Genomic DNA, 475,023 nt, shown 5'->3' with positions numbered 1-475,023 from the left:
TTTGCACTGGCTGGTGTAGAGCACTCTCTGCTCCTCCAACAACACACCATGACAGGAAGCTTTCTGGACTAGTGAGATCCAAGTTTTGTTGCTGCATCATAGCATGGCTTCAAAGGAGAGAGGGACAGTGCTACAAGGTGGGAAGTGTGAGGCTTAGTTAAAAGTGAGTTTGTGTCTTCTCAGGGTAAAAGGGAATTAAGTCTACAAAACTTCCTTTTTGAACTAATTGCCTGATTACAACAGCAGTGACCAAAAGGAGTGCATTGCAGCCATTCCCAGCATGCTGTAGAATTAACTGATGTCTGACACGTTATCTGGGACATTTGATCCTACTGGTGTCTGAGGTGCTGGAATTGCCTGGCAAGTGAGGGCATTAGAAGATTTATGAGAAGAAATGTCTACTTTCCAGCTCCCTTCTGGCCCTGTGAATAATCTGGGAACCAAGACTGGATATATCTAAAGAGATCAGACAGCTAAATACAGGGAACTCCAACTCTGAAAACTGTTTTATTTATATCCCATATCTCTGCTGGAAAATGAGAGTAAAGGGCTTTTTATTTTGCAAACCATTTACAGTAAAGTTGTTGGGACAGCAGGCTCAGTCAAATCATCCATCTTTACAACTGTTTATCATCATTTCATTCTGTGTTACTGCAAATAAACTTTCAAGTTCTGATACACTAGGGAAAAATATATTTTTCATTTTATACTAATAATCTACATTGCCATCTCTAGTTTTTAAATGGCTATTAGTTCTTGTTAATGGTGCTAGAATAACAGCAGAAGGAAAATAGAAGTACTGGATTTAACCAAAGGGAAAGTATGTATCTGTCAGCTCCCATGGAAGCCACCTGATGTTGCCAGCTAACACCTTGCAGAAGTCAGCCCAATGCATGAGTGAATATGTTATTTGTGACCTGCCTTTTCCTTTGCTTCATCACTGCTGGCAGTTACTATGCTAGGAAGAGGTATTTGTGGCTTGGTCATTGTTTCTTACCCACACTTTGAAATCTTCTGCATTGGATCCTGACAACTACTCCCTGGAGCACTGTTTTTTTCCAGTCTTATGCATAGATGCAGCATTAATTTTCCAAAGTGGGGATTGAAACATATGCAAAGGAAGCCCCCGACTGCTTCATTTTTTCATTACCAACTCATGTCAGATCTAACATAGAAGTGAAATGAGAGCTAGAGATCGCACTGAGCTGAGTGGGTGAGACTGCAGAGACAGGAGATAAAATGCAGAGGAGGTGGAGAGCAGTTAGAAAGAGAACATGTAATGTGATTTAAAAATGTGAAATAATAAATCTGGGAAAAAAAAACAATCCAAAGCAAGGAACAGGAAGAATGAAGAGTTGTCCAACATGGAGTGAATTAGCTTTTGGTTAAGAAAAGCAAGTTTCATTTCCTGGCTCTACCACAGAACAACCCAGGCACATCATTAGGTCTCTGGCCCAAAAAATGCCTCATGCTCAGCAATGCTAAATGTCGCTGTGGGTGGCCACCCAAGGGGCACCCCCCCGTTTCACCTGGGCAGGTGTATTCTCCATGGAGAGGTCTGGAAGCCTCGGCAAGGAACCACTGAGGTCCTTCCCAAGTACTCAGGTACCACATCTCATAGTCCAGGTATCTTTTCTCAATGTCCTGACGGCCCTTTCTCAAAGGAAGCTGCCCACTTGTTTTCTGACTTTCTACTCTTTCTATCCAGCTCTTGGGAGACTGCCAATATTAGAGAATCAGAGAATTTTTATGGAAGTGGTTTAATACTGATAAGTACCACCACACTACCGTCTCTCTCCCACTCCTCAACAGAAGGGGGGGGGGGGGGGGGGGGATACACTTTGTTGCAGGGGGACAGCCTGCTCCACCAAGGGCCTCTCCACAGGCCACAGGGAAACTGCTGCTGTGTGCCCAGAGCACCTCCTGCCCTCCTGCTGCACTGCCCTGGGGGCTGCAGGGCTGCTTCTCCCCCTTCTCTCAGCTGCTGTTGCATAGCAGTTGCTTTTGTTGTTGTTGTTTGTTTGCTTGTTTGTTTCCTCCTTCCTTCAATCTGCCCTCCCAGAGGCACAACCAGCATCACTCCCTGGCTCAGCTCTGGACAGTGGTAGGTCCCTTTGGAGCCGGTTGGAGCTGGCTTTGGTCTGACATGGGTCAGCTACTGGGCTCTGCTCACAGAGGCCACTCCTGAAGCCCCCCTGCTACCAAAACCTTGCCATGTAAGCCCAATACAGAGTGGCAGCTGGTACTTGACTCAAGGCTTCTGCCTCTGCAATATGTGCTCATGACACTGAATTATAATTGTGCCCATTGCTCTCCTCAGAAAAATCCACTGAACAAACTTAAACAGATGCAGCAGTAACAATACATATTTTCCTTCCTCTCCAGAGTACATAAATGCAAATTTCTTTACAAAGATGAGCAACTGAATTGAAAAACAAAATAATAAAATAAAATAAAATCATGTAATTCCCTTTTACCTCAGTAAATGTTGTAATTCTAGAAGGGATTAATAACTTTGCGCTAAATTCATGTTCAAGCTCTTAAATCTAACTATGCAGTCATTATCTATATGTTACTCACTTATCAATCAGTATAGCATCTGTGTCACAGTTTCAGAAATATACTTACATACCACTTTGAACCTACTTCAGGGTCACAAGAAGTTAGTCCAGTCATATCTCTGCTACACAGCAGGTAAATCTTCTAGGACTGCTTCTGCTATCTTCTTATGAAACAGGAGTTTAAAATTCTACTAAAAAGACCTATATTCACCCCCAATAATAGAGAAGAATTTGAATAGCAATTGAAAAAAAGTCCTATTATATTCTTAATTCTCTAGAAGACAATGAAAAACAAAGCAAATATAAATGAATTTGCAAATTAAAATGGAAACAGATGTACTTAAGGTTGCAATATTTCTTTTAAATATCAATTGTATGGGAAAGAGATAAGCTCTTCTGAATGTTTGCAATGCTTTTTTGTGCTCTTACAATCCAGCTGAAATCCAGCCTTCTATAGCTCCTTGGTCTAGCTCTTTATCCAATTTCATTCTTTTTTATCTGATATATCTAAGATATTTCATCCTCTGCAGCCTGATTTCTATCCCCATTGCACCAGTTGCTCTGTGAAGTAGCAGGTCTGAGGATATTGCTGAGGATCTTTGGATATTTCCTTTCAGTAGACCCAAGTCTACTACCCAAGTGGATGCCCAGGACAGTTGACGGACCCAATGTCAGTATCTTCTTAGGAGCAAAGGTGGTTATTGCCATAGTCTGTTCTTGCTTAACCTAGGAAATGGGCTAATTGCTAAATGACAACTGAGAAGTTTTGACAGCCTTGATAGTTCTTGAACTATTTTTGGTATTATTTTTTTCTTACAGGTAAACAGAACTGGAATTCATTTATGGTGCCTAAAATTTACTTCCATTAAATCCAAAGACTAAATTTCCATCAAAACTTAAACTTAAATTGACTATGACAAATACTACATACTAGGATACTCATTAGTGTCTGCAAAAGTTAGGGGAATCTGTGCAGATCTGTAACAATATATTGTCATTTGATTGACATTTTCCTAAATAATTGCTCTTTTGTTTTTCCACTACAAATAATAACTATATAAACCTGACCGTTGCTATAGCATCCCTGAACCAGAGCTTTTCTGAAGACTTTTACTTGGTTCTTGAACCTTATTTTGCTTGAGAACATGGTTTGATGTTATTTCCTCCTTCCTGCTGAGCAGTCCAAGTCCTGAGCTGGGCCACTGGGTGATGAGAGAAGATACTGACTTCAGGCTACTTTTTTTTTTTTTTTTTTATCATTTTTTCTCCTACAATGTTTTTTTGTTTGTTTGTTTGTTTGTTTGGTATGAAGAACTGACTTCTCTGATACTGTTCTTGCCATTTGAATGTCTTCCCACTGGGTGCAATGTCTTCCTCCATATTCTTTGATACCCCAATGTTTTAAACATTGACATCTGAGACAGAAGCTATTTAATACTTCCAAAATAGTGTATAATACATTTCCTTCTGCTATGAGATTGAGAATATTGTACCTGAAATGTGCAGAAGAAGTTACAGCTCAGATACTAATATTTTCCACAGGCTTCTAATTGCTCTTTCATCTGTACCAAATATAGACTGATGTTCAAACCTTGTGTAGGTCTCTGGCAGGACTTTGAACACTTATGTTGTCTCTGGTCAGGTTTCTAAAACCATTCTAGTAATTTTGAAAACATGCTGGCAAAAGGAGTCTGTTCCACAAGACACCGGTTTAATTCTTAGACAGTGGCTTTCTGCTGAATATTTGTGGTATTGTTCTAAAGCATGGAAGTACATGGGATTTCTAAAGCCTCAGCTTCCTGGTGGGAATAGTTCTGGACAGATGGTTTTGCTATCCAGATGACAAACTAATTGCCAATAATTTTATAGAAATAAAAATTTTATTTGAAATTACCTAATTGTTTTGTAAAAGAATAGACTATTGTAAATGCTTCATTATGTAACATAAATCTGAAGGTGAACTATGAATGCTGCTTTCAAATCAGCCTGTTAATTAGGTTTTATTAGACCCAGAGGTGAGATTCAGAGGTTCGTGTTCTAATTCAGTGGCATAAAATGTAGGGAGATTTTGGCTCTCATAGATGGAAAAAATATATATATTTTAATCCATTCCTTTCTAACTAGAAATGGAAAGTAGAGCCCCTTCAGTCATATTTAGAATCAAAAATGGACAGCTGCAATCTGATATTCAGTCCAACTATTCCCACAGTTGAGCATAAAATTGAGATTTGGATTTTGGCCCTTTGATTTACTAATTGACCTAAATAACCAAATGACATTGCTTTTAATCTACAAGGGGAAAACTAAGTGAGAAAATGGCTGAACTGGTATACAAATATGTCTAAACATATCTAGCAATTATGCTTTAGGTCTCTAAACAATGTTTCTGTTCCTAGTCACTTGGATTTCACTTCCACCATCAGTTGCACAGGGAGTATCAGTGTGGGCATGAGGAGTTCCCAAATGGACCTGAGGCCACAATGTGTCTTTCCCACCCATCCTCAGATAAACTCAGTTGTGAACCTACCAAGATTGTGAAGCCACCAATCACCTTCTTCTGTTTTGTTAGTTGTGTGCCATGATGATTCAGGAAGCAAAGGCAGCAGTGTATAGACCCATGCCCATGTTACTCATTAAAACTCTCAACATCTTATATGCTTATATGAACCTGCCACAGCTAGGTTCAAGCTATTGCATGTACTGCCCTAGTTCATATATCTGCAGGACATATTCCTCAGTTCCTTTGGCTCCAACCTTTTGGTATTACACAATACTAATTGCATATGTTCACACTCACTGTAGCAATGCTGCAAGAATGTGAAAAGAGGAATAACAAATCCACATCTTGTTGTCATGGCACATTGACTCTTCTGTGCAGGTTGGTTCCTGTTTATTAAATTCAAGTCAAGTTACTCACTCACTTTTCAGATCCTCATGTCTCATCCATTTTATATCTTTGCTTGAAGGAGAATTTTCAGTTTCTTCCTCCTACTCAGTGTATGCCAAAGGCGGCCTGGGGTAAAATAAACAAAATATCATGTATTTATATCTATGGCTAGAAGAAAGGCTATGTTTCAAACTCATTATAACACTTGTTAACAACAGTGTACAAAATTTAAAACTGTCTAAACAATGACAGGAGGAAACAATTGCATTAATTATATAAATAAAATTAATCATTGGTTCTCCAAAACATACATTAAACATGCTGTTAGTGATATAGCCCATGAAAAATAAACTATGCAGTCCTAGCGGTCAGGCTATAACCAACTCTGACATCCCTATATTTTCCTGTAAACCTGCAGTGGTTTGTAGTTTTCTTTGCTGCTTGGAAGAAGGCAAACAAATATAAATTGAAAGGCACTGCTATGATTTGAAATTACTCAGCCAAAAGTTGAACCCATACAACTGTCATCTTATTTATCCATCAGCACAGATATTTTGTTCTGCCAGAATTCCCCAAATCCTCAGTTCTGTAGTGCAGACAGTAAATCCTAAGGAACCATATTTTAGTAACACTAATTGGCAGAGCTGTTGAAAAAGACCAAAGACCTAAAAAAAAACAAATAGGATAATGGTAAAAGCCTCTGCCCACAAACCTAGCTTGTGGTCTCTGTGACTTTGCCACGGCACTTCAGCTTGCCAGATGCTGACTGCATCAGTCTGCAAATATTCTACTATTCCTTCTTTTAAGAGTTGTCGAGGTTGCTGGGTAGATAAGTATTCTGGACCTTTAAAAATAAAATAAAACTATAGGAAGGGAAAGGATTAAAAGCAGCAAAATAAATAAATGGTTTTGGTTGAATAACACAACTTTTGGAAAGGCAGCAATCATTACTTATCTCCCAGAAACTAAATGGTGGTCAGCAGCCTGGGAGAAAGGATTGGCCAGGCTAGGAGAAATGACTTGGCTTAAAGAGCATCTTGTTTGCCATGCCAGCACCTGTGGTTAATTTTAAAGTCCACGTTAGCTGAAATATCTTGTAATAATTTGGCTGGGGCTTAACCCATCTATCTCCAGAGTTGGAAGGAGAGCAGGCAGTGCGCCACGGCCAGACCAGCTATCAGGCCACAGTGTGGCTATGCATGGCCCTCTCCGGAAACCAGGATCTCCACTCCACTTCTGCTGTACTTGCAGGGACACCTGAACACCATCAGAGCTAGAGCTAAATATACTAAACACTGTGCAGATTTGAACAGCTTGCACATGTCCTGGACACTGTCCTAGGGCCCATAGGGAGGCAAAGCATGAACATGGCCAGCAGCCACAAGTCTCTGCCCTTATTGCCTGCTCTTCCTCAAGCCAATGCACATCATGAAAAAAACAGTTTCCAGACAGAGCTGATATCTTGTGTGTGAGTGAGCAGTAGTGTATTGGAAGGCAAACGGTGGCTGTTGGAGCTCCGGGATCCAGGATGGCTGGGAAGGCTGGGCTGTGTGCTCTGATCCCATGTCATACTAAATGACCTAACAGCTCCATCTGAAGTCTGTTACTTCTTAGTAACATCATACACAAAATGGCTCTTGTGACATTGGCATGATTGCAGTTGTGAGGCACTATGAGCTTCTTGAACCTATAATAAAAGGCCGAAAGTTATCAATGGTATCAGTATTTTATTATACATACATTTGTATTTTAAATTCAATCTTATTTCTTTTTAAATTGTTTTTCTTTACTCCCCACACTTCCCATTAGGTCAGCCAGATGCTACGTTGGGTTGGTTTTATTATTTATTTTTTTCTTGGGAGAAAAGAAAATTTTTCTTCTCCTTCTTCTCCTGCTGAATATCCTTGTCCCTTGAGAGGGTTTCCTTGTGTCCCAGCTCCCTCTCCTTCTCATGCACAGGTTGCGGTACATAGTAGAGAAAATAGTTATCCTTGGTGACTGCATAGCAAAAGCATACAGAGATGGCACTACTCATTTCCCACCCCTCTAAATTCAAGGTTGGTGGTTCTGCAGGTAGGAACATCATTTCCTGTGAAATGTGGTAAGGTATTCAGAGGAGAAATGCTTCTACAAGCAATGCTTGTACCTCCACCTCTGCCCCTGGACATGGCTCCCACATTGGATACCCTCAAGGTGTGTGCCAGATAATTACAGCCCAGCAGCCTTTCATGGGTCATGAAATTTGAACTGGAATTGAATCCTAGAGCTACTGTGCCAGCTGAATGGTAATGGTGTTATGAAAGGTTTTCTTTTGTCTAAACAGTACAATCTGAGTGTGAGAGAGGGAGGAAGAAATCCTTATACAGAAAAGACTGCTTCATTTCCAGTGTTATTAAAACTGCTTTGAGGTCACTTTTGTCACTCCCTTACCAAAAATAATGCTAAACTCTTCATTAATCTCTTGTTCTTCCTCATATTTTCATGTGTGATTCACTACCAAATAATTAGGATGGATAAGGAAGGAGTGGGGGATCTGTTTTTTTTTCCCCCTTGGTATTTATTGAAAAAAAAAAAAATGTGAGAAAAATGTAAATGAAGCTTTGACAATAAAAGCATGTGATTGAGAAAGTGTTAATGGTAATACATAAACGGTTTTCAGCAAAATTTGTATTAAAATACATATCTAGCAAGTCAGCTACACTGAAAGATGTAAGTGGATCATAGTGATTTATCTCAGTGACAGCTAGTGCTTTTGCAGGTTCTACTGAAGAATGAAAATTTGTTTCATAGAGATTTATCCATTAAAGAAATGTGGACCTCTAAACGCCTGTCAGGTCCTGGCAGAGGTTGCAAGACCCATGAGCAGTCAGGAAGACGTTACCCATCTCCATGTGTCAAAGTAGATGCCGCTGCACAAGTGGTGTCTAAGGAAAAGATTTAGCTCCGAAATCCTACCTTGTCTCTCTTTGTTTTATTGTCAGCTCCTTTTGTAGACACCACAGGCTGGGTCTTTGAAGGAGGTTGGGATGAGAACACCTGTCTCACTCAGGATGATGTCATTTCTGCCTTAATTCACGATAATACAAAGAAGCCCAAATGCAGTGAGCCAAGAAGAAGATTCTTGGGCTGTAATCCAAAAATAGTGATTGTTTTTTTCCCTTGCTGAGAAGCAAATGAGGAGCAGAACTGGAATGTGAAAGAATGTCTCTAGATTTTCTGAGATTTCTGGATTTATCCAATTGTCTAATGATTGTTCATATAGCATAGAATGGTTGGGGTTGGAAGGAATCTTCAGAGTTCATCTAGTCCATACTCCTGCTGCGGGCTATCTGGTTCCTAACCTTTTTGGTTTAAATCCCTCTTTACATTTGATTTGGTTATATATAATGTCCTATCAATATTGCTGTGTATTTTTTGTTTCCTCACTTACTATCAGTCCAGGCTCTTCTGCTTGCAGTAGATATTAATTCTACTGATATCTACACTTCTCAGCTGAGGGACACAAAACATCTCTTACACCAGGTGCGATTTTGCATTCCCATCTGCCCACCTGCTCTACAGTCACTGCCCACTGCACCATACCCATCCCTCTCCTCTCCACAGAAGCCGTCAGCCAGCTCAGGGGCTGCTCTCATGCCTTCTGCCAGAACACTCCCAGGGAGCTGCAGGGGTAAGGTTCTTGGTCTGCTCCTTTTGCCTGAGGCAGGATATCAAGAATGCACTTTTGGGCTTGGAAAGCATTGAGTCAAGCAAAGTCATGTCAGTTATTTTCTCTCATACTCAAAAAATTGATGATTTTTAGAAGGAAAGGATATAAATCAGGTGGAAGTTACTGGAAATGTTTTATTCTTATCAGCATGGAGTAGGAAAATTTGTGGCCTGATATTGACAGAACATGGCTTTTCTGGGTTAAAATATACATTTACTTCTGCTACTGGTTTAGAAATGCTTTAGGAATACACAAAGGATTTTTTTAAAAATAAAAGCATGGTGCCTCAGGGAGTACCGCTAGTTTAAATAACACATGAAAAGTATTTATGAGCCTTTTTTTATGAGGTGGTCAAAGCAAAGACCATCCAGCATGTAACATAAGACTGGCTGAAGAAGAAAGGTTTTTCAAAACCACACTGGAGAGTTAAGCATGAATGGAATTTTATTTCAGTCTCTATTGCTTATTTAAATTAATGATGTTTTCAGATGGAGTCTAAATGATAATACAGAGGAAGGTGAGTTTTGCCAGGGAGCTGGACACTAGTCTATTATTCAAAGAATGTTACTGACTAATGTTGAAATAATCCTAAATAGATAATAGGTTTAGTGAAAGGGAATTTTTAAATAGGACTTTCAAACATTTTCTAATGCACCTGAATGGTGTAGACACATTCTTTAGCAATGGAGTTTAATATTCAGGCCCAGGTACCATAGTGACATTTCTCCCAGTATTTATCCAGTGTGTCCAACCACAGCAAAGTGCAGAGTAAAGGTCCTTGCCTCTTGTTTAGTTAGGCAGTACCTGCTCAGTAGTTCCTGCTGTGCTGTTGTAGAGTTAATGAAGTTATCACCACTACAGGAAGAATGTCCAGTCCATCTCCATGTCAGGGAATATATCACCTCTAGGTCTAATTCCTGAGGTCATCAAGTCCTGGCCCCTTTCCTTGGAAGGGTTTCAAGAGCTACCACTCCAAACAGGTATCACCATATAGTTTCCTTCCACTTTATACACACTCGTTCACACTTTAGTTCCAATTCCTCTCTTCCTTCCCCTAAGTCTCTTATCTCCACACAGGTCTCTGAGTTAGAAGACAGATTATGGAGACTTGCAGTCCTATGGACTGCTATCAGTATGACCTCCTCAGACTTGCTACTGCTTCCATTTCCTGCCATCCTGACTTCCACAGCCAACTTTTTCAGTAAAAGTATGTGTGGTTTAGACAGCCTGCCTTTTTGAGGTGCTTCGAGTCCAAATGTACCTACTGGCCTAATACATCATTCTCAGTGAAGTGAGCTTTGTACTTCTTGAACTATGCCTCACTTCCCACAGCGATAGCACAGACTTCGAGTTTTAAGCTTCACTGCAACCGTATAAGTACTTAAAAGGTTTGCAGAAGCACAGGTCGAGGAAGAAAGCTTGTGAATTAACATTGTTTTGTTTATGTCTTAATAATTCATGTGCATACGGCACTAATTAGGACATTCATTAGAAATTATTTTTGCAATTAGTAGGCTAGTAAGTAAGGCAGAATTGAACCTGATTAATTACATGACCACCCTTAACAACTTAAAGTTAAATATAGACATAAAACCTCAATATATTCAGAATAAACATCATTTGGAAAGAGAGAGAGAGGGGTTCTAGCATGCTAGCAATTATTTGTGCTGCTTCACTGGGAATAAAATTGGAGGACTGATCTGGCCAAAAAATCAGTTTGAAAAAAAAAATAATAATAAAAGCTGTTTTATATTTTGTTCTGTTTGTTGTTGTGTTGTGTTGTTTTGTTTTTAAGTGAGGAAGTTTCTTTTAAGCTGCTATTGCTAGTGACCATTTAGAAACATCAAACCACAGCCTCACACAGGAAATGTAAATAAATCCTGCCAAGGGTGGCATGGAACTTCAATAACTTTAAACCATTTTACACCTAAATGAGAGCATCTGTGAAAGGGATTAGCATGCTGTAATTTATGTGCAGTGACTTCCCTCCTCAAACTGGTTTGCCTGAACTTTCCCACGTGTCCCTAGGCAGATAAGCAGACATGGAAAGAGTCTGAGCTGTGCTGGTTTAGTCACTTCATGGACTGATTCCATGGATCTGGGTGTTTGAAATTGATACTGCACAGAGACTCCTTGATTTTGGTGTAGGAGCTTCACTGAATGAACTCACATCACTCACAGCAATGTTCTAACCATGTAGATTGTTCCGCAATTTATTGTTAGTAATGATGGCAGTGTGTCTGTCTTGGTAACCATTGTCATTCAAGAACATGCTGTTGGCTTTGCTTGTGGAGATTAAAAGCATCTTAAAATGAAACAGCTGCAATCTCAGTTGTTATTCATTAACATTTCATTGTTCAATCTGTTTTATTGATTTTCATAGTGCATAAAATATAGAAAACATGCAGCAAATCCAATACCAAATGAAAGAGCAATGTGTAGAGGGAATCATGCAGGCCAAGCAAGGGCTACACTGAATGAAGCAAGCAGTCTGAAATAGGCTGGGCATGAGTTCACCAAGGAAAGTGGACTAAGCTGCCCCCCTGCATTTAAAAACACTGGGAAAAAACATTAAGCACCATTGTAGAAGTGTATAGCTCAAATAATAACAGCCTCTCAACCCAGAGCACAAACCAATGGTTCCACTCAAAGGAATGTAAGAATGTAAGATTCTTCTCAGAAACTTAAATACACAATTTGGGCAGTGGGTCTTCAGCCCTATATTGAGTACATTAACTACTATGTATTTGGACATGTGTATATATGTTTGTGAGTGTTTGTGCGTGTTTCTTGTACAAAAGGCTGTGCAAATGTAGTGACAGAAAAGCTCAAAGGAGGGAGGAAGCTGAAGAATGGCCTAATTCAGTAGTGATCATGAGGAAAAAGATCTTTTGTGGGATCCCTCCCTCAGTATTACCTGTATTCAAGAATGCAGGGCTCATAGCCAGGGAGAACTGCCTACAAGCTACCTGACTCCATCATTAATTTCTCTTCTTAAGGAGAACAGCCTTCAAGCCCCCAGTTTTCTGTCAAGGCTGATCAAGTTGAAAGGGTAACACTATCATCTGCATGAACTGTGCCTGCATGCATTGTCAGGGAGCCAAACTGGCATCATCCAAATCCCAGGGAGGCCAATGGGATGATTCTGATTTCACCCCAAAGAGTATTCAGTAGCATTTTTATCACCTAAATATATATTGCAGGATAATTGTTTTTTTAATTTTAAATGGTTACAAAACAGCAACACTAATAGGAAAGATGTTAGCCCTGTCACTCTGCTGCTAGTTAAACGTGGAGAAGAGACTTTGCTTCAATGAAGCCCTTCATCCTGCTGAAGACCACTCCTGCTTCACACAGTATGAGTAGCTCCAGTGCTGCATCTGCCCCTGCCAGGGGTCAAAGCCATGCATGTATGCAGCTGCTACATGTTCTGATGGGGACAAAAACATCTAAGGCCTCTGGGCAAAACTCAAGAAGTTCCATAATGTGATTCCCAGGCCACTTTGGACACTCTCTTCCTGTAGACTTCATGCACAACAAAGCTGAGATGGGATTCACAGTGTGCTTGGGCTCAGTGCCATATGAATAGCAGCTGTGTCCTGGCAGAGGAACAGTCCAGCCCTGGGCATTGATTTCCTGTGCTTTGGTAATATCTCAGGTCTGGCACCTCTATGTAATTGGTCAGAGAATGGCATTTGGCTGTGTCACCTGTGCTGAACACATTAATTAACATTCTTCTTGAAGCACTGTAGCCATGCAAAGTTAGTTTGCGCTGTCAGTTCTCTTCCATGGGAGCCAAATTCTGACCTTCTTCTATTTCATTCTCCTAGAACCTCTTTTCCTGTCATTTTCATTTACATTGCTAAGCAGTCTAAGCATACTTAGACTACTATTTATCTGTCTCTAGAATACAACAGGCACTTATCTGGCACAATAAACATAATAATGATAATAACAGAGCTGTCTCTTAGTGTTTATTTGCATGCACCTGGTAAACTCAGGGGAAAGACTGAGTGCAGTGATGTATTTTAGTCATTAAAAGACAACTGATGTTTTATTTAACTAAATAATTAAAAGTTTTACAAAGATCACCAAAGGGGGCTTTTATAATAGCTCAGTTTCAGCTGAATGCCCAAGTCAACAGGTATGGTAATTGTCCAAGAGAATAATTTTAATATAAGCAGCAAAGGTTTTTAAAGATTCAAATATATTTCCCTCAAGAAAATGAAAAGTGTTTCCGTAGAGATTATGATGACTGCATAATTAGTCCACCATTCCTCTGTGCACAAACTACACCAGGATCCCAAAAGATTTGAGTAGATAATTTCTTGCAGCAGGTCATTGATGGTATGGAGCTGTAAAATGATGGTACTCAGCTGGTTTAGCTGCCATTCAGAGATGATTTGTGCCTATAGGAAGGACAGTATTTTGCTTAAAGTTGAACATGTGAATAAGAAACATACAGTCCCTGCACAGTGATAAGAATGCTCTTCTTTAAAAAATAAATAAATAAACAAATAAATAAATAAAGTTATTTTCTCTGAACTGAGGATTTTTGGGGGGCACACAAGAAAAGCAGTTGGCAAGGCAATGTCTCAGGAGTAGTTAATTAGTGAGAATATGATATGAAAAGAGGGACTAAACTCTCCCTTTCACTTGACAAAATAGATACTAACTCCTTCATGGTCCATTCCTAGCTTGGTAGAGAAGCTTGACAGTTCTTCTAATATATTCAGTGCTATAAATGTGTTCTTAAGCTGCTACTCCAACTACCAGCATTAACTTTTCCCTTTTCTTCTCCTCCTAGTATTTGCCTTTTTACTCCTCCCTCATATTGTCTTCTAGAGGAAATAGCTTTCTATGCTTTTTGTGAGAAATCACTTCTCACTTTTGTGTCCCTGGGGTAAGAGCCAGTGTCATTGTCATTGGGCTCATTTCTCATATGCATGACACATTTACCTTGCAAACCTTGTGGTGCCAGAAGATGTTACTCAACTTATGCCAACACAGCCTCCACTTTAGGAATGGTTTGTGTTTTCTAGTCTTCTTCAGCACAGGGTTAGAGGATTGTCTCAATCCATTTTGATGAGTTTTGAAGTTTATCTGGCTGTGTTGACCTTAAGCAGCCTGCATAATATGAACCTGAGGGCTGGAGAAGGACCAGAGTAATGGCAGTGTGTAAATGGGGACAGTAGGTCTTCAAGTACTCTAGTGGGATCTTACCAACATACCCTGATCCCTTATGCCTTGCCTCCTAGATGCTTAAATAGGAAAGAGTAATATTTGCAAGGCAAAGACTCCATGAAAGTACATGGGCTCCACCTGGTATCTGTCGGTTATACAAGTATTGAGCAGCTAAGAGTTTGGCCCTTGGTGTTTTAGATGTGTGTATAATGCCATAAGTAACTGCTTGAGCACTGCAGTGCAAAGAACAATTATAATCTTAGTAAAGTATAAGCATAAATTGTTATACAATTACAATAATTATGTTTATATTACTAAATGTACTACATGGTACATTATAAATGGTACCATGAGGCTGATTAAAGCTAAAGAGCTACTTTCCTGCTCACTGATTACAATTAGCTCTTCACTGAATTGCTTGCCAAATGACTCCATTAAACTACAGTCAATTGACCTTACATATTGTATTTTTGGTATGCATAATAGGAACAGTTAAATTTTTTCACACAGAGAACTCTGCCATGGGTATATTAAGGTGAATGGAAAAATGTACCTTCAACAGAAGGAAAAGCTGGGGCTTTTTACATACTGCTACATTACACATTTGCAAGCTCTCATAAGCTTTTAAAAGTCCAAATCTATCAGCTCTCTCTCTAACTTGTGGGTAAGTCCCCATCAGTCTTCTCTTTCATTTTGGTATGTCATGAGATTGCATTTCAGGAGCTCAAGGGAAGGGAATAATTTCTGCATCCCTAAGGGCCACCAATTGAAAATGTGATCTGGGTGTTCACTTTCCCAGAGTGCATACACTACTCATGCTAAGTTTTAAGACACTGTTCCTGAATTTGATCGGTCCTTATTTTCAGCATAACAGCAGAGCCTTTCACCTCACAAATCTCACTTTCTCCATTTCTTTCCTCCAAACAAAAACTCCTCCCCCCTTCTGGTAACAACCACAATCCCTGATACTATGGTTGATATACAGCCAGCTCTGTACTTTGCTGGTATCTGCTTTTACTTTTGTAGCTCAGCAGGGTCTTTTGCTTCCTCCAAGCCCCACCTAAATTTAACATAGATTTTCATGCCCTCCTCTTTATTTTCATGTTTGACACCCTCCCGGTCTTCTTCCTTGTTGATTTCCTTAAAGCTGATTTTGATCTCACTGTGAGTCTAACCAAATAAGATTGGTATTAACAAAAAAAAAAAAAAAAAAAAAAAAAAAAAAAAAAAAAGACTTTTAGAAACAAAGCTCTGAAGACTAAATGTAATCATGCTCATTCTGAGAGCTGCAGTCATTTGTCCTTGGCTCGTTTTTCCCAGAAATGACTGGCACGGAAATTTTTTTTCATAAGGGTACTTGGCTCTGCTCTCACTTGGCTGGTCTTGGGAGATTATTTCAGTTACAGTTTCATCTGCCAAGTCCCATATTCCCTTGTGACCTAGTTTGGATTTTAGATTTCTAGCTAGACCACCTGCCTGGTGTTAATTAGTTATGGTTTCCTTTTTATATGCAAAATTGCTTTAACTTCATGAGCTGGCACAGATTTTCCTGGGCTTCCCTCTTGGTTCTACTGTACAAGCAGCACTGCCTGCCTAGACCTGTCATCTGCAGTACAAAATCAGCCAACCTCAATCAGATATGACAAATTGGTCAAGGGGAAGGGGTGGGAGAAGAGAAGTTGCAATTAACTTTCATGTTTCCCACTTTGAGACTGTTGTGCTCTGTGGACCTGGAAAATCATTTTATCTGACTGAGCTGCTGGACTTCTTTCTAAAAAGTCACTGTATGTTAGTCCTCAGTAAAAGGAGAGGTAAAATGTCTTTAATAAGTACTAGAAGTCCATGTGCCCGTCTATTTATAATCGAGATATACAGCTCTGTCAGGGCTGTTCTTTCACACCCAGACTGTTTGCTGTCTACTTGTTACTATATCAGGCTGGACTGATTATCCTGTTACTCTAATAGGCGCTGTCTGTAACCTCTGTACATCCTGCTTGTTCTGTTCCTCTTGTAACTGGTGCTTTGGGAACCCTTGCAAAAACACCATGGCAGAACACCTCCAGCCAAGCTGAAGGTCATCCTCACCAGGATGTTAGTTCACATCTTCCTGGGCTATCTCTGATCTGAATAAACAGTCAATCTCCTCTTTTATTAGCTGCTATCCTATCTTGGCTACAGTTCACTTTTGGGGGGAGAAGGGGTTGTCATTGTTGATAAATGATGATAAAGGTGGTAAGTAAATGTTTATGTTTTCTAATCCTCCATCAACTTTAGCAGATGCCCTTCTGATCCATTCTAACAGAATATTCTTATTTCTTGGTCAGGATTGTATAGCTTGGTTACTGCAGTGAGTGTTTGGCTACACTCTGTCTGACGGAGTTGTCACCATATCCAGAGTTTCATATAAATAAGTGATCACCAAAGCTCAGTTGTCTCCATAGGAATTCTTTTGTGTTATAACAATGTTTCTGCTGATAATTCTTGCAGAAGACAAAGGCAAACAGGCCCCACATTAAAACTAAAGTTGTTATTTTGACTGCTTGGCACAAAAATTGTACAATATAAAATGATGCCATGTCAAGACTGATGTCAAGTATATGTCTTTGGATTCTGGTAGACACAAGAATGAAAAGCCATCTATGTTTATACTATGCTTGCTTATATGGCTTGCTTGTTTCATTCAATGCATGCCATCTCTGCAAAATTTCATTGACCAGTAGCTTTGAAACCCAGAGGTACCATGAAATTCCTCTAATATGAACACAGCCCACACAATTTAACTGAACAACTCCAGGCCCATTATTTCTATTTGAAACAAAATATATTTTTTAGAAAGATATACAAATACTCATATAAAGATTTAGATTATAATTCACTTCTCACTATGTAAAAGGTGCCAAGTGTTCAACAACCTCTTTCAGAAGCCACCCAGTTTAAGACCACCATTTGAGGTACCAAAATTTCCCTTCAGAGCAGTTTCTCCCTCAAAAGAAACATGTCAGGTTAGATCAGAGATCTAGCTTTCACATGGTTAAAATTAAGCTTTCTCTCTTTCCATCAAAGTGACAAATGCACCAAATTCTCTGTTTGACAATTTAGAACATGAATGACACCTGACAGTTTTGAGTCAGCCATGTTGGTCTCCATCATTTGGCCTTGTCCAAAGCTGTGCAATTATGAAGATGCAAATTTGTATGACAACACAGGTCCTGTGATCAGTCTGCTGATACAAGAGACATGAGGTATCACTGATGCCTTTGCAGTTTCTATACTGTGCAAGTTAGATCTAGAGTAACAGTATCAGTGGCCACAAGCTGAATACGTCAGAACAGATAAAGAGAGTGGATGCACTAAAAAAAAAAAAAAAAAAAAAAAAAAAAAAAAAAATTCTGAATTTGGGCTGAGTTTGTTTCTCCTCAGATACTTTTCATGATGTAACAAAAGACTGCCCTTAGAACACCCAAGTTCAGTGAGGCCAGACAGCTCAAAATTACATACTTTAGGTTCCAGCCCAGAGATGTCACAAGGATGGAGCTAACCTCAAGTGTATGATTTACACTGCTGACTGTCACAGGAGTACTTACTTGGTTAAGTATCATGGTACATCAAAGTTCCTGTGAGTCCATTAGCAGGTCCTTTGAAATGAGAGGGATATTTTATAGATCCTTCATGTATCAAAGTCATAGACTAAATTAAATGTCCTTAGAAAACCACTCTCTGGCAACTGGTACTTGCACTCACACTTTCACACTCTTGCCCTTCAAATCAGGGTCCCTGCATTCAGGTTGCCCACTCAGAAGAGTTTCTACCCCTTGCTAGCCCTCAGACCATGCTTGAGTATTGTCTGGGTGAGTGCTGTTTGACATGAGCCAAAGCCATCCCTGGGACCTCTTTAAAAATTTAGCAGCACAGGCAATTGAAGCCCTGTGCCTGGGAACATTCCTTGCCACTTTTTAATTTAGTAGAATAGTTGTAGCCTCGGAGACTGAACATTCATCTCAGGTTACTTACACAAGCACGCACAGAGGCAGGAGAAAATTGAGAGGCAGATAGTCAGGGAATCACTTTGTGCTTTCTACAAAGCCACATATACTTAACTGTGATAATCTGGACAAAAGAAAATGGACTTTCACCAATGTGTTGAAATGCAGGAACATTTCGGACCATGGCATTATTTGTGTACCAAATTAAAATCTATCCAAGTACTTAGAAGTTACATATATCCTAAAAATAATAATTATAAAAATATTTTTTATAAAATTAAAAATTGCACTTAAAATGGTTCACTTAAAAATGACTGGACCATGTTTTGTAAACTAACATGTTTTGTTAAATAAAAAAAAAAATAATTAAAAAAAAAAAAGGCAAAACAAAACAGTCCCTTAGATGTCTAATCCAATTTGAAAGGTGACCCTTTAAGGAAAATAATAGTAATACAAAAGGAGAAAATTCTTAGGCAGCCTTAAGAGCTTGCTAGGTATCCCTTCCCCAAAACTGTGGCAGTCTTCTCCACAATGCTTTCATTGCACTTTCAGATAGTGTAAAGTATATGCTGATGTGCAAGCTTCAAATGCAGCCCTGCTACTGTAGGCACTGAAGTCACTGCCTAAATTTGCCTTCTTTCCTATTGATTTATGTACACTTTTGTGAAACTAGATACACTCATCTTCACATACTTTTAAAATATCCGTTCTTTTGAAAACTGTTCAGAAAAGACACCGGAGGTAATGTACCTTACAGTATATGACTCTACTGAGAATAAATGAGGGGGGAGTGAACTGAAAGGAGGGACAGAGGATAGCTGAGAGTCTCAGCAATAGCAGAGAACAGGCAGGAAGTAGCTAATGAAACTGAATCCGACAGCAGCTGGGCTGTGTTGCATACGGTGTCTAGCAGAGATTTCACTGGACTGTCCAGAGGATAACAGGAGGATGTGCAGCCTCACAGTTTTTTTTCAGTTTACAACTGAAAAATAATTAGAGTTTTTGCATACTAATATATATATAATGATAATTTATTTGAAGTAGAGAGAATAATATTGCCTGCTTCATAATTTTTCTTCCAAAAGCATGTGGCATTTGTCAGTTCAGCAGCACTAGTAAACTTGCGTACAGTCCTTTACCCAATGCCTCTGGCTTTAGCTCAGGTGGATGCTAAATCAGAAGTCTCCATTGTGTAATGTATACATACCCTGTTTCTATCTGAGTTATGATGGTGCCTTTTCAGAAGGTACAAGTGTCCACTGAAATCTGTGTCTTATCTGAATGGGAAGGCCATTATACTTCAATGAGTGAACACAGGCATAGGAATTTTAAGACAAACAAGCCTGTTTGGAAAAAAATAATAATAATATAAATGTAGATATCTGTATATGCAATTTGTGTAATTTCCTGGGCATTTTCAATAAAAATTTTGTCAGGATGATTTGCCCTTTGCAGAATTCATACTGACATGAATGTTCAGCTTGTCCATCTGAATTATTAGAAAATAAGTTACATTGTTTTACCAGCTAAAATCAAGTAAGTTATCTCTGCAGTTCCAGCAGTGGTGCAAAATGAAAACAACCTGAATGGCCCTGAGATATGCTTCAGGAATTGAAAGTGGGGAACAGTGTCACTTTTTAAATTCACCAGTTCTTGAAGAACTACCAAACTATCACATGAACAGGACAGGCTTTGAAATGCTTTCCAGGTCTGTAGGTTGAAAGGGAGGAATTTCTCACAAAGAGTAAAATGAAACCTGTAGAGTGGGGAGGAACCACACCATTTTCTAATTCATCACAGATAAAAGCCAAGCACCAAGCCACAAATTGAGCTGGGATTACTGTGGGTCTTTTAATAAATGATACCCTTTCTAGGTCAGAATCATTAAAGAGAATCTGGAGCCTCATTTGAGGGCTGACGGGGAGTAGGGTCATGCACATTTCATTACTTTCATTTTGTTACTTGTGTATTGCAGTCTTAGTTTTTGTGTAGCTGCTGGATAGTGCCATGGATGCAGCCCTGCTTAGAAGGAGTGCTGGCATCTGCTGGCATTGGTATTTGATACAGTTTTGGTAAGGGCAGGTTTGGCAGCCTGGGCTCAGCTCCCTACTGCTGTAGCTACTTAGTAATGTTCTCTGATCTAACTGGTCGGCAAAAACAAGTATAGGCAAGTTTATAACCAGCGTGGCCATGCCTATGCCATTTTTAACCTTTTAAAATGCAACTGATTTCCCTATATTTTAATCATCTGAGATCAGAAAGATAGTCAATTCTGGCCACTTGAGATAGAGCAACTTTACTCTAAACAGAAATTATTGTAGTAATAACAATTAAAAATGTGTTCAGTGGCATGGGAGGGACAGAAAGTCTCCCGTCCCAGTGCAGGTCTGAAATGAATAAGGATTTCTAAGACCCATATCAATGAGGAAGACACACCCTAGATGAATCCGTTTCAGGGTATTCACTGGTTTTCACTCTTCACTATTCAGTGTTACTGAAATCTGGACAAGATATTGTCGTGAAAAATTTATTGGGTCCCTGGATGTCCAAGGCAAATCCATATAGCCTGGTTGCTAACCTGTGCTTTCACCAGCATCCAGGGTGATCTGACAGTCAGATGAGTTGTTCTGAAAGCACATAAGACACATACTTAAGATGTGAAATTCCATCTCGTGGTTCCTGCCTCCTTCCTAGACACCAAAGGGGTATTAGCTCATGAGCTAGGACAAGCTCCTAACTTTTAACTAAATCAATGTTAAGTGAAACAACTCCAGTGTAGCTGAAGCCTTCCAGGTCAGTGTTGCCATTAGCTAAAGATAGCTATGGTAGGCAAATGAAATCAACTGCAAGCAATGCCCAGCTGCTTGCTCCTACCCACCTCCCCCAGGCCATTGCCTCCTCAGTTCTGCTGGCTGAATTAGTTGTCAGTGCACTTTGGGTTTGTGAAAGAACCCTTGGGAAAAACATTAATGGATAATGGAGGTTTTCCCAACTAGGGTCTTAGAATGAGCTGCTGGAGTTGGGGTGGAAAACCCCAAACATGAGTCAGCAGCAGCTGGACTGCATCAGTCAAACATGACTGAAGTTTCTGGTTTTTGGGTTTGAGCCTCAGCCCTGCACTACCAAGTATTTTGTATGTTATAAAAGTCTTCTTCTCTAAGAGTGTCTCTCCCCTGTACGTTATGGGTTAGCGCAGGAGAGGAGCAGAGAAAGCACGTGGTGGTTTCAGAGGCAGACACAGTGCAGCAACGACCCAACCAGGGCTCCGCAATGGGAAACCTGAGAAACCAGCAGTGTGACCATGCTGACGACTCAGTGCCATGGGTAATAAAGGGGTGGGTTAAATCATCTCAGCAGTGAGACCCTTCCAGTTAGTTATACTGTGATGGATTTCCACAAATGCCTTCATATCATCCTCAGAGAAAAGTGGTAGGTCAGAAAGAAAATAAATATTTGGGCATATTCATTTCCGGCTGAATGGTTTATTTTTTCAAAAAGTTTCTCTATATACATGATGCTACAAATAGCATTCAGATGACATTATGTAGCCCCTCGTCCCTTGAATCCCTGGTGGCTTGAGAGCTGCAAGCTGTGTGTGTGCTCACATCCCTTGGAAGGACTACAGTAATATGCAAATGGCACATGTCATCACTAATTCCTGGGAATGAGAGAGAAAATATACAAAAAGTTTAATGAACGGAAGAAGAAAGGAAAGTGGTAACTGACATTTCTAGCTAGGGAATATGACAATCAACAGCAGGGCTACCAGCCAAATCCTCTTATAGGCCCAAAAATGCTAAGAGCTTTAGCTGAGTGTAAACAAATGCCATGTTCTGAGGAAAGCAGTCTTTGGGGACAGATCTGTTAACCATCAGCGGGCATGTTTCATCTCACCGCTCATTTTGAGGAAGTTAAAGGGAGCTTTGTGTACCTGCTTACAGACAGAAGCTGTGAGTCCATGATGCAGGAAACCATTGCCTTCCCCTCAGGCCTAAAAGTGGAGACTATAGCTGCTGCCTATATATATAAAATATAATATAGACCATTTATAAACACCAAGTTCTTCAAATGCCTTCCCTTAGGCTACCACTTTGCAATTTATACACAAAGAGAGTAAGGGAAATGTCAAGTTCAGGTGAAAACTGAGGACAGATTTATTTTTTAATTTGGCATAAAAAGTGAACATGTCGTGTTATATCAGCCTGCAATAGTATGAAGTATTGCTTAATGCTTAAGGAAAATTAACCATATCTTTGAAATCATGCCTTAAAAATATATGCAAGGTAAAGCACAAAGCCAGGAGAGCATTTAACTGTTCATTTAACCCTCAGCTCAAGAAAAGTCCCACCAGAGGCAATGGCAATGCTCATGTGCTTGATGTCCTGCCCAAGCTCTGATGTACCTCTGCCTCAGGTCTCAGTAGCCTTCCTCCATGAAAGGAGAAAATCTCCTGTGAACCTTCAAAGAAAATTGACAAGAAGCTAAAGCAATGCTGAAAATTCTTCTGTCTGAGGAATTGCTCTGATTGTGTTTGCTCTGCTAGGATGTCTCCTTCCTGCAGGAATAGCTTGCTGTCATCAGACATGGCACCTCACTGCATCGGTGGGGATCTGTGGACTTGAAGAGGCCACAAGTGCCTGGTATTACTCCATCACAGTGAGGGAGCACCCCAGCTGCAAGCTGGTTTCAGTGACGGCACAGCCCCTCACCCACTGAAATTTGGTGGGTTTGCTTTATTTTCCTATAGCAGCAATAAATTTGTGGTTAACCTAGTGTCAGCTCGTGGCTTTTGATGTTAAAATAATTACAATTTGATAAACAAACTCCTGAAGGAATGTCCTTGGCAAGAAAAAGATATGTTTGAAAAATAACACAAGCCATGGAGTCAGGTCAAACAAATTTAATTTTATGGGTCTGTTTGGCAACGTTAAAATGGTGCAGTCAGTCGCAAAGTCTCTTTGCTTATTTTTTTACATTGTAATTAGAACATAGCCCTCTGGTAGTTGTGATCATTTTCATCCCACAAGTGCTTTTGGGATAGCTCACCTACAAATTAAGAATATTAACAGGTAGCTGTCTTTTTTTTTTTTTTTTTTTTCCTGTGTCCAGGATCCTTGACCTTGCTGCTGGCTGGAGCTGTGCCATCAGCTGCATCCCGGACTGTGCCCCAATCTGGGCAGGTGTGGCCTTCCACCTTCCCACCTTCCTCCCCACCTCTCCTGCCCTTCCTTGGGCTTCCCAGGCAGTAGCTGTGCCAGCCATCACTCCTACAGGCACTTGCTTATGTGGATGCCAAGAATTTGCACTCCCTCACTGTCTGTCAGGTCTCTAGAGAAAGGATGAATGTGTTTGCTTTACAAATAAAGTCTACCTGCATAAGCAGTGATTCTGTTTTAAGGTGTTATAAATATAGACTGGTTTTAAAAAGTCATAGACCTACCTCAGGATTAAAGTAAAGTTTGAATCAGTTATTACCTGGGTTATAGCCACTAATCCATCTTTCCTAAAACTCATTCTAAGGGCTGGAACAGCTCTGAGCAGTCTCAAACAAACGTTTTCATGTACAAGAATTATTAGGTGACAGAAAGTATCATAGAATCATTAAGGTCATAAAAGACCTCCAAGATCATCTGGTCCAACCATCCCCTTACTAGCAATATCACCCACTAAACCAGATCCCTAAGCACCATGTCCAACCTTTCCTTAAATACCCCCAAGGATGGTGACTCCACCACCTCCCTGGGCAACACATTCCAATGTTCCCACATAGCAGGACAGGAAAATGCCCTCTTGCCCCACTGAACCTCTGATGTAATGCTTCACACAGGACTTCATGCACTTGTATGTGGCATATTCTGCAATGAGAGGGAGGAAGCAGGATGTAAGGACTTTCCCAAACCAGTGAAATTTTGATTTGTCCATAAAATCACACAAAATACCTTCTGTCTTCTGTTTCTTACTTCAAATGTTTGTGAAGACACAGTCCAGTGACTCACATTCAAGAATAATCATTAAGTCAATTAAAAAAAAAAAAAAACAAAAAAAAACCACAGGCTCGGAAATGATACTAGTCTCACATTGCCCATCAATTTTTTTTTCTTGTCACTGGTAATCTTCCTTTAGGAGTCCTACCTGTATCAAAGAGAAAACAAGTCACATCATAGTAAAATATCTTCCTAAATTAATTGTAAACATAATTACGTTACCATAAGCTTTTTTTTTTTAATTCCCTCTGTCTGGGAAGGGGACTTTTTTCAATGGCTTCTGTTGATCTTGTATTCCTGTTACCATTTTTAGGTGTATCAGCTGTATGATTTTTGTTTCAAGTTTTCTTTCCTGTATAAAAGCTTAGGAGCTATAGAACCTTAATATAAATTGAATTTCATTAGAATAATTACTAGAGAGTATAGCACAGTATTGATACAAACACTTCCTACCTGCTCTATGAATAGAAAATCAGCAAGGTACAAGACCAAAAGTGTTTGGAATATGGTCATGAACTCTGATATTTGATTAGGCTTTTTCTTATTGTAGGTGCAGAACTTGAATAGGACAGAAATGATATCTGAAGCTCAGGTTACTGTAGTCCAAATGATGAGGTAACCTTAAAAAGAAATATTTATTTCAGGAAAGCTCTACTTTAAAAAGCTGCAGAAGTAAGGAATAGGTCAAGGAAAATGTGGGATGTGCTGGCAAATGGTCATGAAATGTGTACAAGTATGTGTTGGCTTTGCTCTGCAGACTTTCCAAGTACCTGAAGCCATAAGTGATTGTTCTTGGAATGCATTATTAAATTGTAAATACATAGTTAACAAACAGAATAAGTATTTGTGGATGTCAGTCATAAGTGTAAGGAAATATCCAGGACAGCATAGCCAGAAGGAAAGTGCCTGCCATTGTAGAGTAATGCATGTGTGTGGTATTCAAAATATATTATTGAGGTAACACAATACCATACAGCATATGACTAGCAAAACCATAGACTTACGCTGCTACTGATCTGGCTGAAAATATATTTATCAGAGATCTAGAACATTAAATAAATGAAATTTTGTATCTTAAGCCAGTGAATCAATTCAGCATCTTCCATTCCAAGAATGTATCAAATAGGAAAATAAAATCACTGTCTAAACAATAATTAATTTTATTGTAGAATACTCTAACTGAAAAAAAAAAAAAAAAAAAAAAAAAAAGGTTTCATTTTCATGTCTAAAAACTGACATCTTTCCATGAATAAGATTTATAGGATTTCAAGGAAAAAAAGTTCATATTAGTAGTACAGAGAATAAGCACAATAAAATACAACTCTCCCTTCCTATACATTAATTTTTAGCTTTGGTGAATTTTGAAAAAGGTAGCAAAAGATTTTGGAACAGAGGGAGGCATGATCTTCCTCTGAATCTGGTCTCCTATGAAGTGCCCAAAGATGTTTCTGAAGTGCATGGAACTACAAGGTAACATTTTAACATTTCATTCAGTTAGAGGAAAAAAATGATGAGGAGTCCCAGAGGGCAGGGTAGGTGATTGTGGCTTTTACAGAGGATAATGGAGAAGCACAAGGACTAAACTTTTGGTGAAATAATTGGGATTTCATATTGCAGAATTTGCAAAATTAGAAAAGAAGTACCATTAACACATCAGAAAAGGCAGTTTTTAAGAAGCTGCCCAAAATAAGTTCGGGGCAGTCCTGCTGTAGGAATTTTTATTGTAGAAACAATCAAGCAAAGACAGCTTCTACTTATCATATTTAGCTTCTACTTATCATATTTGGGATGTCACTACAGCCTTTGAGAAATGTGGTGGGTCTTCTGACTTCAGAGAAACAAGAAAACTGCTGTTTTGACCCATCCCGTTTCCTCACCTCCAACTCTTTTTTCCTAAAGAACGAAACAGGGTTCAACCAACAGGTAGCAGCAGCAAAAAGACTTCCTTGTACAAGGGAGCAGTGGGGAATGTGCGCCAGTGCTGCCTGCTCCTGTGCAGGTACTGAAGGCTTACATTTTCTTAGCAATTGGCACGTGCAATTTATTCCCTCTGTATTATAGTGTTTTAGCAACCAGAACAGTAATTGATACAAAAACCTCAGTGCTTTCCATGGAAGCCCTGTGAACTGAGGGCTCCTGGGCCATTGGCAAGTGGGATATTTCGATCAGATTACCTGAAAGGGTACTGGGAGCATGATAAATGAGGGTATCAGTCACTGTCCATGCAGCCCTGCCTGCTCTGTAAAGCACGAGGCAATGCTGCTCCTGCATGGGAAATCACAGAGAATCCCAGCTCCTTGTTAACTAGGTGTTTAACACATCATGTCCAAAATAAAATACCTTCAGCACAACATGGAGAAAGGAAGGAATGGGGTAGGTGAAAAGAAGCCTTTTAATGCTTTAGAAGAAGCCTTGAGGCTTTTTCCTTATTTATAAAAGCAGACAAACTTTTGACACAAGTGATTCAGCCTCAGGTCCCTGATTTCATAGTTATGGTTTTCTATTATAATTATTCTGTTGGCATTAAAGGTAGCCTTCAATTTTAAACACTAGATTGTAAGCGCTACTATAGAAGTGGGTGTTTCTGTCTTTTACTAAATTATCATGTCGCGTTTTTTTGTTGTTGTCTTGTTTGTTTTTTTCCTGAGTAACACCTACCCATGCCTTTGATTTTTGTGTACAGCACACACGGATGCAGTTGTGGCTGGAAATGGGCCTGACCTGTTGGTTCAGGTTGAGGATTGGACCCCTCAGCGATTGGTAGCATGCAGACTGTGCCCGCTGCTAATTGCTGTGTGATTAAAAAGGGACTTCTAAAGCCAATGCTGATTTAAGGCACATATCCATGTAGTAATAAATTTACAGATAAAGGAGCACTTCCCATCGATTGTGTTAAAGCAAGAATTGTAGGTACATTTCTCTATATTTAAATTCCAACTAACTAGGAGGTGAGAGTAAGTAGTAATCACTCCAGCTGGCCAGCTGGCCCTTTATGGCTATCGAGCTGTAAAGTTCTCACTGAGAAAAAGTGTCAGCATGCCTAGAGACAGCAAATCACATAGAGGCATTGAAGAAGGTGAAGATTTACTGCAGATGTATGCAGCCAGGAATTAATTTGGCTGGAAGTAGCTGATGCCATTGAAGGAGAAAGGGTTTGCTCATCTCATGGGCTGTGGTATTTTACACATTTTCCAGTGTTCTTCAGAGCAGAAAACCATATGTAAATCTCTTCAAAAACACGGTAAACATAATTGCAGCTAAATCCATTTTAGCTTGTAAAGGGCCGGTCACAGGCAAATCTCTTGCCTGTGATTTTAATTGGGACCAAGTTTGTAGACTCAGGGCAAATCCTGAATTCTTCCTTCTCTGTCCCTGGGAAAGAAGGTACCCTGGATCCAGAGGACCTGTGTTTGGCCAGGGAGGAAAAAAAAATCTCTTAACTGGCTGGCAACTCTCCCCTGCAAGTTTCTGTGTTTTCGCAGCCTGTTCCTTGCAAGGGCATCCTGCACTGCACTGTGCAGGAAAAATAAATAAATAAATAAAATAAAATAAAATAAAATAAAATAAATAAAGCTGTCTCTTATCTGCAGTTAATAATTTACCACTGCAAATGGCTACCAAATGATCAAATTAGGACAGCAAAGTGTTTTATGATCCACACAACTGCCTCTCCATCACTGTGTGCATGTCTCAGAGGTGAAGGAGAGCTGTCAAGGAGGATGCTGGCTGCTTGCACAACCACTGCAATCAGTTGGTGTGGAGCTGAGAGGTGAAGATTTTGTCCAGAAATATACAGGCATTTATTCCTGGAGAGATTCCTATGCCTGATATAATGTGTGCTTTACAGGATCAAGATCACTGGAAGCCCTCTCAGCCTGGCCATAGTACACGCAGATTCAGACATCTCTTAACAGAGAATTTGGTGGGGTCAGCTCTGTTATGCACAGGTCTGATTTTAAGATCCTCTATTTTATCCTCTCATTTTGCTTTTGCTCCCACCTACAAATAGAAAAAAGTCCTTTATTTATGTTATGACTTTGGCCCATAGATGTACCATTTCAGGTGGTGTACCATTAAAGTGGGTCTACAGGCATTGTTGTACTAATGCACAAAAGGATGTTTACAAACTGAGTACGGTAGGAACTGACTGGGACTTGCTTCCTTGATCTCACCACTGAGCTGCATGGGTGCTATAGAAAAAGCAGAATATGAGAACACAATTTATATTATTTATTTTTTAATCAACTGAACACTTACCACTGTAGCTTTGGATTCTCTCTCATAAGAGGTGACACAGTGTACATTTGGCTCAAAGAAATTCACAGTGCCTATTGCTTTTTCCTCTCAATATTTTTAGGCGTTAACATCCTTGACACATTTTTTTGCATTTCTCTAATGTCACTATTTTATTAAACCCCTTATGTAAAACCACATCAGTAGTACTGAGGGAAAATAATACCCCTACCAATTTAGATATAGTCAAATCAAAACCATTTTCACAAATGACTGGCATATTTTTGCATTTGGTTTACATGCTTGGGTACATTTGTTTTTAGTACTTACTTGTTTTTAACGAGTAAATTTGTTTACACTACAGAGAACTTAAATAATTGTAAATAGTATCTGGATGTTTTTTTAAGAGGACTCAAAGACTTTTCAGAATGTTTTGACTTACAATGATCATAGCAGCCTTTATTTTTTCTCTACAGGCTCCAACATGTCATATATACCGTATGTTTTTGTTGTTGTTGTTGTTTGTTTGTTTGTTTTTGTTTTGTAAGTGCCACCCCCCAGGACTTTTCTGCAGAAGTTCCTGCTGAGGATAAGGGATATGGGTGGAATATCTGGGAGAAACCCTGACCCACCAGTGCAGCCTGGACACAGACACTCAGAGCTCCTTTCAACATAATCCTGAGACCACTCAGTTTCACAAGGGGTTTCAACCAATTGCAGATATGAAGTTGTCTTGGCCTGGTCCTGTTTTTCCATCTTGCAATGAATGTAGCTTCATAAGACTGAATCTAATTTGTTTGCCACAATAAAATTATCACACACACAAAAACTGTCAGACTTAAGTTTTGAAATCTTTACTCAGATTTAATTAGGCAAAAGTCCTGGCTTTAATTAGAAAAAAAATATCTTATACTCCCAATTCATCTGCAATACTTCACACAAAACACAATTATGTTCTGCAGTGGAAACAAATTTTAGTCTTCTACCACAAATAATAATAATAAAATAAAAATAAAAAGCATGTGAAAAGTGATATGTTGAAATGAAGAGCTCTTCAAATGATTTGAGTTCTAAACTAACAAAAATATTCTTAATATTAGATTTTATGTAAGAAGTAAAGCTTCTAAACCATTTAACTAACATCAGATGCCTGAGAATTCTTGTGGTTATACACCATATTTCTGATGCTTGTCCTATACATCAGGTTTCCCCTTAACTTCATTGGAACCAGGATTTCCCTGGCAGTACCCTTTGTGGTACATAGCAGTTTCCTTTGGTTCCTTTCCCAGTTTTGCAGCTATGTCACATTCATTCACAACAAATGTAACAAAAACATAAAGTCTCAATTTTTCCTTATATTTACCCACATGGGCATGAATAATAAGCTCACAAAAATGATCTCATTGAAATTAATTGAACTGCTCATATGAGTAAAAATTTTGCCTTCTGATTTGTATCAGATGTACAGAAGATGGTCTCAACATTTCATCACTCTTGAAATTGAATAAAAAATTCTATATGCTGAAGAGAAAAGGCTGAATACAAGAGATTCCTCTGCCAGACTGGTGAAAGCTTAGAGCAAGTGTACAGATTTAAGATGAAGAAACACACAGGCACTTGTGCCATGCTTCAGTTCATCTGGTATGTGCAAGGAACCATAATTACAAACACAGGAATGTCTGACATGTACTTGCCCACATAGCACTGTTGTGTCTCTGCCAGAGCAGGCAGTAAATATATCACTGTAGAGTTACAGTACAGATAATATGAAAACAATTATCATGGGTAACTTCAGGCACTTCTGCAAGGCAGTCAAGTGTGCTGGCCCCTGTGTAGTCTTCCCCAAATTCCAGCCAACTTGAACACGATGGGTTTGAAAGTTCAGCTTAAACTCAAAAATTATCCCTCTTTTATAACTCTTCAGTTGCCAGGGAGTGATTAAAAGGACAGAGAAGAAAAACAGAAGGGATAGTAAAGACAGTTGATCAGAAATTTGCTATAAATTAGGCTGTAAGTCAACTTCAACAAACTGAAAACTATGTTTACAACAGTGCTAAGCTCTACCACAAGAAAAATGATCTAGACAGTCATTGTACAGCCACTATAGATGTAGTTCTTACTGGTTTGTGTGAGCTCACCTGTGGTTTTTTGTTTGTATCATCATGTAAGCTTGACTTGACTTACCTTAATAATCACCATTCATACACACAAAAATTAATGTTAAGAATATTCACCAAAGCAAATCTAAATGAGAAAGCTACTGAATATTTGCAGCTGTCTCTCAAAATATATAAACATTTTCTTATGCATCTATAGAATCATATTCAATCCTCACCGCAATAACCAGTGGGGAAAATGTGGGGAAGGGGAGATATTTTTCTCTTTTTACTAAATTACAAAGTGCTAATTTATAATTTACTATACCCTTAATACAGACACTGGTTCTGCAGCATGTGAGATATTCGGAGAATGATTGAAAAATATGCACATCTGTGATTTGTACAGGTGTTACAGGTATTAAAACTTCCTATATGGAACTTTTTAGGACTATTTACTGCCATAGCCAAACTCTGCTGTCAGTACCCTGGTCTGCCTTTCAGCATGTGACTACAAAAAAAAAAGAGTTTTATGCAGGAGCCCAAATACTTATGTGCCTTGTACTGAAAAGAAATGTGGTGAAGGCAACTCTGAAATCATGGTGCAGGGAATTCTCTTCTGAATCTAATAAAATGAGCCTTAAGGCTTGTTGGGCTTATCATCAGGTGGGGTGGGTCATGTTGCAGGACCTCCAGCTACACAGCATCACCTGTTCATGGTCAGCCCAAGAGAATACAGCCCCAGCAGGACTCTGCGGCCCTGGGCTGCCCCAACAGCTGTGACAGGCTGGGGGGCATGGGGCAGTCACCTCTCCCAGCAGGGAGGTGCTGGCCTGACAGCCAGGCACTCAGCTGGCCTGAAATTTGGCTTGAAGTCATTCTTCCCAATATTGCTATTTAATTTTCTGTTTGAAGCTTGTTGCTAAACAGGTGGAAGAACACCCACTGAGACCCAAGTTTTCCAGTGTTTCTGTATCTGATGTTGGGGCTAGATTTGGGTTCAGACACCAAGTTCTTACAAATCCTCAAAATATCCTACAGCCCTACCATACTTTGTTTACAGCTAATCTGTAACAGGAACTCAGCACACAACACACCATCCTCTACCAGACATTCAAAATGGAAATAGCTTTTTTGAAAATGTTCCCCCAGTGGATAGGAGGATGGGAGAAGGAGGTAGGCATACTATGTTCAAGAATTTGCCATCAAGAAATATATAAGTATGGACTGTGAAGTGTTATGTAAAGAACCATAGTGTCCTAAATTTGTATCAGATCCTCCACACGTTTACTATACACATAGTCCGTGAACATGTGTAGTAGGTTTAATGTGACACAAGTATTCGATTTACTGTGCACGTGCTGTAAAGCTGACCTGTGTGCATGTAGTGGAAATATTTGGCATCTGAGGAGCAGAACTTGGATAAACAGGAACATACAGTCCTCCTTATGTGTCAAACCCTTGAAAAGTTTTACCACTGTGATCCAAATGGCACAAAATACCCACTGAAAATCTGAATACTGGGTAGAAAATATTGTGCTTGCTTGCAAACAGAAGCTACCTAGCAATGGGGCAGTCATTCCAAGCAAGAAGATTGTTAAAAGCTTTTAGAAAGTAATACAACACCTTAATAGCACCTCCCATACTTAAAGATATATTACTACCAGAATGATTAAACACTCCCAAGGTTGACAGTAACAGTTGACATCTCTGTTGAAACTAACACGGATTGTGTTTATGGCATAGACATGTCTTTTCACACTGGAAATGGCTTTTCCACTTCCTTTGCCTTTATTTAGAAAAAAAAAAAAAAAAAAAAATAGCATACTTCAAGATTGGGATATCTGAGCATTGATCCTGAAATCTAAGCCGTCTTGGTATGGATACAGGGTTGCAGTTAGTGCAGAGCCTTGTTGGTTTTCAGGATTTGTACACAAATATCTGATTTGAGCTGTGGGGCCTTTTGTTACAAGTTCACACAGAAATATTCTGCTGGGAAAAATCATAACAAGTGCTAGCAAATAGTTGTATGTGGAGAAAAAGGCTCTCATTTTGAGAGTTTTTATCAGCTGCTGTCCAGATTATAACACTCTGACTGATGTACAGCATGCCAGGGGAAAAAAAAAAAAAAAAAAAAAAAAAAGTCTGACTTTCAGGGGAATTATCTTACCTTCTGTTGCTGTCTTTTGTACTGGGAATCACTTACAGTCTCCTCCAAGATACTGTAATTCAAGAAAGAGAAATCAGGAGGGTACACACATAAACCATCTAGTTTACAAGCAATTAAGTCTATTTGTTTTCCCTCACAAATCCATATACTGTGCTAAACTGCTCCATGATCTATGAAGAACTGTGCACCACGTGTTCATGTATGGTTACATTTTTTTATTAGACGATGGTCTTTCTACGGGTTATGAACTCTAGAGGAGAAACTGTTTCAGTTCATAAATACTTTGTAACTCTTTGGATTAACTGTATTTAAAAAAATGATATTTGTCAATATAGTTTTATGCAATCTGGTACAGTGAGGGCTAGTGGATTTCTGTGGCTCACATGACTCATCTGGGCTAAGATGAAAACATGCAAGAGGTTATGCTGGGTGCAGGTTGAGACCTCCCTCCTCGGAGCTGGAAAGGCCAAGTGAGAAAGGCTACTAATCTGAGTGCTATTTTGTGTTTGATCCCTCAGACTCATAAAGAGTTCAGAGATCAAGACAATGAAACCAATTTGTCCCATTGGCTGCTGAGTGAACATGAAGAACATCTGAACACAGAGATGTTCACACAGATCAGATACTTGTTTAGGAATTCAGAACAAAATGGAACTGTAAACTCATAAAAAGTTAACCCACAAACAATTGTGATTTGGTTTTGAATTAGCGAATCTCATAGGAAAAAAAACAATGCACAAGCTGAAACATCAGACTAATTTTTGCCTTCATGACAGACTTGTTTGCTAGTCAACTGGAAGTTTAACAAAAGATGTGGGGCTATGTAAAACAAAACCCTCTACAAATCATTTTGCTCAAAGCTATTAAGTTTGTGCCTGGGGCATCACAGTCAAATGGAGATTTTCCATCAATTAAGCAGCCATTGGAGACAACTCTTTCTTTTTAAGACAATGTTTATACAATTTCTATTCATCTGACATCCAACAGCATCATTCCTACACACAATTTTGTCTTGAGTACTATGGCAGTACAAAGTAGAATGAAATTGAGAAATTCAGGATGGGTTTGGGGACAGTTATGAAAATGCTAAACGACTAATGTAAGTTACATTATGGTTACAGGGAGAGGGTCTCTATGAAGGTGCCTGTTCAGTGGTCTGTGCTCTGAATTGATAAATAATTTTGAATACTCAAAACATAGTGAAATTATACTTTTCTTTCTAATTGAAAACTTTATTTCTCATAAGGGAAACTTCTTTAGAAGGAAGCTTCTAAAGTAGACTTCATGACTTCTTATTTTCTTTAAGTAGTGGGAGGCACAGAATTGAAAAACACTCAACATGGAAATAAAAGTGGAAGGGAAGAATGGGAAAAAGGAAGTAAAGGTCTCATTGTAAAGCAATTCTATTCGTTATCCAACCATGCCTGAGCTGTGTCTTAAAAAAGGGAGCTGAACCAAAGCCATCTGTTTGGATTATTATTAACCCTCTAGTGCCAAAAGTCACAGCAGAAATTTAACAATCTTGCACAAGGCTTGGCCAAAACCTTCCCTTCCTTACACCTTAGGTCTCACAACACACTGATGGCATGTTTCTGCTCATAGGTGAAGTTTCTGCTCCTACCAGTGCACCTGCTTGAATAGAACCAGTTTTTTGAATCAGGGCTGAGATTCAGGATATGGCACATGCAGCAGTGCAAATTCCTGCAACCATTGTTCTTCACACTGACACACTTCTAGAGCTGCCTTTGTACCTTTGCAAATCCCTTCTGAAAATGTCTCCTTCACCTCTGAACATGTAAATGCTCTTCTTCCATCATATCTTTTTCTAGGTCTACCCATTGCTAATTTGTTTCTGGCTTGCATTAGATATTTCTAGATTTCTGTTCCCTTCAGCCACTTTCCCTGGCATTTAACTGGAAGTCAGATATAAACAAAATGTAGTGAAGGCATTCAAGGCATTTGCATTATCCTTGGCACCCAATTTCTTTTTGAAATCAACACATGCTCTTTCCTTCTGTTCACAAAGCTGATTCAGAATAGCAGATCAAAAAGGCTGACAGTGAGACAAAGAACTGGCCCACAAAATCCAGCAGCTTAAATGAACTTTCCACCTTTCCATAATAAAGCATTCATAAGCATGGTAGCTAGATACTCACATCATTAATGATTCACTTGCAGCATATTCATTAATAATAAGCACCAGTGTCATGTCAATGGTGCATCTAAATTGAGCTAATTACATTACTCGATGCCTCATATTTTATGAGTATAATTTATTCCCCATGGGAAAAATCCTTGACATCCCTCCAAAGTCAGGCAAACAGGGCTGGCACTTTATTCTCCATCACAGAATGCCCGTCATCATCCATGGCCTGCAGTTTGCAGTAGCTGTTTCCCAGTTTTTCCTGTACACAAGATGGTGCATGGTGGTGCTTCTACTTCACCTTTGCTTTGCATCCTCACTCCTTAGCCTCAGTCCCCTTGGCAGCTGCCAACCATGTCATCTTTATGCTCACAGGAGATGGGCCACCACTGGCCACACCACAGATGCTTCTGGGAAGGAGCTGGTCTTGTTCTTGCTCAGTCTTCTGTGTTGCATTAGGATTGCCCTAACTCCCTGTGAGTTGCTGTGACCTTTTCAGTACATTCAAAATCCATTAAACCTTCTGAGGCATTGTCCTACATTGGGTAAATTCTAAGCACTATTCACGTTATACTTGGATTGTTTTCAAGTTCCTCCACAGACTGATATGTGGCCAGGGACACCACAATATGAACGGATGGAGAAATATTGTAAAGTGCCCAACCTGGTTCACTGAGGGGATGGCTTCCACTGTGGGACACAAGCATTGCATTCACTGAGGGAGCAGGCCACTGTGGAACACAAGCTCTGCTCTTCCATGTCTCAAACCTCTGGATAAAAGCAACTTTTTGTCATGAGTAAATCAAAAGAGGTAAAACTTCAAGAAGAAATATCCTTCTCTATGAGCACAAAGAAATTATCCCCAGGAGGGCAAGTCTTCAAAACAACAAAGTTTTTATTAAAAATAAGGATATGTTCTTTTGTAAATATTTTGGATTTTTTTTCCACTCTGGCTAGATGTGGTTGCTAATGTCTTTGCATCCTCAGCTGATGGTTGCCCACCTTTAGAAGTCTAACCCTAAGATAAAAGAGCTAGGCAAAAGAGACATTTACACTAAGTTCAGGAACCTCGTTTCAGTGAATAATTTATCCCAGACAATTAGCCTGGATTTTTTTCTCTAGTCAGTGGAAAAAGATACTTCCAGGCATATAGTCAAATCACTTCACTTATATTCCTAAGGTGACATATCAGATGCAACCTTCCATTTATTTGCATTTGGGGAGGGTGATTTGCTTTCATAGGAAAATTCAGAAAGCTTATGTACACAAATAGCCTTATGCATAGTTCATCATCTCTCTTTTTAGGGTGCCTTGATAGGTGTAAGTATAAGCAGAGTGTTCTTTGGCCATCATTAGAAAGGGTCCACTGACTGTATTTAAATTAAAATGATGGACTTCTGAAAACATGTCACATTATTTCCCTCAGGCAGACACACACACTCTGTAGAGGGCAATGTGACAACAGCAAGGATTTCAGGATCAGCCATGTAACTGGTACATAATGTAGGGTTTATGTGCCTTCTGCCAACATAGATTTTAAAAAGATCTCGTATGAAACAACATGTCCATGCAGACTTAAAGTTGCCTTTGTCTAAGGGCTTCATTCTCTCCACCTATTTCCTCAGATCTCCTCCTAACTACATGACAAAGACATGTATGTTATTAATCATCTGTCCTGGTTTTCCACACCTGTACTGAATCTTTGCTGGTGAAATCCTCCTGGGGCTCTGAGTAGGACTTCCTGCTCTCCTGAACTAGCAAGAACTCTGTGAGGGAAAAAATCCTAATCAAGCCATGGGGATGAGCCTTCCCCTAGATACTTGGATATTCAGCTGCACCAGGAGTGAACCCTGAGGACTATGGTACATATTGTGCACTACAAATATCCAAATATTTTATGAAGGTTCAAGAAGTGGTTAGTAGAATGGTTTGTGGTTAAAAAAAAAAAAAAAGAATCAGTTTCAGTGGTGGAAAGAAAAGCAAAGGGCAGATTTACACCATAGCTGCCAGCTGCCTGCTATACCTTGCTGAAGATCATGATGTTTGGGACCCCCCAAAAAAAAGGGCTTTTGGCATTGCTGGCATAGGGGCCAAGATTTTTTTTTTATTATTTTTTTTTTTTTGTGAGGCTCCTCTCCTCTCAAGCTCTGTTTCTCAAAGCACTGGAAACAAAGGAACAAAGTGCTTAAAGTCACTCGAAACACAAGAGAGATTCAAGACAGGTTAGAAAGAAAAACCATTCATCAGGGAGTCTACAGAAAAATTTGAAGGAAGCCTCGACATAAAACAAATCCAATACCTATCCCTACCAGAGATTCATATTACAGTTGTACTGACTGACATATTATAGCTGGTGGAGACTAATACTACTGTAAAAAACCTGTGATGCTAGTTTGACTGTTCAAATACTAATGAAAATCATTTTAGAAATATCTTTCCCTGAAAATTTGGCTACAAACACAATATAATTATGTTAGTACTATTATATAAATATATATATATATTTTATTATTATTATTATTTTTTACTTAAAAATGTTAGCACCATTCTGGAAGTGGGTAAATGATTGTTTCCCTTTAATTGAAATAATATGAAAATACCATAAACTGAGGAATAAAAGAATATTGTTCTACAGAAACATCTTTCAACGTAATTTTATTGTGTCTATTTTGCTGTCAGTTTAGCAACATTTGAGACCTCATAATAAAAATATTTTATTTGATTTATCCATTCTACTTGAGACCATGAATCTTGAATTAATGTTGCAAGGTCAGGGAAGTTTAGGAATCCAATAGTCTCAAATGAATGTCAGTTAGCTAAGAGGTGCTCGAGGAGGGCCTATTAATAATGAAAGCCCCAGGCAAATGTATAATGCAAACCCTTCAGATCTCAACACAGAGTTCATGTTCTCTTGAGAGTCATCTGATGAAGAGACATTTTGTTATAATGAAGAGAATATAATATACAGTAACATAAAAATAAGTATATTGTTCATTCTATATGTGTGATTTTATGTGGCAGTACAGCTATTGCTGCATATGTAATAGTAAAAGAGATCAGTGGCAGAAGAGATAATGAAGACTTCCATAGTAAAACCATTTTCTTACCTAGATATTTTAATATTTTAAAGTAATTAAATTAAATTAAAATACATTTCAAATAATTAATTTTACATTAGTATTTTAAAATAATTAAATTAAGAAATAGAGTGTATTAAAATGTATATAAAGTCTGAGTAGACACTACTGTATGTTTGGTGATAATCTAAATACAGAAAAAAAAAAAATTGTTAGTGACCAGTCCTTCATCTGAGTTAGCAACAAAACTGACTCCCAAGAGAGGCACAAAAATGTGCTTAATCACTAGTATTTAATATGTTCAAATCAATTTATAAACCTTAAAATATAGTCCCTGTGATTTTACTAACTAGGATTTTTTTTCTGTATTTTATGAGGAGAGTGTGTCACATTTTTCTGTATTTTATGAGGAGAGTGAGTCACATAGCAAATTAATAGGATAGTAGAATTAAAGTACAGAGTTTGCTGGTTCCTTAACCACCAGTCAGAACTTGTGTTAGAATACAATTTTAATTTAGGATGGATAGCGAGAGATGTAGAAGGGCAGAAGTTACGCTCATGTTCTTTTGTAAGGACACATAACACTCTCCTGAAGACATGTACAGGACCCCTGTGTTTTCCAGCGCCATGTGTGGGTCATCTTGCTGCTTGACTGGACTGAGCTACCTACAGGCACAGATACAGAACAAATTCAGCCAGAGTTGTATACAGGCATAGCTCTTTGGTTTGAGGACATGGCACGAGGTGTGTTGATGCTGAAGAAGGACTATGCTCTTCCCTCTTTGCACACAAGTTAGGTGATGCAGGCGTGCAGCGCTGTTGGTGCCCACAGGCTTGTCCATGTGGTCAGGGCTGCCAGACTCAGGTGGGATCAGCACTGATGGAAGCAGATTTAGGCTGCCAAGGTTTGGATGGGCTTACTGAGGGATTTACATAGTGTGGATGAATGGATGTGGGATGCTGGCAGACACATCAGCTTACACATTTTATGCATCCAGCTCGCACATCTGGCCCTTATTTCCATCAGCTACATCTGGTGTGTGGGCTTCAGGCACAGGAGGCTGGCTGCAGCACTCAGCTGCAGCCCAGGACTGTGTATGTCCTTTTGGCCATGGCCCAGCAACCGAGCTGGGGCAGCGTGCCTGTTTCTTGTGACCCAGCACGATGGGGATATCCACACCTGTGCCACGTGAGAAAATTGCAGCAGTCCACTGCCACCTCCTGTCACCTTCCCAGGTCACTTTGGGCTGGGGGTCATGTCAGGGTTTCATCATCTTCACCAGTGACAAACTGAGCCCATGTGAAATATTTTCTGGTGCCAAGGAGAGGTGTAAAGATCAGTTTTGAGAATGACTGCTGAGTTCAGCTGTTTGTGTCTCAACATAATGGGTTGGCTTTTTTTTTGTTTCTCTTTACTGACTTTGAAGAAGGCAAAGAGGTACTTCAGGCAAAGAGCTGGTGGTGCTCAAACACTTGAGGACATGTTGGACCCAGCCATTTGGGCATTTTTTCAGGACTGTTTCTTATGAATCTTCACCATTTTCTTTCTCCAAAGATAAGAAAAATTAAGACCATATTTTAAGCATTAAGCAACAAATAAGTTAATAATAATGCTACAGTCACATCAATCTCATAAATACATTTTGCATAAGGTATAGTAGGCATCACCTGTTGTGTAAGTGTAACTCTAGTGGCTGCAAGTCAGCAGCACTATCTTGCTATGTAACTATAGACTAGCATTACATTTTTTTTCTTTTCTATTCCTTGATGGTAGATTATGACATGGGCAGTATTGTACATAATCCTTTGGCGATGGCCAATCTTCCACCTTATTTTATTGCCTTACTGACCAATTTCTTATTGCTCCTTTTTTAATAGCAGTCCACAAGATAAAAGAATGAAAGTTACTAGGGATGCAGTTTATCAAATCACAGAATCACAGAATCACAGAATTTCCTAGGTTGGAAGAGACCTCAAGGTCATCGAGTCCAACCTCCAACCTAACGCTAACAGCCCTCCACTAAACCATATCCCTAAGCTCTACATCTAAACGTCTTTTGAAGACTTCCAGGGATGGTGACTCCACCACTTCCCTGGGCAGCCTGTTCCAGTGCCTCACAACCCTAAAAAGTCATTATGGCCATCAAAGTGAGTTATATTCAGTCAGCCTGAATTACTTTAGTCTTGCTGCAATTCTTGCCCTGCACAGCATTTACTTGGGCAACTGCTAAAACTTCCTATGTGTTTCATTCCTTCAACCTCCTGTTTTATCAGTCTGCCCTTGTTAAGACAGAGAAAATCAGAGATATATCATTTAAGATAGTTAATTTTCCTAACAGCTTCTAGTCCTCTACAGGAAAGGATGCTGCGAGGCTGTATTTGCCAAAGTACATAAAAGGTCACCTTCTCGAGTCCCATGTGGTTGTCTTCTGGCTGGTCTTTAAAGAGAGGTTCCTATCATAGTTTGGGGAAACAGAAGGAGTTTCTCTCTTGGGATTTAGTAAGAGGTTTACAATACGTTTATGTCATAGGGATCAGAACAAAGCAAAGAACAAATGTTTTTAGCTGGGATCAAATGCTTGGGAAATGTCCAGAATGGTGAGATATCTGAGAAAGACTGCTTAGAAAGCTATATCTTTCCCTTTACCGGCTTGTGAAAGAAAGCCAAGCACTTGTCATCTATCTTTATGTGATGTTTTAAGATTTTTGTGCTGTTAGTTATTAAAGTTGGTCCTAACATGAACCTTGTGAGATAGGACTTCATCGAGGTATGTCAGCTGGAGAATGTGCCTGCCAGCTTACATCTGCAGTCACAGAAACCATAGTTACTATAAAAGTAAAAAAAAAAAAAAAAAACCAAAGCAACCATAATCCTATTCAACGGTCTATGTAAATGCACAACATCCAACACAGACTACTTACATAGACAAGAGTTGTATGTAAACATCCAGAATGGTGAGGTTTTCACAGCACGTGGTAACACATGTACTTTATTAAGAGTAGGGACCATGTCAGCCAGACCCCTGCACTAAATCCTGAGAATCAAGTGGGTTACAGCCCTCAAACTACTGAGTACTGATAAACAAATGAACTGGTTTTAGCATTTCATGTTGGTTCTGAGGTAACTTATTAAATTGGCATCTCATGGCATTTTGGAATTTAATTTACAAACTCCATACTTCATTGTGAAATTCTGGAAGCTTTCACCTACTTGTGGAATACCTTGTGTAGACTTTGCATCTGATGTCACACACATAAGAGATGGTGTGTTTTTTGTTTTGTTTTGTTTTGTTAGCTGTTGTTTGTTTGTTTTGTTGTTGTTGTTGTTTAATGTTTCTGTTGCAGTTGATTAACACTTTTAAATGCTGTGCTTCGATTATGATCACCCAAGGGGACACGAAGTGCACTTCCATGGTCTGAAGGTTTTGGACTGCATGATACAAATCCATTTCAGAGCAGACTTTAGTCTTCTTCCCATGGCCTATTTTTCACAGTTGCTGAGCCCAGAAGGGTTCGCTATCACTTTCCAACATGTGCTCTCCTCTGAATGCAGTCACCACTGGGGCCATGATTAAGGAATGTGCCACAGAGTGTCTCTTCCTCATAGACTAGACCAGACTTTCAAAACATCCTAAAACATGGGTTTATAAAGACAACTGACTTTTTTCCCTAGGGGCATAGATAAGACAATTCAGAACTCATTGAAGCAAACTGACAGGATGTTTAACAAAAAAAAAAAAAAAAAACATGCATTGTGGGGAGACAATCTGTCACATGCCACCACAGGCATGTCATTTAAATTGTATAAGGAAGTTCTTCATCACTTTTAATGGGGGAAAAAAAAAGGCAATTTGCCCACATTTTCCCCACTCTCATCTGACCCCTAGTTCACAGAGAGATTGGATCTAGGAACCAAGACTTTATTTACATATGGCACAATAAAACCCACATAGCAATTGATACTGGACATGTTTTTCTTGACCATATTCCTCTACTTGGTCTAAAAAAGTAAAGTCTTTAATAATTAAATAATTAATGTCAAGCTAAAGCTTCATATAAAAGCTTCCCTAAAGATCTTTACTGAAAATTCCTTGCTGCTTTTGCCTTTGGCTATATTATAGCCATTGCTTTTCTTTCAGAGTTTGAATGTCCTTGGTCTGAAAAATGTTGCTGACAGGACAACTTAAATGTAACAAATGTAATACAAAGAAGTCTGACTTTGTCATGGTCATTGTCTTGTTTCCACTGTGACTTGAAATTAGAAATGAGAAGGAGGCTTATGCTGAGGTTTAGTGAGAGATTTTTCACTTAAAAACATAAGTAGGATATTGAAAAGTCTAACAAAAGATGAAGATTCAAATAGCATGGAGTTGAACAGCAGTGAGCAGAGAGCACACTGGGGCATGGCTAATGAATAGCAGTCCAAAGAAAAAGGATGGATTAGAAAGACCAATAGTTCTCTTCATACTAATTTCCCAAATTTCTGTATATTCTTTAGAAATAGGATTATTATTAATTAGGGTCTTGCTGCTCTTTTTTAACTTTTTGTCATTAACTTGGCTAAGAAATGCTGTAATTAAACATGTTATGAGAAATGTAACATTATTCAAGTTACTATAGGCTATGGCTGCACATGTATAACTATACTGAAGTCCTTAAGAAAAATAAATTATATATATAAAAAAAAAAAGTAATTGAATATTTATTGTAACCTTTCCATTAAATTATTAGAACTCCAGTTTTCCCAGTTAAATACTTTCTGGGGACGGAGAGAGACAGCCACGTAACTGGCACTGCAAACCAAATGCTCTCAAGCTGAAGTTGTAAAGGTGAGAGTACCATTGATCGATGTGGGTTAGGATCAATGCTGGAGCAGAACAGGGCAGTAGTAGTTCTCCACCCATATTTCTCTGTTAGCAACCCATGGTGTCCATCTGTGCAAATGCCTCAGGCCTCTAATAGATGTTCATGCCATGTTCATTGGGTCTTCTTCTCTACTTCCTGAATTCCTAAACAAAACAAATAAACAATAAAAGAAAGAGGGAGTTAAATGTGTATGGAAAAGAGACAAACTCCCAAGTATGTTGTGAGTCTGGTCACCTTTCTCTTCACCCTGATATGGATCAGCTTTCTCAACTGGTAATGGCCTTAAATAAGGAGACCTTTGCCTTCTCTCCCATACCATGACCAGGCCTGCATGGGTCCAACACCCAAGGAGACTGCAGTAGCCTTGCTCTGGGGTAGGGATTAGTTTTACATTAATCAGACTCAGATCTTTACAGAGGTTTGTTCAAACAGTACCTGATTCTTCACTGAAGTTATGGTCTCATTTTAATCTCTAGTTTTCATATTCAATAAAAATCAGTGGATTTATTTTAAAAGTTTCTTATTACATCAGAATAACTGAAAGATCAGATCAGAATATCAATCACTGAATATGTACTGTTGGTCTTTTTTGCTCCTGTAACCCACTCAAAGGGTGGAATAAAAGACTTCCTGAGGCTGGAATGCAGCATTTAAATCTTTACTGGTATGAAACATTTAGTTCTAGACAAGATAGTGGGTCACTTCAAAAAATTGTAGCTATCATAAATGTTTAAATTCTGCAGTTAAAAATATTTCATAGGTAAATGTCTAAACAGAACACCTAACACTTCAGAATTAGCTGCAGATATTCAAAATTATTCAACAATCACATTTATTTAGACATCAAAATCTAGACTATAGGAGCCCAAATTTATTCACTCATGTTTTAGTATTTGTAGATGGAAATTCAACATATTTAGAAAAGAAAAATAAATCCAAAAACTTGTGCCAAATCAAATTCATTTAGAATTTTCTCACATCTTCTCTTATTAACAGATGGGTGGATAATTGGAATGAGATACCAAAGCAGAGGATAAGAAAATGATTCAGAAACAAGTGTGAGAAATTAAGTACAAAGAAGAGAGAGAAAGGTTGAAGACAAAGGAAACAAGATGAAATGGGATATGGTCTGGGAGAGAAATCTTTTCTGGCCAGACCTGTGGAAACTGAAGGCATGGTGATTGTAATTTCATTTGTAGATTGTTTCTGAACCATTGCCAATATCAGATAATTTAGCAATGGTAGGAGTTTAGGAATGACTTACCTTTTTCCTCTGTGGAAGGAAAATCACTTTGCATTACATTTTTGTAGTGTTATAGAGCCTTTCATTGGATTCAGGTTGTAGTTGAAGCTCACGCCTAACAATAGCAGAAATCTGTTCTTGGGATCTGGCCACAACACAAACAAATCAAAAGAATTAGCAGAACAATATATATCTTCAGAAGACTAATGCACACTCATGAAAATATAAAGATACCACTTATATAACCAGGGAACAGAAAAACCTGATGTTTTAAACATACCAATATTTGAAGAAGAGGAATCAAGCATAATGAGTGAAACAAGGAAACAAAAAGCTTAATTATGCAAAATGAGTAGGACTGCTGGACTATTTTGACAACTCTTTTGGAAAGAAAAGGATAACCCCTGTAAATAGAAGAGTAAAACAGGAGTTGTTTATGTAGTTGTTTAATGTAGGGGTTGTTAAGTTAGCTGCATTAGCAGTCATCATGTTCCATGGCAAATGGAAAAGCTGACTTTACCTGAGAGTAGGAAAAGCTTCATGCCTCAGAGTATAGATGAGATCCAATTGGGCCCTGCGGGGTGATAACTTCACTTCAGGTACTTTGTGATAGCTTGGTGGTGGTGTGCAGGTGAAAGGAATTACAGGCCTCCCAACCTCAGCCTTGAAGAGTCACAGGGATGGAAATGCCCTTTTGGGTCCTGTGGAGTTTTAAATAACAATCTCTGAGAACATGGGAAAAATATTCAGTGAGACAAGAATTAAACCCATATGCACTTCAGCCTCTATTTATGACACTCTATTTCTGCAGTTGTAGGAGGGCTGCTGTCCCTCATTGCAAGAGGCATCTTTCCTTGGATGTCAAGCTACTTTGCTCCAGATGTTTTTGTGTCATTTGCAACTCTGATTTCTTTCTCAAATAATAAAGAGCTTTAGATAACAGGTGACCTTGTTAAATGCTGAACTGATTCATTCCAGTTTGACTCATTCTCAAGTACTTCTTCCCATACCTTCTCTATTGTGTTCAAACTGAGCATGACAGTTCAGCATTGGGAAGCTGAAGTAGACAGTGCAAGCAAAGAAAAGTTGTAGCTATTATTGTTTCAATCATTAAAACCATTTTGGAAAACCTCCCAGGCTGTTCTAAGCTGTCTCTTCAGTCAATAGAAATGGAGGCCAAAAAAAAAAAAAAAAACGCCTGGGCTCCTGGGCTCTGCATCAATGCCATCTTGACTATCACCCTTTGCACCCTTCACTCACACTTAACAGCAGATGGAGAGATCTCTGAGACAATCACCTGCTTTGACCCTTTCCTTCTGTTCCTTCTGAACGCTGCAATATTAGAGAAGCCTGGCACAACGTGCTTTGTGTTGATGAGGCAGTTTCACAGATGTATACAGTATCTCAATTTTCTAAAAATATCCAAGGACAGGAAATGCTGAGCTAACTTCTTCCCCCCTCTATCTCACTACATTCAGTGGCATAAGTGAAAACGAGAATCTTAAAGCTACATCTTTGATATAGATGCTCAGGGGAGTGGTTTAGTAATATATACTGCATTTTTTATTTGATAAAAAGTCCAGATTTCTTAATGTCCTGTTACATATCTGAAACATTATGCACACATGCCTGAACAATTTGTTTAAGTCTATACATCATGCTGTTTCATCACTTACTTAAACTCAGTGAATTATTTCCCAGCCAGATTTTATTTTCAGATGTGCCCAACCATCCATATGAGGGGCAAAGAAAGCAAAGGAAACATGTCATTTCCCCACCCTATTTTCTGTGGTGGAAAAAAATAGTTTCATAAGTGTGAAACTTAAATACCTTTGCTCTGAAAAATATTCCCACAAAGTTTATTTAACTCAAACCGAAGTTGACTTCTCAGGATGATTCCTGAGTCCTGAATCTGTGACCTAGAAACCTGAGAAAAGCAACAATCTCTGATAGTAAAGTGAAGAAATATTTTTATGCTTGCTAAAAGTAATCAGGCAGGGATGATAGACTAGCTCTGCAAAAGTAGTTTTTATGGGAAGAGGACGTTTCATGACAGTTATGGACAATATCAGTGTTCATGGCACTCAGTAACAGCTAGCTAGGCTAAGAAATAGCCATAGAAGGAAATCCTGGTGTGCGTTACAGACACTTTGCTTTGCTTCAGCACTCACAAGGCTTGTGTCACCAACTAACTTTTTTATTATTATTTTTTTTAATTATTACTATATCTCAATAAGGACTTTTCCAGTCTATATGAAACTCTGTCTAAGTGGTAGGATAATGACTGGAAAACAGGCACAGTCCTTAGTTTAGTTTATACATAAAATATTTTTTTTTTACTATTTGGCTGTTTTCTCCAGGAAAAGGATGCTGAAAGGCTGTGATATAGCCTTTCCCAAGCATAGGGCAGTAAATAAAAATAAGGAGGCAAAAATAAATAAACAACAGCAGCAAAAAAAGCATCAATGAAATTCATGAAGCTGTGCAAGGGTTTGAGAAAATGTTTGATTGCTGCTCTAGAAAAGTATATTACAGCTTGTGGGAGGATCGGAAATGATGATGGCAACTCTTTTAAATTGTATTTAGGAGCAAATGGTAGAGCACATACGTAGAAGACCTAACCTGAATCAAGAGGTAACTTGTTATGTCTGTATTTTTATATCAGCTGCAGAATTTGCATCAATAGAAGATACAGATAATAAAAATAAAAACACGGTTTTCTTCAGCACGTACTAATAATCTTTGTATGCTTTCATTTTACATCTACTGTGTTTCCAGTTTACCTTCTTGGCAATCAAAACAGAAGGGGCACTTTAGAACATCTGCAGGCAATTTTTATAGACACTAACGATTCATAAACTTTGATTTCAAAGACATTTCCTACAAGTCTTTTTTGCTCCACAGGCCACATGAATTTCCCCACAAAAAATCCTTGATTTGTTTCCAGAGTTTATCTCACAATTTCTGTTGTCTTGGGGATGGAGTGGTTTTGTTATAGCTCAATCACTGTGAGATATTAACACAGCAAGCTCAAACAAATTCCCAAGCCAGGAAAGGGTCCTTTAACCATTTTTTTTTTCCAGAGATTCTTTTGTTGCTTTTGTTGTTGTTGGAAAAAAATAAAAAAATAAATAAAAAATAAAAAACAACTTCAATTTTTCACATATGAAGAATAATATGATTTGAACCTTAACCACGTTGTTTCCGTGATGTAACTAAAAAATACATTAAGATAAGGTGGAAACAAGTGAGGAAAGAAAACTGTGGTGGGTTCGGATAAACTGGAAAAAAGTTTTTCTAACTGTAATAAGATGTTGATATTGTCAATGCTACTACAAATCTATACATTAAAATTCCATTGGGGTTGTGGCCAAATATTGGTAACTTAAAGCTTAAATACATTGCAAAACTTTCTTAAACATCTCATGTAATTTTGTAACATCTGCTGATAAAAACATTATGGTAATACCAAAATCATGCAGCCTGGCTGGAACAACTGCTTTGCTGAAGATGAGTTGCAAGAGGATCTTGTCCGATCTGTGCTGAATAAAGCAGCATCGGGGTAATGACTTAGAAGTAAACAAATGTGGAAGGATCTTCTAGCAGTTATCTTTGCTGTGAGTTTGTTGCAGGATCTAGTTCATGTCACATGAACTATTTTTTTTTAAAGCAGCAACAGATAAAAGAATGTACCCATGGTGGCAAGACGTGTAATTCCAGTAATTGTTGGCTCAAGAAAAACATTACAGGATAATGACAGATTGTAGACCCTGAGTTTTTATTGGAGTGGTTTCAGACATTGCTGTACTTTCAAATGGAGTGCAATGAAAGTATTTGAAAACAAGAGGAAAAGGAAACTGTCCTTCACACACAGCAGGGATGTGGGTTTTATTAGTCGGAGCAAGGAAAGATCAGGTATAGTCATACAGGTATCTTTGTGGTTACCATTTTTAAGGAGATTTTTAAGGTACTAAACAAGGTATTGAAATCATGTCTATGCTTACAACCAGTTGTGAGGTCTCACTCAGTTCTAGTAATTCAAAGAAAAAGCCCAAAAGGAGGACCGGGGCTGTTAAATGATTCAGTGTATCTTAAAGATCCCACATTTTTCCACTCATTTGTGTAGCTGACAGCTAGCAGATTCATCTTCATTTTTTCAAACCTGTTCTTAAAAGTGTCTTTCAGCAGGTGGAAGTGGATTCAAAATACAGGGGCAAGAGTATTATCAGTGTGAATGTTCTGAGTTTAGCTTGTATTATTCTCTTAATAGCTCTACATCACCAAATAAGCTATTTCTTGATATACCATGTGGACGGTTTTGAATTTGGTGCACACTAACTATTTCCAGAGTGAACTGATGAACTTACAGATAGTTGTGATAAGATTAAGCATTTCAGTTGGAAACGTTATCCAAAGAAATGTGAGCTCTTTCAGAAAGAGGTCGCCTACCTCAGGTGCATGATCAACACAGAGAGAATTTCCACTGCTAAGTGAAAATATGAATGGTGTAAATCTGGTTAACTTCCCTGGCATACTGAGACTTAAAGTTTTACAGGGCTACACTACTAGAACAGAAGGTCTATTTCCATGTTACCAAAACTGTTACCTGGTTTGGGATAGAAGAGAAAAATATGACATTACTCCCTAATTCTGTTTGGAACCTGTAGAGGTGAAAACTTTGTTCCCAAGGGGTTGGTGCTGGGGTCCATCTTGTTTGATAACTTTATTGATTATTTGGAATCAAGCACACCCTCAGTAAGTTTGCAGACCACACCTAGCTGTGTGGAAGTGTTGATTTGCTGGACAGTAGGAAGACCCTGCAGAGGGACCTGGACAAGTTGAATTGATGGGAAGAGGCCAAGGGGATGAGGTTCAACATGACCAAGTGCCAGTTCCTGCACTTTGGCATTATCCTGCATTTCAAGGCATCCTGGCTTGTATCAGGAATTGTGTAGCCAGCAGGACCAGGGAGGTGATTGTCCCCCTGTACTCTGTTCTAGTGAGGCTGTACCTTGAGTACTGTGTTTTGGGCCCCTCAGTACAAGAAGGACATCAAGGCCCTGGAACATATCCAGAGAAAGACTACGAAGCTGGTGAAGAGCCTGGAACACAAGTCCTGTGAAGAGCGGCTGAGGGAACTGGGGTTATTTAGTTTGGAGAAGAGGAGGCTCGGGGGAAACCTTATTACTCTCTACAATTACTTGAAGGGAAGGTGTGAGGAGTGGGGGGTCAGCCTCTTCTCACAGATAACTAGTAATAGGACAAGAAGAAATGGTCTCAAGTTGCACCAAGAGAGATTCAGGTTGGATATTAAGACAGATTTCTTCTCAGAAAGAGCAGTCAGGCATTGGAAAGGGCTGCCCCAGGGCGGTGGTGGAGTCACCATCCCTGACGGTGTTTAAGGAAAGGGTAGATGTGGTACTTTAGGACATGGTTAGTGGGCTATTTTTCTGATAGGTGGGTGGTTGGACTAGATGATCTTAGAGGCCTTTCCCAACCTTAATCTTCCTGTGATTCTATGAAAAATGTTCTCAAGTGTCTTTAGAGTCACTTGAGATGCATTTTGAAATTCTGTCCATATTGAAAGCAGAGGTAAAGAGATGTTAGAACTGAGAATACTGAATTGTGGAATAATGAATAATAGTGGAAGTCCTTCTTTCACACAAAAAAATATTGAGTTACCTGAAATAGTATTCCTTCAGAGCTAGCTGTTGATTTATTTTTTAATTTACCTTCATCAGGCAAAATTCTAGTCAAAATACATTTTTACAACGGTTCCACGTAATAAAAATTAATTGTTTGTAGCTAGGATGCAACTTCACAGGCAGACCAATAGTCTTGGGAAGGCAGATACAATTTGCACAGGTGGTCATGTAGAAGCAACAGCTGCAAACACAGTTACCTCATGAAATAGGGAACCGGTTGCTCAAAGGGAGTTGTTCCCCTAGGTTTTCACATATTCACAGTTCCTATTTCTGCTCCTAGAACAATAGAGAAGGGTGTTGTTGGAGTATAGCCCAGAGCAAAGAGGTTGCTCAAACAGAAGATCTTGATGTTAAAATTGTGTGTTACTGGAATTTCAACTGGTAGTTGCCAATATCATGGAACAGTTTATTCTTCAATATAATATTGAAATGATTTTCAGAGTGAACATCTGGAATATAAAGATGTTATGTTGCTTAAGGAAAAAAAAAAAAAAAAAAAGAAAGAAAGAAAACAGGGGAAAAGATGGGAGAAGGGGAGAAGGTATCACCTTATTATATTGTGTGACAGGGTGGTCTCCTGAAGGAATGTTGTGGCAGGGGTAGGGGTGAAGGACTGGGATATGCATAACATGGAAGATTAGTATTGCCTTGTCATACCTTATACTTTTTTTTTTATTGTGTCTACATGCTGCCACAGCTTTTCTGTTCCCCAACCACTGCATAGTCTATATAAGAAAGAGCAAAGCAGGTTGTGTGGGTTAGCCTTAGATACAAAAGACAATTGCTTAAAAATCCTTCAAAGCTGAGTTGAAGAAGACAGAGACTTTGAAAAATTTCTGTATTTTTAAGTCCCTGAGATCAGGGACTGGTACTTCGCAACAGAGAAACCTATGTGTTGGAAGTATATCTTTTTCCTTCTTTGATACAAGGATTTCTTAGCTGTAGTAGAATAGTGTTTTAGGTGCTCTATTCAGCCTGGTGTCATGCCACATACACCTGGAACCTAAAAAGGATTAAGATCATGCTATTGTTGTAAGTCTTGGACACCTCAAGATTGTGATATAGGGGAACAATTCTGATACACAGAACTAGTAGAGGAAATATAGTATCTTTTTTTTTAGACATTCTGTTATTTGGGACATTATATTTGGGGTATTATTTGTAAGAGGGAAGTTATCTAATTCTTTTAAGCATCATAATTAGTTTCTCTAACACCACAGAATGGCTAGTGTACAAGATTGTTACATGGCTGTCTGAAGTCATTTGTTTTAGCATCTGAAAAACACAAGTTCTATGTGGTCAAAAGTGAGTGGTTTACAGCACAGAGTTTCTCCTTGTAAATTAATATTTACCTGGATACAGGGAAGATACAGATGAAAAGTGTTGAGAGCAAAAATCTTTACTTGGAAGGTGTGAGAAAAAGGGAAAGTCTTACTGAAGAAACAATGTTTTTATAGAGAGGATTTCTCCTCATAGAACTAGGACAAGTTTATGACAAGTTGTGCCACATCTTTCAATTTAAAATGGATCTGTGTCCATTCAGTAAATTAGTATGTGACCATACAAAATATTTTCTCTGCAAAATGGTGCACTCTTCTCCACTGGACAATGGCAAACCCTAAGGAACAGCTGAACATGGACAGGAAAACCAAGCAACACATTTCAGTTCTTTTCCCGTTTGAGTCTGGGTGAAGAAATGCCCAGCAGAATCACAGAGGAGGAATAGATTAGCTGCACAGTGCCTTCATTTCTGTGTAATATTTTATAATCATTACCTTGAAGCAGGCTTGCTTTCAAGTTCCCAAGAAGAGCTCAGGGCAGAGTGTGATATTTAAGCCTAGACATCTTTTCTCATCTGTGTTTCCTGTCACAATGCCAGTGTCTGTGTGTGCAAAGTTCTGGCAGCCTGAAATACTTTGATTTTTCCTTTCCCAGGCTTCAAAAGACAAGGTAAACAATGGGCTTGTGACTCCAGGGCAAGCATTGGTAGCAAAGAGTTTACAAGGTAGCTCATCTTCTTTATGTTTCTGGCATCACTTTAAATATTTTGCTGTGTAGAAGTGATGTGTGTAAGAGGAAAAAAGAAAAAAAAAATAAAATAAAAAAAAAAAAAAAGCAGCTTATTTCGTAGTTTTTGAGGCTGCAGGTTTGATGCCTAGAGGTGATTTCTGGTCCTCACAGGTTTTCTGCTCTTGCTACAGGTGAAACAGAGGGCAACTCTGCATCAAAGGTTTTAAATGTGTATTTAGAACCAAAAAGTGATGAATTTTTAAAAGATCCTTGAAAGACATTTGCATTTCTTTGACAATGAAAACAATATGTAAGTTTAAAATAAATAAATAAAATAACAATACAATACAATTAAAATAAAATAAAATAATATAAAATAAAATAAAAGTGTCAGATAAGGTGTTCAGCTTAATAGTGTTTTGGATATTTATCTTAAATGCTTTAGATTCACTATCATGGCTTGGCATCCGTGGGATAAAATTAATATGCATACACTATGTATATGCATACTCTGTGTCATAATACAATTGTAATATATTCAGGCAAGTATTGTGTACTGATCTATGTTGAAATATAACCACAATACTTTTTAAAAACAATAACTGTGTTCTTTCAGGAGCTGTTCCTCTGAGAAAAACATCACCTCACAAAGACCAAAGATGATCACGACTCTCCTGTGCAACTATAGTGTAATTGTTCCTGAAAGCCTGTGCTCAACTTTGGGGAAATTATTGCCAGAAGAATAAGAACAAATTGGAGAGAGTTCAGAAAAGTCTAGTAAAAATAATAGTGGAGCTGGTGAGACCTACACATGAGAAAAGATTTTAAAAATCTGTACTATTTAGCCTGAATGATGACCAATTTTAAAGTCTGCAATTGTTCATTGACACTTACTATGTGTAGCATAATAATCTGGGGAAGGGGATGTAACATTTAAGATTTCTAGATTGAAAAGGGAATAAACGTTAAGAAAACTGCAATTTAGGGCAAAGTGAAAAACGGCTCTCTCAGAAAATTTTACAGAAGCCGAAACAGGAAATACGCTAACAAAACGTCAGGGAGATGTTCTCAATAGGCAAGTGCATACACAATGCTTTATTTATTCAGAGCTCAATCCTTAATTTATTGAAAATTGGCAAGAACAGTCTGTTCTGCTTAAGTTAGTTCATTGCACTTGTAGTAGTAGTCTACCAAATTATTAGAACTGCTGTAAGCAGCAGTGCTGCTATGTAGAACATATTGTCTTTCTTTTCATTTTTGTTACACTGAGTGAAAATGAATTTATGTAAACATAAGCATCATATGTTTCAATCAATCAATCAATCCAGTGCACCCTAGCAAAGTAGACTGGATGACCATATAGCAATTTTAACTTTCTGTTTTACATCTCTGTCTCTGCTTAGGAAATGGCATCTGGTTTGTAATAAAACATTGCAGAATATAGATCATGTGACAAAAAGTCTTTTGGAGGTGGGATAGCAGTCGTAACAAGCACTTGGTGGATTCAACAAAGCATCAGATCAAAATAGTGGAAAAAACTCTACTAATAGAAATATTCCACTTCCTCTTCCCCTTCCCCTTCCCCTCTCTCTTTCCTTTTTTTGTCTCAGTGCAGTTTCAACAAAAATATATTACCCCTCTAGTATATGTTCTTAAATTTAGAATTTAGGTCAAAGAGAAATAAATACTGATGGTTCCAGTATGTCATATCTGGATACCAATAAAGTCTCAGTCTATTTCTACTGTGAATATTCCAGCTCATTATATGGTTGATGTCATGTGTTATGATGCCCAGTTCTCCATTGGTTGTCTGAATTACATTATGAATTTCATCTGTCCTATCCCTCATGTTCTTAGAAAGAGAATATCTACGTCTATGTCTGTATCTATGTCTATGAAGACAGATATGATCTAGATATTTATTTCAAATAGTGAATTTGGGTTGCATTTTCCTATATTTTCACATTCTGATTATATAATTTTTTAAAGTGGAAGATAGTGCCCAGAAAATCATCTGTGACATCAAATGTTAGACATTTCTCTGATGGATTAAGCTGTGCTTTGCTGTAGGCAACTAACTTCTTTAATCCCCTGGATTTATACAGCCAGGGAACTCTTGTATTTTACTTGAGATGACTGCATAATACATTCCACTATAATCATATTTCCATGCTCACTTTATTTGGTGCCAAGCAAAGAAAAACTGGTGTTTTCATTTGTTTTCTTGAGTATTTATGTAGAACCTCCACCTCACAGCAGACAATTGGGCAAGACAATAGTAAAGTGAAGTTAATGCCAACATCCTCAGTTCTACCATTAACTCTATATTTGCAAATGTGTTTGTAAATTGTTTTTTCTGTGTAGCAGAAAAATAAAGTCACACATCTAAATGCAGTTAAAACACATAAGACTGACCATATCAGTTTTGAAAAGCTGTGGGGAATTTGACAGGGAGAAAAGGAAATGAAGCTGTTCCCAGAAATCTGCTGCCACGTCTAATTTGTTACACAAGGCTTGGGGATCCAGTAGTTAAAAGCCTTCCTAATTTAGATAATCGGATAGCAGAACCAGTAGGGTACGAGGAGTGGCTTTTCTTTGCATACAGCCCACTGAAGAAAATGGATCACTTTTACTCAAAATCTCGTGTTCACAAAATTTCACGTATCAGTTTTAAGTGCAAAATGAGTCTCCTGAGATTCTGAGTTTTGAAATATTTGTGGAGATGTATAGGCGCTTTCACAGAGCTTTATCTCAGTACTGTAAAATTCCCATGGTTTCTACTGAATACTCTGTAACTGTATAAAATCCTGAAACTGTTGAGGATACAGATCAGCCTGCTGCTGTAATGGGGACAGTTCAGACTACATCTGTTCTAAAATTAATTAATTAATTAATTAATGTAGTGTATTTTCCTCAGCTAAATATAGCATTGTGAGTCTCTCAGTAATTAACTTGAGGTTTCTTCAGCCTTTTTTGGAACACTTTCTTTCAAAAACTTTTTAGTACCTCTTAAGTAACCATTTCTCAGGCTTTTTTTTTTTTTTCTACTTTACACTACCACTGAAAAAGAAAGAGTTTCGTCAACAGCTAAAGCCCCTTCTGGTTCTCTCTCCTTGAGATTTATGCATCAAAGAGCACTCTGCTCCAGGGGTAAAGGTCACTTTTACAGATACATTTCCCCATATATCGCTGGCTGTTTCTACTCTTCCAGAAAGCAGCGGGTTCCTTCATCTCAGCTCCATTTTCATGACTATGTCCAAAAAAAGTAAATTGCAGTAGTTTGGGAGAGAAATTTACTCCATTTGGTTCTTCCGTGAGTTTTTATAGATGGATGATACTATTGTGTTTTGTTTTGTTTTTTTTCATCTTTTGCTACTTGTTTGAAATGCATTGTGTTACTCTAATGGCTGTTGTCATGTTCAGGAGTTTGGCACTGTAGACACTGAATGAACCTTGATGTTGTCTTTGCATTTGGGGCTTTACCTTCCCTAGAGACCAAGCCAAGGAGGGGAGAGAAGAGTTTGAGTTGTCTGGGAGTAGCTGGTTAACTTCCATCATGTCAGTGTGATCAGAAGCACTGGGAGACAAAATGGGAATGTTCTTGTAGAAACTGGGATGAGAGCTAAAGAGAAAGAAGCAGGAAAGAAGGCAGGAAGGGACTGAGCAGAGCTGAGTGAGGCAAGCAGAAGACTGATGAGGAGTCTGGAAAGAAATTACTGCTGCTGCTGCCAAGTAGTAAACTCTGCTGCCAAGTAACTCTTGATAAACTTATCAAGAGTTGACTTAGTTCAAGCAGAAACATTAATTATCTGTATTCAAAACTGCTACTATGTCCATTTTCACAGCCAAAACTTACTGACACAAGGATTTAGGGAAGTCAGCCACTATGTTTTACAGAGACTGAATCTGTTGAACCTTTGAGTGTATAGGGATCTATCCTTCATTGGAATAAGTCAAATCAGTGTGAAAAAAATATGACCTCTCTTTTTGAAATTACCCACAGCCACATAACTGCTCTGTGAAAATCAGATGATAAAAAACACACTTTATTCTTTCATTATTCAATAAGCCTGATTTTACCTATATTTCTAAGAGCTATTTCCTTGGAATGGCCTACTTGGTGCAATACAGAAGGCTTTTTAACTTGTCAAATTCACTAGTTATACATTTGTAAGCCCTGTCTCCAAAAGTTACCACCTGTTCACTGGATCCCAGGAGATCTTGACAAGAATTCCATGTATTTAATTATATTTTAAAAACAATAAAGGTCCAATTGTTTATTAGTAAGATAGTTGCTCTATGATTAGTCACATAAATCACAGTCAACAAAATCAAATAGCAATCAGCTAGCCATTCAATAACTATCAAGAGTTCACTTCTGCCCAAAATGTTCATTGCAAATTAAAAGTTTATCTTCAAGCAAATATCAAACTTCTATTGTTTTTTTCTTACAAGCAACATTTCATTCGTGCATCTCTTATTCTTCATTAAATGAGCAAAACTTACAAACCAAGACTATTCTAGTATGACTTTGACCTCCTTATTTCAATGACCTTTTTAGAGGGCATTCTGGTTTTCATTTTCTGTGTGCACCTTAATTTGACAGCCCACAGATATATATATATGATATATTTCACATATATTTCACCTCTATTTTAAAGACATGGTTTCATTTTCCCCTTCTTCTATTGACAGACTTGTCACTGATTCTGATATTCAAAAAAGCAATGATGACAGATAGATATCTGTAACTGAACAACCCACAGTGGTGTTCACTTGTTCTAGTAGATGTTTCTTTTTGCTTTTGTCTACTTACTTTGTTTCCCTTTCCCAGAGCAAGTGTTTTTAGGGATTTAAGGATTATTTCTACTGAACAGATGTCACAGACACAGCATTTTGTTGGGCAGAAAAACTTTTTACTGTTCTTCCATCCTACATATATTCATGTCTGTTTTACTTTCCTGAAATTAAAAAATAAATAAATAAAATATTCTAACTGATCTCACATTTTGTTTATTTAATATTCCTCTGTTTTACAAGGGAGAATAATAACACTGATATTCTCTTAAGAGCTCCTAACTGTCTTTGCCACCATACCATATAATATGCTAGTTGTTACACAATAACCAGTTACCTGTTTATTTTTTCTAGATAATTTTTATGACACTCAGAAAATCTTTTACTTGCATTTCTTAAATGGAGCTTTATGAAACACAGAATTTTAAAAGTCACCATCTAGGGCAAGGTGGCTATGGGATAAGGAACAGCAGTCACAGTGTTAAAGCAGGGAAGCTCTGGCTGACAAAATGTAAGCTTTCTAAAACAAAATGCAAGTTGGCAGCTTCTGAGACAGTTTGTAGAAGAAGTTGGAGACAAGTCTAGGTGCTTTTCCAAGAATTTGAGTCAAATATGTCAGATGGATTGATTTCACCTGTTAGCACAGATAGTTCAGGGAAAGACTGAGTCCTCACTCTTTGTCCCTATTTTTTGCTGTATAGATAGCCCAATTTAACAGCATAAAACCTGCTGTTCCCCCTGCCCCCCACCCCTTTCCTCTCCCCTGTTTTATTTGTCTGGCAGTTGCCAGCAGGGATCAGACAGTAGGAACAGTGCAGTCAGCACCTTTTTCTGGGGCACAAGCACCAGACCAGAATTTATTGGCTTTATTCACTGCAGGGAAGATCACTACTTCCAAGACAGAGCCTCTCATGCAGAGTAGCAATGGTTTACCACCAGTCCCATCAGCCAGCTCCAGATGAAGTTTTAAGCTTTGTTTCATGCCCCTCAGGCTGAGAAAAGGCTGTCTCTCATGGAACGCTAACAATCCATTTGGCCCCAAATGCCTCCATTTGATCAGATGATAAATTAGAGAACTCGCCTTGGACTGGAAGTGACCGTTTCACCTAGGTGGACATGGGGATAAAAATACCTGGGTGAGCTCTGATTTAAAAGAACAGCCAAGCATCGTATTTATCAAGTGGGTCTCTATCCATCTTCAGGGTGGAAAACAGTAGCTGAAGTACTTCCCCTGCCAACGCATACTTTATAAAGCCATGGGGGTGTCTTTTGGGGGGGTGTGAGAATGGGAGGTGTGGGGGTTGCTTTTGTGGGGCAGCCTGCAGTGACACAGCAACCCAGACATATGGTGTCATTATTCAGCCGACACAAATTTGACACTCAGTGAATTTATTATATTTTGTTTTGCTCCTGGTGCCTGAAAGGCTTTGCAACTCTCTCTTCATAGGGCCTGTCACAGATGTTGATGTATTTTCCTCCTCCACAGCCAGGTTTTACTGTGGAAACTGATACAACTTCACGATAGAATTTCTGGATGAATTATTCACGCATTGCATGCTTTCTGCACATAGGGGGTTGGAAGAAATCCATCCTATTCAATAAATGGTCTCTTTAATCCCCTTTAACAGAGCTTTTTCCCTGAGTTTAAACCATTTCTATTATCACCTTTGTGATCCTAATGTTTTGGATAACATATTTACAGTTAATAGCTTTGTTAAAATTTTCACTATATTTCACCTTAACATGCAATTAAATTGTCCAGACACAGTGATGAAACTGATACATTGATGAGACAATAAACCATATGGGCCAGATTCTCATCTTCTTAACTCTGGTTGTCTTTTTTTTTTTTTTTTTAATCCTGCAGGTCATTCCATGTCCAGTGATTTATAGGGTAATTCCTGAAATATCTCAATATTTGTTGTTGTAGAAAGAAAGGACTGTTGCTAATGCCAGTACCATCTGTGGAGATGATTTTTTAATTGAAAAGAATTTTCAGTCTTGAGAGTAGAGAGTTGGATGAACTCATCACTGCCCCCTGAGAGAAGATTAATGAAATGAAAACATATCATACCCCTTTAATACCTGGAGAAGCAATAAGGATGCATCAAGTGACAATATAGAGCATGGTGCGTGGGGGTAAATTGCTTTAACATAACATGGAAAGTCTATCCAAGAATTAAAAATTGAATTTACAGTTTTAAAAGCTATTGCAGCATTAGTGTTTTTTACTAAAACTCTCAGTTCCATTTTCTTCCTGACTTCTAGCTCTAGAAGCAAAGCTCATATTCAGATTCCTTTACTCTTGACCTGATACACAATAATACCTATTCCCAGAATAATCCTGTTTAATTCAATATTAAATATTTATATACATATAATAAAAAAAAAAAGTTTTGAAATCAAATGGCTGCATGAATATTAATTTTCCTGAACCAATGCAAGTAATATTACTTTTGAAAGGCTCAACCAAGTAAAAGTAAGTAAATGACTATTCACTATCTATAGTGTTAGAAACATATTTTTGTTTTAGTATAAAACTTACACTATGTTGGCAAGAATTGGCAATTTAAAGTCTAATAATATTTTCCTCAGATTGCTGTATTTTACATATTACTAATACAGCCTGCATTGCTTTATTTCTATCTACATTAGGTCACCAGTAGTTAAAACGGGATTTATATTCATATTTTGGAACAGTGGCTTTTCTTGATAAAGCTCCATATACTAAGCGCCCTTCCTTCTACCTTCATGGCTGTATTCAAATGTCAAGAATACAGAGACTACCTGTCCTTCATCTTAGTGTTTTGTAGAAGGTTTAAAAGTATTAATAATAAGCATTTCCCAAATTTTAATTTTAATTCACACCATAACTTATAAAAAAAAAAAAAAAAAAAAAAAAAAACAGGTTTTGGTTGAACTAAATTACATTTCATGTTCTTATTGAAAATAGTTAAAATAGTTATATGTTTTGGTTTTTTATTTTTCTTCCTAAACAGTTGCGTATTATTCATAAAATTACTGTATTTTAGAAATATACTTTGACTGACAAATTTGTGTCATTACTACACTACATTTCTATGAAATATTCTTATTTCTATGAAATAAGAAACAATACATCAAACTATCTTTTGATATTTAAAAAAATATATATTTTTTTTAACAGCTTGGGGCTTTCTCATTTGAAGTAGAGCAGGAGACGTCTTTACAGAAACAGGTCAACCTGAGTTGAAATGACACAATCATTTGTACCCCAATATATAGTTTCTCCTGGTCAAGAGAGTAGATCTAAACAAGATAGCACAATTGGAAAAAGAATATAATACTCCAGAATACAGGTATAGTTTGGGACTGCACTTTTCTCATCAGTCAACCACAAACTGGAGCAGATACAGAATTCAAGTATTTATTTGACTTTACATTTTGGTGACATTAACACAAATACAATACTGTTTGGATTTCAATGAACTTCCAGGGATTTGGGTGCAATCTTTGTAGCAGAAAAATTAAGAATGTAGGATGTCGTTTGTTCTCTCCAAAACATATACACTTGCCATCCAAGCACCAGTACAGATGAATTTGCAACACAAAAGTTGACATGTGATTGTGCCCCTGAATTTACAACACCATGCAACAACAGACAGTCCCACAGCTAGTCCTTTCTGGCGAATGAACAACTGACTCTTTTCACCTCGTGCCATTCATTTCACCTTTACATATTTGCAAATTCTTTTGCTTGTACATGCATACATAGAGGTTGGATCTGTGGAGTTGCTCTTAGGACGGGAAATGCCATTGGGTTGCACAGGCCAAAGGCAACTACAGTAAAGCTCTGGCCAAAGAGTAGCCAAGATATGCTATTAAATACATAGATATAGTGATTTGCTGACATACATCTTTGCATCAGACAGAAAGCTCTCCATCTTCGTCTCCATTAGTCAGTCTGTGTGCACATGCATGGCAGGTGCGAAGAGCAATGAGCCAGAGTGAAGTGCCAGATGCTATGCCTGGGAAGTCTCTTGAAGCCTGTGATCTTTCCCCTCCTTCAGCTCCCTTCTGAAAACTCCTCTCTCACTAAGGCATGTGTTAAATTATAGGTAGATAACAGCTTAGCAGGTTGAGAGCTACCTAGAAATAGTGTGCATTAGAGCTGTTCTGCCAACATGTCACAGTGCACCAGTTCCCTCTTTAGCACATCCCAACTGCATACAAAGGATTTTATGGCTCTAAGTGGAGCCTCTGCCATGTATTCATGCTTCCAGACAGAGCAAGATCAGCCCTCAGGAGCTGGGAAGCCCTGCCTAGGAATATTAGTATTCCCAACTCCCTGACACACTGGTAGCCTTGTAGTCTCTCCAGTGCCATTGGTATGATATAAAGACCAAAAAAGCTTCCTGCAGGGTGAAAGGATTAAGAGGAATGATCTGTAGATATCATCTTTGTGACCACCATACATGTTGAATTATAGTTTAAATAGTCAGAAAAATATTTTGGTAGATACTAAGTTTTATTGATAATAAATATTTCAGCATTCAACCCTCTGTGTAGACTACCTTTAAAAATCTTGCAGTAATGCTGTGCAGTCTGATTCTCCCATGCTTTTTTAGGCTTTAAATGGCGACTATTGCAATGACTGCAGTAAATACAATTCTCTGAACCTAAAAAAAGAAATGCAGGTGGCAGGTCTTTAAAATCTGATATTCATAGCTAGCTATTCTCCAGGAAAACATGGTTCTAAATTTATTTCATTTCCCTGTTTTCTAAAAGAGAGCAGTGAGGGGAAAGGAAGAGGGAAGGAACTGAAAATGTTTCCAGGGAATTACTCAATTTTATTGAGTTGTTGTTGTGTGCTTTACTTAACAAGCCAACTTTAAAATTATAGGTGGCCTAGAAATGGATGATGTGATACAATGGGAAATTGTTCAAATTCAACACAGCTGAAGGATACTCTGGTACTTGGCAGGTATTTTGGCATTTTCGAATACTTTTCCTCCATCTTTTTCTTATGCAATATTTAATCTTATTGTAGCATTAATTCCCACTTCATTCTGCTTGTCATTGCCACCTTGCCAGTTGTGTTTTCAGAGACTGCATTTTAAGTAGGATTTTTATATTTGGAATTTGGAAGTAATTTTTTTTTTTTTTTAACGTGTCTGAGAACAAGTCAGTTTTAAAATCTTCCATTCACCCTAGAGAATTTTCTTGATTTTTTATGGCTAGTTTATATGTGCAAGAGCAGATGGACAGAATAACAAATACATCAGGTGATAAATATTGCCTGGCTTACTATTCAGAATAGTGGGCAATATAAACTTTTTGGCATGTTTTTTTGACCTAATAATATTAAAGAATTTGGAAGGTGGACCTCTAAAGTGCTTTCATTTCAGGGAGAAAAGGAAGAAAGGATCAAACTTGCAGGAAGAGTACTTACTGATTTCCATGTAAGCAAGAGCAGTCTCGATATTTTGTGAAAATAAACTAATCTGGCTTTGTCAGCATTCAATGTACACTTTATGTCCCCATTACCCAAAGACAGATGTGTAGTTTAATAAGCTTTAGCCATATAAGGAGAAAATTTGAACCTAAAATATGGCCAGGAACTTACCTCACTCTTTTGTTATTCTAGTAGCTTCTTTTAGGGTTGGGATCCAGAGGGAAAATGAAAAAGGTGTGAATTAAATTAAAAATAATAATAAAAAAAAATCTTTCACCATCCCTATTTTGAAATTTATGCCCCTGACATCCTCAGTCAATTGTTTTTGCATTAGTCTGTAGTCATATCTGTGTTCTGGTCATTGGGTTCTTTTGTTTTGTTTTGTTTTGTTTTGTTTTGTTTTCTGACTGAAAACAGACTGAAGTTGACCTGCTTATAGAAATTTGGGAAACCTTTAAACCTTTAAAGGCTGTTTAATCCAGTTCCTTGGATCTTTTGCTAACTTCTGACCTCAAAGGAAATGAGCTGAAGCAAATAGGATTATTAATATAGGTTTCAATGTTTTCTCTTAACAACATACTAACAGTTTTACCTATGACTTCTGTGTTAGTCCACTGGAAATACAATTCTGTGGGACAGAGAGGGCAGTATCTGTGGAGAGAAGAAAGAGGAATCGGTGTTCAGTTTTGCTGGTTATGATTTTTATATGTGGCTAATGAATTCTGCTTAGTCAAGCCCAAAGCCTTTCTAAGTGTTTAAGAACATGCAGAGTTGAAGACTATAGGAATAGTCTTTATTCATACGCACCCTTGTGATCAGCAATGAATATGTATGAGAATGACACTTTTTACAAATTTGCTACAAGGGCATAAAATAGACTGTGTTAGCGAAGTCTGAGGTGATTCAGAAAGCAGCTAGAGGTCACTGAAAAGGTTTGGCAGAGCTTTTAATGAGTTTTCTTTGGGAATTCAGCAGTCTCTGTGAAGGCCAGACCTGTTTAAAAATACCAACTATTTACCTTAGGGGTTCTCAAAACATGAGCCAGGCTTTTTGGTCTCTGACTTTGAGTGTGCATACAAGCAGAAATATTTTTCTTTTTAAATGGAAAAATCTGCAAGCATAGGGTAAGTACATCTATTTTTGACAGCAAGATGCACTTCAAAGTGATCTGGGATATATTTTAGGAAGAGCAGGCCATTCTTTAGCACTCACAGTGCCCAGTGAGTTCTTTCCACTAGCACTGGAGACAACTGTGTGTGTCAGAACATACATGTACAGTAAGAAAGCAGGAAGTCTTTATTTTATGGAGGAAATTATAATGATGGACTCTCAGAACAGCCTCACATGCAACAGTTCTTTCTCTAAAGAAATTAATCTAAAGAAATTAATTTTCTCTGCATATATCATGTGTGATGCTTCTTTTCTTATTCAGTCACAATCTTTTACTTCTCCCAGATAAAAAAAAAAAAAAAAAAAAAAAAGTGTGGAAAATGTTGCCTTTAAATGATAGACATTATGGAGAAAGTACTGCATTTTATTTATTTTATTTTATTTTATTTTATTTTATTTTATTTTATTTTATTTTATTTTATTTTATTTTTTATTTATTTCAAAAAAAAAAAAAAAATCGAGGATAAATACCAGCAATTTGTTTAGCTTGGTTACATAAAAGAAACCTATTCACATCAATACCCTGTGGCAGTGAAACATTCTGTAGAAGATTATTTTAAAAACAGTGCATGTTCTTTACGCACTTCGAATTTTTGCTGACCACATGATTAGGAGCAAGATTTACATGTAGTCTCATGATAAGTTCCCCAGATAGCAAAGCATTATAGCCATATGCTTGCATTTATCCCAGTATAACTGTGTCCACACTCAGAGGTAATGACAGTATGGATATCAATAAGACATTCCTAGCACAGACTAAACCTAAGATGCTGAAAGGAGCTTTGTTTGTCACATCACCTGTCCTGTACATGTCCCAGTCAGATGTGCTGGTGCACTGTGCAGGCTGCTGAGGAAGCTGGGCAGAGAGGTGGCCAGCCTGCTATTGTCCTCTGTGCAAGGTGCCTTGATAACTATAAAACAAAAGGATGTTAGAAGCAGATATTTTTCCAGCCTAATAACTGAAGTGGGTCCATCACTAAGCATATTCTCTGTACTTCATGAATTGTCCATTAGCTATAGTATCATATATAACTCATTGTGAGTGCTGGTAAAAGTGATGTCCTCTGGTCATTGCTCACTGTGTGTCTGGAAAAATGTGTGCATGTGCTAAGACATTTCTCTTCAGTTTTCTCTGGGTGTCCCTGAGAAGCCACGATGAGTTGAAATGATCTGGTGAGAAGCATGTATCCATGTGAATCTGTATTTCTATATCTAAATGCTCACTATCAGATTGGGTTTACTGTAAGCTCTCATTCTGCTACGTGTACAAACTGGGCAAATAAAATGGTGCCTAAATTAGAAGAACCAGCAAAAAGGGAAATTGATTGACCCATGGGCATCCAGATGAGACAGATTTTTGGAATATCAAGCAAAGATCCTAGTTCTGTTTTGTGGTAAGAAGTTGTTGCCATCTACAAAGCCATGATGTAAATCAGCAGCAGGACAATACTGGGGACATTCCATATTGCAGGTGCAGAGTAAGAGCCACTTTTGCCAAATGCTGATTTTGCACATCATAAAATGCAGCTCTCTAAGGTGACTCTGCCCTTCAGTCTGCAGACTAAGAAGAATTGAGGAGGAAGCTTGTAAGAGGTCAATTACTGAATGTTTTCCACTTACCACTCTGGAACATATCATCACATATTTTAAAACATTCAAAAAGAAGAGGTGCAGTTCTTTTGACTGCACTGTAAGCAAGGTAAGTGTAAGTAAGATTGAGGACATACAAAGAGATGGCCAATTACTGAAATCAAACAAGTGACCAGAAGAAATGGTATCAAAATATTTCCCTGAATAGTATAGTATTTCATTACTTAATTGAAATTAAAAAAATCAACACCAATGAATGATACTTTTTTGTGTGTGTGATTTTTGAGGATCTGTAATTAAAAGAAAAAAAAAAAACTTTATATTTTTTATAGTGCTTCTAGGTCAGACAAATATTTGAGACTCCCAACTTTCATTTAAAAGATACAGTCACTTTTAAGACTTCTGGATTTGAAGACTGTCTCACAGATGTATCCTAGTATAACTCTACACAATCAGGAGCAAAGAGATGAAAGAGTTTTAAGTAATTTATTTATAAATCCCGTGGGATTTTGCATCACAAATTTTGAATGCTTGCCATCAAATCCATTTGTCTCTGAAGGAAGCCAGGATTTTCCAACACTTTGGAGTTGGTAATATTTTTATAAATATATCTAAAACAAAAATATCCAGTCTAAAATGCCAGCCACTAAGTTAACCTTGTTTGGTTAATGATAACATTGTGTAGTGGATCTTGAAGAAATATGTGTTGGATTCAGAGGACCTCATGTCACATAAGAAATATATTGGACAAAGATCATATATACACTACTAGGTTTTAAAGCTGGTGATAGGAGATGGTAACGTATGTGAGGATCAACTGAGGAGGATAAGCAAGACCTGAAAGGTCTAATTATATGTTTTCTGGATTTGGTGTAATAGATACATAGTTTGAGGGAGCTCTGTTTTCAAACAGCAATTCTGCATTGTTAACATATTAGCACTGCTAAAAGAAGCCTGCCCAAGACTCTTCAATACAGCTAGGAAGCAAAAGAGAAAGAAGATATATGCATGATGCACAACAGGAGTGCTGTGATTTAGCCTCAGCAGGCAGCTGAGCACCACCCAGCCACTTGCTCACTCTCCCCAGGTGGAGCGGGGGAGAGAATGAGAAAAGTGTGCAGGAACTCATGGGTTGAGATAAGGACAGTTTACTAGGCAAAATAAAAGCTACGCATGCAAGCAAAACCAAACCAGGAATACATCAACAGGCAGGTGTTCAGCCACTTCCAGGAGAGCAGGGCTCAGCATATATAACAGTTTCTTGGGAAGACAAACGCCATCACACTAAACATCCCCCCTCTTCCTCCTTCTTTTCCCCAGCTTTTATTGCTGAGTATGACACCAAACAGTATGGGACATCCCTTTGGTCATTGTGGTCACCTGTCCTGGCTGTGTCCCATCCCAGCTCCTTGTGCACCCCCAGTTTCTTCCTTGGCAGAGAAGAAAAGTCCTTGGCTCTGTGTAAATGCTGCTCCTCAACAACTAGAAGCATCAGTGCATTATCACCTCTATTCTCATCAAAAAAATCCAAAACACAGCATTGCGTAAGCCTCTATGGAGAAAAATAAATAAATAAATAAAATTAACTCTGTCCCAACCAAAATCATGACAAGGAACAATGTAGCATACATGATGCCGATGAGACATATTTGACAGATACAGCAAACATAAATCTGACTCGGGCAAGTATAAAAATAAACTTTGGTACCATGACAGCAGATGAATGTCAAAGTCTCTTTACCTCATCAAGCATAGTGATTAATTATTCTGGTGAACAACACAAGGAAAGAGAAATGTAAATTTTCCTTACCTCTTCTTTTGCTATGACAGCAATTAAAATAATGTGGTCTGTACTGAGATGTTGAGAATGTAGTGGTCTCTACACATCTCATTGGAGAATAAAGACCCAGAATGTATTTGGGTCTTCAAGGACAGTGCAGACTTGCTCCTGCAAGTGCAACTTGCAGTTGCTGTAAAGCAACTGCGGAGAAGAGCAGGTCTGATGTTGTCAGTTGATCTGATCCCCAGCAATGGTTTTCATCAGCTGACATTAGCTCTCTCCCCCTGCTGTGTGTTTGCTTATGGCTGCTCCAGCTGTTGGATGCAAGAGTAACTGCAGAATAGGCAACAATAAAAGTCAAGGCCCAAGTCAACATCTACAGCTGAAAAGTGCACTTTAAGAAGGCTTCAAAGAGGTTGCACTAATAACATTTGTATTCTTTTTATTTGCAATTGCTGTGTGCCAATCCTTTTCTCCAGCAGAAAATCTGATCCACTGTAATTCCCACCACCTACTGACAACACAAAGGGAATTAGCACTGTGGGAGAAAAGCCCTGCACAGCTTCAAGACATTTATTCTGCTGGTTCTGGACTGCTAGATGTTCTGCTGTGGTAGGACAGATGGGTCACATGCCATGCGAGAAGTGTAATAGCTTACCACAGAGCAAGCAGTGCCAGCCCCTAGGAGCAAGACACTTCCGCAGACATCACGGGCCCCCACTGTTAGGATCGTCATCACTTCCATGACCATCTTGACCACTTCTAGTGACATGAGTCAGCCTTCTACTTTAGCTTCCCCTGTCTCTTTAAGATGTTTCTTCAGCAAGTCTGTTACTTTATTAATTTTATTTCTATTTGTTTATGATTTTCAATCTTGTATCCAGAAATGGTGTATTATTTTAACATATATGTTAGGTATTCTACAACATTTTTTTTAACTGCCCTGACTTCTAGCCCAGAAGCACAGCAATCCTGACCTGTCTTAATTTCTTCGTGGTCAAGATACAAGATACATGTTTTTGCTCAAGAATTCTGATTTGCTCTAATTTAAAAATGCAAGTGATCGTTTACACACTGCAAAAAAGTTCAAAGTGGCATTGCATTGCTTCATTTTCTTACCTCTTTAATTCAAATACCAAAATGACTATAGATAAGTGTCTACTCTGTAAGGAGAAGAGCTTCATTGCTTTCAAAGTTGTTTCTCAATTACTTGTATATGAACAATACCCTCTGATAGAGCCCAATCCAGTTCTATCCAAATATTCAGAGCTGTTATGTTGACCTTACTATGTCTTTGAAGTCACTATATCTCTCTCACCTGCTTGGACTACCTTGTACCCTGCATCATACATCTCTTCTCTTGCCCTATTCCAACGCTATAGCCAATGTCAGTTTGTTTCCCTTTTCCTCATCCCTCCTACACCAACCACCCCAGCAGTGCTGGAACAGAGCCGATACTAATAAACACAGCAAAGAATATTAGCTTGGGCTCTGTGCCATGCCTCCTCTCTAACATCATTATGCTTCTACAGTAAAACATCTTGCTATTTGGGATTTGGTGGCCTAAAGCAAGGAAAGAGTAGGAAATGTGAGATAATTCTGAAATGTGACACAACACAACTAAGAACCTCTAACTAGTATATAGAGCTGTTGGCAGAAGGCTCTTTGCAAAAGTCATATTAAAGAGATATATCTTTCAGTAAATAAATCACAACTCAGTGCTCATACCCTCTCCTGAACACCTCTTAGCATACAATATTAAATAGGGACATAGTAATAGTCCTATTTCTCCATGGGACCCACTTCATATGATCTTAAATGTTCTGAGGGCATGAATTAAAATGGCTGCTGTCTTTAAGAATTTTGATTCCCTTTATCAATCCATGTCACATGAGACTTGTTAAAAGAATCCCATGGGATAAAGACATGTTCCCTCTGATGATTGAAGTGATTAGTGCTCTATCAGCATCAATTAAGTCTCATTCATATACTCTAGCAGAGGATTTGGCCTCAAACCTGGATTCAATAAGCTCTGTTGACAGTTCATCCAAAATTATTCCTAGAAGACTGATATGTAACAATTTTCCTTCTCTGCTCTGCTCTGCTCTGCTCTGCTCTGCTCTCCTCTCTTCTCCTTTTACCACTCACCACTACACACCGGGCCCAGATGTTCAGCCACTTTTCTATCCACCTCACTGTCAGCTCATCCAGCACATAGTACAACAGCTTCTTTATGAGGATCTCAGAAAACACTGTAAAAGCCTTACTGAAGTACAGGCAGACAATATCCACTACTCTCCCTTTATCTACCAGGGTAGTCATTTCATCGTAGAGGTTTATAAAGTTGGTTAAGCATGACTTCCCCTTTGTGAAACCATGATGACTACACCTGATGATTTTCTTGTCTTTCATGTGCCTGGAAATTGTTTCCAGGATTAATGGCTACATATCACAGATATATATGTACGTTAGAAATAATCTCTAGCTACACACTTTCTTTCAAATTCTCAAATTAGAAGGGGTTACTGGCAGAATAAAAGTGTAATGAAAATCTCTTGTCCTCTCTGACAAGTGAATTTTGCATCCACTGCCACAGGAGTTAATCAAATATAATTGTGCCTGAGCTGCACTCAGAGAAAGAATTTGTAATCTTCCCCAAGCATCATGCTATTTCTATAATGCATGCTGTACACATTTTTTGCAGTAAAAAAAAATGTTTGCAGTATATGTAAGCTCTCCTGTCTGCCTTGTTAAAGGAAAAATCTAACAAAAACACAATTCTGTGTATTTAATATAGTAAACAGATGGTAGTCTCTCACTGCAAAACATTTTTGTTCAGTAGTCAAATACGACTTTTACAGAAAGTTATTGTCTACAAAGATTTGGGATTTGGGGATTTTATTTTTGTAGATGAAATGGTTACTCAAAAGCTTTACAAGTCTTGGGCAATATTAAAGTCCCATTAGAAACTCACTGCTTTGAAAATGAGTTGTTCCCATTATAATGTCACAATGGAGTACATGTTAACATCGTTAAAAAAATAATAATAACAATAATTCTTCTGAACAATGTAAATGGCAGAATTAGGTTTTGGAGGAAGGTTTTATTATTTTTTTTTATTTTTTTTTACCTTTATTTTAAAATGAATATGCAAACTCATAGGCTGTGTAGACTTTTCACCTACTTTCAGATCTTCCTTGTGTGTATTTAATTCCCTCTTTTCTTCTACCCAGACTTGAAAACACTACTCACAATAACATGTGATTGGAAAAAGTACTTAATGAAACTGACAGCAAGACTTCTTGACCAAGCAGAAAGAGGAACTGTTTTCTTTTTCCATAGCTTGACTGCTATTATACGTGTCTTGGGTTCTGTGAGCAAATCCAATGTAACCAAATCAAAGGATTAACTACTGTAATAAAGACCTGGTGCCTTAGACTTAGTAAGTTGCAAAGCTCAGTAGGCTACAATGTTCAGTAGGATCAATGCCTCTCCACTACTAGGTCTTTCTCGTGAAATACCTAGGAAACAGCTTTTGCCTTTCATCTATTACATTTGTGACTAGAGAAGCTCACTTTTTAGTTGTAGTGTTAAGAGCTAGTCCAGGGGCTTTGACACTTCAGATCCAGCAGTCACAAAATCTGCACAGCAAGGAGCTGCTAGAACATGAGACCTACTCTCATGAAGCAAGTAATTTTTCTGGAAAAAGGAGCATGGGAAACTTCACACACCATCTGAAATTAATACCACTACTGATTCTTGTAAATAAGCCTCAAATTAGAATGTATATTGCATAATTTTCTGGGCCTGCTGGAGGAATTGCGTGTCCACCCATAAGACTTCTGGGGAGAAATCTGATAACATACATCTTGATGGAAATGGATGGAAAAACTTGAAAACTGGATCAGCTCTGGTAAGTGACAGCTATCTACTTCTCTGCTAGGCTCCTGTCTCCATCGTCCACCATATAGTCCAAAATGCTCCATACAAAAGTCAGGACTAATAAGTCATTGTTCATGCGGGTAAATGAACAATATAAAACTTTTAAAGGCTATGCTTGGAGTAGGTAACAATCATGTAAATGAGCCTTCTTCTCCAGGTCTTTTTACCAGCAGCAAACTGAAATTTCCTTTTTCAGTTTTGTTCTTCAGCTTAGTACCCTCCAGTTCTGGAGAGCTCAGAAAATCGTATTGCAGCTCGGGTTGGAAGAGAGCTTAAAGAACATTTGGTTCCAACCACCCTGCCATGGGCAGGGATGCCATCCACTAGACCAGATTGCCCAGGGCCTCTTCCAACCTCGTCTTGAACACCTCCAGGGGCTGGGCATCCACAGCTTCTCTGGGCAACCTGTTCCAGCACCTCACCACCCTCTGAGTGAAGAATTTCCTTCTAATCTCTAATCTCAATCTCCCCTCTTTTAGTTTAAAACCATTCCCCCTCATCTTGTCATTATCTGACAGAGCAAAAAAGTTGCTTTCCATCTTTTTTATAAACCCCCTTTAAGTATTGAAAGGCTGCAATAAGGTGACCCCAGAGCCTTCTCTTCTTCAGGATGAACATCCCCAGCACTCTCAGCCTTTCTTCATAGAAGAGCTGCTCCAGCCTTCTGATCATATTCGTAACCCTCCTCTGGACCCACTCTAACTGATACACATCCTTCTTGTGCTGGGGGCCTCAAAGGTCTCTTCCAACCTAGAAATTCTGTGATTCTGTGATTCTGTACTCCAGGAAGGCAGAGCAGAGGGGGACAGTCACTTCCCTCAACCTTCTAGCCACTAGTCTGTTGATGCAGCCCAGGATGCAGTTGGTCTTCTGGGCTGCAAGCGCACACTGCTGGCTCATGTCAAGCTTTTTGTCCACCAGAACCCCCAAGCCTGCAGGGCTGCTCTCAATGAGTTCTTCTCCCAACAGTTCTTCTCAGTACTCATGTCTGGGATTGCCTCAACCCAGGTAAAGCACCTTGCACTTAGACTTGTTGAACCTCATGCGGTTCATATGGCCTTACTTCTCAAGCTTGTTCAGGTCCCTTTAGATGGCATCCCTTCCTTGTGTTGTATTGACTGCACCATTCAGCTCGGTGTCATCAGCAAACTAGCTGAGGATCCACTCAATCCCACTGTCTATGTCACTGATAAAGATATTAAACATTATTGGTCCCAGGACAGACCCCTGAGGAACACCACTCATCAGCAGCTTCCACCTAGACATAGAGCCATTGACCACCACCCTGGCTGTGACCCTCAAGCCAACTCATTACCCACCATTATGGTAGACCATACCCTTCAAATCCATATCTCTCCAATTTGTTCATCAGGATGTCATGTGCGACCATGTCAAATGCCTTGTAGAAGTCCAGGTAAATGACATCAGTTGGTCTTCCCTTGTCAACTGATGCAGTTACTCCATCATAGATGGCCACCAGACTGGTCAGGCATGATTTGCCCTTAGTAAAGCTGTTCTGAATGTGTCAGATAACCTCTTTGTCTTGCATGTGCCTAGACATTGTTTCCAGGAGGATCTTTTCCCTGCTTTTGCCAGGCACAGAGGTGAGGCTCGCCAGTCTGTAGTTCCCTATGTTCTCCTTTCTACCTTTTTAAAAATTTAAACTAGGAATTGTCTCACAAATAAAGGAATGAAAAATAAGTTTAGGGCTTGTTTTCAAGACCAATAAGGCCAGCTGGATGACTAAGCCCAATTTAAAACCAAAAAGGATGGTTTAATTTCTCCTTGTCCTTAATAAAGAACAAAAATTTTATAACTTAAAGTGACCAACCTCAGAGTCACTACCACAGCAGTTCTCTTTGGGTAACTTGGGAATGTTTTATATTTTCATTGCTTTCCTTTTTGTTTAAATATTAGTGTTGTTAGTCGTGGTGCACAGTCACTGTTTTAATCAAGAACTGTGCATTTTAAATATTTGTGTTCATTGTAGCCAAGAAGTCTGTGGAGACAGTGTTTTGGCCAATTAAGCTTTAATCAGGACAGAATGTTTCAATGTTAAAATATACAAATTGCATTTAATCCACTGGCATATGCTACCTTTGTTGTTATGGCACTTAGTCTTTCTTCTCAGTGTAAATGGTTCAGATACAGCCCTTCATTTCTAAGAAACAACATGAGCCTTCCACTGCCAGCAGAGCTGTTATGAGACTAGAGTGAATGCTGTCTTTTTATAACATATTAGCTATAAAACAGGCAGTGCCATGGTTCTTTATTTATTAACTTTCCATCTCTCCTATTTTCCTAGTATTTGAAATTTTCTGTCACTTATGTTCTGTAATGGAAGGGTATTGTTTTGGTACTCTGAAGAGAGGCTGAGTTGCCATAGCTTGAGGCACACTGAAAGGATGTCGGAACTGGATGTACTGTTTGTTTCAGGCTGAAAGGCTTAACTCTACAAAACCATCCACCTAGCTTCTTAAACTCACTGTACCTCACCTGGCCCTTTGCCTATGGAAGAGAGTTTCAGTAAAGGTCTGAGCACATAGATTAAGACCAGCACACAACTCTAATAAAGGTTGATAATCTTAGACTCCATTTGTCTCTCAAAACTGTGAGCCCTCACTTCTCTTCTGTGCAAATTTCTAGACATGGTCTGTCATGACCTCATGTTCACCTGTGCACACTTTAGCAGGAAGAGACACCAGTGGTGAGATATCTCTTTCTTCATTTCTGTTTCTTAGCATATCTGCTGCCCAGGTTTCTGCTGTTGAATGTGTGTTTCAGATTGTTTTCTCCTCTGCTTTCATAGCATGCATATTCCCAAATCAGATATTATTTTATTCTTTTTGTCCAGGTTTCTAATTTTTCTAGACTTAGAGAAGTGAGGAATGGAGATAAAATTTTCTCCAGACTTAGAGAAATTTGGTGGTGAATGGGTGAATGGAGTTGAATTCGTCTGCGACTGGTCACAAGTGGTGTTCCCTAGCTGAGAGGAAGTGTTGATCTGCCAGACTGTAGGAAGGCCCTGCAGAGGGATATGGACAGGTTGGATCAATGGGCAGAGTCCAATGGGATGAGGTTCAACATGGCTCAGTGCCAAGTCCTGCACTTTGGTCACAACAACCCGATGCAACACTACAGGCTTGAGGCAAAGTGGCTGGAAAGCTGTGCAGAGGAAAAGCATCTGGGGGTGCTGATTGATGCTCACCTGAACATGAGCTAGCAGTGTGCCCGGGTGGCCAAGAAAGCTAATGGCATCCTAGCTTGTATCAGGAATAGTGTGGCCAGCAGGACCAGGGAGGAGATCATCCATCTGCACTCTGCTCTGGTGAGGCTGTACCTCAAGGACTGTGTTCAGTTTTGGGCCCCTCACTACAAGAAGAACATTGAGGCCCTGGAACATGTCCAGAGAAGGACTACAAAGCTGGTGAAGGGCCTGGGACACAAGTCCTATGCAGAGCAGCTAAGGGAACTGGGGTTGTTTAGTCTGGAGAAGAGGAGGCTCGGGGGAAACATTATTGCTCTCTGCAACTACCTGAAAGGAAGGTGTGGAGAGCTGAGGGTCAGCCTCTTCTTGAAGATGACTAGTGACAGGACTAGAGGGAATGGCCTCAAGTTTCTCCAAGGGAGGTTCAGGTTGGATATTAAGAAATATTTCTTTCTTCTCTTCAGAAAGAGTAGTTAGGCACTGGAAGGGGCTGCCCCAGGGAGGTGGTGGACTCATCATCCCTGGGGGTGTTTAAGGAAAGTTGGACGTGGTGCTCAGGGACATGGTTTAGTGAGTGATATTGGTGGTAGGGGAATGGTTGGACTAGGTAATCTTAGAGATCTTTTCCGACCTTAATGATTCTACAATTCAATGAAATTCTGCTATCTTGCCTGTATTTGTACATCTTCTCAGCTTAGTAGCATCCTGAAATTTCCATTCAAGTTCATCTTACTTCTATTTCTTCATCATTACCTTATTGTACTGTATCTGATCCACAGATTACCCCATCAGAGAATTTCCCCTTACTTGATATTTTGCCACTTATGGTAATCTCCAGTTTAAAATGTCTGGTAAACAGTCTTCATTCCATTTAACAGTTTTCCTCTCCAAGACATTTTGGGTTAATTTTGGGCTAGATTATTCAGCTCACAAAAATAGTCCCTCTGAAACCAGCAGAACTCTTCACATAAGCATACATTTATCAGAGTAAGTAAAATTTCCAAAAACTAACCCTCAGAGGTTGCTCTTTTTTGGCATATCAATTCACTGAATAAATAATAAATATCCTTGCCAAAAATTCTAATTGAACCACCTCTTAGCTTTTTTAAAAAAAGAATTTGAGATTGTAATTTCTCCTACTAATTTTCTCTGCCCTTCTGGCACCCATCCACAACTAGAAAGCACCAAAATAATGCAAGGATGTCTGCTATCTGACCCTTAAGTTTCGGAATTCTTTGAATAAACTTTTTTTTGGAACACAACAATATTTTTATTAGGATTCACCTATCATTCATGTGTTGTCAGAGGGACTTGTGACAAAGTATCTATGGATTTCTTTTCCCCTCTTTTATCCCTTATTACCTGTTTCTGAGAGATAATAGTCATCTGTTGTTACTTTTAAGGAGTGAGAATTCATAATTTACTGATTTCACTGAAAAATTGAGATGTAGTTTCTAACACTCTAGCTTAAGAAGGAGAGTATACAACAACCCCCTATAAATCATACTTTGTGCATTTAAAGTTATTGTGATGAGGTGGAACAGAGGGAAACACACGACAAAGCTTTGATCACTTTGATCAAGCACAGACCACCTATCAGGATCCTGAGTGCCACTGTGTGTCATGCACATTTTCAAATTTTTGTCATAATAGCTACCAGTCACTGTAGCTGAGATAAAAAAGGGGATGGTGATTAAACATGTGATTAAATCCAGACATTTTAATCATACCCCTTCTATCTATTTTTGCAAAGCAGGCTGCCTGTTTTCCCAGCAGTCCACATGAATAGCCCAGGGATGACAATTTGCATGCTAACTGAATTCATGTACCACACTGATTGTATGGAACATCTGTTGCTGATTGTTTTGGTCCTCTGCTTTTCAAACTAATATATGAAAATGCAGAAGGTAAAAGGCAAATTATCATGCCAAGGGTAGAGAGCAGATTGTTCCTTTTCTTTTTGTTGGAACACTATGTTGTAGCTATTGATAAACGTCACTACACTACAGCTATCCCGCTGGACTTGCACTAAAATACTGTGCCTTAAATTGCTGCAATTTTCCAGATGCTCTTTTTCCTTCTCAATTTAATTTTGGCATAGCTGGCTTAGATGTGGTCAGAAAAATAGTCTTCCCACCATCGTCTTTCCCAGCCCAAATACCCACCATTGTAAATCTAGAACTAACATTTGTGTACTGCTCTAGGTAGATGTCAAGAAGGGCTACCCAACTGCTCCTCTTGTTTCTGAAGCCCCACTTTCCTCAAAAAGAAGGCAGTGAATCATCTGAGGTCTGAGGTTTTTTCACCCTAATAGTGGAAAATTGAGGCAGTTCCTAATATTGGTTATGAAAGCTATTCCAGCATGAAGCAGGCTGCTGCCAGGATAGCCCCAGAACAACAGCAAGACTTCATGTAGAGAAATAAAACTAAATTTCTAATCTGTGATATGTCAGGTTCAGAATAGTAAACTGAATAGCATGTGAATGAGGAAATTGCTGAGGAACTTCAGTCCATTCACAGGTAGATGTAATTTCACCCTACATACACACCTTACTATTAGAAGGGAGGCTATGAAATTACAGGAATGGTAAGATAGATTTTTGCTAACAGTTTTGCTTAATACTCTATGTGAAGAATGTGTTTTTCACCATAGGATGGAGGGGCAGTGTGTGTATGTGTGTGGACAGTATATGGGTTATCTGAATGTGTTAGTTTCCAGTTTGCAAAGAAAGAAGAGAAATGGCTTGAAATATTTGTTGAGAAAATATTCCATTAATCCATCACCAGCTGTTGATTCACTGTGCAACTGACTACAAAGATTTGTTACATATTCACAATTGCCATAGGAACGGTTCTGAATTAGATCATTCCAACTCTCCTATAGTCTGACTGCACTGCAGCTCACTTTCTCTGCTCTGCATGTGAATATCTCATTTGCCTTTTCAAATTTCCAGTATCGAGGTTGATTCTGCAAAATCTGTTTCTAATTCCCCTGCTGAATCATAGTCATGATTGCTATATGGGATATTGTTTTTAATTTTTCTTTTTGTCTTTCTTTATCTCTCCTTCAGCAGAATTCATTGTGAAAAAGAAATGACTATTGTAGCATATATGAATGTGCATGGTCTTTGTGGGAAAGAAGGGTCAGACCACTGTCGGATCTTTCCCATTGAGTCTCTAGGCATCAGCCCACACAATGAAATAAAAAGAGAAAAAGAGAACCAAACAAGAAAAAGATCTATTAAAAAAAAAAAAAAAAAAAAAAAAGCAGCTGAGCTGAAGACAATTCATCCAAATGACCTATGCTAACTCAGTCATGCCTTTAGTTGCCAAAATCACTTGAAAGTCATCTTAACGCTAACTAGAAATTTGGACAAAACTTCTGTTGCTCCATAGATTAGTGTACTTGATCTACTTCACTAATTTTGGTGTGTACTGAAAACTAATTTTCCATGGACATTAGCGTGAACTAGGGTAGTTACAAAATTAAGTATGAAAAGTGAGTAAAAAAGACATTCAAGTGTTATGAATCAAAATGTAGTTCTAATTCACTGAAATGTGCTTATGATTATTATGGCTAATCTTTTCAGTACTGAACTGAAAAAGTAAGGAATTTTTAAGAAAAGCTTTCTTTCTTGCAAACGTTTCTTCCCCTTACCCTCCCCAATTCAAATCATCAATTCAAAATTGAATTTTCTTTGTATCATTGTGATAAAAATACCCTCTGCTTTCCATTTATCTTGTTATCCAGGTCTGTTTAAGGATGCCAAAATGTCTGCCAGATTTCTTGTAGACTTTCAGGAAAAAATAGGACTGGGTCTAAACTACTAATGTGGAAATAATGGGGGAAAGGTAAGGTATTTCTGACAAAATCCTCAGACCCCCTTTGCATATCACCAAGAAGGGAAACAAACAATCTGTTTACCTATATAAAGATCATATTTCATTTCAGGACAATTTTGCAATAGTTCTAATAATTGCTTTTGTTTTAAAATTGGTGAAAATGAATGCATATAAATGGAAAGGAAATTAGGATGTTTTAATTAAAACATTGCTCAGGAAGAAACAAATATATTCATTAGAATACTCCTCTCCTCTCCTCTCCTCTCCTCTCCTCTCCTCTCCTCTCCTCTCCTCTCCTCTCCTCTCCTCTCCTCTCCTCTCCTCTCCTCTCCTCTCCTCTCCTCTCCTCTCCTCTCCTCTCCTCTCCTCTCCTCTCCTCTCCTCTCCTCTCCTCTCCTCTCCTCTCCTCTCCTCTCCTCTCCTCTCCTCTCCTCTCCTCTCCTCTCCTCTTTTCTTTCTTCTTTTTTGATACATGACAGAGAAGGAGAGAGAGATTTAGGATTTGGAGGGCTGTAATCTTCTCAGTCTTTCATTCTTCTCCTGAACTAACTCTCAAGTAATAGACGCAGTGGTGGATCCCACAATTTTCAGTTTTGTCAGGACCGTCCCACAAATCACAGTCTCTGATTTCCAGACAGCACCACAAGATGTAGGATTTTTGCATCTTGAATGTCTGCTCTCTATAATGAGATGTGACTAGTCGTGGTTTGCCATGGTTTGCACCAAGTTGTTCATACTGTAGAGGCAGAACCACAGGAAGAGCTGGAACCCCTGTGAATTTTCCACTAAGTTAGTTTGACAAGTCAAATACTTTGATACCATAAATGACATTAAACTGTAAATATGCAGACAAAAGAACTTGATTCATGTGCTCTTGTGGTTGTTGGACAATTTAGTAAGACTGGCAACCTCCAAAAATAGCTGTGCCTGTATAGCCACAACTTTTTTGTCTCGAGTCTAGATCAAAAGAATGCCCTCTGGCAACATCCCATCCTTTAATTCTGCTGGTTTAATTACTAATCAAGTCATGGAATGTCAGCGTTAGACATCCCAGCAATGCTGAGCATACTTGCTAATCAGTGGTGCTTCAGAACTCAGGACAGTATGTTAAGCCCAGAAGAGAAAACTCAGCATGACAGATCAGCTAACTGTTTGCTCTCTAAATATCCTGTAAAAAACATACAAAGCTCAAAAACTCACACTTTGACCCAGTTAAATAAGACTTCTTTCTTTTAAACTACCTTTGTTAAAGAATCACCATTCATGGTATTCAACATGACTGTGTTGCGTTTGAGAAAAATATTTACCCATATTTCTACTTTCTCCATTCTTAAGAAAATTAATGAATGCTTTTGAAATATCTATCTATCTATCTATATATGTGCATGTGTGTGTGTGTGTGAATAAAAGAAAAGCATAATAAAAGATCAGACGTGAAATCTATGATTACACATCAGTTGCAGGGTAATAATCAAATTTACTTCAGTGTTCCTAAGCAAAGATGGTTTGCTGATAAACCAGCTAGTTTGATCATTTATCAGGAATTCTCAAGAGACAGTATACCTGAATTAATCTAACCAATCTGATTCAGATTTGATTATAATGTTCTTATATATTTGATTATAAGGTGATTATAATCACATGGGGTAATGTGATGATCAGCACTGAAGTTACATGACTGCTAGACTCTCATAATATTTCTCACATACTCTCATAATATTTCTCACATCTTCATACAGCTATTTAGATTGAGTTTGACAGGGTTTTAACATGGTCCTGTGGGTTCAGTCATGGTCATGACCCAGTGGGTTCAGCACTGCAAATGGTTTTGCCTACTATATCCTGGTTTGTGGATGTTTGCTTCCCATCTGTCCTCTTTGTGCAAAGGAGCCTGGAATACCCCAAGACAAGATATTTTTTCCAGAAACCACGTGGTGTTTCCTGGTCAGAACCAATTGCAGATCTCAATTAGAAGGACAGCTGGAGGCTGTGTCAACAGAACTGCTAATGCTGAAACCTGCCAGATACCATCACTACAGATGAATCAGTAAAAAGCCAAGGATACCATTCTTTAACTGAAACCATGATCTCAGCTGACACACTCAACCATTCTCTGTTCTCTCATAGGAACTGTCAAATGAGCAATCTCACTTGCTGCAAATGCATTTATAATTGATGTCACCTTTATATTCATGATTCCTCCTATTTTTTCTCTTGTTTGTGAGCAAGGAGTGGACTAGTCTAGTCCTGAGATAATTAATGAGTCTGAACACTTGAACTGAAATGGTTTGCATGCACTGTGCTGAGTCAGGACTCTTTAATAATGTCAAACTCAACTCTCTTTTCTCTTCTTATATAACAAGGGGGGGGGGGGGGAGTCTTTTTTTGTTTGTTTTTCTAAAGCCCACTGTAGGAACAGAGTCTTAATGAATAGGAGAGGTCAAGCAGCATTACTTGTTTGACTTAAAATACTCAATATTTACTGGTTTCCAAAGAAGCCACACCGGTACACCGGTAAAAATGTGTGTATATATATATATATGTGTGTGTGTGTAAAATAAAAAATAAAAATCTAAAAAGTCCTGCTTAGAAACAAAAGAGTACATTTTGGACAAAGAATTGAGTTTGGGGTGAGATATTACTATAAGAGTAATCACACAACAGCACAGCTTGTATGAGTAGCAGAAGGAAAACATTCATTTCTGAACATTTTGTAGGGGATATACACACAAGCAGCTCCAGTTTAGTTCATCATCTGGTCCCAGGGTTTAGAGCTTAGGACATCTGTGCTTTGCTTTCTCTTTTAAGTCCTTTTCCACAGAAGCAGTGCATAACACCCCATGTGAACAAAGCAATGCCAGCTGATTAACATCTGTTAGTTTGATTAAAATCGTATAGATGGCAAAATTTCAGGTTCCAGTAAGACTGCCTTGCCCTTATAACAAAGACAGACATTGTGTAACAAGCTGCCATTGCTGTAGCTGCTCATGTGCTCACATTTCACATTTCACACCTGAAAAGGGGGACGCAGGCAGCATAAACCAGTTGTGTAAATTCCCTTTTATGTTCAGCCACTAAAAGATATTAGTAGGCATGCTAGCTACTGTCCTTACTACACAAAAATATAATAGAAATTCTAGACTTCAGGTTAGATTGGGTAAGTATGCTTTAGGTAATGAGTAGGTTGGGATTTCCTTGCTGGTATACAAGCTGCTCCTAATGCAGATGTAATTGTCCTGGTAACTACATCATAAACAACTGCAGTCATGTTAGAGCAAATTTTGTGTCAAAGGAGGTGTTAGAGCAGAGATGCCAGAGAGGGCAGAAATGTATGTAGATATCTTTTACCCATCTCAAACAGGTTCTCATGCATTTCTGGACTGGTCTGGTAGTTTGTTCTGAGGAATAAAATAGTGTGCTTGTTAACAAGTCTGTGCCTGTGGAGGAGGCCTCCTCAGGTGCCAGTTAGGTACTGGTTAGGGTAGGTTTGTCACCAGTTAGGTTGAGCATCATAGATCAGGTTTGGAAGGTTCTTAAATCTTGATTTCAAACAGGGCCAACTGTTGTGCCTGCACATCATCTGGATGCCCAAAAACATGATACATGAGTGGAAAGATTACAACTTATTCCATGAAGCATTTTTTGACAGCTGAGGAAACTTCGGCTTTTTCAGGAAAGCTGTTGATAATATGGGAGTAAAAAATTAAAGTTGGCTAAAGCCACCCTAGTAATAAAGAAGTCTGCAGGATATGGTGGGCAAAGATAAACTTGCCATAGGGCCATGTTAGCACAGTGCCAAGTTCCACTTATTAATGTATCTATGGACATGCTAGGAGAGTCTGACAATCATATAACTTCTGAACCAGCATTAGATCATGACAGCCTTCAGTATACCGCAGGGACATACATTATATCAGCCTCAGTATTCTCTGTGCATCTCTAGTGCTACAAGTCAGACTGTAAAGCCTTTGTGCATACTCAGCCCCTGCTATGAGTTATATGGCAGCTAGAGTAAACAGTACTGTCTTAGGCTTTGTGTAGGGCTCCAGGTCTTAAGAATAATTAGTACATCAGATTGTATTCTTCTAGTTGTAAAATGGAGAAGCAGGCCTCCCTGGTAAATAAGAATTTCAACCTAATGTTTTCTACCCAAGTGAGAAAGAAACGTGAAGGATAAAATGTATGTACCAGGTCTCTGATTCAGTAAAAAAAACAGAGATAAACTTTGCTGGTATTTCTGTTTGCATCAGAAGAAAAGTCAAGTTGTACAAAAGCTGCCTGGCTTGAGCAAATCCCAATATCAGCAGCAGCTTGTGATGCAGTCTTACTGATTGTTTTTTCAACCACATTAAAAAAAAAAAAAAAATGAATTTTCCTTCGAAAAGGTGCAGGGGGAAAAAATGGACTGACATGATCAGTGTGTGATGAGGTGCCTTTTTATTCTGAAGATATGAGATATAGCTGTTTATACTAGTTGCTGAAAACACCTCTGCTGAAGTTCATGCTATGTGCTAGAGCAGAAAGTCCTGTATCCTGTGGTTATGCAAGGTGATCAGGAGGGCTCTGGAAGTAAGCAACATGGTCCAAAATCAGAAGTGGGGCTCAGGCTAAACTTTCTGATGCATGTTAAAGACTCTTGATTGGCCTTGTGGTTTGTCTTTGGTAACTTTCAAGGTAGCTAAGGTGAAATTGTCTCTGCAGTTCCATTTTGCTGAAAACACTGGGTGATGCTGGTAAGAGATAACATCTGCTGCTAAATGCGTTTCTCGGATACTTGAAATCTTTCAGAAAAACCACCACTCTTTGTGAAGCACATTATCATCACCAGGCTAATTATATCCAAAGCTGATATTCTAAAGGAGTTCAGGGATTTCCTTTTATATAAGAAAGTGAGATGATTAAATGCCCTTGCAGTGTCTGTTTCTTTCAACAAGTAGATTTTTGCAGAACTGTTACAGTCTGAAATGTCCCAGATGGTGCTTTCCAGTTGCATTGGAGCATGTATTTTCTGGTAATTGCACAGCTTACCTAATTCCCTTGATCCTGGAGCCTATTCTGTTAAAAAAAAAAAAAAAAAAAAAAAAAAAAAAAAAAATTAAAGGGAAGCATCTGTTTTATGCAAAAACACACTTACCATTTTTAAAGGATTGGGATGTGGAGGACTTAAGAAGCATGATTTTGGAGACTTGGAGTGACTGTAGGAATCCATCTGGAAATTGTAAGTAAAAGGTAAATCTTGAAAGACACTGAAAGCCAAGATCAGCCTAGGGTAAATGACGATGATTTCTAAATCCAGTGTATGTACACTATGGCATTGTATCTTCTGTGTCCTACAAACTACTCATTATTTTGTTCACAAATCTTTATTATGATATCATTTTTATCAGAGTAAGTTGTAATGTGTCATTGGAGTCTATTTAACACTGTATTAAAGGATTCTGACCAGTGTAAATTAATGCAGACAACTAGTGTATATGGTTAAATGTTTAATCCTACACATAGAGTGAAAAAAAGACTTCAGGATACAACTGTGATAGTGTTACATTAATAAAATTAATCATTAATATCAGAGGCAGTACTTGGTACAAGAAAAAAGTCTTTGGGAAAGGGACCAAGTTAGACTCTGTGACTAAGTTTTAAAGACCTTTTGCCCAAATAAAATTGGCAGAGACTGCTGAGGATCTTGCAGGGGAAAGGGAGTTTGTGTTTCTCTGGAAATGGGGGTGGCTCTGAGGAATTAGACCTAGGAAATGGTCTTCACAGATAACTTCATCGAACAAATTCCTTTCCAGTAAGAACAGCCTGGTACATTGACAGCACTCTTAATGACTCCTGATCTCTTCCAAGAGTGCATTGAAATTTTTAAAGCTTATAAAGCTCTGGGATTTTTCGTACTAGAGGGTTTACATTTGCAAAACATACATAGAGACTGTGTGTGGGAGGGGAGGGGGCTGTGACAGGGACATGTAGACAGCAGGGTGAGTGTGAGCTAGATGCCTGCACTGAACAACTATTTGTGGTTTCTTGGGTCTAGGTTACCTGGACTCCAGCATGAAAAAGGAAAGGATAGGAGCCAAAGCGATGGAAACCTTTTAAGGTATTGCAAAAGACCTAATCTGTCCTTTTTTGTTCTCTTCTGTGACACAAGAATACAATAAGGTCATGGGGTAGGTAGCTGGCATTAGGTAATCCCAGCACAAGTGGAAAGTTAATGATAAACTGCTATCTACTAAACTACTAATGATAGCACTACTATCTAATGTGAAGAGACATTTCATTTTTCATTTTTGAATCAAAATGAATTGAGAGACAAATAACTACCCCAATCAAAACTTTTGTCTTTAGCCATTCATTACTTTACAATCTGAAAAAGATAGAGGGGAGATGTAAACTTTTGTTTGAAAATTATTGTGCATTCACGTTCATTATCCAAGTGATACTTTGATCTGCCTACTTACCTAATGAGCTGGTGACTGTTTTCATCATGAGTGAAATGGCTAACTAAACTGAAAATACATTATCACTATTACATTTAAAATGCCACAAACATATCTTTCTGGTCGTTGTGGATAATTTTTTTGCGGGCTGGGGGAGTGCAGGGGAGTGTCGTGTTGTTGTTTTTTTTTAAAGGTATCTAACTAACTAAAATTAGAAATCAAAGCCTGTTTTTCCTGCAGCCACACACAAATGCTATATTGTATATTTCCTTTATCAGGATCCAGCTGGACAAGGCTGCTTTTGTCCATCCATCAGGATATGCAGTGACAACAGACACAGTGATCAGTTTAAGAATCAGGTCACAGTTCTGTGTTTCTTTTGTGCTATTTATCCTGTGTTCTCTACCATCACAAATGAGGTATTAAGGAGTTACATGGTCTTCATCACATAACCTATAATTCAGAAAAGATTCTCCCAAGACTGCCCTGAGGACTCCAAGACAAATGTCAGTCCCAGTACTCAACAAACACCTTCCTTCATAAAAAAAAAAAAAAAAAAGAAAAAAAAAAAAGAAAAAAAAAAAAAGGTCTGGTTCATTGTACCAGAGGTCCATATGCACAGAGCACAGAGAACAGAAACAGAAACACAGCAACATGCTGGAAATGCTAGGTTTTGCATGCTTCAACTTTTCTTATCTGCTTGCAGCAGCGTGTGCACAGTAACACCTTCAGCACATAGCAGACTGGCGTAAGTCTAATTAAAGTCTAAGACCTAGCAGATAGCACTGGATTGTCAGGGAAAATCTGGCTGCTTTTACAGACATGCATCCAAATTCCCTTAGCACCACTGAGGACCTTTTTCCAATTTAATCTGGTTTTGTATACCTCAAAGGTATGCAAAGACATTGCTCCTTGGGTAAACAACCATTAATTCTAATACATGCCTGGACCTGTCCCGAGCTCCCTGAATCTCCAGCTCAGAAAGCATGAAGAAAGAAAACATGAAAAATGCTGCTTTAAATTGAACTGTCTCCATCTCCATAATGGCATAAAACAGAAATGGAAGGACCTCATAATGTCATCTAGGCCAACCTCTCAGCAGGTTCAAGTAGGCACTCCCCAGCAGATGATGTTTGAGCTTCCATAGCTGTGTAAAGAAAATTAATCTTTTCCTAGCTATTAGATACCTTTATTAATTAACTTTATGTCTCCTGTGGGCCACATTTCACAAAGCTATTTTTCCTACTGTCCTTTTTACATTTTGGACAGTCTAATTGATCTGCACCTTTTCTGAAAGGAGGTACTTATTTTCATATATGCCAATATGAAATGTTGGTCCAGATAAAGCCTAATAAAAGCCAAATAAAATATTTTTTTCTTAAGTTCTAGATAGAATGTTTTTAACATTAGAAACTAGAACCACAGTTCCCTTTGGCTCTTATTGTCTTTACTTATTTATTACTACCCCCACCAATTAGTCTGAACTTGAAAACGCCATATCTTTTTCCTTCCTTTGCATTTTTCTCTGTAGAATGCTCTTAATCTAATTAATTGATTTCTGACTTTCTCGATCCTTCAAAGTAATTTTTAATGTTGATCCTTTCTTCTCATCAGTTACTAACCCTTCAGAGATTTTTTGCTGCTTGCATATTTTGTAAACATATTTGTTGTTCTAGTGTCCAAGTCTATATGGAAAATGTCAAATAATAGTGGCTGAAAATATCATTGTAGAATCCTACGTATATGCATAACTACTATATCACTAGTGCTTAGGTACAGGTTTTCAAGCAATTCTACTAACCTTGACCTAGGTTTGACCCAAGATAGTCAAAATACTATCTTCTCCTTCTTTATGGATACAGCACATAGAGGGTGTATTTTTGAAAAAACTTTCCTAGAGGCAAAATATGTTACTATTATTGTTTTCTGCCTAGCCATCACACTACTTATTCAGCAAGGAAGAAAATTAGATTTAGAGCTAGCTTTGGCTCAGTCTCATTTTGGCAGTCTGTTCTGACTGCTTCTCATCATTTTGTTATTTATTTTTTTTATTAATATTTCTCATTACTTTATTGCTTGCATTTTTTTGTGTGTAAGAGGGTGTTTCTGTATCTTCTTGAGGCCCTAAGGTTAAGCTTCACTGATTCATAATTTTCTCAAAAGTCATACATAAAGTGTCCATTTAGTCCAGTGAAATCTTTCTGGCTGAATTTATTAGCGATAAGCATGACCAGACACATTACTTCAGTGATTTATTTTATGTTACTGAGTTACATTAAAAGCAGTTCAATATATGATGGCAGTCAATGCTGATACTTCAAACAGGTATACTTTTAAGGACACAGAAGAAAATGAGGATTTCTACCCCATGATTTATAACTGCTTTTGTATTAAGAGTACTCAATTCCATATTCTAGCTATAACAAGTTTCTTGAAGCTCTTCAGCTACAGAAGATATACTTGCTCAGATATGCAAAATGTCCTTTTACTTTCCTGGCTGCAGTCGTATTTTTTTCTTTGAAACCTCTGCTATAATTGCACATACACATAGCTGTGGCTGGCTTCTGCAGTTCCCAAGACCCAACATACTTTTTATGTCAAAGTGTTTTATCCAGAGCTTATATGAACTAGTAAGAGAAACCTTACACACAAGAGTGACATCCAAAACTATAATCACACCTCTTGAAATACCTTAGCACTTAACCATCCTTTCCTTCTGCCTTCCCAAATGAATCTGTGGAAAAAAAGTAAGCTTGAAGGAACTGTATGACAACATGTAGATTATGAGGAACATAATGAGAAAGTATCTTTCAGATTATTTATTCTTTTTGTGGTTAGTTCTCTCATAGAAATTATTTTATAGCAGATCAGAAAGCAGAGTTCTTCCAGAAGCTCTTCATTCACATCAGCATTAAATCTGCCATAAATTGCCAGTAAAGCTACGTACATTTCAGTATATCATGGGTTAAAGGAAGAATGCGGAACAGAGCAGATCCACCTCTAGGATATTTCAATATTTAAAAATTAAAAATAAATAATTATAATAATAATAAAGGAATAACATGTGAACAAGTAGTTGTATGTTTCCTTTCCTATACTACCAGAGCCCTGGGATAATAAACCAAATGTAAGAAGTATTTACCTTTTTCCAGGAGGACATGTGGGATTTGGGGAATCTATTTGCTTTAGTGAACTACAGACCTGAAATGGATTGCACACTTCCCAGTCAGGCAACCTTCCCTATACCAGTTACATGCACAGGAACAAAATTCTGATTCTTGAATTTTTCTGGATGTATAAATAGATTCTCCTATGAATGGTCATCTAAAATAATTATAAATTGAGACAGAAAGTGTAAATGTCACTCACACAAAAGTCATATATCATCCACGTTATGCTTTTGAGCTAATAAGAATCCTGAATGGCAAGAGGGAAATTGAAAATGATTTAAAATCATATATATAGAACCATGATCTCATATTTATAGTAATAAGAAAGGTGTTTGTTTGTTTGATTGTTTTTTCTCCTTGAACATATGTTAAATTATATAATATTAAAATATATATATATACTGAGGGGAATGTAAGGATACAATCAGAAGGAAACCATAGGGACCAGTGGCACATTGTAAAGACAGGGGGAGAGTAGGAACTGTGAAAGGAAACGTGAGGGCTGGGTCAAACAGAGATCAGGCGGAAGCAGAAGGATTTTATAACAAGAAAGGATGTGAAGAGAAGCAGAGGAAGATACAGACACATCAGTAGAGCATGAATGGAGTGTGTCCTCACCCCAGAGTATTTGGATGAGAAAATGAAGACTGTAGCAAGCAGTCAAACAGGAGGTATGTGTTTTGATATATGCACTGAGATCTGAATTCTTCAGACTTGGAAAACCAAAATCAAGAATAAGACTACATAGGAAAGCCCAAAACCAGAAAAATGTCTAAATATTTTTACTACTATTCATATAACTTGTTTGGGTATAACATGCTTGATGTTTTTTTAATGAGTGAACCAGTGACTTTATAAATGTAGTGCATAGTAAAACAGAATTAACTAGTGCTGTAAAGTGTTTTTAACAACCTGGCCCAAGAAGAGGTCAGTTTGAAAATGTAAACTTTTAATCAGGAAATCAATCTGTAAGAATATGGGGAATTAGCTATGTCCCCTTCTTGATTACTATGTTCTGGTAAAGGCCCTTCAACAGAAGGAGTCTGAATGAACAGGACAAGAAGATTAATTACAATGTATGACTTCCAGACACGTTATTATTTAATCTTTGCACTTTTCAGTTGGCTTTCATTATCGGTCAACAGATTTTTTTTTTCATCATCATCTGTTTGCTATTTACAAATCTAATTCAGTTATCATCTCAGAATCCAGAGATCCAGGTCTCCCTGTACTCCTTCCTCTTCTGCCAGCAATAAAGATTGTTGGAACACAGAAAATGGAACATAGGGGGAAAAGAGTTGAAAGATTTGGCTTGTGGATAGGACACAGCAGTAATATATTTTGTTTCCACACACAGCTGAAAACCCCACACTATGCTTAGCAAAACCTGCTTGACAGCATCATCAGGGATAAAAATGATGCTTAAAGTGTATTTCAGCATAATATTCATTGAACTGGTGATTGTAGAGTCACCATGTATTGTGAGGTGAGGTATGGTATCCTAAGGAAAACAACAAAGATGGAATAGAAATTATATTATCAAATTTATCAATTAGTCTAGGGAAAAAAAAAAAATGTGTTTAGAATGGATTCACACTCTTTCTCTGGACATAGCAGTACATATTTTACAGTCCCAGGCAGCACAAAAGAGCAGCAAAGCAAGCACTGGCCTTCTTTTTTCCTCCCTCCTTTGTAGGAAATTCTTTAGGAATGTTACTTTGATATAATTTTAGTGCCTGTGATGAGACCAGCTCTACCACAGAGAGAAGGAAAAGCATGTAAAGCACAAGCAGGAAATGCAGAGCAATGGACTTCATCAGAACTGGTGAAATTCCTTGAGGCAGTAGATGCAGAGAGCTCTTGATTTCTTTGTGTATCACATTCAAACACTGAAGTTCATGAGCACAGAACAAGGCAGTGTAGATCTACAAGGTTAATTTAGCCCATAATCTGTTTGCCTGAATGTGGTCCATATGTTTCTATTCTGGGTTTTCTAATGACCTTACCTTAATAGGGACAGACCATGTTGATTTCTACATAGAGAATTTTTGTCTTTAATCAGTGAAAGAAATTATTACAGTGGTCTGGTACAGCATGGTGATTTTTGCTACTATCTTTTTGTGAAAATGAAAGTGTTCTGAGGTGTACAGGATTTCCTTCAATGACTTCATATAATTTATTTGGCATAATTTCTAATTACCTGTATAAAGCAGAAATTAGTATGTTGCCCTTCATATTTTTTCTACTGAAAAGACATTTTTAATTGATAAAAGGGAGTTATTTTTCACCCCACAAACTGAAAATCAATGGAAAATGAACCAAAATAGTAGCTTAAGCATCTCATCTTAACATTAATCTTTTTCTGGCAAAGAACACAGTGGAGAAAAAAGGGCTTTAGCATTATTTATACCTTTTCATACATGGAAAGCTTTCCAGGAAATGCTTAGTGTATAACTTCTATTCCTTGGTATATATTCAGCACCTCACAGGATGTCCTTAATATGTCAAAGAACTAGACTCAAAATATGAAAAGTGGAACTACTTAAAATGAAATGTTGACTACGAAACTTTGCTTTGAGAGATATAAAGAGAAAAGCAAGAGAGGTATTTTTTTTCCCATCTCAGTTCTACCTCCTCTAACGTATGACTGAGAACTCCAGAGAACACTTTAAACTCACAATATGCAGATTTCTGTGCATGTATTCTGCCAGAATATGAAATGGCTGGGAGGCTTTTTCCTAAGTTGTCCTATTCTTCCATGGGACAAATGCACCCTTTGGAAACGCATTCTGCTACCAGTAGTAAATAAAATGTACCCCATGCTTTTCTTACAAGTTGAACCTGCAGAGTAAATATTGAACAGAAATGGTACTACACAAAGCTCAGTAAAACTAAAACAGTGAAGGGGGAAAAAAAAAAAAGAAAAAAAAAAAAGAAAAAAAAAAGCCTGACTAATGGCTTTATCCACGAGAAAGGAAAAAAAAAAAAAAAAAAAGAGAGAGAGTTTTGTGAGCTCACTGTTGAAAAGTCTGTCAGGAGTAGATGAGACTGAATAGGTCAAGTACAGGTCAGAAACAGTTCAACTTGCACTGCTTTTAAGTTTTATAGAAGGCACCCTTCATTTGTCAAAAACTCAATGGGATAAAAATATCCTACATAAGTAGCTTACAGTCAGTTGGTCTTCCTCCAGCACAGTTTCACAAACAAAATGAAAGAAAGAAAGAAAGAAAGAAAGAAAGAAAGAAAGAAAGAAAGAAAGAAAGAAAGAAAGAAAGAAAGAAAGAAAGAAAGAAAGAAAGAAAGGAAAGAAAGGAAGAAAGAAAGGAAGAAAGAAAGGAAGAAAGAAAGGAAGAAAGAAAGGAAGGAAGGAAGGAAGGAAGGAAGGAAGGAAGGAAGAAAGAAAGAAAGAAAGAAAGAAAGAAAGAAAGAAAGAAAGAAAGAAAGAAAGAAAGAAAGAAAGAAAGAAAGAAGGAAAGAAGGAAAGAAGGAAAGAAAGAAGGAAAAAGAAAGGAAGGAAGGTTATAAAGGATGGCGCAACTAAAACACAACTGGCATTGAATGAAAACATCTTGCTAAGTGAAAATTAATCATTTTTGTCTTGGACCTGGGTAAACACCAATACCATCAAAAGTTTCTGGGTTCATTTGTAAACTTCAGGTGCATGTGAGCCAATTTCTTCAATGCAGCTCAGCCAAGACATACAAAGAAATGCCCCACTCTCGTTAAATTACAGTATGCCTCATCTCTGACACAGACAAATTCTGGTTTCTCTAAAAAGTCTTCTGTTTGAGCTTGCAGAACAATCTAGAGAAGCTACCTAACCTTTAATTATCACTACACAAAGGTCTAAACCAAAAGCACAGTTTTGAAATTCTGTTTTGCAGCTTAGTTGAGCCTTATGACAAAAGAAAAAAAAATAAATCTGTAAATCTCTTAGAGAGAAGCCCATATGAGCCCCTGAAGAATTAAAATAAGCCCCTGAAGAAGTAAAACACCAAGGGAAAGTGCAAAGAAAAACAACAGCATATAAAACTTTAGATAAAACAGGCTCAATGATTTTGCACCAGATAAAATCAGCATCATTTCAGACTCAGAGATTCAGGGGATTTTTACACCAATAGCATACATGAATGTAGAGGAAAACATTCTAAGGTGACAGGCTTCTTTTGTGTGGTTTAACTTGGACATAAAAGAGGAGCATATGCAACTGACAGTGTAGTCTTATGGACAACTCCTGAGTAATTTCCCAGAAGGATTCTGGGGCTGTAAATGTGATGACTGAGATATGTGGAAGCTGGGATCTGGGAGCTGTGGTGAAACCTTTCTGAACTAGTTTTCTGCAACAGGTGTCTTCCACCTGAGTGATTTCAGAGTTTTAACACAGACTTTTTAGACTTATTTTTGTTGTTACCATTGTCCTTTTTTTCCTCCCTGTAGTCTTTTTGCCCCTTTTCATTGAAGATGTAGAAAGTGTGGTCTTCAAAAAGGGCCAAGACAGGTTTCTGTCTTCTCACACAAAGAATGTTCTCATGTATAGGGTAAAGTGCTGTGCTTCTTACACCACAGACACAAGAAATATTACCTAGAGAAGTTGAAACTTCATCACTAAGGAATAAACTGCTGTCATACGCCAATGAGACACTAAGGACCACTTTGTGTAAGAGAAGGTGTGCTATGTCAATAAAGAATCACAAGTCCCCTGGCTAACGTGGCACTAACAAGGTAGCTACAAGGCCATCAGAATCAATGGTATTAGAAGTGCTTTGCTAATTTTAATGTGATTACACTCAGAAAGAAAGTTAAGCTTTAAGAGCTTTGGTGATCTTAAGCAGTCATTGTTGAGAGCACCACTCATGTCAGCCAGCCTACACCATGCAAACAAAATGTAAGTATGGGTGCTGCACAGTTAGATACAGAAGACTTAAGCCCTTTGAGTATTTACAGAACACTTACGTTATAATCGCAGTGTTCTTACAGGCACTTGAGGCTGTGAAGTGTCAACAAATATTTATACTGCTGTGGAAAGAGCTCCTTCACACAAGTGTTGGGGGAAGCTTTGGAGTGCAAAGTAAATTAAAAACCCACTGTGCGTGTTGCATTGCTTCTGTGCTCTACACTCTCTTTGTTTTGGCTAAAGTCCAAACTGGAATCCCAAAACGCTCCAGTAAGGTGTTAAAAAGTTGTCTGTGGGACTTAGAATTTTATCTCCTAGACTAGAGCTGAATAGAAAACAGGAACATGTGGTTTTGTTTGTTTGTTTTTGTATTATTGTTATTATTTTATTATTATTATTATTTTCCAGTGGGAAACTGTTTTGCTAATAAAATCATATGAATAATAAATTCCAAATGAGCCCTTGTCACCCAGGTGGAAATTCTATTAGCTGTTACAATTCATCAGAGATAGTAAAAATGTTAATTCCACAGACAATTCAATGTTATTGATCCATAATTGTCTGCTAAAAAGCAAGATAAAAAAGCCTCTAAACACTTCCACACTGCCAGCATGGGGAAAAAAGGAAAAGGAAAAGGAAAAGGAAAAGGAAAAGGAAAAGGAAAAGGAAAAGGAAAAGGAAAAGGAAAAGGAAAAGGAAAAGGAAAAGGAAAAGGAAAAGGAAAAGGAAAAGGAAAAGGAAAAGGAAAAGGAAAAGGAAAAGGAAAAGGAAAAGGAAAAGGAAAAGGAAAAAGAAAAAGAAAAAGAAAAAGAAAAAGAAAAAGAAAAAGAAAAAGAAAAAGAAAAAGAAAAAGAAAAAGAAAAAGAAAAAGAAAAAGAAAAAGAAAAAGAAAAAGAAAAAGAAAAAGAAAAAGAAAAAGAAAAAGAAAAAGAAAAAAAAAAAAAAGAAAAGAAAGCATATTCCAAGAAAGCTCAAATGACACCAAGGTGCTATACCTACTGGGAAATATGCTCAAACAAAAGCTAAAATAAGTAAATGAGCACCCTCACCCCATGAAAACTAAAGAAGGATGTTTCTCCAAAAACTAGAGGTTGTCAGTTGTCACTGCCTCAGTGCTCTGTGTGCTGGACTGCATGTGTAGAGCATGAACACAAGATGCTGTCTAGACAGGCTCTCTGAATCTGTGCTGCAGTCTCCATGAAATGGTGAACCATGACAATGTCATCTCATGATTCATTGAGTATTGCATTTTTCCCTGCAGAGCACAGTCCATGAAGACAAATAAAACAACAGAAATATAATCCCCATGAGTCTCTGAGGCAATATAGGCAAATACATAAGTCTTGGTTTTCAGAAATTCCGTTTTTCAACTCCAAGAAACAAAAATTTCCACAGAAAGCAAACGCTTTTTTAATGAAAAATCACGTTTCATCCATAATCCAACTTTTCATCAAAGTAGTTTATACGAAAGATCTGACTGGCTCATGAATTTCAGGCTCATTTTCTCATGAGGCCAGATCCACACATGGTGTAAATCATCATAGATCTATTGAGTTCATTACTAAGATTATACCAGCTCTGTCCGTACACCCAATTATAACTGCGTACATGCAAACATTAGTTTTAATTGTCTGCGGTACAAGAGAGAACCCTGCTGCTGAAGCATAGCTATTTAGCAATAGTTCATTTCACAGTAATTTAGAAGATGCAGACTTGGCTTCTCTCTATGCCAACAGAAATAAAGTAATAGTAATTGTCTTCCTTGTAGGAGATAACAAAAGAATAAAAGGACTAAATATTCAAGTGGAGTAATTCTTAGTTTAAAAAAAATAATAATAATAATAATAATTTCTAAAATCTCAAAGTGTTTCTTCCTCAGGTGCTTTCAAGAGAGCAGAAAAAAAAGGGTAAATGAAAGGGTAAGAACAAAACAATCTCGGAGAACCCAGCCTGAGGCTGTAATCCTGCTTTCAAGAGGAGACATTAAATAGAAACCTCAGAAAAGCCTTCAAATTCTATCAGGTGAAAGAGTATAAAAGCAATTTGTGCTGTTTTTGATGTGGTACCCTGACGTGGATCTTGGAATCAGTTTTATCAGCTGTAGTTGAATTGAGATGAAGGAGACAACTCACACACCCTCCTCACAGCAGACTGGACAGTGTCACTGTGAGGAGGCAATGGTCAACTCACTATCAACAGGAGAAAAGCCTGATTAAGAGCGCCTGGTTGTGCAATTTTGCCACTCTCATAGAGTGGCCATAAACATATGCATCTTTGGAAAACTATCATGTGTTTTCAACTTCCTGAAGAATTCTTGTAAAATATAAGTGAACCACATTACCCTTTGTCCTGTGCTTTTATTCCACTAATGGACAAATTGGGAGGAGGCTGAGAACAAATGTGCTATTAATTACCCAGATGGCTTTTTAATAGAACCTTGGATGATTGCACAGCCACTAAACATTGTCCAGAAATTTCTTAATAATGCTGGCAAATGAAACATTCCTTTGGAGAGAATAAAGATACCATTGACCAGGAGGCTAAGTTATGTCAGGTTAGTTTAAGAGATAGCAGACAAAGGGTGTGTATTGTATGGAAGGAATGACAGGCCATATCCTAGCTGTCCAGCTCCTCCAGCAATGACAGATTTTCTAATTCGCTGCAGATTCTCATAAAAGTGGGTGGTCAGTTCTGGGGAACCAAACAGTGGCCCCATTGATACTGGGTGGGAGAGACCTAATTTGGAATTAACCTAGGTTGATTTAATACAGCAGAGAGTCTTAGCATCAGCATAAAATTAGGATTAATACATTAAATGTTAGGTCAGAGTGTTAAATCCCATTGCTGAAAGGCCTCTGTGAAGGCAGTCAAAGCTCAATATGAGCATTTCTGTACATCAGGGCCACTGAGTGGAGCATGCCACACTTCCACTACAGGAACAATGCATGTAGAAATTAGAAGCTGAAGACACTTTCTTTCCTGTTTTCTCTGTAAACAGTAATTTTGAACATTCTTAATCTATTTATGTTCACGCTAATCTTCCTTTCACCTGACATCAAAATGAACAGGACAATAACTGGCTCAGGCTTGTCTCAGCTTTCTTGGAATGACCTTGCATAGAGGAGAGCATTCCTTGTGCTTTCTGCACATACTACAGTTCATTTCTGCAGGCACTTTCACAGATGATTTTCAATACACCAAAAGCCATGTGGAAAATTATCCTACCCTAATTTAGGAGGAAGAAAATTGATTTGGCTTAGTGTTTTTCCTGTTAGTAACAGATATTTAAAAGAATAACTAAACAATTGTGAAAATTATGATAACTGTAATGAGGAACAGGTAACAATAAACAAACCAGACTTGATACTGCCAAAGAAAATATGTTAAGTGGATTATCTGGAGTTGGGAATAAAACAGAAGGCAATACTACAACATCAGAAGAAAAGCACTAAATAATAACAGAGTATCTATGAGTTTTCTCAGAGTCTTGAAAACTGGAACATTCACCTACAATGTCATTTAATAATGTCTGATTTTTTGCTTCAGAAACTGAGTGGGAACTTCATCCATCCCTATTTTATAAAGCCATGATATTATGTTATAGAAGTAGAAATGTCTTTCAGCAGCGCTCCCATTCTCTTGGGGCAGTTGACAATCTGCAAAACCTCACTGCATTTCAGAGACCACTAAGATAAGGTTAGATCACTGACTGCAAATCCAGCATGCTGAAATCACTGTACCATTACATAAAGATGTATTCTCTAGGCTATCTAAGGTCTCAAATCCTGCAATTGCTCTCTCATTTGAATGTGTGACCGTATGGGTTGCTTCTGCCTTCACTATTTCATTCTCTGCTTGCCTCTCTTAATTTTGTAGTCTCCTGCATGTCTTATCTGACTGTGCTGACACTTGTGGGTGGTGACTGCATAATCTCTTTCTCAAGAATAAAGGTTCCTATTCACATAATATCATTGTGGAAAACTGGTGGTAAGAGAAGTTATTCTCCTTTAAGCAGGTTTAGAAGCGTGAGTTAAGGTCTCACTTGTAGGAATAATTTATTTTATTTTATTATGGATTGGCAACGAGCCCATCCAAAGTAGCATTCACAGGTCAAGAGAAAATCTCCTAAGAAAGAAGTTCTTGAACATAAGTATCTTCTTCTTAAGGATACTTACGTTCCTTATAACTTAACTTATAATAGAGTAGTAATTACTTCCTTTGGATTTAAAAAGATGATATATCCCAACATGCCTGCTGTATTTTCAAAGATACATACTCTTCAGTCTCAGGTTTTAGCAGCACAACCGCAGGGTAATTGGCTCAAACTTAAAACTAAAAACATCCACTAAAACAAAACATAATTTTGCTTAAAATGTTGCTTGTTTCTCTAGAGTACATTATGTACAAATAATATTTTTACTTAAGGAACTGTAATTGAATAAAAATTATTGATTCATTTTTCTTTGCAATGTTTTTACTCATCTTGGTTTGTTATGCCAATATCCAAAGGTGATCACAGAACACCTTTACTCTTTCATGTGTACCAGTCTCTTCATATCTGATCTTGAGTTTGATGTCAAAATAGGTGACTATACTGGTCCTATATGAACACTATATTCTTATTCACCAAAAAAGGGATGATGTAGGCTATCTGCAGACATGAAATAGCACCTTTTTCAGAGAAGAGATTTCATAGCACTGTCCACTGAAGAACCTCAGAATAATGAAATTATTTCATGTTCCCCAAGAAATGTGCTTATCAGTAAACAATGATTTACTGGCTTTACTGGGAAAAGGATTGAAATTCAGTAATTTTACAAATATAAGCCATCTATGTTAAAATGACCATTGTGTTAAGGATGTAGACAGGGAAACCAAGTGCATCATGGTTAAACCTAGTCCCATCCCATATTTTATCATCAGTATTTCCCTTTAATTGGAATACACCAGTGGGATAAACATAGAAGTCACAACCAGTCAACATCACAGTGTTGGTACTCTTTTTAGAGAAACTTGAGGTTCTTTGGTTTCCAGATTCTCCCAAAGACTGTGACAGAAAGCCTATAAAATGACGAATGTTCACTTTAATATTTAGGCTATTAAAGCAGAGGATGTTTACTATTTAGACAATCTTAAAAATTCTTGCTTTTACTGGTTTTGTGAGCCCAAAGGAAACCTTATGAAAAATCTCTGCACAATAAATAAATAAATAAATAAATAAATAAATAAATAAATAAATAAGCAAGCTAGGAAAGAAAACAAGAATCATCAGCATTAAATAGTCGCTGAAATATTATAAATGTTGTACTAAGTCTCTAACTGTTCATTTTCAACAGAGAGCTACTACTGAGAAACTGGTATGAGCTCATAAATGTGAACTTAAGTACAATGAAGCATCAAGAATGCCAGTAGAGTGTCAGTTTTTTCTTACAAGGACAATATTACTACTGATGTTCAAAACAAAATATGATACATGAGGTCAAGACAGAAGTTGCCTTAGCTCTAAATATGCTGGCAGTGTAACAAGCTAAGCTTGCTGTCTGCCAAGAAATACCTGTCCAATACACTCTAATATCCTTTCTTGTTTTCTTTTGGACATATTTTTGTAATTGCTTGTCCTCAGGTACAAAGATGCTTACGGGAAGTCATTAATCTTTCATGAGGCTATTCTACCATTTCTTAATTCAGAACAATAAAAGCTTGGAAAGGCATGCATTCTCATGTCACTGTCTACTTCAAGGGAAAGGAAGTTTTAATGGAAGATAAATCTGATCAAATGATAGTGAGAGATAATGAAATAACTGTGTTAAAGAGAGTAGTGTAACAGAGCAAAAGGAAGAAAAAAAAACTTGAACTTTTTTTTTTTCTTTTTCTCTCCCCACCCCCCAGTACAAGACCAGATGGGATCTGCAAACATGAAATATTACAGACAAAGGAGGTGTGATTGGTCCTAGATTTTTCATCCTCCTTTTCCCCTCACCTCATCTCTCCTAGTCCCCCTTTTCTTCCAGATACAGAAGATAAAAAAACTTGTTTGTTATCTGAAGCAAGTGTGGTTGAACTAAATGTAGAGAAGATGTCCAGCTGGAGCGACCCATCAGACAGCTGCCCAGTACAGGCTGCTTAGATAAGTACCACCCATTTCTAAAGAGCAGGGTGAGGGAAGAGAAAAAAAAAATAACCAAACCAAACCAAACCATCTCAGAGTGGAAAGTTGCTGATTCTCTGGTTATTGAGTGGATGCTTTTGTAGCTGGTTAGACCCTGAACTCAACGTGAGTCTCAAAGAAGTGAACGTATGCAGCATGCTTAATTTGATCCTGGGCAATGATGAGATGCTTCAGAGAATCAAGGGATATAATTCAACCAGTGCTCATAGCACATATGTGCAGAATAATAAACACTATCCAGGAGGAGAGGACAGGGGGAAATCCACAAAAGGCACAAACGGCTTTACAGGTGCTTTCTAAATCAAAGACCGTGTTGAAGGAAGGTTTGGCTAAATAAGATTTTAATCATGAGAGCTCTGAGATTACTTATATTCCTGTTGTGCTTAAAATGTAGATTCTGCCTCACCATGCATCAGTAATATAACACAAAGTTGTTGTCCCTATAAATAATAGCTTGCTTCTCTAAATCGGTCAGTACAAAATGTCCCAAAGTTTTATTTTGAGCATCTTACAGATGTGGTAATCTCTTGAACATTATTTGATCTGAAAGCAATTATTAAGCAGTGATTACAATGCATCTGTACTGCTTATGGCTGTGTATGAGTGATTCATTTGATTAAGATAGACTGTTTCCTAACACAGTGAGACATTTTCTGCTGAAATAGCCCTCAGGCAAACAGCTTCTTTTTTTTTTTTTTCCATAGAAGCAGTGAAGCACTGTGAGTGTTCACAATCAAGAGACTGTACTCACAAAGCTAGTTTAAATAGGATTAGAGAGAAATAATCACCCTTTTGAAATTTCTTTCTCCCCGTTGTTACTGATATTGTAGATGAAATTAGCCCTAACCTAAGGAGGTGGCATGGTCCCATCCCTAGAATTAGCCTGAGCCTGGAAATGTGCACTCATTTCCACACCTGCTGCTGTACCAGGCCCATGTGAACTTCAGCAATTCATTTGCTCTTTTTCTGCCACAGTTCCCTGTGTATGAAATAGATATTCAGACATAGCAAGGGAAAGTTCATATATTCTGTATATAATTTTAGAGAACTTTACAAAGAATAAACGGAAACAGATACAAAAATGAAGGCTTTAGGGTTCAAAAGGAAAGCATATATTTTAATAGGACTATGGTGTCAACCAAATTTCCACAACTACTTGTTACACATGGGTTTTGTAGGCCTAGTTGACAATTTTTTTTTCATATATTGTTTATACAGTGTGTATATATAAACAAATGTGTGTGAGTGTTACAGTAAGTATATATCTAAAGTGCAAGTTATATAAAGAATTCTTTATACAGTAAATTTGGCAATAGACATTTTTTGAAAGTTTGTCTTAGTAGTCTAGAAGTCCTAGTAGAGAGCTAAAAGCTCTCTCTAGCTTTGCTTGTCTATGATGTAAATATTCTGCATCTGTGCCAGGATGCTTGTGAGTACATTCCCGGGAGGTGTCACCTATTGCTTCTGTGCTCAATCACCGTCCAAAATCCTGGGCTGAGATGTCATGGAGAACCACAAGCAGAGCTTTTGTAAAGGGAAGTCATGGCTCAGAAAATTATTGTAGTATTTCAGATGAGTGATCAAGAATTTGCATAATCAAGAATAGTAACAGAAGCAGAATTAGGGCTAAAAAGTCACTTGCACAACAAAGATCACTAGGGTATTCCCACCACTCTGTGCCAAGACAGGTGTCAGCTGTGTAGTCAGGGTCTGCTAGTCATCGTATAGCTGCACTGAGAGTCTGCCCACGTATTGGATCTTGTGAAGTGCAGATCCCCCTTGTTACAACAGACGAGGCAGAATGGAAAAAGATCTGCAGAAAAGCAATGGGGATGATCAAAAGGACAGAAAAGCATTCAGACAGGAAACAGCTAAGTAGGCAAGGGTTTGTCAGCCTGGAAAAGACATCTAAGGGAGGTTGTGAGAGAGATCTGGAAAAATCAAAGTAGCACAACAGATACAGATCAACTGCTCGTTGTCTCTCCCTAAGAGGCATCAGATGAAAGCAGGAGGTGGCAGGTTTAAAGCAGACAAAAGGTAAGTATGTGTCCACACACAACAAGTAACTAAACTTTGGAAACCCATTCTACCAAATGTGAAGGTAGAACATACACAGGATTTAAGTCAGGTCCTTGAAACTCACGGTCTCTTCCACAGATCTCTACATAAGTCAAAAATATTTCTAAAAGTTTGTTAGTTTTCTTTTCCCTTTCCACCTGTAATAATAATCTTCTGTAATAATGTCAACCTGTGCTTCAGGTCTTAGCTGAACTGCTAAGCTATATCAGTTTGCTTGCAGGATTTGGTATCTCCTCTTCAGTACCTCAAAAATTAAATTAATGGGGGAGATCTTGATTCTGCTAATTATTAGTAAAAAATATATTTAATGACATGTATTTTCTGAATATCAAAGACCACTAAAGGCTTTATGCATTGAATATGCTTTGATCTATAAAACTGGCCACATCATCTCTTAATAAATTATTAAATAAATTATTTCTCCCCTGCACGTAGTGGTTTCACTCAGGTGGGCAGCCAAGTTCCACCACAGCCACTCTCTCACTCCTCCTCCTCAAAAGGAAAAGGGGAAAAAATACAATGCAAAACGCTCAAGGTTTGAGATAAGGACAGGGAGATTGCTCAACAATTATCCTGACTGGCGAAACAGAGTCAGAGTAGGGAGACAGTAAGATTCATCGCCTATTACTAACAAGCTAGAGAAGTGACAAACAAAAGAAAGAAACCACAAACACCTTCCTCCCATCCACCCTCTTCCACCTCCTCCATGCAAGGGGCATAAGGGAACAGGGAATGGGGGCTGTGGTCAGTACCTGACACTTCATCTCCACCACTCCTTCATGGTCACTCTCTGCCCCTGCTCCACATGGGGTCCCTCCCACGGGATGCCGTCCTTCCCCAACTGAGCCCACGGGGGCTGCCCACAGGCAGCAGCTCTTCAAGCACTGCTCCCACATGGCTCTGTACCATGGGGTCCATCCCCCAGGACCAAACTGCTCCAGCACGGGTCACACACGGGTGGGCGGCAGCTGCCCCCAGACCCCTGCTCCTGTGTGGGCTCCTCTCCACGGGCTGCAGCTCCGGCCCAAGCCCTGCTCCTGCGGGGGCTCTCCATGGGCCGCAGCCTCCTCCAGGCCACATCCACCTGCTCCACTGGGGGCTCCTCCACGTGCTGCAGCATGGAGATCTGCTCCATGTGGGACCCATGGGCTGCAGAGGGACAGCCTGCTCCACCAGGGGCCTCTCCCTGCACAGGCTGCCAGGGAACTGCTGCTGCCTGCCTGGAGCACCTCCTGCCGCACTGACCTTGGGATCTGCAGTGCTAGTTCTCACTCCTCTGTCCCTCCCAGCTGCTGTTGAGCAGCAGTGTTTTTTTCCCTTTGTTAAATCTGCTCTCACGGAGACACAAACATACATCACTTATTGGCTTTGCTCTGGCTAGCAGTGGGGCCCTTATCTAACATGGGGCAGATTCTGGATTCTTCTCACAGAAGCCACCCTGTGGACCCCTGCTACCAAAACTTTTCCATGTGAACCTGCTACCCTGCATTACAACTGCTAGAAAATATTATGTAGAACACTAGGGGAGAGTATTAGTGTTTTCTTTTCTCTGATTCTGATCTCTGTGTTTTCCTTTCTCTAATCTATTTTCCATTATCTTTTTAATGTACATACATATATGCAGTAAGTATGTATATATACACAAATATATATCTATACTCACGCAATTGTAGTTCTGAACAACTAGTTAAACTGACATGCAAGTTTTACTCTCTTAAGGCATTTTAAATTCATCAAACCAGTAACTTTGCCTGTATGAAGGCCAGATCTAGTCTAAAAATAAAGTACAAATAAATGTACTTCAGCTCAGATAGTGCATTTTTCATTGTTTTACCCGTGGTATGGCATAAAGGGAATTCTTTATACACTAATAGTGGGGTCATCTTTCTAAATGGTAAAAAAATATTTCCTAGAACTATGGCCCAGTAGTCTGGGGCCTTCTTATATGTCACTTTATCTGTGTAATCTGACCACATACTTCAGTTAATGTCTGTCCCATTTCTGTGACCCACTTTACTTATGTTTGTAAAATAATGACTTTAGGTAACTATCAGCAACAGTGGCATATAAATGAAATTAAATATATTTAAGAGAGAAGTTTCTTATTGGATTTTTTTTTCCCAAAGTCCTAGCTCTAGATGTTGTGATGCTACATATGCCAAAGGAGTTTGTTTTGGATTTGAGAGATCTTTAAATGGGATCATTTGCATTATTCTTTAAAATGTGGGATTTTTTTTAATAAACAAAACCAAAATAAACAGATACAAAAAAATCCACACACATGCACACACACACAAATATATATATATATTTGATTTGTTTGAAAAATACAGAAAAGCAAAACGGCTACTATACTACTTTTTTCTACATGCTGTAATTCTGCTGTTTTTACCAAGGGGAGTATTTTTTCAGTTTTCAATGTGGCATCCATGGTTTCTCTAATGCATGTGAGCCTGGAACAAACAACCCAAAATGCTGAACACATGGTTGGCTTTCTTGGCAATCTGTTTCAGTCCAGCTGTTGCCTGTCTTTCAGACAAGCTTGGCTCTGGCCAGCGTCCTCTACATTAAATAAAAATAAGAACAATAACAAAACTGTGGGAAATGCTGAATATTTAATGCTTGTTATTATTATTTAAAAGATATCCAAATGACTTGCCTTAAAGGGAAAATAAAAGAGCTAAGTTGATCTGCTTCATGCTTTTTATGCATGCCCAAGAATCTTGTAAAATACCTCTGTCTCACTCAGACACAGTAGCTGATTTCTCAAGATGGCATGTGGAGTCTTTTGCCTTTCCAATCCAGAGCAACTTAAAACACCAGGGTATTTTTGCTTCCTTAAGGTCCCTCTTCCTAATTCTTGGTGATTTCTAATATGGGAAAAAAAAAAAAAAAAAAAAAAAAAAAAAGTATATTATTTTAATGAAATAATTGAAATAATCTCAGGGAAATGTTAGACTATCAACCTGATCTAAAGAATATTCTTTGACCTTAATTAGCTATTGCTTTACTCCCAAAATTTTTCAGTGCTGCACTGATTACAGAGGGTTAGTTTAATAACTCTCTCATGTTTCAGGAATAATTTCTCAGGAAATGCTACGACAAGTACATCTGAATAGGTAGTTACATAGGCTACCTATGCAAGCAGCTAAATTTTGATAATTTGGTAATTTGTTTAAGCTTTCGTTCCAGGGAGCAGAAAAGAAATCTTGAGTTCATTTTGAAAATGATGAATAAATAGTAAAACACAAAAATTAGTTAATATTCTAAAACTTGTAGTAAATCCTCCTGGAAACTATTTCCAAACACATGAAGGATGAGAGGGTGATCAGAAGTAATAAGCATAGATTTATGAAGGTGAAAATCATGCTTGATCAACCTGATACCCTTCTTCAATGAGGTGGCTTGCTTGGAAGTCAAGGGAAGAGCAGTGGATGTTACCACAACTTTAATAAGTTTTTTGACATTGTCTTGCAAAACATCATCATAAACAAGCTGACAAAGTAGCATGACAAAGATAAGGAGAGAGTGAAGTCAATTGAAAACTGGTTGAACAGCTGTGCCCAAAATGTTCTGATCAGTGACAGGCAGTGAAGCTGGAGGCCAGTCACTAGTGGTGTACCCTATGGGTTAATACTGGGGCCAATGCTGTTTAACATCTTCATTAATGCTGTGGTTGTTGGGACAGAGAACACTGCCAGCAACTTTAGAGATGATACAAAATGGTGAGGAGTAGCTGATATGCCAGATGGTTGTGTCACCATTTAGATGGACTTCTACGGGCTGGAGAACTGGCCTGACAGGAACCTCATGAAATTGAACATGTAGAATTGTGAAGTTCTCCACCTGGGGAAGAACAGGACCAGGCACCAGCACATTTTGGAAGTGACTGTCTGGAAGCAGCTTTGCAGAGATGGTGGTCCTCATGGAGAAGAAGCTGAACATGACAGAATAACACCCTTTTGTCAAAGGCAGCCTTTGTCAAAGTTTCCAGAAGGTTGAGGGAGCTGGCCCTTCCCCTCTCCTCAGCACTGATGAGGCCATACCTCGAGTACCGTGTTGAGTTTTGGTCTCCACAGTATGAAAGACATGGAGCTACTGGAGAGAGTCCAGTGAAAGGCTGCTAGATCATGAAGGGATTGGAGCACCTCTTCTATGAAGAAAGGTTGAGAGGGATGGACCTGTTCAGTCTGGAGAAGGTTCAAAGCATACAAGTACCTGATAGGAGGGAATGAAGAAGATGGAGACTTCTCCATCTTCCCCATCTTCCAGTAGTGCCCACTGACAGAGCAAGAGACAACTTGTACAAATTACAAAAACATGAAATTCCATCTGAACATGAGAAAATAATTTCCAGCTGTGAAAGTGACCTAGCACTGGCACAGGTTTCCCAGAAAGTCTGTGGAATCTCCCTCCTTGGAGACTTTCAAAAGCCAAAAGCTTCAAAAGCAGTTTTGTTTTGTTTTTTTCTGGAGGACCAGATGTCCTCCAGAAGACTCTTCCAACCTCAACTATTCTGTGATTCTGTAAATGTTGACAGAAGTAATTACAGACCTTTGTAACGCTTTTCATTAGTTCTTCCCCTCTTATGTAGTAGACTAATAGTTTTATCTTCAATTTGTAGATTGGAAAACGGTGGTCTGTACTGATAAAGTACCATCTGACCTGCAGGATAGTCAGAAATAACATTCAGCTCCTCTGAGTCCCAGGGCAATTCCTTGTTCATCAGATCAAACTGATGTGAACACAAGCCAGAGCAATAGAGAATGGTGTTTCCTAGCCATAATATTTACAACATGTATGATGAAAAATAATAATAATAATAGCCTAACAAAAGAGGAAACTTAGACTACAAAGAGCTGATCTGTTTTCAAAGCTGATATTGTATTCCCAACATGTTCAAAGAATGCCTGTGTTGATATTTATGCACTAGAAAGCCACAAGAGCACAAGTGAAAAATAGTTTGGTTTTCATTTGAATGTCCTGTCATTTATTCCAGAGGGATCTGCAGACAATTTTCCATCTAACGTGATCAAGTTCTGATTGCAAAGACTTCTTCAGAAAAAGTCAGATCCAATGTTGTGTTTTAAGAATGAGCTGCTGAGAGTATTTGTTTATTTATTATTTTTTTTTTAAGTTTCTTTACAAAATTAACATAATGAAATAAGCCCAACAGGCTGAAATATGCTACCCATATAGCCAAGATTATTCCTGATCACTTACATATTGCTTATAATTTTTACATGTTTACAATTTTAGTCTTTGGTAATTGTATGATAATCTATAATAATATGTAAAATATGCCTATATACTAACTTGGCTCGTTTGGGGAAAATGCCTATACTGTCCTATAATGTCTTACTGAGAATCTGCATTAGTTTACATGCAAAATGAGGACAAAACATTGCAAGGTAAAGAAATGGAAAAGCAAGGTGTGTTAATCACAATAAGCTAAATGATGTACATTGTATGCATCAAAACTTTAATTGCTTTAAGGATGGAATTTTATTTTATTACATTCAGGCAAATCACATCTCCTAAAATGCAGCAATAACTAATTATATGCATGTACAAAGCTATGGTAAGTGAAAACATCTTGCAGTAGAAAAAAATGAATTATTAGAAATTCCATTATGTTATTTGCTTTGGTGATCTACGGAAAAATAATATGATACGCATGATTCATTAATTGTGATTTGCTTTGGGCTTTATGTAAATCTTCTTATTTCTGACTTCATGCAAAAGCTGTATTACTAAGTGGCACATCTCAGCTTCCACATTTGTTGCATGAGCAGGACTATTTGTTCTGGACATTCTTTATAAATTTAGCCTGTTTTTGTAGCAAACCATTTATGAATTGACAGTGGTTTTCTCTGAAGAAATATTCCTGTTTTCTGAATGGCTTTAACAATAAATTAGACCACTCAACCCAGTCTGCTCACCAGCCCTTTACTAACAATGTACTTTTGATAATAACTTCTGGATAAATCAGCTGTTGTACTATAATTCCTGAAAAATTTTGTGCATGTTACTAGCTGCCTGATCACAGCAGTTTCCCTGCAGTCCAATATGAGAGCTGTACGTAAACTGCAACAGGAGGCAGATGGCAGTCTGGACAAATGTACCTGTGGCAGATTAGATTTAACTAGTTTGGGTAACCCTGGAAGCCAAGCCCATGGAAATTATACTGCTGTGAAATTTCAAGTGTTCTGGGCTTCCCTTGAAGAGAAGATCTGGGCTGCTGTGTGATTACTTCTACAGGTACCAGAGCTACTTCAGTCAACTATATATCTGACCACAGAGTATTTTGAGTTCCTGCACAAATATCATTTTCAGGCATGGGAGACCAAATCCAGGTCTGTTTCTGGATTTTAGCAGTCAGAGTGATGTCTGATTGCATGGCTCTCAGTCAATACCCAAATTCTGCAGAGGAGATGCATTAAGTTCTTGTGTAAAGGTATCACTGTAGCAATTGAAGCCTTTCACCAAAGGGAAATCAGGCAGCAAATTGTTTCATTCTCTTTCCTGGTCCTTATGTTAAAGTGAGTTGCATGATCTTTAGCAGAGATGTTGCTGGAGTACATCATGGTGTGGAAAGGTGAAATGTGTCTAGCACAAGCCAGGGTAATCCATTCCAGACTCATGTGTAATGCAGGGGAAACAGGTGCAAACAATTGAGCTCGCTGTCAGTAAGCTACAGTGATCGCTTTTGATATCTTAATCGTTAGTTGATCCATGTGCAACATTGGCAACATCACTGTCATAGCTGACTGCCTTCCGCACATCTGTAAACCTTTTCTGGGTGCTTCTTGATGTGTGTATGAGTCCACAAAGTCCTGACATCATGAGAACCTAAATTGGGCATGATTGCTGCCATTTCCGTTTTCCTGCTAGAAAACCAGAGAGTTGACAAATGTCAATAACTGCTAATAGCTCACTACTGTTTGTCATGTGCCACACAGGGCAGGTGTGAAGAGAAAGCAGTGAGTTCCTGTGAGCACCACTCAGCAACCAACTCATTCATGAGACTGCTGTCTAATTGCTTTTGCAGATAAAGGAATTGCTGCTGCTTCACTTCAGTGTTAAACATGTTCCCGCAGTGTCTACTTAGCTCCAACAAAGCGTGCTGCAGATTTCCTTACAGATAATAATAACGTTTTAGGCCATATCATTGCTTTACATATATTGCTATCAGTTAACAAATTAGCCACCTTCTCTCTCTTTTCCTGTAGAAAATATTAACACAATTATCTACACCTAATTATGAACCCCCACAAAACATGACACTGTACCTGATGACACAGACTGCTGTGGTGGATACTTCAGTTCCCAGTTCCAACAGGTGACACCAGCCTGAGTATATCAGATTTCTTTGGTATTCCATAACAGATCTGTGTATTCTGTTAATTTTAACTTTCAGGTTATTTTTGCAATAATAAAATGGGACTTATATCTACACAGCCATTTTTTGTTCACAGTAAGTTTCCAGGTGAAAACTGTGTCTTCTCAGAGCAGGGTTTGTTCATACAAAATATATCCAATGTTGTATATGTTTCATTAATTTCTTCAATAATTATTTGTTTTGGATCCCTGTCTACCTTATACTAGTGACTATTATGGCTTGCTATCAGATATATATTAATTATCATTGATTCAAATAGTTTCTAACTTATTTTGAAGCATTTCTTAAAAATAATGTCATCACAGGGCTAATACATATGTGACTGATCTTTTATTACATACTTTTATATGTATATGACCACAACGTGTTCAGCTGATGATCTGCTCCATTCACTGAATATATCTTTCATCACTTTTATTAACTTCTCTGAGAGTCCAGACAAAAGAAGGTAATTTAAGTATTCAATTTTCACCATTTGACCCACTCCATTGTTGCTCACTGATCTTGCGCAAACAGGTGTTCCCAGGTGTTCCCTATATTCTAAATAGCCCTGCAGTGAAGGGATCCATGAAAATCTTGCTTTCTGCCAGGGAATCCTTTCAGAAAAGTCAGTTACCAGGAAACTCTTATAGAATTTCTGTACCCTGGCTGGCATAAGAAAGTTATGGAGAGTACAGTTTGTGGGTTGGATCAGACTCGGAAATATTTTATTCTCTCATTAATTAATCAACTAAAAAAAAAAAAAAAAAAAAAAAAAAAAAAAACAAACAAAAAAAAAAAAAAACAGAAAGATAGCTGAATAAAATCACAAGCTTCTGGCTTTGTTTTCCCATGTCATTAAAAGTAATCAGAAAATTTGGAGAAGTAGACTGAACTGGTTCCTTATTCAAACTGGTTAAATCAAAAAAGAATGCATGCAAGTTGCTGTGCTTTTGCTCATCTGACTTGCCACTACACCCTGATGTCAAAAGTGGCATGCAAGCTGATTCTGTTGATGATTATGTAGGATACTTCACTTCAGTTTTTTCAGGACCAATGCACGCTGGTGATACGAAATCTGTTGGTTCTACATATTAAGGAATACTAAAACCAGCATTAATGTGTGTGAGAGTACTTCACCTTCTATGTTAGTGTAATACCATGGCAAAGAGTGACAGAAATTTCTACAGACATACATAACCTATACTGCCTTCTCTGTACTGTTTTATCAGTTTGGGTGAGGGACAGACAGACTTTATGGAAGAGTATCCAACACATTATGGCTTTTTTTCTCATACAATTAGAAATTAGAGCCAGATATGACTGTGAGACATTATTTAGTCTGCCCACTTCTTCCCACTCAGGGGAGGATCATCTATATCTAAACAAGACATGAGACATTTGTTCTAGCTTGTCCAAAAGCCTGCCCATAAGGCAGATGTATCCCAACTCTTCTTTTCAGAATCTGTTTAGAAAGAGATTTACTTCATGTCTCAAAGATTCAAATAGAGGATTAACTGAAAGCCCATCTATTAGACTGTGCAACAGCAGCTGGGAAAGAGGAGTGAGAAAATGTGAGAGAACCAGCCCTGCAGACCCCAAGGTCAGTGCGGCAGGAGAGCAGGAGGTGTTCCAGGCACACAGCAGCAGTTCCCCTGCGGCCTGTGTAGGGAGAGGCCCCTGGTGGAGCAGGCTGTCCCCCTGCAGCCCTTGGGTCCCACATGGAGCAGATCTCCATGCTGCAGCACGTGGAGGAGCCCCCAGTGGAGCAGGTGGATGTGGCCTGGAGGAGGCTGCGGCCCATGGAGAGCCCCCACAGGAGCAGGGCCTGGGCCGGAGCTGCAGCCCGTGGAGAGGAGCCCACACAGGAGCAGGGGTCTGGGGGCAGCTGCCACCCACCCGTGTGTGACCCGTGCTGGAGCAGTTTGGTCCTGGGGGATGGACCCCAGGGTACAGAGCCATGTGGGAGCAGTGCTTGAAGAGCTGCTGCCTGTGGGCAGCCCCCGCGAGCTCAGCTGGGGAAGGACGGCATCCCGTGGGGGGGACCTCACGTGGAGCAGGGGCAGAGAGTGACCATGAAGGAGTGGCGGAGATGAAGCATCAGGGACTGACCACAGCCCTCATTCCCTGTTCCCCTGCACCTCTGGCATGAAGGAGGTAGAAGAGCAGAGGAAGGGGCGGTTGGTTTTAATTCTAACTGCTCCATTCTGTATTTAATTGAAAACAAATTAAATTAATCTTCCCTATGTTGAGTCTATTTTGTCCATAATGATAGTCAGTGAGCAATCTCCCTGCCCTTATGAGCCTTTTCATCATAATTTCTCCCTCTGTTCTATTGAGGAGGGGGAAAGAGAGAGCAGGTGTGTGGTACTTAGCTGCCCATTGGTATTAAAGCACAACAACATAATGTACATGAATTCAACACTTATATTTACAGGTATGTCTAATCAATTAAACTTTAGTGGCAATCATAAGTTACCTCCAATGCCTTTCTAATGTCACTCTCCTTGTGGTCCCAGGAAGCTCATAGCTTTCATTTCACAGGAAAAGCACTAACTTCTGCTTTTGTTTGACATATTTTCAAAGGAACAAATTTTCACCTATTCTCCCTCTTTTTACATGTTGTTATTTTTCTCAGTTTGGAAAAATTTAAATTCTAGAGGCAGCCCTTTGGAACGACTGTTTCAGATCCTGTGAAGAGGAAAAGAAACGCAAGCTTGACTTATAGAGAATGCAATTGAAACTGTGAAACTTAGCTCTTCCCATCTGATTCCTTTTAAAGCAAAACCATGTGTGAAAAATAATGAATCTTTTACCTTCCTTTACCTTTTAAAACAAAATTAATGTATTTGTTTATAAAACTGTTTGCTTTTGTTAGATTTATATTTCATTTCAAAATATATTGCTTTATACAATAAGGATCATTTAGGATGGATGTTAGTAGGTAATTCTAGTAGTAGACCTTTCATAGTTCTTTGCAATATCATAATTAAATATTAAAAAGTTAGAAAAACATATCTGAACAACATGACTGACCTTTGAAAGAAAAACCTTGTAAGGCCAGAAAGAATTCACATGGTTATATGCAAACTTATGACCATGAAGTGAGACCAGCCCAGCTGCATTCAGTGACATAATGCCACGTGCTTAGTCTCCCATCCAGTTTAATCAGTCCTCTACAAAGCATGCTGTAGTTTACACCTGACCACATCTGCACTTTGGATTATCCATGGCCCCCAGTCTGTGCCTGCCAGCAGCCCACTGGCTCTCACCAGTATGGAAATGATCCAAGGGGAGCCACAAGGAAGCACAGCTGACCAAAATGTAGCCTGCTGCTTAACAGGGTTTTTCTCGGCAGCAAGTGGTTCATGACTGCTGCCAGAGCCTGTACTCCCTGCCAGCCGAATGAGTGCCAGGGTAAGTCAGCAGAGGGGTCAATAATAGTTAAAAGGATTTTGCATACTGCAGTCAGGCAGGTGCAGAGTTAGGTTTGGCTCCCATTTTGGCTTAAATTTTACAGCAGAGTGAATGAAGGTAAATGAAGGAGCAGGAGAGTGCCAGTACAATGTGTATGACCATTAAGAGTTGCATGTAGTACATGAAGAGTTGAGCACAGGGAAGCAGCCTGAGCTGGACCTCAGTAGTCTGCTGTGGAGAGTCTGGAATTGCTTCAGGCCTGAGGATCCACAGACATCCAGAAGTCTGACAAGTAGGTTTTTGGTTTGGCAGACAATTTTATCAGATAGTCCCAATAACTCAAACTTACAAAGAGAGTAATGTCTTTTGGTACACTCAGCTGCATGCACCAGTAATGAGACACAACATCTACATTAGCATTGAAGATGTAAAGATACAGATGGCTGATCTGATGTCCTCAGAATAGACTAAAATGCTTAGTCTGGAGAAGAGACAATGAAGGGTGTGAAGATGTCAATCTTACATGGTATGAAGTTGAACAGAGAGCAACTGTTCACTCTCACACAGTATACTAAGAGTAGGAGACATCAACTAAAAGTACCTGGAATTATATTCAGAATTAATAGAAGCTTAACACTAACCCTAGTAAAAGTGTGGAAACTTATGGATGCTGGGGGTTTACAGGGCCTTAAGGACCATTTATATAAGATCACCGGAAAAAAAAACTTTTGAGGGCTATCAGAAAAGCAGATATTGTGTCTAGGTGAGAAAGACTGTGGACAGCAGACACTGGAAGAGTTTACTGGACTTATCAGTATCTATTTGCTCTATTCTTCTGTATTTCTGTAAGCATCTGCCACTGAATACACTGAAAACAGAATACTGGACTAGATAACTCTAATCTGCTGCAATACAGATTGCCGTCTATACATTCTTAATTGCTTTGCAGGGAAAAGGGGGTAGCAACTAGTTTAGTGGTTAGTTGGCATTTCCACCTTTCTACAATGAAGACTGCCAAGTCCTTAGAACAACAAAAGATTTTCCAACAAGACCAAATGTGAAGAAAGTAATTTACAACCCTGTTCCAGTCAGATCCAACCCTCCAGCCAACTTCTTGTTCACTGCCTCAGATTTTGGCCCTTTGCTTTTCAGGCTAAGATCTTTCTCTCTGCTTTCTCAGCTCTCTCAACCAGGATAATTACAACTCTTCAGAAACTCCTGTATAGACAGAAAATGCATAATGCTTCAACATTCAGGGGGCCTCACTGTTGAACTGATAGAAAAAAATAAAGAAGGCTCTTGAAATCTATCATGCACGCCAGGTAGTTAGCTAGCTAGTCTTTTGCCAACTTATAAAGAACAGAAAATGACCCAAAACCTGCAAAAATGCTGTCCTTGACAGCCATACCCAGGCGAACCTTTACATCTGTAACTCACATTGAGGAGACTCTGGAAAGAATGAATTGTTCTGGAAGAAGCTGGGTAAATTATGTTTTAAATTATTTTTGTGGGAAGGGAGCCCTTTAGTCTATTAACAAATGGCTTGCAAACTGACCCTGTATTCTATTTATGTATTAGCTGAATAGTTTAATGTATTTCAGCTTTTTGTGAGTTGTTCCAAAACAGTCTGTCAATGGTTACATGAGTCATAGGTCATTGTTTCTGAGAGCTGATTGGATGACTACAGTTTTTAATAAAGAGACAAAATGTGAAAAATAGCACCCAGAGAATAAAACACTTAAGAAGGTCTGTGCCAAAAGATTAATCAATTATAGTGAAATGTTTGGAGAGTTAGAGCTTTTTATGCACTCAAAACACATGGGTGATATGACCTGCAAATAACAGTTAGCTGGATTCACCACTTCAGCTTAGACTATTTCATATTCTATAGCCATACCCATCAGATGTGACTTGGGTCAAAACATAAAACATGTTTCTTACAACTTTGCGCTTACTCTGATCTGTTAATCACAGACAGTAAATGCATGGCCTTGACTGCAGTTGGTCTGAGCTGTTTCTCCTTTTTGCTTCCCAGATGATGAAGAGAGGCTGCACAGGCAGCTTAAGTTCAAGAAACACAGAGTCCCTGTTACAGAATGGTGCACCTCTAACTGCTGGTGTACGAGTGTTGACAGGGCCTCACTCCTGCCCCAGGCAGCATCTGTTGCCGTGCTGTAGATTTCCGTCTGATGAGCCCCAGAGGTACTTGCACACCACGCATCAGGTGATTCAATGCAGGAATCTCCCTCCTGGGGTCTGTGTTATGAAACTAACTCAAACTAAACAGTTCCTTTTGGCCACACCAGGTACAAAACAGCTTCTCAGTAATCCAAGCTCCTTTGCATTACCGTATCCATCTTAGAGTTGTCTGTCCCTTCCCCTTCATTGCTGGCTTTGGTTCTTCCAAAGTGTATGGCTTTGAAATATTTTGAGGGTCTCTTTTTTGTCATAGTAGTTTGCTGTAAGTGTAGGCAGTGAATCTCCAAGGTCATCTGTAAGCCATGCCACAGACTGCCTTCAGGATCATGGCCACCTCAAACGCCCACTTGGCAGCCACAACATCCACTGTTTGCCTGCAGGATGCCTATGTGGGCCATGAGCCCACTAGGGGGGTTAGTGGCAGCGCTCCCCAAGCCATTCTTCCTGACAGCCCCACTGACCCCACTCCTTCAGCTTACATCCTTAACTGTCCCTGTGACAGGTCTTCTTCTTTTTTTTTTTTTTTTTTTTTTTCTTCTAGGCCTTTAAGATGCCTCCCTTTTAACATTTTCTTCACAATTTTGTGTGTCTAGAAACATTTGGTTTTTAAATTTAAAGTAACTGGATTCTCATGAATCCCTCCCTGGAACTTTTAAGAAAAACACCAAAAATTGCAGTAACAATCACTAACAATCATTCTTGAGAGCAAGCTACGCTGCCTTTCAGTAGTACTTAACTCTCACATAAATCATAGCATTCAAATTGATTCTTTGACTCATTATTAGTGATTCCAGAACAAAAATGCACAAATGTTTTTGAAATTTTGGCCAAATACCCTACAGATGGAAGGAAATATCTGTGAGATTGCTTGTACCATAGAGAGGATCCTTGGGTCAGGAAACGGGAAAGATGCTTGTAAGTGCAATTAAAAATGATTAGTTATACTGACTGTCAAATTCATTACTTTATTTAAAACCATATCTAGACTGAATAGGCTTTTTGAAGTGGCTAGCTGTATTTTAGTACCTGTATTTTTAGGAGCTGAATGTGAAATATGGGGAAAGAAAAGTGGTTGGCACTTCCTAAATAAGATTATTTCTGTATAAGAGTAGGAGAAATCATCCTCATTATCCATTCATACCATTCATCTTACACAAATCTTGGGGTTTCACCTGATTTTTACCAGTTGTATGTCATACCATTGGGACAAACCTGCAGATTCAGTTTTTCAGGTATATATGAAAAAAAAAAAAAAAAAAAAAGAGAGAGAGAGAGAGAAAGACTCTCCTGTAATCTCTTAATCTCTTCCCATATCACTTAATCATCTTACAACCACTGTGTAACAACTGACCTAATTATCCAACTACAGAGACAACCAGCATGTAGCTCAGCTTCTTGACTCCTGTGCAACCAAAAATATAGAGATGGTTTATTCATTGATTTCAAAATGTTCTTCAGCTCTACAAAGCATGTGCACCAAACAGTTTTTAAGGGTTAAGGAGCCTTTTATTTAGGACCACTGATTCCCTGGTGTCTGAACAAAGGAGCAGGCCACTCAGTCCTTCAAACAACTGATATCTAATTAGACACTGGTTGTCCATATATATTTGACAGAGGATTAATTTGCATCTTCATTTTCCCTGAAAACATCTGCTAAGTCAAAGAGCTGAGAGCACAGGCTGACCTGACTTCCTGCTCCCCAGATCATGAGCTATCAGAAGCCAAAAAGCCAAAAGTTCAGAGCACCTTAGCTGAAGGAATCTGTTCCTATTCTCTTGGAGCAATTTGTCAGCTGTTTGCATTTGCACTAGAAGACAAGGCAGCTTAAGCTAATGCCAGTAAAGGTGCAGTATCTTGGTGAACACAGAGATGTTCACCAAGATGTTCAGAGATGGTTTGCTTCTGGGAACAGAGAGTGACAGAGAAAAGTGGAGGAGAAATCAGCCACATTTAGTGGGTGGATCAGTGCGTGTATGCTGCCAGGCACAACAGGCATATTTAAGGAGAAGGTCACACAGAAGTTATACTACTTTAAGGACTCCTAGATCTGATATACCACAGTTCAGTGCTCCATGGAATTGACTGTCTGTTCTTGTGAAACGGGCAAAAAGAGTTGTGCCAGCAAAATAGTGCTTCATATCTTTACATGAACTCTGTGTTTAAGCAGAAGAAATGTGTGGTATAGTCTGCCTTTGTAGCAATATTTGGAAATTTTCATGCTGTCTCTTTAAATGCATCTTTCTATTGTACCTTTGTATTCATTTTTATTAAGACCTTTGTTTTATTCTTGAGTCAAGAGATCATATCCCTGGAGGTAGATTGCATAATTGTGAAATCATAGAGACCAGAGAAACAATCACATAAGTACTCCCCAGAGCATAGCCAACATGGAAACCGAAAAAATGTTCTCCAAAGGCTGGTGCCTCCCAGACAGTTATAGCCTCTGATGTTATGTCAGCTTCTGACTTGTACATAAACCATAAGACACATGGCCTCTTTGCATCATTATTTTTCAGCTGCTTTTATTACTCCATCATTGACACTAGTACTTGAAACACAGACTGGAAGTAAAAATTTTCACAGTTGCTGGAGAATAATGAAGGTTGACCTGCCTTTTTCAGGTTCACTTTTTTGTTTTTCAACATTCGCTAACTGTTCTTCAACCTGTTCAAAACTATCAAAAAGTAAAAACTTATCTGCTATGACCCAGTGATAGGAGGAACAGCTTGACAGGGCCACTGAGTTGGGTAATCTTTTGTTTTCATGTCTTTTCTGTTGTGTGGTTTAGTGTAATAGAAAACATGGAAAATGAGGGGCACTTCTTTCACCTGGCTAAAAAGATGATTATCCCTCACCTAGTCACCTTCCTACCCCTCTGAGAATTTTAGTTAATCTGACATTTTTGATATAGGTAGCAGAAAGCAGCTGGGTGACTGCCCAGACATCTTTGTCCTGAGTCTGTTGGTGGTGAATAATTGGGGGTCAGAGAGAAGGCCCAGGTGGTGCAAGTCAGGCCAGGATAGTCATTAGAAGTAAGTGTCTGGGTAAGAGGAGGCTCCTGATCCCAGATCCTGCAGGATCAGCGCAGGCTGAGACCTTGCTGGCCTCCGTCACTGCCATGCCTTGTGCTGGGGTGGGACGTGAGGGCTGGCCAGCATAATGTTGGCAGCCGTCTAGGTAGGCAGCACATCATGACAGCCTGTTGCTCTGCTTCACGAGATGTCATCTGGCTGCTGTGCAAGGATCCCTGAGACATAACCACCATCCTCCCTGCAGCAGAACAACTTTTCAAAAACAAAACAAAACAAAAGTGCTTTGCATCTTTTTTTTTTTTTTTTTTTTTTTTTTGATAGGCTGTTTTTTAATAATTCTGCATGGCATTATTTATTTATTTATTTATTTTTCTCAGCTTCAGACTGGAATTGTGCTTTTAGTGGATGTCTCTCTATGCTTCTAGTGGCCTTTGGCCATGTACTCCATAGTCAGAGTTGTAATAATGGCTATAAATACTTTTACAAACAGAGAATAATTTGGCTTCCCGTGCCAGAAGACAGAGCCTGCCCCGGAGGTACCTTTGCTGAGGTGAAAAACCCTGTTCCCTCCCCAGCCCTCACTGATCAATTTCAAAACCTTCCCAAACATGAGAGGGGCAGCTCTTTGATACTTTACATCTATTTGCTACAGCTATCCGTCTTGTGAAAAAGTAAACACAAGAAGATGTCAAGATGTCCTGCTTTCTCTGGTTAGCATTATTCACAGTAGATACAGTGTTTTTGTGAGGGGATGAAAAGACTTTAAAGCAAAAGGTAAAGTCTAATTGAAGAGGGTTTGAGGGCTATGTAGATATATATCAGTTTAAAGCTTTTGATATAACTTCATGATGTCAGCTTGGGTTAAACCTTTAAGATTGAGAATGGATATAATAGGGATAGTCCATCACAGGGAATGGGGTTTCCAGAGATCTGTAAGGTTAATCTAAATTATCCCGGAGATTAGCCCTGAGACAGTGAATGGTTCCACAAACATCACTGCTGCTGTCCTGAGCAGTGATATGATATGTTCAGACTTTTGTTAACGTTTTCAAGGAGGCTAATCCTGTGAACCTCGGTGATGAGAAGACATGATTTTATAGGTGAGGCTGTCACTCTCCCTCTCGGTGAGTTATGGGGCTGGGCTGGCAGGGGAACAGGAGCATACAAGTTACAGGTCAAACTCTTCAAAGTCTGTCAGCTCAAGAAAATCCACTACGCAAATTTAAAGCTCTTCACCCTGAAGCGTCAAGCAATTTATTTTGTTTTAGAAGAGAAATAAGCTATGACCTTGTTACTTACATTTCTAGCTACTATCTTTGACTTATTATAGTCATCCTTCAAGCACTTTGTGAGATGTATGCAGCACTTTTTGTCATGGTAAAGCTCACAGAAAGCTTTTCAGTACTCTGCAAGTCCAAAAGAAAGATGCTAAAATACTTGTTCTTTGACATCAGAAATGGCAGTTTTGCTGTCTGCAGAGATTTGCTATACAGGTCGAATTCAAGGAGGTTTTTTTAAAATTAGTTCTCTCATACTTTATTTCCCACATTGAATATATGTACCTGAAAAATGACTGAGCATCATGACTACTAGTAACACCTATGTAATATCATTGTCCCCCTGCACACACAAAGACAGTTTTATACACTTACCTAATAGATGCAATTTTGCCTGTTCTATATAAACATTGATTTTTCACATTTTGGCCCTAACTCATTACATAAATTATGTGAGGAAAAGCTTCATATACTTCACTTTCCAGTTGTGCAAATATTTGTTTCAGCATGATTTTAAGGGAACTCGGTGGATTCTCATTGTTAGAAAGCAAATTTACATACAGCTGGTGACACAAATAAGCTTATAATAACTTAGGATAACTCAAAATATTTGGGAGGTGAAATGGCAAGTGAAATGTGAAATGGTACAGTGGATTCAGCTCAATTTTAAGTGAATATTCAAATAATACCAGATCATTAGTTAATTTTTAAAATATCATTTTGTTGATTAATCATTTTGTTGATTATGAGCACTACCTCAGAAAATTAACGTAGTGTGAGAATTCAAATAAATATAATGTGTAGTTATGGAAGCATCCTACAGACAAGGATCAGTGTAGATGCTATGATTATTTTTACTTAATTGCATTTTTAAAGAAGTGGAAGAGGGATAAATGATGCATTAAAAATTCAGGAAATATTAAATATAAGAAAATGAACCCCTCTGAGGTCAGTGGATTTTTTATTTCAAATGCCTAGAACTATAGAAAACTAGAGGCACTCATGATAAAAGTAGTTTTCTGTTAATGAGTCTCATCAAACTTTCTTGTGCAAAATGAAAATGATATGCAAATCAAACAGTAGGAAACTCTGTTTCTTAGTGAGGCATCTATGGAAATGTGCTGTCTCAACATTGCCCTTCTGAAGTAATTTTTCATGTAAGAACTTTCTACTCTAGTGATACTCTGAGTGTAAGAAGTGAGGAGACATCATAGCCACACAGGCACACTTGCATCTGTGCCCTCATTACATCAAACATTAACTGTTAGCTGTGGTGCTGGAATTTTTGAAATGGGTATGCTTCATTCCTATTTTCTGTTCAGAACTGAAATTGGTAAATACCAAAAAAAAAAAAAAAAAAAAAAAAAAAAAAAAAAGTTTGTCACATTTCCAGCTCAGTTTTAAATGCGGACAGGTTGGATAAGTTTCAAGTAAACACCCAAACAGTTCAAAGCAGCAAGAGGTAGATCCAAACCAAACTAAAGATTCTAGCTCCTGCATTTCACAGACGGTTGGATCCAGATCCAAAATTCTTTGTGGGCCCCATATTTACAAAAGGGTGAATCAAAAACATACCCAAATCACCTTTGTTTTCTTTTTCCTCTTTGAGCAATGAAAGTGTTTGGATCTGAAACCAAGTTTGAACACTGCTTCTCATGCCATTCTTCTGTTTTGGTGGTTGTTCAGATTCAGCCTGAACACACATCTTTTGAGGTTTGTCCAGAAAAAAAAAAAAAAAAAAAAAAGATTTGAACAAATACTTCTGACTTGGCTATGATCTCATGAGACAGCATAATTGTGTCTGCTCTGAATGCCAAAATTTTTCAGATGGCAATATGAGCTACTGTATTTTTATCAGTGAATACAGTGGCAGTGAGAGGCTCTTAGGCTTAGTTTTCCAAAAGTACCCAGAAATTTGGGGTGCTTGGTTTGAGACACCACATGCTTCATTTTCAGAAGAAGCTAAATACCTGTAGTCTGAAAATTGGGATACCTCAGAATTATTATTATCATTAATAATAAATAATAATAATAAATTTTAAAGTGTAAAGGATTTTTTTTCCAGAAATATTAAATTCGCTGAATTTCATATTTCATATTTATGAAATATGAAATTCGCTGAACCAGGCATTATTTCTGTAAAAATATTGTTACATAAAATATTTTTTCTGTAAAAAATATATATTTATATATATATATTTTTAATTTTTTTTTCAATTTTGTGCAGTGAACTTTTTGTAAGTGATGTCTGTACATTCCACAAAAGAAAAAAAATGCTGCATCAACTTTGTGAGCTCTGGTCTTAGATGCGAAAAGCTGAAAAAAGCACAAAATCCGTTCTTAAAAGTAATAATATTAATAGTAATAAATAATGCTTTAAGGTAGATAGATGCACGGGTTCGCTCGTTCTGCCCGCCGGGGTCTCGGTGCCCCGCTCGGCTCCGGTTCCGTGTAGGGGCATCGCCACCTGCCGGCGGAACCCGCCGCGCTTGTAGAGGTTGTAAAGGGCCCCCCCGCAGCTTTTCCGAGTCGCTGCACGGATTTGGGGAGGCCGAAGGGCAGGCAGCTCCTGCGTCGCTGCGGCAGAGCTGAATGGCAGACTGGCTGGTAAAAGCCCCAAGGTTTTTGCTGAGACAGCTCTTTGGACGGACTCCTGTTATCAGGGGGGATCTGCAAAGTTGGGGCTTTCACATAGCCGCGTGGCTTAGTTATAGCTGCGTGTTGGCTCAGAGTATAAATAATGTGAACAGGGCAGATGGGGTAAACTGAGGGTGGCAAAGTATTGAGCAAGCTCTATCAGTTGCATCAGCAGAGAATTTAAGATATCGCTAGTTTACGAACTGAGGCTCTGATTGACTGCTAGGGGTGAAATTACAGAGTGAAATCAGAAAATAAGGTAAATACCTACTTTTATATACTTTTGTCATTTATAGTCTTTGTATAAAGTACTGAGTACTCTGTATAAAGTACATCTTTAACTTTAATGTTGGTCAATTTACAGTTTACATTTTTGTTATTTTATTTTCCCTTGTTAAAATGTCTTTTCAGTACTCCCAGCAGCTTTGCAGTCCTTGCAAAAATAGACGAAAAAAAAAAAAAAAGAAAAAAAAAGAAAAAAAAAAGTGGTTAGCATCCAAAAAATGAACAAAGCCTAAAAATTTCCCCTATTTTTCTATCATTCTTCTCCTCCAAAAGAAAATGCTCAGAGACAGAGACTTTCCTCCACTTGAACTGATGATCAACTGACATGGATTTCAACATAGAAGAAATCAGGACATACTGAGGATAGATGATACCTAGTGGTGTTTAGAACTTACAATCCCCATAGATTAATTGGAAAACAGTGCTGGGTCTTGACCACATGTTTATCTGCAGTGGAGTCATGGATGTTTTAGTGGGTTGGATCCTTTGGCAGGAGGGAAATGTAATTTTCTTCAAGAGATATTCATTTTAAGTGTGGAAACAAACTTAATGCAAGGCCTGACTCATTCTTTGATGTTACATGTAAGTATGTTGTAAATCTCATCAAATGCAAAAAGCTAACAGAGAATTGAGCATTTTTTAGCTGTAAACCATCACAGCCTTCCTTGGGAATGCCTATCTGCAAGTAAAGCTCTTCAGAAGAAAAAAAAATGAATCTAGGATATGCTTTTTCAATGATTTTTACCCTTCCCTTCTGCTTTTGTCATCTGTAATTATTTGCACTGGTTATAAACAGATATCACTGCCTGTCCATGAATGACCCCCTTTTGAGGTAATACTTTTGTGTGTTCCTTGCAGCACTGGAGAACTGCAGTGTCGTATACAAAATCAATTGTGAGCAGATAGCATGGTTTAAAAAAAAAAAAAAAAAAAAAAAAAAAAAAAAAAAAAAGTAGTTCATTGGGATGGGGCTTAAATGTGACCTGGATGTGTCAATGAAATCTAGAATTGTGGTGTCTGTGTTGTCTCCAGTTAATTCAGTGACATTTGTATTTTTTACTTTAGAGGATGTAACATGGCAATTTTCTCTTCTCTTCTCTTCTCTTCTCTTCTCTTCTCTTCTCTTCTCTTCTCTTCTCTTCTCTTCTCTTCTCTTCTCTTCTCTTCTCTTCTCTTCTCTTCTCTTCTCTTCTCTGCAAGTCAGGTATTGCTGATATTGGACTTTCAGTCTATTTGGAATAACTGAGGTAAGGCTTAAAGAGTGATCAATATTTTTTACTATCAGACTGGTTAATACAACTGGCAATTAAAAAAAAAAAAAAAAAAAAACTTCAGGCACATAAGCCCCTTAGATAAGAAAAGGATTTGGGGACCTAAGAGTGTCTCATTTTTTTCTCTTCTTCCTAATATGAAGAGGTGTACCAACTCATTGCTTCTTTGCATTCCTGGCCTCACTTATATCCTTAGGCCATCAGGCTATGGGCTAAGCACAGGCCAATGTGCTTACTGATCAGTGCTTGGAGGGTAACACTGCTGGGTGACCAGGCTTTCCTTTTGTTCCTGTCCTGGCAAATAGCTTTGGGATACAAATCATAGAAAAATTTAGCAGCAAAGTAATGGAGCAGGAAGCTGATATTCGACATGTTTGGCAGGGGAGGGATATTTTCCAGGCGTCTTTCATCCTTTCTTCCTCACTGCACTGCTTGTCTTCACCAGTAGTTTTCCCTATTCCCTTGGACTCCTTCCAGCCCCTTTAAGCCACCACCACTGTTAAAGAGCCAAAGCCCTTTTCTGGGTGGCAGCACTAGCAGTGACAGCAGATGAAGTGTCTGGGATATACTTATTCCTACTTGGCATGTTCATCTTACCTCCCTGTCACTGACTCCGCTGGACAACCTCAGAAGCTGGTGTAAGGCTGCAGCCAGAATTGTCCTCAATCCACTCATTTCTGGCATAATTCCCACTTCATCTCCCCAACCCCATTCGTGGCATAGGTCGCTGCTGAGTGCAGAGTGCCCTCCGAGCCATGGTCATTAAGCCAGGGTCATGCTGCATGCTTCAAGTGTAAGGTTAGGAAGATGCATAATGTTTTGTAAGATGGGAACCTAGGAAGGAATTTCAAAGAAGTGAATGCAGGCAAGTGACCAGGAATTACTATCCTAGATATGTTACAGCTTGAAAACAAAGAAGCCTGAAAAATAACCAGTGACATGCTGAATGCAGTTTTTAAATGACCAGGATGGTGTAAGTCCTCACTGCTAATACCCTCCTTCCACCTCTGTTTCCCCAGACACACACACATGCACACGTATACATGCACACATAAATATCTACATTTATAATCCCATTTGATTTACTATTATGTCTTTTGGGAAGGATCTTCCCCCAAAAGGCTCAAGATCTGATACTCTGCATTTGTTGAGAGTAGACAAGCTCCAAAACAATCTGCTACATGAGTGAGTCACATTGCCCTAGAATAAAGTTATGAACTCGATACCCTATCCAGAAATGAGACCACAGTGAAATGAGGTGATGCGCTGTTTATGTGAAAGAATATTTGTACTAGATACCTGTTGTTTTTTTTTCACTTTATAATCAGTCTTAATAGATCATTATCAGGCTAAAGTAAACCTCTTAAATGCTCAATTTGTGTGCGTGTAAATGAAGCTATGCAGAAAGGCCTCAGGATAGAATGAAGTTTATGAGATTGTAAGCGAGCTCTATTTATAAAACTGTTTGGAAATGAAACAAAGAGTTGTTCATGGCTCGCTATATACACACCATCATCTCTAACAAGCAGCCTGGGACACTGTACATTTGGGGTTTCCTAGTTCAGAAGGATGGAAATACATAGACCAGGGTTTCAATACAAACAGTGATTTTCTGGCAAGTAGTCTGATTTTAAAATATACTGGAAAAGAATAGGTGGGAAGGGTAAAAGAATAGTGCATTTGGTTCAGTTTGTGTCAGGAAGCAAATGTTAGTGAGAAAATCCATGTTGTGTTTTAACAGATCTGTGTCTGTATTTTTTAGGCTGCAGTGTCTGATGGATATTGGAGATTACTGGGAGTGTTTTGCAGTTTCTTTCAGATTTCCAGGCCTGACTCCACTGTAGTTACCAAGCACTAAGTAAAATACTGTATATTTAGCCCTCGATCTTCATGAGATCACAGAATCATTTAGGTTGGAGAAGACCTCCATGAAGATCACCATGTCTAACCATAAACCTAGAACTGCCAAGTCTACCACTAAACCATCAAACCCAAAGCATCATATATCTTTTGAATGCCTCCAGCAACAGTGACTCAACTCCTTTCCTGGGCAGCCTGTTCCAATTCCTTACAACCCTTTCAGTGAAGAATTTTTTTCTAATATCTAACCTAAACCTCCCTTGTAGCATTGTAGGTTCTTGTGCCCCAAGCACTTAACCTTGTTGAACCTCAAACTGTTGGCCTTTGCCCAGGCAGCCAGCCTATCCAGACCCCTCTGCAGAGCCCTCCTGCCCTTAAGCAGATCAATGCTCCAGCCCAACTTGGTGTCCTCTGCAAACTTACTGAAGGGTGCAATTAAACCCCGTGTCCAGGTAATTGGTAATGATATTTGTGTTCTTGTGTACATGCATAAATTTGCTGATAGAGAATTTCTGTCAGAAATTAACATTCAGAGGATCCGAACAATGTTTTTTTGTAGAATACCAGTAGCTGTGCATTATAGTCACTGTTTCTTTCATTTTGTTCATATGGAGTGGATCGTGTAATATTTAAAAGAAGGTAATTGGGCTAATTTTTTATTTGTGGTCTTGAGGAGTAATGTGCAAGTCTTTCTGGTCATTAATCTGCCTTTTTAATACCCATTCTTTCAGCCCTGGGATTTTTTTTGCCTGGTTTCATATTTATAAGCTGAGCACCACCACAGTGCCTCTGTGACAGCAGGATCTGATAAGGAAAATTATCAAACTAAGACATACTGGTGACACAGTTATTTTATAGTCTTTATAGTTTGCACCTGTTGAACTGTTGACAAAAATTCAGTTAAGATTCAAATTAGAAAAAAAAAAAATGTGCCACAAATGTAGCTTGGTTGGGCTGGGGCTAAGGGATTAGGAACAAAGAAGACTGGTATTTAACCTTTAGAAATTGTATTCTAGCTTACATAAAGCATCCTTTAGCCTCCCGTTTAACTTTTATAGATCTGTCTTTATTAGTAGGCATGCTCTTCGGAAAAATCCTCAGGAAGTGCTCCTGCTGGGTCTCCCCAGCTGCCCCAAGGTACCAATCCCCTCAGCTGCATGCAAGGAGTGAAGCACAACCTCACTTCCCCAAAATTACTGTCCCACATCATGGTTATTCAGAAACTGCCCAGGATGTCAAAAGGTGTTGGACTAGGACAACGAGATCTGGAGTCAAATCTCTTTCATCTGCGGATGCAGTGGCACAAAGGGAAAAGCAGCAAGAATGTCCTCACTGCTTCTTTGCAAATGGTCTGATATGTTGTGTTCTATACAGCAATACAAACTGAACACAAAACTAGAAGCTTGTTGCACGACAAATGAAGCTTGCTATACATTTATATCCTAAAAATAATGGCTTTTTCACTTTGGCAAAAAGAATGCACTTTTATTATAAGCTGAGTAATTATTTCTTTTTAAAAATTGAGAACTTTTCATCTGAGTTGATAAGTTGCACCTCATAACTGCAAAAAAAATGCAGTTTCTGTCTTAAGAAATTTGTGTGTGTGTGTGTGTGTGTGGTGTGTGTTGTTTTTTTTTTGCCTCTCATTAGCTGGCATGTTGCATCATGCAAACTTTTTGAGCAAACTTTTAATTAGGTAAATAGAGCATTAGTATTAGAGCAAGAAGGGTTGGTCAAGCAATCATGACTCAAGACAATCTCTGAGACACTTTGACTAGAAAGGAAATACAGCTCTGTGTGGGTGAATGAAAAATGAGACCTTTTATATGCATTATTATTTATTGTTCTACTTGAAGTTTGGATAACAATTGTAAACCGCAAGTGTGCATGTATGTGCATGGACTTATAATAAATAGTTAATGAAATCTGGAGCACAAATCTGGATACAAATGCCTCTGCTGATCTCCTTCTATATATGTATATATATATAATGGACCCAGCCAAAACACAATCCCCAGGTTTTCCAGACCTGGATCTAAATCCAAATGTCGTGGCTCATGCCCACCCCTACTTCTTTTCAAGGAACTCATTCATCAGTGGTGTGGACATTTCCCTGGACTTCATTTTAGCTGCCAGAGATTTTTTGGCATTTTATAATAAGACTAATTGCAGTGCATGTGAGCCCCAAGGAATGAAGACTCTTCTCTGCTTTAAAATTAGTAGCTGTGACTGCCAAAGTGACATGCAGAAATATTCTGGAGGGCAGATAGAAAACTCGATGAGAGTTTCCAAGGCCACACAACAGAGTGCTGACTTTTTCAACTCAACAAATATAGTTTTTCAAAATACTTGCCTTCCTTTTATTCCTATGGGGCACTGCAACTAAAAGAAGTAGAGCTAGCAATTTTTGGACTTAACCACTTAATTTCCCCTCTGATGAGCTTTCATCTCACTCTTACTGCAAAAGCTATTCTCTTCCTGGCTGTTTTGAATATTAGTTCATTGGCTAATAAAATTTTACAAGTGATTTTGAAAACAAACAATACTATATTATCCTTTTTTTTTTTTAACACATGAAATAAATATTCCATCAAAGAGACTTTTATGTTTCACAGTGGCAGTTCTCAAATGACCATCATGGTATCATGTTCAAAACAGGGCACGGTCCATTTTTACAGTAGATTTACTCAATCACAGTTACTAATCGGATTAGTACTGCTTTTATGTCTGACAAATTTTTAAAAGTTGGGGGTCATTAAAGCACTTGCATATAAAGAGCTTGTGGTGCTGCATTGTGTTTTTCTAGTTAACCATTTCTGCTTTGAAACAAATCAGACAAACTTTTCTTATTTATTTTCAAAGCATATTGAAGCTAAGTTGTTCTTACAGGTTTCAGTGCCACCAAGCATTTATATCCATCACAACTGAGCAAAGTGTATGCTCATATATGCAGTTAAGAAAGAATATCCACTTAAACAGTAGGAGAAGGCTGAGTACTAGGGAAGGACTCATACATGCTACTACCCAAAGGGAAAATATTTCCTCACACCTTGATCTTCCTCCTTGATCATATGCAAGACCAAACCCTTACCATATGAGTCACAGATTTCAATATTATTCTTTCACAATTGATCAAGTTGTTCAAAATTCTAATAAAAACATTACAGTTAGAATTGGCAATCATGACACTGCCAGTGATTTTGTTAAGAACTTAAGAGGAAAATACTTACACCTCCAGAGAGAGAATTGGCCACCAAAAGGATAAGTTTTTCTCAGGAGGAGATTTCTCAGGATTTTTCTGACTCTAAGAAAGTCAGGGGGTTATTCCATATCTTTTGCACGTATAATGCAGGCCTTCTTTGGATGCTAACTGTGTATCTCCTTCTACTTTGGCTGTTCTCAGAAATTCCACAGGAAAAAAAGAAACATTTTAGTCATAAGACTGTAGGAGGGTACAATGTACTCTAGCAGAAAGTTGGTTTAAGGCTCAAGCAGAATCAATCCTGTCTGAAAGAAAAAGCAGACAAAGCAGATAAAAAAGGGTAGAAAATGAAATCTAATCTTTTATTTCTACTGGAAATTCCCCCTGGATTAGGGGGAAGAAAGCAGAGGGCGTGAGATAACCATTAAATAACTATTGCAACATTAAAACTGTAGGAATGGTTCTGAATGGCTTATTGCTGAACAGGCAGAAATAGGATGTTTATAAAGGATCTAGAAAATATTCCAGGTGTCATACAACACCCAAAACAACTAACAGGATCTGCTTTTTTTGAAAGTCAACTCTATTTTAGTATTAAAAGACTGTTACCGAAAGGATGTCTTGCTAAAATCACCATAGATGCTGATACCTGCAAATGGTTCCACTGCTGCCTCCCCCATATACATGTGAAAAAGTAACTTTCATACAGCTGTTATGCTATATGCTAGAAAGCCTTTACTTGTTTTAGTTTAAGTCTGGAGTGTATGAGCAAATTTTAGATTTCTTAATGGATAAAGAAAAAATAGTATTTTTTTAACATGAATCAAGTATACCCATAGATTTTTAACAGAAATGAATGTACTAGAATATAAAATAGCTAAATATATGTATATATACAGTCTATTTTTGTACGTGCCCTCCATAAATACTAACATTACAAGAAAGTGAATGGGTTAGTATCTGCCAAGCAAAGGCAGGAAATGATCAAATTAAATTTACACAGTGAAGCTTAGATTTTGTCTCCTGTGTATGTGCATTGCTGTGAGATCTGTGACATTGATATATGTCATTTTTCCAAGCAATAAAGTTCAGTACCATATATCTACTACAGAGTAGGACTCTGTTCAACAGGGTCTTGCTGTCTGTGTGTCAACTCCCTCTTTTGGGAGAGAAAAACGAAATAAAGATAAAACCTCAAAGTTGAGATCTCCTCCACAAGACTGCAAAGCTCTGTTGATCTCTACAGTAACAACAGTATGGGAATATAAATCTATCTAGCTGTTCATTAACAGAGCTAAGAGCTAGTCTGAGATAGAGGTTGTTAATGCAAGTCTTTCTCTTTTTGTGTTCAGGGAGGAGTTTTGTCTCTTAGTGGAAAGCAGGAGAGGAGTTTTACCTTTGTTCTACCCAAAATCATTAGCTTCTCAAGAGCCTCAGAGATTAACATCCCCTGATAAACCCTGCACTGAGACTGTGCAACTATTATTAATTCCTTAGCACCTCACAAATTAGCACAAATAAACTATTCAGAGCAACACACTGACAGAGTTAAACAACTTATTATTAATACGCCCATTATATTAATATGTCTATTAACATAAGGCTGTTACTGTGAAAACACAGTTGACAGAATAATATTTATGATATGAATAAACCTAAGAAAGTATTCTAGTGACATTAAGACTCAATAAATTTTTGGCATTCCTCAGTGGTAATGACTGAATCAACATACTGTGACTAGAAGAACAAACTGACCCAAATGAGTAGTCCATAATCTGGGGCATGTTGAGAAACACTAGTAGAACTACTGAAGATTTAGAAACTCTTACACAGGGGCATGAAGAGTAAGTTCCAAACAGAAAGCCACCAAAATTATAGTTTTCTGTAAGCCAGGCCATCTTAAATTTCCAGAGTTATCAATGAATAGTGAATACAGTCAATAAAGCGAAATGAGAAATTCAGTTTATCCTAAGCTAAACAACTAAAAGAGGCATTCACTTTCCTAAAGAGAGGTATCTAGGGCCATTTGAGATGCTCTAGGTTACCCACAACAGAACCACATGAGGCTGGGCACAAAATCTATTCCCTTCAAGAACAGGTAGTTGCCAGAAGAAATATCCTGGGGCATCAAGAAAGTCACTAGATGTATGTGATTAGGCAGCTGAATCCCATCTGTACTGGATAGTCAGCTGAAAATCTTCCTAATGACAGACAGCTAATGCACATATATATTCACTCCTAAATTTAGGTAGACACCTAAATTCCACATGTTGTGTCAGTTCCATAGTCCCTAGCTACGAGACAGATGAGCGTGTGGAACACTGAGAGCAGAGCACAGGATAGTTTTGGGAGCAGTTCCTTGCTGAAAACTATACAGTGATGGCTCTCTGAGAAGAAAAATATTAAAAATGCTGACATACTAGTAATGGCATTTCATGTGTTCTCTTGGCATGTGACTAGACCTGTTGTCACAGAATGTTTATTCTTCTCAAAGGAAAAAGAAATAAATAAAAATATAAAATAAAATAAAATAAAAAAACAGATGCCCAAGGCTTTGACAAGAAGACGCTAATAGTACATGTATTTATTCATTTCCACAAATAGATATAGTAAAACTTTTGCCAATAAGTTAGTCAAACAATCTGGGGAGAAAGAACTATCATAGGGAGGCCCCAGCTCCAGGTTCATTTGCTAGGCTTTCTTTAACGTGGACCATCAAGCCCTACAGTAGCACAACATTTCTGCCATCGGCAGGTCAGGAGGAAAGGCGTATTTCATGCTCACGTTGCTGACCCAGACCTCTGGCCAAAAGGGAGTGATATTGATGTGCTCTGGAGCAGGTTTATCTGACTCTTAATCAGAGAGCCATTAGCCTGACACAAGGGTCAAAGTAGAGAGTATAAAATGCACTGATATAAGAGGATAGAGAGTCTGTGGCACTTCCTCTAATTATTTTTATTACCGTGTTGGACTTCAAAACGGCAGCTTAGGAAAAGAAACGGCAAGGTAAAACCCTGACCTCACTGAGAGCAATGGGAATTTTATTATTGACCTCACTGTGACAAAACCTGATTTTTCCCTAAGTTTAAAGAGTAGGTGTTTGTTTTGAGAATATTAGTTTTGCAAGATAGACAGAAATCAGTGAGACTGAGAAACCTCCCAGTGATCTTCAATGCAAACCAGAGACTGTCAAATCCAAAAACTTGGTTTCTCTCTTTCCTGCTGGATATGATTCACTAGTATCTGTCAGTGCCCTGATTGCACTAATTGGCTTTAATTTCCCAGGCCAGCCTCACCTGGAACCTGGAACCTGCCCATGGGCCCGGGAGCCCCACTTAAGTTTGGCCCTGAGTAACCATAGGTTCCTTCCTGGGTTATTGAGTGGTTTTCCTGGATACATAGTGGGCCTGTGTTGTAGGTAGCTTTCTTTCCATCTTCTGGCTAGGCATCAGACCTATGCTGTAGTCCTGTTTGTGGTCCTTCATCCAGTGTTCCTGAATGGTGTCCCTAGCTGGACTATGAACCTAAATCATTACTTTGTGTGTTTTTTTCTGAACCTGTAATTTGACAGTTTGTGATCATTGTCACCAACACAACCCCATTCAGGCACTGTATGACTGTACCCCAGTTGAAAGGTTCACTCTCTGCTCCTGGAGAGTCTTTGCTTGTAGGGCACCTCTGTTCCTGTTGCTCTCTGGCAATGTTCCTCTCCAAAATGAAGCACCCAATGGAAGGTGATGCTACTGAAAGTGGAAACCCCATGCTAGTAAGAAATCCCCTATTCATGAAGGAAAATATGTTAAAGAAAAATATTGTTCAAGTCTTTCTATTTCTGCTTTGTTAATGTTTTATTAAACTGTATTATTGATAGGGCCAGTGGCATCTTCTATTACTTCAGAGAGAAAATTAAAACTGAAGACTTTTAACATACTTTCGCTAGACTAGTGATAACTTTCTATATATAGGGTATTGGAATTAACTGTTATCTGAAAGCCTTTGGTGACAACAAATTCATTTTACAAATTGAGTCATATTGCTGGCCACTTTTCTTACTTAGATCAATGAGCTTTGCTTGTGCTGCTTACCTCATTTTTAACAACAAAGCAATTATGCCTCAGAAAATAGAGAGGTTTTGGGAAAACAAATAAACTTTACAGGAAACAGCTGCATCAGCAGGCAGACATGCTCCTTGCCAGTGTTATTTGTTATGCTTTACCATTCAAAGTTCAAAAATAAGTGTGCATGGAGGGATGAAAGTGTATAGCAGAAAACTGATAATTGGCTATGGAGGTTCTTCACTATTCCTGTAGGCTAACAATGACAAATTAGGTCAGTAGACTCCAATCTATTTCAACACTGCTGCTTTTTAAATTAGTTGACTTAGTGAGTGACTCCACTATTCCATGGAGTATATCTGCCTTTAGAGGCTTGTACACTCTTCCTGAGTTTGTTGTAGTCTACATCTGCCTAACTTTCTTGTATGCACGTGTCAGTGCTCTGAAGACACTCACATGTATAAATCCATAAAAGTATGTTCTTCAAGTCTATGAAAGCTTTTCAGGTAGGGTTCCACTGAAGGTGGGCTACTATTTCATCATTGTCAGCCCATAGTTCCCAGGGCTTCTCTTATTTCCTTTATATACACCAGAGCAATATTTAATTTATTAATTACAGTCTATTTTGCCCAGCTCTTCTAAGCAGCCTTAGAAAATGCATAACCAGGATTCGGATAAACATCCCCAAATTCTGGCTTATATTCAATGTAAATATGAGAGGGAGCCTAGTTCAAAGGAGAGATCAAATACAGAATTCCTGGGTTACCTGCCAGGAATGTTCATGATGTTAGGGATGAAAGAGGTGGTTGGGCAGTTTAAGGAGTTCCTGAAAAGCACATCACAAGGATGGCAACTTGATCCCAACGTAAGTTTGAACCACCCATTGCCATGAATGCATCACAGTTATGAATGACAGGCAAGAGCATGAGCAGTGTGTGTGTGCTACACATGTGTTTGTGTGTATTCAGACCGGAGAAGAGAAGGCTCTGGGGAGACTTTACAGTGGCCTTCCAGCACATAAAGAGGGCCTACAGGAAAACTGGACTCTGTGTCAGGACACGTAGTGCTATGACAAGGAGTAATGGCTTTAAACTAAAAGAAGGCAGATTTAGATTAGATATCAGGAAGAAATTCTTTGCTCAGAGGGTGGAGAGGCACTGGCACAGGCTGCCCAGAGAAACTGTGGATGCCCCAGCCCCGGAGGTGTTCAAGGCCAGGCTGGATGGGGCTTTGGACAACTTGGTCTGGTGGGAGGTGTGCCTGCCCTTGGCAGGGAGGTTAGAATGATATGATCTTTATAGTTCCTTCCAATCCAAACAAGGTTTTAAAACAACTATTGTTACAGAGCACACTATAGAAAAATGAAGACTTAGTTTTCATGAAGGGAGGAAGAGGCACCACTTATATCATTCCTCCACTCACCATCACTACAGCCACTTTTGATCAAGGCATTCCGTGAGGTGAAACTACATATGTAACAAATGACAACAATGGCCTGTTTTCTAGGGAGGGCAAGAGTTGCCATTGCTGCTTCTCTGCTGATTTGATTAATTTCTGTTTCCCAAATATGATACCATGAAAGTTAGATTCAGTAGTGTCAGTTCATTATTTGGAACAGAAGTATTCAAGCCATTGTATTTTTTCTCTTGGGGGGAAAATCCCATTTGATTGGTTCTTTGCTTTTTTTTTTTTTTTTGGCTTTTTTTTTTTTTTTAACACTGACTTAAAGCTGCTAGTGTGCTTGTAAGAATCTATTCTTATTAATATTTTAAAATAGTTATTAACAAATTAGAACTTCTTGCTTAAGATATAGATTTCTGAATATGCAGTTTTCTGCCACAGTGCAACACAACATATCAAAGTCTGGACTATAAATTCCAATAGCTACCTTAAATGAAAAAAACAGTGGCAGTGCTCAGTCTCCAGGTCCTGTTCTACTATACCCTACACTTGTATAGTACTGCAAGTAAGGGCATCTTATACTGGAGAGGAAATGGGACGAGTTCCTGACAAAACCATCTATATGTAATAATCCCTTAAAGAATTCCTTTTCTGTAGCTTTTGCCCAGTGGCTGAGTAAACTTGTACAATCTTTTTAACATCCACTGTATCTTATGGCAAGACGTTTCACAGAATAGAAAAGTCTCTCCTTTTGTTTGGAAAATGGCACATCTGTTTTATTTAATGTCTTCATGTTCTCCTATCATAAGAGATAGGCAAATAGGGAGTGGTTATTTGCTTTTCCATGTCAGAAGCAATTTTATAGACCTATAGTATATTATCTTTCAGTTCACCCTAGTCAGAAGTTTTGATACAGTCTGTTCTTTTGTGTGAACGTTGTAATATATCTTTGGCTGTGCTCATCTCCCTGTAGGTATATTTTGCAATCATACTGTATTTTTCTGAGATGAGAAATAAGAACAGCACACAGTATTTGAGGTCAGGACACTGTAGAGATGTAGAATCACATAATATTCGTGCAAAAACAGTCCCTTCACAAAAAGATTGAGAAATAAAATGTTATGCCAGTTTCAAGTTCAAGTGCAGTTCTTCTGGTTTAAAGGGAGGCCAGACCTACAGTTCATCTACCAAGGCAGGGGGTTTACTTGGTAACACAGTAATCTTAAACAACCATCACTTAAATGATTATTCTGTTCAAACAACTGATCTGTGCTTGATCATACCAAAGCCAAGCCTTGGGTAATAGAGGACTAAAAAATCTCCTCTAATAATCCAGAGATGCTTATGTAGCCCTAGAATAACTCTAATTTTTCAGGTAAATCAATATCCTTCAACCTTTACTGTATTGAACCTTTACTGCTTAGCTAAGGGTGTGTTCAAGCCCCATGAGTCAAGTACCTCACTAGAACTTTGCTGCCTTCTTGTTTGTGGCAGTGAAATTCTCATCTGGGGTAACAAGCTATTTAACCACAGAATCAAGACAAAATAATCTAACAATTCCTTATTTCACACTAACTGACATAAGTAATACTGATGCTACTTGCCAGATAGAAACTCTTCTACTAGTTTTTAACATTCACATTCATGCTGCCTGATGTTTTTTTCACACTAAAGTTAATTAAATGAATAGTCTGACTTGATAAAACTGGGTGGGTTGAAAACTTGCCATTACTTGTGTTGTAAACTTTTGTGAATAAAAAGAGAAACTCTACCCCTGGCATTGTCAGCCTCCTATCTTTGTACACCAGAAAAAAAAATATATATATCTATATATATATATCTATATAGAGAGAGAGATATATATACATATATATCCCTGACAGTTAGAGGGGGAGTAAGGAAGAGAATCATGATCCAAAATGTTACTTTAAAAGTCTGTGAAAATTTCATCCCTTTTACTGCATTCCTTTCTTCAATAATCACTTAGTCAGCTAAGTCTCCAAAATGGAGAATACTTTCTTCACAGACTGAACTTCTGACATTATTACCATGAAAGGAAATCATTACACCATGCCCCAACACCTGTTTGAAAGATTGCAAAGTCTTTTTGGTAATTCTGCTAAGATGTGTTTCTAATGGAAACAGTTTTCCAAATGAAAATAGTGTCTAGATAAAGACAGTGAACTGCATAATGAATGTTATAACTGCTGATTAATGGTTTATGCATGAAGTAGATTAGTTGGTAGGCAACGGAGCAAGGATGACAAGGAAGACAGGAAAATGAAAAGCAGCCCCCACACTTATGGTTGCTTATAGAGTAAACAATACTGCCCCTCCCAGCACAGCAATAACCATCTGTTTTCATAACATATATGAATATCTTGTGGTACTTCCTGCTGTTCTGGTTAGTATCATGTTTGCTCTGTCTATACACCAGAAGACATCACTGGCAGAGATGTTCTTTTTGCAGTCAGCTATATTGCCTAGAGTAACTGGGGGTGGAGGAGGATATGTAAAAGACTTAAGCTAAAACTAGCACAGATCATCCCGGGCTGTGGGAATGAATGGCTAAATTAAAAAGAGGCCAGTGATTCTGGATTTACTGACTCAATATAGTCCATCTGCATGGATCAGTGAAGCACTGTGGGGATATTTTAGCTGAAGCCTGGAGGCCCTTACTTATACACAGTACCATACCCCAGCAAACAAAGTTTCTGAGTCTCAGGGGTTCACTGTCTATCTCTCTGCAGTGTGCTTCCTAATGGCCCCCTTTGCAGGGGATTTAGAGCCCTCCATGACCCTGCCTTCACAGTGCAGTCAGTCTGCAGCTCCTGTGGACACGTCCATTTGTGAAAACAATGAATGTGTGAATACTTGACCTTACTTCATAGGTATGGGAATAGCAATCTTTGAAAAGATTCTGTAGTATTGGAACAATGTTTAGACCACAATTTTCCCCAACATATACATGAGGAAGACTACAACTGGTATTTTTGTTAACATTTAGCTATTGAAAACTTTGCAAAAGTTTTATGTCTTTCTGACAATTGGGTCCATGTTATGTTTTCAAATCTTACTGAAAGATGCTAAGTACTGTAGCCTGCTTCTGGGCTGCAATCATATTTCAAGGTCTGGTTGGTTGGTTGGTTGGTTTTCATGCTGTGCTTCTTCCTTTTTTTTTTTTTTTCCTGGTTCTCCCAGCACAAAATGACAATTTGTGATGATATTTTTCGCATGATAGTCTCTGGCAATGAGTAAGTATACATAAGAATTGCATTTCTTCATATTTCCTGGGAAATTGAAATACCTGTGATTGTTATGTGATCAGAATGACTTTTTTTTTTCAAAGACTGAATTTTTGATTTTCTGTTGTTAAATAAATTCCTCAGATATCATCCTGTTATGGATCTGACATACAGCAATGTTCCTGGCTTAGGAGCCATGTTACTGTCTGAAAATGTTTTCTCTTAACTTGTCACCAGTACCCTTCCAAGATCATTGCTGCCAAAATGAGTTTTTTTAAATGTTCCTATTTTTGTCTTGTTTGCTGACCTGCAGTTGACTAGATGCCACTTGTATCTGTCCAGATGCAGCCTGTTAATTTCTTAATGTCATTGCTGACTGTTCCTTGAAGTTGAGGTGACAGAAGAAAACCCCTCTTAGCTGGGGAGAAGTCGGATATGAAAGAAGGTGGCAGGACAGATGAAGAGCTTTTTTTCTGTTCAGATAAACCACTAATTCAACCACACCTGCAAGTGATTGCAGCTCTAAGAATAGCAGGCAGGACTAGCATGTCCCAACACAGTACACCTTCTTATCTCATCTTTATGTACTGATGCCTCAAGTCAGCTGACTGGAACCTCATGAAGCCCAACAAGTGTAAGTGCACAGTCCTGCACCTGGGGAGAAACAACCCCAGGGAAACTGGAAAGCAGCCTGGCAGGAAAGCCCCTGGGAATCCCGGTGGACACCGATGTGAGTCAGCAATGTGACCTTGCTGCTAAGGTGGGTAATGGTATCCTGGGCTGCATGAGGCATAGTGCTGCCAGGTGTTCCCTTCCCCCCTGCTCAGCACTGGTGAGACTACACCTGGAATACTGCTTCCAGTTCGGGCTCCCCAGTACATGAGATATGGACATACTGGAGAGAGCCCAGTGAAGGGCCACTAAGGTGATGAAGGGACGGGAACACCTCTCTTGTGAGAGGCTGAGAGCTGGGACTGCTCATGCTGCAGGAGAGAAAGATGGTGCATGGAAATATCAGTTTCTATAAATATATGAAAGGAAGGTGCAAAGAAGATGGAGCCAGACTCTGTTCAGTGGTGTGCAGGGACAGGACAAGAGGCAATGTGCACAAACTGGCAAACTTTCCCCCTGCTATCTCCATAGCCACAAGAGAAGGTCTAGGGGAGGCTGAGCTGGAACAAGAGCTCTAGGCTGGGATTGGGCAGGGACTAACCTGCCTCTTTCTTCTCTTTCCCATATGCCTTTGTCTTTCTTAGGCTATATACAAAATCATGCTGCCATTTGGCTTCCCTGTGTACAGGCTGTCTGGGTATTACACAAAGGTGCTTATTAATGGACAGTAGCAGAGAACTCCTGAAGCAGCACTAGGTAGGACCTCAGAAAATAAGGAAGTGAGAATGGACAAAGGGATAAGCTATGGGCAATTTTCTTCTGCAATTTTTCTAATTTCTCGCCATTTTAAGGTATACATGTACCTTATGTCTTATCAAGCTGTGCTCACACTGCTGGACGATAGAGCAGCAGTGAAATACACCTGCTGAGAACCTGCTTCTAGAGCAAGTAGTAGGAAACTATAACTGCTCTTAAGGAATGGCTGTGACCTCTAATGCCTGCTGGTAGAGATGGCGGTCTTCCAAAAAATATGAAACAGGTTTTTTTTCTTTTAACACGGTACCATCCTGAGTTGAGTGCTTTATTTCATTGAGCAACATCCATCAGCTTCCTAAGTAAGAAAAAATAAATAAAATTTAAAAAAATAATAATAATAATTAAAAAAAAATCAGCTAGAGATCTTAAATATGTAGAAGTTTTGGCTGAGTGCATGGCTTTCTGACATATACATAAGGTACCACTGACACAATATTGATGGGACTCCTGTGAACACAAATAAACCATTGCCTTGACAATCATGCATTTGCACATTTTATTAATAAATGGAAGCTGCAAGTGGAAGGCTTAGTATTTTGGTGGGATTCTGTTGCTTTTCTGTTAAGTGGTTGAGCTGAAAACTTGCTGCATCCTTTCCCAAGATACCCAAGCATAGTTAGCCATATAACAGCAAACAAAGGGCCATCCTTCTTACATGTGGAGTGTGTTAACTGCTGAACTTCAGAGGCCCAGACATGTTTGGTGGGCTGAAAAGTTATTGCCCGTGACAAGGCCAGTGTGTTATTCCTTCTATTGTCTCATGCACAAGCCCTCATTACCAAAAAAGAACACACACACACACACACACACACACACAAAAATTCAGCTTGTTTTGTTTTTTCTTTCTGAGGGAGGCCAGACCCAGCTGCTTTAATTATAATGCTAAGTACATACATATAAACATTATTTCTTTGGCTGGGAGAACATAAGCTAGAGGGGGTTTTGGAGGTTTTCATTTTTCAAAGACATAAATTAGTTACTGATAACTACAATTGTTGCTGCAGACTGATTATTATTATAGGCATTAAATCACTAATTATAACTTAATATTTGCTTTTTACACACAGTAGTTTGAAATTTCCATGCTTATTTATTTTTATAACATTTATCAGACTTTTTAAGAGAATAGTAGACGTAGACAGAAAACTTGAAAAATAAATTTGCTTATATTACGCTTTTTAAAAAAGCTGTTGATTATGATAAGTGGTTGCCAGAGCCCAAGCTCTTTAGCTTATTCAGATTCTGATATAGTCACTTATGAATTTCTTGTTAAGAGACTTTTTCTACATTGTGGCATGTCTTCCCCTGTGTCTGTGTAACTGTCATTTAGCTTTGCAAGCTATTAAGGTCACACTTGGTTAAGTTCATGTAGCTGGTGCCATACTGGAGAACCAAGGGCAAATTCTCTTGGGTTAAATTCCTTTTAATTTTTTTCCTCAGCTGAGAAAATATGACAGGGTAATATTATAGATTTATGCCTAAGTAAAACCTAGTAAAAGTTAATACTTATTTAACTTTAAAATACTTGATGGTTCCTTATTGCCCTGAAAACATTAAGACTAAGTTTCCAAATAAGGTTGTCTATTTCAACATTATCTACAGAAATAGTGTGAAGGATTTAATGAGGCAATCTGAAATAGTAAACACAACCCATTATGCAGAAGCAGCAGATGAGATTCAAGGGATCTCAGAAAAGTCTGTCTATAGGAGAAAGATGTACTCCCACCATTCCGTTTTAAGCTTTTCAGTGGTAGAAATAATCAACTGATATCCCTATGCTCCTTATTAGACAACTTGCTGACAATTTACTGCAGTTCTGCTATTTGTAGTAGAGCTACAAAGAGTAAATTATGTCACCTAACTTTACCTACCTAAACTGTACCCTTTCAAAGCTAGTGGTCATCATCCCCTCTGTAGTTAATGGGAAAGGACTTCTCTAAAGTAGATTGATCCAATCTTAGACAGGTGGCAGGGTAGACAAAATGACTGTCATTTGGGTGTGTTTTTTCTCTCTGTAGAGGACCCAAGGCAACTTAATGTTCAAATTGAATTAGCCATCTATGGAAAAAAAATAAATAAATAAATAAAAGAGAGAAATCCCAACCCACAACCAGCATCACCCAAATAATTCTGCTGCATGCTCGTGACTGGCAAATCAGCACAAAGCTGTGTGAGACACTGCTGTGCTGCTTTGGAGTGCAGACAAAAGCAACTGACAGTTGAATAAGATTTACCCTTTTAATTTTAAGTTTGAGAATGACTTTAGCATTGCAAAACAACCTAAAAATTTGGTTGCATACTGCAAAGAGACCTGCAGTATCTTCTCGGGTTCAGTTGTACCTAGTGTATGACACCATTGTCCACAGCCCAGATTACAAAAGTATTTGTTCTTCTTACTATGCATTTTCATTCAGTTCAAACAGTGTAATGAAGACCTGATAGTTAACAAAACTATCAACAGAATACAGTCTCCGTATTGGCAATATCATACACAGCATAACATCAACCAGGTACATTCAGTTTTCAGCTGAATAATGTCCTGGGCTGTGTCACCAGAGGGGTGACCAGCAGATCAAGGGAGGTGACTGTCCCCCTCAACTCTGCCCTAGTGAGGCCCTACCTGGAGTACTGTGTCCAGGCTTGGGGCCACCAGCACAATAAATGTGTGGACCTGTTAAAACGAGTCCAGAAGAAGGCTACAAAGTTGATCAGAGTCATCAAGTTCAGCCTGAAGAAGAGAAGGCTCTGGGGAAACTTAATTGTGGCCTTTCGGTACTTAAAAGGGTCCTATAAAAAGGATGGAAAAAGACTCTTTACTCAGGTAGATAATGATAGGACAAGGGGGAATGACCTTAAACTAATAGGACAGATTTAGATTAGACATTAGGATTTCATTAGGATTTAGGAAATTCTTCACTCTTGTGAGGCACTGGCACAGGTTGTCCAGAGAAGCTGTGGATGCCCCATCCCTGGAGGTGTTCAAGGCCAGGCTGGATGGGGCTTTGGACAACTTGGTCTGGTGGGAGGTGTGTCTGCCTATGACAGTGGGGTTGGAGTTAGATGATCTTTAAAGTCCCTTCCAACCCAAGCCATTCTATGATTAAAAAGACAAAAGCTGGAATTATCATGTAAAATAGGAATATAGCACATGGGCATAAGTAATGTATCTGATATACATGTATTCAACAGTACTAGAGTACTGCAGATTTGTTGGTGCAGCACTTCAGGGAGGAAATGGATCAACTGGAAGAGAAAGCAGCATGAAGGACTGGCAGTCTAGAAGATAGGATGTACACAATTAAGTGGCTTTGTGTTTTTGGCACTTAGAGAAGCTTGAGAATGTGATAATGATCTTATATGTTAGTATGTAAAATACGTTTTTTCAGAAGAAGGAAACCATCTGCTCTGCAAGGCAGGGAGGAAAACAAGGGGCTCAGACTGCAGTACAGAGTCTGGACATAGCACATTTCTGACCAACAAGGCTGTGAAGATCTGTGAGAGAGTGCCTGGGTTGTTGTATTTCTCAAAACAGTTTAGAAAGCTTCTGCCAGGAATGCCACAGTAGTGTTCCTCTAAGACAAACTACAGTATGACATCTGAGGTCCCCTTCTGCTGTTACAGTACAACAGGTATTAAACTTGATCTAGTGTGTGGAGCATGCTATGTGAAAAAAGACAGAAAAATGCTAGCTCAAACTGTCTCTTTTCTGTCTTCCTCTCCATCATCATGCATTCATCTTTGCAAGTGACCTTCGAACCTGTAGCTTTGTCATTTACATTCTCTATCACAGCAGCCAGGATTTGTCCAGGGACATTTATACCTTGATTCTCAGCAGTTGACCTACTCCCAAATGGGTAAACATCTCTTTTCCAAGATGTCTATAGGCTCTCATTAAAAAAGTACCTGTGCTTAATCAGAGAGACTTATGATCACTGGTAACTGTTGAGCAGGCAAATTACAAAAGGAATTTACTACCAACTTTTTACTTGTGTTCCAATAGATGCACATTCTTCCATGACTTGTCATCCTGGACTTCTGGACAAAGAGACAGTAATAATAACAATAATAGCAATAAAGATCAAAACCTTGTACTGAGATTAGGAAAATCAATCAAATGAGTTTCTGAGGCATGAAAGCACCTCAGAATGTGCCTTCCTATCCTTTCTCATTCTGCTCTACTATTTACAGCTGCATGTACTCAAAAAAAAAAAAAAAAAAAAAAAAAAGTTAACTGAAAATAGAAACATATATATAACCCAGAATCAACATGTAATCACCAGAAGGCCAGTGCAGTTTGTAGTTTCAATAGGTGTTAATAGGTTAAGGTAAGTTTAAAATATCATTACTTATCCCACCAAGGCATGCATTTCACTAATGGATGTAAGACCCGTACAGTGGGAAACTTCACCATGACTCCTATTTGTTATATGCTAGATAATTGGAGGCAAAATATTTTTTTTTTTTCTGGTGATGATGCATCCTAATGGGCCATCTTTACTTCACTCATATATCACTTGTACAGCCCAGTTACTTTGCTATTCTTCTGTTAAAAATCTGTAAATTAAAGCTAAAGTTCTAGGAAATACAGAAGTGCACAGAGAGACAGAACAGAAAAATTCTTCAGCTGGAATGAATGACAAGTACATGTGTTGGCTCAGGTTCAGACAAGATAAGTTGTTTAACTTCCTGAAAGTTAAACAACTCCTTAAACTATCCTTTTTTAGAAGAATATGTACATGGTAAAAATTTGGGGCAGAACATAGGTAAATCTAAAACCAGCTACCTTTGAGATGTGTGCATGCTTCTACACTACATAATAAAAATGAGAGATCTTAGCTTTGAAACAGTCTTTGAGATGTAAAACTCTATGGTAAAAAGAGAGCTGGTACTTTACTATATAAATATACAAAGGTTAATGTCTGGGCTTTGGACTTTTAAGAAGAAGTATATATAGTCCAAGTAACAAGCAAGAGGTGGGACTCAGCACTCTGAAGGGTTAAAGTGAACTTTAGTCTTCCACTGATCACCCTCTGGTACTGTGTCTTCATAAATTTCCTCCATTTATGGAGTGTTTTTGATGGCAGGCAATTCTTTGTTGAAAGTTAAGTGCTCTTTTATATGAATAAATAAAGAAGGCTTTGGTTTGAATGAATACATTATTTTGACAAATGTTTATTGGAAACCCAATTATGGCTTCATAAATCAGTGCTATCTGTGCTACATCAGGTGAGCTCACCAATGCCATCAAATGGCACATTGAATATTAGTAGGATAATTAAAACAATTCTGTTGAATGTTGTCCCTCTTACCCACGTCTGACAGTAGTCAAAACAGGAAGAAACTGTTTATTATTTTTATTTAACTTATTAAAATACTTCTTGTAAGATGTAATGGACATACATAACAAAACAAAACAAAACAAAAAAAAAAGAAAAAAAAAACATTTGTTTTCAATTTGCAGTTAGATTAAAATGACAAGGTCAGGCACAATGCATGAACTGAGTGGCAGCTGAAGTTTAAGAGTAGTCAGGGAACAGAAAGGACATATAAAAATCTATTGTTTGAACTTTACACCTAGGTGAAGTGGGGGTTTGTTTGTTTTGTCTGAAGTGGCCTCTGATGGTATGAAATGTGTCTATAATCAATTCATATGCTTCCCTGCATTTCCCACCCCCTGCTACAGTGGGTTAGAATGACCAAACGAGTGAGAAGCCATTTTGATAACTATAATCAAAGAGAATATTTCAAACAAGAAAGAGAGGATATTTGAATTGGGGAAAAAAAATAGAAGTCTACAAGTTAAGAAGGGGATAAGCTAACATGAATTCACTTCTCTTGAAGGCTCTGTGACTGATGATGGCAAAAGAGAGGTTCACAGTACCTGTAGCAGGATACTGAAGATCTGTTTAAGCTTTATGAAAATAATCTGTGTGACTTCCCAAAGGATCCATTCCAAGGTTTAGAATAAGGTTGAATTTATATCCACTAGAATTTACAGGCATAAAATGGGAAATGAAACTTAAGTAATTAGGTTTGTGTGTGTTTGTATTAGTGTAATATAAATAGCCACATAGATGCCTTTGTTGCGAACTCAACTTCCATGTAGCTTTCTTCTTCCATAGTGCAGAAGAGAGAACGATAAGACATACGAAGAAAGCAAAAGGAGAACAATAGAAGGCAGTTCAACATGCATTTTTTCTCCCATGAAAGAAAATGAGTGCTAAGAGTTGGGCAGAGATACAACAACAAAATGCTTTTAGTTGGAATTTGTAAGTTCAGTGAGAGGAAAAGAAAAAAAAAAAAAAAAAGGTCACCAAGACAAATTTGTTTTGTTTCACCAGAAACCTTCCTCCAGCACAACTCAGGCTCCAGATTCCTGGCATCTGGCAGGCAGGCAGACAACCTGGAGGCCCTGGGGCTGAAAGTCCGATGCTCAGGCTTCTCAGAAGCTCATATTTCCCCAAAGATTTGCTTCCAAGATAATGTGCAAAGTTTGAGGTCTTCTTCCAAATAACAGAAAAAAAAATCTGCAAGATAGAGATAGTATTCTTACTTTTCCACCCTGCCTTACCCTAGTCTCTTCCTAGGATTTCAGATGAACAATGAAAGTGTAGGAAGCAATAAAGGGATTTTAGTCTTGAATATTTAAGATCCTATTTTCTCATAGAAAACTAAGAGTATATTCAGACTAAAATCATGCATTTTGCTGCCAAAAGCACCAACACCAGTAATAAATACTCTGTAGATAAGGGAGAACTTGGGACAATCATGATGTATAAAGAAGGATGGAGCCTTGTGCTCCATTTTTGCAGCCTTTGCAAGGCAAATAAATCTTTTTTTTTTTTTTTCTTTTTTTTCTTTTTTTTTTTCCAGAGTAAAGAGAAATAAAAGTGCTCTTTTATGTACTCATTTGAGAAAAATATTGCTTAAGTCTCATGGATTGTGCTTTTTTATTTTTTTATCTCTTTCTCGTGGATTGTGATTTTTTTTTTCTCTACCTTCTGAACAGACATCCTAGTCACCCCACTCAGTCAAGTGGGTGACTGAGGGATTTTAGAAGTAAATTCTTCTCACTCTATTGTTTTTTCACATGTATGATCAGAAAGACAGACCATGAAGTCCAAGCTATACACCTAGCAATTAATTTCCTGGAATGGGATTAAGGAGATGTAAATGATGGTTGATTTGGTGAAGAGAAGTGTGGAAGCAATTCGCTTGACAATGCAACAGGAAAAAGCACATTCAAAAAAATCACTGAGCTCTGCTCAGGCTAGAAGGGTAACGATCAAAAAGTGGTCTGCAGTTCATGGACTTGACACAAAAGGCACAGAAATCAGCTCTTCAGTAACCTATCAACCAGAGCATCAGCCCTTCCCCCAAAATGTCAGGGATGTTTCTGTCAATCAATAATGCTAACAGATTTTGTTCCTGGCAAAGTTTATCAGCTGTGCTTATCTCTAGTCTCTTTTCTCAAGACCCATTTCCTCCCTTTGCCTGTGGCTATTCTAGTTGCAAATGTAAATTATTGGAAAAGAAGGAGAAAAAAGGAGGCCCACTTTCTGTAACTCAGCTGTAAAACCAGCAGCTCTGAAAGACTTCACCTTAGGTTTTGATTCTGATGAAATAGTGGCTATGGATTTTATTTTCTTGTACAGCATTTACTGTTGTTGATATAGCATTTGAAAATTGGAATGAAATGTTGTCTAGTTTCACTCTGCCTTCTGCCAAAAAAATTTGATGCACAAGCTGGTTATTCCATCACTTCTCAGCCCTACTCACTGTCACCTCCTGCAAATGTAATGTATCAAAAAGAACAGTTGGTTCCCTTTCCACTTTTCTCTAGTGACAAAGACAAAAGAAGCTGTACCGCTGCACGCCTAGCCTCCTCTTCTTTCAGTGGTAACCAGCATTTAAATTATTACATTTTAGAGCTTGAAGGAGAGGAAAGCTTCAAGGAAGATTCTTCCTTTATATCTGAGAATCCTGTTGCTATCAATAAATCATTCAGGCTGCTATTATAATCCAGAACAATAAAGTGGCATCACTCCTAAACACAAAAGGGCGTGTGAAAGACTAGCAGAACAAAAGCAATAAAGGAGTCATTAAAACACCTAGAAGATAAAGTGCTTTAAAATATCTCCCCAAATTTCCTTGTGGCAAGACAGTGATTGGACCATAAATCAAAACTATTCTTCTTTAGGGAAAATTTAAGGAAAAGTCAGTGAGTTTTGTAGCTATACTCATCTAAAGAAAAACTGCAGGTTTTACAGTAATGGGAAAAAGCAGACAACTAACAGATTGCTACTGATTATTTCAAATGCACTCCTCTTTCCTTCCAGCAAGAATAAGCCAGTAAGCCTTGTTTTTAACAGAAGCAACATAAACAGAATACACCAGTAATTATGTCTTTCATTTGATTCACTTTTAGCTTTTCCTGTTTTATTTACATTGGTTAAAACTAAAACAGTGAATTGGGTTGGAGGGATAAATTGTTTCTATTTTAAAAAATAACATTGACCAGCACATAGAAAAATTTTCATGTTATAAAGGATTTGTAAAGCACCACAAAAAAAAAAAAAAAAAAAAAGGTTATTCACAGCCAATAACTCTGTGCCATTAAGTGCTACTTAGTGAAAATAAACAAAAAACAAAGACTGTTCAGCAAGTGTTTGTTTTGAAGTCTACATAAAAATCTATACTCTTCATTGCATTATGAAATTCTGAAATCTACCAATTTCCACATTGTCTCCTGCCCCTCTATCAACTTCATCGAAACATGTCCGTTGTTTGCAATAACAAGTAGGATGAAAAAGCCTGTAATAAACAACAAGAAAAACAATACCTAACACCAGACAGAGAATAGTTAAGATGCCCACAATTGTAAAATGTATTTCCTTGACAACCAAGGGTTTCCAAAACCAATATACAAGCAGAATGCCTACAGTTACAAGGGTGTGAGTAACATAATAAATAGAAACAGGAACTTTTGTTTTTCTCCCCTTTATGTTAAAAAAGGTAAAAAGCAGGACGATTCCAATGATAGTTCTGTACAGAAATTCCATCTTCTTAGACTTGCAAAATGTTGTGTGTTGTTTCAAAGTCCAGGCAAAACCACAGCTCCAAAGAAGTATCAGCAGAATTACAGAACTTCTAGCACTTAGTAGAGTGACCAGTGAAATACTGAGTATCCAAGAAGTGATGGTAAGCAGTTTATAGAAGAGATACACCAACTTGGAAAGTACACGAAATCTGTCTTTATCAGGCAGAGATTTTCGTAATGATATCTGATAATCAACCGTTGAAAAGGAAATACCACAGAAAGACATAATAATGGCAGCATCTAAACAAAACACAAGGATAAGTGTTAGACCTATTAGAAATATATTTATTTTACATTAAAATTTCTGAAGTTTTGAACAAGTACTGACCAAGTTCATGTTTCTTTGCACTTTCCTTTTACCAACATAATATTTCCTCCATGCTCCTGAACAAGTCACCTTAATTTTAAGGCTCAGTTTAGTTGCCTAAATCTAGGCATCTGTTGCCATTTGGGATCTCTTGCTGTTGCTGGTTTCACCAAAATTTTGTGTCATATTTGTCATTTCTGTCCATGGGTGCCTTAGAAACTCCCAAGGTATTGCAAGAAAAAAGCCCATAAAAACTTTGGTTTCAGAAACTGATATTGAGGCTAGGATGTTTATATGTAGGTACCTATAACTGAGACTTGACCCTTCACATGGTCATATTTAAGATGAGGTTCATCTAACCATTGCATCTGAGTACTTATTAACTCCATGAAAAAACACTAAACAACAATGTAGGTTTTTCCATTTGGTTAGATAAAATCCAGCCCTGAGCAGGTAAATGTCTTGCACATATTGCTGCTAGCTTCAGAGCTGAAAATAGTATAGCTGCTCTCCTGCTTCTGAGATTTAAACCAGTATCTATTCCTCATACGGCATTCTGCACTGCTGGTGCATTTTTTTTATGACTCTCTCCCTTACCTGTAAAGCGTGGATGAGGATAGTGACAAGTCACAGGGCTGCTCTAAATATGTTACCAATTTCTAGATGTCCAGTTAGCCATTTTAAAAGAACTATAGGCAAGCACACACTAATGGTTCTAAAATATATACGCTAACGATATTCAACAGCTTATTCTCAAATGATGTATCATGTTTACATTAATGACTTGGTACAGTGAAACCTTATTTCCATGAATTTAGCAGAATGGATCATCTAAGAGACAGAAATTATAACTAAATGCAAAGCAATTATACAACGCAGTGTATGTTTTCCAAGGTACATTTAAAATTTTATACAATAACATGAGTTATCTTTTTAGGTAAAATACTCAGCTTTCAAATCATAGAGAAAGAAAGACTCACATTGATAGAAATTATGGTTTCTGTGTTCCATGAGTACATAAATCTGGACAAAAAGCTGTGGTGTGGTCTCCAGAAAAGTCTTGAATATCCTGAGCATGTTAATATCGGTCAGTACATCAATGGCTTGTTTTTGAATGAAGTTGGGATGGTCTGTTTCTGATACATCTCCATTGCTGTTTTGTTTAAATGCAGCTTGGCAGCCATACTTCAAAGCAAACCAATACCTATTAAAAAGAGAGACTTGATTAGACTGTTTTTTGAAAGCATGACTCTATAAAATTATATGGGCTAACAAAGACTTTTCCCATTTCATTCTCCATTCACATTTTTTCTTTGAATGTAGTCCAATACTTTCTACTAAGCTAAGATCTAGTCTGATATCTGTCTGGTATCGGTGATATCAGATAATCATTTATGCCCACTGATACTGATGCAAAGTAAAAACAACTAGAAGAGAATGAGACTTGCCTGAAAAAAAGATTACAATTGTTATTTTGTTAGTTTTTTATTTCTTAAAAGATAACGCATTTCTGAAAATTCCCTCAGCATCTCTTCTCAGTCTATATGAGATACTCATTTACCTTTTTTCTATCCTTTTAAGGGAATTAGTGAATATCCAGCTGTGAATATCCAACTGCATATAATATAAGACTATAACCCCCAAGGATAACAACTGATGAAATGCAAACATACAACAGGATTTTTGGAAAAAAAAAAAAAAATTAAAAAATTATCACTCAAACATTCTTTTCTAAATACCCAGGAAGACTTTAATTTCAGAAAATTACTGTCAAGACACAGATCTCCTGGGACTACAGATTCTATTATCTGAGTAATTTTACAAGAACAAGCCATTTCCCTTAGCAAATGAGTGCACCTGAAAGACTTTTAGAACAATTATGGTTTATTTTCAATTAAGACTAAATTAAAATTTCCTCTAAAAGAGCAGAAAATGTAAAGATAAATAGAATTAGTTAGTCAGTTGGCTGGCATGCATTATTATGTCTAGTAAAGAACTTTTTCTAGTCAGGATTTCTCTAATGCCATGCTTAGAGATAAATAATTCCTAGCTTTGATTCCCATTTTCAAGGCCTTTACTTCGGGCATGAAGGTGGGCATAGCACCTCACAAGGGAGAGTACAAATAATTTTTAATCAAAAACCATTTGATTACGAGAGGAACCAGCTCTTGTTCGTGATAATTTTTACAAGCCGTGTTTAGGAAAACAGAACAATGTCCACTGCCTGATGTAGGACCAGAACTACAGCTGCTGCAAATTACAGTATTTCCACTGTCCCTCATGGACTCATACATACACTCAGCCATGGGGAATGGTGTGGTTCATTGCACTAGTGCTTTGGAAACCAGAAGTACTGTGTAATGCTGTCTATAGTAGATGAGATTGGGGCAACTCCAGAGGAACAGATTCTCACAGCTAATGAACTCTTGCCAGCTGAACTGTTCTCACCCTGAACCAAAGCAATGTTTGATTTCTTCTTCCAGTTACCTCATTTCAAGTGATTAGTAGCACTGGCTGTGAAGGTTGTAGACTAGACCTTGTAACTGAAGCACTGTAATAGTCACTGCCATTGCTAGTAATGGGACATGAGCTTCATACTGACTTTGCAAGGCCTCAGGACTCATGCTTGTCAGGCTTGTTCTGTTTGAAGTTTTCTTGACTTGCCTGCAATTTTGTTTTACTTGTTTTAGCTACACCAAGCTTGCTTTAGCTTGTATTTGCCACAGGAAAAAAAAAAATAATAATAATAATAAAAAAATCTAATTGACCAGTTGGCTCTTTTGTTTGTTTTTGTGTGGTACAGCCATACTTTCATATGGGTTACAGTTACAAGTAGATACTCTATCTTGAATGATATATATATGACTATCATGACAACATAGAATCATAGAATCATTAAGGTTGGAAAAGACCTCCAAGATCATGTAGTCCAACTATCCCCCTACCACCAAAAGACATGTCAGAGTATAGAGTAGAGAGTAGAGTAGTATAGAGAAATATAGTCCTGGTTTGATAACAGAGGCCTTGAGATGCAGTGCAGAAAAGTAATGCATAGCACGGCTTGGCATTGGAGACAACAAGGCTGTAAACTACTCATTAAAACTCACATTCTGAAGTGCTGACCTAGAGACAGGTGAAAGTTGTTTTAGGGGTAAAAAAGCCAGCAAATAAATAGCATCTAACATGACTTAAAGGGCCCATAGATACTAAATTTTGATGTATAATAAGCTGCAGATAAATTAAGAGACAGCAAAGTCCAAATGTAAATATACAAAAAAGTCCCAAAGGGAATCCTAGTGTGAAGAAGAAGCCATCAACTTGAGCCTTATATTCCTTCCATCAAGACTCCAGAAACTGGTAACTGTAATACCCCCTTACACCAGAATGAAACTGCTGAGCTCAGGATCTAGAGGAGTAGAGGACAAGTGAGCAAAACAGCAGAAAAGGGAATAGGAAGCAAGAAATATGTATAACAATTCTAAATGGATTACTACTACTGAAACTTTTTATGCATAGAAGCATTTTTTCTTATCTAGTAATAAATGGATCCAGACTAATAATGATTCTTGGAATAAACTACTGAGATTTTAATCATATAATAATTTATTGGCTTTACAAGTAATGTATTTGCCTATAAATAAAATTTTGAGCCTAACAGCCTTCAGACATCACTTTCACCCTTATTTCTGCCTTTGCATTTCCCAGATCATTTGAACTTCTAATATTCTTCTCCAATGAACCCATTTGGGCTACATCCAACAACAAAAGCCATCCTTCCTCAAGAAAATTCACTGTTATTCAGCCAAATTTTCTAACATCATAAACATTGCTAAAGGTCTTCCCTCTTGACAGAAGAATTTAGTCATCTAGATGATGAAGACTGCATCATTCATTAGGATTTGGTTTTAGGATAAATCAAGCAGAACATCACAGACCATCACTAGGTTATCTCATACATTTGTGCAAGTCTGCAAACATGCAGGCTATGCCCTTAGCCTGGCCCCTACTTCCATTGCTTGAGACTGCATCCTAGATGACTTCAAGATTCGTGCTAAAGTGCTGTAGATTCCCAATTCCCTGGTTGTTCACAGGAACACAAATACTAAGAATCCCATGAAACTTGTACAGTTGCATTTCCTTTATGCAGAAAACAGTATACAAGTGATCATTTGACACCCAGATCTCATCCCAATTTGGCACTGAAGCACAGTCCCCTTTGCTCACTGCTCAAACAGTAACCTCAGCTCAGTACCTCAGTTTTGAGTACTTAGTACCTCAGTTTACTGGAGGAGCTCAGACAGATTCCTGGTTCCTCCAGATGTTAGAAGTTTAACACCTTCACCATCTTTAAAGACCAAAACCCTTGACCCCAAGGGACACAGTGACAGGGGCCCTTCTGTTGCTACAAGTGAAAGAGTCAGGATTTGCAGGTCCTGGGTTAAGTGCATACTAGAGGAATCATGATTTATTTCCTGGAATAGTAAGCATGTTATATGTAAAGCGAGAATTTCCAGGCTTGCAACCTGGAAGCATCAGCAGAAGGTGTTAGGCAGCTATGCCACCACTGAGGAGCCTTGGAGGAAGATCTTTTGTCCTTCTCCTGACAGAGACTCTACAGACTGTAGCCCTGACACTCAGGCTGCACTCTGATTCCATCAGCTGGCTCTAGATCCATTATTTACTCCCAAAGGAAACTGTTTTCTGGTTTTATGCTTTTGTGTATTTATTTTACTGTTTTCTGAGTAATCTCCCATAAGCAAAGAACTAAACTGCTTGGCAAGCCTTCTATAGCTTTTTCAGTTTATAAAACAATTAGGATACCAAAACATCTGGTTCTTGCATTGGAGATGTAAACATCTGGAGAGTTTATAATGTTTTCAAGAAAAAACAATTGGGTAGACCAATCTGTTAGTTGTCCATGGACTCATTCACCAGAGCCTGTGTTTGCCTGTGAAGTGAAAACCAGCTGCATAAATTTTGAGCTGCAGAGCTCACAGCTGAGACAGCAGATGATATGCAAGGCAAACAGCAGACATATTGTAAAAAGAGTATTTCATTTGGATGCACAACTGAAATCACCTGTCAGTTTTCAGAAGCATATTCCTTCTAAGCCTAGCATGGTATACTAGGTTTCTATTGTTAAAAGAAGATATGCTATAGTATTTTTCACTAGCAATAGTTACTTTGGTTAGTCCACTTCTGACTTTGAATATTGTATAAAATACATCGTTTTTTCTGTAAAAGTCCAAATATTTCCATGACGTATTAAGCAAGATGGTGTTCCATGAGCTCCACATGTCTCTGTCACTCACTGTAGTTCACTGTGACAGATCTTTCATTTTATAAGGACATTTTGAGCTTATACTCCCATTACCATCTGCCCATTTGGTAAGCAATATTTTAGGAAGGACCTGTAGTCAACTTTTAGGCTTAGCATTGGACTAGTGCATTCAAAGCCACAGGTAGAGTTCATTCTGTACTAAGGGACAGGTCAGGCTCCAGTATTCTCTATTTGTCATGACCACTATTCACCTAAACACTGCACCTGCTCTGAACCCATCATCATTTTATTCCTACATTAATATATCTATTGCCATAGTAGCATTTTGTTCCAATATTCACAAATTAGAAGAAAAAAAAAAAGAAAGAAAAAAAAAAAAAGTTAAAACTATTTAAACTATTTCACCTGGAATAAAAAAATGTATTAATTAAAAATATTTGATTGACTACATACTTTAGATAGAGCTACATCTTAAACTCAAGGTGAGATGGGCATGGTTGTGTGTCAATAATACAGACAAATTGCCATTTTGTTTGCCATTTACTTTTACCCTCTCTAAACTCATAAAAGATTTTTTTCATTTATTAAATATACAAACTACTTGGAAGACAAAAGAATGAAAACAGATTTCTTTACAACTATAATTGTCATATGCGAACAGTAAAAAATTATCAGTGTTTCTAAATATCATATTCACTTTGTTAGGGAAAAAAAAAAAAAAAAGTTTTCTGCCCTTGTAGAGTTGCTTTGTGGAGAACAGATGTTAGGACGCCTTGTTATAAACACTCATTTAAGCACAGATCAGGTGTCTCTGTTCTTGAGCTGCTCCTACAGTTTCCTCATCATTTCTTAAGGGATGAAATTTCCTTGTATTCTCCTGTAACATTAGGAAGGCTTAGGCTCTAAATGTGACTGGAAATTCACAAATGTGACAGCTACTTGTTTTTGTTACTTCATGGCTTCAAACATCACGGGCAAGCTGTCTTGACAGTGCTTCCATGTCACCTGCTTCCTCTTAAAATTTACACTGCAGTCCCTGTACTACGGTACACATCCCATCTCACTAAACTGCACTGATGAGAGTTTGGGTGCCAGTTGGAAAGTCATAGTTCCATGGAAGGAGAGAGTGAGAGAGACCTGGCAGCAACAATTGTCTCTTCTGAATTCTGGTCAGGCAGTCACAGTTCACAGAATTATATAAATCCTTAATCAAAGGGAATTTCTTCTCTGCTGCACATTAAACCTAATCTTCTAAGTATCAAAAGGCTTGGATTAAGTCCAGGAAACTGATGTGACTGTCAATACCTTAGGGCAGAAAAGTTTTCTTAAGAAAACGTGAGCAAGTACATATTATTCTATGATTTCTAACTCACTTAAAGTAGCATTACAAAACTTCCACTTTAATTAACTCTGTACCACACTGACTTAATATTTTAAATACTTTCCTAATTACTTTGTCTTGCAGATCTTCTTGTTGTACACAAAATTGCTGGAGGCACATTACCAGCTTCAGTCTTTGTTTTTGATCCACTCAGTTTGGGTGTGGTTTACCACATGCGAAAGCTGTACAAATATAACTGGACATCATCTAGCTCAACTACATTTTTCTCATCGCTTTTTTTTTTTTAATGTCATGGAATAATACCACGTTTAACAGAGCACTTGCATTTGTTCTGATTTCTTATATATTTAGAATTCACCTTTAAAAATATGCAAAAAAATCTTTTTCATCTGCTTCTTTTTAAAGTAGGGCATCATGATCCTTCTTTTAAGCATCAAGAGACATAATAGCAACTTTCACTATCACAACTGTAGCTGCCTCTGTGGTCTGCTATTCTGACAGAAAAGTTTATTACTTGCTAAAATTTAGTCTTCCTAGTGTTCTTGACTGATGTTGCAAATTGCTAGAAGTCAGTGAATTCACACAGGGTCACATGAAAATGTTTCTTTTTTCCACATTCACTGACTGTGTTATCTTCTTAAGGTCAGTTATTATGCTGCAGCCTGTTCTTAACTCTATTGACATCGGTGGGACCCATCTATATGGATCAGGATGAAAATAAATTTAGTCAGTGTGGCTAATACATGTACATGTACTAATGTACATGTATTTAGGTGTACTAGTGTACACCTAAATTTTGTCTTGAAAAGCTCCTCTCAGAGAATAACATTTTATATAGAACATAACTATTATATATGGAATAATTTTAATTTTTATTTATATATTGTGCATAATGTTTCTATATTTTATGTACATATGTATTATGTTCATATATGTACACACGTGATTTCAATATTTATAACTTAGCACTGATAGTGTGATTACAAAACCTGAAGAAAGGAAGGGAAGAATGGAGGGAGGGAGGAAGGAAGCTTGGAAGGAGAGAGAGAATTTAGCAAGGTGTATTCATATCTTCCAGTTTCAGGAATTCTAAGTTCTCTGGCTGAGTCAGTATTTACAAGTTAGGTCCCTGTTTCCCTCTTTGGTAGGTTGGAAAGATATGTTCCTGCCCCAAAGTACAACCTGGTGAGGTTCACCTTAATAATTATGACCTGACTTCTGACAATATCTGTTTTGACTGTATTCACTATAGAAATAAGTATAGAAATAAATACTCATTGTCTAAATTTTCTGGATGACGAAGGAGGGCAGGAAGGAAGTGCACGTGAATACACCTAAGAAAAATGTTATATGCTTCCTATTGAAGTGTATAACAGCTGATGACCAGGTACAAGCACAGGTGTCAGCTTGCTGTTATCAGCTTATACTTTACTGTATGCATTATCAAACTGATGAATTTTGAGGAGTGGCTCAAAGAGTTTTGTAATTTATGTATGTCAAATTGGATTTTTTTTTCCAACTGTAAGCAGCAGCACAGGAGAAAACATTATTTGTGCAATAGAGAACAGGTGACCAAGATGGCTACACTGCCACTGCGAAGGGCAAAATTATGTTTACTAGATAACAAACCTCTAAAAGAAGATGGGATTAATTGTGGGAAAGATATTTGGAAATTATAGAAATTCATGGTAAGATGTATTCATTGGAAAGCGTAAGAATTAATCTATTAAAAATATGTGTGTAGAGGTAGTACTTTGAACGGATACAGCTTTTTAGTCAAGATTACATAACCAAGAGTTGAAGATGATCAGAATTTGGATCTGAATCCTAAAATTTCACGTTTAAAGAGAGGTCTTAAAGATAGGCACAAATCAGCAGGAGATTTTAGGGGAAACCTGGGTGTGTAACATCAAGCCAGAATTACAGTCTGATACAGATTACAGAGAATGATATCATAGTAGAGAAAGAGGAAGAAGGGAGGGTTACCATATGACACTGTAGTTTCTGGCTTAACATTGATCATCAGGTACCAGAAGCTGAGGTCAGGGCTTTAATTTACTTTGGAAGAAAAAAATCTCAATGGGGAAGGTTTGTAGGCAGCAAAATAAGGATGGCCAAACCTGAAGATGACGAGACTTGGAGATGGCCAAAAAGGAGTAGGCCACAGTGGGCCCAGAGATATCCCCTCTGAAAGGCAAAATCTGGTAGTGTCCCTGTGGCTGGGTGTTTGTACATCTCACTTCACAGAATCACAGAATCACAGAATTTCTAGGTTGGAAGAGACCTCAAGATCATCGAGTCCAACCTCTGACCTAACGCTAACAGTCCCCACTAAACCATATCCCTAAACTCTACATCTAAACATCTTTTAAAGACTTCCAGGGATGGTGACTCCACCACTTCCCTGGGCAGCCTGTTCCAGTGTCCAACAACCCTTTCGGTAAAGAAGTTCTTCCTAACATCCAACCTAAAACTCCCCTGGCTCAACTTAAGCCCATTCCCCCTCGTCCTGTCACCAGGCACGTGGGAGAATAGACCAACCCCCACCTCGCTACAGCCTCCTTTAAGGTATCTGTAAAGAGCAATAAGGTCACCCCTGAGCCTCCTTTTCTCCAGGCTGAACCAACCCATGTCCATGGATTTGAATACAAATCCATTGGTGAAACTGAACAGGGATTTATTTATTTTTTTTCCTTTGAAATATTGTATTTTAAGATTTTCTACTGCCTGACATCAGAAAGATAAAACCTGGCAGTAAATACTTCTCTGTGAAGTCTAAGACTTTAGAATTGTAAGAGGAGTAGCAGAAAAGCAAAGCTGTTGGACAAAAGGAAAAAAATGTATATATTCAGAAGTAAAAGTTAATTGTTGTATGTAGAAACTTCATCATTTTCCTTAATCCATGATAATATAAGATGAATGAAACATGTATACTAGAGGATTTTTTACATTGGCATAAATATAGGAAGTTAAAAGAGGCATTTTAAATAAGCATTTTATTAAATGCCTCTGAGGAGTCTATATCTGCTCAGGTTTATTGAATGTTACTTACACAAAATGATGGAAATTCAGGTCCTCAGGACTTTTCATCAAAATCTTTCAAATCAGTTTTACAATAAAAGTAAAATCTTAGCAAAAATGATCTCTATAATGATAATTTTACAGTAACACCACCACAGAAGCTAAAGAAAGAATGTTAAACATATGGTATCTTAAACTACTCCTGGACATGCACCTGTCAGGAAACAAAGGTGCCTGTCACTATAACTCAGTCCCTGCAGTAAGCATTCTTACTTAGTATTGAATTACTCATTTCTTTCCCAAATTCTGGTGGTTTTCTAAGTTTTGTTAGAGTTTTGATTTCACATATTACCTCTTACTTCAGCTATGTAACTTACTCCAGCTAATGTAACCACACAAATTATCTTCCTAACATCACTTTAAAAACCTACATTTCTTTATCAAGTACAAGAGTACCTCTCTGTAAAGCAATCTTATTAAAATTATCAAAAGGATGATGAATCAAATAGAATATTATCAATAGGTCAAATGAAAACGAAAAAAAAATCTATATTTCCATCAAAACCTGGCATAATTTACTCCTGGCATAAGCAGACAAAATTTATTCACTTATGTGGAGTAGTAGTTGTTAATGCCAGCAGTGTTCCTGAAGCCATATTAACATAATAACCTGGCACTGGGATTTCTTTATAAACTGGCTAAAAGCAGTATGATTTCTCATTTTAAAATAAAATAAAATAAAATAAAATAAAATAAAATAAAATAAAATAAAATAAAATAAAATAAAATAAAATAAAAGTGCTTACCTTATAAAAATTCCACAGTGAAAGAAATGAACCAGAAAAATCCATTTGAGCTTCTCAGGATCAGTACCTTCACAGTCATTTTTAAACCACTGATAACTGAATATTTGAGTTATTAGTGATGAAAGACATCTAAAACTGATTATTAATATAGCCCAAGTATATTGTCCCTTATAGAAATATTTACTGGCTACCCAGAAATCCACTCCTATATCAACTATATAAATTATAATTCCACAAAGTAAAAAAATAAAATTCTCCTTGGTATACTTCATTATGTGTTAGATTGTTGCTGTTGTCATTCTGTCCTCATTTCATGTGAAGAAAGTCAGATTAAAAGTAAATGCTTTCTTACAACAGAGTCTTCTTCCTGATGATAACGCTTGTTCATTGTCCTTTATGGAAAAAAAAAAAAAAAAAAAAAAAAAAAAAAAAAAAAAAAAGTTGGTTGCATATTTTTATCATGGCAAGCTGAATAAAAACCAAAGGACTTCCATTTTTCTGTGTTCTTGAATTAAATATTAAACTAACTTCATTGATGCATGTCTATTATGGAGAACATAAATCTAAATTGTCTAATTGTCTTTTTAACTGGTTCACTCATTTTTCATTATGGGTTCCTAAACCTAAGAAGAAAAAGGAAAATCATCAGTAACAATAATTTATTTTTAAATTATCATACTGCAATTTAAACAAGCAAGTACAAAATGCAGAATGTACTGAGATATCTGTGAAGAATCAGTGCCAGAGAAGCTGTACCTCTGAACCTCCTGAGGGCAGTCACTCTCCCAACCATGGCAATTCTTCTCCTTCTCAAGCAGCCACTGAGACAATTCTTAAAAGTAGCAAAATACTAAGAAAAAAGCTTACCCCTACTAATTTTTTAAAACCAGTTTAGGGAAACAAAAAAGATCGACTCCTTCCCAGTACTTTGACTTCTGAGTGACTCCGTCACTGTGCACAAAAGACTGAGGGAACTCCTGTCTTGGGTACACACCACTGTATCAGAGTATGCGTCATTAGGTCACCTCCAGCTGGGTGACTGGGCTTGTGTGCATACATCTCATAGTTTTACTTTCCGAGTTTGTTTGTCCTGATGCAGCAATGCAGTGCTGAATTGGATTGCAGTTCTCCTGTTAAAGAGACTTGGAAGGACTCAGGCCTGCTCCAGTCTACACCTCTTTGATAAACATCTCCCAAGCTGTGTGAGTAGTAGCTACACACAGATAACCTAATCACACTAGCTGCCACAGAACAAATTTGTTCACAGTCCAAACCTATGTTTAGATTGCCTAACATTGTAAGGGTCCTTTTCAGACCTGTACTATTTGGCAGGCGCTACAATGAAGTACATCTTTGTCTCATTCAGTTCCACTTTTGCTAAGATGTGAACATTAGAACCACAGCATCCACTGTTTTGTTTGCATTTCTTAGGAAAAATTCTGCTGGCAGAATTTTTCAAAGAATGAGATGCAGGACATGCCAAAGCACCAGGTTTGGGGTGATGCCTCCACCAAAGAGCATCAGGCAGTACCCTGAGAACAGCTGTGCCAAGGCAGACAGGGCAGGGCAGGCAGAGACAGGTCTCATGGAGTTTTGTTAGTTTAGGCACACTGCCCCTGAAGAATGAAATGACACAATCAGTTAATATCACACAAACCCTTGGAAAGGTAATGACTATTCTAAGCTTCTGTTGACTGGGCTTGTCTACACTTTGACTCAGGTACAAATCCCAGAAGGGAACCTAAGCTCTTAATTTCCTGAAGAAGACAGTAGAGACATAACAGCCTAAATAGATGCTAGGTCTCTAAACATTCTATTTTCTACTTCAATTTCATGTCTTGGCCCAGAAGAGGTCAGTCAGGTCAGGTGATATCACAGCTGGGATAGCTGGAATCCTTTAATTGTCCTTTCCTACCCTCTCAAAAAAATAAAACAAAACAAAAACAGCACTAGTCTTTTTCAAATCACTGATGCAATTTATATCCAACTTACAGTCAGATTCTAGGAAGTGAACGTCAGTGAACTTCAGCATAAACTGAACTTTGTCTTTATGAATGTTTCTTAATCTGCAAACTTGTGTATGAATCATCCTATGAGTTGATTAGCAGTGTTTTTTCAAAAAAAATCCAAAGAAAACTATTTACTCTGCATACAGACATGTCAATCAGCAACTTGATGTACCACCTTTTTGTGATAAGAACATTATGCATGGTTTTAAGAACAGACCAAAAAAAAATGGTTCGCTATTTGACTGTTGTAGAAAACATGACAGTAAAAGGCAAGTCAATGACTGGATCCAAACACTCTAAGGTTCATATTTAATAAGTAATACTGTACTGGACATTTGAGTGGCAGAGAATAGCCTCTGATTTTGTACCTGGCATGAATAACTAGGGTAACTGGATTTCTCGGTCTTTACAACCTCCCTATCCTTCTGTGACAGAACACTTCACAAACAGGAGTTAACTTATTGCCTTATTACCCCTAATGAGAATGGAAGTTTTACAGACTCCATCCAGATGCTGAAACAACTGCATGGAGAGCAGCTGGGAGCCAGGTGATTTCTACCTCTGACACACAACCTGTCCAAACAGCTGCTATGCTGTTTGTCTCCAGTCATGTCTGGTGGCACAGAAAGCTATCAGGTAAGCTGAGACTTATACAGAGACTCGCAGGTCTGTATCCCCCAAAGTGCAGTCCAATGTCTTAATTCCAAGACCAAACACAAATGCCTGTTTGCAGGTGCATATGAAATCTCTGTTAAAGATCTCAGCTCTTAATATCCCCTACATTTGTCCATGACATCACTTCAAAGAGCAGCATGGTCTCATGCACCAGGTGGGGTACAATTAAGTGTTACTAGAGAGAATGCCTTGTATCATTGCATCATTCACAGTTATCTGGTCCCCGGTCTGTTAGCCAACATAAATATGTGTGCTCTAAAAACTACAATAATTTTACAGAATCAGTTTGTGGCAAAGCAGAATCAACAAAATGCTACTAACTAGACTTTCCATTCTCACGATCCTTTTCAAATACTATTTAAAAATGCAGACTTACCTTAATACTGGCCCTGGATAATTTGATTTTTTACTTTAAAAACTGTAGATTTGTATATTCACAGGTTTTCCATCCACACTTTTATAAGACTTGCAATCTACGAAAAGTCTAAGGGCTACTGACATAACACAAACAGAAACTAAAACGATATGCAAAGCATGTGACACAGTTAATGATTTGCTACCTGTCAATAACTTATTCTTTTGAATGTATTATAAAAATTATATTCTAAAAGGTAGGTTTAGAAGTCCCTGTCTCTGTTAATGTACTATAAAATTTTCTTCAATAAATTTATTTCATACTTTGTCCCTTAGAGGGAAAAAAATAGAAAAAATGTACCAATGTCCTCCAGTATGTGTATATATATATGTGTGTGTGTATGTGTGTGTGTGTGCTTGTTCAAACTTAAAATTTAGTTTGTTACACCTGTTGAGCAAAAGCTAATAAATATTTATGGAAATGTATACGTATATATGTGTGTTTTTATATGTGTGTTTATATATATATATATGTATGTATATATATATATATGTACATTTATGTAGCTCGGAGATTTATGGAAAAAATATATATATGAAAAAAATATATAGTTAAAAGATACAGTAAAATACACTTTAAAATATTTGTGAAAAGCTTTTCTGTGCAATGATATGTGAAGAGACTGCATGTGTCCAGGGGCAAGTGATTAATTGTTTTCCTCTGGTAAAACTGCAGGTGTTTGCAAGAGTCTGTTCCAGCTGTGCTATCATTTCTCAACACAACGTTCCTGCTACTGAGAAAATCCAGAGCATGTTTAAATGAGCTGCAGGGTATGATGAGCAGGTGTTGGGATTAAGCCTCTCTGATTGTGCTGCACAGGATGATACAAGCCCTCAGCAAGAGCAGTCTATAGCTCTTCTAGATCTTAGGACAGGAAATATAATCCTACCAGTGTCTTCATGGGTAACGTAAGATCATCTCTTGTCCTGTTTTGTACTCCCTCCTCTATATAGATTAGAAACATCCTAGTCCTAAGTGGTTTTTGCAGTGCCTGAAATTTATTACTATTTTCAGGTCAGCACCTTAAGAATGGAACCTGTGGATTGAGAGATTTTTCCAAAGCTAAACAAAACAGTGGCTGGACCCCAAGCAGTACAGCAAAATTCCTGGTTCAGTTGTGGGACAATGCATTCACTGCCTTCTGAAAACCTGCTTATATGTATATAAATATTTTTATGTACATTTATGTAGCTCAAAGATTTATGGAAAGAAAAGAAAAAAAAAAAAAAAAAAAAAAAAAAAAGCCTGGAGAGAAGGATCACAGGCCAGCAGGAGAGCACCTGGAGAGCAGCACTCCAGCCAGTAAGGCAACTTCATCAGAGAGACTCAAATGTCTCTCTGCTAACACACGTAGCATAAACAGAAGGAGTTAGACATGTAGACTGCAGGGCTATGACCTCATTGGTATTGTGGAGATGTGTTGGGATGGCTCCCGTGACTGGAGTGTTGGAATGGAAGGATGCAAGACCAAACAGACGAGGTCCTCTATAGACAGATAGAAACAGATGAGAAGTAAGCTGCAATATAATAGTATAACAATATAATAGCAATAACAATATCATTCTCTGGTAGAATTTACCTTTTGTGGACAATATTTCCTTCAACATTGAACTAAGCTCTTGCAGCAAATTGAAAGTCAAAATATGATGCCAGTGTAAACCTATGTAATCTTTTCCAAGAAGTACAAAAGGGATACCTCACACCCATTTCTTGTGTTCCCCCCGGACTTCCATAAAAACCACCAGAAGGCATAGGGCCACTGGTTCTTCATAAACTTCATTTCACTGGGAGCTCAGTTGATGAGACTATAAAAGTAGCTGTAGACAAAACAAGGCTGTGGCAACCTGTCTGTGGACTACATTACCTACATTTAGCAGTTTTTACCAAGACTGTCCCTCTCCATGAGTCTGGGGCAGACATGAAAAGCAGGTGACCTCCAGTAAACATTGATTTCTTTTAAATTATAAAAAATCTCTAGCTATGTAAGTCAAGTATTATCATTCTTTTCAGTATGAAAGAATTTTTGGTCATCTGAGATATGCATTCTCTCAGAATGATAAAAATACATATAAATTTGCAACATAGCAATAAATACATTATATAATGAGTTTGTTACGTAGTTTTAAATACTTATAATTCCACCTCAGCATTTTAAAATTTCTAAGAGGCTTTGCAAGCTGTTTGCCCAAATGGTGAGTAAGCTCCTGGGGCTTTAAGGGAAGATGTCTTAAATCAGCCAAGTCACACACTCACTGCTGTGACCTTTGTTATTATTAAATAGATGACACAAACTCTATACTAGAGAGAGAGAAAAAGAGAAAGAGGTTTACGCATCTGATCCTTGGACTGTAAATCAAGCAACTTGAGCTAAATTACTGGCTGGATGATTTATTTGTTTTCTATCTAGACTTGCCATTGAAGAAATCACATTGTGACAAAACTCCTACGGTATACAGCTTGTTATTTGCTTCTAAATGTAAATGGAAGGACCTTTTTTCTCTGCTTTAATTAGTGTTAACAGGACATTGAATAGTATATATTTGGAATAGTTGACTTTTTTTCAGACATCAGAAATTAAGATCTTCACTAATACTAGCATAGAAATAAACAGGATGAAATGCCAACCTGCAAAAAACAGACAAACAACAACAAAAACAGGATTTCTGGAGATTTATTGTGTAATTTTCTCTTTACATTTGATGTTTAAGCTTTGCAGTCAATGAATATTTTTGGTGCTGGTATTAATGGATGTTACAGGAGTTAATGCATGGCTCGAAACAGTATATTGGTTGAGGACTTCAGTATGATAGCTTCCCCTGTTTCTCTATAAGTTACTCCAATATTGTTGTACAATTTATCAGTAGTTTTCTATCACCACTGCTAATTTCTATGCTGCTACATCAGAACCCTCAGCCACCTGTTCAGCAAACACAAAAGTTGAAACTGTATGGCATACATATGCTCTGAGCAGCATTAACATATCGATTTTTAGGAGAATCTCATAGAATTACAGAACAGTTGAGGTTGGAAGGGACCTCCGGAGGCCATCTGGTCCAAACCCCTGCTCGAGCAAGGCCACTCAGAGCAGGTTGCCTGGGACCATGTCCAGGCAGCTTTCAAAGATCTCCAAGGAGGGAGACTCCACAGCCTCTCTGGTCAACCTGTGCCAGGGCTCTGTCACCCGTACAGTAAAGTGCTGCCTGGTGTTCAAAGGGAACTTCCTGTGTTCTAGTTTTTTGTCCTGTTCCTGGGCACCACTGAACAGAGCCTGGCTCCGTCCTCTTTGTACCCTCTCTTCAGGTATTACTGAAGACACATTGCTGACATCTCCCTGAGCTGCCTCTCCTGCAGACCGAGCAGCTCTCTCAGCCTTTCCTCTCACAGGAGAGGTGCTCCAGTCCCTTCATCACCCCTCCCCTCCCCCCCCAATAATCTCCAACAAGCCAGATGGCCACTGGCTTTCTACATCTTCCACACAATGTGGACAGGCAATGTAGTCATCATGTTATGGCCTACATCCCCCCATGCAAAAGCTCCTTTGCTTCTATTTGGTTTAAGGTCTTTTTACTTAACTCTACCAGGTATTAAGCATAAAAGCACAGTGAAACTCAAAGAAAAATACTGTAAGTACCAAGAAATAGATGCATATCTTCCTAAAAATATGTCTTATAAATAGCAATGAGTTGTATTAAAATAACATGAAAATCTACCAACCAAAATTCTTCTCAATAAGACTTTCAGACACCACTGCCTAAGAAGATGATATAACTATCTCAAAAATTGTTCTTTGTACTACTATTCAGTTGATTAAATTACCTCAGAATTACATGCTTGTGCTTAGATCTATTAGACTGTTCCACAGCCACAGTGGAAAAGCATTTATCCCCAAGTATTGTGCCTGAAAGGGGAGAAAGACAAGTGCCAGGACTCAAAGATTTCTTAAGTGCTGAAAATATAAACAGTGGCATTGTGGGATTTCCAAAATTACCATACTGCATTTCATGTATCTAATAGTTGTAGAAAATTAATCGTACATCAAATAGCATATTGAATATCACCAGCAATCTCATTTGAGGTTTATTGAAACACAGCTTCTTATTATTTTTATTTATTTATTTATTTATACTGGCTAGTCTAACATTATCTGATTCAGAAAAAAAAAAAAAAATCCCTCAAAATTTTTTATTAATAGCGTAAGACAACAACTTAACCGAAAGAATAACTTAAGGCAATGCACTCATATTTCTTTGTACCACATTAGAGAGTGTAATAGCAAGACTTTCACTATGTCCCTATTATCCTCTGTTTTATAAGAAACATCAAACTTGAAACTGGTAAGCTTGTGCAGGAAATGAAGACGACAAAGACGACAAAGGAACCTGGAATTAATTCTCCAAAGGCACCCACTGCTGCCACCTACAGACGAAACAAATTCAGAGCTCCTACCCAATAATAGAAAATTTATTTTACTACACCATATTAATTAAGAGTAGTAAGTATTCCCCAGGCAACAGGTCTACATTCTCCCCCCACCCCCCCCAAAAAAAAAAAAATAATAATAATAATAATACAAAAACAAATCTGTGATGTTAAAAATAACTAGTAACTTACTACTTCTCAGTTACCAACTATATGGAAAACTTCAGGTAAATCATTTTAGAAATCTTCCTAACATTTTCAGAATTTTCTTAGAAGTAGGAAACCACTGAAATACTCAATTTAGTTTTGCTTAGCTAGAACCTTCATTTAACAGTACAGCAACTGGACTTTACCTAGTGAGTGAAAATGAGTTGAATATACCACCAAACCAGTATACATATGTGCTGTAAAATCAGCACAGTGGGGTACCTCAGGACTGAGTAAGTTCAGGTCTAGTCACGATTCCTTATAAAGCAATAGACTAGGAAATTATATGAAAAATACTGAAATATTGTGTATAAAGGTATCTTGTTTATTCCGGTAGCACACATGCACACAGAAAGGCCTCTTTCCTTCAACCTAAGGCATCCTTTTCTGCTGTCTCTATTTCATGATTCGATTAGCCTGAAAAATAATAAATAAATATATTATATATTTTTTAAAACAAGGCAACATCTGGGGAGGAATAATTCAGATAAACCAAAGAGCTCAGCTTGAAGCCCTAAAGATAGGGATGTCCAGTATCTGCACTGTGGTTCAGTTGCTGTCTATGGCTTTTCTGATGGCTAGCAATTAACAACTGCAATCAAAGTCTATGCCCAGGAGCAGATATTTTTAATTGCTGCACGATACAGGCCTGCACAACATGCTGCCAGCGAGCCTCATGTGCATCACAAAACAAATTGTCTGAACGGGTGACAGCAAAGTAATGCATACTGTTAGTGTAGCTGAAGGGCTGGTTAGCACTTTTAAGTGTACTAACATGCAGCTAAATTCACACTGATGAAGTGGCCTAGAGGCAAGCACACTGTTGGTGCCTGGACAGATGCACTGCTGCTGTCTGACATGGCAGCTGAAGGGCACTGTATGTTCTCTGACCTTGGAGGACTGCTGGAAATCATGGGTTGTGCACTGATACTAGCAAGCGCAGCATGGCAAGGCAGGTAGCTGGGCCTGCCACCACTGCCTCACTGCCAGGAACAGCCTCTGCCTTGCTACTGCCCAGGAAGCCAAACATGTCAGGTGGGTCTGTGGCAGACTGAGAACTCGCTATGGGAAGAGGAGATACATTGCATTACAGTGGGATACACCACTTTGTCACAGATGGGAAGATGCAGACCTTTATTAGCATGCTGAAGTCTTTAATAGCTAATCTCCTGGCATATATTGCATGTTACTTGCCTACGTTAGGGTATAAGCACACCAAAAAAATTTGACATTTCATGAAGTTATGAAGTTCTGTTGAAGCCATGAAGTTTTGTTTTTCAGTTCCATGCCACGGTCTGAGTCGTTTTTATCTAATTCCTAAGTTTTGGAAGTTTGCCTCTCAAGATTGCACTTGAGAATATGCACCTCTTCAGAAAGCACAGAGAATCTGTCCTGTTTTGCCCATGCAAATCCTAGAAATGGCCCCAGATCACATTTATTTTCATATAATGAGCACTTAAGAACAATTTAAATTAAAAAAAAAAAAAAAAAGTGACCATGAAACTCTTTTTTGTGCTCTGTATCTTTATTATCATTTTAACATACATATTTTTATAGATAATATATTATTTACCTCTACCTATTTTAACTATTTTATTATGGGTAATGTATGGAATCATTTACATGTATAAATTTACTTGTATAAACAACCAGATAATATTTGAAACCAGACCTTGAAATTGCTGACATTGGTAGTAGAATGATAGGTGGAGCAGGTGATCTTGAAGTTCTTTTCCAACCTTAATGATTCTATGATTCTATGAATATTGCTAAAGTTGCCTATGTTAATATTAGTTGCATTAATTTCAGGTTAAAATTTATTTATCCTTCTTTTGCAGGTACTTTAAGGAGAGAACGAGTGTGCTGTAATGTCTCTAAGAATGCCAGTTGGAAAGTAATCAGGAGTTTCAGAGGGGGCGCTACATATCTGAATAGGTGAACTGTGTGGTGTAGACTGTAGAAGGCCGTTTGCAAACATATTACTATTTGTATGACAAGGACAAAATTTCACAAAACCGCAGAACGGCTGAGGTGGGAATGGGACCTGTGGGGGCCAGCTGATCCAAAACAGTTCAAGCAGGGCCACCCAGAGCAGGCTGCCCAGCCCCATGTCCCACAGGTGGCTTTACAAGATCTCCAAGGGGCAGACTCCACAACCTCTCCTGTGGTGTCGCCACCACGAACCCGTAAGAGCCGGGCTCCCCTCAGGGCCGTCCCAGGGCCCTGCGGAGGGCGGAGCGCGGGCCGGGAGGCGGTGCAGGGAGCCCGGCGGCTTCCGCCTCGCCGGTGTCGCCGCCCGGGTCGCTTTCGGTGGCCGTGAGGGGAACGGGGCCGGGCCGGGGTTGGTGGCGGTGGGGTGGGGATCGTCGCGGCGGAGATGGTGTCGCTGCTGCCGCGCATCGAGCGGCTCTCGTCGCGCGTGGTGCGGGTGCTGGGCTGCAACCCGGGGCCCATGACTCTGCAGGGCACCAACACCTACCTGGTGGGCACCGGGCACAGGTAACGGCACAGATCCGGCGGCGGGGGAAGGGGCCGGGGCCGGGCTGCCGCCGCCCCTCGGCCCCGGCCCCTTCCCCCGCCCGTGTTGGGTGGGGCCCGTGCGCTGCCTCCGGGGAGGGAGACGAGGAGCAGGGGGAGCCGCCATCGGGCTCGTTCGCCGCTCCCTGGCGACCTTTTAAAGAATAAAATTAAAAAATAATAATAATAAAAAAACACCGTTTTTAGAACCGGGCCCCCAGTGTCGAGGTCTCAGCATGCTGCCCTTAGGCTGAAGGGGAGCGGGTGGGCAGCTTGCCACAGGCCTCGGCACTGCCCGGTGGCACAAAACCGGTCAGAGGGCACAAAAATGTGGGTTTGTGGAGCAAAACGCTGAGCCCCTTTGTAAACGGTGCTGTCACGAGGTGAAATATTATAGAGGAAAGAGTCTTGGATATATTGCTTTGTGTGTGTGAAAGGATAAACCCTACCTCTCAAGTATAGCAAGCTTCAAACCCTACCTGTCAAATATAGTAAGTTTCCCATTAAGGAATATAAACTTTGAAAATTTAGCAGGTTTGGAAATATATATATATATAAATATATAATACATTATATTTATATACATACATACTACATACGTACACATATAAATACATATATAAGCTGAAGGAAGCCTGCCTTCCTGGACTTCACATAGTTTTGTGTGGAGTGACCCAAGCATCTATAATATCTCCCTGATCCCAACCTGATCCCAATAAATGAGTGCAGAGCTCCCCGATTTTGCCTGCATTAAGCTAGACCAAATCTAGCAAAACCTTGCCTTGATTGTGGTGGGTGGGTTGGTAGCAGAGCTGTGCCTAAAAGCAGGGTTTGAATGGTGGTGTGCTCAAATAATTTAAAAAGATGCTAGAGCCAGGATGGTTCTGTGTTAGTGATGGAATTAAACTGTAATCTGATAATCCATAAGGACTGAGAATTAAAATAACGTTATGTGGCTTTTAACTGGTTTAATGATTAAAAACTCTTAGTAAAATTTAGCTGGAGATATCCATTATTACCACAGTTACATGCAATGTCATTATTTTATTATTTTTTTTACCATTATTTAACTCATATGAGTACTCTAAATTCTCTGTGTTCTTTTGTGTGTTTTCTTTTCCTTTTTTTTTTTTTTTTTTTGGTCCATATGTAGAAGAATCCTTATTGACACTGGAGAGCCAGCTGTTCCTGAATACATTGGCTGTTTAAAACAGGCACTGTCCGAGTTCAACATCTCAATTCAAGAAATTTTAGTGACACACTGGCATCATGATCATACTGGTGGAATACCTGATATCTGCAAAAACATCCCTAGTGGTAGGCCAGATATTTTTATATATTGTTGAATTTATGTTAGGTATGTGGCAAGAAACAAGTTTTGTATAGTCCTTCTGTATGCTTCAGCTGGATTATTCTTCTAGAATCTCCATGTAAACCACATGTAATTTAACAGTACTATTGTAAAGTATAGAATGAGAACAGTGAATAATCTGAGTATCACAGTTGAAATACTACTTTTTTTTTCTTCAATACCTGTGCATAATGTCATAGTGAATTTTTCTTACAAGTGAATAATAAGCAGTTTACACATTATTAAAAGATGTGAGAAAAGCTTGATACTCTCTACATTGACAGTAGAGAAAAATAGAAAAGAAGTTCCTTTCTACATTGACAGTAGTGACAAATTGACTATTACTTTTACTTGTGTAAATCAATAAGAAATCTCTGAAAAATAAACATGAATAACTTTGATATTTCATACAGAAGACCATAAGAAATAGCTGACAAGTTCTTAGGCCTCAAAACATTTGGAGAAGAAAGTAGGGATATTTACAGATAAATTCTGATGTAAAATGTGCATTGCGTGTTGATAAGCAGTAAGACATTTCTCTTTTGATATCTGAGAAGAGAATAAGCAATAAAAATAATGCAGCTCATCTTAGTTCTGCTGGACTTTTTCACTGGCTTTTGTAAAGTTGTAAAGTCATCAGGTTTTGTAAAGTTGCCAGATGCACGTCTTCAAAGAAGCCTGGGCACTACTGGAAACAACATGGGTGTCTTCGTGAGAATTTTGATCCTGTCAGCTCCTGAGCGTGACAAAGAAGACTTGCAAGGGATATAAATGCCTGGTTTCTGGGTTGCCATCCATACCAAGGCATTCAGCACATAAACAGTTCGGAATGATAGACACTGAGGGAAGTTTCAGGGCAAAAAGGCTCCATTCGGTGTCAAATAAATGTTGAATAGTGCTTCTGTGACTCATAACACAGAGCTTGAGCACCAGCGTCTTCGTGCTGTTCCAGAGACTTATTTTTTGGCTCTTGATGAGTCAAGAAGGAACAACATTTGCAAAATGTAATAATTACTGGATTTTTTTTCCTACTAATTTCACTAGTGCTTTTTCATCTTCAAAATTGCTGCTGGTACAGAGTAGAGTATATCAGATTCAGAGTACAGTAGTGAGACTTCACTACTCTGTAACTCTAGAAGGTTGTTTAATAAACATAAAATTACTGTTCAGAATTTCTTGCTTCAAGTTTTGCAGTGTAATAGTGTGTAATGATTAATGGTACATCTACAAAGAGTAAAAGTAATTCTGTGGAGTTAACTTCATTAGTGACAAATTTAAAATATGAACCATCATTTTCTTTGCTTTCTTTAAACAGACTCTGAATATCGCATCTGTAAGCTTCCTCGTGTCCCTGACCGTGAAGAAATAATAGGAGAAGGAGGACATAAATATTCATATCTTAAAGATGGGGACGTCGTACAGACAGAGGGAGCCACACTCAGGTAAACACTAATTTCTGCAGCTTTGCTCAATCACCTTTTTCTTCAGAATTCTGGCACATATATGTATCTTAACTTTTAATGATTGGTAATCCATAGATCTGATCCTGTCAACATTTAGTCTTGTAGGCTTCCTATCATAATGCAGAAGGGTATGCTTACCCAGAGAAGTTGTTCTAATGAATGAGTATCAGGCAGGAATCAGCCTTTAGTCTTTGGCCTCGCCAGAGAAATTAAGAATATTTCCCTTGAAAAATAATTCCTTAGGAAAAAATCATACAGCATTTTATGTAATTTCTCATTACTCAAGTAGTCATGGTGTAAAATTAATACCTCTGAGGATGTTTATGTTGGAAAGATGGAAAAGGTAAAATATTTCCAAAGGAGACATTAAAACAAATATTTAGCATTGAAACATTAAATTTTAATCCTTTTAGCTGTCAGGTTCTTGCAAGGTACCAGCTGGGAGAAAATTCTTCCCAGGGAGCACATTGCCTATCTTGTTTGCATGAATGAGTCTAAAACGAATGCTACCCTCTGTCACACAGGCACCAAAAAAAATCGTTGCTCATTCTGTCTCCAGAATTCTTTCATCAACAAGGCATTACTCTTCTCAGGACAAATTTTGCTTGTTTTGTTCAGTTTAGATGTGAATTATATCCCACTTGTAGAACATGCAACTGGCTGACCAGAAGAAAAGCTGTAAAGATAAAGGTTTAATTTGACCAAAAGTGTTTTATTTTTTAAATTTAAAACAAAATACACAGGGTGGGCATAAAAATATTGAAGACATAACTACTGTAAGTTTTGGGACATAATCAACTTACAGATGGAAAACAATTTGACTCCAAGCAAGGCAGGGGCAATACATTTTGAAGTCTGCAGTTATGCAACCAAATTTCAAGCTTGGCTAAAAGCAAATAATCTCAACTGGTTGTTTAGTCAATACTTTAAGGATAGATGTCCATCCCATTGGTTCTAAAATAACAATATCTGCATGTTACATTTCATGTTACAGTTAGCAACCTTCAAGTTGTAAAGGAGGTGTGCCAGGCTGCATTGGGTTCTTATTTGTTTGTTTTTAACATGTTAATAATGAAATTTCCAGGTGAAGTTTCATAAGGAGCTGGAAGATACCACCTCCCACAAAGACAAGGTGTAACCTATCAAACTGATTTTATGTTGCCTCAGCAGAGCAACATACTCACCTACTTTCTGCTGAACACCATGTTCCATAAGAGGTGGGAGTCATTGCAACACACAGTGGTGTGCCACTGGCCTCCCAGCCCTGCACTGACTTGGCTGGGTGCTGTTTAGCATTGGCTTGTACGCCACTTTTGGCACCAGCTCTGTAAATTCATAGTCTCTGCTTTGATGCAGTGATTTTGATTGATTCTGTTGAATTTTAGTGATGCTGGTCCAAGTTGCATGTTTTCAGCTTGAATCAGAAGGCCTTCTGTCTTTTGAAAACTGTAGTGCAAGGATACTGCAGTGCAGCACCATAGTAGCTCAGGTATACTATACACATATCAACTGTTCTCTAATGTGGTATTCGTTCAAGTTGGGGGGTCCTAAGTCCGTACCTTTTGGATGTTTCATGACTTGCACATAGAACAGCTAAAAGACCACAATTCCTTGTATTTTAAGGTTCCACTCCACTGTGTTATGGGACTTTCAGAGTAAAATAAATTTGGGGAGACAGAATTTTATTTGGATTGGGTCCAGTAGTATACAGTGAATTTCCAAAAGAATTAGCAAAATCACCCTTACCCTCTTTTGCCAAATACAATGTATATGTCATGAACTTTACAGAACTTTACACTTTTCAATCTAGAAATAACGTCATTTTTTTCTTTCTTAAAGCATCAGAGTAAAGCCCTCTGTACAACAAATATTACATGATTAGAAAGCTACCTTAATGTAATTTTTTTAAGTGTCATGTAATTCAGTGTATATTAGTGATGATGATATGTGTTCTCTACATGGCCTAAGAAAATGAACTGTAGTTAGACAAAATGATACTCTGTTTACGTTGACCTTCTGAGTACTACACTTTTTCAGACTTTCAATCTGCCTTTCTTGGTACTATACTTTTTCTCATTCTTCTTGTAGACTACTCAGTAGGTAGTTTTATCATTGTTTCTAGCTTCTGAAAATTAAGCTAGAAGTTCTGTATGACTGGTGTATGAAAAACTTACACTTTCATTGTTCTTCTTTAGAGTTTTACATACGCCTGGGCACACTGATGACCATATGATTTTACATCTAGAAGAAGAAAATGCTATATTTTCTGGTGACTGTATATTAGGGGAAGGAACAACAGTAATTGAAGACCTGTATGATTACATGAAAACTTTGAAAAGGCTATTAGAAATGAAGCCAGATTTAATATATCCAGGTTAGTTGTTCTATTTTGAACTGCTATATATTACTATATAAACTGTATCTTCTCTTAATACGTCAAACATCATTATTAATGTCACAACTACAGTTTATTACTTAATGTACTGCTAGCACTAAGCTATGCCGACTTAATAGCATGGAGTTTTGCAAGACTTAAAAATCTTTCAGCGATAGATGTCTTTCTTTCCTGTGATTTCTCCCTCTGAAGGTGAACAGATTATGCTTCTGTATTAAAAGCATACAGAGGCCAGGATCTTTTACTGTAGGAACCATAGAGAAAATTGGGTTTACTTTTATTAAACTATCCATGACCCTTAATGTTACCCTGGAAGAGAAAAACAATAGTTGTTCTTTTGGTCCTCTGCAGCCCTACGTACACTGCCAATGTGGGTAGCTTTTGTTAGTAATGTTTTTAGGAGTGTTTGTAGTAGTAGTTAGTAGTAATAGCGTAGTTAGTAGTAGCAGTGTTAGTTTTTTGTTGTGTTAGTAATGTCTTTGAGAGAGAGATCTATCTTTTGCAACACAGATTAATCACAAATTCATCTTGAGAGGCTGCAGAACTGTCAAATGGTTATCTTAGTTAATGACTTAGCTCAAATTTGAACGAGAGCCAAGAGGTCGAACATCATGTTCTAAAAATAAATTGCTGATTCATTCGGTCTATGACATTGCTTTTCATTTTCTCTTCTTATCTCCCCCAAACCTTGGGAATGCATTTAATTTTCATATAAGCCGTGTGTCTATTTGACAAGATTGGATTTTAAGAATTCTTTATGTAACTAAGGTTTAAGCTCCTCATTTTCTTTTCAGAGCTACATCTCAGGATTTTTTCAGACCTTTTCCATTTCATCTTGTTCAACTAGCCATTCTGAGTGACTCTCTATTCTCATTTCTGTCTTCCTCCATTAACCATCTATGCTTAACCTACATAGCCGAATCTCTTTTGTGTTCATTTTTAAAATACACTTATTCTGGAGTAGGTGTTCTTTAAGTGCTTTAAAATCTAAGATCATAAAAATGCTTAGTTATGGGTATTTTTTTAAATGCTATTTAAGAAAAATGCCATTCTATGTATTCCATGGATGTGGAGGCTGACACAGAAATAGTATTTATAGTAATTGACTGAACTAGTGGTAAAACTAAGAATATTTTAGCCTCCTGAGTCTCAATCTATTAATGAATGAAATGTTCTGCTTTCTTAAATATCTGGAAGGCATAATCTGTTCCTTCAATTGATTTCTGTCTTCCAAAACCCTATACCCCAAATTCTACTTGGTTTATCAGTTTTATCTGTTGCTTTTCACTTCTTCTTAGTCATTATTTATCTAGATTACACATTCACCAAGGTTGAATATTTGTCCCACTTGTCTGTAACTGTTTGCTACACTGTTTTAAACGTTTTCATGTTGTACTTGCAGTTCGAAAGACAGTTGGACATTATGCCATGCCTTTGATAAGTAGCTAAGCATTGAGATGGTTTGAAGCTAACTTTGTTTCTTTATCCATGCATCACAACGTGTACGTACAATCGTGTAAAAGATAACTACTGCCAAGTCAAAACAATTGTTTGTATGATTGGTGTGTAGTACAATAAAATGATAACTATAGCAGAAGGCAGTTTGTTTTACCAATACGTTCTGTATAACCTCAATACCTTGGTCTTACTGCAGTTTCAGATTTTCACAATTCTTGTATCATCTCTTTTCCCTGTCCATGCTTTAGCACTGACATTGCAGTTTGAGAAATAGATGTAGGAGAGCATGAATTTTTGTAAAAAGGTGATTGCTGGCTAGGTGTTAGTAGCAGAACTTTGCCAATCCTTTACTTTTCCTGTTTTTTGTTTGCTTATTGTTTGTTTGTTTGTTTTTGTTTTTAATTGAATGTGGAAATTGCTTCTGGCAAAGTACTCATTGCAATCTATTTTACTGTTCATAGCTGAGAATCCTTGGGAAGAGAAAAGGGTGTTTTAGCCACCAGAGGGCTCCCTAACCTGTAATAATAAACAGTGTTACTTGATAATACAGAAAAAATGGTAGTTAGGAGTCTGTGCAAGATTTCATGAACCAATTATTTTCTTCAGTTTAATTCTTTGTGCTGTAATTTCTCATGTATAAACTTAGAGAACCTATATGTCTTCACAGGGTACTATAAGAATAAATAGTTGCTGCTTTTTTTTTTCTTCTATATAAGACCTGGAATAGACAGAGGTCTCAAATAATAGGAAGCTGTCTGATGCAACATCTAAGTTAATATTGGAAAGATGGTTGTATTGTAAGATCTGTTTAAAATTCTCAGAAATAGTTTAAGTATATGTGGATAATAATTTATTCATGAAGTTAACTATGCTGCTGTCCCTGAAAAATGACAGTGTGAAAGATCCACACCTAAATTTAAAACAAGCTTTCTGACGTAGTTTTAATACCCGTATGTGCATATGAAATGGCTGTAGACCATGTGGCATAGTGAATATGGCATTCTGTTACCTTTATAACACGTGGGTTCCATTCCAGATATTGACACTGGTCTTGTAGGCCCAGTAAGTTAAATCACTGGGAAGTGTAGAAACCAGTTTTAAGACATCCTTGTGATTCCATGGGCAGGCCATAATTTTGAATACTTTGATGTGACTTCTGTCATTAGAGAATGACAGAAGAGAATGGACAGTTACCATTACAGTGTCTTTTTTGTATATCTTAATGTTTTTCTAAATTTAAACTTCTGTTTTTATGAATGGCTACATACTTACTAAACATAATGTTACCAAATATACTGTATAGGAACAATAGCTTCAGATTAAATATATTTGAAATAAATAAATATATGTGCTCATGACAGTATAGCTTTATATTGGCCATTTATTTTTTATTTATAATACTATCTTAGGCTCAGGATACACTTCAATGTACATTTTTAACTTCAAGTCTGCTGAAATGAGTGTATAAGTTAAGATATGCATAAGTATTTTTGACTCTTGCTAAATGATAGATTCATCTGACATTATTTTTTTATTTCACAAATATCATGAAAAATTGTTTGCTCATTTTCTATAAGCTGCCTGTCCTCAGGCAAAATAAGCCATAAATTAAAATGTCTTCAAGTTTAAAACTCATTTAGTCTGTCAACCCAAAACTATAAGCAAATAATATAATGATTTTTTAAATGTAGTCAAAGAGACTCAAAATAAATTGGTTTGGATGATACCCAATAATTTCTAAAAGACAGTTATTTTTACCGTAGTTGCTGTCCTATTCATTTTATAAAAATTACTTAGCGTTTAGTCAGGCAGAGATGGAAGTTGCTACTGCTACTTCAGGTGAGGTATACAGGGAAAAAAAATTGAAACTTTGCTGTAAAAAGCATGTGATAAATATTTACGCAACACTGCAAGTAAATTTGTCCATAAGTAAATCATAAAGTTTAATTTGTGCACACATAACTCCCGTGTCTGAAAAATATCTTGATTTCATCTGTTATTTATTGTATCATGAGGCCGTATTTCATTTTCCACAAAGGCTAGTGATTTATCAGTTAAGCCTTTTTCTAATTTTATTCAAAGACCTTTCAGTACGTTGAATGATTCTCATCTGCCTCAGTAAGTCCAGGAAAAAGCATGTGCATCTTGTTTATTACCTAGCCAGATCCACAGTGTTCGACATGTAGCCTTTCATGTGCATTGCTTCTTCCTGCCCTGGCACGTTGGGATTGTCACACTGGTTTTTGATTATATGTGCAAACATGTATGTAGGGGAGTAAAGTATAGTGTGTGAGTGAGTTGTGAAGATCTGTACTGGAAAATTTATCTGTCACAATGTTACTTCCCTCACCTCTGTGTTTTCTGGAGTTAGTTACCCTCCACAACAGGAACAGTAGTACAATACAGGAGTCTTTGCCTCAGCCATTACTCTGCAGAGACCAGTATCAGTTTGTCATCAATATCAGTATTCTCTGGGGGGTGTGAGTCAGGGAGAGGTAATATAAAAACCTGACTCTCAAATCTATTTAGTAGTAAACTCCTTTTTCCTTTTTTCTTTATTGACTAATCTTTATCTAAGTATTTCCTTGCTTTCCTTATACCACTGGAACTATTCCTTTTCCAAATTCAGACTTTTTAAGATCTTCTAATTCCCCTTTCCATCTTTATGCTATTCAAGTGCAGAATGTGATGCAGACACTCAATTTAGTCTATTTATATGAAAAGAAAAAAAAAAACACTACCATAGTTTACATAAGAATGAGTCGATTATTCGATAGCATACGTAATTCCAAATGTAAGTAATATCGCTTTGGTACGTGTGTTTCAATTTAGGTCATGGCCCAGTAGTACGTGATGCAAACACTAGAATTCAAGGATACATTTCTCACCGAACTGCTCGTGAAAAGCAAATTCTGAATGTTTTCCAGAAGAATGTTGGAAAATCATTTACGTCCTCAGAGCTCCTAAGTATGGTATACAAGGTAATTCTTGATTAAAAGATTATAGATTAAACTAAAGAAATTGAGGTTATGTTCATAAAATAGTGTGTGACAGCCTAAGTATTTGGGTGAATATCATGGTACCTTTTTAAAAAGAAGAAGAAAAAAGCTTTAAAAGATTTCTGCTTGTTCAAAATGCATGTGACTGCCTTGGATTGGGACTGAGATGATTGTCAAAAATTTCTTCTTTCACTATTTAGATGAGTTTTGTTTCATAGGACCAAACAAAAATACAGTTTTAGTGCTTGGTTTCAAGTGGAAATTACAAGATGACTGTTAATGTTTGATATGTCAAAGTGCGTTTGGACTCTCCTGACAGATTGGTTGGAACGTGTAGTTCCTGATTAATTGGCTTGCACTTTCACAGAGATGGGTATTGCTCTCAGAAGTCAGGTAGCTTTTGTACGTCATTAGACAGGCATAAAAGTCCTTGTTTGCTACTTCGTTCCTCATGTAACCTCAGTAATTTGAACATATGGTAAGGGGATTGTCCCTTCTAGCAAACAGAGTTCAGAGAGATGCAGCATAAGCTTCAGAAGATGCCATAGTTGACAATGGCTGTGCTGTGTGAAGAGGTCTGTAACAGCTTCACAGCTCATTTTTTCATGGTTCTACAAATTCCTAGATTCCAAAGGAGTGACTACAAGTCACACTGAACATTTTGAAGTGCTGATGTACCATTAACTGTGGCTGTTTATTTAGTTCTTGCAGTTTTCCTGCCTGAAATACTGCAGTTTTTAAGTACGTAGCTGTTCACATGCTTCTGTAAATCAAAAACCATTTTTCCTGTCATTATCAGATAAGAGTGTTTTTTTCAGTACTACTAAAGCTTTAACGTAAAAAATGTCAGAGCTTTTTAAAGATATGCAATTTATTGAGACAGTTTTCTGAGGATTTCTTCTGACAGACTCGTGTTATTTGGCGAAGAACTTTTGTAATTTTCAAAAAGGAGATTTTACTTAGATTATGCTGAATAAAGGAATTTTGAGAAATATTGTTTGTTGTTACTTTCTTAGCACTGATTTTTTTTTTAAGATACGCTTTGTCCTCCTGAAACTGCGTACTGATTTACAAATACTAACTGTTAAAGGACATTTAAACTCATGCAAGTAGTATCACGAAATAGAAGTACTATAGGTATCTGGAGAAAGGCCTCTTTAAATTTGTCATTAAAACCTATGGAAAAATGCTCAGCTACACCAACAACCCAGTGCCAACTAAGTTCAGTAGAACACAGTTGAGTTGGCCAAAGTCTGGATAATAGAAGCGCATGATGCAAAACTTAAGAACAGTAAACAAAAATGTGTTATTAGGCTACTAGTTTAAATGGTGCAAAATTGGTTTACATATTCTATGCTTTTGTCACTATACATGTAAAACTAACTGAATGTTCAACATAGTAATTCAGAAGAGGAAAATCTATGTTAATAAGCCACGATTTCCATATATTGAAAAAAATCATTGGGCAATATTGAAAGGTATTTAAACAAGTACAAAACTCATATTTGTATTCCCCTTAGGACATTCCTGAAAATTTACTGCTAGCAGCAGAAAAAAATCTCCTAGTCCACTTGAAGAAGTTGGAAAAAGAAGGAAAAGTGTGTAAGTTGTGGGTAGTGGGGTGTAAGGACAGTCATTTTCATTTCAATTTTCTGTGTCCAGGGTGGGGGGAGAGGGAAGGGTCAGAGTCTAATAATATAAATAATATATTTTTTTATTATTATATCTTCTGTTTATTTTAATGATAAATCAGGTAGTAGGCTCAGTATTGGTTCAAAAATAGAGATTTTTTAATACTAATAATAATAGTAGCATGATTTTTATTCCAAGAAAATAGATTAGAATCATGCAAGCAGTTATTTTTATCAAAGTGTGGAAAATAATGGTTTTAAGCATAGTTTGTACAGAATGCCATTGAAGCTTACCAGCATGATACTGCACCAGCAGTAATTAAATGTGATCTCAGTTGTTGGTTATTGACATACATTATTGAGTCTAGACCTACACGTTTCTCCAACTTGGCTATACAAGATTGCTCCAGGGTATCAGATACTATGGATTAAACTTATCCCTTCCCTTTTACTGCTGGAGTAGTTCAAGCAGCAACATTTTATGTTTAGATGAAATAAGTGGGTAAATTAACTTTCTCTTTACAGGTAGACTTGCAGTCTTTGATACAAAAAACTTAAAAGACTTTAACTTAAACGTTAAGGAATTGATTTGTCTGAGGAAGCTAGTGACTTTCATCTCTTTAAGCCAGTTTTGCTCAGAACTTTTTCATGTTTACTGGGCAAAAATCGCTCAGTTTTCCTCAGAAATCACCTTTGAAATTTGAAGAGAGAGCAGATAGGGAGCTTCAGTCAGATACCTGTTCACAAAGTAGCAACTGCTTGAAACAACTATGAAGTAACTGAGGATATATATATATGAGGATAATAATTAGTAATTGAGGATATATATATATATATATATATATATATATATATATATATGAGGATATATATGAAGTTCTAGAGGATATACTAATCAGAGGAATTATTGTGGTTCTTTTACTCGAGTTGGAGGTCCTTGATTTAGCTGCGTACTCCAGCTTTCCCAGAAGCACAAGAATTGCCTTTTAAAGTTTTTTGGTTTCGTTTCGTTTTTAATCTTCAATTTGTGCTCATAGAGAAGGAAGAAAGCAATCTCATCAGAACACTTGGGAGTTTCTTGTGATTATCTCAACGGTGTGGAAACAGTTGCTAACTTTTTCAATACAATCTTAGACCCAGTTCTGTAATACACACTTAACATCATGTGACCGCTGTTGGTTTTTCAGTTCAAATTAAGGACATCTGTTAAGGAAAATTGATTCTATTGGTTCTGAGCATGTAGCATAGAAATGCTTGCATACTCACTTTACATGCTCATTTGGCTTTGATACAATGTCCTTACAAGCTAGTCTGAGTTGCAGTATTTCAGGTTTTGTTCTCATTATGGAAGACTTGAGCTGCAGTCATAACACTGTTTGCTTAATTTTCACAAAATATTTTCCCAAAGAAACATGTTGTCAGTGTTGGTAATAAATGTGACAGCCATATTCCACTGTTACTGGAGAGCTGCTCCATGCAAATTATGGCCATATGCTGTCTGCTGCAGTCATTAATTCACCACTACATTCTAGGGATTGCAGTTTATGTGGGTACATAACTTTTAAAGCTACAATTAGGAGTGATAACTGCCTTTAATGATTTACTTTTCTCACTTCAAACAGAAAAATAATGCCTTATATACAGGAGCATGGCACAATATGTGCATTTAACTTTCTCCCATATTTGGATGATTGTCATTGTTTTGCATTTTTAAAAGACCGCTGCTGATGAAAAAGAAATAATTTAACTGTTGCTAATTTAGCAGCACCTTTTTTCTCTCAAGTTCATAAATTTCAAAAAATATAGCAAGTGCTACATCAAATTTATTAATAATCTAGAAATGTTAATATCCTGAACTTAAAACAACTGTAGGATTATTAAACCCTTTTTTATTACTCATGCTTTATATCACTAGAAGTTACACTGTGATACAGATAATGTTTATTAGCTTCCATTAAAATTCAGCACTGGCCTGAAGGAAACTATTTTAATAGACAAGCTGGTAGAGTTTAATTTTTAAAAATGACATAAACAGAAATGTACACATGTACAAGTTAAGGTTTAGGTAGTCTAATGTTTATACACAGCATGTAAGTGTTAATTTGTGAATAATTTGGTCTTTTTTTTCCTTAACAGTACGTGATGCATCTCCCAACTTCAGATGGAGAAACAATTTATAACTTACACAAGATTGCTCAAAAACGTTCTCGATCTGCACAGTTGCTGCATGAAAAAACAGAAAGATGATTGCAGATGACATGTAAAATAAAAATTAATTCTTCTTTCATTTAAAAAAGTACTAACAATTTAAAAACAATGTTACAGTCAGTTAAATGATAATTTTCATATTCTACTTTATGGGACTTCAAAAATTTATAGGTACTGAGGTTAATAAAATAGAATGACTGTGAAGAACTGAGTGTTACCTCTGGTATAAAATGCCAAGCTTTATCGTTGGTCACAGAAGACAAATAGCAAAGCCTAAAAACTTAATAAATCAAAGATATAAAAAATCTGTAGTAAAAAGAATAGAAAAGATTTGAAACTAAAGTTGTTTGCATTTGCCTGTGCCTTTGAAAAGTGTCTTTTTAATAATTTACCTGTAAATGCTAAAAAACAACCAATTTTTGTTAACAGGTGGAAATGCTGGGGTTTTTTGTTTGTTTGATTGTTTTTTTTAATTTATGTGCCTGTGAACATTTTTGCTGGTTACTCACTGAAATATGTTTTAACAAATGCTGAAAGTACTTCCAGACTTCTATGTTTTCTCAGGCAAACATGATTTCTGTGAAATTAATTCAAGAGATTCATCATTAATTTTAACCAATTAATGTTAAAAAAAAGATGCACAAAGTTAGGGCAGACTTAAATTCTATCTTCTAAATTTCTTCTAAGAAAGGGATTAAAAAGCTGTGTAAATTGACATACCTATTGTGCACCATATGAGGTTAAGTTTTTCTATCACTTTATAACTAACAAGCTTCAAATTTTGCTATTAACTCCATTTAAACTACAAATATTTTAACTAAAGGTTGTATTTGATTGTAAAATACTGTATAGTGTGTTAAAATGCAGTGCTTGAAAATGAATTAAACTTACAGTTCAGTTTTCCATGTAGCTTAAACTTTCAGAATAATGTATAAATATTTGCATTACTTTGTGTATTTAAAATGTATGAGTTTCTTATGATTTATACACTCTTTTAATGCTGGTCCAACTTTAAAAAAAAACGAGATATGAGATGTTTAAAGGTACCAAAGACAAATACATGTCCTTGAAAACCTTTCAAGTCCGGTCCCTTCATTTGTGCTTGGGTACTTTGAATAGGCATGGCTTAAGAGTTTTCATTATCTTATGAAGTTGATAGCATTTGTGCTGATATCTGAGCCAGATCCAATACAAAAATAAACCCAGGAACAGTGATCCAAAGCTGAAAACATATTCTGAAGTAATAACAAACCACTGAAGAGGGGAAGTGTTAGCTTTCTGCTCTATAAAATGATGCTTTCTGTAAACTTTCTCCATCTGATTTTCAACCGCATCGTGATTTTTGTTTGCGTTCTGTGCCGTGCCATTTTATAGTCTTTTTCAGGTATACTATTCCTAGTTTTTTCTTCCTTATACGTTTTCTGTTTACTTTTCCTACTTTTGTATTTTTCATATTTTATTTATATATACATATATATTATAAACATAAAAATACAAATATATAATTTTGTATTACTTCTGTATATCTTCCAGTACAAACACTTCGTTTTTTCTTCTGCCTCCCACAAACACTGTTTTTTCTCAGTTCTTTTTGGTTTATTTCTCTCTTCATAATTACTCAGAAGCTTTCATGTAGACTTCTTGCCATTAATAATAATTATTTTTCTGTACTTCATGAATGTTTGCTAACCCTTTTCATTGCAAGGAATGAAAAGGTAATTATCATTTCTTTTCTTTTTTAAAAAGCTAACTCACATGCTCTGAATTATGACATTTTGCACAGAAATATAAGTGGAATGGTACAGTTTTCTGTCATGAGGGGAAGCTTGAGTACCTACAACCAGAGGCTAATAGCCAGAACCTGATATGAAGTGGTGATGTCTCATTACTTTCCCAAGCTAAAAAAGTCTAATGGCAGCCTAAATGTCGCCGAACCATTTTCCTCTGGTTCACTGTGTTTCGTTTTAAATACACGGAAACAACTTCACAACTGAGTTAAAGCATCTTTGGAGTTTGCAGACAGTGAAGAAAGAGATATGATGCAAATCAGAGAACTACATGTTCCATGCTGTGATGCAGCAAACACCTAAAGTTCTCAGAAGATGACAGAAATTGCAGTTTAACCAGACTTGACTTGCCATTATCATATATGGTGTCTGAAATTTTAAAAGCAGGCATTGCAGTTACTAAGATGTATATACATACAGTGAAGGATACTTGCAACTGCTATGACATGTTGTAAAAGTCTTAAGACTCCTTGTTGACTGAGATTTTAAGTCAGAAGGAATGTGTATTTAAAAATAGAACAGTAATGTAAGCTATATGCCATGTATGTATAAAAATGGGGATTAGCCTACTTATATCCCTTGCATTTGACTACATTCATCTGTCCAGAATGCACTAAAAGTTAAGAATAAAAATAAGAGAAGGGAAGAAATAATAAGAAATAAAAAGAGAAATAATTCTGTCTGATCAAGATGGAAGGGCAAATGTTGTTCAATGCATTAACTTTATAAACAGCTAGGGACAGACTATTGAAGGAGAACAAATTTGCTTTCCAGCTTTCCTGGCAGCTAGTTTTAAGATACATTCCTGAGAGACAGAATACAAAAAGGTAGGTTTATTAGTTTTAAGAGCTAGAAAAGAATTTCGTTAGAAGTTATACCCCTTTCAGGTTTTCTATTTCTTACTAATTTTATATTTATTGTAAGATGTCATTCTTGGTTATATTTTTAAGCATATTTGATGATGGAAAGGTTTCCAAATAGGAATGGCATTCTTCTGTTTGTATCTGTTACTTCTGGTACAGTAATGTGGTTACTACCAAATCCTCTACAGACTTGCAACCTGCAACAGATTTTGGATTGTCAGGAATTTCCTTCCTAAGTTGTGTGATCATTTTGAAGCCTAGTCTTTCAATATATGGAAATCTGGAAAGAAATGTGGCAAACATAGACAGGCAATCCACTGGCAAGAGGGAGACTAAGGACTGACAGGCAACAGTCTCAAGCATTTTAGATCATCACACTTTTCCTAAGGTGCCATCAGAAACATCATATGGCAGAAGAGGGAACTCCAATAGAAGGAAGGCATGGAAAATACTCAGATGAGGCAACAGGTTTATTTTCTGTTTCAGTAGAGTAATTTATATAAGGATAAACACAAAAATGGATTGAAACCAAGAAGATCTTCATGCCTGTGTGACAGGACTGCAGCCAGATGTTCACAGCATTTGCTGATTACAGCGTGAAAAAAGGATGTCCTACCACAGTCAGTTAGTTAAATCTTGTTCCCTAGGTTCTGTGGACATAATTTATTTTCAAGTAGAGTAGAGAAATAGATTCAAGAAAAAAAATAATTTTAATGTTGATACCATCTCAATGTGCTTCACTTCTGCGGTACATTACATCCGTAACTGTACAGTGTGCAATCAAGATCTACTTTCATATCAGCCATTCTTGTTTATGTTCTTCTTGCTTTAGAATTATGAATACTGGTACGGCCAGGAAATGGAGGTATTCCTAAGGTATAAAAACATATTGGTACTGAAATACAAATGCTTGTTCAATTCAGACTTCTTTCTTTCATATATTTAAAAACAAAGTGTCAGAGGGGAGGGGAATGTATGTATTCTGTATTTTTAAATACTCTAGATCATCTCCAGTTAACCAGTATCCCCGTCTCCCTAATTTAATAAATTTATACAGAACCTCTGAGAATCTTCACAGCCAAGTTTTATTCGTTGCAATATACCTCTGGCTGTGAAAATTCTTGATTTAATGCTTGAGCCTGAGCATAAATCTGGCTTTTGTTGACAAGTGTCATTTAAACTCCTAAGCAACAGCACTGTGTGCCAAGTTAAGAATCATTATTTCTTGCTGTTGCATGTTTTTTGGATTATTTTGGTTTTCCTTTTTCCTACATGAAATATACTGCAGCTGTATATTGTCAATCTAAACAGCTCTCAGAAAATAGATTGAGGGATGTTACAGTTCTCAACCTGAGCTTGGGGCTTAGCAGCAAAAGGTTATTCTATGATACGTTGTCTTACTGTTGTTTTCAGGGATTGCCTTTAACCCTTTTGTCCTCTTTCTGCCCATATTGATCATTTCATTCCCTATTCCCCCTTTATTACTTTGCCTTTTTCTTCCCTTTCCCCAATACTTTGTTTCCTTTATTTGCCTGCTGATTAAAGCAGTTTTGCTAAATACAGAAATTCTGATTGTGGCCCAAGAACTAATTCCAAAACCCCAACCCCCTTGCCACTGAAGTGTCACACTCACTCAGTAGTTGTTTTTTTGTTGTTGTTGTTTCTATTTTATTTGTTTTTTCTCTTACAGTTAATGGATGCCAAAGAAAGTTACTTCCAGGAGGCTCTGAGGCATTTTTGTCCTACTGTTTCTTCATGCCTACACACCGCCCAACATTTGGTCTAGTGTTCTGATAAAAGCAACACAGGAAGTAGACTGGAGAGATATGAGTCTGATAGCGGGTGTTACGAAGCACTTGAGCTATTCCTTTCTAGGACAACAAACTTATTTTTGTCTCAGGTTTTACTTCTAGGAATTGCAAGGGAACAGCGCTTCTAAAAGTGTTACTGGGGAAATTAATATTACTTTAAAAATAAACACTCTAGTATGTATTTATTTTTTAAGAAAAGACTCTAATAAGAGACTTTTTCTTGCTTGAATTTTGGCACATTGCTTTCAAATACAGTGACTACTGTAGCAAGCCTGGTAAATTTCTGTTTTTTAGTCTACAAAACATGGAACTGTGAAGTAAAATGGAAAACAAACCAACAGAGTATGACAAAACATGATAGACAATATGTTTCAGCTAACTATGTAATTCTTCTCAGTCACGTTGCTAGAAATGGACTATTCAAAACATTTAGAACATTATTTCAGAGTTGCAGTGTTGGAGTATTGTACTTCTAATGTAAGCATAATAATACTGACAAGTGGGTGTGTATATTTATATATACACACACATTATTTATATGGGCATTTTTAATGAAGTTTCAGTCTAACTTTCAAGTGAAATAGAATCATGGAATAAAACAATCATTTAGGTTGCAAAAGACCCTTAAGATCATCAAGTCCAACCATCAACTTAACTCTACAAAGTCCACCAGTAAACCGTGTCCCTTAGTGTCACATTCACACATCTCTTAAATACCTCCAGGGGTGGCAACTCCACCACTTGCCTGGGAGCCCATTCCAATGCCTACCCAACCATCCCATGAAGAAATTCTTCCTAATACCCGATATTTCTAAGTAATTATAAAATTTATCACAGGGACAGTTCCCTCTTTTATAGTTAGTTTTTATTCATGAGTTCAGGCATGTCAAAAAGTAGATGCGATGCCTGGTCCTACACTAGGCAGCCCGATCTCCAAGTCACTGGTCCACACTGAAAGAAACCAGTTCATAGACATAGACTGTCTGTGGTGCACGCTCTGCTTTCAGCTTTGATGAGGCAAAACCGTTCTGAATAGCTGCATCGTAACATCAGGATTCGTTAGCAGCTGGCAGCAAAACCCCTTCTGACAATGCTTAAATTCAGCCATAAGCTACACCTTTTCTAGAGGTTGATCTCCACGTATCCATTGTGAATATCTGTCAGCTGGAAGCTTTAACAAAACTAGTATGATTTTGTTATACTAGTTATAGGGAGGGTTATTGTGTTTTCTGTATCTGTGCTGACTTTTCTTAGATTTGCCTATATTGGGTCCAAAACAGCTTTCTGCTTTGGGAGTGGGTGGCTTATTTTTTTGTTTTATCCACATCTTACCTGTCTTACCTCCCTTTTAATGTCTTTCCCTCGTTCCCTATTTCCCGTTTAGCTTTCCTGCCCTTCTGCTCGGACAACTTTTCGGACCACGCTCGTTATCTCGGGCCGTAAGCTGACGGGACGCCGGGAGCCCGCCGCCTGCTCGCGGCACCCGCAGGCTGTGCCTCAGCTACAGCGGTGACAACCCCGGCGAGCCCAGCTTTCCCCCCGCTCCACCCGCAGCTCGGGGAGAGGCCTGACGATAAACACAGCTCGGCGAGAGCCAGGGAGGCGAGAAGCGACCGCAGCCGGGCTCGAAGCAGCACGGGAGCTCGGCCCCGCTCAGGCGGCCGCGCGCCGCCGCCATTTTGTGCGCGGGGCCGGGCCCCCCACCCCCCCTCCACCGCCCTCGGGGGGCTCCGGGCACCGCCGGGGCCGCTCGGTGGAGGCTCCCCGCCGGCCGGCAGGGGCGCTGGCGGCGGCTGCTCCCTGCGGCCGGGCAGCGGCGGGGCCGCGGCAGGCGGGGCGGGGTGAAGCGGAGCAGCGGCGGCTGCCATTCCCCCGCCGCGCGGCCGCCTCCTCCTCCTCCTCCTCCTTCCCCCTTCCTCCCCCCCCCCCCCTCCGCCTCTTCCTGGCCGCGGCGAGAGGAGCTGCGCTGGCAGCGGGGAGGCGGCGGAGCCCGGCTGCCGGCCCGCCATGGCGATCCGCAAGAAGAGCAACAAGAACCCGCCGGTGCTGAGCCACGAGTTCGTCGTGCAGAACCACGCCGACATCGTGTCCTGCATGGCCATGATCTTCCTGCTGGGGCTCATGTTCGAGGTGAGCCGAGGCGAGGCGAGGCGAGGAGGGGAGGCGCGGGGCAGCGCGGCTGCCGTCTGCCCGCCGAGCGCACGCCCTGCGGGAGCCGCCGGGACACCCCCCGGGGGGGCTGCCTCGCCCCCGGCCCCCGCCGTGTGCGGAGCGCGGAGCCCGGAGCTCGGCCGGGCGCCATCCCCGGGAACGCCCCCCTCCGCCCGCCTCGGCCGTGCCCCGGCTCCGCTCGGTCCCTCCGTGGCGGCGGCGGGGCGACGTGGCACTGGGCCGGGGGAGGGGTGCGCGGTGCGCGGCCGCGCTCGGCCCGGGGAGGGAGGGTGGGGGGGGGGGGAAGCGGGAGAAGGGGGTGGAGGGAGCGGGGAGGGGAGGGGGGGTGGGGGGGGCGAGGCCCTGCCGCTGCGGCCCCATCGCGCTCTTTGTGTGCGCTGCCCCAACGGGCCCCGCCGGAACTACAGCTCCCGTGAGGCCTTGCGGCACCCCTCCCGCCAATCCCGCAGGAGCGGTGACGTGTACGTACGGGGCGCGCACACGTGGCTTACCGCCCCCCCACCGAGCCGCGGGGCCGCGCGCCGCCTGACGGGGCCGACCCAGCGCCGAGAGAGGTGGCTGGGGGGGGGGGGAGCTGGGGCTGGCGGGACGGTGGCCCCGCCTCCACGAAACTTGGTTTAAAATAAATAAATAAATACATCAATAAATGAATAAACCCCCTCGAAATTAGCTTCTGATCCACACCGACTCTTTTTTTAGGCCTTCCTCGAGAGAGACCCCGCAAGGGAATTTGCCTGTGTGGTTGCCCAGATGTTGCCAGGGGTGGCCTGTCACAGGACCACGCATCCGTTTCTGTTCACTTGATACACCAAAAGACATTTGTTGAAGGGTTGTGGGTGTTTTTTTTTGCCATGGGGATGGTTTTCAGAGTAATTCTATTCGGCCTTTGATGCTGCTCGGCCCTAAAGTGGAGTTGAGTAAAAATAACAACATATGGAAAAGAAAAAACAAGGCACACCAAGAAAGCCATTATGTTTGGGTTTGCTATCAAAAGTCACCGCAGACAGCCCTTATTTGGTGGTTTGTGGGGTCTGAGGTTAAAGACGTGGACTAACCCAATACCATTCATGTATACTTTTGGGTTACTGTATTTACTGCGTTAATGGTAGCTCTGGAAGTGTTGAGTGGGTTGGATATGCTGAGGTTTTCACTTGAGGATGTTTTCTACCCCAGCATAGCAGAGCCATATGCCTTTGCCGGTACAGCTGTGGTGTGGCTTGAAAAGATTGCTTTAATTTCTGAAATGCTTTGATATAGGTCTTGGAAATCACCTGGTTTGGTTAGTGTTGGTATGGTAAGGTACTTCTAATGATTTGACTAACAGAATTAGGACTTGGAGTGGTTGACAGAGCCTTCAAAGGGCAGTTGAGAATTGACTAATGTTTTGGATTGTCCTCTGGAAGCTCCCTTGATGTATAGGAAGCCCTAGGCAGCTAACGAAGGCAAACTAGTTAGGTTCCCTGAAGTTACACGAAGTGAACGCTCCACAATGTATTAAAGGATTCCCAGAAAATCTACTGCTTGTTTACAAAGTGCTAGTTTAAAAGATGAAAAAAATATATTTTAAATGATGGTAATTGCTGGTAGTAATCTAATGATTATCTTCAGATACCAAGGCATCCTTCCAAGAATCTTAGAGATGTTTTTTATTAATCCTTGAGATGAAGCAGGGATGATGCTACATTTTTATACCAGTGGGAAACAGATCAGATCATGAACATTGTAAAGCATGGTAATATTTCCTGCTCTGTTGTGTTGATTCGTGCTCTTGGTTGGGATTCACCAAAGATGTCAAAAACACAAACATTAATTCACGATTACTGACAGATACAAACTGCTGCTATTGTTTTTTTTTGTTTTGTTTTGTTTTGTTTTGTTTTGTTTTGTTTTGTTTTTGTTTTTTTGTGTGTGTTTTTATGATGCCATACCCCTGCCCAAGGAAGACTTCAGAACAAACATATTTCCCCTTCCTCTTCCATTCACTCTGATTTTTCTTGCTGTCCCTCATAAAGGGGTGGTATAACTACTGCTAAATTGTATTTGTTCTTTTTATTTTTCTTTGCCAAGGGATCTCCAGGGTCAAGTGCTAGTTGTAGTGAGTTGGCACGCAGCTAGCACAGTTCTCTTTCCTATATGCCTTTTCTTCATTGTTCACATTTTTCAAATAACTTACATGTTTAGGAATATGATATTAACCCTCAAAATTTGTCAAATTAAAAAGTAATTTTAAATGAAGTTTATTCTCATCCATTGCTGCACACATTGTGGTCTAGGAATTACAGGACATCGTACATGCTGTTAATGTAATAATATGCACTGGATAAAGAATAATATGCACTGGATAAAGAATTGTCGTGTGTGCTATAACTTTAAGATAGAAAATACTATTTGTAAGCAGAAATTTTGAAATTATTTCTGTAAACAGATCTGTAGAGATCATGCAGTCTCTTCTATTGTTAGAAAGTCAAATGAAATGGCTTGATAATGTGAGCTGATCATTTTCTTAGGAGGGGACCCCTGGGGAAGGGTACCAAAACCAGTTTTCAGTTTAATATAACTTTAATATAACTTATTTTAATGAGATTTTTACAGCACTTCTGTTTTTTCTTTTTCAGATTACAGCAAAAGCAGCTGTCATTTTTGTTACACTTCAGTATAATGTTACCATTCCTGCCACAGGTATGTGTCTTGCAGGTGTTTATTCACGAGACAGTGTTCTTGTTAGTGTGCTGTATTTTCTAAATTGACAGTAAGATGAATTACTAACTTTGAATAGAGGTTAAGTAAAACTTTTAATTAATCATGTTAGGTAAGATGTATCTTTTCTGTTGGATTCATCCTTAATACTAAAACCCAGTCAGGCTAGTAGATAAGTTCATGTTAATTCTAATTCTGATTTTGCAGATTATAATATTTTTTTTGCTAATCAATGGAAAGGTGATAGTTTAACATAACTTTATATTTTGCTTTCAATGCATTTGGGTAAGCTTCCTAAGTGCACTTAAGTTCTCATCTTTATATTGCATTCTTCCAGAATCAGGTTTAGTTTGTGATTTGATGAAGAGAATTGTAAATAGATTCTAGTGACCTAGCTCATGATGGCAGTTTAATCTGAATTGTATTTGTTCAGTTGATGGCAAATGACTTCTGTCTGAAAGGTTTTACTTTAAGAAACAAACTTGGTAGCAATTAAACTGTATCATTGTCTAACAGTTAACTCTGTTTCTGTCTTTTAGAAGAACAATCTTCAGAAACAATCTCTCTGTATCATTATGGTATCAAAGACTTGGCTACAATTTTCTTTTACATGCTTGTAGCAATAATCATACATGCTATTATTCAGGAGTACGTATTGGATGTAAGTACAAAATATTAATTCCTTTCATCAAGATAATTGTCAGGTTTTTAATTAGACTTTATGACTAACTTAAAAGTAAATTTGTGCGTTAAAGCATTAAAGTGGTAAGACAATGCATTGAAACTTTTAGACATTCTAATGCAGTTAACACTTAAATGCTAAGTGCTAGAGCATGTAAATAACAATGGATTTTCATTGCAGAAAATTAACAGGAAAATGCACTTTTCAAAAACAAAGCATAGCAAGTTCAATGAGTCTGGGCAACTTAGTGCATTCTACCTTTTCTCCTGTGTTTGGGGCACAAGTATTCTCGTCTCTGTAAGTATGTTTCATTGTTTGAAATCTCATAACACAAACACAAGTTCACTTTCTTATAATGATAAATAACTTTTCAGCTCATGGTTTTAGCTGGTTTTAATATTAAAGCAGGGACAGGTTTCAGAATTCTGGGGTAGTGGTAGTATAAGTAAAAATTCGGAGAGCTTGACTTCTGCTTAGTCTCAGTTAATTGGATTTACTGTCAAATGAATAAAGGAAAGCATAACTTCTAAAAAAATAATGCTGTCTCATTATTGTAAAATAAATGTTTAAAAAAAGCATCATATATAGTATTTTGGCAGCCTATGGAATGGGTATATGGACAGGTTGCTGTAGGCTTAAGTGAGCGTGTGCTTTCAGATGACATGCCCTTTGCCTAGCAGTTGCACATGTATGAGCTTATCCCCAGCTGTAGAGCATTTCTTCCCTCAGAAAAAAAAAAAGAGGGGTAAGCCATCTTTTGTTCCCACATGCCTGGACACTTACTGAGAAGTATTTGATTTATTGTAGGCTCCTAAATTATTTTTCCCTGGTAGTAGTAGCCTGTTCTTTAGTGCGGAACTATCTAATGATAATAGAAATTTAAAATTTTTGGAAAAAAAAAATGTAACATAACATGTCTTAAATAAAGTTTACACCCCTTAGTTATGTTCATAGCTTGTCAGCAGTTTATAAGGGAAGACTTGCAGCTGTAATGATGCTGAAATGACCTCTGTCTCATAAGGACTCTTTTCGTCTTCAGTGGGAACTTGATTTGTTTTGTTGCCTTTTTTTTTTTCTTTTAAGGTAATACATTTTTGTGTGTTCTTTTTTTTTTTTTTTAATTGTTGTTTGTATTTTTTGGGGGTAATACATCAATCTTTTACTTATGTGTAGGTGTCTCAATAATTGTATGTGTACACATTAAGTAAATACGTGTATTTATGTGCAGTCGTTATTTCTGACTAGGAAGTAACAACACTGGGTAACTTCAAGAGTTTTCATTTTGTTTGTTTGTTTTAGGAGAACTATATATCAGATCCAACCTCTCTGTGGAGGGACTACCCACACACTCTGATTCCGTAAGGCTTCTTCCTTAAAGGATTGTTGGGGGGAGGAGAGGGGTGTTGGCATTTTAAACTCAGAGTATGTCATATACAATTTGTGTAGAGTAAATAATCTAAACTAGTAGTTTATAACTCACTGATGTTTTGGTTTTTTTTTGCATTGGTGGAGAAACTTTATTCTCCTTTAATTTATAGAATATAGAGTCATCTTTCTGTATGCTTTAAGGAATTTACGTTTTTGCAAGTAATTTAAGGAATTACATTTTTGTGAGTTTTATTTGTATCATTTTTATTATTTGGTATTTAGAAATGCTGCTGAGAATTGAGTTTGCTGGCAACAAATATTTTTCTTTGTTTTCTTTTTTCTATTTTTCTTTTTTTAGGGACTGATTAAATGTGTTCACAATGAAGTTTCTGAAACATTTTAAGTTCATTAATAAAAAGTAATATTCCTCAATTCTTGCTATATTGTGCAGGTTTCAAATGAAGTTTTTCTACATCTTACAGTTGGCATACTGGTTTCATGCTTTTCCAGAATTGTACTTCCAGAAAACCAAAAAAGTAAGTACAAAATGTAAATGGAAAGAATGCCAAACAAAGCAACTCTGGCAGTGGAATGATGCATTTCTTTTGGACTTCCAGAGCAATGTGCTACATTTCGTACCGTGTTCTTATCAGTGTACTTAAGTTTTTTCTTACTGGCATTTTGGGTGCCCAGATGTTTATGTGAGAATGCTGATGACTTCTCAACTAAATCCTGTATTTCTAAATGCAGTATAATCATATTATATCACACAGTGTATCTGTTGTGTAAATACAAATTACTGGTCTACTTCATCTACTATAAGAGTTTGAATTTTCCTTTGAGGAAAAAAAAATCAGAGGTTTTTGTTTTTTTTTTTTCAATCTCTTTTCAAGATTCTTGTAATTAATTGTCTGAATAATCTCCTTGAAATACAGAATTGCTTCACGAATCACAATACAGGTGATGAAAATAAGCAGCGAATAATTTGGTAAATCCAAACAACATTAAACACCAGGATTTGTTATAAATACCACTGTCCTCAGCAGAATTTTTAGATAGTTTTGTATTGAGTTTTTTGATGGTGGATTTTTACAGCACCCTTGCCACCTGAGAGTTTTCTCTCTTGGGTTTCTCAGAATTCAACTGTTAACACTGAGTTTCCTGCAGGTTTTTGTAGCACATCTTTTACCTACCTTGACCAATTTAAGTAGTCTCTTTGCATGTTCTTTCCTCAGGCTCATTTTGTATGCACAGTTTCCTTTTTAAACTCTTCTCTTGTTGCTCTGTGACTAGACTGAGTCTCTGCTGTCAGAGTTCTGCTTTTTTTCAAGAAAATGAAACATACGTGTTATATAACTATAGGTCTTTGTTTAAGAGCCTAGAGCAGACTTGGGAAAATAGTAATGAGGTGCTTTTTTTCATACTGTTCACAAGCAGTATAAACACTGATGTTTTACAGACACTTCAGCTAACGCTCCCCTGTTGTGCTAGTTACAACTGTACAATTTGAATTAATATCCAAATGTTGGTTGCTTTTCTGTTTTTGCTTTTAATGTAACTTTAAGAAAGCTGTCAAAAATGCTGTATATTCCACAGTAGTGTTTTGTTGGGTCACTGCTTAGAATTTTAGCCTATATCATTTAGTTTTAAGAGTAATGGTTGATTTATTTTAAGGGTAATGGTTCATTTATTTTATCAAGTTCATCGTTGATATTTCTTTCATCACACTGTAACCTCACCTATCTTGGCATCTCTGCCGTATTTTTTCTCTTGAAAGAATTGGCTTTTTTTACTTAGGTTAGTCATCTATTAACATAAAAAGCGTGAAAAAAGGGTTCTCAACTCAGCTTTCTGTATGGTAGTGGAGACCCACCTGCATTTTTCCAGTAGGCCATAAGTCTCTTGACAATTGTTTAAGCAGGCAGCATGGGCTATTTAAGTGTTGCCTTGGTTCTGAAAATAGAATGCAAAAGGCTTGTACTAGTAGTGCTTGGAGAACCTGAGTATTTGTACTGACTACTCTTGATTGGCCTGATACAACTTTTTTTTTTTTTTTTTTTGATAGTTTAAAGGTTTTCATCTGTTTTCTCTGTACCTCTGTACGTGTGTTGTTAGGTGTTGTCACAAGTGAGCATTTCATTCTGAGCTTTTGTTGGTTTTGAGGTGGAGTACTGCGAACATAACACAGATCTTACAAGATTAATTTTGTATTTTTAATTTACAAAACTGAAGCCCCTTACTTGAAGCTTAGGGAATCTTTCAGAAAAATAGGGATTTCTTGAGCACAAATGCATACAACTCTACATACCATTTCAAGAGAAACACTAGGTCACAATAATATTCCACTGCAGTGATTCTTCTGTTCACAGGTGGTACCTTTTGCTTTCCATACACTGTTTGTTTGTTTTCTTTCATGTTTCTTCCTCTTTATTACTTCGCTTCTATGAAGCACGTGACTGAATGAGGTTGGCTAAAATCTTGAATTTTTTAAAACAGATGTCAACACCTGTAAACTTCTTCATTTTGGTTCATTTTATTCCTGTAGTGATCTGATAGAATCTGAGCAAAAACACGTAGAACTGAAGAAAGTTTTCTGAAGATACAATAATACATACTAATGAAGTATTGTAATAACTAGTACAAATTCAGATAAGTAATATCAAAGAAAAAATTGCCATTCTAAAAAGCATCTTCTTCATGCATCTTCTCACATAATGTATGTGAGATAGTGCTTGCTTACCAATAACACGTGGTAAGTCATGTGTGTAATTAGAAGATCTAGGCTGAGTAATTCAGTGTCAGAACAGGCCACATCAAGGTAGCTGGGAAGACAAAAATAATTTCCAAGACTAGGAAATATTCTGTAGTAACGTATAACATTGTAAAATAATGTATGACATCATGTATAATTACTTCTTTTCTTGTTAATAGGAGGATATCTTTCGCCAGATTGTATACATTGGACTTTATCTCTTTCATATTGCTGGAGCCTATCTCCTAAAGTAAGTCAGTTGTAGAGTTTTGCAGTCTTCAATCACTGTCTTAAACGTCTAACAAAATGTTTGAATGCTTGTTCTATTTGCTTTTGTAGTCTGACCCATCTTGGACTTGTTCTTCTGGTATTGCATTACTTCGTTGAATTTCTTTTCCACATATCCCGTCTTTTCTACTTCAGTGATGAAAGATACCAGAAAGGGTAAGTGGTCATTTCCGTCTCACGAGCCTCATGCATTTAACTTAACCAGAAGCCAAAATTACAAGGAAATTCATTCAGTATTTCCTTAGAAGCCACAGTTCTCCAAACTCATTTTAGTATTCACGTCTTTAAAGCACCGTTGTTCTTTTTTTTCACTTATTCACCTATACAAGTAAATGTTAGTAGCTGTATAAACGAAAATCAAGTCTCACACTATTTAAAAAAAAAAAAAAAAAACGTTTTCATGTACAGCTCTCATAGGGAAGGCAACAGCATAAGTTGCTAATGCAATCAGTTTTGTAGGAACATGCTTACATTCTAGTAGCAATGACAGACACTTTCTGTTGAGTTGAAAATAATTTTCAGAACATAGTTCTGGCTCATAGGAAAAAATCGCTAGGCTGGGATTTTCTTTTTGTCTTTGAGTACTGGAAATCAACATTAGTTTAGGGTAAGAACAAAATAATGAATTTAATCAAGTTCTCAGATGAATTCACATAGTTAAGAATAAATATTTGCATTGTTAGTCCTTGTGGTGGTGTGAACAGAGAATTCTAATAGTGTTTGTGATATTTTTCTTTGTAGATTTTCACTGTGGGCAGTTCTTTTTGTTTTGGGAAGGCTTCTCACCTTGATTCTTTCAGTCCTCACTTTTGGCTTTGGACTGGCAAGAGCAGAAGATCAACAGCTGAATTTCAGTACTGGAAACTTTAACATCCTGGCTGTTAGGTACAGTAAACTTGGAATGGTTCTTAAGCATGAGCTATAAACCTGTGTTAAATACACAATATAAACTGTGTGGTATTCATGCTAGTACTGAATGATTAAGTGTTTTCTTGCACCTAATGGGATCAATAGTAGCTTCAGTAACAAACTTGTAAAGTAACAATAAAGTGAATAATTTACACTCTACAGGTGAGAAATCTATAAGTATAATCAATCATCTGTCCTTCTAATGAATTAAATACAAATAAAAATTACATGGCCAATGTAAGAACATTTACTTATGCGTAATCCAGAAAGAATCACTCTAATGCATTTGTGGAACCTGAGTAAAATAAGCTGTTTCTGACATCTAAAAAACTGTGTGAGGCACTATTCTACTTTTCTTTCCACTTTGAACAAGATGAACATATTGATAAACTTTTATATCTGGTGATTTTTGTCTTTTTTTTTCTTTTCCTTCCCCTAGAATCAGTGTGCTGGCCTCCATCTGCATGGCTCAAGCATTTATGATGTGGAAGTTCATTAATTTCCAGCTTCGGAGATGGAGAGAACATTCTTCTTCCCAGCCTCAGACAGTGAAAAAGAAGTTTGTAACGGCTAAAGGAAAGACCTCCAGAAAAGAAAGAGGTTGGTATTTTCAGGTTTCTTGTTGCTTTGACTTCTCAAAAAACAACTTTAAGTAACAGAGAGCCCTTTTTGATATAGTTGCTTAAACTTTTTATGTTTAGCTCTCAGGTGAGACGAGTCAGTTATAAAACAGTATTAGTGAAAATTCTTTTCTATTTAAGAAAATATGAACGTGAGTCATCTGTAATAAAAGGTTTGGTTTTCTCTTCTAATTAACTGAATGAAAGAATTACTATTTCTTCAGTTAATGCAGGATTGGATTTTATAAGATCTAATTTTATTACTTGTGCAAAATGTGTCATGCTTATGTTTTGTTCAGTTATAAAAAGGGAACAGACACATTTTTAGATGTTCTCATTAATCATATACTTCTAAATTTTTCTTGCAATGAGTTTCAAGTAAGTTTTTTAGTGCCACTAAACTCAGGTTTTAGGGGAAGGTGGTTTGATGATCCAGCAAATAAGCTTATGCTTGACTGTCTTTACTAAAAATAAAAATATTATGCCTTTTTTTTTAAAAAAAAAAAAAAAAAAAAAAAAAAAAAAAAAAAAAAAAGGAAGGTAATAACTGCTTACTACTTTAAACCTTTGTATTAATGGCTCTTGGTTTGACCTTTCGATTATGTCAAATTCCTCTTATGAAGAGGGCAAGAAAGACAAATAGTCTGCCTAGTTTCCTCAAAGGAAAATTATGTATTCTCTTTAAGTAAATAAATAAATGTTTCTGTTATGCTGTTAAATTTCTCTTTAGTTAAATGTTAGCTTGAATAGTTTCTGCGCTTTTTTGAAACTGAGTCACCACAAAAACTTTTTACCCATGATCGTTTGTTGCCAACCTGTTCCACTTTTTTGATACGTAGAACTTAGTGTATAAAAACAGTTATACATACTGAGATTTATGATCATAGGTAAATTTTCAACCTACATGTATAAGTTTTTCTTTATATTAAAATCACGTGCATAATAGCGTATTTCTGGAGGTTTTTTTGATCGTTTTTATTAGCACGACTTGGTGATTGTTGTTGTAGTTTTTTTCCTTTTACTGCCCAATGCTAACATAAAAGTACTTCAGGTGACAGTGATTTTTTTTGTTTTTTTTGTTTGGTCTTGGTTTGGTTGTGTAGATTTTGAAAATGTTTATATGATAGCAGTAGAAAAACATGGTTGGACTTTCCCTTTTTATTGAGTGAGCCTATTTTACTGTGTAGTTGTCACACTGAATCTGAGCTTAATGTTTGTTACGTCTTACTTTTTTTTTTTTGTGGAACTCATTTAAAAAGTTAAATAGAAATATCCATAAAATGTAAACGTAAATAGCATTTTAATCAGTGAGTTAAAAATACAGCTTTTAAACATCTTGAAAATGAAACTTTCATTCATGTAATTTGGCAAATTTGCTGTTTTTCACTCAACTTGAGTAGAGACTTGAAAGAGGTAAATGAATAGGAAAAAAAAACATTTAATTTGATTTGTGGTTTAATTCTCAACATAATTGAGCTAAAACTGTCTTAAAGACTGAGGAATTTTTGCAGCTAATTTTAAATGCAAAGAAAAAAAAGAACTTTAAAATCTCAAAGGTGTTTCAGATTCTTCTAATCTGAAGATCCCTGTAACGTTATTTGTTCAGAACACTTGAATAGGATGCAGCAAACTGGTGTTTCTGAGAAGTAATATAGTCAATGAAGGTGTGTTTAAAGCAGTCTTTTTCTCTATCTGGCTGGCTAGATAGATTTTGGGATACAGGGCACAGACTATCTTGCTTTTGGACTGTGCCAAAATCAAGAAGTGACAGCAGAAAAATTCTGATCATGTATGTGGGATACCCAGGGGAACCCCAAAATAAATATTTTTGTTCTTTATTTTTACTTTACTTTTTACTTATCTCTTTAAAGAAATGCAATATCAGTTGGCTGGCTTGGGTCTAGCTTATCATTTGTAAGCTTTGTAAATCAAGAATAACCCCAACTTTTTGATAGGAATCTGAAGACATAAACTTACAAGGGTGGTGTCAGGTGGTGTCATTTACAACCAAATAAAGTTAAGCAGACTTGAACTGTTCCTGTAGGACTAAGTAGACCTGTGACCAGTCTCTTTCTTAATATATGTTTCTGATTTTTGTTTTATTTTTCATTACTTTTGTTTAGTTGCTTGTTTGCATAAATGGGAGTATTGGGTGTAGTGAGGGAAGGAGGGAAGAAGGAACGCCAGCAGTTGTTTTTGTGTTGTGATCTGCAACACACCTGGATATGGAAAATGTGAATTTAACCAGTCATTTGTATGGACAGGTACAGCAATTGCTTGAAATCAGAATGATGCTGAATGATCAGAGCCTGATGTAAGCAGCAGGCAGTAGAGCTGACTGTGCACTTCTGCTCTTCAGATCTGTTCTGTAAATTTGGTTACTGTCAGGCAACAGCTGTGCTTCCATGGGTCGTGGTGACATTAAATAAAGAGGATACTTTAATTCACAGTGGTATCATGTTGCTCTGTTTTACTCTGTTGTGTGTGTGATGTATCTGTAGATGTTGGGTCATTGTTTTAGTGCAAATGTTTGCTATGAAATACTCAACAACATGGTATCTGCACGTACTAAAACTGTTAAGACCTTTTAGGTCGAGAATTTGGATTGAAATATGAGAGCTACCGCTGGTAACAGGTTCTTCCATTGTGTTCTTACATGGGTGTCCAGTCTTGTGCTTGAAGTCTTTCCATACTTCTCTCAAGTCTAACTATTCAAATATTTTCTTCAGAACATAAATGATTTCTATGTTTTTTAAAGTATAGGATTAATTAAACTCTTATTTATACATATATACACATACACAGTTTTCCTACATATAAAAAAAGCTTGTAAAGGTAAGTTAAACAGTGCAGTTTTATCAAATATTAATAAAACAGGTGGGAAAATGGTTGAGACTTATACCTGGGAACTGTATATACTGTATGATCCCAAAACTACATAGGATCGTCTCATCTACAGGTTGAATATTTCTCTTTGTAAGAAAATACCTTCTAAAATACTACAGCTAATCTTGATTTTCAGTTTAGATGCAATATAATGCAAACATTTCAATATTTGTCATGTCAGGAAACTGGACCTTCAGTTTTCATAGTAAACTTTAAATTCTGAACTTCGTAAAAGCTTCATTGTACTATTGCATCATAAAAGTTGAGATGTAACAAATAAGACGCATCAGAAAAGAAGTTAACATTGTTTGTGTAGGGCCTACTAAAATGTAATAATAAAGTGTCTTATTCTACTTGAAAAATACATATTATATTTTTATTATTTTTTAGAAAATGGAATAAATGGAACAGTGACCTCAAATGGAGCAGACTCGCCTCGCAGCAGGAAGGATAAATCCTCGTAAAACTGGGTTTTATTAAGTTAATTGACTAATGTCCCCAAAGAATCTGCTTTTTACATGGATGGCCCTTCAGCACTAGAGATGTTATAGATTAAAGAAAATACAAATCATGTTTTTTGATTATTGCTATTGTTTTGTGAAACTTTTTTTAAAAGCCATTTTGACTAAGAAAAAAAGGTTTATCTTTATCTGTCTACAAACACTTTGGGGGGGGTGGGGGGGTCACAACACTTTTTAAATAACATTGACACTTTTTTAAACACTTACTGTGATGATAACTTCACTTAATGAGGATCACTGATGCAATGTATTATTTCTTTCCAGTTTTTGTAATATTGGTGATATATACTGTTTACCAACTTCACTTTTTCCAAGTTCTTCAAGAAGTATTGCAAAATCAAGTGAAAACTTAGTGTGCATTTGCAGATATTCTAGCTTTTTGGTTAATTACCTTGATTCAAATTCACAATTCAAATTGGAATTCTAAGACCACATCAGTAAACCTTTTTATTTTGTAGTTATTGGCTACACAATGTCTGCTCTAAGAACTGCCCCATATCATTAAAACAAAACTGAACTAATTGGAAATGTTGCAGAGTCTTATTGCTTGTTGGTTAGAAATATCCTTAAAGGAACAAAAAACCTTTCTGAGATACAGCTTTAGCACTTGAAAATTAGAAGGGAAAGTGCATGTCATTGAAAGTGTTCATTTGAGTAGCACTGTTAACTCCCGTCTGTGCTTTTAAAAGTGTACATATCTTGGAGAATTGGTGTGCGTTGGACCTTCTTTGAAAACTTGTCTTTCTGATTTTAGAGGGTGGAGGTTCTTACAGTGTGTCGTTGTGCTTGTTCTAGGAGGCATTTAATGCTCTGTGAAGAGGGAATTTGTTAGATAAATGGATCAAGTTTTGACAAACATTCCTTTATTCTAACTGCTTTGCTTTGTTTTACCTCTGTTAGGAAATAGTTTGATTTCTCCTATATATATTTTTATGAAAGAATATTTAAAAGCTACAACTTCTTAAAACTGGTTTATTGTGCCCTTTGCTACAGCTGGAAAAATCTTAATTTAAGATTTTTTCCGTTATCTGTCTTTCATAATGGTATTAAATGTGAAGCCTTGTCCAGTTGATTTTCCAGTTTAATATGCAGTTAATGTTTTTCCTCTGTATCCTTTTGTAATGGGAGTAATTCAACTTGGGAACGAGTTAAAGATTTTTATTCAGTCTTAAGAAGTTGCTAAATCAGGCTTTCAAGTTAACCCAAGTATTAGACTGCTTATTGATTGAGTAGGAGTAATTATAAGCAATCAACCTGATAAATAAAATAGTTTAATTAAAACTGTTACTATAGTTTAGTTTATACCCCAAAAAATAATAAATCTGCATTCTGTATCTTATACAGTTTGGTTGCTTACTATACAGAATAAACATTTCTAGTACAAAATCTTGACTACATGTAACTATCCATTCTTCAATCATATAGTGCTATTTAGAGTTACTACAGTATAATTTATTACATGTGTCAGCTAATTTAAGTCACAGTTCTTGAGTGCTTGCTTCACAGCTCCTGAAGTGGACTTGACAGAATTGGACTTGCTTAACTTGAGAGCTCTGGGGCAGCATGCCCTGCAATACACCCAGTCTGCTTCAGTAGAAGTAGTTATATCATGTATTGATCTGCAGAAATAAAACTCAAGTAGCACAACTGTGAGTCTATCCGATCTGACCATGAAACTGGAAAATTGGAATTCAGAAATGTTGGGGGAATGGCATACATTAAATACTGCACAAAATCATGTTTCATGTCTGATATTTCTAACAAAGACCTTCATAGATTCTGTGCCTTGCTCTCTCAAGTTGTACCTTAAGCCAAAAGGGGCAAATATTTAAAGTTCTTGTCTGGTACTTTGACTCTAAATCAGTTTGTTTGTGATAATCTGTTTGTCTTGGTGCTGTCAAAATCATAAGGGGTGGAGGAACAAATTGTGAAGAGAGCTTTTAAGGTACTTCTTGAGCTCTTTGAGACATTGGAGTCTGGTGGTTGTTTCCCTGAGGCAAACTGTTTCCTGTAAAGCTCATTCTTTGCCACAGGAGTCTTGAAATGTAAACTTAAGGTTCTCTTCCAAAAACTTCAGAAGAGTATATTCCTGCCTGTTAATATTGACATTGCTTTTTGTCTCCTGTTGGCCTTATGGATGTTCTTGGCCTTTGAACTTTACAAAAAGAACTTTTATTTCCGTGATGACTTAATCTTCATCCTTGCCTTATAGGAGCTGATGCTTTGTGCCAAGTAATAGAGAATTATTTCTGTTGTTCTTGGGTTTGAACAGAGTATTGAACACCAGTTTCTTTCATCTTTTGTGTCATACCTAAAAATCCCTATTTAGAGTTTGGGAGGAGGCATTCTTGACTTCCTGCAGAAGCAATAATTTTTAAATTTCTTCCTTAGGGTGGAAACCCTCATGAATTTAGAAGATTTTGAGACTTCTATTTCCAATTTGTTATTATCTGCTTTGGCATAAGATCATTCTTGTTTGCCTGGACAACTGCTTTTGAGTTGCTTAAAATTCTGCTTTTCAACTCTTACTGCATTTTGGCTCTTTGTAATCTGGGGTCCAGTAAGCTGGAAGATTAAGTTGTCTAATCATGTTTTCATGATTATGGAATCAGGAAGTTCAGAAGTGGAAATGACTGAAGAACTTATTGTAATATTCTTATGCCTAATAAAAAATTTTGCTTAGGCTGTAGTTATTTATCGTGGTGAATTACTAGATCCCACAAAAAGAAGGCTTTGTCCATGTTAGATGGATTTGAACTGAGTGATTCATAGAGACTGTGGTTAGGGTTTTTATTCTATTTTCTTAAGGCCCCTCTGCCTTGTCAGAATGCTTTCAAGACTTGCAGTAGATGATTTCAAGACTCTTTGGCTCTAAATGTATGTTCAGGTTATGTGCCAGGATTTGTTATCAAAGCCAGGACTTTACTTTTACTAAGTAATTATATACAACTTCCAAGTGCAAACGGAATGCAGAGCAGCTGAAATTAATTTTCAGGTTTTGCTCTTACCTGGACGTTTTCTCCTTGTGGCTAGTTTAAAAATAAATAAATAAATAGATTTCTCATGTAAATTATTCAGGAAGATGGCACTTTACAAATACTGCCTTTTGGGTGATCCCATGCTCAGACTTAGGAACAATCAAGTTTGTTGTGCAGAGAAAATGCATAGGCTATGTTGTTACAATATGCTGAAAGTAAATGATATATGTTGGGATAATGTATTTGGAAATTCGGTAGCTATTAAGCATTTGATATTTTTCCTAAATACTTAGTTTCTTTGAGAATTTTAGTTGTGTTAATAGAATTGCATTATCCAGAATTCTAGTAAGTAGCGTGTACAAAGTAATAAGATACAAGTAATAAGACTTCTGTAAAAAGGGTTAAAGTACATCTCCAGGCCTTTTGTTCCACGCAAGTATCCAAGTAACTGCACCTGAAGCGGTTTTGTCAAGGGCAAAATTTGATGTTGGAGGGAAGGGAGCCATTCTCATGGCTGCACTGAACTGAAAATAGTGTAGGTTGCTGCCAAAATACGGGATCCTGTCTCTTCCCTTTTTCTAGCACAAGCCCTTCTGGTTGCACAGTCGGCTTGATCAGGGAGCTGGTGCAGCTGAAACCTGACATTTTTGCTTGGTTGCTTCTCTGCTGGATTGGTTGCCTGATAGTAATCCTGGAGGTACACGAGTATTTATATATAAGCAAGAAGAAAAGATGCCAGGAATACGTGCATCGAGGCAACTACACCCCTTTCAACTGCGCTTTTGGTGGTTGAAAATGACAGTAGATTACACTATGTGTAAAAGATGGGAGACCTTATTGAAGGCCTTCCAGTTTTCAGTACTAGAAGGAAACTGGGCCATCTGGTAGCTCTGGCATGCCAAACTGTTAAAGTATTTATGGGCTCTTTTGCCAGGTATTGTGGTGAGAGGGAAATAATCAGTATTCTCTATTGAAATGCTTTTTATCTGTCTCAGCTTCTGTTTTTCCAAGCAGCGGAAGGTGGTACTGGTAATGTAGAAATAGGAATTCTGAAAACATAGTTTCTCTTGGATCAAGGACTAAGATTGCTTTCCTTAACAGCCCGGAAGCTGCAGCTTCTGTTTACGTGAACCCTTTATGTATTGAAGTAGGTCTTCCAGAGAGCTTCGCAAGAACTGCATTGTATTTCTATCTAGGTGTGTGGGAGGGAGGGTTATTCAGTTTCTCTGGGTTTATTTTTCTGTTCTCAAAAAGTTGGCTAGCCAATTTTTAGGTCATACTTCAGTTTTGTTCCGTTTGTGACTCAGCCCTTTGGACCTGCATTCTAGAAGGTGGGGATCAGCAGGATCAATAGGCAGTCTTGTCCACGTTGGTCATTGCTGGCCTAACGTTCTGTGTGGAAAATTTCGGTATTGAAGGGACTTGAACACCACCAAGTAGAGACAGTCATGATATTTGTATCATTTACAGGCATGCTGAGAGTTTGCACGCAGGGCACGCTGCATTCCGGTGGATGGTAGTTTAATGCCTGCAGGCTGTAGTACTTACTAGTCATCTTGTTAGGCAAGTGCTTAGATTATTCCTTGGGCTGGGTATAACAATGTCCAACAAAATTAAGGCTTTGGGGGAAAACTTAGGAGAGATCCTTTGGAAAGAATAGGACTCTTTGAAGGACTGACATCTGCTATCGTCTGTTCATTGTATATGACTTTCTCACACTATTAGACGTGGATTATCTTTAGATCACTAGATTAGCTTGTGCTTGTTTGTTTTGGTTGTTGTTGTTTTTTGTTTTTTTTTGTTTGTTTGATTGATTTTTTTCCCCTGTAGATTGTTGTGATGGATCTCTGGGAGGGGGTATACCCTCTTCTCATTGCTGTCCCCTTCTTTCACTGCTCCCTGAACTACTCTGTTTAGGATCTGATGAGCCTAGCTCTGTACACGTTAAGGAATTTGGTGTACTTTTCAGAACTAAAATAGAAGCAGTGCCTGAGTGTGTCTGGAGCAAACATGCAAGGAGAAAGCAGCACATCAAAGCAATATATAGGGTGTCATCGGAACCTGTTTAATGGGACCTGAAACTCTTTAAGATGAATACATTTTGATACAACTCATGTTTCAAGTGAGGTGTTTGAATATAGCTCACATTCAGCTAGCAAGTGCCTTTCTGTCAGTGAAACGGAACTGCTATTAGCATCTACAACTGTCGGTTCCCCTTCTGTGAATGATGGATGAGGAGTCCTGGGCTGCAGCTGCAGTAGGCTTCTGTCTGCCTCTTAGAGAAGTTCTTTTGATGTTGACAAGAAGAAAGTCAACAACTCCTTTTTCAGGTTTAAAAAGAAAAAAAAATGTGCTACCTAGTTTTGAATCTAAGACATTTGCTCTTGATCTCTTGCTATGTGTCCTGTCACTTTTATTTTGGGTACCTGCAAATGCTTTATTTTTATCTGTCTCGAGACTGGCAAACTTGTGATGTGAGTGCCAGAAATGACAACTCCTTTCCTTCTTACGCTTGAAACTTTTTTTTTGCAGAATCAGAGCATCTAAGGTGTAGCTGTATAATTTGATAGCTCATCAGTATTCATTTTTTTCTCCTTATTTATTGTGGTTAATGTTTAAGGTCAGGCACGATCATGCAGCACAATGCAGTTGTCATTTCTTCATTCCCCACACAAGAATGTTATACAATTTGATATACTTGGGGGGCGGGGGTTGCTGAGTCCTGACTGTTCTGGGAGAAATTGGTATTCCTGGATGTTTTAATTAGTCTCAAAGCTTTCCGTATTTCATTCACTATTGTTGCATCTCATGGCACTTAGTATTTCTGAATCTCTGGATTGTAGTTTTGCTGTACACAACAAAGATATTGGGAAATTATGGTCAAGGATGTTGATCTTTGTCTGTGACTTCTTATGTCGATTATAAATGTTGAAGAATGTATCTTGCATTGTAATGGACAGCTTTAAAAAATCAGTCCGTGGTGTTGGGAATACTGTAACAGGGTAGGAATTTCAGCTCTCAAACTTCAGGCAAGAAGCCAAGCCAAAACTATCTTGTGTTCTCACGCAGGTGATTCCTCCTCTTTGTTTCTTAGATTCATCATTACCTTTGTTTTGTTTATTTAGATTGTAAGTTCTTTGTGGCAAGGGTTGTCTTTTGTGTGTGTGTGTGCGTGTGTACCCAGGCCAGTAAGGCCTGGAGCCCCAATCTGTGGAAGCTGTAATAAGCAATCACCTTGTTATCGTTTTCCTGGATATCATAATAAAAAGTATCTAATTAAAACTGTTCTCGAATAGTCTGTTACAGAAGTGGAGGCTTGCTAACAGTCAAGCAGTATCAGTACCAGAGAGACTTATGGTCAAAGACAAATACAGTGTTCTTTGTGAGGATATTTACTTTAACCAATGAACCCAACCAGGAAATCATAGACTGAAGAGGAACGTCCCATAGCTCAGGCTGGAGCTTGCACAAAATTTATCAGGAATTCAAGGTTGAGTTTCTCACATTTGTCAACTTGAGAAAGTGCATTGGTCCTCCCTCATAGGGAGGTGCGGCTTGTTTGCTGTAATGCTTGTGCAGTGCTTTGTGTCCTCTGAGTAGCACTTCCAAGCTTGGGAGGGAAACCACAAACTTAGGGAGAGAACACCAAAAGCCCTTCTGGGAAGTTTCCGTTGTGGCCTGGGAGCTTACAAGTCAAATTCAGATGTTTCCACTCTTCTTCAGCTAAGCAGTTTCTAAAGACGGTAGGCTTCAGGTTCACTGATACAGAAGAATAAAATTTCATCCAATCCTATAAATAGCCTCTATGTTCACCCCAGTGGTGGTCTAAGCAAGGTGGTAGGGAACTGATTACCTTAACCAGAGGTAAAGTTGAACAGTTTGTAGAAAATGTGTGCTACAAATGTTACCTTTGAATGGGTTTGATCTTTACATGGTGGAGGGGTTGGCACCAGAGTCAAGGCTCTCTGTAGTCAATTCAAGATAAATCAGAGATTTTCTCCTAAAGAACTGTTTAGCTATTTTTAAATCCTGCATTTGTAACTTGTAAATCCTCTAATTAATTGAAAGAAAATGTTAATTGGAGATTAGTCATCCATGAAGACACATCTGGTTCTTGGGTTCATTACAATTGGGTCAATTACAATTGACACACTTGTAGCTTAAAAAGAAATTGTGTTAGAAAATCAATAGAAAAAGCATAATTTTAAGAACCACAGCTACTTCAGGGGTAGATGTAGCTGTCAGATCACTAATTCAACTGCACCTGGTGGTGAGGACTGGCAGATAACATACATAAATGGCAGCTGGGAAGACTAACAAGTCCTGCCTTTCCCCAGCTGCTCCTCAGTATCGTTGTCTTGCCCTACTGCCCCACTCAAAATAATCTAGCAAAGACTGCCAGGAAGTGGAGCAGATGCAGCCTTATGAGCCAAATCATGTAATGAGTTTGGGATGCTAGGAAAAACAGCCACTAGAGGCCACCACAATCTTTCTGGCAGCTGTGTTTAAACTTGGGTATCCAGCAGCCAGCAAAAAAAAAAAAAAAAAAAAAACTGAAGGCCCATGCTTTTGCTGCCTTTTCAGCAAAAATTACTTTTTTCTTCTTTTAAATAGTACTCTGAGGTAACTAAGAAAACAGAGCGTTGAACTAAAGTAAACACAACTCCTTGTAGTTCTGGATCTTGCTGCTGATATAATAGTAGCAATAATAATAATAAAATTCTGCAGGTCTTAGAAGATGACCTAATATGGATGGAAGCTATTTCATGGCTTTTGTTTGAGAGAGCAAGGTATAGCGCTTCAGTATTAAAGCTTTATTTCATTCCAAAGCTGCAACATCTTCGATTAAAAACAGCATTGAGAATGAACTACAAACCTTAAGTTAGATCTGCTGGCTGTGTGTAGTTTTGCAGGCAAATACACGATGCTGTGGCAGACGCTGATTCCTTTGCTTAATGCTTGTGTGAAATAAATAACAGAAAACCTATTCTCCAGCAATTTTTGATGCTTCCAACACATTATTGTTAGAGGATTTTATTAAACTTTCTGTTTTTATCTGCTGATAGGAGACCTTTGTTTTGTGAGAGCATTGCTTATGGACATCTCCTTTTAGATGCTGCAGGAGCCATATGAGAACTCTGCCTGCAGCAGTTAAAGTAACTTCAGAGAAAGAAATGCATTAAAAATTGCAGCTTATAGCTTTTGTCTTTGGTCATACAGAAAGGTCTTGTTTCTTTAGCATATGCCCCCTTTCGTGTAGAAGAAAGGAGCTTGGGGTAATATTGGCAAACTGTACACAATATATTCATTTTTGTTAGCACCTTTGGGGTAATTTTACCCTAGTCTGCTTAAATATTAAAAAAAAAAAAAAAAAAAAAAAAAAAAAGTAATAAATAATAATGCACTGGCTTTAGCTGGGCTCTGGTAGGATTGCATTTGCTGCTGGAAACTGTTGCAGAGCAGGATAATTTAGCCCTGGAAGAATAATAAGAAATATGGCTCTCCTTCAGGAATGTCTTGGGATTTTGGTGGAGTCTGGGCAAAACTTTCCTGAACATCTGGATTTGGGTAGTCCTGGTAAGAGATGGCAAACTAGCTGAATCATGTTATTAGCTGCGAGCGTGCTTTGATTTGAAATTCATTAAATTGCCAGCGACAGGTTGAGTGTCTGACCAGCTTGATCCCCAGCTCGGTACTGCTATGCTGCCCTCCAAGACAGAAGTGCAAAAAGTGCATTTGTGTGGCTCTGCTTCAAGGTAAACGCATTGGAAAACGGGTCACAAGACATGCGGTACTTACACAGAGAAGGTAGGATGTCAAGCACTCTCCTTTTACTCTGGCTATTACTTTTTAGATGAATGGCTGCATTCAGGCTCACAGGAATGAAGCAGGAGCCAGGAGCTGTGGTTGTGCTGGAAACAGTTGATTCCTTCGGGACTTGAACCCCTACCCCACTTCCTAACCCCCAAGCCATCCCCACTTCAAGAGCTGAAAGGATTTGAAATGGAAACATTTTAATTTATAGTGATAAACACAGCTCAGCAGCATGGGGGCTATTATGAGCCTCTAACTGAACAGAGTATGCCCCACCCTGGAGAGAATGATGTAAATCATCCTAATTCTTGGCACTGGTATTTAAATTTTGTTCATAGCATGCCATAAAAATTTAAAAAAAAAAAAAAAATCAGACACTGTAAACTGTGCTGTCAAGACAACTCTCAGCTTTCTAGAGGAAAATTTTTAGAAGGCAAAGTATAGTTTTTAGATGTAACATGAACAGTGCCATATTCTTCATGACCCTAATTGCTCTTGCTTTCTTGCTCTCCCCTCTTCCCCTTCTCTGCCCCGGAAGCCAGCGAAGTCATGAGAAGGAGCTGCTGCGAGGCTGAGAGAAACTACGGTTAACCCTGGAGGTTCCTCTTACAGGGGGGGCCAGCAGACTTCTTGTCTCCACAGCTTTAAAGTTCCTTTGCAGAGAGTCACAGTCCCAAACAAACCCAGAAGCCCTCATGCTCTGGGGTCTTGCCTTCATGGTTCTTTAGGGAAGGAGCGTAATACTGAGAGCACTGTCATCCTGTTTCATCCACCCAGTTTCTGGCAGTCATCAGCTCAGGGACTTCTGAAGCATCCGGTTGCATCAAGACTTCTATTATTTCTTGTTTTTATAGCCACCAATGGAAGAATTCTACATGCATTTGTATAATCCCTCTTGAACCCATTTAAACACTTGGCATCCACAACACTCAATAAGTTACACAATTTAACCATGCCTTGTTTGGAAAATGTATTTCCTTTGGCTTGGTTTTTAAACCTGATGATTTCCTTGTGTGAGTCTCAAGTACTGAATAACCGTTCCCTCTTCATCTCTCTCATACTACGCATGACTTCAGAGACCTCTCTGAAGCCCGAGGGTTCCCAATCTATCGAGTGAGTTGGTGGGGATTTTTTTTGTGTAGAGTCACAACTATTCTGTACATCTGATTATCTAGCTGTGTTACACTTATGTAGGTTTCCTAGATCACCTAAACGCTTCCCCCCTCCCCAGTCCCACCCCTGCTTTTATCTTGTTTTAATATGGGGGGGAAATAACTCCTAACAGTTCATCCACATGTAGATTAACTTTAACTGCATTTTTATGATAAATATTTTACATTTCTTTGCTGGTTTTGGTACATGTGTTTGCATGTTAGTTGCACAGTTATATTCCTAGACCAATTAGACATTAAGAGTTTTATTTTAGGACACTGATCAGTGATACAATAGTGCATAACAAGGATAAACAGTAACTTGTCATAAACAGTAACTTGTCAACTTTGAAGGAAGACACTTACTCCTGAACACAGCCTGGTCTTCCTTCGCCATGTTCCCTCCCTGCTGGCATGTTGATTTTTTTTGTAGCTTAGTGCCCGGACAGGGGTTGTTCTCTGTTGCTGTTATTGCTGGTACTATTAAAACATGTTTCAAATGATTCAGGAAAATGCTTGTAAACACAGCCTTTGTATGCAAATATGTGATTGGATATTGCATTCCTGACTTATTGCTTATAAATAAGCAAATATCATCAGAGCTGAGTTTCATCCTGCTTTAGGCCAGAAGGAATCAAATCAAAGGTCTGTCATACCTCTTTTTTTTTATTTTAAGTTCAGCTCTCAGAATAGGCCTCTCAACCATGATGTTTTGTGTGTGTTCATCTGGAACCTGACACCAATTGTACAACCTACAAATATTTAAAAGAAAAACATGACCCTCAAAGACAAGAATCCAGAATATGGTGTGTATTCCTGAAAAACTTAGGAACAGATACTTGAGTTACGAACATAAGGAAAGAGTCTTAAGACGGTCACAATACCTTAGTTCTGTAGTATTTCAATAGCAAACAGTGGAAGTCAAAGGTCTGTGATCATGAGTTCTTGAGAAAAGACGGCGGAACAAATTTACCCTACTGGCAGGAATGCTGCTAGCTTGCCCTGGTTGCCAGGGTTGCTTGGGTTTCTTTCAGTATTCTTAAAGAGTCGTAAATAATCACAAGCCATAATTTTAGAATCTTCAAGATAAAGCTACTTTACTAATTGTTATGCCATTGTTGTGGTTTAACCCAGCAGGCAGCTGAGCACCACACAGCTGCCCGTTCACTGTCGCCATGTGGGATGGGGGAGAGAATTAGGAAGGTGAAAGTGCAAGAGCTCATGGGTTGAGATAAAGACAGTTCCCTAGGCAAAGCAAAAGCCATGCACACAAGCAAAGCCAAGGCAGGAATCCATTCGCTGCTTCTCATTGGCAGGCAGGTGTTCAGCCACTTCCAGGAGAGCAGGGCTCAGCACATGCAGTGGTTTCTTGGGGACACAAACACCATCATTCTGAATGTCCCCCCATTCCTTCTTATTTACCCTATTTTTTTTCTTTATTTTTTTTCTTTTCTTTTGCTGAGCACAATGTCACATGGTGTGGGACATCCCTTTGGTCACTGTGGTCAGCTCTCCTGGCTGTGTCCCCTCCCAGCTCCCTGTGCACCCCCAACCTCCTCGCTGGCAGGGCAGCTCAAGGAGCTGAAAAGTCCTTGGCTCTGTGTAAGCACTGCTCTGCAACAACTGAAACATCAGTGTGTTAACACCAACTCACTTGTCAAAAATCCCAAACACAGCGTCATACAAGCATCTGTCCCAGCCAAAGCCATGACAGCCATTTTGTTGCACCTTTTCCCATTTTATTAGTTGCTTATCTTTGTTCATGGTAATTTCATAAGAAGCAAAGTTGTTCTCTTGCAGCGTGGAGCTGTCTCCGGGAGCTCTCAGCAGTATAATTTGATCACCCCTACATCAACTTTCTAATGACTTCAGCTTCTGAGTGTGGCTTATAATTTCATATCAAAGAGTTGCTGCAAGGTTACTAAGTTAACTTGAAAACATTAATGAGTTAACTTCTGTTCCTGAATCTGTCTTTTTTGTGATCCTCTAGGTAGCTATTTTAAACACCTTACCCACTTCTCTTTAAACAGTGGATCACATTTAGCTCACATAGGTACTGGGATGCTGACTCAATCATTTATGTATGCCTTCCATCCAAGGATCTCAGTGACCTACAAATGTGTTTTATCTGCTGTGCCTTGCAGTTGCTGTTTTAAAGAAAAATGGTCATGTCTTGGGTTCTTCATGGCCAGGTGATTCAGCTTCATGGGTAAGGATATTTCCTCATAAAAGATTGTCTGTAACTTCAAAAGCAGATTTGTTTATTTTTCTACTGTAAACACACTGTATGATGATAACAAGCTGCTGTGCCATGGTGCTTTGGATTTTCCATGCTTCCAACTCAAAGTCCTTTGACCTGGATATCTAAAAATAGCTTAAGACAGCATTTATACTCTAGAATAGCTGAAGGCTCAGGCCTCCTAACTAAGCAAGATGTGACAGAAGATGATCCATGTATTAGAGACAGGGAGGGCTGTAGGAAAAATACTGTTCTTTTCTTACAGCAGAAGAACTGGAGTTGATGGTCCAAATGTTTCCGTGGTACCATGAGGAGCCGAACCTGAATTCCAGTTCAATGTGTGAAATTGTTGGACCTTTCCTCCTCCAACCACTGCCTGTGTATGTTGGAAGCAATGCAGTAGATGCATTGCTAAAATTTGTCTGTAGTTAGAAGATATGTTGATATTTATATTCATTAAAAAAAAAAAAAAAATAAGAAGAACTAAAAAGGAGAACTGAAGAAGGCCTGGGGTTTGAGAGGCCTTCTGATAACCAAGCCATTGAGACTGCGGAGTGCCAGCTTTTAGATGAGCTTGCAAGGGACTACAACAGAAAGAAGAACTTTGTTCTGGAGGTCACATGCCTACAAGGGAGCTGCTGACTTTTCAGCTCAGCCTCCGAGGTACAGTATAGCCATTTATACCACTCCAGAAAGTGTCCCCAGAGGAACGAATACTTTTACTTTTTTATTTTTCCCCCCACCCTGGCACACGGTCACTTTTCCATGCCTGCAGCTCTGAGCAATGTTTGTATCTGGGCCTGTAATTTGGTGTGGTTTGGGACTTCCAAGTTCTACAGAAACCCTACAGTTTTTTGGCAGCAGCACAGTTGCCAGGCGGCTGGCTCTTTTGATCTCAGTTCAGACTGCAAATGAAAATTTCATCTAACACCTGAATACCTGCGTTCCTCAGAACAATCAGACTCTTGATTTCCTCTTCCTCCCTCCCAAACATGAGCACAGTTGAGTAACTCCACAATGGATGACTATGCTTCCAGCAGTGTCTGGAGGACTATAAATAGGCTTAAATAAATGCACGCAAGGATCCAGCGTATTGTCTGAAGGATCTAAAATTAGATTCCTCCAATGTTTGTGCATCAGTCTTCCTTTGCTGCAATAAAATGAGTTTCTTTCCAAAGTATCTGAGCTTGAATTATGGTTTCTTAATAATGGGGGAGGGCAGGGAGACAATTTGAAAGGAACTCCTGAAGCGATTGTTCTAGTTTTCTTTTAAGAACATAATGGCTTGAACAAAATCAGCTACAGCCACTACTGAGGAAAAAAAAAAGCAGCTGCAAGTTCCTGGAAAGTATGGACACACATCCTTATAGTTAGTTTCCAAAATATCAACTTTATGCTCTATTTCTTGTTTCAAGGACATTCGCACCTCAAATACAACAAATGTTTTGAAAAAGGTTTACAGAAGGTGGGGTGGAAAAATCCCAGAATGCATGTTTGCTTTTTTTGTCTGTGATTAAATGACATTGTATGTCCTACGTTCAAGGTATTTTTTTTCTTGGTCTCTAACCATTCTTTGCAACAAATATAACAGTAGCTATGTATTCTAGATAAATTTGAATGTTTTCTGATATCAGCTGGAAATATCTGAGTTAGCTGTTAGTCCTGTGAATAACCATATTACTCATTCTATACAATGAAATAATACTCTCTTGTTCAAATAAATTACTATTGAGTTAAAAGAGAATGTAAATATTAGTAATTCCATAGTCTTCTATTCCCATCTTCATACCATAATATTTTGGGGGGAATTTATTGTACAATAATATTTCATATAGAAATGCTAATATACTTGGTGCTTTATATAAATTTTTATTTGTTAGCAATGGAAGCACAGACAATAATTCATTTTTCTGTTGATGAAATTGCAACTTGAATGAAAAGCAGTACTGCTTATTTTATTCTTGTTTTTGTCCCCTCTGAGGAACCCATTTAATGCAAGTTTATTGTGCACATGTGCTTAAACAAGGGTCCACTGCATTGAAACAAAACAAAAGGCATCCTCTTGTTTGCCATCAAGCTAGAAACCAGGATGGGGGAGTGGGCTTCAAACCGTTATAGTGCATTGGCATGTCGCTCTTAAACAACACTAGTAACACATCCCATCTCTACGTGCACTTTGTAATGACTGTGTCATTCTGTTGTATGTTGGACTTATAATGGCCATTCAAGTGTGATAAAAAATAAGTTGTTGAGTCTATCGAGCAACCAAAGTCCTGAAATGGCCACAGAAAAAGTTTTGTATAGAATTGTGCACAATCTCAGAAAAGTGGTTTATGGGTGTGTGTTTAATGAGTTTTCTTGAAAAGGTCTCAAGTATCCCTAAATTAGAAATAGTTTTAACCACAAGAGGGAGTGATGTTTAGCGACATGGCTTTAACTAGAAGGGGTTAGCATTTATTTACAAGGTTATAGGTCTTCATTTTCAGTTCTTATCGTTATTCTATCTTCATTTTAATGTCTCTTGGCAAAGTGCCTGAAAAAGAGAATGTTAAGTAAAAAGCATGAAATGTAACATAGTTGATGATGAACCTCCAACTATGTCAACTTTCACCTGAAAACTGCAAAGTGTTCTTGAACAGGATGTATCCATTGTACTTTGGTTAATCTGTGTCTAACCTGAAGCCTGCATGACATACCACTTCTGACACAGTATTCCTGCAGCAGAGCTGGAAACTGTAGTCACATCTCCTCATTCTCCAGTGCTATGCTTTTCTTTCCAATTCTCTTCTGCTGTCTTGGAGGCAGCAATTGGAAATATAATTTTATTTCATAATTTACTCAGCAGCAAATGAGTTCAGAAAGGAAATGATTGTTTCTTGCTGCTCCAGGCTTCTGGTGCATTTTTTTCCTTTTTTTTTTTTTTACCCCTAAAATATTCTAGGTAATCTACTACAAAGTTTAAGTCCTGTACACTGGCCACCTTACTAGGTGTTTCCGGAACTGGGATACAAACACTTGCAGAGGGGCTGAAAGGAGTAATGAAGGTGTCTGCTTACCTACACCAGCTACAAACCAATGAATCCCCATCCAGTTGTAGAAAAAAAAAATAGTTACAAAATAATGCAAAATAGGAGCCTTAGGTCAAAAACAGCTGGTTGCTGTGGAGAGCTGTTGGAGATGTAAGCCTTGGAAAAGAAAAGGCAAGAACAATGGGGAAAGGAGAGAAGAGGAGAATAGAATAGCTAAGGGTTGGAAAGGAGAAGTCTGTTGTTCATTTCAAGGTCCCATGGTGAGAACCTGGCTGAGATGTCTCATGTCCCCATCAGACTCGCTGTTGCAGGGAGGAGAAGAGGTGAGCCCTGAGGGCTGGGAAGTGGCTTCAAGCTGGTCCCAAAATCCTCACTTCTTGGAAGTATGACCAAATGACAATGTGAACTTGCAGCCCAGAAAGTCAACTGTATCCTGGGCTGTCTCACAAGAAGCATGACCAGCAGGTTGAGGGAGGCAATTCTCCCCCTCTGCTCTACTCTTGTGAAACCCCATCTGGAGTGCTGCATTCACCTCTGGGGCCCCCAGCACAAGAGGGACTTGGACCTATTAGGGCAAGTCCAGAGGAGGGCCACAAGGATGATCAAAATGCTGGGGCACCTCTCCTATAAAGACAGGCTGAGGGAGTTGGCTTTGTTCAGCCTGGAGAAGAGAAGGCTCTGGGAAGACCTTACAGCAGCCTTCTAGTACCTAAAGGGGGCCTACAGGAAAGCTAGGGAGGGACTCTGTGTCAGGTGTAGTGATAGGGCAAGGGGGAATGGCTTTAAACTAAAAAAGGTAGATTTAGATTAGGTGTTAGGAGGAAGTTTTTCACTCAGAAGGTCGTGAGGCACTGACACAGGTTACCCAGAGAAGCTGTGGATGTCCCATTCCTGGAGGTGTTCAAGGCCAGGTTGGATGGGGCTTTGGGCAACCTAGTCTAGTGGGAGGTGTGCCTGTCCATGGCAGGGGGGTTGGAAATGGGTGGTCTTTAAGGTCCCTTCCAACCCAAACCATTCTGTGATTGGTTTATGACTTTATGACTGTAAATGACTGCTATTGGTCTGGGTTAGGTGACCACTTGCTAGCTGCTTAATACAAAAATCTATGTGGTTTGGCAGCAGATAGGGATACGGTTTAACAGAAACCTCTTTGTTGTCACTGTGTACCCATCCCAGTTCCACCTAAATGGTTCAATGCTTGACTTATCAAGTGAAAAAGGTTTAAGTGAAGTTTAAAAGCGTGTTACAAATGACTGAGTATGTCATTCTTGTGCTTCATTTTTCTTTCTAGGCCATTTTGTATTTTGTTTTCATGCTATCAGATTTTTGGTTGGTTGGGTTTCATTTGTTTGTTTGTTTTGTTGGATTGTTTCTTCTGCCAAGATCTGGTCTGTAATACTTAAATATTGCTCACTTAATATCATCTTTGTCACTGTTCATGGGTTCTCTTCTCCACTAGAAATGAGAAACATGTTTGCAGTCCTATAGCTGCAGCAGCCGCTGCTGATATGGTGCTGCCTGGGGACACACAGTAGTGTCCTCTTCCTTGGGAGGCACTGGGTCTTTCTTGAGGGATAAAGAGAAGGGCCTGGGGCAGCTTGGCATAGGGCTTTTAGCTTTGTGGGTTCTTATGTGTATGCCCAACAGCGTTCTACGCTCCTCCCAAGATTTCAAAGGTTGCACAGGCATATAAGGACAGAAGTTGGCCACAGGTTATTTCTTCATTATGGGGGAAGTGGTGTTTTGTGTTTGGTTGGTTGGTCGGTTGGTTTTTGGGGGAGTGTCTAAAGAAACCATGAGGTTTGTCTGAAAGTTGGGTTGTAAACTATAACAACATATCTCAATTTGTTTGTGAGCTTGTGGTGTTAAGGCTGCTACTTTCCTGCTATAAAAGATAAATACAATGACTGAATTTTATACTTTAGCCATGTTTGGAATATGAAATGATGAGGAAAAAATGCACCTTTGGCAACATTCTTGGGGTAAGTGAAGCTGTAGATGGTAGATTAGTCTAGAGGATACAGTGGAAGTTTAAGTATTTGCGTATGATAAAATTGGCGGCTGTAGAGAGTTTTATTACAGGGTTTGATCTCTGCTATAATAAGAGTATGAGCCTGGAAACATAAAATGGACCTTTCCCATGAACAAAGCTCTATGTGCATTTTTGACAGCCAACATGACCAAAAATTTGGAACCTACCAATGGGTGTATCCCGGAGAAGTCTCTTTTGTAATACAACCAGAAATGTGCTTTAAATCGGAAGAAGTGTGCAGTTTGGGTCTGTTTGTCTTTACATAGATATGGTAGAGAAACTTGGCATTAGTTTTTAAAAAAAAATCTTTGTACAAAAGCCATTTTTTAATTTCTATTACTAGTTGTTTTGCTGATTATTTATTTTCCCTGCATCATTTCTCATGGAAACGTGGTGGCTTAACAGACATGAGGTTAGTTCTGTTGCTGTTCTCTCTTTTTCAAACCATTTGTAAGAAACTAAATTGTACTGGCAAATTGTCCCATAGATTTTTCTGAAAACACTGATTCCCTCCATCATTGTTAGAGGCATCATATTGTGGCTTTCATTCTCATAACAAAGGCAGTGGTAAGGAGAAAAAAAAGAAGTGAAGCAGCTCTCCTAATTGACTATTATAGTACTGTTTGTTGAATGAATATGCTGGTTTCTACAAAGTTAGCGGCAGGCTAGACCTTAACATTTGTGTTTTTCTCTACAAAATACAAGCTTTGATTCACAAACACACAACTAGAAATTTCATAACAGTGTTATTTGGAGAATGTGGAAAGCTGTTTTAGAAGTGTTTAAGCATTTTAGCAACTATTATAGAAGTGAGGACTCTTTCTAGTATGCTAGTCAAGAAATAGAGCAAGAGGAAATCAATGCTGAGGTGTACAGGTGATGATAACTAGAAGTCTGAATTTGGTTAGGGAAACTAAACATTTCAGGTGCAGCATTTGAGCCCCCCTGGAAAAAGAAATAAAAAATATATTTAAAAAAATAAACAAACAAAACAGTAAGTGACAGGCAATATAGAGCTTCTGTTAGTACTCAGAGGAAATTCTGGTTTGCTTTGGAGATGCTGATTAGCATGATCAGAGCAGTGCCTTCATGGAGGAGGGGATCTTCCAAGCTAAGTTTTGCCAGTCCCGTGACTGTGTTTCTGTTGGGCCTAGACATCCTCTTTTCTTTTGTTTGTGTGAGATGACATAACAAATGCGTTAAAAACTTATTTCATAATATTGCTCATGCTACTAAAATGCTGCTGTGAAGTGCGCAACCTTATTCCTTTTTGTAGTGAAAGATTTTCAGCAGTGCATGGTTACTTGCTGCTAATGAGACATCACACACATAAAGATAATAACAAACCAATGTTTGCTGAAAAGCTTAGAAAAACAAATTCTTTGTATTTACAATAGCTCTTCTAATTCCAGCAGAGCATGGGGATCTTTAGTCTCAGAAGGGTTATTCCACCACTGACTGAATCACAGCCACTTCTGCTTGAAAGAGCAGTATCAGTTTGACAACTCAGAGCTCTCTTGCACAACAGCTTCGAGCAGGAAGCGGAGCCAATAGTCATCTTGGAGGAAGCTGAGCATAGTTACCCAAACTGGAATCTGGCCAGGGATTCAGGCTAGGCTATCTTTCTGAGATGTGTGTGCCAATAACTCCCTTTCTTTTTTTTTTTTTTTTTTTTTTTTTTTTCTTTTCCCTTCAACCAAAAGGCATCCTGTATCTCACTTTTTGGTCTCATTCTGTAAATTCTGTTTTTAAAAACACTTTACTTGAAACCATGTTTAAAATACCATTGATCTAAAAATAGTGCTTGTAATAAATAAAAAAAAATGTGACTTTTTAATTGACTTTTTCTCAGCCAGTAGATACTTCTGGACACTTTAGACATGCTGTTCAAGAGTCAGTTGGATGTTTTGCCCACTCCATTATTTATCTGCTTTAGTACTTTGATGATCCTAACTGATCTCCAGTTGCTGTTCAAAAGCAAATGAAGTTGCCCTCATCTCTGTTCCTAGACTAGGAAAAGCTTTCAGAAATTGTACAAAAGTTTGATATTTTTTCCCGTTTTATTCTTGTTCCAGACTTCCACGTTCTCAAGTATATAATCTTACTCTTTGTGTTTACAACACAAAGCAACAAATAATTGCTGATAAACCTCCTATTGGCTTGGAGATTTAACCTCTTCCACACATGAAGAACCTGTAGTACCTCAAAATGCAACTTACCCAGGACATATCTGGGAATTTAACAAAGACTTATGTTTTATCACTACAGTAAACTTCCTTCTTGTCCTTCTCTTTTCTTCTATCTTTATTTCTTTCCCTGTTTAGCCTCAGTTTGAGTCCCCATATGAAATCTTAGATTTGATGGGATTCTTTACCTAGGTTTCATTAGGAAATCAGTATAGCTATACTGCTTCAAGATAGTATTTTTCTTCTGGAGTTTTCCAGTTATCTAAAGTTTCCCAGGTCTTCTGAAGTTCAAAATGATGAAAAGTCGCCTCTATACAGAATACAAATTTACAAAAAAAAAAAAAAACAAAAAAAAACAAACAAACAAAAAAAAAACTCCTTAGCATCTCAAAGCACTTAGTGCAAAGTTGAAACATTTCCATAAATTCTTATACTTGTTCTATTCTTTTTCTGAGACCCAGACCCAGCTTTTTAAACCTCCAACTTTTTGCTGCATCCTTCATTTCTGCAGAGACGCCCTACTTAGGTACCTTTCCACTTATACGAAAACAGCCCACGTTTCTGTGCATCAGCCTCTCTCAAGAGGAAATGTTAATAAATAGGGATACAATGGCAAAATATCACTCTCTCTCTTTAACTTTAGAGTCTTTTTAATTTGTGTTGATCATTTTACTTCACAGACTGTTAAGAATATTCAAAAAAGTAGACTAATATGACCTTTCAAACTGTATTAAAATGAATAAAAATGGTTCTGTTTTGTCACAATAAGGAAATTTCATGCTGATGAGGGTTTTAACTTTTGTTAGAGAGGCAGATGAGGGCTTTGTACCTCTTCAGAGTCCGGCCGTCAGCAAGCTGATGGAAAGGCACTTGTCCTCTGCACTGCATCTGACTTGAAGAATGACCTACGGATAAAAATTATTTAATTATACACTCTTATACCTGACAAAGCTGTAGTTGGTAACAGTGATGTCTATTGTTCCTAGCTGCAATCGGGCGTTCTCTGATGCTGAACAATGACATTTCATATCTTAAAGATGCTGGAAATGGGACTCACAGGCCACAGACTTCAGAAACTTGCAGAGAACTCCTGATTGTCTTCATTTTTGTCACAATTCTTGACCAGCTGCCTTTGAGATGCCTGTCTGTTACACTAAATGCCAAGACAGCTTCTTTATTGTTTCTTTTAGGGCTTCAACTTGGATTCACAGAAAAATACGCTCAAAATCAGTAATGATTTTTGAAATGTCTGAATCTTTGCAAAGCATTTGGAGCTCATTAGCAGAAAAGCACTAGAAGCAACTGTGAAAGTATTAGGAAACAGTATTGTGTAAAATACAAAGCATTTGGCTAGGGTAGAGACTCTAGCTGTGCCATTCACTTGGTATATGTTCTCAGTCACCTTTCTTTTTGTTACCTACTGTACAAAATAAGGACTTTTCACCCTTCAAGGTATAAGAAATTGTATTTTATTTCATATTTAACAGGGTCACCCAATGGACTTCAACAACCTTTGACCAACTTATACTTGACTGGAGTCTGGGGGAATCTGTGACCCCAAATGCCATCCACGGTGAGTGGATTGGGTTGCATTCATTATGCCAAAGATGGAAGTTCACACTGTTCACAGAGTCCAGTGTCAGATTTGTTGCATATGGGCGGATATGTTTAGCAGTGTAATTCACTTACATGTATCTAGCCCCTTCCCTACAAAAGCAACCTGTTGTTAATATAGGAAACCTCTACCCTCTATGCTTTTCATGTGCTTCTTTGGTCATGTACTATGAAATCATGTAATATTTGTTATGTCTGGCAGGCCTATTATGGATGACCAGTCTCTTTGAATTGGTGCCTGGGCTCTAGATTCCAATAAACCTTCTCCTTAAGATGGCACTGTAAGGAGCGTACATAGCCATGCTAGGGCTAATTTTCACAGCAGGACTTCTCCATGTCCCTTGCCTCAGTTATGCTGCTAACTGAGAAGAACCATAGCTCTTCTACAGTCCTATGTCATGTTTTCATTCAGAAGTGTTGCTTGCTTTTTTGTTTTTATTCTGCTTTCATCCTACATTTTGTAGTGTTTCATTTTGCTTTTCATTTGTGATGGGTCTGTTTTTATATTTTTATATATTACACATTTTATACACAAACACACTCGGGGTATTGTATGGTTCTATATATGTACCCACTGCTTTCTGAATGCTTTTTGGTTACATCCAAGTCAGAGTTATGATGTAATTTTGGGGGTTGGTTTGTTTGCTTGGTTTCTTTATGAAGCTTTTGCATCATAAATGAATAATACTATTTAAAAGGCATTGCAGCTATGAATCAGGAAAGATTTTGTTCAAAATGATGCTGAGAATTTCTCTGAAATGTCTCACTGATAATTTTTTCTATAAAGACATCAGGTTTTGTTTCTTTTTGAAAGAAATGCTCATCAGAACAAAAGCACCATTTTCCCATTAATGATTGTTTACGTTGGATTTTATATACTTTTTTTACTATCTTTAGCCTAGTAGAAATTTTCTTATAAACAACAAGTGTCTGTAAGTATGTTTAGGTATAAATTTAGGTAAAATATTTAAATACATATACTTTTTTCTTTTAACAAAATAGTTCTGTATTTCTTGAGATAAGGGGCTGCTTTTGCCAAGGGACTGTTTTTTTGCAACTTGTAAAAAAGTCATTACTCTATTGGCTTCAGTCAAGATGGCCAAGTGCAACATGCAGAACTGCTGTTCTGTGGAAATGTATTTATTTTTCCAAGAGGTGATTGTGGCTCCCAAAATAGCTGCAGTATGACCGTGTAGGAAATTTTAGATTCGCCAGTCTTGGCACTATCCTTTAAACAATTTGTTTCCTCCTGCACATTACCTCAATAGTATCTTTAAAAATAATGTATCTTATGCAGTCACAAGGGTGGCTGGAGCCATTCTTGTTTCATGGTTAACATCCAGTTTTCAGTGAAATAAGCTGTTTTGCACTCTGTGTTGTATGTAAGCTTTCACTTGCATTTGTTATCACTTCCCTGGATTAGTCAGTATATATTATAACAGAAAGTAAGAAATGAGGTGTTTATTTTCTCCAGTACTTGGGGGAAAGGAGGAACAACAGGAAATTAAAGCTTAATATGTATTTTTACTTCTGTTTTAGTACTAATATTATTCATATAGTGGGTAGTGCAAATTGGGCTTGGTTGATTTTATACTAATACTTTCAATGTATGTTTTTAGCCAGAAAGACAGTGACAGGTGTAGAGTATTGGTAGAAGTTTTGTCTGAAGATGAGGGGGAAATCTCAAAGCACTTGTTGGTAACTTGGAGAAAAAAAATATGTTACAGGCACATTGCATCACAAATGAAGCATCAGAAATGCAGAGAAGGCAGAAGAAAAGCTAATGCAAACAAGCTGAAGTGCAGAAGGGTGTACCTGAGGCGTGTCTGCAATTAGTGCTGCCCCTCCTCACAGCTCTGATTAAGGTTGTGTTCATGCGTGTGAATCCTGACTAATTCACACTTTTTATTAAAGACGTGTTGTATGGTGGTTGTTTTTTCTCCTTCCCATGGAATGCTCTCATTAAACATTTCCCTCTGTGGGTCTTGTGTGGGCTGTCTCCTGGTAAGATGCTCATCTTCGAAAAGTTATTGCATCCTTCACGCCTCCGGGGACTGAAGCCAAGGTGCCCTCTGAAGATGATGTATCCCTTGTCCTGTCAGGGGACAAAAAGGGAAGATGAAAAATAGAAAAAGATGAAAAATAGAAAGATGAAAAATAGAAAAGGACCAGTGGCTGTCCTCAGGAAGGGCGGTCAGTGGCCCCAGACCAGCTGAGAACAGACAGGACAGGCATTTGGGGAGGGGGCATTTCTCACTGGGGTCCCTTCGAGAGCCCTACTTACCAGGACTTTGCCAAGGGTGAACGTTTCAGGTTGGAGACCAGCGGGGCAGGAGGAGTTGTCTACACAGGTGCAGCCAGCTCAAGAGGTTTTGGTGCTTTTCTGTTTTATAAGGAATCTGTGAGCTGCTCCTACATGATCACCTGGGACAGGGCAAGGGAGATGCTGTTTGATGCCTTCTGCAAGGTCTTATTTCGGAAAAGCATACTATCTCACGGTCTGCTTAACCCACCGTTCTCAGAAATAAAGTAATTGGCCTAATGTTACTCTCAGAAAATGACTTCTGGTCCCGAAGGATTACTTCCTTCATTTGGGAAGAAGATTTGTAATTGAGATACCACAAAATTTAAGTTGCTGCTTTATGGATGAGTTGGTGTGTACATTTGTTTGTGGATGGCCTTTGTAATGCCACATAAAGATAGACAGGCCTTCAAGTGTACATAAACCCAAATGCTTTCTACCTTTCTTTCTTTCTTTCTTTCCAGTTTTAATGCTGTGTTGTCTAATATAGTGAGTGAGTTATGGTAATTAGAAATAGAAAAACCCTTTAAAAGAATCCTGAAGGCCTGACTTATTTTTATATCAATAAAGCTTCTGTAATTTCTTGGCTGTCTTATAGCTTCAGAGAAAATTCAGAGTACCAGCAGAGTAAGTGTAGTGTGGGAGGGGTTCAGCTGAAGCATAAATTAACTGTATTTCATTTCCCCTTAATAAAGAATTTCAGTTTTTCCACAGCTAACTGTATAATCAATTTGCTCCCCTGCTGGCTTGCTAACTTGCTGTTGGCTTTGCTTCAATAATATCAAGCCTGTAATGAGGGAAATGGGAGGCTCTAATCACACTGAGGAGAAATAAGCTACTGTGATATAACGTGGAGTTTAGCTGTGCAGAATTTTGCTGCCTCTTTTATCACTGAAGAGCTCAAATATGTTTCCCCCCAATCTCGCCTTACTTTGCAGACTAAAAAGCAGTGTACTCCTCCAGACTCATTAATCATATTTCACTGATTGGATGACATTAAATACTTAAATCCTATTCAGTTTTCTGCAGCCTTGAGCTTGCTCATTCTTCTCGGTAAAGTTTTATCTTTAACTCTACTTCGTAGCCGGGGTACATTGCAGCCACGCTTTTCTGCATTAGTAAATGTGACATAATTTTGTTTCTTTCTGCCGTAAAATCCTTACTCAAAGTATACTTTAATTGTATCATTATTGTACCACATGTCTGGGAGAGATTATAGAGGGAAAAAAAATACAGTATAATAACTGCTGAGTTTGTTTTTCCTGCCTTCACCATGCCTAGAAATTATACCCTGTGTTATGGGTTTGTTCAGTTACTCACTTGCAATTCCACATTTTTTTCCAACACTTTGGATATACAAGACACAAGTTAAACATACAAGATAAACAAAGATTATCTTTAGTCACAGTATCGCCAGACAAAAGGCTCTTCTGAGCTCACAGTCCCCACCCCTACATTTCTATTTCTGCTCTTCATTCTAAATGCTCTATTTCCAGTTGCAGATAATATGCCTGGCAGAACTGTGCAAAAAAGAAAAGTCTTTGTGTCAAATTTAATGCATGAGATTTTGTGTTGTTGTTTGGCTTCAGCATTTGGGGGGGAATTACTTGCTTGGGATATTTTTTTAATTATTATTTATTTATATACTTATTTATGCTGTCAGTGCAGGGGGGAAATAGTTGGGGGGAGGAGATGGGGTTAAAGTTCAATTTTAGTTTTCTGCGTCATTTGGTCTCATTTTGAATTGTGGCCATGTGATCAGGCAGCATTCAGTGCAATGAGAGGCAGCGTGGGGGAGGCTGAGCCAGTGTCAGAAAAGCTTAGAAGAGAAGTAAAGATCATGAGTTAAAGTCAGATTTTATTTAGTTTTCTGCTTTCTTTTTCTGATTATGAATATAAAATTACAGTTCATAAACAAGCTCCTGTTGCTTCCCATGATGTTTTGGAATCTCCTGTGTTCAGAATCCTGATGGAAAAAAAAAAAAAAAAAAAAGAACTTTTTTATTGCACACCAGCAAAATAAAGGTCAATGTTGCTTGCTGCAGAGATAACTGAGTATTTTCTATGTCATTGAACAGTGCATGATAAAGTCATCATTCCTAAATATGTGCCCTGGTTATGGTAAAAGTTTAAAGAACAAAGTGATGTAAGTGTACACAATTAGGAAAACAATCTTGCTTTGATTTATAAACACAGCAGAGCTTGCCACTGATTCTATTGCTGCAGTGTATATAACAGTGCAAAAAGTGGTCATTTTTTGAGAGAAGGATAGCAGAACTAGTAGAACCCACTTTTGTGTATGTGTGATTTTCAACAACTGTCATACTTCGTGTACATACATGTAGGTATTTGAATATATGGGTGCGTGCTCAGATATCAGGGTGCTGCAAGTAGGTGGAGTGCCTCCCTGCCTTCTTACTGCTTCAGAGTCAGAGGGCCATGCTGTTGCCCATGGTGCCAAAGCTCTGGTTATTCTACTGCTGTTTTGGGGCCATACTCATTAAATAAAGCTCAAAAATACAACACAAAAGGAATTCTGCTGGCTGCAGACTGGCAGAGAGGAGTCCTAGAGGTGTTGTTCAGCAGTGAGCAGCAGCTGAAGGTGCAGTTGTAGGAATGAGCCAAGTAAATGTGCTGATTTTGAATATCACTGACAACAGCCAGAGGAAGAGGTTACAAGGAGTGAATGATGCTGGATGTGTGATGCTGAATCTTCTCTGATACTGCTTTGTGTACAGTCTGGATAGAGCACACCCAGTCACAGCTTTACTTTGTTCTGCAGTTGGAGCCAAAGATTTACAGGGCATGCAAGGCTTTCAGTCTTGGATCAAAAGACAGAGTTGCATTGCCTTTTGATTAATTCTTATGATTCATGGTTTTCAAATCTGAGTGCATAAAATTAAGAATGAGAAGCATGCTGTTTTGTTTTCAGCACTTCAGAAAGAAAAAAGAATCAGTTACTGACGAAGTTTTATGTTTCTTATATAAAAAGAAGTTCGGCTCATTTTACGTCATGACTATAAAGTTTCAGAGAATAATAGAAACAGCAATCACTTTTGTAAGGAAAAACTGCGTAAAGATCCTACTTTGACTTTCCCAGTTGTTGTTGTAATACGTATTACAAACCAGGCCAGAAATTATCAGTGATCAAGGAAGTTGCCAGTAGCATCCAATACTTTAAGCACTGGTTTAAAGAGAAGAGATGGAAAGCCTTGAAACAGAGATAGGGACAGTGCAATTTAAAGGAAGCTTTTGTGGGATGAGGAAGTACCAAGGTCTACTGGTAGCAATGCTCTATGTTAAATAGTGAAGTTTGTGGCTTTCTACTTCAGATAATTTAACCTGATTTGAGTATCAGCTTTTGAACTGACACATTTTTAAAATGTTGGTCAGAATTCTTGTGAAATATGCAGATAATGAGTTCCTCGGTCCTCATGATGAATACGGTTCATGAAATAATTTGAGAATTATTGAGAGCACATATTTCTGAAAGGAAGCTGCCTGTCTTCTTCTTTTCTGCCTGGACTCTGTTGTTGTGACTGATGAAGATATCATGTGGCAGGAGGCTTTTGCAAAATGAAGCCCTTCTCACTGGGACCAGCACAGAGAACCACAACTCATTTCTAATTTACTACTGTTATTCTACAAGAGGCTTTGAATTGCTTCTGGCCAGAATGAATTGACTCCATCAAGAAATGTCCCCATTGCCAAGCCCCTTCTCCATTTTCCAGCATCGTGTTTTATTTAATGTTTCCAAACATTCACTCTCATAACATTTTTGAAGGGGAAATTCAAAACTTGTTGACATGCTTTCCTTGCAACCTTTTTTTCTTTTTCTACCCTTCATTCCAGTTCATTCCAATCTATGCCAGTGTGCTGCTGTCTTCTGGGAGTGAGAACTGAACCAGATTTAGCTAGGGAAAGTAGCTTTAGCTGCTCTATTAGAAGACAAACTCCACAGCAGCAGCCTGAATTTCACATACTTCTATGTGATGCTACATCAAGGTGTGAAGTCTTCTCCAAATTGCTGCCTACTGTAACCCACAGGGCTGCCCTGGTATGCCTGCCTTCATCAACTTTTAGCCTCCCCTTAATGGACTTTGCCTGTGTTCTCCCTACAATAATTTTCAGAGATTGATATTGTATTTTCTTTCAGTGTTTTCATCCTCTTTCCTTCCTCCCCAACCCCCCCCCCCCCCCCATTATCTCTGTTCCTTATAATATCAAAACCTCCTACTTTAGTATTACCTGATATGATTAACAACATGCTCTGCAGTTTTATTAATGAAGATACTAAAGGAGATTAAACCAATTCCATAAACCTCAAACAGCTTAGAGAGAACTAAATAAACTCAAATAATCACTGCTTACCTTTCTGATTTTACAAGATGGCTTTGAATGACTTTCAAGCCCTGCAAACCAGTTTGAAGTCATTCTTTCTTTAAGGAAGACTGAGAAGATACATTACTGACCTTCATGCAAATCTGCTATTGCAGAAAGACAACTTGTTTGGGCACTACAGATGCTCCTTCAATTTTTGAAGTATTTTAAATGAGATTGTATCATCAGTTTTGTTCAAGTATTTTCTTTTGTGTGTATTAGGCTTCTTGTTATATGTTATTCAGAAAACAAAAACATTTTCTTTTCTGATCTGATACCTTGCAATAAAAATCAAAGTACCTCAGCATTTCCTGTGTGAGGTTACTCATGACAAGTATCACAAAGGTACTTTAAGGGGCAAAAGATCTTCAGAATACACTTCAGTTATTCCTGACTTTTAGTTTAGAAAACAGGCATCCAGAGGGCCAGACCCAAAATAACTTACTTTTTTCTTTCTCTCTCTCTCTCTCTTTTTTTTTTTCCTTCTGGAAAATAGCCTTGAAATTATTTTTTGTTTGTTTGTTTGTTGTTTTGGTTTGATTTTTATATTATTTTATCACCATGCTTGAATTATTTTCTTATTGTGGCTTTCCTATACTACCAGGTACTTTTAAAGCTTCTCAAAGGATTACCTACACTTTTCTGGCTGAAAACTAAAGAGCTTTGTAATGGTGGCAATAAAAGTATAACATTTAGCACATTCTACTTTTATAGTGTTCTAGAGAAATTAAAACACCACTATGCCCTGTGCTATTAGTATGAATAGCACCATGTTATTGTAGTAATGTGGCAAGACAGAATTTCCTCAGTGTTACACAGAGATATGGTTAGATTGTTGGATTTAGATCTGTTGGGCATTTCTGGCTTTTAGTTTGGTACTTTCCTGAAACAGTTAATACTTTTGACACTGTTTGATTTGTCAGTAGTTATTCTGCCAATTGATGCACTGGGGAGGTTGTTTCTCATTTTCATAAATAAGTTGGATATTTTTCTTCAGAACTTTATCAGACAGGATGCTGCATTTTAGTTTTTATTTTGAGGATGTGTGACCTATCTGTTAATAGTCATTTTTGGACATCATGCCGTATACTGTGTTTGCTCAAAATTTTCACTGGAGTCAGCCAGAATTTGTGAGGTTATCTATTTCCTGAAGGTACTTTCAGGCCACAGTTTTATCAGATTGCCAGTTATTCTATGTGCCCCACTTCTTGTGGAAACGTTGGAGGGGACCTGATTTTCAGAAGGCATTCAGGACAACAGAACATTAAAGTTTCAACTATCCTGAAATTACCAGCTGTTAAATCTTGGACATTACTAGACTTGTTTTCCTAGATCATACTCTGTATTTTGCATATAATCTATCATAAAAATAGAAAGCATTTTTTCTTGCTATATATTTGCTGTAGAAAGATCTAATTTAAGGAATTTCAACTGATTTATAATTCCTTTGTTTTACTGGACTTATAACAATTTCAACTGCATTAAAAATATGTAGACATCAATTTTAAAACCCTCCCTCAAATGATTTTCTTTTCTGTTTATTGTAATCTATTATTTTCCACGTTGTTTTTATGATTTCCTTGGTATTCCTGTGGAGAAACCGGAGTTGTTATGGTCCTACTATGTTTCCTCTTATATTCACTTGTTCATATCAACTTTTTTTTTTCATAGAAAATTGAAATACTTTCACTAATCCCCTAAAGAGAATTTGCTACCCTTACTGCTTTCTACACAGTGTCTTTTATTTTATTTTATTTTATTTTATTTTATTTTATTTTATTTTATTTTATTTTTAATTAGTGGGGGTAGAGGATGGTTTGCTTTTTGAAAAGTATTTAAAGTAGGTACAATTCTTTCTTTGACTTTCATCCTTGGAGAAATGGTTTCTTGATCAATTTCTACTGAAATGAAATATACATGTCACAAAATTTTTGCTTAGGAAAAACAAAGATCTGTTTTGTGTCTCCAGATATATTGTAGTATTTTAGTAAAGTGCTTCGAGAACTTTCTTTGTTTCTTGATGGAACTGTAAGTAAACCCATGCTTAGATGTTTTTCATTTTGTGTTGTTGGTTGTGGTTTTTTTTTTCCTCTTTTTTTTCTACATCATTTTGTCCATCTTGAAGGATATCTCATATTTCCATGTGAATTTTCTATATTCCTTCCCAGCTAACCTAAGAAAAATATGTTGTTTAGTTTAAAAGATTTCAAAGTCTGGACAAGCTAAGATAGGGAGACACAAATCTGTTTGCATGACAATATTATACTACAGGCTTGTATATTCTTTTCTTCATCAGAAATGGGATTATGGCATGAGTATACAGGATTTCTTATCCATATAATTTGATGGCAGGAAATATTAAAATAAACTATAAACTCAATTTGCAGCTTGTCTTAGGGAGGAAATTGGGATACGACTGAGTAAAATAAAGATTGCAGCCTAGCATCAAAAAATGTGGATTTGCAGAAATAGAATGATTACATAACGTTCTCTGTCATTTTCTTTCAGTAACATTGAATAAAATTACCTTACCATTTATCTTAGTAAATGTTAGGTTCCTGAATAAACCTTCATAAACACAATTTTTTGTACCTCTTAATAAACTGAAGAGACTTAACTAACTATATTCTTAGTGAAACATTTATGTCTTAATCCATGCAATCAAATTAATTAAGGAATTAAAGTTTAGAGAAAACAGCTATTACTTTGTGGAAAACTCACTCCTACAAACAGGATTAGTATTTTCTTATTTTTTTTATTTTTTTTTTAGAACACTGAAGGCCTAATTTTTAAAGGTGCTGAACCTCTTCTAATTAGCTTGTCAGTGAATTAATTGCCTATGGAAGCTATTCTGTGGAGATATCAGGAAATTACAAATTGGGCTTTGTAGCTGCAGGTCCTGTCCCACTGCCTGGGGCCTGGCAACCACAGACCTGCTTCCCTCAGGCTCGCTTTGGGCCTGTTCTCCTTTTGTACAAAAACTCAAAATGGGGCCTGTTGGTGCTGACTCCCAGCCTGCTCCTCCTGGGCGCGCTGCCTGTTATCTGAAGCTGTCTGGCTCCCGATAAGCTGTGATGCCTCATGGGAAATAGGTTTTTTGTTCTTTTGTTGCCATCAGCTGGGATTTTTTTATTCCCTTTTTCCTCACACCTGTTTGATGCCCAAGAAAATTTCCATGGAAGAATGTATTTTGCAAAAATATTCAGAGTTTTTGTTATCTGGGGGTTGTTCCTTCACTTTACTGTTGCTTCCAAGCATCAGTAGAGCAAAAGCTATTATTTTGGGGTTGTTTCTTTTTGGAGGCTGTGGGCTGACTCTGGTGCACTCTGCAGCACTGTGCAGTACAGGCTGGGGCTCAGCAGTACCAGAGACCCCCCAGGCCTCCTGTGCTCCCTTCCACAGTTGCCTTGGGAAGCCAACACTTCCTCCAACTCTTGCTCAAGATGGCAGAAAAAGAAACTTCTCTGTGGAAAAGGGAGGCTTTCCTTTTTTTTTTTTTTTTTTTTTTTTTTTTTTTTAACAATGAAAGAGGAAGCAAAGAACAAGAGAAGATCAGATGGAGGCAAGAAGAGCATCTGGGGCAAAGGGCTATGTGCAGAAGGCACGTGCTGCTAGAAACCACACAGATCTCCTGCTGCAAACCTAGGAGGTGTCAGCTTGTGCCTCTCCTGACCCCCTCACCCCAGTGGTAAATGAGATCTTGCTATTCTGGCTGAGCAGTCCAAAGCAGTCAATTTGCTCTCTGAAAGTCAAGTGTCTGCATTGCTTTTGTTCACCATTAAAATTGCACTGGGAATTATAGTTTACACCACTTGAATATTTGTTTTACATCATATTTTTCTTCACAAATTTAAGAAGTCCTTTTCCTCAGTACCTACAGCTGTGCTTGACTTACACCTGCATCAGGAACCCCATAGTGTGTGGGTGTTTGGACGTGAGGGCAAGTCTTTTCTGGTGTACAAAATGTACCAAGAAATTTTCAAGTAGTACAGATTTAACAGTTTTTTTAATAAAGTTGAAAACTTAGTTTGTTTACAGAGTTTTAAGCCTTCACTTTGGAGCTGATATATTGCAAGCTGTTTGGTCTCCATTACTTTGCTTGGAGAAGTGTTTTCTCTAGTGTATTATTTATATTTAAAGCCAGCAAAAAGTAGCAGTATCAATAGGAACAGCTTGCAATGCAGAAAGAGGAATGATATCAGCTGGAAAAAGCACAGAGTATAGCCAGGGAAAGGTTGTCTGTGGCCTTGTTTTAACAGTTTATGACTCTTCTTGCTTTATATAATCAATGTTAGTGTTGCAGATCCATCCCTATGAATGAGGAAAGAAGAGGAGAACATAAGGCATCCATATAAAAAGGAGCTGACGTGATGTTTTGATGCAGATTTCTACCCACCTGTGTGTGAACCAGTTACACCAGAACTACAATGTTCTTTTTTTTTTTCTTTTTTTTTTTCTTCTAAGTGGTAGCTGTGATTTGAGGTAGGGCGAGGTCCTTTTCTGCTTGCATTTAGAATAATGCTTGTATTTACAAAACACAATATAGAGCTGAATCTTCAGAATATTGTCTCTCCTGGCATCTTTTTTTTTTTTTTTTTTTTTTTTTTTTACTTTAAATCATGCAATATTTCAATGTAGATTCTATCCTTATTGCAATCTGCACAGCATCTTCTAATGTATTTTGTATTTGAATTATTTGAGCTATGTCAACAAGGTATGTCATTATGGTAGATCTTGGGGGAACATACAAACTTTGGGATGTCATTGCTGCAGGTAAAGAGATATTTCCAGATATTTCCATGCCTTTACTATTCAGGAACTTCATTTATTTTTAGCAAGAACCCTTTTCAATTGCTCTGAAGTAGCAATTTAGTCATGATTTGGTTGTAGATTAAGGGATATCTAGTATGTACATTTCCGTGTTTAAGAAACAACCTGATTTTCAGTTTCACCTCTATTTGCATTTAATTTCCAGAATTTCTTACTCCATTCACCAAACTGGCATTTTGTATGTAAAGAGGAGAAATTATCTCTTGAAAGTATTCTTGTTTATTAGAATTTTATCTTCACAGAAGTATGCATAGCTTTATCTTTTCCTCATTTAGTTTCTATTGCTTTGACTTCAGCATGTTTAATTCCAATGAGTACAAATAATTACAGCTGGTGATTTTATAGATGACATTTTATGTCTACAATTTGTATATAGGCACATCTCTAGATATAATGCACTATATTGCAACTAATTAAAATTGGTTTTTAAAGCAATTCTGAGTTGTGACGGTCAGATGAAATTCCAAGTGTTTAAATAGTCTCCTTCTAGAAAATAAACAGTGTTAATTGGGAATTATTCTTGCATTACTTCTTCATTCCACTGTTTGGGGTTTGCAGGCTTACTTGATTTTCTTGTTTGAGTCATGTGAATTAGGAAGGCTTACTTGAAGTAGGCAAGCCTACTACTCCTTGCTCATGCTGTCCGTGGTATCCTCAGTTATCATTGACTTTTTTTTTTTCTATTAGAGTAGTGAGAAAGTACTTGGGGAAATAAGCTGAACACTGGAATATAGGAATGGCAAGTACAGGCTGTATCAAGGACTGTTTACATTTGTCTGTTCTCATGTAACAATCAAATTGCAATTTATTTCTAAATAGTTGCGTAGGCTACCTGGTGTTTGAACAGAAATACATGACTTCTCTAACCAACATATTTTTTTGTTCTACAAAAATTTGTGAGTATTTACAAACAAGGTATTAATGAAGTGCTAAGAAACAGGCACTGAGGAATTTAATACAATTTAAAGTAAGGAATCAAATGGAACTTTCAAATAATATAATGAGCTACTCTTCCATAAAAAAAAAAAAAAAAAAAAAAAAAGGAATATAAATCACTTCATAGGATATATTTTACTCAGTTCTTATAGGTAGTTTATAACCTAAAATGCATTTTGTCATAAAACCACTTGCATGTAAGCCAGTATGGAAAACCGTGTGCTCTGTATTTATCAACAAGTATATAAAAAACTAAATGTTATATTTGCAAATACAGATTTAATCAAATCTATACACAAATTATACACAATGCGTTCCCTGAGTAGTACTCATTCAATGTATCACAATACAAGGTTACTTCTTTAACACTGTTCTTAAAGAAAAATGGAAGATTTTATCAAAGCAGCAGGGGATATGATTTAAGGAATTTCTGAAAAAAGCTTTTTCAATTTCAAATACGTTTCCCTCAAAATTAGAAGTATTGTATAAATGCTGAAGTGTTGGATGGATTTGTTTCTTTCATTGATGGCTTTCATTTTAACAACAAAAGAAATATTAAAAGGATCTACAAAAACAAGCATGAAGAAAATGGTCTTTATATATATAGGTAGCAAGTTCAACTGAAGTCACGTTTGCAAGGCATGTTGTATTGTGCATGATTCTCTCTTGTAAAAACTAGCTAGAACCAGGCTCAACAGCTTTACACAAACACATTTCAATTTCTATCTCCAAATAGCTTAAATAGACTCCTGATTAGCAAGGTACTTAGGCATGCAAGTAGACTCAGTGAGTATCCCCGGCAAAGCTAAATATATTTGCCAAATCACTTACCTAAGGGTGTCTCCTGAATTTTTTGAATTGTTGCATTGTTTACCCTGCTCTAGTTTCTCCCAAGAGTGACTCAACAACAGTTAAACAGCTGGTAGAGTATGACACCTCTCTATCATACCAAAACCTGTACTTGGCCAAGTTTTCATTGTTCCTTTTAGCTTTGGTTTCTAGGTGTAGGGATGGGGTTTGTTGTTATTATTTTTATTATGTTTTTATTATTATTATTACTGTTGCTATAAATGATAATAATATTACTCTTTTTTTCTTCTTTTTTTTTTCAATCCACCCATTTCTTATCTTGTATTTAGCTTGTAATGTTTGGTCAGGTAAGAACTGTTTGCAATAAATTTGTACAGCCCTTTTGCAAAAAGGGATCTCATTCAACAGCTAAATCTCCCAATCCCTACAACAGCAGAAGTTTAGTTCCCAGTTTTAACTTATAGTTAATTGAACGTGGCCTGTTAAACTAAAATTAAATACCTGACCAAATGTGACCATCTCAGTTTCATAAATGTAAATAGAAGCTTTCTCCTGTGTTGGAGTTTGTTTGTTTTCTTACAAATCATACTGTTACATAAGGCTATCATAAGACAATACTGAGACTTGTTTGTAGTTAAAAGTAAAGCATGATTCTCTGATATCCATGATGTTGATCCGTAGAAATACTACTAAAGAGAAACGAACACATGTGTACTTGTCTTTGCAAAATTCAGGCAGATTCAGTATGTACAAACCATACCAGTGTTATATGCTTACTATGCTTTGATTTAGAGTTTGGATTTTGCTGAAAAGTACAGATGGTTGTACTCTAAAAGCCTCTGTCAGGTTTTCCTTTAAGATATTTTTTAAATAACTTGATGAGGACTTCATTTGGAGTGCCATTTATCAATATAATCTCCGTAATAATGTATTAAACTACGTTTTTAAATTTGGGGGTTAGGATGATAGGTCTGATCTCTGAACAAGGGTGAGCAATGCCGTGTTCTCAGGGACTGGGACAGAACAAAAGCAACTAGGGATGTTCAAAAAGACATACAGCCTGCATGGCAAATGGAGTATTTCTTCCAGTGCCAGTAAGGTCTCAGACCAAGTGGGATGTTCACTGTCAAGAAATGTGTCTTCTCTCCACCAACTGTAGAAAGGCTGTAGGACTGCAGCTTAAATGCCCAGGGACCCACAGAAATGAGAGCTGGAAGGAACTGGGATTCTCAGTCTAGAAAAAGACTGAGAAAGAAACACAGCCTCAGTTCTGCATACAGGTGAGAACCAGTAAGTAAAGAGACATGGGAAAAAAAAATCTCATCTCCATACCTATGGTAGATATGAGGAGAAGATAAAGGCTTAAAAGACATCAGGAGAAACCAAGTCAAAGCTTTAGAAAAACTAGTTGTGTGGAGCAGAGCAATGCAGTAGCTAGGAGGCTGCGATGTCTTCATCACAGGTCATCAAGAACAGGTTAGACCAACGACTTAGCAGTGAGATAGGTGTTGATAGTCCTGCTTTAAAGGAGGGGGTGGACACAGATGACCTCTCGACCTCTTTCTGCCTCATGCTCTTGTTGTTTCTCTTTTTTTTTTCTGGATACAGAGTATATATTTAACCCAACAGGCTGCATTTAAACTAAGAGGGAATGTGATAGTTTTCTATATGGAAATAAAATTCCTCCTCATACTTTGGCACTCTCTGATGTTAAAAAAAAAAAAAAAAAAAAAAAAAAAAAAAACCACCTTTGGCTCAGCTCATTCTGTCTTTTTTTTTTTTTTTTTTTTTTTTTTTTTTTTTTTTTTTCTCTCTTTGGTAAGCATAAGGCTGAGGCAGTTGGCAGAAGAATGTACTAAGGACAATTGGTTTTGGAAGCCCGCATCCCAGAAAGCACAGCAAATGTAAATGTCTCGTCAAATGTGCTTTAATTCTGCACTGCAGGATCTTTCTTAATTATGAGAATCAAAGTGCAGAGTGGAAAACTTAGGGTGTACCTGGTTTTCTGAATGGGACAGCAAAAGATGGGAGAGAGCTTTATGCCACTTGTCCTCCTAATGTTAGGGCTACAGTGGCTCTTGTGAAACATTTGTTGATTTAAACAGTGCAAGCAGAACTACTGATAGAGCCCATTACCTTAGCTGTCAGATTGGAGTCACTAAACAGTTGTAAGGTTGAGTTGGTTAAGTTACATGTAAGTATGCTCGTTGTTACAAATTGTGCTATTCCATTTATTTTTTTTCAGTGCATTTGCATCATCTTTCAAGCGTCTAATCAAGCATGAATTACCTTACTGCAGGTACAAGCAGTAAGTTATTTATCAATTTATCTTAGCTCTTTTTCTCTTTTTAATTCATTTTTATGAAACATTTTTTTTTCATATATTATGATAATTACTAAAATATATTTGAGAACTTAACAGGGAATAATCTTCCACCTTCAGTTTTGCCTTTCCTAACCTTACTGTTTCCTGATGGACCCTATTTAAGAGGAAACTAAAATCCACATGTAATAACAACAAAAGCAGTTACTTTTAACTACAAAAACAAACAGATGTGAGTATGTACTATAGCAGTGTAGCAACTTCAGAAATGTGAACTATCTTATACTGATCAAGAGCTGCCTACTTGAATGTATAGGAAGGCTAGAGCAATAGCTCTGAGACTAGTTTTTGTGACACGTTAATTCTGATGACCAATGATTTTTTAAAAGACAACCCTGTTAACTTTTCTTCCTGATACAAGAAAGCAGAAGGTAAATCATAGAACTGCTTGTTATACTCTGAGCAATGTGTCATCTCCATCCTACAGGTGGAGGAATTATGTGGTAGCAGTATCTGCTCCTGAAGCCCATAAGTGGAGGAAGCCAGTTTAAGGAGACCACCAGAGCTGTCAGGCACACAAAAGTCAGCAAATCTGAAGAGCTGCCTGGGGAAGGAAAGGAAGGATGTCCAAAACCAATCACGGAAATCTTCAACTTGTTGGTCTGCACTCTCTGTCTCACTCTTTAGGAATGACTGTTTCCCATTCCTGATGCCTTCATCTGATGAGTCAGATGAGGCTGATGCTAACCAGCTTTCAAGAGGGCAAGCCATTAGGCTGAAATGGAGGTAGTCTCAGGAAATGGAAAACTTCTGCCTGCTATGTAGTATGAAAAACTCAGGGACATTTTTTCCCCTAATTTTTTGTTAGATTAAAACAACTCCGTGCAAAAACTTATGGTTGGAAATCGAACTAGGAGTCGAGCTAGGGAGTTGCGCCAGGCTCCTTATATTTCCTTCTTTATAGCTTCTGGACTTTATTTCAGTTAAATGTTTTTAAGATCAAACTTCTATGCTATCTGTAAATCAAAATACTATCAGTGGCCTCAAGTTTGGAAAGCCATTTAACTGGTTCTGTGACTAAATCACTGTCATCTCCATCTTGATTTAATCTCTTTCATAATGGCATTAAGAACTGCAGTACAGAGAGGCAGATCTTATGTCTGCTTCATGAAATGTGCTACTTGTACAGACATGCTGAGTTTTTGCCAGTTAAAAACATGCTTCACCACCCCTCTGATTTTTTTTTATGCCTACTGCACTCTAATTACATGAGCTAGTAAGCTTACATGTGTACATATCTCCAGGTTTACACGGTAAGTGACCAATGAAGAACATAGATTGATCAGTGTGTAATCAGCTTAATAGTGAATTTAGAAAGTGCGTTCAACATCAAAGATGTAGGGACACTTAGACCCTACATGCACGATCATTATAGTTTGGAAGGAAAACATTATAGTGTGTTTGATCAGTGATGAGAAGTAATTGTTAAATAGGAATTAATAAAGTTACCTTAGAATAAGTTTTCTGAGGACATCCAAAATAGAGCAAACAAAGGGTGTGTCTAGGGGTTTGTTAAAGCATTCATGTCACCTTGTTAATGTTGAGTGTCTTTTAAGAAGTTTTAGTTCTGCCTTTCCTCAGCAGTATATTTTATTATCAAATTCTTGTGAAAGTAGGAAATTGTATATATTAAAGCACAGGAAATCAAGGGAGGAAGACAGTGTTACACAATTCTAAATAAAAGATAAATTAACATGTTCAGCCACATAATTACAAGGGGAAGAGGACCTTGCTCTCTAAGCAGCAAAAACATAATGAAACACTTGTAGCTTTATTTCTTATGTGTAGCTCAGTTATACCCCTTAGTGTGGATGCTTGACAGCTGTTTACTTTCTTGATTAAAGTCTGACTATAGGGGTGAGCTAGGCCTTTTTCATCCTCACTAGAAAGAAAGGCACCATCTTTTGAATAGACTACATGAATATGCAGAATATGTCAGGGTGTTTGTATTGTTGAGCACATGTTGCAGGATGAGAGTATGGGAGAGACTGAGAATAAAAGACTAGAAAAAATAAAGATAAAAGGGAAAGTAGGGGCAAAAGGAAAAATATTAGATAATATTATATGGAAAAGTTAGGAGAGAAGTGTGAAATAAAGCATAGAAGCAGAAGTAATTGTTTCATACTAAAAGTCACAGAATTCCCAAGGCTGGAAGGGACATCTAGGGATGCCTCCCACATGAGCAGGGTCACCCCGAGCTGTGTGTCCAGGAGTGCCCAGCCAACAGAGGAAACAACCCCTTCTTCATGGTTGGGATTTTGTACCAACTGCTCAGCAATCCCATCACAACACACAAGAAATTTAGGGGCAGATTTTGTTTGGTCCATCACTTATTGCGGTCATGATTGCTATCTGTAGCTGAAAGAAAGGGATGCAAACAAATAGGCTAGGTAAATGCAGGTCCAGCAATGTAAAAGTATGAGTTTGTTGATTGTTTTGGTTTTTATATTACAGTACAAGGATGATATATACACTTTCCGTAACAGTTGAGCTTTAGTTATACATGTATATTTCCCTCAGCTGAATATTATTTTGTCTTAGTCAGAACTACTAAAAAAAAAAAAAAAGAAAAAGTAGTATGAATAAAATAAGAGTAATTTATTCTAGTATAAAAATATTTGCATAAATATTGATTAAAATTCTAATACACTACACATTTATTACATAGGTAGTCTAGCTAACCCAGATTTTTTTATAATACCTCTCTGCAGAGTGTTGGCTTAGCAAATTCAGAACATTTTACAAGATAAAATTGATCTTGATTGATTTATTGCTTGAAAAATTTTGAGCTTTCAAGGTTATCTGATGAAAAAGTATGAATATGAAACAAACCGTTGTATTAATAACACCCCAAAAAGCAAAAAAAATGTTTGATTAAACACTTTGTAAATTTACAGTTTTATTATCTGAGGTGGGAAAATGGTGCCTTAAGTTTTTCTAAGGGAAAAAAAATATTTTTAATTTTAACATATAAGCACTATGTACCTCTGATATGTTCCTCATGGCAACCTCATAATTAAGCTGGTGTGTCAAATGAAAATAAAGCCTAAGTACCATTAGAGAAACTGAGCCAGATCCTAGATGCTTTAAAAGAACATAGCAGCATTTAAGCCAATGTGTGACTTCGAAAGGGGAGCCTTTGGTAAAGGGATGATGGAAGGAGGATAATCAGAGGTGTTTGGGGGATGGGATGCCAGGTCAGAGGGTCACAGTGACTGTAACCATAAGGTATGAGTACCATGCCAGGTGTGTGTATAGCATACCTTTCCATGGTCATGGTGTCTGGGAAAAGCACTTGGTGACTCAAAAAAGGCAAATGTTGCCTCCATCTACAAGGAGGAAGATCTGGGGAACTGTCAGCCAAACTGACCTTAGTCTGTGGGAGGATTAGGCAGGTGATGGGGGACAGGCAGTAAGCCAAAAACTGCCTGACCAACCTGACTGCTTTCTATAACAAAAAGGGATGGACGTTTTATGTGGAGAAAGGGAGAGCAGGGGATGTCATTTACCTTGGCTTCAGTAAGACTTTTGACATTATTATTTGCAGACCTTATTTAACCACACTGGAAAGGTATGAACTAAACAAGAGGAAGATTTGGTGTAAAATTGGCTGGACCCTTAGGCTCAAGGGTTGTGATCCAGTAGCAGACCCAGCTGGTGGCTGGAATCCTGGGGCTGATACTGTGTGACATCATTGTCAGTGACCTCAGTGATGAGATGAAGTGTACCCATGGCAAGTTTGCAGATGATGACAGACTGGGGAGGTGTGGTGAATACACTGGAGGGACATCAGCAGGCTGGAGAAAAGGGCTGGCAGGAACCTCACAAATTCTGACAAATGGTGATACGGCATCCTTGAGCTGGGATGGAATAAGTGTCCACGTTACGAGCTGGGGGACTGAGTAGGTAGAAATAGCTTTGCAAAAAGGGATTTGTGGATGAGCAGCAACTCAGCCAGCAGTGTGCGCTTGCAACAGAGGCCAATGGCATCCTGGGCCATAATAACAAGAGCTATATTCCAATCCGTGGAGTACGTGTAAGATTGCATCTGGACTACTGCATCCTCATTTGAGCTCCCGAGTACATAAAAGTCAATGATATAAAAAGGCAAATACAGTAAAGTGCTGCCAAGGAGGTGAGGTGGCTGGAGCAAATGGCATGCAAGTAGCAATTGAGAGGGTTGGGTTATTCAGTCTTATGGAGAGAATGCAGATGGAAATTTTGTTGTTCTCTTCAGCTACCTAATGGGTAGGTATAGAGAAGATGGAGCCTTCTTGGAAGGTCACAGTTGCCTTTTAACTGTGAGAGGTAACAGACACAAGCCGGAACATACTTGTTAGATAGAAAGGAAAACAAACAAACAAAAAACCCAGAAACCTCAGAAGTGTGGTCAAACACTGGAACAGGTTGCTCAGAGATGCTGTGCAATCTCCTTCCTTAGAGACAGAAAAACTTGGCTGGATATGACACTGAGAAAGCTGGTATAACTTCAAAATTGTCCCTACTTGGAGCTGAGGGTTCAACCAAAAGATCTTGAAAGGTCCCCTCACCCTAAAGAGGGTGAAGATCATACAGAAGATTTACCTGATTTAAAATTTCATTTTGATTTCTTTGTGGATTTGAGTTAGGTATATACAGTATCTCTCTATATATAATTGATGTCATAAAGACCATATCTAAGTTGTCTTGGGAATGTTAATGAGTAAGTGGGGACTCAGTTCTCCATAAAGGTGGGCAGAGTGATTATACAGGGTAAATGCAGCTGCTCATGGAAAAAAATGTTGTGCACCAACAGCTGCTCTACATATAGCCCTGATGTCAGCAGGTGCACATAAACCCCTCTTTGTTATGTGTAAAAGCTGGAGATGGAGCTTTACGAGACAGCAGCCATACCTAAGTGGCTTCCCAAGTTCATGAGCATTCAACAAATTGTTAATGGCCTTTCACCTGATGGAAGAATAACTTTCCAGCTTATTTGAAAAGCAGGCAAGAACATTCCTGTGTATGTTAGTTTTATTCACACTACTCTGTGTGCCAAATTTTGTAGAAATTCACTTGGGGGGGAAGGGAGGATTTAAAAAGAAAATTAAAACATATGTTTATTCTGATCAGTGAAACATTATTACACTCAGAATCTCCTTTTTTTTTTCTTCTTCTTCTTATTGATCTGGGGGGAAAAAAAAAGTTATGATGAGGAAATTTAAGCAAACTTCACTGAAAATTCAAAGGAATTAAAAGCTTCTGTCTGTGTTAAGTTTCACACCAGGAAAGGTTTGCAGATCACAGTGAATAATCAAGTGACTGTACAATGTGATGCTGTGAACAAAATAGCCAGCAAGGTTAGAAGTCTAAGTGGGAGGAGGATGAACATGGGAGGATGACAGAATGCATATATTGCTCTTGTTTTAAACTGGAGAAGCTTCTTGTGAAAAGTGAAACCCATCTCTACTCAGCTTAATGCAGTGCTGGTGCAATACATTGGAGGGGATTCAAAGAGCCATAAAGCTGAATAAAATCCAGCACTGAAGTGTGTTTAGTGAATCCTTTTCCCTCTGGAAGATGATGCTTTCCCTTTAAAGAACAGCAATTAGGAATAACATAATTCCTGGCCTTTGTACACAGTGATATTTTTGACCAGGGTTTTGTATTCTGGCCCTAGATGACAAAACGTATTTGCTCACAAGTTAGCAGCTTATAACAAATTTCAGAGGATCCAAACATATGTGGATGTAGTTAAATCTCCTCTCTCACCCAGTTTGCCAAGGACACTCAGCTGCTTCAGACTTAGGGGTTTTCTCAGTGCTGAACCCATAAACTTTGTGGTAGGTGGGCAATCTGTTGTGTTTGTACTGCAGCAAGGTAAAAGGCCTGCCTTGCTCTTCCTCGTGGATTTAGGTAATAATTTAATAAGGAGTTTTGGTTACATTGAAGGATGTGCAGGGTTGGACAAAATCAAGCATTTTTAAATAAGAAATACTGGAATTAAAATTACCTGTGCAATTCTAAATTATACTGCTTATGGTCATAATATCAAAGACACTATTTTTTTCCCGGAGGACCACTGCTTCATTTCGCATAGGGGAATGAATGTATCATGACCGTGAGGTAAATGAGATTATTGCATGTATAACAGTTAGCTTATTTGCTACAGAAATTTGCACAGATATAACAAATGAGACCAGAGGAAAAGCTCTATCTCTTTGCCCCAGGTTTCTTTCCACATACAAGCTGCTCTCATTTGCCATGTTATTTCAAGGCAATATTCTGAGTTCTCTGCGCTTCAGCCAGAACAGCCCTTCGATCTCTTTGCTGACTGCCTGTCTATGGGCAAGTTGGAAGAGCTTTCTGCAAACACAAGAGTTTCTCTGCCTGAGCACGACCGATGCGCAGGGACATTCCCAACAGTTGTCCTCTCCAGTTGCAGCAGCCCAGCACTGGAGCATGCCCACTTGGAGTGATGCCAAAAGCATAAAAGGGTGGCATTTGGGGTAGGTAGGATCTCTTGTTAATTTAGCAGCAAAGCTAAGCATATGTAAATTATCCCCTCCATCGCCCCAGCTTCCTAATGTGACAAAATTATACCATACTGAAGTTCCTTCTCCAGAGGAGGAAAATATTAGAAGTTTTCAGTGGACAGAGGAAACAAGCAGGGCAGAAGGTTTGCCTTAAATTTGTTTTGAGAGACAACTGAACTATTATTACTGAGTGAAAGAAAAAAAGCAAAACAAACAAACACAAAAAAAAAATGAGTCAGACGAGCATGGGGAAACACAAGCAGCACTGGTACAACAGCAAAATGTAACTACCAAACAAAGTTTATGATAAAAAACAGTATCAGAGTATCTGCTGAGCCAGCCATACTATCGGTAACTATGTATAATGCCTGGATAACTGCAGAAAAACTTAGGGCTACGTATTAATGTGAGAAAACATTAAAAATAACAATTGTTAGAGCCTGTAGAGTATAACTCGCCATTAGTGATAGTTGTGAAAACGTAAGGCTGATCTTTTAAGACAGCATTTCTGCATCACGGCTTGCCTGCAGAACTAAAGGGCAATGTTTAACAACCATCCTTCGGCCCTCAATAATTTTTAACTCGCATCTCCCCATCCTGCGAGAGAGTCGGTGCTGCTGCACGGTTGTGCGGCGGTGCCACGATTTGCACGCAACGCGTTTTCCTTTTTTTTTATTTTTTATTTTGTTTGGGGGGGGGGGGAAATAAGACCACCCCCTTCTTTTTGGTGAAGACGGGCCACTACAAGGGAAGCGCCCCAGTCCCGCAGCGGGCTGCGTTTAAAGTCTCGCTCTGTGAGGGCGAAGGACTTTTTTTTTTCCTTTTTTTTTTTTTTTTTTTTTTCTCTCTCTTTTCCTTTCTTCTCCCCCCTCCCTCCCCTTTTTCCCCTCGGTGGGTGCAGGGCTTGGGGGGAGCGGGGCTGCCATTGTCCCCGGGGGCGGGCAGCGGGACGGCCCCGCGGCCCGGGGGGACATCGGCCGGGGCTGGCGGCGCCTCGGTGCCACCCAGCCCGGCTGGGATCGGCTCGGCTCGGCTCGGCCTCCCCCAGCGCGGGGCCCGGCCGCTGCCGCTGTGCCCGGGGGCAGGGGGGGGGAGTGCCTTGTGCCTCCCCCCGCCTCCTCCCCGTCCAGCCCTCCTCTGGGTAGAAGAAGGAGGGGAGGGGAGGGGAGGAGGAGGAGGAGGGCGAGTGGTGGGAGGGTCTCTGCATTGAAATAAACAAGCAGGCAGTTATTAAAACGGGAACATGGCGGCCGCAGCCCCAGCTTCAGCTTCGGCTTACAAAGCGAAGGTCAGCGCCGCCGGCGGCCGCGGGGGACGCCGCTGACCCCGGTACCGGCTCCCGCACGCCCCCCTCGGCCCCGTGCTCGGCGGGGGGGGTGTGCCCCGGGCCCCCCCACGCCTCCCCGACGGGCACCGGGGGCCGCCCGGGGCCGCGGAGGGGCGGCGTTGGCGGGCGGCTGCCCCCGCGCTGACGCCGGCCGAGGGGAGCAGGGGAGGGGGGGGAGGAACCGGGCGGGGGTCGCGGCCCCCTCGGCGGGGAGGTGGAGGGGAAGAGGGGCTGCGGGGCTGCCCCTCGAAGGGGCATCGTGCGCGCACACCCCCCTTTTTTTGGGGGGGAGGGTGGTTACTGCCCCGGGACGCACCCCCCTCCCTGTTGTTGGGGGGGGTGGTCGGGGGGTGCATGCACCGCACCCTGCCGCCGCCGGGCCGGGGGGGGTCGCTTTGCTGCGGCCAGGCCGGCCGGAGGTGGGGAGCCGCCTCCCCGCGGCTGCCGGGGGGAGAAAGTGGGGGGAAGGCAGGGGGGGGCGCGGGCATCCGCCGGGGGAGGGCATGGGGCAGAGCGGGGCTCGGAGGGGGGGTTTCGGAGGGGTGTTTAGGATCCCCCCCTCTCCTCGCACGGGAAACTTGCAGGGAGGGTCTCTCCCTCCCCGCTGACAAAAGGGCTGATTTGGGGAGCAGGGCGGTGTTCGCCCCCTCCCCTTCCCCCGGCTGACAACGGCTGGGGGCCGCTCCGTTCCCCTTACGCCCCCTCCCACCCCGCTTCCCTTTTCCCTTCCCATCCCGGCTCGGCTCTGCTCGGCTCCTCCAGGTGCCCTCTGCCCTTCCCGGTGGGCCGGGGCGTGCTGGGGGGAAGGAGGGGGCAAAGCGGGCAACTTCTGCGAACTTTCTGCGCGGGGGTTGCGCCTGCGTGTGCGCGCCGGGCCGGGCGAGCCGAGCCGGGGCCGAGCCGAGCCGAGCCGCGGAGGCTCCGCGTTCGCGCAGCCCCGGGGCGGCCGCCGGCGCCTCCCGGGAGGGGTGGGTGGGGTGGGGGCCCGGCCGCCGCAGTGCCGTGTGGCTGCGTGTGTGCGCGGGGCGGGGAGGACGAGGAGGAGGAGGAGGAGGAGGGATGGCAGCCGGCTGGGCGCGGGGTCCCCGTGCGGGCGGGGCGGGCGGCGCCGCGCTCACCGCGGGGCTGCAAGGACGGGGGGGCGGCGGTGGTGGTGGTGGTGGCGGCAGCGCCGGGAGCGGGGCCCCAGGCTTTTGGGGCGAGGGGGGAGAGGTGCCCCAAGCCCTCCTCCCTCCGCGCAGCGCGGGGGCGCTGCGGCCCCCCGCTGCCGCCGCGCTCCTCGGGGGCCGCCGGGCGCGGAGTAACCGCGGAGTAACCGCGGTGTAACCGGAGCCGCGGGGTCCGAGCTGGTCTCACCCTCGCTACTTGTGCCTGAAGTGTGTGTGTGTGTGCAGCCCGCTGTTTGAATGCACTTGTAATTTAGCCAGGAAGCAACCTCCTTGTGAAAGGAGGCCGGCTTGCTTGTTGGGCAGTAATCGATTGCTGGGTTTTCTACTTATGCTTTTATTTTATTTCGGGGTAGTCGGTTCGGTTATAAAGCCTATTCACCTGCTTCCTGCAATATTTTTATGCTGTTTAAGACTAGTTTGAGCTCAGCGTATTGTGTCTGGCTATGACAGTTACAGCAAAGCTCTATTGCCACTGTAAATAAGTAGGCAGTTTAAGGCTGCCACTCTTTTTACTTAAAGCATTTCTTGTTGCTGTTCTTACTTCACTGCCATTGTGCCTGGCAGCAGTCATTTGTTCTCATCCCTTTGGGTTTTTACCTACTGAAGTATAAAGTCAACTCTGGCCGGTTAATTTCCTCGCTCCTTACAACCTGATAGCAGTGTTGGGCCACCTGGTGGGCTCCTCTCCTGGGGGATCCCTCTGAGAGGCCGCCTGGGCAGGGGGAGCTCCTGATCCACTGTGCTGGGTGCTCGCAGAGAAATGGCAGCGTTGGGCGCCCTCGAGAGCCTCACATTTAAGCTGTTATTCCCCAAAGCGGGGCTCTTGTTCCCTTATGAAAAGTGTAGGACCCCTGTGAATGAAAATTGGCCGTTTTACCACAGATTGTGTAGGTACTGCACCTCCTACGTAGTTTTCAGAACACTTGCTTGTTTACATCAGCAGTGGCGTCATAAATAGGGTACATCAGGCTCATGCAAATTTGCACATACATCTATGTTTGCAGGCATGTGTGGACACCCATGCATTTGTGTTCCTTACTTTGACATTTCTAATATAGCCCTCAAGTAGCTGTATTACACTGGAACACAGAAGTTGGCTCCACTGTGTCCCAGGAGATAAAAGATGTAAATTTGCCCCCCTGCCCTCCCCAGGTTCTTCCCTAAGTTTATAAAGGTACTATGATAAGCTTAATGTCCGTTTGTGATCTGGGGTCTTGAGCAAAATAGTCATGGAATCAACCCTCAGAAATACTCAGAACAGTTTTAAAAAGAACAGTTGATCCTAAATGTCATACAAGTATATGAAGAATCGTGTAATTTTTACAATGTTTGTATCTCATTTTGGTGAGCATTATGCAATAAATGCCTGACAAAGGTGGTGTAATCATGTCTTTTTTTTTCAGCCAGCAGCTTCTTTCATTTTGCATAAAAGCTGAAGGTTTCTCAACTTCATATTTTCTCAAGCTTGTGGTCTTTACTAGCAAAAGGATCCATATACTACATTGATACTTCATGAGTATCTCTGTAGTTTCTGAAGATGCTTTTTTGCAAGATGTGTAGCTCTTATGTTCCTCTTTGTGTGTCCTGGTGGTGTCAGTGCTATATTTGAAACTCAAGACATTTGAGGAAGGAATACATTATTTCTATCAAGAATGATACTGTTGGAATAAAACAAATCAGTTTTAAGCTCTTAAACTGTAGCTACGTCATTTGAGAGTGAAAATGTTCAAAGATTGTTCCCCTTGGACAAAAATGGGAAAATATTAGGGATTTGTTCAGATAGGAAGTAGCGTATTGTATTAAACTGGAGCCATGAAGTCAAGATTAATTATTTAAGAATAGTTGTGTTTTTATAATCCTTTAGGTTACAGCTTGCTCACTGTAAGTCTGCAAGGCTCTGTCATGAGAATGAAAGTGTTGATGTTCAACACTTCCCTCCATCGTTGAAAGAGAGTAAGAGCTAGTCCATCTGCAGAGAGCACAGGTTTTTTCAGCAGGAAGAACAAAGTCATTGGGAAAGACAGCTGCTACTACAATACCCACAGTCTTCTGGCCCTTCCCTTTGTTGCTGATGTCACTGTCTTATTGGCAAAATCTGGGGATCAACATTGAGCCTGAGTTTTGGTAGCACCTGAAATGGGAATTGTGGAAATTGCAGAGGCTTGTGATACTTAAAGCCTTGAGGATGCTGTCAGCCCATTGAAGAGAAAAAGCTGAGCGTGAGACTGGTGCCAAATTCAAGTATAAATGTAACTCTCTTTGTCTGCTCAGTACTAATAGATTGTGCACTGAAGAAAGGCAATACTGAGCTAATGCTGTTTCTGCCACATTCATTTTTTGTATGTTTGCTGTGCTTAGCCTCTCTAAACAATGCAATTTGTATTCAAGTACGTATAAAGTATTTAATGAATTCATGCGTTTTCTTCAGAATTCTTACCTACATTAAAATGTTCAGTATTCTTTTATTTCTGTGTTTGGCTTCTGGCTTCTGAGGCCAAAGGTGAGATGTGTTGTTGCACGGTATAGACCCTGGTGTGTGACTTAGCATTTTAAGCTAAGGACAGAGTAATGTTGATATTTACTTTGTAGAAGCTATATTACAGCATCCATTCATGCACTCGCTTTCTACTATTAGCTAATTTAGTTACAGATGGCTACTCTGGCAGGATCCCTTATTTTTATTTTTAAATAAGGTGAAGTTCAGTGCACTACTTTATTTGTGTTAGTTGTTAAAACATTCTCATGCTCCTGGTGGCAGATAAAGACAAATCTGTCAATGTAATGCTGAGAGCAAGGGAGGCGGAGAGGGAGAAACAGGGAGGGACTGGGGGGGGGAACCCTCCTGAGCATATGGAGACATCCAGAAAAAGATGTGCATCGTCAGCTGTGATTCCATTGTGTGCTTGCAGACAGGAGCTGAGCTTTTCTTCTCCTGGGAATTTAAACCTTACAGAAGTATTCTTTGACTTTTACCCGTCAGGGTAATTGAGCTTAGATAACGTGCGCTTCACATATTTGTTATAGATAGCATTTTGATAATATTTTTAAGATTTCAGGGGAGACATGAAACACAAGGAATCCTGCTCTGTGTTGGAGTTGCAGTTTGAACAGGCGTGCATATAGGTGAAATGGTAACTTCGAGTAGTTAGAATAATTTGTAATGTTACATCAGTGGTTACATATTACTAAAGCAGCTTACTGGTTCTGAGGCTAATAGTTTGTCAGCAGTATTTGCATTATGCAAACACTCCCTATTTTTAATGATTCAGTAGCTTAGCCTCTTCAAAATATACCAAGTAGAAATGGGACATGGAAAATGACAGCTTGTGTAGTTCAATCAATTTAGGGTGCAGCATTTAAAAATAAAATAAAAATCCAAGCTAAAACAAACAAACAAAAAACAACACCACAAATCATCATGGTGTATTTTTAAATAAGGGCTTAAGCAAACAAACAAAAAATCCAAAACAAACCAATTTTGTCAGTATAGTGATGTGAGTATTCAGAAATAGTTTTTTTTTTTTTTCATTATGTAAATTCATGTTAATACTGAGTGGAAGAAATTCATTTTCTTCTGCTCAGTCCTACATTTACTTATTACCTAGAACAGTGTTTCCTCTCCTGAGCATTTAGAATACTTTTGCTGCTTTATAAAATTACTTTGGGTTGATGAATAGCTCAAAAAATACGTCCTGAATGTGGTGGATTCACTGCATTACATTTTGTTAATATTTATGATTTTTCAATCTTGTTCTATGGAAATAAAATGTTATTCAAGTTAAGTGCAATAGAAATTTTACTTAGTTTTATGGAAATAATACAGGCACAATTCCTACAGAAAGTGTATGGTCACTGGGGTGCTTGGCTTTTTGAAGTTTGAAATTAGTTCATTAATTTAAATGTCTAAAGCTATACAACAACACATTAACAATACACACTTTTTTTCTTCTGCAGCTGCATCATTATACCATTCCAAGCCTTGCATTTCCTTAAATGGCTTCCATAACAATCTCCCATTAATACAGTTACTGGCATATATTATTCTTTCTTTGCTCTCATTTTCACAGCTACGACTGATAGTAAATCTCACTCTTTCAGTGAGTGCGCTATGATTAGATTTTTCAGGAGCCTTTTTGTAATATGCCTCTGCTTTTTACAGGTAAGATGCAGTGCCCTCTCTGCAAATCCTAATTACATTTTTCCTTTTTTTTTTTTTTTTTAACCTGAAGTTACTTCTTATTTAGAAAGGATAATATAACATGGACTATTTTAGCAAAATATATGGAAAGCATTAATGTATTAATGAAAGGGCAGGGACAAATTAAAGATATTTACCAAAAATGTTGATTTATCCATAAATCTCAGGTAGTACAGGTCACGTGAGCTTCTATGGGGGGGGGAGGGGGGATCCTTGGATATAGTGAGATCATATATCTGATGTAGTGATGACTGAGTGTTGCTATTTTGATGCTTTTTTAGTGAGCTATGTAAGACATATTGTTGCTCTTTGGTAGGATTTATAGTGGACATATCACAATTGGCTGCTTTATTGGCTGCCTCAGTGGAAAAGTCTGGGATTGAAGAATGGGGATGGAAAGTGAAATAACATTTTACTTGTTAGGTCAGAATTATTATGGAATCCTATTCTGTCCATGTGGTAATTCATCTGTGTGTGAACAGATTTAGTTTTTCATTGCTGTCAGTATTGATCTCTAATGAGCCTTACAAATGGATTTTGAAGAAAATTACTCCAATTAAAAACAATGTAGTTTGTCACTTATTTGTACCTCACAGATTATGTAGGAAGTACTAAATTGCATTTAAAAAGAAAACTTTATGAGGAAGAAGGAAGTTCTGCCTATGAATAAATTTGATAGTGTATACTGACACTTTTATTGCAGGTAGTTTATAAACTTACAAATTCATTGCATATCTGTGTGACAGAATCAAATTTAAAAAAAAAAAAGTCAAGGTCATATGCTTTTCATACCTGTGCAAGTGAGAGTTCAGACATCACCTGGTTTACAGTGCAGATTACTTTCCATTACGCTCCTTCCACCCTGTTTTGAGTTTGCCAGGCAGCTCTTCAGTTTCCATCCTTTACTGCTTCTAAAGTGATGTCAGGGCTTGCAGACCAACCACTGAGGTTATTCCCAGAAATAAATGCAATTATCTTCAACTAATTTCACTTGCTGCCCTTACACAAATTTGTACCTTGGTCTCCAGAGAAACGAGTGATGTCCTCTTCCTTTCCTAGCAATTTCTTAGAAGAGTTTCTTTGAGTAGAAAGATTGTGAGCTTATACAGGTGAATACATTATTTACTTTATCTAATTTAAGTTGCATTATCTAATTTCAATTGCAGTTTCAAGAAGAATACTTCTTCAAGTCAAGTCTGCATACTTATATTTTTTTTTGAAGAAATCTGAATTTAAAACCAGGATTATGTGATTTCGTTTTAGTAGAACTAGGATACTTGTTGCCTTTATTTATTTATTTATTTTTTAAGTCAACCTGTTGATACTTTACTGGCTCTAAAATGCAGCTCTAGTAACATAGTTTAAAGCTTTCCTTTTTAAGGATCACAGCTTTGATACAAAGATACTGCATTACTAGTGAGGCCATGGAATGTTTTGCTATGTTTTTGCATGAAATTAGCGTTAACAGACAATAATGTTACTTTAAAGACCATTCCTTAGCATAGGAGTGAGGGAATCTGAAGACTGTATGTGATCAAAAAAAATATATTCACTAAGCTTGTATGTATTAAATAAAGGTCTATTGCACGTATGTCTGAAAGTGGTTGTCTTGCACTCCCTTATTTTTAGCTAAACCGTAGCTTGTAGTGTTGATATTTTGTTCTCTTCACAATGTAGTCTTTATGGGGCAAGAAGGTAACATATCTTACACTGCTACAGGTAGCTGGAATACAGATGTCTGTTTGCACTGTAGAAAATAAATTATTGTGAAAGAATGGAAAATAAATATGTGAAGTGGTTTGAAGTCATGGGATGTTATTTTGGGCCTTATCAGTTGCACTTAGTTATTATGTTTGCCTTTTTAAAGTTTTCTTTCACACTCCAGTCTATGGAAGATTGAATGGTGGTGTTGGAAAGCTACAAGTGTGCAGAATAGTTACTATGATATATTCCATTTTTATATTCTAATTTAAATCATTTTTATGATTTTTATATCATAAATGTAAGTCATAATTTGTACACTGTTTAGGGCAGAGGCTCTTTCATCATATAGGCCTCAGAAAAAGGCCTACATATAAGTCTTTGAGCACCACCAATAAAGGTATATTACTGTGAAAGCTGGCTTTGTGCAAGGGTAGTTTCTCTTCAGTTTTCAGGGGCATTCCAAGAACCTTCTGATTCTTGTGGGTGTGATTTGCAGGGGAATAGGTACTAGCAATGCCTTGTTCCAGGGTTGCTTTCACTTTTTATTTCAGAAACTTTTTATTTCCTTGAGAAAGGAAAACAAGGAATAATAGGTAACTTCAGTGTGCAGCGTTTATCAGTTTTCCTCACTGATAATCTAGTTTAATTAGAAGTATAAATCTGGAATATACCATGTGTTTGGATACATGAAGCTTGTCACCGGTTTATGTACAATTTAAGACTTACTTAAAAAGAAAGACTTTATTAGTAGTATTTTAAAGATAGTATTTAACCTATGAAACTGTCATGTATTGTCTTGGTTTTCAGTCAGCCCTATCGTTGTTATTTAAAATGTTATACAAATAGGAAAAAAAAATAAATGGAAATGACAAATTTTGCTGATCTTTCATCATTGTGGCACTGTGCCCAGTGAGCTGTAGAGGAGTCATTGGGAATCATGTTACTCATGTGCAGACTCTGAGCAGTGATATTGGAAGGCCACATAGATCAGGAGATGAGGACCCCAAAATAAACTAGCAGGAGGAAAACACCAGCCATACTCGTGGTTGAGAGACAAGATGGTACTTGAGTAGTGCCCATCCTCCTTTGCTGGTGTGCAGCAGCTGAAAAGATGGTCATGAGGAGGAGGATTCAGCCCTTCTAGAGTTGGGAGATGAATGGAAAACAATTCTGTCTGCACAGACACTCTTGTTATTATTGCAATCCTATGGCAAAGGGCCATACCACCATGGCTGGAGCTGAAGCCCTTGCTCTCTGCCTTTGGCCTGAAGGGCACCCAGTGGCTATGCCTCATCATCTGCTTGGGTAGTGGCTTCTCCTACTGAATCCCTCTGAACTGCAGGTGTCTGGCAAAATTTGTAATTCCTGCTAAAGTGCCAAATGATCTGGTATTTTACTTATTTTACCCCAAGACATAACCGTGTTTTGCATGAATGAGGGCAAACTGCAAAACCAAAATAAAAATTAAAAAAAAAAAAAGTTTTGTAGACCTTGTATAATTCTTAGGCATTCCTGAGACAGTAATGTTTTCAGATCTTCTGTGTATGTATTTTATACGAAAACACTTCTTTTCTTAGTGGGTCCTCTGAATAACCTGTTACTGTAGTGATATCCTGTCTGAACTAGAAAAAAATCAGCAGATTTTATTTGAAGAAGATTTTTTGTGAGATGGCGATATTGACAGGAATCATATAGTTGTCTAGAAATCCCACTTTTCTTGAGGCATAATTAGTGCTTTTTGTTACTGTTTTGTTGTTGTTATTATTTTGTTATATCATAGCTTATCTTTCATTTTCTTTATGTTCTGCTGAGAAAGACAACTTTTTGGTAGCTTGCTTGGATATATTTGACATAAAGTACTTGTCTGGCTTACAAACAGGAGTCCAGGTATAATATTTTTATGGACAGTGTCATGTTACTATTACCTACCTGTTCTTCTTTTCTGAAGAAATGTACATTGCTTTGTGATGCTTGTCTTCTGCTCTTCTGGTATCTTAAGTTCTGTACTAATGAAGAGATATTTGTTGTTGTTTGCTGGTTGGTTGATTTTGGTTGTTTTTTAGTTTGTCCACCAATACTCATCATTCAAGTCAGAGGTCTTGTAAGTGGAGAAGAAACATGCTTCTACACGTACAATTTTTAATAATGTTTGAGAAGCATTTTGTAAAAAACACCAGTTTCTCCTTTTTAGAGATTTGAAACTCATATGTTACAAAGTCAGCCAGCCAAGCAGTCAACCAAAAAAGGAACCAAGCACTTTTGCAGAGAGTTCCCACAGATTCTTTTGTGAAAACAAGGACTACATACCATGTAAATTAATTTAAACATCCTAGTTACTATCACTGCAAATTTGCAGGAGGTAGCAGGTAAAGAGGAAGCTGTGTGCCTGGAGTGATTGTGCGACTATAAGGACATTGTTGTGTCTGGAAAAAGAGATAATGTTCTGCAACACGCATAATGTTTCCCTCATGATGTTATGCTTAAAAGTGAGATGTGCTAGCCATTGTATTTTAATTTTTCTTCGCCTGTCTAAAAAAAAAAAAAAAAAAAAAAAAAACCACTAATCTTTTTCTCAATTTTGTTCACAGCATATCTGAGATGCATCTGAGTATTGGGGTCCTTCACACACACAGCCTCTAGAACTCCCTGCCTGCCTTGCTGTGTCTTGGTGAGTTCTCCCTCATGTTTAATTAGACCACCTTACAGTTTTATCTCCTTTTCTGAGGAATTTGATGTGAGACATCTTAAAGTGATTGTGTGGATACAGCAGAACAAACCCTGGTTTTAAGTAATGTGTGATATTACAGTCAGAGGAAATACGAACATTTTAGACACTTTCAACAATTATGCTTGAACTGGTTATGAAAGCAGGGACCTTGCTTTAGCTCCAGGACCAGGAACGGGACTCTGTTCTGCTAAGGCTGAAGGGGATAAATATGTGATGCTCCTGCACATGAAGTTTGTTTGATACTTCATTCTTTAATGAAGGAACTGGTGTTTTTCCTATGTGCTGATTATGGTCTGTCTTTCTGTGAAGGTTGAGTATGAAGTAATACAAGCTTTTCCATCCAACTATCTGCACTAATAAATTACTTAAATTGAGGGCTGAAATAGGTATAATGACACTGATGACTTAAACTGCTTGTTGCTCAAGAATTACTGTCTGATGGCTCCATCAGGCAGTGCTGTGCCTGTTTAACTCTGCTCACAAGAAGGGATAATACCACTGAGAATTAGAAAACAGGACCCCTGTGGATTGTTTAAATGCAGACTAATAATAGTTTGGTAGTGCAGTGAAAGAAAGTAGAATATAAATGCTGTGTTTTTATTTTAGGTATGTTTAATATATCAATACACTCACTTGGTATAAATCTTTTACAAATACGCATTTGAGATTTTATGTGAGAACCTTTTCAGGGTACTCATGAATAAATGTTGTCTTTTAACACATAGAGTGACTTATTAAGGTCAGAAATATGTATTTTTGAGGCTTGCACACTAAATATAGAGGTGGGGAGTGAGCCAACTAAGAAGGGTTTGGGTTTTTTGGGGCATAGCTGTTTATACAATGCCAGCCATTTATGGGTAAAATTATGTATGTCTACGTCAAGTATCATTTCCTCTTTTGTTAATTACATTGAGTTTTGTTTTTTTTTTTTCAAAGTAACAATGCTTTTCTTTAAACTGAAATGAGATTTAAGAAGCTTTTCAGTGCTTCTGTTTTTCTGCCTTTTTCCTTGGCTGTTCTAATAATAAGAATTTGCAGTTCATTGCATTCAATAGACTTCATAATACTGGTTGAATAGTTTGTTTATATATTAACTTGAAAATGTTGTGCCATGTAGATGTTATTTATCACTTAGTTACACTTATTGCTTACACTATATTACTTATTTACACTACTTGAGATGCATAATGATCGTACTGTGTACATGCAGATTTTCTCAATAATAAGTTATTTTTGTGATCATTTAAATTAATTTCTTAAAAAACGGAAAGTAAGAATCTCAAAATAAGTTGATTTTTCTTTTTCTAGTGAATAAAAGACTCATAATAGAATGAGTTAGGTATGAATAATGAAGAAAGAAAAATGTCACTGCCAACATTCCCCATAGAGAACATGAAATTTTGTTGTCAATTTGATAGCATGTTTGTTTTCATTTCAGTTGTCTTGATTGCAATTTTCTATCAAACAGAGAATGCATTAGGTTAAGACTGAAAAAGGTAAATATTCAAATAAAAAGCAATTTGCATATAATTGCCTTTTTTCCTAATTAATTAATGTGAGTGGGGAAAAAAAAACTTTCTTTGCTTAGTGCTGCTAAGTTCTGCACTAAAATTCCAAATTCGTTTAGTTGTTACAGAGACAGAAAGTAATATGGTACCTTTGCAGATACTAAATAAAACATAGTTGCTGTTTATGAAAAGCTCAAAGCTTTTAATGTGAGCAACTAAGAGGTAAATATTTGTATATGAAGCCTGTGGTTATAACAGTGAGGAAGAAAACAGTTTAAAAAAAAAAAAATCCATTAGAGGATTTGAAGCCAAGGATGAACCTGGAAATAGAGAGGCAGCTCTCCAAAAATAATATCCTAATGTTCTAAAATGGATAGTTACCCACATGTTCACATGATAGCTAAGGGAAAGGGAATCGCATAAGATACGGAATAGCTTCACACTTTGGTTCCTTTGAATCCTTGGAAGTGTTAACACTGACTTCTGAATTCCTGGGATTTCAGTCCTTTTTTATTTATTCAGAGTTTCACATTCTCCGGTGCAATATCAGAGAAATTATATTAACTATTAATGTCTGAACTTAGAAAATGTTTACAAGTATCTTAAGTGTGGGGGACAGAGGGATTTGGCCAACCTCTTTCCAGTGGCTTGTGGGGACAGGATGAGGGGCAATGGCCAAAAAATGGATCACAGGAGGTTCCACATCAACATGTGAAAGAACTTCATGGTGACGGAGCACTGGAACTGGCTGCCCAGGGAGATTGCAGAGTTTCCTTCTCTGGAGATATTTAAGGCCTGTCTGGACACCTACCTGGGCAGGCTGCTCTAGGGAACCTGCTTTGGCAGGAGGGTTGGACTCAATCTCTTCAGGTCTCTTGCAACCTCTACAACTCTGTGATTCTGTGAAAAGATATACCAGCTTGAATCTCTTAAGAAATTCTGTCCTCAGTTTTTGATATGAGCTGTCTGTGGAATAAATGTTGTGTTTGACTGTGTGTTGTGGGACTGTAAAACGACTGCGTGCATTCAGCCTCTCTGCCACTGCAGTAAGCTTTGCAGCAAGTGAAACTACTGCTCAATACTGGGTGGATATATTCTGAATATAATGTAGCGCATGAGAGTTTGAGACCTGGACTGGTTCAACGGCTTTAGAGTGTATATATACATAAGCATATAGAAATAATGTAAATGCTAGAACTTGTGACTACACCCTTGGAAATCTGGTGGTTAGGGTCATACAAGATAGCTGCTGTGCCCTACCAGAAGGGTGTGCAGTTAGAGATACTCAGACTTCAGTTTTTAAACAAACCACCAAGATAAAAATGCTAACCTTAGTTCCTAATTTAAAGGTTTTCAGTCAGAAAACATCCTCTGTCTCTTTTGCCTTTTCTTTCTGCTTGAAATTATTTCTTTTGCAGTGAATGTTTCACAGGGAAAAAAATAAAAAATGCAGAGTAGAGGAATCTCACTTTTCTGTCACTCTTGATGAGAGTCTGTTTCAATCCAACTTTGTAGTGATTTCATTGGCATTTGTGTTGTAGTTAGTGTCAAGTGTGATGCATAGAAAATATTCATCTGTTTGTTATGAGTTGTAGTACTCGTTGTTGCTCACAGCAGTCATAGATAAAATTCTGACAGATGTCCCATTTTTTGACTGTGTCCTCCTAATATGCCTATGTGTGAAGGGAGTGCTGTCAGAAAACACAGTGTAAGACTGAAAATAAAAGTACCTTATGTTGAAGCCAGTTTTAAGAGTGTTCACTGTTAGTTTGAAGATGCATGTGAGGAAAGATTACAATAGGTTCCATGTATGAAATATAAATAAAAGTGTATGTGTAGTGTAAATATAAATAAAAAAGATCACTTCTATCAAAATGCGAAGTTGTGCTGGGATGGAGCCCACCAAAAGCTCAGGAGTGAGTTCACTACACCTTAACTCCTATAGAGTCTGTATTTTGGAAATACTTGAAGTAAAACAGTTATTGATCACAAGATGGTCATATTTTTTTTCTGACTTAGGTCATCTCATTTGAAGAGGAATCTGAGGCAGTTTTAACCTAGTTTGAATTGGTTAGTGCTAAATAAAGAGAATGTGGTCACATTTCTTAGACCTCAAAACTGAGGAGCTCTGTTTTGCATGAAATATGATCAGATTTTTCTGTTTTCAGTCACTCCTGTTCAGTAGTGACAGTTAACATGAATTGCCTATAAAGATGCCTATAAAAGTAGATGCTTGATTATAGTGAATTTAATGCAGTCAGGGTTAAAACGATACTGCTAATCTGAGAGCAAACTTTCTGTGTGGGTGGTACAGTGAAAATGTTCCACAGAGGTAGAGAAATGAGCATCTATTAAGATTTATTAAATTGACCCATATATTATTATTATTTCCTTCCTTGAATTACAAATGGGAGATTATGGAAATCCTTGGTTTTTATTGTGTGGGAGAGTTGAAATTTACACAAATATACTATATTCCATTTCCTTTAAAATTAATGAAAACAGAGTTAGAGGGAAATCTCATCATCCTTGCAACTAGCAGATCTAGATTTGTTAACAATGAAAGCAGATTAAAACTACTTTAATAGTTTTGAGGCCACAACATCCAAATTCATTGCAGGTCTGGACTGAACTGTCCTTAAATATGTAAAACTCATTAATTACTGTGAATGGACTGAAATGGAGTTCTCTGTCAATGAACTTCTTACTGAACTGATAGAACCAAACTTCATATATCAAAGACTGTTGAAAACACTATCATTCAATTGATTGAAATTTGCCTTTTCTAGCTATATCCAGGAAGATTATTTCTAACATTTCAGTTTCAGTGAGTTATATAAAAAATATTTAGGAAATGAGATTTCTAACTTGATTTTATTCACTTCTTAAATATTGGTTTTGACTTAGTAATGGGCTTTAGTAAGATTTTTTCATTTCTTACCTTGATAGGAACGTTTTTCTGTGGGCAAAGGTATACTATATGTGCATTTGCAGAAGGAATAGCTGTCATTATTGTCTGTGGAAAATCAATATATATTTTAAATATAGATTGATGACATTGTACCAGTGGTATTGGAGCCTGGGAATTCTAAAGGGGTCAAGAACAGGACAACTGAGCACTTGCATCATCAAAGAAGATGAGATGCATTTACTTGGGCAAATTTTCCTCTGGGCCTGCCTTTAGCCCCTGAATTGGGAAGAGTGAAATATTTACCCAGCTCAGCTCTTGACAGCAAATAGTATTAATTAAATACAGGGCTTGAAAATGACACTGGTATTTCGGATTAAGGCCAGTAGATTTTGCCTTGGCTTTCTGGAAATTGAATTCCAGTAGTCTGTTTATTTGACAGCATTATAGTACAATAATTTGAGGTTCATGGATATTTCTGTACATTAAAGTTGATGAGTTTTTATCATGCCACAATGCTGGGATGTTAAAGTCTGAAGACTTATGTGACAAGAATAGTAAGCAAATTTGCAGCTGGTTAATATAAAGTGTGGCACAGTTTCTCTCTGATTAATTTACCTTTATATTAACTGGATTGGCAAGAAATTGTAATTTTTAAATAAACTTTGGATGTTGAAAAATACAGTCTCAGATAAGTTAAAGATTTTAAGTTTAATATTAAGTTGGTTTAGAAATATCTCTTAAACTATGCATAGACAAGAAACCTTATCTTAACAATCTGGAAAGAGAAAAGGTATTTGAATATTTTCCTTCCTCAGAAAGGACAGCCATTTGTGGTTACCTGGCTACATAGCGATCAGATTTTAGTATGTGTGTCTAGTAACTTATGATCCAGATTCTTCCTCTTTTTCATTATCTGTGCTTTTGTTCCTTCAGTAGTCCCAGTTCAATAAACTAAAGTGTTCAGTATACACCAAGCTCCATATCTTTCAAAGTGACAGCAATAGGCAATCTAGGAACATTTAAAATTAGAATTGAGAAGAGAGTTAGTTTTATAGTGGGTATCACAAATCAGTTCATCCTTGAGGGAGACTGCAGTAATGTCATACTGAGTTAAAATGTTTCTATTTGTGTACTTCCAGTATATTTTTCTTTTGCTTATATTCTGATATTTTCATGTAAACTTTGAATCATCATTACAAGTAACCCGTTGAACTGAAGATCCATTTTTGCTTTGGGTTCCTTTGTCCTTCAATCTCTAGGCACCTATTTCACAGTCATAAAAGAGTGAGATGTCTTCATTTTTATTTTTTTGTCCAGGGTGTAAGCTTGACTCTAACTCTACTGTGTGGTGGCAAAGTTAGTAGTATTTTAAAATGGGATTGAAACATCTATATTTCTCTGAAGGTAGGTGGCCAACATGTATTAAATTTCACTTGGGTTAATTTTTATGGCCTTCCAGTTTTCAGACTTTTTTTTGCTTGGCTTCTCTTGACAAATCCTGCTTAGCTCTATTTGTATTGCACAGTACAGCTGAAGAGAGTCATGAAAAAACTTTTCCTGTCAGGAATTGTGGTATGTAACTTCCTGAATATATCCTACAGGGGAATAAGTTCTGTGTGTGTCTGATGATACATGAAGTTTCATGCATGACTACCAGTGTTTAAAATATTCCTCATCCATGACTGTGATTCTGGTCTTGCATTCTCTATGAGCCTGCTCTTTTGTTGTTATTCAAGTTTGCAGCTCCTGATCTGCAGCAAAATATCTAGGGGATCAATACATGTGAGTCTATTGTATAACACTTATGATTGCCATACTTACAACATACGTGACACAAATACAGAAAAGGGGAGGAAAAAAAACAACACAATAGGCCATTTTATATGAAACAGCCCATGCTATTCTGCTGCTGTCATACACCAAGTGTGCTACCACCACTATTGTACACCACAGGTAATGTGCTACAGCATGAATTGTCAAATGAATTATGTTCTGTTAATTTTCTGCTTTCATTGATTAGTGTCAGATATGCTGTGTGTACAGCAAACCTGTATAGTACTAATTTATTTCTGAATATCAGCCTAGAATCACATATACGGTGCTTTGGTCCTGTTTTAGGTATTGTGGGTACTATTTAAAATACAGAAAGAAAAGAAACATAGCAGCCTGCTGATGATAAACTTGATTCCAGTAACGTCAGTTTACAAACTTGCTTCCTACTTAGTTTTCCTCTTATCTGCTTCTTTAGTCCATTTCTGAGCTGTTTCCTTCTGCCCCTGGCTTCCTGGAGAGGTGTTTTGCATGTCATCTTCTGATACAGCATGGTAACACTTTGGGATAGCCCATGCTTGTTTGTCTGGCCAAAGCCCCCAGGCAGCAATGTAGGAGGAGGGATGCCATGGACCACGACCACTTGATCCATGTGACACTCTAATAGGAGTTGGAGTGTTTGTGTGTGTATTTATTGATCTGTCTATCTGACACAGACTGTGCTCTGCTTTGAGGGGAGGCGGATGGTCCATCTGCTTCCCGAGGTCTGGCCCTGTTCCCCAGGTGCTGCTCCCCTGTCCAGTTGCAGCATGCCGGGCTCTGGCCAGCTGCCCATGTTTTGCAGCCATGGGAGATGGCTCCTGGTGCAACCCATGTTATCTGGTGAGGCTGCAGGGGCTGAGAGCCCTGTCCTGTGCCTGTGTGCACACATAGGCACTGACAGGCACGGGTGCAGGGCTGTGCTCATCCTGGGTTGCCGAAGGGGGAGAGGTGGGAGGGCAAACTGCTGCGTGCCTCCTTGTTTTGAGCACACAACAAGATAGAGGCATGATGCTCCTGATTCCCATTTGGGTCTATGGCCTCCTGGGAGATTGCACCCCCTTCGGGCTTCTGAATATTTTATTGGTTGGAGCTTTCTGTCTCTGCCTCTGAAACAATTTTGCTTTTTACTGTTGCTTAAATACATTGTTGAAGAACTGGATTTCAACTTGGAGCACCCTGCCTGCTGTGTATGCCTTGCAGTAAAGGATAGAAGTTTCTTCGCTTTCCCACTTCCATTTATTTAATTTATTTATATGCTACCTATCAGGTTGTCTTCTCAGGCAAGGTACTGCAAAGGAAGCTAAGGTATACATTTACAGATATATTTAGCAATTAAATCCCCTTGTGGTTGCTATTAATGCTTTGAGATGACTTACCCTACTTTGACATGAAGTAAGCTTTCTGAAACAAGGGCATTTTTACTGATGAATTGAGAATTCGTGCAACTTGAAACAGTTTAAAATGTGTTGTTTTCTTCTTTCATTTTCCTGTTCAGGGGCTAAAATGAGAAATCCATTCTAGGCACAGCTCTGTTCCTCATGTCAGAGAGATATTTGTCCATAAGTAAATGGATACATTTGACTATAAAGATAAAATAGAAAATAAGGACCACAGGAAAATTTATGCCACCTTTTTTTTCCAAATTCTTTGATTAGGTGAGTGTGAAGGATTTTTGCCAGGTAAAACTGATGAATTCTTGAAAACCTGAAAAGATAAAAATGCAACGTTTTTATATCTCTTAGCATTAGAGAAAATGAGAAGTGAAAATGTGAACTGTGTACAGCATGTTTCTCAAAGGTAAAAATACAATCTTAAAAATTTAAAAGATTAAGTGATTATTTTGTATTATGGTTGAAGAGACTGTATTCCATCATATGGCATAGTGTTGATGTGACTTTGGGACTGTCTGATGTAGTAACTATAGTGTTTGTGGTAAAATTTTCATAGTCATCTGTGTTCTGTTCTGTTACACTTATGTAAATTATTTCAGTTATATCAAAATAGCTGTGAAAGAAAGGTAGCATCCCTAACCATAGAATTTTCTCATGGAAGGAGGCATGCTTTTTTTTCTCCTCCAATCTAAGAAGGGGAAATAAGGGTGACTTACATAAAGACTGAGCTAACTACTAATACATGGAAGACGAAAATGTAAAATCCAATGTTGGGTAAAACATTGGATTTGGGTAATTGAAAATTTTTCTGAAGAAAAAAGGGGCATGAGCTGAGTGTATAGAAAATATATTTCTGTTTTTTAACTGATTTTGCTTACTGCTGACAGGGAAGGAAGTCAGTAACAGGGAGCTTACTTGTATGGACAACATCTTGTGGAGAAAATGAATTAATGCAACATGGTTTTATGTGAGTGCATACCTAGAGCAACACATGTTTTTTTATTAATATTTTAATAGTTGAACATTTGTTTGCATGTTTGTTTCTATATTGTAATTTGTACTGATTGTACTACCAGTTTTTCATTCTGTCTTGCTGCTTTGTTCAGGATATCAGATAACTTTAGCCATCCTCATGCCATACTGGTTATGGGCTCTTTGTGTGAAGCATCTGTTATTCTGTTTATTGCATTGAATAGTTAACTTTTTATTTTATCTTTAATTCAAGTCAAGTATCAGCTATGAAAATGTTTTTGAACTTTGATCAACTCTTTTTTTGGTTAATCAACAGATGTGGATAAGGTAGCTGGAAACATTTGTAGAATATGGGGTCTTCCATTCATCCTTGAATGGGTTCTGTGATGGAAATTTTGTGATACTCATGCCCCTGGGAATTATGGTGTATGGGTAACAGCAGGAATGGCATTATTCCCTGGACACATGCTAGAAAGCTGGGAATTTACTCTTCAGTGTCAGGTTAACGAGATCTCTGAAGAACTCACTGAGCTTGAGGTGAAGTGTCACCTCTTCACTTTCTTATAGTAAAATGGGCTCAATCCATATTATTTTCTCCATATGCAGAATGTGCAAGTTCATTGTGGCCTAAATAAAAATATTTGTTTTTCATTTCCTCATATAAATAAAATGTCCACTATTTACATGTGTTGTGATTTACTATTGAAATTGTAAGAACTGCTGTTGAAGCAATGGCCTTTTGCTATTTTATTAAACAAAATCAACTTAAATTATTTTGAGTTTACAATATTTTTGTCTGCTTATGTTAGGAGATAAAACTGAATATTGACTTAGTTTTTAATTCTTCCTCTGTGAAACATGAAGCTATCTCTGTGAATGGTGATGATGGAGTTACTCTTTGAAATTCTAATTTAACACTTCAGTAATGGGTCAAGCTTTCTCTGAATCCTCTGTGGGATTATTTGATTTGCTGTCTGGTTAACCTCAAGGAAAATGGGATGTCTTTAAATTACAAGAGGTGCTTGCTATCACCTTATAATGGAGCCACATGGGGGAATTGGTTGTTTTAAATTAGGAATGTCACCTGATGACTAAGGAATTATATGAATGGGTCGTATTTTTAAGATCTACCTTAAGGTTGAAAGCTGCAATTTTATTTATCTTTTTAGTTATGATCAAATATATCATTGGGAATTAATATCATTGAGAGATAAGGGGAAAATATCTTATTTACCTAAGAGGGTGATTGGGTTAGGGTTTTAGTGTCTCTTTTGTCTTCAGCATTATTTATGCATGGGCAAGTTTGTCTTTTCAGCTTCTCTTGTTTGCATACATGTTTTATGCCCCCAACAAGAGGAATCGTTATTTTTTTCCATAACAAAATTGATTATTAAATTCACATGACGGGAACACAGGGGAGAAGTTCTGCTTTTTACAAGTAGACAAAGAAGCAGCTTGAATGTTTTGCAAGTTCATGCATGTAATGTTTAGCCTGCCCAAAGCCTTTAAAATAAACTTTCAGAACTCCTATGTTTTGTTCTGTGTCACGTATAAAGGGCATTTTTAGCAGTTAAAACTAACCTGAATTTGAGGGCAGGATTTCAGTTAATAATGGAATCAATATGGAATTTTACTTTTTGATCTGTGTTGGATATTCTGTGTATATTGCTGTTATTTTTTTCAGCAGCAGTTCACCTTTAAAAGCCATATAGCATGCCTACTTATATTTTAGCAGGTTATGTATTTTTCTGTCTTACAAATTAAATTGAAGTTTTAAACATGTATGCTTGGTGATGTCATAGGGTATAAATTAATACAATAAAAAGCTCAGTGGAATAAATCATTTTAACCACACTTAGTATTTCTTCAGGATTATGGAATGGGTACAAGCTGTGCAACACACATTGCATATATTGAGAAATATCAGAGGATTTTTTTGATGTGAATTTTGAGATGAGTCTCATAGACTCAACTCCAGTACTGCTAAGCGCAGCCTCTCCTGCAGAATTTTCCATTGCCATTCTGTCCCAAACTTTGTTCCTTTATTTCACCCAAGATTTCTGATTTCAGTAAATGTAGCTATACGTTAGTTGACTTGCATGTTTGTTTTGAATTGCTTGAATTGCATATGTGGATTTACCTTATTGTTGCTTCTGAGATTGTATTTTATTTTTTTGAGAACACAGATGATTGGTTCTTATAAAGTTAATTTTATATCAATTTGTAATAATAGGTTGTGGCATGTTTTTGAAGTTGGCATTAGCTATTGAAATGTAAGTTTTGTAAGATTTTGGGGGGGGAAACATTGTGTAGTCTTTTTTTGTACATGTGTGGGGAGAGAAGTTTTTTAGGATATGTAAGTTTTTTCTGTGCTTTCTAGTAGCTGACAGGGAGATATAAGTATCATTAGTTCTATAAGGATTATACAGATAGAAATCACACTTTTATTTTACAATATTTCCATCAAAGACTTGTTTTCAAATGCAAAGCCACCTTCTTCTGTCTTCTGCATTAAAGTGAACGTAATGAAGTGTGAGTTGCATCACAAGCAAGCCGGGTCTGGCTCACCAGCTTCTATTTGAAGAATTGCTAGCATGTACGAACTGGGCTGCTTTGCCACTTCAAGCTGGATATCTTTCTGTTGATAGGAGAGGAACTGCAGTTACCCGTTTGATAGTTACTAAAAATAGTGCTGCTGGAGTAAGGAGAGAACAGCAGCAATCCAACCCCCACACCCCACCCCCATAGAAAATACAACAAACAAAAAACACAACTCCAAAGCCCTAACACCTTAGCAGGTAAACACGTATAAACACACAAAGTGCACTATCTCCCCACTGTAAGCAGAGCCAGATCATCTCAAGTCCAGCCAAAGGGACAGCCTCTGCAGCATGCCCTGGGGGTCATTAATTTGAGCTGTTTGGAAAGATGCAGGGTGTTTTTGTTTTAAGCTTTTGTGTTTGTAGTGAATGCTTAATTCACTTCTATTCTGTTTTTCCTAGAGGGGAAATATAAACATAAGTATCTTTTCTGACTCCAGTTGCAATAGGGGAGTGTGGGAGTTCACACAGACGAGTTCCAGGCAGAAACCTCAAATACATCACAAACTGGAGCTGTAGAGTACTCTACAGGGATGCCATGAAATTTGGCGCATCAGAGTTGTGAAATAAGGAGAAATCTTCCAATCAGGCTGTGTGTGAAGAAGAGTGATTTTATTGTTGGTAGATGAAGCCCATCTCGATTTTTCATTCCTTTAACCTTGATGTGACCCTTTAAAAGGTGAAAGGTAGTTCAAACTCCTATTCACAGAGATCTGGAGATTTCCTGAGTATAAACTTACTGGTTATGCCAAATTATATGGCCACAAATCATCAGTTTTCTCTAGAACTTCGTCTTGGCCCAAAAGCAAGGGCTCAAATAGGGGGAAGGGGGGAAAAAAGATAACATCTAATAACATAATTTATGCAGACTGTTTTGTGTCACAACATTTTGTCTTTGTTAGCTACTGTGTGCTCCCTCTCACCCTCTCCCTCCTTTTCCCCCTACCCCCTCAACAGAAAATTGGTGATTTAGGCTATCTTTCACATACAACTTCTGTATTTAGGTAGAAAATACTAATAAAAATAAAGGAAAATATGCAAAAAAAAAAAAAAAAAACTTATAGCATATATAAAAAAGGAAGAATATGCTGTAAGTCCTAATGGAAAATGTCATTGTATGGTACAGATTTTTTCTGAGTGCTGGTTTTGAGAGATCATTTACCGTGAAAGAACTAGTCACTTGGCAAATTTTCCACTAGTAGTTTGGGTTGTATTTTGGTAAGTAATGCACAAAACATCTTCTCTTTGTGATCATGTAATTTTCCTCTGATGGCCACAACAACTGCTTTCATGGGAAATGAGTAGTAAGAACGTGGATTGATGTATTCTGAATTTTCTTTACTGCAATTAAACATCTGGAAGTAAGCAGAGTCATCATCATGTGACCAGCCAGCTTTCTACACAATATCAGGAAATACTCTGTAGACCGCTTTTTGTAAATGTCTGCTGCACTTATCTGGTGTCTATTTTTCATTCAAGGCAGTAAATTTAGTGGCCTGTATGCATTGTCAGAGCTGACTTTACATCTGGCCAGTACTTCTTCCTGATTACTATTAAATACTTATTATTGTCTTGGTGCTCTGTATGAAATAATATATATTAAACTTCACCATAATTTTGTAAGATAGGGATTGTACAGAAAAGTCAGTGGCAGAAACATGGGTAAGAGCAAAAACTGTATCTAGATTTTAATGAGGAAATCAGTAGGGTGATGTCTAGTTGCAAATACGATGGTCTAATCTGTAATTATTGATAATAGCTCAGTCTACTAAGTTTCATTTATATAAGTACATTGTATTGCAGAGCGAGTTTGGTGCCTGAATGCTCTCTGTGTATATAAGCTCTGCTGAAGTGAACATTTTGCCTTCAGACATGTGTTATGCTTGTATTTAGCAAGACTTCAAATGCCTTTAAATATGTGAATAAGAAGAGTAGTTCTCTGGCAACAAGTAAGACAAATACTTCATAAGGTGTTTAAGAAAAACAAACTTGATTTTTCCCTCTCTTCCCCCCTTTTCTGTTTCAGTCTCTGCTTTCTGGTCATGTCCAGCTAAGATAATACAGTAAATGTCTAAGCTCTAGCAAGTAAGGCTGTCACATTGATGTTTAACTGACTTTGAAGCAGTGCAGCTGTAAAGGGGAAATGAATTCTGTTCTCTGTCAAAGCCTGTAAAAGAGTGTTTGTTTTAGCAGCTACTGAAGATGGAAGTGTTTATTCCATGACTACATTGGTTGTCAAAGCTGGACATATTTTCCTGTATTAATAATATTTGGAATTTCTCATTAGTTATCATTTCCTGTTGATTTCTTGAAAGGACTATTGAAATTCTGATCACTGTCCCAATCTTTTTAGCTTTTCTTTTCACATTTGAATTGAATCATGGAGTTCCATTTGTGTGTATGTACGCATGAACATGTGTAAGTATGTATTATATAAAATTTTAAGAGTTGTTGCTAATGTCTGATGCTTTTCAGTCCAAAAAAGCAACAGAAGGTCAGCTCTTTCCATTTGTCAGGTGATAGAATAAGGTACCTAATGCACGTGAAACTCAACTCATTGCCGTCGTTTTCTTTTCTCTTGTGATTTCTGTCACAGACTTTTGCTTCTGAAATACTGAACTCTCTCCTGATATAAAAAGATTGATCAGTGTCAGGAATGTATGATATGCTGTATAACTTATTTCAAAAGTGAAGTATCACACTTAACAAATCTTAGGTGTTCAGTCTAAAAGAAGTCTTTCTAAAGTGTGTCTAGTGCATTGTGGCTGTAGAGAGAAGAAAAGGTGAGGTAATAGGGTTGGAGTATTTTATTTTTTTTTTAGTTTGTTTAGCTCTTTAAGATAGACCATATAGAGCTAAAAGTTAATTAAGTATAAGGGTTTGAAATTGGAAACAATAACCATGCTAAGTAAGCTTGTCACGATCTTGGCATAGTTAGCACAGAGCAAGTGGCGAGGGAAGCTGGATTTTGTGCTGGTGTTACTTACAATTGTATGTAACTTACTAATTACCTTTGCTATAAAATGGTTGGTAGAGAGCCAAAATACGGCTTCCCTTGTTCCCTAGGATCCTTGTTTTGAGAGGATTACACTTCCCAGTGTTTTTACAAGAATTACGTGGATGCCAAAGTGTTTCCCAAGCTTCTCTGTGATGATCAGTGCGATGTAACAAAGAAGGATGACCAGCAATCATCGAGAAAGTGAATGAGAGATTTAAAGTGTGAGAATAAAGGAGTACGATAGCTGCATATTTATGTATCTTCCGTACCCTCCTTGCTTCAGTCTGGTTTCTGAAGGAAATGAAACTCATGTGATGATGACTGAGACAAAACATGTTGATGTGCATTTGTGTGGTTGCATGTGTGCTTGCCACTTCCTTCCTCTGCCCCTGGAGAAATTGTGCTTCTGCAGGTTGCAAGAAAATCCATGGTCAGGTAGATATTTAGTGGCAGAAAGACTGTACCTGTTGACAACCCTTATTCAGTGTCAGAAGGTCATTATTGGTGAGAACCATTATGGATGGGTGAGGTCACCAAGTCGGGCAAGTGCAGAGGTGTTGGTGTGTTTGTCAAACTCAATTTTTATGTGCCTTACTTCTTCTGCTTCTTAACTGGAGATTAAAACATCTTTTGATGCAGAGGAATTGTGAGGTTTAACACAGTCTTATCTTAAAAATCAGAAGATATTTTATATCAAGGCACTGCTTTACATGTTTTAAAATCTGTTGTTAGAAGTCATTACTTGCACGATCCTGATACAGTATTCTGAGATATGTATGGGTCTTTAAAATGTAGAATTCTCTTTATTTAAAGAAAACATGAAAAGCATTACATACATTGAAAAATTCAGCTTGAATATTTAGATTGCAAAAGATCTTTAATTATACTAAAAGTTATTTCTGATAGTTGTAGTTTGCATTTGTTTTACCTGTAGGCTAGCGATAATGCTGCTGTTAACATCCATTATTTCTTTTTATAAGTCTCTGTTGATTTTCAAGGTAGAGGCAGGAGGAAAATATACAGTGCTGTATGGTGGTGGGGCACTACAGGCCTTCATTTATCCTTCCCCGTTTCTAACATAATGATTTTGGCTGTCAGGGCTGCAAGTTGTTTGTTTCAGTCTCAGATAATCAATCTGATTAAGTATCTTGGCAGTATTTGATATTATACAGAAAGCATTTGAAATGGCAGAGATATTTCACTGAGCTACTGCTCATGTGGAAAGCTTCATTTTAATAGTCTTGGTGATAACAAAAGCTTACTGCAAAAAGAGAGAGGAGGCATTATTTATTTATATATCTTTTAGTGCAAGTGATTGTAGATGTAAATCACTGTGAGAACTTTCTTATGTGCCTTGTTCCTATCTGCATGAGAGAAAACAGGGAGATTTATGTGTGTAGCTTACTTAAGTGTTACTTAATAAAAACATTGAGGAAAAAGTTCTCTGAATCGTAACGCGTTATGCACAAGTGCAACAGATTCAATGTATTACTGTCCAGTTTCATGCTTATCAGAGATTTCTACTAGGTAGAAGAAGCATGTGGTTCAGGTCTGAAACCCCTGATAAGTCCGGTGATACTTCAGGAAAACCTGAAAGTACATCATTATCTTACTTGCCTGGAGACTTTTCAGCACGATTGCAAACCAGCTTTAACCTAGGCTTCTTTAATTCCCAAATGCAGTGGTTGGATGACTTTGCTTTGGTGTATCTTGCAAAATGATGCCTAATAATTTATTTATTTTCTGTAATGAGGTTTTCCCAGAGAAGTCAGTCCCCTAGGAGCTTTGATGCTCTGATGGGTGTTTCAGGGAGTTTGTCAGCTCTGAGTCATCAAGTTCAGTGCCTACTGCAGCATCTGTGCTAGCCAGAGGTCTTGGTTTGATCCCTTTCTTTTCACCTGCCCTTTCTCACTGCAGAGTCAGTGTAAGAGAGGCTAAAACTTTTTAACTTCATGATACCAAGTAGAAATTGCTTTACAAAGGGATGAAAGAACCAAAAACAAAACCAAAAAAAAAAAAAAATCAGTAAACTTGCTTTCCTTTCCAGTGGAAAACTAACTTCATTCACCTTCCTCAGCACTGAAAGTAAAGTGGCAGAGTGGGCCTGCTATGTGAATGAATGCAAGCCTGATTTAGCTTCCTGACTACAGCAGAAAAAACTCAGGCATGCTTTTTAAGGAATAGTTATTTAAAAGTAATGTGTTTTTGTTGCAGCATGGTTATATATTTAACAGGAAACTAGGCTGCAGTCTTTATGAGTAACTCATTGCTATTGCTCCCTTGGTTTCCAGGAGTTGATGACTGTAATACTATATAAAATCTTGAGGTATGTATGTAGCATCATCTCAGTCAATTTTCTTTTCTGTCTCGTAGTATTATTGCTCAATTATTTCATCAAGAAACTTGTTAAGATCAAAAAACTATTAATACAATGGTTTCATTTTCCTTTTAATTCTTTGTTATTGGTCTGAGCAGACTATAGGAGGACCATAATTGGAACATCCTAAGTTTTTTTTTTTCCGTTTTTACTGTTTCATATGCACAAGTATAAAGTGTATCTCAAACTTCTGTTCTACATGGGGGAAGCCTTTCACTTATTAAATTAGTGTAACGTACCAAAATAACTGGGGCAGGGAATAAAATCAATTATTAGGAAGATTTATTTTTTTCTTAAAAGGCTTTTTTATTGACAAAGTATGTAATGGATGGCATTGTTCAACCCTATTCCATTTGCTGCCTAGGAACAGTATTTACCTACAATAACTGTATAAAGGATTGTATATGTAATTGCTTAGAATTCAATGTAACTTTTCCAAAAGGGTTTGTGTGGGGAGGAAATAGTTTGGGACCTGTCCTGCAAAGACTTCTGTTTGAGAGTCAAGTGTTAATATTTATCTAAGGACCATGAGCCCTGTTTAGTTGGTTTGGTAGCAATGCAGATATTTTTCTTACAGCTGCATGTATTTTTTGATTGATCTTTAAAATACTAAGAATGTTGCTGTCAGCATGCCTTTTACCATCGTATATTATCTTGATTTGACAGCTGACAAAACAAGCATGCAAAGGCTGACATTTGTGCCAGATGTCTTTCATTATATATTTTTATAGGCTTAATTTTTCATGTGTGTGTTTTATATTGGCAGCTTTAATATTTTTTGCAGATGAAGCTTAATTGTCTTTCTTTTATGCACATTTATACTTTAGTGGATTAAATTTTTACCACAAATTATAATTTAAATTCCTGTGCAGAAAGTAAAAGCTCACCTAGAAGATAACCTAAAAAGGTCTGACCATTCTTCAAGCTTTATAGTAAAAGGAGTTAAAAGCATCTTATTCTGATAGAGATGCTTTTGAATGCCTGAGGAGCTTACTGCTGTATTTTTATTTCATTGCCTTGTTCTGGTGGCCTATAAGAACCTTTGTGATGCTGCTTTAAGGAGCAGACAGAATCCTGTCTATCCATAATCGAGTGTATAATTTAAATTTTTGCAGAGACTTAGCTAGTTTCTGATGATACACGTTATTTTATGGCAGTCTCTAAATCCTTGACAAACAAGTAAGGTAATACTGAAGCTTGAGTTCTCTCTTGGGATTGGCCCTTGTGCCATTTGGTTTCCTAACGCATCTGGGAAGCATCTCCCAAGGAGAAACTAAACATAATATGTTCCTTCGATGGTCTCTTAACTCCTGGTATGCATTCACACCAGCTGTGAACCCCTTTTCCGAAGTGTATCTGAGTAAATGGGAGTGAATGGTAAGAAAACTTTCTTAAGGCTTTAATCTGTGTCAGAAATTAAGCAGGGTAGGGCAAAGACAGATTTTTATTTTACTTTTTCCCCAAATAGTGAGATATCTGATACGTGCTTGTTATCTATGAGGATGAGAGTAAAGTTTCAGATTTTTTTCACAGACTGTGTGGATGAAAGAGAGGTACAGAAATAATGAATAGCCGATATTATGGCATTTTCTTGTGTTGACAGGGACCTGGATTGCAAAACTGCCAACTTGTCTGATTCAAGTCAGGAATTTAAACATCTGTAGTAAGGAGTAGGACAGTTAAATGGGTTATGTTGGGGTCACGTTCCAGTGTTCACTCAAAGATTCATTTTGAAACTTTTCTAGCAAGATTCTTGCAAAGGAACTGGTTTTGCTTGGTTAGTGGATTTTGAATGCTATATTTTGGAAAATCTGCTTGCTGTTAATCTGGAATTGTGTTATGCAGCTGCAAAAGTGCCCTCCCTTCTCCCTGCTCTGTTATGGTGGGAAAATATGGGGAATGCAACAGAAACTGAATACCATAGTTTTTGCTCTAACATGTTTATGGCTTTCTTACAAATAAGATTGTGTTCATAGAATCACAGAAATGTTTGTGTTGGAAAAGACCTTAAAGATCCTCTAGTTCTTACCCCTGCTATGGGCAGGGACACCTCCCAACAGATCAGGCTGCCAAAAGCCCCATCCAGCCTGGCCTTGAACACCTCCAGGGATGGGGCATCCACAGCTTCTCTGAGCAACCTGTGTCAATGCCTCACCACCCTCTGAGTGAAAAAACTTGCTCCTTGCACCTAATCTAAATCTACCTTTTTTTTTTTTTTATTAGTTTAAAGCCATTCCCCCTTGTCCTATCACTCCACCCCCTGACACAGAGTCCCTCCCCAGCTTTCCTGTAGGCCCCCCATTAGTCATGAAGGCTGCTGTAAGGTCTTCCCAGAGCCTTTTCTTCTCCAGGCTGAACAACCCCAACTCCCTGACCCTGTCTTTGTAGGAGAGGTGCTCCAACACTCTGATCTAACTCAGAGGTCCATTTTCTTCTTGTGCTGCAGGCCCCAGAGCTGAATGCAGTACTCCAGGTGGGGTGTCACAAAAGCATAGTAGAGAGGAAGAGGCCCTCCCATAGAAGGGAGAGGCCCTTGACCTGTTGGACACACTTCTTTTGATGTAGCCTAGGACACGGTTGGCTTTCTGGTCTGCAAGCATATATTGCTGACTCATGTTGAGATTCTCATTCAAGACCCCCAGGTTCTTCTCCTTAGAGCTGCTCTCAATCCATTGTCCACTCAGCCTGTGCTTGGGATTCCTCCAGCCCAGATGCAGGACCTTGCACTTGGCCTTGTTGAACTTTGTGAGGTTCACACAGGCCCACCTCTCAAGCCTGTCTGGGTCCCTCTGGATGGCATCCCTTCCCTCCAGTGTGTTGACAGCACTGATTATGGAAAAAACAAAATGGTAGGAAAAAAGATTGGTGGTTATAACAAGATAGTGTGGGAATCCACTATAAGCTGCTCAGCATGCTGGAACAAAATTTCATGGGTATTTTTAAAACAATAAATATAATTGTTGACTCATTTATGTATTTCCTTTTACATAATGTACCACCCCCACACATATACTTGTTTTTGCTCCACTGTTCTTTTCAAGACTCTGTGTTTGTGTGTAACATAGTTGCTGTAATCCCATCCTCCTGTCTCTCAACTTCTCCCTTAAGAGCTTTCAAATAATGGTTTGAAATGTTAGCACTTCTCTTTTTCAAAAATATTCATACTCAGTTTTCAACTGAGCACCAATTTGAATTGCACTTCAGATACTTCTCATTTTTATGCATTTAAGAAACCAAATGGAGTGTGCTTATTCTTTGTTTTCCCTTCAGTAACAGAAACCATCAAAAAGAATAGGACCTAATTTCTCTCATATTTACAAATTTGGTGATACTATGTGCATACCTCTTATCATTCAGATTTTTTGTTTTATTAAAATTCTTCTCTCACTTCCATTTACCAAATGCAGAATTGATGTTAATCCTAAAATACCTTCGTCACAGAAATAAGTGAAAAGAAATCTATGGATGTGAAAGGGCAGCAAAATGAGAAATTTGAACTGCAAAAGTATTTTTAAAACTTCAGATACTTGTTTATTCTACTCAAGTGACAGATCTTTGGCAAAGACACTGTTATGGCTTCTTAGTTGTAAATACACGAATTTGTACATTTGGCTGCAAGTACAATAGGTATTTTTATAACAATCCTTTAAGAACATATTTTATATTAAAATATTAATCTCAAAGAAGAGCATAAATACCTGTGGCACAGTTTACATCATTAATAGCAAGAAAATTCTAAAATAAGGTATACTCTTATTTTCATGTGCAAATATATTCTAAGGATTCTGCTCCCAGATTTCTCAAATCAAGATCTAAATTGATGACTTACGTAGCTGTGAATTTCCATGCTTGTGTTAGTATAGACAAACATCTATGGAATTAAGTATAATTATGAGAATTGTTTGTGCTTCCTGTATATCTCAAGATATGGTTAATAGAACAAGTAAAAGTCCAGCCCTCTCTTGACTTAAATAACCAAGTAAATAAATTGCCATAAACTCTGGCAGAAGCGGAAAGATTAGACTTCTGCATTCAGTGCTATTCTACAAATTAAATGAGTGTTTAGCTGTCTCCCAAGTGTAATGTACAAATGGATGTTACTAAAATATGCATCACTATTACTGGGCAAAAGAGTTGTTACTCCAAAGATTTTTTTTAAATATTTTTACTTTTCACAGAAATGTATTTTATTCCTCTCATCTTCATTTTGTTTTCATGTCCATTTTCTATCTACTGGTGTTACATCATTTGCACACTTGGGTTTCAATGCTCTTGTGAAAGTATCACTCTATTACTTCCAGCTGAGTAAGTACTCAGTTGCACCTCATAAGCTTTCCAAGTCACGTCTTACAGCAGTGACAACCCTGTTAGGAAAACAACTGAGTTTTTAAAGCCCAGTTCTTGTTCTTGAACACAACGTTAGTGATGTTTGGAGTTGGTTGTGGGCCTATCGATGAATGATAGTGCAGTAATTTCAATTATTCCATTCAATGGTGATGTAGATGTTGATCAGTTTTCAGATACCAATTCAGTCTCTTAATACAGCAGTTGGCCACATGTGCTAGCTCGCCCCATTAGAGAACAGCCTTCAGAGAAAATGAGTCCTGAAAGAATTGGGTCTGGAGTTTAGACATGTCCTATGTAAATGGAAAGTAGAGAAGAAATGGGTGGGCAATTCCAAAGGTAATGATGAACTGTCACTGGCCTGCACCCATGAAAAGCCAATAAAACATCAAGCTTATATAAGGCAAGGTAGAAGACTTATTTCCTCAAACATGTGTTATGAAATTTGTCTTGTACTTAAACCTTTAAACAAAGTTCTTGGGTCATTCAAGTGTTCTCAATAGTGAAAAAATGTTGGAAGTATATGCAAGACAGTTTTTATTCCAGTGCCAGCTCTACAATTCAACATTAATGTCAACAACTTTTGTCACCAGGAATGCAATATAACCAATAGCAGAAGAAAATCTGTCCAACCATCCGGGGATGATTCCTCTGCTGTTGTAAATTAGCTGGAATTTTTGTGAAAAGCTTTCCACATCATGAATGCTTTGGAGAATATCAGTGCAGGCTTCAGCTGGCTTTAATTTGCTTTACTTAGCTGTATATTATGTCCATGCTTGCTCCTAAAAGTTGTGCGCAAATAATTACTTGTCATCCTACAAATAGTGCAACAGAACTTTGTTAGCAAAGCCAGCCTTGGATGGGCTGGGCACAAAGCGAGAGCTATACAAGTATTTTTCGTGAATGTAGTTTTCTTTGAAGTTACTTTGTGCTGGATTTTTTTTGTTGTTGTTGTGCTGTCATCCTTTGGCTCTGTAACTTCACAACACTACCATACATACATAAGGTTTAAATCCTCATGGTAAACTATTAGGATTCATAAATCCATTTATTTTCATACATTCTAACATTTTCTGCTGAATTATGGATGTTTAGATTAGATACCTTGCTTTAGCCAAACATTTTTGTCTGATACAGCCAATTTAATGATATATAGGGAAGTTATGTTTAATTTAAGATCCAAGGACACTTGTGAAGGGCCTGTGCATGTGTGCTCAAAAGCAGAAACTTTAAAATATATATATCTTTTTTTGACATTTTTCAACTACAAAAATGTGTTTTAATGAGTTTCTTCAATGCTGTGATTTTTAAGCTTTGTTTTCTGTTCTACTTTGTTCTTAACTAGCTTTTCGTTGTACGTTTTAGTTTGGCTCCTATGAAATAGGAGAGTCATATTTCTGATGTACAGCATGTTGGAACAGGTTTTACTACATCTCCTTTCTTTCCATTTGCTGGATTTGGTATGTGCAAATTTGAGAATTGCCTACCTTGTCTTGATGATTAGAACATTTAATTTCTTTGCAGGGTAAAAGACAAGGCCTACTTATGTAAATCAATACAAATTTACCTGTTTTAAGTTTAAGCTATAGTTACACATCTTTGTATTTTTGATGGATATGACCTATTTATTTTCATTCTTGGGTAAAAGTCAGTGACACTGAGAGGGAAAGAGCTCAGCCAAACCAGATGTATATTCAAACTGATGGGGTGGGTAGTACCTGTTTACTGTCAGAAGTACTTCGGAGCTATACTACTTTCTTTTCATATTAAAACTGTGTTTAAGGCTACAGTCCTGAATGCTCACTGTTATATTTTATTTTCTGAAATCTTCATAATTAGGGGGTACAAGGTGGTGGACTGTACAAATGACTTCCATGTGTGATCAAGCTGCTAGTTTGTTTTGTTGTGTTTTTTATTATTATTTTTACTACCACTATTTCATAAGTTACTATTTTTGTATTTTTCTTTTTCAGAAAACATTAATGAATATTCTAGAGGTGAGAGCTCAGGGTTCTCCTTTTGCAGCTGAATTTTTTTTAACTGCTTTGTATGAATTAGGTATAAAGAGTATTTTCTTCAAGTATAAATTGTAGGTGTGTTAGTGTTTTTTTATAAATGTTGATGATTTGATCAGATCTATTGACATGTCTTTTTTTAAAACCATTTTTTATTAAATAAATTTTATAGGATTTTTTTATGGTGTTAAAATCACATACTGTCAGGGGGAGAGGAGGGAGGGAACAACTTATCAGCCAATCAAGAATTTTCCTTCCTGTTGAGATTAACGAGGAAGCTAGAGAAAGTAATCAATTCCAAGAGCACCTTCAATATATGTGCAAGAGCTTTTTAGGCCTGATTTTTCTAAAGTAATCTCTGGTTTTTGTATTCTGAATGACTGCAAGGTGAAATATTCCTAAAATTTGTGTAGTTCTTCCTTCATGTTGCTTATACACGTGTTTCCTAAAAAGTCTCATTAGCTGTACTAAGATAAGGCAGGAAGAAAAATCTGATAATGATCTGTAACTACTTTAATTTTCTTTATGGAATTAGCTGTTTAGAGAACTCAAAAGCATGTTTTCTACTGTGATTTCAGAGGAGCAACAAAGTCATGCCATCTTATTAGAAAGAAAATTAAATCAGACTGCTGTAGCCGCTGGTCCAGTTGTCCAGGTTTCTGATGTCTCGTGCTATCTCATTTTGTGTGAGCTTTTTATTTATTTTTCCTTACTGATTTGTCTGCTCCCCCCCCCCCCCCCCATTATCCCCCTTTTCCTTTTGGAGACATGTTCTCTGCTGTGCTAGTAGAAGCACTAGAGAAATGCTTTCTGTTTTGAAATAGCGTTACTTTAAAAATAAATAAATAAATAAATCTTTACTACAAAGATTCCTAAAAATGGATGCAGCAATGGTTTGTTAGTTTAGAAACTTTCAGGCTCTAGTTCATACATTTCTACACAAAACTTAACAACACTTCCGGAACACGAACCATGCATTAGCAAATAGCATTTTTTTTTTTATTATTATTTAAGAAACCAGGGAAGTGCTTGTTTTTCTGCACCACTATGAAACTGAATGCCGTCTGTATACCAATTCTGCGCTTAGTTTCCTAGGTCATGTTGCTTGTGCAAAGATATTGATTTTGAGTGTTGAGATTTAGCAATCTGCCAGTTGCCCCTGTGTACATTCCAGGCTTTGCCATGCGTTTGATATGTCGCCCTAGAAGAGGGCTGAATTGCCAGGAGGCTGTGTTCTCTAATTTTGGATTTTTCAGAATGTTGTGAAGCATGATTTAAGTTTTGTAGGAATGCTCAGCCTGTAATCTTGGTCATCTATATTTTATCTATGTTGTATTAATATTTTAACACATAACAGCTGGAAACATTCAGGTTCATCTTATTTGAAGTCCTAGTTTGCAAGGGCACTTGCTTCAAGAACTGAAATTAATTGCATTTGTGTAACAAATTAAATCACTATACTACCATTATATACTTGTTTACTACTAGTAAAAATTAATAGGAGTGTAATATTTATGTAGAAAAATACCACTTTGGAAGAATGTATGAAAAAACAAATCCATCCTTTAGCAATCATCATTTTTGTGAAATATGATAAGGTAAAGGTATTGCTGACATACCATTTCACTATATTTTGGAGTAGGGAAATCCTGTTCTGCCTTTATTAATTCTGCACAAATCCTGTGACTTTTCTTCCTGGATTATCTTTTAAATCTTTTTTGTTGCACGGAAGGGACACACTGGCTTTGCACTTGCCGTGGTTATAGGAAGCCCAGGAAAAATGATGTGCATGGTGAAGTGTATTCTGTTGTTAACAAAACTGAAAAGCACAGACAGACATCTAGCTTCCAAGCTATAGATGGTGTTTGTAGGACGTATGTGTTACTTGGGGAAGGTGTGCTGGCAGTGGCAGAGTACACAGACCAGCATTCCACAGAACTTGTGACTTTGTACCCTGGAAGCATTTGGCAACCTGCAGAGATTGTTACAGCAAACATTTTAAGCTAGTTTGAAAAAGTTGCTATTACAGAAAGAAAATAATCTTTTAACCTAAAATAAACACATTCTCAAACTTGCTAGGAAAAAGAATAAAACTTGTTGTGTGTGTTTTTGTTTCAGGGTAGACTGGACATGCACAGGTTTTGCCTCTGTTTTGATATAATTATTGATCGTGTTGGTCATACAGGGCAATGGGCAGCACAGCCACAGCATTTTATATGTAGTAAAACTACGCAGATGATACCCAGGTTATAAAGACCAAAAAAGGTGAGCCTAAAATACAACCAACTTACAAAAGGAAAAATCAGATTTTGACGATATAATGTAAATCTTACTATTCTGGGCAAAACACCATCTGAAATGTATGTACCCACATATTGTCAATTGTATGGGTGTGTCTTGTCAAAACGTGTTGGCCCTTCATCAGACAGAATGAAAAAGTCAATAGGTACTAGGAAGACTGACTAGAAGCTCAGTTCTAGACTAATGAATTATTGCCAGGATATAGTTACTATGAAACTATACTAAGCTCAACAACAAAAACAATAGTGAAGTTGTTAGCTGTTGGAAATCTCCTAAGCCCATCAGGGGTGGGTAAGATTATATGAACGGTGTGCTCTCCTGGTAGCCCCTGAAAGCATCTTTGCAATGAGCTTGCCTTAATGTCTGAGACTATACATCCTGGCTGGGGCCGCACATAGGGCTGCAAGCAGGGCACTTTTGCCCCTCAGTAGTCCTAGGGCATCCTCAGTAGTTTCTACCCCTCAGTCCTAAGACCAATGTACTCTTTGGTCAGAGAATGGCTTGGAGTGGAAGGAACCTTAAAGATTCCTTCACTGCAACCCCCCTGCCATGGGCAGGGACACCTCCCACCAGGCCAGGCTGCCTGAAGCCCTATCCAGCCTGGCCTTGAACACCTCCAGGGATGGGGCTTCTCTGGGCAGCCTGTGCCAGTGCCTCACCACCCTCAGAGTGAAGAATTGCCTCCTAACATCTACTCTAAATCTCCTCTCTTTTAGCTTAAAACCATTATCTCTCATCCTATCAATATCTGCCCATGTAAAAAAAAGTTGTTCTCCATCTTTTTAGTAAGCCCCCTTTTAGTATTGAAAACCTGCAGTAAGGTCACCCTGGAGCCTTCTCTTCTCCAGGCTGGAGAACCCCAACTCCCTCAGCCTGTCTTCATAGGAGAGGTGCTCCAGCCCTCTCATCATCTCAAATTCATTGGTGAAGGGGAGGTGACCAATTTCTAGTACCTTCTGGTCTTCTTGTAAAGTTTATTCTTTGGTAAGAAAGGGGCTTCAATTGGCATCATGTCAGAGGTTGTATTCCTGCACCAGCTGAAGATGACCAGCCAACTGGATGGGTGGATTCTGTACAAGCTCTGTTTGTACAGAGCTTGGCCAGAAGGAGCAGCCCTCTCCTCTGTTGAACAGTGCTCAAATCTTGTTAGCAGAAGACTTAGGATTCTCACCACTTTAGCCATCAGTAGATTTTTCAGTGTGAAATATTAGTGGAGAATGCTGTATATTTGGGTATTCTTGTTTTACTGATGCTGTAGTTGGATAATTTAACATGGCGTGATTCAGAAGATCTACGCGTTCCCTAGAGTATAGGTCCATGCCACATCCAAATGAGCATTATGTCTACCTTGGAAGGCTGGTATGCAAGGTGAGCATAAAAATACATGGTGCAGTACAGATTTGGGTGGTTTGTGAATTTCAACAACAGACAACAATTACTCATGTGCTTTGGGCTTGGTTCAAGCTAAGGGATAAATTCCTGCTTGTGTCCTGTGCTTGTGTGTCACTTGGTAAATAAAGGCCCATTTCTGACAAATTGCTTACTTCACATTCTTACTTCAGTGTAGTTTTCTGAAGAATGAAAAAATACTTTTGATTTTTTTTATCTGTGGTAGTAAGTTCTGGTATAGAATTCCAGTGAGTTGTTGGAACTATAATTTTAAATGTTGATAGAATATTTTTCCTAAAGAGGTATTTAAACAAAATGTTGTCTGGGTGATGATGGTCAAAATGTATCTGTTTTTTTTGGCTTAAAAGCCCTCTCATTAATTGGGTTTCTAGGTATTGAAAAACCCTACGTTTGTTTCTCAGGTGTAAAAAAGGCTCATATAAATGAATAGTATGAGAAGTGAGACATTCAGACTATAAATAAGTAACATGGCTCCAAAAATGTCCCCTTTGCCAAAATTGTTTGGATATGTTTGAAAACACTGTTAAATAATTACTAGTTTTGAGAGTGATACTGTTTCTGTAGAACCTTTAACAGATATTGAAATAGGTATGAAAGAAAAAGTTAACTGTTTGATTTTTGATAAATATATTTAACTTAAAATGACCTAGGGACTTCCAGATTGTTTTTAGCAATGGAGCAGCTCTTATCCTTCAATCTATTTAAGACCACCATGTGCTTCTAATAGACTTACAGGGAAAATATTGTAAATAGGACCATGTGCCAACCATGGCCTTTTGGACCACCATTTGGAAACTGCTGCCTTTTAATATTTATTTATTAGTCTATCATATAACTCTTGGCCACAGCAGGAACACGCATTTTAAGTGTTAGTGCTATAAAAATCATAATGCTAACTGTCATGATTTTCTTCTTAGATAAATCTTCCACTATTATTGCATTTTCTCTTTTTCCATATTTGATCTGCTGTGTTGGAAAACTTAAGTTATTACGCTTGAGTGCATGTGGAATCATTTAAAAATGATAATAAATACATTTCTACATATTAACTTTTCATGGGCCCTGATATTCAGAACAGTGATTAAATACATGTGCTTTTTTTAAGAAAACATTTACATAGTATTTAACACAGTATCATGTGCTTTGTTAAATAGGTGTATTGGTGTATTTCCTGAGTTGGAAATTAATCTTGCTAAAAATTTATTCTTGAGTCAGTCTTCATGAAATGTGAGCAAGTCCAGCTTTTGTAACTGATTTTTATGGATATAGCAGCTTAGTTATTATAAAGGTACAGTCACAAACACTAACTGAAAAAAATGTTAATATTGTAAAATTATTCTCGTGTTCAGGCTGAAAAGTGGTTGAATGAAACTTGAGTTGATTTTAGGTTTTGGTTGATGGTTTCTTACATGTACTTATTTGAAGACTATAAATACTTGAAAATAGCAGCAATGAATAAAAAGATATTTTTGGCCTAACTGCAGTGCTGTTTCTGTGACATTAACAGCCCTCTTGAATCTCGTGGCTTTTGGCTTTGACTTCTGTTGAAGGCAAATTCTTGTTATGTAATGATTTCATCGTGTTTGCATTGCGCTGAAACCTGGTATGCAGGGTGTGCACCCAGGCTGCTCACTGGAGGTGTGCACACAGGATACTAGCACCGTGCAGAGCTGGTGTGTGTGCTTTGCCTTCCTACGAAGGTATAGCAGGTAAAGCAGCATTGTCTGTATCTGTCACAGAGAGCCACGCTTTCCTCATCACCCTGAAGGCAGCGAGGAGTTGTTTTGCTAGGTAAGTTCTAGTTAAGCTCTTCGGTTTTTAACATAAGATATAAATCACTGGGCTTTATTTCAGTTTTGTTTCTTGGTACCCAGGTCTGCATTTGATGGCAATCAGTAGGTACTTGGGCCTGAGAATGCCCCTAGGTACAGTTTGCCCTGCAGACTCCCCTTTCCTGGCGTACCGCTGTCTTATGAGCTGCCCGCAGTCTGTCTGTCTTGCCATGCCAAGCCAGTGCTAGGCTGCTGAGGTGCCTGAGGTTGTGTGTGTGCTCTCTGGCTGCACCTGATTTCTTATCGTCAACATGGAGAGCAGGCCTGGTCTTGTGTGCAGCCTTGGGGCAGCCCAAAAAAAGTGATAGTTACAACTGACGTGTTTGGTCTTTAAGATGCCTCTTACCGTATGACAGTCAATCGGATAGTCTGTTTTCTAGCATTCCAGCTCTCCTAAAGTCTCGACAGAGTTTGTGGTAAGTCTGTGATGCTTTCTGAGAAGTTTGTGATACCTGCCTAAAAATACTCTTTGTGGAGAGTTTATGAAGAGTTAATGTGACTGAGATGCTGTCTCAGTAGCAGACTCCTGCTTTGAAGTAGACTCTGTCATGTGCTGCAAGAGGCAGCTTCAGGAGACAGGAGCTCTGTTGATTGAAAGAATCTACATGCTATGAAGAAATGCTCTGACCCACTTCATCCATCTGCCTGGGCTGGTGGTTACTCCGTCTCCCTGAAGCATGAAAGATCAAAGATTTCCAGGTGTGGCACAGCATTATTTGCTTTAGCAGAGCTGGCTGAACAGGGGGGATAAGAGATTTCATGAGGATTTCTCTAAGCAGGCACACCTTCTGTGTCAAAATTACATCACTTCTGTGGGGTTGTTAAAGCTGGAGGATTACATACCTTGGAGCCAGTACTGCATCCTTCATCTTTGCTGAGTGAATCAAAGTGTGACTGTTTCTGTGATGTTAATGTAGATGTATTGGTACTTTGTGGTAAAGATGTCATCTTCTTCTACCAAGGCTGCCTACTGTCCAATGCATGTCTGAAATCTTCTACTAAGGTAGCTTTATTCTTCTTGTATCTCACCAATTTATAATTATTTTTGTTTTAAAAGGGCCTTTTTTTCTTAGACTTCTTCTTCACTTAAGCATCCTTTAAAGAAATCTGCTTGTCAAAGATTCTTTACTTTGAGAAGTCTACTCTGCTTTCCTCTGTTATTGCATAAGAAGTGTTGATGGAGCACAGGTCTGAACTGGTTTGCCTCATAGAGCAGTCAGCTGTTCTAGGCTTATTGATTTTTCTTTGGATAGAACTGAACAGACTCCTTTTGAAAAGTCTAGGCAAACTCCAGCATCTTGTTTGTTGAGGCTATGTCTCTGCTGTAGCCAGGACTTCCTCAAGCTTTCTGGAAGTTCTTGTTGAGATGTCACAGATATATGGGAAGATCTCACAGTTTTCTTTGATATTCTGCAAGTGATTTACTGAGCTACGCAGTCTTGTTCATCTATTCTTGGTAATGTACATACCATGAAATATAACAGGTCCTCGTTTCCCTTCTAAATTTGCATAGAAGGGCGAATAGCAGTTATCTTCTTTACATCCTTGTTCAAAAGGTGTAAATGTTTCATCTAAACGATACAGAGCCACTAAGCTCTAGCCTGTTGTTAGATTATGTGAGTATAAATAGAGTTGGGAAGAAGGTTTGCTTGAAGGAGAGTCTTGTGACTGTGATCAGGATGCTGTGGAAAGCTTTGTTCCTTTCAAGTGGCTTTGAGGCATGTACAGTCCCAAAGTTGGATGAATCTTTCATGTTGTGAGGAGCAGCAGGGCAGGAATGACCAAATACTGTTTGGCTGGGCTCATCATAGATGAAAAGCTAGATAGAACTGTGGTCATTGCCTTGAAAGTTTGCCCAGAGAGGTTGCGGAGATATTCTTGGAGATAATCAAGATCCATTTGGACATGGTCCTGTGCAGCCATCTCTCTGCCCCTGATTAATTAGGGAGGTTTCACCAGATGACCTCCAGTGATCCCTTCCAGCTATACTCATTGTATGATTCTGTGAGAATGTCTCAGTGATTTCAGTGTAAAGTTTTACCATTTGGGGGGTGAGGTTGTGATGATTAACTCCATGCTATTAAAAGCAGCAAGAAAAAAGGTTCAGGCAGTATTGCACATTGATCTCTTTGAAATTGCCTTTGTGGTTAGGTAACAACTTGGCTCTGAGACTTCCTGAGCTAGAATCAGTTGAAACCTGCCAGATGTGGATGAGGACCATAGATGATTCCCACCTTATACTCCTTTTACTTCACTAAGCATGATCAACTGTTCTTTTGGGTCTGAAAATAGAACTCTTCTGTCTGAAGAAGAAATAGTTGTCCGTCCTATTGCCAGAAGGGATAGGATAGAGTTTGATAAACTCAGGAATGGTATGGAGAGATTAAAAGAGGGATGCTTGCTACTTGAGTTTTTGTTTTGTTTTGTTTTCCCTCCAATCCAAGAACTAGGGGCACCAAGTAAAATTAGCAAGATGTTCTTCATTCAAAGGGTGAAGCTACGGAAGCTTTGCTTTTGAGGAATAGGAGGGACACATGTTGCATGTCACTCTGGTGTACTGCCATTTTGTAAGCTCTGTAGTGTAAACCTTTGTTTTGTGTTTGTTCTGAAATGGGGTGGTGGTGTGAGGGGAAACAAATCAAAAGAGAATTCAGAATTCAAGGTTCCTTAGACCAAAGCTTCATTTTCTCGTTAATACTGAAAAAGTATTCAACACTTGAGAAAAAAATAACATTACCAGAAGAGAAACCTTTATTTGGCAATGAATGAGAGTATTTTCTTTATTTGAAAGTTGCTATAATGGTCTTGGCCTGCTTGTACTTGTTTGCTTATTTACCTTTTTTTTTTTTTTTGGGGGGGGGGGAAGGGGAGGATATTTGCATATTGTTTTTCCTCATAGTGAAGAAGATAAACTTAATGAAAGAATGGTATTATGTAACTAAAACAAAAAAAAAAAATCAATCATAATATATTTGCATGATGTGGTAGAATATCCAAAGCAGCACTGATGACTGTCAAGCCACTGTTTCCCATGTTTCAGTGTCTTGAGTGTGTAAACTAAATTGTGTTCTTTCATAACTTGTTCAGGAGCCTTCCTGGGTTTAATTAGTAGGAAACAATAAGCTGTAATTTTGTACTGTGGTACTAATGTCTTGGAGTATTTGACTGACCTACAAAACTGTCAGGGCCGTCAGTTTTTGGTAGGATGGTTAGTTTGGTTTTAGGCTTTTAAGTTGTTTGGATGGTCAGGAAAGATTCTGGTCATGACTGGTCGTGCAGTCTTTTCCCTTGTCCAAGACTTGAAAATGATTCTCTTTGTTACCCACTTGTGGAACATTGGCTGCTGTAGCTAGGTATTGAACCTGTTTTTTTAGGATCACAGTGTCACGGTTGGCGGTAAGGGATCTTCTGGCCTGTGTGATGACTTTGGAAGGTAAATGAGAGGACATGGGAGGAAAAAGTTTTCTGCTGACTAGTTAAAGTGATTCTGACGATTCCATTGCTGCTGGTGGTGAAGTGAGCTCGGCTTTATAACCACTGGTTATGACTATGGTAAGCAGCCAAAAATTTTGTAGGAATGCAAGAGAGGAGGAAAATCTGACTTTAACAGCTTATACATCATCCAAAAGTGAAAGGAATTTCATGGGACAAAATGAAAACAGTTATATAGCCCATGGGGATTTCCTCTACTGAATATCAAAGGTATACTATAAACCATTGAGGTGTAAGCACTTCTGCTTGAAAAGGTTTCAAGATCCTTTATGATGAAAGGAGTTAGGCAGTTGAAGTATAAGGGTTACTAACAAGTTTCATTGTAAAATACATAGCAGTGTTATTTGAAATGTCCCATTGACCTCAATAGGTCTTTGTTTTATTTCTTTCTTGTTGTTTCTGTTTGACATTGAGACTGTTGAAAAGATTCTGTGATTTGATGTTTTTGGGTATGCCTGGCAGTTTCATCTCAGTGGCCTGGCTCACACTGGGCCAAATTCAACTTCAGTGATTTCAATACGTTTGTTTGCCAGAAATTGATTTATTTAAATAAATAAAAAAAAAAAAGCAGGTCTTGAAATTGAGGATTTTGCATTATCACAGTTTCTGTGATGTACACATTGTGTTTAGGCCTATAACATTTGTTCCTACTTAGAGGTATTAATTCTAGTGTAATTAAGTATTATATACTTAAACGTTGATCAAAGAATTATGACATGTATTAGAAAATTGTAGTGTTTTCCAAATCTACAGAAATTCCAACCAGATTCTCACCACCCTGCAGACAGTAATCTTGAGAATAATAAGAAATCCCTGCAGGGTGTGCCTTTAACTTTCCCAGAGGATCAGCATTTATATTGTAAACTTTGCAGGGCAGAGGCTGCCATTTTGTGTGGCTTGCAGTTCTTTAATTTTAAATTAATTATGTTTTAATTCTAAGTAGAGTCTTTATTTCAGTTGTTCTCAAAGTTGTTTAACAAAAATAGCTTGTTCTGTAAACGTTGGAACTAACAAATTGTGATTCTCCCACAAATTTTTGTCCTTTGTTTCCTGTCTTGTGTCTTTCATCATAGTTTCCATCCTTCTTCCCTCTACCCCCTTGTTGGGGGGAAAAAAAGAGATTATTAAAATTGTAAAAGGCAAAAACACTTTAACTTTACAATGGAAGCTGATTTTTTCAGTGTGTGTAGATGTAATCAGGACATGACTAGAACTGTGTTAATCTCGTATAGCAAGCACCTTCAGAGATTTATTGTGGCTGGATTTCTGAGGCTCTTCCTCAGATGTCTAAGAAGCAAACGGTTAAAAAGCAACTTAATGAGAAGAGTCCCATTGAAGACTATAGAACTTCCCAGTTTTTATTTTAAAATGTTTTTTGTTTTTTTTTTTAATCAAGTTTTCTGAGAATGGTAACTCAGATAAATGATTCTTCATGTAATTTTTCTATTTCTGTGAAGTTAAATAAGTGGATAAATAAATGTTTGTAACTGATCTTAAACTTCTGAAAAGCTTTTAAAGTATTGTTCCTGAAGGCTGTGGATTTTACAGATGCAGCCATTCATGTGAGTGCAACTGGTAAACAAAACACAGAAGGAACTACAGGTAAAGGAATTAACCAGGGCTGTGTTACTGGTCAAGAACTCTAATTTTCTGGCTGAACTGCTCTCAGGGCTCCACAGTCGAGCAGTGGAATAGCAAGCATTTTTATGTCACCAGCCTGGCCAATATAATCAACATTTATGTGAACAAATTAGAGATAACTACAAGAGGATTATCTATAATATTTAACCTGTGATCTCTACAAGCTCAGTGTACTCGTGTCTCAAAAAATTGATGGCAGTACCACAGCCTGGCGGGGTATGCGAGGAGAAGTGCTGGTTGTCAAAGTGAAGTTGCAAGTGAAGTTCTGTTCCAGGCAAGCTGCCTGTGGGGTTCCTGGAAGACATTTCTTGACTCCCCTAGCTTACATGGCACCCAGCCAGGTGAAACAGGAATGATATTCTTCAACAGCTTTGTGTTGTTGTTGTGTGTTTTGTTGTTGTTTTTTTTTTTTTAATTTTGTTTTAATACCATATAACTTGTGTGTGTTACATAAGAAGCTTAAGGAACTTGCTTGTTTACATATATGTGTCCCTCATCTGTGCACATTGTTCAAGGTATGTACCTTACAAAAAAGGAAATGTAAGGACAAGCTAAAGTAAAAACAACACAACTAGTAGTATTGTTTTAGCAGAACATACTAAGACGGCAAAGGATGTAAGAGCAAGAGGCATAGTTAGAGGGTCTGTATGTAAAGATCTTGGCTTCTGTTGCAAACAGACTGACTGTGGCATAGCAAAATTACATACAGGAATGTAAGGAATTAAAAGTCGTAAGATTACCAAGAGCTGTAAGATTTGACTGAGTCTAAGTATAGAAAAAAATATATTTATTGTTTTAAGAAAAGCCAACAGTCAAAACTTGCAGAAAAAAGATAAGACCTAGAAAAATCATAACTCTTAACCAATGGCACAGATTTTTGAAGCAGCAATATATTAGTAAAATATCTTGAATCTGTGCTTTTAGTAAGAATCCAATGATAGAGTTGTGTAGCAAGGAAAACCTCCTTTGAGACTTTAGTTTAGCAGCTAAATCTTATCAAATTATGCATTACTTGATACATGAATCAAATAAAAACAACAGGAAGTAGTGAATTAGAATAAGCAGACTAAACTAAAGTCAAGAATCGGAATAAAGAGACTAAACTGAACATTTAATACTCATATTAACTTGAGTTCAGCATGGGTTCTCTACATGTAAGGCTTTGTGCTTACTAGTTGAGCTGTCTTGTTTGAAGCTAATGGTTAATAGCTTAGAAGTTGATTAACTTGTCATACCAGTCTCACCATACTTTTGTTTTTCTCAAACTAGATGAAAGGTTCATTTAAGTATGGTTACTGTACTGCTGCATTCCTGATGATGCTGCTAGTTAATGACACTCTTTGTTGTAGAAATCAGGAAACGTAGGTTTGAGCCTCTGGGATCTGTACGGCTGGAGTATGAAAATATTATGTCTTAACTGGAAAAGTGTTGCTGGAACAACTTGGCATGCAGCATAGCTGATAGTAGATGTCAGTAGCTTTGTTTTTTAGAAGAATTTATTCACTTGCAGTGCTGCTATGTCTTGTCCACCCATGCAAAAAATACTACTTCTAAAACTATAAATCTCTTTATTAATAAGACCACTCCATATTTGTTAGGGTGCTTGGTAGGGGTGTCTGGCTTCCATCACAAGTACTGTCTGATTGCATTTTTATTCGAAATTGATTGAATCTATCTATTCAGAATCTAGGTTCTGGTTGGTTAAATTGGCTGACATTTAACATGAATTAATTTTGTTATACTGAATAAAACATCCCTTGTGGTATGCAGCCTTATTTCAATTTGAATTTTTAATTTAAATAGAAGGAAATTATTCATGGAAGTTTACATAATGGAATGTTTGTCATAAAATGCATTTAATGTATGCCAAGCTCAAGTGTTCTTACTGTGAGAAGAGACTGTGAGACTTTCTTGCCCATTTGGCTTGTTTTTCGAAGTTTTCAGTGAAGTGTGGGTGGGGCAGAATTGGCACTGGAGGCAAGAGAAAGATTTCTGGATTAGCAATTAATTTCATTGAAATATTAGGATCCTTGTGTTTCTTACAAATTTCATTTTGACTTCAATGATACAAAAAACATTTTTTTTGAAGTGATGTTGTCAGTTTTCCTAAACTAAATACGTGTGTAGTACCTTGGATGTTTATCTATATCTGAAGGAAAAGTCATCTATGGAAATACAACCACTGCCGGTATATCTCTTGGGGCTGCTGTTAGGGATGAAAGCATAACTTAGCTTCCTTCTCAACCTCTGGTCTCTCTACTAAGCAGTGTGCATCATTTGGAAACTTTATTATGTAGTGACCTGTTCTATCTAAGTGCATTAAGGATCAGTTCCTTAACCATGATGGCAGAGGATAAGGCAGATAGTTCAGTGCTGCTGAAAGGAATTTCATCTCATTGAGGACACCATGGTTGTCTGTATGCTAGAGATTGCGGTTAAACTCCTGTCTCCCTGTGTAGACTCTTAAGTAGTTATTATGCAGTTCCATGTTTGAAACCACGTCTTTTGGTGCAAAAATGTAAATGGAAAGATGTCAAAACCTATATGTTTTCAAGCAAGCCTGAACAGAATATCATAATTATGCTGTGCGTACATGGGATACCTATTGTGCATTCCTCACTTCTTCACATTAAAAAAGTTGCTTAATTCTAGCAGGATTAATTTCTTATTGAGAAAGACTGATGGTTTTAATTTTCATGAAGACTCAAATATAAAGCAAATGTACTAAGTATTAGTAATGAGCAATGGCAACTCCTTGTAATGAACTTACCTTCACCTTTCTTCCCAGTGGTGGAAGCTAGTCCTGCAAAGAACTGAGAACAAATCAACTGAGAAAACTGAGAAAAAATGCATTTTTCTGCTTTTGAGATACGTGGCAAAATTTCTTCATGTTCTGCAGGCTTACTAGGCAATAGTGAGGTCTGAGGAAATACATAGTGATTCTAAAATTAACTTTCAAATTAACTTTTAATGTGAGAAGGAATCTGGAATTTATTCAAATCCTTCCCCTCCCACCATGCTGGGATACTAAAGAGTGATGGATGCAGTCTAAGGATTTACGGCTCTGCCATTTACATTCACATACAGAGGAGGTGCCATTCCTGAAAACTCTCAGCATCTGAACTTAAACTTCCATCAATAAAAGATATAACAATGTTATACATATAGAAGCAGTGCATTAAATTGTTAAGTAGATTTATTTATTTGGAGAGGCTACAGATGATGAAAGGCTGAATTCACTGCAGATAAGAAATGGAAAAGTGGGTCAATTAGAAGATGACAGTTGGATTTTGGAAGTAGATTGGGAAATGAATATTCCTAATTGTTCTAAAAATGTTAAGATTCCTATCATTTGACTGTTTATTCAGATTTAAGTCTTTTTGTCTAAGTCATCTTTGATATGATCTTTACAAGTGCTTGCTAACATAACTGTGATTCAGTTATTGCCTTAAAAACATAGTATTTTTTGCATCATATGAATACCACGTTGATTTTCCATCTACACTAAACGGTTGACTTGTAATGGTGGCAAGCAAAGTTTGATGATTAAAAATATGGCAAAACTGAAAATACAACAGAATCCTTGTTTTGTTTTCAGTTGACTAAAGCACTTTTTTTTTTTTTTTAGCATTAAACAATGTGTTTGTATTCAATAACATGAAGCTATAAGGGTGAGTTATTTCAGCTTGTAGGCAGGAACAGAAAATTGCTTGTGTTTGAGGATTTTGCTTTGAAGGTGTTTTTTTTCCACAACTTTATAGACTAAAGTATTGAACAAATAAACAAAACAAATTCCCCCATCCCCCAAAACAAACAAACAAACAAAGTCACCTAACTGCTAGGTTTTGGATTATATCTCAGAATTGTAAGTGCCTCCTGCTGATGGAATAAAATGATGTTAAATCTGAAAAGTAACAAGATGGTGAATACCGTGTCTTTTAAAACTCGTTTTCCTTTTTTATTACTTTGTTTCATTTCACTATTACTCTAGTTAATGCTTTAAGAATCATGAAATTATAGCCAATGTTAGAAAATCTGGCAATTTTCAAGCATTATCAAATCTAATCTGGGTATTTAAGAGGTTGGAGCTGAAGTTCTATGACTTGCCAAGGCAAGAATTATTCAGGAGATGGAAAAAGTTGAGTATATTGTCTTCAGGAAAGCACTGAAGTCTCTGATAAGACTGGAATTCAGCTGTTGGCTATGCCATCATTCCTTAGGAGCTCCATGCTCCTAAGTGGGTCTCTTGCCTCTTCTCTTTAATCACCCATGAGAAGTCCAGGCTGTAGAAATGAGTTTTTGTTTGTTTTTTTTTTTTTTTTTTTGGTTGGGGGCTAGAATAGTGCTATATCATTTGTTTAATGAGTTCAATACTGAATGAAACTTGAAGGAAAATTACTGTATATGCTAATTGTCCTTAAATGTAGTTTAGAATTATCAAGATATAATTTTCCTGCACTCTATTGAAAATTCTTCTATAAAATCTGTGAGGTATTTGAACTACTTGTTGCATGAGGGGAAAAAAAAATAGAAAATCACTAGAGTATACATCTGTTAATCTCTGCACTAATTTCTGGGTTCAAACTCAAAAAGACTGTACTGTTGGTTGAAACAGGTTCTGAAATTGGGATGTTCCTTTTTTATTTTTAAAAATAATGTACATCTAGTATTCTCCCTTAGCTTTTGCAAAATAAATAATTGTTCCATAATTTAATTAGGTTGTAGCATGACATTTTTAATATATAATCAGAGCTTTGGGTTGATTTAAACTTGGAAAACTTTGCCCTTATAAGGGAGATGGATGAAAGATGAGCCTAAAATAGGAGACTTGGCACGTGCTTAACATCTTCAGAGGGGTATGAATGTAAGGACTGTTTCCAGCAAGATAGCTCTAGAAAAATCCCAGTATTTTAATCTGCTTAAAATTTTGGGCAGGAAGATTTCCCAATTGTGTGATAAACTCAAATAAACATGCTCAGCGTCAGAAAGCTGGAGAACTCTTGGTGCATAAAGTAATCTGGATTTTTATATATATATGAAATGAATAAATCCATCTTCCAATCATCAGTGAAGTAGCCTGTTCATTATGGATTATCTTCTATCCTCCTGTTCTGTAATCTTTGCATCTGAAGCCATAGGAAAACTAAAATATAGGTTATGTCTGCAGAGCACCTACTCTGCCCATCTCCAGAACTACTCACTCATATATTTTTAATATGTCCAAGAAATCGCAGCCCTTTTTCCCCTTATGAATTTGTTTTAAAGTTATGCTTAATCCAGAGGAAAAGAGCACGTTCACATGGTATGAGTAAATTGCTGTTCGTCAGCTAAACCTCAGTACCTGTTTTCTGTGTGTGTCACTACCCTGTTGCACGCAGTCCCATTTGCCCCTATGTGTGGTAAGTGTACAATGCAGCTGATCCCTCAGCCAAAAGCCAGGCTGGCTTAAAATTGGCACAAGGTGCAGCACGATGTGCCAGGACTTGCGTGCATGCTGAGCACAGGGACCTTGATCCCTACGGAGCTGTGATCCTGACTTCGGAACCGAAACCACTTTAGGTGATGTCTTGCTAAATACTTCATCTGGAGATATTAGAGCTAGGCTTTTTATTGTTTATGTAACACTGGGAGATGGTAGCCTGTATCCAATTAAAGAAAAAGTGTGTGTTGTGCTTAACCGGTGTCTATTAACTTAGTAAGTGTCCACACTTTTCTTCATTACAGCAAACCTTTAGTCTGTTTATATTGTTTCACCTTATAGGTGCTGATGTTTACAAGCCTAGTGGGATATTTGCTTGGCAGTTATGCTAATAAGCAAGCTTATAAATCTATCGACTCCATATATTAGGGTTATGCCTTGCCTAGTCCAGGCTTTTAAGGTGTGATCCTGATTGATTTACCTAGCTCGATCTAATTAACACCTCCAGTTAATGGAGTTAAAGCCTAGGGGGAAGCTTAAGCATTAACTTGTGAGGTTTAGCACTTTTTGAAGAACAATTGCTTTGTCTTGACAAGAGTTTTAGTAAGGAGTTAATTAGGTCAGAGCAGGTAACAGATCCAACATCACTCTTAATTGCCAGGCAAGGCAATGTCCTACCTGTGCAATCCCAGAATTTCAGGCTTGCTGTGATTCAGTGTAATTTCTGTTCTCATCAGTTTATGAGAGTTGTGGGTAGTACAATACAAATGTGATGAAAGGTATTATGCATTCCCTATATACTAAGATATACCCTTCACTTAGAAAGGATTTAATGACCACTTGAAATTCAGAAGTTCACTGTTTAAACTTGTTTTGTGTTAAAAGCAGTACTTGTGATTATGCTGTCTGTCTGTCTTAGGGTTTCATCACTTACTACTTTTGCATTATTAGCTCTTTTCAATAAAAATTGGCAAATGTCTCGAAGGAAGGAGGAGTAAATGTCTCAAAAACCTTTATGACAACAGAAAGCTGAATAAAGGAGAGAGACTTTATTAGTACCTCAGTTGAGGAAGAAAAGGCATTAGACACAAGGGAATTGGCATTGGTAAGGGTGATCTCATAAATGTCTTAGCTATGGAAAGAGCTTTAATGTGACCAAAATCAATCAACCACATAAGACAGATCTGTAGGAAAGTAAGCTCTGTTACTTTACTCACAGTGGTTGTTGAATATATATATATATATTTTTTTTTTAGCAAGCATGCATTTATTTTACAAATAGCTATATCTTAAGCAATCTATGCTGAACAAGGTGGCTATTGGCTGTGTGCGTATTGAATTAACTGATAAGTTAACTTTATTTAGATTTCAGAGGTGCATTAGGAAAGCCAAAGCCAAGACAGATGACGGACAAGAATTGAGAATAAAAATTAATTCATTAATTAATGCTTGCAAATTCATTTATTTATTAATGTTATTTTATGGACTCTTTAAAAGCCATTCTGTAGGATGATGAAACAAATCTTGTTTGGGTTTACTTCTCCATATGAATGGTTTTATCTTTTTTCGAGTCATTTGGTTCAAGATGTCAGATCAGAGAAGTTTTTGTACCAAATAAAACAATGTGAAAATATTTAGGTGTATTTGTAGGGGAAAGATGCTTTAGCTTTCTGGGAAACATCAGTCTGGGATTACAGTTAAGGACAGTGCATGAAACGAAGTGACTAATCCAACTCTTTCGTATCCTTGTTGTTTTACAGAGTGACTTGATTCCTTGATTTTTTTTTTTTTAATTTTTTTTCCTGTTTGGGAATCTGCATAAGATCTTTCCCTGAGTCTTGACACTGATTATATCATCAACTGTATCTTATCACTCTTCACTGTATTAAAAAAAAAAAAAAAAAAAAAATTATTGTGTATATGTACATAAGGGTTGCATAATGACATTAGTAGGCTGGTCACTTTTCCGATGTATGTGAAAGTGCTTAGCAAAGGGCATTTTTTAATGAGGAGTTTGTTTTCTTTTTCCCATAAGAAGACTGCTTCATATTTGAAATGTTATCTGCTTGTTTAGATAATCAGGAAGAAGTGGAATTTTCTTTGCCTGCAAATGTGTTGTCTTTTCTGTTAATTCAGAAAGTCATTTATTGTGTGATGGGATGAAGTCTTTTCAACAAATCTCAGAGCGATCTGATATCTGCTTCTAATGTTGTCAGTGACTCGGAAAAATTTTAATTAAAAGCATTTCTCGTGTCAGTCAGAAATGCAGAAGCAATAAACTGACGTTGATTACGTTTAGTTACAATTTTGTTAAAATTTTAATAAAAAGTATAAAATGTCTTTGAGCTTTACAGTAAACCATCTTCTAAATTTTTTTTTAATTTGAGAGCACAGCTTCATTTTTTCTTTTTTTTTTTTTTTTTCCCCCCCGCTGTGCTTGATTAATGAAAGGGATTAGTATGGTTCCTATTGTTTACATCTCTGTGGGCTGAGATTATTTCATTGTCCTGCTTTGCTGTTTTATTCTTGTTAGTAATATGGAAAATAAAGTTGTTTCTTTTAAAAAGTGATGTGTGTCAGACTTCTCTTGATGTGCATAAAAGGTCTGTCATACATAGAAAGGCATTATTAAATTAGGTTTATAAGCAGTGAGGCAAGCTGACTGGGGTGGGTAAGATGTGCTGTGAACAGAGATGCAGGGTTGCCAGCATCCCAAGCCAAAGCCCTCTTGTTCTTAACTGCTAACTAAAACAGCTGAGTTTTTGTGAAATGTGACTACATTGTGCAGAGAATGTTGACAAAATTTATGGATTTAATGTATCTTCAAAACCAAATAAAATTATTTTGGTGGACTTTAGTGATGCTGGTCTTTATAATTTAAGTAAACTAAGCAGTTCTGTAGTTGTGCTAATTCAAGGATAGCTGTGATTAACTTGTACTGCAACAAAAAAAATGAAGTAGTCCCCAGTTTTGTCTCTTTCTGCTTCTCATTTGAAGATTTTTTTCTTTGTGTTGTGGTTGGGATCTTCCTGTTTCCATTCCTTTCCTTTCACTTTCCATTCCAAAATAATGAAGATGGTGGTGAAGGAAGCAAGCTTTTTTCTCCAAAAGACAGCTAGGTGGAAATGAGCCAACGATCAAGTTAAGGCACCCCTTCAGAAAATCACTGCTAACTTCTTAGAGTACAGATTCCACTGTACAGAACATCTGATCCAGTTTATAAATACATAGCTAAGAAGAAAAACTGTATGTATGCAAACACTGATTAGTTTTATTTTTTTAACAAAAAACAAAAAAACATTTATATTCCACAGAAATCCAAAGACAAACTATCTCTCGATGAGATTGAGATCAACTTTTTTTTTTTTTTTTAGATTGATTGACACCCTTATCTCTCTTCTATGTGTGGAAACTTCCACAGTTAGAAAAAACATGACCATTAGAAAATTTGTCTTGTTCTTAATTCCTGAGTGAGAGAAGAGTTGAAGATTTTTCTGTTTCCCTCAGTAGGAGGGAAACAGAAGGCATGTGCTAAAGAGGGACAGTGCTGCAGATCCTGTCACCTGAAGGCAATGGCACCCACCATCAATGCATGCAGCTGTGGAGAGCAGTCTGAGATTTTGAGCATCCTTTTAATTGAGGATTTTTTTGTAATGTACCAACCATGGGTAGGAAATCTGAGGGGCCTGCTATCCAGGGGCAGTCGGCTACTTGAGATTATGTCAGCCCTTTAATCTGTGATTGAATTTCCAATCCAAAGGGAAGTGAATAATTTTGTGTGAAAAATGTGAGTGAGAAATGTATATTTTGACCCCAAAATCAATGCTGAGGGACATTCACTTCCATAAGTAAATTTTTCCCCTTGCTTGGGGAAAAACCCACCCCTAGGCTGAATACTACTGCTCAAAACAAGCTAAACAAACAAAACTCCCACCACCTTACTTTGCAGACTTAGAGCCAGAAAACTGAACCAGAGCTGGACATATTGAGGATATCTGACTTTTCCAGAACCAGCATCATTAACTGTGCTTTTAAAACAGATTTAAATTTCCCCTTATAGCTGTCTGAAAATCAGAGTATGAGATAAAGATTTGCTATATTGCAATCTTTAGAAGAGATTGGTTGGTTGACCGTCCTAGAGCTGAGGAAGAGGAGGAGAGGGAAGGTCATGGAAGACCTCAAGCTGAGTGTAAGTCTTGCTCTCCCTTGGAAGCTCTAGGTGTAGAAATAGCAATGTTCTCACTGAAGATGTTTTACACCATACTCTGAGAAAAAAGACAAGGCAAATGAAGATAGACCGTAAAACTTTAAAATTAAAAATACTTCTCCCAAAACATCCAATAAATTATAATACAAAAAAAAAAAAAATTCAAGATGATTAAGTCTGATCAGGTTTAAAAAATAAAAAAAATACCTAAAGGTGGATGCACATAGATTTCTATATTTCACACTGCAGAAAGCACTTAAGAGCCCTGTGATTTGTGAAATAATCTTTAAAAAAAAAAAAAAAAAAGCCATCAATCTGCAAATGAAAAATGATAGCTTAAAAATGTTCAATATTATGAAGGGGACAAAGGCAGTTTGTGTGTAACAAAGAAATGAAGGAGAAGGAAAAAGAAGGCAGACCTATGATCTGAAGCTTGTGCTTGTAGGAAGTAATAAAAAAAAAAAAAAGCAGAGGGAACCTAAGGAGAAAAGAGTAACTTTGCATTTAAGAATGTGGAAAATGATGAATTTATCCCTTTTGTATTTTGTTTTTTTTTTTAAAAAAAAAAAAAGAATAGCAACAACACAAAAAGCCTATACTGTGGTGATAAGAGATGATTATGTGATTATGAAACTTTCCAGTACTAGCTCAGGAGGCTGTGAAAGAGCAGAGGATTTAGACATACTAGGTAAATCAGCTAACTCCTGTCCAATAACTTCATGGATTATCTGCGGAACTCTCTGTACTGATAATATTCATTATTATTTTCTTTCCTCAATAACTTGTTGCATGTGGAAAATTAAGATTTACTTGGAAGAAGTTCCAGACTTAACAGCCTGACGCTAGTCTTGGATAAGACTAACCCAGGAGTTGATTAACCAAGAATTAAAAGAGGTCAATATAATTAATGCTAGCCAACATAACTTATTTGACAAGATCAGCTCTGATTTTTATCTGGGTAAATGGAAAAAATAGTAGTTTTCATGCAAATATACTAATATATAATTTGTTCCAGAAACGAAGCTCAGATATAGTTTAAATAATTGAATGCTGAGATTTCTGTACAGCTCCTTCCTCTCCCCATCAGTACTGAGTGAGCATGGTACAGTGTTCCAGCTCTTACAATCTTTAAAAATATTTTTTGTTTTGTTTTAGCCCAGAAATACTGGAAAACAAAACAAAGATATCCCGACTCCTACTCTTTGCTCCCAGGACTTTTTTTTTCTGCTTAGAAGAATTCCCTGACTCTAGTCTTGAAAAACAATGTTGGCTGTCACATTTTGCCCATGTTTCTTCCAGTCATTCTGAACAATGAAATACATATAAAAAAGAGCAGATGATGAGAATTCGTATACTGTGGAGACTTAAGATATAATTAGATCTATGACTGCTATTTATCCTGGATAAATCTGTAGATGGTCTGTGGTCCATACGTTCTGACTTGGTGTTGTACAGAGCTGTAAGAAGTTGGAACAAGGAAAGATCAAAATGCTCTATACCCACTATACCAATTATGGCTAATAAGTTGTAAATGGGGAATCACTGAGTAACTATTTCAGTGGAAAACTGCAAGTGACTTATTTGATCTATATTTACGATATGAAATAGAACCTCATATATGAAAAAAGTTTGCAAATGTTACAAAAGTTTGTGAAATGATGAACAGTGAAGAGAGCAAGCAGCTACTTCAGAACCATATGGACCACTTGGCACATGGTAGCAAGATGACAAAATGCATTTGAATGCAATTAAATGTGGAGTCCTACATCCAGAAACAAAGGTGGCTGTTAGAAGGATGATGGTGAATAGTCAGCTGAATCCAGGAGTTGCTGATATAATCATGGCAAAAAGGACCAATGCAAATGTGGCTGGGCAAACAGAAAACAGAGCAAAGATATATACAATTAGTCAGGATGTTATAATTTCTGTGGTAAGCTAATTATTTTGTTTGCTGCTGGCACCCATAAGTGGGGTTAAATTATAAGTGCTCCAAGTCCAATCTTTTGATTAAAGAATCAGAAAACAGCTGAAGAGCCTGGGTCTTGGGTCCCTTCAGAAAGACAAGGTTGAGGCTCAGAGAGATGACCTTTGCCTGCTGCTGTGCTCCTACACAAAGAACTGTTCTGTGATAGCGGGTCTGTAAGTTAAGCAAACAAATCTATAAGCAGATCCAGGGGCAGGAAGACTAGATAAATTTAATTCAAAACTAAAGGTGCAAGTTTTTTTCAGTAAGGATAGCAACAGCAGAACACTGCATACCCATATATGGGGTGAATTTCACGGTGAGTTTTAATCAAGATCAGATGTCTGTCCCTACAGAAGAGCATTATTTCAAGTATTAATTCAAATATTAAATTAGCCTTCTGGCCTGCAATACATGAAAAGTAAGGTTATGTGATCACAGTGGATCTTGTGATTTACTAATTTGTGCTCCCTGATATGATCAGGTGCTTCCTGTACACGTTGATAGTCTTCTTTTAAGGGAACCCAAACGGGAAGGTGGAAATATTCATCGTATGAAGCTCAGTTTCCCAGCATGATAACCATCTGGCTCTTCATAGGAGACTTGAATTAATTTATTATTTTTAGTTCACTGGCGTCTTGGAGTAGGGTGGTGTTATTTACACATTACAATTGTAAACAAATATGATGCCAACGAACCAAACTTAGAGTTGCCTTTGCAGTGTATTTCATATTTAGTTGAGTAGTTTTTCATCAAATGTTCATTTTTCCAAAATGGATGCTTTATTCTATCACATTTCATTTACTTCGATCATAACTCTCTCTCTCTCTCATTTATATTGAAATAAAATTTTGGCTATAGTCATATATAAATACATAGAAACTTCTTTTTATATAAAATACTTAAATTATATAAACATATATAAATAAAACTCAATATATCATGTAAGTAAAATTCAATACTTGAACATTCGTAGCCTGTAAAGCTGACAGTCCACATAAAAGGGGCAGGGTTGTAGAAAGTAATATTTTTAAACGGTGTTAATATAATAGCTGTAACTTATGTTGACAGAACTCAATATGAATAACAAATCTGATTTTCAGTTCCATCCATTTTTACCAGTTTTTCATGGTAGGTATATACTTAGTACTGAATTAATAAATATTTATTCTGTGTTTTTCAATCAAAAATATCTAGCCGTTTTTGTGGGTGAGACAGCTTAAAACATTACCGTGTCCTTTCTTAACAGTTCTGTAGAATGTGTATTTTGGAATGAGAATCTAGATTTTTTTGAGAAAAGGACATATTTCATAATGCATTTTCATCTGTCCCAATGGGAAAAAATAAAAATAAAAAATGGGCAGAGTGTAAGCTTTAAAATACTATGATTTCAGTAGATGAAACATCAGATATTGTCCTTATTGTGTGCACTTGTATTTTGCTCAGCATCTTTTGCAAAACAAATGCGTTATCTATATAGACTCTCTCAGCCCCATTTACCGTACTTTTCTTATCCCAATGGGGATGTGATGCTTGGCTTGGGGGTCTGGTGGGTGATGTGGGACTGAGCAGGGCCAGAGCGATACTAGGAGAGGTGTTGTGTCCGGCAGACTGTGCGGGAGGCGCTGCTTGCTGTGCTGAAGAGGAAACAGGAGGGCACATCTTTTCAGAAAGCTGTCTATTTAGAAATGAGAATAAAGATTAGAGACTTGCTATTCTTCTGCTCTTCACAGTATCTGTGAAAGTAAGCTAAATTAGATGACTTGCTTGCTGGCTTGCTTGCTGTTGCTGGTCCTGTGATCTCGAAGCACTGGAGACTGCATCGTTCAGTTCCATGCCTGTGTATACATCAGACGACAAACCTTGGCTGGGTCCCTGCATACAATTTAACTACAGTTTTATTTAGCACATATGATGGACCTGTTCTTCATAGGAGTGCTGTTGGATTGCTGCCGTAGTGGTAAGAAAAAATGGATGGTGAGAGTAGAAGAGCTGCCTCTGGGGCAGCTGGAAGGAGCTGGGTTCTGTGCTGGGCTGTGCCGCCCATTTGCTGCGTGATGCTTGTGTGTCACTTAGCTTTTTAGGAGGTCGTCACGAAATATGTGCCTTGCTTGCCTCTCTCAGCTCTGGGCTGATTTGCAAAAATGCTGAGTGCTCAGTCTTCTCAAGGAGAAGCTGTACTTTGACTCAGGAGATGATGTGCTTTGAATATTTAAATACATATATTTCCTACTCTGGAAAATAAGGGCCTAAGTTTCCATAATAACCACCTATATTTATATGCTGCCTGTTGCTCATGCTAGAAGCAGGCATAATGCTGACCCTAAATGCTAATGATGCTGTAAGTGAATCACGTCGACTTACTGATGAACTTTGTAGAATATTCTCTCTGGAAAATAATTCTTGCCACCGAACAGCTCTGAAACTTGCAAGAAATGATGCATGGAGTCATGCAATAGGCAGTGGAAGTAAGACAAAATAGTGAATATTGTAGTGAAGTATAGAGGGCAGCACAGTTGGAAAATGGCATGTGTGTGGTTAAATGTTGTGTTATAATTCATCTATGTGAGGAGATTGATTTGCTCAGGCAAGCTAAGTTAGGCGCTAACTCAAGAGATTGATTTTCTATTCCTGTGCTCTATTTGTTTGTGGGTTTTCTTTTTTTTTTTTTTTTTGGGGGGTGGGTGGGTGGGTATAGGGGCAGCTATCAACATGGATGCTGACTGAATGAGATAAACCTTGTTTTACTGTGAAATGAGTTTTCATGTGAAATGAGTATTTGTTGGTACTAAGGGACTTCGTGCTTTTTTTTTTTTTTTCCTTGTCCTTTTCCCTTTTGTGGTTTTATAACTTAACTTGAATACTGAAAAGATTTATATGGATAGGAAGGAAGCGGTGCCTCTTCAAGATACAAAGGTACTAGCAGAAAGAAGTAGCCCTGGGATCACTTAATTCCACTTGCTTTCTGCAGATGGTTTTAATGGCTTTAGAATCCTGCAGATACTCAGTTGCACTCACGCCAAATTAACTATTATCTTGTAACTGGCTATAAATACTAAGGAATAAAACAACTCTGAAGAATGCTAATTTATGGTTGGAACTCCAAATCTTCTGTTGTAGATATTAAATGTTTTGTTTCACTCCCCTGTTAGTATCAGTTCACTGCCTTAAGCGTTTTCTTGGCTCTTTGGGGTAAGGGAACCCAAAACACGTTGCCTGAAACAAAGGGGGGTGGGACATGACTAGGACCCTTAGGGGTACTGCAAATTCAAGTAAGTACAGATCTTGTCGGTACTCAAAAGTGCACGTAATGGGGGATTTTATTCTGTCTGTCTGGGTGATTGGTGCACACAGTGTACATGTGGTGTGAATGCTCATACTTTTAAAATTTGTTGTTCATACTTTGGGAGAAATACTATAAGCTTAGAAAGAAAATTGTTGCATTGGAATGGAAATGAAATTTAAGATATACACGGAGTCATACAGTTTGATTAAAAGCTGATGTACTTCTTCCTTCCCCGTCTAATAAAAAATAAAAAAAAAAACTTTATTAGCTGTAGTACTTGCACACAAACAGAAGTGAATTATCAGATCATCTCAGCTCTATTGGTGTGTATGTTACAGAAAGGAAACAAGTTTGGGACAGATACAGTAGGATATTTTTATGTTCCTCCATGAGAAGGAAAGCTCTGTAATTCTGGAAATCAAATTGCACACATAGTAAATTAAAATTTATGGAATATCCAAACATTTAAATAAGTAAAACAGCAAAGTATTAACCAATGTCATTTTGGATAGTGTTTTTATTTTATTTTATTTTATTTTGGTGTATGTTTTTCTTCTTTTGTTGGTTTTTGTGTGGTTTTGTTTTTTTTTTGGGGGGGTGGGGAGGGGGTTGAGTGTTATTGTTATTTCTAGTGTGTTATTACTCAAAAGAAGGCTTAATATCTCTGTGTTTTGCAGTGTGAGAAACAGGGCAAGTGCATTTTCCTTGAAACCAAAAAAACGGTTCCTTCTAATGATATAGAAGTCTGAAGTTAGAAAGCTAGAAGGTGATGAGGGAATAAGCAACAACAGTGACAGGCTGGGAAAGGGAATATGCACACTGGCAGAAGTTCAGTTCTTTGAGTAGCTTACACTGTCATACATTGAGATCATATAATGTAATTTTAATATTTAAATTTTGCTGTTCCATTGTCAAAACAGTCTATTAAAAACACCATGTTGGTTTGACAAATAAAATAATTTTGCTCTGAAGAACTTCAGTAAACAGGCAATTAACCAGCAGTATTGGCAGAGCTAGGCAATTTTTTGCATATATTTTTGATGGTGACAGCCCCAAAAAGCCCAAGTAAACAGATGGGGACAGTTGATTTGAGATTAATTGATATATGGATACTTTACTCTATGCAGAAAAATATGCCTCTTCTATCTTGAAAGCTTGTTTTTGAAGCATTTGCTTGGTTTGTAATTTTAGGTAGCATTATGTGATTTGATTCTAAATATATTAAGAGGTAGCGCTGAAAAAAAATACAGTTGTTAGGTTCCTGCCTAAGAGAATGACAGTCAGGCAGTATCAGTATCCAGGAATGTGCTATGAGATACCAGTATACTCTTTCTTGGTCTCAGCCTTTTGGTAATGCTCCATGCCTCTGATCCTGCGTTCTCTTGAGCATCCTGCTGAATCTTTTGAGATGATTTACATAGACCTAGATGTGTTTATTTCTGTATTTTGAAAGAGAAATAGATAAAGGCTCACAAGAGCCTTTTTGGCACTGGTTGCAGATGCTTCTTGCAGAGAAAGTAGTATTGAGAAAACTCAGGGTCAGCTCTCCGGACCTTATTTGTTGATGTTGCTGCTGTCAAGTGAACTCTGTGCAGCCTTGCACTCTGGTTGTGAACTTGCTGCTGTTGCCTTTGCTACTTGAGCTTTCTCTTTCAGCTCCAAGTGGTTAGCACATAACTGAATAAGGACTCCAAGTTGCTGCTTTTCTAAGTGACAGATTATGAGCAAGTATTTTTTCTCTCTTCTGAACTGGTTTAAAGACTGGTTTTAGAAACTGCATGTTGCTGCATCTCGGTCAGAATATAGCCTTCTCTTGGTCCAGGTCCATTGCCAACTTTAAAATTAAAATGAAAGTGGACATTTCTAGTCAGTTTAAATATCTTGTGGTTTTTTTAATGTTATATTTAAACATATATGTAATGACTGTTTAGTTTTGCCTCCCCTTTTTTCCTATTCCAAGGAAGCTCATATGGTCAGGTATTTAAAAATAACCCTCTGAGAAAAACTCCTAGAGCCCGATTTACTCACACAAAACCCCAGCTGAGATTGGGCTGATGTTAAAACACGAAAAGCGTTTTGTTGCCACTTCCTCCTCTCCCGGATCTGGCCTGCAAAGCTGCATTGATGCCTTTTAGTGGTTTGCTGCCTTGTCAGCCAACCTGGGGCTCCTTAACACAGCCTGCTTTTCCCAAGACGAGCATGATAAGTTGACTGTCTTTGCTTGTTTGTTTGTTGGTAGCACCCTAAGCTTTCAAATAACTCCTCTTCTGCCTCCCGTCTGGGAAGCTGCTCTGCAGCAGCCTTTCCTCTGTGTGCTAACAGCCAAATTGCAGGCAGAGTCTTTCCCTCCAGATCCCTACCTGCTCTTCTTCATGGAAATGAACGTAGTCGTCTTAGGATTTTAACACTTACGGGCTGTATTTCTTATACATTTAGCATTGAGAATGCTTAAGTTAGCACTTTAATTATGATTTTTGGATAATTTGTCATCTTTCAGGGCAGCGGGTTGCATTATGGTTGTTTCTCATTGATAAAGAGCTGGGGTGTGTGGATGCCTTGTAGGATGGTGCTTGGGCAGGATTCATTCTTGGGTTTAGTTACTGTGATAGTCTTGTATTTGCAAACAGATTTCCTTTGTTTTTTTCCACGAATCTGCTCTGACTAATCCTTTGGCCTGTATTTCATTAAAAGTGTTGACTACACAATGATGGTTTTGGTAACAGATGAAACAAAACTTTTCCTTTTTTTCCTTTGCATGTAGAGAATAAGTACAGGATGACTCTTTTTATTTGATAATTGAGAATGTGCCTGACTTTGTTAGGAAAGCCATAGTCTAAGAATACAATTTGCTAGTCTTTTTATAAATTAATGCCAGTATGGTGTATCAGTTCTCACTCCCACTTATCCTCTTATCCCACCCCCTTCCCATCCCCCTGCTCCCATCCTATTTTTAGAGGCAACACAAAGCTGTTTTGCTTCAAGCAAGGGACAAAGATTAGGAGAGTTTTAATGCTTTGCAGCAGATTTCTAAAAAAGTACCTGAGCCACAGATGTGTATTCCACTTCCCAAATGACAGTAAATTGTTTCTGTGTTGTATTCGGGAATGCTGTTTTTGTTTACTTAAAATAAATAAATAAATAAATTGCTCCTTACCTCAAAGCTCTGAGCAAATTGTGGCTGAAGGTTGAATTCTGGCGAATCTGTGTGTGAGGAGGGCAGATTCTCTCCTCCTCCATATGAGCACTGGTGTTGTGTAACGTTTCCTGTGCTCTTGTGCAAATAAAACTCAGTTCAGAGTCTTCATGTTCCTGTGATCTGCAAACGGCATGGCAAGGAGAGGAGCCTTGAAGAGGCCTGTTTATGTGCTGGTGGTAAAAGTCACACGTACTTTCAGGAGCCCTAAAGACCGTGCGGATTTTATTAAACTTTAAAGAAAGCACGTGTGTTTGTGTGTGTATCTGTACTGATAAATCCATATAATTTGCTCAAAAGGGTGGTGGTAAGAATGCTTGGGCTCACTTTTGTGTCAGATGCAGGTTTGCACCATTGCAGCCCGTTGGTACTGAATGAGGAGCTGGGCTTTTAGCTTATGCAAAGCACGCTGAATGCTTAATAACAATTGCTTGGTCTAATGGTAAAATAGTTGTTTACAATATTTAATAATGTGGGAAACATTTCTGGTTTAGTTTGCAGTTCTTTTATCTTAAAGAATGAACAGAATTCATTGCTAAACAAAAAATGGGACAATTCAAGCACTTTTTTATCAGTATGGATAGATACAGAGAAATCTTATAATGGAAATAATATATTTTTAAACAATTATTCCATTCAGTTTTAAAGTCTGAAATTAAAAAGTATTGTGGGTGCTGTTATTCATAACTTCAGCTATAGAAAATGTACATTAATATACTGTGATATTGGGTGCATTTACTGGAAATTGAAGTTTAATATTTTCCCCTGGATTTAATATGTTGTGTACTTGATTCAATGTGATAAGTACAATTTTAACAGGGCAGCACATCAGTCATCAAAGCCATCTAGGAATCTATCCTCATTCTAGTTAAAAACAAGTCACTCTTTCCATTCTGGAAGGTTTTTTTGTTGTTGTTGTTGTTGTTTTTTTTTGTTGTTTTTTTTTTTTTTTTTCCTTTCTGAAAGCCCCATCCTTCTAAAAATAAATAAATAAATAAGCAGTCATCTTTCTATCTGAGGTTGCCATCAGTGCTCATTCAGGTTAAGGCCTTGCCCTGTCTGTCCCCATGACAATTTCTGCATGCCCTGCAATCACGAGTGAGGTGGTGAAACCAGCACATTAAGTATCATAGCTGCATACGGTGTGGCTTGGAGCAGTCAGTGTTATTAAAGTCTAAATAGTTATCCAGGATGCTCATCTGCTATTGTATGAGATCTCATTTTATGTCTTTATGCAAAACTCACCCAGCAAAACATGAATGAGATCGCAGGATTTTAATGTAATTTGGCACTTCCGTTAGGGTTATGGGTGGTGGTGTTTTTTTTTTTCTTTTTTTCTTTTTTTTTCTTTTGTGTTGAATTGTCAGTTCATTTTTTTGCTCTCTTTTATAGAGTTGCAGTAACACTTGTTGGAAGACACCAAAGGTTCATATTCTGTTAAGTTGATACTGATAACAGGTTGTAAAAACTGTGGAATATCTGTGCATGGCTGAATGAATTTGGGCTTTTACAAAGCAGGTTTGACACCCGGCCAGTTTTGGTCTCTGTAGACCTAATAAATGAAAGAGATTTTTCCACTGCCCTCTCACAGAAAACAAAAATGCAGCTTACTGAATTGGCTGTTCACTGCCAGTTGAGGAAAAAAGTTGTCATTTTCTTGCTCCATCTAAAGAAATCACTACTAATTAGTAGAAAGCACTAAAACAATGCCATATGCTTTTTATCTTGTATTTGAAAGCACTTTTTTTTGCCTTGCTTTTTTTTTTCTTAAAAAAAAAAAAAGTTAGTGGTAAGAACTTCTGAAAATAAGTTTTGTTAAACCTCAGCAATTGAATTGCATATGAGACTCAGACAGCTCTTAAGCATACAGGGATTGTGACAAAGGAGTCCCTTTCCAAATTAAGCTGTTGGTTTGCAAACTCTTTCTGACATCTCCCTCTGTGAAAGCAAAATAGACCTTTTCTTTTTAAATAAATAAAACCATAATTGTTTTACAGGGCCTTGCACTAAAGTTGATGGCATTTCTGTGCGTCTGTACTGCAGAAATGGGGGAAAGAAGGAGCCCTTGCATCTGTTGAGCAGGCCCAGCTCCATAATTGTCTGCAGATCAAAGAGCCATTTGATGGTAGCCGTTAACACCTTCCAGCAGAATATCCCCAGCTCACTTTCTGCCCATCCTCCTAGCATGGCTGGCATTCTGAAAGGCCTGAATAGGCTGGGAATGAGTATTTGAGGTGCATGGGAAGTGAGGTGAAAGGCGAGGTAGAGGGAATGTGACACAGGAATCCGTAGTGTTATCAAATAGTGATGTACAAAACCTCTTTTTTTGGGGTGAAATGGCAGACTGATGGTACTGCTGACATGCAAGAGGAGAAAAATAGAAGGTTAGGCTTGCCAGCCGGTCAGTTATTTAAAAAAAATATATACGTAATATGCATCCAAAGATGCTTGGTGTGTGTGTCAAGATGCCCTGGCATGAGCAGGGCTACAAGTCATGCCAAAGGGACAGCCCAGATGTGGTGCAAAAGCCAGGAGCACGCACAGCCATGGCCAGACCTGTACACAGGCATTTCGACACATCCTGCTGTGGAGTGTCTACTCATAAAACTGGAAAATTCAGTTGTCTCATCCACAGTCATTAAGACAACAGTAAAAACTGGCCTGCCTGGTTAGAAACCAGTCAGGTAGCAAACATATAAAAGGCCCTTAGCTTCCAAAAAAAAGTGGATGAAGGGAGGAGTTGTGCTCATGTGAGCCAAGGGAGTTGATGCGGTGGGTAAATAGTCTGTGAAATGGACCAGGACGGAAACATGGCATGGGCTCTCCAAAGAGGTGCGACGAGTGTGACCAAGTGTCATAGACAAGAGTGAAGCTCTCTGTAGCTGCTTTAACTTATAAGTAGTCCAAATTTCTTCGTACTCTGCCTTGCCTGACAACATGAATAACTTGGTGAAAGCTATGGCCTGCACTGAGCTGTGGCTATGGCAACTTTTCCATTTGCTTCCACTTGCACTTGGGGAACACTAGAAATGAAGTATTTTCTCTCTTGTGATAGATGCAGCCTATTCCATTTGTGTTCCACAGGAGCAAAAGCAGTTTCCCCATTTCTTTTGGGTGTCTGCAGAAAGATCCTGGAACCAAAAAAGAAAATTAGTCCTAACATTCAGTCATAAAATTGAAGCTGTTTTTTTTTTTTTTTTTTAGGAGAATTGAATAGCAGTGGTTTTTGTTTTTGTTTTATGGAAGATTATTTTTTTAACCTGCATTAGAAAGTACATGTATATAAATACATATGTTTTATGTACACATGCGTGTATATCTCTACATGCATATGCATAACATCTGCTCCCTGTTTTTTTAGTAAACAGGGAAAAATGACAATTATCTCATTTTACATTTTTATTTTAATATTATACATTCATTTTTGCTCAGAAATTCATGGGATTAATATGTAATAATTGTTTGTTCCTGTGCTGTAGCTGCCACTGGAGGTAGGTATTAAAATCATTTCACATTTGGGAATGTTATGTGGTAAAGTAACATTTTTTGTAGTTGGTTGGTTGGTTTTTTGTTTGTTTTCTTTTTGTCTTTGTTTAATAAATCTAGGTTCCATAGTAAGTTGCGGGTGAGTTGGTTTAAAGAAGAAAAAAAAAAAAAAAAAGACTTGGAAACAAATCAAAAAAATAATAGAAACCAGGCAGCTCAATTTGAACCAAAATGCTTAGTGTTGTTGTTTTTTCCTTTTTGCTGAAGGTCTTACAAAAAACTTCCATAACTGCTGCACTGCCCAGTTTGAGTTGTATGAAGTACATGGTGTCCATGGAGCCTCTACTGACTAGAGATGACAGAGGTACCTGAGACGCTACAGGTTCAGGATGGGGCTTTCTCTGGCCACTGGCTGAATGGGGGGCTTTCTTTGTTCTTTCCACAATGACCCATGCCAAACAAGTTCCATCACTAGGTCATTCCCTAAGTTTTGGGGTTGTTAATACTAAACTGTTACTTCTCAATTTTCTCACTGGCTATTGGTATAACCCAGTGAAATGTAGGCATTTATATTTATGGTGTATGATACAGTTCTGGCAGACTACCACGATTGCTTATGTTGTTAGAAGATACTTTCTGCTTCTACTCGTATCTTTCAGGCTCAAAACTTAAAATTTCTGGAGCTAAGCACACTATAAAAAAACCTGACATTTCAATTGCAAAGTCTCACAAATTAGGCACAAATATTGTAATAGAGTTTAATGGGCAGTTTCATTAAGAAACCTATACGTGACGTGCATTTTTATGTGGTTAGGAGCAATAAAACTTCATGGTTCTCTTTTTTTATTTTTTAATTCTCTGTCCTTTGGAGGATTTTCTTGTGTCTTTCTCAATTTCTGAAAATTACCTAGGTGAAAACAAAAGCATAGTTTAAAAATTATAACAAGTCCCTATAGCAGTAAAAGGCATGACAAAAAGAAAAAAAGTCACACAGAGCATTCTTGTTGCAAGACACTGCAATAAGAGGGGGAAAACTTTAAAAGGTTTGCTTTGGTACAGAACTGCAAAATATATGCCAGGAGTCATCTTCACTCTGAGAGATATTGTAAGAGCCAGTAAATATTACAGGTGTGTCTGCATCTGTTCTAAGCACTTTCTGTTGAGTTTTCTATGCAAGATATACTTGTATCTGTGCTGTTACTCAGTCTTGTTAATATGACTCTGATTTAATTTAAAAAATGTTGAATCACACGTAAGTATATAACTTAAATTTGTCACAGATCTGAAACTCAAATGCATTCTTTTGGAAACTTAACAGGCTATAAGTAGATTTATTGTAGTTGATACCATATGGATAACATACTACTATATACCCTTTACTATTTGCTCTGTAGACATTTTTGGCACTGTAATTCATGGCATAAGAAAAACAAATCGTCTTGTAGAGTACATAAAGTGAGGTGAGCTTAATTAAATATTGGTCTAAAAGAAGCGTTTATGAAATGATGACCAACTAACACCCTTAGACAGCAAGAGCAGTGCCTGCAATTGCTGTAAATCCTAAGAAAATCAATGGGGGATATAAGTTGATGTCCATAAAGCAATGATACTTTGTCTCATTTTGCACCCTGTGTTTCCCTAGATGCTTGGTGAGGAATGGAAGAAGCGAGTGACATTAGAAATTTTTAACTGAAGCTAAATTGCCTCAAAATCACTGTGATGGTGCATGAGATGCAGGTAGCAGCAGAGGATTGGTGGTGTGGGTGCTTCCTGTGTCAGATGAGGCTTGCAAGACACTTGCTTCCTCTCATATGACGCTGAGCCATGAAATTATGGACAGTGTGCCACATTAGTAGGAAGTTTTAGCTGCTGTTATTAGTATTGGTGACTTACGTTTCTTCAGATATTATTAATATTATTATTAAACTAATATGAGCTAAGTCAATAAAATCAATGGTATACAGGTATAATGTTGCTGTTCCATTTTAATCTACTTTTCAGTGTGAGGACAAGCTGTGAGCAGTTGCATGCAACGTATTGTGGAGTAGCAACCTTAATCTGGGAGCCTGCTTATTTGCATAAGAACCAGAATTTTTTATACTGAACGTATAGTGTCATGTTATTTGAACAGATTGAAATAAAATTTAAACTATAGCATACTTGTTGATCAATGCATGAAGCAGTTTTTGTGCTGAGGCTAATGCAGCAGTATTTATTTAGGATATGACAATTTTTGTTTGTAAATTTGTTTTAGATACCTCCTGAAATTAAAAGGGAAAATGTAATTTGGAGATTTTTGTTGAATGAAAGTTCTAACGCTGTAGGATGCTGTTTCTTAAGATTTGAAGAACAGTTTTCCTGAACAAACTTAATATAATTCATTCTGCCACATGGAGAATAATCCCTCATCAAATGATGCCAGTAAGTTGATCGTAACAAATACACTATTTGCATTGCAATGTGGCTTTTGTGGTAATTGGTAAGAGAGAACTTATGAAGGTTTTCAGGAAATAACTTGTACTTTAAATTCTGAAAGAAAAGGAAGAAAAAAAAGTTTTTTTTTTTTAAAAATAGTTTTACCTTAAAATGAATGAATGGTCTTGGATAAATCTTGGCTCCAGGGCTAGATGTTCACTACTATACTTTAGCCAGCTGGCTAAGGAAGATCAGTCTTCTTGATGATTAGTTCACTGCACTGAGCTTCACCTTTTTCTTCACGTATATAGCCAAGTGTTTATATATTCACAAATCTTATATAAATACCTGCAGTTCTAGAGCCTTTTCAAGCATTTCCTTTATCAGTGTTTTATGATTTGTTTTACATTAAAGCTTTCCTACTTGATTTACTGTTTTAGCCCATAAATATTGATTTCAATGACAAAATAATTAGGTTGGTTTATGTTAAACAAACAGATACCATTTTTTGGAGGTCTGCTGGATTTCAGAGGAGTGTTTAGGAACACTCTATAGTGGTCTGTAGGATCTAAGTCAGCTTTGATTGCTTACAGCAGAGAGACAGCTACCAGTGCCTGATACTTCTAATCAGTTGAGCAGGGTTGTATGAATGGAAGTGCTTTCTTTTCCTTTCTCTTCAGTGAAAAAAGTCCTTTACTGACAAGCAATATGTTCTGCCAAATGAAACAGTGCACAAAATTCTGATTTCTTTTCTAGGAAGAAGTTTATGTAGTTTCCATGATTGTACTTTGAAGCACTGCAATTTAATTCAACCTAATTATATTTTTCATCTTAACTATAACTAGTGATCAGATAATTATTTTGTCCTTTAAAGAAAAACCTAGCTATTATGGATGCTCAATAGCCAGTTGCATTACTTAAATTAAACTTAAGATATAATAAAAGTATTTATTAATCATTTATCCAAATGAAAACAAGCGTTTAATGCTTCATTTTGATTTTACACACTGATGTTTAATGCATGTAGGTCACTTTTTTTTTTTCCTTTCTTTTTTTTTTTTTTTTTTTTTCCCAGAGTTAGAAAGTGCTTTTTGAAAATTAGGTACATCAGATGTCTCTAGACTAAATACAATCTCACAGGAATAGTCATTCATTCCTTGGAAATAATTATTTCTTATTGAAAAATAACTGTTGTGGTGCATTTAGTCTGTGGTATAATTTGCATGCAGCTGTGAACATGTGACACTTTGTTTCTCTGTTTTCTTGTTCTGCTCTTCTGGATCATGTTTATACAGACGTATTTACAAGAACCGTCATGAAAATGTTGTCTTGTTTGCTCATAAGAGCTCAGTAAAAAAAAAAAAAAGAGTCCGTAAATTGGATTTCACTGTAAAAGAAATGTGTTGTCCATTTTGAGGTTTTTCCCTTTCTGTATTTTTCTTAACCATACATGTAATGACATTGAGTTCTGTATTGTTTTTCTCTTATGTTAACATAAATAACTGCTAAATAGAGAAAAGGAAAGAAAAAGTTAACCCAAGTTTCATACAAGATTATTTCCCCTCCAGGCAGGGGCAGATGATCACAAGCAATAGCACTGCCCTTCCACATCTGAGACTTTGCAGCTGATACCTGGCTGCTCTGATTCAGTGCAAATGGGAAGCAAAATGGGTTGGCTTAAATTATCTTTATTAGAACTGTGTGCCCCTCGTCATGATTTGAGCTATGCCATTTTACTTCAGGTCTTTGTGGCCTAGAAGTGTTTGTTGTGCAGTTATAGCTTTTCAGCTAAGCATTGGTAACTGGAATAGAAATGCTCACAGCTAAGAAACACTGGCTTGATTGCTTGTGGCCGCCTGCCCGTACTGTGCTTGCACATTGCTTGTAGGCATGCAACAGGACTGGTGGTGAAGACAAGTGAGGCTTCCGTGGTGTTCTCCTAGGCACTGCCCGAGCTCAGCAGCTCGTTTGCAACTTGACCACTGATCTCAGATTTTCATATTCATGTAGCTCTTGGTTTAGTGAGCTGAATGACCTGTGCTACTAAGGGCTGAAAGGGAAGTGCCAGGAATTGCAATAAGGAAAGCTGCCTGATGTTTTCCTTTATAGGATGCTGGATTCAGTTATTTATTTATTAGAACGTCGCAAAACATTAGCTTTTGGGGTTGAAATGTTTGAAGCTGGGTAGCTGCCTCTAACTTATTTTTTTTTTCTTTTTTTTTTTTCCCCCCACCAAAATTATTTAGCTATTTATAAGAATGCATGGAAAAGTAGCTATTTCTTATGTGTTTTTCCTTAAAAATAACCTTTTTGTTTTGCAAATGCTCACGTCCCTCCCTTTGAAGCAGAAACTAGAAATTGCATGGTAGTGCAGAAAATGCTGGTGATAGGCTTTGGGGGAAGAAGAGTGGCTTATGAGTCACAGCTTTGCCTTTGTCAGCACTGTGAGAATCTCAGATCTAACCAAACTATAAGCTTTTAAAGAAATCACAGTTCTCTCGTGCCGTCTTGAGCGCATTAGAGGTGTATGGCTGCAATTGACAGCGTTTTCCTTCTTGCTGAGCAAATTTGCACATCTTCTAATGCTGCACGGATTGCACATGTCCCATCACTAAGAACTGGCTAAAATACACCTGGGCAAGCTTCTCAGCAGGTGGTAATGAATGCCACTGGCCATTGTAACTGAGAGCAGAAAATCCTGCTTCTCTTATTCTCAATTATTTCTCCTCAAGCAACTTCAGAAGATAAACTGCTTGATTTGGAGACATGAAAGCTCAGCTGGGGGGTGGAAGATTGATAAAACTGGGGTAAGGGAGAGCAAGCTGTGCAGGCTGGGCAGGGAGGTTGGAAGCTGAACAGAGGCTGGGCTGGAGGACAAACCTGGTACCACAGTGCCCAAGAGCCAGGAGCAGAGCTACACTGTGGTCCCAGCCCCAAAATAACCCCATCAGTGAACAGGGAGACAGGCCCAGGGTGTGAGGGCCCTGTCTTTTCCTTATCCTTGCTCTGTCTTCCCCCGGGGAGGCTCTCCTCTGCCACTGTGGTCCCCCGTAGTGTTTTTATGGGCAGCAGGTTTGGAACTTTGGCTAAAATGGATAAATCTGAGCTGAAAGAAAGAAGCAGACTGTCAAAGGGGAGTGGGACATAATAAGACACAGGGTCACAAGAACTGATGAGCAGAGGGACTGAGAAACTGAATCCAGGAGGCAGTGGGAGACCTGATGGAAAAGTGGGTGATGGGGTGGAAAAGAGAGCTGTGGGCAAGGGTACAAGTCAGTATGACTGTCTGTCAGGGAGTGGAGGAGGGACAAAGCACGGGTAGGCAAGGGCAGAGCATGGCACTGCCAGCCACCTCTGGGAATGACAGAGCAAGGAGGGGTGAAAAGTATGAGGGACTGGGGGTTTGAAGAGACCCAGACCCTGAAGGTAGGACTGAAGACAGGCTGGGACTTGAATCAACACGGGCCAAAGGAAATGGGCTTGAGGAAAAGAGGCAGAGGAGCTCTGAAAATGCCTTTTCTGTAAAAATTTTGGAATATCTATAAATACTTTTGGTTTCTGTAGAAGCTCCTTGGGAATATGCCGACCACCATTGCTAGTCCCCTGAGGGAAGATTGCTTTGCCTATGCTAACCATTGCTCATTTACTCCTTTACCACAAGAGCTGCACGGTACACATAAAGATTGCAACTCCTCTGCTACCTTGTGCCACCTTGATACCTTGCGCCTTGTATCTGTGTGCCACCCTCACACTGACAATTTCTGCTGTCTTAGTTTGGTTTTGCCAGAAGTGGTGAAAGTAGTGTCCAAGTCAAAATATGCTGTGAGCGTGTCTTTGCAAAGCTCCTTAGTTTGGCCCCTTGTGAGCATTACAATTGGATGTTATTTGCCCATGTGGTGACATCCTGTTTTTTTCCACAGGATCCCTGCTTCGTTGCATGCACAGGATGGACCTGCTCTGGGAATGAACCTGCTGCATGCAGTGGCAAAGGCAGTTCTCCATAGTAGCCCTGCCTCAGTGACAACAGAAGCTGGGACTCGTGCGGCGAGCAGGGGCTGTGCTGATGCTCTGCGCAGCTGCACGCTGCCCTGGGGAACAGGACTCTCTTCCTGGCTGTGATGCTAGGTAAGTTGCTTAATCCGGCCTTTTCTCCTGTCTTTGTGTGTCTGGCTTTCTTGTGGGTGACTTGAGATCTTCGGATCTGATCTGGAAAAGTGCTGAGCACTGATAGCTGCGAGTGAGGCAGCGGGGGCTGAGGTTCGAAAGTGCTATATAAAGCACACTGTAATGCTAAGTACTGCGAAAAAATGAGGTCTGAGTTGTGCCAAGCTGGAGACAAAGTTGTCTTCGGAGTTGGTGAATCATTTTGACCTTAAAGTTGTCTCTGCTCTGGTTAGGAAGTTAGGACTAACAGCGTTATTCTAAGTTAGGAGTGACGGAGTAACAGTAAGAGTAACCATTATGTTTGTCGAGTGCCTGGTTGCACCACTGAATTCACAAAGAAATTACTTGTTCCGTCTTCCGAAAAAAAGTTTGAATAGCTTGCAGTAAATATGGAATCAGACCGTACGGCAAACACCAAGAGGAAAACAGATCGCTGTTTTGATTCGCGGTACTTCTGTACACTGAGCAAAAAGCAGAGATGCTGTGGGAATTGGGTGACACGACCGCAGTGTGTGCCATGCCACATAAGCAAACAAAGGCAAAGCTCAAGTTTCTCTGAAACTTACTTGTGACATTTCCTCCTGTCAGTGCTTGCCTTTACAGACGGATTTTAGTCTGGATGTTCATATCATGTAGTATGATTTGGGGTATAAGAAGCAGGGCATTTTTTGATGCTGTCAGCTCCAATAATGTGTGTGCACAAAGCTGAAATGACAAGTAAATTCATCGTTCATCCCAGGCACATGCCTCTTGTGCCTGGTTCTTGTATCAGATACAAAGTACACAGTGTTTGTAATACCCACTATCAGAATGGCTTGAGGTCAGAATTTCAGCTGCATTTCTTCAGCCTCAGGATTTGTATTTTCCCAGTGCGATGTCCATAGCCAGCTACAATAATGTTGTAATCACTAGATAGCAGTGAATTTTTGGCCAAGGCATGGTTAGGCTAAATATTGTTTTAACTTAGCTAACCTGAATGCAAAATATCTAACATTAGATCAGATTTTATGAATTAACCAAGAGCATGTCTTTGGTGCCTAGAAACATAGTGAGCATGCTTGCCAGATAAGCTGTTACTCTCTATTACAGAAGAGGGAGACAGTAAAAGCCATGAAGCTTTAATAGTAGCTAAATATTACATTAAATACACAGAGTTAGAATGTGCATTCCCCTTCTAGCCTGCTCATGGGGGATCCACTGCATCTGGCTCTGTGGAAGGCTGCAGCAGTGCTTCAGGCACAGAGCAGGATTTCCAAGTGCTGCTTTCTAAGAAAACGTGAGATATTTTTGTCTCACTGCTGCCCTGCAGTGCAAGCGTTTCTGTAAATCCCAGCGTTTAAAACATAAACAACAAAAAAAGGAGGGGGAGAGGTTGAAGCGATCCGCGTTTTACAAGCAGAAGCTGAAAATGAAATTATTTGCCTTACCTAGAGCATTGGGAATGATGTTGCAATTAGACTGATGCAACAGCGCCTATTACAAAACGCTCGCCCAGCGCACGGCGGCTGCTGGAGGAAGGCAGGGGGCAGGAGCAGCAGGGGAGCCGCGGGGCACCACGTTGGCACGGCTATGTGGGGAGGATTATCGGCTAACGCGGAGAGAGGAATGCCAAGCAAAATAAAAACTGTACCGTTCCTGTGTGTGCCATGAAATGGGGTGGGAGGGGAAGCTGCGTTATCAATGCGCCTACTTTATTTCAGTGACACGTCTCGGCCGGCATGGAAAATGTTCTCTGTTTAGGTGGAGGAAATAATGGGGATGGAAGCTGATTTTGAGCTAATATATTTTGAAAGCTGCTAATAACAGTGGAATTTTATTCACGGGTCTTTATTTCTACAAGAGAAAAGTAAAAATTCCTTTGGGTTAACTGAAACATCTGTTGAACAAATTGGTTCAGTTTCATGAGTCTGTTCCTAATTCTGAGAAGTAGATGGTGCCTTATAAAGCTGGTAGAGGTTGGGGTTTAGTGGCCATATTCTTTCATTTTTTTTTATTATTATTAAAGTAGGTCATTTTGAAGTGATATGTTTTCATGAATATAGTAATTCCACAGTTAGTATTTCTAGTATTTCAAGTTTTACCTTTGTTTTAATGAGTTTTCTTCACTGTTGTTTTTAATCAACATTACTAATACTCTTTATAAGACCATGGGTTTCTAACTTTTTATCAAGTTCTTAGAAACAAAGTAATCGAGCTATTAAAAAAAACAGTAAATTTGTGTCCATGTTTCCTTGTTTCTGTAGATTTTTCTGTTCTGTTTTACTTAGAAAGTTTGTATGTTAACAGTATTCTAGTTGCTCCTACTATTTTGTCATTTATATTAATTTTTTGAATGTGACTTCACAGTTGTAGGAAGAAATGACAAATCAGTTTATGACCTCATGTGATAGAAGCTGAGAGGGTCTTAAATGTCAAAGAGCTGACATGCTATGAATTAATAAAATAAGAAAAAGGCAACATTTTAATATAGTTTCTAAGATTCTGTTCATATGCATCAGAAATGCATTAATTTAATGTCATGCACATGCACACATCTTAAAGTAGTTTTCTTAGGTATGTTTCCTACCAATGTAATCAATGAAATGAAATCACAACTAAGTATAATGTTAATACAAAATTAAATTGTTTGTGCTTTACTGTTAAATATAAAAAAATCAATGCTGGTTCTTTTTGGGTAGTAATGTTTTGACCCATTTTTTGTTCAGGATTTAAAAATAAAAGCTGAAGTTGGAATTTAGACAATGAATATACAATTTCTTTGTGGTGCTTACGTGTTGTAGAAAATGCAAGACTTGCATTAAACAAACATTCAACGTGATTGTAAGCTGTTATAGTCAGCTGCATGGTCTGGGTACTTGTTGGTTCAGAGTAGCTCAGTGTATAGGTAATGAAGAATGTGAACTGAAACTGATAGCACTTTCTAATTTTACTTCAATGGATAATTAAAATATATGTATTTTGGCTATTTTTTGAAGATTTAATATATGTGGTTGTCATCCCTGAAGTAGAAGGTAATGCAAGTATAAATAAGAGATACAGCAGTCTGCCGTACCATTAATGTTGTGTTGTGTTTTGTTTTGGTTTTCTTTTTTCTTCTTTTTCTCTTCTTTTTCATAACAGATTGCTAAATTGAGAAGGAATGGAGCAGTATAGCTGAGTTTTGTGAAGGTGCATTTGAGTATTGGCAGTGCAAGGAACTGCCCTACTGATAAGATGTTCTAAACTCCCCTCGTGTTAGCTTTGTCCTTGGTGCAGCTTGCTGTAGTTTCAGATGACATGCATGAAATGAAGCGAGGGGGAAGTTTTGTGGCTGAAGTCCTGTGCCAAGTCTTTTTGAAGTTGTTTGTAGCAGCTGTGCTGTAGCTAAAGAAAGTCTTTCTTTGCCTCCATCATAACATCTGCATAATCTTTAACAGTAGAATTGTTCCACTATGATGTATCGTTTAGCTAATCTGGGCTGCTTTCATGAAGTTTTTTTTCTTCTTTTCTTTCTTTCTTTTTTTTTTCTTTTTTTTCCGTGTTAGAAATACACACAGTATTTGGGGGGATAAGATTGTGAAGCTTTGGACATGAGTGCTTCCATGTAGAAACAGTAAGTTCCAGTCCAAGAAAAAAAAAAAAGTAAGAAAGTTTTTTTTTTTTTTTTTTTAAAAAAAAAAGAAGATTTGAGGCATTGAGTTTGAGTCTTTAGTTCAGTGATGCTCTTAAGGTAATTGGAGACCTTAGACTGCACCCTGAGAACTGGATTTGTCTTTGTCCTCCCTTGTTTGGAGGGTAGAGGCTCAACACAGGGTCAGTTCCTGTGAGGATGTCACTGCTGTGGTGTCCTAGAAGCTAACCTTGGTCTAATGGCTTCCCAAAGAGTGGTTGCAGCCTTCCAGCTGACGTATTGCCCCATCTTCCTCATGCCAGTGCTGCTGCCGCCGCAGCTCATGAGTGAGTTGGCTCAGGGACCTGAAATAGCGGTCAGCTAACCACATGTTTGGTTGGGTTAGTTGGCTGGCTTGTCGGTCCTTGAACTTGCTAACCATAGGGCTGGACCAGTGTCTGTGCTGAAGATGGCTTGGGAGAGGGGGCAGTGGGACCAGCCTCTTGGTGGCAAATGGGCTTGTGGGCCCTTTCAAAGCCATGCCTACAACCGAGGCAGGAAGGAGATGACCGAGAGAAGTGTTTTCAAAGAAGTGCACAAGTTAAACCTTTCACCATGTTTACTTTGAAAGCTAAGTAAAGAGAATTTATTACATCAGGTGTAACAGAATTTGAAGTTTTAGCTTCAGTGTTTCTTTTGGTTGGAGTTTTTTTTGCATAAGAACTTCTCAATTGAACCTTTATTTAATCTTCTTACAGTCTGAGATGTAGAGGTCTGCAATAGTTCACTCTCTGTTAGTACTGCAAAACTTTAGTTACAGGATTGGATCCAATGGTCAGATGTAACAGGCTGTGATCTTGGACAGCAAAGCATTTAAAGGTAATAGAAATGCTGGCTTTCTCTGTATTAAGGCTTTTGGTGATCTACACTGTAAATACATTTATAGAAGATGCTTGAATCTCAAGCTTTATGTCAGGAAATAAACCTGAAGCAATATATTGTAAACTAAATCCCCCTCTGTAACCTCCCTCCCCTCTTTTTTTTTGTAAGTAAAGATTGTCATCGCAGCTTATCATCAGGAATTTATCAATATGCATTTGATTTTTAATTGATCTGTCTATAGATGCCTTCCCGCTATAATCTGTTAGGAAAATACTTGTCAGTGGAAAAGCAGAATGCTGATTTATCTAACTGCGTTCATTGCAGAAGTTTGGTTTGTGAGATCCATTTAAATAATCTGAGTAAAAGAAAAGACATAGGAAACATCCTGTTGCTTATTAAGGTTATTAAATGGTGCTTTCAAAATTACCTTCTGGTGAAATAATGATTTTTTTTATTATTATTTATGCTGTAAGGACTGTGTTATTCCGCATGCTCAGTGTTTATAAAACTGAACATATCCTTGCCACAATTAAGAATTAATACTGTACCGTTCAGAATAACAAAGCTGCTATTCCAAATTACTTGAGATATTCCACGTTGAGTGGAAAAAGGTAGGTCTGCCAGTGGGTGTAAATCAGAGCGCAGGCTGCCTGCTTGGTGGAAGGCAAAGTGCCCGAGAGGGACTGTGACCACGTCACCGGGAACTGAGCATGCCCTGGGTGACAGCTGGGCGTTTCGGGCTCACACGTGGAAAGCATATGTGCTTCCTGATGCCCAAGGAATATGCTTAGGTCCTAGAAATAGAGATGCTTGACAGCAGCAGTCCAATATATGCATTTTAATCTACGCATTTAAAAATAGGAAACTAAGATCTTAAGACCGGTCTTCAAAAGTGCACACATTTGCTACATTCCAGTTCCAGAAACATTACCATGAGCTAAGTAATAGTAGTGGAGTACTCGTTTCAAAAACAGGAAGTGCCCACATTATATAAATTGCATAGTTTCAGCTGTCATAAATGTGGTTTCAATGCAGTTGCCGGAGTAAAGCCCAAAGTAGTTATAACCAGCTTACTTCCTCTTCCAGTCAAAGTGCAAATAGCCATATAATTAACAATCTGTGGCTCATTTTCTCTAGCTGGGTTAAGTATTCTATTTCACATGTTCAGTCTCTGTATAAACAGAGGGAACTCGACTTACTTAAGAACATTTTTAAAACCCAAATATTCTTGGCCATAACCAGGCCTGCAGATTCACAAAGCGGGAGCTTCGATCGCCCCTCGAGCTTGGCAGCGGCGCCGAGACCTGCGAGTGTGCCTGGCGTGCGTCCAGGCTCCGTGTGGAAGGGAGCACCCTGCCAAGTTGGCTCCTCGCCACGCTAAACTGCATGGGGCAGCAAAACCTGCTGCAGAGCTGGTAGACAGTTTCTCTCTTCAGGGACTTCCCTTCTTACATTCCATTACAAATTGGCTTTATTCAAAGTCTTTTATCATTAATTTTTTGAGGACTGATTGCTCAGCTTTTTTGGACAGCTTTTTTTTTTCTGAGTTAATTCACCCATCCTGCCTTTGACTCTGCTCGTGCACTGGGTATGGCAGAAAAGCACAGCAAGTACAGAGAGTAAGAAAGAGTTCCTCTGCTGCTCCTGTACACACACAGGTCATTTCAAATATGTTTTAGGCTGTTTGGGGCCTTTGAAGAGAGCTCTAACTTCTCATCCAGAAAGGGCCTGTCATCACTTCTCTGCCTCTGCTGATATCAGGCACTTCAGCAGCAAATACCTCCTGAATTTTCCCTGCTTACTCTGCTCACTGGGAAAACTGGCAAGGAGCCTGTCCAGGAACAGGCAGCTCTCTCCAGGAGAGCTTCTTTGAGGAAGCTCTGTTTGGTTGCTGAAGGTGAGGTTCCCACCACATACAAAGATCACCAGTGGACATTTTTTGTTCTGACAGTCTTGGAGAGGCTTTTCTTCATGTGAGAGGTGGCACAACATTTTACATAGCCCTGTAAGAAACCCTCAGGCAGAGCTCAACAAGTATTACTCTGTCCTAAACATAATACGATGGCAAAGAAACCTTCCCTTTCCCCTTCTCATTAGATAAATAGTGGAGAGTGCTCTCTCAAGGCCTTGTGAAGTATCATACATTTATAGTGACCATCTTTGACTTGATTTAAGGACTGTTTCATACAGCACTACCCAAGGTTTTCCATTCTTCGGGAGAGGATGGCTAACCCATTTTGTTGTCGCTGGAACAACCAGACGTGATGCATCGATGGAAGAGGGCCTTGATTTATCTCTCTGAATGGAATTTTAAAAGCGAAAGAAGTCTTGACAGCCTCTGCATAAAATGGAAGGTTACATCTAACAATTGTGAAGGAAACAGAAATCAGGACAGAGTTCTGCTTGAAGCTTCCCAGAATCTTTGGCTGTAATTTAATGGGGGAGACAAGGGAAGACCAAGGGAAGTAAGAACTGCATTGTGTCCTGTGGGAAAAAAAAAAAAAAAAAAAAAAAAGCAGTTGTGTGATATATTGAGGTGTTCCTTTCATTCTAAACACAAATTGGAATCTTTTAGACACAGTAAGGGTTATAACATATTTAATTGTGTAAAGGATTCCTTCCTATTCTTGTCTTCCAATATTTTAAGAGAACATATAGCTCCTGCTCTGAAGGGGAATGGTTGCACAGCTTAAACTTGAGCTTCTCCATACTCAGTATCTGTGTGTAGGTAATAATTTATTATAACATTAATATAACATTATCATCATTCATTCAGAAGAGCCTTATCTTAGGCACTTGCAAGAGTTACTCATGTTTCTTTGCTTAGCATGACATGGCTGTAGTTTCCTCAATGGCTCAGTTCCCAACCCAAGCCCAGGTGATGAAATGTGCTCACGTTGTGCTGTGTTTTATCATTGAATTAAGGGACTGGAATGGGTTGTGTTGTAAAAGAAGACAGTAGGGCCGGTCAGGTTGATTAAATGAATGGGTTGCTCTAATTTTGTAGAGTAGTAGGGTCCAAAGGGTGGTCTGTGGGCCAAAACCAGCCTACAGGGAGTTTGCATCTCTGCTTTTTGCCAAAGGAGATAGTGAGCAGCTCTGAAGGATCAGGTGCTGCCCAGCAGCTGGACATTATTCAGGACTTGCCACAGTCCAGGTTAGAGGGCTGCCACCAGGGGAATGGAGAAGGTGAAGTGGAAGGATCCCAGTAGAAGATCTTTCCTCCTCTTGTGGTTCAGTCTCATTTCGTTGATGACATCTTGGCAATATTTCTAGGACAGGTGCTTGTGGCATGTACAGGTTGGTCTGCTATGTACTGCTGCGAGGGCTTGGAGGAGAGGTCAGTGAGAATTAGGTGGTGGGAGGATCTGTATCCAACCACCAATATATAATTGCAAAGCCCTCATGAAAAATGACCTCTTTTAATAAAAAAACCAACACATCCTTCAACACTGTTCATTAAAAACACTATAATGGTATATAAAAAGTCTCTTTTTTGCATATGAAGTAATTCAGTTTCAAACTTCTGATTGTCATTTGAGAAGTCAAATAGTACTTCCTGAGGAGGCTTTGATACTATGGTTTTATATTGGCTTTTAGGAGAATTTCAAAATTGATTTCAGACAGTAACTATTAAACCTGAAAAGATCATAAGAAGCTGGAAAGCTCTGTATATATATATATATGTATATGAAATAATAATGATAAAAATATATTATTGCATATGTGCTCTTAATTGGTATGCTGTCATAGCCTATAAAGATTTTATTATTCTGAGATAATACACATAGTCATTACATGAGAGCACTGAATACTTACTTAATATAAGCAGGTCAACCCAAACAAGATCCTCGCTAACAATTATCTCCATGCTTGGGTGTGTAATCTGATTATCGTAAGATTAAATACTAAATGAAGATTTCAGATTTTATATTATTTATATTTTCTTTAAATTCTTCATTTTTCATATTGACTTTTAAGAATTTTCACACTTAGTAGGGATCCTTTAGGGTCTTATAGTAATGAAGATGATTCAAGTAAAAATGAAATAACAGGAAAGTCACGTACAAAGAAGACACTAGTTTTGCTTCGTTTATCTCTTTCATCTGATGGTAGAAAAATCTTTAAGTTACTGCTGTGTATGTCTATTTAAATAATCTATATTGCTTAATTCAAAAACAGACAGAGAGTCATATGCACTGCTTTAGAGAGTTATTGCAATTCCTCTAGCCTCTAGTATTCTTTGCAGAATTGTTCTTTAATTAACTTGAATAGAAACACCAATTCTCCAGCATTGCAATTCCCCCTTGTTGGTGCTCTGTGGACCCACGTGAAATCCAGGTACTTGTAAATCCCGTTGAGCCTCATCAGGCTCCTGTATGGTTTCTGTCATGAAGGATCTGTTTCCTGGGGATAGGCTGTTTCTCCTTGACAAGAATGGGGCCTATGCAGGTCAGCTAACCAAACTGTGAAGATTAGTATTGAACTCTTCACATTTCCCCAGTAATTCAAAGACTAGTATAAACTCATGCTCTCTTGCTGTGAACTTTCTAAAATTGCTTTTTAATTGTAGAAAAATTAGAAATGGTGTGCAAACTCAGATGAAATGGCTACACAGCATTTCCATGCTACTGGATCATCTTGGGGTTGAACTCAGATTTCTCATCTTATCAGCTTCTCTCCTTTGTTCTTGTCTTCTGTTGCAGTTATTTGAGTTTTGCTCCTGATCAGACTTTTCTGCCAGGGTGAAAAATCGCCATTTGTTCAGACATGTATGTACCTTTGAGTACCTTCAGCCTTCACGTTTCTGTTCTTAGTAATTAGTTCTGTCATCTGGCTTTCTTTGTACCAGGGTTTTTCCCGTTGTTCTTTGCCCATTCTGCTGATAAGTTGAGTGGATTTCCTCTAAACATCAGCTATCTTGCTGTTCTCAGATTTTTGCTTCTGGATGAAAGACTATTTGCTTGTTCCTAGCCTGGGTCATAGGTGACACCAACCCATAGCATATGACAGAGTGCTATATGTGCATGTGTGCATATTTTATTTATTCTTTCATATTTAGGTATATAATATATAAAATCACATATATTTTTGTATAGTGTCTAATAGATTATAGATTATGTCTAATGTAATCTAATGTTGATTATTTTATAATTTATTATTTTTATATAAGATAACATCTGCCGGCATTTTTCCAGTTGGGTATCTCTGTTTCATTGCCTTAAAACATTGATTTTTATTGTACTTTTTTTTTTTTTTTTGGGGGGGGGGGGGTGGAGGGGAAAGGGGGAAAGGAGGATAGGTGGTCTAGGAGAAATGCAACAATGCCAGTAGCTTTTTCTGTGTCCTGTTGAACAGAGAAACATTGTCAGCTGTTGACTGAGAATACTCAGCTCATGAAAATAGCGTATAACGTGATGGATAGTATTTTACAGTGAAGAGATGTCCCTTTTGAAAGGATGTGTAACTACTTGGGTTCAGATCTTGTGTATTTTTACTCTGGTGAGACTCCTACCTAGCAATATTCTTGTATATTTTTTACTGCAATGTTTTAGTTCTTCTCTTCAGTAATTAAGTGGTGTTCTCAGGGCTTCTCCCAACTTTTGATCATAAGAGCTTTCCATTTTTCTTTCAATTCTCTTTTCTATTTTAGATAGAGTTCTTTCATCTTCCTACAGTAAGAAAAATTACAGAGTTCAGTAGAAGTAGTGAAACTTTAAAATTCTGTTTATGCAAAATTTTAAATTAATATTCTGTCATTCTTGTTAATAAGGGACAAAAAATGACAAAAATCTCAGCAAACTTTTGAGGACATGGAGATTTATTTAAGTATTAAGTACACAAATAGATTAAAGATCTACCTTGTCTAGAAGTTAAAGATTTTAGATGGGAATGATGATTGTTGAGAATTGAACAACTTTTTTCTGAGTGTATTTGCAGAATGGAGCCATGTAAGTATCTCCAAGTGCAGACACTGATTTAGAAGCACATACTTAGTGAATTTTGCTTTTGATCCTATGTATATGTCCAGACGTGGTCATTTCTGAATTGAGTAGATTGTTGGTAACAAAGCACAAAAGCAGTAAAATTAGCTGATGGATGCCAGCATATCAGCCTTGCTTTAGGAGTTGCTATGTAAAATCCTGTGGTCTTTGCTATACAAGAGGTAAGATAGACCATTTTGGCCTTAGATTCTATTTTGGCTTATTTATATGGGGTAATTTTTATTCTTTTGTTTGTTTGGTTTTGTTCTGTTTTATTTTAAGTAAGTGATTGTGATTTCATAACAATTTGAACTTTGAATGTGAACATATTTTAGCTTATGGACTGAAATGGACTTAGAAATGATTTAATGTTATTGATTATTCACTGTTATATATTAATTGATATTTTCAGTGGCAAGGGCTTGCTTTTGTTCTCTGTTACATTTACGAAGGGTTTATCATGTAAGAGTTAAACATGACACAGCTATTCATGAGTGTTGACTTTAGTTTGTCCTTGGAGGTAGAATGCACTTGCATAAATACTCAATTACAAGAAAAAATTAAAGGATCACAAATCTATCACAATTCATAGGCTACAGTTAAATAAATGTCCTTGAAAATGTATCTCTATGTTTATCTCCTATTAGAATATATATGCGCTCTGTCTGTTTTCCTTTGAAAACTGTCTAGAAAAATCCACTATAGGTGCATTTAAATATTGTGATGCTTCTTTTAGGCAATTAAAGGCTAGTTATTATAACTAGCTGTCTGGTTGGGCCCATCTAAATTAGCTTTCTGTGAAATTATAATAAGGTCACATATTTATTTTTAGCCTCATTTCCTATGGAAACAAGACTCATAAGGTCATACCATGCACTTGTGTGCATGCATACATGTTGATCCTTCGTCTCCCCTCAGTGGCTTTTGAAGCCATTGGTGATTTTGGTTACATCTTTTGGCAAAGTGTAGAGGTCTCTAAATGCAGAACCCACAGGCTCTGTGAAAACAGGTAGCTGAATATAGGTGGGAGCACCTAAAGGTGTCCTGACAGAGGGAAATAGCATGAAATACTCTTGTTAGTAGCCTCCTAGGAATCCTAGGAATGGGTAAATACAGTCTTTTCATAAATGTCCCAGCTGCGGGAAAAAGTTTCTTTCAAAGCTTTCACTGTTCCAGACACCAAAATCAACCAACGAAGAGCTGTAAATCTGTGGGAGATGAGACTTCATTAATTCTGTTGCTCGTGGGACTACTTATGTAAATATTTTAATAATGATAATATCACCAACATAAATATCTTCATGCAATCTATTTTTGCATATTCAATTTTTAAGTTAAATACATGGGAATCCTCTTGTGAAAATCTTAATTTTCAAAGACAGATTTTGTTTTCACTGTGATTATTAGTTGAAATGTCCACAGAGCTTCTTCTCCTCATAAGGACAAACTGAGCAGTTGCTTTGCCCTCCTTTTAAAACTACAGGTACAGTAAATGCTTTCCAGCCACATTTTGCATGTGGTTCCGAATTGCAAATAGCCAGAAATGCTGGAGTGTTTTACAGTACAGTTGCTGTGCTCCAAGGGAGTTCACTGGGAAGAACAATATCTATACAATATGCTTACTGAATATGGAAATAATAATAATAATTATTAAGCAAACCAACAAGAGGTGTATTCTTAATAAAACGTGTGGGTTGTTTTTTTCTTTTGTGTAATCATATGACTGTACAACACAAAAATTGCTTTGAGAGTGGGTCAAAGATTACACATAGCAAAGACTCTTGTGATTGGTTATGAACAAGTGAAAATACTGTAAACTTTTGACCTGCAGCAGCAAATGGAACTGTGTAAAGCACCTACAGATGGCAGGATTTAACATATAGTCAGTCTCTCGCCCTTTCACAGCAATTACGATCATATTACACCGGGCACAGAGGGGAAGTCGCTTTGTAACTGTAACACAGTGCGTCTTTGAAAGTTTTGCATATGCAGTTGCATGTTTCATTTTGGTACAGCCATCAATTAGCTTAGCAAAAAGAATTCAACTTTTGTTGTTCTTGTTTGGCTTAATTTCCTGACTACTGTGCCAAGTTGGTTTTGAACAAAAAAATCATTTGACCGTTCTGAATAATTTTGATAATTCAGACTGCAGGGTATTTATTGCTAAGCCTTAAAGACGTGGTGAAAGTTTTATGTCATTCTGCTGCTGACTTGGGGATGAAGGGATGAGGAAGTGCGACTTCAGAGAGAGATCTGGGAAACAGCACTACCAATAAACTCATTCAGTTCTCCTGTTGTTCTCAATGCAGGCATTTTCTCGTTTGAGTTTTGAGTTTACAAAACTTAAACAGCAAGAAGACCAATGGATAAACTGTTTATTCATCTGACAAAAAAAGTAAGGCATTTAGACCATTTGGCAGGTTTGTGTTTCTTCTGTGTCCATGAAATCACAGATTAGATAAAGTGAAAGAGTCTTGTGAATTAGAGACTAACAATTGCCATTTTCCTGTGAACTTTGTCAGTTAACAAAATCAGAAGTCCGGTTGCACTTTTGGCACAGAGAACTGGTTATGAAGTCATCCAAGCATATTTCGTGTAACCCAGTGCCTTTCAGGGAACTGATCAAAGAGGGGGGTTGTTTGCCTGTCTGTGTGCAGACTTCTCCCGTGTTTGGTTTTATTTGTCACACTTCAACACATCAGCAGTCAGAAAAAAAAGTCTGACTTGTAGAAGGCACGCTTCTATATTTGTGATGCAGCCACTATCTTCCTTTCCGTCTCTTCGATTTGCCTCCTGGCCTGTAATCCGATGCGTGTGCCAGATGTGGGGAGGTGGAGCAGGAGCACTCCAAGCTTTTAGACCATTTCATGGAAGGGGTTATTTTATTGTAACTGTGGTTCACAAAAAATTTGCCTTTGGTTTTTCAGGATGACTTTTACAGAGAGTGGAAATTGCAAGCATATGGTAATAAGATAAATAAGATACTGAAATATGCTTTTTGGATGAAGGAAGAAATTTTAAATACAGATAAAATAAAGGTGTTTCTTTTTCTTCTTCATTTTTTTTTCTTCATGTTTAAGCTTGCACTGTACATTGACTGCTGGGTTTAATTCCATCTCTTTTTGGAGACAAACGTATTCACTTCAGCCATGCCTGTACCTGCAGCAAAGAGCTGCTGCTGAAAGCTTTAAGGCACTTAAATGGCTCAGGGACTGCTACCACATGAGTTTGATTGATTTGGTCACACAAGATTTTGAAACTTTCCAGTTTGTTAAAATACAGTGTAACAAATCCTACTCTTCTCAAATGCCAAGCAGCATACCTTATTGTAGACTAATTTTTCTACAGATTTTTAATAACCCCTCCAAACCTCTCCCTCCTCACCACCCCACCCCACCCACCCCCCAAAAAAAAAAAAAAAAAAAAAAAAAGAAAAGAAAAAAAACTTGGGCATTTAAAAATCCCACCCATATATTTTCATATTATGCCAGTGGGCAGATACCCAGGTTTGAGCCACACTCAAAATTTCCCCAGAGCCATTGAGGCAGCAACCTCTTAGAGGAGGCTGGAGCACATCGGTGCTGCCTCATGCTCCCTGCACAGCCTAGGGTCTGTTGGGTCCCACCAGACCTCAACGAAAAGTTCAGTGAGTAATCTTGATCTTAAAGGTAGTAGCATAATTTGTAATTCTTCAATGTGTGTTTCTGTTGTGTTAATGACTTGGATGAATTTGTTGTTTGCATGGAAGCTATTCCACCCCAAAATAGGGATTATTATTGCCAGATTTCTATCTAATAAATCCCATTTTCAGGTAGGTATTCTGGATTTGTTCTGCTTTGGAGATGCAAAATCAAAATGTAACTTGATAGGGAAAAATGTTCTTAATGTATGGAGTAGAAAGGAAAATTAATTAAGAAGATGGGTTTCATACTTGAGAAAGGAAGCTATTTTATCTACTTATGTTCTTTCATCTTCTTTTTGAAGCACAAGAAGGTATTGAAACATTATTACTGAAATTGTGCTATTGAAACTTTATAGAATTATTGTGGGATTATTTCCATAGTTTCACTGATTAAAATAGAAATCTAAATGAAGGACACTTACACAACTATTTTGTAAATAATTGACAAACCAGTTTTATATTGCAGTAACTGAAACATATCCAACAATTACATCTACTTAATAAATATGTTGTATGCTTCTATAAAATGTAAAACATGTTAGCACGTTGACCAATGCAAGGGGTATATTAAACCTTCAACAAGTGACACACGCTTTATAGTGCCAGCTTTTTTATTATTATTATTTATTTCTGATCATTATTTCCACAGTATAACAGGGGTGCTTACATTTCTTAATCATTGATGGAAATAAAATAGTTAAAATGACTCTTCCAGTATCACTCAAGTCTGAGTACGAAGGTTTCCATTATAAGTTGAACAAAAAGTTCTTATCTTCACTTTGGTAAGTAGGTGAAACTCCTGTGTACCATATTAGTAAGCATAGTTTCCTTTCAATGTTATCTAAATATCTAATTTAGTTTTCCTTTATACGCACTCTGAAAAAAATAACTGACAAAAGCTATCATTTCTTTGACTGCATCTTGCGTACGGAGACCATAAAGCATGATGTGTTTTACTCCTTTTCTCTTCCCAAAAGATAAATTTCCCAACCTGGTGGAATACTTCCTTTATTGTCCTGTACTGAAGCATAGCTTACCTGCATCAGTACTTACCTGGTCTAATTCAGATTTTAAAGTTGTGCTGCAAAAGAGCACTATCACTGCTGTATCAGTAATGTTTACGTCACCACAAGAGAATTATTGTCAAAAGAATATTCTGGATATTGAAATGGTTTTAAACTGTCATTTAACCATTGAAAAATCTTTACAAATAAATTAGCACATAGATGCTATTTGTGCGCTGCACACCAAGCTAAGCGCTGGCTGAATAACTTCAGGATAATAGTAGTAATTTGCCCATTTAAATCTAGCTAAAAGAGCTTTTGTTACTGATAGATTTAGTTTATTAGTGGAATAGTAAGTAGACAAAGTGCAGATTTAGATCGTTTTTGTTTTCTTCCACATAAAGCACCAAAAATAAGATGAGATGCTTGTTACAAGGAAGAAACTGCTGAATTTGGCTCCCTTCATTTGTAAACCAGGTAGGAACGCAGAAGATGTTGAGTCATGAAGGTGTGGGATCTGATATTTTCTCTTCAACCAACTGCTCACGTAAGCTGGAGAGGTCACCACCTTTGGGCAACGTTTGTGATACAACAAACATCTCAAAAATGAAAAAAATGACGATTTGACACTTATTTTCCATGTAGGTGGGAGTTAGCTCGATGCTAATTTAGCAGAAGAGGGGAAATAGGAATGTGATTCTTGGGGTCCATGTTAGCTCAGGTGACAGTTTTGACCTCGTGACAGTCAATCCCGAGGCACAGCAAGAGCAATATTAGTGTGCAGATTAGTGAAAGCTGATTGGCAAAAGCAGTGCCCATGTTTGCAGACGTGACCACTTAAAGTTAATAAGATTATAATAATTTACATAGTATCTACTTAAGCACAGGTGGTGAAAGTAGTAGCAAGGAAAAAAAAAAAGGTAAGGAGCTTAAATGCAGAGAAGGTATGGAGAGAATTGTGGTGAAACATGCTGCGTGTGGTAGTGGTAATTGCCTGGCACATTCACACAGGGGCTTGTTTGTGTTCATCTCTGTCCTTGATGCTGATATTCCTGCTTACACTTCACTTGTATGGCAATCAAAGACCCAATTCCACTGAGAAGCATTACTTACCTCTTCATTACATTCAACTGTTTTTGCAGCCGGGAGTGAATATCAAGGCTTTTGACAGCTTCTTGTAAAACCTATGCAGGAATTTTTTGATGACATACACACGTTTCATTTTACCGTCTGGAGGACTCGATTTGCACAGAAGAATATATATATATATCATTCGGTCTCCAGAACAATTTTATGTTTTGAAAGCTTTAAAAATTCTCTAAAACAGCATCAGATTGCTTTGTGGATGACTTGATTGGAAAATAGCACATACCTCCCTGCCTACTTTGCATTTGTTACCTAAATGGAATAAGTTTAGCTTGGAGAGGCTTGGAGAAAAGAGAAGGATTTAAAATGATTCTTAATTAATCCCAGGAAAATTCTGGCAAATCTCATCTTTTCTTAATGCATGGTGTATATATCTTTCAGCTTCATTTCATTCTAATAGCACAGACAAAAAAAAAAAATAAATCATTTCACAATGATACTTTGGTTTGTCAATAGCCAGACTTTGGGCTTACCTCATTTTAGCACATGCTGAATAAGGAGTGTGTGTGGTTTGTGATTTTTTATTTATTTTTTTTTCCCTTTTTTATTTTCTTTTCTGTTAAGGAAGCATTCCAATGTCATGTTAGTTAAATCTAGCTTTGAAGTGTTTTTATGAAATAGTGTTTTACTACCAATTGTTATATACCAGTGGTGATAACAATGGTGATAATTATTTTTTTCCCTGTAAAATATAAATCTTTGTCTTGTTTAAATATCATGCTATTTGAACAGATTAAGCTGTCCTCTGTGGCAGAATATTATATGTTCTTTCTTCAGGTAAAGAAAAAGAAACAAACAAAAGCAAAACAAAAACCCAGCCCAAGGCTTACTTCTTTGTTATCTTTCTTGGCTAACACATATGGACCTGGGGTCGTACTGCTTCTGCACTTCAGAGGGCAGCTGAACAGATTCATTTGTGCATGTTATATGCTTTTAAGTCCTCAGCAGTCTTACAAAACATACAGACTCCATCCTGAAAAGTCAGGAGTAGGCTGATCGGAAGCCAACAAAGCATTTACACATAATCTTTACAGTTAAGGACATGAATGGAGCCTTGGACTTAACATTAGGTAAGACAATTCAGAGAACTGCAAGATTAAGTGTTTAATCTGAACCATCACTGCTGTGGTGTTAACAAATAAATAAACCATCTTCCCATGGTGGTATAGTCTTGTAAATATTCTCATATTTATGGATTAGTTTGGGGTTGCACTTATACAGTTTTATAAAGAGCACTTCTTGTTTGGTTGGTTGCTTTTTTTTTTTCATTTAAAATACTTTTTTTTTTTTTTCATGAGTTAGAGAGGAATATTAACACTACAAAAACTACCAATTTTTTATAGCTCATGAAAATATAAAATAATATCTTAGGTTTTCTAGAATATTTAATGGCCCTCAGTTCTGTTTGAAATAAGTTTGGTCCTAGCAGAATACCTTCTTCCAGTAAGCTTTTGGTAGGTAGAATCAATCTTTCTGAAATAAATTTTTTTCAGGCTGGGCTGTTCACAAGGTGTGATAAAATCTATATCAGAAAATAATATGCTGAAATACTTCTGTGCAATTCATGTATTAGTATACTACTATTACTTTTTCCAAGTGCAGACGAGTATCTGATGTGGTCTCCAAGAAATTCATGGTATGGAATAGAGAGAGCATTGTGGATCCCTGTTCAGGAGATGCTGACAACTTTGCTCATGGAGCTTGTGCCCTTTCCCAGTATCATGTTCCTAGAATCAGTAATTGTTTCTCCTTTTTCCCCATGAGTATGTTTAGTTTTATAAATTTGTGAAAGGGCTAACATCCGTTGTGCTTTCTCATGGGTATTGTTCAAGTTCAAGGTGGTATGTGGCTGTTTTCATAATGTTGCTGTAAGCTGCAACCTAAGTAAAAAGGCAGCATGCCTGATATTACCCACCTAAATACACCTGGCTCGCTGAATGACCTTGAATAGGTCATTTTATTTCTTTGTTCATTCTGCGATCTATAAACTGAAGATAATAAAACATATATCCACCTTTGCAAAAGCTCTTTGAAAATCCATGGGTAAAAGGTATCCCATAAGGTCAAAATATGAATTATTTATTGCTACATGACATGCACAGCATGCAGACTGTAAGGTTATAGAAATTCTGTCTGTTCCTTTTTCCCTGGAGAATAGAAGTCATACCTTCAGAACTCTACTTAGAGAAGAAGTATTCGTTATATGAAATCTAATATAATCTTTGTGTGTATGAGTATGTGATAATATTGAAACTTTGGGATCTCAAAGGAATTGGTTCAAGCTTTAGTCCCCAGCTTACTCTTATGGAAAACTGCAAATGCAGTTTTCAAAATAATAAACACCTTCAAAACTAAAGAACAAATGAAAAGAGATTAGCAAAAATAGTTGGGGTTTGAACTTACCACAGGGTGAAGGATCACTTGACTTCCAGCTGATTACTAATACTAGTAGCCATTATCCATTTTCTGATATTTGAAATGCCAGCTGAATGGTTTGAAAGCAACTAATATTTTTAGGATGATTCCTAGGGTTTGTTGTAGGCCCTACTTGTCACCAAAATGCAGAGGGAGAAAAATGTTGTAGTCAGTGCTTACTGTGTATATTATTTTATTCAACTGGATAAGTGTTATTCAAGATTTTATACTTTTATATATATACATATTTCTACACACACATATATAAGATACTGAAAGCAAGAATAGTCATGTCCAAGTCATTCTGGGCTTTGTATTCCAGTGTGAACACCTCCAACTCTACCTGGAAATCAGTAGGCAACTAACGCAGGTTTAGAAGGATTGGTGTACGTGTTCCTGCTGAGATATGCTACTTTATAATTGTGTTTCTCTCCTGTGTATCAGTTTTGGCTTCTGGATGGGTTTATGGAATGGTCTTCAGCAGAACACACTGGTTGGTTATCTACCCTTCAGATTCATAACATTAGCATGAATTTAAAGTGCTTGGCCTTTAATCCAAGTCCAAATATTAGGTCAGAATTATATCCAGCTAAATCCAAATAAGCCTTTAACTATTTGGGAAAGGCCCAGGCTTTCTAATACTGACAACAGAGGCAAGAAGGTTCTTGCACAAATTTTAAATCTTGCCTGGGGATAACAAACTTCTGGATCACTTTTTTTTGTTGTTTTTTTCTTTTTTTTTTTTTTTCTGCTGCACTATTGGATGAAGTGCAACTTTACACCTGAAGTCACATTCAGTTACAAAGATCATGGGGAGATGTTACTAGGAAGAAAATTGTGATAGAGAAGAGAATGCCCATGTAAGAGATTTTTCAGTTAAAAAAAAAAAAAAATCAAAGAAAAATTACTTCTACGTGTCTTAATACATTTGGTTTAGAAGACTGTATATTTAGGCCATAGTAAATTGTCTGATTAAAAGCTGTCATCTGCTCTGAAATATTTCTCTTCATGTTGCCTTCCATCTTGGTCCTCTTCCATTATGCTTTAGGCATCATTTGGTTTGTTCTTTGCATTTATTTGATAATTTCATCTAGCACTCTTCTCATCTGTAGAGCTTGAGGACTTTGCTGGTCTGATTTTTATGTATCTGCCCACTGCTCTGGCTCTGAGAGTGATGGAGATGCTGCAGGATATATAGTAATAAAGGTAATACATCTATATGAATTTACATATAACATAGATATTAAGTGAGTGCAATGTATTAAAGATTGCAGGGATCCTATGTCATGGAAGCTTTCTAAATACCTAAAACATATAAATGGGTACTTTATCACTTCCTCTTCTTTCCCCCATATTTCTTAATAATCTGTATTGTAAATACAAATGTTAGTGCAAGTATTATGTAGGGGTACCCAGCTTGACCTTCCCTTTGCTGTTTTTCCACCTTGTATTATGAAATATTTAAACTCATAAAATGATATTGCGACCACAGAAGGTTTAAAACCCCGCTTTTGTAGGAGAGAAGGAAAACATTGCAGCCAGGAGCTGTAATCTCATGTTGCCTGGTTTTCTAAAATTGAAGTACTTTAACTGACTTTAACGGACTCTATTAATTCCCAGTGTGCTGCTCGTTGCTTCCACTGGAGGCTCTCCCTTCTTGCTGCTGTCAAAAATTGTTCTCACATTTACCCCTCCTCAGTGCCACCTAGTATGAGCTTCTATATAGTATGTACAGTTAGCATATTCAGAATCATGTTGAATCCAAAGACTCCAGGCAGCAGGTGATTTCAGAAATTGCCACTATCTTAGCTAATAGGGACATAGATTCAACATCTAGTAGCTACTTTCCAAAGTAGGTGTTGTTGGTTTGCTTGTTTGTGTGTGTGTTTTGTTTTGTTTTATATTAATATGGATATCTTTGCTTACTGATTTTTGAGGGTTTACATTTCTGGAAAGTCATCACTGTATGTTGCACACACTGTCATATAAAATCTTTAAAAAGAAAAAAAGGCTTTGTAAAGAGGCCTATTTCAAGAAAAAAAACAACCAAACAAAAACCCTTCAGCTGCCCCTTAATAATTTAACTTTCTTTGAACTTGCTTCCACTGTTAACATCAGCAGTGAGTGTCAAATACGTTTATCAAGAGAATTACTCCTGTTTGAGAGTAAAACTCCCTTTATTTTATCAACAATAATAATATATTAATAGTCTTAATTCACTTAAACTATATTCAATCTACCTATTAGGCTTTTGTCTGGGAGAACAAGTGACTGTTCCTGAACCTTAGTTCTGCCAAGCTAAGTTTGAAGCCATTTCTGAAATGTGAGCATCCCAAATCCACAACTCCCATCATATGCAATAAAGGGAAAACCAATCCTTCCAGCACAGAGGATCATAAATGGTGTTATCTGTAACAATTAGCATCACAGCATCATATGTAAATGAGTTGATCCAAATGCATGTCGTAGAACAAAGCTGCAAGATGTTCTCCTTTGGCAATGCAACTCAGGGAGTGAGGCTGAATTGCACTTGGGCAAGGGTAGCGGTGTTCACTTGGTGTTGGAGGTGGTCCTCCATGGCATCCTGCTTCTCAGGTGGAAATGTAGTTTGCAAGCACAGAGCACATCAGCTCTCTGGCAGTTGCTTTGGTTGTCTGATGGCTTGTGGTTGAAATTTTGTCTTTTGAAAGCCATAAATGACTTTACATACTGATTATTTGAGAGATCTCTATCCTCCTTTGTTATACTGCTTTTAAAACTGCCAGTGAAATCTACTCTGTGAGGCTTTTTTTGTCCTGAAATATCGCATATTCCACCTATTTTCTTGGTAGTATTAGGCAGGATGTTGAACAAGAGAAAGGACAGTTCATTCCAGGGGCTCGGCTGATCTCTTTTTGAAGGGAAGGCCTGCTAATGGCAAATGACCTATACCATAGTATTTATTATTACACTGTTAACTTGAAGCTTTGAAAGTAAGAGATATTAAAAACTTGGGACAGACTATTTGTAAACATCTAAATAACTCATAAATCTCATTATTAAGGGCGACTTGTGAAGTTTTAAGAAATTGTTCCTTGAACTGTGAAGTACTACAGTTTGAAGATGAGAGTCATGACAACCATATGTTTGGAAGAAAAAGATGGCAGTCTGTCAAAATAAAATAAACAAAATAACAGTGTATTCTTCCAAACGTGAATTTTCTTCCTGTTTAACTGACCTTGTTTCATCTTGTTCCTCAGTACAACATGATCAAGCGCAGTCTTCAAGAAAATGAAAAGCACAGTCTATGTTGTTGATAGCTTTGTTATATTAGTGTAAAGTAATGTTTTCGAGATTGCACCATGGAAAATTTTTAAAGTGTAAACATGGTCAGGGCTACTAATTTTACTTTGAAGAAAGACCCATCAGCCCTGTGATACACAGTTGTAATGTGCCTGCCATCAATTCTCAAAACTTGTGTCTGACTTTAGCTTTTGATATTGCTGTACACTATAACACTGATGTGTTCTCATGATGTCACGGTATTTTCTGTATGTTCTAAATCCTTCAGATGAAAAGACTGAGCTGTATGCTGTTTCTGAGCCTTTTTCTTCTGCCATACATATGCACGTACTCTGCAGTTCATTTTAGGGAAAACGCAGAACAAACAAGTCGAGAACTATATTTCTGTTTTGGAGTTCAGCATGTTGAACTTTTCTCCTAGAGTTAGCAGTAGACTCAAGCCCTGACATGCTTCCTCTCTTATCGTCGAGTTAAATATTCAACTCTAAACACTGGAGGTTATTTGAGATTGTGTAGCATTTTTGTTTAAAATTAGGCTTCTGTTAGACTGTTGTGTCTCATTTCGACTGCAAATAATTACCTGCATACCTAAATTTTGCTCTTGCTTTATTCAGATAAAACGACTATTATCTTCTGTGATTTAGAGCTGCCATTTGTTAACACTGGAGCTGGTAGAAAACCTGCACTGTTTTGAGAGGAGAAGTAAGCAAGTCCTGTTTCTGTTGAACACATAAATGTTATTGTTTTAAATATTCCTGAATATCCTACATGCAGTGATTGCTGTTGTATTAGCACTTTTTTCCCCCTCTTTTATTCTCACCATGTAAAATTTGAAGATTTGAATTTTCACAATATTTGAGTTAAATTTCAATTTTGCCACTTTAGCCTCATTAAAAAAAGCAACAGTTTAGGAAGTGGCCTAATGTTGATTTTATTTCATATTAGATTATTTAACTATTTGACTGCAAATAAGATGAATTCCGACTGCTGATACTTTTCCTTTCACTTTTGGTTTACTTAGGAGGCTGTAGTCTTCAGCTCTTGGTTTTGTCATCAGATACAATTTTCTGTGACAGGAGTTTTCAGGAGTGTTTGTGTTCAGGTTCAGTTAAACTGGTGGATTTTGTGTTTGTTTGTTTGTTTGTTTGTTTTCCCCATGATTCTGTCTGATGCTGATTGAAATTATTACCAGAACACTTAAAACTTTTAATAGAAAACTATTTTTCTTTAGTTTTTGTTCTGTATTTTTCAACATCCACTGATGTTCTAGATACTTAATAGTCAAGCTTTATACCAAAATTTGGCATGGTCCTGCTCTAGCAACACAACGTTACTGTGCATGAAATTCCTAATGGTTAAGGCAAGAGGTCAGTCCTCAATGTTTACTGTTCTCCTCTGTTTGTTGTTCATCATTTATACTGACTTAGTGCTTTCTGATGTGTTCATAAGGTTTAGCTCAAGTAGATGATGTAGCATTAAATTAGCTTCTTATTTATTCTCAGATTTGCAATGAGCAGCTGTACCTGTCTCTCGGTTTCTCACATGTGAGCCCAGTTATACCAGTAGAATCTGCCTTCTTCAGTGAGGTCACGTGAGGAAGGACGTGAAAGCCCAGAATTTGGGGGTCTGCAAGATACAGTTCCTCTGTGTACCCTTCTCACTAATTACAGGAACTGGCTGTTAAAATGCACAGCAATGTCTGCAGGCCAAGGGAATTAAAAAAAAGACTACTGAGTGCAGACAGGACACCAGACTTTCATAACTTAGTGGGAAATGTTAACTTTCTGTTTGGAGAGAGGTCTGGGCACAGAGACCCACATATTCTTCACTAGGTATGGTAGAGTAATTTGCTGTATCCTGAACTAAAGGTAGAGGTCCCACTTGCATTAAACACAACAGCAACTTTCTATTTCAAGAAAAAACACAGGCAATGTATCAAATCTTGCTGAGTTCACACAGTGTTGCTTTTATGGCCAGGTGGAGCATTACACTCTGCTGCCTTGCCTGGTTATCGAGACCATAACATCTCACCTAATGATTTCTCCCTTAATCCTCTACCTTGATTGAACCATAGGATGTCATTTATAGATGTGTTTGTCTCCAGCTGAGACTGCATCAAAGAAAACCTACATTATCCTTAGGTGAATTAGAATGTTTTTGTCCCACTATCAAAAGTAATCATTCTTAGTCTGTCTTTTGTGTAATTTAAACTTTTATCTAACTTAAAATTTCAGCCAATGAATCTTGCCATCTGATGGTCTGCAGGTTTAAAGATCCTTTTATGATCAGGAGTCTTTCCCCCTACCAGTACTTCTGTTCTGTGATGAGGTGATTTCTGAGTTCTCAAAAAAAAAAAAAAAAAAAAAAAGATATCTAGCCGTTTTAAAAAATATACTCCCTGGTAAGAATCACACTTACTAGAGTTAATAGTCATTTCTTTAATGAAATTATTCTGGACTTCGTAATGTAAATGCATTATCTGTAAGAAGGGATAGTAGAGGTTACTACATTCATATACTATATCATGTTAGTACAACCTATTTACTTCTATTCTGTAGTATTTCCATTCTCGTTCTGGTTTTCTCCGCTTGCTCAACTTCCTGTGTTTAGTTCCTCTTGTGTGTTTTCAGTGTCAGTGGAAGTACTCTGCTGTCGTGAGATTGTCTTTCTGTGGGCTGAGGCCTAGCTCCACCAGAGAGCAGTTCTCTGTGGGTAACCCACAGAGAGCCCTGGCAAGTACCCTGGTGCAGGGGATCTGGCCCTTTATTAGTTCAGAATACAAGTCCTTTGCAGGATATGACCACTCTCTCATATGTCTTCTAAATTAAAGGTAAGGTGTTGAAGAAGCAGAGATTAAAAAAAAAATATGTAATTATAATCCCAACCATTACTCAAAAAGCTCAGTAAACTGGAGTCATCAAACTTGTATTTAAAAAAAAAAAAAAAAGGCACAATTGCCAATGGACATGGCTATACACAACTTATTTGCTATATATAGCACACAACACAATATTGAGTTCTCCAGTCAGATACTGCAGAAACTTGCACACTGAATACTCTGTGTGGGTGGCAGTGTGCACAGTTATGAATTTACGAGAGCCTTGGTAAGCCATGTTTAAGAAGCATGGGCATTTTCATACTGTAAAGAGAAGTTAACAGGAATATCTGAGATGTTAAGAGAGGAGGAGGTTCCTGTCTTTTCGTTGTCATGTTATGGACAGAAGTCACAAGGTACTTAGCAGCATGTTACTGAGACTGTCAGAAATGCCAAGTGCTAAAATTGCAGTGGAAGTGAATTCAGTTTGATTCCAGCAGGAGTTTGTGGTGTTCACTGGCCCTTAGGAGAAGGTGCAAAGGTCAGAAAAAATAGATTTTATCTCTAGTACTTTTTAATATTTTTTTTCCAGCTGGTAAAAGGATAAATCTACTTCATGTTCAAATAGTGGTGGATTAGGAGTTCCTGAACTGGAGAAACATTAATGTCATTGACATGTAAGTCAACAGGTTTCCAGTTTTGACTTGAAAATCCTAACATTTATGTTAGCGTTCACACAGGAATTTTATGACCTAACATTTGAAAGCTGTATGTTTGCTTCTACATTTATGGAAACTTAACACGTGAAAAATCATTGCACCGTCTTTATTCCTGATCTGAGCTGTAATATGCTTGTTGTGCTTCCTGGAAGTCAGTCCTAGTCATTTCTGCTTCTCATTTTCTGTGCTGGTGGAGGTCTTTGCCCTTCCAGTCTTTCTCACAAACAGCACTTGACACAAGCTAGTCAGCTTTCCTAAAAGTCAGTGGCCTCCTGTCTTGAATAAAGCCTGGAGAGTCAGCTTTGTAATCTTTCCAACACATTTTCAAGTGTCTTACTACTCTGCAGTGTAAACAGCTGCCATTGCTGTAACTGGCAATCTTTGCACCCCATTTGCTACGCTGAATTGAGAGGACTGAAGGGCTGATGAAGCTTGAACTGGATTCTCCAGGATGTGGAGAGCAGGCAGTTAGAGAACAGACTAAAAGAAACGTGAGAGCTTTTGGGACTGCTTGGCCAGTCTGTGCCTGAGATGCAAGTGTGTTGGAAGAAGGGCAAGCAACAGGTCAGACCTTGTTATGGTCTGTCCTCATCTCTGACCAATTCACTCTTTCTTCTGCAGTGAAAAGAGAAAGAAAGGGGAAAAAAAAAAACACACACACACACTACAAACTCAATAGAACTTTTATAAAATGCCTGTAATGAAATCAGTTTTCTCTTATCAATTTCAATTATTTTATCATGTTAAATATAATCTGTAAATGTTTTAGTGAAGGGACAGCTTTCCTGAGAAACCACTTATATTTGAGCAAACAAAACAAAGTATTAATGAAATATATCTCTAAGGGAAAACTTTAAGTGAAACTCTTCTGCTGTGTAAGATGTTTGTCTTATCCTCATAGGAAAAATCTGTATTACCAGAATTTGTTTTAAAGGTCACCTGCTCATCTCCATATTATTTGTAGGACTTGTTTGTGTGAAACTGTATTGAAAAGCAGACACAGACTCTGTGGTTTCCACTGGAAGCATTTATTCACTGGTTGATAAAACCAAAGAGCCTCTCCTCCTTCTCAGGTGCATGTTTCCTTATTTACATGCAGACTGGTGTTTTCTAATAGAAGTATTTTTGCTTGTTTCTTCTTTATCTTTTTGCCTGGAATCAGTCAAAATACTGCAGTGCTTTACTCCCTCTTCTCCATTCATTTTATCTGTTCTCTGTTCTTCACTAAGCAATCTTTTTAATAACATCTGTATACTTCCACTTCTTTTGGTCTTTAATTCACACTTTATGGCTGTAACAATCCTCTTCTGTTCTCTCCTTTTTATTTACATGTAATTCCTTCCCTAACACAGCCATTATTGTGTTTGTGCTCACCATATTGTGTTGTCTTTCAATTTTTATCTCATGTTTCCTGCAAATATCAGCAGTACAGTTCTAGTTATGGTGTGTGACTGGCGTGCTCCCAGTTTTTGCGTTTTTCTTAGGCTGTAGTTCACAGCTGCAGTAGTTTGTGTATATTCTTGGGAAAGCTGATTTTACTTATAAAATTTGTTTATTAATATGTTTAATTGATTATCAAATAGCTGTCAGTAATTTTCAGAGTTTTTCCCACATTTGTGTCATTTGCTAATTTAGACAATATTTTTGGTGCTCCTTCTTTCAGTTAATTAATATGGAAAATGCTGGTGACGATTTGCTTTGAGAAAAGAAAGTAGAGATTTCAAAGCAGTTCTTATTCTATTGGTGTATGTAGCTTAAAATAATGTTCATTTTAATTACCCTATACAGTGTGGCACTTTGGGATAGAAGGACATACTAGGAGAAAACTTATTATGAAAATATTAATATTCGGTTTAGCATGTATGTTTACGTTTGGTGAATGTAGGGTGATATGTAGTCTCCTTATTGAATCAGGTTTTTTACTTCTGGACTTTGGGTCTTTCTCACAGATCATCTCTAAAACATATAAAAAAGAAAAAAGGATTTGAAAAATTGGAAAAAGGGATTCATTCTGCTGCAGAGAGGGGTCTTTGTTCCCATTCCTGTTCAATTTCTATCTCCTGTGCCCCAGAAAGGTCATCCCATTACTTGATCATGGCCTGGGAGAGGGGTTTCCCCAGAGCCTTGAACAGGGCCTGCTACTGAATAAGCTTGTCCCTAGGGAGAGGAGTGAAGAGAAAAGGTGATGGGGCAAAGCTGGATTGTGTGGGATAGTCATTAGTTCCTCACAATTTCCACCTTATTCCCCTATGACTACAACAAGTCTCTTAACACTTACCTTCTCAGTGTCTGGAGAAGCCATAAGTTTATGATCAGTCTTGTCTTTAAGGAAAATAATGTGGGATAATGGGAGGTGATGGAAATAGAAGGAGAAAAGAAAATAATTGTTTCCTCATTAAGATCCGAACAGAGTAGATACAAAGCTGCAAAAGTTGTTTTGTGGGCTTGAAAATTACTTTAAGATGCTTCATCCAAAGCTTTCTTAAAGAGTTTGCAAATCCCAATGCTGAAATAGAAGGTGAAAGATTGCTGATCTGTGATGTCAGAGGTGTTTGTGCATATACTTTGCCTTTTGTGTATATGCTTTGCCTTTTACAAGTAGAAAACCCCTGAACAGTTGCAATTCCAGGTGCAAACCCACCTGGGATCTGGCGCTGTGTAAACAGGAGGGATGGGAACTCAGAAGCTGAAGCTTAGGTGTGTTTCCCTCGTGTTCCCTGCTGGGCAGTGCTTAAGATGCTTGTCAGGGTACTGAGTTAAAGCAACGTCATTTATCTTGCCTAAAAAAAAAAAAAAAAAAAAAAAAGGAAGCACTTGGGCTGGAGGTTCTAGCAAAAAAAAATGTTATTTGTGCTTTTTTTTTTTTTTTTGTATTTGCATCAGAGTTCAGTGCCTGGAGGAGTTAAGCCATAGGATGTTGCTGAGAGAAGAGTATTTATTGCAGCAGAAATAAAATTACAGAAAAAAAAAGTACTCTAGGGGAAAAAGAGTAAATCTAGCATGCCAGATATTTGGTATTAAGCATGCTTAATATTCAGTTTAGTCCCATATGATGTGTTTATGACCAGTGTGTGTGCCCCAGCAAAGGCAGTGCCTAAAAACGTATCTGTTAATTAGTTTTGATGCAAGAAGTGTAGAGGGCGCGTGCATTCGTCCTCTGCATCAGCAGCCCGATTTGCTTGTCAATGGAGGAAGATGCAGAAAGGATCTCGAGTGTTGTGGGTTCAGGTTTCTTCAGGAGTCGGACCCTGAAAAATCGGAAGATCGGAGGGAGGGGAGTTGCTCTGACGATTATCATAAAGCGCTGCTAATGTAGCCCGGGCACCACGTGACTGCAGAAAAAGCTATTATCTCAATGAAAAGGAAACTGCTTTTTAGAGCAGCAACAGAACAGAAGCAGGAGGAATTTTCGAGTACTCCACCATGCTGGATTGTCAAAGGGAGCTCTCTCTGATCAGCAGTTAGGGAAGGATTAGTGCGGCCAGTTTGTCAGCTGTCATTAGAAGCAGATGACAGAGATGATAAGCTGCTGTGTGCGCACGTCCTCACTCAGCATGTGCTTTGGTTTACATCGAGACATAACACTGGTTTGGGATAATGCAGAGCTGATATTTTTAAGGCTGTAAATTTACTGGTAATTGCTTTTTTTTTTTTTTTTTTTTGCTTTTTTTTTTTTTTTCTCCTGTTTTTAATAAAAAGCAAGTGTGATGGATGGGGGATTTATCTACATCTTGATCTGAAGACGCAGGAAAACTAGTAGGATCTGCCTTGAACTGCAAAGGCTGGAAGACAACAAGGTGTGTTTCTGAAGTGCTGTGACTTCATTGTCCTTACTGCTCTCTTTCTGCACGTCTCTGTGCCCCTGTGTGTGCATTGGAGGTTTCTGGATTTTGCTAAGGGTGGGAGGTTGCTTTTGGGGAGCGGGAGGAACAGCTAATTTCTTTTTGAGCAAGGGAGTTTAAAGCTATTGTTTCTAAGTAACAAATATAAAGAAATAATGTAAAATTGGTTCTCCAGTTTCAGTAGTTTTCCCCCTTTTTAATGGCTACAGGTGTACTTGTGGTTGCCTGTGACAGTTTTATGGGTTTATGTGGCTAAATATATCTTAGTCAGTGTGCAGGAAATACTTTTGTAAGCAAGTTTTCTGGCGTCCAGAATAATACACAAACCCATCTATATTTTCCCACTGTCAAGAGGAGGCGGAGCCCACGAGTGCCTTTTTCATTGCAGTAATTACCATTCAGTATTCAGTAATTTCTATGCACATGAAAAAGTACAGAGGAAGTCAGACTGAGACGTTTTTGCTCTAAAGCTTTCTCTTTCTGACCAAGAGCTTAAGTAGACAAAACACATGGAAACATTTGCAGTTATATAACTTTCTCTATTTTCTAATCTTAATAGTTTTCTTTGCAAGCCTGTGACCCCGCAAACAGAATGACATTCAGTTAATCTTCAGACCTCGTATTTATCTCATGGTTATGCGTGCTGATGTCACTGAATACCTTGGCAGTATTTACTTTTCTGTTAACCTTGGGAGGGTAACATTTAAATTTGCAGATGAATTTAATAATAATATCCCCTGAAAAAATGTTACTTGCAGCAAGGGAAGACAGTGTGCTGTCTGCCCTGCCTGGGAAGTTCTTGAAAGCTTGTTTGTTTTATTTTCCTGTCATACCCGGCATTAAGCCCAGCATTGTGCTTTACCTCATAGCAATAACAGTGATCCTGCGCTACAAAAAAATGATAAAATGAGATGTTGGGATTTGCGTGGGAGCACTGATTGTAACTTCTCTACAGTGTTGCCTCCCAAGTTAACGGCAGGCTTGCAAGGATAGGTATAACAGGTCATTACTGCAGTGCACTGGCAGCTTACTCAACGTGTGCTTTCCCGGATCCCTATTGCAATAGCGGTGGTGACTATCACGCGTCAGATCCCTTTAATAATTAATTAAATGCACACAGGAAATGCCGTAGTTTATTTTCTTCAGGACTTTGAAAAACTCGTGCTGCTTTGAGATAGGAGGGGGAAGGAAAATATTATGGTTCCCAGATTAACAGAGCGTGTGTTTGAAGCTACTTTACTTCATACTGTGAGGACAGAGACAGAAACGCAAACAAGCCGGCGCTATTTATTTGCTTGCCCTCTTTTGTCTCCGCCGGGCTGCTGGAAACGCGGCCCTGCTGCAGGCCGGAGCGTGGGCCTGGGCCCAGCATGCAGCACCACTGGCCAGCACCCGGCGAGCCCCTTGCCTTCCTGGCAGCAAACGGAGAAGCCACCAGAACAATGAAACTTCCTCTCCCTGCTGCCTGGGGTTCCTTTCTTTCGCTGCGGAAGACCTCACAAGAGAGTAGGGGCTGAGCAGCACTAGCTGCAAGGGTGGCAGCTATGTTTTGGGGGAAAATAGAACTTTACCGCTGGTGCAATCATTCGTATTTGCCTGTATTTGACATACTAAGGGAAAAAAAACTTCAAACAATATCAGCCTTTTGGATAGACTGCTTTTTAAATGGCTCTGGGTTCTCACAAAGCTCAAAAGTCCAATATTTCCTTTATAACTAATTCTATAACTATGGTATGTAGCCCATCGAAAACTTCAAGTGCTATCTTTGACCAGAGGAATATTATTTTGCCTTTTACCCACACTTTAAAATTCATGTATGCTAACAGGCAAAAAGGTTGCGTTGGTAACAATCAAAAGATGCGGCTGTCTTCTTTCATTCCTTTAGTTAGTTTGATTGTTCGTTTGCCATCTCTATAAGGGAACATTCTTGTATAAGGTGGGAGGGAATGCATTAGTGCATTGCAAAATATACTGTGCTATAAGAAAACAAACAAAAATACTTCTTGGAAAATCTGAGCTGGGCGACTACTTTGAAAATGGCTTTTCACTCCAGAGGTCTAACCACGATACTTAATAACAAATGCTATGCTGAAGTCAGCTGGCTGGTTATTTTTTGCAGCACCGTATTATTTATGTTGTGTTAGTAACCAGGACGGGGGGGAAATGAGGACAGGTGTGAAGACAGCCTTGATGATCAAAACCTCCTTCATTAATAAATTGAATACATTTGTTAGTGCACTATGGTAAAATAGCCCCATAATTATTGTGACAAAGCTGAGCTAAGGACTGGGGAATGGGTGTATGAGCCAAGCTCGCTGAGCAGAGTGCAGGGGAACACCATCCATAAGCTGATGATCGCTGTACCTCTGAGGGCATCCTGCTGGATTCCTGGTTGCCATTCCTGACTCGTACCCACTTGGCTCTGGCAGGCCTAGAAGAGAGTCTGAATTGGACTAAAAAATTATTCATAGCAGATAAAGCTTGAGGTCTTCAAATCTTATTCCTCACATTCATTATCTACTATACATGCTGTCCCCAAACAAACCATAAGATATTGTGTTGCTCTTTTTTTCTTATTTCTGATATCAGAAGACTCAGGAATGAGAAATGATGATTCCTCATTTTTTAATCACAGTCATGTTGTGATTAAGCAACCGTCTAATACTAGATGTCAATAAGAAATGTCTGTTAAAACTCCATGGTAATAATTTATTTTTTTTTTCCAGTTCAGCCAGCTTTAAATGCATGCTATTTTGCACTTTGGGGCAGTATATTGCAGCCTTCTGATCAACCACTTTTATGAATGCAGTGAATATTTATTCTCCACTTTTGTAACTATATTTAATTATATTCCAAAATTAAAAATACACAGAATATACACTCATTCTTTCTTACGAGTGTTATTCTTCTTTACCATAAATGGTTTAATTGTTAATGCAGATTAGTTTCAGTTTATTTTTATGAAGAGAGTAAAATGAGTGGTAACAGTCAGCTTTAGTTGTAGAGCAGCCTTGTTTTCCTTGGGCTGCAGGATTCCAGCATAGTTGTGACAGGCCCATGGAGTGATTTATGTTATACAAAAGAGCGAAATAGCAGTTTGACATCTTCCTCTCATAGGCTAGGAGGAAAATCCAAGCTTCAGTGAAGTTGGTGATAAAATTCTGATTTATTTCAATTGAGTCATAATATACCCCCATTTTTTTCCAAAATGCCATTTCTGCTGTTAACAGAGCTATAGCAAGCTTATAGGGTTTTGCCTGGAAGTGGTGGGGAAACCAAAGTTATGCATATGGATTAAAGAATAAATTAGGCACAAATGAAGACAAGTTCGGAGGAAAGAAGAGGTGCAGAATACCAGAGCCAAGATGGCTCATGAACCTCCAATTGCAGTTGTCTTGCAGTTTTTCTCAACACATCTTCTATTAATTTCCATGTCAGACAAACCACTACGTAAATTTTAGTCTCTAACTTGATGCGTTGAGCCATATGTTGTATTTGGTCATAGGCTGCATTCCTCTCCATATGCTTGTGGATATGAAGTTTGTGCCCACAAGGTTATATTCCCTGACAGCTGACTAACTAAAGCAAATAGGTTTTTATGAGTTATGTTTTCTTTTTAGATGGTTAAAGATGACAATTAAACTTTCCTCTTCTGCTATTGATAGTTGCTGTATTTCACTGAGGCAAATAGAAGAGTATGAATGAAGACTGATATAAACATGGAATTTGAAGTCATTAATAATCGTTTTTTGTGTTCACAGATCAGTTTTTGAACTTATGGTTCTATTAAGAACATATCTGGTTATGGTGTACAGACTGCTGTAGACAGTTATATTTCTATCCAGTTATTTTTTTACCTAGAACATCATATGTGTTTGCAACAAACTTTTGTGTGGCTCTGACATCATTTATTTTGAGTTTGTATCTCTGAGCTTAATCACAACTTGTATAGTTAATGCGGTCAATATCTTTGACAAGACTTTAATATACATCTATATTAAGATTAAAAATACATATTTCTGCATGTTGGCAGTTGATACAAGTGTATGCACTCACATAGTGCATATGCCATCAAGGTAGTATGCACTCAAGAGTGCATATTAACTGGATTGTTCTTCAAGCTTTAAATAATAAGAGTTGTTTGTTTTAATTTCAAAAATTTAAAAAGTTGTTTGTTTTTAATTTCAAACTCTTATGCTGCTGCTCCAGTGTAAGTGGAGGATACTGCTATGGGTATGATTCAGAAAGCACCAGCTGAGGGGAGCTAGCTACTCCTCTCACACAGATATGGGGTCAGACATGGGGCCAAAGCTAGGACTGCTGTCTCCCATGGCAGTGCCACCCAGGACTGCATCCCTGTCATCAGGACACTTCCCAGGACCAGGGCTGAGCAAGCCGAGCCACCTTCAGCTGAGGAGGGCACTGAATTTTCCTGCTCTAAATTCATTTCAGAGGCAGAGGCAATGGCCAATCCAGTCATTGTACAGAAGAGGATGACCTGGGTGTATAATTTCAATAAGTGGTGCAGAGCTCTGAACCTCATATGGGCACCAGTTTGACTCCTGACTGACGGAAGGCACCATAAAACCACAGAACGGCTGAGGTTGGTAGGGACCTCTGGGGGCCACCTGGTCCAACCCCCTGCTCAGGCAGAGTCACCCAGAGCAGGCTGCCCAGGACCATGTCCAGATGTGAAGCTGAATTTACCTCTCAAGCAGCTGTAAAAATCCCTATACCCATGGTTATTTGTGAAGCTGAGTACGAGGATATATTTAAATTGAATATAGATGCATTTGACTGGTCCACTGTTAAGTTCTAATATATTCTTACAAACTGTTAAACTAAATGCATGCATATGAGCTTATCAATAACTATTTGGGAAAGTGTGTTAGTATACAGGTGTATCTTGTAGGTATATGTAAGGTAAGTTATTGTTTCACCATGATAACAACACCAAAATATGTAGAACTACTTTAGGTAATGTTTTAGCTACACTTCCTTCAAATCACAGTTTTAATTAAGTGCTTGGTATTTAGCTTCTTGGCATTCAGAAGAATGACCTGAAGTTTCAGTGTGCTTCATACAAATAGGTAATTGGGTAGAAGACAAAAACAAATAACTTAGTGCTGCAGCTGAGTGCAAGTTTGAGCCATGAGTTTGATTCTTGATTAGGTACAAGAGATGATATATAGAACTAGCTTCTGAACTGCAGCTAAAATTTCAGTAAGATTACGTATTTTCAATACCAGTACCTAATCTGAGACTGGAGGAACATGATTTTGATGACCCGGTTAGAGCTGTGAAAGGTGGCATGCAGAACAAGCATCTCTTGCTGAGGCTCAGTGCAAGCTTGGGTTATACTTAGCTCAGTAGCTGGGAGTTAGCTCTTGAGTCATACAGCCATGTAGAGATGCTAAGCTGATCCTAGTGACCAGGAGGACCACTGTGTGAAGTCATTGAAACTGGGGTTGATAAATGATAGAACTCAAATTCAAATATGATCTGTTGGATAATTTTGTCCATTATTACATGCAACTGATACAGAAAAGTCATGCTGTTTTCTCTGGTTCACCCTCTGCTTTTCGCTTTTTACATGTAAGGGACCCAGTTTCCTGAGCTTTTTATTAATGGAATATATTTTATCTAATATTTGACAAGCAGCTAACTTGAGTTAAAACCTACTTTATGATATGCACATGACACAGAGATGCGTAAATGCCTTTGTCTATTGTGGTCTGTCAACTTTTTCTCACTATTAAGATAGGCATCTTGAAAATCACACTGAACTGTGTAAGCTTACTGGTATTGTAAGTAGTGTATACTTTCATATCAGTAATATTTATGAAATTGCAAAACGTTCCTGGATTTGTGTTTTCACACAGTGCCTTAAACTTGTGAGAGCAGTTGTCTGCTTTTGCACTTGCTACTTTCTGCTTTTTGGGGAACATTGACGTGGGAATTTAAGTGGAAAAATAGCAGTTTTGAAACTGAGATTGGCAAAGAGGATTCAGTAGGAGTCAAAATTTGCTTAATTCACTGTTAAAAATAGTGCCTTCAAGTTGAAATGAAGGCTATTTAAACACTGGGTTTCCTATAATATTATTGTTCTATGCTGTTACATTTGCTTCATTTGTCAGCTTCTTTTGATATTCACAAATATTTAGTTCAAATTGGAGTAGATTTGAAATACTGTTTCCAAATCAGTTTGCTAGGTAAAATTATTAATAGATGTGAAATACAAGAAAAACTTTAGCTTAAATAAACATCTTATGTAAGAATTTTAATTCTTCCTTTTTCAGTGAACATGCAGTATTTTTATAGACATTGTTTAAGAAGTATCAAATGCAACCTAGAATGTTAAATGGTTTTATTAAAAAATGTTTTGTTTTGTTTTGTTTTGTTGGCTTGTGTTTTGTTTTCCTTATTTACCCACCACAAACAAAAGAATACAAGAGTGACTAGCATATATTAAAAAACATTTTGGCATTGTGTTTTTGTTGTTGTTTAATGCAATGTTTTAATGGAAACTTTGGTGCTATTTAGCTGTATTTATTTTGTTGTCAAATATTAAGAATTGGAAATAATTCTTGATAATGAGAGAGAAGTAAAATCCCTGATCTGAAATTACAATGCAGAGTCTTGAGCAATTAATTTTTCTTCAGTAGTAGCACATGGTACTCTTGGTGAAAAAGGTGAAAACAGACCTTTTTGAAAGTGGAACTGGAGTAAAACTCTGGTACATAAGGTAAAAAGGGTACTTTCTTCCTATGATATTTTTCTCTGTTGTCTTATTAAATCCTAGTCTTGCTATTTCTGGGCATATTAGAGGTGGCTGATGCAGGCTAATCTGTAAGGAGCTCAGTGACTGGCTATATTAAGAGACTTCGCCTATGGGAATACAGAAGGTAGGAGCCATCTTACACTGCTGATGTCAGCTGGGAGTGTTTTTGGGTAACATCTAAAGTAGAGCTGTGGGTTTCTCAAACCTGTGGTTTTGAGTATCTGAGAAAAAAAAAAAAAAAAAAGTTTGTTTTTTAAGAATTAGGTGGATTTTAAAGAAAGACCTATGAAATACCAGCCTAACACTGAACGTTAATGTTAGCCATTTATTTGATTGTTATAGCATGTGTTAAAGAGCTGCTGCTGCCCATTTGCAGCCTAATGTGTTTATTAGACGGTCTTCCCAGTGGCATCTTGAAGTGTCTTTTAGCTAAAAAATTCATGAGCGTTATTGGCTTTCAGTCTGCAAATGGAATATGTCTTCTTGTTACTGTCTAACACACCACTCTAAAGCCATTACACAGAAGTAAGAGAAAAGATATTGTTGAGGAAGGAGCCTTCAGTTTAAACATTTGTTTATAGTCTATTAGGTCTTTTTGTAGGTAGAGCAAAAATACAAACGGGAGGTAGGTGTTGGAACCAGTGTTCGATTCTCTTATAGTAATGTTTTCTAATAAATGATGTATCTTTTCTTAGTTCTAGTTTGTGGAGTTCAAGCATGAAGTAGAATTTAGTAAAAATTACCATAAATCTTGTTTTGATGTTACCTCTAATAGTCTCACTTTCAAATTAAATTGTATCTTTGTGTTATTTTCAGACTGAAAAGGCTACTGCCAGATGAACCACGGGTGCACATCAGATTTCAATACAAGCACTTAATAAAGATGACTTTAGAGATTTTTTAACTTATTACTACTACCTTCCTCATAGAAACGTTGTCTGTTTTCTGTGTGACCATTGCAGAGTGACAAAGATTTAGGCAGTTTCATCTGCAGTGAAAGTATAGTGGTGGATTTAAGGAAAACAAAAGACTATACCCTTGAATAAAATTTGGATTTTTAATATGAGGTTAACTTTGCCAACTTAGGTGCTGAACATCTTAACTTGGTTTGACAGAATGATTTTGTTTCTTTTGGGGTATGTCCCAGCCCCGTGCGCTGGGTGATTTTAGATGGGTATGAGAAGATGTTTGTAGAACACTTGCTTACTTACACCAAGGTGTGTATACAGGAAGATGGTTTAATATTGCTTTATTTTTTTCCCCAATCTGACTTTTTAGTGGTGTCTTTATCTTGCCTCAGTTTAATATTAGCAGACAGTGCAATCGCTTTTCTTTTGCTCCTGAATTTTCTACTCTACTCATTTGCAAACCCGTATCCATGTGTCCCTTGATTTGTCTGAACACCAGTGCAAGGGAAAGCCAGTTCCCAAGGAACTTGAGCATCCCCAGCCACATAGGGAGCTGCACAGGCACAAGCCAGATCCCTTAGCTTCTGGGAATTCTGACACTTTCTCAATGACAAATGCTGGCAATTGAAGTGTATTTCAAACCATCTCCATGAACTGGTGCTGGTCACGACTAACAGATTGTCCTTAGGCTACAGTGGCCGCGGTCTCTGGGATAGGATCTTATCCTGTCTCTGACAGTGATTTCCTTTTCAGGCCTGGGAAAGTTGCTATCAAGTGCTTGCCATTATTGCCTTCTTCAAAGGAGCTGTGGATTACAGCATATACCACTGTTAAATATTTTCAGATACAAAAATGCACCCAATGAAAAAGAGTTCATAAGCAAGAAAAAACATGAAGAATCACAAGTTACATGTGACTTCCAACTTCACTCTGGCTTGTACCAGAATTAGTGTTACACAAGGTGCCTCAGTAATTTTGAAACTGAGACTGAAAGCTTCTAATCATAAGAACTTCACAGGAAAAAAAATGAATTATAATGGATGTATGTTTGACTTTGTAATTAACCACAGAAATATGAGCTGTTTATATTGGTAAACTGAGCTGTTAGAGAAAATTTTAGCCAAAATTTTCATTAAATTGTAATTTTTTTTATTTTTTATTTTTTTTTCAAGGAAACTGGGTATTTCTTTGCTGTTTATTACTCACCAAAACAGTAACTTGAACAAATTGCTTCTATACTTAGCACTGGTACCTACACTAGCTACGTGTGTGCTGGAAGGGTAGCAGTATGGTACTGCTACCTGATTCTCTGCTATATGGTACGTTACCCTTTGTTTGCTATTTTTCAGACTGAAATAGCAGCTTTGAAGGTGTAATCCTCATTTATTCTTTAACTGCATTTGTTGGGCTTATAATAAATCTGACAGTTTAACAGGCCTTGTTTGGAAGATGGCCTGCACTGATAAGAGATAAAATGCACATTATCTTATTCTGCATTAACTCTGGATGATTAACTGGATTCATTGATGCTGAGGATCAGTGCTGGAAGGTTTACTCCAATACACCATGTTCCTTGGTGGCATTTGAAAAGTGGAGGAGACGTTACAAATTCATGCAACTGATTTGTGCTAGATTTCTTTGTCTTATCCTTCATGAGGCCTCTACTTATTTTATTGCCTCACATGTTTTATTTCGGGGTTAACATTGTTTTATTTCTTTCCCCTTGAAAGACAACTGTCTTGTAAAATACCATGTTTGCTATTGCTTTATAATTAGGTTAAAAATTCTCTCTGTGTTTCTAACTTAGAGCAGTTGCTGGTGGGGGTTGTGAAGGCGGATGTGCTGTCACAATGAGAGCAGAAATTTTTGTTTTGTTACTGATAACACGAAAAAAATGAATTGAAACCTCTTTCAGGCTCTGTCTTTTCAATCTCCCAACATCTGGTAGTAACTGAGTAGGTCTCAATGACTGTCATTACTAACGTGCACTGTCCAAGAGATTATTCATTTAATTTTCTGAATTGTGATTTACATTTAACAGTTGGAAAAAAAAAATAGGCAGAAATACACAGGTATTTTGGATGCTTAGTGAAACAGAGAGAACAGAAAAATACATCTTTATTTTTTAATACAAATGCAAAGTAAGAAATTAATTACCTGAGATGTCCTGTTTGCACAGGGCTTCTGTTGGAGCCTAGAATTAGTTCTCTAGCTATTTTTAGTAATAACAGTACCATTTCTCTAATTGTCTCCTTCCTTCTATAAAAATGCTGCAGTGAATGCAATCTTTCCATTGCTCAGTTGATGCCCAGTGGAACTGAACCTTGAGTGGCATCTGAGCTGGTGTTAGAAGTTGAGCTCTTACTTATTCTTGCAGTCTTTTTTTGATAGCACAAATGGAAAACTGTATACATATTTTTCAACTATATGTATATAGTTGCTACCACCATTAAAGGCAAAATAATAATCCCACAGTGGGATATTATGTTTGCATCTTGGAGTACAGTACAACTCCCAGATAACTTACAAAATAAAAGAAAGGAATGTGTGGTCTTGCATGACAGTTCATTCTGCAAGACATTCACTTTAATTCACCTTTGTAAGACATTTTGTTTCAAGTAAACATCATTTTAGTTCATTATCTGACCTACCTTCCTATCATTTTTTTCCTTAACAAAAGGATTTCTCTATCTCTCTCTCCTCAATTCAGTGATTACTGTTGGTTTTATTATTACTCATCTGGTTTGATTAATTATTTTCCTAGTCTATACCAAGCTAAATAAGCCTTACCAACTTTTTCTTAATTTTTGCTGCAAATTGTTTCTGAAAACATATGAAAGAGATGATATTTCATTTCAGTTTCTTTAAAACACTAGATGAACTGAACTGTTCAATTTCTTTACTTCTTTCTGGAAATTCCTGCAGAGATGTATAAAAAAATCAGAGAAGCATGATCAATGTTGCTTTCCAATCCAAGGTAGTTCCCTATAGGGGAGGCATATTGGAATAAAACTTTGTGCCTTTACCTTGTCATTCTACTCTCAGCAGCTTCAGTTTTGAATTGTGACGTTTCCTGGAAAAGGTTAGATTTCAAGTTTGGGAGTTTGTTTTCCTGTCTGAGAAACTTTCCATATGGTTCAGGAAACTAAGAATGTTTAGAACAACCTTAAAAGTTACTAAATCATCCTGTTAAAGTCTGAATTTATGTAATGTTATGATTTTTTTCAGTATTACAATACTATTACTAATAACAAGTAACCAGGAAAGTTCAGGATGGGTAAATTAATGTGTGTGGAGAGAGAGCAGCATCTAAAAAACACTATAGGCAATCTAGCTGTTCCTGATCCACGGATATTTTTTGTACATTGACATCCTTAATACAGTCCTTAATTCATTAGACTTTTTCCCTTTTCACATGAAAAAAATTCCTAGATGCCTTCTCTTCTGCTTCTACATATGCCCAGAAGTAACCTCTACCAGAAAATGTGGGTTGAGTTCCTTGCTTACACTTCATTGAAGTCATGGAGATACCTAGACCATCCAGAGATCTTCATCTAGTAGTATGCATATATCTGGAATGCAAATTAGCTCATGAAGAGAAAACTGAGATAGCTACTTTCTTTTCAAAACAATGAGGAATCTCTTTGGCTCTACTTGACTTGTTAGCGTCATTTCTTGAGAAGGGAGACGGGATGGCCACCCTCCTCAGCCCAAGTGATTCAAACCTGAGTCCCTTGCTTCTTAAGACAAATTTTTCACTACTTACCTGTGAATTTAGTTGAATACATGTCTAAAGATTCCAAAGAGTTAATTAACGTCTTTGCTTCCAGCTTCAGCAAGCAGTCAACGTACCACCTCTGAAGCTGTTCTGCATGATTAAACATACAGGCTTGAAACCCCTCTGCAAAGAGGGAACTGAATCTCCATTTCTGTTCTAGTCAGTACAAACTATTATGGACGAGCAGGGCAGCAGATTATCTATCCACAGCTTTTAAAAGATGATTCTTTTACATTTGTTCTAACTCAAGAGAGGATTTAGATTTTTGAATACCAAGAAAGCAGCAGAAATATGTGTATCCCAGTCAGACCCTAATCTCCCTTGAAATGTATGTTTTGTGTGCATATCCTTTTGATTTTAATACTGGATAGTGCTAAGTGACTCTTGTTTTGCCTTATGAGATATTTTTTTAGACTGCCCAGTATCATTAGTATCTAGTTCTCCACTTTCCAAGGTACATAACTCTTGATTTTGCACACTACTCCAGAGCACAGGCATCTAAAATAAAGGAGTTGTAGAGCCTGTCTTTGAGGTGTTGAATGTGATTTTTAATGTAGACATCAGGAGAACAGAAAACAAATATTGTAGTAGGTGGTAGATTTCCAGAAAAAAAACTTTTGGTGAGTACAAAGGAAAAGATAATTCATTCTAAGAGCAAACTGACAATGCTGCTGAGAAAAAGATGTTATGGCCTGTAAATGCAAATAAAAATAATAAAATAAAAAATAACAAAAATCTGCTTGGAACCATTTACTGTGTTTAATATGGGGAGAAGAAGATACTAATTTCATAATAATGGTACCAATTTTGTTCCCTTTAAACACAGAAAGATGGAGTTTAGATGTTTATGGTGGCAGATTAGTTTTAATGTATCCTCTGAAGGCTAATAGTAAGCATCCTAGGGGAATATCTACAGAACAGCATCAGTGTGAATGGAAGGAGAATTGAGCTATGCCTTGGTGGATCTACCAGTGAAACTTTGGTTCCTGCAAAAATAAATTTTGCTTTGAAGTAAGCCCAAATGATTAGGTAGAAAAAATGAATATATATTCCTGTGCCCTTTCCTAGGGAGGAAGAGTGGAGGGAGATGTTTCCCCTAAATGTGGTTGAATGCTTGATAGGTTTTCATGGATCTCTGTGCTTGCTTTTCTCTAGAAAAACACCCAACTGATCTACATTTCTCAGGTATTACTTGGGAAGCATAAGAAAGGAAGGGATTCCCCAGCCTAATTTTCTTCTGAACTTTAGGCTGCCATCTGAGTCTTGCTCAGAGATGATCTCTGGAATGTACAGCTTTCATCACGCTGATGATTTTTTTTTTTTTTTTACCTGTCAGTGAACAATTTAGTCTTTGAAGCATGGCCTGAAGCTCCCCAGCTCTCCACTGCCAGACATGTGGGACTGCGGTCTCCTCGTAACTTCTCTGTAATCGTTGTCACAATTTTCTTAAGAGTGTATTTCCTCTTCCTTGACTCTCTACTGTTGCATACTTGTGAAACTGCACAGTTTCAAGAAAGTGCTTAGCTTTTAGCCATTTAGACAAATGTGTATGTCTACTTTTATATTTACATAAGTAGGATGATGTCTACCATCCGTTAAGACATGTCGTTGTCAGGGAACAGACAGTATGCCACAGGACACATTGGAGGCTGCAGCAGATGTTTCACACTCTGCAGCAAGGTCAGCATTGGTGTGGCATTGGGAATGCCCTGAGTACAGTCCCTGGGAGTCCCCCAGGCAATGCAAGGTGACAGATTGTGGTCAACAGGTTGATAGTATACGCGTACATGGATGTATACTTATGCATGTATAGACATTATAGAGACAATCTAAATCCAAATACTTTTTTTCAAACAGAATCTGGTACCATCCATGTATAAGACTGTGAGCTTGTTTAAGATTGGGAGCTATACAATTCATATACCTAGAAAAAGGAAAATTGCTCTGCTTTCTTCTCACTGTCATCTTGTGTGTTTGTTTGTATTTTTCCACTACAGATAAAGGATTTTATTTTTTTTTTTTTAACTCAGAAGAAGTGTTTAGATGATGTTCAGTGGTGAATCTGAGATGGCTCTGTGTTTTCATTTGCTTGCTCAAGTTTAAGCAAGTGGCCTTTCCCAGAATCTCTGCAGAACTGCCTGGATCTCAGTCTCCAGACTGTTTGCACGAGTATATTCAGTCAGCCAGCTCATTGGGAAAACTAAGATTTATAGTATGAGCCAACACATTTATTACCAACACAGTCTGGTTGCTAGATTTTAAAAAGATAAAATGAAAAGGAGGAGACTGCAGTTTTAACCCACACGAGCTCCCTCAGTAAGTTTTGTGTGTGGTCATCAAAGGGAAGGGAGTTGGCAAAAATGTGGGGCTTAGAGGAGGTGGTAGACCCACGGTTTTGATACCTGACCAAGTTCATGCCAGTATGAAGTGGCACTAGCCTCCAGCACTCAATTTAACAAGGTTTGAATCACCTCCTGGAGGTGCTCACCTCCTCTATTATGGCCCTCCTGTTGATTTTTCTGCTCATCCCAAACAGTGCAGAAGCAATCTGAAATGTCTGGAAGTGTCTCACTGCCATCTTACTGACAAAGCTGGCAGCAACAAAACAGATGGTGAGTGAGGACTGTCCTGCATTACATGGTCTTTTTGATCACCTCCACATGCCCTTTTTATAGTGTTTTCTGTCTCTGGAATATTGCTATTTATTGAGGAGTGTTTAAGATGACTTCCATGCGTGTTCATAAGGTGTACAGGACAATAGGGGCCAGGAGCAGGGCAGGATTTCCCTGGCCTGTTTATCACACAAATTGTAATAAGCCTGTTTTAACACGTGATAGTTTGACAAGTTATTTTCCTTATGAGGTAGATTAAACATACAAAATATTTATCAGCTCCTCAGTGATCTCTAGTGTTGACAGATGTTCTGTTTCTACTATGTTGTGCATGCACTTGTGCAAACATCATGTTTTGATTTTAAAGTAAAGCTGTATGTGCTACCTTTTTGTGTAGCTGGGATACTTTTCATCTCACATATTTCAGTTCAGTTGTGTTTTTCTTGTTGTGTGGCATTATGGATTTTCCTTTGTCTTTCCGCATTCAACCTTGCAAGATTGCCATGAAAATTCAGCAACCCAGGCACAAAATGTACTTATCTGTTCTTGCATAACTGGTAACAATGAAAGAGATGAGAATGCTTGGCTTGCCCATCACAGATTTTGTTCCGGAGGAGTTTTGTATAGCATTTTGTGGGGTCATAAACATGGTATTTTTATCATAGCCTTTCAAACAATCTCTATTTCTAATGATGGATTTGCACAGTAAAAACTGAATTGAGTATGGAACAAGAAGCTTAGAAATACAAACAGAAGAATTCAAAACTTTTCCACCATAACCCTTTCCCTGCTCTTTCTTCCTTTCAGTTGCTGATATGTCTTCAAGATGAGTGGAATGGGAGAAAATACCTCTGACCCATCCAGGGCAGAGTCTAGAAAGCGCAAGGATCCTGATCAGCTTGGACCCAGGTTAGACCACTTAAGTCTGAGGATGTCAAAAGACAAAGACTTGGAAAATATGTTAAATGTTCATGTGTTTTTCATGAATCTTAGAAAATGACAAACATGACATTCTAGCTAGAAGTCAGTACTGAGCTGATTTGGTAATTCTGTGTTGTTGTGGATAGAGAGTAGGGATTGAGATTTATTTATTTGCTTGGTGTTTTTGTTTGTTTGTTTGTTTGTTTGTTTTAATCCTCTGTAGTGCAAAATACACAATTTGGGTGACAGAATGGGAGCTGTGTAAAAATCTTCTTTGGCCAATCACTTCAAAGAGTCTTCAGACACTCCTACTGGCAATCTACAAGTTGATTTGTTTGTTTGTTTGTTTGTTTTACCACCTCTCTTGTACATTATTATCAAAGAATTGAAAAATATTTTACCGTTTTATAACATTTGCATGACCAACACTGAAATAATTCTTAAAATGCAACAGCTGATTCAGCATTTTTTTCTTATGACCGTCTTGCACAATTTCAGAAGGCAGCACAAGGAGTGTGGATTGTTTGGTTTAGCTTTCTAAGCTGTTTTATTTCCTTGTACACTACTTGATAGTCCTTGGATTCACAACGTGAGGAAGCAGACTTGTAAATGTTCAGATGTCCCAACCACCCCAGTTAATCCTCTATTTTGAACTTAATTTCCCAAATCTCCTTTGAAACAAAACATGACTACTGGAAAAAATAATGTCTTTTTTTTTTTTTTTTTTCTTTTAATGACACTTTTCTTGTTCAAGAAGAAACCTTTCTGCTTGAGAAATTTGTAGTATATCTTTGTAGTGAGAGAGGGCAGTTCTCTCAAAGCATTTAAACATCAAAGCATTTAAGCATCTTTGACCAGATGGCAAACAAACTGGCATTAAATACAGTATTTTTTTAAACTCCTCTTTCAGCCCTAAACGAAGCACTGAGAAACGCAATCGTGAGCAAGAGAATAAATACATAGAGGAACTTGCAGAGCTGATTTTTGCAAATTTTAATGATATTGACAACTTTAACTTTAAACCTGACAAATGTGCAATCTTGAAAGAAACTGTGAAGCAAATTCGTCAGATAAAAGAACAAGGTAAGAAGACTAATTAATTGACTTTGAATATTTTGAAGGTTTATTATTACTTTGGCAAACCCAAATAGTCTCTTCAACTTTTCTTTAGCAAATTTCCAGATTTTTTTTTTAATCAATAATGAAAAATGTTGTAATGCAATGTGTATGGAGTGTGTTAATTATCAGGTTCAGCATTTTTAAAATAACCTTCAAAAAAATTCAGAAATTGCCTAGAGTGAGGGAAAGTCAATCAGCCTGATGTGTGCATCTAACAGAATTGTAATCAGTTGCACCTTTACAAAAGTTAAACTAGCAGGATGGTTCTGGGAGAAAAAAAAAAGAAAAAAGAGTACTTATATACTCTTCCATGGATGATGATGACTCCACGTAAAACATGAATAATCCAGGAGAGCATGGGGTATGAAAGTATTCTTCATTCCCCCTCTTGCTTTCTTTTGTTCATATGAATAGATATTGTGGCCTAAATGATCTGTGTCCCCTAAATTCTGACATCACATCCTGAACTACAATAGATTTGGAGCTATTCTAATCTCCAGATAGGGTCCTGTTATAAATGTAAACCAGAGAACGTGACAGTTTTCTTCCTGTTCTTTGTCTAGAAGATTACTTTTTTTTTTTTCTTTTGATATATTTCTTATTTAAAGCTAAAATCTTTTTAGAACTTAAAAATTTTAGAAGGCTTTTTTTTTTTTTTTTTTTTTTTTTGATGTTATGGATCTATCTGGACTGGCCTGGCCTGAGTGGCACTGAAGGTGTCTGGGGTAGATTCAAATTCTTAAAGTGTGTATGCTTTAGTTTTCATTTAGAAGAACAGAATTTCTTTATAAACTGTGTTTAGAGTAATTCCTTTATTTTTCAAAGTAATGCTACTTTTTCCTTATTGTATAAGTGAATTTATAAAACTAGAGCTTATGTATTGCATACTTTAGACATTTTTAAAACAAATAGATAAGTAGTGTAGTTCCAGACTGTTCAAAACTAAATGGAAAGTGCAAAGTGTCAAATTATTTCAAATGTCTCCAAAGTGTCTGGTTTTGGTTAATCATTAGGGATGTTTCTACGACTTAGTTCTCTTCTTAATGCTATTATGTTTCCATAATTTTTTAACTGATAATGATGGTCAAATTGCCATGCTTCATGATAAAAGTATACTTCTTATGCTGGCACAGTGTCTATCAACTTTGCACCTTTCTGAATTGGGATTTAGATTTTCCCTTACCTTTTTTGCTCTTCCTTTTCTCACTTTCAATTTTGCATTTATTTCTGTCATCAGGAGACACATTCCCCTTATCTTTATGGATATGGCATAAGGAAGGAGCTTTTCCTAATGACAACAAAACTGTGTTTTCTTGGGAAGTGAGTGCACAGAGAGAAATCTGTTAGTCCCCTTGATAATTCTCTAAAAAGCTCTAGAAAATCTAGTGTGAAAATTTGGCTCTAATGCACGCTCACTCTGGCAAAGGCAGGGTTTTGTTGTTCAACAAGTCAAGTACCTTAAGAGCAGTTTTCATATTGTTATAAAATGTTTACACTCATCAGACCAGGTTACATTTACATTATTGAAGTCATCATGGGCTAACAATAATGCTAGAATTTTACCAAAGCTGAATGTGTGCTTCATTTTCTAAACTCATAAAATTTTACTGCAAAAACAATTGAAAGTAAAATTCAAAAGGTAAGCTAAAAAAGCTATGAATGCAGTTTATTTCAGCAAGTAGAAGTAGTTTGCAACCCTTGAGCAATAAAGATATTAAATTACTTTTTATGATGTTGATCTGTTATACAAGGTTCTTCAGCTGAGAACAATTAGACTGTCTTTGGATCTTTACATATAAGTTATAGCTGGTACAGACTGGACTTTAATCCTCTCTAAGGAGCGTTGCAAAACATTCAGACTTTCAAGGTGGTCATTATAACAGCATCTTAGAGTCTACAAACAAAGATTGTGAAGCTTCAAGTTAATCCCTTAAATTAATTGATAGTTTGATGCCAATTTCTATATAGAAGCTACATCTGTTTGCTGTTACAGCAAATGTAAGGTGATTTTCCTTTTAATAAAAATTCAAATGACAGCATATTCAGAAATGCAATGTTGTTCTCAAACAGGTTCTTGTTAACACATTTTGTTAACAAATATGACTCAAATATAATAAACATTCAAATGGCATTAACAATAGAGTGTACCTGTACTTCTCTTGTGCCTGACCTAATCAAGGAAAACATATCGAAGAGATAATGAAAATGTTACTATTACTTTCTCATATTTTGCAGAGGTTTTATCACCTCACATTTGAAATCCTTCTCTTGATGTATTTAAATTAGGAATATAAATACATGTTTTATGTTATTTCAAATCAGTTTGATGACATTTTCTGCATGCTGTACCTTTACAATGGTGAAACACTCCCATTATCTTAATAGTACCTATTTCTAAAACAAAATAATAAATATAATACTATACTTATACAAAGTGCCATGAGACTCAGGTTAAAAATCATATTTTCTTACAGTTATTTTGTTGCTTTTGTTTTTAAATTTATTGCTTTTGGGGTCACACCAAATACCTGTAGCAGGAAGCTCAGGAACTGGAGGTTCTGAGTGATTCTACACTAATCTGGACAAATAAAGGTGGCTCAGTTTTTGCACAGCGTGTCTATTGTGCATTTGTTCAAAGACTGATTAGATTTGTGAAAACATATTTTACTGAAGTTTTAGTAAAGAGTTTGGATTTTTTTTTAATAAATACTAAAAATTCTTCAACACAAATTTTCTTCTCTGTCTATGAATAGAATAATACGTTAAGGTCTAATTAATTACAAAGCACAGTCATTTATAAATACCTTGTAAAGCCACTGAAAGCAACAAGTTTTATAGCTGCAACTGAGATTTGACAAGGAGACTTTATTCTAAGTTCTGGGAATGAAAATGAGGAAGGAAAGAGTACAGACCGATATTCATTTCCTATGTCAAGCTTGCTGGGCTGGTAACGGAAAAAAAAATGTAATAGATTATTTTTTTTTTCCACAGTTATACTATATAATTTAATACGTTATTATCCTGATATATGCAAATATATGTTTGCAATACTTCACCTGTTATCATTATATCATTTCTCACAGTATAGACTCAAAGATTCTTTAGTTGTGGTATGTTAGAAATTCATTTTATTACAATTTGGAAGCAAGTTAAGAATACGTGTTTGTAACTGAATTCATTAGATGAATTAAAGATATTTGGGAGATATAACCATTGAATGCAGTTTTTAGTCTGGGTTTTGAAATGTTTCCAGTACTTGGGAGAATGAAGTCTCTTTAGAAAGCTTAATTTCCTTCAGGGGACTCTTTCTATATTGTCTTACAGTGATCTCATAGAGATTTGTGTTTGTCCAGTGCAGATTAAAACTTGTGATTCTAGTATAAGGATAAAACAGAAGCTGTATTAATGTAAATCTTAGGTGGATATTTCTACTAGAGATTTGAGGCTTTTGCTTGGAAAAAAAATATATATCATTTTGTCTTTTATAGCATAAAATTGTTATGCAAAGGTATTATACTTGTGTTACATGATAATGAAAGTGTAATTTCTCCTGCTATATGCAATCTATGCTACATTACTTCGAAAGAATAGTAGTCATATGTGTTGCAGATATGTGTACATATATGTGTACAAGCACATTAAGTTCAGATTTGCACATACTTAATTTAAGAAGCTTGTTTTAGGTAAGAGTAAAGACCACTGGGGATAAATGTTCCTTTATATGCCAGACAGCCTAGAAGCTATAATTAGCATTCATTAGTTTATAATCAGTTGAACTGTTTCACATCAATCTTATTAAATTTCATACCTATAGCAGGCCTTTTCCTTGAATTGTATCCTCTGACTCTCTTATTTTTCCTTCTCATTTTTGTTTTTGGTTGCTACATCCTCCTCTAGCTATTCTTTCCCTATTGAACAGGCTATCAAAATTAAAACTTTGTTCTTAGTTTAAAGCTCTATTTTGTCCATCATGCTAACCTCCCTCTCAGGAGGTAAATAGCTCACATTTCCAAGTAGAGTCATTTCACTGCTTAAGCATCTCCTGGTTCAGTCTTTGAAACCTTCTTGTCCTCATTGTCTAGTTGTGCTTTTACCCTCTCCTCTGGGTATCTGAAGTGCACTAGGTACCAGAGGATACTGAAGACCACCTCAAGCTTCTTCAGTGGTTTCTCTAGCTAAGTAGTCTTCTCTGCCCCCTTCAGTGGAATTGCTGGAGATTGTGTCCTGACATCGAGTACAACGTATGTTTTGTTTTGCTTTGTGTTTTTTTTTTTTTTTTCTCAATTCCCCTTTGTAGCTTTTATTAAATTCCAGGTCTGCATCTCTTATTTTTCTCCCTCTACTCTTCATGCCTTTCTGTTTTCAGCAGCCTTTTTTTTTTTTTTTTAGGATGACATCCACTTGTGTTTTTTAGATTCATGTGCAGTGGGATATAACCTACTGTACTGCAGTATCCCCCAATGTAATTTGATATGTCAACTCCATTTCCTCGCATAGCCCAGCTTTCATGTTTCCCTATTTTCTGAAGAGATTTTGTGTTCTGTGTATCAGAATTTCAGTAGTACAGTGAAGGGGCATCAGGGTTCTGGTTATCAGTCTAGCTGTTAATGTGTACTTTTGAGTTGTCAAATCTTATTTTCAGAATAGCCTTACAAGACAGACCTTGGACCAAATGAATCACTATGTGAAAGCTGAACAACACTGGGAGAAGGAATAGTAGTTAATGAAAAGAGACATGCAAGAGCTATGGGATCTGTATGGTATATAAAAAAGAAAAAGAAAAAAAGGCTTGTTGTTAATCACATATCTTCTTTTTCTGGTTTCACATTTGATAGCAAAAACAGTTTTAACTTCCCTATGGCTGTACTACTTTGTAATCACAGGTTGACTCCAGCAGATATTCTCTCGTTGCCTCCAGCACCAGTATGCAAGTAAAATTTCTTGCTAAAGGAAAACAGCATGATCTTAAAGGTGTAATGAGGTGTTACTTTGGCTGCTGCTACTTTGAATTTATCAGATCTGAATTTAGATTCATATTTCACAATGTATTTAAGCAACTGCCTAACTTTAAGCACATGAGTAATCCTTGTAAAGTCAGTGGAACTGCTTGTATGTTTAAAGTTATGTGCATAAATATCTTACCATATCAGGCCATTATGAGAGTATATACAGACAGTATATAGAGGGTTTTGTTTGCTGTTATTTGTTTGTTTGTTCAAATATTTCAGCTGGTCAATTTTACTGTAATTCTAAATTATTGTAAGTTAATTGCATTTGAGATGTCAGGAGATTTAAAACTGATGCCATCATATACATTAATTTGTAGTTTTTGAATCTTTTTTTGAAGGAGTTTTGTATAGCTATTATTATTTACATATGCTCTATTTCCAGCTTGATAGGGTTTTAATCTGTGTTAAGTGTCAGATGAATTTGTACTGTGAAGTTGAGCAATTTATGCAGAACATTTACAAAAAAATCTAGTACAGAATTTGTTTTGCTGTCTGTGCTTCCTACGGCTGAAACTGATGCACTAAAAATGGCTTTGATCTTCCTCTGTAGATTGTAAAGCGTTTTGGCTAAATATCCAGTTATGTTGACTTTAATACTTGCACGCCTCCAGAGAACTGCTGATTCAGTGAAGAATTTAGGTAATGCAGATCTTTAGGTAATACAGAAAGTCAGTTTCTTTTCTGTCTCTGATGAAAAGTAGTCATTAGACAGCAGATTCACCAAGTGTGAAATTTCCTGGGGTTTGCTTATTTTAACAGAGTTGCATGTCATGCAGACTAGTTGATATAGGCCTTATCTAAACACAAGTTGTGACATTGTAATTGATGGTTTTCTGTGGAAGTGGTGTTGTAATTTCCCTAGTATGACTTATGTTAGAGTAGCTGAAAACACCTTTGTGAGATATAGCTTGTTGACAGTGGGCCCAAACTATTGCTTCAGGAAAAATAATCACCACACTTAATAAAAATAGTGAAGTTGTGTGATACCTACGCATGTAACGGGATTTTAGTGTCGTTTGTTGTTGGGTTTTCCTCCCTTAGTCATGACTAAAGTTGTTGTATCTGCTGATTTAGAATAAATATAGCCTTGTTCCCTCAAGCTCATGAGACTGTTTACTTGTTACCTGATTAGGAGATTTAGGTCAATTTTTATTTATTTATTTGTTTGTTTATTTATTTTACTAAGAGCAATAATAGAGTGGTCCTAAGGATGCTGATGTGCTGGCTGGAGACCAGTCCACGGGAAATGAGGTGGCTGTTGGAAGTGCATTTTCCACCTGTGTCAGCCCTTATCTTTGCCACAAGTTCCTATTCCCTCCATTACCTTGGCATTAGCATTTATGCAGTTGTGTGGTGAGTTTGAGCAGTATTTTTGATTTGGCTGGTCTGCTGAGGGAGGCGAGGAGCTGTTTCCCCACAGGACCTTGATGGGACCCCATCCAGGACAGGTGCAAGCCTGCTAACAGACCAAGAACCTGCAGTGACTGAGCCATGGTCTGTCTACAGCTGTCTTTGAAGTGCTGGGCATTGCAGGGTGTCAGCAATGTCTTTCGCTTAACAAACTGTCCTTACCGTAGACTTCAACTTCATTGGTGATGGATGGCTTTGGTTCTAGGGATAATATTCTGGAAGTTTTAGACCGGAAATCTCAGCTTTGACTTTGAGCTGTGGAGGAGTGTGACTCAAAGTTGAAGAGGAACTGCGTTATCAATCCTAACAGGTCTCTTTTCAAGTAGGAATATTAATCATTGGCAGGTGTTACAGGAAAACTTGTTTGTTTTGCATCCTACTTGAATGTGGCTTTTCTTTTATCTTTGCCTTTTTTCATAACTTTTAATTGACCAAGGTAGAAAATCATTCAAAACTAGTGAAGCATTGTTAATTTTATATTCTGTATCTGCAGAGATGGTTGCAGGTCTACAGTACCAATGTTGTGTACTGCTATTGAGGATTTGTGGTTCTGCTATATTTCACATGCTTTGGGAGATATGGCTAAAGTGTTCCCTCTTTGTTTCTCACAGGAGTATTTTCATTAAAGTTTTGGTTTTGTTACTTTAAATGTAAATAGTCAATGAGCAGTTTAAAGTTCAAAACTTTACAATTTTCCATTTACAGTTTTCCATTTTACAGTTTTTCTTGCAATCTCTTGTGAACTGAATACACAACATAAATGTATTTTAGCATTTTAAATTTGGGAAAGAATACAGAAATTTAGACTCATATCCAGAACTCCGTATTTGAACTAAGTTTTTGCGCCTACAGTTGCCCACCAGCTGCATCATCTTCAAAGCTGCCTGGTCAATAAGAAACTCTAATTTTAGGTGGTAAAGAAGAATTAGGAGCTGCTGATTAAGATTTTAGTGTTTGTAGTCTCTGTTATTGCTGCAATATGCAGTGTAACAGGTACTGACTCTAGGCCACCAGGGTTTGCTGCGTGCTTTAGATTAGTGTGTGCAAGGTTCTAATCTCAGCAACATGTAAAGCAAGTAAGTGAAGGAGGAGGCTTCATGTTACATTGATTTTTCTCTGTGGAGCTTAATTTAAGGAATAGCAAATTAATTTACTGAGAGTAATGATGATACTTCAGTCAAAATAAAATCGTCTGTTATAAAGAACCTAGCTTTTGTTACACAGCTTTTATCTTTTATTTTTAAGGAATGCAGACTGAAAAGTGATAATATAATATTTACTCACAATAGGTTGCAATGACTTTCATACAGAGTTTGAATCCTGTGGATTTGCAGCACATTAAAGACATATTGATCAAAGGCTCTGTGTTCAAACTGGAACCAAGATAATTGCATCTGTTCTAAGTCATGCCTTTTCGTATTGCTGCAAAGATTCTGTATGTGGACAACTGCACGGTTAGTTAGAAATAAGGGTCCATGCAAATGAAATGACTGAAGATATGAAAAACAGCTAACACTTCAGGTTTCGGTTTCTTTTATGAAAACCCACAGTGTGCAATGGGGGAAAAATATAGAAAGACTGAAATTTGAAAGATGACATGGCAAATGATCATTTACTTGTTCTGTGATATACACCATTGAGCTCCTAGTGAATGTCCTTAGACAGATGGTTAGAGAGCCAAGACACACATGCCTTCTGTTTCCTTTTATCATTAAAGTGTGTTGGCACATCTGTATGTATTTTACAAGGCAACAGGTGCTCTAGTGTGTGCACTACACACTTGCACACACACGCTCTCTCTCTTTCCTCTGAAAGCAATCCACTCTTGACAACTCTGGTAAGTTGAGAGCAAATATAAGGAGGTGGAGAAAGGAGAGTACATAAATGAATTTAAGTTCTGCTGAAGTTGAAAAATTTCAGAGTAGAAATAATTGAAGATACTCTAAAACTGGGTATGTTACAGATATTGCTGTATTATCTGAAACAGTATCCATGTGTCCCTTTAGAACAAGCAACAGTATGGTACCTCTGTTGATTTAGGCTCCCTTCATCTTGAAGCAGAAAGGCATTTCCCTACAAACCTTGCCTTGGTACTGACACAAGGCAAAATGGAGCTATGCACTCTGCCTGCCACAGAGGACTCTTTAACAGGCAAGAGGCAGTATACTGCCTAATAGCTGGAATCTGTGGCCAAAGTCAACTCGTACAAGAGGCACAGATTCTGAGTAAAAAGTTATTTGAAATTTGAAGCAACATAATGGACGATTTGGTGAGTTTCATCAGTCCTCCCAATCAGATTTGCATATCTTTTGAAATACGTACTGTAACAAAGGGAAGTTCTTGGCATGATGCAATAATCGCATGGTGAAACATTTTGGGTTGCATTAGGGAGATTTGGCTAGGCAGGTATAGTGGTCCCTTGTCATTTGAAGTTGTGTGAGTATGAAGAGAACTATCCTTTTACTGGTTATTTTTTCTTCTGAGGCACAATTTCCTAGAAAGACTTGGAACAACCTGCAGTTCCCATGATCCTTCTGAGAGAGACATCTTCCAGAGATGGGTTATTTTATGTCAGATTAGGTCTGGGCCTACGTTCAACATGGAAGAGGAAGTGTGCTTAAATATAACAATTGATTCACTTGGAAATGTAAAAAGAGGAGGAAGAGATGTCAAGGTTGTAAATTCTAATTATAGATTGGAAAACTCAGAGGGACCCTCATTTAGATTTCTCTTGTTTTGTTTGTTTTGGTGTTGCACGGAAAAATATAAAGCTATTTTGTGCCAATAACACAATATTTTTCCTGTCTTCCTTCACTTCTACAAAACCTTTTACCTCCTCAGCTTGGAGGAAATATTTGAATGTTATTTTTCTATCTTTAGTTATGTTTTTTAATATATATCTTACATGACTTTCCTGAATGCAATGCTCTCAGTGACTAGCTGTCAAAATCAGTATTTTTGTTGAATGGATTTTCTTCATCTGTCCTTGTTTCTCCCTTTTGCTCTTAAAAGGCTTTATTTTTCAGCTTTTGTTGCTTTATTTCCTCTCATCTTTAGTAATTCTGCATTTTATTTTTAATTTCTTCCCTGGTTACACTGATTCATGCCTTCACTGCAGTTTTAATTTGGGGTCCAGCATTACCATACCTGTGATGGATTTATTCCTTTCACTTTTGTCTCTCTGACACTGTTTTTGTTTGTTTGTTTTTGTTTTGTTGTTGTTGTTTTTTCTCTTAGTGCTGCAGTAAGAAATATAAATAGTTTAAGAAATGTGACAAATTTTACTAACAAGTTGTTGAGTGTTACAGTGATCAATATCAAGGATTACTGTAATTGCTATTAAGCTTCTAAGTGGACACCATCTGTCTAACTGCTGGAGATGCTGATTTTAACTGGACATTTATAAAACAGCTTGTTGGGCTGTTATTCTTAATGTTGAAAATATAATTATGTGTTTGCAGTTGGCAATCTAAACTGTAAAGATGCCCAGTAAGCTTTTTTCTTGCTTGCTGTGTATCAGTGATACGGGTTGAGAAGTCAGTCCATAAAACCTTTATTCATTATAACTGAGGGAGTATATTGGCTTTCTCAGGTTAATTGTGAGTTGCAGTGTGAGAAAACTTTACCTGAGTTCTGTAATGGTCAGGGGCATTGTCATTTTTTCTTTCTTTGAAGCTCAGACAAGGGGCATATATCCCTTATTTTAAGAGCTTAAAACCAAAGATTCGTGGTGGTGTTGTTTTTTATAAGGACTTTAGCTCAGGTCTAAAAAGGGGTTTAGAATTTAGATTTACAGATCAAAAAACATCATCCTTAAATGTTTAAACTGAGGCAGACCCAGTGTCCTATGGAAATAATAAATTTAAAAAGGCTCGCCTGTTAGAGCTTACATGGGTGAAGTGAGGAGTGGCTACCTAAGTTTCCTTTTGCATGACAGTAAATGAATTGCTGACTTGAGGAGAAGTTTCAGGATTATGACATCTGATCTGATTTATACATGGGCTTTGCTGTAGGCCAGCATTACCAGCCTTGGTATAAAGGAGGGTTGTGACTGGAGTCAGACCTTACGGTTCAACATTTCTGGTCTGATGCCACGTTTTGTTCAGCATGCTGTCACCAAATGGAGGCACCTCCCTCCCAGCCTGGTGAAGTAGCATCCATATCCATGACACGGAGCATACTTTTCCCTGAGCTTCTGGTTATCCATGGCTAAGGGAACCATTTGGTTTTAAGGCAGGTCAAAATTTATTCTCAGAGGAGAGTTGACAAAGCTCGCTAAGAAAATTGAGAAAGCAATACTACTTGGTTTTAATTATTTTTCTGTTTATGAATTAATATACTGGATTATAGTGCCAGTTAAGACTGGGTGCAGATCCTTACTTCATGACTGTGAAATAGAGAGCAAGAAATGATAACGTCTAATTAATTATGTTGTAAGAATGGTTCCGTCTATTGGAGGGAGCCCATTTGTAACTATCAGTTCTATTAGCAGGCATTTTAAAATCTGACAGAACAAATTAATGTAAATTGAACATTCATTGAGATTAAAAGTGACTTTGTCTGGATGTAAATCTTAGCAACAAGATAAGCCAAACTTTTCTAGGATGATGGAAAAAAAATCATTTTAGAGAATATCTTACATGATACTGTGTTCAGACACTCCCAGGAGAGCAGGGCTCATCACGTGTAATGGTTTCTTGGGAAGACAAATACGATCACTCTGAACGTCCCCCTGCTTCCTCTTTCTTTACCCTAGCTTTTATTGCTGAGCAAGCATGATGCTACATGGTGTGGGACATCCCTTTGGCCACTGGCATCACCTGTCCTAGTTCTGTCCCCTCCCAGCCCCTGGTGCACCCCTAGCCTCCTCACTAGCAGGGCAGCACAAGAAGTGGAAAAGTCCTTGGCTCTGTGTCTGCACTGCTCTGCAGCAACAAAAACATCAGTGTGTTATCACCTCTAGTCTCATAAAAAATCCAAACCACAGCATCATACGATCCTCTCTGAAGAAAATTAACGCTATCCTGGCCATAACCATACCACTGACATACCTGAAGCGGTGTAGTCTATGTTGGAATATATGAAATGAATCTTACACACAGTTTCATAACAGATTTGGATTTTAAATTTTGTTTAAGTAACTATCATGCAGAAGAAAATAGGCTCTTTTAGGAAGCTTTTGTTTTTCTTTATACTTTCCTTGCATTTATAGGAACACTGCTGTCTAAATTCACTTAAACATTTGGCTTGGGCCTGTGATGATGGGTAAGACAAGCAAGAGAAGGGGCCCAAGTGTCTATTTCTGAACACTGAGCTATTATAGGAAGAAAACTTTACTTGTCCTTAATGATTTAGAGCTTTTTCATAAAAGATTTATCTCCTATAATCTGTACTATTAGAAGCAGTAGGAGCCTTGTTCTCCATGTTAGCATGGGCACATTAAATTAAACTTGTTTCTGTTCTTCCTTAGCTGTCTTCAATTATCTGTGCTCCATTTTGGCCTACACTTCATTACGGAAACTTTTTCCTTCACAAAGATCACAGGGAGCCCTAGATCCTTCACATTTTTTTTCGGTGCGCCATATTGGGTCTCTTGAAAACTTTTGCAGTCATCTATGGCAATTTATAAAAGCAAAAAGCTCTTTGCATGTCACTGTGAATGATCTGGTATGTCACAAAGATTTATCATCAGCATCCTAAAATAAAGAAGATATTTTGTAATCATGGTGATGTGGCATTCAAAGAAAGGGAGTCATCTGTTTCCTTTTAACAGTTGGTTGAGTACATAAGAATAAGGCTTCGAGAAATGGAGCCTGGCTAGATTAGTATTCCTTAGCAGTATGCTATTTTGGCCTAAGTTTTGGAAACCTATAGGTTTAATTAGCTTGGCAATTATATCTGCATGTTCTAGTCTAAAGAGTGTTAACCCATGAATATCTGTTTTCAAAATCCTGCCTGTGGTTTTTATGTTTTGAATAACTAAGTGGAGGGCTGTTAACTTTTGTGAAAGCAATACATTGTTTCTGAGACAGCAATGGAGCCCTGTTTTGAACTAAATTTGCAGATCCTGCCATATTTCTTATCTTTCAAAACATCAGTGCAGCCAAAATGTTAAAGAACATTGGGCTCCCACCATTTAGATATTTCATATTAATACTGCTTTTAGAGATGAATTATCAAAACAAGATGAAGTTATTCATTAAGTAAATAACTAGCCTTACAAAAATTTTAATGCCAAAAAGTACAGTAACATTTTCTGTCCTAATTCAGTATATACCAAAGAAAATAAGTACTCTGTTAAACTGGTGATGCCAAATATTTGTATCCAATATTTCAGCGCAAAGGTCATTTGGCTAGGCCTTTTCTTTTGAAATTAATCCATATTAATGTAACAGATTATAAAGCAACATTGATGGATGTATAGCATTTGTTAGTATGTACAGGAGAGTAGTTTAGATGAGTGTTTTGAAGTAGCTAAATACCAAGAAACAAAAGTGTTTCCTGAACATATGTGCTTGTCTATGTACACAACTACAGCTACTTGAATGTGCTTATATGATTCTGGAATTTATCAGTGAGTGATTAAAGTGAGGGTACTTTTGTGTAAGGCATTGATGGCCACTGTATTTTAACTAAAACGAGTACTCTTTAGTTGTTTAAGTGCTGTATTGTAGGCATTTCTAAAATATTGAAAAGTTGCATCACAAATAATCAGGGATCCAAGCCTACACCAGTTACGTCATGTTTCCTAGGGGAAGAAAAAAAAAAAAAAAAAAAAAAAACAACAAAAAAACAGCATTTTAAACCAGTAAAAATTATAATCTTCAGCACTATCTTGGATTTTGGCCTTTTGATAGGCAAGTCTCCTGGGCAGGCAACACCTTTGATGATTAATTTATTTATGCTCTTTCTCTGGATACACAGTACATGCTGGAAGGTTAGTGTTAGTGGTCTTTTTGGAGAAAAGAGAAAGAATGTTGATTAAAAACATAGGAATACAGACACACACACATTTGATTTGTCAGTTTGCGAGTGAAGCACACCCTTTTGATGTTATTTAAAAGCATATATTGAAAATATACAAATATTTTAATAAGCTAAGAACTGTCTGAAAATTCTGCAGAGTAAATCTGCATCCTGTTGCATTCCCCCGTTACCCCCCCCCCCCCCCCTTTTTTTTTTTTTTGAAAACTTAGTGGAAAAGGTCAATGTTACAGCAGATTCAGACAAAGGTTGTGATGGAAGCTTAATTCCACATTCAAGAGATCTTTATGAAAAACAAAACAGCTTTGCACTCATCGTGTGGTAGTTTGAAACATCATCACAGTTTAAAATGAGGTGTTGGGTGAGAAGTAGTTTCTGAATCCAGGGCTACTTTAAGGCTTTGTTTTAGATTTCACTGAAAGAGCAGGATGACTCTTGTCTTCCTGCATCTTTACTGATAAATAAGCTTACTAGAAATAATTTCAGCAGGGAAATTGTTTTACTTGCTGTGTTGTTTTGTATTTTTATTGTGTGTTGGGGATGGAGCAAATCATTAGGGATTTGGGGTCCTGCCTGTGACTATTTATTCTTCAACTCTGCTTTTAGCAGCAGCAAGTGGGTTGTAATTCTGGGTATAGTTCAGTTCCCAATCCTAGAAGCACTTAACTGAAACTAGTGACCTCCTGGTCATCCCAGATTTTTAATAATCCTTGCTGCTGCATTAAACAGTGGATAAATATGGGAATAGTAGGTGCATATTTCTACAAATAATGCTATTTCTCTAAAAAAAGTCAAAGTGTTTGCTGTTAAATCAAATAGTTAGTGATCTTCAGAGAAGGTATTTAAATATATTTATAGAGGGTGAGACTCAGGCTCAGTGCTCTGAATAGAGCAAGCACTGTGCTGGGAGTGTGGCACTGTGGCATCCCAACCACAGCAGCCGGCTGCAGGGCTGGGGGACTCTGCCACTGCTGCCCCAGCAAAGGACACCTGCCTGCATGGGTGGACAGGGGACCAAGTTACTCTTCCAAGGTAATGCTTGGAATTGCAGAAAAGCTTTTTTGCTTTTTTTTTTTTTTTTTTTTTTTTTTTTTTTTTTTTTTTTTTTGTTCAAATTGCAAGTAGTAGTCCATTAAGTTTTGTAATAATGAGAGAATAAAAGGGATCCTAAGTGTGATGGCAGAAAATAAATGAGACATTGAGAATAATGATAAGAAGAAAAAAGCAATTGTAAAATGCATGTTAAAGTATTCAGCAAAAATACATACAGAGATACTTGTTTTTTTTCTGTCCAGTAGTTAAATACTGTTCTTGGTGAGTTGAATTTCATGATTTTTGTCCTTGATGTCCTGAATACCTCCAAATTTAACTGAGCTGAGGGGGATTATTTCACAGACATCCCTTCCAATGGAAGTTGTACAGGGTGAAAAAAATGATGATTTGAACAAAAAAGAATGATAGAGAATGGTCAAAATTATTAGCAGAATGGAAATTACTGACTTTGTGTTATTAGTTCAGTTTGTTTCTGTTCCTAAATCCATCGTGCTTTTTCAGTCATTAATTTACTTTTGGTGTTGTGGCACTGGCTGCTGTTTCTAAATTTTCTAAGATCAGACTTCACTCAAAGCTTAAAAAGCTCCAGGAAATGTTGTCATGTATTTGGTGTTTTTGAGGTAACACAAAGCTTTCCTCACAGCCAGTGATGCTTCTTTGCCACAGGAACACAGGGCAGGTGTCTGCAGCAAATCCTGCAAAGAGCAAGGCATGGAGCTGTAAGTGCTATTACTCCTGAGCGAGTAATTGAGCTTACAGCTTCCCAGCCTCTTCCATCTTAATCCACAGAGTCATTTGCCATGTAAGCCTGCTTCCACCAGCGGTAGGAACCGTGAGGCTCAACCCCATGGGCTGGACCTGTCCACACGAAGGGGAGCTGAGCCCCGCTGTAACAAGAGGGCTGTGTGTCGGGGATCTGGGCAAAGCTCTGCTCTTAGATGGCTCGCACTGAATAAACGTGCTGAGAAAAAGTGCAGCTGTGCTTTTTTAATATGCACTGCAGGAGATTTCAGCAGCCTGATGATATATCGTGCATTAATGTTGAAAAGATAAACACATTTGGAGAGCACAGGAAGGCCTTGTGTTTTTATGTTAGCAGAATGCTTCCTAATGAATAAGAACGTGCTGCTGGCTTCACAGAGCCATATGGCAGCTTTTCTAATTTTAGTTCGGTGCAGATGCATAATTCTCCCTTGTTTTACCTCCTAAAACCTTCCTGAGATGTTGCATAGTTTTTCCTGTAAGACTTGAACTATAGTTTCTGTGTGAAAAATGTATTTGGGAGTCTAATGGCGGCTTTGCTCTGGACAGATGTGTGCTGTGTGATGAAAGAGCAACCTCACTGCATAATCACTTCCCTAAAATAGTAGCTAACTTTATTCATAGGCATAGGATAAGCTGGTCTTAAAATTGATTACTGAAATAGTTGCTTTTTCTTAGACAGTGGTCTTTTGAAAAATGGCTTGGTTTCAGGAAGAAAAAACAACTTGTGTTGAGGCAATGGGAACCAGCTAAGAAATGTGCACGCAGATATTGAGTGCCTTGTGAGCCATGGGCTGCAGCAGCATGAATTGCACAGCTATGAGGCAGAGCTGCTTTCCCTGTGGTTAACCAAGCATCAGAATAACTTACATGTCCTCCACTGCTTTGCTTCATCACGTGTCATGATCCAAAACCACTCACGTTACCAAATACAAGCTTGCTTTTCTTCATTTGTTTTTTTGTTTTTGTTCTTTGTGTGTGTGTGTTTTTGTGTGTTTTTTTTTTTTTTTCACGTTTGTGCAGCCGTATTCCTGTGGAAAACCTACAGTCCACAACCACCATCCATACTATTACTTAGCAAATCAGGTTAGATGTTAGGAAGAACTTCTTTACCGAAAGGGTTGTTAGACGTTGGAACAGGCTGCCCAGGGAAGTGGTGGAGTCACCGTCCCTGGAAGTCTTTAAAAGACGTTTAGATGTAGAGCTTAGGGATATGGTTTAGTGGGGACTGTTAGCGTTAGGTCAGAGGTTGGACTCGATGATCTTGGGGTCTCTTCCAACCTAGAAATTCTGTGAAATTCTGTGAAATCATCATAGACATTATCAAATCTAATATTTAAAAAGTTAATGTCAACTGAAACTTAGCAGCTTGCCCAAGCATTATTCTTTCTGGTTTATGGTAGCATTACTTTTTAATACTGTATCTGACATTGTCTTTGGCCACTTGTATACTTTTACTCTTTCCATGATTGTTTGTTTGCATTTTGTTTTTGCCAGCAGCTCAGGAGAGGTCAGGAGGATCACACAGCCTAAGCCTGTTCACAAACATGAATGAGGCCAGGCAAAAGTAGTTAGCTAATGCATAGAAAAAATGGAGAAGATGAGTTGTTTTCAAGAGAGTCGCACTGTAAATTTAATTGCATGTTTAAGCATATACAGTCACTTTCAAGTGATGCTGCTGTTACCGTTGTAAATTATAAGGGTCTTTTTTCATTCATGTGATTTTCTAATGTGCAGAACTGAACTTTATAGTACCCCTTATAATAAATCTCTTTGCTTATATTTTTTACCTATTACTATAAAGGGAGAGTATATAATTTTAGATGAGTATGACATTTCAATAGTAATTCCAGAAAATTATGAAGAACATGAATTATATGAGGCATCTGAGAAAACCTGTTTTAAACAGTATTGGATAATAAATTTGCTTCTGCCCGCTCCATTTTTTTTCTCTTCACCTCTTTCCTCGGCAGTTTGTAGAACATGGGTCCTGCCCACTGCAATGCTTCACTGACATTTCTCTTTTGCTCCTCTTGCTCTGTGAAGAACCTGAGGTGTTTCTCCTCTGACAAATGTGTGTAGATGCAAATTCTCTCTTTCAGAGTATGCTTCATCTTTTCACAGTACCTAAAGGGGCTACAGTTTTGTTCTTACTTTGAAAATGCGTTTTGGTTTTGCAGTGTCAAGGGGGAAATATTTCTGTAGCTGGTTTCATTAAGGAAGTTGGAGTAGGGCATGGATAAAGACAAAGAGAGCTTTTTGGGTAGTTCTGCCATGCCTGATTACCCACCTGTAGAAAGGGAGTGTTTGAAACACAACCAGGAGAAGGTGATGCCCATCAGTAGCACTTCAGAGTCTGCTGTCAGAAATGCAGACAGAGCTGAGAGAACCTGAGCTGGGAGGCAAGCAAACAATAGTAAATGAGGAAGGCTTCTTAAGTTTACATGTAGCAGGAGATTTCACACTATTGCTTTTGGCTTCTCTTTTACTAGTTTAGGAATTTCTGTTAAACTAATGTGATTTCACAAAGGTTTGCTTTCAGAATCTGGATGGAGCTTCAAATAAGGCTTCAGGCATTCCCGCTGATAAATTTGCCAGAAAATGTTTGTAAAGGTTTTGGATTTTTTTTTCCATCTTCCTTCTCTGTAATAATACAGAAAAAAAAATACTAGGAAAATATCCAACTGAAAATATTAATATGCGTTTCAGTATATTACTACTTACACAATTGTAAACGTATTCACAGTTTAAAGTCTAAATTACACACATCACTAAAATGCTACATAATTGAATGTATATACTCTTTGTAGTATCTCTCTCAAGGGTACTTCCATTTTATTTAAATTTCTTTTGCTCTCTAGGCTAAATTCTTAACTGAGCGGAGCTAATAATTATTTCATGTGCGTGAAGTTTATTCCGCTGTAATTTAGATAAAACACACTTGATCCCTGGTAGTGGTTTTCATAAGGATGGATCCTGTTTCTAATTTACACTTCCTCTCCGCTGAAACCCTTGGGGTGGGTGCTGCAGCTCAGCCTCCAGCAGAGAAGTCCCTTTGCAGAGGAGCCCCTTGCTGCCCCTCTCTCTTCCTCTACCAACATTAAGGCTATATTTCTTTCCATACTGAATCTCCACTCTGTTAGTGCTGCCTCGCTCCTGGGATGCCTGGTAATATTTTCCCGGTGTTTTACAACAGGGGCAGAGCTGGTGCAGCAGGCAGCATGGCCAGATGGTGCCAGACCAGGGAACCAGCTCCCACTCTCTACGTTATGTGGCTGCAGTGGAAAAATAGAGGCCAGGGCTAGTCGCAGGGTAATGCCACCAATCCCCGTGGAGCAGGAAAAAGTGTTTCCAAGAGGCTTTGCAAGGTTGGGCCTATACAGCTATTTTCCTAACTCCTAGTATTCAAAAATAATTCATCTAGTGCAGAAATAATAAACTTTCTGCACTTTCAATTTGTTTGCAAGGCCCCCAGTGAACCTAGAAAAGATAGAAGTAAAAATAGGAAAAGCAAACATTACATTTTTACACTGCTACTTAACTCCAGAAGCTAGAACTGTTGAGAAAAGCAAAAAATACAAACTTGGGACTAAATACATGAGTGTATTCAGCACTAGAAATTCGTGCATCATTTATTTTTTTCCAAAGTTCCTGCAATAAATTTTTGTTCTGAATTAGCCCCACGTGCTGTATTGCTGAAGAAAATATTTGCATTTGAAGTTCTTCCTTGTGCTTGCCACCAGGGCCACACTGCTGACAGTCCTTGCACACACTGTTCCTGTATGTGCTGATGAAGTCTTCAAGAGGGGCTTTGTACTTCAGTCAAAATTGGCTAATTTATTGCACCGCTGAACATTATCAGGAGCTGCAGATTATAACATCAACATAAGTTACCTCTGAACCTGCTTTTATGAGGCTGTCTGTGGCCATGGTTTCCTATACAACTGCTGCTTAAATAAATGTACAGGAACCAGTGGCCTGAACATGAAGCCTATTCTAAGCTCTCTGGCCTCTTAACTTCTTACGCAATTAAGTTACAGATCCAATTATAAAGTCCATCATTTGGGGGCACTTGTGATTTATGATGCTTTTTGTAATGCCTAAACAAATGTTGTAATGTAGTATGTGTTGTCACTGTAACTGGTAGATAATACCTAAATAGCATTTTCATATTTTTACATTTGTTATAGCATTTCCTATAGCAAGTGGTGTGTTTGTTGATCATTTAGGGTTGGGACTTCTGTGGAAAAGGCTGGCTAAGGTAAAGGTAAATGGGGAAGTCAAATGGTTTTGAGGCACAGCTGATGATACAACAGAAGTGGTCAGGGATCAAAGGGTCAAAACAAAGAAATGGGGAACCAGAGGGCAGCTGCCAGCTGCTTTCAGAGACTGGGTATGAGGCTTGGTGGATCCTTGGTCTGACCTGGTCTTGGAAGTTTCTATGTTAATTATAGTCATTAAAACCTGTTTCATTTTTCTATGAGTAAAGCCTTGCCTCTCTGTGCATAAAAGAGAGCAGCTGACATATTTTTTTATTTTTTTTTTTTAGAGAGAGAGTGTTTTTTGATACATAGATGTGTTGTTGGTGATTTGTCTGAACTCTGTGGCTGTAGCAGTTGAAAAAAAAAATCTTCAGCAAATCTTCTGTATTATGTGAGAAATAATCAGAAAAAGTCGCCCTTGTCAATCCATAAAACCAGGACGTCATGTGGTGAACATACTTGCACGCCATCGCTGTAGCACATCTGCTGTCCCTGCAGCTCTGGTGCACGGAGCATAATCCCACGTTCCCTGATAGTCAAGATGCTATCACTGGCTACAGCAGTGAGGGGATGAAAGCAGGAAGATGGTATCCGTACCCATTATAGTAGTTTGCAGTGTGAAACCAGGGATCACTTTATGATACCAGGAACAGATGGGAAACGAGTATCGTTGCTGACTTTATTAAAAGCTCAACCCTATTTTTAGAATTCATTTGCAATTTTTAGACTATGTTTTCAGTACTGTATCATCATGTGGTACCATCTCTGCTACACTGTAATATGTGAAGGACTGTTTTTTACTTTTTTTTTTTTTTCTCACTTACACCTAATCACTGCCATTTGCCAAAAGAAAAAAAGAAGGTGGGGGTGGAATAGAGTGGGGAGGGGAGGCCTACTGCAGTTCTCAGAAATACAGATTCTGGTGAGTTTAAGTGGCAGAGGAAAGTGGGTTATCAATATTTCTAGTGCATTTATTTCTATCAGATTATTTTAATCTAAATGATTTGAGCTATCCAATACTCTTAACAATCCCTTTCCAGAACAGTTTTGTTTCATTGTTATTCACAATTGTGTCATATCATGTATGAACATGCTATAAGAAGGCACCTGAGATTTTCCTGACTCTTTTCTCATGAAAGCAAGAAATGCCAGAAATCCAGGATGAGACAGTCCAAGTGACCAAAGGCTCATTGCCAGCGGGTGGCCACAGATAGGAAAACACGCAGGGGTTCTCAGAAGCAGTTCCTTTGCTTTATGTCTAAGCACTGTATAATATCATTGACCTTATAACCTCTACCAAGGAAAGAGTTCAGAGGAAATTTGACTGCAGAATTGCAGATCTGCAGACAGTGGAAGATCCTATACATTTGGGTACATTTTAATTTGTACAACTGATACTTTAATTTTCACTAATGGTGAATTTGCAAGAGCACATTGGTCTACCTGCACGTGGTACTTTAATTCCTACAATGAGTCATCTTCTGATTTATCATTGTAGAAGGAACAAATTCTTGTTATAATAATTGAAATGAGATTTCATGTTTATTAAAATAATCTATTGTGTAATATTCAAAGTTTAAAAAAAAGATTGCAGTATAGACCTAACGTTTGCATACTTGCTCAAAAAATAATGTTGTTCCGTGTATAGAACTTGTAACAAAAAATTGTTTGTTTCATTAAGTTAAAATGTGGAATATTTTATATAGTGTTATTATTATTTTTATTATTTCTTCCTTAAACATGAATTCACTCAATAGAAAAAAAATAATATAGTCCATTACCTGACAGGAATTGTAAACCCTCTTGATTTGAAAGTTTCCGTATGTATGAATGCCCCTTACCTTTGGATTTGTGTATACTATGATACTCTATGTTATAATACATTGCAATGTGTGTCTTCGTACTCCAGAAACCTTAAATCATTCTTGCCTGTAATTTTCAAACACAGCACTTGAAACTGTATGTACTTTTAATTTACTCATATTGAAGTGGCAGAGGAGGGGGTTATCAGTATTTCTACTGTATTTATTTCTATCAAATTAGTTTAATCTGTATGATCTTATTTACTGATAAATAACACAGTACAAAAATCATGTGATAATAAAAATGTGCTCCCAGAGGCCTTGGAGCAGAAACGAGCCCACTGTTTCTCAGTACTGTTCCAAGCAGATTGCAGACTTGTGTTTTTTCTTCTAAATACAGTGATCGTGGAAAAGTTGTGTAGCTATGAGCTTTGCATGCTCTGGTAACTCAGTCTCTTTAAACGCCTTCATCCTGGCCATTACACACCGCACCTTCGTAAGGAGTCTCTTGTCTTTGCCCAGAGATGCATTTTGTAGTTTAGTAAAGCGTCTAGCAGAGAAAAAGCAGAAATGATTTCATTTGTGTCTTCAAACTTCACAGCTGAGAAGCAAATACACTAGTTATGTTTCTATTGAGTCATTAAGGGAGATTTTTTCGATCTCATTTCCAGTATTGTTGCACTGTAACTGTTTCATAGCTAGTCTCAATACTCCGTGATCTCTTACTGTGTCACTTAATGAGCACTGCTCTGTCATTTAATACATAGTTTTCTTTACTGCAGAAAAAGCAGCAGCAGCTAATGAAGATGAAGTGCAAAAGGCAGATGTATCATCTACGGGTCAGAGTGTCATCGACAAGGACGCACTTGGACCAATGATGCTTGAGGTGAAGAGCACAAAATTCCTTTATTTAAGCCAGTTCTCTGCCCCCATGGATGAAATGAAGTGAAAAAGTGCAGTTGGAGGTTTCTGTAAAAGAATGGTCAAGCAATACAAGCCACCCTGGCAATTTAGGATTAAGGCATTTATGAATGAGCAGCATATTTCTGTTGGGTTTGGTGTTGAAACTCTTTATCTTTGAGGGGGGATGAAGGGGGAAACAGAGAGGCAGAGAAAGAGAATTCAGCTGCTTTATTACACAGTCTGCTGTGTCTGTATGTGCATGTTGTATTTGTGATGACAGATTTGGAAGAGCTGCTGTATCTTACAATTAACTGACAGATGCAGTAGTGCACACATGAATAATACTTCCTTTAAAATTGTATGTCATTGCTATACAGTTTTAATGATTTATTATTTCAGCATTTCCAGCTTTACTCTTTTCCCTCTAGAATATGTAAGAAATCTAGCAGGGCTTTTCGAGATACATATTTCAGTTTGTTCAGTTAAGGTTTCTGCCTGATTCTAGCTGTTATTTTGATATCCAAAAAGGCTGCATGGTTAAAACCTGACTTCTAAATGCAGTAGTAGTAATGTTGTGTAGGTATTTTATCTGGGATCCTGATATCGTATGCTACTGTCCTTTGGTGCTACTGCTCTAGCTGCATAAGTTCACTTGCAAATTGTTTATTCCTGTTCTGGCAGTGGGCTTTACCTGTAAGGAAGAATAAATGTTGCTTCAGACAAAATAAAACACAATCCCTAAATCTAGCTAAAGGAACTAACTTTGGCTGAAGCATAACTATTCTGTCATTTCTGAATGCTGCAGTAACAAGATGCATGTTGTATCAGTTTTAAGTATCAACGAAAACACAGTTTTCAGTACCATATATGAAATAAAGGTTCCAAAGGCATATTACTAAACATAAGGAAGATTAGACAGGTTGGAGTGAAAACATTCTGCTTTGAAAAGCTGGGGTAACAAATTAATTGATTTAATTTAATTTTTATTATACATGCTCACTGAATTGAATGTTGTTGTTTTTGCTATCAAAGTTAAATATCCACCCCTTTCACAGCTATGTTAAAACTTATCTTTAAGTTCCTATTAATTTAATTGTAAGGACCTATTTTAGTCACAGGGAAAATAAGGATAAGATTTTTTATTCCTAGCTTGTCTTAGATGATTAGCCACCACAGCAAACACGACATGTAAAATCATCTGTCTGTTCCGTTATTCCATTTAGTTTATTTTTCCTTCACGGTATGCAAAAACTGAATAGCATTGCATATTAACAATGAAAGATTGTGGAACTAAATTAATAAACTGTGGTCTTCTTGCAACAAGAAACTTAAAAGGACTGAAAGTTGTTACAAATGTACTGTGAAAAGACTACAGATACTTTCTTTGTGTCTTTATCTCTTTAAGGAAATGCAATTAAGTTATTTCATCTTTACAAAACCCCTTTATACAACCTCTTAAAAAATCTACTCTTTTTACATTGCCATAAAAATGGCAATGCTGATGAACACTTTCTGACTTGATTTGGTTTAGAAACGTAATTGTCTGTTTTTATTAAAGAATAAAACTGAAGAATCCTCAAACTAGCAAGTGTTTCCAGCTGAAGAAAGTGAGTAAAATTCATCATGCAGCTGCCTCTGAGGAATATTTTAACATATTTCTTGGTTAAAGCAGAAAAGTAGATATAGAGGGAGAGTAAAAAATAGTTGAGAGAGCTGGCAAGAGCTCAGAGTGAACACAGATTTGTTTTCTATTCCAATATATCATCACAAATAATATCTGTTCTTGTTTTCTCTTTCAGCTTGTTGCCCATTATTTGTTCCCCCATTGTACCAATAGCACTGAAGAAAAGTGTGCAGGCCCTCATTATTGTTCTAGTTGTTTATTGTGGTGGAATACGTCTGGGAACAGAATTAAGAAATCATTGCAAAAGTGGAAGCTTCTAAGAGATTTAAGTGGCTTGGTGCATTAACTTGCTCAAAAGCCTTCTGCTTACCTAAAATACTATTTTATTATGGCTTTTGCCTCAGAATAGAAAGAAATGGGAAACCGGCCTATAAGGCATGTTCTGCCTGTATTACTCTAAGCTCAGATGACCATTTCTGTGGTCAACCCAAGAAGCAGCTGTGAGGAAGCAGCCCAGAGCTATTCCTTGCCAAATTAAGTTGCTGTAGTAGGAAACAGTAGGGAAAACTGAAGATTATTGTGGGATGCCAGTAACGCTAATAATCTCTTGCCTGCCCTCTCTGCCTTTGAAAGTCTTCTTAGGACTGCGATAAACATCTGCTATGGCTTTGGTTTTGCAATCCCTTTGAATTGATGTAAGCGTGGACTGTGGCCAAACAGAACGGTTCAGCCAAACCCACACCCTTCTGCCAGCTTTAAAAGCCCTGTGGTTCCACAGCAGGCCAGTTTGGGTGACTGATGTGGCTAGCATCTCATTTTTTTTCTTACATTAGTTTTTGGTTAGCTCATCTCCCTGGTCTAGCTCTGTCTGTCCTCAGAAATGCTGCTGAGAGGAGGGAGTTGTTGTGGTGTGGAGGGGACTAAACCAAAGAGGCTGTGCTTATGTTGGCTTCGAGCAGTGGTGAAATGTAGTTTTAAGACAGCAATCCCTAGCAGAGATGCTGATAGAAATTAACTTCAGAGCCTCAATTAATTGAATTTTGTAAATCTTTATCAGTTAAACTAAATACTAGTCACCAGGAAAATGGCATGGATGTCCTGAAAGCACGTGAGTAGAAGAGAGCTTGCTACAGTAATGGAATTAGCGGGAGGAACCAAGAATGATCAGAAACAAAAAGAAGGTAGTGATATAAAAAGAAAGAAAAGAAAGAAGGAAGAAAGAAAGAGAAGGAAAAGAAAATCAGAGATTAGAATTTGTGACAGTTAACAGGAGAAAAAAAACCTAGATTATCTTTAAAGGCAGTCAGGAAAAGTAAAGTATGTTCTTGTGCATTTATTTTTGCTTTTATTATTTTGTAATTTAAAAGCAGCGCACACAGAGCATTTGGCAAGCATTACCTCAGGCACTCTGATGTGCGTCCACCACTGCTCCCTGGAACAGATCTGGTACCTGATTTAGCCTGGGGATGACTCCTGGGGATTGTGGGGTCCCACCTCCCACGCAGAGCAGGTCCCAAGCAGGTGGTCTGGGGTAGAGGCCAGCCCTGTTTTGAATGTCTCCAGGGAAGGAGATTTCACAGCTTCTTTGGACAGCCCCTTCCCACATGTGACCACCTTCATGGTGATTTTTTTTTTTTTTTTAAATATAGATCTCCATGAAGTTTCCTGAGTTGCAGCCTGTGTCTGTTGTGTCTTGTCTTTTCCCTGTGAACCTCTCTTTATGCCCCTGGTAGGTGGCTGAGGAGAGAAATACCATTTCTGCTTGGCCTCCTCTTTTGCACCGTCTGGGTCTGCTAAGTGCTCAGTCGTGTGCAGCATTTTTAATATGTATATGTAGCCTGAGTCCTTGACAACTGCCTGTTAACACCAACACGTAAGTTGCGTTGAATGCAAGTTTGGTCATATCAAAAAATGCCACGTGCCTGTATACACTTGTTGTGGCAGCTTCTCCTTGTTAAGCTGTTTTACAGGGAGCCAAGTTCAGGCTTAGTATGGATCCATTCGCTTTTAAATCTGTTAAATCACGGGTTACCAGGTTTTCTGATTTGCCTCTGTCCCTGGAGGCACAATATAGTAGTTTCTGGTTTTAGACTGAAATGCAAACTAACAATTGTTTCAGTGATTTCCCACCACCCTTTGGAGAGAGGTGAATAAATCAGGCAAAGCTGCAGAAGTCTGCAGGGGTTAATTCTTAATTGAATGCTTAGATCAAAAGCTTTGGTGCTTTAAGTTTAAATCCTCCTTATCTGCTCATATGACATATAGTCAGAGGGATGTACTCTGAAATATTTCTAGCTTGCACAATCATGCTTGCATCTTAAGAAAAAAGAAAGTTTACATGAGAAGTTTTACTGATACTCAGATTTTTACTTTATGCTGATCACGTAGAAGCAATGTAATATTTGGCTTAGGTTTGAGATGGCATACAGCAGGTATCTGAAAGAATCCTTTAGCCGTGTTGTCTCCGTCACAAAATAATAGGGGAAACCATCAGCATAATTTAAGAAACGCCTAATTTAAATACTTCCTTGCAGAAGTTTTAAGTCCTTTAGAATATCGTGGAGCTGAGATGAAAAGGTGAAATTAAACTGGTGTCAAACAAGGAAATGAAAACAGCCCTGTGAGCAGGGACTAAAGCTGCAGGATCCTCTGCACACCTCACTGCTGCCCTGATCGCTGCCTGCCCTCAGCCTTAGGGCAGGTTGGGCTTCCTTTCCCTTCTCTCCTTTATAACCCTGAGGTTCTTGCATTCCTGGCTCCATGGGACCAAGATGCATTGCTGGGGATGCAGAGAGAGCCTTTCTTGTAGCAAATCTTATAATGTTTTCCTGGGCTCCAGGATCAGTCTCCCTGTGGTGAAAGGAGGAGTGAACAGGCTCTGTGTTTAGCAGAACTGCCTTCTAGTCCAGGTTTCCTGCTTCATAGGCAGGCAGATAGGTAGCAGCCTCTTCCCTTTTCAAAATTTATTGTTGTTATTGTTGTTGGTGTTGGATTTTTATGTTTGTTTCCATCTATGGATTTCATCATTTTGGAAGGTGTGCATCCATCTTTCTGTGCTTTTAAACTGGTTTGATATAAGTAAGATAATATGTTCAATATGAATTGTGGACTTTGCTATGACAAGAATATAAGAACTGGAATGGACACCGAAAGCTTCATAAAGAACTTCTGAAGTGTGAATTTATTTATCGGATATCTTTTTGTTTCTCCCCCCACCCCCTCGCCTTTTTGTTTTTCCCCTCAGGCCCTGGATGGGTTCTTTTTCGTAGTGAACCCAGAAGGCAATGTTATGTTTGTTTCTGAGAATGTGACGCAGTACCTAAGGTACAACCAAGAAGAGCTGATGAACACAAGCATATATAGCATCCTGCATGTAGGGGACCACAATGAATTTGTCAAAATCCTGCTGCCAAAATCTTTAGGTATATATGTTTTTCTCTTACACGTTTATTTATTTAACTTTGGTTTCATAAATCAGCATTTCCATAACTTTAGTTAAAGCCCTTCCACTGCTTATGGTTTCATCATATTCTATTTATTTTTAATGCATTATATCAGCTGTATGAACGATTTATATTTTTCTGAAAAGCATTCTCCACTTTTCAGTCTTGCCTTATTTGTTAACTGATATTTTAAATGGATCTTTAGAGTGAATCACTAAAAGACAGCATTTAACTCTGTTAGCTGTCAGTCTTCTAGGCTGGTTATTCTAAAAGCGTCTAAAAAAGAGGGGGATATCTTATGCAAAATGAGAAAGCTCCTTTTGCTATTTTTTTTTACAGTGTTTTTTGTCTTACCAATATTTACCCTTCCCTTTCAGAAAACATTTTAGTTGCAGCCATTTTTGCATTCATACTAATATTGGTTTTATCGTCATCATATTTTAGAAGTAGTGCAAAGAAAAAGAAAGTCAATACAGAACTCCTCATTTATTCACAGCACTTTAAAAATTATTATGTAATTCACTTTAGCATTTTATGACTTTGTGTACAAACCCCTGAAGAATTGAAAATGTAACACTTTTAATGGCTAAGCCCCATAAATTACTGCCTTTATTGCATTTTATGGCTGAAGAGGGCAAGTGAAGAGTATTTTAAATATGACCCTTCTATTTCTTTATGTGGTGTTACATTAATTTGCTCTGACTGATGTCCACTACCTATATTTGTGCATGGCAGGATTTTGTTTCCTTTTTTACTTATCTTAAGCACTGTGTTAGGGTTTAGTTTTATCCACCCAGGTCGTTGTCATCCCTTCAGTCTTTTCCATTGCAGCTGGGACTCTGTTTTTCAATACGTTCCTGCTTGCATTACTTTTTGTTTTTATAAAATCCATATCAGTTTATTATCTTTCTATTTCTAATCTGGACACAGACTTTTTTATACACTGTTGTTGTCTCCTTTGCACTGATCAGTTTTTAATTCAATGGGCAGATCCTACATACTGCCTTTTTAATTCTAGGCCCATAAGTTATCTCTACCCAATAGGGTAGAGATAAGCCTATCTCTACCCAATAGGGTTTTCACTGTACTCTATCACCTTTACATAAACCAATATTTAGAGTTTTACTCTGCTTTTCTACTGCTGTCATTATAAGATGCTTAAAAAAGACACAGTGGCTGAACAAATTAGACATCAATGTTTTTTAAATACAGAATGTTAAAAATTACCTTGTTACTTGCTGGTTTGGACTCTAATATTAAAAATGGATTGTTGCTATTAAATTAGCTTGATTTCTGACCAGTTTGCAAAGCACCTTGATTAATTTCCCATGGATAAGCTGTAGAAATGATTGCTATCAGGTTTATCTCACTGTATGATCTTTGCTTTGTTCAGTGAATGGGGGATCTTGGTCTGGTGACACTCCTAGGCGTAATAGCCATACCTTTAATTGTCGGATGCTGGTAAAACCTCTTGCTGATTCTGAAGAAGGCCATGATAACCAGGAAGCACATCAGAAATATGAAACTATGCAGTGCTTTGCTGTTTCTCAACCAAATTCCTTCAAGGAGGACGGTGAAGGTAACTGCCACTTTCCATTTGTGTTATTACATTCTCTTTCCATGCTATCTCAAATAGTTACAGGATAGCAGTTCTGGTATGGTTGATAAAATGGCCTCTGAATTCTGAAAAAATAAAAAGGTGTAAGGAGCAAGTTTCCCCTTTTTCAGTTAACTGTAGAAGTTTGTTTCCGTGTTGGATTATGAGTATATTCACTAACATGTACCCAATTTGTTCTGTTATAATGGTTTGAGAGTAACACCATTTACATTAATGAGATTTTATACCCCTGTAATTGTAAGAAGAATATCAGAGACTGGGAGAAAAGTTTAAATTGGCAATCTTTTGAGTTCTCAGAATGCAAAGACAATTGTGATTCACCATTTCCTTTACCATTTTACTACTTCAGCAGGTAAATTTCCTTAGATTGTATTTCAAGCATTCAGATAAGTAAAAATGGTTTATTATGAAGCTGCTTCCTCAGGGACAGCAAGCATTTGGGTCATGTTTAAGAAATGTGTCTTAGAAGGTACAAAGCAGAGAGTGTTGAAGAAACTTGATCTCTGTGCATGTATCGTATTCCTTTTTATTATTTATCTTTCAAGAGGTTGAGCTACCACAAGTATATGCATAAACACATGCCAATAGCTGTGGGTCATGGTGGAGTCCTTGAATAATTTTTCTTCTTTGAAAGAAAACAAACACACTTCTCCTGTGATGTTATAGGAAACAGTGAAGATGTAAAACCACTGAGTTCTATGTATCCTTTTATTGGTATGAAATATTATTTTAGTCCAAAAAGAATTAAAGTGTACTAAAAATACTTCTGAATTATTTTTGGAAACAAAACCTTTCTTATCTATACAAATTACTAAAGTAACATTTTTGTTTAAGATTTGCAGTCTTGCTTGATTTGTGTTGCAAGAAGAGCTCCAATGAAGGAAAGACCACTTCTTCCTTCATCAGAGAGCTTTACTACTCGCCAGGATCTACAAGGTATTGTGAAATACTTTTTTTTTTTTTTTTATATATCACAGAATCACAGAATTTCTAGGTTGGAAGAGACCTCAAGATCATCGAGTCCAACCTCTGACCTATATATATATATATATACCTTTGTTGGGTTTTGTTTGTTTGCTTGTTTCCCCAAGGGGAAAATTCCTGTAACAACTGTTTTATCTAATCTCAGGCAAAATAACTTCACTGGACACAAGTAGCATGCGAGCAGCTATGAAACCTGGCTGGGAGGATTTGGTAAGAAGATGTATTCAGAGGTTCCATTCGCAGCATGAGGGAGAAATATCTTTTGCCAAGAGGCATCACCAGGAAGGTTAGGTTTCATATTTTTAGCACTTTCTATATTTAAATTGTTTGTCGTTTGTATCTATTGGTTGTGTTCTCTTTGTTATGTCTACATGGGACACTTATAAACTACCGACAATCACTTTTTTAAGCTTATTTCCCTAATGCACTGATGGGTCTCTCTAGAGAGGTTTTACACCATTCTCCCTGTTTGTTTTAGCCTTCTTGTTATAACTGTGCTATACAGGAGGTTGCTTTAAATCCTGAAATTACTGCAGTTATTTTAGAAAGCAAGACCTTTGCATGTTGTCTCCCCTTATGTTCATTATGCAGTATTCTTCAGAATCTCAGCTTACACATTGAGTTCATTGACCTGCATTCTATTTCTCTGCAAAAAGAATGGACTTTTACAGTCACATTTCCTGTGAGAAACACTCTCTGTGAATTATCAAAGATGCAGCACTCATGCTATCAGGCACGCTACATTGTTGTACCGTATCTAGCAGATAAGTTTTATAGGATTCACCACAAGCACTTCTACTCAGTAAAGATTATGGAAGGTAAGCTGTAGGAAACTACTGCATTGTGAAAGGTTCCCCATGAGGTTTTTGTGGTAGTGACTGGGTGGGGATTTTTGTTTTCATTAACCCCTGTTACTGTTAATTCTAATAAAACAGGTCCAAATTACTAAAAACAAATAACCCCTTATAAACCACTGGAAAGTACTTTCAAAATCAATTGAGAATAACCAGAACATTTCCAGTGAAGGAGCATCAGTCTTTGGTTCATATTTGTAGAACAGGATTTATAGGTAGTTGTAACAGCCATTAAACAACTGACATGCTGTCTGCAATACTAAATTGTAGTTGGAGTCTCAAAGGATTCCACCAAATACAAGCACACACACCCCTTTAATCATGCAGTTTTCATTCAATATTTTTAATATGTTTTTAATATATCTTGCCTTCATGAAACCTTCATTTTGGGAATTTGTGGGCACAAAATTACTGTGGTATTTAATATAACAGCTTTTGGGGTATATACAGGAGGAGTGCTAAAAGCTCACAACCTTATGCTGTGATTTCAGACAGATGAAGGAGGGTAGTATGCAATTCAAGTTGCAGTAGGGATTTAGAGAGAGCAGTTTCAGGTAAGGATCATTCTGCACAGGTATGATTTAGGTGTTTCTGTTGTGGCATCCAGCCATGTGTTACTTCAGTCCTCTTCAAAGGATTCCTGACCAAATTAGCAGCTCTTACACTCAGTGCTGAGGTTTGAGTGCCTATTCTCTCAGCTATGTGTGAAATGATAAAAATATACATGTTTGGGGGTTTTAACTGTATCATTTTGCAGGAGAGGCTTAGGATAGTCATATAAACTGTGAAGTTGGTTGAAATGAGGGGGCTCTTCTTGTGGAAGTGAAGAGAGTAAGTGATAAGAGGAGGAGGAAAAACCTGTGGAATTGCTTTGGATCCAGTACTAGAGATGAATAATGGCTGAAATGTTCCCATCCTGTAGTATAGAGAAGAAAAACAAGGCATATCGTGGACACTAGCATCTTTGCATTCAACAGAGGAACCCCTTGCATTTTTTAAGTCGCTTAGGTTTTTATTATGGTTTGGGAATAGAAGCAATTAAGTAGCAGTCTCCTACATGTAATTCGGTGATACAGTGGGAAAAAAATCGGCATTAGCTTGACAAACAAAAAACAACAACAAAAAAATCTTTTGAATTAACTCTCCTTATAAAGTGCAGAATATATGGCAAGTTTTTATTGGCCACAGTCAGAAAAATAGCATTTCCTCAAGAGGAATACGGAAACATTCTTGTTTGCTTAAAGAATTAGTTTGGAAAATGATTTAAGTAGAGATTTCACTTGTATCCTGTTGGCATTGAGTATTGGAATTTCCTGATGTGGTATATGCTAAAGTTAAGAGCTTTGGACCTTCTGGTGCCCAAAGGTTAAACTGAAACAATGACATACCTAACAGTGAAATTTCGCTTTGTATTGTTTCACAGTTGTAAGTTTTTGTTTTTCTTTACATTTTTACTCTGAAAACCCCCTCTGGTTGTTTAAATTGTGCTTCCTGTTTTCTCACTGCCTAAATAATACTTTAAAACCTTGCAGAACAATATATAACAGTGGGGGGACAGGGAAGGAAAGCAATCACAGCCAGTCCTGCAAGTTGAAAAATCTGGTAGCTCAGTAGTGAAGGCTGTTTAATAAAGCCATGCTTGGAAAACACTCTTTTCATTATCACAGGAAAAAATAACAAAAACAAACAAGAAAAGGCAACGAAATGAAGATCAGATGATAATATTAATTCAAAAACAAAACAAAACAGAAAATATGCATACCTAAAAAATAACAGTATTTGTAGTGTTTTATTTCTGTTTTTTCCCCTAAACAATTATATGGACATTCTGACATGAAGTATTTGCCTCCTGCCATAACTTTGGTCCTAATGTAATAGCCTTTGGACTTTTAAAATGTTCAGGCTTGTTTCACTGATGGCAAGGTTTCAACAGTAGAATCAATGTTTGAAGATTAGCTTTTTCCCAACATGATTTTCCATTTTAATGAAAGAAATGTTGCTGGGGGTTACAGGAGTTAAATAACTCGATTTGGTGAAGTTCAGATTTATACTGAAAACTTAAGTGTTGCAGAGTATGTGCAGTGAAATAAGCCCCAAACCTGACATGCAGTCACATCTAATACTAGAAGAAGGTAGCATAGACACAGTTTTAGTTTAGGTAATTTGTTTGAGCTGTACATTTTTGTATTTGTTCTTAAAAAAGTAGTAATTTATTATTCCAGCTGTTCTTATTTCTAATTGTTTCTGTGTAAGAGATTTATGTACTTCTTAAATTAAAGTATTATTGAGAGTAACTGTTATAAGATAATTTAAGCAAGCAATAGGGAGTAGAAAGTAGACACTAATGGAAAAAGATGATCTAGAAACTAAAGGCATTTATATTAATAATCTTGATGTAGGTGATACAGATGAAAAATGTATGAGCAACAAAAGGAGTTAGATGAAAAGTGATATGGACATCAAGGGCTTCTTGACCCACTCCTGAAATAATTTGTATTTCATAATATCTGCCCTATTATTGCTGTCACTCCTCATAAGTTTTCTTTTGATCACCCTACAATATATGAGTTCCTTTATTTTATATGCATCATCACCTCTATTTATTTCCAAAATTATTCTTCTGTTTTTCTGAAAAATTACGCTGTGGCTGCGGTATCAGTGCTGATGGATTTAGAACATCAGACACTGAGTGACTAAGCTATCTGTAATAGAGTTTCTCATTAATTCTGTTGTTTTCTTGCTTGCAGTGCTGAGGCAGGGACTAGCGTTCAGTCCCGTTTATCGGTTTTCCTTGTCTGATGGCACTATAGTTTCTGCCCAAACAAAGAGCAAGCTCATCCGTTCCCAGACTACTAGTGAACCTCAGCTTGTCATCTCCCTGCATATGCTTCACAGGTAATTCTCACCAGCTCTTTCTCCCCCTGCAGAGTGTGGGTGGAACAAAAGTACAAAGTTGCCAAAGCAAATGGATTGTTTTAGGCTGATGGACATTTCAGTTGACCTAAAACAGATAGCATGAAAACAATTTTTTTTTTTTAATCAACGCTTACCACAGGAAAAGACTTATTTCAGTACTAGAGCAGGAAAATATTTCAGTATTACAAGCAGCATGCTGGATTTTTACATCGAGATCTTCCATTAAATATACAAAATTTTCTTTAATCTCATGTTCTTAATTTCAGTATTTTAATTTCCTGTACTTTTCATAGTAGGCACGAGAAATTTTCTGGATGTAATTAAATCTCAAAAACTTTGGTGGATTAAATTCCTAATGTTCAGAATCAGTTAGATATTGGGCTTGGGTCTCTTTAATGAATATATTATGACTATTAAAATCACATTTTAGACAAACTGCATATTTTAACTCCTTGTCTCTCTTCATTCCTTCTCTTTTCTGGTACACACAATTCTGTGAAATGGCACCACTATCAGTTAAAATAAATAAGAAAAAATAAAAACAAAAAGCACAGGCAATAATATCTTAAAGTCAAGGATAAGTAATCACAGACTTCAAAATTTCAATGTAGAATTAGGTTATTGCATGTACCAGTACACTTGTGTCAGATTGTATTTCAAATTTTATTTGCTGATTATAATTGCAATGCTGTTTTCCTATATACACACTATCAATTTTTTTTAAAGGAAGAAAACATTTCTAAACATAATTAAAACTGAAACCATTTTACAGAGGTTGTATATTTGGAAAACCAAAAGCTGCCTAAAATTTGTTTAGTCTGGATTAGTGAAAATATATGATATTTCATGAAGTGTTAAATTTGAAGTTTAAAAATGCACTATTAAATTAAAACTTATACTTACAAATAAAATAGACTTGCTTGTGCTTTTTTTTTTTAAGCAGAGCTTTTTTTTTTTTTTTTTCTTTTTTTTAAGATACTGGTAGTATCTAAACTGTAGTAAGGTTTTAAAAATCCACCTCTCTATTTACTGTTAACATTGTTCATCTTTGCTTTTACACCTAAGCTAACAAATACGGAGTAACAAGCTCCACTACTTTGTGTGCTTCAGTTCTTCCACTTGTCATGCTTTAGCAAAATGGGAAGCTTTATCTGCACTTATCTTGTGCAAGTAGGAATGTTTTTAATCTAATCGAAAATATATATTAGGAATGTTCCATTAGCATTTGTTTTTGGAAGTCCAGAGTTGATTTGATTTTTCTCAGAATCTATTTTTTTTCTTCCTAATCTACTTGACTATGGCTCTTTTATAGCTTTTAGCATTTGGGAATATGCCTTATTTTTCTGATTTAAGTTTTAGCACAGAAGTAAAAACTATATTGCATCCTTCCATAAACTGATTAAAATCTACTGAGGAAAAGAGAAGTGATCTCTAGCTGCTCTTGCAAGATTTTCTTCTGTGCATATGTCTCTTTGTTTCTGCTATCTTACAGCCTTCAACTCTAAGATCTGAGTTTCAGCTTGTGTATATATGGTGGTTTTCTTCTCTTTTTCTAACTGCCTGTGCAGGACTGGATTGCTAACAGATTATTCCCATTCTGGAGTAGTATCCAGTAGTTCTTTGGCTCAAATACTTTTTGGAGCATCATCAAAATACTCTGGCAGTATAGGAATGTGACTTTTTAAACTTTCTTTTGGCTATGAGCTTGGTGGACAAATTGCCCAATCCACTCTTGTGGTGGGGCTTGCTCATAAACTTTCAAAGCTCCATTGAACAGCTGTCTGCAGCTGTCTTGTAAAACACACATTTTTGGGGGTTTAAGATGTTTAAGATGAGATTTCTCTGAAATCTCTGAAATGAAAGTTAGCTCTTGCTGAATTGTAGAAGAAAGATATACATTAAAGGGAGAGAGTCTGAAATTATAACCTATCTGCATTTCTAATGGCTGTCATTTAGATGAGGTCTAATTTTGTTTTTCCTCTATTCTACTGATTTGTTAATGAGCTACAGAAAAACCATACTGTTAATGCTCAGCCATGTTGGTAGTTGCATATCACTTTTGTCAAATTGTCAATTTGTTCTTAATCGTAGGTTTGTTGTGTTATTTTAAAGTGAGGTTTGGGGTTTTGCTTCTTTTTCTGTAATGTAATTGCAAGTTGGCCACTGTCATTTTAGCTAATGGGTTGTTTTTCTTCCCCTTGCCACATAGAGAGCAGAATGTCTGTGGAATGAATCAGGATTTGACTGGACAAGGAATGGGAAAGATATTGAACCCCATTAGCTCCAGCAGCCCTGCCCATCAGGCCATGTGCAGTGGGAACCCAGGTCAGGATATGACCATCAGTAGCAATATAAATTTTGCCATAAATGGCCCAAAGGAACAAATGGGCATGCCAGCAGGCAGGTTTGGTGGTTCAGGGGGAATGAACCATGTGTCAAGCATACAAGCATCCACTCCTCAGGGTAGTAACTATGCACTAAAAATGAATAGCCCCTCACAAAGCAGCCCTGGCATGAACCCAGGGCAGCCAAACTCAATGCTTTCCCCAAGGCATCGTGTGAGCCCTGGAGTGGCAGGCAGTCCTCGAATCCCACCTAGTCAGTTCTCCCCTGCAGGAAGCTTGCATTCGCCTGTGGGAGTTTGCAGCAGCACAGGAAATAGCCATAACTACACCAACAGTTCCCTGAATGCGCTTCAGGCCCTCAGTGAGGGCCATGGAGTTTCTCTAGGATCATCGTTGGCTTCACCTGACCTAAAAATGGGAAATTTACAAAATTCCCCTGTGAATATGAATCCTCCCCAGCTAAGCAAGATGGGAAGCCTGGACTCTAAAGACTGCTTTGGACTCTATGGGGAGCAATCGGAAGGTACAACTGGACAAGCAGAGAGCAGCTGCCATTCAGGAGAACAGAAAGATACCAGTGAGAGCAGCATGCCACCGGTTGTCAGTGGCGAGAGACCTGATGGACAGAATAAGCTGCATGACGGGAAAAGCCAGACAAAGCTCTTACAGTTGCTGACCACCAAATCGGATCAGATGGAGCCTTCGCCCTTGTCCAGTACCATGGGAGATGTCAGCAAGGACTCCACGGGAGGGTTGCCTGGGTCTGGTTCGGCACATGGAACCTCGCTCAAGGAGAAGCATAAAATTTTGCACAGACTATTGCAGGACAGTAGTTCTCCTGTAGATTTGGCCAAGCTCACAGCAGAGGCCACAGGAAAAGAACTGAACCAGGAATCCAGTAGCACAGCTCCTGGTTCAGAGGTGACTGTTAAACAGGAGCCAGCGAGTCCTAAGAAGAATAATAATGCACTACTTCGCTACTTGCTAGATAAAGATGATACTAAAGATATTGGTTTACCAGACATACCCCCAAAACTGGAGAGGTTGGACAGTAAGACGGACCCTTCAGGTAGCACAAAGTTGATAGCTATGAGGACGGAAAAAGAAGAGATAAGCTTTGAGCCTAATGAACAGGTAAGCAAATCTTTGCATTGTGTGTAAATCAGGTGTTCATGGTCTGTGTTCCTTCTATCTTAATTTTTTCCAGACTTCCTTTGGCAGTACTTTCTTGACATTCAAGGCTGTTGATAAGCAAACTGCTACCTGTCTTTTGAAATCTGATCTTCATTCCATTTTCCAATTTATGTTAATAAGTTGTGGTCATCACTCTGTCTAAAAGAGCAGACCAGTTGTGTGATTGACAGACCATGCCTGGGAGGAGATGGATGACACAGGGACTGAAAACTGGGCAACTTTTCCTAGCTGGTAGTCATACGAAGAGAAAATACTGGCAGTTGTTGGTTGATGCTAAATTGTTGACAGCTTTTCCCACAGGCTGTTGTTGAACAACTAGATGCACTCGTGGCCAAGCCCAGAGTAATAAGTGCACATCTCCCATGCAAAGCAGGGAGCTGTTTGAAAGGACTGATACCACCTATTACTGGTCCTTGTGCTATACTTGACCTGCAAATTAAAATCAAGGCAAATAGGCTTCCCTTATTTCTATGCCAATTTTTTGTGGTGATGGTGTGTTTTGTTTACTTAAAAAGTTTTATATTCAACCCCAGCCACTGTGGATGGTTAGTTTTTCAGTGCCAGGATCATGTCTCTCAGTATATTTTATTTTGCTTCCAGAATTTCTTAGGGTTCTGTGCAAGATTTCTTGCTGCAGTGCCACCCAACATACTAATAAACTGTATGTCATTAGGGCCTGTTCTAAAATGTGTCATCTCATAGGCTGTGCAGACGTCACTTTCAAAAAGCACCATGTTCACGTCACCAGGAATGCTCCCATTTCAGAGTTTTACAGGGAAAAGTGATGCTGCAGAAGCAATTTGCCACTTCAGTATTGCTGTTTCATTTATAAAATGGGTAATTACAATACTAATTTTAGTATAAGACATTTTCTGGGGAGTTTATAACTAGCTAGAATTAATGTTCCTTAGCTTTGTCCTACACTATCAACTCCCAGCTGGTCATTAATCCCTAGGCAGTGCCCTGTACATGAAACCTTCGTTCTTAAATCATGATCAGATCACACACTGTGCAAACATTTCATGACTCTCATTTGTGGACACATCCTTCACTTTTAAAATATTACATATTTTTAATGTGCAGAATAGGCTTGGGCTTGGATATTTTTTGTGAATATATTGTGTTTATATTGTTTGTGTATATAAATATATATTTTTAATATTTTCTATATTGCATCTTGAGGCTGAGGAGGGGTAGACAAAACTTTCTTAGCCCTACAGCATAGCATTGGATTTTCTGGGGTGTTTTTCTTTGCTTGTTTGGTTGGTTTTGTTTGTTTTTATTTTTCCCTTGCAGCAGTCTCTAACCATTGGGCAGTTCTTTCAACAATGGTCATAATCACAAAACATAAAGGCCAAACATGCTACTGCAGTGTGGACGAAGCATTGTTAAAACTTTAGTTATCCAAGCATTCTCTAAGGTTGCTTTAATTCTTCCGTTCTTATAGAATTTAACAACTATTGCCATTATGTAGGCGCAATTGTGGTTTTTAAATTCTTCCTATGTTTTAGGGGGAAACTGAGTCAAATTACAGTAATTTCTGCAGGGATTAATCCTCAAGCCTAGATATTACTATAGTTCTGAATACAGCTAGTATTTTGTTGCTACCTGCAGAGGGAGGGCACAGGTTTTCAGTGAGAATTTATACTTTGCTAGGCTAGAAAAACATCAAGAAATTCACAGCTAAACTGGCTAGAATAAGCTTTTGAGACAGTCCTGAGTGTCTGATACTGCACAAGAATGTAGAATTTAGTAGTCACCAAAAAAATTACTTCTATGTAAGTAATTGAGAAGATCAAAATCATGGCCTTCAGAAGGTTTACGCTCCAAAACCAACAATTTTTATAGAATTACAATCTTCTCTTTCATAATCTCTGTAGAATAGACAAAAAATAGTTTAGCTGTGAACCCATTCGTAAGGGGCAGGTTTTATCCCCTCTGGAAAGTAGCTATCTACAGTTTAGTTTAAGCTAGTCCTACAAGCTTCTCTTATGGCTGGTGAAAAAGTACATGAATACTTGGTGGGGCATTATGTTTTCCTGATAGGCGTTTAAAACAGTGAAGGTAAGCTGCTGTCTAGTGATGTCTTTATTGACTACTGGTAGCCTAGACAGCTTGTTTAAATGAGCTGCCTTACTTTTCTGTGACCAAAGACAGGCAGATTGTGTTTCACCCTAAATGTAAATAGGTAGCTATAAAGACTAACTTTACAGAAAGAGGCTTCAGTTTCTTCAAGTATTGCTGACCTCAAACATTTGAAAAACAGGTCCCCAACATTATGAACTTTTAAAAATGAATACTCTGTTCATTTTTTATTTTTAGACTTCATGTTTCTGAGGTTGAGGGAGGGATTTGAGGAGGCTAGAGTATGGACTGTAGATGCATTGCCTTTTCTTAAAGTCTGAAGACCAAGGTTTTCTCCCAAGAGAGAAGGGACTGGAGGTGCAGGAAGGGCCAGGAGCTGATAAGGAAAACACGAAGGAGCAGGAGCCATGATGGAGTGATGAGGGCTGGAGAGCTGGGGCTTCCCCAGTGTTGAAGCAAGGCGAAGCCAGTTCCACAGCTGCCTTGTAAGGCTGCTGGATAATGACAAAGGGGCTTTTGTTGTTCCTGTTGGTTTTAAATAGAGTTTTAAAACCTACTTAAAATGCTGTGAAACCTGGAGCTGAATAAACAAGAGAAATCCAACATGGAGTAGGAGAGGAAATGGTGGGGAATATAAAATAATGTAAGCATTTATCTAGCTGAAGGCCAGGCCTTTAAACAAATAACCACTTTACTCCAATTATAAAATCACTGAAAATATTTAGCATCAAAACCTCTTCAGCTTTGGAAGACGGTCTCCCACAGGAAGTGCTCATTGCCTAAATTTAGATCAAAGCTGGAACTATTTAGTACAAGACTAGAACACAGATTCTTGTGCTAAATTCTTCCATCCTCCTGTGTCCTTTTCCCTGCCCCCCTTCTTCCTCCCATATGTAAAAATTAGCTGTGTGCTTGTGTTACCTATTTTGCAGGTTTATTTAAGACTTCTTCTCCCTGAGGAATGTTGTATTTTTAAGTAATTAGTCACTTGAATGTTCAGTTTCTCTGGAAACTGCTGTGGAACGGCACTGGGATGGCCTCTGCAAGGGCCGTTCGGGGGCAGAAGAGCCATTACGTTTTCTCCTTTTACTTTTGGTGTGACTTTCTGAACAGGAAATGCTTTGAAGTGCACCACCGACCTAAAAATAGCAGCCTTCTAGGTAGCGTGTTTAAACATACACTTCTGCAGAGACCAGCAACTGACAGGAAGCCTTTCTCAAATGGCAGAGAATATTTCCAGTGCCTCTGCACCTTTTTCCCTTCCTTGGCATGGTGATGGTTATTGAGCTCTATCAGGCTGATTGTTATTCCAGTTCAGGCCGCTGTGGAGGAGAGAGGACGAGAGAGAGACCTGCCGGGGAGGCACTGGCAGGAGCAGGACTGCTGCTATCTTTGCCCCTTACCTTAACAGTGACAATAACTGGATCTCTTTCATCTACTCCATCACAGACTTAGGAAACACTTGAGAAACCTGGTTTATCTGAGGCTGCTGTTCTTTGTCAGATCTGTTGGGACTGGCTAACAGCTCAGAGGGTAGGAAAGTGAAAGCACTGGGGAGCATCACAGAAATACCATGTACTGGACAGTGTCGTGTGTTGCCTTACAAAAGAAACATTCTGTTTTGCTGTATTTTTTTTGTGCTGCAAAACTCATTTGTAAAATTGAGTGTGCATTTACGTTCATATTTCAGATAAAGAAACCAAGATGTAGAAACTTGACATGACTTACTCTCTGAGAAAGCACTTGGCATAGCATGAAATTAAATCCTTATCTCAAAATGTATTTGCTGCTCGTTTAGCCAGCAGACAATATAGACAACCTGTTTGTCTGACAGGAACTTTGTAACACTTCTGTCTCCACTGGTGCTATTCCAGAAATCTTCATAAGCACGTACCTTTTTCTCCCCAGATTCAGAAATGGTTCTGGTGTTCCTCACACTTCTTGTCTACACTGCAGCCCTCTTGTTTTATATGGAAACTAGTATCTTCCCGATACTGAAATATTTTCTTTACACACATCCTTATCATCCAAAAAGCTATTTCTTAATGTTCAGAATCCATTGGATTAATGATGGACATGTGTTTCTTCTTGAAATTATATCAAAACCCTAGAATGGGGCTTTCATTTTCTGAATAGCTTCTAATTAGAGATCTAGAAAACAATTTCCATAAGTTAGATTATAAGTAGTAGATTATCCTTATAATAAAACAGGATATCTAGCCAAATGTGTGTTTACTGCAGTCGGGGACTATATTGATTTCACTTCTGACTTAGATTTCCCTCTTTTTAATCCTTTAATTTGTGGCCAGTTTGGAGCAGAGATTAGTTTTTTGTTTATCTTTTTATTTTGTTTATCTTTCATGGCCAAATGTTTTGCCCGTGCTGAGGAGGTAGCTAATGAGCTAATTTGAAACTATATTTGCCTTATATAATCCCCAGTTTGTGTCCCCACCAAAAGTCATCCTGTTGTAAGGAAAAAGTCCAAGGTGCCTCTGTCATGTGTGGTTGTAAGGGAAGTGTATATGTGTGTGAAGTTTGGAATAAAGCCTCAGTGCAAGTCATGGGCATTGCCCATGGTGGAAAAGAGTTCTCCAGAGGGTGCAGGGTTTAGGACACATCCAGGCCTAAATCCACGGGAAGATCCCCCCAGTGGAATCTAGGCATGGCAACGTTTGGAAGCCAAACTTCATGCTTAGGTGTAACTGTACGTCAGTAGTGCTGAAAGAATGTTATTAATATTTGATTCCACCTCCTCTCTATGATGGTGATAAGCACTTCAAAAGTCGGTAATTTTTCAAATAGAAAAATATTTCCAAGCAGAACTTGTCTAATGTATTCTACGACTTAGTTTCTCAGTTCTACTGAGATTGTAATAATTGTGTGGCTTAGAGTTAGTTAGCACAAGAACTTTTTTGTGCTCCTTTGCACTTTATCAGAAATATATATATATATATTAATTCACGACAAATAATAGTTTTAGAGGGAGTTTAGGGTGTGCCTTTTATTTACATAAAGTTCAATTTAGGCCATTAGCAAAATAAATACAGTATATAAATAAAAGAAAAATCCCATCAAACTAACCAAGTACAGATTTTAACACTAGTTTCTGCAGATATGGTGCCATCTGAGGGTGGGTCTGGAAAGTCTTAGGCTAACATCATAGCTAAAACTAACTTGGAGCTTTTGCAACTGTTGAGAACCCTCATCTCATCAAAAAAATAAGAAATAATACTCTATATTGATTGCGTTAAAGTTAAAATTAAAAAAAAAAGTTGTCTTTTTATTGTTAAAATTGTTAAAATACATCTGTTTTATTTGGCCTTTCTTTGGCACTTCCTGAGAGGAATTAAAAGCATCTTGGGGATTGCAGTTTTCTGACACATTTGGATCAATATGTTCTTCTCTGTTTGTTTGGTTTTTATTTTTTTAATGTCTGATGTTTAAAGAAATAAAAGCAGTAGCCAGAATATTTAAAAAAAAAAAAAAAGACACAAAGTCCCGCACATAACAAAAGGAAAAAACCCTGCAATGTATAAAAACTTCCCTCGCTGTTTTCTAAAATATGTTTAATGAAGGCCATATGTCTTAATTCCCCCAAAGAGTATTGAATCATCCTTTTATAATTCATGATACTCTACATCAGTCTCCTCTACTGGCTCTTGCAGGCTTCTTTTACCAGCTCTCCCAGTGCTCAAAATGCAGCTTCTGTAAACATCTCTCAACTGTCTCTTGGAGTGCCTTTTTGAATCTGCTTATCACCTGTCTGCTTAATGATTTAGGCTTCTTCTAATGACATTCAATTTCTCCTGGCTCGACCTTTTCTGTTGGTGTGCTGTGTCAACCAAACTGCTTGTGCAAGCCTGGAAGGTAGCAAGGCATCAGAGGGATTTGTCAAGAGCAGGCAATGTCAGACCCATTTATTTTCCATCTGCAACAGGGTAACAGGCTTTTTGGCTGAAGCAGTATATGCTGTGTGTCTTGATTTTAGCAAAGCTTTTTGGCACTGTTACACGTGGTGTTCTCGTAAGCAGATCAGAGATGCATGGTCAAGATGAAACTACTGTGAGTGGGTAGGAAGCTGCCTGGAAATCCTTACACACAAAGTAGTTATTTAAGGATTCATTGTCATAATGGAGGTACTGCAGAAGTTTGTGCAGTGTCTGGAGATATTCAGTATTTTTGTTAACCTAAATGACCTGATGCAAGAATACCTGATGCACTTAGTAAGGCTGCAGGTGATACTCGCATGTCTGCAAATACTTTGGAGGACAACTTTATTTTGAGGAATTCAACTTGATTTGCAACTAGGAGATATGTTGGAAAATTATTAGGAGAATATTCAGGATGAACAAATGCGATAATGATAAATGAGAATCAGTAATGTCATGTGATGAAAAAAAATCACAGGCTTTTCTGCAACATTCCATCAAATGTGTAAACTTTCCGCTTTACTCAGCAGTTGCAAGGCTTCCTCTGGAAGTATTGTTCTGGACACTGCACTGCAACAAGAGTGTGGACGAACTGAAGGCAGGCTACAGGAGCATCGCGAATGATAAGAGGTCTTGAAAATACGCTATACGATGAAGAAAATTTGAAAAGCTGAAATTACTTAATTTTAGCCTGAAACCCCAAAACACAAGTACAAAGCAGCTTTCAAATACAGAAAAGATTAGAAGAAGAAAGGGGAACACAATTTGTTCTCCAGATTCCAAATACGACAGGAAGGAAGGGACTAAATTCCAGTGGGGGATGTTTTGTGTTGACACTGAGGGAAAAAAAAAAAAAACTTGAACAGTAGGGATGGCAGAGTGCTGAAAGAAATTCCCTTGGGAAGCTGTGGATTTTCTGTCACTGCCTGTCTTTAGCAAGAGGTTATATCAACTTCTGTTGGAAATGGCAGACACTGGTTTTCTGCCTTGAGGCTTTACATTTCTTCCAGTCCTCTTGGTTCTGTGATTTCCTACCACTTTGCCACTAACACCAGCCTCCAAATCACCCACGTGCTGTTTTTTAACGGAGTAAACTCTTCCCTCTCTGCACTATATAGCTTGATCTATAGGTGTACAAGGTCATGTGGAAGGAGTAAAGTGTAATACCATGTTTATTTGCAGCAAATCATCCCAAAAAGGTATGTAGAGATGTAACCTAGGGACATCTTAGCTATGTCTGCAGATTATCAGTGGCAGCAGCAGTTTAATACAGCACTAGCACACTGTGTCTTAACTAGACTGAGTGCCTTGGTAGATAGTTTGAAGGTATTTCATCTCAGGTATTTCTATATTGCCTGGTGACTGCAATGCAAGCATGCTGTGAATAAGTGATCATGTTCATGATGTGGTGGTGGGACAAAAAAGAACAGGAAGAATGGTATCACAGCGTGTGCATGTTTGTATTGTTGTTTCTCTGGTACCCATCTGTTGAGTCTGTCTGCTCGCTCACTGCTTCTCTTCTATGTTTGTAGTTTTTTTTTTTTTTTAAAGGTACTGATTTGAGGTTGATTTTTGTTATAAATACTGTCAAAAAATGTTTCCTTTAAAACTTAGTGGTAACTGAGGCAGTACTGCTTATTTGTATCTATTACACAAAAAAGTTGGTAATGCCTTGCCTATTTAGTTTTAGAATTGGAGAGTATACGCTTGTAATAATTTCCAACTCTGAGTGAGCAAAAGATTTTAATTCTCAGTGTTTATAGACAAATAAGGCAAAAACATTACCGGTGAAAATCAACATTTTTAAGAAATATATGCGGGTCAATATTTGTGTTAGTATAGGATGAATTTAATCTTTTTGCCATCTTCATTTCATGTTAAATTTCTGTTGAGGGGTACATAACTAGATTTCTCTTTTTTCTTGCTGTAGACAGGTCACTTTCACAGATTTGAAAAGTTGTGATCAAAATAAGTTCTTAAATCTACTAACTAGTTGACAGTTGTTAATTTACACAGCATCATTGAAACGTGCATTTCTTGCCAGTTAACTTCTATACAGTTCTTCATTGTTATGGTTTTTAATGTAACAAAGAAAATACATGAGGGGAATTGTCTTAGCCATGAAGTAACTTTTTCATCATATGCTTTTAATCAAGTCATAAAGAGACTAGAAATACGACTGTGCTGAAAGAAATATTTGCTTTACCTACATAAATCCCCATCTTCATCACTGTGGGATTTCTTTCACTGCCAAATTACATGTACTGCCTGCACTGATCATGACAAGAAGCCTCCTGGTTCCCTTTGGCGTGAGGTATGTATCATGTGGCTCTTTGTATGTACCCATGCCAAGGTCTTGAAGGGGTGCCAGTAATGCCTGCAATGCCAGGGCTCTCCAAGAGCAAGCTAGATGAGCCCAGGGAAGGCTGCACTGTCCCTTTTTGACAACTTTGTGAGCTTTGCACTGGGCTTCTTGGAGGGAATATCTGAAGCCAGTACAGGTGCAACAGGGCATGAGCAGGACACCGACAGCAGGCAAGCAGCAACGTGTGCCATGTTTTCTTTGCTTGCAGCCAGGCAGTGAGCTGGATAACTTGGAGGAGATTCTGGATGACCTACAGAACAGCCAGTTACCGCAGCTTTTCCCAGATAGCCGCCCAGGCGCGCCAGCAGGCTCGGTCGACAAGCAAGCCATCATCAATGACCTCATGCAGCTCACCAGTGACGGCAGCCCCGGAGCGGCTGTGGCCACCCAGAAACCAGCAATGAGGATTTCACAGAGCAGTGAGTCCGGCTTGCGCGCGTGTAGGAAAAGCTTGTGAAGTCCCAAAGCGGGGGCTGTGGTGTCTGTTCCTCCCCTGTCAAGGCAGGCGAGGAACCAAGGCAGTTTCTCAGCCTTTCCTTAGTCTTGTGTGATGACCTAGCGCCATCTGCGGTCGTCTCATTTTGAAACACGTTTGAAGATTACATCTAATTCACACGGTGTGCTGCAAATTGGTGCCCTTTTGAGGAGATATAAGGAAAGATTTCAAAATAAATTAAATGTTTCTGTCAGAACGGAATTCCCCTTCCACAGTTATGGGATGCTGCTATTGCAGTGTTCTTGGCATCATGAGCATTTGCATTTTGTGTTGACGTAGATTGCTCTTTTTCAGCAGATCTTTCAGTAAAAGGGATAAGTGAGGCTTTCCAAAGGATGAAAGAAAATATTCTTCTAAAACCACAGGATAAATAGAAAGAAATATGATTAAGATGAATGCATAAATCTAATTTGAAATTGTGGCTTTTAATTGAGTCACTTCCAGCTGACCGTGTTCCTTAACTTTATCAATTAACTTGAAAACAGGGATTGAAATGTTAGTATGCCACCATAAAATAGTGGCAAGCAAGCAAAGTAAGAGTGTTATCAGCTATGAATGTTGAAGAAAATAGCATACAAGGTCACTGCTTCATTGTTTTTTCCCCTGTAGGCTAGGATAGCAGCATCTGTTCACTTCCTTAAATGTGTAGTGCTGGTGTGATTTTTTTTGTTGGCTTTTTGTTTTTAATAAAAGTGTTTAGAGCACATTTTTAATAAGAATTTATTATATGAAAGTATTTTTGATTATATGATACAGTATATGATTATATAATATAGTATATGATTATATGAAAATATTTTTTCTTTAAAGAATAACACCAGTTCACTTGAAACGAACTCAAATTATTTCTTAGAAATGTTTAAGTAGATATTAATGTTTAAATTTACATTAAAGCCATTTCACAACCTTAAATTATTATTCGTTGAAACTGAATGCAAGTATGGGAGTACTAACAGCAGCAGCACATAAGTCATCTGAAATCTTTAGTATATTCTTTCTGAAGCAAGGTCTGTTGGTTCTTTTTGGCTTTCCAGAGTTAAGCCTTTCCTTTAGCTGATAAGTGTTCAATGCCAGGTTAGTTGGGACTTGGAGCAACCTTGTCCAGTGAAAGAGGTGCCCCTGTCCATGGCAGAGGGATTGGAACCAGGTGATCTTTAGAGGTCATTTCCAACCAAAGCCATTCTGTGATATTCCTTTCTCTTATCCACACCCTTTTTAAATGGGATGTAAACTGCTCATTTCCTAAAGTTTCTTCGAGGAAAATGTTAACATCTTCATTGCTAGACAATGAATTTTTGATGACTCAGTCTGTCATTTATTTATTTATATTTCTCTATATATATTTAGGTATTTTGTAGTAAGATTTATGACCAATGATGGTCTTTTTTCATGTTGTATCAGGCTTTATTACCACAATGTAAAAGAACTGTTTTGCCATCTTACTTTTGTCAGAGGGTTTGCTGGGCTAAATCTTTAAATTTTGATGAGTCATTTAGATGATGCATAGTACCAAAACATTTAATGTGCAGTACTGTCAAACAGGATATTGGTTTTAATTGTAAATTAATGTAATTGTGTAAACACAGTATTATTGACTCTATATCTGTGTATAACATAGCACAAAGGAACTTTTTCACATCTTCGGCTTTAAATGTGCTTTCAAAGCTACTGACAATACAGTAACAGTATGACAATAAATGAGAACATCTTGGTGGGTAGCAGCAGTTTTAAAAAGGAGGCATCTTGTTTCCCTTGTAAATTAAAATCCTTAAATTTTTCCCCTAGCTTCCATAGTCTTGTGTCTGTGCCTAATTCCCCTAGGAATTTTCTGCCTTGTCTTCAGTAGAAGAGCGTACACAAAACAGGTGCATAGAAATAGTGAGTGGCTTTTTGTATGCTCACAGAAAAGCGATGTAGAATGAATGTCAAATCATATACAATTTCATTCTTTTTTTTTTCTTCCCAAAGAAATAACTACCTTTCATTTTGTAAAGGTTTTACATTAAAATACTTTAAATGCTTCAACCCATTAATTTTTATTTTTTTTTTAATTGTTGAAAGCTGTTAGGTTTGCTAGATTCTTAGATTTTGATGCCTGGGGGACAGAGACCTTCCTTCAGTCCTATCCTGACCAACAGTAGAGCACAGTCATGTCTCATCATCCGTGTTGTTATTTTGTGCTGCACTTCCAGCTTTCCTTTTTGTAGTGTCCATGATTGCTTTCAAAGCTGTCCCTATAACAATAAGTTACTCATCTATGTGATTTTTCAAACTACAGGGGAAAACTGTTCTGAAATTATCAATAGTGATAAACTTTGGATAAATCCAAACTTTAGTGTGCCCCTAAACTTGGGAAAGTCATTTTTGTCTCCTAAGTAAGTTTTGCTTGCTTGTCTAAACAGACAGTGAAGACAAAATTTTGATCTCATGGTTAGGAGTTAGGTGTATGTGATGTAATTTATTCCTTCTACATACATACAAGCAAATTCACCTAACAGAAAATTTATATATGTAGAGAGAATTCCTATAATCTGGTTTCACAGAATAAGAAAAAAAAAAAAAAAAAGAGAGACCTTTGTAAAAAGATGTTTCCATACTTATAAACAAGATAGATAAACCTTGTCTAAGTTCTCAAATTCAGAAGTATCACTACTGCTTTGATCTAAAATAAGAAAGAAATTCTTTGAATCCTTTCTAATGTGGTGAACTTAAAAATGCAGAAGTCATCTTGCTGTTCAGTCAGAAACTCTCCTAGTGGAAGCTATCATAAATTATTGCAAATAACAATTTTACAAAAATGTGTATATATGTATTTTTTTATATAAATTGAAATGGAGTCATATAGGCACATGGTCAGTGTTTAGCTGACATTTGAGAACTGCTTGTGAATGTAGGAGACAGTTTCATGCATTTGAACATTTTCCAAAGACCAGCTGAAACAGATGTTTGCCAATCAAGTTCTGAAGTTCATTTTTCTAAGACAATCTTCAGTTTTCTTTACAGAAACTGATTTTAAGAACACAGAACATCTCAACGGAAGAAAATAGTTATATAAAGATGACAGTAATCATCAAGCACAGTTCTGTTTACCAGAACATTATGGTGTTATAGATCTAAATCTGGACCATTTATTCTTTGTTGCTGAATCATGAAAGTATTTATTTTCATTAATAACAAAAATATATTTAAAAAAAATAGGAATGAGATGTAGAAACAGTGCTACAAGATCCAATATAGTCTCAATCTGTGTTTAATTTTGGTAACTTCTTCAAGGACACAGCTTATGCTAGATAACTTTCAAGACTGAGATAATTCCTTACAATCTGCCTCAGGATGACATCTGTACACAGTTACAGTTCTACTAGGTATGAGATTAACTGGCAGTAGTATGCACATCACACAGTGGTATGTTTTCCTGAAGTGTCTCTTCTGTAAGTTAAATTGCATCATTTAAGTTTTTAAAAACATATCTAATAGCTGTTTCAGTGTCAGAAAGTTCCATTTTGAAAGTTACATGAAAATGTCAAGAAGGGATGTTTCTCAGACTGATATAGAATGGAGCATTAAATAAATAGCTCAACCCAAGAGCTTAAAGTGTGTTTGGGTTCCTTTTTTTTTTTTTTTAACGAGTGAAGTTTCCATTCTTGTAACTTTGCTTTTTGTTTGCTCCTCCTGTCTAGCTTTTAATAACCCACGAGCAGGGCAACTGGGCAGGTTATTACCAAACCAGAATTTACCACTTGACATCACACTGCAGAACCCAACAGGTGCAGGAGCTTTTCCACCCATAAGGACGAGTAGCCCATATTCAGTAATACCTCAGCCGGGACTGATGGGCCGGAATGAAGGGATGATAGGAAGTCAAGGAACTTTAGGAAACAGTAGCGCAGGTAAGAAGTCTTTGTTTGTTTTAATGTGCTTGATTAACAGACTACATCACAAATAACTTAATGTTGGGGTTATTAACAAGTACAGAACATATGTGTACAAACAGTTTGGAAAAAAAATGTGTAGTGTGCTGTTACTTATTGGCATATCTACTTTGAACTTTCTACATGTTTTTAGGCATGCTCTTTTTGCACTACTTCTCACTTCCCTTAATATTTCTAGACACACACATTGTATTGGCAGTTAGAGTCTGTTCACATCAATGTTCAAGATTCAGCTGGGGCTTAGGTAAAAATCAAATCTTTCTGCCTCAATAAAGTAAATAAATGAAGCATTCCACTTCTTTGTGCAGGTCCTTTCAAAAACAAAATTGTGGACACTACTGTTGCCCTTATGATGTGTATCTGACCCTGCTGTTGCCCTCAGTTATCCTTTACTTAGTAGCCTTAATTCTCATTTTAACGTAAAGAAAATCTAATGCTTTCATCATTTGCTGAAACAAACTTTTCAGGAACTGTCAGATCTTGTAATGGTATTGCCCCTTGTCCTGGATTGTGTCTGGTCTGCAGTGCATTGATTTCTTCATGTTGTCTTAATACTGTATGAAGATACTGGTACATAGTCCAAGACTGTTCAAGTATGAAACAACTGCTAAGAAAGCTGAATAAATGGGTATATTAAGTCCTTTCAGCTAGCTACTCACTCCCAAAATTTTACATTTAGTTTGCATCAGTTTAAAAAAAAAAAAAAAAAAAAAAAAAGATGCAGTGACAGACTCTGAAATATCTTATTTGAGTCGTTTAGAGGTCAACTTGCAGTCTTTCAAGTGCCCTATTACTTTCATCTTCTGTATACATATTTGAGGATGTTATTCATCTTATGTATACAAGTTAGCAAGTATTATCTGTGTTCCTGCCATTTGCTCTAGCACACCACATATTTCAGCTGATAGAATATGTACACAAACAGAACAAACCTGAGGATGTAATATTGAAGCAAATTTTGCACAGCAGATGAAGCAGTTACTCTCTTCAGAGGGTTTTTCTCCTTGGTTGTATATTGAATAATTGAACTAATGAATAATAATTATTTAGCTGGCTTTTAACATTCATTTAAGGATGTTGCAAAATGCAACTAGAATGAGCAGTAATCCAATCTGAAAATCACGTTTTATCTGCTCTCTAGACTGTATAAAATCAAAATGTATAAATGGTATGAATATATGTCTGCGGGTGTGTGCATTGTTTTATGTTTTTTTACATGTGTGTTTGTTTGTTGTTTGTTTCTTTTAATACTGTCAGAGTGTAGTGTTGTGTATATTCCAAATGTAAATAAACTGTATCAGTTGTTTACAGTAGATGTAGGAGGACTTCCCCTAAAATAACGGTAATGAACTTCAGCATCTATCGGAAAGTTCCTGTGAGTAATTTCCCTGCACTGTATATTGGTTCAAGATTATCTTGGGTAAGCCTTGAAGCTAAGAAGGCTCTAGGCTATGAATGAAAGGACTTACAAAAAGATGTTTGCAGAATGAGAATTTAAATTTAATCCTTCTAGCTTGTAAGCATGTGTAGTGATAACATGTTGGTACTCAAGTCTTCATTCTCACTTAGCACTTGGAAAGTAAAGCACTGACATACACATCAGCAAACGTGATTCATTTCCTGAGGAAGGAAGTTAGGGCTATCCACACACCCTCAGCACCTGTTGCAGACTACACGTGGGAACACTTACTCTCAACAATGTTTCAGAAATGATAAAAGGATCTTCCTCATGCAAAATATATAATAATCTCCACTCCCTTGACTAAGCAGTGTAAGGCATCTTTCTGTAGCCTTGCACATCTGGACAAACAGTTGTGATACAATATGCTTTGAGTGAAACTGCTGCATTTTCATCTCTAAAAATTCAGCTCATCAGCCCACTGCAATGCTAAAGAAGCTCTAAGTTCCCGCACCTGAATCTGTCTGGCTTTTGTGCAGGAATGATCAGCGGCAGTGCCCCACGACCTGCCATGACATCTGGAGACTGGGGAAGCCAGGCTTCTGCTGTGAGGGTAACTTGTGCACCCACCGCTAGTGCCATGAACAGGCCGGTGCAAGCAGGCATGATCCGCAACCCCACAGCTAGCATCCCCTTGAGACCCAGCAACCAGCCTGGCCCAAGGCAGATGCTTCCATCTCAGGTCATGAATATGGGTAAGTCTGCACGTATGTGGAGTTTGTGGAGTTGGGACTTTTTGTATGCACTGCATTGTCAAAGATAAAAGCAGGAGAAAAAACAAATCACTTCAATTCACTTCAGTTATAGATTTGATGAGAACTCTATTCCACAGTGAAAGCTTCCTGTGGGACTAGGAAGGAAGGTGTGTGAAATGTTAATTTTAATGCATGTGTTGATAGGAACAGTTCCTGATACACTTGAACTCCATAGTGGTATGGATTTCCTAAGAAAGAGGATATGAAGTTGCTCTTGCTCATTAAAGACTGTGGATTTTTTAAAGAGGAAATGTTGTGAATATTGTCGTTGTACTTGACCAGCTCCAAAGCAAGTACATTCCTGTTATGATACTGACCCTATCTACTGCCTTTATTTAATGCTTTTCTTACTTTTTTTTTTGCATCTGTGATGTCATGTTTGCTGCTTTATGGTTTTGAATCCTTTCACAGTTCTTACATTACTTGTTCTAATTTTAAAACTGATATTTAACCCCCAAAAAATCACAGTGCTTTTAAGTGTAATGTTACTCAACTCTTAATGTTTTGATGGTTTTATTGTAACATAGATAATTCAACTGAAAGGATTAACATGAAAGCAGAAAAAAATATGCAGTTATTTTTCCTTGATTAGGGCCATCTGAATTGGAGATGAACATAGGAGGACCTCAGTACAGCCAACAACAGGCCCCTCCAAATCAGACTGCACCATGGCCAGACAGCATCTTGCCTATAGACCAGGCAACTTTTGGTGGTCAGAACAGGTAAGTCCTAGTGATGCATCAAAACTTGGAGAGATATTATAGGCTTGTATATATGCCTCATGGAAGTAAAGTCCTGTGTAAATATTCACCAAATGCATATCAATTTAACACTTGTAGTATTTTATGCTCATGAGATGTGTATGTGTTCTTGTAACACTTACAAATGCTCTTCTTGCTGTGTAATGTGTTGGAGGAATTGAAGGTTATGTGTAACTGTGAATGCTGCCAGTGCTGCAGATAGTTTCATCAATTTCACTTCTCATACATGAATATGGGCATGATTCTGTCTGGTTTGTGTGGTGTTCTTGTTAGTGCATAGTGCTGTTAAGTACATAGAAAGTATTTAAAACTCAGTGTGGAAAAATGCCAGAGCCTTTGTATTTACAACATAGCTGTCTTTTCCTGCCTTAGGTTAGTGTTTTTAGTAGTGCAGGACTTCAGCAACACCTCTCTTATTTGGGGTTTTTTAATTGACCTAAATTCTGTAAAAGGTGAGGGAAGAAAAATGAAGTGAAATGGAGGCTGTCTCTTCCACGAGGTTAATTCTTTCTCAGGTAACCAGAACCACCACTGTTTAATCACAGTTTATTTTAGCCTACATGTGAAATGCTAACTTTGTTTATTATTACGCCTTTTAAATAATGTCACACCTATGAGAAGCAGTGCATGCTTGTCTAAAAAGACACATATGTCTTCAAAAAGTTTGCAGCTTAAATCAGATAAATACGTGTCTTCAAAAAGTTTGCAGCTTAAATTAGATAAATACGTACTGTATATGTGATACAAAATGGACAGACAAATAAAGAAGAAATGTTGAGATGTTTTGAATTTGTGAGTTGGAATATCTTTTCCAGTAGCAGATAGGAGTGTTGAAAAGGAAGTGAGGAGGAAGCAGACAGAAGAAGTTTGTTTGAAGGAAGTTTAACCTTCTGACTACGTTATCTTAATTTTCTTTCCAAGAGGATGTTCTAAAATATTATAAAATAGTTTAACTATTTAACTATTAACTATTTAACTATAAATATATTTAACTATGTGGCATATTCTCTATTACTTTTCTATTTTTTTCCAGTTTTTCAAAATGTTTTGTGCTAATTTTCTCTCTGGTAGGGTGTCCATATGCCAAAAGCACTGTTGACATAACTTACTCACTTTTATAATGATACTCTAATATAAAATACAGGACCACATATTGTGATCAGCAAGTGTGGCAGTTTTACCCTGCTGGGCTGCTGAGCTCCACAACCGCTCTCTCACTCCCCCTCCTCAAAGGCAAAGAGGGAGAAAATAAAATGTAAAAGGCTCAAGGGTTGTGATAAGGACATGGAGATCACTCAACAATTACTGTGACAAGCAAAACAGATTCAGCATAGGAAGATTAATAAAATTTATGACCTATTACTAACAACAAGCTAGAGCAGTGATAAACAAACAACAACAACAAAAAACTACCAACACTTTCCACCCATCCACCCCCCAACCACCTCCTTCCCCCAAGCATTGATTGTACGTGGGCTGCCCACAGGCAGCAGTTCTCCAAGAACTGCTCCCACACAGTTCCGTATCATGGGGTCCATCCCCCAGGAGCAAACTGCTTCAGCACGGGTCCCCCACAGGTGGGTGGCAGCTCCCCCCAGACCTTCTGCTTCTGTGTGGGCTCTTCTCTCTGGTCCTGTCCTGCTCCTTTCCGTGGGCTGCAGGGGGACAGCCTGCTCCACCAGAGGCCTCTCCACAGGCCACAGGGGAATGTCTGCTGCATGCCTGGAGCACCTCCTGCCCTCCTGCTGCACTGTCTGCAGGTCTGGTTCTCACTCCTCACTCCCAGCTCCTGTTGCACAGCATTTTTTCCCCCCCCCTTCCTTCAATCTGCTCTCCCAGAGGCCCAACCAGCATCACTCCCTGGCTCAGCTCTGGCCAGCAGTAGGTCCCTTTTTTTAGCTAACTGAAGCTGGCTCTGGTCTGACATGGGTCAGCTGCTGGGCTCTGCGCATAGAGGCCACCCCTGTAGTCCACCTGCTACCAAAACCTTGCCACATAAACCCAGTGCAACAAGCCAGGCAGGTAATTCTCCAGTTTTGTTGTTTCTGCATTTCTCACAGTTTCCTTAGAGGTGGTGGAAAGAAAAAAATCCCATTGCACTGCATCTGATAACCCCCAAGTAGAGGTGATGAATTGTTTGGTGCTTCTTATTGGATTAATGCCTGGTATCTAATTGTTTCCTTGAGTATTATATAATGTAACTTGTTACAAAGTCAAAACGTGAGTTAAAATTTGTTTAGACAAAAATTAAACATTATCATTCCAGTATGTAAAAGAAATTGAAAAGAAAGAAAAGAAAGTAATTGTCATTAGTTAACTCTGTCCTAACTGAAACCAGGACATGTACAGAACTTGACAAATGCTTTAAACATTTTCTTTTTATATCTATTCATGCCCATTTACAATTTTGGGAAGTTGTTGTTCTTGGCTTCTGTTTGTTTGTCATTTGATTTTGTTTTGTATTGCTAGCCCCATTAATTGTCTGTGTTCCCAGATCATATTTATAAGTCATCTTTAAAGTTTCTAAGCAATTTGACTGAAGAATTGTTTTTGCTCTTCCACCTTGCTGATTTATAATACTGTTTGTGAGAGTTGTAGAAACTTTTCTATATAGGAGACAGGTTAACAGTTTTGCAGTGTCTTGAAGGAACATTGTATATACACATATTTTACTGTCTGGGATCTAGTTAAAAATAATATAATTTTATTAGTTTTCTTGTTTACTGTCTTTTGGGTTTTTTTTAGGTGTATAACCTAATGATGCATCTCTTCCCTTCTGCTAAGCTTTGGCATAGAGATTTTACTTCCATGGCAACCATATATCTCATTATGGAAACTAACTACACAAACGTGTTTTTTTGTTTTTCCAAACAGGCATATAAAAAGGATTCACATATAGAGCTTTTTCCTTCTTCCATGTGTGACAGCCTTTGTTTTCCCTGAGTAATTATCTGGAAAGGAATTCTACCATGATGTGCACATAGTAGCTGCCCTTGCTTGCAGAATGCTTTGCTCTATATTTTCTCTTGTAGTCTTGTAGTATTGTATGTGAAGTAGGGCTTGTGTGTGAAGTGTGCAAAACAAAATGATGTTGTTTGGCTGCTGATAAGGTGTCACTTCAGTTTTAGTTTATTTCTCAGTAAGTTTTGTCCTTTGGGTTTGGCATAAACCTTTATTCTGCCTGTGCAAGTAAGCATGGTTTGCATACAAATTCAAGGGTGAGGTACGCAGGATTACTAGGGCAGCACACTCGGCCTGGCAGTATCCAAATTCTTGCTGATGCTTTTCTGAGGCATATAACCAAGTACATAAACTGGTACCCAAGTGTACAATTCCATCAGATGTGCTGAGTTGATAAAGTGTTTTGCTGAAAACCAAAAGGGGAATGTCCTTTTCTTCCTGCTCTTTCATGCTTCTGGATAGCTCTTCCAGATGTTCAGCCTGTGTTAGCTCAGGCAGTCCTTGGACCCCAATATGACCCTTTAAGCTTGCTTAGCTTACTAGACAACCAGTTAAGAGTATCTATGGAAATGAATGCCATCTCTACTTTTGACATTATACTAAGTCTAACAGTTACAATTCAAAGGTACGGTTAGCTTTAAAAAAAAATTGTTTAATCTTCTGTGTTCAATGAATATATTCTACATGTATACTGACTTCCATGCTGATATGCTCCTCTCTGTAATATGAAATCAGTACTCAGGCATGTCTTCAGTATATTTGCTTGCTTGTCAGATACACAGTGCTTGAAGGGTCTTGACAGGCATTAATCATGCTATTTAACTATTTCTTTGGGAAGCAAACTTTCATCCAAAATAGGTTTCTAAACAAAATTGACAGCTATTAAAGTAATTTCTGTCTCCACTTGTTAGTTCAATTTGACTACTAATCCTCTGATATTATTTCTTGCTTTCCAACAGCTGTTTACCATCGCTGTATTCATGTTTTCACAGGCAACCATTTGGCAGCTCACCAGATGATCTCTTGTGTAATCATCCTTCATCAGAGTCACCAACTGATGAGGGTGCTCTCCTGGATCAGCTTTATATGGCACTAAGGAATTTTGATGGTTTAGAAGAAATCGACAGAGCTCTAGGAATACCAGAACTGGTTAGCCAGGTATAGTGGACATTACGTTGTATATATTAGGTGTTGTGGTTAAAGGACATATTGTCAAAGTGGAGGTTATGTGGACAGTGGAGGGAATGCGTGTTGAAGAAGAGAATTATAATACACTTCTTACAAGCTAAGATGGAGTTATATATTTTAGTGGGAGTCATTCTAACAGCTCGATGTCACCTGAAAATCTTGCTTCAGCCCCAGCTTTATACTTCCTTCCCTGCCACCCTCGTCTAGCTCTGCTTCTTCTGACCTTTGCTGAGCCAGTTTGCTTTATACAACTAAACTGACCAAACCTGAAAAATGAACAGGCTTCTCCTTATCTGGTGATCAGAGGAACAGCTTTGTGTGGGAGAAAGGTAAGATCTTGGCCAGAAATAAGGCATAGGAAAGAAGAAAAAAAGAATATGTAGACCTAGGAACAGAGAAGCAAGATTTTGTACAAGACCTTTGTTTTATGGTGGCAGCAAGCTTTCAAATGAGTAAAACTGTAATTTCACCCACAGTTCATTGTCTTCGTTGACTAATGTGAGATAAAGAATGAATTTCATTCCAAGCACTCAAAACTATATATATATATATATTAAATAGGAACATGTTTTCTATATTTAGCAGCATTAATTTGTTTGATTTTTTTTCTACCACCATTCTTTTTTATTAGCTTTCCTTTGGTTCTGGTCCATTTCAGTCCTTTATGGTGCAAAAATGTATTTAAAAAAATAAAAAAGGTTTTGGAGAAAAGCTAGTGCTTGATGTTTCTGACATCAGAATTGTATTTCCAAAACGGCTGTATGCACCTGTATGATGATTTAATATTCTCAGACAAGCCTAGAATACTCATTTCATTTCCTGGCACTCATCAGCATCCTGGGGATAACTTCTGAACTAGCTCTGCATTTTAGATACTACTTTTATCTCTTCACATACATGCACCATCTGTAACTATGAAATAGGACCAATGAAATACTGGACATATGAAAACTATCCCCAAGACTATTTGGTACAACACAAAGCTCAGTGAAGTGTTATTATGGAGATACAATTTATTGGTGAACTTCAATTTTGCAGAGTGAAACTTCTGTGCACTATTATATAGCTTTTGGAACACCATCCCGCAATGAATAATGCTTTATTTCACACCTAGTGTTAAATATATTTCTACTTAATTAATATCTCAGTGGGAACATTTAGAGGGTTTTGCAAATAAGAGAACTGTCACATTTTAGAACATGTTCTAAAAATACCCATCAAACATTTTACAGGAGCTTAAATTCTTTCTTTCATGAGGGCACTGAAATTTAGATTAAATTGATTTCCAAGATCAGTGTGGAATAAGCTATAAAGTTATTCTGGCTAGAGCAAATATTAGGAGGCATCTAGAATAGAGTTTAGAATTTTGTTAGCTTTTTTATGCTAGCAATAATCAGTTTGTGCAAAAGTGCCCTGAAAGAACTAGGCACTTTATTCACATTAGCTTCTGTGATGGTTTTAGGCATCTTTATTTCAAGTAATTATTTTGTTTAAAGAAACTGATAAAAATTTACTTTCATATCCTGATTCAATTCTAATGTCTTTGAATTTGTCTCTGATTCAATGGCAAAAATATCCTGGCAAAACTTTCTTTATAGATTTTATTACAGAATTTTTCATTTCAGGTTTGTATTCATTAACAGAATGATAAAAAGGCTATGTTAAGAACATGACAAAGAATGTGGATCTGGGAAGGGAAGGGGAATTTGTCTTCATGAATGTTTTATTACTCCAAAATAAAATTCTTTTTTTTTTTTTTTTTTTTTTTTAAGAATACAGAAATGTAATAATATAAAGAAAAAATAATAGAGAAAATTTACATAATTTGCTACGTAAAATGTTCATATTCTGAAACAATGTTTTTGTAGGGTGGCAGTAGTCTCATATAATCCTATGAAACATCATGTCCCACCAACCACTCGTATTGTTCCTGTATTTCTGCAGAGCCAGGCTGTCGATCCAGAGACTTTCCCTGGCCAGGAGTCAAGCATCCTGATGGAGCAGAAGGCTCCGGTATTCTCCCAGCAGTATGCAGCTCAGGCTCAGATGGCACAGGGCAGCTACGCACCCATGCAGGACCCCAGCTTCCACCCCATGGGGCAGCGCCCCAGCTATGCTGCCCTGCGCATGCAGCCCCGTCCCGGCCTCCGTCCTGCCAGCATCGTCCAGAGCCAGCCCAACCAGCTGCGGCTCCAGCTGCAGCACAGGCTCCAGGCACAGCAGGTACATCACCACCCCAGCATGGCTAAATGTGTTTGAGGGCACCTTGCTCAGGCCACACATCAGCTTGCTCAGAATAGTCCAAGTGTGTACTCCTTCATTAGAGTCTAATTCTACTTTTAAACTAAAAACACTAGCCATAATGAAGTTTGATGAGGCAATACCTTTCACATTATCTTTTTTTGATCTTTTTTGCCACTTTTCTTTACTCTGTCTATAATATTGTACAAGATTGTGCCCGGTATTTAAGCCTGTCTGACACTATTTCTTTGAGCAAGGCTACAGTGAAGCCTTTTGTTGCATAGGTCTTTCTCTGTTTATTATATCTTGACTCTTCCAGTAATCTACATTCATTATCTATTGCATCCTATATTGGTAAGATATTACATATGTTCTTTCTTTTTATCATTCTCTCTCTTTTTTTTTTTTTGCCTTGATCTACTTTTGAAGATCATTTTTCTTGTTTCATTTTTAAATATATAGGTTTGTAGTGTTATAAAAAGATACTATTGCTTTTACTGGAAGAAAAAAAAATCATCGGTGCTCTTCAATTTTTAAATTCTACCTCCTAAGGGTGCATGAACAAGCAATTCCAAAATGTCATAAGTTAAGCAGGTGGGGCAAAAAGTCAGCTTGACTGAGCAGGGGTCTTTTAGAGCTTAGGTGGAAAAACAAAGTGTGGAATTTGCTGCTCCACCTGGATGCATATAAGTCTATGGGGCCCAATGAAATTCATCCCAGGGTACAAAGAGAGCTAGCTGATGTCATCATGAGACCTCTCTCAATTATTTTTCAATGGTATTGAGAATCCAGAGGTACCCCAGTTGACTGGAAGCTGGCAAATGTTCCAATTTTCTGGAAGGGCAAGAAAGAAGACTCTGGTAATTATAGGCCTGACAGTCTCACTTCAGTGCCTGGTAAACTTATGGAGAAAAATATTCTAGGAATTATAGAAAAATACCTGAAGGACAATGCAGTCACTGGTCATAGCCAACATGGGTTTATGTGAGGGGAAGTCCTTCTTAATTTTCATTTATGATAAGGTCACCCATTTAGTTGACCAAGGGAAGCCAGTTGATGTAATCTTTTTGGATTTCAGTAAAGCTTTCAGTACTGTTTCTCACAGTATCCTTCAGGACAAAATGTCCAGCATATACCTAGATGAAAACATAATACAATGGGTGAACAATTGGCCGATAGGTCAGACTCAAAGTCTTACTATAAAGGGGATTACATCAGGCTGGTGAGTGAGAGAGCTTCCAAAAAAAGGCTATAAAAGTAGTGAAGGCTTTAGAGGGAAAGATGTGTGAGGAGCAGCTGGTCCCTTGGTTTGCTCAGCCCCGAGCAGAGCAGGCTGAGGGGAGGCCTCATGGCGGCCTGCAGCTCCCTCACGAGGGGAGTGGAGGGGCAGGCGCTGAGCTCTGCTCTCTAGGAACAGCGACAGGACCCGAGGGAACAGCATGGAGCTGAGACAGGGGAGTGTCAGGCTGGGGGGTTAGGGAAAGGTTCTTCACTGAAAGCATGGTCGGGCACTGAGACAGGCTCCCAGGGGAAGTGGTTACAGCACCAAGCCTGCTGAAGTTCAAGAAGCATTTGGACAATACTCTCAGATACATGGTCTGTTTTTTGGGTGGTCCTGTGTGGAGCCAGGAGTTGGACTTGACGATCCTTGTGGGACCCTTCCAACTTGGGATATTCTGTGCTTCTATGATTTCTGCCCTAAACAGACCTCTGATAAGGTCTATCAGAGTCTGATCTCAAGAGTCCAGTCCCAAACTGAAAAAGGGTAGGAATCATAAAGACAGTGTTTGGAAAATAGCTTAGTGTTTGTGTTGTTATTTGTGTATCACGTATTGCCTCATTCTGAAGTAGGATTCTATGAATGACAACAGGACCAGCTAGGTCCTCAAATCTACTTATTGGAAAGATGTTTATGCTTCTTTATATAAAATTTCCCTTTTCTGTTTTTCCTTCTAAGAACTCTCTCTTTTTTTTTTTTCTTTTTTTTTTTTAATCTCTTTAGAATCGGCAGCCACTGATAAATCAGATCAGTAGTGTCTCCAACATGAATCTGTCATTGAGACCTGGAGTGCCAACACAGGTGGGGAAAACAGTACTTTAAAAAAAAAAAAAAACCACTAACTTTATTTTCCTGTTTCTCCCTCAAATCCTCAAATTAGTCTATGCTACAGTAGTAATGTGATATTGTTAATACATACAACAAATTTTAAAGCTTGAATACTAATAACGCAGTCTAAATGATAAGTATTTTGCTGTTTTATTTCTGAGAGTCTCATATTTACATAAGGTGGGTAGTTATTTACTAGAAATAGATATAACTGCATTTTTAACCAGGCTTCTTATTTACTAAAGATGCATTTTTTTAAACGAGCTACTCTATTTGCAATTACAAATTGCTGCAATATTAAATGCAGTTATTATTTCTGTTAGTGACACTTTCACTGTTGGAAATTTTCCCCAGCAGAATTATTAACAGGATTCTTTTCCCCCGTTTAATGTTATTGTTAGGTGTGTGGTGGGGAAGATTAAAATAAATAAATAAATAAATAAAAATCTGGGATCTTCCTCACTGCTCTGCAGGTCAGGTTGCCTTTGCAGGAGTTATTGATAGGTGGCGGTGGTTTTCCCTCCAGGGCCCCATCAATGCGCAGATGCTGGCACAGAGGCAGCGGGAGATCCTGAGCCAGCACTTGCGGCAGCGGCAGATGCAGCAGCAGCAGCAGCAGCAGGTGCAGCAGCGGACACTGATGATGCGAGGGCAGGGCTTGAGCATGACCCCGAGCATGGTGGCCGCCGGTGGCATACCAGCAACCATGAGCAATCCGCGGATCCCGCAGGCAAACGCACAGCAGTTTCCGTTTCCTCCAAACTACGGTACTGGTTCTACCTCCCCCAGTTATTTTTCAATCCCACAGCCACTTGTCTGGCTCCCCAGAGGAGATGGGAAGTGTGGAGATTTTGGCCTCTTGGGAGTCCTTAACTGTGACACGTTACTTTCCACTTTCATAGCTCAAGTACCACAGATTCTCTGAGGACTGGTCCTTTCTTGAGCAATAGCAGAAATGTTCAACATGTGTGTTTGTTTATATGCATAGATATGTGCACGTATAGATGTATGCACACATGTACACATATACATGTGTACTAGCTTGATAGACCCTGAATTTTGATTAAATAAATCAATATATAAGTAAAAGTGCAAATGAAGAAAAAAATGTGAATTGATATTGGCAAACCACATATAGTGATCAGAAGCCAAGCTGATCCTTTTAAATCATTCTTATGTTGGTAGGGATTTTTTTTACATTTTGGTAATAAAATATTGCTTAAATATATTCTTGCCAATTCTTGCCAGTCCTTTGTGTGTGCATTTTAGTGTAAAATTAATGAGTAACTGTTAAGCTTAAATAATAAAAATTAGTTTCTGATAAGGCATTCCCTTCACCATCCTTAAACCTATTTGTAATATGATAGCTAATACCATTTTGTTTGTATGCTTTACAAAGCTGCATACTGCTTTGTAAGTTAGACCTCCACACAGTTATTTTTAAAGAACTTCTTGATTTTATTTAGAAGAATTGTAAAAGCTATGTTACATTATACTGAATAATATGAAATGAGTAAGTGAAATTTTGAATATGAAACGTACTGATAAAACCAAAACAAATTATTTCCACTCAATTCAAGTTTGCTATCTATTCTGGTCTGGTATCCTTTACACAATATTCTAATTTGTAACAGCGCTTTCCCTCCACATATTTGTAATTGCTTTATGAAAACAAAGAGACATTAAATTATTCGCCTTTTATGACATAGACTGAAATACAGAGAAGTTAAGTCATGCAGACAGCAAATATAGGAATTGATTTCATACCACCTGATTCATACCACCAGCATTAAGAGTGGATTGTTTCTGTAGAGTATGCTGTTGTTGATAAACTTAAGACCAAAATGACTTGGTTTAAAACAAAATTTCTTCATGTAATTGGTATTTTACAGTTTAAATTGTTTTCTGTGTATCTAGATATTTTTTTATGTTACAAAATTATTAAATCCTTGCACAAAATAGCATTGTCTGTTTTGACATGGACATGGAAATCAAGATATTAAGGCTCTAGTAACTTTAGGAAAACTTGAAAATTATAGCCTGAGTGTTAAAAGGTGGTAACTTCTTCTGCAAAAATGGAATTATAGACAGAAGCAAACTGTCTGCTTGTTTGTTGCTTTGAATGCACTTTCTGTGGAATATATATATATACAAAACACTGCTAAGTCATATATGTATATATGTCACTTAACAGTGTTTCTCTTTGTGATCTCTAATGGGAAGAGACTGCTTGTACAGTTATGACAAACAATTAGCCAACATACTTAAGTTAAAAAACATGTTAAGGTTATATGTGTAGTATTTAGTTTATGATGTCTTGCTTTTAATCTAGGTCCTACGTTAAGATACAAGGTTATATAGGTTCCAGGTGGTATAAGCAGAACTGTGCAGAAATGTCTGCACATTTGAGCTATTGTTTGTTTATTTTTTAACTTTTTATGTACAGTGGCTAAATTTCTCTTTTTGTTCTTTAGGTATTAGTCAGCAGCCCGATCCAGGCTTCACAGGGGCCACCACTCCTCAGAGTCCACTGATGTCCCCAAGACTGGCTCATACTCAGAGCCCCATGATTCAGCAGTCTCAGGCTAATCCTGCCTATCAGTCCTCTACAGAGATGAACGGGTGGGCACAAGGGAATATGGGTGGAAACAGGTAAATCCAGAACAAAACAAAAATGAGCGCACAGACTAGTGGGTCTATGTGCTCATATGGTCTACATTTATTTATGGGGTTGTTTATATGTATTTCTTTGCTGTTAACTGTCTATCCTAAGAGAGAGTTCTTTTCAATTTGGCTTGACGAATTTATTTAAATACCATCTTCATACAAGGCCAAGTGAGTGCATAGCTAAAAGAGGTGCATCCACACAATGCATTGTTTTGACTGTGATAACTGATAAAACATGGTATGTCCTTAAGAAGTAACTGTATTGCACAGTGAACTCCAGCTCCTAACGTTTGTGTGGATGCATTTCTTCTGCATACGATTTAAATGTTGTGCTCCCATGCTGCTTTCCACGTGGCTGGATCAGCTGAGCTGTAGCCTGTGCATTCTGTACTGCTCTGGAATTGCAGTGACTGGATAACACCTCCTGCCTCAAATGCTGGAGCACAACCAGGTTTGATCCATTAGTGCTTGCACATATATGGGGGGCAGCATATAACTATCATTCTCTGAGAGCATTGTAGAATGCCTCATGCATGCAGTCACCTTTTCAGTTGAAACCTATGCCCCAGTCAGTGTAACTCTAATAATCAGTCTGTCAACATTGAATGGGTTGGATGTTGAACACAATCTGTAGGCAGCAACAAGCTTCCAGATGGCAATGATCTACGCTTTTCAATGCAGCACAGATAGATCTATCAGGCTGATGTATAACCAAGCTGTATCAATTGCACACAGGTCACTAGCACACTGTTTTTATTGTCCTAATGCTCTCAGGTTGCTTTTATTATCCTAGCCCAACAGCAAATCATCTTCCTGCTGAAGAGATATATTCATAATCTATCGATCTTCCATAGATTTAGTAAACCCAGAAAAACAGTACTTCTGTGATGAGGTTGATACAAGTAAAGTTCCCCTTAAGGCAACCAATTACTCCCTCATCCTAGTCCTTGTCCATGCCTCTTATTCACTGCCTTAGTGAAGCATCTACAGGATAGCTACTGCTACAGCATAGCTACTGCTGCCACAGCGTCTACTGAAACCACAGCAGGGGCAGCTTGGTAGACTAATGGTTGGCTTGCTAAACTGCAGCTCTACAGTGGAGAACATGTCAAATGTGTTTACACAAGCCACTGAGTATTCACAATGATCTGTAGTGTACTGTTTCAGCCAACCAGATAACAACTTAAAAATGGGGTTAGGTGGCCTGAAAAGAGATGGAATGGAAGGAAGAGGATTGTGAGATTTTCAGAGTTTGGTCCTGAGCCCGGAATGCAGTTGCATTCCTCTGTAAAGAAAGTCTCACAATGGGCAGTGCACAGCAATAACATAATGGATTACCCAAGTGCATGGCTGAGTGTTAACCTTGAAAAGGTTCCCTCATCTGGGGGAGCAGTGCTTCACAGAAGAGTAAAAGTCAGCTGCTAATTTAGAGGCGGCTGCTGTGTACGATCTGACATGCAACAGTCCTTCTACAGTATTTCAGTCTCTAATGAAAATCCTCTAAACAGATACATCTTCAGTAATAATTCCTTCATTGACTGTTGAGGTATGTTTAAAAAGTGGAAAAGACTGACATGTAAATAATGGAGTGTGTTTTAGGAAATATAAAACCTCTGTCATATGACTTTTAATATAACTTGAAGGAAGATGCTATCCAGAAAGCACTTGACTTTGAATAAAATCTGGGATGAGATTTTCCAGTTATCTTTTCTTATGCTGTTCTGAAATGGCCTTAAAGGAGCATAGAGGGCAATTGTCTTAGACTTTATGTTGTTTCTTAGTGTCACATTTTCAAAACCTGATGCTAAGATTTAGTAAAAAAATTTCTGCACAGCTGCATGTCTATATTTGTGAGCCCACTTGCCATAATTGTAAGTGCAAATCTGGTATTCAGATGTACAAATGGCCTCTTTTGCAAAAAGAAAGCTTATTAGATCAGATCCAATACCAACCTAACCGATACTGATGAGGGGAAAAAAGGTGTTTTCCCTCTAAAAATTACTTTCCCAAACATATTTAAAATATAAATGAAGACATATTTAGACAGCTCGTTGGCTGTTATTGCACACGCATAACAGATTTGTACTCTGCCATAGTTTCACACGCAAAGGCATGCATTTTTGTGCACAGACATGGGACCTGAAATTTTGAAAATCTATTCCTTAGACATTGATGTAGCTGAAAACTAGTCTTTCCTTTGGAGTTGGCATAAACAACAGTATGTACAAGTTGCAGCTTAAAATATATTAAAAAGAGAGTAGTTTCCTAGTGGCTTCAGCATTCTGAGTCTGACACATTGCTTTTTCCATTCCTTGCTATAGCATGTTTTCACAACAGTCCCCACCACATTTTGGGCAGCAAGCAAGCACCAGCATGTACAATAATAACATGAACATCAGTGTATCCATGGCAACCAACACAAGTGGTATGAACAACATGAACCAGATGACAGGGCAGATCAGCATGACCTCAGCGACCTCTGTGCCTACATCAGGGTTGTCCTCCATGGGTCCTGAGCAGGTGAGAATTTAAGGACTTGAGATGACAGCTAGAGGATTTTCTTTGACTTTCAGTAGTTTTTCAGGTCCGCTGTGTTGGGCTGTAACTGCTGTAAGCCATTATGTTTCTTCTATTAGTTTTCTTAAGAAATGTTTATGATAAAAAGGCTTTGTTTTTGGCTCCGCACTCAGATAACCAGTGATTAATTAGGTAGAGAACACCAATTGCAACTACATTTCCAATTTTGACCTAGCACCACTATAGCTAGCAGGTGTAGTTGCTCCTGGACTTCGGTGGAAAACACGTGCCGATCTAGCTCCTGTTCTCAGTAGGTAAGTTTCCACAACACAGCTGGGGGTCACCAGTATCTGTGGTAGTGTTCTCAGCAGTGGAGGCTAGGACTGAATGGCAGGCAGCCATTTCCTAGAGGTAAAAGTGACACATGCTGGCATGGGCAGTGTGGAAAATGCTTCAACTGCCACTGTCCTTGTAGTACCACAGGCAGTCAACTTCAAGAACTGTCAGACTGGCACCTTTGCGAGCCCCAGGTCCACAGGGGGGTTTCATAAAGTGGTGCGTATAATGTAGATTGCTAAATCAATAAGTAAGTAACCTGTTCTCTTCTGCTGTGAGGAGGTTTACACACTTGTTTGAATTTGAGACTGCTAATTAGAGCATCTGATAAAGGAAAATAACATTTCCAATTATTGGCTCATCATTAAAATCACTCAGTGCATTAAGATATCTAACAAACAGATTCTCTTAATTAACAGGTTTGTATGTTTGAGAGCTGAACTTTGGTACATTTAAAGCACAGACTTCAAATTATGGACCTTTCTAAGAAATATTGGCAGGAAAGTACTGCTTGTGTCTTCAGGCAGTTTCTACTGCTATGGTTGACAATATTGTAAATCTTTTTTTTTTTTTTTTTTTTTTTTTTTTGAGACTATAAAATTAGAGTTTAAAGACAGACATATGATTTACTTGTTAATAAATGTCTTTTTCCAGCCTAAATGTGGTAGCAGGCTATTTACTTTTCCAATGTAGTCCTTTAAATATTTTTTCCTTTCCTCTTTTTCTGTATTTTAAATAGAGCCATTCTATCAACATGATTTTTTGTTGCTGTTTTATCATAGAATCATAGAATGGCTCTGGTTGGAAGCGACCTTTAAGATCATCTAGTTCCAACCCCACTACTATAGGCAGGGATTTAGTTTTGTTTCATTTTGCTTTCTGTTGGGTTCCTTTGTTTGTTTTTTTTTCTTGTTGTTTTGTTTTCTGGTAAGTTAAACAAGCTGTTTCAGTCTTTTCTAGTAGTCTTTACATTCCTTTTCCTTTCCTGCACCTGTTCCTGTTTGAATCACTGTTTCCTAAACACCAGTGCCATGTGCATAACACTAGTTCTTCCCCATTTCTCTTGGAATACACTGACAGATATAGCCCCAGATCACATTTGTCTTTTACAGCTGCTGCATACTGGTGACCTGAAGTAATTCTGATACTGCCAAATCTGTCACCTTCTCTGATATTTCCAGTTGCTAAGCTCCCAGCTACAGCAAACTTTTTTAGTAGTAGTAGCAGTTTCCAAGTACATACTGTTAAACATTTTAATGTAGCAAAACAATAGTAAAAAAAAAAAAAAAAAAGAGGGAGAGAGAGTAGGGATTTGAAGATGACAGCCCAGTCTGATTTCTCAGCTTGCACATACTAAAACAGTTTCCCCCAGGAACCTGAACTAAAACACATACATTATAGAAAGAGATCTGATTTTATCTCAGACTTCCATGCAGACTACTGTTTCCACTGGCACAGTTGTTGCACTGCTTTTTCTTCCTGTTAAACTAATAGATCTTGTTTCAAGATAGCATTTATCTAACTTCCAGTAAACCGAATAGGTTGAATTTCTTTATTCATCTCAATATTTGTTTTTCAGCCCTTTGGTCCCTGTTGTGAATCTACTCTAAACTCCATTATTGTTCTAGAAGTACGCACAGAGTAACTGGGCACAGTGATTTCGCAAAAGCTGTCTAGAGACTTAAATTTTGCTTCTAATTTCTCTTTCAAGAGGATTTGCCTTGGCTCTATTTGTGACACTGTCATACTGGTGAGCTTATACTGAAACCTCTAGGGTGATACCCATATCCTTCTCAGTGCTACACAAATAAAACCTGCATTCTTTGTACCCAAACGTATTTCTCTCCTTTTGCCTACATTCAAATGCATTTGTTAAATTGAGTCTATTTAACCAAGGTACAGTGGCTCATTTTGTAAGAGTAACCTGTTTTCCTCCTGATTTACCACCCCAGCACTGTGTCATCTGCAAACTGCTAGCAAATGTTTTAATGTTTTTGTTTCATCTAGGTCAGATTTGGCCAGCTGGCAGCTGAGGGGCCATTTCTGGGCCACAAGACACTACTTTTTAGTCCCCAGGAATGTTTGCTGTGCTGCTTCACATTTTCCTTTCCGAAAGATGGGAATAAATAAATATATTAACAATTTATCTTTTTTTTTATTTTTTTTTCCTATTTTAAGGACATAGTGTTATACAATTTGGCATCTTTATTTAGCAATTCGCCTAGGCTGTGCTAAACTTTGCTTGTAACTGGTGATTTTCAGAATGACTGTATTTTCTTTAATTCTGCTGACTGATTTACTGGGCTGTCAGAGAATCAATTTGAAGTCTGTGCAGGAGAGGAAACTTTCAGAATATGAAACAAAACCACTCAGAAATAATGCCCATTCAGAAGAGATGTTTATTAATCTGCATAGGTGCAGTAAAGCTGAGGTCAAAATTATCATAGCATTTACTGAGAGTTAGCTTGAAACAATATTTTGGTTTTGTTCAGCATAGTGGATGAAGGGAGCTGTAGAGGGGAATAAAACTTCTAATTCAGCTTGTTAATAATCATGCTTCATTGGCAGGCAGCCGTAGTAATGTCTTTAAATTCAAAGGGGTTGTAAAACATGTCCTGCCTTCTTTTAGTCAAATTTCATATATAATAACACTGCTTGCCCATGGAAAATTATAAAAACTCATCCATTTCTTTGTCCTTTTTTCTTATTTTTCTGATTGAATTGTTATTGCCTACAGAAGAGTTCATGTGGGATATTTTATGTTTCAAGGACTTCCAAAGCAAATGTCTCCATGTGACAAAACAGGAGATTTTCTTTGTATCTGTTACCGTGCAAGTCAGGATTCTTGCATCATCACTGCAAAGAGATTCTGTGATTGGAACTTCACTGATGCCTTTATTGCTCTTGTGGTGTGCAGCCGGGAGCCATTTTCCTTTTCCGTGACTCTCCTAACTCTGCCATGATGCAAATCAAGCATTCTTCTTTTTGTTCCCAGACTGCTTTTGATTCACTGAAATACAATTTTGTATTTTTGCCTTTTTTTTTTCTCTCTTTATTTACTGAACAAATAGAAAAGGCACTTGGGCCTCTGCATTCCAATGAATATTGATCAGTAGCAGAATATACTTTTAAAATATGGATTCTTTTGCTTCATCAAATGCATGTAGATAAAGCTGTGACATTGTTTGATTTCTTTCTTTCACATCAAAATAGTGTGGTTCTCATCCTTTCTGATCTAAATTTTCAGATTCTTTTTTAAAAAAAAAAAAAAAAAAGTCTCCATCTGCTTTAAGTGGAAAGAATCACTAGGAGACTTGCAGTGCTTCAGCAATCAATGTCTTTAGAGTTGAAATTTCCATGGCAAAAATATTTAAGTTTTTAACCTTTCCTGTTGAACCGCAGTCGTGTCTCTGGTGACATGCTGAAACCGTCTTTGTAGCGATGCTATTGCATTTAACTTTGCAACTCTGCAAAATTAGGGAGTAGCAACAGAAAAAACAGTCAGGAGGACCTGAAACAGGAGGACTATGATGTGGTAAATTTAAGGCAGTCTTCTCCCCCTGCTGCAGCAGGTTGCTGTAGCTGAAGCGAGTGCAGTGGCAGAACCTCCTCTCCTTGGCAACCAAGATCTCCTAAAGGGCAGGTGACACAAAACAGCATTTTCCTTCTAGCAAATTCTAGAGGGGACTATCTTCACTGTTATCACATACACCTAGTCTGAGGGAAATAAGAAATAAGAAGAGTTAGCCAAAACTCTCTAGGGAGATGTTTTTTTTCTCCGTAAAACTTCAAAGGGAAAGATTTTATAATACTTCAGTCTCTTGCTGAAAGGCTGTGTTTTGTGTTTTACACCAGTTCCTACATGGTGAGATTAATCCTTTTATTAAGGCAGCAATGTTGTAAATTTGGCAAGCCGCTCTTTCCACATAACTAAGCATGACAGACCATTTGGTTGTGCGGATACTTTCCTATGGCTGCATTCAGAAAAATTTTGAGACCGTCCATGTAGAAAAGCATGGATCTTCCTCCCATTGCTTATGAGGAAAAAAAAAAAAGAGTCATTAACACTAAATCAATAGTCAATACAGTTCAGCCTGCATATTATCTCATCAGCCTTTGGAAAGTTGCATAGTGGTTTGCAAAAGCAGAAAAGCTGTGTGTCATTGAGGTTAGGAAATTATTCACATGTCTCTGCTTTCAGGACTTTCATAGCAGGCAAGTCCTCTTACAATAATACTGACCTAATTTATGGAGCCTGTTTTGTTAAATATGCACAGGGGTCATAGTATCAGGAATTAAATCTCCGTTTGTTGACTGTAAAGCAGAATAATATGAATCAAACATGCTGCCCAAGAAGGGTGCTCAACCATATAGCTGCTTTCCTGATGACTGTGTCATTTCAAATGTGGTATATGCAAGTAGCTTAGTGGTTTCTAATACTTTAATTTCCACTACTTTTTCCAACATCATTTTTAATTCATTCTCTTTAATATCTTGTTACCAATAGGTTAATGATCCTGCTATGAGGGGAGGCAATCTATTTCCAAACCAGCTGCCTGGAATGGATATGATAAAGCAGGATGGAGATGCAACACGGGTAAGAGATGACATATGGAGGCATAAAGAGGCTACTGATCTATGAATATACCCTGGTCAGGAATGGATACAGTATCTTTTTACTTAGAAAGTTAAAAGTACTCAGGGTGCTAGTAATAAAGTATTTTGCAATTAATTTTTTGAATTTATCTTTACGTAGCATCCATACCAAGTTCCTTGTTTAGATCCCCTAGCATAATTAAAGTGAATAATACAGAAAATATTTACACTAACAGAATACTTTATTGAATTAACAGACAGTCACGTTCAGTAGACTTTTATTTATAGCTATATTTGCTTTTTACAGAGCAATTACATGACTATTTGCTGATGATGGGAGAGACTTACTGTTGATTTATATTTGCACTGCTGCATGCTTAACCCATTTCATGTTTCATCCTGCCTAAGTATTTTTCCACTTCTCGTTGCTTTATACTTACGGCAAAAATCATATGAATTATTTCATTTATTACTTTCTATACACTGCTTGTTCTGAGAAGAGTGGTGATACTGAACTAATTTTCACACAAATCTCCAGCTAATAGTGTAACTAGCTTTTGCTTAGGTCAAAAGTGTTTCTTATTCCAGACAGTAAGAGTATTAAAGGGCAGACCTTGTAGAGTTCTTGGCATGTGGCCAAGTAAACGAGGTGTTTTTTATGTGCCCCTCCTCAGTCGAAGTTTTTTGTTTTGTTTGTTTGTTTAATGGAAATAACCTTCACTGATTTTGATTTTTTTTTTTTTGCAAAAAACACAATATTTTGAGACCTGAAAAGATTTGAAACTAGAGTACAATATTTTTCCTGCATGATCCAAGCATTGCAGCTGTGCAAACCCATCCAAATGTAAGAAGCTGACCTTTCTATACAGTGAGGCAGCCTCACATAGAAACCTGTGCACTGGAAAATAATATACATATCATTCTTGGGATGAAGAGCCTGTGCCAGCGAAGCCGACGGCTGAGCGCTGGCCGGATTTGGGGCTGAGCAGTATGGGCATGGGGGAAGCACCATCTAGTGGCTGCTGCTCCCTTGCTGCTGCCTCTTGCTCCTGCTCCTCTTGCCCAGCTGCTCCTTCATTTCAGAGATGTGATGGTAAGACTTTACAACAAACTGATTTCAATGTGTCCATTTCCTGAAATCCTTGGTGCACAGTGCTGTGCAAATATTTAATCTGGGAGCACTGATCTATTTATTCTCTCCTTTTATTCCTGTTGGAAAACTTCTATTCAAAGTTGATTCAGATGGGATAATATAAGGGAAATGACTAGAGCATAATAGCCAGTTAGCAGCAGCAGGAAGCAAAGATCTGAACAAGAACCATAAGGAAAATTGCTTTTGTTTTTTATATTGATATCTGCCACATTCTATGCAAAATGTTATCCTCAAAAACAATGTGGGAGATCTACCCTAATATTTCTACAGAAGTCATTTTAAAACCTGCTGTAAGTCCATCATTTCTTGTCACCTTCTAGTAAGCTGTGCTGGAATCAGAAAGAAGGAATTAAGTAAACAATTTTTCCCCTTATGTTGAATACCAAAGCAAAAATTAAGGTTTCCAACCTTAATTTAGGGGTAAAAAATGAATAATAGAGTAAAGCAAAACAATCATTCATTAACTGCAAATATGTTAAGATTAATGAAAATGAAGGAAGTCAAAGTACTGAGTAAGAAGTAGCCATTTGTAGTGTATTTGATCATATCCATCTCTTTTTGCACATGTGTTTAAAACTTCCCAGAGGCCGATTCTTGATTCACCTTGGTTCACGTGAGAAGGGACTGTCTCTGGGATGGAGGATCTGTACACAGAGAAACCTTTCTGCAGCAATTTCAGGGTGACTTTGGTGATTGACAAAAAATGTAATGTGTTCTGCCTTAGCAGAAGCTATCATATACTGAGGAGTTATGTTCTTAATTTCCCTAACTAGTACATTGCCTAAGCAGTACATTGCCTAATGTTAAATTTCATGCATTAAGAGAAGACAGGCTGTCAGAGAACAAAATTCAGGGTACCACCGAGGAAACAAAGGAGAAGACAATGGTTGGGGGGGGAAGAAAGCTAAAGCGGAAACGTGAAGCAAATTCGAAAGAATGTTTTAAAAGAGACTGAAGAGAGAGTGGATGTGACAGAAAATATCTGGAGAGGTACAAAAGAGGGTGGAAAAAGTCAGGGAAGATGGTTTGAAGTGCAGGTGGAAGGAAACAAGTGACAGGACATCAGACAAGACACTGAAGGGCTTAAAATAACAGAGTCAACGCCTTGACAGTGAAATGGACAGTGGCCACACATGACAGTAGTTTTGTCTCATCTGGAGAAAATCAACTTCTTAAATTATTTTGTAAGGGTACATCTGATGGCACTCCTGAGTTTTATTCTACTAACATAGTTCTGACTGTCAAGAAAAATATAAATGAATAATGTTTCATATGCACTATAAATTTCTTTTGCAGAACTTTGAATTTAGAGGTCAAGTAGAGACTACTTTTGTGCATCTGTGCTATAAATTGCTCCTATGTAAGATACTTAAGAATTTTAAGAAAAATTAAGAATTTTTTTTTTTTTTTTAAGAAAAAAAAAAGCACAAGTTGTGTAATTAGAAAGCTGAAAGGATGATTAATGTGCTTCATTCCTTGGCAGTTGTAGTATAAACATATAAAAAATGAGAAATTCATTTGAAAAATGAGAAAATTATCACACAAATTTGGGAGATTTTTTTTCATTGTTTCATAAATTTCATATCAGCAACTGTAATATTTTAAAGGAATTGGCTCTGTTTAGAGCTGAGTAAATAGGAACTAACATGCTATTGCTGAGGTCCATGCAACTATAGTTGTCAAATCTCTACATTTTCTATTCTAACTTGTTTGCCTCATACTATTTCAGTTTGTTTTAACATGTTACAGATAAAATTTGTAAAGCTTTTAGGATATACAAAGATGATACTAATATTAAACAGAGAATATGTTTTTAATGTAACTGGAAGACAGAATTTCCTGTCTCTTTCAAAGCACAAAGTATACTTTATGTATAAAGCTGACTATAGTTGCAACTGGAACATTTAAGATGTTATTATTACATGATTATTGAAATAAACTTTTTAAAATAATTTAATGTGGTAAAAGAAAAATTTGAACCTGTTCCTATTTAGAAGTGAATATCTGGAGAATACTGTTTGTATCTGAAGTTTGTGAGAGATTTTCAGATTGCTTCTTTATAAAGTTTTACAAGCAGTTGTTTTATCTTTTTTTCTTTTTTCTTTTTTCTTTTTTTTTAATGGTTAAAGTTACATAAATCAGTCATGGAAGTTATTCTGAGCATTTTTTCCTCTATTCTTTATCCACCTGGAAATAATAATTTGACAAAATTATTTCAAGTCCTCTTTGCTTTTGTTATATGTAAATAAAAAGGAAAAAAAGTTTTTCCTAGAGGCATATTTGTGCATTCTTTGTATTATTCCTTCCTTTTATATATCTTATCACCTACAAAATAGAACTTTAAAAAATTTACAGAGCACAAATTTTATTCAGATCACTGTATAGTGGAAACATTTATTTAGAATCTGTATAGAGATAATATTTGCTTAATGTGCACTCTGGAAATAAGGACATCTCCTTTTGATTTTTCTCTTCTGTTCTGCACTTTGTGATCAGAAGGCACTAGTAGGGTCCCCAAACTGCCTCTCAACATATCAAAAAGAGGAGCCAAAGTCTGACTTACACACATTAACCAGAGTTTGAGGGGAGGAAGTGTGGTGTCTGTGTCCCCTGACGAAGTTAGGAGGAGCAGGAGCAGGACTCGTGTTAGCTGGCAGATCGTGCTCAGGGCTGGCCACCCCAGAGAGCTCCAGCTGTTCCAAGCGGGCTGAGAGGAGTAAATGTACAAAACCTAGCACCTTGCTTTCCTGAATGGTGGGATGTTTTCCAACACTGGCTTAATTTGACAGTGAAGGCACATTTCTAGACTTTCTGTGATTGCAAAGAAAAAGGTGATAAAATCCAAAGGATTGCCTGGACAGCTTCCAGAAGATTGGGCTAGTGGCATGCACATGGAGTGGTGAGGAAGCTGCCAGTGCCATGCCTGAGCAGCAAGTCCATCCTCCTACACAGCAGGAGCCTCTGAATACAAGTGAAAAACAGCCCCTGGGAGAAAAAGAAGTGGTTTCCAGTTGGATTGGCTCTCTGACCTGACTGACCACAAAGCCACATGGGAGCAGGAGTTTGCAGAGAGGCACAGGCTGCAGTCACTAGAAGGAACAGTCTTAAAACAACTGTGAAAACCACATCCTGAGGCTTTTTTTTTTTTTTTTTTTTTTTTTAAATAAGAAAGTACAAGATAATCAACTCAACTGAAAACAGCTTAAACTCTATTTGTGTACAGACACTGTAATAAATGTGAAGTAAAGAGCATCTCTAGGGATTGGTAGTTGAAGGTTTGTTTTTTTAAACTTCCTTATTCCTTTTTTTTTTACGATGTTTTTTTGGAGTGGAAAGTGAAGCAAGACAGTTGTTTCCTTTGAGAGTGTACAGCAGTAACACAGAGAAATTTTGTAGACACGCCAGGTATGAGACTTCTCTAAAACCATATTGCTATGCCTTTACCTAGAGTCTACAAGTAGTAGATGGCCCTGAGTTGCTACTGTATCTGCAAAAATTTGAAAGAAATAAGTAATTAAGAAATGGTGAAGAAAAGTGTCCATGTTGCAGCCTGTCCTGCACGTTGTGGAGGGAGGTTGTGTGCCGCAGAGCAGCACCCGACTCTCCTTCACCTGTTTCTTCACTAACCAGGAAGGAAAAACTCATTCATCTTTCTCCACTCTCTGTTTTTGGCAGAAATATTGCTGACCCTGAGGGCGCTGTGGTTGCTCCTTTCTTCAGCTGACCGGGCGTACGGCCCTGACCCCTTCCCGGTTGGAAGAGCTGCATCTGTTTGTCATGACCCAGCGAAGCCGCCATCTTCTTGGCTCCCCACTGCCGGTGGGCCGCAGCCCTGCCTCGCCGTGGGGCCTTGGGCGGTCGTCGCCAGAGGAGCAGCCTCTTTCTTCTTCGACAGTCTGAAGCTAGCATACAGACACTCGCTCAGTCTGTTCACTGCATTCACCTTAGTGCAACTTAGATCTCTCCTGCGAAGTAAATGTTGACAGGCAATTTTCATAAACCATGTCAGATTGAATGTATTTAAATGTATGTATTTAAGGAAAAAAAGAAAAAAAAAAACAACCATGCTCTTGTTCTGTTTCTGTTTAGTTCTAGACCTTGGTTTTTGGCTTTGTTTTCCCTGGCTTACTACTCAGTCTGGTGCAAAGGATTCATTTCCGTCTGAAAACTGGTGTTTTAGACTAAGGCCTGCATTTTGGGGCGACAAGTATGCGTGAGGAGGGTTTAGAAGCGGCGTCTGGTACACGTAGACCTCTAACGAGCCCGTTCCACTCCGGCAAGTCAGAGAAGATGAACCGATGTAGAAAACTACACAGACCAATTTTGAATGGGATTAACGTTGTAAAAGAGATGAGAACTATCCCCTGAGAGGATAGTTTCCCTGTTTATAAGGGGTGCTTTGGTAGGTGGTTTTGTTTTTTGTTTTTCTTTTGGTAACATTTGTAATGCAAAGTCATGAATCCAAAAAAAAAAAAAATCAAGTTTGTTACATTCTTATTTAATTTAATTCCTAACAGTCAGTTAATCCTGTTTTTTATCTGACTCTCCTTCTGTCATCTTCCTCTTTGTTCTAACAGAATAAAAAAATGCGTTACCCCTTTACTTCCCTAGGTGTGTTTCCAGCAAACTGGACATCAAGTTATGGTTGCTGAACAGCAATGTTCAATGATAATGCATGTACTGATTATGGTAGTGGCAGAATTGGTGCATAATATCAAAGAGCTAAAGATACCTGCTTTAAGGCATGATAATTACTGGTTCCCATCCCGTTAGCTGGGAGAATAACGATTCATGTAATACCAATAGCAGATATCACTACAGACTTCACCACTATCGTGTGTTTCTGATTATTTTAAAGCAGTGTGGACTATAAGGATGTTTTGTAAGGTACATAAAATCCAGTTTATATGTAAACAAGCAATAATTTAAGTTGAAAACTTAAGTGTTTTACTTGTATAATTTTTGTGAGATATACATGTTGTGAAGTTGATTCCAAATGAGGTACTTCAGTATTAAATTAGATATCTTCTTAGCCGTGTGTGTCTCCTGGAAAAGTGTTTTGTAAAGAATCACAATGCCTTGATTAGACCTAATTTGTAGGCTTGAGACTTCTCATTTTCTAAACCTTGTGATTCTGCTCATAATGTCATTTATCTAACATATATTATATGCAGCCACTGTAGGAACCAATTCTTGATTTTTGTATGTTTATATTCTTTCGTAACAAGTCTTAGAAAAACTAACTGTTACTAAGCAGGCCACTGTTAGGGTGCGTTTTTTTTCTTGCCCACTGTGGTTGGAATAATCTTTTACTAAGTAGACATCAGTTTCTGAGGACTTGAAATATTAAGAAATTGATGTTTTTGACCTCTGTTTTCTTTCCTCTAACCCCTAATTCAGAAACTTTCTAACCTGAACACAAATTTTTTGATGTCATGTAAAATGCAATGCATTTTATAATGTCTCATCAGCCATGCCTTTGGGGAGTGTAAGGTTTGTTCTGTTGCCATTTAATTTGTTTTGTTTTTCAGGTGGGAGTGAAAATACCAATTATTCTATATTAAGGCTGGGGGAAATACGATAAAGGTGGTATGAAATATGTTGTTTCTATGAAAGGCATCTGTTTCCTTGATGAAAGTCAAGGAAATGCCTGGTGCTGTTGGTTTCTAAGGAGGGCAGAGCCATGATTCTGGGGAAACAACACTTCTCAGCGATCACTGTTTTGCTATTGAACTTGGAAAGACTATTTAGTCAGCTGAGCCATCCTTTTATGTGCTGATGGAAAACAACAACAAAAAGCTATCAGCCCAGGGCTCCACAGCCTCATTATTACAGTGACATTTGCATTAAACTTATATATCTGACAAAAAAAAAATTATATAAGAAATGTATAAATTTGAAGGAATTAACTTCATGCAACGCAAATTGTAAATGAGTTTTAAAATAGTTCTGTTTGTATAATTTCCTTTTTCTGTTCTTGACCATAACCTCTTCAAATAGATTATTCTTTTTCACAGTGGACAAGTCTAAATTTGTCCTGGTTCATGACAGACCTGCAAACCCTTATCATCCACAGTGATTATGATATTCCATCATCCATTGCCATTTTGGAAGAAAGGAGATTGTACCTATCACTTTGGCTCAGTTTAGGTTCATTGTGACTTCAGTTGTCGTCTGACTAATGAAAAAGAAATGTGAGTGAAGGAATCTTCTGATCATATTGATCACTATAGAAACAAAAAGCCAAATCAATTCCCTTCATTATCAGTATTTTTCATCCTGTATACAGTAAATTTGTCGGAGAAAGTACTCGGATTATGTTTAACAGAACAAGTAATCAGTGTTCGACTTACATTACTAAATGTGAAAGGCGCATAATGTGAAAAATAAGCATATATACATGGTCATATGACCTGGTTAAGTGTTCATGTAATGTGGTAAGTTGAAAAAGTGAAGTGAGCTGTTTTGCTACAATGAATTAATTTGTACTCAATCTTTAAAATATTGTCCCACACCGGTATCCTTTTGGGCCTGTATTAATTAAAAGCAATGTTTTTGCAGTTTATACAATACATTTTTTAATCTTTGTTTAAAAAATGAAATTCATATGGGCTTAACAGATGAAATGGGTGGCACAGCTCCACTTGCAGAACCCAAAGATACACAATCAGTTTTGAAATGCAACTTAAGCCATTAATTGTTGGTGTGAATTTAAAAGTTTTCTAGTATTTGTATGGTAGTATGCTGCCTAAGAGCAAAAGCATTCTCTGCACAAAAGAAAATTTACTGTAGTGGCTTTGATTTTAATTAGAATTTTCTCCCTGGTGTTTCTTTGTAGACTAAAACAAAATCTTTTAAGTTTCTTACTACAGGTAAAAGCTATGTGCAAGAACCTCAAAATGCTAAAATCTAGCATAATGCCTTAGATCTGTTTTTAAGTCTTGTATATTCCTACATAGCTGTCTGATGTATTATATTTGTATAGTGAATTGTGTACAATTTTGGAATAAGTGCATCATCACTTAATCTTTATGTTGTTCAGTAGAGATGATGGACACGTTTCTTCAAACATTTACTGTCATTTAATTTTTCCCTTTATGTCATTTGTGGGTTTTATTTGTACAGTTCATCATGAAGTTGCATCTGAGATGTGTGTATATGAAAAGATTATACAAGGGTAAAATTAAGCAATATATAAACTATGGTTCTTCAGGAGAAAGCTTACAGTGTTTCAGGTTGTGATTTATTTTCAAAATGGAGTTGACTCTGAACATCACTTTGTTCACCTGCATTGATGTTTGTATTTCTAGTGTGAGCAGTTTATGCAAAGGTAGATATATTCAGAGAAATTTTAAATACATTTATGCAAGTTAATATTGCTTTGCTGATGCTATTTGCTTATTTGATGTTAAATAATGCTATTGTAAATAAAGAATTCTGTTGTTATTGCATCATTTAATAAATTTTAATGCCTTCGGGTTTTACATGGCTTTAGAGATTTCAACGTGTTTCTGTTGTGTCTTCTTTTATTCATATAAGTGTGTAGGAAGTAATGCAGAAGTACTAGAAGATGGATGAACCTGCTGTTTTTAAAAAGACAGGAAGCTTTCTCTATTTAATGTTATATATTCCAACTAGTTGTAAGTCAGAAACCTTTTTTAATAGTTCTATATTTGTTGAAAATGTTTATCATGTAGCTAAATGTGAAAACAGTTCATGATGAGTACTTTTTTTTTATATCACAGCACTAAGTGGGTGTCTTTCATGATGGTTTCAGCCAAGGCTAATCTTGAATGACACAAAGCAGGACTGAGTATTGGTAAGAGCTAGTTCCCCTTGTTCTGCCACATGGTTTATTTAAGACAGATGGAAACGTATGGTTGGTTGTTTTAAAAAGTATTAAAGCAGCTATAGGAATGGCTGTTTACAAAAGTTATCTGCTGTTCTCTAGGAAATGACTGAGACAAGCTATTTACGTTAAAAAATGTAGAAACTTTTTTTTTTATTTTCAAGACCTCCAAATACAGTCATCCTTTCACCATTCTACCAAAATAACGGCCTATCCTGCAATTCTCTTGGCTTGGCTTCAGCAAAATGATGGTGATCTTTGGACATGACAAACATATTGACACACTAAGGAAAGAGGATGTTTCTTCCCAAAGTAAAATTAGAAACAAGTGCTAGAGAAAACACTTGTAAATAGGAAGAAGAAAAATGTTTCCTATTAGAACTTTGCCTTTGCAAAGATAGGCATGATTTAACCCTATGATTTATTGATTTTTATAATTTATTAACATTAAAAAGAAATGAGGATTTTGACAAAACTTATAGCTACAATTCCTGGCATCATATTAAATGTATAGTGAGCTAACAAGAACCTCATAAATTACTCTATCCTGGCATAACAACAAAAGAGAGAAGTGACATTGCCTTTTCCTTATCTAGATGAACTGTATGATTCTTGCATCTCATCCTGCGCTACCTGGCAGGACCACAGGCTACTCCCTGACAAATCTGCTTGGTGCTGCTCAGAAAGGTATGGGACAATTTGAAGTCCTACTGGAGCTTTGTCCAAGGGCTGTCTGCAGGATCCTGTGGTGTGTGTGGACTGCTGGATACCAGCTTCTGATAAAAGTCGGTCCAGAGACCAACTGCTGGCTAAAAGAGGGAAGAGTTATCACAATTTGATGAAGTCGTTATGGTAGAGCTAGGACAGGGAAAGGTCAGGGTTGGAATTATGGTATGAATGAACCTGTATGAATGGTGGTCCTTGGGACAGACTGTTGGGGCATCTGTCAGCTGCCCACTGCCAAGGGCAACCAAGGGCAATGGCAGTGTGAGCTCTTGGTATGCCTGACCCCATGTTTCCTCTTTTTGATTCCCACGTAAGCCTCCTCTTTTAGCTCCTTTGTCAATGTTAATGACTGCAGCCTCAACCAGCATGATGGACTGCTCATGACCCTTCGTGTGTCTTCTCTCCTTCCCTTTGTTTTCTGGTTATGGGTAGTCACCTTGGGAGTGGGGAAAAAAAAAAAATAGTCGATTACTTTGAGGAGAATAAGTCTTGTTCCTTTGTCATGAATACACCTTAGGTTCGTACTCCCTCACTGAGGGTCCCAGTGGTGTAGACTCCCTTAGACTTGTCTTTGCTGCCCCCGAAGGAATAAAAATGGGCACTGTGCAATCAAAGGAAGTTGCCCTACCCTCAAAGGGTAGAGTATTATATATAGATGCAGTACTCTAAAATCTCAAAGTATTTAAATAATTTAAATTTCTGGACAAAAAAAAAAAAATGGCCCTTCTAAACAATTCACTCTAAAAAAGTACCTTTAATCTCTATGAACTAAAGTACTTCAGGAATGCCTCTGAGTCCAGAGGAGATATAGGGAACCCCAATTTCAGTGGGATGTATTTTTTGCTTTATATGAACAGGTCTTCAAAAGAAAAATGGAATTCCAAACCAGAATTTTGAGAGAGTTTCAAGAAAAAAAAATGGAAAGGTCAAGTAAACCATCTTAAGAGAAGGTTACAAAAACACTTGGCAGTGACTGAAACAGACTATCTTGCCTTCTGCCTGAAACCTTGCAATTGTACATTGGAGTATGACTGAAACACGGAGTGTCTGTGGAATGAGTGTGAGTGCTGTATGTTTTGTGCACTGAGCTGCACCAGCATCCCTCTACCAGGACAGAGACCACATGGCATGACGTTGGGCTCCAGTGGCTGGGCAGGAGGGGTCCTGGGCCAGATCTGCTAGAGGAAGTGGCCACTCCTAACAGCTTCGAGGTTTTGTAGCCAGCAGGAGTTAGTCAAGTTGTGAGTATTCCTGAAATTATATGTACATAGTCTATACATGATGGACGACTGGTTCTTTGCTCGTGTGATGAGTTTATAACCAAACCATAACTTCATACAGAACGTGCTTTAGATTTGTGACCCAACCACCACCGACTGAGATATTTAAAGATGAAGAAGGTAAGGTCAATCAATTGGAATAGGGAGAGCCCCTAACTGAGAGTAGGGTTGGCTACTCAGGGTCTGTGGATTTCTCCACGGGCAATATCCTGAGAAGGCAGTAAAGAAGAAGCAGGGACACTCTACCATTGCTCAGAAAGCCTCTCCCTTAGTTTCAGACTAAGGTTTACTTCATCACTGCATATAATTACCCAGGAGGCAGGGAGCACCTGCAGTGAACCTGGCTGAAGTAATTTACTCAGCTCCCTGCAAATTACAGGAAAAAAAATGTTTTCCTTCCAATCTCTTCCAAAAAAAAAAAAAATTTTGCTTGGGGACCACAGCAAAAAGAGTAACAGATATACCTGCTTTCATCATCTGGCCATTCAGTGGCCTGTAAAAGCAACAGAGAGATGATTGAAAGTATACAACAGAATTGACTTGCTCTACATTTTTCTTCTGTGTGTATTTTTCAGATGTTTGTCTGTTCTTAGCATTATTTTGGAGTGGGATGAGGGCAAGGACTTTAGAGAAGTCACCAAGCTAGAGACTGCATCATTAAAATGCTGCTATATCTGAAGATGCAGCTAATACTGGAGACCGAAAGTTAAAGCACTTTAATTTAGGATTTGTATAACTTACATACATTTTTAATTAATTGGATTATATTATTGGACTATAGCTTGACCAGAAGGAGGCTCATTTTATTTATTTATTTATTTATTTATTGGTCAGGGATTAAGGTGCAATAGATAGAAGCCTGCAAGTAAAGTACTGCTCTAGTTCGTGAATCTTCATATCATTAGGATACCCTTTCAACAACCACCAACTTGTGGGTCTCAATTTATAGGGAATTGAGCTGTAATGCAACTACATGGACAGAGAAAGATGTAAATCAAATATAAAACCAACTACACAGTTTACATAAGGCAGCTGGAGGGAAAAAAAAAAATTAATTGGTGGGGTTGGTTACCAAACATTGGAGGGTGGTTTAGAAATATTTTAAGCCAATAGTAAAAAGGGGTGTTATTTTCTTAATAATTAAGGTAGTTGTCTATGTAATAGTAAAATTGCTTTTGTGCTGTTTAAAACTAAGCTTTAAGAAATTAGAAACTGGAATTGAAAGAATAACTGTCAGTGAAGTAAAGCAAATGCCCTTAGAATTGGAGTTAGAGAAGGGACACAGTGAAGAGATCAGGAGGCCTGCTATGATTAATTAATTATTGCTCAGTTACTGAAGCCAGTAAAGAATTACTAAAGCATGTCAAAATCATCATCAAGTAAAAACACAAGGGGCAAGAGTGGATGAAGGAATAGCTGTGATCTGTGTTCAGTCAGGCAGCTAGGGTCCTTCTGCCACATCCTTGAATTAAAAATTAATGGTGAGGCAGAAGGTCTCAAATGTGGAAGTCAAGAAACACTGTCTAAAGTCTTGATCTGTCCAGGGCATCTTGTCTGCAGCCTCACCCGGTCTCCTGAAGCAATAGCCATCGTGAAACCCCAAAGGTGAATTAGTTCTTGCGCTGAAGAAAGCAGAATTCAGACTGGCCTCAAGTGGCTGCCTGACCATATCCATGTAGCAGGTACCCACAACTCACACCCTGCTAGCTGTCTTTGCTGTAGCAACACCAAGTGTATACAAACCCTGCATGCACTTTGCAGTTCACATCAGCAGAGGCTGTCACTTTGCTGCTCTGTGTCCTCTCCTGTAACTACAGTGATACGCTACTGCTGCTCTGACCTGATCTAAATTGCAGTTCCCATTATTCCACATCAGAAGGCATCATGATAAACACATCCCTGCAGTATCCCTCTCTTGCCTCTTTGCCTCCAGGAGCAGAAATGAGCAGCCTTTTCCACCTGCAGAAAGCCATAGCTAGCATAGCTAGTGGTCTAAATCACAGATGACTCGAGGTGTTCTTTCTGGCACGTAGCCCAGTGAAGCAGGAGAGTAGGTGAGATAAGAAATAGGTGATATAGCATCAAGCCACTTTCACGTTGCAGTGGTTGTTGGTGTAAGCACTGGGGCACAGGGAGCCCACTGGTACCAAGCTGGGCACTAGGGGCTGCTGCAGAACTGCAGGTGGGTGGCTTCTGGGATGCTGTGGCATTTGGAAGGTTGGGGATCTGCTTGCAAGTGTAACCTGTGTGGGAGGCACAGCATGCCTTGGGTTAGAAGGGACCTTAAATATCATCTAATTATTTCAACCCCTTTGCCATGGGCAGGGAAACCTCCCACCAGACCAGGCTGCCCAAAGCCCCATCTAGCCTGGCCTTGAACATCTCCAGGGATGGGGCATCCACAGCTTCTCTGGGTAACTTGTGCCAGTGCCTCACCACTCTCTGAGTGAATAATTTCTTCCTAATGTCTAATCTAAATCTATTTTCTTGTAGCTTTAAGCCATTCCCCCTTGTCCTATCATTATCTACCCGAATAAAGAGTCCCTCTCTTTAAGTATTGAAAGGCCATAATGAATTCTCCCCAGAGCCTTCTCTTCTCCAGGCTGAACATCCCCAGCTCTCTCAGCCTTTCTTCATAGGAGAGGTGTTACAGCCTTCTGATCATCTTTATAGTCCTCCTCTGGACCCACTCTAACAGCCCCATATCCTTCTTGTGCTGGGGGCCCCAGACCTGGATGCAGCACTCCAGATAGGGCCTCACAAGAGCAGAGCAGAGGGGGACAATCACCTCCCGCACCCTGCTGGCCACCCCTCTGTTGATGCAGTTGGCCTTCTGGGCTGCAAGCACACACTGCTGGCTCACATTAAGCCTTTTGTCCACCAGAACCCCCCAAGTCCTTCTCTGCAGGGCTTTTCTCAATGATTTATTCTCCCAGTCTGTGCTCATGTCTGGGATTACCCTGAGCCAGGTGTAGCACCCTGCACTTGGACTTGTGCAAAAGAGCTTGTGTCCTTGTCTGGGGAGCAGAGAGGGGAATAAGAGTGCTGGGGATGCCATTTTATATAACGAATTCTTGATCAGTCCCAGGAAATCACTTCTGTATTAGGCCACTTACGCTGAGTGCTGTGCAGGCAAGCCTGCAGGGCTGTCCCTTGGTACTTGTCTTTACTACACATCCCTGCATCAGCATGGAAAAGGAATACTTCTCACATCTTTAAGCAGAGGGAGGCAGAAAGCCTGCTGATAATACTTTCTGGACCACACCAGTCCCAAATGAAAACCTGTGCAGCACTTTAGTAACCAAAAAGACGCCACAGACACACATGGGTTGCAGGTCACTGCTGTTGACTCTTATGCGTGGGTGAAGGCAGGAGGCTGAAGGGAGCTGCAGGCTCTGGGTGGGTGGCTCTGGCATGGGGGGCACCCGTGAGGTGCTTCTGAGCCAGGTGCTAAGGGCCAGCAGCCATGGGAGCTGTTCCCAGCAGGGCACAATATGCCCCAGCCTCATGGTTGTGCATTTACCCTCTTTGGGAAAGGAAGTCACCAGCAATTAACTGCAAAATAGCCCTAACGTTGGTGCAAACCCTTCCCTTCTATGCTCTGTGTCTACAAAAAGAAATAGAAATATTTTAATTTCTCTCTGGGCAGGCCTACAAGAGCAGAAATTGGGGGGGGGGGGGGGGGGAGGGGGGGAAAGTTCAACTGATAATGAGAATTTAAAGTTTTCATATTTTGTTTGTCTTTATTTCTATGAATCTTTGGTGCAAGCAAACTCCCTTCTTCCCCTCCAAGCCCATTTTCTTCCCATGCTGTGACATCTGGGTACAAGGGAGGCAGGGGAGTCCAGAATACCTGACAGCACTTTGTTTCTAAAGGAAATCAAACTTTTTCTCTGCTATCAGAGCTCACAGGCTTCATCCTGTAAACCTGATTAAATATGGCACTTCTTTTATACCACTGGTGCTGCATCAATAAAAACAGGATAAATTGCCTGCCCAAAACTACATCGTAAAGCAACACAGCATCAGTTCTGCCTTACAAATAGAGCTCTGGAACAACAGAGAGAAAGTAGAAAAGACGGACAACAAAAAAAATCAGGCTGAGAGACTATCTCAAGTAAGCTTCAGGAGGCTGCATTCTTACCTCTTCCCTAAGCCTAGCATGCGTATTGGCTGCCCCTGGTGTATTTGGTTACTTTTGTCTTGCAAAATGGAAAGTTAGGATGGGGAATGTGATTGTAGGTGGGAGAATTAGCCCCATGCATTTAATGCAAAGCACAGCAGTGTTCAGGCTCACGTTCAGGGACAAAGCTGGGCTGGGCTGACTGCGGAAAGGGACTTGGGAGCTGGATGGAGCAGTGCTGGGTCTCCTCAGCTGGGCTGTGTGGTTGTGTTTGCTTGCTTAGTGCTTATGTGCTAAGGGAAAAATTAAGGGGCGCTTCAAAACCAACAGTTTTGGTAGGTAGGAATCGTTGTTTTTGGTAGGTAGGAACTACAGTGCCCACAATCCTGTTCTCTGGATGCCCTCATTCCCGTGGGCAGTTGGTTATTCTTTCTCAAACTCTATTTCAGAGCATCTCACCCAGACAAGAAATTAGGACTTAGAGGATGGCTTCACCTTCTGTTAGCACAGTCAGTGACTGCTACGGTCTCTGTGTCAGTGGCTGCTTCAGGTGATTCCTGATCTATCCCTTCTTTGGGATGAAGGCAGTGTTTTACACGGGAATGCATAGTTATGGGGTGTTTTTATTAATTAATTAGTTTATTTATTTATTTTTGCACACTGTAACCACTCAAACGGCATTTAAACGTGCTGTTTTGCTCTGAGCCAGACCTGTGGCTGCAAGCCCCCCCCCCCCCCCCCGAGCTCTGCAGCACACCCCACGCAGCATCCCCCAGGCTGGACGTGGTGAGGACCTTCCCGGGGTGGGAGGGGACCCGTTTTCGGAGGTGTTTCCTGACCTCCCACACCAAACCCACTCCTCCACGCCCCAACCCACTCCGCTGGGGCTGCAGGGCCGGGAGGGAACCGAGGGGGCTTTTTTGGGCTGCACCAAGGCCAGCATCGCCCCCACCGTGTCCGACAGCTCTATCTCGGAGGGGCGACGGGCCCGGCAGCCCGGGGTCCCCCCCCTCTGCCCCTTGCGCCCCCGCCCGTAGCAGCGGCGGCTCCTCCCCGGGTTGGGGGCGCCCGTCGGGGCAGCCTCCCCCGCCCACCCCCGGGGCTCCGCGACCCCCGGGGCGGGCCGCCCCCCACCCTCCCGCCCTCCCTCCCCTGCCCGGGCCCATATAGCCGCGGGGGGCCGGCGGCTGCCAGCCCCCTCGCCCCGACGGCGCCGGGCGGCGGCTCCCTCGCCTCCATCCCGCTCCCGGCCCTGCCCCGCAGCACCCAGGGGGCTCCCCCTGAACCCACCCCACCCCGGCAGCCGCAGCCCCTCCGGCATGGCGCTGTCCCTGGCCGGCGAGCCTGGCCCCACGACGGCCGGAGACCCGCTGGGGATGAGCCCCGCCGGGCTGGCCGCCTACTACCCACCTTTTCTGCCCCCCGCGCAGTACTTCGAGGCCACCCCCGACTTTTTGGAGCCCCTCAAGCCGCTGGGCAGGCTGCTCCCCTCCTCGCCGCCCTTACCCCCCTTCAGCATCCCCGCTTTCCTCAGCCAGCCGGCCGCGCTGCCCTGCGAGCCCATCCCCGGCCTTTCCCTACCCCCCTACGCCAAACCTCCGCCCCCTTCGGTCCCCTCTGTCCCTTCGGACGGGTCCCCCTCGGGGCCGGGCACCCCTCGCCGGGCAGCCCGGCCGCCGGGGGGCGGCGAGGCGACGGGGCAGAGCCGCAGCTACTGCTTCACCGAGGAGGAGCTGAATGCCGTGCTGTACGGGGCGCTCCGCAGCAGCCAGCTGGCCGGCAGCCTGCACGCCATCTCGGGGCTCAGGGTGCCCCCCGGCAGCCCGGGTAAGGGTGGCCCCCCCCCTGGGCGGCGGGGACCGCCCGTCCCTCGGTGGGGAGGGGATGGGGGTCGGGGGGCAGCCGCTGAAGAAGAAGGGGTCCCTCTGCTCTCCGCAGGTGCTGCCCACTCCTCGTCGGCCCCGCCGCCGCCCGACAGGGACTCGCTGCAGCTGCCCGAAGGTAGGGGAAGCCCCCCCCCCGAGCCCCTCGCTGAGCCGCGGCTCAGCCCCTCTCAGCCCGGCCTGTCCCGTCCCGTCCCCCCCCGCAGGGTTGGCGGTGCTGAGGGTGGCCTACGGGGACCTCGCCCACCTCGGAGTCTTCTGCACGGACCCCATCCCCAAAGGAGTTCGCTTCGGCCCTTTCCAAGGCAAAGTGGTCAACACCACCGAGATCAAGACCTACGACGACAACTCGCTGATGTGGGAGGTAGAGCCGGGGAGGGTTGGGGGGTTCCCCCTGTGCCTAGAGCCTCGTCCCTGGCTGGGTGGTGGGGTCAGAGCATGCAGGACGCCCCTTGGCAGCTGATCCGCTTCTTCTCTGCCCTGCAGATCTTCGAGTACGGGCAGCTGAGCCACTTCATAGACGGCAAGGGCGCCTCTGGCAACTGGATGTCCCTGGTGAACTGCGCCAGGTTCCCCGAGGAGCAGAACTTGACGGCGATCCAGTGCCAGGGGCAGATCTTCTACGAGAGCTGCAAGGAAATCTCTCCCAAGGAGGAGCTCCTGGTGTGGTACGGAGACTGCTACGTGCAGTTCCTGGGCATCCCCATCAGCCTGAAGGGCATGCCGGAGGGGATGAGACCCCCGCCGCACCCCGAAGGTGAGCCGGGAGCAGCCCTTCAAGGGGCACAGCCCTTTATTCCGATGGACCGTGTCTGGCCACCATTGGACCCCTGTTAGGGGAGGTAAAGGACCTCTGGCATCTCCTTTTTGTTGTTGTTTTTTGTTTTGTTTTGTTTTTTTTCACCTGCCTCTTGCTCTGAACACCTCTCCAGCCCCGTGCTGGTGGGGCAAACCACCGACCCGGGGATGCTGTGGGGCGGCAGTGCTGGTCCCTCGCAGCCTCCAGCATCCCAAAACAGCAGCTTCCCCAGCACCAGCGAGCCTGGGGCTTTACACCCACTGCTGCTGCCCGCTCGGAGCAAAAGGCAGGCAGGCACCCCTTTCTACCCCAGCAGCTTGCTCACGGTTTGTTTCCCCTGGGAGCAAAAAGTGTGTATGTGGCGATTGTAAAACATCTGGTGCTTTTTGGGGAGCGGCAAAGAGCGAGGGGCTGAGCTTCCCTTGGTGCCCCAGCAGCCCTGCTTTTGAGGGGGACAGTATTTTTGGAGGACAGGGTCTCTTTCGGCTATTCCTGTTTGGGTCCTCTTTTAATCCTACGATTGTGCACTCTTAACTTGATGACATTTCAACGCGATTAACACTGCTGGTAAATGGCGGGGTGAAGTCGTTCCGATCTGATAATGCTGCTATTGCTTGTAAAAGAAATGCCAAATGTACTTATTCGGGGAGAAATGTCCTTGCAATGTGCAGAAAGTGTGACGCTCTTCTAAGCAAAACTTAGGTTTGAAAAAAGATTTGTGCAAATACAGCAAAACTGGAGCCGGGTGGGAGGATGGTGGGGCACCCAGCAGAGAAAGGGAGAGACATTTGGCACATTGGCATGGAAAAGGGCATGGACATTTCTATAGCTGTTTTCTTAGGTTCCTGGTCCTGATAGCTGGTAGATCCCTGTTTTTTGGTTTGTTTTTGTTTGCTTTTTTTAAGGTTTAAGTTACTTTGCTACCTTTAATTAAAGGCAGAGAAGGATGTGTTAAACGATTGAAAAATTTCCTGCATTGTTCCTAAATTCGGCGGTTAAGAACAATTCAAAATACAAAAGAAAACCAAATAAACACGGTTCTGTTTGATAGCATTTTGAAACCGACAGAGAAGGTGGGCAGATTTATTATTCTTTTGGGGATGGGAAGCGCAATGGGATGGTGGACAGTATCGCTAAGCACCTGGCAATGTTTCCCCGCGGAGGCAGCTGTTTACGTGCAGAAATCTGCATTGCTTTTCCGTATAATCTTCTTTCTGCTTAGGGAGACAAGGATGAAGTCGTGTCTTTGCTGAAGTCAGTAGGTAAACAAAATAATTTCACAGGGCTCGGGGCTCTTGTTTGCTCCCTTCCGTTAGAAAGGAAATAGATGGGCAAGGGTAGCGTTGAGTTTGCTTGAGACGCAACTTGCATTTTGTTAATTATAATGTTAAAAGCGTTCTGGCAGTATTACCCTTCTGGGCACTTTCAGTTGTCAGTCGGGCACCAGCTCTGAAAAGGCAGCAGATTAGAAATTCATCCCCTTTGCTGCGGTGTAACGAGGCACTGGCACTCTCCCTTCAGACGCCGGGGAGAGCTTCAAGTGTGAGCGGTGCGGGAAGGTCTTCGCCTACAAGTACTACCGGGACAAGCACCTCAAGTACACCCGCTGTGTGGACCAGGGGGACAGGAAATTTCCTTGCCACCTTTGTAGCCGATCCTTTGAAAAAAGGGACAGGCTGAGGATCCATATTCTCCACGTTCACGAGAAGCACAGACCTCACAAGGTGAGCCTGCTCCCGGCTGTCTGCAGCTCCCAGCTCTGCTGGGGTGAATAATTAAGGAGCTTTTTTGGCCGAGGTAAGACACTTCTTTTCTCCCACTCTTGGCAGTTCTGCCTATGAAGGACAGAGGCTGTTGGACACAGCAGGAGTTAAAAGTTTCACGCTCACTGTGGAACAGATTTTCAATTGACAGAAGCAAGTCCGTACTGAAATACTTGCCTCAGCCCCTCCAAACAACTCTCTGTAGCACTGGTTTCCTCCAGGAGCACTGGGAAGGGAAAACTAGGCTTTCCTAGAGGCTTGGGAAGGGCAAGTCACAGTGCTTGAAATGACACAGTTAAATTAGTCTTGAAAACCTTCCAAATACCTATTTTATAGAACATCTTGGAATAAAGTGGATTTTTCAGGAAAAGTTTTTACAACTAAACTAGCAATATTCAATAATAAACTAGCAATGTCAGAATATGGTATTGATTTAGTAGCAGGTTTAAAATATGTTTCTATTCAATTTTAGGTATAATGATTATAGAAAATGTGATATTTGAAATACCATATATTTTTTCCTTTCCCTTCCCATAGGAAAGAACTATTTTAGAACAGCAGGAAGACAAACTTGTTCTGAATAGATATTGCATTTAAATGGGAACAGAGCAACTTAAAAAGCAGGGATTGAAACTGTCAGTTAAAAATTTCCTTTAAGACTGGCCATCATAGTTTATTTTCACCCTAAGAATGATTATGTCTTTCAAAATAATTTTAAGAGGAAATTATTTATGGTTTCATACAAATTCCACTAGAGTCCATGTAAGTCTCTCAGTCGGTTTCAGCATCCTCAGAACTGGGCTTTATTCTGCTCCTGGCAGTACCCGACAGAGGCAGCAGCAGCTCATCCCATCACAAGTGCTGTTTGTTTTACTGCTCTAAGGAGAGACACTTCTGAAAGATCAGGCTGGAGGCTAAGTGCTGCCACTGACCTGCCATTCCTCAACGATTATTCTAAGGGGTCCCCTTAAAGCATCTTCTGGGAAGTAGTTTGTCTATCTTACTTGTTGAGTTTAAAAAAAAAAAAAAGGCAACCGAAGATTTAATTACATTTTTAAGATAAATGGGAACATTACAGACATTTTGGGGTTTTAATTACTGATGTGTAGTATGTTGATGTTCTGAAGTAAGACAATTTTTGATGGAGCACTTTTAACGATATACAGAAGAAAAGCTTTGAAATTTTGCATGATTTCTCCTCTTTAAAAGAATCCTTCTTAAAAATATGTTAATTCTGACTACATTTCAGATTTGATCCTTAAATTACTTATAAGCTTGTATGTAAATATATGTAGCAAAATATACAGACATATCCCCTATAGCTAACAGTTCCTTACAGCTGTGCTGTTGTGTGCTTCCTTTTAATTCTCTCACTTGTTTTTCAGTGCTCAGTATGCGGGAAGAGCTTCTCTCAGTCCTCCAGCCTGAACAAGCACATGAGGGTTCACTCCGGGGAGCGCCCCTACAAATGCGTCTACTGCAACAAGGTCAGGCAACTCCCCAGTTCACCCTGGGTCCCAGCCTGTCCCTCTGCCTGTCCTCTGCTGCACTCAGCAGCACGCCGGGTGGTGTCTCTTGTCATGCTTCATCATCTTTTTCTATCTAAGAAGTCAGGAAATGCCTTCTCTTTCGGTTGATATTCACGTGAGGGGGTGCATATTTAGGCGCAGTTGTGAGTTGTGGTGAGAGGAAGGGATGAAGTGAGAGGGTTGTGTCAGATGGAAATGGTCTCCAGTTGCATCAGGGGAGGCTTAGATTGGACATCAGGAAGAATTTCTTAATGGAATGAGTGGTTAGGCATTGGGACAGGCTGCCCAGGGAACTGGTGGTCACCACCCCTGAAGGCATTTAAGAGGCTTGCAGTCATGGCACTAAGGGACATGATTTAGCAGTGGACTTGGTAGTGCTACATTGATGGATGGACTTGATCATCTTACAGGTCTTTTCCAACTAAAATGATTCTATGAAAGTCCCAATTCTGGAATCATGTTCTTTATACAAAAATGTTTTTAATTCATGCAAATGGCTGGGACTGAAGAAACAGGATCAGGTCTCTGTGCTTCTGCTTTTCCATCTGATGCAGAATTTGTTAATTCCCAGCTTGGAGAGCTGCTGCAAGGTTAAAGTCTAGGAATGCTTAAGAGAATTTCAGTTTCCATCCTAGGCACTCAGCTGGTAACCTATTACACTTTTTCATCAGTTAGTTTTTGATCTTACTGACATTGCTTCTGCAGTGTGGATGGCAGGTTTGGCCCAAGAGCTAGATCTTCACAATATGACTTTGTGCGTGCTTACCTTGATGTAACAGGGCAATTTATGGAAACAGTACTGCAGCAGGGTACAGAGGCTTCATTTCAAAAAGAAAGTGAGCAAAGCCATATGGGTTTGATTAAAAATTTGTTGATCTGCTTCTGCTCACACCAGGGATGATTCAGGTGATCCTGAGCAGACAGTAGACATGCATGCTGATTTTGGATGGTTGATGGGATGGCTCTGGGTGCTATGTGCTGCCCTGGTGTCAATGCTATGCAGAAGCACTCTTAAGTGTGTAGCAAGGTGCTACCAATTTTGTAGAGAGAAATGGCTTGTTTATGGCAACACTAACACATAGCTGAAGTGTCTTATAGTAAGGAACCTTAGAAGTTTCTTTTCTTTCTTTTTTTCTTTCTTTTTTTTTTTTTTTTTTTTTTTTTTAATTGATTAAAAAAAATCCTAGACAGACTGAACAGTCCTAGGCAAAGTTTAGGATGAAGTATCATCCTTTAACGATCTGATCACAGGAACAGATGTGAGAGTTTTACAGGTCGCCGTGTGACCAGATCCCTCTGGGACATGTGGTACCTGAGATGTGTTGCTCTTTATTATGAAAATTTGTGATGGTTCAACCACATAATGGCACTAAAGAGGCTCTATGGGTGACAGCTTGACCTACCTGCCTACAACACCAGTTCACAGCATTTCAGCTTACAGCGTAGCATTTTTTTCTCATGTTGCTGGTAGTAGCAGGAGTAACAGTCAGTGATTTTGTGTGGTCTGCAAAGAGTAAAGGGCTTGAAAATGCCTCTATTGGGGGAAAAAAAAAAAAAAAGAAAAGAAAAATCTTTTGATTATTTTGCAACATATATCTGCTAAAGTCTTAGGGATTGGATTTTCTCCACAAATGCATAAATTTTTGAAGGGGATAAAGTCAAATGAGAGGGAAAAAATGGGCTGGAGATGAAAGCACAAGAAAATGGATTCTGGATCACATGTGAATTCTGGCAGCTGAATTCTAAGCAGTATATGTGAACATGAAAGGGTTTAACTTTGAAAATAAACACTAAAGGGAAAAATGCATTATCTTTTCCCTGCACAAAGGAACTGCAAAGCTAATTAGGACAGTATTGACTTGACTTCTCATCCTTCAACATGTAGAAGATATTTACTGGTGTCTGTGGTGAGAAATCTTTCTCTGAACTTCATCTAACTCCATGGACTCAACTATATCTGTATAGCTGGATGTGATAGCTGTTACTTGTTCCTTGCTGCTGGGAGCTTCTTTTTCTTTTTCTCTTTCTTTTTCTTTTTCTTTTTCTTTTTCTTTTTCTTTTTCTTTTTCTTTTTCTTTTTCTTTTTCTTTTTCTTTTCCTTTTCCTTTTCCTTTTCCTTTTCCTTTTCCTTTTCCTTTTCCTTTTCCTTTTCCTTTTCCTTTTCCTTTTCCTTTTCCTTTTCCTTTTCCTTTTCCTTTTCCTTTTCCTTTTCCTTTTCCTTTTCCTTTTCCTTTTCTTTTTCTTTTTCTTTTTCTTTTTCTTTTTCTTTTTCTTTTTCTTTTTCTTTTTCTTTTTCTTATGATGTCAGCTATCTGAGGACTTCTTTTCAGGCTTTGCAGTGCTTCTGACGGGCTCTGGGTTACCTGAAAATGTGAAGTAGGTATGAGAAAATAGAGCCCTCTAAATTTCTCCTGCTTTCCTACCCCACCCTACTGTGTTTCAGGCATTCACAGCCTCCAGCATCCTGCGCACGCACATCCGCCAGCACTCTGGAGAGAAGCCCTTCAAGTGCAAGCACTGCGGCAAAGCCTTTGCCTCACACGCCGCCCACGACAGCCACATGCGGCGCACGCACAGCAGGGACAAGGGTTGTACTTGCTCGCTGTGCGGCCAGCACTTCCCCGAGCAGGAGGATTACCACTTCCACATGAAGAGTCACTCTGCTCATTAGTCAAAGGTGGACAGGTCCTGGACCAGCTTCGTGTGTGTATTTGTGTATGTGCATGTGTGTTGGGTGTGTGGACACCGCAGGAGGTGACTGCCATTTACCCTCGCAGTGTGGGTCCCAAGCTCCTTTCTAAACACAGGGCACTGGCTTATTTCAGCTGGGGTGAACTCCGACATGCACTAACCCTTTCTCCCCTTCCTCTCTTCCTGCGCTCTCATTTTCACAGCCAGGAGTGAATGTCACCCCCCACAAGCCTTTCGTGTGTGAATATCACTGTGATGGATGTTACCATACCTCTAATGCACCAATCTATGGACTGCCTGCTGCTGTCCACGCCAAAGCTTGTTTAGGGGATTTTTTTAGCAAGCGTGTTTACCAAAGCCAATTTAGCCAATTTGTTTTGTTTCAGCACATAAACAAGTGTAGGGCCTATTTCCCCATATTGTGGAAGTTCCTTAATGACTCCCTAATTAAATGCAAATGTGGTAGGAGCAGCGCAGGGATATTTAGATCTGTTTGGCCACAGGGACAGGTGAGCTGACCACAGGGAACTCTAGGACAGTGACATTGCTCTGGGGGTAGTGATACCACTCCAGGACAGTGACACCAACTCTTCCTCAGCCTGTCCTGGCTGCAGCAGCAATATGGGGAAGACCAAACCTGAAGCTGTTCCCAAGCACCAGTGAGCTCCTAAGCGGGTCACTAGCATTCCAGTAGTCTCAGAGAGACTTTGCGCTGGGCTCAGCACAGGCCAGGTGTAAACATGATCCCATCCATGGGCTCTTCTGTCCAAGTCTCAAGGCACAAAGGTTTTTAAACCAACTCTGTGGTACCTCCACTTGGGAACTAGGAAAACTTTTCCCTCATCTTAAATTTAAGGCATGATATGTCTGATGGACAGTCCCAGGACTTCTAAACTCCAAAAGCTCTCTGCATGTGAAATTTCTTCTCCAGACCATGGGATTGTCTTCTCCTTTGTGAGAAGGCTGAAAGGCTTCACCCTCCTTTTTCTCACTGACAAGGCAATATGCAAGCAGGTTAGAAGTGATTTGTGTGGGCTTTCTATTGATTTCTTTTTCATAAAAGGGAAGTCTTTGCTTATGAAAATGGCATTTGCTTTCTATTTAAAAACTACTCATTTAGCTATGGATAAATATTTAGCCTGAACCTTTAACCAGCCTAAAACTGGTTTTCTTTTACACTGACTTGGAGACTTGGAATTGTTATTGCAAGTTAGGCATCCTGTCCTTTCATACCAACAAACTGACCCAGATGAAGCAATCTTGGTACATATTAAAATGGATAAAAAATAATAATAATAATAATAATTTCAGTGTAAAATCTTAGGTGATTAGACTCCAATTTTGGTGAAATATTTCCTTAATCTTTAAGAGTCTTTAACCACGTGTCTTTCCCTGGCAATGTGAAAGCTCACATGAAGGTCTGTGCTGATGGACCAGCATGCATAGGGAGTGTCATGACTGGTGCAGGGGCCTCTGTCTGTCACTGCATGACTAGTGTGATGGGCAGGGGTCTGCATCTGTGAGGGGCTCCTTTGTGAGTGGGAGTGTTTTGTTGCATCCAGGAGGAGTAATAGAAGCCCTTGCTGGAGCTGATTCATTAATGCAGATGGTTTGATGTCATTGGGATGACAAAGTTCTCTTTTAATATCCTAAATCAGCTAGGATTAATGATGCCATGGAGCATAAGTACAGAAGATAAAAATGTATTTTGTGCTTAACTACTTTAATATCTCCTTAAATACAGTATAGAACTGGAAAAATGTTACTTGCACATTTAATTATATCTTGCAGATACTGTATAAATATATATATTGATTTGCACTAATTTTTACATGGTTTATTGTAAAGTTTTTTTGTCAAGTTTCTTTGTCCTCGTTATTTTCATGGTGTAAATATAAAAAAAAAAAAATACAGAGAACCACTTACTTGTAAGCAAAATATCAAGACCCAGCACTAGGCAACATATGAATAAGCAGCAAGTATAGCTAGGGGACCTGAATCTTAATTACAGCTGCATGCCTACAAGGAGGTGTTTTTTTCCCATGCATACAGAACCCCAGCCAACAGAAAAGTGAATTCTGTGTGTGAAGCCGTTGCTGGTTCAGACCCATAAATAATCCTGGATTTGGTGAAATCATCGACTGCTTAATCATCAGCTTGCTTGTAATGAGGCAAGTTATGACTAGGAATGAGTTAGGAATGCCATGACATGCAGTTAGCTTCACATATAGGTAATCTTGTTGTTTCTTGTGAATGAGGGTTATTTACTGAAGTGGTGCATCTTCTGTAGTGCGTTTAGCTGTGTGCATTTTCTTCTGCATAAAGAAGCCCCAAATATCTCATCCTAAAATATTAGGACTCTTCTACAGTATTGTGTTATGAGTTGTCTGTAAAGGAGCATGAGAAAGTTTTCACTTGTACTTGTGGCTGAACGTACTGGTTGTCTTGCACATTAAACTTATATGTGTGAATGTTTTATTCTAATTGTTGAGGCTATTACGTTGAGATTCACAGAAAGGATGAAAATAAATTATTTCACAGAATCATGGAATCATTTGAGGCTATGGTATACATGAATGGGGTGCAAACTGTTTTCTGCTTAGTGCATTAGAGTTGTATATTTGAGGTTCTAACAAATAGATAAAGGGTGTTTCCCATGTTATTTGTAAGTCATTACTGCATCAAACTGCCTCTCACTGGGAATTAACAGTCCTCCCTGCTGGGTAGCAGCTGACTGCTTAAGGAGCCAAACACAGCCAGTGGCTTGATGGATCGGGCCATAAGTGCCCTCATAGCTGATGAGCACTGAGGCCATTCACTTTTGGACCGAGTTCACTCCCACTTGGAAGTGATGTGACGAATCTAGATGGAGCAACAAAAAAAAAAAAAAGCATTTAACTACCCCACGTCATCCTGATCTGAATAGAGAGCCCCAGCTGCGTCTGCTGCTCCCCTCAGGTGGCACAGGGCTGGGGATAGCGGGGGTGCACTTGTTCAGCACTCTTCACAGCCCTGTGGGGAAGCATCAAACAGGGGGATCGAAGGTGTATTCTGCAAGGAAAACACAGTGACTGTCAGTGCAAACACACTTATGTTCTTGCCAGACAGGGTTTAAGAGATCAGATTTAGATTAGGGGATGCCTCTGTACATGCATCCAGTTGGCATCCCATGAGTTGGTGTTTTCCTCCCCAGGGATTTCAGCAATAGAAACACATTTAATTGCACCTTCGGTAGTAACGCTGCCAGCAGCCTGGTGAATGAACAGCCTTGGCTGGCTCAGGCAGGATTTCAGATATTTATACCCTTGCACAAGAAAGAGGAGGCAGAAAGGAGGGGATGTGTGTATGCCTGCGCACAGTGTGCTTTTTGCCTGGCAGCTGCCCAGGATGGATGCAGCACACAGCTGCTTGCATAGGGTTGGTTTGAAGAAGGGAGCACACCCTGAGCCAAGGCAAAGGAGAGCAGGAGCTGTGTCTGATACTGCACCCTGCCTCCTCTTTCTAATGGCTATGATTAAAAATGGTCTCGCCAAGGGGAGCAGCAAGCGAGTCATTGGGGTGAATCAGACACGAGCTGGTTCTAAGTGCTTTGCATTAACTTTCGGGGTCTTTTAAATGTTAAACAGAAAGTGTTCTAAATAGAAACCAGGGGATGAGGGCAATCTCGCCTATTTTGTTGGGCTGGTGGGAGAGAGATGAGCGTGTGTGAGGATAACTCCTGAAAAGCCGCCCGGTGAATGACAATAGTGGGACCAAAACAAAAAGGTGGTCCCACAGCTCAGGCTGGCAAGTGCAAAGGAACAAAGGCCTGTCCAGTGACATCTGCTGCCCCCAGCACCTCCCCAGTGTTCAAACACCTCAGCCCCATCCCCCTGCCCCTCTCCTGCTGCCCCTCCAAGGAAGCTGGGAAGAGGGAGGTGGTTACCCACCCGGGGCAGGCAAGAAGCAGCCAGCAGCTCAGTGCATTGACAAGAATGGCAGAAGCAAATAGCAGTTAGTCCATTAAATGAGGGAGATCATTCACTAGGGAAGCTCTGACTGGCAGCTCTATCCTCCAGGAAGGGGTGTCTCGGTGTACTTAAAGAAGTGTCTACAGTGCCTAAAAGGCACCTACACGAAAGCTGTGGGGGGATTCTGTGTCACGGGGTGTGGAGATAGAACAAGGGGAAATGGTTTTAAACTAAAAGAGGGAAGATTTAGAGTAGATATAAGGAAGAAAATCTTCACTCAGAGGGTGGTGAGGCACTGGCACAGGTTGCCCAGAGAACCTGTGGATGTCCCATCCCTGGAGGTGTTCAAGGCCAGGCTGGATGGGGCAACCTGGTCTGGTGGGAGGTGACCCTGCCTATGGCAGGGGTTTGGAACTGGGTAGTCTTTAGGGTCCCTTCCAACCCAAGCCATTCCATGATTCTAGGGTCCCCAGCCTCACATGTGCCACCACAGGGTGTGCTGGGGTCTGGTTTACACTTATGGACACAATCACTGTCACTTCTTTTCCTCTCTCCCCATACCTATGTATCCCCTTACAGTGTCTCTAAATGCACATTCTGTAGGGTGTCAGGCTCTCTGCTTTCCTTCTTCTTTGACCCCAAGTGAAATGCTTATGTCTATGTTTTCAGAGTGTTTGACTAAAGCTTTAGAAAGGACAGACCTCCGTAGGTTAATGCCTTTTCTGAAAAGCTGATCTATTCAATGTGTTGGCACCTGGAAGTACTGGGCAGCACTGTAGAAGAGTACCAGGGCACCTCTTCCTGTCTTACAGCCTCAGTCTCAGCCACTCACTGCACCGGGCAGCTTGTGCTGTAGTGGCTGCCTGGAAGCCCAGCCTGGCTGCATATCAGCAGTGCAAAACCCAGCTTCAGTTCACGGGGCTAACCTCTGGCTAGCCAAGCAATTTGGTGAAGATCACTGCTGTGTGCCTTAGCATGAAAATGTGGTCATATGGTACCACATGGTCATACCAACTGTGGTACTAGTAACCTGTAAAGCAACAGTGAGATGATCTAATTTTTCCTCCTTTGGCTTCAGGAACTTGAGCAGAGCCTGTAGGAGATGCCTTGATCCTTGATAGAATTTCAGTAGCAAGTAGCGGGTGAAATCATGCTGTGGAGACCCTGCTCCCTAGACAGGAAGGTTCAGACTCATCCTTTGGCTTAGTCTGAGTGAAGTCATTGGAGTCCCGTCCAGTGCTGCAGCAAGCAGTGGCTGTGGTTTGGAGAACACTGGTGTGGTGTGGTGGTAGGGATGAGGATGTGGTGGCAGGCTGCTGGGGTTCACACACTCCCCCGGGAGGTTTCACTTTCCCACAAGTGACCCGCAGGCTCTCAAAGTGGCCACCGCGGTGGCCAGGGCAGCCCCCCAGCTGGCCGGGGCTGACCGCCAGCTGAGGGATTACCTGTATTGATCCCTTAATAGCTGTCAAGGTGGAGAGAAAGACTACTCTGCCACAGGCCCTGAGCTCTTAGTGGAGTGGGATCATAAGCACCCCATTAAAAAGGTTTCATTCAATAGCAATCTTTACCAAAGTAAATGGACAACAGCAGCTCCCCCGCCTCCCGTCCCTAATGCAAGAGCCATTACAGTGCAGGAAGGCAGCACGCAGGAACATCTCTTTCTGCAGTATCAGTTTCAACAACATCCTCAAACGACTCTTTTAATGAAAAGTGGATTTTTTTTTCCAGGGCCATGAAAACCCCAAGGAACAACCGATGGGGAATTCACAAACCTCCCCCCAGCTGCCAAAGTCTGTAGTGTGGCTGCTTCTCACTCAGGCACCCATCAGTGAACAGTGCAGGGTGGGGGGATGGAGGGGGGGAGGAAGCAGGCTGGCAGCACGTTATTTGCCCAGGGATATGAGTTCTTTACCTGTTCCCCAGACCCTTACCCAAGGGTACTGTCAGCCAAGTATTTTGGAGGTTTGAGGAAGGAGACTGAGCTTAAGTCAGTGTGGGAAAGGCTGCCTGGACTTAAGGGCTTTTAAATTGGTTTTGTGTTTTTATCCTGCTGTCACACCACAATCACAATGCTAACATAGCTTTTTTTTTTTTTTTCCCTGTATGTTTTGTTTTGTTTTAATTGTGCAATATCCAAATTGAAAAGTATGTTGATTTTGGTAGGAATAACTTAAGAGTAACTGGCCAGATGTCTTCATCTTCAGATGTTCTGTTCAATCCAGTTCTGCTGCTGTCAGTTCTGTAACTGTAAGCCATGAGCAGTAGGACCTGGCATGACAAAAACATTCCTCTTTTATGGCTTTGATTGATTTCATCCCACGGGAGCTGTTTGGGCTGGAATGTTATTATGACAAAAAGGTTCTATGGAAAGGTTAAAGGAGAGCAGTTGTTCTTTCAAATAATAAAAAATCATTTAATTTTGGAGAAATTCAAAAGAGAAGAGAAACTGAAGTGACTGGTAGCATTTAAAACTTCCACAAAAATTCCTGGAACTTTTTGCTCAGTGACTTTTATTGCCGTTGTTTTAATTGTATTTATCTGGTAGATGGATCACTTACGTTTCTGACAGCAGTAACAAAATAATAATCTTTTTTTTTTTTTTTTATCTTTACTATTTCTTTAGTCTATGTCTTTAGGACACACCCTGCTACCAGCAGAATTATATGTGTTTAGAACAAATTACATCTCTCTATGATGTATACCAATAACCAAAGATGATGCATGTTGTGTATGTACAGGTTTGTGCTTTTAGTTATTGTCATATGAAAAAAAAAATCCATAGTACTCACGACACAAGGTATGAATCTTGTATGTAATAATAAAGTTATACTAGGTGGGTTAAAAGTGAAGTATTTTGGATTATATGATTCCTATTTACTTTTGTTTTTATAACCATATATTTTATAACCATATAACCCTGTCCTCTACAGTATATTCATATTTTCCAAACATATCTACCATTCTTAACAGAGTATAAGTGATTTTTTTGTTTTGTATTCATGTGTGTATGTATATGCACACATTTGTGCATTTGTGTACACATAGGTATTCCTGTGCATACGCATAATGTCTATCGAAAACGTCCCTTTGACAAATCAAGCAATACTGGATATTCTAGTACACTATAGAACTTAAGAACGTCTACTGTCATTTAAGATGAAGATTTATTTCTTATTTGGATGCTATTATCACGGAAAAAAATACTGAGTACACTAGAGCTTCTTTTCAAGAAATGCTGTGACTAAAACTAGGTACTCAACTTCACCAGTTTATTTCCCAGCTCAGTCTAGAAGGAGGGTTAGCTGACGACTTTACAGCAATAGCAGATGGCAGTCTCTCTTGTTGTACTGATGATTATGGCCGTGTGTCCCTTGGGCCCCTATGGTTCTTACCCCTTTCAGTTTCTGTGTTGAGTTGGTATTTTGCATTCCTTGTATTATTTTGCATTTCCAAGACCCTTCTGTAACAATGAGAGAGGTGCCCAGCTGAAGGTGCAAGTCCTCTGAAGGAGCTGCGCTGGGAATATATTGTAGTATTTGCTTTTGCTGAGCTATTCCACTTCATAGTGTTACTGTATTGGTACTGAGGATCAATAGATCTGGACTATGCAGGTCTGTATTTGTCAATTTTTCAAGTCATATTTTCAAAGATTTCTACGTGCAAGAGTAATCAAAGGATCAACCTCATATATAGTTGAAGACCAAAGGGAAACTATTATAGAGATTAGAAACTCCTGTGAAGTTTAACTTGCAAAGTCCAAAAAGAAGCAGTTGTCTGCCTCTCCTGGAGAGCAAGACAACATCCCTTGTCCCTTCCTCGGCTGGCAATTCAGCATTATCCAGAAGCATTACACGTTGCTTATATACATGTCAATTCCCGGGGGCCCTTAAAAAAAGAACTTTTAACCTGCTATTGTAACCATTCTCATGGGAGGCTGCTGCCTCCCACCTTTCGCCTTGCAGGGGACGGGGCATACTTATTTGAATTCAGCATCGGCATCTTCACTGCTCTCTTTTCTCTTCGATGTCACCTACAGGGTTTGGAATCAAAACAAAAAATAAAGTAAAGCTAAATAATAATAATTTTTTAAAAATGACAAGATTTAGTGGAATAATGTATGTCTGGAGAAAAAGAGAAAATGCATGTATGTAATGTATGTCTGGAGAAAAAGACTTTACAAATTCAATCCATTTTTGCCTTGCTAAACACGGCATTTAAAAGTGTCAAACGTCAAGAAACAGTCAGCTCGGTTAACTACCTCCGAAGGGGCCAACAGGTCTTTCAGTGCTATTCATCACCTTAAAGACCGTGCTCTTCACACGCAAGATCATGAGTTTGGTCTATTTTACTGAAACCTGCATATAAATTAGACAGTCGTCTTCTACTTTTTTTTTTTTTTTTTTTTTTCCCTCTCTCTTTTTTTTTTCGTAAGCAACTGTAGGATTGTTGCGAGCTTTCACGTCTGTTGGATAGCAATAAACCTATATATATATATATATATTTTAATGTGTGTGTGTTTGTTTTCCTAGCCGGATCTTTAAGGATTTTATTACGATCAAATGCTTACTTTTCGAAAAGGAATAGCTAAGATGGGGGGAAAGTGTACCTATTTTATTATTTTTATTTTATTTTATTTTATTTTATTTTATTTTATTTTATTTTGTTTTGTTTTGTTTTGTTTTGTTTTGTTTTGTTTTGTTTTGTTTTGTTTTGTTTTGTTTTATTTTATAGTCCACGCAATTGCTGTTAAAATACTCAATTCACTTAAAATTACCAAGGAAAACCTGTCAGATATGGTCCTTTGTGGCTGGACATCTAGACCAGGGCAAAACATCTCTGAATCATCTTGAGGAATTCGCGACAGGACTTATATTCACGTAATTGCTAACATTTTTAATTTTTTTAATCAGTAAAATACATGTCATTTCCAATCACTGCTTTTCTCTGCCACGCATTTGCCGTTGAACCTTCTCTGGGGAAAGGATTTTTTTTTTTTCTTTTTTTTTATGATTTAGGCACCTCGGTCTCTGGAAGCATCGTTTTGGGAGGGAGCGACACTGGTACCTCCAGGACCGCCCAGCCGGGTGAGATGTGCAATGGGAGACTCGTCCAGCTGATCGATGGGAAAGGGTGCTAAAATCTGATTTATCCATAAACGTCCCCCAAAATACATGGAGTGGCCCGCAGGAGCGTTACTTTATCTCTGAACTACCTTCCTCCCCTCCTTCTCAGGGCTTATTGCCTGCACTAATAGGGTCTCGGGTCTTTTCCTGATAGATGCCTGAATGGTAGGCAGTAGATTTAGAGATAATAATGACAATGACTCTGATAATGGCCGGCTCCGTAGCCTAAAGCTGACGGCAGGGAGTGTGAAAGGATCCTGGCCCAGGCGGGCCCAGCACTTTCCTCCCTTCCTGCTGGGAGATTATCTCCACCCTCAGGAGTTTAACTTGCTCTGAGGGTCAGCCCTCTTTGACCCGCTCCCTTCTGACACCAGGATTGACATGTAAAGGTATTTTCGAGCATCTCTATTGATTTCACCACAATGGAGCCATTGCGGCACAATGCCCCAGCCCTGGGCTTTCTGGCCCTGGCAGCAGCTGCGTAGGGGCAGGGGATGGACGGAGCAGGATGGGGCTCTGCCGAGCCTCAGTCCTGTGAGTGCTGGCTGCCACCGTCCCCAGGGCACCTTCTCCAAGGCAGCCAAGACAAGGTGGAAACTTGCAGGAGAGGGAAGTATTTGGATAACCTTCTGATCAACGTGTTTGTAACCAATATTTACTGTCTTCTTTGGCACTCCCCAAAACAATAAAAGTTTCCCCCTTGAACATTTCAGTGTGCTGACCTCTGCCAGGTCCTTGTCCTGCTGAATATATCTTCCTAATCCTGTTTCTTCAATTCCTTTTGACTTTCCAAGGGCAGAGTTTGCATTTACATGCCTGGTGATGTGGTTGCTAGATTATTGTATATATACCTCCGTAACCAACATTAGAAACTCTTGTAACACTCTACTAAGCTAATAGCTCTCCCTCTTTTGGCATTTGTCAGTGTAGGGCATCTATCCTCACTTTAGCTGGGGCTCTAGTAGCTGATCAGAATATCCTAGGCAGGTCTCCCTGAGTTCCTTTTCTACCCCTTTTCTACCCCTCTGTAATGAAGTTATTTATTTGTTACAGGCACTTAGGTATACGTGGAATTTCCTCCTGCATTGCTGAATTTCCTTTTGTGCAGACTTTCTCCTTGGAGTTGAAGCCCTTTTGTTATTTCAAGTAGCGAACAAATCGACACAACTTTGTACCTACTTAAAACTTTCAAGATTATAATTAGCACATATATGGGAAAAGATCTAAGCCATACACGCTTTTTAGAAGAAGAAAGATGCCTGTATTGCTTGATTAAAACCTTACTGTCTGCTACACCAGTTACACTGATTAGAATTTACTCCTTCATTAACAGTGTCTTAAAAAAATAATTATATTTATGTTGAGATACTTATGGCCTGTTATACCTCTTATTTCCTCAGTAATATTTAGTAACTGTTCCCTTCATATCCTGCCCATATTCAAGGGCCTGGTGGAAAGCAGGTATAACAATTAGGTGCTGCTGCTATATGCTTATTGCTTTTTATATTTCAGATGTAAAAACATGAGAAGTAGAACATGAGTCTCTTGAGACAGGTTGAGGCCTCTTGATGAATGGTGAATTCAACAAAAGCTTTAAAACCAGCCTCCTCACTATGATATTTACTACTCAGCACCCACACAAAACTGGGATCCTTCCCCCAGATGCAGGGGCGTGAATAGAGGGGAGAGGTTCTCTTGGAATAAACAAATTATATTAGAGGATACTGAGATTGTATCATGACAGACATGATGCAAGAAGTCAAACAGATTAAACAGAAGAAAAAACAAATAATTCTAGTTCCAGTGAATTATCATCAGAGCTTTGGATTTGTTTTATGTAAGTGGTTGGTTTCAAATGATAACTACAGATGGGGTAATGGAAGACTAATGGAAGACCCTGATTGGTATTCCTTTCCTAAGAACAGTGGTACAAAGATAACATCCTTTAAAAGCGGAAGTTTTTGTTATCCCATTATCTTATTTCTCAATTAAATACTTGTCACACTAGAATCCGTGCTCTGACATTACTATTTCCTTCTCTTTTGTACCTGACCATTTTGATTCGTAATTCGCTTGTGTGTAAATATATGTGTATTTAGAAAGGCATGCTGATGTAAGTACAATGAAAAAAAAAAAACACAGCTAAGAATGTTATATATTTTCATGCTTACAGATTACCAGGGATGCATAAAATACACATTTTGTATTACCTGATTTAAAAGCCTAAACTTGCAATAACAAAATAACAAATCACATGCCTGAAGTCCTATCCTCTGAAGCGAAGCCTGAAGTGAAATTAATATTATGCTTTTCTCTATATTTTGCTGTACATTGGATTCACTTGGTTATACAGATGCTTTGATAGCTTTTAAGAAATATTTTGAAATATGTGCATTCACTGTACTAAAGATAATAACAACACATTAACTCTCAATAGTTGTATCTTTCTAACGAAGTAGAAAATAAAGAAAGTTTAATTAAAAAAATGTGATAATGGTGTCTTTTTACGTTATTGTGACATCATTATATAGAATTGTTAGTTACAAGACTGGAAAGGTGATGGTGTGTATGTGTATATACACAGGATTTTTATTGTTTTGGGGAAAATCCTTGTTTTGCTAAACTTGGAGATCAAATTATCATCTTTTATTCAGAAGCCAAACTGCCATTCTGCCTGCTAATCCTTATCATTTATTCTGATAATTTCAGTTTATGATCTTTTGGCTAAAAGCAAGTGAAGAAAACTGTCTTCTCTGTCCTGGTCTGTTCTGGACAGTGCAGGTTTCTTCTGAAGAAAAACACAGTTTTGAGGGATAAAGCCTTCAATAAGCTCTCCATGAATAGGCTTCCTGATGTTTGTCAGTCACTGGGAGTTTCTGGGGTCACTACATAACTGACAGACCAGCTTCTCCATGTCTGAAGACTTTTGCTCTTCTTATGAAATAGTGCTCCAGGCACAACACTTGAACTTTTGTGCTTCCTCCAGTCACGGCATGTTTTACTAAAGGAATAGGACAAATTCTTTGGGACACCAGAGGCTCAGCTGGTTTCTTACTGATACAGAAAATCCCAACAGAAAAAAAAAAAAAAAAAAAAAAAAAAGGAGGAGCTAACTGGAGCTTTTTGTAGTCTTTATGAAATTCACTTCATGACTGAGTTTTTTTTTTTTTTTTTTTTTTTTTTCTCCCTGATTGTGTCTTTCCATGAGCACAGATGTCCTTGGTTGCTCTTCATTGATAGCTGATACAAAGCCCCTGCTGTACTTCACCACAATGTCTGTAACCAAAATAATAAATAAATAAATAAATAAATTTATTTTAAAAAAGGAGGAGGGGGTGGGGGATGACCAAAAGTGCTGGATAGAACAGATAAGACATTTGCTCTTGATAATATGAAGGCTTCTTACTAGAAATTGATTTCTTGATTTTTTTAATGCCTTTTAACATAAATATACTCCCATTACACTTCAGGTTTCAAAAAGTAAGAACACATATGATTGACATCTATAAGTATGTCTGTGTGCAGCATATGTGCCCTTTTCAGTGATCCTATTGAACATATCTCATCCGAAGATGTGTGACCTTGAGTTGTTATTGTTTTAGTAAACTCAGCCTGGTTAGGAATCTTCCATTAATGCCCTAGAAGGAAAGCTACAGCTCTGGCCCCTGGGATATCAGCAATAGAGGAATTTCACTGCCTCTGGACATTGAAATCCACTTGTTAAAATATATGCTAAGTGTGATAGATCCTAACCTGACATTTTTCATTTGTTTTTAGGGTGATAGAATGCAATGTGGCTTTTTTTGTTGTTAGAGTGTGTTTGTTTTTTTTTAATGTCATCCTTTATTTGTGTTTTAGAATAACAATTTCACATACTTGGAAGAAATATATGGAAAAATAGGAAAAGAAATATTTTTTATATACAGCCATCTTTTTGTTTGTTTGATTGATTGATTGATTTGTTTGTTTGTTTGTTTGTTTTTTTCCAAGGCACATCTGAAGAGGAAAAAATAAAAAAAGATTTTAATACATCATGGAGCTACCATACTTGATGAGCAGGTTCACCCTGTTTAGGCTATGAATGCTTTGGCAGATAACTAATGACCTGATACAAGAATGCATAACTGAGAATGCATAATTCAACAAGAATCTTTGGTGTTAGAGGTCCTGGCAAATTTTAACTAGCCTGTTGCTGCAATCCCAAGGAAAGTGAGAAAAAGAATCAGCAGCAAATATTGAAAGAGGATGACACGGATTCAAACAGGATGTGTGCTTTGTGATAAAAACACTGAGAAAACAAATGGGATACAAAGGCAGTATAGCACTGTTAGCAACTATTTAGATCATCACAAAGTCCAGAGGTGTCTAGAGGAAGATCAGGTTTGGGAGGGTCAGGCCCCATGTTGCTATTTCTGCCCTTCTAACTCCTCTGGCCTATGGAGTGATGGGCTGTTCCTGAAGCCTTCTCTTGAGCTGTTCCTTCTCCATTACACCAGATAGAAATCTTTCACATTACTCAAAATAATGACCTTTCTATGGTTGTTTGATGATGGCAAGTCTGGTTTGCATTTCAGGGAAAGGTATGTTTGCTCAGATAAAACCATTCAGCAGTGTATGTCCAGACATTGATTAGGAGAGCATCACCATATAGTCCTGCAGAGCGTGGCTGCCACAAAAAGCAATATGTCCCAGTGTCAGAAAGTGGTGGCCACCATGCTTATGGCAGTATTAGGAGGAAGAGAGAACTCACAGCTGCACAGAATAAAAGTTGGAATGACATCTTACTGAGTCAAGGGAAGGAATGGTAGTCTTCATATGCCTGACCAAACCTTTGTTGTCCTATTCCCTGGCTGTAGCCAGTTTAGGGCAGCTATACAGTGCTCTGCAGCATATGTAAGATCTTGGCAGCAGGAGCTGATTGCCCTTTCAGTGGTGTCTGCCAGCTGTGTTGCTGTTTGTGTCTTGTGATGGTTATCTGGCTTGCATGTTTCTAAGTGGGGTGAGGGGTGTTAGGAAGGGAGAAGAAATGGCTATGGAAAAAAAAATACAGGTAGAAGTTATCAGTTACTTCATGAATATCAGTGAGAATAAGGTTGGGCTTTTTAGGCACGTTATCAGAGCATGGTAAAGGTAAAGGAAATAATAGAGGGTGAGGAGGAAACAAGACAATGTGAGGAGGAGAAGAGTGAAAGCAGAAGGACAAGACAAATGAAAGACCTTGTCTGAGAAAACAGTAGGGCAGTGGGGTAGTGGGAAGCATCAGATCAGGTGGGTTGGAGATTTGATAGGAGTTGGGCCTTGGCTGCCTGAAGTTCTTCACTGAGATGGAGTACAGTAGAAAAGCAGCAAGCCAAAAGTCTCTGAAGAGCTGTTTACTGTTCTCTAAGCAGTGAGGGCCAAGCCCCCACTGCAGTTTCTTTGCTTCTGGATACCCCTTGGTGACAGGGGAGAAAGGAAGCTCACTAAGCCCAAGTGTCCTGTTCAAGTACACATGTGCTGGCTGGGCCAGGCTGGGAGCAGCCCCATCCCATGTTGGGAAGAGAAGGACTTCTCTGTTGTTCTGCTGGCCCTGGCACATCTGCCTGCATCCCAGGGCAGGGCACTTTCAGGGCACAGGAGTGCTAAGGACCCATGTTGCTTTAGGTGCACTTTCCTTTCTCCTCATGTTTGACTTTGTTTGGAAGACCAGGCAAATCTGCTTAGTGCAGTTTGATGAATGAAAGGATTATTGCAAGCTGCTTAAATGCTTATCTTAACTGGCAAAGCGTGCCTCCCCCTGCCAGCCAGAGAGCACAATGCGAACACAGCCTGATCCTTGGGGTGCCTGCTCCTCGGGGTGCCTGCTCCTCGGGGTGCCTGCTCCTTGGGGTGCTGCACTGCTGGGGACAGGACACAGTAGGGCTCCCCTAAGGAGCCCTGGTGTCAGTGGCAGAACTAGCTTAAAATCTTTCTGCTTAGGAACACTTTTCCTTGTGTTCACACCATCCCTCTACCCCCATCAGAGGGCCGATCCTACCTGAAGCCATGCCAGCGACTGGGCTTTGGTGGGCCCTGTGGAGAGGACATGAAGACATGCTTTATTAGAGGTGAGGGGAGGAGAGAAGATGTGGGGAACCTCTTAAGTTGGTTCCTGCTGTAAGTTAAGTTGCTGCTTTAAATCCATTTCTCATGAATATGTGCCTTCAGAAAAACTATCCAGACTCAGGTACTTGGCTCTCCAGTCTTGTTTTGGTTGAAATCTCTGTGCACAGGCATTGTGCACAATGTTCTCTCCTTAGCAGGAGAGAGAAAGTGTCTATAATTTGGGCATAATTCTACCTCTGTAAAGCTGCAACAATATTATTTTTACTCCCACCTTCTCTAGCTATGCAAACCCACATGCTGGTGAAGCCATGTTAGATTGCTCACCTCACTCTTGGAGTTGCCAGTTACGACGTTATATTAGCGTGACTCAGAATATTAGCAAATGGGCTGTTGCATATGTCACATAGCCATTAGTGTCCCCAACTACAGCTCGATTTCTCCTAACATCCTAAGAAAGGTTAGGAACTGAGGATTTGTGGGATGGCATTGGATTGTGTTAATGTAAGAAAAAAGTACATACTGTTTCTTCAGTGCAGATCACCATCTGTAAAAATTAAATCTTCCTGATTTATTTCACACCTCCAGTGTGATGTTGGACTCCAAACTCCCAACTGTGTATACACAAGGATTTTACACAGGTATGATAGGAGTTGTTCAAAACCAGGTCTGCTTTGAAACGTAGGCATGTTTTTCATGCCATTTATAACATGCCCCATGCCCTTAATCTGTAACATCTGCAGTTTTTTTTCAAGGAAACCCTTACATAAGTACTGCTCTGGCCTAACTCTGCCTACTGTACAAATGTCAACATAGGGAGCTAAAAATATGGACACATGAAAAACATGAGATTTCATAACTTCTGAAAATTTCAGGAGGTAACTTGAAATCATTAATATCAAAGTATTGTTTGTTAATATAAATCTTTAAGAAAATGTAGTCATTCCTCCAGTGTAGGAATTTTGGATGTTTTCTTAGGTTTTGTATTAGGAAATTTACCCTAACAGTGAGATGATAGGGATTTATATACAGAACCTCAGAGAAACAGGTCAGAATAGCTTTGATAGTAATACTTCAGGAATTAAAACACTTTCCTAAAGTTTCCCATTGAGTACTGGAAGAAACGGCCGATTCCTTATCAATCACATGATCAATCGTGATAAAAGCCCACTTTGCCCACTCTTTGTTTTCTAAATGCTCCACCACCGGATTTGTCTAGAAGTAGCCTCTCTAATGGAAGGTTCCCTAAGAAAGAAATGTCATTCACCATCTGTGAGACCGTACACAAAGACAGAAGGCTCAGGAGACACTCCTGCACTATAGAGATGAACAATTGATCCTTGCCACGGTACTATTAAGAGTCCTTGATACCCGCAACCTCCAAGACAATGTATTGCATAGAGAATTGTGGTTTGTTGTCAGTAGCCTGCGGAAAGCATAATGGAGGTACTTGGTACTATAGATTGTTTAGAAAGGCAGACATTGATGAGGAAAAAAAAAACCAACTGCTCATGTGATCTGAAAATTAAAACCCAGTGAAAATAAGAATAACAATAGCATTTAATTATAAACCCTTATACTTGCATTCTCCCACTGGCTACTCTACCTTTGCTGCTCCTCGTTTGCAGACATTCTCAGCACAATACGGTGCTCATGAGCTCTGTTATTCAGATGGCTTTGGTCTGGAAGTTGTCTGTTTCTATTTGTAGAATAAATGGTGGATAGTTAACAGCAAACATCAGCCTTACTTACCGACCCTTATCCTAAATTCCAAAGATGCAGACCAGAAGTGGTCTCCATTAGTAAGGAGTGTGCTGTAAGCTGTACCTTTTACTGTCTTTGCTGTTGCCAGGAGGTCTACTTATTATGGGTGGGAGAAATGGAAAAGAGGTGTTTTTCTTGTTTGGGTGGTTTTTTGTTTGTTAGTTTGCCCTCTGTAGTTGAAAGCTAGAGAATCTCAAACTGATTGAAAACAACAACATTTTTTATAACAAGTACAGCTATCTAATGTGCAATCTCTGCTGAATCAGACTTCTGGAGAACTTCGAATATAATTTTCACTATCAGTACTAATATGAAAAACAAAAACTCACAACTGATGATTGTGAAAGTTAGGCAATTAGGTCTAGCACCCATTAGTAACTAAAATAGTGCTGGTAGTAGTCAAACATTGAGTAGGAAAGTGGGAACCTGAGAATCAAGACTTGCAAAACAGGAGTTGCCTGGTATATTGTGCAGCTGTTATCACAGAATCACAGAATTTTCTAGGTTGGAAGAGACCTCAAGGTCATCTGCTGGCACATGCAGATAACACCAGGGAAAGAAATTACTGATTTTCTTCTGTCAAGACTTGTGTAGCGTTTAGGCCTTCAGAACCAGTGCAGTGACAGAGGTAGGGCAGAGGAATCAAGGGAGAAGGGAAGGCCACCCTCTCCCAGCTACCCTTGAGCCACCCATAGTTAAACCTACATTGACTCTGCTGGGGGCTGTTTTGGCTGTGTGGACTCAAATATTCCTTCAGCCAGGACATAAATGCTGACATGATAAAGTAAGAAACTTGGTCTCCCTGCCCTCACACAGACATATGGAGGAGATGGTCAGGCAGGGCAGCTGCCGGAGGTGAACGAGACTGCAGCCACTACATACCCAGTACCATTCTTCACCAGCAACATCTAAATATTCAGAAAACTTAATTTCAGCACAGAGATGCCAGCAATATGTCTATGTCAGTGTGAGTACTATTGCAAATGTGGTTAAGGTGGGAAAGGTGTTGTGCCAAAATACGTCACTATATGATTATATTCATGACCTGTAGCTTTAATTTTGCAACTGTGAAGAAGTATAGTTAAAAGAACAAATGGTCTGTGGCTCTGTGTCTTCAGATAAAATTGCTATCCTTAGTTTGCCCTTGCACGGTTCAGCATCAGTGCATTATTGATTAGAATTAGGAAGTTAAT

The 475,023-nt window shown here is 38.3% G+C and overlaps 5 protein-coding genes and 4 long non-coding RNA genes across 15 annotated transcripts; 6 read left to right on the top strand and 3 right to left on the bottom strand.

Moving 5' to 3' along the window:
• Nucleotides 1-120,187: 120,187 nt before the first annotated feature.
• LOC311431906 lies at nt 120,188-125,654 on the top strand. Its single transcript, XR_014689701.1, has 5 exons — nt 120,188-120,277; nt 120,480-120,566; nt 121,797-121,839; nt 123,626-124,175; nt 124,797-125,654. It is a non-coding gene; the product is annotated as an uncharacterized lncRNA (long non-coding RNA).
• Nucleotides 125,655-145,476: 19,822 nt separating this feature from the next.
• On the bottom strand, nt 145,477-161,762 carry XKR9 (XK related 9; the record flags this gene model as incomplete). Its single annotated transcript, XM_084510920.1, has 5 exons — nt 145,477-146,394; nt 147,442-147,665; nt 156,912-157,007; nt 157,264-157,278; nt 161,707-161,762. The coding sequence occupies 5 exons, from the start codon at nt 161,760-161,762 to the stop codon at nt 145,757-145,759; spliced, it is 1,029 nt and encodes a 342-aa protein (XP_084367046.1). The 3' UTR covers nt 145,477-145,756.
• A 5,137-nt stretch (nt 161,763-166,899) lies between these two features.
• Nucleotides 166,900-181,739, top strand: LACTB2 (lactamase beta 2). The gene is made up of 7 exons (XM_084509879.1): nt 166,900-167,135; nt 168,307-168,470; nt 169,820-169,946; nt 172,163-172,341; nt 176,653-176,801; nt 178,340-178,421; nt 180,587-181,739. Exons 1-7 carry the CDS (start codon nt 167,014-167,016, stop codon nt 180,628-180,630), a joined length of 867 nt encoding a protein of 288 aa, XP_084366005.1. The 5' UTR covers nt 166,900-167,013; the 3' UTR covers nt 180,631-181,739.
• On the bottom strand, nt 170,346-186,972 carry LOC311431905. Its single transcript, XR_014689700.1, has 4 exons — nt 186,452-186,972; nt 184,032-184,179; nt 174,830-174,976; nt 170,346-170,643 (listed from the first exon to the last, which is right to left on the bottom strand). It is a non-coding gene; the product is annotated as an uncharacterized lncRNA (long non-coding RNA).
• Nucleotides 186,973-187,010: 38 nt separating this feature from the next.
• TRAM1 (translocation associated membrane protein 1) lies at nt 187,011-200,542 on the top strand. Its single transcript, XM_084509881.1, has 11 exons — nt 187,011-187,249; nt 189,907-189,970; nt 190,528-190,649; nt 190,851-190,967; nt 191,970-192,028; nt 192,490-192,574; nt 194,970-195,040; nt 195,130-195,234; nt 195,820-195,963; nt 196,427-196,587; nt 199,884-200,542. The coding sequence occupies exons 1-11, from the start codon at nt 187,127-187,129 to the stop codon at nt 199,955-199,957; spliced, it is 1,125 nt and encodes a 374-aa protein (XP_084366007.1). The 5' UTR covers nt 187,011-187,126; the 3' UTR covers nt 199,958-200,542.
• Nucleotides 200,543-235,380: 34,838 nt separating this feature from the next.
• LOC311432570 lies at nt 235,381-239,757 on the top strand. The gene is made up of 3 exons (XR_014690138.1): nt 235,381-235,595; nt 236,561-236,623; nt 237,126-239,757. It is a non-coding gene; the product is annotated as an uncharacterized lncRNA (long non-coding RNA).
• Nucleotides 239,758-244,405: 4,648 nt separating this feature from the next.
• On the top strand, nt 244,406-441,756 carry NCOA2 (nuclear receptor coactivator 2). 7 transcript variants are annotated; one of them, XM_084507646.1, is made up of 25 exons: nt 244,406-244,501; nt 254,200-254,279; nt 309,765-309,861; nt 315,833-316,037; nt 360,323-360,424; nt 361,347-361,519; nt 383,605-383,723; nt 388,609-388,786; nt 390,201-390,386; nt 391,260-391,361; nt 391,555-391,695; nt 395,011-395,158; nt 397,389-398,658; nt 407,306-407,516; nt 411,274-411,483; nt 413,464-413,679; nt 414,332-414,461; nt 418,454-418,619; nt 420,594-420,872; nt 422,893-422,970; nt 423,524-423,764; nt 425,472-425,649; nt 427,986-428,184; nt 433,025-433,114; nt 437,942-441,756. In XM_084507646.1, the coding sequence occupies exons 5-25, from the start codon at nt 360,342-360,344 to the stop codon at nt 437,951-437,953; spliced, it is 4,410 nt and encodes a 1,469-aa protein (XP_084363772.1). In that variant the 5' UTR covers nt 244,406-244,501; nt 254,200-254,279; nt 309,765-309,861; nt 315,833-316,037; nt 360,323-360,341; the 3' UTR covers nt 437,954-441,756. The 7 variants fall into 7 exon arrangements, with proteins under 7 accessions (XP_084363772.1, XP_084363771.1, XP_084363775.1 ...); XM_084507645.1 differs by lacking the exon at nt 309,765-309,861 and adding an exon at nt 262,849-262,928; XM_084507647.1 differs by lacking the exon at nt 309,765-309,861 and adding an exon at nt 262,849-262,928 and having other exon boundaries at nt 244,479-244,542.
• Nucleotides 378,382-386,951, bottom strand: LOC311430782. Its single transcript, XR_014689029.1, has 2 exons — nt 386,763-386,951; nt 378,382-379,416 (listed from the first exon to the last, which is right to left on the bottom strand). It is a non-coding gene; the product is annotated as an uncharacterized lncRNA (long non-coding RNA).
• A 7,807-nt stretch (nt 441,757-449,563) lies between the features above and the next one.
• On the top strand, nt 449,564-459,460 carry PRDM14 (PR/SET domain 14; the record flags this gene model as incomplete). The annotated part of the gene is made up of 7 exons (XM_084510860.1): nt 449,564-450,071; nt 450,183-450,245; nt 450,334-450,491; nt 450,614-450,884; nt 452,448-452,650; nt 454,075-454,176; nt 456,662-459,460. The coding sequence occupies 7 exons, from the start codon at nt 449,564-449,566 to the stop codon at nt 456,887-456,889; spliced, it is 1,533 nt and encodes a 510-aa protein (XP_084366986.1). The 3' UTR covers nt 456,890-459,460.
• Between the last annotated feature and the right edge of the window lie 15,563 nt (nt 459,461-475,023).

The sequence above is a fragment of the Aythya ferina genome (genome assembly GCF_964211825.1).
Source record: "Aythya ferina genome assembly, chromosome: 2".
NCBI lineage: Eukaryota > Metazoa > Chordata > Aves > Anseriformes > Anatidae > Aythya > Aythya ferina.
Note: the sequence above shows the minus strand (reverse complement) of the source record. Positions and strands in the feature narration are given on the sequence as shown.

Coding starts and splice junctions, on each gene's coding strand:
- NCOA2 (XM_084507643.1), top strand. CDS start 360,342: ATGAGTGGAATGGGAGAAAATACCTCTGACCCATCCAGGGCAGAGTCT. Junction 407,517..411,273: donor AATGAGGATTTCACAGAGCA/GTGAGTCCGGCT, acceptor CCTCCTGTCTAG/CTTTTAATAACCCACGAGCA. Junction 420,873..422,892: donor ACAGGCTCCAGGCACAGCAG/GTACATCACCAC, acceptor TAATCTCTTTAG/AATCGGCAGCCACTGATAAA.
- LACTB2 (XM_084509879.1), top strand. CDS start 167,014: ATGGTGTCGCTGCTGCCGCGCATCGAGCGGCTCTCGTCGCGCGTGGTG. Junction 168,471..169,819: donor CTGCAAAAACATCCCTAGTG/GTAGGCCAGATA, acceptor TTCTTTAAACAG/ACTCTGAATATCGCATCTGT. Junction 178,422..180,586: donor GGAAAAAGAAGGAAAAGTGT/GTAAGTTGTGGG, acceptor TTTCCTTAACAG/TACGTGATGCATCTCCCAAC.
- TRAM1 (XM_084509881.1), top strand. CDS start 187,127: ATGGCGATCCGCAAGAAGAGCAACAAGAACCCGCCGGTGCTGAGCCAC. Junction 190,968..191,969: donor GCACAAGTATTCTCGTCTCT/GTAAGTATGTTT, acceptor TGTTTGTTTTAG/GAGAACTATATATCAGATCC. Junction 195,235..195,819: donor GATGAAAGATACCAGAAAGG/GTAAGTGGTCAT, acceptor TTTTCTTTGTAG/ATTTTCACTGTGGGCAGTTC.